General features: G+C 42.3%; 2 protein-coding genes and 2 long non-coding RNA genes across 13 annotated transcripts; 2 read left to right on the top strand and 2 right to left on the bottom strand.

Moving 5' to 3' along the window:
- Positions 1-451: 451 nt before the first annotated feature.
- LOC146715041 (uncharacterized) lies at positions 452-4,450 on the bottom strand. 2 transcript variants are annotated; one of them, XR_014918911.1, is made up of 5 exons: positions 4,286-4,450; positions 4,015-4,207; positions 3,384-3,503; positions 2,081-2,201; positions 452-1,774 (listed from the first exon to the last, which is right to left on the bottom strand). It is a non-coding gene; the product is annotated as an uncharacterized LOC146715041 (long non-coding RNA). The 2 variants fall into 2 exon arrangements; XR_014918910.1 differs by having other exon boundaries at positions 4,015-4,450.
- A 4,470-nt stretch (positions 4,451-8,920) lies between these two features.
- dhx15 (DEAH (Asp-Glu-Ala-His) box helicase 15) lies at positions 8,921-34,844 on the top strand. Of its 2 annotated transcripts, none has more exons than XM_085451458.1 (14): positions 8,921-9,145; positions 10,811-11,117; positions 12,455-12,648; positions 12,981-13,140; positions 14,375-14,593; positions 17,884-18,051; positions 25,252-25,338; positions 25,785-25,934; positions 26,433-26,541; positions 30,727-30,918; positions 31,984-32,106; positions 32,203-32,393; positions 33,232-33,401; positions 34,214-34,844. In XM_085451458.1, exons 1-14 carry the CDS (start codon positions 9,135-9,137, stop codon positions 34,329-34,331), a joined length of 2,199 nt encoding a protein of 732 aa, XP_085307584.1. In that variant the 5' UTR covers positions 8,921-9,134; the 3' UTR covers positions 34,332-34,844. The 2 variants fall into 2 exon arrangements, with proteins under 2 accessions (XP_085307584.1, XP_085307583.1); XM_085451457.1 differs by lacking the exon at positions 8,921-9,145 and adding an exon at positions 9,159-9,309.
- An 8,685-nt stretch (positions 34,845-43,529) lies between these two features.
- Positions 43,530-352,617, top strand: ppargc1a (peroxisome proliferator-activated receptor gamma, coactivator 1 alpha). 8 transcript variants are annotated; one of them, XM_085451449.1, is made up of 13 exons: positions 43,530-43,865; positions 319,446-319,625; positions 333,653-333,847; positions 334,918-335,043; positions 336,222-337,587; positions 338,556-338,601; positions 338,804-338,877; positions 342,999-344,223; positions 345,902-345,994; positions 346,897-347,017; positions 348,788-348,909; positions 349,246-349,397; positions 351,390-352,617. In XM_085451449.1, the coding sequence occupies exons 1-13, from the start codon at positions 43,785-43,787 to the stop codon at positions 351,491-351,493; spliced, it is 3,885 nt and encodes a 1,294-aa protein (XP_085307575.1). In that variant the 5' UTR covers positions 43,530-43,784; the 3' UTR covers positions 351,494-352,617. The 8 variants fall into 8 exon arrangements, with proteins under 8 accessions (XP_085307575.1, XP_085307578.1, XP_085307580.1 ...); XM_085451454.1 differs by having other exon boundaries at positions 43,542-43,865; positions 333,656-333,847; positions 336,222-336,576; XM_085451453.1 differs by having other exon boundaries at positions 43,542-43,865; positions 336,222-336,576.
- On the bottom strand, positions 80,999-83,209 carry LOC146715039 (uncharacterized). The gene is made up of 2 exons (XR_014919326.1): positions 82,829-83,209; positions 80,999-81,934 (listed from the first exon to the last, which is right to left on the bottom strand). It is a non-coding gene; the product is annotated as an uncharacterized LOC146715039 (long non-coding RNA).
- Positions 352,618-482,368: the final 129,751 nt, after the last annotated feature.

The following is a 482,368-nucleotide window of genomic DNA, read 5'->3' as shown; positions in this document are numbered from 1 at the left end:
GATTTAAAGTTGGATGTTTGTAGCAGCTCTTAAGCTAGAAACCACCCAGGCAGAAATTTTATCTGATCAAAACTTCAGCCGACGGAGGCTGACTTTGTGAACCTGGTGTAATAGCTGTTTGAGCTTCCACACACACACACATTAAGGTTTGATAGTGATGTTCTGGACCAGAAAATGAAATTTGTTCCAACGAAGTGTTCACAAGGTTGGTGTCTCATTAATTCTAAATGGAGCAGCTTCAGTCCTTTACTGAGTGACAGATTTGAAGTGCTTAACTTGATTCTCTATTTAGAGCCTCACGTGTTCAAAGACAGTGTGATGAAGAAACATTTAGCAATTATTTATAATGATAATTTCACAGTTTCTCTGGATAAAAGCGAGAAAACATATGAAAAAAAATCAATTAAACTAAAAATATTGATACTGGCATTAGCTATGGGTCAAAAGTGGATGCTTGTATGTCAGTAATTTATTTGCTGCATGCCTTTCTAAAATCAACATCGTCAACCACATGCACATTTTGCTCAGTGTGATTGTTTATCTTCAACATAAACAAAGTTATAAACACCAGAAGTTGTCCTGCAATATAAAGTGGATGCGCAAACACACCCGTTTTGTCTTACAGCCAAAGTCCAGAGCCCAGTGTCTATAGAGAATCAGTGGCGAGGCCTACTCTGCCTGCATGCAGGTGACAGCTGGCCTCTCCAGGCAAACGCAGCGTCAAAGCCAGAATCTATGAACTGCTTATTCTGCAGAAGGCCACTTGCTATTTTTAATCTCTGACACAAAATAGAGGCGAGGAGAGGGAAAGAATTCAAGCTAGGAAGCCGTGGTGCGCACCCAGCGTCGGCCCCATGCCAGGCAGCTGATTTGGCACACTGCAGCAGGTTTAAGTTTATAAACCAGATGGAAACTGAACTAATCAGTTTGCAAGATGATACCAGCTTGCGATTCCTTTCCTCATAAAGTCATTGACCAGTTTTTGATTGTGTGCAAGCGTGTGAATCGCTTAAGGAAATTAGTCAGCTTTGCATATGTTAGAGAAGTAGTAATGTGTTGGGAGAGGCGGGTGACTGTGGAAGAATGAGCCACATCGGGTGCTCTTGTGGGCTGACTCCATGTTGCGTGTTTTTTGGGGGAGGTTTTGTCATATTTCTAACCATGAACTTAAAACAAGATTCTGAAGTATTATCAGAAACCAGGCCCATACATCTGCCATACATTTGTTTACTATATGTCTATACTGGTATAAATTATGGGCCACTAATCAAAAATAAGGTCCATTAGAGAATTAAAAGAATATCCACCTCTCCAACACCACCTTTAGAGAGTCCAACTCCATTCCCATGACATTACTGGCCTTGCACATACAGTAAGTTTACTGAGTCTGTTGGCCTCATAGAAAATCACGAGTACTCACAGATGTTAAAAGATCTCAGCCGCCTCAGAAAATACAGACGACTTTGGCCCTTCCTGTAGAGTGCAGTGGTGTTTTTAACCCAGTCCACTTTATTGTCAGTGTGTACTCTGAGGTATTTATAGTCCTCCACTATGTCCACATCGACCCCTTGGATTAAAGCAGGGGTCGCTGGTTTCCTGGTCCTCCTAAAGTCCACAATCAATTCCTTGGTCTTTGTCACGCTGAGCTGCTGATGATTCTGCTCGCACCATGAGACAAAGGAGTCCACCACAGCCCGCTACTCCATCTCATCACCCTAGCTGGTGCATTCAACCATCGCAGAGTCATCAGGAAACTTCTGAAGATGGCAGGTCTCTGTGTTGAGGGTGAAGTGGAAAGGGGCGAGAATGGACAAACAACAAAGAACCAATTTTGAATTGTATGTTCAAGCATTTTGTGACCAGCACCTGCCATTTGTTCCCCTTTCTTTAGCTGAATCCAAGTCTTGTCAAAACGGATGGAATTATGAGTGCAGAAAAGGAGCATAGGTTTTTTTTGATTCACCATGCCATAAAATCAGCATGACAAACATGTTGCTAAGTCCAGTAGAAGCATAACTGGATAGTAAAAACACACAATTGAACACTTTCAGTCATGGATTGGCCTCCCAAGAGTTCCTACCTCAACATTATTGGAGCGGTGTGGGATCATCTTCACAGAGAACAGAACAAAACGTAGCCAACGTCCAAAGAAGAGCTTTGAATGTCCTCCAGGAACCCTCAGGAACTATTCCTGAATATTACTAAAAGACATGACAAGAAAGCTTATCTCAGAGAGTTCAGGCTGTGTTGAAGACTAAAGATTGTCAAAGATTGTGATTTTGAAGCTCATTAGATTCTACAAACTCTATTTATGCTTTATACGCTTCTTTTCTATGTATGTTTGCAAATGTTTCATCGCTGCACCTATTTCCCATTTCCTAGCTTTATATAAAGAAACTGTTTAATACTTGATTTTTTTGTTTTACAGTAATCTACCAAACACTGAGGTCAGTACATCCTCCAGAAATCCTGCATTAACCATGTTATGCCAGAAATACTCCAAAATGTTTTCTCAGTGAAGATGAGTTAAGTGTCGGGATCCGCTATTGAAGATAAAATACTTATCACTAAGATTAACCTTGTATGATGTTATAATATGAGTTTATACTTGCTTAGGATTCAGCAGAGACGCTGCCTCTTTAACTGTTACCCGTCAGAATTTCATTGGTGGGTGTTTGGTCTTGTCACCAAGCTGAAAGATTAAGCCCCCCCCCCCAGAGAGCAAAAGAAAATTGCTGAGAGCTGTTGTAGCCAATCATCACCACGACAGATAAAAATGAGGCTACAGAAGTAGCCCATGCCAAAAAGTAATCTTAGCCCCTTATCTTTGACAGCGACATCCCTCACTGTATTGCGAGTAAAAAATGTGCTGAAATCACGTAGGTGTGCGTTTGCATCTGTATATTTGTGTTAAAAGATATCAAGACAAGAATAATTCCTCTGTGTGCGTATGGCCATTCTGTGATTTCTGTCTCTTTGTGCTCATCTGATACCCTTACATGTTTAAGATGTTCAAATGCCTTGTGTAGTATTGTATATATTATATATAGGCTTGTCAGTATTAACTCGCTTTGTTCTGTTCCCTGGCCGCCCATTTATCGCACTCTGGAGCATGAAAAGTGGGAGACACTGGCCAGGTCACAGCAGTGCTCACTGGCTCTAATAAGTGTGAGCAGGGTGCCAGGTGGATGTAGGAGATTTTGACACCCCATCATCTGTGGGTCTTCTGCAACTTCGAGGGATGGGGGCGTTTGAAGTCAGCAGTTTCCAGGCCAACCATTCAGCAGGGTTAATTACTATACCAACCAGGTGCCCCCTACCAGTAATGATCAGCGCCCTTACGATCCATTCACCATTCACTCACCTTGCTTTTTTACGCTTACCTGAGTTTTATATCATGTAGTCCCTTTGAGACACTAGAGTTCACAGAGCCATGCAGGTTTGCTCTCGCGGTGCTGCAATTTGAGGACTTTCTGCTCTGTTGCTGACAAGGCTGTTAATATCTGAGACAATAGAAGAAGAAGAAACACAAGATACATGTGTCAGTCATCTTTTCTGTACTTGTTAGGATGGAGTTTCTAAAGTATCAACGATGCACTCTGCATAATTGCCCCTTTTATATAAGCTGTTGCTGCAATGAGTGTGTTTATTTTGTATTTGTTAAAGTGGACTGTTTATCCTTTTCTTTACCATCTGTGTTACAGCTATACTGGCTGAATTCTTATTATGATGCCCACATTAAATATTGCCAAAGTTTGATATAATGATGTCAGCATATGTGCATGTAATCCCGATGGGTCACAGCCCTGGTTTTTGCTACTGTTTAAGCTATATGATGCCAAAAAGAAGAGATGTAGTGCTTGAAAGATTAGTTGTAAAACAGCTGGTTGATCATCTGCAGAGGAAAGGTTTATTTGAAGACTTATAGTCGGGATTCAGAATTCATCGCAGTACAGAAACAACATTAGTGAAGGTCACAAATGATCTTCTTATGGCCTCTGACAGTGGACTTACTTCCTGACATCTGGTTTGTCCTGCCAGATGTTAGTGCAGTGTCCGACATGACAAGTTTGGTGGTGGGTCAGTGATGGTCTCGGGACGCATATCCATGGAGGGATGTACAGTTCACTACAGACTAGGCAGTAGAATGATGAAATTCTTGGAGCCATTGTCACTCTACGCTGGTGCAGTGGGTCCTGGGTTCCTCCTGTTGCACAACAGTGCAGGCGTGATGAGGTGAGAGTATGCAATGCTCTGCAATGACATTCCAGGAAAACAGACTAACCTCCTGCTTCATTTTGATTTTTGGGCTGTCTTTGCAGGTTGATCATTTTCCTTTCCATCAAACGATGTGGCATCCCTGCATTTCTAACACATTAACCAGTCTGCATCAGTATAGATATCCAGTGTTCCTGTAATTTATCTGAGCAGTGTACGGTACTGTGCAAAAGTTTTAGGTAGGTGTGGAAAAAATGCTGTAAACAAAGAATGCTTTCAGAAATATAAATGATTGTTTATTGGCCCCAAATGTATTCTGCAGCAGGACAACAACCCCAAACATACAGTCAAGTGACCATATATTAAAATAAAGTCTAAAGCTAAGCTAACTTGAGCAGGCTGGACCCTTGTACGTATGAAGGTCATTATCACCCAGCGCTTAAGCTGCAACATAAAAAGGAGGCTAACAGAGTTTATTGAATATGTAAGATGAAATATAAAATATATAAACCTATATAATAATGAAAAATAAAGATACATCCTCGCAAGACAACTTAGGCATTCCTTCAAGCCTTATGCTGCCATCTGAACTTCTGACCTTAGAGCCCAGGCAAAGGCCAGTACCAATTACCAAAAATGGCATCAGTCATAGTAATAGAGAAGTTTCATCACAAAGTACTGTCTGCCCAACTCCTGAAAGTTCTTTGCAACCTGCAATGTATTCAGTTTCCAAATGTCTTAGTGGAAAGACTGAAACTGACAACACTAACAACAACATGGCTCCCGGGACCCTGCTGGGAAGCAAGGAAAGCAAACTCTGAATGTTGGAGGCACGAGAACTTGTGGACAGCCGATAAGCAAAAAGGCCACACGGAGGGTCAGCACGTAGTCACACCATACAGTCAGATCTCTATTAAGATAGGAGATGGTGGGCCAGTGTGATAAGAGCTGACAGGACCTGCTGATGTGATAACAGTGATGGGGCACCAGCTGCAGATGTCACTGTCCCTAACCAACAGGGGAATTGGACTGAACTTTTTCTGGATGAGAGCGAGGTAGTCCTCAATTATGCTCAGATTTCATAGAACTTTGGTAATTACAGGATACTGCTAATGCGGAAACATTTTCATATTTAATGGTACAGTGGGTCATTTTTTTAGTACATTTAAAAGAGAGAGAAAAATAATGCTGTATTGATTATTTTTGCTTCCTTATCTCAAGCCTCTTAACACTCAAAAACAACATAAAAGTTAAGGATATATTAAACAACTCACCTCTGTATCGCTGTCATTGGTCAGAAGTGACTCATCGACTTCTGTTGGGTTCCTCTCACAAGGTTTTATAGCTTCCTCCACAGTAAATGGACATAGACACATATTAACAGCAGAGTTAAATAGTGGACTGACAGGGTACGCTCACTACAGCAGCCAAATCAGAAACAAGGCTATAGGACTGTTTTTAAAGCTTTACACTCCCTGGAGCACAATGGCCTCATTAATCGCAAAACTGGGGAGGTTTGGATCCACCAAGAATCCTGGGATATGACCATCTGGCCAAACTGAGTAACCAAGCAAGAAGGGCCCCTGCAGAGATGGCAGAATGTGCCAGAAGGAGAACCATCGCAGCAGCACTCCATCAGTCAGGTTTTTATGAAGCTAGACCGAAAGAAGGAAACTTGCATGAAGGACTTCTGATAGTCTGCTTGGAGTTTACCACAGTGTGGCCATTTTAAAAGTGAAATGAGGAGCAATGCCTAATATTTGCCAGACATAGTTGTCATTCTACTGAGGGGGGGGGTAAGGGGGTGCTTCTCAGCAGCGGGGACAAGGGGGGGCCAGTCTACGCTGAAGGGAGAGTGAATGCTGCCAAAGCTTGCAGCCAAGACAACACTGGGTTGGAGTCGTGAAGCCAAGACACTTGTCCTTGGCATCAGGACAAGCGTCTGACTGTCCTTAAAGCCCAGACTTAATCCTCCATACAAAATGGCATCCAGTGTGATGAAGCTTGACAGCATCTTCCAGGAAGAATGAGATAGCCTGCCCAAATCGAGGTGTACAAAGCCTGCATAGACCTAAGAGTCTCTTCACCGAGTCCTGCATGACAATGATATAACAGCTCCTTCTGTATTGTAAGCCCTGTGGTTTAAAAAAGACGGAACAACCAGCAGCTTCCTTCAAGTTTGTCTTAACTTTTCACTTTCGAATGAGCTGGACTTGTTTTCCCACTCCACTTCTCCGTCATGCATCCTCACTACTTCGTTACATCCTCCTCATTCCCACAACCTGCAGCGTGCTTACATAGATTCCTGCTCATTTGTAGACATCAAAACCCGAATCATTTTTTCAGTTTGTAATTGCCTAAATAAGTGACTTTTGCAGTTAAGCTAATTCTATATACAGCATTCTGAACGTTTGGGAAATGATTAGCATATTTCCCTGCAACGCCAGCTGCCTACGTGCTAAGCACACTGAATTTACTGTTGTTCAGTATTTCAAAACGCCTGATCCTTATGATATTTCATTGGTTGCCACAAGGCTTGTTAAAACTTCTTGTTAATACGGTATTGGTTTATTATGCAAAGCCACAAACTGCTTTGAAGTATGTGTAGCTAACATGGATACACGCTGATAAGATGGAAATACATGACCTAAGTAGCACAGCAAGTTCAAGTTAACTTAAATATTACAGAATTATTACTTATACTACAAATTACTCAGGCTAATTCACTGTGCCCCTCTCTCAAACTAAAAAAAGGAATCATAAAACAACTACAATGTCATTTTGCATCTCTCTGTAGTTTTGTTTTGTGTGTCTGTGATAATTTGCCATCTCTTTGTGCTGGCTTTGCATAACTTTGTAGTCTTTTGTTGTCATTTTCTGTCTCTTTTTAGCTGCACTGTCTCTTCAGGTTGGGCTTCCCACTGTGTATTTCTTTTGTAGTACAGTTGTGCATCCACCTCTTTGTAGCTGCTTTAGCTTTGAGTCTCTTTGTGGTCATTCTGTGCTTCAGGTTCTGAAATGTTACTTTAGGTGATATAAAGGAAAGTTTCAACAAAAGTCCTGGATTTGATTTGGATTGAAGCGAGATATGTTAGCATTCACTTAAAACAAAGGCTGATGAGGACCTCATGACCCCTGTGATCCCTGGCGCTGGCCATCCTTTCTCCATATGTTCTATCCTAGACAGATTTAAGATACTGCCTGGCTATGTTGATTTGCCCCCCATCCATGCTCTCACTGCCAGATATGTTTGCCAGAGCTATTTCATACACAATTGCACTGATATTTAATAGCCTGTGAAAGAGAGGCAGACAGCAAGGTAGAAAATTGCCCAGTATTTTAAATTATCCTTAACTTTTATACCAATATTACTTTATAGCTGTAGCGTTGACTTCTCTTTAACCATCACCATCAATCCATCAGCTATAAGCAATGAACCATCTGCTATTATACAGCTTGTTAGCAAAGTCCAGGCTGAGTAATTACCTGTGTCAAAAGCGATGATTGTCTTCTGCGACGGATTATTCATCACTTTATAACTGCAGAGACTGAAAGAGGGATTTTGAAGTCATTCTAACAGAGCCTGCGAGTATTTTCCACAGTTGTCTGCTTAATTCACACAGACACACACATACAGCATGAATTATTGATAAGAGCCCTCAAACTTATTGGATTAGTTTTAGACAAGTGGTACATGTGTATGAAACTGAAGATAATAATTAGGCTAATGCACCCATTAATGAAAAACTGAGTGCATGACAATACATATCCTGATGGAGGCAGCCAAAAAAGGGTTTTCAAAGAGTGTTAATTAAGAGGGCTTTAAATGGATACGAGGACCCTGCGACGGACCGGCGACCTGTGAAGGGTGGATGGATGAATGAATTGATCCACTCACCTCTTTTCAATCTAGATGTGTTTATACACCACTCTAAATTTAGTCATTAGTTATTATTAACTTCTGGAACTCTTCCACATTGAGTCGTTTGTCCTGTCTCCCTCCCCTCACCTCCAACTAGTCAGGGCAGATGGCTGCCCTTCCCTGAGCCTGGTCCTGCTGGAGGGTTCTTCCTGTTAAAAGGGAGTTTTTCCTTCCCGCTGCCGCCAAGTGCTTGTTTACTTTGTTTTTATTGTCTTTAACTTACAATAAAAAAGTGGCTTGAGGTGACTGTTGTTGTGATTTGGCGCTATATAAATAAAATTGAAATTAACCGATGGATATAAGCTCATTACTTAAATCAAACTGCAAATTGTTTTGCATGTGTTATTTGTTATTTGTGAAGTCAGTGTTTGCCTTAAGTTAACTGAAAATAACAGAATATATGAACATGCACAAACAGAGGCTTTTGAAGTTTATTAGGCACGTAGAAAAGCAACTTTGCAGTGGCATGTGAACCGGCAGCTCTGCTCTGGTTATGTGAAAAATATTAAGTAGATACAAATATGTAAATTTAAAGGTTAAAATACAGCCTTGAGTCCCCGCAGAGGCTTTAAGGGTCCCCACCAGTTTTACTCCCCAGAACAAATGTTTGCATTCTGATGTGTTCATATAGATTTTTTAAATGTATGCACATTAAAAATATTTCCAGATGATTTGATCTTTTGTTGACACAAAGCTCTGAACTGAAGGGGGCGAGCCTGAAGTAGTGCCCGTGTCTGTATGTGTGCGTATGATGTTGTTTGGCGGGCACATCATCCCGACTCTCCTCGAGAGAAGCAGCGGACCTCCTGCATCCTCCCCCACATCCCAAACCCGCTGCACTGTATCTGCGGGCACCGCGATAACCTTCATGGACCGCATTATGCGCACGAGTCAGTAAAGTCGGGACGATTTTGTTTGGGTTTTTTCTTTTTACAGCGTGCTTAGCGGGTCTCACAGTAAAATCGCGGCTTTCGAGTCATTTTTGTCAAGGATAATGATGATGAGGTAAGAGCTTCCGGTCGCCATTTTGCCGGTGTGTAACGGTTTGGGCAGAATCTGAATGGAATAATTAGCCGCTGTTTGGACTGATACCAGTGGGAGATGTCTAAGCGACATCGTTTAGATCTGGGTGACGATCATTCGTCGAGTAAAAAGAGGTCCTCCGATGGGTATGTGACGGTAGTCCTCATATTTTAGCGTTAAGCCGTTGTGCTGTTTTTAAACCTCTGCAGCCTGATTGTTGTTGCTCTGACGCTAACTAGCTATGCTAGCACGTATGCTAAACACGGTCAGCTAACAATTTAACTCCAGCAGGTAACAAAGTGTTCAGTTATTCTACTGATGGGGTCACATATGGAGGTGAAATCTAGCAATGGTTCTCCACTAAAGCACTTAGCACACAGTCGGTCAGCCATCGGCCTGGTCCTTTCTGCACGTGGCTAACGTCCCATGCTAACCGGTGCTAAGTGTTTCTTTAGTGCTAAGGTCAAAATTTTCGTCACACAAACTCAGCAGGTGATGTTGAGTTCTCGGCTGGTATGGCGTGCAGCGCTTAGTAAAAATCGCACAAGGAAAGTTTCTTATGAGTTGTACACGGGACACCATGCTGGCTGGGTCAGCGTACAAAAGAAGACCCCTGACAGTCGCTGTCATACCCCGGGCTGCTTTGGTACCTTGTCTGCAAGGGTCCGCAGTGTGGATAGGCACCTGCCGGGCCTGGAGCAAGTTGAGGAGGACTCTTGCAGATTCAGCCTCAGGGTCATTGCTGTGCATCTCCCATCGCGTTTGACCTTAGGCGACAGAGAAATAAAACAAACACACGGCAGGAGGCGTTGAGATAAAACAACCCGTTATGTGACCTATAAGAAGTTCAGTGCCATTACTAACGTAAATAAGTGTAAATGAACATGAAGGAGCTATGCGTGTATATTGCAGCACTCCCACAGTCAAGGACGTGAATGCTAAGAGATGCTTACTAGCACACACAAAAAGTCTTGCCACCCCCTCTTCTGACAGTCATGTTTGGCCTCGTTGTCAGTGAATCTCTAGAGTTGTGTAGAGCTGAGAAGTTTTTAGTAGTTAAAATTTAGTTGCATTTGTATTACATATTTGATTAAATTCGCAGCTGAGCGTTTAAGGCTGCCCTGCCATACTGGGCACCACCTTGTGTATCAGAGGTACTAATGTGTCACGTGTTATATAAGCACAGCATCTGATGCATCTGGCCTGTGTGTGTACCCAGCATCACTGTCTAATAATGTCTAGTTATGACACCTCAAAGCTTTTTGCAGCTGATGCGACAGTGTTTATGGTTCTCGTGTGATCTTAAGGCATTTAATATATCCTTTTGCAAAAGAAGCAAAAATACCGTGGACGATTAGTTTATCTGTGACCTTTGCATGCTACACTTGATTAGATTGCTTTTTGCAGTGGGTAAGCCACCGTGAATAAGAATGTGCAGTAACCTTTTCATGGGATTTTTTTTTTTTTTTAAAGAAAAGCTCTTGACGTGGCCTAACATTTGAGCAATGTTTGTCCCGAGTTGGGCCTCTTGTGTCTAATTATGTGCGTATCTTTGTTTAATGATGTGTTGTTGTGTCGCAAAAAAATCTGTTGGTTCGTGTGGCAGTGCTTCATGAAATCTTAAACTCATGCATCTCGCCCTCACAGGCGCGACAGAGACCGTGACGAGAGATCGCGGGACCGCGATCGAGACCGTGACAAGGACAGAGATGTGAAGCCGTCCGGGGTGCCTACGAACCCAGCTGCAGGCATCGCCAGCTTCCTTAAGCAACCCGGTATACAGCAGCAGATCAACCCCTTCACTAACCTGCCCCACACGCCACGCTACTATGAGATCCTCAACAAGCGGCTGCAGCTTCCCGTGTGGGAGTACAGAGAGCGCTTCACTGAGATCCTGATGCGGAACCAGTCTTTTGTGCTGGTGGGAGAGACAGGCTCTGGAAAGACTACACAGGTAGAAAAGCAAAATATGCAGCAGTTTTATTTCTATAATTTTCCATTAGCCTCCTCCAATATATATATATATATATATATATATTTTTTAATCTTTTGATGAAACTGTGTCACATTAAATGAAAGCTAGAAATTCTGCGACTAAAATTGGTATAATTATATCTTTAAAAACAGGGTGGAATGAACAGATGATGCATTTTAAACAGTTCCGTTGCTGAGCTGATTCCCAGTTTGCGGTTGTTAAGTTTATTTTAAGTTCTTGAAAGAGCTGGGTTGTCTGTTTTTTATATTAACATGAGAGAAAATTAGAGTAAATCACTGGCTGAGCTGTGGCCTCCTCCTGAGGTGAATATAAAGTATCTTCCAAACACTTGTTAAAATGAAAACGTGTAATCTTGTCAGTGCTTTCTGCTTTGGCAATGGTATAAAATATGTGTTCCTCACAGTCACTGTGAATTTTAAAACCCAGCAGAAAAGCGGTCTCATATAGATGCAACCATAGTAAAGGACCACCAAAGTAAAAGTTGTTTTTAATGTGCGCTAAATGATTGTCATCTTATCACTTTAATAGTGATAAATCATTCAATTAAATCATTGTTAGTGGGTATGTGTGGACATGATTGTCCAGCTCAAGGTTGCAGAGGAAGTGGAGGCCATCACAACTGTCATAAGGCAGAAGGCAAGATGCATCCTGAACCGGTTGCCAGTCTGTCACAAATCCAAGCTAACATGCATACCTTTGAACTGTGGGAGGAAGCTGGAGTACCCAGAGAACCCACACAGAAAGGCCTTGGCTGCCGTTTGAAGGAACCCTCTTGCTGTGAGGCTGCAGTACTAGCTGCTGTAACACTATAGCTCACTGCAGATCTTTTATTTGCAATGTACTCTGTGACTATTGAATGATTCTGCTGCGTCTTAAGTGAGTTTCTTGTCCTGCACATGAACTCCAGCATCTTATACTTGTGCGACAGCGGTCCTTGTTCTGCTTTGCAGCCTCGGCAAGCTTGATGTTGCGGATAGCAAGTCAGTTCCTGCTGAAGAAGACAGTGAACTGGGAGAGAATGGATGACTCTAAAAAATATCTTATGTAGCTCCTTTTGTTTTTAGCAGCATAGCTGCAGTAAATGTTTTGACTTTAATCAGTAAAGGCTTTGCAGGACCCAGCAGGTTGTATTAATGAACGCAGTATTGCTCTCTGTGGTTTTAATCAGACATCTGCATTTGACCTTCACATCCAGCGCCCTGCTTTTATCTGACCTGCAGTCCTGCTCTTGTTTCTCGCACATCTATAAACACTCTTTGGTTCAAACAAAAGCCGACTTGTCCGCTGTGTTCCAGATCCCCCAGTGGTGCGTAGACATGGTCCGGTCATTGCCGGGACCAAAGAGAGCCGTAGCCTGCACCCAGCCCAGGAGGGTAGCGGCCATGAGCGTTGCCCAGAGGGTTGCAGATGAGATGGATGTCATGCTGGGCCAGGAGGTGGGCTACTCCATCAGGTTTGAGGACTGCAGCTCTGCCAAGACCGTCCTCAAGTAAGAAGGATGTTTTTCAAATTAAAGCCTACAGCTGTATTGAAACTGATAATTGCAGAAAACTGGCAAGAATAACAATAGCAGTTTGCTGGTTGCAGTTTCATTCAGTAGCCCGAGTAAATAAATAAGCTGTAATAAAGTAGTCAGGTATAATGTATTAACACAGTTCTGCCCAGAGCACTTTCAAAGGGGAGGATGTCCCTTTGGGATCCCCACTTGCTTCTATTTGAAGCAGGTTTTATTCAGATAATGCGGTTTTACGTAATGATAGAGGGTGAATATATGATCAGGCTTCACAAACCGTGTTTACTGCATGGATGCTGTTCTCCCAGGTACATGACAGATGGAATGCTGCTGCGGGAGGCCATGAACGATCCCCTGCTGGAGCGCTATGGTGTCATCATTCTGGACGAGGCCCACGAACGCACATTAGCTACAGACATCCTCATGGGGGTCCTCAAGGAGGTGGTCCGCCAGAGGCCTGACCTAAAGGTAAAAAAACAGCTTTCAGAAATACACTCAGTTCACTCAATGTTTTTGTTCCTATTGCCTTAATTTCATCATTAGTTACTGCAGTGCTTTTGGGCAGCTGATACATTGATTTTAAGGAGCGAGCTTCCACATGTTCCGGTTTTATCTGTCAATCGTTGTTTTGCATTATTTGCAAAAATGTGTTCCTCTTACGGTTTCTAAAACGCTGCTGGAGACGTACATAATACTTGCCCTAAGGATACATTCGCTCGCAGCCGGTGTTTATGTCCCTCTTCTGTCACTCGTCTCTTTTGTCACATTTGTTGACAGTGTCCTCATGCCTGACAGCTGTGTATCTGCTGAGGGAACGGGGGGAGGAAACAATCCTGTTAGCTTCAGAAATGCAGAAATGTGTTCTGCACTGCAGCAACGGTGGAGATTGCCTCTCAGAGACGTAGGGCTGTTTTTAAACCAGCTAACCAGTAGCAGAACAGCAAACGTGTCGGTGTGGATGGGAGCACAGAAGCAGGCAGGAGTTTTATAGGGTAGAGCGTGCCAGGCATAATTCTCATAAAGCAGATGGATAATGACTGGTTGTTTGTCAGCGTGGAATCAAAGGTTAGATTGTTGTTCGCAGACTGTTAAATGAGGTCTAGGTTATTGGGAATGATCATCCACCCACACCCCTCTATCTCCTTCATCCCTATCGCCTACCGAATTTGAAAGTTTAATTTGCCTTGATTAAGAGCAATTATGATGTCTTGCAGAGCGTAAAGTGAAATGCAGAGACGCTGGCCCCTGAAAATGTTTGAGATTGAAAATGGGAGACGCGTTTCCCATCAGAATCCTAATGCACTCTATCTAATGGATCTGGAGAGAACATTGTGTATCCAACATCAGGAACAAGGACTGTCATAGCTCTGTGTAGGTCACTGACTTGGATTGTAATGCCAAGTACCACATTATAGACGCCATCTTGAGTTTGTGCTTCAACCTAAATTCACAGCGTTATCCATCCCGTCCTCATCTATCCTTTAATTGCTCACACGTGTGTCTACTTAATATATGTCCTCATCCTCCAATCATCATCAAGCTATTTAAAATGTTAAATGATTCCTCATTCGAGTGCTCGCTGCCATGGTGATGTACACTCTGCTGTCTTTACGTTTTCTTTAACCGCTTTCACGAGCACGTTGAGCCTCACAGACGCGTTAACACGTCGCTCTCTCGATTTCCCGTGTCCTTCTCGGTTCAGGTCATCGTCATGAGCGCCACACTCGACGCCGGTAAGTTCCAGGTGTACTTTGACAACTGCCCACTGCTAACCATCCCGGGACGCACGCACCCCGTGGAGATTTTCTACACACCGGAGCCAGAGCGGGACTATCTGGAGGCGGCCATCCGCACCGTGATCCAGATCCACATGTGTGAGGAGGATGAGGGGGACGCTTTGCTCTTCCTCACTGGACAAGAGGTAAACTGCCTTGCAGATTCTCCAGATGTTACTGGTGTCATGTTCTAAACAGTAGAACTGAGTTTATTAATTTATAATTTTATGTCATATGGCCAATCCCAGTTTATTTATTTATTCATTTAGTTTTCAGACTAACAGTCCTAAACACAAATATGGTTAATCTGCTATGAAATAAAAGGTTTAAGCAGCTGGAACTCGTGACTGTGTGCTATCTGTGCTTCATAGAAATTGAAACCATTAAATCAATTTCATCTTTAAGTTAAGCATCTGCATATTAATTAATCATATTAATCTAATTACATAGATCAGTCGCTCGCATAAACAGTTTGGAGCGCACTCACACGCACACACAGGCGCGTACTCTCTGCACAGGAAATTAATAATTCTCAGATTGATAGATGCGTTTTTGGAAACCTCCAGGATTTGTACAGCGGCTGGAGGGAGGAGGAAAAAATAAAACCAAAAAAAAGAAAAGCGAGAAGTGACCCAGATTCTGCCCTTTCCACAAATCTCAAAAATTAAGTCATTTATTATTATTTTTTTCCCCTCCCTGCAAATGTTGTCCACTGATGTGTAATGGAGGGCAGGGTCCATGCCCAAAGTGATGAATTTGGTCACAGCTGGGTGAACACACACGCAGACACACACACAGAAAAGCAGCAACAAATGTTTCAATCTCCTGATCACTAGACAGGAGAAGCCTGACAGATCCAGCAGCGGCCGTGCTGGTGTGAATATCCTCTCAGCATTTTGACAAAATGGTGCTGAGATCATGTGATTAGTGGTGGATGTAAAGGAGGATGTAAGTTTACAATGACGCGTCCCCATCTTTCCTGCAACGTACTAGTTTGGTTGTTGTGGGTTTCTCATTTCCATGGGACAGTGAGGTGTTTATTAGCAGTAATTATTTGTCAGTCGACACCTACTTGGCTGTTGTAGTATACCTACGTCGGTTTCATTTGTCAAAGCAGGATCAATATGCAGCTTGTTACAAACAGGATAAAGTCATTGGGGTGGCATGGTGTTTGAAGTGGTCTCCTTTGAGGAGCGCTAATTGATTTTTAGATTTAGTGGCATCCCAGCTGCTCCGATGAGTGAGAAGAAAGGTCTGGGATATTGAGAGGCTGTGCTTTTTTTTTTTTTTTTTTTTTTCTCCTTTGTTTTTTAAGTTTAGATGTAATTTGTTGATTTAAAGTCCAGCCCCCCACACACCCACACCCACACGCTGTGTCAAGCTAAGGTATTACTGACCGCACTCCCACGGTGAGTTCATTATCACCCTCCCCTAATTGGGTTAAAGAAGTTAATGTGTGTTAGGTCTGGCAGAGATGGTTGTTCAAAGGGTGCAGCAGCACGCCCCTCAAGCGCTTCTTAACCTCTTCAGTCTCCCAGCAACTTTGATGTAGACTAATGATTGGGAGGCAGATCCACAGCAAAGCCATAGACTCTTTTTATCTGACTGTTTAATTTATAACAGACGGAGAGGAAATGCACACAACTCCCATCCTCTCTCTTCCGCAGTTTATTTTTCTTCTCTGAGATATTTAGCTTCCATAAACAAATAGAACTGAAGCACCAACTCCAAACAAGAAAGTCGAAACTTATCACAGCTGTCGAGCAAAGATAAGTCCTAATATTTAAGCTTCCCCCTCAGCAGCTAACATCAAAACATGATTGGCGGCGGGGGTTGTTTGCTAGTCAAGAGGAGTTCCTAAATGTGTCGGTTATTAGCTTGGCTGTAGATTGTTGCTTCTGGGGTCACAGGGAGAGCTGGTGGACAGGTTCCCGACACTGGCCAAGTGCCCCTGTGTGTGTACAGACACACGCAGGGGCACACGAACACACATACTTTGTCTCCATGTCCCTAAGGGACTAGACAGCCAGCTTGCTTCCAGCATTTTGGCAAAGAGGTCCACTTTTTTTCCCCTCCATGGCAGCTGCTGCTTCCAGAGGCTTGATAGGCTATTAATACTGAGGCTAATTTTACCAATCCATTCAGATTTACCGTTTTCCACTTGTCACTGTGTTGATTAAGAAGCACATGGCCATCAGCGGGGTTTGACTTAATGCGATGAACAAGGGGACAAACAGAGCTAGTAACACATTCGCAGTCCAGAAGAAAAACAGGGAGGGAGGGGCTTCACAGTGGTCTTTTCTCATATCAAGGCGAGTGTGGCTTCACACGGCGGCTCCAAATGAAGTCAGTTTTAGTCACGCTTAAACTCAACAAAAGCACAGTATGTTTTAAAGGAGGATGAAAAATCCCCGAGAAGTTCAGAATGCATATTTTATTTACGGACTTGGGGATGAAAAGGGTGTGTAGAGACCTCTGATGTGGCCCATTTTTATCTCTGTGAGCGCCACTAGAATAAGTTTGGAATCAAAGGGCATGCTCGTCAGTGCCTCCGCTGCTGCATTGCTCCCACGGGCCTGCAGGTGGTGCAACAGCATCAGCAGTAAAGTGACACCCGTAGCACTAATAATACTGCGGCTTCATGAGATTAAACGATTGGTGTTAAAGGAAGTAAGAGAATGTTTCTCAACGGTGGGAGCTATTCAGAAATGTTCTTTGGGGCCATGCAAGAAACTTCTTAAAACTTTCAGAGATGTTAAAGACATGAAAGTATATCTGTGGGAAGAGTGGTAGTGATAATCATATTCCAGGGCTCTGGAATATTTAAGCATATTTAGTAGATTTAAAATGATGTTGTCATATTCTTTGGAGAACAGGCCCTAACCCAGTGTTCACTATGGTGCTTTCCTCATTCCTAGTGCAACTCAGGCCTGCTGTCTGTCTGCCAGCCCACCGGCTCTGGAACGTTCAGCTTCACTAAACTGATCTGCCATGATTTGCCGCTGGTTATGCATCAGCGCTGCAGTCTCATATCACATTCCCCCTCTACAATACTGCACTGTGGAATAATGAACCCTGTTTGAGTCTGTCTGGCTCTGTGCGTGTGCCTTCAGAGCATGCGCGTCCATGTTTTCCATGATTGCTGCATTTGACAACAGAGCCACAGGGAGCTCAGCAAAGCATACTGCAGTCCAGGTTTAATTTCCTCCGTGAGATGGAGCGATAGTTAGAACAAATGTACTGTAGCAGGGAATCACGCTTTCCCCCGGCCGCCGCTGCCTCCTCCTCCTCCTCCTCTTGCCTTCCCTCTGTCATCCGGATTCACCGCCATTGTTTATCCAGGTGTTGTTCGCATCCAGCTCAATTTATTTATTTCTTTTGGCGTTTGCATACACAAGCAGCACCTGGATTAATTGTCGTGCTCCCAATCTTTCAGGAAATCGACGAAGCCTGCAAGCGAATTAAGAGGGAGGTTGACGACCTGGGGCCCGAAGTCGGAGATATCAAAATCATCCCGCTGTACTCGACGCTGCCTCCACAGCAGCAGCAGAGGATCTTTGAGCCACCCCCGCCCAATAAACCAAATGGCGCCATCGGAAGAAAGGTATAGCTGCCCTGTTGCTATAAAAACACACAGAGGGGGAGGTAGAAACGGGGAGATGGGCGGGAGGGGTGGAGGCTAAGTGAAGAGAAATTGAGTGTGGTTGGTGTAGAAAGGCCAGATGGGGAATAAGGTGGGTAAAGTGAGAGAGCTGGAAGGAAGGAAGGGACTGAAACTTTTTTCCCTTTCTCAGCTTTAGCACAGAACTGACTCACACAACATATGCTGCTTTTGTCAGCATGCAATTCTCTGCTCTAAATTATAACTGGGGTATTACTCATGCCCTCCGAGCCTGAGGAAAGTACTGCATTCTCAGTCGTTTTTATCTTTCCTCTACATTTACACAGAGCCTGCTGGTACTGGGGGGGGAAAAAAACAGGCCTCAGACCTCTGCTTTATAAAACCGTGTAAAAGATGCACTTTATATGGGATGACCGAAAACAGGACTCTTCTTGCCGTACACCGTACAATCTTCCTTCAGTCACTTGATCGCAGAGGAGTGGATGATCCTTCTATTGATACAGACACGAAAGAGTTCCTCTCTTTTGTGTGACAGTTTCTATTCACAGGGGCTCATAACCACAGCAGCAGCAGCAGCAGCACCACCTGCACCGTCACACTGTTGGCTAGGGATCTGACAGAATATCCGAATCTCATAGCTGCCAGCAAATGAGTAAACACTCATCCCAACATCTGATAGGGGACGGTGTTGATGAATGACTCATTGCTACAACCCCTCTAATTGAGGCAGATCAGGCTGACATATGAGCAGCGAAAATATTTATGGGCTGTCAAAGTTAAATATGTCACATTAAGCAGGTCGGCCATCAAGTTTGTATTTCTTATAGGCTTGTGTGGTATCTTTTTTTTCCCCCTAACTTACTGACATTTTGCCAGGGTTTATGGCATATGATGGTATTTATGTTTAATAATGAATAAAACCAAGAAAAAAACTGCCATTACACTCCGGCGAAGAGCAGTTTATTACATGACATGTTTCCTTACAAAAAAGAGAAACCTAAGAAATTGCAGATACATGTTTTCGTTACAAAAAGGACAGATTTTTAACTTTCCAACAATCCTCGAACTAACCAGGTGTAATATACGTTTCCTTCAGGAAAAACGACCACATATAAGCAATTTATTCAATGTGTCTCATTTAAAAAATGATCCTAAATTAAACTGCTGTAGATGATTTATAGAGGAGTGTGTAAAACACTTATTTGTAGCAGTTCTGAAAAAGAAAAATGGAAATGCATAACTGGTGGCCCGGTTATTATTTTTTCTTCCTGTGACTATGTTGTATACACTGATTCCAGTACTTTATAAATGTTTTAAAATCAACAAGAAATTAGAAAAAAAGTCCTTTAAATTCTTCATCTATATTGTTTTGTTTCTTATGGAGGCACAGGACTTTGGGGAATATAATACGTGAATGCCATACTATGTAACAGTGGTTACTATATACAGCTGGAGCACTGCATAGACACGTCCAGTGCAGGTTAATACTGTAGACACTATGAGTTGTAGAAAGAAAGCTGCTAGTGCTAGCTCTGCAGCATTTAACAGCAGTGTTTTGTCACGTTTAGATGAGTTAGATTAGATTAGTAGCTAACTGCCTCTTTCCTTAGATACTTGTCAAACGGTCCTGTGACTCTGCTGCTGCAGGCACAGACAAAGTGGGCTGAATAGACACAATCCACCAGTGGTGTTGTCAAACTGGCATTTTAAAGAGTTACGCTCTTTAGCCACCTGTCTGTGGAGGGAAACAGTTGTAATTTCAACTGGCTCTTCACGAGCACATACTTCCTTCTTTTTGCTTTGTGTTTTTGTTCACTTCCAAACATCTGTGTTATTTTAACAGAAAGAGGAAAAGCTGTGATATTTATTTTAAACACTATCGAAAATCATACTGTTGGGATGTATAATACCCTGATGTACCAGCGCACTGCTCAAGCCTAACTTCCAGCAAGGCCCACACAGAGGTCCTCCCCTCGTGGTGTAGATCAAACATTTGGGCACGAATCCCTCCTCCAATTACTGTCCTGAGCCTTGAAATTTCTTCAGGCTTTCTGTTTAAATGAGCTGCATGTGTGCTGCAGAGGCTTAAGTGGCCCAGTATTGGATAAGATCTTTTTCATAAGTTCAGATATCATTGCCAGTATTTTCTTTTGCTGTTCAAGGGGATGTTGATGTGAAGTATGGCCAGTGTTGCTTAGGGGAAGCCTTTTAATATTACTTTGCTCTGGCAGTGGCCCCCGTTTGGTTGCGGTTGTATATGGACATTTGTCTGATGTGCTAGAGCTCACCCCACTGGGACTGCACCACTTAAATAACAGTGATGTTGTTACCTTGCTCTTCTCTTGGTGGATAAATTTCGTCGATGTCTTCACGATACCCATGTGTTCAGTTCATACATGAAATAAAGTGAATTTGCTGGTCCTCACTGTTGAGCCGGCGAGCACTTTGAGCTTCAGAGCAGCAGTTTGTCCTCCCCACCCCCCCCACCCCCCATTTGTCACGTGCCTGTTGAATTGGTGGAGGTGGCATCTAAAGTTGCCACGCTTGAAGTAAATGTGCTTCTCCTCAGTGACTGACTGAGCGACTCATCAAGTGAAAAATGCAGAGATGTCATCTAAGCCAGCCCAAGAGAAAGTAGTGAAGAAGAATTAAGGTTCGCCACATCTGCCACTATGCATGCTAACGACTGCATTAGGCACCCCTCAATTAACATAAAGCACTAGCTCGTCATTGCTCTATTTCTCCAGGAAAGCCACTGATCTTCCATTCTGAGCAGTTTTATCATTTAAAATCAAGTCAGAAATTGAATAATTGCCAATAAAGACCATAATCTCGCTTTGCTTTCCAGCATCTCACAGATTGTCTCTAATAAGTGTGCTATGATGAGTGTTAGGATTGTTTTTTAGCATTGTCACGTTTGAAATATTTCCTCCAAATGTCACTTTTCTATTCTGTTTCAATGAGCTTTGAGTGTGGGTGCAGCGACTCTGCACGTTCTGCTTCCCTCGGTCAGGGGAAGGCTTTATTTGTCAACAAGCACGCGTTCCTCAGCAGGGGATGTGAAAGATGGCCCGAGTTAGCTATAGTACTTGCTCTCTTGCAGGTAATAACCCAGACATAACATGCAGAGATGATGTTCTAATGATATTACTGATGAAGAGGCCAGGGTTATCCAGTGCAGCAGCAGACTGGAAGGAGCAAGCCTGCGTTCAGTGTAATGGGCCTGGCCTGGATAATCCTTCAGAATCAATGCAGTCAATGAGGTCTCACCCATATGATCATGAAAAGTGAGAGGGTGTCATGTGAGGCATCTGCTAGAGCAACTGACTGCATCCCAACACGCAGGAGGGTGGCAACCTTCACTAGGCTTTCTTTTTTTTTTTTTAACTGGACTTTGAAGCTTTCCATGCCTTTCATTGCTCGCTGAGATGTTGGCCGCTGACATATCTGTCCGATCGCCTGATCTCGTCCCTTTTTTTAGCCGGCTACTTTAATCCCAGACTGCTGCTGCGGGTAATTGGTCTCCCAGTCATGTGGCTGTTTTCAAACTTTAGGTCACCAACAGCCCTTCAAGCTATTACCTGTCGTTGGGATCGTTTTTAGGTACCTTGTGATTCTTTGCTTTGTAGTTCAGAGCCTGGGATTGTATTTTTTTATATATACCTAAAAGGAAAAGGTGTCCTTCTTTTACATTTACATAAAACCTGTCTCCAGTAGCTTAGAGACCTTTTAAGAAGACGTTTCCACTACATGCATTGACTCAAGTATGTTTCACTTTGTTTGTTTTCCACTGTGATAAAATGCAAGAAATGCCCAACGTAGTTAGCACAAGGAAAGGATGAGCCATTACTGACCTGGATGGGGTATTATTATTACGCTCTTTATTATGTGGTTGTATTGTCTTGTTAACTATGCAGAATTTTTTTCACTACACTTCTTGGCCGTATGCTCACTCCAGCTGTATGTAAACAGCCTTGTTACAGTTGACCTCTTACGAGCGTTTTCATCTCCATTCTGTGCCACGAGATGACCATACCCTTGTTTCTGTAGATCAGGGGTGTTCAATTAAAATTTAATGAGGTCTAGTTAGAGAACATTTCCTCACACAAAGCTCTGCAATATCATAAAGTATTAATATACAGTCAACAGTTGGCTGTCAAGTAAAAGGAAGTTAAATTCAGCATTATTTCAGTAATGTTTATTATTCATTTTCACAATAAAATAATAAATGTTCTTTTCTTATTTCAAGTAAAATAAGGTTTGTGTTCATAAATAAAAAAAAAAAGCAGTTCAGGTTTCCCCTTCTTTTTTTTCATCAACTACATTTTCCATGTAAACTAAACTTAAAATCTATTTTCTCTCTGATTCCCGGACTTACTGCTCTTACAGCTTGTGTCTCCTCACTTAGTTTTCCTTTTTCACACGCGCTCTGAATAAATCTTTTAATTGGCTGAGAAGCATCATGCGGGATAAATTACAATGCACACACATTGATTACCTTGAAGAAAAAGGAAAAGGCGGCGCAGATTCAAAGTAATCTTACGGCAAATATGAGCAAAGTTGTGCAGAGTAAAATCGAAGCGGTAATAAATTAAGGTCTAGTCGTGGCTTTGGGTTCTTGAAGAATAGCATCTTGGTCTGGAGCGAGGCTCATCCCAAGTTTAAACTGAGCATTTAGAGCAGTCTGAAGGTTTGAGTCAGGGGGATTTTTATTAATATGAGCATACTCTATTGTAATGACATGAAAAGCCTTTTTCATTCTGTCTTCTTTGTTTCAAACCTCCAAAATTACCTGAAACTTTGATATTTTTTTTGCAGACTTAGTTTCAGGAAGTTGTTTGCAAAGTGTGTGAGAAACACTGGGAATAAACATTTTAATCTTTGACAGTGGTTTTATATTACTACCACAGATTCGCAGCCTATTGCTGTGGCAGTAGGCCATGATTGTACTTTTAGCTTTTGAACCGTTTGGCCTGTTATTTATAAAGCCTCTAGTACTTTCATTTAAATCGAAATTAAAATAGCCAGGAACTCCTTGTATAAAAGCCAGCCATTTGGCAGATAGTGCCATGTGATCAGTTTCATACCAGCATTTGCCATCTCTCTATTTGCGGGCTTGAATGCTAAGGGGAATGTGGTTTCGACAGGTGAATTACTCGAGGTCAAGGGCTGAAAGAGGGGAAAAAAGAAGCCCTCTCTGGCATTAATAACTAAATAGTCAGGCATTCTGTGGCTGAAGTAAAATCCTCGCTTAAAAGGTGGGATTTAAAAGTCTCCAAGGCTCACAGCTTGAAGACAGCTGAAGAGGCACAGCTACAAAGGAAGTGTGTCAAGTGTGCAAAATTGGTTCTGTGGACCTGTATCAGCAAAGACCACAGAGACCTGTTTGGTTTTGTGCTTGGCATTTTATTATGAAGACTAACCAAGAAGCGCGGACAGCTACCACCAAATTGCTCCTCAGGTCAGCCTGCAGCTTGTTCCTGACCTGGTAAATGTTGAGCTGGCCAGAAGGCGGGGGCTAAGTGTGGAGGCATCTTTATTTTATTTTTTTCACCCCAGAAACCCTCAAATTTTAAACTGGCAGCTGCCAGCAGAGTGGGCTGTGACACTGCCCCCACCGCCTTGATGAGTTAAAAAGGTTTCTGTGTCCGGTCAGTTTCCAGCGTTATATAAGCAGAACTGAGCCTGGCAGCGGTCAAGGTTTGCGTGAGTGTAGCTGTAGATCTGCCTGCCTGCTACTTTCCCTCTGTTTGTGTTTATGCTGACAGTGAGAGACCCATAGTTTCATGTGACTCATTCAATGCACATCTTTTTTATTTGCTTCGATTCAGCTGTCATTTGTCATTGACATCTTTGCTGTTTGGGATCATTCATCATCTCATAAACCAAGCAGCTAATTTTCACTTATATTCTTATTTCCTTTCCCGTTTTTTCTCTTCCTTAAACTATTTTTAATCCATCAGCTCATAACTCCTGAATGCCTGGAATGAAAATAATTCTGCAGATTTATTCAGTTGCTTTTTTTATTAAGCGATATAAGTAACTACTATTTTCTTACAGCTCTTGCAATGATCGGGGATAACATTATGACTGCAGTGAATAACCCTGATTATCTCTTCATCGTGGCACCTGTTAGTGGGTGGGATATATCAGGGAGGAAGTGAATATTTTGTGCTCAAAGTTGATGTTTGAAGCAGGAATAATGGGCACGTGTGTGGCTTTGATGGGAGACTAACACAATGTTAGGCAGTTGGTTATAATGGTACGCCTGATTGGTGTACATATATTGTGTAGCAAAACTTTGATTGACACAGTCTTCCAGAATATTTAGAACTAAATTAAATGTGAGATATTTTCAGTGTTATTTGCCTCTGGTTGTGTTGCAAGTGTGGCTTTGAAGGAGCCGGCATTGCAGCGTTGAGGGGTAAGTTGGCATGTCTGCAGACAGCGGTGTCGCACATATCAAGAGACGCGTTTTCGGTTCACATGAGAGATTTGCAGCAGCCCTCAATTAGAGGGGAGGAAAAAGATGTTTTGATGAAAGTGCTAACCACTGTTGCACACCATGTTTTAAAAAGCAGGCCACCTAACAGAACCCATTAAATTAAGACTGCTCTGTGGGTTTGAAAAGCTTTCCAAAAGAGGGAAGCTGACATCCCAACAAACCCAGCGACATGCCGGAGATAGAGACTCCAGCCACACACACACACGTGTGCACACAAAACTCGAGTAATTTTTATTCGATGAGACACCGAGCACCAAGCCAGCACTGTGCACAAATCTGTTGATAGCACTAGATTGCAGAAACTGTTGTGGTGTCGCTTTGTTGGGCTCGCTCGGCAGCCTGCAAACATTGATCTCTGCAGACTCGTTGAGCTGGCTCACATCAGAGCAGACGCTGATATCCACGTTTGTTTTTCTCTCTAATGTTTAAGGATCACTGATTTCTCAGCACTTTGTATGAGGTTATCTGAACCTTTCTTACCAGAGGAACTTCTTTCTGATAGGTATAATGATGTTTTTGTATTTATGCTATGTTTTTTATGCATCTTAATGGTTTGCTCAAACTATTTTCATGCAGTTTTATGTATCAAATTGTAGCAGACCAGTCTCGGGTCTCATCAGTCCCTTCAAAGTCCCCGGGCGGATCATTTCTTAACTCGCGTCTTCTCGTTTTCACAGGTCGTCGTGTCAACAAACATCGCCGAGACGTCCCTGACCATCGATGGGGTGGTGTTTGTAATTGATCCCGGATTTGCCAAGCAAAAGGTTAGCTTCCCTTTTCTCCCTGCCACCATCCCCCCCCCCCCCCCCCCCACCCCCCCCCACCCACCCACCCACATCTTCTCCCACCACTCTTTATCTGCCGCGATCATCTGCTTCTGTTGCCTGAGAATCCCCAGATAAACACAGCAGTGCACACCTGACAGCAGCAAAGATGGAAAAGCCTGTTATTTATTCCTCTGACATTTCACCAGCCTAGAGCCAAGTCATACACATGGCACAAAAAGAGATTATATATGCTCCAAGGTGGATTGCGCGCGCGTGTGTATTGTACGTCTTCTTTTTGTTTGCTGCTTGTATATATAGTAGATTGTAGGTGGGTTTAAAAAAAATGAATAAAAAATACTAGCTATTTTTTTTTTTTTTTTTTTTTTACTCTACCCTAGTTTTTATTCAGATGAAATGACTCATTGACCTCGTTTCCCTCTCAGGTGTATAACCCACGAATCCGAGTGGAATCCCTTTTGGTCACAGCCATCAGCAAGGCCTCAGCCCAGCAGAGGGCAGGCCGTGCCGGACGTACACGCCCGGGAAAGTGTTTCCGGCTTTACACAGAGAAAGCTTACAAGACAGAAATGCAGGTAAGAAGCAAAGCAGTTTGAAAACCATTAAAATTGTACAAGTTGTAAACACATGATTGATTCTCATATCTCACATTCTGCAGTGCCACAAGCACTTTGTATTCCCCCAGAGCAGCCTTCTAGCTGGAAAAGCTTTCTATTATGCAATATTTGCTCTTAGAACTCCTCGATTCCCAGTTCAAGCGAATTATCATTCCAGGAGCCCGGTGCTAAAACGCACCTTTTTTCCACCCTTCCTCATAACCCCCGTTAATGACACGGCCACCTTGTGACAAATGGACCCGTGGGGGCCCAGTTCTCCACTTTAACAAGCTAATTCTTTCACATCACGCCGAGTGGCAAAGGGAATTTTTTTAAACAAGTTAAATAGCCCTTTGAATGCCCCCGGTCTCTGTTCAAGTTGACATATGAGTGATGCATGAGTAGATAATAAGCAGGCCTGACGAATTCATTTTGAATTGTTCCTCGGGCTTCTTTTGTACCTCTTTACTGGCACAGGACAACACGTATCCAGAAATCCTGAGGTCTAATCTGGGCTCTGTGGTGCTGCAGCTCAAGAAACTGGGCATTGATGACCTGGTGCATTTCGACTTCATGGACCCACCAGGTTAGTGTAACACAAATGTTACTCTAAAACCTCCGGGTATGATCGGCTTCATATTGGATCCAAAACAAATATCGGAACCATTCCTAAACGCAAACGGATACATCACTTATGCTTCTGCTTTTTAAAACAATTCCAACACCATGTTATTTTTTTCTTAAGTAGCTTTGCATGATTAAAGTTTGAAATGATCCTTGTTTATCTCACGGTGGGCTATGTCCATCCACAGTCTGAAACAAGCAGTTTCAGCTCCCCTTTAAGCCTACCTCCTTCTGTTTGCATGGTTTAGCACAATAGCTCTTCTTTATTGTTCGATTTCATGTAGATTTATATTACTTTGCAGCTGACAGCGACCACAGGTGTCAGTTAACCAAAGAATCAAAGAATATTGAGATCTTGAATTTGATTAGCGCTCTCTGAATCAGGATGAATACACTTACAAACTGTTATGAAATCGAGCAACATTTAGTCGAGCTGCAGTTGCTTTGATGTACGATATCAAATCTGGGTTGGCAGCGTCACTTGGGAAAAACAACAAAGCAAAGAAGGGATCTTGGCAGACATCAAATAAAACATAGTGAATGTTTGGAGATCTGAGGATATGTGTTGTGATAGACATGGACTACACACTAGTATCTTGCAGTTTTTATGAGGAATCCGCTCTAAATTTCTATTATTGCTGTTCAGACTGAGAAATGACTGATGTGTGCAGTTAGTATTCTGGCTGATCACTTAGTTTATGCACCGCCTGTCACTGTTGCTTGAATTATATCCGAATCCTGCTCGATCTGTGCCAAAACACAGACCTCTTCTCCCTCGAGGTGCTAAGTTATGGCATTCACCAGGAGAGAGAGAGAGAGAGAGTGTGTGTGTGTGTGTGTGTGTGTTCCCACGTCTTCTGGAGGAGACCACCCCTCCTTTCCCTATCCTTAACCACCTCCTCTTCCCTCCACCCTTTTTCTCACCATAATATAGTTTTCATCTCACCTCTGAGATTAAACCCATCTCTCCCCGTCCACTGTGGCAAACGCCATTTTGAGAATGAAATTGGTTACATCAATAGCAGTGCTATCACCTTGGCTATTGCCTTCCCTTTATATTCCTCCAGAGAAACGTGACTGACCTCCACCACCACCACTCCCACGTTTCTCGCAAAAACGCAAGGGTATACATCAACATACGAGGACCGGCCGAGTCTAACCGGGAACAGTCGGGCAAAAGAGAGGGGGGAGGATCACCTTTTTATTGATTTGAGCCACTCTCTGCAGAAGGTTTCTCCTAAATAGCTCCTGAGCAGGCTGGAAGCTGCAGCTAGTTGGGTGCAACAAATGAAGTCTGCTTTTAAGTCTGAGGAGTTCCCAGAGAGGGTTTTATAACGGCTATTTACAGCGGATCAATTGTGATATGCCGTGTCAGAGGCCTGCCTCGGAGAAAATACAGGTCAGTGTAGTGTCTCTGGGCAGTCGGGAAATACAGTGAGACAATAGTCTCGTGATAGAATGTTTTTTTTCTTTGTTTTTTTGGCCATTGAACCCCTTTAATCATGTTTTTGGCTTAAAGGTGTTCGTTTCAAATTGGCAACTTTCTGAGGCAACTGTAATTATTGTTCGGATACAAGGTCAACATACATTTTTTATTATTTCCACGCATATTGGATTTGAGTCCAGGCCTTTTCCCCAGTGATGATCAGCCTCCAAACCCAAAGTAGTTTTTTGTGTTTGCTTGTCTGTAATGTGAATTGGAACCTTAATCCTCCCCCCTTACCGTGAAATGCTCAAGTACGTAGGTTATTTCTTCCTTTGTCCACCCCGCTTCCTGCTCGCTAAAAACAGGAGCGACAGTGCGAGCCAGACAACCAAATGGAAAATCCAAAAAGAAATCAGTAGCGATTTACACAAGGACTTGGCTGGGTGGGATTCATTTTCCTCGTGACATTTCCAAAGAAGTACCTTTCAAAGCCAATGTGGTTTAATGTACCTTTAGCCTTTCGCCTCATTGATTTGGCCCTTGGTTAATATATCGGATTCTTGTGTGTTGAGACAGTCAATACTTACTTTCTGATGAGTCGCGTTGGGTATAGATTGAATTTCCACTCGGGTTCTTAACGCTAGCGGTACTTGGAAATCAGATTTTCACCTTTTGTGCAGGCCCACACAAGCTACTGTTGTTGCTAAGTAATGTGACCGGCACTCACTTTGTGTATAGAAAGGAAAAAAAGTAGCGTTGATGCCCCAAATCAATATTTGTTAATCATAAAAAAACACCTCCCTGCTTTTTGAAATTGAATTTTTTTTTGGGGGGTGGGGGAAAGCACTTGAGAGAAACGAAAGAGAGCGAGCGCCGCAGCCCGCGCTTGAGCTAATTTTCAGTTAACATGCAACTGGTCATTAGGCTTCAGCTCTCGGGAGCCAAAGGTCAATAATTGCATCTGGAGGAAAAATCTTTTAACCAAACAGTGGAAGCCTTTTGTGTTGAAGCATTAAGTAGAAAGTTCCCCTGTAATTGCATTAGTTGTTTAGGATTGCCTGAGCGGAGGATGAAAAATGAGCTCTGCCATGATTACGTCTGGTGTAATTCTGGCCGTCACATAGTGAAACTTCAGAGCGCAGCAGGTGATGGAAACGCTACCTTTTCTTCCTTTTCTTTGGGTTTTTAACTTCTTTTAATGTGCTGGTTGATCTAATTTATGACTGATTCCATGGACTGTGCTTCTCTTTTCCAGGTCTTAGTAAGTCCTTGAATAAGGAAATCGCTTTTAGTCAGTACATTTTAACTCGTGACCCAGCTGTTTCCCCACATTTAAAGAGTGAAGTTTTGAAATGCAGTAGCTTGATTGTGATTGATTTTCTTTATGTACTACTTAAATTAACAGCTGTAAATTTAATCTGACCGTGAAGACACAAACAGGAAACCCTAGCGTGTCGGACTGCTCCTCAATTGCTCTGAATATTTTCGTCCAGTTGGCATTGATTAAGTAGATTAATTTATTAGGTGTGCAAATCAAAATAGGATGTTAATTAATATTGTTTGCTATAATCGAATCTGCAGATTAGGCGCTTTCTGCCAGGCCATTGCCAAGTGGATTTTATTTTACTTGTTTTTATATTCTAGATTTGCATTAGTTAATGCATCATTTCAGACTAATGTTACCAGCAACTATTTTTACAAATAAAAAAATGTTGCTGCAGATTTTTCAGCTGTGCATTCATAATGTGAATCTCCTGTTCCACCAACATCCCAAAGGTGCTCTAGTGGATTTCGATCAGGTGTCTGTGGAGGCCAATCATGGCTGTCGTATTTAAGAAACCTGTTTGTATGATTTTAGCTTTGTGACATGGTTTGTTATCCTGCTTGAAGTATACCTACAGTGTTCATCATCTTACATTGCTCAAGCAGGATGGAGCTGTGCTTTCATTGTCGATCCCAAACTCTGAGCCTGCCATCTGAATGTTGGAGCAGAAATTAAAGCTCATGAGAGCAGACAATCTTCTGTTGCTCAGTTTTCATAAGCCTGTGTACTGTAGCGCCTGTTTCCTTTCCTAGCTGAGAGGAGTGGGGCCCAGACTTCTGCGGCTGCAGCCCATCTCCTTTGCGTTTTGCGTGTTCAGAGATGCTCTTCTGCACCTTTTTTCTCTTGTTATGTTGTTTCATTTAAAGTTCAGTGGTCCATCTTTACCAAGTGTATGTTTCTATGTGCCTAAGTGCATCAAGTTGCTGCCATGAGATTGTCTGATTAAATCAGACAATCTGTGGCCGCCACACTTTTGCAGTCAGTGAAATAGCAGCAGTACATTAATAAAATTAATGAAACCTTCACACACTCCTCCTTCCTGTTGCAGCTCCAGGATCAAATGACTTCTCTTGGCAGGAACCGTGTCTCAGATGTTTTAGCTCACTGTCATATGAAACCCACAAAGCTGCGACTAGCACATTTAGCACATTTAGCTAAATTAGCTAAACTATTAACTTGACCTCTTATCTCACTTCTAAATGTGAGCATGGAGTACGGCAGTATTAATCAATTCTGACATAATTGTGTGTGAATGAGTCCCAAACTGTCCTCCTCAAGTGTTGCTGCAATGAAAGAATGACAGTTCTGCAAATTGTCTGTTTCAGCCATCTGTGTGTGTTTTGCCCATGGGCTTGGAGCATTTTAATGGCCCATCTCTCCCGCTCTGTCTCCTCCAGCTCCAGAGACCCTGATGCGAGCCCTGGAGTTGCTGAACTACCTGGCAGCGCTCAACGACGACGGTGACCTGACCGAGCTGGGCTCCATGATGGCAGAGTTCCCCCTGGACCCCCAGCTGGCCAAGATGGTCATCGCCAGCTGTGAATTCAACTGTTCCAATGAGATCCTCTCCATCACTGCCATGTTGTCAGGTAATGCTCAGGGCTGGCCCCGCTGCTTGGGTCTGATCTGCTACTCTTTCCATTTCCTGTGCTCATTGGCCATTCCTCCCAAATGACCAGTGAGCTGTAAGGAAATTTACAGAGCAGCTTCTTTATCTTCTAAGAGCCCTTTATTCATTCTTTGACCCTTCTTGTTGGTTTAGTAGTGGTGACACAAGGATTTAAATGGGTCTATTTGATGCATACCAAAGCCCTGACTGGTTTCAGGTTTTGTGTGCGGTTATTAAAATATCAGCAGTCCAGAAGTTGAGGTCTCCTTAGTATTGGCGTAATGTGTACCTACTGAACTTCAGTACAGGAAAAGCAGTTGATAAAGTCAATGGTGTCAGCTGTTATTTGCGAGGAAGGGGAGGGGGGGAAAAAAAACTACATGTCTGTACAAAATGTATAGGTGTAGCTGGAGCAGCACCAGCATGCTACAGCAGTAATTGCACTTTGGGCTTGCCAAAGCAGAATGCTGCTCATTGAGATGAATCTTGACGCCTTTGAAGGGAGCGTGAGGGTCTTTGAGAGCGGGGAAATGGATTTAACTAGGTGCTCGGACGTGGTGTGCACTTAAAGCAGGTGTTTCAGGATGGCAGGTTTTTGCTGAGTTCATTAAAGTAAGCAGCAAAAGTACACCTGAGAGCGGTGCCGCCACAGCAACCAACCATGAGGCTCAATAAACACAGCTTTTACCCATTAAAGCTACAATCAAGCAGGTTTGGCGTTAAGCAATTCAGAGCGAGTTCGTGCAGGGGGAGAGGGCAGAACAAAGAGTCCGGGGGAAGTCTACATCACTGTCAGGTGTAGGGTGGGAGGGGCTGTTTTGACTGGCTGTAGCCAGAGTGTAGCAGATCAGGACAGAGAAACCCATCCTCCTTCCCTTCTCTTTGGACCCTCCTTTCCTTTTTCCACCGTAATCACTTGGCAATGCAGTGTGCCCTGTGAAGTGCTCTGTGCCTCTCTTGAGCTGAGGCCTTGTTCCTCTCTGTGGGATTTGCTTAACTTATCCCTATGGGCGGCTGTGTTGGGGCCTATACCAACCTTGTTTAGTCCCACAGTGCTTTGTGCGACCCACGGAGGCCAAGAAGGTGGCTGACGAGGCCAAGATGCGCTTCGCCCACATCGACGGAGACCACCTAACGTTGCTCAACGTCTACCATGCCTTTAAACAGAGTGAGCGGCCTGTTTCCCCACACGTTTCACTGATTAGATTCATTTTTTTCCTTTTTTAAATGCTCCTTAACCCTAAGTTGCTCTCTTCCCACACAGACCACGAGTCCACTCAGTGGTGCTATGACAACTTTGTCAACTACCGCTCGCTGATGTCAGCAGATAACGTACGGCAGCAGCTGTCCAGGATCATGGACCGCTTCAGCCTACCGCGAAGGAGCACTGAGTTCAGCAGCAGAGACTACTACATCAACATCCGCCGAGCACTGGTCACGGGCTTTTTCATGCAGGTCCGTGTGAATCTGGGACTTTTTTGTTTCTTAAGTTTTGTAAGGTTCGATGTGCTGTTTAGTCTCTCATCGTGTTGCCAGTGTCATCATTTTGCTTTCCTTTATTTATTTATTTGTTGTTGTTGTTTTGTGACATTTCATATTTGAGCAAACGCTGTCTGTATACAGCTCCTCTGCTAATCTGATGCTCATTGAAGTATTTTTGTGCCAAACATTTGTACAAACTGCAAATGCAGCCGAGAGCTGCCTGTTTTTCTTCTTCTTCTCCTTCTTCTTCTTCTACCCCAAGCAAACACACGCGCACTCGTGCACACGCACCAGCGAGCTGCTTGTTTTAAGCACATAACAAGAAATGAAATCAATTTGTTTCTCGCTCAGGAAAACAAATGGCAGTTTTGCAAAAAGCCATTTTCAGGGCTACCTGAAACAAGCAACCTGACAAGTTGAATTATGGCGTTAATATTTAAATATTTGTCAACATTAACCTTTATCTCGGAGACAAATTTGCAGCTCGTGTCCAGGCGTTCGCACTGTTTGAGATCATGTCTTTGTTTGGAAAGGCCTTTATTGAGACTGATTGCCTTGGTTAATCACAGCCGCCAATGCAGCTCGACCACAGCACACACAAAAAAAAACCTCACTCGCTACGAATTAGCCTCAAATGTCTTGCTACTTTTTTTTAAATCAAAGCATTAATAATTTACTTCTTAGATTGTAATGGGACTGCATGATTAACACACACGCACACACACACACCAGTAAAAGATGTGTGTGTGTGTACTTGTTTTGACTTTTTCTGGATTTCATGGGGTTTTCCGTCTTGCTGCGGTTTGAACAGATTGCTCACCTGGAGCGCACAGGCCACTACCTGACCGTGAAGGACAACCAAGTCGTACAGCTGCACCCCTCCACCGTGCTGGACCACAAACCGGAGTGGGTGCTTTACAACGAGTTTGTGCTCACCACCAAGAATTACATCCGCACATGCACAGACATCAAACCCGAGTGGTGAGTTTCAGCAGTTTCATTCTGAGTAAGGGGCACTTTAATTTATCAACCTGCACTACCTTTGTGCATTTCTGCCTCAAATGAGTGGTGCTGGTGCACGATAAACTACTGGTCACAAACATATCCCAATTGTGGCCTGCTTCTCAAAGGCAAATTGTGTCTGCCATAAACATCACAATTCCTGCCAGTAACATTGGTGCACTTTAAATGTTTACCAAGACTCTTCACCAGCACAGGCAATCACGTTGATGGTTATGAGGAACTAACGTTGTGCGTAAACATGACCCTGCTACACGTGAAAGTCTTTAAATGTTTTTAATTCTCAAGTTTTCATTTCAGCTATGAGTCACTGCAGCACACAGCCACTATCGGTTAATCTAGCAATTATTTTCACAATCAGCTAATTGTTTGCTCCATAAAAATGTTATCAAATGATAAAAAAAAGGCCTCCTATCACACATTCCCAAAGCTAATTGTGATATCTTGTTCTTTGCGACCAGCTGGAGCCACTGAAATGTTGTGATTTTTATGGTTATAAAAAGGCTGACAAAAGCAATTATGACAAGGATCTAATAAAAATAAGATTGCAGTCATACCAGAGTCGACTTATGAGCATCGTTGCGCTAGCAGCAAAACCGCAACAAACCTCGTATGCACGTTTCCCTCCTCCCCCTGTGACCTCGTCCAATTAAGGATCAAATTGTCGAACCCGCACCAGTAGTCGGAGTGTGAATATGGAAGAACGACACTCTCCCACAAGTAAACACCGAAGACAATTTTTGTGACTAATGTTTACTTGCTTTCTTTTCTAGGCTGGTGAAAATTGCCCCGCAGTACTACGAGATGAGTAACTTCCCCCAGTGTGAAGCTAAGAGACAGTTGGAGCGTATCATTGCAAAACTCTCATCCAAGGAATACACTCAGTACTAAGAAGGTTTGCATGTGCCGCTGCAGGAGCCGCGTCCTCGCCCGCCTGTACAAAATGAAGACGCTCTTTAGGTTTTCTGTATATTTTATTTGTTTTATTTTCATCGTTCTGAACTCTATTTTTGCTCCTGTGTATTGAATGCGTAATGGTTTTAAAATCAATGATGAATTGACCTTCGACGGCCACTTTGTTTTCTTTAAGCCAACATGGTTAGAGCACTACAAGAAAAAAGGACTACAGATGATGAGTGGTTATCAGGAGTTTAGTCATTAGTCATTTACACCTGAAGCATGTTGTTTCATGTGAATTTCAACATTCCTCTTAAAAAAAAAACACCCAAAATAACAAATCCCACCTTGGGATTCTTGGCTGTTGTTTTGCTTTGTTATGATGATCAAATGTAATTTATACTGCATTTTGATGCAGGTGAAATGTAATGTTCTCTTGTCATGGAGATAATTTCCTGTCACATTTCCTGTCATCTGTTCAACTTAATAAAATGGCTTTTGTAATAAGATGTTTCTTCCTCTGTCTGCGTTAAAATAACAGGATAATCTGTACATAAACTTTCTGTCTTCACCCTCACGTGCGCGCACGTCCTGACTTGCCAAATCCAGCTCGTTTCCCGGCTCTTGAGGGAAGTTAAATCTTCTTACTGGGATATTGATAGCTTCAGAAACAGTTGGGGAGAGGGGGATGTTAATTGCAAATGTTTCGGAGCAAGATCAGTGTGAAATCCCTGCTGCGCTGGAGCCTGTTCTGGCTGTACTGCTTTGTGTCACTGCCTCTCTAATGTTGAAGGTAAACCTTGCGGTTGGGAGAAGTATGCCTTGCTAGATTAAACTTAGAAACTAGAAGTGATTCCTTATAAACGAAGTTGGTTGAGCTCTGACAAACTTTCTTGAGAAGCTTTTCCCCTCTCATTCTGTGGGTCAGCAGCTTAGTCTAGACAAGCTCTGTGTGGCTGGCGATGCATGAATACCACGAGGAGTATGAACAGCAGGACTCTTGAACAAGACTAAAGGGGAAAAAGATTCTGCTGTACCACCCTTGATGCCTCATCATCACAGCTTTGCAGGTGGCAGTTTAGTGCACAACAAGTTTCTGTCCTTTTAACATAATCAAAGTGCTGTCTGAGCTGGAGAGTGAAAGCACGTAGCTCCTCGTTTTACCCTTTAATCTATAAACTGGCTTCCAGTGAAGCACTCCCAAATTATATTGGGAGTGCTTGTGTATATTTTAATCCGAAAGATATTTCAAATGTCACTTAAGTCAGCTTCACTGGCTCAGTAGTGCAGTGGTATACACATACACTTAACAGACAATTTAATCCAGGGAGGGGATACACGATCTTGGGAAGGGCATCTGGTGTAAAAACCTGCCAAATCAAATATGTGGCGCCACCTGCTGTGATGGTCCCTTGTGAATAAGGGAGTAACCAGAACTAGCTTACTTAGGTTAGCTTAATATAGCCTGCCACAGAGAGCATGTAAGAGATGGATGGATTTTAACATCGTAGCTGTCACTGTCTTTATTTACTTGATATGGTGTGTGTGGACTCTTACTTGGTCACACTATAATCTTGGTTACCGAGCTGCATCCATAGATAGATAACTTTAACCAGGGAAGAAAGAATTGCACGTGGTGGCCTGCAAACACATTATAAATGATGTAATATGAAATGTGTGTAGAAGTGTGTACATATGAATACATAAATCTAAAATCCCACAGTTACACGAGTCAAGAACAAGCAGACGTGTTAAGAAACACTGTTTGTGAATAACATCTAACAGAAACTTGAATGTTGTGCAGCAGCATACTGCAGTGATGACGACTTACACCAAACCATTCTAAATAAAGATTGTGTGCATCACACAGACACGGGTACAAGCTAATAGATTCTTAGTTAACATATGAACAATACTACAATCATTCATACTAGAATATGCCTGAAAGGCAGGAATTGAGGGATCCAGTTCAATGACTTAAAGTAGCTGAGGTGAAGCTTCCTGCTGGCTCCCACCTGGCTGTAATTAACAATGCATCATTTTAAGACACTTCAAATGGGTGTTAAGAAGAAATCTGATGTCTTTAAGACTTCACAATGGAGTAAGCAAAGCAAACGGACATTACACTGTGGGCAAAGAAGGCACCATACTTTTTACTCGATTAAAAGAATTAATCCGTTATCAGAACGAGTGAATGTGCAAACAAACGCAATGTATTTAACCGCTTCTCTGCACCTTTCTTCTCCTGCAGGTGGACTGTCGACCGTATCACCATAACCTTCCTTTTGTCTCTTCTGCATCTCAACTTTACATCAATTGTAAGGAAATATACTTAAGCCTCAACTAAAGATAGAGGCAAAAAATGAACCAGTAAGCATTTTCACAATCTCTGTAGTGTCTGGATGTAGGCAGGCAGAGATAGTAGACCTGCTACTAAGGGAGTTTTAAATTAAGCCTGCAGATTGTGTAATATGCTAAGTCAGGAAATTAGCATGCGTGCTTCAATATTTTTGGACTTTTGGGAGACGAGTTTTTAAGTGGATGGCCTTTTGCTTGGAAACATCCACAGAAACCACAAAATGGTACCAGAGAGATTAGTCTTTCTCCGAAGTGAAGCCAATAGAAAACCCATTAGTTTGAGCTGATCTGGAAATTATATGGAATTGATCCTGGGGTAAGAACAGTTTTTCATGCTCAATACTTCCCATTGATTCACCCTGCCATAATTACAAATGAAAATCATTACGTCTCCAAGTTGTATTTTGTTAGTGTCTGATGTGAGGCTACACGAGGAGAGCAAGCGGTCTTATTTTCTTGCTCTTACTCTTGCGTCTGCACGGGGATGGATGTTCATACATATGAATACGCGTCTCTGTATTATTAACAGTGAAATCTGGACCGAGGTGGGATGCGGTTCATCCTTTGTTTGGCTATTAAAAGTTGAAGCCAAGGGCTTGCGGAGCACCGCATGAGAGTCGTCTCTGCATTTAATCCCACAGCTGTTACGCATCCATCCTTACACTTTGTGCTGATGTCGTGTGTGGAGTGGGCGGAGGACATTTATGTGGCTTTTTGACAGTAACTCACCAAAAAGTAGCAACCGCAAACAAATTCCAGACAGGTATTGTTCACTGTGTTTCCAAACAGTGTGAATCACCAGCTTGCTACAGCTCAATCTCCTACCACCCACAGAGTCCTGGATGGTGCCTCATCATCATTTGAGTCCGTGGGTAGGGAAGTTTATTGCAGAACACCTCAGCGTTTCAGGAAATCCATCCGCCCACCCAGTCCTCCCATCCCACGCCGGTCCTTCCCCCCACCAGCACCGAGACAGGTGTCTTATCTCCATCGCGCAGCACAAGCACAGCCAATCTTCCAGGAAGATGGCGACCGCAATGTGACAAATCCATCTGTCCTGGTTTGAATTTGTATGCTAATTTGAAGTAATAGCCCCTCTGGTGACAGTGCAAGGGAACAATTCAATCACGCCATCTATGACAGTTGCTTTCCAAGCCTTCTCTGTGATACAGGGAGTATATGCACGTACCGCCGGGTTAGGGCTTGATAGATTGGTTATGTAGGGGAGACGTGGCATGTAGACTGCATGTTTAAAAATGGCCTGCCAGTTTCGGACCACTCACGCAACTACCGAAGGCACCTGTGCAGAAACGTGCAGCCGCCACCTGTGGGCAGAGGGGGAGTGGGGGAGGCGACAAAATTTAACCTCATTTATTCCCCCACAACGCTGGTTGCCGCCCTGAACTTTCACCCAGTTTTGCTGCCGCAGCCTCTGTGAGAGATGTGTGAATGATAGAAGTATCCCCACATAAGATCACACCAACACAATTGTTACATTGTCACACTGAATTATCGCAGACTGCTGATTTGATTCAGTGAAAAGCTTTTATGTGTCACTGGGCAAGACGAAGAAACAAGTTGAAAGAACACAGAGGATCGAGGCACAAGTATAGGAACAAACCGAGCTGCGCCTCACTCTCAGAGGGAAGCCGGATGCTATTTGTGATTTCTCTCGTGTTGCGGCACTCCACCGCACCATACGAATGTATAGGGCTCCATAATCTTTAAATTAATCTACAGCACAGGACAGATTATGGCTGATGGTGACAGATAAGGCTAAAGAACAAGCTGCCATTCGTTTTGCTTGCATCATTCTTTTTCTTTGCCTCCAGATCAGAGACTGCTTTCCTTCGAGACACCGAGTTGGTTTGCCAGAATCCCGCCCATTCCAACCCCCGACTTCAGCGCAAGTGTCACGGAAAGATCAAAATCTTGCTAAATTCTTTATTTTAAGTTTTTTTTTCCCGAACACAGAGGATTGTAATGTGTTTTATCATAATGTATGATGTTGACACCACTCGCAAGCCTCACGGCAATGAGCTAGATGAAACGCGAAGGCTGGGTTACGGCCAGTCACTGTAGCAAACATTCGCTGTCTTTCTCCCACTCTCTGCCGCAGTGAATTCTTGACAATTTCTGCATAGGAAAGAGAATATGCAACACTGTGCCAATTGACCATACTTCAAAAGGGTGCAGATCACGCATCTTGATCAAACGAAGAGGCCGGCGAAGAAGACTGACGCTCGAAAGGCCCGTCTGACTGCATGGGTCTCATATCACAATAAATGGTGTGCTAAAAGACAGTTCTTCAAATGAGCCGTTAGCAGCAAAATGAGAGATTGTCCGTGCTCAGCATGGCTGCTGGCTGATGGTTTGATGTGCAGTTAGGAATTTAGTCTAAAGCTGTAATTTCACTTTAATTGGGAGGCCTTTAATCAGTCATAATGGGCTTGATTCAGTCTGACGCCTCTATCTGTGACTTACAAAATGATAAAGCACATTGAAGAACACATGGAGAGCAGGGTTGTGAAGATTGAAATGCAGAAAAAAAGGGTTTTTAAAACAGAAATTTTAATATCTCAATCCACCTACACTAATCTTAGTCATGAAAGACAAGTGATGTGTCTAGAGTTGTTTAGCAGGTTTACATACAGGAACACTTACTTCCCCCTTGTTGCATTGTCTAGATATATTGTGTAGCCCCATGGAGGCTCTGGAGTTATGAGTCAACCCTCCAGGATTTTCAAAGGAACATAAACTATTTTGAGGTGTAGTAACACCAGCAGCAACGTCATGATTTCACTTTAAACTTTAGTAAGACAGTATAAACACTACAGTGAGTTAATAAATCTTAAGATGTTCAGTAAAAACCTACAATTTTCCTTTAAAATGTCAAATTACATTTTTTGTTTTGTAAGTATGTGTATTATGTATGTAAATGTAAGTAGTTTAGCCATATTTTTTGTATAAGTTGACAAATTATTAAATATGTGGAGTAATTGCATGTGTATTTTGATTACAAGGCAATTCAAGCACTCATTATCTCATGATCTGGGAATAAATGAATTAATCTGCGGTTATATGTTCATCTGGTGCCATGTGCTGTTACATTTTGTACATAAGTTCTGTGAGACAAATATGGTGTACAGATGCTTTCAAGAGTTGACAGAAAGCTTCAGCAAGAACTTACTTTTGTTTACAGTAAAGGCCCATTTTACCTCTGCAGTTGTTTTGGCTTATTCCGAATGATTAAACCTCTGCCAAGGCTGAAGCTAGGCCAAGCTACGCCGGAAAATGGGAACTATGTGCTGTCAGCAGTCTTTGTGAATATATAGGACAAATAGTAAAGGTGGAGGTTGCCTCACACTAACAGGCACAAGAAAACTAACAGGAGAGCGAGAGAGATGTCAATCAACTCAGTACACAGGCCCACACAGATCTGAGGAGACACACGGTACACTCAAACACCTGTGTGGGTGCACTGTGGGTTTGAAAGTTTGCATGCCTTTTACATTTTAGCATTAGTTAGAACACAGAATCGAAAAAGAAAAAGCCCCATTTTGGATACATATTTTGGACAGAATGTAAGCTGGTGTTTTGTGGGATGAAATATCTTTAGTCAAGATAAATCCCAAATAGAGATCAGGATACATGTAGGCCAAGGCTAAGTACTGAACTCGTGTATTATGTCCTACAATATTTGTGCACCTTTTGACAGAACTGAGTCTGTTTTAAAAGAAGCAAAGGCGACAGTGACTTCTACGTGTTTCTTTCATGCACTGCCTACATCACCCCCCTATATTTTATGCAAAAAAGTCTGCTATTTTTGGATACATTTAAAGCATATGAAACACTGAGAAAAATCCATTTTGCACACAGACATTCATCTTTGGGTTTGGGGGACTAGTTGTGCTAGTACAGTAGGCTATGTTACAGTCAAAAAAAAAAAAAGTTTGTGCACACCGGACAGGTCAGGTAACTGGACAAGCCAACACAGAGACAGCCAATCACTCACCCAATTTAGAATCCCCAATTACCGGTAACTTAATCCCACTAACTGTATGTTTAGACTGTGGGGGGAAGCCAGTGTATCTGAAGAGAACATGCAAACGCCACACAGAAAAGGCCCAGTCAGACAGTGGATTCAAACCCAGTATCTTCTTGCTATTAGGCAGCAGCGCTAACCACTGCACAACTGTGCTGACCTGAGTGGCACAAAGTTACCAAAGTTAATCAAATCTGATAGTCAGCACATGTGCTTTTTGTGTTTACAAGTTTCCAAATTGTCTGTATAAGACTACAAATTGTTAAACCCATTAGAGACTAAATCACAGACAGCTCAGTTAAACTGGGAGAGAAGAGAAGTTATCAATACTTTTAAATGTACAAGATATTTATAGTGTGGTGATACCAATGTTACAACAAGGAGTGACTATGTATTTTACACTTAAATGTATTTCAAGACGTGGACAAGTTTCTGCATTTATTTTCATTATTTACATTTATTTTCAGTCAAATAAAATTACAAATACAATGAATTGCACGGCTGTTCACTGGTAATGGTCAGGAATCCGGTTGTTCAGTCTGACGTCACTAGCCGTGTCTGGGCCTAAACTCCGCTGCAGGTCCATATATCAAACGATCACTATGGCATTACTGAGAGTTGAAAAACTGTCTAAAGTCTTTCATCTTTAATAAAATGATCAGCGTTCTGCTCTACCAGGTGTAACAATTGAGTTTAACATCCAGGCATCCATGAAAACCGAATTTATGACATTTAACGGAGTTAGAAGTTAGCAGGAAGTTAGCTCGCTAGCTTCTATCTAAATACAATATAGCATGTCCTGACTGCAGGGTTTTGGAAACAAATTAAAACGTACAGCTTTGTTATCACTTCCAACATAAATGAAGACAGAAAACTAAAAAGCAGTGACGTTTGTAGGGTTACTGAAGTTGGGCTAGCTGGTATATAATGATGTGCTACGTGACCACTAGCGACACAGCTATGTTAGCATAATATAAACAAGCTAACTTTTTTTTACGTGAGTGTTCTCTGTGGTCAGGAACAAATGTAATCGCATGGCAGGATGCTGTAAAAGGACCAAACTTCAGCCAGGAGAACAACTGAGATAATCCATCCACAATACGAGGTTAGTCATTCATATACTGCTGCATGGGCTGGGCTGTAGTTACATCCTAAGGTTTTAAAAACTGAGCTTAAATAAATGATTAGCGGCAATAAAAGCCGAGGGAGGTCAACAGGGATCACTGACTGTTTTAGGAGCTTTTTGAGATCAAATAGAAGAAAATACATAACATTAAACATGTTAACAACACAAAAGCCATATTAAACGCAGACTACTTTTTTTTTTTTTTTTTTTTTTGGAATACGTTTTATTGACAAAGCACAAAATACAGATATACAAATACAAAATAGCAAACACAATGTCAGGGGGTTCGTATAAAAAAGCAAAATAGACAGTCTATTATAGAATCACATGATATTGAACAGGGAACATAGGTTTATGGTTTTGACAGCTTTTTGACTTTGAGAATGTTGTATGGTTTTAACATATTGTTTGGTTTCATTTAAAAAGCACCGAAAGGATGGTTTTGTGTTAGAAAATTTCGACTTATGTATATGAAATTTAGCCAATAATATCAATAAATTAATCAAATAAAATTCGTTTGCCCTGTGCATGGGGTACTTAAAGAAACCAAACAATATTTTCTCGTAACAAAGAGAGAACTCAGAAAAGATAAAGGAAACAACAAAAACACAAAATTCTTGCCAGAAAAGAGTCGTGTATAAGCATGACCAAAATAAATGAGAAATATCTTCCTTCACACAATTACAAAATGTACAGTTAACATCAATGTCCTTTTTATAACGTACAAGAAAAGACCTAGTTGGGTAAAAACGATGAATAACTTTAAAAGATATTTCCTTTACTTTGTTATTTAATAGAAATTTCGACGGTAAGGTCCAAATCTTCTCCCATTCCAGGTCCTGGTATAAGTTATTCCAGTAGGCGACAGCTGTTGGGACACAAATTCTGTCTTTTTGAAACAGAGTTCGTATTTCACAGTTGTTTTTCCTCCTTACAGAGGGGAAACACACCTGACCGATATAAGTAACAGCAGGATCCAGTGGTAAAGGGGTCAAATTAAACGCAGACTACTTTAGGCCCGGAAGTAGGATTTGTCGCGTCATCACTGAACAACCGGATAGGGGGTTCATGAGATGTGGTTGCTGGTAGATAGCAACTATCATATAAACATAAACCTGTGGGGTCTGGAGGTGGACACATGAAAGTTTTATATGTAAAACTTTATATTTAGCAATGTATTTTAAATATAACACAGGATTCTGTGTCAGTTACTACAAAAATAGCCCTTTGAAATCAGATGACTTTGCTTATACATGCCATACACCCCACCCTTATTCTTGGTACCCCATTTGTAAAAATCCTGGAAAAACCCTTGTACAGGTGCTAGCTTTTTGGCATACATATTAAGTGTTCACGAGGACATAAAAACTATTTAAAAGTTTTCTAATTCTTCAAACTTCCCTAAAGTGTTTTTTCTACCGGCATGTTTACCGTTTTCATGTCACTGTTTTCATAATGCCCCGGGTTTCATTAGCTGGGAAAGGAATTTTTGTTTAAAAAAAAAAGACGTAAAAACAAAAAGCAGTTTTCTTATTTTGCTCACCGTGACCGAAAGAGAAACAGCTAACGACCACACTCCAGGCATCCAGTCGTTTCTCTGCCTTGTTATTTAAAGTATTTTTCATCGCTTTCGTCGGTAGCCACCGTTGACCCTGACACCTGAAGGCGGTGGGATGCACCCCGACACATCCCACTTTGGTTTTTTGGAGACGACGGCCACGTGACCGAGGTAACGGCAGCATCCGCGCGCACACCGCCGCTGTTCGTTTGATAGCATCCACGGCGCCGGACGGAGAAGAGAGCGGGACAGAGAGAGAGAGAGAGAAAGAGAGGGAGATAGGAAGAAGCAGTCGTCGAGGGAAGACTTGAACAAAATCTCCGTCTTGCTGACTCCTTCACCAGACGCGGCGGGCACACCATGGACGGCTATGGCCGGACCGAAGATGAGCTGTTCTCCTCCTGCCTCGTGAACCTCACCTGGGAGACGTGCTACGAGCAGGTAGGACAGGTCCCTCTCCGCGGGAGAGAACAGCGTCGTTGTTTCCGCTGCTGTGATTTAAAATGGCACAAATATATATATATAGAGATATGTAAGTGTTTAAAGGGGGAGTTTAAAGGGCTGGTTTTTAATGACTGACTCAGCACGTGAGGTGAGAGCAGGTACAACTTCACAAACTTGGGGGTTTTGTGTTTTGCCAGCAGGGTCACACGAATACTTTCCTCAACTTCCCTTAAGCTTTCTGTTACTCAAACATTCTGCCTTTAAAATCAATAATGGATGAACCTAGTAGACAAAATAAATCTTATGCCGGGAATGTTATCAATAAATTAGAGGTAAACACACACACACACGCCATTATTCCTTTGAAGTATCTGAGAGACACGATCTTTTTGGTGTTATGAGTGAAGCTTTTTCAAACAGAGATCATAAGACACCGGCTTCTTACTAAAGATACCTGTGTACCTGAGACCCGTGGGTTGCCATGTGGGTCTGGAAATCAGGTAAGGCAGACTGAGATTGGAGTGAGTGTTGTTGTTGTTGCTGATGCTGAGCACTTTGATCCTGGAGTGTCGGGCCTGTTTCTCACACAGCAGAGAAGCACTGGTGTCTGTTTGGAGATAATTACCTAATTCATCCTCCCTCTTCCCTCAAGCTCAATCAGTTTTGCTTTTTAAAAACACACTTATCGTGCTATATGAAATCCCTCTTAATTCTCACATTCTAATTTGAGGGAGGAATGCGTGCGGCTAAAGTCATCTGCCACAAGAATGCCAATGAAATCATTCTCTATGAATGCTAAGAGGGCTCCCAGCTATTTAGCAGTTTATGCTCAATGATTGATGCCAAAATATTTGTACAGTGATTTTTATGGTAATTTACTTGAATGCCACCGTGAGAGCTCGGGATATATACGCGGGGAATTTATTTTTCTGTTATCAGTATCCAGGTTGCAATACAGAAGAGGAGGACACTTAAACAATCAATCTCCTGTGGTTTAGTGGGCTAGCATTTTGAATTACAAGTAATCGCAAATTAAAGAGGATTAGGCTCTTAAAGCCTGAGCTCCTGATTGGCCGTGCCGAGTGTCATATTGTAACAGTTATTTAGGCACAAGAAACAAAAGCCACCCCAAAAACATGACTCAGAAGTGCAAAGTCACTGTGAATGGCATTTTAAATGTGCAACAATTAAGCCTCGGCTGCAAAGTGGATTTCGGCACATCAGTCGAGTGCAAGCGCATTTACAAATTTAAGACACTGAAATCCACAGCAGAGAACTGACTTAGCGTTGTAGACTTCTGCTGCATTTGCATCAGTCTTCAGGGTTGGAAAGTTTAGAACTTTACGTCGCTGTTGTTCAAGGCTGAAACTGCAGACTGAAGGTAGTTCAGCTGAAAATATCGAGAGAAAAAAAGGCCATTACCTAGGTTTATTTTTCTTACACCTGCTAAAACGAACAGTTGATAAACTGATCAGCAGAAAATTAGTTTTTAAGTCTTTTTTTGTAATCAGTTCATCTTTCAAACACTGTCGCTCAGTCGATCGTTTTTACTTTTACACGTCACTTCAGATTTGCTGTCTTTGGGGGTTTGGAAATCTGGTCTGAAAATATAAGAAATCTAAGTTCACTTGGATGGATTCTTGTTTTTCTAGAGTGGGTGGTTCTGCTGTGTGGCTTAGGAGGTAGAGCAGGTCATCTACCAGACACATGGTTGGTGGTTTGATCCCTGGCTGTTCCTGTCTTAGGCAAGATACTGAACCCCAAGCTCCTCCTGATACCAGAGTAGAAAAGCACTATATAAGCCTAACCCATGTATCAGTTTGCATATCCTATTGGTCAGTAGTGGCCTGTACATTGGTATATGCTTATATTTTTTTAATATAATCTTTATATTTACAGAAAATCAAGATGTAGTCAGTACTTTTGGCTGTTTTTACACCAGCCATCCTTCCTGACAGGACCCTCCCGTTTTATCCAGGGTTGGGATCCGGTCTAGGTGTACACTTGTGCCCCCAGTGCATCTGCTCCCCAGTCTTGAACTGGGGATCTTTTGCACACAAGCGAAAAGTGTTAACCTCTGTAAAGCAGAGCTGCTATAATACTGGAAAAGGTGCTGGGGTATTTCAGAAATCATTTCATAATTTTCCCAGCCTGGCAGCATGTGTAGCAGAGTAGCATCACAGCTGAGCGGACGATGGGTCGAGATCTAATTTGGCAAATATATTGTTGATGAGTTAAACAATGTCTCCATCATTTTCTGTTTTTAATTGATCTGACATCCAGCGGGTAGCGCTGAGTATTTGATTTGGCAGATTTTTACGCTGGATGCCCAGCCTCATGCAACCCCTGGGGGATTTGTGCCTCCTCCTGGGATCAAACCAGGGGTCTTGCTTGTTAGGCCAATATGAAAACCACTACACTATGGAGATCTGTAATGAGCATATTTCTCCTTTCAGACTGGCTGATATTAGATTAACAGACAACACAACTGAAGCTTTAATCCACAGCGAAAAGGTTGGACTATTAGCCCTACATTCCCGTTCCTATATGAAGAGTTAACATAAAATGGTCTTCCTCAAATGCTTTCACATATTTTCCCAAATCAGCCTGGCACAGTCTGTATGCTTCCCATGAAAAATCTTTAATAAGTATCTTCCTGGAAGCAGGTCATCTGCTCAGCCACCACGTTGTTAGCCATGCACATATATCCTCTCTCGCCCTCCCCAAGTCCTAGGGCGGGTGGGTAAATAAATAAATAAGGCAGTAAAGGGAAATGTTGACACAGCCTGTCCTTGTGGCCAGATTATCCACTCATGCTTGAGCGCTGGGTAAAGGCCCTGCATTATTCAGCCTAAGACACAGAGACAGGGGAAAACCGTGGAAAAGCTGGGTCTTGCCGCAGGAGTGTGTGCGTATGTGTGCGTGCGTGCGCTCTTTGGGGTGAGTGCTTCCACTTTTAAAAGAGCAGACATGGGGGATAGCTGAAACGCAAGCGGTGGGGAATATGCTGTCTTCGCTTAATTATCAAATGAACTTATTGCCTCTCCCTCCACTCCATCGCCTTCTTTTTCCCCACTCTCCACAACCCCCTCGCCAACACCTCCCCCTCTTAATCATCAGGCTTCTTGAGAGCTGCTGTCCGTGGTGCTGAAAGTTTCATCACACATTTTGTGCATGTCTTTTTGGAGTTCCAGGCTCCGGTCCCTTCCCAGGCTCCGTCGCTCTTCAAAAGCAATGTATTCAGTTTGTCTCGACAAAAAGCGTGCCAGCGCTTGGCAGTCCGACTCAAAAGGGTGAACTCTATCATTCAAGACGTTTCAAAAAAGCTGCAGGTAACACAGCGTGCGCTCAGAAGCAGTAAGAACTAATGCGTTTTTTTTATGTGTCTGCTTCTGCCTACAGCATGTTTCATCACAGCGAGGCTCAAGCTCCGTTACTACTCACTCAGTGGCTTGGTTAAATGAAACCTCCTTTGTGTGCGCTCTTATGTACAGTATTTGATCCACGTGAGTCCCTTTTTTTTCCGTGTAATGAGACAGTAGCTTCACTGTTTTGCTTTTTGTGGGTGGAGGCACTTTACAGCAAGGAAGGAATTAAAAACTGTTTAAACAGGGTTGTATTTGGAGAGCCTTTTGAGAGATCACAGACTCAGCAGAGAGCGAGAATGTGTTCCTTTCTTTGAGTTTACAGTATTGTACTCCACTTTTGGCAGGGGAAAGGGTAGAATTTCAAATATATTTAGTGTTCATAGCTAAGTATAAGAAAAATTGATTGTAAGCTGTCAGGATGCCTATGTGGCACTTGGGTTAATAAAAGCTCTCATTCAGAGCGGAAACAAACTCATCATCATTAGTCAGTCGATGGAATAGTAATTGGCAGCTGTTTGGTATCAATCAATTCATTATTTGCTTTTTTTTCCCAGTTCCAGCTTTTCTGTTTTTATAGCATTGAAACCAATTTTCTCAGTTTTATTATTCAAATGACTAATCGGTAAGAAAATTTGCAGGCTGGAGTCCTGCACATCTCTTGGCCTCTCTCTTTTTCAAATGATGGAATCCTTTTTAAGCCAGGATTTCCTCATTGTTAATCCAGTGTCTGCAACTGTCTGTACAAGAACTAGTCAAGCTAGTCTCCCCTACTGTCATGTACCACTTCCAGTTCTCGTACTACATCAGGATTATTCCTTGAAAGTTCTGTTCCAGTGACTTGTTGGCTTGCATTTGGGCTTTTCTGTCACTGTATTTTAAAAAAAAGATGAAAGAAGGAGGTTGCAGGGGGCCAGATATGGTGAAAAGGGCAAGCACGGAGCGCTGTTTGTATGGGCACTGTGCAGATTTTTTTCTACTTATTTGTTCTCTTCTCAGATATCTCAGGCCTTTATTCTGTGGTGATGGTGAACTCTTGTGTCCTGTGGTTAAATTAAAAAAGAGAGGCTCCTCCTTATCTGGTGCACTTCCCCTCGCTGTGGAAGGCAAAGTTATGAGGGCTTGAACAAGGAAACTACCATGAATAAATAAATACTAAATACTAAATACTAATACTGAAGGGGATAAAAGCCATATTTATTTAGGGTAGTTTGTGAAATTTTTCACCAATTGCAATGTGACGGTGGTAGCGGAAATTTATGGATTATTTCTTCAGGTAAAAGTAACAACACACTATAAAATAATGTAGTAAAAGTCACGCAATCAAAACTTTCATGGGACTGAAATGCTAGCGGCTAAATGATTAAAAGTAGAACTACACACGTGTGTAAAAGAGCTGATTTTTATACAGCTATACAATGGTCGTTTTTACTTTTTAAAAAAATCATCTGATATATTGATATTGTAGAAAGATATATCATGATAGGTATGTTTGTTATTATGGATGAGCTCATATAAAAGTTCCCATTTGAAACAACACATGGGTTTAATTCAGAAATTGTGTCAGGTGCACAGGGTACGCATCACTGCTGAGAATTTGACGGCGCTGTGCCGACTGGTAAAATAAATTGCTGAAAGATGAAACACTGTACAACTCTAACATAGTGCATGTGTGTAAATCTGAGTACGATGTCTAAAAAAAATATGGGCTGGTATGTTGATAACATCATCACCCTTAAAAATCAGTGCTCTACTTAAATATTTTATTTGTATCTACAGAAAACTAAAGCTTATGTTTTCCAGGCTGTACATATGTTTGATGTTTATATGTGAACTTGAAATGGAGCTATTCATTACGCCTGTTGAATTAAGGCCGCGCACTAGAATGCCAAAACATTGTAAAATGGATATATCAGTGTACAAGTACCTCAAAATTGTCCTCAAGTGCCTACGCTTATTTGCACTGATCAGTGGAGACCTCTTGTCCCTTTAACAGTGCAATGCGTCACTGACAACAATATGAGATGGAGCGCTTATTCCAAATAGAGCGAGAATGGCTAAAAGCAGGGGAGCTAAAGGTAAATTTTTAAATAGCCTCATTACCCGTTCCAGATTCCAGGAACTCACTTATTGTTTGTCATGCTTTCAGTCCGTGATATGCTCCGTGTACCTACCACCTCTCACAACCAACCCTGAAGGGGTATATCTAATTTTCACATTGGCACATCTTATTTCTTTTTCTTTTCTTTTTTCTTTTTTAATCAACAAGTGCGTGCCTGCTGAACACCTTGCTTTTGATAGCAACCCACAGATGCAGGGCCTGTCAGCGGTGTAATGAGAAGCACGTTGTTCCCTTGCAACATATTGCCAAGATATGGATGGATAATTATCTAATCAAGACTGTGAAAGTGCCACCCCTTACTCACTGCTGACCTGCTAACCGTCTGCCAGAGCCTTTTTGCCAAGATGTATACTGCTAAATGATCATAGGGTACGTTTCAGTATTGGTGACAGTGTTAGTATATTTTAAGGCTAAAAAGGGGCATCAATTTAGAGGACTTTAAATTACTTAAACAGCAACTCTATTGGGTGTTATCTTGTTGTCAGTAGTTGTTGATCTGTGGTCATTTTGTTAATATTTAACAGTGAAGTTGGTGCTTAAAGTCGCAAAGAAACACCAGACCAGCTTATGTCGTTATTTATGAGGCATAAATCTACGCTAGGTGACACTTCATTTCATTTCCAGAGAGAAACGTGAACTACCAGAGAGAGCAACAAGCTTTGATTCCTGGTGGAACTATAAAATCTGTCATGCAGAACATCTAATTATTTGCAGCAGGAGAAGCCTTTTAACTACACCAGTGCATAATATGTACAGTTAATTGGTTAGCTGCGAAAAAAACCCAACTTTTATGCTCTTCTAGTCTCTCTGAGGTTCACAGCTAATTTAATGTAATCAAAATATTAGTTTCCAGTGATATTAATCTTGTTTTGTAGCTTTCTCGCGCCGCACCGTCTGAATTGACGTCTAAGCGGGGTGAGTGCAGACTACATTCTTTGATTATGTGTGGGAAAAATGTCTTCCTCACCATTGACAATCTGTTGATACCTTGCAAAATCTGAGATGAAAGGAAATGCAGCTTAGACTGTGAAAAATCCTTGCCTTCTCACCGGGAGGTAAAAGTACTCTCACAAACATTGAATTGTACATCTGAAGTGTTATCAATTCCACCTGAAACGGAGGGCCCCGGTGGCAGAGCTGAACCCCTGCGCTTTTGATCGCACCAGCAGTGCCTGTAAACAAGTATTTTCCCATCTTCCTCTCCTCTGTCTGTCTCTCCGTTTCTCTGCTCTCCCTCTCCCCCACCAAGGTGTCTGGAGGGGGAGGTTCCTTTGATTATCTCTGCTGCCGATTAATTGCTTTTCTTAACCTCTGCACAGACGTGCTCCTACACCGCCCCAGAGCCTGCCGCACGCGCCCAGATGGACCCCTGCCAGGAGAAAAACAAACCGCGCCATGCTTCTTCCTCCCAATTACTGACCTTCATCCTTTCATTTTGCCTCGGATGTTATCGTCGGCATTATCAGGCGTATTTACTGTTTGTTTAGCTAGTGGCTTGGTGCACTGCAGCATTCTTAGCTACATTTTTATGGCACGCTGAGCATGTGTGATACATGCATTCATATATATATATATATATTTTTTTTTTTTTGAGGGAAGAGTTACAGGACCGGATGAGAGGAGTTTATGACATACAATACATTTACCTGACAACACAAAGTGTCTGTGTGTGACCAAGTGAAGCGGCAGGGCATGAATATTATACTGTCTTTTTTTTCTATTTCCAAACTGTCCTTATTCTATGATTAAATAGATTTTGGCCTTGAGTTGTGCTGGCCAAGCAATTTGAGTTCCTTTTTTTTCCTCCAACACTGAGTGCTCTTTTCCATCTCACTTTGCCTTTGAGACATGCATGTGCATCACATCTCTGAAAAGGTCCCAGCCCTTGCCTCCAAATGCTGTCATATAGCAATGAACTCCCTCCTTCAGACCTTGGCCTGCTTTTTTTTTCTCCCACCCTTCCTTTAGGACATCCTGAAAGCTCGTCCAGAGGCCATCTCTCAATGATTAATGCGTTTCATCTCGCATGCAGACCACCTACTATACCTTTACAGTTTGGACAACGCTGTGCTAAAATGTTCTCAGGATGACCCAGCGGTTGGTTTGCCACGGGAGAAAGAAAGCTTTAATCAATTTTTTTTTTCAGTTGTTGCTGATTTATTTCCTGACTTTTTAGCACAGACTTGATAGGTCAAAATATAGACATGAAAGTTTCTTTTTTTTAGCCTCAAGATGCTGGCAGAAAAGTGTTGGAATATAACCTTTCGAGTTCTCTAATCCATAACACTGACTTTTTAGTCTTGGTCTCCCTCCAGTTCATCATTTTCTGCATCCAGAGAAACTTCTCTTACAGCTTAAGTTTTGCGTGACTGTTTATGACATTACTGTACTTTGCTTTAGGGATTTTTTTTTGATTTTCTTTTAAGCGAATGTAGCCTAATTGGTTCAGGTGTTTGATACAGAGAGCACTGTGGGGCTCTAGTCTAAGAGGAGAGGAGACAGCCCACACATAACCACGCTCTGGATGCACAAATGCAAAAATCTGCATGTGAGGCATGAGCAGACACATAATGTGCACACTGACTCACTCATTCACTCACTAACAGGCTAGACTCTGAGGACTGTATGGCACAGTGTGGTGTTGCTGATTTTTTTTCCTTTTTCCCCCATCAGCAGAAAGCCTGGATGAGCTGAGCTAATTGAGCTGGGAGGCCCGGCGGGGGAACGTGGCCCATTCTCACACCAGCTCGTCACTTCCTTTCTTTACCCATCCACCCTTGCGTCTATAGTCCCATACCTCCAAACCACTCAGTGCTGCTTACAAGAATGATTTTACTTCATCACCCAGTGTTTGATTAGTGCTAGACTCATATTGATACGAGTTACAGGTGGATGAAATGCATCGCAAAGCCGCAGTTTGTAGAAAATGATAGCAGTTGCTCTGTCGACATAGTCGAAGCACATGTTGAAGTACCGGTTTGAATAATGTCAATGTGACGTGCATTAGTTTCGGACTGCTGTGTTGCATCGTACACTTTACACATTACAAGCTAAAACAGACAAACTGCGCTGTCTGAACCAGAGCAGACAAGGCGACAACAAAAGCAGATTACCTGTTATATTTGAGGGATATTAAGACATTATATGCCATTCAATGGGCCCTGGGAGGCCCGTCATAAAAGCCACAGCAAGCTGTCGAGACGGAGACTCAGAGTTGTTTCCACCCTTTAGCTGCGTTTGGGGACTGATTATGGTCAGGCAAACAGCCCTTACCTGGAAAGTCACTTTCACTTTCTCGTCCACCATTTGTTAGTATGGCTAATGTCTCATTAAGTCTCACAGAGGGGAAATGATGTGCTCTTTGGGTGAAGGTTAGGCTCTCGGCTTATCATGAGACAAAAAGAGAGACTGATTATCACAACACAGGCGTGCCTTAGCCTGTGTCTTTCACTACAAGTCCTATTTGTGTTACTGCTCGAGCTGCTTCATTACCCATAATCTATTAGCCCTCCCTCCACCTCCCCCAAGTAAAAGTTAAAACATTTGGACTAAATGATGAATGCTTGATCACTTTCTGCACCGGTGTTCTATGGAGAGGAGTGAACGGAAAGGGGTGGGGGGTAAATTTTACATTATCAAGGAGATAATTACAAAGCAATCATAAGCAGTTTCCAGTAAAGTAGTAAACAAGCCAAGGGCTTGTGCTCTTTTCCCAAGAATAATTAAAAGTTGCTTTGCATTCTATGCATCAGTGTCCTTTCCTCTGCTGAGTGGCCACCTCTTGGCATAATAAAGCTGGCTGAAGCATGGGGGGGGAGTCCTTCACTCAAAGGTGATCGGGCGTTTTTTAGACCTTTTCCTGTCTCGTAATCTTCCCCATGATCTGCCATGGGAAACTCATTTTGAATTTATAGTTCATTTCCTTTTTTTTTAAATCTTTTTCCCCCCCCAGTCAACAGTCAGTTCTGAACAGCTGTGGACTGCTGTGTCACAAAGTGGGAACACTTCCAGAAATGGACTTCTACTTCTCCATGGCTTTTCCTTTAATGCCTCAGTAACGAGTTCATTCATTGATTGGTCTAGACTCAAGAGCACGGTGACTTGCCGACGAAGGTGTATAGGAATATTAGATGAGAAGGCCATCCTTTCTAGCTGAATTCTCAACCTTAAAAATGCTAATTAACTTTTAGGCCAAGTGACTCTAAAAACAGGTATTTTACTTGATATGGACAGTGGATCTTAGGCACAGCTTCATACTTTCAAATATCTTATTTTATTATGAAAGTATATCAATTTTATAGCTTGTGTTACTATTTATTTTTACTACCCCCTTCGTAATTGCTTTTAATAAGTGAATTGTTAGAACATCTTGCCCCAGTTTCAACCCTTTTAACAGAATCCAAAGCTGTCAGAACAGAGCAGCAGCTCAGGACAGGCTCCTTTGCACTTGATCAACTTCCTGTCTCAGTTTCCTGGTCTTCCTTAGAGCTTAAGATGCCTGCAGGCTGTGTCCCTTCGCAGCGCTGATGCGCAGTTGTTACTCAACTTCAAACAACACTAGAATCAGTCAATTATCCGTAGAATCGATCAACATAATGCCGCTCTCGCTCATTTAAAAGAGCCAATCAATCTGCATGAGCCTTTTTTTTCCTTGACGCAGTACTGCATTCATTTGTGTGCATGTGTTAGACGCTCATGATGGATCTACTCCAGTGACGGCTTACCTTCTGATTTATGATTATTTATCCCAGGAGTAAGACTGAAAGTTGACCTCTCATCTAGGCGTCTGCCTTCCCCGATGCCTGTAAAAACTGCATGTGGAGTCGCACAATAACATCTTGCTTGCTTAAAACTCCTAATGCACAGGAGGCAAAATTCGCTGCTTCTCTAAAAGCTCTTAATTTCTACTCGCTTGCACCTGTGTTAGCACGTGCTAGCTGCACTCACCAGCTCCTCTGTGACTTCATTACTAAATGAAGCAACCCATAATTCCACATCCCACCACAAATAAATGCTGTAGCGGCAGTCTGCGATGTGCCGAGGGTGGGGCTGGGAAAGGGGGACACCTCGTCCTCTATACCTGATGACATGCAAGGTTTATCACGTTGAGCAGAGACATGGTCACCTTACCCCGGGCCTCATTGTGACAGCCAGCAAGTCACTTGAGAGCACCATTGGAAATCAATATTCCTCCACTCTTTAATTGTTAGGAAAAAAACCTCCCCTGTTTACAGCATCCCATCATCAGTCAGGACAGTCTGACTTTCATTTATTTTTGCCTTTTCCTCTCTTCTTTCTGTCTCTTCCTCCTTCTTCTCTGTGGTGCGTGCTGGCTGGCTGAGTTTTTGCTAGATTACGTAACGGGAACTGGCTGGATTTCATTTCGGGGGACCTACTTTATATGCACACAAACGCTTTTCTGGGTAACTTCAGGGTCTTAAATCTGCTTAATCCTACTGACCACACACCCAAGAGGTCATTTTTTTCTTCACATGTGTTTTTTTTTTTTTTTTTTTTTAAATCATTTGAAATTTTTATGACTTTGTCCATCAAGTTGTTTCTAATAACGCTAAATGATTGTTTTCTATTTCTGCTTTGATTGGTGTTTTTGAAAATATAAATGTTTTGGGCTCCCAGTGGATCCCAGTCTGTACAGCTTTAATATATGGAACTATTTATTCACTCTTTTGCAGCGAGTCCTAAGTTAAAGTAACACAAGATATCCAGGTAATACTGGGGCACTCTGTTATTTTAAAGGAAGAAAGACTCAAATGCAATCACTGCCTACATCATCTGGATGGGGAACTTCCCAGACTGGAAGCTATCAGAATACTGGAGATGTAGCTGGATCTATTGTACCTGAGACAGCCGGGGCATGGCCTGGTCATGCCATAAATGACAAGGAGAGCTGTTACTGCTACATTACAAACCTCAATCTTAGGAGCTATGAACCTCCTAAGGGTGAGGAAAACTCCACCTGCTGATGTGACTATCCAACACTCACCTCAACAGGAAGGCATCAACTGTTTGCTTCTGCTGTGACATGCCAGCATGGCAGGAAGCAAATTGTGTCTGTCTGTTGTGTGTTCTTAGCTTTAGCTGTTTTTAGTCCTTTCTGCTCTGGTTCCTGTTAGAGATGGCACGATACCACTTTTTTATGTCCGATACCGATATCATAAATTTGGATATCTGCCGATACCGATATGAATCCGATATAGTGTTTTTTAATCAACAAAACTGTTTTTTAAATATCTTGCTGCATTTTGTATAAGTTCATACTCAAGTTTAAAACAACAACTACACTAAAGCTATTCTGTTATACCTGTATGCAAAAAAAAAATATTTCATAGTTCAGCAATACTGATCAATCTAATAAACTTAAACCTACACCATCCTCCCTATTCTGGTATTTTAAAGAGTACTTAGCGTAAATATTAAGCAACCTAACTAATAGGGTTCCAACTCCCAGCAACAACAAAAATAAAAAAATAAAAAATAGGGAACCACCCCTCACGCTCCACCTCATGATGCTTAATCGACGTAATCAACCTTAATTTGATGCAGTGTGAAAAAAAATGCACAGAAATCAATTATTTTTCAAGAAATATTAAATAGATTCAACATCTTTCTTCAACAAAATTGCAGACTGCACAGATGGTACCTTCCCAAAGGAAAAAGTACTATAGCTTACTAGGGTATATATATTAGACTTAATAGTTACTATATACAGTAATTGACTTCTATTCATTTTACATCAAATTAAAACTTTGGGTGTCAGATAATTATTTATTAAAAGCTAGACATTTTAAATGAGAATAAGAAAGAAAAGTATGTCTTTGTGCCCCCTTTTCCCTGTTAATGCCCTATCGGCCCCCCTGGCTAAACTTTGCTAGATCCGCCCCTGCACAGTTACCAGCCGTCAGCTACGTAGAAAAAGATCCTGGAGTAGAAAGTAATATTAAATACATTCTAACAATAGCTGATCAAGCTTAAACGTGCTGCTGTTGTTCAGCCGCTGGTTTACTCTTTCTGGTGCAAAGTGGGCCAAAAACAAACTAGAGAGACGGACTCGCGACAGAAAAGCCGATCAGCTGATCGTTAAGCAGTTTCATGATTGAAGTAGCAGCAGGAGAGGCAGTCGCTCCATATATCGCTTGTTAAGCTTAACGCAGGAATGCTTTACATTCAGAGATGGACTTACACACTTGCTTTACTTCTCTCGGGATAACTTTGTCGGAGATGAAATGCTGGGTTGCTAGCGAAGCTCCAAATGCTATCCAGACCACCGACAGGTCCCGCATGCCACAGCCGCTCTATCACGTGATGCATACTGCTCTGACGTGCTAACGTTCTGAGGTGAGTTACGGCGTGTTGCAAGTTTTGTGAGGTGCTTTCGTGATATTTAATGGATCGGATTACATTTTTTATTTTTCTCCGATATCCGATCCAGTAATTTAGGTCAGTATCGGACCGATACCGATACGTAATATCGGATCGGTCCATCTCTAGTTCCTGTATAACCATGGTGAGAGTCAAGTTAAGATTGTCTTCTCAGTCTTACTTATTGCTGGCAAAGTTTTTCTTTGTTACATATTCTGTTCATAATAGTTATGGACAGAAGTTCTAGGCACAGCCAATTTGTGGATGGTGAAGGGTTTGGTGGTCTTGTCCCTGCTGGAGATGATGGCTTTATTGGGCCATGACCTCCAGGTCACACTAGGGTAGTTTGCAGATGAGTGTCAAGCACCTCCAGGTTTGAATCCATGGCTCTCAGTTGAAAAGAGTGGAGTGCCAACTCCAGGTCAGGGATGAGTACCTGATCTGGAGTGGGAGTTCAACTACACTGAACAAAAATATAAACGCAACACTTTTGTTTTTGCTCCCATTCCCCATGGGATGGACGTAGAGACCTAAAATTCATTCCAGATACACAATATAACCATCCCTCCCAAACAGTGGTCACAAATCAGTCCAAATGTGTGGTAGTGGGCACATCTGCCATATTGAGATAATCCATCCCACCTCACAGGTGTGCCACATCAGGATGCTGATCTGACATCATGAGTAGTGCACAGGTGTACCTCAGACTGCCCACAACAAAAGGCCACCCTGGAATGTGCAGTTTTTTGCGCTATTGGGGGTCTGGGGACCCAGAACCGGTCAGTATCTGGTGTGACCACCATTTGCCTCATGCAGTGCAACACATCGTCGCATGGAGTCTATCAGATTGTCAATTGTGGCCTGTGGAATGTTGGTCCACTCCACTTCAATGGCTGTGCGAGGTTGTTGGATATTCGTGGGAACTGGTACACGCTGTCGTATACGCCGGTCAAGCACATCCCGAACATGCTCAATGGGTGACATGTCCGGTGAGTATGCTGGCCATGCAAGAACTGGGACATTCTCAGCTGCCATCTGCCCTGAACAATGTGAACCATGATTCATCCGTGAAGCGCACACCTCTCCAACGTGCCAGACGCCATCGAATGTGAGCATTTGCCCACACAAGTCTGTTACGGCGACGAGCTGGAGTCAGGTCAAGACCCCGATGAGGACGACGGGCATGCAGTTGAGCGTCCCTGAGACGGTTTCTGACAGTTTGTGCAGAAATTGTTTGGTTGTGCAAACCAATTGTTCCAGCAGCTGTCTGGGTGGCTGGTCTCAGACGATCTTGGAGGTGAACCTGCTGGATGTGGAGGTCCTGGGCTGGTGTGGTTACACGAGGTCTGCGGTTGTGAGGCCGGTTGGATGTGCTGCCATATTCTCTGAAACGCCTGTGGAGACGGCTTATGGTTGAGAAATGAACATTCAATGCACGGGCGACAGATCTGGTTGACATTCCTGCTGTCAGCATGCCAATTGCACGCTCCCTCATTGCTTGTGGCATCTGTGGCATTTTGCTGTGAGACAAAACTGCACATTCCAGGGTGGCCTTTTGTTGTGGGCAGTCTGAGGTACACCTGTGCACTACTCATGATGTCAGATCAGCATCCTGATGTGGCACACCTGTGAGGTGGGATGGATTATCTCAATATAGCAGATGTGCCCACTACCACACATTTGGACTGATTTGTGACCACTGTTTGGGAGGGATGGTTATATTGTGTATCTGGAATGAATTTTAGGTCTCTACGTCCATCCCATGGGGAATGGGAGCAAAAACAAAAGTGTTGCGTTTATATTTTTGTTCAGTGTATTTTGGGGTCTTGTTCGTGAGTGAGGGCAGAGTGCAGCAGGAGATAGACAGAAAGATTGGCTTAATGTCTGCAGTAATGTTATACTGGTCTGCTGTGGTGAAGGGAGAGTGGATCCCAAAACTGCCACATTAACTATGATCACAAAAGTTGCAGGTTGTGATGAAAAGAAAGTGATTGTAGATGCAAGGATCTCTAAGCCAAGGACATTTGGGAAAGACTCAGGGTAAAGTTGCTATGCCAGATGAGGTGGTACAGCCATCTGACCAAGAGACCTCCTCGGTCAAGTGTTTCAGGCATTTAATGGAGGCCTCGGGGCAGAGCCAGGACATGCTGGAAAAGTCTCTGGGCTGGTTGTGTGTTTATTGGAATTATTTTATATTGGCGTCCAAATGATCCATCGTGGTTTCATCATGTATATACAACTCAAATAATATTTACATGAAATTACTGAAAACCGATTAATACCAGAATCTAAAAATGGTACATGAGCTTTTAATTAATAATGTGAATGTGCTTTGGTGTAGGTTTGTGTTTTACAAAATATGCTAATTCATTGTAAATTTTTTTTTTTTAGATGACATTAATTACATAGCTAATAGTACTTGAAGCAGAGATAAGTTTTACTATTATTATTATTTTTCTGTTCTGATTGATTGTCACAGTAAAGTGTACTTGGTGTCCCGGGGGTCTTTAACCTCTTAAGACCCGAACTCTTCCATGACATGCATTTTGAATTTCTCTTTGATATTTGGGCATATTGGGACCCGATGAATGTAAAAATTAATTTACCAGATTTTTTTTTACCTTATTTTTGTTTTTAGGAAAAATAAGAGCCTCATATGAGGATATTTGTTTAAAATTTTGATAGAACAGTAGCAGTATAATGTCCTCGTAAGTGGATATCAGGCCCATGTAGAGCAAAATTGAGTATTTTGGCCTAAATAACCCAAAATGTGATGTCCACATATGTGGACGCCAGGTCCTAGGAGGTTAATTCATGTATGTAAAATGTCTTTGGGATGAAGTTTGAGAGTGCACGTCCTCTATTGTCTTGAGCAGACACGACATGCTGGATTCATGGCCAAATAACTTCAGGATGCAACTGCTTCACAGTCCTTGTTGTTTACTGATTTCATCGCCTTTACCTCTACAGTCCTCCTACTTATTCACAACTGTTATATTATGACCATTAAGAGCTAAGAAGTTCCTAGAAACAGACAATAAATAAATAAATATATTTATTAATATATATATATATTTTCATGTTAAACTTTGTCAACGTTAAATGCTACCCATGACAAATGCCACAGTATTGCAAAGAAATAATAATAATTTGTTTAAAAAAATGTAATCTTTATGGTTGATTATTCTTTTGTGAAATGCATGTGTGGCACCTGTCTTTTGCTTTCAGTTAAGGAAGCTGTATAACCACCAGGATCTACTTTTATGTGTGAAACATGTCAAAATATGGAAGTTTACAAGTGCAGCTCTAGGGGACATCCCACTGGTATGTCTTGGAGGAGAAAAGTAAAGATGTGAGAAAGCTGGAGCAGATAACATTTGGCAGTAATGTGTCCCTACATCCTGTGTGTTGTGTGTTGTTTGTACCACTTGCAGTACTTTGTAACTTCTGTTTTTAATAGGAATGTCTTTATTTAGTTGTCATGCAAGTAAAAGGCATACATGAGGCGGGTGCTTGTTGATAGTTGATGCTAAGGGATGAAAACAGTCGCTGTGATGTCACCCACTGGTTTGTCCTCGACTTTAATTTTATGGCCAATGCCAGCTTGGATTGCTGGAGCATAGCAAAGTGACCATATATAGATGATATATAAGGGTGAATCATACAGATGCAGATACCTACTAATCCGGTCTTTAAGTCTGACGTCATTAGCAATTTCCGACAGTTATAAACGGTCTAAATTCTTTCATCCTTAATAAAATGATCAGTGTGGCTGCTCTACCAGGTGTAACAATTAAGTTTAACATCCACGCATCCATGAAAACAGAGTTTATTAAATTTAATTCAATTTCAATTCAATGCAATTCAATTTTATTTATATAGCGCCAAATCACAACAAAAGTCGCCTCAAGGCGCTTAATGGAGTTCAAAGTTAGCAGCAAGTTAGCTTGCTAGTTTCCACCTAAACATGATATACCATGTTCTGGGATTTCTCAAAAAATTAAAACGTACAGCTCTGCTATCACTTCAAACATAAATGAACACAGAAAACTAAACAGCAGTGACGTTTGTAGGGTTACTGAGTTTGGACTAGCAGGTATATAATGATGTGCTACATGATCACTAGCGACACAGCTATGTTAGCATAAAACAAACACAGTTAAGCTGGAGGATGAACGCTAACCTTTTCCACTCGATAAAAGTTAACGTGAGGGTTCCCGATGGTTAGGGACAAATGTATGTGCATGGCAGGATGCTGTAAACGGACCAAACTTAAGTCAGGAGAACAACTGAGATAATCCAACCACAACACGAGGTTAGTCATAAATATACTGCTGCATGGGCTGGGTTGTAGTTACATATAAGGTCTTAAAAACTTTAAAATGAATAGTGGTCATAAAAACTTGCCTTTTTTAGGGGCTTGTTCAGATTAAAAAGAACAAGATATAAAGCATTAAAACATGTTAAAAACACTACAGCCATAATAAACGCAGAGTAGTTTGGACCCGGAAGCAGGGTTTATAGGTCATCACTTAAAGACTGGATTAGAGCCATGTAGCATACAAATAAAATGCTACGATCAAAAATGACCATGAAGAGGTCCAGCTGACTGACTCTGTAAAGGACTGATGGGACAGAAAGGGGTAGGACTAGATGTTTTAGCAGCAGCTGAATTTTCAAAATATGGGCAAGGAGATTGTCTTTTGTCTGTTTTGGATGGTGCTGCAAAATGACCTGAAGCACCTGAAGGTTTTAAGGTTTTAGCATTGGTATAGTGAGCAGCACTAATTGTAACTTGGTTTACAAGAAAGTTCCACAGGCAGTTTTTAATCATCTTGTGTCCTGGCTGATTTGTCTTTCAACTCAGTGGGTATTTGAACCATCAGGTGGTGAACTACTGCCTCATGTGGAACAACTTTATTAAAAAAAAAACAAAAAACAAATTAAAGCTGACCAAATTCAAAAGTTATCTCTTTTAACACAGGTCAGCGCAGTCATGCCTTTCTTATGAGAAGCCCAAAGCCAATAGTTACCTTGTTTCCACTTCTCCACAAGCTTCTCCTATTAGTGTGTCACCTGGGGAGGACCACGGCTCCAAAACTGTGATTAGGCCCTCTCTGGCTAATTAACTGCTCGGGCCACAGTTGGTCATTTTCCGCCTTTAATGGAGGGATGATGCCGCAGCTGTCCTTCGTCTGTCATTCATCTGACTTGTGCCCTTTATGCCACAATTTGTGCCATAAAATTTCTAAATAGCCAAAGCTAGCATAGCATTTTTCACTCTCATTAAAGTGAGGGAGAGGTTGGTGCATTTAAGCAGCAGCAGCAGCAAAGGCTGTATTTTCAGTATGAGACATTGAATGTAAAAGTCTTCTCTCTTTGCAGAAGAGATTCCTGGTGATTCCCAGAGACGAGGTCTTATTATGACAATGTTGTGTTGCTTTAAAATGCTGCAAGCAGTGCTTATCGCTGTTAATTTTCCTCCATCCTCCCTCTTCTCCTTGGTTTCCTGCTATTCAGGGCAACAGGGTTCTTAATTATTTATACCTATCCATTACAGTGGGAAAATTGGGAGGACACTAACACACATTTAGTATTTAGTATTTATTTATTTATTGTCATTGTCAAGAACAATGAAATTGCGTTTGGGGCTTCCATACAACCCCAAAAAAAAAAAAAAAAAAAAAAAAAAGAAGAAAATAATAAATACCCCTTAAAACCCAAGTGTACATATTTAACCCAGTGTGACTCCAATGCAATAAGACAATCCTTAGCAATAATGTTCGTAGAAATTCAGACAAAGACCTGAGAAACATGACAAAATACAACAATGCAACCCATTCAATATTATTGTACTGTGAGATATGATATCAGATATGATAGTTATCTATTTAAGAAAGAGGGGGGGGGGGGGCAGGAGGGGGAAGAGAATAAAGATATGATGCACCAATGCAGACCAGTTCATTGCTATTAAGAAGTTGGATATGGTTATTGTCCGTGAGAGGGGGGCAGAGAGTTCAGGAGCCTCACAGCCTGTGGATACAGGCTGTTGGCCAGTCTGGATGTTCTGGCCTGTATAGACCTGTACCTTCTCCCTGAGGGCAGCAGATGGAAAAGGTGGCGCGCAGGGTGATGTTGGTCCCGCTGGATACTGTGCACCCTCCTCAGACAGCGAGTGGGGAAGATATTACTGATCTCTGGCAGACTTGTTCCAATAATTCTGCCAGCTTCTTTCACCACCCGCTGGAGTGCTTGCTGATCGGCCTTGGTGCAGCTGGGGAACCACACTAGAAATCCATACGTCAGAACGCTGCTGATGGCACAGTTGTAGAAGTTCAATATCAGAGATCTGGGAATGTGTGCGCTCCGCAGTCTCCTCAGGTAGTAGAGGCGCTGTTGGGCCTTCCGTACAACTGAGGTGATATGGTTGCCCCAGGACAGGTCCTCGGTCACAGTTACCCCCAAGAATTTAAAACTGCTCACCCTCTCCACCGCCTCACTGCCAATGAAGAGAGGCAGATGGTTGTTATGACCCCTCTTCCGGAAATCTACAATGATCTCCTTGGTCTTTTTGGTGTTTAAGACCAAGTTATTGTCGTGGCACCATGACTCTAGTTGTTGCACCTCTGTCCTATAGTTTGTCTCATCATTGTTGGATATAAGTCCGAGCACTGTAGTGTCATCTGCAAACTTAACAATGAGATTGGACGCGCAGGAGGAAATACAGTCATGGGTGAAGAGAGTGTATAGCAGAGGGCTCAGAACACACCCCTGAGGGGCACCGGTGTTGACCACAAGGGTGGAAGAGGTGTTCTTACCCACTCTGACACTCTGTCTACGGTTAGTGAGGAAGTCCACAATCCAGTTGCACAGAGAGGAGTTAAGTCCCAGTTGGTGGAGTTTGGGACGGAGTTTGTATGGCCGGATGGTATTAAAAGCCGAGCTGTAGTCTACAAAGAGGAGCCGTGCATAGGTGTTCCTGTGTTCCAAGTGCTTCAGTAATGTGTGCAGCACTGTGGCGATCGCATCCTCGGTTGACCGGTTCTCCCTGTATGCAAACTGGTGCGAGTCCAGGGATGGTGGAAAAGCAGCTCTGATGTGTTTAATGACCAGTCTCTCCAGGCATTTGGCGGGAATGGGGGTGAGTGCCACAGGTCTGAAATCGTTCAGACATGTGACATTTGACTGTTTTGGGATGGGAACGATGGTTGCTGCTTTGAAACAGGATGGTACCAGTGAACAGGACAACGAGGTGTTATATATAGAGGTGAAGACGTCCGCCAGGTCCGCAGCACAGTCTTTTAGCACCCGGCCCAGCACTCCATCCGGCCCGGCCGCCTTCCTGGTGTTAATGCTCCGGAACACACGCCTCAGCTCATGAGTGCTCAGGACCGGAGCAGGGTCGGTTGAGGGGAGAGGGGACAGGACAGGGTCGGTGTTCTCCCTGTCAAAACGGGCATAAAAGAGATTTAGATCCTCAGCCAGAGTAGAACTGTCGGCTGAGGGTGATGGTGTTCTTCTTTTGTAGTCCGTGATAGCCCTGATGCCCTCCCAGACCTGCCTTGGGTTTGTGTTGTTCTCAAACCTGGCCTCGATACGCCTCCTGTGCTGCTGCTTGGCAGTCTTGATGCCTCTTCTCAGGTTGGCCCTGGCAGCACTGTATGCCTCCTGGTCCCCGGATTTGAAAGCGTTGTTCCTTGTTCGAATAAGTTGTTGAACTCCGTGTGTCATCCAGGGTGGATTATTAGGGAACACACGGAATCGTTTCCAAGTTGTTACATTGTCCACACAGAAACAGATGTAGTCCAAGACAGTGGAGGTGTAACTGTCCAATGCGACACGATTGTCAGTGTCCTGCACCTTGAATACATCCCAGTCTGTGCAGTGGAAACAGTCCTGAAGCATCGGAATAGCGTCCTGCGGCCATGTTCTCACGGTTTTGGTTGTAATCCCAGTGCTCTTGATCTTTTGTGTGTATATTGGGTGTAGCAGAAGGGAGAGATGGTCTGACAGACCCAGGTGGGGATAAGCCTGGGCTCTGTACGCATTCGCCATGTTGGTGTACACCTGGTCCAACGTTCTATCTCCTCTGGTAGCACACTTCACATTACGGTGGAAATTGTGAAGTACAGATTTCAGGTCCGCGTGGTTAAAATCCCCAGCCGCAATAAAGACACTGTCCGGGTGTGCTACCAGGCTGTTATTGATGCTGCTGCTCAATTGTGCTAACGCTAGCTTAGCATTAGCATCTGGTGGAATGTAAACAGCGCAGATGTAAACGGCAGAAACACATGGAACATAATATTACTCATAATGTGTCTCGTTTAGAGTTTAAATCTCTACTGATCCTTCATCCTGTTTAGTGGGAATCTTAGCAGCTGAATCCAGTACCATGTAATGTGTTTTTTTTATCTGCGTGTACGGATGCACCAACATGATCATACTCAATAAAGAGAACACAGTATAAAATCACTCTGTTATCTCTGTTACCCACTTAGTCACAAATGCCACTGGTACCACTGTGTCATCCAGTTGTGTGTTCATTAGACAGCTTGTGTTTGCCCACTCTGCCCTCTTGTGTGCATATTTTTTTCTTTTAACTCGTGCTGGTGGATTCTTTTAAAATGGTTTGATTTTATTCCTGTTTAGGACCATTTTTTTAAATGCAGCAATTTAATAAAATGGGACTAATAGTGATTTTTTGAAATTGTTTTTTAAAGGAAATATTGGTAGATATTGTTCATATACTCTCACACTGCGTTTCTGCAGCTTAGTCGGCTGTACATCCACGATGCAAATTTCCAGCCCCACCACATCCCAAAGGTCCTCTGTTAGATTGAGATCTGGTGACTTTGAGTACCGTGAGTACTCACTGTCACATTCAAGATACCAGTTTTAGGTGATTTGAGCTTTGTGACATCATTATAGAGCTGGAAGCAGAAGAAGAAGAAGAAGATGAGTGCACTGTGGTCATGAAGTGCTGGACAAACAATCCCCAGTTGGAACTAAGGGGATTGTTTGAAGAAAATACTCCCCACACCACTGCACCAGTATGAATTGTTGATACAAGGGAAGATGAAGCCATGCTTTCATGTTGTTTATGCCAACTTCAGACCATACCATCTGATTGTTGTGGCAGAAATCAAGACTGGTCAGACCAGGCAGCATTTTTCGATTCTTCTATTGTCCAGTTTTGGTGAGCCAGTTAATGGTAGACTTGGTTTTCTATTCTAAGCTGATGAGGTAAATGAGATAATAAAGGTATTCAGCAGTACTCAATACATTGCAACCAGTGTTGGGCAAGTTACTTTGAAAAAGTAATTAGAGTTACAAGATTCTAAAAGTAATTAATTACTTGAAAAGTAACTATTGCGTTACTTTAAAAAAAAATTTTTTTAACCCTCTGGGGTCCAGGGTATAATTGGCCATTTTTAACTACTTGTGATTTTCCCTCCACATTTTACCTTTAAAAACTGTTTATTTGCCTTATTTGGTACCATTGTTTTCAGCACAACCTAACGTGTCTGAATTTACAGTTTTCATTTACTGTAACAACCACAAACATGTTTAATGAATCATATTTCATAAATTTAATTCAAATATAAATTGTAAATTTTAAAATCCTATGCACAAGTTTTGCAAACAACAAAGTTATTTGTAGCCATTTACCTTTTATCCTTTTTAAATAACCATTGCAAACTATTTACAGAACAATCAGCTGTTCTGCATTCGATAAGATGCCTCACAAATTATTTGTGCCACTCCAAATATTTCTGTCCATTATAAAGGAGAACATCACAGCCTGATACCTGCAGGTCTGACAGCAGCAGGTGTATCACTCCTGTTTCTACCTGGAGACAGCAGTCGCCTCATTGTCCTGACAGACAACACAAAACTATCCACAACACTACACACTAACTACACAAGACAACACATTAACTACACACTACAAACACGCTAAACGTCACAAATCTCTCACGTCTCAAAACTCGCTCGCTCTCTCTCTCTCTCTCTCTCTCTCTCTCCCTCCATCACTCCTAAAACTTCTTTTGTTTTGTTTTGGGGGTTTTTGTCATAAGCAGAGAGTGCTTGCTAGCGCTGTCCTTAGTCAGTAAACGTGGTGAAACTATTGAGGAAAAAGCGTATATATTGTTTATCATGACTCTGGTTTTACGTGGCCTATCGACACAATTTAAAAACTGGTATATATCACCTTGTTGCTTTGTCATCTTGAAGTGGTCATGTGATTGGCTTACCACGACTGCTATATTCTTCCTCAGCCAAACAGCAGCACTCACGCGATTGTTTTGCTCCCCTGAGCTCCAGGTGTTGTGCCAAAAAGTGATCGTTGGGCAGATAGTGATTGCTGTCCGTTACTTGTAACACTGTTATTCCCATCACTGATTGCAACGCAATCGTCTATAATCACAATCATCTGTCCCAATATATGTTTAACTGCAGAAAAAAGTAATAATCCTAAAATGATGGAAATTATTCATTTATTCACTTTAATGTGTGTGTGTGCATGTGCATGAATAGTAATTGGTAAATTTTCTTTTCCTGTTGTTTGCAATTTTCCGCCTGTGACTTTGTTATTCACTGTAAGTTGAGCAATGTCCACGTGCTTTAGCCTTATTTAGTTGATAAGTGCCAGCATAAGGAGTTATGAAGTAGTAAGAGTGGTTAGAGCTATTGCATGCTTTAATAAACGCACTGATTTTGGTGGCATCGCCTCGCAGGAGCAAACAACACATCGAGATGTCAATATTTTGTCGTACCCCTCTTTAGTGCCAAGTCTTTATACTAGTTAAAGTTGAAACCTCTTTTTACTCTCTGGATGTTTATTTCCGACTACTTTCTCTTGTGTCTCTGACCCGCCTGCACTGCACTTTTTTTTAACACCCCTTCCCAGGGGGAAAGCGGATAGCACATGTGAACGGATCACTTCTGATTAGAGAGGGCGCTTTAGAAAGATGCCTGCAGTGTTTTTTGCCAGAAACAAACAGTGGTGCGGCTTCCCCAGGGAAGACTGCCATTTTCTTAGCACTGAACAACCCCCCAGTGAACTTGTATTGTTTCCCAGACACTGATAACTTTGGGCTTTAAAACGTGTACAGGCCAATGCCTTGTTTTTCACATCACGAGATGATGATATTGTTTAGGATGGCAGCAGAGCTGATTTTAATAAAGAGTGCTGGATTCAGCTTCATCTAGTCTACACGTAGAATGGCTTTTTAATTTTGTAAGAGCCTCACAACGTAAACTCACTGTCATTCAATTCTGAGACTGCAAATTTACATATAAAGTGTCTGATAAGCATATTTGCATGTTGCCAACACACTTTGCACAATTTGTGTCAACACATAAAGGCTGGGAGAAATTTGACTTTGTTTTGAATAAATTTGAGTCTTGTGACATTTTGTGTGAGAAGAGGCAGCAAGAGAAAAGATATGGGAGGTAGGTAAGTAGTGCAGGAGGGCGGAGAGCAGAAGCCGGCGACTGATTTGTCTCCGTTCTGTCGGGAGGATTTACGGTGCAAGTGTGTTGAGCCATCAATCAATTGTGGCGCACTCCAAGGACAACTTTGTCTCTTTATGCAATTTGTAAGGCTGTCCAGTCAAATTGATTCCTTAAACAGGAGCCGTCCAGCTCCCTCAGAAGAGTAAACCCCCACCCCCTTCAAAAGAAAAAAGACCATCAACCTCTGTGTTTGCTGTAAACCAGACAATAAATGATATGACTGTTGACTGTCAGTGGACAAAATCCAACTGCAAAATAAAGTGGGTGACAAAAAAACAAGATTGGAGAAGTGATTGATTAAATGTGAACAAGTGAGGATTGATGCTGTTGAGTCTCTGTGAAAAATGATTGTGGTATTATGACAGCTGTACTGAGTCCTTTGTGGATTACATCTCCATGGAAAACAAGTAAATTCCATTTTCAACAAAAAATGGACATTCATTCCCGAGATTCACTACTGGACAAACTTAGCCTTTGAAGTATGGAAACATTACTTGGGCAATTTGGTCTGAGCCTTCGTCATTTAGGGAATTAGTGTCAACGTGAAGGATTGTTATTGTAAGTTGTGTCTGTCATTTTAGCCCCAATAGTGGTGCTCCAGGAATGGCAGTGCTGGTTTGTCAGTTAATCCAGACTGAAATATTTCAACCATGGGATCCTGATATTACTGTTCCCTTTATCATCACCCAAAATTAATAGTTGTGATCATTTCCCATTTTTTAAGAGGCTAAAATTTGCAATTCTGAGTGAAGTTATGGGAGAGTACCTGGACTTTTGTGTACGGCAATTAGGAATTAAACACCTTGGTGTTGGACAACATTACTGCAAAGTGAATGACTAATCATCAAATAATAAAAAGTCAGTAAGCTAAACAAGTTAAACTTAGGCCTTTATGTTAAATTATATGGTGAACATGTTCAACATTACATCAGTAAAACGTTGACATGTTTGCATTGTCACTGTCAATGTGCTGGCTCAGTTCATGTACTTCTGCTGGTAAACATTTACTCACCTAAAGTGAATTAAAACACTATTATCTCCTCTATTCTACTATTAGCTGTAAATTGGTGGGTGGTCACATGTATTGTATATTAAATATGATGGTCAGGGAATTTCCTTTTGTGAAGCCCCTAGATAAGCGTTTTTTTTTTTTAACTTTTACCATCTTAGTGTTTTGAAACTGGACAAGAGATGAACAGATCTGAGTGAGAAAGCATCCTCGGCTTAACTTAATTGGAATCAGGCTGTGTTCAGTGTGAGTTGAAACCAGACTGAGTGCATAAAGTTACCAAGAAAGTGTTTACTGAGGCCATAGATCTAAGGGCTGAGGGACAGATGGATGTTCTATCTCTTTTGTATAGTCTGTGGTGGTCCTTGTATTTCTGCTGTGTAGCCAAAAAAGCGGAAAAACATTGACAAGAGCTTTGGTGAGAAGTGTACAGTGTGCTTTTTGACCGCTGTGAGTACACCATCTTGCACTGCATGTAGCTGTACATTGTGGTGTGAAAGCACTCATGCACTCTAAACAGCAAGTGTAAATACAGAGGCATTTAGGATCCTGTCTTAGTATTAGAAGAGGAGTACAACCCTAAAACATCTTATTTTATTTGTCAGTGCTTTCTGGGTGTTACCTTAAATTTGAAAGATAATCAGAATGATTTAAAGTACATCCTGTTTGCCAGATCATATAAGCTTAAAAAATGAATAAAAATGCCTGAGGTAGATGCATGTTATCATTTCCTGCTGAGCATGCATTCGGTCTTCTTTCTTGTGGAGATTTGGGACGTTTAGCGGACAATAGGAGAGCGATTAAAAAACAGGCTGTACACTTGAATAATTGATGCCGGAAATCGTGCTAAGCTTTTCAGAATTCATAATGATCCCCCGTTATCCTTTACCCCAACATAGTCTCTCTTACACACATACCGTCTAATATTTCCAACAGAGGACATTACACCCGTTTATAATCATTTCTGGGACTCTTAGCCACTTGTTTACAGCCTAACCTTAAACCAAGTCCTCATAATAGTATTATATAAACAAATGTCCCCACAACTGCAGTAATACAGGCACATAAACATACGCAACCCAAAATATTCAATTTGTCTACAAATGCCTATGATCAACAGCTATGACGTGTGTGTGTGTGTGTGTGTGTGGGTGTGTGTGTGTGTGTGTGTGTGTGTGTGTGTGTGTGTGTGTGTGTGTGTGTGTGTGTGTGTGTGTGTGTACAGTGATCACATTAATATGGAAATTTAAAAAAAAATTGCACATGATAAATTACACTGCTGAGCAAATGTCTTGGCATTGCTTTTAATATGGTCTTTAAGATTTTTAGATTAGCATCCCATCATTTTTCTGCTGTAAAAATCCAATTCAAGGGAACATTTTCCTTCCTTTCGACTCACTGAAACGACTAGAAACATAAATTTAGAAACAAATTGAGTCAAAGATTATCTAATGGAGCGTGCATCACTGCAGTTTGTCACAAGCTTTAGAGGAGTATTGCTCAACGGCCACAGTTCTTCAACTATTGAAACCATTTTATTTTCCAAATAGCATCGGTTTTGAGCTGTTGCAGCATACTTTATCATTCATTTAAGATATGAATACATTCTGCCACCACTGAGCCTTTGACAGCTGGGACAAGGCACATATCACATCCATATGAAGAATGGGTGATTTTGTGACAACAAATAGCCTGAAAATATAGTTCATTCCAATTTGATTGGGGGGGAAAATATTCCGTCTGAGGGCTGTCTGACAAACAGCACCATGATCAAATCAAATCAAATCACTTTTTATTGTCACATCACATGTGCAGGCACACTGGCACAGCACATGCGAGTGAAATTCTTGTGTGCGAGCCCCACAAGCAACAGAGATGTGCAAACACAACAACACAAACGAGCAAAATACAAGAATGGCCAACCTGAAACTAATAAATATATGTACAATATATAATAGTGTATGCATTTCTGGATGTGTATACTAAATATTTTCCTACGTGTGTGTGTGTGTGTGTGTGTGTGTGTGTGTGTGTGTGTGTATACACATTTTTACAAATTAAATAGTAAAAAAATAAAATAATAATAATAATAATAATAATAATAATAATAATAATAATAAAATATATAAAATATACAGAGTATATGTCAGTCTTGCAGCACATTTTGTCTGCGATAAGGAAAGTCTAGAGGGAGGGAGATCCAATATTAACAACAGTGTTTTCTTTCACAAAAGAGATCTTTTTGGATGTGACATGTCAGGCAGTCATAAAAGAGGTGTGAAACATTAGTACATTATGTATGCAGTCTTTGGGACTGTGGCTGCTCCAGCAACGCACTTAAATTTAAGACTGTGGAAATATTTGAAAAATGATTTCCTACTAAAACCATGTGACAAGACTACTATTTGGTCAAATGTAGTTAATCGGTCAAGAGCTGCCACACAAGTAATCTGACCCTTACAGACCAATCAGCTACATATAGTTCACGAATTGAATCTACTGCTGATTTTCCTTCTCCTCTAACACAACTGAACTCCAAAACATGTTCAAGGAATTTTTTGTTACTTCTTGCACATAGGAGATGTTTTGCATTAGCGTTCTTGTTGAGGGAGACGCCTGAGTAGCGCATGCAGGAGGCAGGGCGCAGGATGGCCACTTGCTACCTGTGAATACACATGAGCATCACCTGTCGGATATTAACATCAGCCCAAATTCAGTCTAACATCAAACTAGGCAAGATATCACACTGATCATGCCCCCCCCAACCCCCTTTTCTGCCATGTATATGCTATTATAATGGAGGATGCTAATGTGAACTTGGCCAAAGTTTCAAAGGAGGACAGCATCAGTAGAATCAGTCCACATGATCCAAAAGCTCCGGCTTAAGACTGCTATAAACACTCAGTTTCAGGCAGTTTGGCTCTGTAGCAAATTATGTGAAGGGATTATTATAATATGGTCATATCACGCATACACCTCTGGCTGGGAGCAGAGGAGGGAGAGGGGCTTGACTCAGACAGCAGAAGAACAAAGGCCCAGTATGAGACATGTGAGTCTTGCAAATCAACTCTAGTCCAAGAATTAAATACACGGGAATGGAAATTAGCATAATGGGTCCCCTTGAAGGTTTTTAGTTTTTTAAACTTTTGTAATTATTGTCTGTTAGCATACAGGTTGAGGTATGACTGATGAATGTGAAATGAATGTGAAAATATGTGAATAGTAGCGTTTCACAAATCCAATTCTTAAATGAGGTTCGATGATTGATGCTCTCATAATCCCTGCCTCTTTGTTTTGTTTTTGTTTGGCTGCATTTCCCCAAAATCACTGAGAGATGCACCTCTGCTGTTTATTGTTGGTCTAATTGTCTTTACCGCTCAGCTGTAAAAGGCTGATAGGGGCGGGTGGCGTGGACGCCTACGTTTTTGAATCCCATAACTTGAGAATGAAGCGATGTAGAAGTTTCAAATTGGTACCATAGGTGCATCTACTAAAAGTCTTGCACGAGTTTGACTCTAAATGACCTCGCCTCAAGGTCAGAGGTCAGAGGTCAAGTTTTCTGAACATTTTGTGAATGGAGTAACTCGAGAAGGAAGTCACCGAGGATTTTGAAATTAATACCATAGGTGCATCTCCTAAAATTCTCAAATGAGGTGGAATCTCAGTTACCTTGACCTCAAGGTCAGAGGTCAAGTTTTCTGAAAATCTCGTGAATGCTATACTTGAGAAAAAGGTGATGTAGGATTTTCAAATTGATACCATAGGCGTATCTGCTAGGAGGCCGAGGGGTAGTACTAGCTGCTGTCAGTAGTTTTCCAATCAGGAAACACAAAAAATCCATGGATGCAACACTGGATAAATGAATTTATTGGACACAACTGACAGGTAGAGCTGCTTGACTGTGGCAAAATTGCTGATGCGATTATTATTATTTACCACTAAGTTAATCTAGTCCTCAAACCTGATATAAGAATAACAACTTAAATAGTAATAACACAAAAAAATGTAGACTGAACTAAAACGCTCTCAGCCTAGAGCTGTGGCAAAAATCACTGCTGTAAATGTGTTTTTTATTTGTTTGTGTACCTATTATTGGTACAAGCTGGCAAGCAGGATGCTAAATGTGAATAAGAGGTTATGAGTGAGTTAGAAGTTCTTTTTGTCTTAGGAAAAATACAAAATAAAATATTTGAATAAATATGAAGACAGAGGACAAATGTGTGCCATGGGAGACTTAACCATGATCATTGGACTGGCATTGAAAACGCTAACCAGTGACTTGGCCACAAGGCAAGTTAGATGTTTTGCATTCAGGTAACAGCAGGACAGCATGTGTGCAGGAATGGATTTTTATTTTTAAGTTTTATATTTTTATTGGATTATTTGGTCACGGTTTCTTTGTGTGGCAGAGGAAATGTTGTGGGATAATTTTGTCCTGGGTGTGAGAAATACACATGGCAGCCGTGTGGAAATAGGGCTTAGTTTAAAATAGGATGAAGTGACTGTGGTTGGAAGGAGTCATTTTTATTTTTTTTAAACTGTTGTGCTGTGCTCTTCAAAGACCCAAGACATGTTGCACATTATTTTGTCATGACTGGCCTCTATTGACAGATTTGACCAGTGACTGCTTTTGTTACCTGTAACCACACCTACTTCCAAACTCTGTCCGCGGCCGAGGGGAGTTCAGAAGAAACAGGTGCAGGGCCCAGCTCTCAGTAACCTCCTCCGTCTCTTCTTAAAGGTGGAGGAGGGAGATTTTCATTAAAGAAATGCTGAAAAATGAGAGCAGAGGTGCCATTTCACTGCAAGTAGGACTCCTCCATCTACAAGAGCTTTAGGTGGTCGCCATGTGAAGGATATCACTGTTATTTCTGCCACTTCTGACTCCATTATACTTTTTTTCAGCTCGGTCTCTCGCTGCTTATTTGACATTCCCTTCACCGGTGCATTTGCCAAGCGTGGCATTGTTCTGCTATTGACTGGCCGAGACCTGGTCAGTCGGGAAGAGTGTGTGCCCGCCAGGTTATCAGTGACATCACTCTTCAGAAAAGCAGCGTTCGCCTCTCCTTTTCCTTATCGACGGTTTGGGGAGTGCATTAAGAGTAGCTGCTTAGCCTGATTTACAGAGACACGCCAACACCTCTCTCTGCACCCTGAAGGCACCAGGTAGCAATCCAGTCTCACTCCCAGTGTTTATTTACTCGCTCTCAGGGAGGCGATGAATGTGGCTCTGACTGACAAACAATCTTATGATGCAGCCTTCATGTCAGGACTGGATTTTTGTCTCTTTCTCTCTCCTTACCAGTCTTCCTTTCTCCAGAATATCTCAGTCTGTTGTCAAGCCTTTTTTTCCCTAGCCATGGGCCCTGTTGACACAAGAATCCGTCACTTCTCACATGGGGGAGAGTGGGACAAGTTGGCGGCCATTACTATTCATGAGGCAGTGTGATCCACTCTGTCACCCGTTGTCAGCACGAGGTGTCTGTCTGCACCACCGCTCCCCTTACTCTTTATCAGCCAGGGGTGGCTAATGAGAAGCACCAGGTTAATACCACCTCTAGAACAGCAATGGCTTTAAACCTCTTAATTCATTTAGACATTGCTAATTGAAACCCATGTGAACTACACTCTGGACACCATCCATTTTCCTACAAGCCACTGCTGAAAGGGAAACTGTGTAGGGTGATTTGATCGCTTTTGTTTTCTGTTTTTTTTTTTCTGGTAGGTGATGGCAGGATGAACTCACCTTGACCCTTTTCTCTTTTGAGTTTGTGTCTCTTCTGTTTTTTCGAGCAGTCCCTAGCCCTGCAAATGATAGCCATTAAATCTTGCAGGGAAATGTCACAAGACAAGCACAACCAAATAATATACTTAGAACCAGCAGTGACATGCAATACCAAAAATAACCAGCTTTGGGTAGTCAAAAACGTCTTAGTCCAATTAAAGCGAGCAAAAACAGCAGCCATGACTAAGACAAGACAACCTCCTGGATGTGGCAGAGTGTAAATTAAAAAAAGTCTTATTCACCCCGCAGTTGTCAGACATGACTTAGTCATCCTGCACTTGAGTGTTTAATCAACATGCAGCGAACACTGTGGGCCTGTTGACTAAAACCAGGAGTTCTGACTCTCCCTCCTTCAGCCCTCTTGCATATTTATCCTTGCAGCTTTTGTCAATGCTGCTGGAAATGAATATTGACAAGAGCAAGAGGGCGTTCTCCATCCCACCACACGGTCAACTAGGTGCATCAGGCACCTTGGGGCTTTTCTGTCTCTCACTGTGCGAGAGAGCTGAGCACAGTGCATGCCAATGTCTTTTTTCTTTTTCTCTCCCGCTGTCTTTGATGCATCTTTATGCTACACTGAAGGGCTGTGGCCTAATGATAGGAGATCATTCTACCTACCTTAGATGCAGCTGTAAATATTCAAATGAGCCATCATCAGTCGATGGTGAGAGAGATAACGGGTCCATCTTTTACCTGCCCCTTCTTGTGTGCGACAGCGGGATATATTTAGTTGACGGCATCATCGTCCCCAAAAGCGCTTGATTTGCGGGCATAAATTTCAGCAGACACGCACTCCCTCGCTGCGCCTGCAGAGGCAAATGCTTATTCATTTACCCGTTTGTCATTTCAATAGTTATTTTATGGTGGTGCTGTATTAATTGAACTGCTTCTACTGCACAACAATTCAAGGCCCAGTACATCTATTACAAAGGGAGTGTGCCAGAAACATTGCTGAACAGGCTCACAAATCAGCCTAAGCTGAGAGGGGAACCTCACAATAATGTAACACAATCGCACTAATCTTTCATTTGCAATGTGCTCCTACCTCAGCCATGCAAGGAAAATGTCTTGAAAGCTGCAGTGGAAAAATCAGATCGGTTGTATGGGAGTGCCACAAGATTACTGTGTATTCGGAGCTATTGTTGTTGTTGGGCTTCAAAGAAAGAAATAGTACGTTACAGAAGAATTAGAATGAGGTTTTCTTTCCTGCTCATCATTTGAGCTGCTTCCTTAGATGATCCTGTGAAATTGCTGTTAAAGGTTTTGTTTGATATCAATTTCAAATTGGGGTGAAATGTGTGAAATATCCTGGAAGTGCCTCTTATCTCATTATCATGGGTCAGGTAGTAGGTCATTTGAAATTGTCTGCTGCAACTTGAAGGGTAAGTATTTAGTCGGCTATCGTATTTAGATGTAGTTACAGTGCTGTTGTGATTTGGAGGATTTGTTTCTCCTGTCCTGATTTGGAATTGATTCACCTTTGGAAGACTTAGTGCTCCTTTTTAATCTTACTACTATTAATGGTAAAAACTATGTATTCTTTCCGATTCGATTTCACTTTCAAACAAATAACAGTAGTTTAAACTTGAGTTAAAAAAATAGCATCATGAATATACTGGAATTCAGGCAATTACGTTGCAGGTGGCTCAAACACCAAATACAAACTCCAGGGAGAAGTGCTAATGTATGACTTTTATTGTAGAGAAGATGAATAAATAAATGAAAAAGATATACAAGCACCTTAAAGATACTGCAGCAGCAGGACGAGAGGAGAGAGAGCTAAACAAAGAGCCAGCCTTTATAGACCCCCCACCCCCATATACAGACACACACGCACACCGCCCCCATGCAAGCCAGGACAGGTGCTAACCAATAAACTGATCAGGCTAGAGATAGAAATAGAAAACACCAATAAACAGGATGTAACACTGTGTAAAGATGGCACCTAAAAGGTGACATTACTCATAAAAGCACAACAGGGCATCTGCAACAACATTTTTCTGACCTTTCTTATGACAGATTTTTACGTTTGGGCAATGTTGGCCCAGTTCTTTAAACCTGCCGTGTTTCTACATCACATGTTTACACCGGCCATACCCAAAGGGTCGGAAAAGGGAACTGGCATACGCTTTGAAGTGCCGAAGTGCCCACAGCAAAGCCAAGGCCTCCTCCTCAATAGTGCTGCAGTTTCTCCAGGCCTGTGAGAAATTTCATAAGGCAAAAAAATTACAAGATGTGAAAGATTCTGAGATTCGACTTTAAAAAAGAAGAAAAAACTTTAAAAGTTTTCCCCCCAGTAAAACTGTATCACTGTATAACTTCAGCTACTGGTGATGAAGTGCATTTAGTCTTTAGGGGATGCAACAGTATGGATGATGTAACCGGCGATATTTTTGCACCTTATTTCTAATTATGCTCTCATTACAAAAGCTTATTGCAAAGTAGACCGGAACTTGATCAGGCCATTGCATGCACAATCCATGTTAAGTCTTGCATTGTGTAATAGAGGTTGATCTAGCCTTGCAATGCCGTTCTTTGCGGGGGGAAAAAAGCAAACTTGTGTCTTCAAATTAATTATTTTTCTTTTGCACATAGATTCATAAACAAATCACTTTTAATACTGAAATTGTTTTGTTTTTTTTCTATATATGTTCTGTTTCTCCACATATTGTAGAATCTTCTGTCAAAACCCCCCCAATTTCATCATCTTTTACTTTGAACAAACTGAAGTGATCATTTTTTCCTTGACTAAAGTACCGTCAGTATCAGTCCTCCTGCCTGTTATCAGCACCACTGCTCTGCCACATTGCTTGACATCACATATTCAAGTCATTGATGTAACAAGCTTTAAGACTAAACTAAAAAATCATTTAAATAACACTAATTTATCTTAGATATAGATTATGCCTTAACAGTGTTTTGAGTTCTCATTTTCTTAATAAAGCTGCTGGGGAAAAAAGCCAGCAGCCTCTTGCTCGCTTTGTTGCTTTAATTCATCTGTTATCTTCTGAAAGACTTAATAATACTTCTGTGACTCAGCATCCCGTTCTCTAAAACAAACAACATGCTCCAGAGCTGATGGGGACATCCAATTTAACTGCCATCTTAATGGAATCTATAATAAGCGCAGGGGCTCAATAATGGCAAAGCACTGCATCTTCTGATAACACAGCAAGCATCAAAACCCCTGTGATCACCAAACAAGTCCAGTTTTTTTTCCCCCCTCAGAGAAGCGAAGAACAAAATGTCTAGATGTCATTGTCAAGTTGCTGGTAACATATTCCCTGTGGGTTCCTCACAGGGGGCTGCCTCAGCTCTCCAGTGGCCCTCACGCCATATAGAGGTAATCTGCAGTCTGCAGCACAGGGGTTTCTCTGCATTTCCTTCCACACTTCTGAAGCCCCCTGACTTTAATTTCACGGGCACCTGTTCCCTCATGTGCTCATGGTGGAGGAGTCAAATCAGACGTTCATATAGGAACTGGGAACAAACCACAGACTTGTGATTCAAGTCGAGCAAACATTGCCTGTGCTGCAGGACCACGTTACATGATGAACTTGTCTGGTTCTGACATGTAAACCAATGCTTGAGAGAGGTTTATATGTGTTGAGGTTTGTTATCACAAACGGGCGCTGCATTGTGGGAGTTTGATATACATATATGGCAATAAAATGATTAAGCTGTCCCAGATACAATATTCTTTTAGCCTTTGTTATTAATAAGCATTGAAAAATCGAGGGGTTTGCACAGCAGGGCTGGGGGGCCTACAGTGACTTGTTTGATTTTAGAAGCACGACAAAATCACCATACAAATGAGTTAAAGACAATGACTATGCTGTGATTTCTGCCACATAAAGGATAACTCTGAAAGAAAGTTAGAAGCGGCAGAAATTCTCATACTTTCTTCTTACAGCCAGTGCATGAGTGCTCACTGTCACTCTTTGAAGCCTGAAATTTTCCTCACCAAATGAACACAACAGAGGGAGAGAGCGGTGCTCCTGTGCCAGAAGAGCAAGAAGTCACTGCAAAGCAGTAGAATACTTAAAATAAATATTGTGTTGGAAACTATCCAGTAGTATGTAAAGTTGCTAAATCTAGCAACAGTAACACTAACTGATAGATGAGGAAATAAAGTCAAGGTGGAAGTGCCAAAAACTGTGCCCTTCATCTAGTGACTGGTCTTCCAGAACTGATCCTCTAACCACTTCAGGCTGGCTCCAAATGTCAGTAAATTCCTATAGACTCCCATGTTTACTGGTACAAAAAAATCTCTGGATAATTCCCTTGATTTGATTCCCTTAATTAGTACTTATAAGCAGATGTGTTGCTCCCATATACAATGCATCTGGACAGTATTTACAGCGTCTCACCTGTTCCACATTTTGTCATGTTGTATCCTTATTCCAAAATGGGTTAAATTCATTTTTCAACTCAAAATTCTACACCCATTACCACATAATGACAAAGTGAAAATGTTTGCTTGAAGTTCTTGTAACTTAAAAAAAAAAAAGAAAAGCAAAAATATAACACATATATAAGAATTCACAGCCTTTGCCATGACACTCAAAATTGAGCTCAGGTGCATCCTGTTTCCACTGATCATTTTTCAGGTGTTCCTACAAGTTGATCGGAGTCCACCTGTGGTAAATTCAGTTTTTGGGACATGATTTGGAAAGACACATACCTGTCTATTTTTGTCAGAGCACAAACCAAGCCATGAAAGCCATGGAATCGTCTGTAGTTCTCCGAGACAGGATTGCATTGAGGTACTGATGTGGGAAAGATACAGAAAAGCTTCTACACTGTTAAAGATCCAAGGGGCCTCCATCATTCATAAATGGAAGAAATGTGGAATCATCAGGACTCTTTCCGGGCACTCTGAACGATCAGGGAGGTGACCAAGAACCAGATGGTCACTCTGACAGAGCTCCAGTGTTTCTATGTGGAGAGAGGGGAACCTTTGAGAAAGACAATGGCTTCTGTAGCACTCGACTAATAAGGCCTAGATGATAGAGTGGCCAGACTCCTCAGTAAAAGTCACATGACAGCCTGCCTGGAGTTTGCTAAAAGGCACCTGAAGACTACTCGGATCAAACAAATGAAACTGAGATTGGAACTCTGTGGCCTGAAGCATCCTGACTGACCAATACCATCCTTGGAGTGAAGCATGGAAGGTGACGGCATCATGCTGTGCGGCTGTTTTTCAGATCCAGGGAAGGATGAATGCAGCATTTTGCAGAGACATTCTTGATGGCAACTTCTCCAGTGCTCTAGACTTCCAACTAGGGCAAAGATTAATTTTTCAACAAGACAACGACCCTTAGCACGCAGTTAAGATAAACAAGCAATGGCTTCAAGACAACTCTATGAATGTCCTTGAGTGGCCCAGCTAGAGCCCAGACTTGAACCTGACTGAATATCTATAAAGAGATCTGAAAGTGGCTGTGCACCAACGCTCCCCATCTAACCTGATGAAGCTTAAGTGGTTCTGCAAAGAAGAATGAGAGAAATTGCCTAAAAATTGGTGTGCCAAGCTGGCAGCATCGTGCTCAAAAAGACTTGAGGCATTCACTGCTGCCAAAGGTACTGTAACAAAGTATGTAACAAAGGCTGTGAATATGTATGTAGATGTTTCGTTTTATTTTTTTATTTTTAATAAATTTGCAAGATTTTCAATTCAAGTTTTTCATAAAAGGAGTTAAAAACCCCAGGCTAACCATCAACCTATTGGTTGATATTGGAAAGCCACACAATAGGACCTCTGCTGAACTGTGGTACATCCAATTTTTTTCTATATCCAAAATGCATTCATTGAGCCTTCTTATGAAGCAGTGAACTGAAAATTAAATATAGTTGCAAATCACCTGCATAGTCATGGAAAAAGATGTTATGTTGGTTGTGAGGTAGTATAGAGCAAGTGATAAGTAGACAGCATCAGCAGACTGGTCATACGTCTTCTAAGTGTACTTTATTTCCTGGCATCTCCATTCTACCATCTTAACACAACACTGGTTGTCAAAATCTCACTTGTTTTACACAAAAATGAACCTCATTAGTCTCTACCATTTAGAAATAGGTTAGACCAAACATTACAATCTAAACAAAGAAACAGGAATAAATTATTCATCCAATTGACAAACTTATTTACACAGCCAAATGGTTTGAAAATTAAAACACTGCATACAGTGCAATTCAAAAGGTTACTTTTAAGAAAATAAACATCACTATACAAAAGGAAAAACCCTTCGTTTGGTTGTACCCAGTGATGCAGTCACGACCCTATATAAACAGGAAGTGCTGGGCTAGCCCCTCCCACACACCTGTTTTGGGTATAGGACCTGAACAAAGGGACAAACAAAAGTAAGTATAACCAAAGCGACATAAGCAAACATAATTTACCAGACATTTACCTGTCAACAGAAGAAAATTCAAATCTCCTGATGGTTCAGCAGTATTTACTTTAAAAGCATATCCATGAATGTAAATTGTAACGTAATGCCACCATAAACAAACCCGGGATAGTATGCATAGAAAAGTTACACCAGCAATGTCTAAACTAAAGCATTATGGCCACCTGTAAAATACATGGGATAAATTATCAATATGTTAAAGGTTAAAGTGGTAAATAAGTTTAAGCCTACCAATGTGCCACTTTGTCACATTGGTGAAGAATTTGACGGAGCATGTACAAAGAAAATAAGAACAGGTTTCAAGACAGACCACCGTGGAACTCCAGATGTCATAATAGCTGACACACAAGAGTATTTTCCAATGTTTACTGGGAAGGTTCTTTGCTTAATATCATATTTAAACCAGTTAAGAGCCAAACCCTTGACTTCTGCACAGTGCTCCATGTGCTCAATGAGTTGGTCAAGTCCAGCAGATCTATGAAAGAAGAATGACCAGAATCAGTATCAAGTAGAATATCAGTTTTTATTTTGAAAAGAGCGATTGAATACTGTGGAAGACCTTGAAAAGATACTGAAAGGTCTATAAAGGATAACGGCTAAAAATAACTTTTTCTCTAGAGTTGAGAAACCAGTGGGTGCCATCATCTTTTAAATATAGTCAGTGGTAGAGCAGTGCAAAATTATAGATCAAATAGAAGTCAGCGTTGAATTGGGGAGCTCCAGGAGCTCCAGTTGCCTAGACGAGGTTATACCATATTGAAGAAATTTGCTTTCACGCTTAGGAGAAGCTTCTTCTTTGATCTCCTGGGGACCAAAGGTGAAACAGAGCACAAGGAAAACCTGAAGCTCAAAGAGCTTCAAGTTGGCCAAACATTTTAAAGCAAACAAAGATTGCCACAACTGGATGTGGGCGATCAGGCAGACTGCGCAAATACAGGCCCGAGGCAAGGACACGTGTGCAACAGCCTGATGAAACGATAGCAGCTTTGGCTCCTCAACAAATATTCAAATGAGATTACATGAAAGCTAGAGGAATGACAGACAAATGGACACAAATCGGGTTCCATTTGTTTACTCTTCTGCAATTGTGTTAGCCATCCCGCTCCTGGCTCCGGAGGTAATGATTGTGGTGGGACCAGATTAAAGGCTGTAGTCAGCTGTTTAGTGGGGCTCTGCTAACAGAGATTAGCGGCAGCTGCTTGGCGACAGACTTGTGGGGAGAAGGGGGGGAAACGACATCTCGGCAGAGGGTTTCATTGTCTCAGACCACAACCACCTTGATGAGTAAGAATCCCGACAACAGGAGGCAGTATGAGCATAGAGGATTGGCAGGCTTTGTTTTCTTCAAGCCACATCAAAACTCACTCACCAGCTTGTTGTCTTTCTCCTCTCCTTGTCGCTCTCTTTTCTTCCCTCTTTTTTTCAGCCTTCTTGGTGGTGTATGCATGGCAAGTCGTTGCAGATGTTGCCCGTAATGATGCAGACGGCACACACAATCATACAGAATGGAAGTAGAGCTGGCTGAAATTAGTAAAAATTACTTTCTCATTACCTCCCTCATTGCTCCTGTAAGTAGTCTGAGTTTCCGCACGATTAGGAGAACGAGCTGTGGAGCACCGTGGCTTACTGCACTCTCACACTTGCACATAGCTCACACACACAAACACACAGGGTGGAAAAAGTGAGTTAGGTTAGCCTTACTTCAACCACTTCTAAAATCCGCCCGAGCACTTGTCACCTCGTGTCACCTTCTCACTAGCCACTGAGCAAGCACCATGTCAGAGAGGGGACTATTAGACTCCAAGCAGCTGTGTCATGTTTCACATTTGGCCCTCACCTTCTTTTTTCCCCCCCCCTTTTCTAATTATTAACTTTAATATTTCAACCACTCAACCGTCAACCTTTCTTGGGCCTGACGGGAGCTAATTATTGCATGAGCTTCAATGAATGCATTGTGCCCATTTGTCCTTGTCTGAATACAATCAGAATCTCCATTGGCTCAGTTCTGAAAGCCTGGGGCCAAACACATTTAAATAAACCCACATGGTGAAATTACCTATTTTGCTCGCAGGTTATTATGAGTGATATACACTGGCCTCTCCTTTAGCCATCGACCGTGTTTCATAATATTTTAATTTTGAGACACAGACTTGATGGAGATGTAAACTTAATGGTTATCCACGCAGGGTATAAACAGGGCATGTTTATGCATGTGGACACTGGGAAAGAAGAAAAATCACTCATTTGTAATAGAAACATGCACCACAAGAGACACCTGGGATGAAATTTCTGATTGTGTGCCTGTTCTACAAGCTGCCAAAGCTGGAATACTTAAAAGGGTGCAGTTGGCACGGCTGAGTAATGGATCGCTCGAGATGGTCCGGAACAGTAGCGTGCCAGGATCGCTTTACATGAAACCCAGGAACAGAGAAAATGCAAGATTCGCATAAAGCATTGCAACAGGAAACCCGGAAACTGGTAGCTTGTGAACCACAGAAAAAAAGTTTTAAAGGAATGATGGCCTCTTTGTTTTTTTTCTTCTCTTGCTCTGAGTATGTGAGTGAAGTGTGCAAGGTGTGCTGTGTAAATCTAGGACATGGCACTGTGCCCAGGAAGGTGTTGATAATGTAATGAGCCTCTGTGTGCAAGAGAAGATATGAATTGGAGAAAGAAAAGAAAAAAAGTGTCCTCCTGTATTTGCTATGTGTAGTGGCTTCCTGAGCCAACAGATTCTGGTGTTTGTTCTGTTCACATTGATTCTTGTGCCCTGTTATTCATCTCTAGCTTGCAGAAAATGCAAGACAAACATTCATTTGCAAAACCACCGGTGTAATCTAATTCATCAGTGTAAATAAAGCAGATATGCATAATAGTCTTCGTATTATCACATTAGAAGTTTGTAATATAATCGTACTATCAGGGATGGCTTCTGTAGTCACTGACATGCCACAAGCTGTGAAGCTGATCTTTTATAGAAGTGGGGAACAATATCACACCCACAAAATTAGACTTGTTCTCCAGCCAAAAGCTTTGCAATGGCTATATGTAGGATATAGCTGTTTTAGCACCTATCCCTGGTGGCAGGACCTCATACAGTGTCAGATGTGTCATGCACTCATTTCTTCCAACTGTGTGGTATTTCTCTCCACTGTGCCTGATGCCTTGTAAAGCATTGCCCAAAAATAACTTCTCCACTGGAATGCTGGAATAGGAAGGAATCGTGTTCATCCAGTCCCTCTCTGGGAACCCACGCATTTCATCCCAAAATACTCCACCTTGCGTCACTGGACCTTTTGCATAGGTTTAGAAAGGAACTGATGCCAGCTGCAGCGAGAGCATGAATGTCCATTAGCCTGTGCCAAGGTCTCATGGTGTGAAACATTGCCAGCTGACTCCCCTCCATGTAAATGAAAAGGGACTTTTTGTTTTGGCCGGGTCATAAGGTGGAGTCAGCTGAACGGGATTGTTGATCTCTGCGGGGGGGTTTTTTGTTGTTGTTTTTTTTCTTTGTGCCCTAAGCTTCAGGTTGGCACTTCTGAATGATCAGCTGTATTGCTCAGTTGAGTAGAGCTTTCCATGTAGGAACCAGTTCACATGTGCTGGATGTCAATATAATGTATAGTGTGTGTGTCCGTGTGTGTGTCCATGCACCAACTGCAATCTACTTCTTGTTTTGTAATTTTATGCTTCCTTCCTAAAGTGACCCTACTGTTGCCCAGCAGTTATTGTGTACACAACTGCTAACAACATCTCCTCAGAAAGGAGGAGGGCATGTAGAGGATGCACAGGAGGAATGAACATATGATGCAAAATGTCTGAAGAATAAGAGGAGACAGAAGCCTCGTCTTTTATGTTGTGTCTGAGCATCTGTGGCTCAGAGTCAGTTGAATGGTCGTCTGATAATTGGAAGTTTGGTGGCCCATCCGTCGCTCCTGCAGTCCTCACATCAAAGTGTCTTTAAGGAAGAAACCATATTGCATCTTGAATGTTCATGTACATTCAATATGCAGTGTGCATGTTCATGTGTGTGAAGAGGCAACATGGGACTAGAAAAGAGCTGGTCTATATCACCCGTTACAATGTTGCATTTTACTTTTTAGCCCATCCTGATTTTACGTCTTTACATTAAATTTGGGTGGCGTGGTGGTTAGCACTGTTGCCTCACAGCAAGAAGGTCTTGAGTCCAATTGCTCCATCAAATTTGTGCACAACACATGCATAATCCAGATATGTGATTAAAAACGCACGTACAGTATGACAAACTCAAAAGGTACTAAATGCTGCATACACTAAAACAGTAACTATAACTCTTCTGAAGAAAGTGTTTATTTAGTGTAAATTATTCACAGCCTTTTGTCTTACTGCCCATTTTCTGATTTTAAGAGAGACTCCGCTTCTTGGAATCGCCCCAGAAACTGTGTTTTCATAAGGAAAGGCAGAGCTCTTAATCTTGGTGTGACTGCGGGGGCCTGCGAGGACATGGACTCAAACAGGCCTTGGAACAGCCATCGGGCTTCTGCTCTGGTGGCTGGCTTCAAGCGGTGACCAATAAATGATGGTCATTTTTTAATTTCCAATACTCTTTCATTGGGCTCGCTGCGGGGGTATTGTAGAACAACTGATGATTTAAGACCATCTTTGATTACCCGGTTGCTCCCCCAGCATTCACTACATTCACTCAACCCTGCCTAATTAATTTGGAGGAGATCAGATTCTTTTTCTTTAAAAAAAATTAATATAGCTCTAAAATTAGACTATGTTTCCAAATTGTTCTCAGTGGATGGATATGCTTGGATACTCGCAATGAGTTTAAGTGTGGGCGTTATCTTTACCATTTAATGGCAGATGTACAATCACTGCGAGTGAACACAATTATGCTGCGAGGATGGTCTTTCAGATTACTGAGAAGCAATGACTGCATAAACTGCCCACAAAAATATATACGTTTTGCATTGTGTATATAGTATACTAGTATACTATAGTACTGTAATAACCTACTGCTTAAAACAGGACTTCAGCACATTTTGCCAGTATTGGCAGGCTAAGAATGACATTGTTTTAATAAGGGCCATGTTTTTCAAGTAGGTGTTTAGACTTTCAAGTTTGAAATGATAATATAGGGCATATAGGATCATGTACGGCACTATAAATGAGTAGGTGCATATAAAATGCAGAATATTTTTGCAGAAAGATATTTGGAACAAGAAGCTTTCTCGTTTCTGTAGTCTGCTTACAGTCCAAGCTGTCTTAGCCAGTAAATGTTTGGGGAAGCTTTTGTTGCATGAGGAGAGCAAAAAGCATCTCAGATGCTGGCTTTCGCCTGAGCTTTATAAAAATGTATAACATTTTTTCTCATTTACAAATAGGCGAAAATCCAAAACTCTGTCTGATTTTGTCACAAAATCAGGCATTAGTAAGTATGCAGATCCACGAGAGGTGATCGGTTTATACTTGATCAGACTTGGCAGAGGTACAGATAAGATCAGACACAAATTTGTCAATAATTATTTTTGTGCTAGAAATCGTGCTCAGTGCAACTCTGTCCGTTTAGAATCAGGTGTCTTGTGTCCCATCCAATACTTAATATTTGCAAGGACATAACACTTTTTTTTTTGAGTAAACAAAGAAGCCTGAGATTACTGTACACCATGTAAAAGCGATAATAACACCATGACCTCTGATCTGATTATTTACAATAATCCATGTATTTACGTTTATGTTCATTGTGAAAACAAACCTTCATGTATGAAAAACAAAACAAGGAAACTCTCACGAGCGCACATTTAGTTAACCATAAAAATAATAAACAGCCTTGGCATTTACTGTCGCTCTAATAGTCATAATGACTATTACACTTATTAGCCTAAAGTAGTATGTACATACAATAAGTCACTGCTCTGTTTTTACGTGACACCATCCAAATATGTTAAAGATTTTCTTCTTGTTATTATCTGTTGTGGGGCGATCGTGGCTCAAGAGTTGGGCGTTGATTTGTAATCGGAAGGTTGCCGGTTCGAGCCCTGGCTCCGACAGTCTCGGTCGTTGTGTCCTTGGGCAAGACACTTCACCTACCGCCTACTGGTGGTGGTCAGAGGGCCCGGTGGCGCCAGTGTCCGGCAGCCTCGCCTCTGTCAGCTGTGGCTACACTGTAGCTTGCCATTACCAGTGTGTGAATGGGTGGATGATTGTGTATAGTGTAAAGCGCTTTGGGGTCCTTAGGACCAACTAAAGCGCTATACAAATACAGACCATTTACCATTTGTTATTCCTTGACTTTTCGTGGTGTTAGATTTTTCTAGCGTTGGTTTCAGGCTCTTTTAAGCATATCTAAATCATGACAAGACCTAAATGTATGACCTGTACACACAACATATGACATAAGCTTTTGATTCCATGATTGGGGATTGAGAATCGGCTTAATATGCCTTCAGCCTGCTGCCCTGAAACTGATCAAATCTCAGTGACAGCGCCTGTGACATTTCAATACGGCTTTGAGGCATTCCAAAATGAATTCTCCGTCCTGTAAAGCGATGGTCATCCTAATGAATCTGTGAATAGGCCTACAAGCTATTGATATTCAAATAATCTTAACCCTCCGGATTACTTGAGCCTGTCTAAATGGCAGGTTATGTCAGTGTTAATCTGCATTATGAGGTCACTCAAACAAGGTTGACATTTTGCCTGCCTGGACTGCCTCCCCGTCGCTTTGTGTTTGTGATACCAACCTATGTAAATAAGGGAGCTCTGCTCTTTTGTTCCGCATTGCTTCAGAATTTGTTTAGGATTAGAAATCTCATTTTGCCCCGAGCCCTGCTTGCTTTAGATCAGTCAGCTCATCTGCAGATCTCGGAGCAGATAAACACCGTCGTTCTCTGGGCCTCAGCGTTTTTTCTTTCTTTCTTTTTTCTTTTTTACATCCTGCAATTTGCAGAGAACCACTGTGCTCTGTTCCTGTCACATCACAGGCCGAATGGGGGTACAAGTGGGGGATGGGTTGGGGGGGAAGTGAGGAGGCGTTGGCACACCTGCAGGTCGTGACAAGTGTGCAAGGCATGGCAGAAAGAGTAAGCGCTCCAGGGGTTATCTACCTAATTTCAAATCCATTCTGGGAGGAAAGCCTGAGTGCTATTCCCATCTTTACAGAAAGATTTAGAGCGAGTCAGTTGACGGGGCAAAAAGGCAAGGACAGCCTTTGTGTGGGAGATGAGTGACAAAATGAGTCATGGCCGTCAGTTGGGTTATGGAGTGTGATGAGGAACAAAGAGACTGTACGCCTGTCAAAGAGCAAAGCTATTAGACCAAGTCTCACTCTACCTATCTTTACCACTGGACCACAATTTCAGATTTTCAGATTTTCAGGACTTTTGAGGGCACAAAAATATTACCTGTTGGAGTAAATAGTTTTCAGCACTGCAATCTGTTTAATAAAGTTTAAAGAAAAAGGCAAACTCCTTAACAAAGTGAGCAGTGAAAAGGCGAGAGCCAAATTGGGAAATGAAAAAAAGATGCTAAAGCTACGGTTGACTGATGTCTCCTGCAGCTTTTGTTTTGTCACACTTCTCAGGTGCTGTCATGCATGGCTCCCCAACACTGTGCCAGCCCCACTGTGCTATTTCTGGGTGCAAAATATGGCAGTTACATAATTTTTATTTCTGTGGAACATGTTGCACAGGTTGCACTTGGGTCCTTCACCTTGCTACCGTGCAGAAACTGAGCTGGAAGGGGCAGAGCACTGAGTGTACTCGCTTTGTACGGCACACCAATCTGTTGGGGTTGAGTCAGAATGGCCACCCACGAACTACTTCCTCTGTATCAACGCAAGCTGGCCGCTCGCTGTGAGACGTCAGCCGCTAATCTAGCATAACGGGGAGTGAAAATGAAGCAGACCACAGAGTGGCGAGGTATTAGCATTTGAGCGTAGCGTGCAGGAGGAAAAGCTTTTTACCACCCCACTGCACCCATATGGCATTAGCACATAAAATGCCACTGTTGACATTTTGGAGGCTCGGTGGCTCTGTAAGTGCAGGGCATCGATATAAGAGCCATTAGAAAGGGTACTTGATCCTGTATTGATGGTAAAACAGTTAAGCGCCACCTAGTCAAAAGATTCTGCGGTTCTGGTGTTGCTTCTACTTCGATCGCATCTAGACTTCCTTTTTTTTGTTTTCCGTAGTATTCGGAGATACTAAGCTGTGAGAAATTTAATGACAAGCCAACAAAACCAGTCCAAGACCCAACTTCCTCCCAAACGCCTAACATCTCATACCTTCACTTGAAAGAATTCTCATGTTTATGTGGATGTTAAATGTGACCACAGCAGGATTACACCACAGCAATCATTACTTTCTCTTTGCTGCCTGATGCGTCGTGTTGCAAATCCTGCTCTTGATAGAAGTAGCAAATTAAAGCTGCTTAAAGGTCAGTTAAAGGTGACGGGCTTTCATCAGCAGCTCCCAGGGTCCTTGGTATGCTTTGTATTGATTTTTAGTGTTTTCGCTGCAAAAATAACCGTTTCTTCTTATTTCCTTTTGGCCTGAGACTAGACGAGAGTTGTTTTGCACCTCGGTGTAGAGATATATATATGCGCTTGGGATTTTTTTTCTCTTTCTTTCTTTGTTTAGATATCACAATATCAGGAAAAGATTTCAACCAATTTTTCCCTCCTAAAATGTCTTTCTGCATTGGAAAACTAGAACTGGGTACTTTTTATTCACCCCAGTTTTTGTGGGCAACTAAACTGCCAACTAAAGGCCATGCCACAGCATACAGAATCGATATGTGGCCCTCTCGGTTTTGTTTCGTTTGGGGATGTAGTGAAGCATAGAATATCAAAAGCAGTGTTGCACAAATATCTTACTAGCCATCTGTTATGACCTTGTGAACTTTATTCAGACACATTATTTTGCTCTACTAGACTGTCAAGAGTTTAAATCCAGTATAACTTAAGTTTTGTGAATGGGGTTTAAATTTGCAGATAAGGAATCTAGTAATCTGTCATTGGATTTTATATTGTAGTTCGGCTACATGGTCTTGAAATCTTCTATCATCAGGATGTTTTTTATTTTTATTTTTATCCCTGCACAGACATTTTGGCTCTGCCTTTCTTGCTGGACCAAATTTTTATGTTGAAAAAAATCAGCATCATTAAATTAGTGGTGGGTGGGGAGTCTACCAAGGTACTGATACCTCTCCTTGGCTAGCCTCTTTATCGATTTATCTGAAAACAAAATGAACATAATCTTGGTTGTTAGTTTTCTTATCTTAACACAACTTGGTATTTATTGCCACACATGCAAAGAGAAGTTTTGTGACAGCAAACTTAAACCATCACTGGACAAAAAAACCTAAAACAAAATCCATAATAACCTTTTAGCCTATTGGAACTCAGATCATCTCAAAGGGAACCAAACTCCTTCATCTCACCTGCTCGTCCAGGTTCCATTTTCAGGCTTTAAAAAACCAACCTGCGAGGGGAAGCTTTGGGGAATCACAGGTCTTTTCAGATGAGATCAGTTGAGTCGTATTTAAAAAACAAAAATGGAAAAAAACCCGACAAGGTGGAACAGGATAAACTGATGGGATAAAAGCGACTTTAATCTCAGAGTACAGGGTTTGACTCCCATATGAAGCCAAAAAACAGCTTTTTTTACGCCATATGGAACCTGAACACATCTTTGTATAACTTTGTGCATGCCTAGTCTGAGGAGCAGCTCAGAACAAAGAGGACCGATCTGCAGGAGGTGGTTTGAATATTTTCAGATTCTCCCTTTTTCTATATTTCTGCCAGCAAAACAAACTTAATGAGCACACAAAGTAACTACAGATTTAAAGACAATTTATCTTTACTTTTGTCTTAGCTGTAATCTTTGCTTTTTAGAGAATATACAAAATTCTTCATGACGCCACTCAAACAGCTCTTTATTGGAAATTATGTTTATTAAATGAAGCTGAAAGACACAGCAGATTTTTATTAAATCATTTACTGTTTTGGCAATGGACAGCATGGTGACGCAGTGTTTAGCACTGTTTCATCACAGCCAGAAGGTCCTGAGTTCGACTCTGTATTTTCTTGCTTTCTCTTCAGGGTACTCCGGCCTCCTCCCACAGTCCAAAGACATGTACTTAGTGAGGTTAGGTTAACTGGTGACTCTAAATTGCCCATGAGTTCGAATGGTTGTCTGTTTTTCTGTATTAGCCATGGGTCAGATTGACCCCACCTCTTGCCCTATGGTATCTGGGCTCCAGCCCCCCCACTATGCAGAAGAAAATGGATGGATCCATTTATTGGAGTAAGATTTGTGGCTGTTTGTGTTGAAAGTTACAATTTTTCCTTGATGAACTCTCCCAAAAATGTATTTCAGCCTTATCTACAGAGTCTGCCTCGCTGTGTCTGAAATATTCATTTGATTATGTGACTGTTAAAATGCATCGCACCTAAAATGCTTCCCGTGCACACCTTTCCCTGTGTTGAACAATCTCTTTCCACCTTTTTCATCTTGCAGCCCCTCCTCCCCTAAATAATCTCCCGATAAGAAATAACACAGCTGATGATTAATTATAGCCATTGTGCTCATGGACTGATATACTCCCTCCTCACATCTATCTTTATTCCCCCTCTTCCCCCACTCGCGTTCTCCAGCACGTGACCATTTGGCTCTGAGGATAGCTTTCACAGGGACATAAAAGCGAGTCAGCTGTAAAGCTAAATGAAAGTCGTTTGCTCTCCACATAGTCTACTAATGTAACGTGCAGCTTTAGGGACTATTGGTCTTTCTGTAGTTATAAAGTAACACGCTCTTAAAGGCGGCGCTTAATAATTGAAAGTGATGAAAGGGGGCAAAATTAGAATGGTTGTAATTTTAAAGATTATGCGTTCATCTCTTTTTGTCTTTTTCTTCTCTCCTCGCACCGCCGTCTTTCTCTCCGTTCCTTTCATCCGTTCCCAATAAGGGATCTATACTCAGATAGATGGTGACAGTAATTTAGTTTTCCATTTGTGTATCACTCTTCATTCAGCGTGTTTTTGGTGGTTGTTGGCAGTGTTTGTCAGCGCGCATTGTTTGTTTCGCTCAATTGATTAAAAAAAGATGTTGTCTCATGCATTGTGACAGAGTATTTCCTCCCGAGATTGCAGAGTTATTACAGAGCGGCGGTCTGGACACCCGTTGATGTATTGTGCTGGGCTTTGGGACAAGGCGAGGTGAGGAGGAGGAGAAGCAGCGCTGGGAAAGGACGGGAGGGCGTGCTCAGTTAGGAGTTAAAGACGGAAAGAAAAACAAGTGGCTTGCAGACACACAACTTCATCACACACCCCTCAAAGTGACAGCGACTAGAGCTGCATGTCTTTTGCCATGTTCCGTCCCCTCAATCATCTTTCCATCAAACACCCCCTTAGACACACACACAGACACACACGCTCACACATTACCTTACTAACAGGTTGTCATAGCACTGCCACTTGGTTGTCAGTGTCAAGGAATCCTCCACATGTCTGGAGCGGAGAAGGAGGGGAGGATGGTTTGCGTTGTCAGTGACAACACCTTGTCTGAGTTCTCCAAGGATGTGAGACCGAACAATATTGCAGGAGCCGAAAAGCCACAGCACGGACCAGGTGGGATGATAATCAGTGTGATCTAATGCCTGAAATAAGTGCGAGATGATTCTTGGTAAGCTGAAGAAACGCAGCGCCAATGTAATATTTAAAAAATGGGTATTTTCTTTTTCCAAGTATGCGTGATACTGTCAGGGACTGACTTAAACAATCACTTGAGCTAATTTCGATGAGGGCTGTCACGAAATCAAAATTCACCACAGTTACTTTTGGCAAAAGAATTCATTCTTTGCACTGTGGTAGGAAGCCAGGCTACCTACCACAGGGAGAACATACAAACTCCACACAGAGCGCTGGATTCTAGCTGTGAGGTCACAGTTAATCGCAAAAGCAGCGTATGCATATTAGCATCATTTACAGTGCTGATGTGACTCCTACTTTAAATATGTACATAAAGTTATTTAGATAGCAAATACACAGTCGTATTAACTGAAACTGAAGATAGGCTAACAATGTCTCTCCTTAACCTGTCCTTTGTTCTAACAGTCCTTTTTGCCAGACTGCTTAAATATTATTGGCAGAAAAGCAGCTGAACATTTCGCGCCTTGCCAAGTGAGGGCGAATGCACTTATTTGCATCTTTGGTGTGCACACATACATGGCGTGGACACAGTGGTGGGAGCATACAGTCTATGGGTGAGAGGAACAGAATTCTGATATGTGGATTCTCAGAAGTCTGTCAACTCTTTCTGGTTGTTGTTTTATTTCTGTAGAAGTTGCCGATTCCAGTGGCCTAAGTTCAAAATGAACCCTCAGGCCACAAAATATCACGTTGCTCCCATCATCGATGGATACTTCCCCTGCAATAATATCATTTTAATTAGGAACTCTAATCCTCTGATGTCCAATGAGTGGCACAAAGTCACTGAACTGAGTTATCTTGACTCTGAATAAACATAACATGAGGATACAGGGCCTTTCATTCAAAGCATTGATCCATTCTGGAGGTTTTCTGTCCTCAAATATCTGATGAGCTGTGGAATTCATTTTGTGTGTTTTTATAATTTATTTTGCATTTTTAAAAGAATTGATCCCATTTATAGAGTATATTCACCTCCTCGAAGTCTTCCAAATTTAGATTTTCACAAAGAAGATTGTTCCCGAATCCACTTGCGCAGGGAGAAGAAGGAAATGCAGGTTAGTGGGCAGGCAGAGCTCGAAGTGCATTTGTTGTACTGGCGCTGCTTTATGCTTCTGTGACTGTGCTGCAACAGCAACTGTGTTTACTGCTGGCTAGGTTTTTTTTTTTTTTCATTTTACTTTTCCTACGGTACCTCTGTTCTGGCACGAGATGAAAGATTTGTGAGGGCTGTCTTGGAAAATTGGGTTGTTTGGTTTTTTTTTTTTTTTTTTTTTTTCAAAGTTGGACATAGATTCACCCTGACTGCATTCCCTACGCAAGATCCAGATTTCAAACTATCTGAACTGGGGAAAAAAAGAGAGAAATAAGTTGATGACTAAATAAAAAAGTTGTTTTTCTAGCTAAGCAAAGCAGGAAGATATAAAAGAAAACATGACGATGTTTTTTTTTAGAATTTTATAATAGAAAATGGAAATTAAAGTAACCTGAAAAAGTATGATACCTGGCAACCTGCGTACAACTATCAGAGCTCTTTAAGAGTTGAGACCAACAGCCATCAGCAACTCCTGTACTGGGATTTCTGTCAGCCATTTTTGTCTCTCCCAAAACAAAATAACCAGTTAATCATGCAGCATTAACTGGTTCAGATTCTGTCGTGTTACATGTGAAATCTCCTTATTGCTATCAAAACATCTCGGAGCACAAGAATCATCTCCATTTAGATTTGTTGTTTGTTTCTTGCATCTCATGCATTTTAAAACGGTGGCTTGAATAAATAACTCCTTCACAGTCTGATGTAATACCTTCTTCCCCCGACCATTTCGTGGCGTAACGTGAAACGGTTTCCAAGCACGGGCGATGCATTTTGCAACTTCACAGCACTTTGCCGTTCCTCGCTCAGATTAAAGGGGCCTCGTGCAGCTCTGCGGTGACATGTTGCCGCTTCTCTAGAGATGAGAGGACACATTCGGGCAATCAGGATATTTAATCTGGTACGTGCATGACAATGGGAAGCATCCAGGTGACCTCTAATTGAATGGCCATTCATTCATCTGTGCCGTTGTGTTCTTAACCCGTAACTGATGCGGGCTTCGCTCAGCTTCGCCCCAGCGCCTCTCCCCACACGTGCCTGCATCTGCAGCAGATGCTCGATTGGAGATAAGCGCTTGGGTCAATGTCGCACTCATTACGACGGGCCCGCTTTTGCCCATCGTGCCAGGTGACGGGTCCTCCCCTTTGCCGTGCTCTGACTGACAGCTCTCCGCTGACAAGGTTTATGGGGGTCAAGACCTTCTTCTGTGTCCCCTCTAATTGGAACACCGTAACCGCTGGACCGAGACCTTGGCCGCCAACAACTGGACAGTTATCCGTCTTTGTGTGAAAGACAATAGACCCCCTCTGATGAATTATCTACAGCCGCAGTCTTCCTATAGAGACGGCCCGATTGTTTTTGAGCAATCAGCATGTACTCAGTAAGCGCAGGTGTGTGTTCAATCAATTGTTGAGAGAAAACTACCTTGCACGGGCCGTTGAGAGGGCAAATATCCAAGTGTGTCAAGGCTAGCCTTGATAAAGCAGCGCCACTCAGCCCTAAACAAACAAATGAGTTAGAATAATTGACCTTCAGGCTGTGTTACTCTGTTAACCTATCCCGCTGGGAGTTAAACTCCACTCTGATTCTTTGCCCCCGCCCCTCCACCTTCCCCCGCCACCTTCCCACCGCTATGCCAGCGATTCCACACTACACGCGTCGCCTCACACACAAACACTGCAGGAGAGCTGACCAGATTTGCATAAGTCCGTGTAACTATGTAAGTGTGCGACCCCCGCCGAGCAGAGGTGAGGAGAGATTCCATAACCCATTAAGTGTAGGGAATGTACAATATGCGCGATAGTGGCTTGCAGGAGTACAAATATTTCCTGTACGGCAGACCGCGGCTTTGTGCGGGATTACAGCTCAATCTTATAATTAGCATGATAGGGGACAGAGAGAGGGAGAGGAGAATATGAATGGACAAGGGGACTGACCTCCGCTATCTCCCCCATGCATGCCCCCGTCGCTTATCTGGTTCAGCGACAGTGATGTTTATGTACAACTTAAGTTTCACGGTGACGTGCGCGCCCCATAAGCTGCAGCGTGACAGCCGAGCTTGTGAGTTGGCTTTTGATTATGGAGCTTTCAGAGAAGACTTCACTGATCCTGAGCAGCTCTTTGCTTGAATCTGGCTGATGCTGTTACAGTTTGTAGCAACGGTTTCGGAGATGTGAAGAGAGAAATAATGAAATATGAAGAAATGAAGCTAGCTTTTTTTTTTTAAATCTTTTTTTTTTTTTTGACATATTGATGAATCATTCAGATTTTATCCAGCTATCTATAGTCAGTCAGTGCAGCTAGATTTTGGACGGTCTTGTGAAAGCTGAGGTCACTGATGTAACGGCACAGCCTCAACTCTCAGGAACATTTGATTTACTCCACCGGCGAGCTCTGGTGCATCCTGCAGTGAAGTCCCCAGCACCAAGCGGTTCACTTTAACTTTCATTTAGCTGACAAAATGTATTAGTTGAATTGCTTGTGTAATCTGCGGGGTGGAGATTTTGCACTGCATTAGTCATTGTAGGCATATTTCTAACATAAGGGCATCAACTGGCATGGCAATTAGGCAGGAAATGTCCTTCCCGGGCAGAGCGAAAATCAACTTTCATCACTTTTCTGTTCATTCACAGGGCATGCATGTGTGGGATTTGATGGACTGGAGCTAATTCAAGGGAACAAAGACGATCTGATGGAGACTCATGTAGTGTCACACTTTGAGTCGTCCCCTTTTTAGATGATCAGATATTTTCTTGCTTTTTCTCTATGCCTCGGCTGTAGTTAAGTACACAAAACAGCAAAGCATAACATGAGTTACGTTGCTCTGGATGTGGAGTTTCTGATGGTGTCTGTTTCATTGATATTTTTTTTAAGAATTCCTTCCATATCCAGGATACTGCAATGAAAAATATCTGATCTGAAATTGGGACTTAGTTTGATAAATGCGCTCACGTTTGGTCATATCAAAGTTTGGCAGAGTTACGATAAACCTGAGGTGAAAATTAGCCGTGTAATCACGAATGGATTATGCAAATTAAAGATCAATAGCACATCCCTTGTTTTCCAGAAACTGTAGAGACTTTGTTTCCCCAAAAAAATAGAAAATAAAAAGGCCGTTTGGGCCTCAAGGTGAGTTTGCTGAGAGCCAGCGGGGTTCCTCATCTCCCTCCAGCAGGTAACGAGCTTATTTTCCATACGTAGCAAGGTGCATGTTTTAAGATAGAGCCTTAACAGCAGTGGCGTGGTAGTGAATTCCAATTGAGCCGAGCCCAGGTACAATAATGCTGTTATGAATGCAGCCCGTGATGTTGATGGCTTCCATATCACACTCAGAGGGACGGGGGGAGAGCCTGACATCTGTTTCAAGCACACTCCAGCCTTTACATCTCCCCACAAAGTCATGGGTTGGGAGGCGCACGTCTGGCTCTCCTAGATTAAAATGTGTCAGCTTAACTGCTGGCTTTGAAACTTGCCTCTCTGCTTTTGTAAATTCCCCTGATGGCCGGCGGATTTCCATTTTCTTAAACGTACAGTTAACGCAGTCATTCAGGTGGCTCTTTAAACAACAATAATACCTGTCTCAGAGAATAAATGAAAATGGCATCCGAATGCTAAATTTTGCTTAATTTCTAATCATTGCGTGAATTACAGCACTTTGACTTAGCACAATGGATGGGTACAGCTCGGTGGCACTTTTGAGGAAATATTAAATGATGTTTATTTCCATGAGGATTGATAATCCTGCACAGGTCCTGAGGAAAGAAGAGGGTTGTTTGTTTGCTATCAAACCAGTGCTTTGGCTATCTCATCCTGTTAGAATTGGATATGTTTTTTTTTTTTTTTTGGTTTTAGTTATGGGGATTACTCTTTTGGACGAGCTTTAAAGACTACAGTGGGACGGGGAGAGGAAGCTGGGCTTAAGGATAGGATAAATCGGGGGAGTGTAGCAGTGGATAAAAGACGGGGAAACAGAGAGACCGAGGTGTTCAGTTGCTCAGGAAACATTCCCTTTCTCCGTTGCCTTCTCTTTCTTTTCATGGCTGAAGGTCAGGTTAAACAATCAATAGCATTAAAAAGAGCCTCCTGTCCCGGGTATATTGTGCCTGACTGAGACCTGGTCCCTATTGACAGCTAAAGGCCCCTGAGTCATTAATGTTCAAGTAGCCTAGAAACCCCTTAGCCATTATTCCTTCTGAATGAGAGGAAATCCAATGCAGGTTTGAGGTTTGCCACACTCGGGTCATGACATTGACAAGGAGGAGGGGAAACGGAAGGAGGATTTGCAGCCACAGTGACGCTGTTCAGTCGTTAAAAAAAAAAAAAGAGAAGAAAAAAATCTGAAGCAGAGGACTCCACCCTCTCACGCGGACTTCCCCTTACCCCCATTGACTTTACAGTTTTTTGAAAACGGAGTGAAAACGATTACATCGGCCTCGGCAGAAGAAGCCGGCGACCGAAGGCGGGCGAAGCGGATACGGGGGTGGGGTGGTGGGCAAAATGTGAAGGCTGGTTCCTTTTCAACGTGCTGTGTCACTATCAATAGTGACACCTTGAACAATTCAGTCAGTGATATTGAAAGTGCTGTGTGTCAGCAACCCTGCCTGTGACACTCCCAGAAGGCAGCAGCTCCCCTGGTGGCAGGTCACACTATAAAAAGAACAATCAGAGAGACCTGATGGAACTAATTTCATCTGGCCTTTTTAATGTTGCCATCCTTCCCTGCTTTCACTCACTCACCACACACACACGCACACACACACATATATATACATGTACACATATTTATACCTTCCCATCTATACTCTTGACCCCCCCCCCCCCCTCCCCTCCCCCCTTCCCTGCCCTTTGTTTCGGCTCGTGATCGCCCCTCTCCTGCCTCACCTCTCCGTACCCTCCTTCCTCCGTCTCATCTCCTCGCCCCTCTGTTCTCGTCAGGCTTTCCTTACCTTTTGCTTTGCAGTCACGTTTTATCTCTGTGCATGACTCATTCTGCTCAATAAGCTCCAAAGTAAGCAGATTTGTCCATCTTCTCCTCTCTCTCTTTCGCTCCCCCTCTTCTCACCCCCCCCTCCTCCTAAGAAGGCTATTGTGATTCATGGAGGAAACCCTTCAGAGCAAATATTCACTGGGCATTTCATGTATAAACATGCCTGACTTTCTATCACTTGGGGGGGAAAGAAAAATGAAAATGTACAAAAAAAGAGAAAAAAAATCGCTTTGTGTAACGCACTGATTCGATACATAACAACCAACAAATGTTTTGATTTGCATTTGGTCTGAGCCGTTTGGTCAAGTTAATGCCAAGTGTGATAAATAGATTAGTCTCTAGATGTTGGCCTCAAATGAGCTTCCTTCCAACGCTTAAGGCGGAGTTGTCATTCTAGCTAATTTGTAGGGATTTCGCCTGCCAAGAGTCCAACCGACGATGAAAGGAGTCAGCTCCTCCCTTTTAGCATTTAGACAGAAATAAACAAATTCAAACTCGGTATTAATATATATGTATTTTAAGTGGATGTGAAATCCTCCCTCCCGAATGCCATTGTCGGGATTAAGGGTCAGAAAATGCAATCCGAGTTGAATTAAGAAAGCAACCTTGGTGTCGATCTCACAGAGAGCACACTTAAAAAAAAAGAGCATTAGCTTTCTCACATTTGCATAACATTCCTATATATAGTGTTGTGGAGGGTTTGTGGAGTGACTAACACGTACAGAAAAGCATCAGAACGAGTGGGTTGTTTTAAAAGCGAAAGGGTGGGGGGGGTGCGCAGTAGCTGTAATCATCCAGCAACATGGCAGACAGGCAAAGATTCATATTTAGTTGTTTTTTTTCTCCGAACATCTATTTCTTCCATCGTTTCATCAGCTGCCCAGCTCCCTAAATTATAAGAGCAACTCATTAGGAATGTTGACAATACAATATAACACGACTCTGGCACCACTCAGCAAAAAGTGCCTTACTAAGCAATGCAAACAACAACTTCAATTATGTTTTTTTTTCTTTCCTCTTCCTCCTCCCTCCCCACTCTTCTGTCACACAGCCATTTATTGCCTCAGATGATGTACAGTATGCTGCACTGGGACATACATATGGAATGGCTTGAGGACTTTAGATTAAAATTGATTTTCCTCCCCTTGGGAAGTGGAAAAAGTCAAAAATTGTTACATGCACATTTATGAAACAGATTTAGTCTGTTGACATTGAAGGCTATTTGATAAGTAATTAAATAGCCTCGACTCAAGACAAGGTGACAGGTAACCCTTTGTCATTCTTACACCCCCACACCCCCACCCAATCCCTGTATAGTAGCTCTGTAATGATGATATACAGCCCACAGTTTGTTGTTTTGCGTCTCAAACTATAAAGAAGATAGATCATGTTTTGTGGGCGCATTACTATTTGTCAGCTGTGGTCATTTGTGCCAATTATCGAAAAGTTTCAGGCTGAAAATGTGACAGAAAGGAACAGGAAATAAGCTGTCAGATAATACAGAATTTGTCTGTGAGCTGCGGAGGGAGACACTTGGCGGCGGTAGCACCCTCCGGCTGGCGGGGTCCTCTGATTAATGAGTTATCCCAGCCTCGTAGCCTCGGACGGGCACGTGGCCGCACATCTGTGTGTCACTCAGGTCTGACACCTCCTCCCAGCCCGGCTGTCAGCCGCTCACCAAGGGATTTTCCAGATGTTTCAAGGTTTCCGAGTGCTGTGCTGGGGCCGCTGTCCCCGATTCACCATCCTGACATTGCGTTTGTGACACCTGAGTGTCTGTGTAGTGACTTTCCTCCAAAGTTCAGTGTATGCAAAACAGTTTTCCTTCCCCCCCCCGTAGCAGGAAATGCCTTATCGCTTCTGGTCCAGATGTTGGTTCGGCTCACAGGTGTTTGAGGTGTTTGTGATAAAGGCAGGTGCTTATGGTGACACGTTCAGGTTGAGATTAATTTGCGTTGTTAAGCCTCCTCAGTTCGGCCGGTTACCACGCAGAGAAAGACGTCACTTCGGCTTTTCTCCCCCACGCAGCCTCTGTGTCTTTACATGAAGCACTTGGACCCGAGTTCAAAATGAGGCCCGTGGGGGAGCAAGTATCAATAGCCTATGATAAAAGTTCAGCAAGCAAAGCTGATATATTGCTGCTGTCCCCAAAGGGAGGATAATTTATAAAACCTTGTCCTCGGCTACCTTTTGTGCCCGTGCTATAGCTTTTACGGCGGAGCCAACGCTTCCAACCAGCGACTATATGTTGATGCCATTTTTATAATCTCAGTTTTCCCTTATTTCCTACAAATAAAAGAGGGGGGGGGGGGGGGGGGGGCTCATAATGAAATTCAGCCAAGGCATCGGATTATAAATGAGTTCTGCGCCAGGCTCATAATGTTATTTAGATTCATGTGTACAGAGACCCGTGTTCCAACTCCCATCAGCACTGCGACAGAATCAAATGTGAATATAAGCTGATATAGGGAAATTGGTTTGTAATGTGCTGATGCTTCGGAGTCCCTGTGCATAGGCGAAAAATAAAAAAAAGAGAAAAACAGCAGTTCTCTGGCACATGCAGAGTGATGTTTTAATTACTTGAATTGGAATGATAACAGCCACCCCTCCCACCCCAGAATGAAACAAATTAAAGGGGTTACACAGAAAGTTACTTCTTTTTTTTTTTTCTTCTTCTTCTTCTTCTCCTTTTTTCCAAAGGTTGTTCTGTGTTGTTGTCCAACCATCTGCCTCTGGAGTATTTCTTCGTAAATCACTTTAGTATTTGAAAACCCTCCGTGTTTCTTGTGGCATTCGCTAACATGAAGCAAGGTGGCATCTGTTCCTCCGTGCCATGACTGTGATGAATCTGTGGCACGACAAAGACTGATTAGAAAAGATGGAGGGTGAGTAATGTGTGTATTCAGCCTGTTTGCAGACAGAGGGCCTTTTAGCATGTCCTATTGCATGTCCCTCAGCGTGCCACATAATGAATGTGTGCACACCGAAATGGATAGGGGAAAGAAAAACTGTTAGTTATCGAGCTCTTTAAGATTTCTCATTTGATGTTTAAAACCGCACTTTGATCATAAGCTGACTAAAAAGTGATATCAGGTGTTTGTTCAATTTTCTGTGAGTTGTAGACACTTGTTATCAGTGGTAAACAAGTTTGTTGCAGTCACGCAAAACTAGATGGTTTTGTGTGACTGAAAATGCCTTTTGGTTTTGCTTAATCTTTTTTTGTTACATACCATTAGCCATTTGAGATATGTCATCTGGAGTTAGCTGAACACCTTAGCGGTGATTCAAGTGTCACACAGCTGCCATGATCGGTTCTGTGGCTAGCACTGTTCCCATGTGGAGTCCACAAGTTCTCCCTGCGCCTGAATCGGTTCTCTCTGGGTACCTTCAGGTTATTCTGGCTCATGCAAAGAATGCGTGTTAGGTTAAATAGCGACTTGGCCATAGGTATGAATAGTTACCTGTCTCTCTGTGTTAGTCCTGGTTATAGACATGTGACTTTTCCAGGGTATGCCCAGCCTCTTGCTCTACTGTATGTGCCATAGGGCAAGAGGCTGGATTGGGAGTAGGCTCCTACGCCCCCGTGATGCTGATTTTTGATAAGCAGAAGTTAATGGGTGGAGGATTCTTAAGAGTATTTTTTTTTTTTTTTCTTTCCAAGTTTTAATTTCTTGGCTTGGAATAGACTAGAGAAAGTTACTGGCACCAGCTAAAAGTCTCCCTCCGAACCTCCATGTACAATGGCAATGAGTTGTTTTTATGCTTTTAGATTGATTTGTTGCGGAAAGGCAGTTTAGCTACACTTGAAAAGTTCCAGAATAGCTAGGTCGCTCTTGCTGTGCCTCGAATCTCATGCTTCCACACCGGAAGCACACTACACGTACAAGGATGGTGAACTCATAATGGTCAAAAACTTGAGTTTGGAGTTCTGCTTGGTGTTCATCACTTAATAACCAGTAGGAGATATGGCATTGGTACAAATAGCAAAGATTCATTTGAGATTATCATAAAATTTTTGTTTTCATTGTAGAAAAAAGTATTCTGTTGCTGTCTGAGGCTCAGCTGATTTTAGATATTCCTGCAACTGCATGTGCCGAATCTGCCATCTTTAACCTTTATCATACAGGCTACCTGGACTTATTTTGTAATTCTGTTGGTAAATTTACAAAATATCATCTTATTGCATCATATTCATCTTTCACGAACCATTTGAATTTTTCTCCCCAGCCCAAAGTGGTTGAGGAGTTAAAATCCAAGCGAAGCTGATTTTTCTGTCTGCGTTCAGACAGCATTACCTTGTGAATGTTTTGTGCTACTGTGACACATCAAATATCTCCATATAGCTTATCCTCTCATCTCTCCCGTTCCATTTGAATTTTGTGTCTAGCACAAATGGTATGGGGAGTTACGGTCATTTGAAGAATGCTTGCAAAATGGGCCTGCTGCTGGTTAAAAAAGGGTTAATTTAAGACTACACTAACTTTTAGATGTTTATGCACTAAACAATAAAGTGTGCAATGAACACAGTGTACTAATAGATATGTTAGAATTGACGCACAGCTGTTTATTCAAAGCCAAGTCAAACACTGACCCAAGGTACAGTACTTATTACATACATGTAAATAATTTCAAGTTTGTTTATTTCCCAGAATATTGGTTCAAATAATTGCTGTAGTTTAGTGTTGGGGCATAATAGCTAGATAGAAAGCTACAGGTTTTGACAGTATTGTGAGAAAGTACCAACCTTTCATCTTCGAAAAAAAAAAAAAAGAAGCTTGCCCCTTGCCAGAATGGCTGCTTTTTTTTTGTGTATAATTCGCTTGAAGTTGCAAAGAACATCCAAGCAGAGGAAAAGCAGAGAGACATGTCATGAACTGTTGTGCAGAGATGCAAGACATGTCGGTTTTTCCACCTTACTTGCTGCAAGGTTATCTTTGGGAATTTTGACGGAAGCGAACACGGACTGTTTTGGCAGCCAGTCCTGGAACACCTCAGTGGCTGGTCCTAAGAAAACAAGCGGTGTTCCCCTGCACTTCCAACCCAATTCACATGCTCAACTGCATAACATGCAAACTGAATAGACTTGGTTTCTAATCCATCCATTAAACGTAATTGAGACTGAAACGCTGTCTTAGAGCCAGTCTGTAGGATTGAGCTCACACGGAAATTGTGGGGATTAGAAAAATCTCAAATGTATGTATATTTTTCGTGCAGCGAGAAAATGCTGCGAGTCCCTCTGCAGAGCATCTAAAATTACCTTGTCAATCGTGCACCAGCTGCAGACTAGTTTTCTGCTCGTCTCGCTGGCACATGAAGAAAAGGGAATGTAAAAGGGTCAAAACAAGCTCTGTTTGGATGGCTTTCAGGGCCAAGTGTCTAATGGAGGGTTTTTAATGAGAAGAGGCTATGACGCCTGATTTAGAACTGCAGTGACAGCCAGTCAGAGGAACAACGTGACCCCCACCACCACCACCTCCACAAGCACCAGAAAAACTGCACTGCGATCATTTGTTGTCTTGATGCAGACAACGCTCCAACTAAAATAGCAACAGAAAATCGCAAACATTCAACATTCATCCATTTCTCTTTTTCAAAAGTTGTCAGCTTTCTGTCAGTGGTGCGCTTAAGACGTATAGTTATAAGCCTGGAAAATGTAAGTGTTTTAGTCACCAGTTGCTGCTGGGCTTGGAGAAAGAACAATTTGTATCAGCCCTCCGTGTTTTCAGATTGACATTAATTATAATAACACCAAAGGGTAAGTCAATTTTAAAATTCTCAGAAATATTCTCATTGTGAAGTTACAAAGCGATGAATCATGTTGTGGATCTCGAGTGTAATACACTTACACATTGCAAATTCCTGTTTTGATGTATGTACATTCTGGGAAATGGAGGCAGTATATGGTGTCTTTGTATTGCTTCGTTTTGAGTGTTTTCCTTTTCCCTGTGCCTCCCTGTCTCTGAAAATCCTGCACTACCATAATTATACCTGGTATTTCAAGTGCATTCACAGTGATGCCAACCTGAAGTGCGCTATAAATATTCGGATTTGGAATCATAATAGCATGAACTTCAAATAACTGTCAGGAAGTAGGAGGAGGATATATTACCAGAATGGTTGCCAATCCTAGCTAGCTAAAAGAACCAGTTTTTTTTTTTTCTTGCGTGCGTGGAGTTTCCTCCATGTTGGATACAAAACAATTGCAGCAGCTTTATAGCATGCCATTATTAAACAATGGTTGGTCTGGGCTCAGTGATGAATGCTTTCGAATGCAATTCTAGTTAAAGCTAGCTGCTTTGGAACATCCCTTAATGCAGCAGAACCTTAATGAAAAAACAAAACAAACACAACTAAAAGTTCATAGGAAGTCAACGTAAAGGCTGAAGCGGAATCTGGGTGATAAGTTCGTCTTGCTGTCAGCTGATTTTGAAGGATATTCCACAAGGCCTCCTGCATTTGGTTCTCACTCTCTTGTCATAATACTTTATTAATCGCGGAGGGAATTATATGTTAAACCAACACCCTCTTATTGTCTGAGTTCACCTGTACCTTTTTACCCTTCTCCCAGACGTACATGTAACATGCATGCAATCCCTTGGTCTTCTTGTGTTATTTCCCTAATGTTTTCTGTCACGTCAGGCACCAGGTGAGTGGACTCTGAAACAGGGCTCACAAAGGCAGTTCAAAGAGTTTATTTAGAAATAGGTGCTTTCTGGAGATCACGCAGACTAGTGAGGGAATTTTCAGGAAAGGGAAGGGTCCAGGGGAGCAACCACACTAACTTCCACTCCACACGATCCAACCACCCACACTCACCTTTGGGGGGAAAACACACTCTCTCTCACATTCTAGACTTGACAATACAGGGAAGCCACACAGGGAAGACGAGACACTGAGGTGATGCCAAGGGCATCAGTTGAGAAGAAGACACTCCTGAAACTCATTCAGGAGCCATGGTTTTACTACCAACGTAGATCAACGTTCCAGCGATGACTGGAGCCCCCTGATTGCACTTTTCCCAAAGGTGGGGAACGAGCCACTTGTGAGTTGGGTAGAGCCTCAAGAGTCCTGCCCATAGACGACATAGAGAGAGAGAGAGTCCACTGGGGCGCCCGATTTTTTTTAAAGCTTAGGTTAAATTTTATATGTCCGTTTGGGTCCCGGTGCGGAAAATTCCATCATCACATTGTTAGCTTGAGGGTTGATGTGGACATCCACTGAAATTGCCAGACTTTAACTCTAGTTATTTTTTTTAACCTTTATCCTATTTACTATGTTTGCTGTCTGTTCTATTTCTCTTTAATAATTTTATATTTTGAAATACGAGACATGGCCATACGAAAAGTTCAAAAAGGGAGATATAAAAGAAGCACTCACTCGAAACATGAAATCTCTATGAAAAAAAATCACCCTAAGCCAATGACCCTAAAAAGAAAAGAAATGGTTCCAGTCCAAACACTCACATTTCTATTACTTTTTCCCTTCCTTTTCCCGCGCTTCTCCTTCCTCCTTCTCCAGTGTACATTGGGCTCAACTTTAGCTCTAATATCTACACAACTACATGCATCTGAGAACTTGAATATAAAACATGAAACATGCTAATCTTAAGGTTTTCTTCCTATCATTATATTCCACTTCTCCATAAGAACTGATTAAAGCTAAACCTGATTGTTGTATAATCTAGTATTCTCTTGTAAATTACTTGAGTGAATTTACAAAAATTCTTTTTTTTAGCTAAGGGGGACTGGTTCAATCATCAGCCCAAAATGTGATCTCATCAGACAGGGTCACAAGTGGGGAAAGGCGGAGCAACCTCACCTATTTGCCCAGAAGCGCTCCGTCTTCTTTATCTCATCATATATTTCAATCACAAGAGAGAGCTTGTAGGAATTTTGCCTCTTGGGTTGCAGCGCACACTTGACCCTCATCAGCACAGTAGAATTTTGTTTTTTTAAAAAACCCTCTACATTTTTGTACTGCTGATGTGCTGTGGTGTCTGAAAAATGTAATTCATCAACGGAAGAATTTTAGCATAGCTGTGGGAGGGATACAAACGTCTCTGCTATCACATCCTCCATGTTAGGACATGCTTGTTAACTACTGCTTTATAATAACATAGCAGACAGACTCCTTGCAGAAATGAAGGGAACATAATGGGGATCTCCCTTTCTATTTAGCACAAACATGCCACCCGTTAGACGATCAGGTCCCCCAATGATCATTATTACAAGTCCAAAGTCCCTCGGCCCGGCACATTTGTGCGCACACACTTACATACCCATTCTGGATAAATATGCCATGGGTAATTATAGCAGAGAAGCGTGTCTTAGTGGAGCTGTCAGAATTGTAATTGCTAGAGGGATGGTGGGCTATCGAGAAGCGAATCGCGCTGCAAGTGCAACACTGGCAGTGGTGAGTGACTTTGATTATAAGAAGAGGGGCGAGAGATAGAGGTTATCACCCAACCCCTTCTCATATCTTGCATGTTAGGAACAAGGCTGTCTATTAAAGGCAAGATAAGAGGAATGTTTTAGAAAAGTGGCACAGTAAATACTCACATGCATTACCCTATCTGTGAATTTACTGCCCCCACCCAGCGACCCACCTCCTCCATCACTTTCTCTGACTCTGTTTTCCAGTGGATGGTCATGCCGGCATATTTTGTCCGGAGGGATATTACAGTGCACTTGTCTGGGCTTACAAAGGTAACATCCATACCTGTATCACATCAAACATGAGAGGAAAAACACCTCATCTTGTTAGAAGAAATTGCCAGGGGTAAATGTGTGCACTAGTGTGCTCGCTCAGCTTTGCTGTCATGAATTGCCCATTTCTGTGCCAGAAGCTTTGGAGGGGGGAGGAAAAAAAAGAGAGAGAAAAGGTTTGAACTCGAGCCAAAAATGGGATTTTAATTTCTTAGAAATTCCCATCTGTTTGTGCATGTGTGCATGAGAGAGCGCGAGGACAGAGAAGAGAGGAGGGTAAAGGATGAAAGAATTGAAGGAGGGGGAAAAAAAGAATACTATACCCAGAGTGACGGAAAGAACTGGAATCATGACTTTCAAATGAACAGCAAGCTTCTTCTCATGGAGATTGCTTGTTCAAATTACAAGTCATAATGTTATCAGGAAATCAATGGGGACTATAAAGGCAATCATAACAGTACATTGTGTGCGAGCCGCAGCCAAATTGCCACTCTGTTTGCCACTTTCCCCTCAGCAGATAATTGCACTGGACAACCTGAATCAAGTCTATTCATGCCGAAACACTTTACATGCATCCCCCCTGTGCCATGAAGCTAATTGCATTTCAAAAAGTTATTGTGCCACAGCACCAAATATTGATTGAATGCTAAACATGCAATCTGCGAACGTAAGCATGTAAGCAAATTTCTAATTTGATTTCAGTCATTAAGGTGTGGATGGTTTCAGCCAAACTAACCTCTCCCGTCCGAGCTCAGTCTGAATCAAGATATGAAAGCCGCTGCATGCTTGGCTTTAAAATCGGCCAAAATATCTAAATTGTGAGCTTTTATGAAGAGAAAATGAACTTAATTGAAAGTGGCATGCAATTGGCCAGCATTAACCTAGCATGAAATTTGTCTTCAGCTATCCTGGGCAGCTTTGAGCACCAACTTTGCTACATCATCTTTAGAGTGACTGGACGATTTGTAATTGGTTTTGATCATTATGGCATGAAGTGGCTGCTCACCAACATCAGAAATATCATGGCGACGACAGACGAAACAGTTTCTACAATCGCAAAAAAAAAGGTTTAAGAATTATGCAAATCAATTGAGTGTTAATATGCAGATGTCACCTGATTAGACATGATTAATAATCAGCACCAGTCCTGCAGTATTGTGCCAGAATAGGACCTAAAACCACTAACAGTTTTCCTCTTTTGTACCAGAGACTATTAGACAATTGTGTCACGTAATTGTCAGTCTGTATAATTAAACATTTTTACTTTGGGTAAATGTGTTTGAGTGGATTAATTGCCTTTTGCAAACACGATCACCAAGTCATCCAGTGCGACAAAAAACAAGCACTACGTCTTTGCCCTACAATGGAAACTGAAACAGACTCTAGTAACTGGCACAGAAAACAATCTTATTTTCTCCTCATTCTTCAGCTTTCAAATTATGGTTTGGCAATGTTGCAAAATTGCTGTACATACACACAGTAGCAAAATTACTAAATAGTTTCATTTTGAGTTAGAGATGGAAACTATTATAAGCAAATTGTTGAAAAGTCAGTTTCTATATATAAATTCTCTGAATTCCTTTTTTTAGACTGAAGAAAACTAGTTAGGTCTGCCAGCCATGGGGCATGGAGGTAATCTGGTTGGTATCTGTTTATGTTAAACAGCCATATATCACAACAGACCTGTTTAATTGTTTGTCACAGGACCATAAACTGTATATAACCACCACTGTGCCTCACAGCAAGAAGGTTATTTGTTCGACTCTCCTGAGTGGCTCTCTTGGCTCAGGCTTTCATTCTTTGTGTTATAGAGATGTTATCCGTTACCCGTGACCTTCATCCACTCTAGCTTCTTCCCTCATTTAATTGATGACTCTAAATTGAGGGAGATGAAATGTGAATATGTGTTTAAACAAATGTGGCTTGTGGTCTAAAGCACTCCAAGTGGTCAGTAAGACTGGTATAAATTTCAGTCCATCTTCATTCCCAACCTGACATAATGAGTGATGGCTAGATCTGACTGAGAAACAGAAGACACAGCAGGCTTCTGGTAGGGTCTCAAAATAGCCCTAGGATCCTCTGCTTTATTGTCTGTTTAACTCTAAAAGACGTGATCATTTACAAAATGCATATGATGTTTTATAAAGTCAGATAATTGTTTGCTGAGGTTATAAATTAAATTCTCACAGACTTCTTTAAAAGTGGATACTTTTTCTCTTCTTTTCTTTTTTTTTTTTTGCGGGATTGAACTCTGACTCACTTCTGAACTTCTTCACTCTTCAGATCCAGAGGCTACTTCTTTCATATACAGTTTATGGTTGGGCTCATCAGTAACTTACATCTGTGTGGTTCAAAGCAACATTTTAAAAAATCTTCAAATAGTCAGAACTCTTTTAAAGCGCTGCAGACCCGACTGTGGCTTTAATGATTTTTGTGTTACTTCCAGTCCCAGACAACCCCAACATTTGAAAACGGCATGCATGTCTAAAATTCAAATTGTCCAAAAAAGTAATTTACATCAAATAGAGGATCTAGTTTGCTTGTGAGCTACTTCCTGCTGTGTGTTTTGGTATTTCATCAGAGATAACTTTGCCTGTTTACTCAAGCAGCACCGCTCTCTTTCTGCCGCATGCCAACTTATTACTGAAGACACTTGTAGCAGCTCTCAACAAACATCATATTGTCACACATGGGCGCCAATAATTGTGAACTCCACAATGCATGGGCGTGCGGTTGAGGCAGAGCCTCACGAAATCGCAGCTGCCACCGGCGCCTCGCCACCCGCCATGCAGAAGAAGGATTCTGTTTGCGCGGAGAGAGATGAAGGGGTGCCTCCCTGTCACGGAAACCTAACCATCTCTGATTGCATTCTTCAAGTGGTGTGTTTTTCATATGCTGTTGTTTTGAACAGATGTGTTGTTTGGAACAGATAAGAGCTACAGCGTGACGTGTACAAGCATTATAACTCGCCTTTTTAATGTTCTCCCTCAATCTTTTTCCTACCTACCCTCCCCCCTTTTTCTGGCTCTCTCCCACAACAGGTATCATGTGCCTCCGTCTGTTTATGCTGTTAGAGTAGCTTTTAAGTTAGATCCTTTGAAATGGAAACTTCGTGCGCTCTCTCTCTCTTTCCACCAGGCTTCCTAGAAGTAGACTCGTGCTCAATCTCGAGGCCTCGTTCTCATTTCATGATAATCAAGCGATACACAAGACAGTTCCTCTGCGTTTCCCTCCGCGGAGCCACGGCACATAATCTAATGCATAGAGTCTAATAGTACTATAAATATTACGCATCCAACAAAGGCCACTGTGTAATCTACTCATGAGGGATTTGTCTGTTGCTTGACTGATGGATCATTTTGGAAGGTAAACAGGACCAGAAATGATAGCCTGGTGTACAGTTTCTCCTCCTCTGGAAGTGCGTGTCTTCCCTTCGTGCATGCCACTCTTCATTTCCTTTCCCATTCAACTACCAGGGGGCAACAGACAGCATTCAATCATCACAGGACCTGATAGCTGTAAATTGTATTTGCGCGCCGAAAATGCATAATCAACAGCGGTACTTTCTTATTCATAATCTTCTCTGTGGCTCCTTTCGCTTAATGCATTCATATTCAGGTTTCCTAGATAGGAGTTGGGGCGGGGGAGAGGGGTGGGGGGACGGCAGCATGGTCTGATTACAGACGATGCTTTGAGCGCTTGCTGAAATGGAACCGACCCCCTTCTCTCCTCCTGGTTGTCCTTAGTTTTCTGCTGTTTGGTCAGTCTTCATTATTAATGGGATTGTCATGCCATATCTCTTTTATATATAGAACCTTCTAGTCCTCATTTCTTGTACTGCCTGCGTAGGTCTGTGTAGCTCACTCTGCTGACTTACATGTTCAGCACGTGATTAGTCCGTGTGCTTGTGAGGCACGCCATGTTTGGAGGCATCTTTTTTGTGTACTGGTTGTCACTTCACCACAGTTCACCATGCTGGATCAGAAAAAAATGTTATATTCATGAGGCTGTGTACAGTAGTTTTCTTTTCCCAACAAATGGCCCTCGTGGCAACATTGCAATTCAGTCAGTGATGGCTGCTGCATGCGGACATGCAATACGCCCTGCTGGGAGACATTAGGAGGCCGTTGTGCCTCTTCTCGGCCACAACAAACATTTTTGGAATATGCCAAAGAGCTGGATTTCTGTGTTTTTTGTGAAATTGAGTGCACTAACCGGGTCGCAGCAGGCTAATAAAAAAACAAAAAAGAGGCCTATTTGTGCATGCTGCTGTGCATCCCCAATTATACATAGCACTGCACGATTTTTCTCCTGATGCACATATACATATTGTAAGCCTTAGCATGTTTTCCATTTGAGTGGTGATTATGGGTTTTTACTTGTGTGCGTGTTTGTTTATGGTGCAGGGCAGTTCCTTTTAGTTGTTTGGGGCTCAGTCAGTCTGCTTGTGCTTACTAATAAATGAAAATGAGCCTATGTGCAGTGTGCTCACATGCCGCAAACATATTTCGCATGAAATATTCACCTTACTTTGCCAAAGTGTTGTCTGTCCACTCCATTTTTACTCACTAATGCTGCAATGGGTGCTTAACTTCAGCATGCCCATATCTCACACAGACACACCCTGCGGCCAGCTCTCTAAAAGAGACTCTTAGACACTTACACACATGACTTGCAAGCCCTCTGTCTCTCTGTCTTGTTTTGGGACTAAATGTAAGATGATCATTCCTGGCTGACCTAATTTAACAAGGTTAAGAGTCTAACTTCATGCTAGTGACTCTGAGAGGCTGTGTTTGGTACAGTGGTGCTTTGAATTAAATGCTAACCCTTGCTAATTAGCTCTAAACATGGACTACAGCTGAGGCTGATGGGAATACTATTAGATTTGCAGACAACTGATTATCAATGGGAACTATGTGTGTGTGTGTGTGTGTGTGTGTGTGTGTGTGTGTGTGTGTGTGTGTGTGTGTGTGTAAAAGACAGAAGCAGTTTACAGGTCTGAAGAATGAAACCCAAGCCTGCCTTAAACCTGCCTTCTTTCTTATGGCCAGCAGAGGGCAGTGACTCTGGTTCCACAAAATAAGTCCGATTGTATGGACGTGTATGGGGTATGATTTAGGAGCTAACTGAGCACTTTTTGATAGTTTCAACATGATGACGATTCTGTAAATTATGATCAGAGTCAAAATAGACTGGTTTGGACTGGCTGATTTTCATAACACAAAAATGGCTCCCATATGGTCCTCGAGCCTCCTCTGTAGTCAGATCCACCACTCACATGTTGTATAAGTTTGAAAATGCTGTCTTAGCGATAGCCAACAAAAGTCAGCTTGAGGCTTCAGGACAAAACTTCACTACATTCATCTTTTCTATGACAGGAACATGCTATTTATCCTCAAAGTCTTGGCAGTTCCTGCCGTATACAGGTAGATATTTCACTGAATACCAGGAATCGTTCTCCAAATAAAGGCACGGGAATCAGAAATGTCATCAGAATCCAGTCTGGAAACAATGAATGTGTGTTTTAAATTTGATGGTTTTGGGGACATTTCATTCCGGACAGATGTGGCGAACTGCTGGATTGACATTACCAGTGGGGAAATGGAAGTGCCGACTGCGGGCAAGTTGAAGTCTGTCCTGCAGCCTTTACAGCTTTTTATAAAGTCTCTAATCAGAGCCATGAGTCGGGACCGTCCTCATCACAGACCAATCCCATCATAGTGCTCTTCCTGCCCTGTGCCGAGCTGTCCTCTTGACCTCTCCTCTCCCTGATAGCTTTTACCTTATTTCTTCCTCATCCTTTGCTGGAGCATGTTCTCGTTTTTATAGTCCTTTCCTTCTTCTCCTCGATTTCCTCCTTGGAGAGGTCATCTCTTAGCTCTTTGCCAGGCATTCACTCCTGAGATTACCTCTTCATTTACACACCCATGCAGACACCCACCCACCCACCCACCCACCCATCTAGACACACACACACACACACACACACACACACACACACACACACACACACACACACACACACACACACACACATACTGAGAACTCCTGCCGTCATTTTGTCCTTCAAGCTAATATCTCGTGTTTCGGCTTTGCTCTGGTACCCGCTGCACACCTAAACACAGACCATGCTCGGAGTTTGGCAGTAACTATCTTGCTCCATTTTTCATCACCATATCCTCCAAAAAAGGCTTCAGATTTGTCTTAGTGTTTTGTAGACAGGGTTAGACTGCAGTTTGGTTCAAACTCTTTATGACACTGTATCAGTTTTCCTGTGTGTGCACCTGGCTGGAGATACACTGGCTCAGGTCAATATATCATGCCTCAAGAGATAGCTCAGAGTTTGGTTTTTATCTCTGCAGTGTTGCTAAAAGCAGATTGTGGTGCATTGTGTGTGTGTGTGTGTGTGTGTGTGTGCACGCGTGTGTGTATATATATATTTATGTGTGAGGATTCTGCAAGTGCTGTCATTCGAGGGTGTCACACCAGGCTGCGCTCACAAAAGGACTGTTTTTAATGTGCGTCTGTGATACAAACTCGCCGAGACTGGATAGGTGACCTCGGAACCAGCTGTTTTCTCCTCACTGTACAACACGAGCACAAAGCGGAATGGCAGTAATTACTATCCCAGCATCACCTCATTGAGCCATACCGCTCAGTGTTGAACACATCGCTAATGTAATCACACTATGCTGCGCAGTCTTATGAGCAGACTTAATGTCGAGCGCGTGTCATTTGAGAGCCCGCTGCCACAGTAAAAGTTCCGGCTGGTTTATAAAGGCACATGTTTATTGTATCGTGCATTAGGCCCATTAGCCTCAGTTCTAGCTGAACCCAGCTGCTTTTCCCAGGGTCATTCCTTCAATGTGAAACTGAACTGCACGACATGGCCAACACCGACTCCTCTCAAAATACTTCAGAGCTAATGGAAGTCTTGGTAATTGACATCAATACTCACTGCTCTGGCTGTGGGTTGTCAGCACCAATGACAGAGGCTATTTTTGTCTTCATATCTCATGTGATCCATGTTTACCTTCTCCTGGAGGAGCTTTGAGTGTAGAGGTTATGTAGTTGCCTGCTCTCTCTTTAAGCAGTGGGGTTTTTTTGTATCCAGAGTTATGGATAGATATTTATGCAGAAGAGGCATATTCTTTTTATAACAATCAGTGGTCATACCCTTTAATTATCTGGCTTGAAAAAAGCGAAGTTCCCAGCAGGGAATTAAAAGCTCTAGAGCATGCTGCAAGAGGCCCACAATGCTGATGCTCTACAATATTAATGCTTATGGAGCCCATCAGCTCTAATTATGTCAACCTTCCTCGATGCGATCAGGAGTACTCTTGAATATTAATGCCAAGCAACTCTTAACAGCAACGTCACCTCATCAGTGCAATAACATCATTAAGAGTGGTGCATTTGAATAGTGATTGATCCTGGGGTTTGGGTGAGCTTTAAGGCTAGCTCACTATGCACATTTTGGGATACCCATCTGGCTTTTTATTTGATAAGACCTTGGATCAGGGGGCAGGGTGGGAATTTGCCGTCTTCAAGGTGTGCAGTTCTTTCTCATGGCGGGTCAAATTTAATCAGTACTTGTATGTTTTCCTCAATTTATCCACACAGTGGAGGCAGCTTGCCATTATCATGCAGGGAAACATTTGTTGTCGCTTGATTACGCTAATGGGGAAGCACACACGAATATGAAATGTTGAACGTTATTGAAATTAGGCTTAATTGCTGATGGCATCTCAGGTTAATTTGTATTCCCTCGGTGTGAAATGTCTGTGTTTGTTTTTGTGTGCTGAGCTGCGTCTAAGTGACTGTAGATGCAGAGTACAGGAGGCCCCGAATTCACCGGGGTTAATTTTTGCTTCTCAGAAAAACAGAAAGAAATAAAAATAAGAGGACAGTTGAGCGGAGATGGTGGTGTAGATCTCTGCACATCGTTAATGATAAATAGCTTTTCGCTCGTGAATCTTCTCGTTTTTATCCCCTCAGTCCAGCCGTGATGCTCGGCCACCGGGGTGCTCCGGAGGGGAGGTGGAGTTGAAAGGAAGCACGTTTGGCTGCTTTACCGGGCGATGGCAATTTAAAAGCACTTCAGTGCACAGACTCACACACACTCCAGATGAGGTTCGCCTGCAGTGAAGACCTCTTTAACCAGGGGAGGAAGAAAACAGTTTGAAGATTTCAAGTAGCTTCTTTTATCACCTCATCTCAGTGCTAGACTTTTGTCTTTTGCTTCTTAATTATTGATGTTGATGCGATTCATTTCTTGCCAAGTTCTCCATTAAGGACCGGCTCTTAATTGTGGAGGCAAAAAACAAAGATAAAAGAAGGGCAATTAACTCCCAGCATTCCTGATGCACTCGTGATGTGCCGTGATGGAATTTTCTTCTCTCATAAATTTTTTTTGAACCTTATGGGTAACTAATAGCTTGAGATGTTACATATAATGCATGTAACTTACAACGCAGCACAAAACGGGTTGTAGGTCAGCCAGTAAAGCAGGGCATCTATGGATTGGAAGGTTGATGGTTAAATCCCTGGCTGCTGCAGTCTGCATTGCCTGAGTTGCACTTGATATGTTCATCAGAGTTTGGTTGTTAGACAGAAAGCATTTAGATGTGGAAGAAGGTACTTATATGAATGGAAGAGTGAGATGTGCTTTATAAAACACTGTATAAGAACACCCGTCTGTTTACCATCTGTCTATTCTTTTTCATTTCCACATTTTCTACATTTCGTTAATTATACTACACACATGTAAAAGGCAACACTGTGTAAATGGTTTGATATTTGGTTACCCGGCAGACTCATTTTTCAAGTAGAATGCTCCAATGTGAGCATTTTCTGTTTTTTCTCCTGTCTGAATCACAGTAAGCAGACTGTTTTGACTTTTTTGTCTGCTAATAGGTGGCAAAGTGGTGCGATGGTTAGCATTTCACCTCACAACAAGAAGGTCCTTTGTCCTGTACTGCCCCATACCTGCCTGGCTGCGTGGGCTCTCTCCAGGTACTCCGATTTCCTCCCACAGTCCAGAGACACGCATGGTGTTAGGTTAATTGGTAATTCTAAAATTGACCGTAGGTGTGAATGTGAGTGCGAATGGTTCTCTGTCTCCCTGTGTCAGCCCTGTGACAGACTGGCGGCCTGTCCAGGGTGTACCCCGCCTATCGCCCTATGACACTGGAATAAGCTAAATTAGTAGTTTCAAAAATCTGTCCTTTATTTCACACAGGAAACGAACTTCTGATTTTCTTTCACAGTAACAATATGTGCACCATGTGACACCAATTATAGTAAAATCTAAAGCAAAAAAAGCCGCATGCCAGCACAAAGCACTTGATGAATCAAGCACACTTCATTGGACAGTTGTTGGTTTTGTGTCTATCAGCAAGACGCCTACCTTCAGGAGCCCTGGTTGGGGGGAGGGGACCTGGATCAAGCAGGTCACATAACTCATCTTCTCTTAACACCTTTCATGACCTGTAATTTTTGGAGCTATTTTCAGCCGCTCACTTGTTATAAGGGCTCACCACAGCAGGTAGATCTGCATGCTTGATTTGGCTGGTTCCCATTCCTGATGGTACCTCAAAGAGGAATTGTGTCTCTGGCTGGAGCTGAACCAGGAACCGTGCACTTGCTGAACGAAGGTGCGAACTACTACACTACAGAACGATTAGTTTGTGTGTGAGTTATACTTTACTTTCTGCATATGTTCTACACATATGTGAGCTTGTGGCTGATGGACAAATGCTTTGCATGGGCCTTCCCAGTGAGCATGAATAAAGGGGAGTGGGCTTGTTAAGTAAAAGAGTATTAGCACTATAAGAAAAACAGCCATTTACTTTTATAAGTGCATATGGTACAGAAATACTGGACTCTGCTGCTATTGCTCTATTGTGTTATGGTAACCTTGTCTGTCTATACTTTGTCAAGCTTTCTTTGTTCAGCTCCACTGCTCTCATCAGTTTAATTTCCAGTGACTAAGACATTAACGTTTCAGGCCAGAAATAACAAAATGAGGTGTAGTAATTAAAATACACCAACCACAGAGGTGATTATCGCTGTCGATGTCCATCACATGTAGTCATTTACACCTTTGCAACCAGTAGGATATAGCAGCTTTAAGTAGCAGCTTATGTGTGCTTACAGACAGCAGCATCATGGCAAACCACATGTACCACATTAAGTACCAGTGATGTAGTGCAAACCTAAAGCCTTCATTTTCATGTTTTTTGGTGGCTCCCATGTAGTATGACAGTAGCAACCCATCATCAGTTCACATAATGCACAGCGTTAATGCAGGCAATGTAGGTCTAAGCAGCCATGCGGAAGAGAAGGTCAGGCTGGAATATACAGGATGGGAGAATTTGGCCTATCTGTGGAAATTATCCAATGTGGGGCAAGTCAGGAAAATGATAATGACTAAAAGATCTCATGCAGAACAGAGTCGTAAATGTGTGAATCAGTGTGGCACAAGGAGCCTCCTTGTGCGAGGCTATAAAGGTGAATATACAGTGACTGTGCAGCAATTTTCATTTCATTTAAAACTTCCAGTTGGTCAGAAAATGCAGCACAGATTGTTGCTGTTGAGGCTCAGATCTATGTGCTAGGTTTAATTGTGCTGTTTGAAATGAAAGCACAACAATTTTATAAACGTAGTATTTAGAGATATATTACTCTGGGTTTTAAGTGATGCTCATGTGTGCTGCTTTATTTTATTTAAAAAACAGTTTATGAATGATTTCTACACAGGGATGATGGGAGATAATAAAAATACAACTTATTTATCCCTCTTCCAACTCTTCTTCTTTTCTATTATTTCATTTTTTAGAGCATTTTGGGACAAAAGGAATGCACCGTATGTTCACACAGCACACTTCACTGTTAAAGTTTGCTTCACGCTGACCCATTTCACGGAGGTGAAATTCCCGGCTATTGTACTGAACCTCCTGTCCCCTCTTCTCTAGTCCCAGCTGAGTGGCTTCATCATCTCAGGGAGGGCCTCTGAATGGATGTTTACACATTGTGACTGTGTACATAGTCGACCTTGCAACCCTTTTCAAAGGATTCTGTTCCCCAGCTTGCATCAGGGTTTGGTCAGCACGGACAGGCAGATAGGCAATGTGGGCAGACCCGTCTGCTTTTCCGAGGAGTCTGTAAATTCCAGACTTCCCTCGACTGAAGCTGCAGGAAGGGTGACGGAGGGATGGACTCAGTGTGGGGAGCAGGACTCTGAGTTCAGGCTTTAATTCATACATTTTTGTGGATCTCTCTCGGAATGTTGCTGTGAACAAGAAAAGGGATCGGAGGCGAAGGGAGAGAGAAAATAACTTTCTGTGGCATGGACTGAAACATCCAGAACATCTGCTGGATTTGTCTGCTCTGTCTAGTCCAGGGGACTGAGACGACCTCAAAATAATTCATGTTACACCCTCGCATTAGTGATGTGCTGCTTTACTCTGATTCTGCTCTCCTTTCTTAAAGTTCTGCTTGTTAGATTTGCCTGAGAGCTATGTGTGTTTGAGTGTTGTGTTGTGACACTTTAAACTGTCAGCACCCTTAGCTCAGAGTGACGAAACACATAAAAGATGCATGTTGTGATATCAACTACTGGTTTAAGTCTCCAGTTTAATATTTTGGGGCCTCAAGTTGATCTAATGGCCACCTGAGGGTGTCTTCTAAAGCACGTCAGTTACCACGGACCAGGGGTGGGCAACTCCAGGCCTCAAGGGCCAGTGTCTTGAAGGTTTTAGATCTCACCCTGGGTAAACACACTTTAATCAAATAATGAGTTCATTACCAGGCCTCTGGAGAACTTCAAGACATGTTGAGAAGGCAATTTAGCCATTTAAATAAGCTGTTTTGGATTAAGGACACATCTAAAATCTGCAGGACAGCAGCCCTCGACGCCTGGAGTTGGACACCCCTGCAATAGACTCTGGTATTAAAATAGCCAGCTTCAGTTTTGCAAATGACATGTTTACAGTCTGGTACAAAAACTGTTTTGATTTTATAGCTCATTTTATTACAGTTGTGCAAATGCTGATTTTCCCCCCCCAGATTTAATTATTTTAGCTACTGTTAAGACAAAGTGATGCTACAGTGTATATAAAAGTTAGACACCGCCACCCTGATGTCACCAGCCAAATTGTGTATTATGGGATTTGAAGGTAAGGATCTGTACCTGTCTGTGTGCGTAGGCCAAGGGAATCAAACATAAAGCCCAGAGGGCAGAATCAGCGTAACAAACGCTCTAATGTGGCCCACTGCATGGCTTTGGAAAATGTGAAAAAAAGGCATGAAGTTTAGACTTTTAATTGTTTTTTTCTTTAAGTTTGACAGCTTTTCCTACATTAATGCTATGTTAGGATAATTAAGCAATAGAAAAACGACTAAAAGTTCCTGTTTTTTCATTATTTACCGTGGCAATTTCAGGGGATATTTCAGGAAGGAAAAAAACGTTTTAAGTCAACAAAATCTTTGTTTTTTAATTGTAAGATATTTGATTCAGTGAGTTCCCAGAACTTTTGAGACACATATGATATGTTAGGAATAGTTAAACTTTTTTATACAGACAGAAAGGTCACACCGTGAGGTGGTAGTTGTTGTGATTTGGTGCTATATAAATAAAATTGAACTGAATTGATCCTGCTCCCTCGAGACCACAGCGGGCTTTATGTGGCCCACAATGTAAAATGAGGTTGACATCCCTGCTGTAGGCCTTTAATGTCCATTAGAGGAACTGCAGTTTTTGGCTCTCCTGGATTGGCCTTGTTTGTCGTCAACTGAGGATTTCACTCAGTAGTGACCTGCGTGTGGGCGGCTTCTGTTGCAGAGATGAATCATTATATAAATTCAAATGTAATCCTGTTATTTAACGTTGTGCGTTTTTGTATCATTTTGATGTTTTTGACCTGAAAGTTCAAGCTGCCGTTTGCAGTGGAGGGGAGTTAAAAGTGGTGCTCTGCAATGACTGCAGTGTTTTCCACAGTGACAAAGATGCTACTGGAGACAAAAAACTGCAAGTATAGTTGGAGTTTGGAAACAGGAGGGGATGAAAGAGAAAGTCAGGACTAAAGCAACAATAACACATAATCTGCAACTCTGCCACTTTTTTTCTTCTTCTGTTTTTTTTTTGCACTTTCCTTACTGGGAGACAGCTGCTCTACCTTAGCTATTCCCTGGTGGTTTTGATGGATTCTTCCCCTCAGAAGAGGCAACGACTCCTTGGCTTTAACACAGCGTGCAGCTAGCTCAGGCCCAGCAGCATTTACACAGGAATGAGTCTGGGAGATGTACCACAGAAAAAAAAATAATTCTGTGTAACTCGGCTGAGTTTGAGTTAATAAAAAGTGTGAATGGTGAAAAATATTTGAATTCATCTGAGATGCTGAACAATAACCGGCTCGTGACCTCATTATGTGGATGTATACATCACCAAGTAAAAACCTCAATCTGACGTTCATGCTCCAAAAGAAAAATCAAACCCAAACATATGTTCTGTGATTTTATGCAAATATTCAAAGACAAAATTAGACTTTGGTAACGCTCTGAACTTTTTTTTTTCTTTTTCTTGTCTTTCAAGTACTTGCCAACTTTGCAGAAAAAAGAAAAGAAAACAAACACGCAGAAAAAAACAGCAGATTTTTTTGTCTTTTTGGTTTCCACTCAGAGAGAGGGAAAGCACATTGTAAATTATTTAGGCCACCTATGCAATATTGTAGTAGAATTTGTGTAATTCAAAGGAATACAGTGAAGCAAACTGCGGTATTCCTCTAGAAGAAGTCTCAAGTATTTGTTGAATAATGCATGCTACAGCATAAGACAGGCAGCCTCTGATACACAGGGACTGAGACTTGAGATTACAGTGGATGATATGACCTTTCCTTTCATGAAAAATTAACTGGCCTGATATTGAGCAGATGAAGCTTTATCCAGTGCAATCCTCCAATGAGAGCTAAGAAGCAGATGTGAAACACAGGAACTGCATCATTATCAAAAGCTAGAGAAATACTTTTACTATTAAACAGTTGGTTAAGTCTTTTTCTATTGTGGGTATGATTACTAATATTTTAATCATTACACCTACGTTTTTATTGCGTGACCTACAGAGATAACTGTGAACTCTTATTTTGTTGAGAACAGATACCTTATAAGGGTTTCAATGTGCCATTGTGCTTTCAGTCTCCACTGAGAACTTATCCATAGATGTATAATACAAAAAAGGGAGGTTGGCGAGTAAACAGTCTGCCAGTGCTAGCCTTTAGGTGCCAATCTGCCTGGTAGTTTGATGTCGGAAAACCTAAGATGCTTTCCAGTGTATCAGAATACCGTATCACCACTGCAAATCCCAAATTCGCTCCACGTACTGTATGCTTGTTTTTCAAAGCCCACAACAGCTTTAAAAAAAATTCCCAAACTTTCCCAACTACTGCTGCTGCTCAGGCAGGTATAAAATAAGCAGCGCTTTGATGTCATAAAAAAAACTTAGTCCCTGCTCTCGCCGTCATTTTCCTTTGCCAAATGAGTCACAGATGAAAAATACCATATTATACAGCAGGACCGTCAAGCTGTCACTTAGGTAATGAAGTTGGTCCAAACCATTTGTCTTATTTTGTCACGCTTTTTCCCCATTAGTCATACCGCGCTAACCATTAGCTCCTCAGGAACCCCCTTCACCCAAGGACACTTAGGCTCTCACTCCAAGTGCGACCGAGGCCGACTGATGCACCGTGGAAGACGACACGGCGGGCGCGGCGGAGGGGGTTGAGACTGATACCCGAAGAAGAAAAGAGCTGCAGAGCGTGGCACTGAGACTCGAGCGCCATCCAAAAGCAGCTTCAGTGGAAATGGACGGGTGGATTAATTAGTCAGAACTGACTTGTCTTAAAGAAGCGCTCATATTTCCAAATCACAGATGCATGATGCTGAAGTTGGAGATGAGAATTTGAACTTGTGCATCGGGATTTATGTGTGAGCATCAAGTGAAGACTCAGGAGGGAAAGGAGGAGCACACTGGATAAAGACAGCTTCAGGCAACAATGGCAAGGATAACAGACCATGTTACTCTGACCAAGATAATCTAAACTATAGTGTAGCGTATAAGTAATAGAAGGCGAGCTCAAAGAGAGTGAAATTGAGAGAAAGGGAAGAGTGGGAAGAGAGCGACGTATGGAGGCTTGACCAGCGCCAATTTCTTGAGTTATATCTTCGGGGTACGGCGGTGTTTGCTGAACGACATTGTTATTACTCAGCCAAGTGTGGTAAACACTAACTGCTTTGTGAAAGCCAGAGGCAGGGCTTTTGCAATAAAAGTAGAGTGCCTTTGTTGTCGTATAACATGTTTTTAAGATACAGCACATCCATATTGAAGCATTGAAGGTGCATAGCATCCTTTTCCATTTAGAGGACTTCTTAAAGCACTGCTGATAGATTGGGCTCGAGGGGAAAGCAGTTTTTCTTTGGATAAGTTCAGTATTGTGGCAGGAAGTGGCCAGTGCAAGCTCAGGCACTGATCGTTAGGGAATGCACAGCTCGGTATGAACTGCATGGCACAAGGGACTCCTACAAGAAGTTTTCTTAATAAATGGATTTGAGACTTGAAGACCATGTCTCATGTGGCTCATCTTTAAAAACGTGGTCCAACTGCAAGACAAAGAAATACACGTCCCTCACATAACTTGACCAGGTGTATGTTTAAGTGCAGGTGTGTGTGATTAAATAAAGCCTGATGCTTCTAAGTGAACTGCGTCCTTAGAGCTGGATGAGGGCCACGCGCGCTGTTATTCGCTGCTCCGACAGATGCCAGGGGGCAAGCGCGAGGGAGGGCACTAATTACCGGACAGCTGCCCAGCAGACCCTCACCCTGCCCTGGGGACAGACAGTCTATCTCATCCTAGCCCACACCCTCCTCCAAGCCTGGACCTAAGACCTGGCACCATCGTGGCCAATTTAAGTCTGTCTCCATCACAGGGAGTTGGCAGGGGAGCCTCAGGGGAGATGTGGTGGATCGGGATAGGGTGAGGAGCGGGGCTTTAAAAGCTAATATGTTATCACTCAGACATCCCGTGACGAATAAACAGCTATGATTTTAGACAAAGCTTATACCAAGTCACAAGCTCGGGGGATTGAAAGCTGAAGTCAGGGCACAACTTCAGCAATTAAATATGTTACAGCCAGGTACAAAAACAGTTTTCCTTTTAATTTTCTCCTTTACAACAACTTTATAAGCAATTTATTTAAAAAAACTAAAAAAACTAAAAAGATTTCAGCAACTTGGGTTCATTATCTTGCACAAGGATACTTTGGCATGTAGAACAGAGCAGGGATTGAACCACAAACCTTGCGATTAGTTGATAAACTGCTCTACCTCTTGAAGCACAGCCACCTCAGTTAAAGCGAGCTAAGTTCCTCTCAAGTGCTTTTTGAGTTATTTAACAACATTAGCCTCGAGCCATAATGTTTTGCTAAGCAGTCAAAAACTCACAATAATGAAATCCATCAAGGAGCGCGGGCTGCACACTCCCCAAATGGTCGTCCATTTTCTGCCTTTCCATCAGCCATCAACTTAGCATGTGACCACTGCTAATTTCCACTATGGATATAAATATTTCATAGTTTGGTGCCACAGCAGACTAATAATATCTCAATTGATGCTTTGAGTAGACTGTGTCCTTCACCCTTCACTGGGATGGGTAGGAAAGGTATTTATAAGAAAATTGAGGTCACCACTGAGAGGAGGGCTGGCTCTTGGCCCAAAGAATATAGAGTGTTGGAGAGGTTCAGGCAGACTCATTTTGTTGGAATTGAGGGGCTAGCGAGCAGAATGCTCATCTTGCTGTTGGCATAAGCGTGAGAAGAGGAGTTAAAGGTTGAAATTATGCACCCAGAAAGCATTTGGCTCGGGTGAGGAAAAAGTGCAACGCAATAATTAAGCAGCACAATAAAAATGATTAGAACTGCTTTTGACATTCTCATTGCGAATAACTTGCGTTTAATTGCAATCACAAATTTTAAATGCCAGTTTTATGTTCCATGGCTATAAGCTGTTTAAAGTTCAATAGCTATACTCTTTAAATCTCCTTCCAATTTCTGCTGTGAGGCAGAAAAAAGGAATATACGCAGACAGAAGAGGAGACAAAAACTATGTGAAATTAGCCTCCGAAATAGAGAGGAAGTGGAGACGAAGGAGGGGAATGTCTTTCACTGGTAAGTGCTGGACAGTGTGGCTTTGCTGGCCTGGAGGAGGACCCGTGTGGCTCAGCTCGAGGCTAGTTAGCTATTCAGCCACAGCATCTGTTGCAGGCTAATGGATGTTATAACCTCATAAACGTCATGAAATTGGACATTATCCCTTAATTAAAAGAACAGAGATGCATTACAATGATTAGAGTGGCACTCCAGCGAACCTGCCACACGCTCCAATAATGTTTCTAGAGGACGCAGAGCTCCTCGGCAAGGTGTTGGCGCAGGAGGGGGGTGTATAATATTTTTAATGAGCCCATTTCTGTTACGAGCTGCAAACTTTTGGTGCCCCGTCCAAACTTGGCGGGATCCTCGAAGTTCCTCCAAGCATCTTGACCTTTACCCCAATGCCTGTAGTGCTAAGAGAATAGCTCCAAGCTTGCCCTATTTTTCTCTTTTTTTTATTTGCATTTCAGGAGCTTTTGATAATGTGTCTTTGCAGTGATTATGTGCACGGCGCCAGCTCAGAGGAAACAGCTGTGCTATAAACCAGATATAAAAACAAGGCTTGATGCTTGTGTTCCACAGCACCTGGGCCATCAGTGCCCAATAAATACCAGCGGCCAATCAATCTCAAAGCCTTTCCCCGCTAAGGAGCTTCATGAAATCTTGGACAGAAAACTGCGACTAGATAATACAGCCTGGTGTGGGAAGTATTAACCCTCATTTTGGCCTTTACTCAGCGACAATTCAAAGCACTACAGTTGAAATTCCTGGACCGAGTCTGTGAATGTGCTGTAAAGGTCACAAGAGGCCTGCACTCACATATCTGTCATTGCTTATCAAGTGCTCCGTGCATGAAAATGTCACATTGTCTGAGGAAGTTGTATGTCGCACAGGTGTCTGGTGACCTCTTTGGTACACATTGGTATCACATGATGTCATATCCATTTAAAGTGACCAGTCCTCAGTGTACTATAAATGCCTTTCTGTGTTATTTGCTTTTATGAGCAATGTGCATTGTGTCAGTAACCCTGTGTTATGCAAAACTGGGAGGAATAACACAACCTGCACGATATCGCTGCATGCGTTTGGTTGAACCAATTACATGCCAACATTCACAAGATGTGTCACCGGTACTGCGCGAGCTACGCGAGAGCGATCGCGGTGCCACTCTCGGCTCTGCAGGAATCCATGTGAAAAGTAATTGTGCATTTCTCATTTATGTATTAGGCAGTCTGTCTCCTCTATGATCTATTTTCTATCGAGACAGACACAATAATATAACACCGAGCACACGGCTTGATAAAGAGTCTATTTTTGCTCAAAGCTCCTTCCTCTGAATGAAAATGAATGAAGGCGTGTTGCAGTGGTAATGTATCAACATAAAATATTGAAATAGCCCAACCAAGGGCAAACTGCATGTAATTGAAACTCTCTCTCTGTACTGAGAACAAGGAACTGGTGTCCCCCACATCTGAGATTTGGCAGAAGGGCTTTCAGAAGGCATTTGTTTCAGGTTTCGCTTCTTCTTCTCTTCCTCCCCAGAGTTAATTGCTTTTTTTTTGAGAAATTTGTATCCCAAGCATTAGGTTTCTGCTGCCTTTTTATTTTTTCCCCCTAACCTTTATTTTCGGACATTAAAGGGTACTTCCACCCCCATGCACGAGCTAAGATGATTGATTGATCTGTTCCGTTTAACCTTGATAAGGGAGAAAATGGAAAAACAAATTACAGTATCGACACTGCTGTGATGGCATGTCGTTTGCTCGGGTGACCCAGAGGTGAGTCAGCGGTGACTCTAAGGAAAAAGAGAGGCGCCGCTGTCCGGTACGGAGAGCCTCCTATCTATTTCCAGTCTCCCTCTAAATTGTGTGGTATTTGGGCCTTTAACGAATCCACTTATGCATAAAGCAAGCCGCGGACAATGCTAGGCTTCTTCTTCTACTTCCCTCACATTCAGCCTGTGTTAGAGAGCTTTAGTGAAATGAGGTGTGGGATAGAAGTCAATCTTTTTTAAATATATTTTGCATAACTGGAAAGGTGTCATCAATGCAAGGTGATTCATTATTTAAGGATTATTGTGTGTATTCAAGAGATTTAGGCACAGCTTTTAAGGTACCACTGCCAGTAAAAATAAAAAAAAATAAAAATCCACAATTATTAGAATCTTTATGCGCCTTCAGCTTGTCATCTCTTAGCTCATGTAGTCATATATTCTACATGTAGCGATGAATCAACACCTCCCATGCTTCTCTGATGGCTGCTTTGTCCTCTCCAGCATGGTGAAGAGCACCATGGGCTGGTCACCCCCTCTCCAGATTCCCTACATCTGGCAGCACCATTAATCTTCCACAGCAGCTGTGCCCCTTGTACCTGTCTCTCTTTGTGTAAGGGAGCTGGAAAGTCATTTTTAGTCATTATCTTCCCCCTGGCATATGCTCATTCTGCTTATCGCTTTTAACCTGCACTTTGACGGTGAAACTAAACCCCTCCTGCCGATTCACTTGGACGGCAGCTGACCGGCAAGATGCTCGGCACAAAGGCTTCATCGTCAAAGAGGCGACTCGTTCGTTTTGACTGAACTTGTAAAAGTTAGCGAGAGAGACAGGAAGACTCGCTCAGTCCTCAGCAGGTCTGCAAGAATTCCAAAAAGGGGGACAGCTGGCGGACCACAAAGGAGAAAGAGGGCAGTCTAAGTGGTGACAGACTGCCCTCTATGTGGTATCAAGTGTACAGGGTGTAGCCACTGGAGGATAAACACATGGAAACCAAAGTAGCCATTTTGCTGGACTGCCCCTTTTGATGTGCACTCATCTGTCTCTGGGCAGACTGTGCGTGTTAAACTGCTAATTAATGGCTGACACCGAGGAGTGAAAAATGGTGCTTGTGAAGTTTTACAAAGACTGCTAGACGTTTGATGGAGCTTGGGTTGAAAAATGATTAAACTGTGGCTGGAAGCACGCTAGCTCTTATTGGCAGCTCACCCGCACAATTTTAACTGCATATTGAATCGACTATAGAGATTTAACAACCTCCTCCTTGGAGAAATGTGGAGGCTCACATCTTAAAGCATCTTCATTCAACTGCTAACGGCCAGCGAGATTTGGCCTCTGCTACTGTTGCACTGAAGCTTTGGCACTGCTTACTCAGTCCCGCCTATAGGTTTTTACCATATGCAAGCGGGCCTCAGAAAGATGTAGACCAGAAGCACAATCTGCCACAAATTCACAGGGGAGAAGCTGTAATCAGTGTAGAAAGTTTAGGTGGCAGCTCACCTTATGGCCTCTGCCCAGCTGGCTGCTGTTGGTGGTTTGAGTGGTCAGTGGGGTTGCCCGGGTTGAGTTAGCTTAGGCGGCAGCTAATTAGATCAGGGAATGGAAAGCTTCCTGTGGCTCGCCTTCACAGCCTGAAAGGTTATTGACATGGCCACAACAGCAATATCTAACGTCAATCCAATCTTAGTATCTACAAACATGAACACAGCGGCAGCCTTGGCTGACAGTCTTGAATTGATGGAGTTGAAATGTGAAGACTTCACTATAGGGTTCCTCAGACTAGTATACTTAATGCTAATAAATGTTTTTGAGTAGCGCTTTACTGGATAATGGTATAAAATTTTGGCAACAAAAAATAAGTTACTCCAGTAGGGGTTGTAGGGGTTGTTTTTTTTTTTTTTTTGGGGGGGGGGGGTTGGATAATTGTTAGGACTTAGGCTAAAAATCTTTGCAACTAAGTGCTTTCATGAAATTTTCACATGCATATGTGACTACTGATGTGCTATAGACGATTTGATTTCCTTATTTGAGCCCTTACTTCTTCACCACAACTCAATGTGCTTTTTTTGTTAGTATAATCTCCATGTATACACTTGGTGTGAATTTAGTAAAGAAATGTGTTTTCTTCAAAAATTTGAATTCTAAAAGCTGATCTTTAATGAGCGTGGTCTTAACTCAGATCTTAGAAAAAAAGGGCAGTCATTAGAATGGACTTCACATCTGCTCCACCAGCGTTACTGCTGCATGTTCATGCTAATGAATTTTTTTTTTCTTGCAGCATGTGTCGTGCTGATTTGGTTTTTGTGATTTGCTGCAACTTCGCAGGATCAAAGCCAAGAAAAGCCGATTTCATTAACAATGAAACAAGAAAATTAGTTGAGCTGTACAGTGAACAGGAAATAACATACTGGTTGCCAGGCAGTCCAACTTGATGTCAGTCAAGCATGCTGACCTGTTCGTGGGTAATGACCACAAACCAGACACAAACTGCAAGACTATATCTTAGAATAGATAGTTCTTAGTGAAAACCCCTCACTAAACTCCTCCTCATTATATATATATATATCAACAGATTTCTGGCCCTCTCTTATTGTTTGGGCTTTTGCTTTCAATAGATAGTGTTGTAGTAGTACAGAGTAGGCAGGAAAGTGTGAGAAGACACGCAGTGAAATACCTCAGGTCAGACTTGAACCCAGGCTGCTGGATTTAAGCTCTGGGGCAAATGGTGCTCAAAAGAGCTTTAAAATCAACACATAATGTGTGGCATGCAACTGCTCTCATAGGCATAAGTCTTACTCTGAGGTATTGGCCGAGAAGAATATTTACACCTGGATGTTTTGTTCCATTGTGCACCACTTGCACTGACGGAAACCCATGCAATCCTTTTGGCACCTTTATATTCACAACATCAGCTTTTTCCACAGTGAGAGATTAAATAAAGATCTATGTCTGTGAAAAACTAAGGCTATCACTGTTTGGAAGTTGGCTAACAGTTTCAGTAGAATGATCACATGATGTTGAGTCATCTCACTAAGAGCACAGGTAACAGTAATGTACTATTTTTAATTGAAGGCAAAACAACAGTTGAGGAGTAAAGGCACCTTTGTTGCTTTTTAAAGTTTAGGACCTGATTTCTGTGGGGAACCTGTTTTGGACATCTGCAGAGCAAGCAATCAAAGATCACAGGTGTGGAGCCCAATTTAGAAACCCACATCATAAGAAGAGTTATTTATCTCTTCAAGAATCCCTTTCGCAGAACAGCTCCACCTAAAGCCCTCATGTTTTTGGAGATGATCAGCAATTTTACTTGTTGTCTGTTAGAGATAACCAGATTTGCCGTTTTGATAAAGGACAGACGACACTGTGTCACACGCATTTGACAGATTTCAACAATCAAGCAAATCATCTGGTAAACAAAACACTGGTAACCCGAGTGATGAGTTCAGAGGGTTCACTCCCGTAGTGGCCTATGGGAGTGAACCACTCAGCCACAAGGAGTCAGCAGGTTATGTAGCTGTCACCTGTCCTGTCAGGTGATACTACCTGAGAGCATCTAATGAGAAAAACAATGTATCCATTTATGTATGTATGTATGTATGTATCCATGTATCCATGTATCCACTGTATCCATTCACATTGTTCCCAAGGCGTCCACCAAGCGTGCAATCTGATCATGTTGTCTGACCAGTTGGATCCTGATGGCCCCCCTACTTGAGTCAGACAATACCATTATCAGAGAGCAGCGTAGATTGTAGTATATGCTCATGTTAGTGTGACAATCCAAGCTACTAGCCTTGTCTATGTTTTTATGTGGGTTTTTTTAATGTTTACATTAGAAAAGTTAGACTTGGCAGTTGTTTAAGTGCTATTAGTCTAAAAAATCCCATCTTATTAATATCACAGTTATCATCATCTAATTTCATATATAATTATATAACACGATAGTTTGCTTAAAGAATATTTATACTAATTATACTTTTAAGAAGCAAAGTGTATCCTTCTTGTAAGCCAGCGCGTCTGTCCTACAAAGGTACACAACAAAGGGCATCCTTTCTGTCCTCATAGAGATGGTGCTCACACGTCCACTTGATAAAGAGAGGCTCGGAAACACATAATCCCCATCAATCCCCTTACTTCCTCAAGGTTCCCATTATTATAATCGCACCTCTGAAGGAGACCCAGAACCCAGCCAAACTTGTTTTCACCCTTTCAAGTCGATAAATCAGACGGGGCTTCTTGGCGAGTGGTCACTCAAAAGTGGAGAAAAAAGGAAGCAGCGCGGTGTGGCTTCTCCTTGAAGCTGTTAAACCAGAGTGCAGTGCCTGAACCGCGCACTATGGCTGCCAAGTGACACGGTTGAGGTGGAGCTCCAGCTGGAGCTTTTGCCACACTCGATTCATAAAGGTTTCGAACGGCGCTCCTGAATGCCGATTACTCGGTCGAAAAAAGGATACTGTAACTGAATTAAATTTTTGATGGGGTACACGCAAGTTTAGAGAGGGGTTGCGCAACATTGTTTACAGAAGCCTTGAGGGTAATTCGAGCTTTTGTGTATCTGCCTGCTGTCAAAAGGGGGAGGTTTGTTTTGCTTCATCGAGAGACCTTTTAGAAGCTGCGGTTAGAGGTTAGGCTGTTACACAGCATGCATCTGCTTTGTCTGTGCTCCGTCTCCCCATAAGCACAAATACAGATGAAGTTGTTTTATGAGCTCGCCAAGTGAGAGGCACCCATTGTCTCTGTGTGAGGCTGATTCAAAATGGCCGCCCTCAGCACTCAAATTGATCATAATTGTATTCCCAAACTCCTGCTCAGCGGGGCATTACATTTTGTGTTATTGACTTTAAAAACACATTCAGCGATTCTACTTGCAATTTCATTACACCGCTGTCAATTACCACTCTGTGAACAAAACATGCCCGCAAATAAAATGTATGAGGTAATTTTCCAAATGCCACTTAGGAGGTACCGCTGTCTGAGCGATGGGCATGCTTAATTTGTGCACTTGCTTACTGCAAATCTGGTTATGCATAGGCAGCCGTGCACATTTCATTACCAAAACACTGGAGAATTGGGGTGATTGCCCTGGTGTTTTCACATCAATACATAAGAGGGCCGGCCAAGCCCAGGTAATTAGGCATTACAAATGTTTGAAAAAAAGGGAAATTTGGTGGTCGCCCCCCTTTTGTTTTTTTGTTCAAAGGAAACGCAAGGTGAGTGGAGAAATTATTGATCATAAATCCTGCTAACTAGACCAATTACCTACACATCCTTTTCCTTACTTCTGCTTAGTGTTTTCTAGGTCTTCCCTCTTGCGTGTGTCCTCTTTTCTGCCATAAACAGGAAATAAACGGAGCACCAGCAGCTAATTTGGCAACCTCTCCGTCACCAATTTTAAACCATAGCCTTCCCTGCTTCCGCTCGCTTGTTTAAATCACTTGGGACTGAATATATCTATATATGTCAGTATGTGTGTTTCTTTTTCTTTTAATCTTACAGCGAGGTTTCCTCATATCGTCTGTCTGTTGGCAACAAAAAATGAAGAGGTCGTGTGTGTTGATGACCAGGTTAGAGGGCACTGAGTTGCTGGGGGCAGTGATAAGCACTTCAGAAACATATATAAAGAATAACAGCCCCCCCACCCCACACCCTAAACCTTAAGCACTGCTACTGCCAACATTTTCCCGCCCCAACCAATTACAGAAACTTTAAAGAAACTGTTGGACATGTAAGAGGATCTGAGACAGAAGCATGTGACATTTTCTATAAATTCACTGGCAGTCGCCGAGTTTGTTTGCGTCCGTCTGCCCATTTTGATGAATTTGAAGGATACTGTGTGCCTGAGTGCACTCTTCATAAAGAAGAGTGGAGCGACAAGGGCTTTCTGTTTCTGAGCCGGGCAAAAAAAGGGAAAAAAAAGTGCTGAAATGGGCTATATTGATCATCAGCAGAGGGGAGTCAGAACAATCACCATGAATTAAACTCCTCAAGGTCTTAGGCAAAGGGGATTAACAAAATTATCTGGCCTCTATTCTGGCCATTTATTGTCGGTGCTGCTGTTGACAAAAGCTTGGAAAGGCAGCAAACGGAGTCGCGGGTGAGGCAGAGCGAGGGTGGAGGGAGGGAGGGCGGTAATGAGGGAAGCATTCTTGATGAGAAACTAACAACAATGTAAACACAGCAGATAAGTGCTTTCTTGGCCCGGCAATATTGATCATGAATAGGCTTGGTGCTCAACTTTACAGGGTGAATTGTATTTTCCTGCTGGGTTTTGATAGCCAGCTGTTAACACACTGCGCAATTACTGGCTGTGAAGACGTTTTGGTTTTTTTTCTTTCTGTTTTTTTTGGTGTTGTTTGTTGTGATGAGAGGAGGGAGGCTACGGTTAAATGTGTAGCCTCATTACAAAAATGCGTGTAAGTGGATGTGAGGCGCAATTAAAAAGTGAAACAAAGCCTTTGTTTCAAATCATCGGCAATGAAACCCGAAATTATCATTAGCACCACGGGTATGTTTGGTTGCACAATGTTCTTGAATCAAATGGCTTGCTTCTGCCTTTGGTGGTGTGGCCTCTCTCTTTTTTTTTTTTCTTTCTAATATTTCCTCTCCCCCACCCCTTCTTTCTCTCCTTTTACCGGTGGACTTGACTTGCAGCTAATTAATTTGCAAATTTTATTCTCAATAAAGTGCTTACAAAAAGATAATTGTGACTTTATTAACAGTTTCTTGGGCAGCAGATGGTGTTCTGCAGGCCTGCCATGTTGAATTAGTGATGACGCTGTCGTTTTATGCGCTCTCTACTGTGGCAACCCATAAAACTCCTAATTAAGGCTACAAATTAATACTACTTCTTCCCAACATTATACCCAGCCATTTCACCCAAAATTAGGGTAAACAAATACAAACACATACAGGTAAGTCTCCCATTAGTATGCACCCATTCTCTGTGTACAGTTGCTGCATTTATGTAAGGAATCTCTGTTATTATAATCATTTGTTCTATATTAAGAGCAATTAAATGCCTATTAAAGATGCCAGAACATTTGTTGGCTTGTTTGTGTTCGGCATTTACAAGACATCGGGTTCCTTGGAGCCAAATCTCGGTAAACTCCATCGACTTAATCCCTCCGATGTTTTATGAAAAACAAATTATGTCCGACTTCACCGCCGGTAATCCAGCGCATCAAGTATTGGTAACCGCCTGAAGGAGAAGTGCTTGCATTTTAATTAAGAGCCCAAGTAACGAGGCAGCAAAGTGCGCGGATTAGTGTGTTTACTTAGGAAGAGCAGAAGGAGAGAAAAAAAAAGATCTTCATTTCATTTTTTAATCTGGTCTTGGATCAGCTCCAAGCGTACAGTGACTTGACATATTTTGGGAATTGAGACACTGATCTTGTTTGGCAGAGAATACAAACCTGCCAGTGTTGGAACATCTTCAACATTTATTAATTTTTAGGTTCCAGGTGTTTGTCTGGTTTTTGTGTTTGTGTTTTTGGATGTGAATATATTTTCGCTAATGCTTTGTAAAAGTTACTTTTAACTTGACAAGTTAGAAACCTTTCTGTTTTCCTTACACGTATTATCTTCGGCTCTGTGGCCTTGCGACACTTGTCGCAAGGCCACATTAAAAATGAAATATCTCAAAATGGCAAAACTCACTATAAACTCGTGAAGGGGCAGCCGTACTTGCACTGTACTTACTCTGACAAAATTCCCTTAATACAAAGTCCAATATCTGTCTTTTTCTAGAGCTCTGACCCATGACTTAAAGTTTTAATGCAATCTAAACTTTAAGCTACAAATTTTAAGAATGGAAATACCTCAAAAAACTGCACTGCAGGTCCTATCATCAGTGGCGTGTCTAGAAAATTTTTGTTGGGGGGGCCAGGTAGGGGCACAGATTTGGAGAAGGGTGGCAGATGTAATTGGCAGATAATGTTTAAAAAAAAATTCTACCAACCGTTAACCATAATTCAATAATCCTATAAACCTAATAACCAAATGCACTTTTAACTCTTATTAGAATGAGATTTTAACCACTATGGTGCAAAGTTTTTAGATACTGCGTTGATAAAGTACAAGAGATACAATCAGTGCTTTGTCAGTGTTTACTCAGCAGTCAAGGACAGCAATATTTGCATAGTATTTTTACTGACATATAGTGCACATACGTATGTTTTGGGCAAAAACATTTTTGAATATTAAAATACGAACATTTGTAACAAACAATTGACAAATTAGCCAATTCCAATGTAAAACTTTACCTGCCTATTAAAAAAAGAAGATAATCTTCTCACAAACTGGTGTTTGATTTTGAAACAGGAAAAAAGTGGGGAAACAACTGAAAAGACTAACATTTGAATAAAACCTGAAAGCAAGTAAATACTTTCTATGCTGCCTTATGGTAAACTTTGGTAATATTGATCAAGAACAACACTGGCTGATGATGAAATCCAGTCAGCTGGCATGGTGACACTGCCAGTATTAACCTGCAGGGCTGGACTGGGACAGAAAATCGGGCATTTTGACTACAGACCGGCCCCCCAGGTATTAAAGCCATAAAGTCTTTGACTGAAAACAAACGCTGTTGTGACAGTGATGTACACTGTCTTGTTGGTTTATGTATGATTTCTATACATTTTACATCAGATAAAAACTTTGGTTGTAAGATTTAAATAATTATTTAATAAAAGCGAGATATTTTAAATGAGAATAAGAAAGAAAAGTATTTCTTTGTGCCCCACCTCTCCCTGTTAATGCCCTACCTGGCCCCCTGGCATAACTTTGCTAGACCCGCCCCTGCACAGTTACCAACTGTCAGCTACATAAAAAAGGATCCTGGTGTTATTTGTCTCTCAGAAACAGTTCATAACTTCCCTTCAACTCATTCATGTCACCTAAAAGGTAAACCTGTTTCTCCATCACCTGTTCAGCTCTGATGATCCAGTAAGGACATCTCCTGGTTTCATCTTCATCTTTCCCTCTCACCACATATCCAAACCCACATCATGACCAGCAGCTTTACAGCTGTGGCTCCAGCAAACATCAGCTGATACTAGAAATTAATATTAAATAAATTCTAACAACAGCTGATCAAGCTTAAACGTGCTGTTGTTGTTTAGCGCGACATCTGCTGGTTTCCTCCTTCTGGCGCAAAGTGGGCGATAAACAAACAAGAGAGAAAAGCCGATCAGCTGATCACTGATCAGTTTCATGATTGAAGTAGCAACAGAAGAGGGAGGGGGAGATGAGAGAAGAGGCAGCTGTGCAGCGTAAAGACAGAATAAATCCAGCTTTGTCTTTTTCCATTCTAGCTAAAGTACGGGACAAACTGTGTTCCTTCTCAGCTCAATACCAAACGCGTAATATTTTCTCTGAATGAGGGACCATTCCATTTTTAAGGAGCCGTTGGCAACTCTACTAACTAACCTTATGAATAAAATAAAGTTCACTATTAGTAACATCATAGCAACTGAACAGCTGTACAGAAACTCCGTCATGCTAGCTCAGGCAGTATGAGTTATTGCAACTGACAGTAAAAAGTCAGCACAACGAAAATGAACTCCACCTAAACTTGGTTCATATCTGACCCAGATAGACTGCAGGTCATAACTTCTTACCTGAAGTTCAGTTCACCTGACACTCGGACTGGTGGCTGCCTCGGGGCTCTCCTCCTGCCTCCCCTTTCCCTCATCCACCTGCTGGCCTCTGTGGAAGCCCCGCCATAGCCACCACCAAACAACTGAGTCATTTTTACACATCGACCTGCATCTGGCCAATCCACCACCTCTCATTGTTCATGCCCGTGTGCATATGCCCGATATGCCCGATGGCCAGTCCAGCTATGTTAACCTGCAACCAAATCTGCAGCTCCATACAGCAATGTTACGACTTAGATTACATCTTATAACTCATAACTCTTATGTTAGCTGCCCTCAGTAGCATACTGTCTGAAATATTCGAGGGCTGCAATAATTCTTTAAGTGTTATTTTTTCCTTGGGATTCTAATTTCACTGAAGTTTACTAAACTCAACAAACTTAATATTACTTACCGGGACATTTATTCTCTCCTCATTTTCTTTCACCGAAAAATTGTTTCCTGCAGTGCCGTCTTTCGTGCTTGGCTCTCCTACCTTTGCTAACGTGATGCGCATAGCGCGGAAGCCGATGCTGCATTCACTTACACTCGGATATCTGAGCTTCACCGTGAAAACATAATCGGATATTTGATTGAATTTTATTGTTTTGCCTTTGGGGTGGCACCTGGGGTGGCCAGTCTGGTTGGGGGGGTGGCCTGTGCCCCCCCAGGCCACCCCGCTGGACACGCCACTGCCCATCATTGAATTCCTGTAGAGTCTTTTCAAATTAAAAGCCATCTAAACTGTCTCACGTTGTTTTGAGGAAAAAATGACTGAGTTCCAGACTGAGTGGACTTCGTAGGTGGTTACCGCCAAACTTGGTCACTTGCGAAGCACTCATATAATGAATGGATAAACATACAGTTGGTAACTAGCAGCTTTTACCTCCAAAATAAGGAAGATGGTCACGACTTAATGGTAAAGTGAAGGCTTTTGAAATAGACTTCACAACCAAGTGGTAACTTTTGTTACAACTTGTGATCATTACCACTGTATGCTGTTAGTGTTAAGGTGGAATTTTTGGAATACAGACAACCGACCTATTTTTAGCTAAGATCTACGGAGCTGCAGAGATTGGCAGATCCTACCCTTGAGTAACTCTACATACATACTATAATTGACACACTCAGACATAATCCGTTGTGGGACTTCCGCACTGTTCCCAGACTTCAGTGGGAGACTGCTGCCTCTCGAAGAAGTCATGACCACTGTTTGATCAAAGGGGCTCTGCTTCTAACGCCCACTGCTTTCTGCCAGTGCTTGATCTGGATCGATGCAGGGGTTAGTGTACAAAATCCCCAGATTCCTATAGCTGTGCAAACCCACTTCTGGTGTTCGGAAAGGAAAGTCATATTAAGTTCATGTTTGCACTCAGTCACATGTATTTCTTTTGGCCATGTGGCGTTTAAGTACAGGGGGCACCCTTAGCAGCAGGGCAGATTTGTTCCAGAAAGCCTCCGGGAGCTCCCGGGACAAATGTGTTTTATAGCAAAGCAAGACTCTGTTTCAAATGTAAAATATTTACAACAACTGAGAGTTAATAAAAAATATTGGCCTAATGAATCAATCATGTTTCTTCATGAATGCAGCAGTTTATTTCGCCTCCAGCTGTGGGTTGTTTGATACCACCGTATATGAGCTTCTGCCTGAAATTACAAACCGAAAGAGTTCTAACAGACATTTTTATTGTTTGTCTTAACTTTTCTAATAACAGGCACAAAGGCAGGCTTTGAGTTCGTATAAATGCTTCCTATTACCGTTAAAAATCTGTCTTTAGCCCAAGAACGCCAAACCAGCTCAGCTTGTTCCTTTATCAGCTTACAACCAGAGTTCTCTGGGTGCTTATAAATCCACTGAATATTGTTCATTGTGAGTTTCCCGTCTTACCAAACAAGAATAACAAGAAAAGGCCCATAATTACTGAATTTACTGCAGTTTGAGAACTCACCAGAAACTTTTCTGTTCCCATTAATGGAAAATATGGTAATTAGTTTTTCATATTCCCTCATACATTGGAGGTTGATATAACTTATTCATGACAGCAAAAACAAGAATTGCTGTTGTCTGTCCATTTTCTTTTCTGCAGGGGGCTTCACTGATTTCAGCAGCAACTGAGCCTTTGCCTCACTCTCTCCCTCCCTTTCAGTGTAATACCCACTGGATAAGAATCAACAGCATCATTAAACGGGGAACTGTTTCATCAAAGTGGGAATCAAGCCAAAAAGATTCCAATGGGAATGTAATCAGTTTGAGGGACGAAGGTTTATTTATTCCAGACAAAATGAAATTACACTCCCCCTTGAGTGGCATTTACGGGTGTGCTACCTGCAGTGCTGACATGTTTACAGAGTGACTTAAAAAATGCGTCTTCTTGTTTATTCAGGTGTTGCTGCACAGCACAACTCCTGACCCTGAAGTCTGTTTTAATAGATTTGTGCTTGTAACAGCAGAGAGAAATATATTAACCGCCTAGCACTTTTTTGAATAATTAAAAAGATATCAAGTTAGGTTTTAAAATTTGTGTATTAAAGAAAAGAAATAAACGAACGACATACTCTCTGCTCAGAAATGCTGTGGGCATATCCTTCGAAGGTTTTTACACCAATCCACATGAATCATACTAATGAGGCAAAATTAGCCGAGCTTGTTTTAACTGAACTTAGTTGTGAAACATGGTCTCTTAAACTCATCTGTGGGCACATACTGTATATACCAGGATGAATGCCCTGGAAAAGGAAGCGTCAGTACATCCTGTTCACCAGTAACTGTGAATTGTAAGTGAATCCAGTGAAAATCCAGTGAACACCAATGAAAGTTTGACAATCTACCCAAATTGTCACCGAGTTGGGTGTAAATGGTAATCCTCAGCTATCCATTTTTGTAGTTCTTCATAAAATCAAGACTCCTCTTTTTTGTAATTCTCTGGAAAAATTAAATGAGATGAAGCTGTTTTCTATGTTTCATATGGGGAAATTTTGGGTTGAAGGCAAAGCTAGCCAGCAAAGTGCTTAATTGCAGCATTTACTTGGAAGAATTATATCTGCTAATGCTAATATGTTGTAAAAGGGATCATTTTAAGGAGTTCCAATGTGTCTTTCCTGAGCACAAGGAGATGGAAAAACTGAAACAAAAAAGACCAAAATGTGGTACCAAAACCACTATTTGGATAACATTTGGGCTGAAAATGTAAAAATGTATTCAGTATAGTTAGGGCTGGATCAGGTGACGCTGAATCCTGCCTTAGTTACGCTGGAGTAGGCCTGGACTGCTCAGTGTCTTCCCATGATGCAGGTGCATGATGCATGATGAGTGTTTCTTCTTCACTCTCTCCATGTGTTTACACACCACTCCGCATTTAATACTTAGTTATTATTAATCTCTGGTTCTCTTCCACAGTCTGTCTTTTGCATGTCTTCCTCCCCTCACCCCCAACCGGTCACGGCAGACAGCTCCCCCTCCCTGAGCCTGGTTCTGCCTGAGGTTTCTTCCTGTTAAAGGGGAGTTTTTCCTTCCCACTGTCGCCAAGTGCTTGCTCATTGGTGGATTCAGTAGGCTAAAAATAATGCTCAAAAAATAACTTTATAGTTTGAATTGGAGGCTATCCACATGAAAATAAAAGACTAAGGAAGTTTTATAAGGTGAACATTGCTCGGACCATCTCACAACTAATTATCTTAATTGGCAAGAAGTAAGTTGCTTCATCAGTTCAAAAATTATTTTTTGAAGTAACGGTGGTGAACGTCTAACTACTTTGTTAAAGACTTCTTGGCTAAATAGTTTAGGCATTTAAGAATATCACTATGAAATTGAAAATAATAAAGCTATTATGTTTTACATAGTGATCCGACTTTTTTGAGAGCAGTGTAGCATATCGTACATGTTGTTTTTATATTTCTTATATTATTTTTTTTTTATTTGTTTTCCATCCACACACTTTAATAGACAAAACTGATAAGGTAGAAAATTGATCCAGGAAAAAAAAACATTAAAAATATTATGCACACCATTCTTTCAGTGACTTATGGGTATTTAAAGAACACAGAATTTACTTTAGTTTAAAGCTAGAACTTACATACATTTCCTTATATTGACTTCTGCATAAATTACACATTTTCCCCTCTGCTGTTTGCTGAAAATGAAGATTGTAAACCTTGTAAGTGGAGGCTGAGAGTGCTTCATAAATTAATTCTTCATCTCGATTAAATGACTTTGAAAAACAGCAGAACATTTTTGATAATAGCATGTATTTATGACCTGTTTACACTGGAAAAGTAATAAGTGGGCTTTGGTCAGAGGCAACAAATGCATCGAATTGATTTTAGTCTTCAAATGGGATTTGTTACTCAAAAAAACCCAAAACACTTAAACTATTCTTAATCCTTTAAAGACACATACATAAATTCAGCTGCTCCACAGTGGTCCACTATTTGGATTTATATGCACTTGCATTTGGTCTCATTAATCTGCTTCTGCTCGCCTACATCCGCTTCTGTCATCTTGATGTCTCAGCTCCAAGTAAATTGTCTCATGTTGTTAACAGACAATTGCTCATTATCTACCACTCCCCGATCCAATTCTCAGGGATTATGCCTCAATTAAAGGTTATTTCGCCTCATGCTCATGGTGGCGTGGCCCTGATTTGAACCTGCTTGAGCACCAGAGGATAAGTGAATGACCCTAGAAAGAAGAATAAATCCCTCTGTTTGGCCTCAGCATGAAAAACAAAAAATGCTATGTGAAAACACCCATGCAGGAATCCTATAAATTACTGTTAAATACAGTGACTCTATTGGCATCGTGGAAGCATCTTCAGTAGCGTCTCGTCATTGTAGAACTTTATGGGCAAATGTGGGAGCTTCCCTATTAATGAAGAAGTGGTTAGGAGCCGGACACGGGCAGCGTAGCTCAGCGAACAATGCTCCATTGTTGCCGCTGAGGCTGGGCTGTCACATGGTGCTCTGATCATTACTTACCCACAGACGTCCAATGTCACGCACAATATCCCCAGGTTTGCCCTTCATAGGTTGTTGTGCATCCTCCGGTCACTCTAGCTTGCTTAATGATAACAGGCAGCAATCACACTCACATGCGTGCACACAAACAAGCCCGCGCACGGTACTGTAGTGCCAGAAAACAAACACATCTCTCACCCACCTGCTCGCCTTCTCCCTTGGCCTTTTTGTTTAGGAAGGAAGATAAATATCCCCATAATAGAAAAAGCCTGCTCCTGATGCATTTTCAACAGTCCACTGCTTCAATTACATGTATTTACTTACAAGTCTGGATTTATTTTCTGCCGACTGCAGTCTGATTTGTTTTGAATGGATAATGAAAAGGTCTTTGCTGCTATTGTGGCAATATTTTAATGCTCTGCATGCCAGCACACCTAGCAATGAACTTTATGCTTGTGAATAGTTTAATAAATCAAATAAGGGGGGAGGTTGTACGTCAGGCGGTTTGGGTGTGCTGCTCGTACGCTACGGTGAAAAGAACAGTTTATAAATTGCAGCCTCGTTGGTATGAAAGACCCCTACGATGCAATCCTGAGTGAGCGGGGGGGAAACTGGAGGAGAGGCCAGGATATTATTCACCTAGGGTTCTATGAGTTTACACAGCACTGCAGGAGCGTGCGAAGCAAGTCACACGATTGCTTTCCCAACTGGAAATGTTGGCAGTATGCAAAGCCATCTCTTCGGCTGCAGTTAGATTTCATGGGGCTGTACGCATATGATGTCACAGTATGGATATCAGGGGACACAACCGAGCTGGTTTGCTGGTAGGGTGTTACGCTTATTGAGATCATGATTATAACTGTGTCTAAACTCCAGTCCCTTTGTGACAGAGCCATTAGCAGGCTGTCACACTCTTCGGCGCGCTGTATGTATGTGACGGCTACTGCTAATACACTGACTGCAGCTCACATTCACACAATAAATTAGAGCCAACACCGTGGCATTGACCCTGGGTGCTTGGATACTTTAAGAAGAACTGGAAATAGCTTCAGTTCAATTTTTTGCCTTTAATTAGTTGCCTTTTTTTGTTGTTGTTGCTGCATAGTGATGCATCAGTTGTCACACATATCCACTTCTGTTTCCTATGTGCCTCTGCAAGGTTGCTATTACCATACATCAGTGGTTTATACAACCATGCCTGAGCATTACCAGGGCTGCAAAGTCACATTGCCAAATTGATTGCCCATTTAAAAGGATTGTGGCTTTTACAAGGTTTGGCCTCCTTCAGTTGAGTGCAAAACAAGTGCCACTATATTAAGTAGTAAGACTAGAGTGCTGATAGATTACCTTTGGCCACTCTGTTTAATTGTTGGACTTTGGTGGCAAACCTGTTAAAAAAGGGGAAAAAAGGGGGGGTGGACTAAATTGAGAATGTTAAATATTGAAGTGGTTGCTGGAGGGCTAATGAAATTAACAATGCAAGTAAACAGCCTCCTGCGAGTGCCACATCCTCCTCCTCCTTCCTCGCTTTGTCCCTTTATCTCATTGGCTTGTTGCGAGGAGAGCTTCGGGGCTGCGTGGAGGGAGGTGGTGTCACAGGTACCCATGCATGGAGGGTTTAGAGGGGCTGATCCAAGGTCAGAAACCCCAGTATTAACACCATTTCCATCCCACCAGACCCTCCTCCACAACGAACTCTATCTCCACCCTGCTGCATCAGCTCTATAATAACGTCAACCATAATCCGCTTCTCTGCCTTTACCTCTGGCCAAACAGCACAACTGAGCTTTGAGGCTTTGTAACAAAACTAGAAGGATAATCTTTTTCATTTTAATACTAGTTTTCATTGTTTTTTGGATTTTATATTATTGAAAAGCATTGAGTCTACACATTAAACAGTTTTGTTTTTTTGGGGGGGATCTTTGTTTTCCCTAAAAAGATGTATTTTTCTTACATATAGTTGTAGTAGAAGAATGAGGCACAGCCTTGCTTCCATATCTTTGTAGAGACTGAGCGACGGGGGAGCTTTGGCGATTGTGTTTCAACTTGAAATGGCCCAGTATGACATAATTATGTCAGTGCAGACTTACTGCTGCAGTTTTCTCAGATGCAGATGGTTTTAGCTATTGGACAGTTTGCTAGGAGCTTGGCTGTATTGCATTTGTTTTTAAGTTTAACTCGGGCCACACACATGCTCCTAATGTCCCTGCACGTACACAAGCACACAAACAAACACACACACCTGGAACACATCTGCAGTAAAGCTGGTCGAAGCCAGGAGAAAGAGCTTATCCCCATTACACATTCTTCCTGAGGGCAGCAGTGGACAGCTGGCACGCATACTGTACTAGTGCACGTGAACACACATGCACACGCAATAGCCACATGTACATAGTAGGTAAATAATGCGGTCAGCACATGCACGCTCACACTGTGCACACTTTTTGTTCTGGTAATCCAGATGAAAACAAAGGCCATAAATAATCACACATGCACACACATACACAGGTATACAGATGAAGTAGGTTTACCACATGGTAAAGCTGTCCAGTTGGTGGGTAGCTGGCTTCAGAAGACACCCACTGGAGCATGACTTGGAGAGTCACTTCCATCCTGAAGGGGACTTGGTCTGAGCAGATGTGCATCTCAGGGGCATATTCTCAAATCCTATTCAACTGTAGCACCCACGAAAATGAAGAAGCTTAGTCCTCCCACTTTAATCTGCTTTCAGATTCTATTGTCATTTTCATTCTTTTCTTGGCTACCACAATCACGACAAGTTACCAGTGAATAAGAGTAAATAAACTGTTAACTTCTAACAAGTAGTTTCTAAATAACGACCAAATGGTAGAGTCAATTTAGCTTTCAAAAACATGAATTTCTTTTAAACAACAAAAGAGCTTGGCTTTGTTAAAAAGATGCTTTTAAATATCTGGATTTCACATTTAACATAGAAATAATACTTGATTTATTACACAGACAGTGTTCTGTCAGGTGCTTGAAGTGATACTGAAAACTCGCCGAGAAGACACAAGACACATCCAGTGTAGCTGCAGAGTGGTCTTACTGTATGTGGAAGTGTAAGACACCTTGTTCTTGGAAACATTCCTCAGAGATTTTGGTCCATGTTGGCATGATGACATCACACAGTGTTTATAGATTTGTGAGCTCAACATTCATGACCCAAAGGTGCCTTCATGGATTGGCTGTGGAGGCCATTCCATGAAGCACCAAATCACAACAGTCACATCAAGGTGCTTTATACTGTAAGGTAAAGCCCCTACAATAATAGAATGTCACTGGCTGATTATGTATTTGCATTACCAAGTAGTTTAGTTGTCAATGAGTGTAACTGTAGAGAGTTACACACCTTGTGAAACTTAAATCAGTCCTCCATCAGACTCCAAGTAACCCTTCGAACTTGCTGAACTTACTATAGCAAATATGTTTTCAAATAACATCCCAATGTTAAAATCTTTGTAATATTAATATTAATAATATGCATAAAACCACACCGTTAACTAGACCAGTGGTCTAATTCTTTTAAAGTTTTCACCTTGCATTTGACTTCAACATGCTAACACATCGATCTAAAATAAAAGCATAAAATACACGCACGCACGCACGCACTAGTACTGTTTTCACCCATGAGTCTGTGTGTGTTCGTCATGGCGAACTGTGGTCAAGGAAGCCTACGCATCTACCCGGAACTCCTACAAAGCCAGGTTTGAGTGCTCTGACTAGTGTTTATTTGTCTTTCCGTTGACTTTCTTCCCCCAGTTAGATTAGTATCACGCTTGTAGAAACTACACTTTTACATGTGTGTAGCATAGGGCTGAACGATTATGGAAAATAATCTAATTGCGATTTTTTTGCCCCAATATTGCGATTGCGATGCGATATGCGATTATTTTTTAAGGTCTTTGTCTTCTGTATTATTAAACAAAGACAAGCAATACATCATATAGTATGGCCAATACTATATTACATTAATTTTAAACTGTTCTTTCCTGGAAGACAGACCTCTGTTATGATGACATGAGGTGATGCATGAATTGATGACTGACATTTTTATTTAACTTCTTCAATCACAACAGTATATTTGAACATACACAATAGTTTATTTTTAGCTTACAAACATCTGAGCATAAAGTGCTGACAAGGAACCCTGGTGTAAACATTAAAATGAAAGTCAGTACAATGTGCAGATTGCAGAAATATACATAAAAAAAAATCAGTGGCTTTACCACACTCAGTTTTTCGACATCTGTGAACTACTAGACAGTCATTCAATTAAAAAATAATATTAAATAAATAAAACTAATAAATAAAAAATACACACATCTTACTGATCTCTGCAGTCAGTAACATTACATATAAAGTGCAAACATAATAGCAATTGTATAAACACACACACAAACACGCCTTTAAAATTTAAAGGCGTGAAATTGGACAGTCTAGCCTTCTGATTAGCGTCACCGCTGTCTCGGTAGAGTTTAATAAACTCGGCCGTCTGCTTCTTGCTATCTAAAATATAACCAGACACTGGTGTAAATTCTCGACTGTCTCATACTTCTGTTTAATAAGTTTTCTGTTTGACGTTTAGTCAGCTGTGTGAAAACCAAGGAGGAACCCACCCGGGGGATTAATAAAGTTTTATTTTATCTAATCTAATAACTTTAATCTCAGCCAAACCGATTTACTCACGAACAAACAAAACACTGAAAAAAGCCCAACAATAACATTTTTAGGTTGTCTAAGTGACTTATATATTACGTTTAACCCGAGCAGCGAAACTCCGCGGTGATCTGAAAATGATGTGCCGGGAGTTGTGCCGTTCTCGGCCGCATCAGTAACCCTCGAGCTCCCGGCTAGCTGTCGAGCTGGTGGGTAGCAGACGCCTCTGAAAACGTCGAAGCACTTTTGCAAATATGGGATATCTTGATAAACCGAGCAGATATTTGATGTTTACACAACTACTTTCTCGCCTGAAAATATGTTAAAAGTTTATTTTGTGACCCAGAAAGATTAGTATGAGTAATTTTAAAACTTAGTAGCGGCCGCCATTGCTGGAAACTGGAGTTTGGCTGGGCCGCGCTATGAATTCTGGGATATGGTAGTAATTTGGACAGCCTTCGGCACGTCGCTGTGACGTAATCGGTCTACAAATGCGGCCTCAGGAGGATGCAGCCCATGAATTTGGACATGTCCAGAGTATAATCGCAGCCTTTGCGGTTAGAAAATTGCACTTGATCATGTCGCGATATTATCGCAAATGCGATATATCGTTCAGCCCTAGTGTAGCAGAAATTAAAATCAACCCCCAGCTTGAGGGTGGTTGTGAACTGACCCCTGAGCAGATCCCTACACCAGCTGGAATGCCGGTGGGTTCTGTAATGACACCTATCTTCTAACTTGGCTTTCTATTTTGGTCTCAGTTGCACTAATGTTTAGATTTGTTACTCCAGCTTGCACAGTTGTTTTCATGTTGACAAAATCTGTCCACAGACAAAAATATAACAACCATCCAAGGGATCAAACCTGTCTTTGCAGTAGCTCCTGCTGCAGTAGGTGTCTCCAGAATCACATTTTGCCATAGTGACACATACACACACACAGATGGGGAGACTCCCAAGGTGAGAACAATGCCAGCTGTGCCATCACGGCTGCTAATCAAGGACTGATCTCGGATTCAGAGGTATGTAGGAACTAGTTGCATTAACTACTTGTGCTGCCATCATTAATCGGAAGTTATTTCATCATCTCTTAGTGACTTGTAGACATTTTAGTATCTTATAGCCTGTAAAGTCTGACATAAACTGAGAGATTTATATCTTTAGATCTCTTTTTTTTCTGTTTCCTTCACACTTAAGGATATTAAATTCACACTAGGGACATTAAATTTATCACTTCAGTGCCTCAGTTAATGGTTGCCAGAGATGGTGCCGTTTACTGACCCATGTTGGTGCTTGAGCATGGGGCCTAGTTGATGTTTGCCAGGGAGGTAAACAACATTTCAGCCATACTGTTTCTTTGACGCCAGCCTTTTTAGCATCATTCACCACCACTGGTGGCAGCCATCTTAGCAGGCTGGAATCCAAGCCCCCTCCGGAGAGTATAGTCTTTTCCTGAACATGAGCCGGGGATTTGGTTTCACTAACAAAGCCATTTTCACAGTTTGTTGTGGTGCACATGAATATTCATGCGCTATTGCTTAGCTCAGTGTGTCCTCCATAAAAAACACTATGTTTATCCCCCCTCCTCCTATCTGTGTTGCATTGTTTCAGTTACAGCGGTTAGGCTGGTGGTTATACATGTGAAAGGGTAAAAGCATTTGGGTTTTAGTTTTCTATTATTATTATTTTGCTTATTTTTCTAAGCTAGAAGAGGAAATGTCCCAGTGGTTGATGGTGAGCATCATATACATTTTAGCTGGTTTAGTTGTATTTTAAGAGATAGAAACAATTGTCTTCCAAAATTATGAACAGAGGTCTCACATCCCATAACTTGAACAGCTTTGATCTCGATGTGTTTTCATATAGTCATTTACTTCTCATTTCAGCACTTTCACTCTACCTAGCGACCATTTCTCTTAATATAATACATGAAATCTCCGCCTGTTTGTTTGTTTGTTTGTCTGTGAACTCGTCCCACACAGTCAGGAGTTGAGCAACTAGTTTTGGCACACAGGTACATCTCAGGCCCCTGAAGGTTCCTATCTATATCAGTTATTGTGATGTCATCTTGATGCCCCCCTTAAAAAACACCTTATATAGCAAAAGCATTGTATAATTTTAATTTTACAAAAACATGTAATTTATATCCACAAAACTTGAATATTGAGATATATATGGTGCCATCACGTTGCCTGGTAACCACCTAACAGGTACTAAAATGGCATTTATATAGTAGAGCAGGGCCTGAGCATTGCAGGGGACACACAAAAATAGGCTAATCACTATACTTAATCACATTGAGAAAATGTGATTAAGTATATCAGTTTGCCAACAGCACCAACAGACCAGACAGTGCTGCAGCACGGGCATGTACTAGTCAAGAGGAAATTTGCAGGAGCATTTTACTTTTTCAATTTTGGTTGTTTTCTAAATACGTTTTGAGACCTTAACCTGGACAAAATGATTGGACTCTATTGTTACACTGTTTGCATATGTCTGCTAAATTTCTTATATGACTGGAACAATCTAAATCTTGATTGAAGGCTATTAAATATAACTGTTTGATGCTTTGAAGAACACTGACACGAAATATTATTTATTAAAATTGATTTAAAATATTTTGGGTTTTCAAAGCCGAACTAAAAACCTTGACTTCTTATCTGGTTGGGGGAAACAAAAAACTGTGTCTGGCTGATGCACCTTAAAGGCTGTGTCTCCGGTCCTCCCCTTATTTACATTATTTTGAAGGTAGTTGAGAATGCTGGTTGAAGGTGTTGAATACATTTTTCAGGCCTTTTCTTTGCAAAACATTTTTTTTTATTCACCTGACAGTGTTGAGAAAGGCAACACAGCCTGAATCAGTGACCTTGTATGTTTATCCACTCTATAAATGAATAATGAACAAAAGGCATTTGCGTGCACCACTTTATAACCCACATTCTGCAATAATGCCATCAGTGTTAGGACATCTTCAGGACGTTACGCAAACAAAATAGTGGTAATATCAGTAATATGCTTTTTTTAATCATCAACTTCCTCTTTTACACCTGCTTTTAAGAAAGGTGTTGTTCAATGAAAATGTGTTATCCTGACAGAACTCAACAGATTAACCTTTGCAGTAATAAAACTATGTGTTTAGTTAAGAGTCCTTTTTTATCAGCTGGTCGATATAATGCTTTAAGGGTTTGTTCTGTTTGAAACCGTTATTCATTTTTTTTTAGATTACTTAACACATTGTCTCATTTGAACTTCTTAAGTCAGGAGTGTCCAACTCCAGGCCTTAACGGCCGGTGTCCTGCAGGTTTTAGATATGACCCTGGGTCAACACACCTGAATCAAATGATTGATTCATTAGCAGGCCTCTGGAGAACTTGTTGAGGAGGTCATTTAGCCATTTAAATCAGCTGTGTTGGATCAAGGACACATCTAAAACCTGCAGGACACCGGCTGTTAAGGCCTGGAGTTGGACACCCCTGACTTAAGTGTTTCTTTAGCATTTATTGAGGAGGAGAAAACTCGTTAGTCAGTATTCTGTTGCTTTTTTTTGGGGTGGGGGGTTTGTGCTTATGTTTGGACTGAGAGTCCGTGTCCAGCAGTGTTGGTCAAGTTACTTAAAAATTAATTACTAATTACTGATTACTTCTCCAAGAAAGTAATCCCATTACTTTACTTTATATGATGGATTATGCAGAAAATGGAACTTCAGTACTTAATTTTCAAAAGTAATTAGTTACTTAGTTACTTTATAAAAACATGATACACAACCTGAATACGTTATAAAGCAATAGACCCTTTAGCCCAGTTCCATTTTCTGCATAATCCATCATATAAAATTGAATCAAATTAAAAAGTTTCTTTTAAAAATTTTTTTATTAGTTTTAATGTTTTAACTTTATGCACATTGCATCACGCAAAAATGAAATTATATGCAACATTCTCTGACTGGAAGAAATTTGTATAACACTTAAACCAATTTTCTTCATATTCCAGCATATAAAATAAAATAATGTTCTGTGTTTACACACACTCTTTCAAATAGATGCAAGTAAAACACAGCAAAATTAAATACAATCAAAGATTGAGCAGCACTACGTCCTGTCGTTCTTAAATCTGTTTTCACCTGTTTAGCAGGAGTGAGGCTGGTGGAGGTTTGCCCGGTGCCACAGCAGTCATGTCAGTGGGGGGATCTGGGATTTTTTCTGTGAATTTCACATTCCCGTGGCAGCGTGCTACGTGCTTGCTCAGATTTGAATTTTCACTATAGAAAGAACTTACTTGAAAAAAGTAATTGGATTACAGTAACGTGTTACTTTTAACACGTTATTGCTCATCTCTGGTGGCCAGGCCAACGACCCAGTCTCACAGCCATGCAATAATTTATCAGCTCCACGACTGTATATGTAAGGCTCTAACGTAAAAGTAAAGACAACATTGTTATGTTCAGATTATTATTATTAATTAGTACGTGCAATTTTGCTATAATGTTGCACAACTGGGCCCATGACCACAACTAAGACATAGAAACAGACAGTAAATTTAGACATAGATTTAGGCCCATCTTTTACTTGATTTATTTTGATTGTGTGAATTATACGGTAACAATTGCAAAGCAATAAACTGACCGTTTGACCAACGCTGTTTGTTTTTGCTTTGTTTTTGCTTTCTTTTTTTTCCTCATGGCTTTGTGTGGTGACACAGTTTAAAAGGCATGACGTCTTGATAGATTTATAATTATTCCAGAACATATTCCATTAACACGTTAAGACTTTCGGATGATGTTTCTTCCTCCCGTGTACTCTTTCTCACTCACCTCTCCTGTTAGCTATCTAGCTCTGCATTACCTTCAGCTGTTTTAGTCGGGGGATTAACATAGCATTAACAGCTTACACCGTTTTCCTCTGTTGGTCTCCTACTCTGTTATCCCCCCTTCTCCCCAAACCTTTTACTTTTTCTGAGTTAAAATGGAGGATTTGATTTTTTTTTTTTAATGCAACATCAGAGCAAAGCCAAAATGAAGATGCCAGTTACATTAAGAGATATTCCACAGGGGGCTGGAGGAAAAGCGCACTGCTTTGACTAAGAAACAGTGAGGCACTGCAAGGCGCCCCCAGAGGACCAGCCTAGCGTCTGATGTTGATTTAACTGCAGAATGCTGGTTATTCCCGCACGCCACCAAATCTAGTTATAACTGTGCTGAATTAATTTGGCAGGCCTCTAAAGAGAACCAAACTGACAGAGGAAGTGAAAAAACACATTTTCTTCTTTTATTTTCGGATTTACGTAGAAGAGTAAAGAAAAAAGCTCGAGTTTGTTGCAATCCAATTTGAGCTCAAGAAGTGTACACATGTTAAGCAAAGTAGTAGACTTACATGCCATCGGTCCTTTAACAAATTACTCTTTTTAAGTGATCCAAAGTGTAGCCTTGTCCGGCCCGCAGCAAGGTAGACCAACCTGGACTTTAAACTCCACGCTGCATATTAATGAGAAACAATTAGCATTTTTTGATTAAATGTGCACCGAAACTAAACCTTATTTTCCTACTGTTGTTAATAATACTTAGATGAATGCTAATGCCTTGCATAATATTAGCAAAGAAAGGGACAGTTATACTGTCCATTGATTTTACTGTTTATACCCATGACAGGCTTTGCAGTACCTGCTGTGTTCTCATATGCAGACCTGCTGTAGGTATTTATATCTAGTTTGTTTTATGATTCTTTTGTACATTTGTAGGGCCAGCAGGTAAGCAGCTGTAAGACTGTTAAAGGAGCAGCTTAAGAATAGTGCAGATTAGGTCAAAGCCTGCAGGGAGAGGCATGTGTTGCCATCAGATGCTTAATACTGTTACTGGAAATGTGCTTCACTTTTCTCCATGACAAATTGTTGGATTATTTTTGTTCTCTGGATTCAGTACAACTTTTGCCTGTGGCGCTGTACTTCTCCCCATCCGCCCTGTCCTTTAAGGCTGCTTGCGTGCTTAACGCATATTTTTTCAGCCTGTTTCCATCCGTGAACTGCAGCACGAGTTGTGTTTAATTGAATAGATGCATAGTGGGTAGAGATCCCTCGGGCCAAGCCTGCACGCATGGCCGCCCAGAGAAGACATCTGCCCCACCAACCACCTCGATGCCACCTAACGCTCATCCATCCCCTCCTCTTCAGCTGCACAGAGAGCTCTTGTGAACTGACATTACATGTGTAAGAGTTCCCCACAGAGTCCCACTTCATTGCCACTTTCACACTCGAGGCAAACACTTTATACACATGTGTGCATTACTCAATGAGGTTTTGTATTGATCAAGTGCAATTACAAGGTGTAATTAATGGCGTTCAGTTGTTAACCACTTTCATGCCATTACAATAACCCTTGTTTTATATGATGATATTGTCGTCTTGTGTGGAGGGAGCAGAAAACAATGGGTAACTTATTGGAATGGATAAGCTGCCACATCTAGTTATTTGTACCAAAATACATTTGTACCTGTAATGTGGTAATTAAAGTCACAATAGAAGTGTGTGCATGCAAACAGAGGTGCACACAAACCTTCTTATAAAAAACTATTAAATTACATGCTTATTAGGTGTTCCTCTACAAAAATCCAAGTATGTATTAATGAATAAATAATGGATCAACAGAACCACCTGTTTCTCCTCCTGCAGGTGCTGAGTGTTCTAGTTTAATAAAACTACATTTAAAAATAAACTAATTCTAACTCGAGATGAACCCAGTTTCACTTACAAAACTAAAATAAGTCTAACCCTAATAAACAAGTAATGCAGTAACTGCACACTTTGTTAGGTACACCTTATTAGTATTATTATTTATCCTTCAGAGTGGCCTTACTTCTTTGTGGCATTGATTCAACAAGGTTTTTCAAGATTTTGGTTCATATTGACATGATAGCATCACTCGGTTGTTGCTGATTTGTTGGGTTCACATCCATGATGCAAATTTCCCACTGGAATGTGCTGGAATTTTAGCATTTGCATGTTGTGTTCAAAGATGCTCTTCTGCATGTTGTACTAATTGGTTATTTGAGTTACTGTTGTCTTTCTGGCCATTCTCATCTGACCTCTGGTACCAAGAAGACATTTTTACCCAGAGAACTGCCGCTCAATGGATATTTTCTCCTTTTCAGACCATTCTCTGTAAGCCCTAGAGATAGTTATGTGGGAAAATACTAGATCAGCAGTTTCTAAAAAAGCCAGACCAGCTTGTCCGGCATCAACAAAAATGCCACGTTCACCTTTCTACCTCATTGTGATGCCCAGTTTGAACTTTAGCAGGTCATCTTTACCGTATTTACATGCCATGTGCCATGTGAGCTGCTGCCATGTGTTTGGCATTATTTGCATGGTGGTGCTGGAACTGTTGGATAGCAGAAGTACACATTCACTATAGAAGAACTAAGCGAGCCGGTAGGAAAAAACAGGACAGGAAGAGACAGGTCAATCTGGTTAGCACGAACTGACCTCACTAAATAAGAGGCAATCTTAAGTGACTCCACCCATCCTGCATCTCACATGTTCAACCTCTAGGAAACACTACAGGCCCATTCAAACCAGTACCAACAGACTCAGAAACAGTTTCTTTCCACAAACCATCATGATACTGAACACACACACACACATACCATACCAAAACTCACATACAGCAACACACACTCACGCATAAACATGCACATCACCACCACACAAGAAAAGTGCAGTGCTTCAGAGCAACTTTGCATATCTGTATAACGGTATGGTTAGTATTTTTAGATCTGTTCTTATTTTTAGCTATTTATTTGTTTGTATGGTTATTTATTCTAAATAACCATAAAAGGGAGGGCAGAGTGTCCTAAAATTAGTTCCCAAGTATTCTTGGGCAGGCTTTGCTCTATTTGGGGGACAAAGTCTATGTGTGGGTAACCCTCTTATTGAAACTTAGTCACTGCCACAGCAGGGGTCAGAGGTCAGCAGCCCTTGTAGTCCTTGACAAGCAGAAGCTGATTGGTCTTGTTTCCCTGAGGAAAGTTGAATGCCACAAACAAAGCATCCCTTGAGAAAACAAATTGGCCACCTAATGACTCCTGTCATTTTGAAGACTCCTTATAAGCCCAAATCACTGGTTGAACCTTTATGGACACCAGGTTCCCTGATCTGAAGGGCCATTCTGCACAAGAACTGAAGTGAGATTCATTTATCATTCAGGACTGAGTGGAGGGTTTTAAGATATGCAATATTTGTGTGTTGTGTGTGTGTGTGCGTTAGAGTTTGAAAACATGGCATGAAATGAAACATCTGTCTCTGTCCCTGCATTGCTCCAGGCCCTAAAGAGACGTTTATAGCAAGCAGCAAAGTAACAGTTTTGTTTGTCTTGTAAGTTACAAGAATCACACGATAAAGTCATTACTTCAAGGCAGCCCCCACCCCCATCTTGTCAAAAACTACATGGTATCCCTGTAAGCACACTTGTACTTTATGGCATATACAGGGAATAAACCGCAATCACAACACCGACAGGAATAGATTCCAGATTCATTATGACAAGATGAAGCCACATGCTCCCCCCCACACACCCCTCCTACATCTTCGTGCTCAAATAGTAAGTCAATTTGTTGGCTTTGTCAGTCCCAGGGGACCTTTTTCAATGTGTCACATAAGCATTAATTGCCATAGACATATGAAACTGCACCCCTCTCCTCGCTTCTCTAGCGCTCGACAACCCCCTCCCCAGCGGCAATGACACTAAGTGCACCCCTGTGTTCCTCTCTGCATGGCTCCTCTGAGGATGTATTCTAAACAGGCTTTGACAAGGTAACTTACATTATAGAGCATGGTGATAGGTTCCTTCCCTGCTCGACAAGAAAGACATTTTGTCAGTAAACAACTTGGGAAGTGAAAGTCTCCTTGTATAATCTTGTGGAGTTTCTTATATTACAGGGAAACTGAAAGATGGAGCGATAATACGGAAGGTCAAGAAAAGTTTCGGGCTTAGGAAAATAGCCTAAAGTGAAAGGACCTGCGTACGCTCAAGCCTGGGGCTGGAGACATGAGAGAGGGGCTTTTGGACTGGCAGTGAAAGAATCATGTACTCAAGCCATCATCACAAGACAGAAGACTTTCTTCACCTTTTAATTAAACATGGAGGAAACAGAGTGGCGCCAGAGGCCCAATGCCCTTAATCAAGCATTGTAAGGTCAATGGAGAATGTTGGACTACCGCAAAAATGGAGTCTGTCAAGACGGTAGACAAAGTGATAATGAATGAGTGAGGGTGGAATGTACGGGGCTTTTAAGAGCTCGGATTACTGCGGGTTGCTTGTAGAAACCACTGCATCTAGCTAACATCAGGGACGGTGTGGAGAAACCAAGATGCAGAGTAACAAGCTGCATATTTAAGTAAACAGGGTGGAGAAAAATAGTCTAAAGGTTTCATTTATGTAAAAGTAAAAAGAGGTTTTCCTAAGATAGGTGGCATTAATGATAATTGCAAGGAGAGTTTTGTTTCCACTGTTTCTCTAGAGCAGTCCAAGTGTCATTAACTCTGGGCTAACAGAGCAAAGCATCGTTGTAAACAAGGCAGAAGTAATTTCTCTGTATAAAATAAAAGAGAAAAAGCAAACTCTCAGATAAAACATAGCAAGTTGGTGTTCCAGAAAAGGCACGCGGCCCTGAGCGTGTGTAATTGTACGTATATGTGTGGGAGGGGTCTGCTGTGATTTATCGCCATTGCAGGGCTCAGCAACAAGTCAGCTGTTAGTATTTTGACCAGGTGGCCGGGGACAAAAAGGGCAATCCCCCCCTCCAGAATAAGCTGGGACTCAAACTGTGCGTGTATTGTGCGTTTGCATGCAAATCTGTCCAATTTAGCCGTCTCCACAAGGACACGTGGAATCAAGCTGCTCTTCCGCAGCCTTCAGCGACAATTGCACCGCAGCGCTGTGCATACGTAGAGAACGGCATGCAGTGGCCGTTTCTTCTAAATGTGTCAACAGGATGCCGCTCTCACACTGTGCCTCCCAGAAGATTGATAATGAACGATTGGCTCATTAACAGAGACTATTAGCCATGTCCACATGTGCTGTCCCATGAGTGGGTAGAACACTCGCTGAATGGACACACTACAATATGAAGACTAATTGCCTTTGAAGACTGAGTCTGTATTTTCTCCTCTAATTCTCCTAGGGCCCAGAAGTGGACCTTAAGTTGGCAATAATTGCTGCAATTTTCAGTATCATTTACTCATTTCCAGAATGACATGAGCATTTGAGGACTTCTTCACTCACACCGTGACAGGCCGCAACTTCCCTGTGAATAAGTCTAGAGAACAGTGACTATGGTTCTCTGTCTCAGCTTGAGATCTACAACACACCAAAAGAATTGTGCTGTTTTCAGAGGGCTTCTCTTGCCTTTATTAGATTTTGGGCTTTTCATAATTTATTTGAACTGTTTGTACAGCTATGACTTTAGAATTTTCTCAAATCCATACGGAGTCAAAAGTGTACTAACATTTGTTTAAATGTCGCTTAGCAAGTTGTATCTCTGCAGGAAGCTATTGGTAGTGATCAACAAGCTTCTGGTGCAAGTCCCGGTTCAGACCAGGCTTTTAAGTATAGTCTACAAACTTTTGGGGCTTTGTGAAGACCATTCCAGAAGCTTATTGTTAGCCTGCTAAGTGAATTCTCATAGTCGCTCAATGCATTGTCCAATAGCGACTGAAATAAACACAAAAAAGGCTGAACTAGGCATTGCTCACAGACCCTGTTGGAGGTTCTTATCATATGATTATTGAATGTAGGCCTATTGAGGCCTGTATCATGTTTCATATTAAGCGCTCTATGAAAACAAAGCACCAGTGTGGGAGGCTCCGAAGTCTCCAGAGTTTTACCAGCAGCCCCATGCGTTACCTTGATTACTATCATTTACTAGCATATCACTTTCACTTTCTTCCGCTATGCTGCATTACCTTGTCACCAATCTCACATCAAATTTTACCTGGAACACCGTGCGTGACCTTGATGTTTTCCAAGAAGGCCAAAACTTATTTTGTGTTTGTGTTAATTTCGGTCCATTTGACAACCTACTCACCTGACCTCTAGGAGTCAGAAAGCGAAACGCTGACACATGAGGAGCACTAAGAGATTAGAAAGAACAACAGAGAAGGAAAAAACAAAACAAAAACAGGATTGCTGTGCTACATGTTTTGTTTGTGGGTAGCCACTATTGCCATAACAACATATGGCCACCAAGCTGTAGATTCACTGAGCTCAGTTGTGCATTTGTTTGGGCAATATTCCCTCAAATGACATTGGCAGGTTTATTGTGTGAGGAATTAACCAATTTGTAAAGCTGAAAATCAGGCTGTTGCACAGTTGTTTGCAGTGATGTATCGGTGCAGAATCAGTTTGAGAGATTTGAACAGGTGCTCTGTGCTGGAATGTTTCATTCTGGACTATGCTGGGGCAAGATGGAATAGCTTTATTATGAACACACATGCACATAATTTCAAGTTAAAGGAAGATTTATACCCACTGCTCCAGTGTGACAGTAACAACAAGAAGGATAGGATATTACAAAATATTACCTCAGTGGGAATAATTTTGTGAGATTTCTTACTTAGAGTTAAAAGCAGCCATAATAATTTGACTACCTAAGCAGGAAATGCTTCGATTTTTATATGAAAAGATTATAAATTCTCAGGTTTAAGACTACATAGTCCTTTGTGTCTGCACATTCAAACGATACAACAGGCATTCAGTGTCCAACATTAACCCACTAGTTGGCTAAAATTGCTGAGTAAATGTTTGTGGCATGTGCTTGGTCTGGTTTACTGTTAGCTGAAAAGACTCCAAATGTGGGTAGGTTGTTTTTTTAAATGGGTTTTGTCCCCTTTATGACAGTGTTCACTCTCAGAAAAATGGAGAGAGAGTCTGTAACCATAATAGCACAGAAGCTGTACAAAAAGAAAAACTTATGAACTTATTTCATTAGTAATACATCAAATATTATGGCTGTCATCATTACTGTTAGGCAATATACTGACACCCCTAAGCATTGAAATTTGTCCACTGTGATCATCTGACAGGAAGGCTGTTCACATAACAAGAGATAAGCTTGTCTAAATTCTGGGTTTTCAACTTTTCTGACCGAGTCTGACACACATTCAAGTGCTTTATTGCGTTTTCCCCCAAAACCAGGTACAATGCTGTCTGGTTATAAACAAATGGCACAATATTTGCATGACTTCAGCATTACTTCCACTAAATTCCTGTGTACACTGTGATTATCATGATTGTCCCTGACATAGAAAACATTTAAAAGTGTCATTACCAGCATCTACTCAGACTTTTAGTTTTGAATTCAACATGATTCCATATTACCTCAATGATTCTTAATAAAGCTAATGTATAAGTCACATAAAACATGTATTTTCATCACTAAAGGTGTGCTCGATTGATGCATTTTGTTTTTTATTATTTCATATTTTTGGCCAGTGAGTCAAAAACCGTCACACTCCTTCAGTATGTCCCAAGGAAAACGCTTCATGAGTTCAGAATTTGGAGTGTAATTTTGAGCTATAATGGTGATTAATTCCAGGAAGGACTTCCTGGAAGAGTATAATTTTATCGCCATACACAAATCATTATTGCATTTTGTCCTTTTTTGGCTTTAGATTAGTTTCAACACAGCATATTCTTACCTTTTAATCTTGGAAACCACTCCCCTGTTCAAAGCTTAATAATAAAAATTGTACTACCGTTTATTGCAGTTAGAAACAGCTAGACAGAAGTTATATTGTATGGCCCTCCCCTTCCACCTGAAAGCATGAAGGAGAACTTTTGACCATGTAATTTATTTGTTTGTTAAATTTCAAGAGATAAAGAGAGATTTAAAGAGCCTCTCTTTTATTCCAGAGCAATCTTAAAGCTAAACTTTCTAAACCTATTAGTGCTAGAAACGTATACATACCTTTGTTGGTAGTGAATCATCTCTTCTTCATTTGTCCAGGATCCATGGGCACAGTTTGTGTTTAAATTCATAAACAGTCCTGTACTTGCGTATAAGGAAAATATGCTGCATCCTGATAATCTCTTTAGACCCTTACGTTCTGCTTCCCAGTTACTCTTGACCATCCCACGGATCATGCTGTTGCACTTATTGCACCGAGACCCTGGCCTAATTTCCCATGTGGCCTCAGAAATGCATCAACTGTTCAGTTGAAGATGTACATTTCCATCAAGCGTTTGGCAGCTGCTGATCTGCATGACTGTGGGTGGAATACAGTTTGTTGTTGTGTTACTGTATTTTATGTAAGTAGTCTGAATATGTGTAGAGAGAGTCCAGGAACCCTGTTTTTCTTTTTCTCTCATTTTTCAATTGTAAAGCACTTACATAAATTCAATTTAGTTACTTATGGTAGCTTTACAGAAGGCTCTTTTTGAATCCACAAGTTGTCACTGGAACCCAGACAACTCGATGGAGAGGAAGCTACCCAGATCAGATCATCTTTAAAACGTATGTGTGGTTATGGATGACTGTTCTCGAGCAACCCTCGCTACCCCCACCCTCCTATCTCGGTCCCAAGAAAATAAAGTGTAGAAAACCGGACTCGTGCTTGCTTCTCTCTCCCCCTCTCTTTTTCTTCTTCTCGTAAAGTGACAGGTATGATGAATAACAAGTCATGTCTTGCCAGTATGATATCAAGTCTTTAGAGAAAAAAGGGCATTTCCCTCTTTTCTTGTCGGGAAATGACTAAGAGTTAGAAAAGGCAATTCTGATTTTCTGTCCAAATTCCCAGTGACGGTTTGGACACATGAAAAGACATCTTGCTGCGTGAGTGCAGGAGTGAGACGAGACCTTGTCGTCTTGAAGCCCCCCTGTGGTAATTTATGATGTCCGTTCCGGGCCTGTCATTACCTCTCCACCAACGCTTTCTTCCCGCGTCCATGAAGAGAGACGCGAGATAATTAATGCGTTTGTGAGTCCTCGCACTTCCCTGACACACTTGACTCTGTTTAATAAATGATGTCCCATATTTTCCCATTCATTATAATGTCATTAAGACATATTAATTCCCCCCGCTGCTTTAACCTTTTAGCCCGTGTTACCGCGCTAGCCCCTCTCTATGGATAGCCCCAGTTCCTTGTTCTACAGCGCTTTCATGTTGTACCATTTAAATTACATTGTCCTCCATGGGCTGTTATACAATAAGCCCATTTAGAAATAAACGAGGACAACACTTGGTGGCAAAGGCGAGCGCGCACACGGAACGAGAGTATTTTCAGACGCTTTACGGTGTGGATAAAAGTCAAACTTCAGAGAACGTGTTAAGCACATTCAGCCTGCAGGTATAAGGAGTGACTTCTCGAGAAGGAAAAGAAGCAGCGACAGTCTGTTGACCCAATTTGGAGCCCACACTTTCATGGCGCAGATGCAAGAGATGCTCTTTTTAAACACTAAAATGTACGGTGTTACAGTGCCGGTGGCGACACTGGGTCTGGTGGTTATGAACAACATGCAGATTTGTGATTCATTGCCTTGGATGAGGATGAGGATGAGTCTCTGGTTTAAAAAAAAAAAGTAATTTTAAAGAGTAATTTATTACCACTTACAGATTCAGCCCAGTCAGTCTGGTTGTACATGCAGTAGAGCAGATCTGTTCATTTCCCCACAGTGATAAATGTCCTTTTTGAGATTCTCTTTTGGACTGCCTTGCCACACAGAAGGAAGCCGTGGACCATCCGCTGGCCCGGCGACTTGCAGTGCGTGCAGCAGCACCTTGCACGCACTCGCAGCGACGATAGTGTGGGGAAACCTAAAAAGCGGTACGGTCGCTAGACAAGAAAGAGGTGGAGAGCTGAGAGTTTGTGTGTAGCTGCCTCATGCCCTTGAATTGGCCTGGGACCACCAATGCTTGACTCATTTAACTGCTCATTTATAACAGGTGGGCAGCATTAAACACTGCAGGTCCAAAGTCTGATCTCCCATTCCCTATTCATGCCTTAATCATAGCCGACTAAAAACCTAATCTGTCTCCAGATCAGTGGCCAGGGACCCATTTTATCTAGCCCCGCTAAACATATTGTGCAAAAGCCCATTTGCTGTAAATTGCAGCTATTAATCGTCAACTCAAACGGGCACCTGCACGGAATTTGGACATAGGAATTCATGGAAAGTTGGCCAGGCATGGTTATAAAGCATTTACTGCTGAAGGAGGCTGGTGCAGTTCGTTTAAAAAAAACAAAACAAGGAAAAAACACAGTTTGCCCATGACTCTTCAGCTTCATAAGGTGGCAATAAACAATTAATCATCCATCTGAGACCGTGTATAGCCAGAGGCAAAACATTCCCTCAGCTGAGGCTTTTATCTCACGCATATCTTCAACTTTTGTGCTCACGTCTCTACCCCCACGTCCCGAAACATTCTCTGCTGCACTCAAGGACTGTAGTTACTACAGCATGCAAACTCTGACAAACCAAAGTAAAGCTGGAGCCTCCTTTACCTTGAGACTGTGACATTCACAATGCTAGCCCGGTAAAAGATATTACCCGTTTTCCATCGCTGCTGCGAGGACAGAGAGAGAGGGGGAAAAAAACCTGCTCTTGGACACCTTCAATTAGAATCTAGCTATAATAGTTCTCCAACTCATAACTCATTCTGTGTTAGATATAGTGCCAAATCTCATTTTACACTGTCTGATAGAGTGGTGCGGGATTTGAATCTCATCTGTCCCCTGTGTTCTGGCTCTACCTCAGCTTTCTCCAAAGGCACTAACATGAATTTTCATTTGCAGTCTTTGCCCTAAATAGACACACTGTACGCCTTCCTTGTTGGTTTTGTTTCAGTTCCATATATCGCAGTCTAACCACGAGTGTTTTTCTGTAAGTTTCAAAGCGTTCTCTTTGAAGTTTTTCATTCTGCTTGTTTGAGGAGTTAATGGTTGAATTGACGTAATTGTTATCTCTGCACTGAGTGAAATTGCTTAAAAGTTTTAAAGGGGATGGGAAGTTGCTCAGACTGAAAGTAAAAGATTTCAGATCCACAATGTTTAGACTGTGCAAACCAGGCTGTTATCAAAATCGCTGAAAAGGTAACTTCACATACACTGCAGATTAACATTTTAAGTGGTACTTAGAGTCCATAAGCTCACTTTGTGAAGTCTATCAACAAATCAACAAGCATGCTTGGCAGAAGTTGACCTAATAAAAATGTACACATCAAGTAAACTACATTTGTCTGCTTCTTGCGCCCCAGCAAACTTTAAACGTATCATTTATTCCATTGTTTTTCATTCTCCAGACACTTGTTGTACATTAGCGTTTTCTGAAATGTTTAAACTTCCCATTTCTGCAGCAAAAAGCCGTAAATGTAGGACGGCGTCGCCTGAGAAACATTAAAAGGTTTTTCTTCCTTGAATAGAAATGTGCTTTATGTTTCTCGCAATGCTTTTCACTCAGGCTTTTGACAAACTGGCATCCCTTGTGACCTAGTTTCAATAGACCCTCTTCGTCAGAGTATACATATCACATCAAAACACCTCAGCAGCTCCAAATCTGTCTCGCTTCCTCAGAATAACCCCAGATGTCAGTTGCATTGTGCGGACTGCCAAGGTGGCATTTGGGTTCCCCTGTTTTTGGCCGTGTTCAGTAAATTTACTCCAGCCAGATTACAAAGAGGCTGTATATTACCCACTATCAGCTTGGCAGAGGTGTCTCCCTGCATTTTTATTCCCCACCGTCCATATGGGTGGGTGACGTACTATTTGGTTTAGCCCAACTATATAATTTATCTAAAGCGAACGTGCGACATACATCACCACATGTATTATTCATGGCTAATATGTTTCCAGTAAGTGACACTAAATATACTGGAGGTTGTGAAGAATGGTTTGGCAAACTGCCTCACCCTCGCCACTGTCGCCACTCGCCTCCCCTCAATCGTTAGGTTGTGTTATTTTGTGCCTGTTGCCTTGTAGACAGCTGGGCAATCCCTGGATTTTCCGTCACTCAGCAGACGTCGCAGTGTTTTTTTGCCTAAAGCGTATTAACCCAAGCGTCACCTCCCTCCTTTCCCGCTTCCACCCACCCACCCTCCCTGTCTTCCTAACAGCGACTGCGACATCAAACTACATGTGCTGCATTCTCAAATTACATTTGACTCAGACGTGAGCGAGCCGTGGTTCCTTTTGGTATCCAGCACAAAAAGCTTTGTGCCACCCTAACCCCCCGAATGTTTCCTGTGCATGTGCCTGTATGCACACGCTGCATCCAGTTTCAGAGGATCCTTGACAGTATCACGCAGCCAATAAAAGACCACCTGTTCCAGTGTGCTAATCTAATCCGGCCTTGCACAGACTTGACGGTATTTCTTCCAGTGTCACGTTCCACAAGGGGCCCCCTCCGCCACTCTGTGGCAAAAGCCGGGCCGAGTTGTTAACAGAGCACCCCTGACACACTGTGTGACAATTTCACGCCCAGCCCGTAATCCAGCTGACACGGCTATCGACGCTCCTTTAATTGCCCTGTAGGTTTTTTGCTTTTTCGAAGATGTTGAGGAATAGAAAGCAGCGTCAAATCTGTTCCCGTGCCTCTGCTTGTCTGTCAGGCTGGCTGTCACCTTGTTATGATTAATGTATTCCCTGGCATGCACGTTTTTATTCTGGGAAAGCACACCTTTCTCCAGATGAAAGGACTGCTGTGAAGTCCTATCACGTTTTGCCTCGCTGAGAAGCCCGATATTGCACATGGCAAATACATATTTCAGAAACAACTACTTAAATTCATTTTTCAGGGTGTTGAATCAGCTTGTCTCAGTTTAATTCAGTTTTCTCTCAGGGCACTTTTGGAGCGGAGTTGAAGTGTACCAAATTGAGATATAGATTTTTCTGTCTCTTTGAGCTAGAAATAAGATCACTTGAGGAGTTTGTGAGAGGTGGGTTAGGGCTCATATGTTTTAAGTTGGAGATTGAATTTTGTCTGTCTTTTTTCACAGTCAAACATGCACATAGTAGTCGTTGAATGCACTTCATTACTAATGCGTACTTTGAAGGGAATTGAATTCTAATCCCACATAATGGCTTTCCTCAGCAAAAGAAACTTCATTTTTTGCATTAGATACCGAACTCTAATCGGAATGTTAAATTTTGTTTTGCATCACAAGGGAATCCGCTATATTACAAAGAATCACTCTATACTATTGATTGAAGAAAGAAACTATACGAATTGTAGATATTATGTGGAAAATCTGTTGCTTTTTCTTTTTTCTTCTGGCGTTACAAAATGCACATTCCTGTATTGCCACCAACAGCCACATTGTCGCAGGTAAGTATGATCGCAAGATGGAAAATATTGTGTATGTCGGACCATTACAGCAGCATTCATTTCACATCCGCTCAGAGGGAAAAAAAACAGCCATTTGAAATAAAGCCTGTACGGAGTGAAACAAGAAACAGAACCTCAGATGGCTTCACCTATCTCATTCTCACTGGGGGTCTTACAGGGACGACGAGCCGCTTCTCCTCCAGCCCAGTAGCAGATCAATACCAGGAATCAGGCCATTACGCTCCTTTGAAAGCGCTACGTGCACAATCGATATGTTATTATTTTTCATCTGTTGGCTGTATTTAATACCCTCATTATTTCCCCTCACTGAACAGAGAGGAAGCTATTCCCGTCCCAACTCGAATCTTTGTTTTTTTTGCAGTCTGGGATTGGTTCTCATTTACATTGTTGTGGAGGTATGTGTGGCAGTTCCCTCCTTGTGCTTATTTGTGTGAGCTTTGTTTGGAGTCCTTCAGGACTGTGTGTTGTTAGCGAAAGCGCGTGGTCTCCTTAGATCTAGCTGGATGTTTTGCTTCTGCTGCGAGTACGTTCAGGAGGAACATGTGCAGTTTGCTTATTTTCATGAACTACTTTTGTCACACGTGTTATCCGGTTATTCAGATTTGCTTTATCCAACGCGTCGTGATTGCCCTTGACTGGTGAGGATGACTGACGTCCCAGAGCGGAGGTTAACCGAGAAAATGAGATTCAGCATAAACAGCTCTTTAGTGGTCTTTGCTTAATTCAGTGGATAATGTCTAATGTCCTCTTTGACATATAAATCATGATATATGCGTTACGCTGCATGTTTTTATGGGGAATCGCAGCGAGATCAAATGCGCATTAGCTCTTCTGCAATAAAGCACTTGATGTATGCCGAAGTGGCCGCGAACCAGGTGCGATCCGAAGCTCATGCATGGCACACGCTGTGTCCAAAATGTATGGGGCGAATTAACTGGTAATACTCATTTTAATATAAATGAGCTCGCTCATAATGATGTGAAGGTCTCCTCAACGCAGCAGGAGCGTGGCGTGGGGAGAGAGAACGGAAGGGCCCAGTTACCAAATGACAGTTTGGTGATAAATCATCTGTAATTAAACACTTTAGAAATATACGGACCACATCAGAGGGTGTGTGTATGTGGTGGTGGTGGTGGTGGGGGGTATTAGATGGTAGGTGGCCGCATAGCCGCATACATGGTGGCGTGTTAATGAACAACAAAGGAGGCGATTGGAGGAGTTGTGCTGTTGAGTCTTTGTGATCAGATAGCCTGGAGCTAAGCCTTTGTGTTCATTAGTCAGAAGCTTGTTCTGATTCATCTCCGCCGTTGTACCTGTTAAAACATCTTTTCTACATCTTTAAAATTTGACTGTGCCCAAGCCTGGCCTTTACCGTGTTTCTTACTCCTGGATAAAGATTAATTGCTCGTGATCTAAGTCGTCAAGCAGAAGCTGCAGCGGGCGTAATAGACTCAGAGGAGAATGGCTTTCTCTATATGGGGGTGGAGGGAGCTTCAGGCTCCTATTATCTTGTCCTTCTTGTTCTTGGTGCGGGAAATTTAATTCTTTACCGTGCTTGTTATTTTCCACCGGTTTGGAGAACAAGCCTTCAATGTCAAGTTGCGGTGCGGACGAAGGCTGAACATGGAACGCTATCACAAAGTAGCAATTGAAGTGGAGGCCGTAGACTGGCTTATTGGGAAAGAGTATAAATCAGAGAGGACAAGTGACAGAGATTAATGCCAGCCAACTCCACAAAATAACCCCTCCAACCCACTCCAGCTTCACCCTACAACAACTTCCTGATAAAGCCACCAATGTGACACTACGCAAGGTACAATAATAGAAATGCATTACTCAAAAGCCCTTTGAGACATGTAGATAGGAGAACAGTGCCAAAGGAGAGACGTAGAAGACTACCTGGGCAAAAAATTATTTTCATGTCCTTCATAGGACAAATGGTTTCTTCAGACAGTACGAATGAGTTGAGAGGGTTTATGGCCCCTATCACAGTCACTCTCAGAGCAGATGTTCATTATGTGGTCATATTTATGATGTCCCACAGTAGAGGCTAATTTCTTTGATATATTTTTAAGTATCTGAGGTAGTTAAGCTTTTGCTGCATTCTTCTAAAGGGTCAGTCATTCTGTATTAGACTTTATTCCCTCGACTTTATTCAGATTTAATTAAAAGGGTTTAAATAACACTACTCTTTGATGTCCCCACTGTGATCAACAAGTATTTATTATAGGATTTGTTATGTAGTTTGATTCTGATGTTTTGCTTCTGGTCATAGGACCTTTCAGATCTCATTTAAAGCACCAACATGCCTTCATCTCTAATTTTTATGTTGATTTTTTTGTTTTTTAATGTGCGATTAACACATTTTCCACTTCTGGAGATAGATTTAGTCAAAAGTTTATTGCTTACTGCCTAATAAAAATGCAAGGTATAGTTGAAGTTCTCTATTCTACTCATTGCTTTTGTGATTCAGCTTCAAAGTCTCTGCAGCTCCATTTAAAAAAAAAAAATCATTCCCATGAGTGACTATCTGATTTTCCTGTGATTGATTTGGAGCAGAACAGGCTAATATGGTTTGGAAAATTTAAAAACAAAGTAACTGTAAATCAATTCAACTCTTTACCATTTAAAATTAAGCGTAAATACAGCATGTTGACAAATGTTACATTTTATGGTTTACTTTGAAAAATATCAACTGAGAAAACCAGTTGCTGTAGTTTTTTGAAAGCAAAGTGTCACTTCAGTTTGCCTCATGTACAATAAGCTATTAAAGGTGGAAAAGTAAGTGCCTCCTTTATTGTATTTTTAACTTTATAAAGCTCCAATATTTTCACCTCGGATTTGCACCATTCAGTTATTCTTTCTCCAGAATGTTGTTTAGCATTACATTGCTAACATAAGTGGGGCCTTCCCTGAAAAAGACACAATCTAGCTGCAAGCATTGCTCTGAAACCTGCACCGTAAATTCTAAATAATTAATGTTACTAAGAAAACACACCTAAACGTATTACCTTAGAAATAAAAAACAAGTAGGGTGCAATAGGAAATGTGTGTTTTCTAACAAAGGGTTTTTAATGTAGTTTAATTGCTTATTTAATTACTTAATATTTCAAGTAGCTGCACTTGTGACTAGGTGCAGCGATTTATAGAAACACGCACAAACATAGATAGAGATATGGCATATAAGGCAAACATATTCTAGAGAATAGTTCTCCAGGCTTCTTGAAGGACATGTAAAACTGTTCTTTGGGTGTTGGCTTCCTTTTGTTCCATTCTCTGAAAAGATGATCCCACACTGTCTTGATGCATGCTCAATCAATCAGCTAAGTAAATCCCAAAAGACTTAGAAGTCACTTGGATGAGCGATGAAACATTTCTCCCACTGAAAATGCTACGTCCAGATGAACAGAATCAGCCTTTTGGGTGGATCCCACACGGTTTCAATAATGTTGAGGCTCAGTCACCTCATGACTTATAGTGTTTTTCTATCCAGGTATGCTTTTACTGCATTGGCGGTGTGTTCGGGATCATTGTCATGCCTAAAAACAAAGTCTTTCCAGATGGTAATGCATGGTGGATCAAAATCTGACACTACTCTTCTGTATTCATAATTCCATCAATTCTGACGAGATCCCCATCACCACAGGCTGAAATGCAGCCCTAAAACACGACAGAGCCTCCACCCTGTTTGGTTGTGGCTGAAGACACTCACTGTTGCACCTCTCTCTACCCTTTCCATACATACTAATGATGATTTGAGCCAACATTTTCAAATTTGGATTCATCACTCAATAATACCTGTTGATTTTCAGTCTAGTTCTTATGTAAGTTGGCATACCTCAGCCTTTTCCCTTTTCCTTCCTTTCCTTCCTGACAGCCACCCTTTCAGTGAGAGTATTTCTGATGAGGCTTTGGTGAACAGTAGATGGATCAACTGAAGGGCCAGATGGATGTCAGGTCTTTGCTGGATTTCCCCCCCGTTTCTTAAGGACATGACTTTCAGATGCTGTTGATCTGCTGCACATTAATATTTTATGCCTGTCAAACTGTGTTATCTTTGGCATTTTGCGACAGGCTGTCAGCAACAAATTGCAAAAGCCAGACTTTAAAATTGGTTCTTTGCTAAGTTGTCTGTTATATCTAGAGACAACACTGGTTCATCCCTTGAGTTGAGTTAGATGCCTTTGTTATACTCGAATGATATAGGTCAGTTTTAAGTGGCTTAACAATGCAAAACATTAAAACACTGCTTTCTTTTTCTTTTTCTTTCTTTTCTTTTTTTAACGGTTTTACAACGTGACTGAACTTTTTTGGGAAACTGGGGGAGAGCCTCTACTTTCTCTACACCCAGTTCACACGAACGCACACAAACTCTTCCCCAGCGACATAACACAATACTGCAATTTAATCCAGCAAACCTCTGAGCATACCTTCTCTTTCAGCTCTCTTCCCATTTCCTTTCATTTACAGGGCTTCTCTCGCCCCCCAGACAATCCAGATCCATCCATTATGTTCTTCCGCTCTTTAATTCAGTGGGCAAATTTAATTTTCAAATGAATAGCGTGCTGTTTTAATGCAAGCCACTGAAGATAAATGTGCTTTTGTGCTGTGGGTGTTTGATTGCTGACTTTGAAGAAGCAGCCTCTTTGTGTTTTGAGTCTCAGAGATTGACCCAGTAGTCCAGAGCTGCCGTAAGATGCTGGGTATCATACGTGTTACTGCTCACAATCATAAATCCGAGACAACGTGTACTTCTACTTCAGCAACTTTAATGTGTTTTGTGTGTCCCGGAGTCATGGTCGTAAGCAATGAAATACCTGTCAGAATTGTCAGGGATGTTGTTGTTGTTGTTGGTTTTTTTGGGGGGGGTTTTAACCGTTCCTGTCAAGCGGTCCGATGAATCAAAATGGCACATGCAGGTCAGGAAGGCAGTCATCCAATGCATCTCCCTGGTGCTGATTGTAAATGAGTAGAAGGTGGGTGCTGAGCTGAATGTTAAGGTCACTGTATTGTATCTTCAGATAATATTTACTGTAGATTACTGTCATTTCTAGTCACTGGATACTATACAACAAACAAGACTTTAATGTTAAGTTTTAAGCATCGATCGTCATTTTCTTGAATGATTTTTCTCTTAACTGTGACCTGCCACTGCTGATTTTTGCGATATGTCGATGGTTGCATCTCTTATTTCATGCCATTATCAGTAATTGAACAGATGATGACTCGTCAACGAAAAGTAACATATACCTGTATGTGGGCACTGCTTTAGACAGGATTTCTAGTCCCCTTGAGTTACCTGGGCTCGCTGCCAGAGTGCCAGAGAGATTAATTTATCTTGTTTGATGAACTGTAATTGTTGATAGAGTGGAGAATGAAAATGAAAATTAAAAAGATCTCCAAGGTGCAACTTTCTAGGAGTGCTCTAACAAAACTGGGGGAACGGAGACACGTGGGAGGCTCAGCGTGCTCTGATCATGTCGGAGTCGGCAGGATTGTGAAAAGGCATTAATTGAGGAGCATCAGGTTATCAGGCTGAAGAAAAAAATCTTCACAGAAGTAATCAAACCTTGATGAATTAAAGGAACGTGCTAAGCCCCTGTGTCCAGCCGTGATAGAACTGACCCTCAAGCTTAGCTGATAGCTTTATCTTCAGGATAAAGCTATCAGAATTAAAACACACACACACACGTACACAAATTCAGGCTTTATTAGCATCAGCATATTATGCATTTTCGAAAGAGGGCAAAAATACAGATGGTGCCAAAAATGGAACATGAAACTTGAGTGGAATGAAAATGTAATCACTCAAACACTCAAAAGGCTTTGGAGAGGATGCTTATGTAGCCCACATGCTGATCTTCTTTGGCAAATTACATTTGTCAGACTTTAAACATCTTAGTGGTTGATTTGATAGCTTGATTGACTTGATGAAAACAGTGCAATCTTGGGTAATGGGAATCAGCAATATTTTTGGCAAATACATGCCCTACTGAAGAAAATATTCATCTAAAATAGTCTGTGTCGATGCTGCTGCTGTTGACTTTCTGCACATGCCTTGACGGACATTCTAGTCAACATTAAATTGGATTTAAGAATAATGAATGTAAAGTTCTCGTGTTTGGATTTGCCTCCTTCTCCTTTTTCTTTATCAGTTTCTTTGCTCTTCGGTACATATCATAAGTAGCTTATGGGGTGTAAGAGCACATATGTTTTTCCAGAACTGTTTGACACACATGGCATTGTGTGGTTTGAAACACAATGTGATTGGATTGGGATGCCCTTTAAACCCACCTAGTCAATAAAGTTGCGCTCTCTGAAGTGCCAACAAAATTGTTTTGATAGTGCACCATTTGCTAGCTATAGGATGCTAGCAAGGTTAGCCTGTAAACAGAAGGGTTTTTTTCTACAATTTTAAAACTTAAACATAATGTAAACATTTTAATTGAGCAACAAAGATGAAACAACAAAGTTGGTATATTACTGGAGACTAGACAATTCTGTGTTTACCTAATATTCTTGAATGCAGAGTCTAATTTGGTACTGTTTTTGATGCTAAGCTAGTACTCTTTCCGAGTTAATCAGCTATAAGTGCTTTGTTAGCCCAGTTTTATCTGCAGGAGAATGTGGAGGCTTCTGTAATGTGCTTTACTGTCAAAGAGGAAATTCATGATGAGCAGAGAGATGCATCAGCTGTCGCTGATAATGAGCTGTGTCCTTAGTGTTAACAAATAGAGTGAAATGCAGTCGTTTTTAACGGTGACGTTGCATTCCTGGCTTAAATGTGCCTTAATGGGTCTTTTTTTGGTTGACTGATTTTATACTTGGGAGTAAACAGCTAAGAGTCTATTTTCACTGTTTGTACTACACATTTACTTAAACTCTTAGACTATGACCAGTTACACATATTTCCGCTTTTTCTCTTTTCTCTCAACTCAAAAACAGAGGTTTATATGAAAGGATACATTTTATGTATGTTACATCTGTGCTTCTGATTATAAAAATGTAACTTTTGCAGTATAGCGGCAGTCTTTCACCTGAAGCAAAGTGATTATTAAAGGAAAAAGCACTCAAAGAATCCAGAGTAGTAATCTATATGAGAACTCCATTACTGTAAAAATGGTGGTTGTCCCGCTCCTGTCTTCAAAGAGCCTGTTAACAACCAAACCGGGAAACGTATTAGCCAATCATATTTTTGCACTGCTGCATGTGCCATAGTACAGGTTCATGACAGTTTCAGCTATGTCATGACAGGCATATCTATTCATTACTGTAGAAAAGATGAAATAAGTCTACTTTTCGATCCCCATGGCATTTGTTCCGCTGCTCTGGTAGGATACACTGGAAAAGGACTGAGCCAATACTGAAGCTGCTGTGTTTTGTAACTTTGCACATGCACAGTATAAATGCAACTTGCAAGGGGGAAAGGCTTTAAAGCCTTATTTTGGGCTAAAAACTTCAAACTTTTGTAGCTGATTTAAAAAAAAAAAATTGTTGATGCTCTGCATGGAGTTTTTACAGTAAATCCTGGTTTAAAGAATGTATTGATCTTTATATTTGAGGAATATGTGGAATCCAAAATATTACAGTGAGCCTGCTTTGTCCTATATAAAGTGCAGCGTAGTTTCCTCCTTCCTAATTTATTTATTTATTTGTTTGGCATATTTGTCACATTTACATGTTTCAGATTTTAAAGGATGATTTCACTTGCCTTTAATTAGTAGCAGAATATAATGATCAAGGTTCAGAGGCCACATCTCAACAGGAGAAAAAAAAAAAGAGCCGTTCCATAATCACTGCACTCATTTGTTGTGACCTTTCCCAATTGCAGAAATTCAATTATTCAGTCAATCCTTTCTTGTAGTTTTTCTCAAGTATACACTCGAGCTGCACAGCTCAAATAACTCAACCTGACAATACATCCATATCTGATTTTACATCTTAAATATATTTGAAAACCTCAGGATTTGTATTTTTATTTTTTATTCCTTTTTGTGGCAACAGTAGCACCAGCATGTGTTAAAAGGCATGTCTTTCTCTCTAGCTTTACCTTCTCATCAGACATCACTGAACATTTAAACATGAAAAAAGGAAGAGAAGAACGTCAAGCAAAAAATAAATAAATTATCTTTTGGTATTTTAAATCTAATCTTTCCATCAAATCTGCCTCCGAGGAGTGCCACGATCACTCAAGGCAGCATTTTTAAGTTTTAAAAATAAAACATTTGAATTTAATTTCAGTCTCTTGTTCAGATGATGCACTAGTGCTATTTGTGTCAAATCCTATGGCGTTTATGTGCTCAATAATTGAACTGGTATGTCCATTCCCTGTAACAATCCTGAACAGGTTGAAGGGAGGCGATGTTTCAAGAGGGATGAGGGAGGGAGGAAATAAAAGAGTTAGCAAGTGGGTGCTGGTGTGCTTGCTGCGCGGGGCTGATATCATTAAGGACTCTCCATGCGTTCTGCCTTTACTCAGCTCAAAGGGCATGTTAGCCCCAGGTTCATCAGCTAGCTATTGTGTAGCGCTGGCTGAGAAAAGGCTGTGCAAGTGGCTCTGAACGGCCGAGGAGGAGGGTGCACGGGCGCTGGCTGTGTTTCCCATTTACCAACAGGGAGGGGGGTAAACAAACAGTTCGGCTTGCTTTCCCACACATATGCATGCAAACCTTTCTCCTGCACTGCCTCATTCTCTCTTTCCTGCTCTGCCTCACACTTTCGCTGGCAGTTTATGTTTCTGTCACCCACTCAGTAACTCCCTTCTTCTCTTTCCCACTGTTCTTCCCTCGGCCTCTGCTGTCTCTGTTTACCTCTCCTAAACCACCCCCACTTTTCTTTCACTTCCATTTCTTCCTCTGCCGTCTCTGTGCCTCTTGTGCTGTGTCTTCGTCCCCTAATTAGATTTGGCCTCAGTGCTATCTCATTTGGGCCCGTCTGTGGCGGTGTGCTGCCATGCCTCGCCGAGTATCCTGAGAAGGCTCTTCGTCTGTGTCGCTGCAGCCGTAACCACGTTAGCCGTGCTTAGGATGTCACCGATGGTTTGCCTTACAGACGTGCATCCGCCTGGGACTGTTGTCCGTTCCATAAAGTCTAATGGCAACAACAATAACATGACTGAATATGAAAAGATGTTTGTGTATATCCATGAAGAATAACATTATCATTGTACTTTCTTTTTTCATTTCCATATCTAGTCTGTGTTTACGTTATTATATATGCAAGTAAAGCTAATTATAGCTGTGTGTAAGTTATAAGTAATTAGTGATTTTTAGAACTGTTAAACCTCCAAGCAGAGCTACATTTGCTCCAGTTTCAGCTTGATGCTGGCTCCAAAAGAGGCTCAGTTCTCATAGACAGTTTCAGTTTTTAAAGTTTTATTTTCATATGCAGAGTAAAGAAACATATTTCCCTGTACAATGAAGATCTTTCTTTGCTGTCTACAACAAGCACAACCACATAGAATAGATAACTTGAGTAAAACAGAACAAGAAATGCAGCTAATATGTAAAGAATCATTATGTTTTATACCTTGATCTGAGCCTCTTAGTTCCAGTGATAATCATAGGTAATCATAGCCATTTTGGGCAATGCTCTGCAACCAAATTTGTTGGAACAGTTTGGGGATGGTCCCCTTCTGTTCCAGCATGACTGTGTCGCAGTGCACAAAGCAAGTTTCGTAAAAGCATGGTCAGATGAGTTTGGTGTGGAGAACTTGACTGGCACGCATAAAGCCCTGACCTCAGCCCCATCGAAAACCTTAGGGATGAGGCAGAACAGAGATTGCAAGCATCCAACATCAATGTCTGACCTTACAAATGCTTTTCTGAATGGATGAATGAACAAAAATACCCACAGACACATTCTGAAATCTTGCGGAAAGTCTTCCCAGAAGAGTGGAAGCTGTTATACTGGAGCTGCAAAGAGGGGGATCAGTTTAGAAGGGATCATGGTCACAAAAGCTCCTGATAGTGTTTTGTGTAGGTGACTCAGTATTTTTGTCTAGACCCAAATAAAAGACTAATAAAATACTGAAATTGTACTCACAAAAAAAATAATGCGAGTTTGGGTTTGACTTTTAGAACCAGCCTCAAGGAGCTGTTGAAGAACTGCAGTTTTTGGCACTTGTGTGTAGGCTTTATTTTTCAGTCCCAGAGGTTGCCACTTGGTCAGTCCTCAGTTCTTCTGTGTAAAAATGCCCAGATATATAGGGATGGAGATGCTTTGAGTGACAGCTCGGTGTTAGCTAGGTGACTAGGCCACTAGTTGTAAGCTAGGCTAACCTCAAGTAATTTGTGTCACTGAAGTGGGCCTTTGGACATCGTTGGTGGTGCTGGGGCCCAATGGACCATTTTTAATGCAGTTGAATGAAATAATGTAGTTGAGATTAAATAACCAGAAAACTGGGTTCCATTTTTAGTGGGTGAAACTCCAGTGGAGGCACATGCAAATTAGTGTTGACTTAGCATGTAACTCTCTAATACATATTTGTTGACTTCTGTTTTCAAAAACCCAAACTAGCTGTGTCCATTTTTATGCAGTTTATAGCATATAGTGTTTGGGTTTGGTATAAAAAGCAAACAGTGCAGCAAAATCAAAAGCACAGGAGAAGTGAGCCAAAAGTGTAAAAAATACAAAGTAAAAGAACCTAATTTTACTTCTTACTTCATGTATCAATTTCACTGTCCGTTTACTGCTTCATGATCAGTCATTTAATTATAAAACATAAACATTTTCAGGTCCTGAATCTAAAGTGAACACAAAACAACACAAAATGAAGAAATACTATTAAAAGACAACCCAAATAGACGTCAGTAATCTTTTTTCTTTTCTCCTAGTTTTTTTTTCCAAATTTAATTGCATTTTCTAATTTTTTAATCTCATCAGTTGTGCTCATTTGTGTGTTTGAATGTGGTGGAATTAGCAGAAACGTGTTTTGTCTGCTACCTGGACTTAAGATTGAGTAATTAAAGCGCCACCTGAGGAGGCAGAGTGCTGATTTGATGAGGGTTGCCAAAGATGAAGAGAATGGGCTTGATACAGCAAAAAAAAGGCCATTATATCACCAGCTTATTGCACTATTGTGCATTCCTCCTATGGGAGCTTGCCTTGTGTTTTTTCTACTTTATCACACACTCTCTTTGCTATCTCTCCCTCCCTTTCTCTTGCAAGCGTGTTCCCTCCCTTACTTTGTGTTATACCCCCTTCACAACCTGTACTCCTTCAATAGAGCCTGTCAGCGCTTTTTGCACTTTCCTTAGTTGTCCCTTTGGTTTCTTTCAGTTGATACACCTTTATATTTCTTTTCTTTTTCCATAGCACAATGAAAGCGTACTGGAACCTTCCAACAGTTAGCTGGAGCTAATTTATGTGTTTTCTGTCTTGGCTGAAATGCAGTGAGGAGAACATTTTGTTTGTGTTCCTGCTCTTGTCTTATTTAATCTATCCAGGATTTTAATGTAGCAACAATGTCAGCGTGCTAGCTGTGTTCTGTTATCTGTACAGTTAAATATGAATTACTGCCTAATGAGGAATGTATCTTTGTAGATGTAATGCCTATTTCATGTAATGTACTGCTCACTTGAATTTTAACCAACCTTTGTCTTTTGGGTTTTTCTTTTCAGTTTCTGTTTCTCTATCATTGATTTATTCACTGCATATCTGTCTCTTTTCTTATGCCCGTAACTGTCCTGTTTGCTCTGTACTCTCCCTCCCCTGTCGGCTACACACCTTTGGCAAACCCATCATTTCTGTCTCTTCCTTCTCTCCTCCTTCTTTTGCGCTCCCTTTCCTGTAAGCTGTGTTTGCCTCTCTAATGCTCTCTCTCCTTTTCTGTCCTTGTTTCCATCCAGCTGTCTGTTTCCCTTCTCACTTTTTCTCCATCTCTCTCTCTCTCGCTTACTCTGCGCCTGGCTCGCCCCGTCTGTCCATGGTGGTGTGTATGTCTTGGCTCTGGCTTCTATGGATATTAAGCTGTAACAGGCAAATGCACTGCGTTGGTCTCTGATGTATGTGTGACCTGCTTTCTGCCAGACCCAATCTCCAGCAGCCAGCCTGCCTGCCTGCTTGCCTTTTCTGGGTTAGTCCCTTCCAAGAGTAGCAGTAGTCATAGTCTGCATCCTGCAGCCAGCCTCATGGTGTAATAGCAGTACAGCTTTTATTTAGGCGCTCGAACAGACTGTTTTAAAAGCAAGGGCAAACTCTGCATATATTTCTAAGCAATTACGTATGCAAAGGAAATTACACTGCCATGATATCACTTGTATTATTTGCAGTATGATAATACAAATGAGTAAAGACTTAAAGAAAATCATCTGGTTACGAAAAGAGCAAAAGTGCACAAATTGTGGTTTTTGAAGCACTCTCTTTAATCAGTGTCTAATTGATCTTTTTTACTCTACTGCCCTCTTTCACTTTCTTTGTTTTACATCCTCGGCTTGTATAGTTAAATAAAACAGAAGAAAGGGCTTTCTTTTCCAGTTCCCAGCATTTCTGCAGCTGCTTTTAGCCCTCATAACGGCCAGCCACTTGATAGTGCACAGAAAGTGATAGAGACCCGAGCATGTACATAAACATGCACCTGATCAGCGCCGTTGCATCATTGTTTTCGACTGAGTACATTTGCCTTCAGCACATCTAGAGATACAAAAGGTTCCTGTCATGCTCTCGCTGGCTCGTGGTGAGCCGTAGGAGGTACTGTGACCTATTATTACCTTATACCAGTAGGGGGCATACCATGTGGATGCCCTGCATCTACCTCAGCTGAGGGTCAACTGCTGTAGCATGAATCCCCATGGGACCCTGTATGGAGTTCTTCTTCTTCTTTTTTCTTTTTTTGCTGTCGCTGACAGGGCGACTAGAATCTGCCCATGATTTCACCTCTCTGTTGTTCTTCCTGTATCCCACCCAGCTTGCATTGTTGTGCTGCGAAAAACACGCCATCACCTAGGGTGATGATGCACAGCTTTGCTGAATAATGAGGCACAGTGGACTTTTAAAAGCAGGAATGCTGCATTCCTCGATTGCTTAGTGGGTTGGGGATTGGGGACTGTGTGTCATTGTATAGAAGCTTATAGAACACCATTTGAAAATCATACATCGTGCACCACAATGTTAATGTATTTGCATGCTTTCAGGAAGGTTTTATTTAAAAGTGAGTAAATCTGCAGGAAAGCATTTGATGTTCCACCAGCTTAATTTGGTTTCCTCCTGGAATATATAAATGCACACTGTAAATTGTGCTCTCCATTAACCCTGCACTACAGACCTACCTACAGCTGTGCATCGACTAACCTCACCCACAGTAAGGGTCAACAGGCACTTGGTTTTTTTTTTATAAGTAGGCCTTTCCATCATAAACTAACAGAGATCTCCAAAAACAATCTTTTTTTTTTTTTTTAAATATTCTTTAATCCTGGAACCAACAAACCAAAGGAAGCAAATGGAGATGAAAACCTAGAGGGGGCAGCCCTCTCATAGCGTTGTGGATCCACAGCAGATGTTTGTCACGCTGTTTTTAATTTACAATTGTTCTTCATGTTGTAAACATATTACGTCATTCTGTAGTGGAAGACAGGAGTTCCTTTCCATAAATTCTGCAGCAGTTGTCATATTATCCATTATTATTGTTGCTTCCCAGTGTTGCCTGACCAGATGTGATGTATGAATGGTGAGAAATCTGTGTAAACGACAGAAATACTATTGTTTGGGGAGGTTATTTGTTTTTTTTTCTTTAGAAGATCTTCATTTTGTCAGGAATGCTCACAATTAAGTGAGCGAAACTGACACTCTTTACATTTTCGGGTCTTTAGATGCCAGTCCCAGTTCGTGTTCAGCACCTGGCAGTGGCGTAAACGTGCATCTGAGATGCTCATCTGGCAGTCTAAACACGCCTCCGCTGTGTTTTTCATATGACAGCCGTGACTCATAGCTCCAATGACCTCTCTCCCTGGGGGGTAGCTAACATGATCTGTTCATCCCAACGCAGTCCTGATGGATTTCTTGCAAAGTTGCTCAGCGGCACAGGTGGGTGTTGGCGGGTGGGGGGGTTGTCCTAACGGATGCTCGCTTGCCTATAAGGAGGAGGGCTAAGCTGCTTTATAACAAATCCAGAGCAGTAAGGACGAGATGGAAGCAACACATCAGTTTTATTTATGGTGTACAGGAAGATCATTACGACCACTTCAATCTAAGCCTGATGGATGTCTCTAAGTGCCTCCTCTCTTGATCTTTAATGGTACCTTGTAATCAATGGAATACCTGACCACCACTGCCCCCCTTAACTTAATCCTACTGCCATCTTATTTTATAATTTTTTTTCTAAAGAGAGGTCCACGTGGATTGAGTTTTAAAAGGAGGTAATTAAACCAGTGGCAGCTGAGAACTTATTATGCCGGTGAAAGAGGAGCTGCCTATATGTTGGCCTGCTGATCGTTCAGAAGTTATCTTTAATCCCCCATAACATTAAAGGCTGGCCATTCATCAAGTCACAGGGCAGCTTTGTGCACTGAAAGGCTCCTGTTGTTGTCGCTTTTTTTTTTTCTCCCCAGCAACATAATTGAAAAATTTTCCCCCCTCTTTCAGTAATACTCCCCAAAGCACTTCACCCCAAAATCGAAAACAAACCGGTATCAATAAATTAAGGCCGTATCTCAGGATACCGTGAGTTAACTCTTGCTTCAGGGTCCTTTCCTCTCCCCTTACAAAATAAAATTGTGAATATCACAGCTCATTGTGTTTTTTTGGTAACTTGTAATCCCAGTAGACACATTTACCCAACTAACCGTAATTATAATTTTGTAATTAAAACAGCGGTCAAGTTAGGAGATCATGCAGAGGTTGTTAAGCTGCATTTCTGCTGGCACGCAATCATAGCTGAACTGCCATCGGCCACTAAAAGGATGTTTTTATGCTTTAAATTAGAATATTCATAAGGAGTGTAAATGGGTGAGATTGAGTATTGTGCTCTCTCAAATGAGGATAAAGGGCATTGTTTATTGGTTTATTTTTTGCCATGGAGCCTCCACCCCCCATAAAACTGTATATGCTAGCTATTTAAATTGTTTTCAGGGACTCGATGATGACTTAAAAGTGCCAGATTTGGCCCTTAGCCTTTCTTTTTTCTTTCTTGGCTAATAAGTTTTGAAATTTCTGTCTTCCAGCTTATGTTCGTTGAGCATACTTTTTCACGCTTGGGAGTTTTGTGACCTGGCAGACCACCATCTCCCATTAAACATGCAGTACAATATTACCGTCACCGCAGTTATTTATTCACATGAGAATGCTAATGTGGGAGACGAATCTGGTTCAGGCGAGGTCTGAGAGAGAGCATGACTACCCCGGAGCTATATATCCAGTCTGATGGGGTTTGGGACTAGGGACTGCTGCCATGTTCCCTTTGTAGTGAGGAACAAATGTTTCTGCTGCTGATGTGGTAAAAGCTTTTCCTCTTTTGTCACCTTCGCTCTTGGTTGAGCCCTGGCATCCCAGTGCTCTGTCACGATACAGTTTGGCCTGGGAACCGGTGACCCATGTTATTGGTTGGCAAGCCTACTTCTCACGGATGGTGGTGGGCTCTTTTCCAGCCTCCTCCTCTAATCCGCCAGCCTTTTTTGTGTTTATCAGAGACTTGTGATAAAAAAGACTCATAGGTATCGGCGAACACTAGGTGCTAAAGAAGAGAGAGCTTGATGTATTGTGAAAGCTGCCTCTTTCTCTCAGTCTTTCTTTTTTTTTTGTATTCTCACCACTTGCCAAAAAGTTTTAAACAACATGCTCTTTCACTCTTCATCAAAGCAAAGTTAGGCCGGAGAGGAAGAGAGAGAGAGAGAGTGAATGCGGAAAGGAGAAGTTTGGCGGCTGAACAGCCATGAAATACAGCCCTCCAACAGTTATTGCTGCAGTAAAGGCAGATACATAAAATACAAAACAGAGACTGGCGTGTCTATTTATGGACCAGATTATCGGTGCATTAATCAGACTTGCTATTTGGCACACGCTGTACCAAGTCTGGGGCTGCTTTATGGGCTGCCTCAGATCCATTCACACACCAACAACATCCAAATTACTTCTGGATAAACTTCACAGAACTCTAACTGTATTGCTTATTATTTAGTCAAGCATAAATCCACTTTAACATAATATTTCTGGGTTATTACAGCTTTGGGCTTTTCGGGTAGTTCTAGCAAATACTGTCTCTTTCTGTCTCGTACATAATGTTCAAAGCATTGGTGGGATCCAGGAACATGGAGTCTAGACTCTTCTGTACACCTTTAACAATCAAGACATTCAAGAAGCAGTGCAGACTTTCAACTCAAATTCAACGCATTTAACTAAAGTATTTCTTTAGCTGTTCAGACATTACAGCCACGTTTTCAGAGGTGCAAAGGTAACTGGACAAGCGAACAGAATTTTAGATATATGAATTGTTTTTACTACTCAAATTAAAATCTATTGTTGTCAGTGACTGTATGAGGTCTTAACATGCTCTTCTAGGCCTTTGAAGCAGCTGCCTTCAGTTGCTGCTTGTTTGTTTGTGAAGCGCTGTCTGATTGGTTTTACAGCTTTTGAGTTAATCTGAGGAGAGTACAGCCCTGTATACTTGAGAGTCATCCTGACACTTCTATAAGGAATCAAATCATCAATAGATATTAGTGACCTGAATCCACTGGCAGCCCTACATCCAATATATTGAGTTGAATCTATAAAGAATACCAAAGGTAAAATAGCTTGACAGACATCATAATACCAAATGAGCTATTAGATGAAATCTCGGTGCGGTGTGCAGAGAGTCCTTAAATTTTTTTGATGAAGCTTCAGTGAATGGTAGCTGGATGAACTGAGTGGTCAGGTGTATCTCTCAGGTGCTCTGTCAGGTCTTTGCTGTGTTTTTCCCCCCGTTTGTTAAGGACACGACTTCCAGATACAGTGCATCTGCTGTAGATAGTTTATTTAGCCCTGTCACTTCTTCTTTTGTCGTTGACTCTTTCATGGCTTAGGGATATGCCACGTTTTCTGCTAATGGTTTATGCCTGTCAAACTGTGTTATCTTTAGCATTTTTCATAGATTCAGCTAAATAAATTGAAACAGATTATGTTTCTGCAACAGGTTGCTAGTAACATAGTGCCGAATGTACACTTTAAAATGGATTTCTTACTAAGGTGACTGTTTACTGTAGACACAACATTGGTTCATCCTTTGTTTATGCTTAAATGATTTATTGCTTGCTATGAAAATGGTCAGATACAAAAGACTGGACTGAAAATGAGTGAAAAAGGAAAGTGTAAAGAAAAACTGAGAGACCTTCAGAAAGTCTCTTTCTGAACTTTAAAATATGACAAGAAAGTCAAAAATAGAAGATAAAGACTTTTGCAAACTACTTCACTCCTGGTTGTTTGTAATATGTTATAACTCAGCTGGCTGGGTGATTCAACCAAAAAAAGTCACATTTCTCAGAATTCCTACCCAAATATGATTTCTCTTTAGTGATGTCCCACGTCACTAATAATTAACAAAAATAAACTGAAACCATTTCCACAAATAACAGAGCTGTGAGTCGATGGTCCTTAAAAATTGAAAGGGTTAATGTTCCCAAACTAGCTCAGAGGCCTTCTCTATTATGTAGCATTGTTGACGCTCCGTCAGTCTTGCTCCAGTCTTCTCTGTCTCCCTCTTCCTTTTCTCAGCTCTCTGCCAGCCTCTACAATATTATCTCTCTCTGTGAGGCTTTAGGCTCTATCTCGACTAATTAGAATTTAATGGACCAAAAGTGATTGGTGTACTTCCAGAAATAAAGTGGGCTATTCATATGTAAAGCAAACAAACAGTACTTGGTATAGAAGTATTGTTTGGGTGCGTCTCGTGCCAGCGTCACAATGACACAGAGACTAGGGAAACATACGGGCTAAGAAGCATATTTAAATGCATGAGTTTTTTCTGTTCTTTTATCACACTTATTAGGGAGGAAACACATAATCTCTGCAATTGAATGTCTTGTAATTTTTCTTCAGCATATATTTTACTTCCTGCCATTTCTTGACTTTGCTCTTTTTTTTTTTTTCTCGATGTGGCCCCTGAGTGGGTGCTCATTCCACAGACCCTGAGTAATCATCATTATAAAATGATAAGAACCGTACCCTGACTGCTCCCTGTGGAATTAAACATTAGAGACATTTCTTTAGGTCTGCTTCACACAGTGGTCTCACTGTCTTACACACTCATTAACACTGTCTTTTTTTATTTTCGCTCCTCTTTTCTCTCTCTGCAGTTTGTCTAATTTTCTCCCCGTGACTCTCACACTGTTCTCTGCTTCAGTAACGTTCCCTCATTGCTTCCCTCTACTTGTTTCTCATACTAGCATAACTGATGGCTCCAATTTGTGTACTTTAAAGGGCCAATTCATAAAAGGTACTTAGGCTTGATAAGGAAATTGAAATGAATGACGACAGCCTTATCAAAACTCTCTCCCTCCTTGCACTCATCCCTGGGCAAGTGAGAGGTTGCATTGCTTTAGAAGAACACCATCGCAGTGAGAATTTAAATGCAAATCTAAATGCCTTGACGCTATTGAAGGGCCCCTCTTTTCAGAATCAGTAATCATATGCGGGCACGGGGCACAGAAAACAAGAATTACTACGGGGAATTGATATACGCAAGGTTGTTTACATGTCGCTGTTAGGAGAGTGTGTGCGAAGGGACCGAAGAAAGGGATCGCAAACACACTGAAGTACCTAAAGACGCACAAGAACATAATTTTGCAAAAGCTTTCCAGGAAATATAGATTGTCACTTGCTTTAATTTAGCTGTAAACAAGACAGAGCTATTTCGTTCTCAAGGTGTAAATGATGCTGCCCAATTTTCCTTGGGGTTTAAATGAAACAAGATACATGCACAGGAAAGTTTATGACACACGGACGTATTCTTTCTCATTATACAGCAAAAATGTTTCACACAAACTGGGGGGAAACTAGACACAGTTGTAAGATATTTTACGTGGGACAAGATTTGTTGATTAGCTAATTCCTTCCTTGTTTAGGACCCTGGTACTTTATTGGAACTTATTCTGTCACATGCTGTTCTTAAAGTTAGGTCTGCTCAGCTTGTTTGACCAGCCATCCATATGATGAAGGGCAGACTTTGAGCTCTGACTGAATCTGGATTCCTTGGGCATTACCAAGGATTGTTTTTCCTCATTTGTAATGCTTTGCAAGGCCTTTGTTGCAGCTCTCTTTAGTTGTTGTCTTTTAGTTGTTCTTTCCGCCTTTATGTTTGGTCTCGGCAGGTAAAATGCTGGAGACTGATGTTCTCTTGAAGGGTTTTTTCATTTAATGGAAAGCATCCTGTGATCATCCACCACTGCATGTCTACAGTGGATGTCAGTACCTTTTCACTTTGACAACCCGGTGTGTTGTCTTTTCTAGAATGTGCCAGAATTTTGATTTTATCAGTCCTAATATTCCTTTTGTCTCTCTAATGGAATTTTCCCCTACATAAGCACGGCCTATTTCACTTCCATAATTAACTACTTTAACCAGATGTTGTTGGTTTAAATAGCAGCTTTCAAATATGACTAACATTTGGAATCACTTCATATTTTATATCTGCTTGATTTAAACAGAGAAACAGTCTAAAATGTCTAGTGAATGAATTATCTCAGGAATATCAAACTAATTTTATGGCGCGGGCCACATACAGTCTGCTTTGATCCTGACCAGTGAAACTCCCGTTTCTATCAGTATGCTGTAAAACTTTAGTTTAAGTCTAAAATTTATGTCCACCTTTACATTGTCCATAGCTGCCCAGGTGGCCAGATTAGACTCTTTGCAGGGCTGATTTTGGCCCCTGGGCCTTATGTTTGACACTCCTGGATCATCTCCTCAGTGGTTAATGCATTATTGTCATTCTAGTCCTGCAGTTCAAGACTAGTCAGCATATAACTCGACTATGAGAAGATGTTCGACAGAAATTTGGATGTAAAGTAGGAATGTTTTTTTTTTTGTAAGTTAGTTCTGATTCTTGGAAATAAGAGGTTTCACATAATTCCCCTTCTAACCATATTAATATATTTTCTAATATATGCCCAAGTACTGTAAATTAAAAATGGATTATCTGAGAATACCTTACCAGGGCAGATCGAGATCAGTTACCTTGAAACTTAATAATTTAATGCAAAAGATGCTTGATGAGATTATCGCTGATGTGAAAAGACAAGATTTGATCTCTGTAAACAAACTTTATTGAATTGGTCCTTCTCAGTGTGTGTAACGTGTTTACATCTCTCTTCTTCAGGCGAAGAAACAAATAACGCATTATTGTTGTGCGTGTGGTTTTTCTAAATTTGCCATAACATTGCCAGAGCGTATAGGTCTCAGCTCATATCTTTATATAGCGGTGTCTAGTGAAGTGCAACGGCATGTTTTGACGCCCCAGCCCAGCTCAGCACGGCCCAGTGCCCAGTAATCACTCTGCGATTGGAGGGCTGGCATCAGCGGCTGCGCCCTCCTCACCCCCAACCACAGCCCAAACAACAGTCAGAGAGCTCTTGACAAATTGGAGCGAGTTAGCCACTCCTCAGTTCATTGCACAGCCCTGAACGCTAGCAAAACAACAACAAAATATAAAAGCACATAAAAGTAAGAGAGAGCATAGTCAGTTTCTGTCTCTACTGGCTATCTCCTCTCAACCGTCTTTTCTTTCACTCTCTTGTTCTTGATCCCCCTAACCCTCAACTCTCGTCTGTTTCTTTGTACCCCACACACACACACACACACACACACACACACACACACACACACACACACACACACACACACACACACACACACACACACACAGAGTCATCTAAAGAAGTGTTTGTGCTACAACCGAGCTCTCTCCCTGCGTCATGCTCAGAAATCAATCGGGTTAAGGTCACACCTTCTAACGAGCTCTTCTTAGAGGTACGTCTCAGCCGTTTGCTCGGGGCAGCCTCAGCCAAAGGTACAAACGCCCGGGAAACACAGAGCAGAGCCAGGGAGACGTGTGATGAAGAAAGAAAAGCAGAGTGGAGAAATGAGGGGGCAGCCGAAGTCTGATGGAAATGGAAACAAAGACTGCTTGTTCAGGCAGAACAAAAAGGAAGGTGGGATGGAGACAGATGGGAAAAGAAGGAAGCGTAGGTGAGGGCATTAGTCAAGTTGCTGGGTCTCCCGCCTTCCTACCGCAGCACACAGGTGTGTGCTTCACCTGCTCCTCATTAGCTATGCACCTGGGCCCTAATGGGGAGAGGTTGTCACAATGAACTAGGGTAAGCATCACCCCAGAAAAGATGAACATCTTCCTTGACTCGTCCTCGTGCAGACCCAAAACAAGAGCACAATCTTCTGTGAGTTACGTCGAGCAGGAGCCATTTTGCTTTGCAAACGCTCCCCGTCCCCGAGAAAGTCAGAAGAGCCGCTTCTCTTACCTGGGGTTTATTTCCTTGTAATTCGTTTTATTGTTGTTGTTCTGCACCTCAGCCCAGCTGTTCTCATCGAGTCTGGCAATTAATGTAATTTATTCTTTTGTGAGTTTAATGGCCTTGGGTGAGACCGAGACACAACAACGGCAGAATGACAAATGTTTGACAAAAGTTTTTTTCTGGGCTTGGGTTGAGGCCTGCGCAGGAGTTTTGACAAATACTGGAGCCCTTGGAGCCTTCGTCTCACAGTTGGAAAGGAATTCTTCCACTAAACAGACACAAGCCTTGTTCTTCCTTGAAAATAGGATAGGAAGGATTAAAGGTGAAACACAGGTAAAACCTGAGATATGAGAGCAGGAGTCTCCTGTTTTCTTCCGCTCGACCCTCCCTCCTTCCTCCCCTTTCTCGCGTGCTTCCTTTGTTTCTTTTATTTTATTTTTATCCGCAGACGAATGACTAAAGCTGTCAACGTGTAGACAGAGTTAAAACTTTGACAAAGAAAATCACTCACTCCGTACTCTTTTATCGCTAACAGCTTCTTCCTTGGCACCACGGTTGCCCCCTCAGTTTCACAAAGTTATTTAATCCTCTGTTGTGCGCTCTTTAAGCAGCGTGAGTATCGGTGTCAACTGAATAATAACGATAGCGAAGAACTGATATTGCATACAGCATGCGGTTTAACCGAACTGTCTAATTATTAACAGCGTATGACTGCTCACTGCCACATGATCGCCGAATCACTGTCACGCTCTCCAAAAGCTGTTGTGCTACGGTAATTGCTGGCCAGATGATAGCGGCACTGTCACCCAGAAAGAGACCCATCCTATCACCGACCAATTGCATCACGGGATGAAAGTGATTGCTCTGAATTGTAAGTGATTAGAGTTTGTCTAGACGTCTCAGGGAGTGATTGGATTGATTTGATCCCAGGGAGTAAATCGGACACTGTCACTGAATCACTTTTAAGTCTGTGTCATCAGGATTTCATACTACTGATATCATTTTTCTTATGGTAGCCTGTGTACTTAATCTATATGTAGTGATAGTTCCACTTTTTTCCTGTTTAAAGATCTTCAATTTGTACTCATCTTACTCTTTTCCTATTCTTCTCGTACACCGTGTCTTCCGCTCGTGTTCGTTTCCCTTCTCCTCATTCTTCTCCTTATTAGTCTGTCAGTTTTCTTCTTATTATTATTCTTCTGTAGTGAAGCCAAAAAACCAAAAAGCACACAAGCAAATCATAAAAACAGAAAATTGAAACAGAAAAAAATCTCTGAAATATTTAAAAAATAAGATCTGTGCACCAACTGGTCTCACAGAAAAATACTCAGTGAGGGTATTTAAAAGCACAGGCTGCTCCATATTAAGATAAGAAATACTTTATTCATCCCAAAAGGTGGGAAATTACTGTGTTACGGCAGCCAAAGCATTAAAACCAACTTTTCTCGGTGAAATAAATAAAATATCACCGAATAAAATGGGTATAAAATTACACTGAAGGAAGAGCTCAATTGAATAGAAAATAAAAAAGTGGATAGCTCAATGATTCAAAAACTAAACAGGATAGAGTAAGCAGCTTAAAGTTAAAATGAATGGGGGTGTTATGGCTGTGTGGCAGCGGAGCTCAACCAGATACTGGAGAAAGTGTTCAGCTGCATGACCACTAAGCAGCTGCAGACGAAGGTTGGGATGCATTAATTAACCACAGACCTTCATAGTAATATTCCCAGGATTACACTGCTTTTCAATCACTGCTACTGCAATCCCTTCACATTTCTTCTCACTGCTCAGATTAACCTTCCCTTCTCTCTGTAAAGTCCCCAAACCAGATAGGGTAAGAATAGGTGTCGGGGAAGTGTTTTACCCTGTGGTGGGCAGGACAGTAACCCCACCTGTACTCTACTACTACCATAGGCGGTGTTGGGGAAAGCATTTTACAATGGATTAAATGTTCAAAAGAAACTTCTGGTTCATTTTCCTGTGGACAAATGCGACAAAAGTTTAACTTTTGTTTTAGAAAAAGGAAGGAACACCTGAATCTCATCCCATCTGTGAAACATGGCGGAGGGAGTATCAGGAACTGGCTAACATTAAAAAATTAAGGGAGTTGATACATTTATGATTGCATCAGAACATTTTTATAGGTGAATATCAGGGCAGCAGTCCATGACACGAAGCTTGGAAGAGGCTGGGTCATTAAAAATCAACAACAGAATGACTGAAGTGGAAGCAAGTTCTTGTTACAGGATGGCCGAGTGAACGTCTTCACTTTAACTCTTTTGAGATGCTGCATCACGACCTCAGAGTTGCCTGGAAATATTGATGAAGTCTCAAAAACACCTGCAGGAAATATCAAGAAAAGCTCCTACAAGTTGCAGAAATTAAGAGTTCACTTAGGTTTCTCAACCTGAAAACTGCGTGAATATGTTCAATAATAAAGATAAACAGGAGAAAGGTACAACTTTTTGTTTGTGTGTCTTTAGTTTAGTCGGTTTGTGTTTGGTTTCTGTTCAAAAAACATTTTTCTATATATGCATTTTGTTGTCGTTATAGTGCATGTAGTTTGTGTTTGTATCTCTTAACATTATTGTGCCTCGCAGTGCTTCTGTATCCAGGACAGGCTTGACAAAGTGCCCTTGGTATGTCCGAATTAATGGTTTGAGTGTCTATAAGATTGTCTGGTAGTGTCTGGAAAGGAGCGGAGAGCGCTGCCAAATGGCTCACGTCCAGCAGGTTGAAGAAGTCTGCTGCCATAAAGCGTACTCTACTATAATCGGAATTACTTGAAAACAGGTCGTTTAACTATTGCAGTTAACAATAAAATCATTCTCCCCCGTTCGTGACATCATATTCAGAAATGAAGTAGAATGTAGCTGACATCCTTTTACAGGTTAAAAGGGATAATTTACCTGATGCATACACCACAGCACTCTATTAGACCACTATTAAACCCATTCCTCTATTTGAGGATGAGCCATTTCCCTTAAACCACAACTCTCTTTACATGCCGGTCAAGCGTATGTTCCATTTAACTCGCCGTGGCTTTCTTTTTACTTATATTGCATTGTAAGATTGAGACCTGAGAAGAAAACCAGTCTGATTCTTCTCAATGTTCTGATCAGATTTGTCAGAATGCTTTTTATATTATGAGGGAATGATTACAGGAAAGCCAGTGAAACAAGGCAAAATCTGCATTGGGAAAAAACCCCCAAATGTTTTCTTCCACTTAGCTCATTTGTCATGCATGGAACAAAAGCTGAGAGAGGTTTCAAGGACGTCTGCTCTATTGATTGGTTAACGAGCCTGCATTCAGACCACTTCCACATCGAGGGGCGAGCGCCGCACAGACACAATGGAGCACATTTCCCCTGTTCACAATGCGGGCATGCAGCGGTCGGCTGCCTGCTGTGGAAACAGGCCCACAATCAGGCCCTCTGCCAGGGGGACACTGCCAGGGGTGAGGATGGAGAAAGGGAGAAGTGTCGAAAGGAACAGAGACAGAAAGATGTGGAAGAAGGTTGGATTCAAGGAGAGCAAAGGGCAGAAAGGAGAAAAGTTGAAGGGAGAATGATGTGCATGGTGTAGTGAAGAGAAATTGTAAAAAAGCTTAGAAAAGTGTGATCAATGTGTGGAAATGTATTTTAAACGTGGTGGACTGTAGGGTATAAAAGAAGTGCAATGAACAAGAAATGAGTTAGACTTGGAAGTGGTGGAGAAAATTTTCTTTTAAAAAGTAAGGGTGCACAGAAGAACTGCAGTGGAGTTAAGTTAAAATAAGAAGAGGAATAAAATACTAATTATCTGATCTAGTCTAAAGAAACCACAGCTTATTTGTCTGTGTGGAGGAAAATAAAGGTGTTGGGAGGTTTAAAGTTTAAATGGATGCTACAGGCAAAATGGAGAGCTGCCTTATTTGAAATATGATGCACCTAAAACTGGCTGTACACCAATTTCTGCAGTCCCAGACAAAATGTGACTTTCATGAAATAATGACGATGGCTTTGGTTGCGGCTCCATGGTGATCCTGCAGAGCGAGAGTTCAAAATTCACCTTTTTATATGGTCTTGTGGTCAGAGACAGCTTGAAGGAATTTTAGGATGGTTACTTCCCAATGTAAACGCTGTGGACTTCATCTACTGACCAACCAATAACTGTGATTAAACAACCACAAACAAAATAGCATTTCATTCTAACAAAGAACGAAATCCAGGTGAGTGCTGGCCTTAGCTGGTTTAGGGAGTCACAAAATACACAACAGTTGCAGTACAGACTCAAAGTTTTTCTACTATTTAAGTTCACTGCCACCACCTTGGATTGTTTGGTGGGGGAGCTCCGACTTTCCAAGTTGGAAATTGTAGTATTTGCGACTTAACTTGGAACGTGCCAATAGTTAGGAGTTGGCAGTATAGAGTTAGAGCTTATTCGAGGGTTAAGATTTAAATGCAGTCAATTGAATCATTATTTTAGTGATTCACATCACTAAAAGTTAAACTAAAAGCTGGTGAATTGATCCATTTTGAGAAATTGTTAAATTCAAGTTTTAAGGCTGTCAGATATGAAGTTTTTGTTGACATATTTGTTAGGTCATGGCTTTTATTAGCTTAACTTTTCCAGTTATTTGCTTGCATTTGCAGACATTTTTTTGCAGGCTTTAAAGATGTATATTTTTAAAGCGCATACAGTTTATTTATAATTTTGACAAAGTTTTTTGCTGGAAAATCACATTTAATCACATTTAGGATACAAGAGGTCTTTCAGTTTTAATAAAGATGATTATGTTTTCTCAGATTATATTATAAATATTCAAATGAGCTGTTATCTCATTAAATAGGCACAGATTGGCGTGAACCTCAGAGACAGAACATTAAACAGCTAAATGTGTATTTTGGACATTCTCTTGCTCACAGAAGCAAACTAGCCTTAAATTTCAAAACTGTCCAGTTGATGATTATATGTTTTTTATGATCTGTCCTGTGTTGGCTCACTTCAATAATTAGTTGGATCTCTAAACATTTTCTTCATCCACGCCTCATCTTCTGACACATCAACATGTAAATACATTTTAATCTAGCCGGTTGTCGGCTGGGTAGTTTATTATAAAACTGTATTTATTAACTAATCGTATGTTTTTGTTCTGTTTCTGTTCTTTAGGAAACTATACTGACAGTAGCCATTAAAATATTTATAAGTACAGTGGAGCAGAAACAACACAAAACTCTAAAGCAGAGGTACGCCTGAAAATTCTGCTCGACTGAAAGAAAATGGTAAAAGTTTAATAGAAATATTTTGTAGGTTGCACAACCTCCTTCACTGCCTACTGTCCTCTCAAGTCTTTAAAAATACAGTCCGTCTTGTGCGCTTGACTTCATTGCATGTGACACGCTCCTGTTTCTAGCTCTCGCTGGTTAGCTGCGCTGTGTCCTCCCTGGGCTTCATCTGCCTTCCTGCCTGCTCGTCTTTCTGTCTGTCTGTCCGGGTTTCAGCTTGTCTCACCTGTCTTTATCTGTATGTATCATTGTCTTTTTCTCCAGTCTTCCCTTTATCTGCCTGTCTCTGCTTATTTTCCTCTTCCCGAATGTCTGTTTTTATTTTGTGTCACCAGCTGTCTTGTCTCATTCCTTTGACTTTCCTGATTGTTCTTTTCTTCTTCTTGTTTTATTTTTTGATTTATCGCAGGTGGAATCAAGGACCGATTCCCATCAGTACTGCTTTAGTCATTTGAGGTGAAAAGTGTTAATGTTTTATTAGAGTAAGCCAGACTAGAGGAGCGCACGCATACCTGCCAACACACATATGCAGCGGTAGCTTTGGTTGAGTGTCGAATGAATGAATGAGATGACTTGCTGAACACAAAAATTAAATTATTTGCAGATTAAGAGGAAAAAAAGCAGACAATCTGGAAAACAGCAAACACATATGTGGCAGACGCTGAGGAGAGATGGAGAAGCAGTGAGGGTGAAAAAGAGAAACCAGGGAGCACTACAGGACTTGATTTGTTGTTCCCGCTCCCTCCTACGCTTCTGGCTCGCTCCGGCGGTGGTGTACTTTAGTCCTGGGGAAGGGGTCATGAGCTCAACTCAACACTCAGTGGCTGACCTCTTTTTCTTTTTTCCTTTTTTTTGTCCAACAGCTTTTGTGCTTGTGTGTAGGGGAACACATAGAGCTCTCAAAATCCCCCTTTCCCCCCCTACCCAACCCCAACCTACTCCTATACTCAGATCTCATTTTCGTGGGCCGTAAAACATTGAGTTGTTAAATTTCTTTATGCGTCCTGCTCCCCTCGTGCCCCAAGGGCTCCTGGTGCGTTTTAAATTGAATGATTGCCTGCAGCTCTCAGATTGTTTAACCTCTGCAGTGGCACCAACTGCTCTGTAGGGCTGTATTTTTAGAAGTTTTGCTCGTGTTTCCCCCTCCCCGCCACCTGTGGTTTAAGAAAAAAAGAAAAAGAAATGAAGCGCGAGAGAGAGTGATGGCCATTCCTGGGGAGGTCCTCAGCCGAAGCGTGCTCGGCTTTGTGCGCTCGGGTGTGTTGTGTGTCTGTCTGCTTACAGTGAGGAGGAAGCAGAAGCGCCTCGAGGTGTGCACGCATGTGAGACAGCCAGCGCAGGCGTGCATGCATTACCGTGTGAGGCGCGTGTGAGGGCGACTACCGTTTTTTCCCTTATTTATGACCCTCACCTCTGTCCAGGATGCCAGTTTGTCTGAGGAGCAGCGGGAGGGGGAGACATAAGGGGGGAAAGAAGGGGAGAAAAAAAAAGCAATTGGGCGATTCCGAGGTGAGCGCTGTTCGGGGCCTGTTAGCTTTTATGGCCCACTAAAGAAGAAGAGAGAGAGAATGAACATCCTTCCTTCCTTGATTGACTTCTCTTTCGCTTCCCCGGCCCTGCTACAAGCTCCTTTTCTCTACTCTCTTAAGTAGCAATAATGGACATTCTCATATCTACTCTGGAAGCATTTCTCCAGGCTATAGGAAACCAGCAAAAATAAGTACGACAAATTACCTCCCATAATCATACCTTGGCTGTGGGGTTATTATTGTAGATTTAAACAGCTATACTTTGATGTCACACACAGGGAGTCAGCCCCTTAGGGCTTACCGGGTAAGCCAGATATGTAATAAAGAGCAAGTAAGCTGTAATTACACTCCGATAACTTTGTCAAGGGCACAAAGAAGTGTTTTTCATGTTAAGTTGTAAATCTGACACAACGGTCGTGTCCTGCAGCACTGGTGGCTGCTGCTCCTCCATCTCTTGGCTGGCTTTGTTTGGACACACTTTACCCCCCTCATTAAGTCTACCTGCGATATGACGAAGACCTCTTTAGTGGGAATGTGACTTTGATCCTGCTTCTGTGTATTTTCCTGCCTTTTTTTTCCAGTCCCACAACTCTTTTGTTATTGGGTGTGTTTTATGCGATGTATGCACAACTCACAGCCGCTGTTTATTTGTGTTTGTCTGCAGTTTTTGACAGCGTCTTGTGGGTTTGTGCCTTTATATTAGTTAACCATACCCTCCGTTCCTACACTATGCAATATATGAGAGAGCAGGGGAGAGTGAGTCCAGGCCGTACTTGTGATTCAATATGCACACCCCCATGGACCAAGGCTTAGGGGAGTGCATGTGCTGATGAAAAAGTAATGTAGTGTGTCTGCAAGGTACGGCTGGCTTTTCCCTCTCGCTTCTTCGACTACAAAACCTTGCCTTCCATACCAACCTGGGCCCTATTCAGCTAAAAACAGCTCCCCAAAATGCTTCCCTGTTAGTTTGTCTTTGTCTTTTTTACTGTATTTCTGAGGGAGAGACATGTTTAAGATATGATTATATATACAGCAGATAAGCTATAAAAAGCATTTGTATGAGTTAGTGGAATATTTAAATAGCAACCAAAGAAAATCAACAATTAAATTTGGGAATTATATTGTACTGTTTGGCTAGTATAGTAGTTTTGCAAAATAAGAGTCTCGGGTTTCTCCTTTTCTAATCTCTAAATATGAATGTTAATACCCGGACAGATTTGGGGGTCTATAAGTAATCTGTCACCTCAGAATTAAAAGGATCTTGGTTGTGAATAATAGAACTGCTTCATGCTGGAGGAGGATCAATACCACAATATGATTTCAGAGATTTCACAATATGGCAACCTGAAAGAGTTTGCAGTTTGAGAAGTACAGTAGAGCCTCTTCTTCCCCTTCTTGTATACAGTCTCTGTGTTGGGGTTGTGCTTCAGCCTTTCGTCAGTGTTGACAATCAGGTACTGATACCCCTCTACCCGCATCGGGTCAAAATGGTTCATGTCCTCATCTGTCTGAAGCAAGTCAGCATCTTTCTGGTCTATTTCACATTCAGAAGCAGATGATTACCAGACCACTTCCCAAAGTCATCTCTACTACTTGCCAATCACTTGTACATCTCAATACTGCTGAATCATTGGAATCAGAATATTTATGTACAGTTTCTGCATGACCCAGAGTAGAGCTGAAGGCTACGTTGTACTAGGTGAATAGAAATGGAGACAGCACAGTCTGTTATGGAGCTCCTGTATTGCACATATCAGACAGAGCTCTGCTCAATCTTTCATACCATGGCTTGTCCATCAGGAAGTCAGTAATCTACAAGATTGTGGGAGTGTTTATTGACATTTCCTGTAGCTTCTCAATCAGTAGCAACAAAGAAGATGAATGCCACCCTGCAGACGTCACTATCTATGCAGGAGCAGAGATGGGCAGTAACCCGTTACTTGTAACGCGTTACTGTAATCTGATTACTTTTTTCAAGTAACGAGTAAAGTAAGGGATTACTATTGCAAAATCGGTAATTAGAATACCGTTACTTTCCCGTAGGAACGCTGCGTTACTGCGTTACTAAAACCGTGATTTTTTTGCGAGAATGTCTCATGACAGTGACGTAAGCGAGTGCGCCGTTGGTGACAACAGCTGTGTGCAGATCAACAGTGGATCACATATCGAGTGCGGGAGAGAGTATGAGCGTGCAGCGTTTAAAGCGTGGAAGTACTGACCTTACTTTGAGTTTGATTCCATAAAAAGTGACAAAAACATTAGCGTCCGTTGTGCGTGGGAAGAAAACTTCTTTTTATAGCGAAAAAAAACCCCTAAACTTCCAAGCAAGCACAGAGTGCGCAACGACGTAATGGGAAATTCACAGAGAAACTCGCGGATTCTTCAACTGACCGCGGCACACCTGCACCAGGGTAAACCTCCGCCTACTCTACTCCTGCTTTACAGGTGAAAATAGAGCAACAGGACCGCTGAGTCTTTGACTTTATTTTCTGCTGTGTTTTACTTGCATCTATTTGAAAGAGTGAGTGTAAACACAAAAAATATTTTATTTTATGTGCTGGAATGTGCAGAAAATAGGTTTAAATGTTAAACTAATTTATTCAAGTCAGAATGTTGCATATAATTAAATGTTTTGCTTGATGCATAAAGTTAAAAGATTAAAACTAATAAAACAAGTTAAAAAAAGAGAATTTTCCATTTGATTACATTTTGTATGATGGATTATGTAGAAAAAGTAGAATTGGGCTGAAAGATCTATCACTTTATCACCTACTCAGGTTGTAAATCGTGTTTTTAAAAAGTAACTAAGTAACTAAGTAATTAATTACTTTTGAAAATAAGTAATCAGTAAAGTAACGGGATTACTTTTTTGGGGAAGTAATCAGTAATTAGTTACTGATTACTTTTTTCAAGTAACTTGACCAACACTGTGCAGGAGTAATATCTGTGTAGCATATAGAGGACTGTCTCATGCATTCCCATATTTGCTCAGGGTCTGTCTGCAAGCTGCAAAGAGTTGAGAGATGTGGTCTTGGTCCGACTGAGACTGCCCACTCTGAGGTGCAGGACTCTGTATGCATTTGAAACATTCGCACACAGCAAGAGTTGTCCTCTGCTGTCACTAGCGGTACAGTTACATGCTGTTGAAAGGCTGATAATGTTCTCTTCAGATAAACATCTCTATCTGCTTGCAAAGATCAGAAGCCAGATACTGTAGCAGTGTGGTCCAGGAATTTGATCTTCCATCTGGGTTTTAATTGACACTCCCAGCATTATCGTCGAAGGATTTCATATTCCCCATGGTGAAAACTGGAAGTGATGGTTTGGGATAACAGATCTTGTTCCACTAGCACTGGTGTACTTCCATTCATCCATCCATCAAGCCAGCTGCTTACTAACAGAAATGTCCTAATTAAATATCTCTTTCTTTACCAAGCTATAAAACATAAAATAATAAAGAATTAGCTATGGCTTACCACATTAATTCCAAGTGTCATTTGAAATCACAAAAAGTACCTCTCCTTTCTCTCTTAGTCTGTCTGGACCCCTCATTTATCTGGATCTACCTGGTAGAATTATATTATCAGCAGCTCTAATTTGTGTATTTTACGGGGTCAATTCACAGGAAGCACTTCAGGGTAAATTGAAAAAGTGAAATGAGTGCTGACAACCTCATCAGTACTGTTTGTCTTCCGCTTACATTCGCTTAAGCACACTTCCTCTGATGTCAAAGAGCCCTGGTGAAGAGAAACAGTAGCCACACCTTGGAGTGTGACAAGTGAGTCACTTAAAGTAACAGCATCCCTGTGATTGATGTCCTCTGTGCATTTATGTTTGGCTTGCAGGTGGGAGGCGTGGAAGTGAATGGAGGGAAAACAGAGGGCAGACAAGGGATTGATATCCCACTAGAAAGTGGTGGGCCAGGTGAAAGAGGAGAGGAGCTGTGGGAGGTAGCAAGGGACTTGTCCCGCAGCAAGTTAAATCTATCTCCCTCACTACTTCTTCAACTATGGTCTCTCTGTCCTTGGGCAGGGAGTGCTGACGAGGCAGGGTTTGTCTTTGTCCCGCTAAAAAAAAGAAAGTACCAAGACTGCAGCCTTATTACAAAACTTTGCCCAAGGTCTCTGATTTCAAGAAACTTAAGAAAAAACTTTCAAAATTTGGATTGTTGAGAAAGTACCAAATTAAAAAATGCAGATCGAACAAGTTTGTCAACCCAGGGGGATACAGTATATACAGTAAAGCGCTGGACATAATGCTGCTGCACTGTTTTCTGTTTTCTCCATTTAATATCACCATCAGCTAATCTGCATTGTTCTGTAAACACGATCCATTCCCAACATTCGTCTAACAAACCATTTCAATTCACTTCCCCAAGTCGCTTGCCAATTTCCTTAAGCATACAACAGAACGGAGCTGTCTGGAATTCATATGCTGCGCTATGTATATTCAGCGTAGCACTTTCTCCAAGGGGAGCCAAAGCCCATTTGCTGGCCAGGCTCGTTTGGCAGTCATGGCTCCGACACATACAGAACAGTACATTAGCATAAAATCGGGCACATCCGTGTGGCAAAGCTAGCCAAAAGAGACATAATTGCTATTGACAGAATTAACAAACACATTAAATCCCCACATTAATTAGAAAGTCAAATGTAAAAACTGTCAGGGGTGGCGGACAGCTGTCATCCATCATCTCTCTCATTGGAGTTTCATGGTAATTCATTTTCCGGCGGTTAATTTGCTTCATTTTTGCAGTGGACTTAAAGCACAGCATGTTTTAATTACGGTTGCCCTGAATGAAGTGGCCGCTCTCATAACCGCGCCTACTGAGGAGCGGAGATGTTGGTGCGGTCAGCTCCTGTGATGACCAACCAAATTAGGCTGTCAAGGCAGTTTAGCTTGCGGGCAGCTGATGGATTGATTATTTCTTCTTTAAATCGGACGATTGGTTTAATCATTAAGGATAAAACAGAAATCATGACCAAAACAAATAAATGTCTATTCAAATAAATGTTGATGACCACAGAGAAGCAACACACGATTTACTCATGTGTCAAGGGAATTAAGTCTTCGAGATAATAGATTAAATGTCTTTGTTTCTTTCTCATAAGTTGTCTATTTCTTATCAATTACTGATCATTTTTTCCTTCTCTCTTCTATGTGCCTCCACTGGTGGCCTGGCTTGGTTTGGATACTGAAACGCCTTCACTTCACTTCTCAGGTAGTTTGATTTAATGTCTTTATTCTTTTATTTTCAATCTGTAAGCATCTGTGCAAAACTATACAATACTGCTTAAATCAAACAAAAATGTAGAATTAGTTCTTTTTCTGAAATAAAAAATTATAAGATTATAAGAAGATCTGGAAATGTTAGCTTATAACAATTAATCCCAAACATGTCATCCTGAGTCTATATTGTGTTTCACACTTGGCTCACATTTGTCAAGCAGTAGGCTGTAGTCAACAAGTGAAGCCCTTGCAATTGTTCTACATCATTACCCTCTATTCACCTTTGACCCCTTTCCACACTCTCCTGCAATACCAATCAAACAGGCATTAATATTTCAAAGCATCCTCACAAGGTACGTGAAAGGAGTCATTACGAGAGAAAGCATTTGCACTTGCAAATCTGAGTATATCTCATCTTTTAATGTAGGCTAGCGGTTGTTGGGCGTCTGCTCACCCCGCCGACTTTCTAATGTTTCTCCTGCTCCTCTGCAGAATTCATGTATTCATCTCTGTGTAGTGACAGGAATGACAGCCTGCACGCTGACGCCTCTGCACACAGAGCGGCACGCCCGGCACGCTAGCGCACACACCCCCCTCCTGTCAAAGAGGTTAAGATCACGTGTTTGTCGGGGCCGTACCCCGGTGCCAGACTCCATAGAGGAACACGTGCACGGCGACAGGGCTGACCTCGGACAACATGGTTGTTATCCCTCGAGGAAGCCCAGCTGTCAATCATCTGATTGTACATAAGGCATTCTGTTTGATGATAAAATACACAGTGCTGTTATAAATAGTCATGACATTGTACAGAAAACAGAATGGTAAAAAAAAATATGGTTCAAATCTTGCTCTTGACTTTTTTGATCTTTCTTGGCTTTGATCGCTTCTCAGCAAAACTGTTTCCGCAGAGCGCTTAAACGGAACCGTAATATTGACGAGACGGAAGATAAAACAGAAGTGACATGCTGACGTATTTATGCTGCAAGTGACCAAATAACATAAAGATAAGATAAGAAGAACTTTATTTATCCCGAGGGAAATTCTTTCGTCATTGAGGAGGTTAAAACAAATGAGAAGGTTAAAGAAGCGTTATTAGACGGTGCAAATTTGCCTCTGTTCAAACATTTCCCACATTAAACTGGTGACTCTGATGATAAAGTGACATTTCTCAGTCAAAGATCCCACAGACACTCGCCCTTTGAAATGGTAGGAAAAACCAAAACTCACTCCCCCCAAAACCCCCAATCCCACCTTTTGAACTAACCCTCTCCTTTCATCCCTGCTCTCTCTTTACATGTCCAATCGTTTATCTGTCTACCACCACATTCATTTCAATTAGAGCCCGTGCCGACTCTCTCTCCCTCTCCTTATCGATTGATGCCCCTGGCAACATGGCGCTTTAGGACCTCCGCCGTTATCTTCAGCACGCACGCACTCGCGACCGCGTGTGCGTTTGTGCTGTTTATGGGCTTCGCCCTGGTCTCAGACGCAGCGGGCACCTTCGCCACTATGATCAACAATAAATATGAGCAGTGGCAAACAATTACCCCCTTAACGAGGGATTAATTGTGTCAAGATGGAGTGAGGTCAGCGCAGAGGTCGGTTAACGTCGTACATTCCTAATGTGTTTATTTTCATTAGTTAGGAACATTAGTCTTTCCCCTAGCAGCACCACTGTCCATTGATTTTTCTTCCTTTGGTTTTTTTGTGTTGTTGGTTTTTTTTTTTTAGAGACAGTATGCAAGTGTGTGCGCACTACTGCATGTAGTTATGTGTGCACCGCTCAAAGTAATATTATGAGTGTCTGAGCATAGAGCTGGCTATTGACTCTTGCTAGATCAATATTATAAATGCCTTTAACGGTGGCAGTTAAACTCATTTGTCATTTATTGGTGGTGTGCGTGCGGAGGGGGGAGAGTCCTCAGAGAAGCGACAAATGTATCAATCTATCGAAGCGCTAACTTCCCTTGCCGGCCTCTAAGTGTGTCATCATCCAGGATCATAACTTGAGGCGAAGCTCTGTCATGTTCACTGACGACAAGTGATTAGGTGGGACAGCGTCGTGGCGGGGCAGGGAAATGAAAGGACTGGTCATTTGTTTCTGGGTGGTAAAAATGAGGCGGTGTGCATCGAGCTGCCACCACCTGTCCCCCGTGGCTGATGGAGACGCGCCGTCTGCATGTTTACATTCGATTTGTGCGGACGTGCGTCGTTGAGGGCGTTGGAGAGAGAGGGAGGCGACAGATTTTGAAGGCTCGCTGCGAGGGAACGCGAGCAAAGCGGGTCTTAAATTGAATCAGTTTCTGGTTGCTGCAGTTGACATTGTTTAGACTTTGTCATTGACAGCCAGCTGCAAAGCTACAGTGAAGAAGGATGGATGCCGGCCTTTCAGGCCTACGCCGCAAAGAGAAACCGTTCACGGGAGGATTCTCGCTTTGCTTCGATTGTTCTTTGAACACATTTATCTACTGATTTAACTAGATAGATTTTTCAGAGCAGTAAAAAGCCTTTCCAGTCAAATATAAATTTACTTCGAGTTCCAGCAGTGATGAAAAAACATTTTTAAATCCAAGAAGAGCACATTCTTACGGATATCTACATATTTACATATTTAGGACTAAACCAAGGTTTGCTGTCATCTGTAAACATCTATAAGATGATAAAATACTATATTCAGCTGCATGTGGTTAACCGTGCTTTACAAGAATTCCAAAAAGTCGGCCCAGAGTTGGCCAAAGATGCACAATGAGACTCCCAGCTGTGCACAAACAGCCAAACAATCCAATCAAAAACAGCCACAGTTTCTAGTATTTCCAATCAGCATTAACTTGCAAATATCTGTCGCAGCAGTGTGCGAAAAATGTTTCTGATGTATGAACTGCAAATAAACATTTCAGTCACACATGCATAGGAGTCAGGCGGCCATATTTGCCCCCTTTCTGATGACGTCACATCCTCAGCCTGTGTCAATAACGGCGTGTGGACTGTGATTGATTGGCATTTTCTTGTAAACCTAGTTGATTTTTACCAGAACTTTAATCACTTATGAATGCTCTACAAGTAGGTATTTATCTATTCGCATCATTACTAAACCACAGTCATTCAAAGAATGGACACGGCAAATTTAAGACTTCAAACTTGTTTTGTGGCTACAACACAATTTGTAAAAAGTTGTACCAGAGAATCCTAAAATCCATCACAGCATAAAATAATGTAACCTGTCAATCAATATTATAATATGAACTAAAATAAGTTAAAAAATGAGTCAAATTTTCTATAGATAGCACCTTTCAAGATAAATATCAGGGCTTCACAACAAAATCCTAAGAACACACAGACAAAAAGTTACCCAAAAGCAATTTTTACAAAGATTAGTTTTTAGCTCCTTTTTAAGCTTTTAAGCTCAGCGGGAGAGCGTACTCTCTACAAAAAGGTTGCTTTGCATTCTCTCTGGCAAATTACAAGTCCTTTCACTTAATCTCTGGAAACCGATACTTGCATATGAATATGGAGAATTTCTACGAAAGCTTTCGGGTTTCTGTTTGTAGCCTAAGTAGTACTGAGCACACAGGTTTGAACAGGCTTTGGTTGCATGCAGGTAAATAGTCCCTGCAAAGGCCAAATAAAGGAGTATATTTTCTGAAATTCAGTCTAACAACCACTGGCTATCATTTGACTGAGATTTAGCTTTTTATGTATCTATTGAAATCCATATACATTATTAAACAGTGACTGGCACACAGAATAGAAGTTCTTGGTTTGGACATTATTAGGTACACAGCTCGGAAACACTTTCTGTCATAATCAATGAATGTATTATGCTTTAAAAAAGCAGGTAGTGAACTGAAGTGCTAGCATGTGTTGATGATTATGGCTGCTGTTTGTCATATTACCCTCTTTGACACCTGTACTGTTCCATCTATACGGAGCCAAACCACAGAGAGGCACTCTGACTTCTCCACATCCAGACGTCAGTGCCTTATGTGTGCTGTTTTTTCTTTCCAGAAGGTAAACAATTTCTCGTCCTTGTCAGACATGAAAGACAGATTGCTGTATATGTTGTGTGTATACATGTGTGTACCTATTAGCACACAATATCATCCCCAGGGATCTTTCTTCCCTCGTTTTCCCTTTCTCCTCCTCTTGGCATTCTCTTCTTTTCCCCGAAGCTGTAGCAAGCTATTTATAGTGAGAAGAAAGGAAAGACTATCAAAGCTGGTTCCATATATCAAAGCCGATCCGATCGTTTCCACTTCTCTAACTCCACAATGTCCTCCTTCCCAGCTCTGCTGTTCTAAAACAGGAAGGCAGGGAAAGCCCCAGAAGAAATCCTGCTTCCTCTACCCACCAGACACCTACCAGTGGGGAGAGGGAAAAAACTGATGAGGAGTGGAGAAGAGTGGAGTGAAAGTGTGGGAATGTGTGTGAGAGAGTGCGAAAAGTACGCATCTACATTTATGCATGCATGTGCTCAAATGTGTTTCTTTCGTGTTTATGTGCCGCACGCACACGTTGGTGGCTCGAGGGTTTCGGCGGCCCAGGGGTTTGATGTGTTGATGCGACATGGCCCTCATTGTCGCTGCAGCAGCTGCAGCAGCTAATGAAATTACAATGAGGTCTGAGAGGCCCACAGTGGGCAGGCCCGTAAGATGCCACTGCCTGAATCCATATTAAACAAACAGTTTCCCCTCCAGCAAGCACCGCCTTCCCTGTACTCACCCTCATGCAAACACGCAGCAGGGGGAAAAACAAGACCAACGGCGAGAATCATTCACAGATCTTATGGAGGTGAAAGCTTGTTGCTCTGAGTACTTGCTCCTTTCCAAGTGCAGCAGTCCAGATTGAATTACTCCTGGAACTTTAAATGTTTCAGTTTATGCCCGTTGAATCGCTTTTAAAGCGGAGTGCTCAATCCATTCATCTTTTATGCTTTTATTTTGGGGAAGACTCTGAGAGAGACACACACACACACAAATAAGCAGCTAATAAATTTCGAAAACCTCATGAAAATGTGTTTTTCTTTTGCCCACTGGGGAGGTGGGGATGATGGTGTATTTATTTACAGTTGCTTTATGAATATTATAATTATCTGAGTAACTAACTAACTGTATTTAGACTTTTAATTACACATCCCAGCTTTCTGTATTTTCTTACAGTGATTTTGACTTCCACAGTAAAAATCCACACGTTTGTAAGGCTTTTTGTTCACATTAGCTTTAATTACAAACCTGCATTTAGCAAAAGCTTCATAAACTATAATAAAAAACTGGAGCAGTAATGGATCAACAAAGATTTAAGAACCAAAGTGGCCAAATGTATCCTTACACCTTATTAAACACCTCTCCCTTCCTCCCAGAAAGTGTTGAGATTCCAAGCTTTGTTTTATATTAGATATACAAGTCTTGCATACTTGCATGCCTTCAGATTAAACAAGAAATGAAAAGAGCTCATTAGACTTATTAAAGCATTTGAGACAAACTTAGTGAAACCTCTAAATGTCAGTTAGCTGTGTGGCAGGCTGGTTGTGGACCCAAATGAAGATCTCGTGATGCAGAAGTGGAACCCTTATTGTGTCCTATAATTTAGGGGGTAAGCTCAAACCGGGAAAGGGGAGCACAGGGTATTAAGGGAAGACACAACAAAGGGCAAGGGGGAGACTCAGACAAAATATACACAGGGTAATGAGGCCAGGGGAAGACAGGTGGAGAAGGCAGGTGGGAAACACAACAGGAACAAATCAAAGATAATGAGACAAGGGAAGGTAAGCTCAATACAAGGCATGTGAGACAAGAGACTATCAAAGTAAAACAAGAAGTAACTAATAAACGAACACCTGAGGTTGAGAAGGGGAGGCGCAGGGAAACTCCATTAATCAAAATAAATAATCACTGTAAAACCAAGAATACAAAAGTAACTAAAACTGAACTCCAAGACATACAGTACAGAAGATGAGCTCTAGACCGAAGACTCAAAACATCTGAACATCAACTGTTTATAACCAAAACAGAGAACAATTCATATAAAGCTGGAATTTAGAGTTCAAAGACAAACTCTCATCAGAGACCAGCAGACTTGGAAGTGTTAACAAACAAGTGGATTGTAGTGCATTTCAAACAAGCTTTTTTCTTTAATTAGTACCATGTATGCCTTATTTTATCATTCAACCTGTTTAAATGGGCTTTCTGTGCTCTAAATCACCATGTGCGTACCAAGATAACTGTATAATCGCTTTTGTTTAAAAGCACTTTAGGAAACATAGTTACAAAACACTTGACAGTTGGAGTAATGCATTACATGCTATTTTGTTAGCAGCTTTGCCGCTGTGTGCTGGATTGAAGCTTGGCTAGGGCATATTGACGAATGTATGTGGAAAGCCAGTTATAATAACTAAGATCAGGAGAAATTAGACTGAATGTGGATAAAAAAACTTAAAAGAAGAAGAAAATAACTGGCAAAAAAAGTCTAGGTGAAGTCTATAATACCATATAACTTGTTCCCGTGATTCCAGCTGCTTGTAGTATTAGGTACTTTAAGGTAGGGGAGGGTTTGTTGATTGAATACGTCACTGGTTTATTTTTTTGTCAGCAAGTATTAATAATTTATTCGTGTGCATTTCACTTGCTAAACCTGTAAAGCACAGCTGGAATGTGGTCTAGGATGAGTGATACACCAACATCTTCCAACTGGTCATCATCCCGCATCCATTAGTTGATGGTATACAGCAGTCATGGACTTGTGAATGTTCATTCCTCTGGTGTGAAAATAATACAGAATCACTCATTTGGGGTATTATAATCTGTAAACAACACAATCCATGATCGGACTGCACGTCTTGTAAGGTCTAGTGATGCCACTGAAGAAAAAATGGCACCTATTATAAATGTGTTGTACACAGGAATAGAGTTTTTCACAGTATTGCTTCACTCTACAATGTTTAACATCAACCATGAAAAGCCAGATCTCCATGGGACTACATCCACTAGTCAAAGTGTGTATCAGAGTCTGTGTACAACTCGAGCTCAATACAATAACAAGGAAGGAAGTATAACCTGTTGACTCTAATTGGCAATTCATTTTTACACGTTAACTATTTAGCATACTTCCAAACCTTGAGACCTCAGAATTAGGGAGACATTCAAAAGTTTATTTATCGGATAAAATAAGTTCAATGTCACTGTTGTTATTGTCTGGCGGACCCAGCCTTTGCGATCTAAGTGGGCCACGTCCTCCAAAAGCCAGGTTGACCGGAAGTGAGCAACTGTGAAATGGGACGGTCTTGCCTTCAGAATTACGTCACGAGCTCCCTCGGTGGAGTGAAACTCGTCGTCTGTTCCTTGCTGTCTAAAATATAACCGGACGCTGGCGTAAATTCTCGACCATCTCACACTTCTGTTTAATCAGTTTTCTGTTCGACGTTTATTCAGCTGTGTGAAAACCCTCCCGAGGGATTAATAAAGTTTTATTTAATCTAATCTAATCTACTAACTTTAATCTCAGTCAAACCGATTTACTCATGAACAAATAAAACACCGTAAAAGTTATTTAAGTGACTTATATGTCATGTTTAACCTGAGTAGCGAAAGACCGGGGGGGTTTGAAAACGATGTGCCGGGAGTTTGCTGTTCTCGCCGGCTCAGATATTTGAAGTTGACACAGCTACATTCTCACCTGGAAATATGTTAAAAGTTTATTTTGTGACCCAGAAAGAGAAATAAGAGTAATATTAAAACTAAATAGCTGCAGTAGTAGTAGTCATTGCTCGAAACTGGAATTGGCTGGGCCATTCTGGGATATGGTTCTTCAATTTTGTTGTCCAGGTGGAAAATCGGGAGAAATTCGGGAGAATTGTGGCTCCGGGAGATTTTCGGGACGGGCACTGAAATTTGGGATTCTCTCAGAAAAATCGGGAGGGTTGACATGTGTGCTATTTAGTGTGGTGAACTGAAAGAGGCTGACTGCTAGGAAAATATAGGAGCAAAAACCACACAAACTGTCTTCAAATTGTCCAACCATCACCTCTGCTAGCAGGAACTGGACTTGGGTCCTATTATGCATGTTCTTGTACTGATTTCCACACAAAGCAGGGCGCTTACCGAAAGTCATATTTGTAAACTTTACCAAAAAAAAGTGTTTGTGCTCCCAGATCATTAGCATATGCTACCACCAACTTAATTTTTTCTATTCTTCTTTTTCTTCTTGTTTAAGGAGGCGTCCTCCATCTGATTGCTTTGTTTAGTTTGTTTGACTTGCTGTACAGTTGAGTTTAAAGGCAAAATAATTCCGCATGGGTATATTTTGTGTTCTTTGTTTGCTGCAAGCTCGTCCATGATTGCATTTGCTGAAAATGGTGTGTCTATGATTGGGGGACTCACCCACTCCCTTCCTCCATGCACACTGCATACAAAGCTCATTGAATGATTGCCTGTAGTTTTACAAACTCCCTGGGTAGGGAGGCAATGGATAACTGACCCCAGTTTAAACAGGACGATGGTTTGGATAGTGAAAAAAGAACAAAAGGGGGAAAATACAAACATGCAAATTTGTTTTCATTACAATAACAGCACACGTCTCTAAGTGGCGTCCAGCATACATCTAGGATCATCAGGATACTTCTAATAAAACTAAATGTTGTTCACCAAAGTACGATTTTTATACATCACTTTGAAGTCCAGCGATAAAATTCAAATGAAGAAAAAGATCAAGCTAAAGAGATGAAAGTGTTCCTGATTGAAATAGAGAGCTTCATTTTAAGGAAAGGGCAAGAATGGACCAACTAGGTTATGTCGAGGTACCGTTTTATTTTCCCATTCATGTATCTTTTCATAATTCACTGTTAAAAATACTCTCTCTTTATGTTTTAGCACCTTTTCTTTTTATTAACCTTTATTTAACCAGGCAGGGAAATCTTATGATCGACAGCCTAGTTTATGAGAGCATCCTGGGCCCAAATAGACAGAACCAACCTGGCATGCTAACTTGTTTTCTGATTGGCTGCTCCTCACAAACAGAAGGTTTGAACAGCAGGTGGGTGCCCATGATTGTTTATCCATATGGTGCACCCGGCATTTCAGCAGCTATCACAAATATGTCAAAACTATTAAATATTTTTTAAATTTTGGAGTAAAGCATTACATACATGCATTAAATATGTCACACTGATGACACTCTTAACTCTTAAAATCTTAAAAGAGCACAGATTCAACCCAAATGATGGGCTGAGGAAGGCTGCTCTAAAGTTTAGGTACTACATATAACCTAAGAAGCATTGTATATTTGGTCGATTTCTGTGTGGAAACATATTTCTTATGTGAAGTGAGTCTTGTGTGCATATATAACATTGTTAACCTCATGCAAAAAAAATAAATAAACTCCACCGCTGAAGTTATGTAGAGGACCTTGTTGTAGAGAGAGGTGAAGGTCGCTGTGATTTGATTACTTACTGGTGGGGTTGCTCGTATGTGCATGCTGTAAACAAGGCTTGATAGACAAAGCAGGGCTGGTTGCATGATAATGTGCGTGTGTGTGTGCCTGTGAGTGTGAGTGTGCAGTTTGAATCAAAAGCCTTGAAATGTCTGGTTTATGTAACAGATAACTAAAAATCATTCAAATATATTTTTTAAATTAGCTACAAATGCAATTACAGCCACACTTTGTTATTTTTCCTCACAGCTTGATGTCATCATCATATTGAAACCAATGTTGTGCAGTTCTGGTTGGGAGTTATTAAATGACTTGCTAGCTCTAGAGCAGCAGCATCTGTTGGTTTGCAGAGAGGGAAGCTAACGGTACGGGTCACTTTTAGGTTATCTGAATTTCAGAAACGAGCAGAAAAAACTGTCACTGTGTGCGGAAAGATGCCTAGAATATAATCTGCTGTTTGTGTATGTAATACAGCTGTGTGGGTATGGATGTGGGTGAATGGCTCATGCTCACTATACTGTTTCCCACAGTAATTACATTGTCTTATCTTATGCAGTTGCTATACCTGTCTGTGTTGTACCTCAGCTTCCCAAGGATGCCAGGGAAGCCCACGATAGCCCTCCCCTGTGTTCATCTCTGCCTACACTGACTTCCAAAAGAAAGATATTCCAACACAAAGCCACCATACATGCTTTATATTTTGTTGCCGGCCGTGTCATTGTTGAATATGCAAATGTGTGTGCTGAACATCTTCTTAGACCATAAACGGAGCCCTAGCCTCAGTGCGGGATATGCTTACAGTGCATGTTAGTAAATGAATAAACCTCAGCACATACAGAGCACCCATGGATATGTTAATACTAAACAAACGGAAACACGCGATGGAATAAATCTGGTAAGCTTTCTTTTGGAGATCAAATCTAGAAATCTGCTTTTTAAATGTGTCTCTGGAGACTCACAGTTTTTGATAGCATGTAGAAAAGCGGCACGTGGTGAGAAATTTTCACAAATACCAGGGCCTGATGCCGACGTTCATGATGTCTTGTGGATAAAATGTTCTGAAATAAGATTTTCTAAAAGAGCCAAAGAGCTGATAACAAGGGCACACAGCAGGGGAAAGATTTTAACTCTGGGGGAACCCGGGAACAGCAGGGTATAGCTTGTCTGTCTCACACACACACACACACATAGACACAAAGCTGCTTTTGTTTAGTTTAGCTGCTAGTTAGAGCCTGTGCCTTCAGATAGACATGCCTGTAGTATTTCTCTTCCTCCTTGTTTTCCTCCTGCTCATGTCAGTTTTAGGGCTGTGTGGGTGCTTCTGTGCTTTACATTTTTCCTCTCTCTTTTTTTTTTTTTGCTACAGCTTCCAGATTTTCCCTGCAAAGTTCACAATTTTTCTCATTTTGTTGGTGTTGTTGTTAATTAACAGGTTGCACGTATAAAAAAAAATGCTATTTAATATCCTGTGAAACATTAGCATCTGAGTGTGTGTGTGTGTTTGCACGTCTGTGCCATGTCTGCAAAAAAGTGACATCACGGAACCCCCGGACGCAATTAAGAGCCTGTCAGGCTGGTGTCAAAGGTGCACACAAGCCCACCCCCACCCCCCACTACTACCACCACCGTGAGCACCTGCACAAGCAAGCGCCTGCACATCGAGGCACCCGACTCCGGCAGACCTACGCAGAGGTGTGTCGTCGCACCCGCGTTTGTGTGCAGCTCGGCGTGCGCGCACGTTCAGCCTCACACGTGTTGAAATATGGCTCCCATATTTCACTGCGCTCGCAGCATTTGTAAATGCCAACAGCTTTCCAGCACCCCCACCCTATCCCCTCTCCTGCAATTGGACCATCCCAATGGAGGCTTCGGCTTTTAAGAAATTGAAGGAATAATCCACCAGGAATGGGGGTGGTGGTGTGTGTGTGTCTGTCGGGGGGGGGGGAGGAATGGGTGACATGGGTGAGGGAGTGCTGTGAAATGGCTGCACCCTCTGCTTCCAAATATCAGGGAAGATATTGTAAACAAAGACAGATGCTCCAGTAAGCTACACGAAACAGAGGTCATTTTTCCTTCCTTTTTGAGCCAGCTAGAAGCCCTGAATTGCCCAAATTGAGACAGCAGCCATTTGTAGGTTTTGAAGGTTTAATGTCGTGTGAGAAGGCAAGGGGGGGGGGGGGGGTGTTGGTTGTGTCTGTTGGTGGCCCCGATAAAAGCATTTTTGATCACAAAGGATGATGGGAGACAAAGATCAGAGAGCCGGCCCCTCCCACGGTTGCCCCCCTTCTACCTTCATCTTTCTTTCTGTGTATCTCAGCTTGCACGCCCCCGTGCCACACTCACTCAATTGCCTGAACCGTCACAGTAAATGGCCATCCTGGAGTAAATTTATAACTGCCACTTCAGCTGACAATCAAACGCTATCACTAGATTCTCACTGTCTATCACTTTGGCCCCTGCAAGCAGAGAGGACAGAGGGGCTGGGAGGGAGGGGTGGTGGTGGTGGTGGTGGGGGGCAAAAGGAATGGAAGGGCTCGGAGAAGGTAAGGCCGCCGTAGCTGGGCTAACTTTGCGCGATCGATGTGAGGTTGTAAAGAGTGCCCTTTCCCCGCCTCCTGTTCTCCCTCTGCCCCACCTCATTATTCCACTTCTCTTTCTTCTCCTCTGTCGTTTTCCTTACAGACTTTTTCTGCATTCACAATCTTTTCAACCCTTCTTAACTGGAGCCCTCCTGCCTTTATTATTGTTTGTTTTTACATTTTTTTTTTCTTCATTTCTGTCTATTCCCCTTCTTCCATCGCTCCCCACTTCACCACTTCTCCCTGTGTGGGCTGGCCCATGTCAAGGCCTCTGTCTCTCGCCCTCGTTTGACATGCTTCTCATAATGGTCAGATCGGGGAATACCACACTCTGCCTGTCTCTCTCCATCTCCTCCTCCTCCTCTATTCTGCTCACCCTCTTCCCTGTCAGGATGTCACCCTGTTGCCAAATGGAGAAAATCAATCGCATGTGAGCTCTCTGAAGGCTGTCTGTATAGATATAGCAAGCAGATTTTTCGTGTAGAAGTCGGAGAGGAGAGGAGAAAGAAGGAGGGAGGGGAGGTTAGTGACAGACTCAAGCTGGGGACGTTTGTCGCCGCTCGTCACTTTTCCCGTCAGCCAGCAGACATGACAGCCAAGGCGGGTGAGAGGTGAGTGGCGGGCTCTCAGGACCCGAGCAGGAATGAGCACAGTGTGACAGATGGCTCCTTCATGCTCAGGCCATCATGATGGGACTGGGAGAGGAGTGAGTAGAGCAATGGACAAAGAAGAATTGCAGAAAGGGGAAGGAAGAGATGTCTTTTGACAGTATCAAAACCCACCAGACATCCTTCCCCAGTCTGTCTGTCAGCTTTTCTTAACAGGGTTTGCCACTGGCTTAGTGGCAGCAGCTAATGCTTTACACAGGTAAAAAAGGCTCTGATAGACGTTAGTGGAAACCTACTGACAACGCTGCTGCAGTGTTAGGTCGATTAAACTATTAATGCTATTACATTACTGCTTTGTTTTGAATCAAAAAGGCTAAATATTTTAAGCAGTTAAAATTGGTTAATTAGAGAAATGAAACTAAATTATACCTGATTTCTCATCGACATTATAAGCTTGAATGATGGGTGTCATGGCCAAAACCAGAAGCTTTGTGGCCATCCTAATTAATGACTCTTTTCTGTTACTTCTTCCATGTGTACTGCTGAGAGAGATCACAAGATTTTCACCTAACAATAAAAGATAAAAGCCTATTTCTATATTTGTGGTTTTTGTCCTTTGGACTTCTTTTTGGTGCCTAAAATCTAACTGAAAGCAAAAAAAGTGAAAACAATGCTAATCAGAGAGCTGGAACAAAGTGGAGAACACAAAGCTCTTAAATGGGTCACAAACCACATTCTTCTGGCTCCAAAACACGCGAGTTAGTCCGCCGACGCCACTCCAGTCTCTAAATGTGGACTTGCATCCAAAAAAACAGGACCATTATGTGTCGGTTTCCAATATTGCTGCAGCTGGTGCATCGAGAAACAAACGCCAAAGGACCCTTGTGTGCATCTCTCCAGCTTGTGTGTTATCTGATTGAACAGCAGCATTTGATGCCTTGGGACGAGAATGCGTTAAAGTTTCACGGAAGAAAAAAAAAGGTCCCAAACTTTCATGCTACATTGTGGCAAAATCCTAAATTTCTTTAGCTTCCAGGTTTTCTGTACTGCTAGGAACGTGCTCAGCATCGTTCGCTAATTCTTCATCCAACTATCACCACTGCAAAGAGTGTGCTACTTTGTAGTGTCTGGGCTCAAATTATAATAGTCGTATTGCATGCATGTGAGAAGAATTTAGACCCGGACTAAACGTTGCAACGCCCTTGATTGAGAAATTACATGCATTTGGAAGACCCAATGAAATGGGCAGTGACAGTTGTCTCTGAAGATCGCTCAATCGCTCCATCATCCATCAATTATGAGTGGAGGAGGACAAAAGGAAAGGACATTCCTTAAACTGGGCACCAAGCCACACGTTTCAGCCCTTGGCAGGGAAGGGAGCTGTTGATGACGTTGCGAACCGACAAATATATTCATACGCCGGTGCTGCAAGGAGACTATCAGTAAGCTTTGAAGGGCTTGAAGGATTTGGGAAAATTGACATCCTAAAATCTATGACACTGAGTGGAGGTTGATGGTGGAAGAACAAATGGGATGCCGTTCTGAAACGCTTGACATGTAATGCATAGAGCTGTATATCAATTGAGAGAAATTAAGCAGCTGAAAGCTGAGATGTGCTGATTTAGCTTACGGGATTACGTGATGTGATTAAACTTGTTTGTATTTTAATTGCAGGTGGCACAAAAAGGAGGCTTTTTATCGCAAAGGCCCGCCCAACACTCTTAAACAAGAAAAAAAAAGGCAGGAACTTAAAGTAAAAGACATACCGCAAAAAGGCTCTTTTCCATTTTGATTCAGGTCACTGAAGGCAAAGCTGAAACAAAACAGACACACACAACCTTGTAAGACAAATGAGTTTTGTCATCCCCACAGAAGGCTCCCTTTTTGTCAAAGACCCAGAGGCTGCGGCCACGATGAATTGTGACATAGCCTAATTCCTTTGGAATTGCAGTACAGTCGATAAAGGAGCCAACGGTCTGGCAATGACCTCCAGGATAGTGTTATTGACCTATTTGGCATACACACTGGGCGCGGGGAACGGACAGGCGCTTTATTTGTGCTGTTATTTATTGGCCTGCAACATGACTGTAATGCCTGTCCAGGGACTCAGTTGGAGTGCAGTTATAGATTATCATGATTGCTAGTTATTAGTGTGTGTTTGCATGTGGGGTTCATGGCACACATACACACATGCAGGGGGGATGAGGGAGATTATTCCGAGCCTTTCTCTTTGAATAAAGAAGACGGGGGCAGTCTTGTACAAATTGTTATTGAAATAGTTTAATGCCAGTCCACCCTAACTTCAAGGACAAAACCCGGCACTACAGCAGATGACAGCTAATGCGTTAATATGATGTGTTATGTTTCGTAAGAGCTCGGCAGGACTGAAATCTTGTCACATGCACATCCCTTTACTTTTCTCTCTTCGTGTCCCTAAAAGAGACAAAACAGAGATGTAGAACCATTTCTTCAGCTACATGTCACAGTGCCAGACACTTAAGCCTTGCACTTGTTGTCTGTGGCACTGGGATGAACCCTTTCCACAAAAAGACAAGGGCCACCCCCTTCCATCTCATACTTTTTTTTCCTCCATCGTATTCTTTCGGCTCTGAATCAGCATCAGTGTCGCACTTAAGAACACTTCTTGGCACCATCTGAAGGTCCTTTCCGCCTCCCTCGTCCGTGGAAATTCGGCTCTATAGCAGACTGATGAATGGCAAAAATAAATAAGACTTCCAGGAGAGCCCTGCGGACCTTCACAACAATACATAACAATTAGGTCTTCGGAGAATGAAAAGGCTAAAGCGGTCCACAGGCAATTAGCTGGAACATTCAAAGAGAAAATGGCACAACGTAGCTCAGAAGCAATGACAAACAACGTGCGTGTGAACATTTGAGCACACTTTATTGGATTCCTCGCAGTTCAGAAGTGTTAATCTCATCATATTCAGTAAATCAGAATGTGTGTAACGTTAAGGAAAGTTAAAATGGTAATCAGCTTCTTTTCCCACTTTGTTCTCTTCCCTTCTTCCATCTAAGTTTTTGAGGGTACATGGTATCTCCGTGGGATTAATTGCTCATTTAGTAACTCTTTTCCATATTTCACGCTTGAGAGAATATCCAAATTAGCTTTGCCATCAGAGTTCACTTCTTCCACTGGGGCTTGAATGACCACACTTTAGGACAGCACACTGAGCCAATCAGGCACTTGTAGCTCATCAGCTGGGCGGGCCACCAGCTGAAACCGCTGTCTGCTGCTTGGCTCTGTGTTGCCGAGTTGCAACGGGATGAATTGTTGTGGGACGACGAGGCAGATTGGTCGAGATTGGAGCTCCCGGGCCCTTGTTATTACTGAGACCATTTATTTCTTAGTAAATTAGAGTTTGACTGAAAGCGTCACAGGGTACCAAATGGACCCAGTTGATGCTGGTCTGGTGGACTGAGGGAAGGGCAGCGGGGTGGTAGGGGTTGCGACTAAGCGACACTTATTATTCAGGTATGGATGGCGCAGTGGCAGGCATGCTGAAATCGACCTAATGGGGTGGGAAGGTGCAGTCGATGGCTCTCTCTGACGCTCGGCTGCACTGATATCTCTCCTGTTTTCCTCCTCTTTCAACCCCCACCCCTCCCTCGACCGGCTATCCATCCACACTGACGTATTCTGATGACTCGTGTCATTAAAGCTAACGTCCGCTGAGGAGGTAATTAGCCAAAGTATGGCATTAATCAGCGGCTAGAGCCCCTCACGCCTGCCGGGGTGTCTGCGACGTGCTTTTTGCAACCATGTTGGCCTCCCGTGGCCCCCCGCAGCTCCCTGTTTCACACATGGTGGGCATTAACCTTCGGAGGCTTGGTCGTTTGTCTATGACGGGCTTGTGCTCTCTTGTTCACAAGCTTTCTTTTTTGTATTTCTGCTACTGGATGGACCTTGTAAATGCCAGGGCTGCATTTCCGTCCGTAATGGAACTGGTGGAGCATGGAGAAAGGACATAGAAGAATATAGCAGAGGATATCTTTGTGTATTTTAGGTTCGTCTGCAGTTCCAGACAAAGTACCAAACATAGTCACTGGTTTGAGGTGAAAACACGTCTGCAGCTCTTCTCTCACGTGAGCCTGAGGCAGCCGAATGAGACTGAGTACATGTTCAATGAAGCAAGCACCTTTCTTTTACATTGGGGTTTTTAAGCCCCCTGTTAAAGCAGGTAAATGAAGTCTGTTTAGTGTTGACCAATAGGTCATTTATCTGTCCTCAAGCTCATCAGTGTCCTCCCAGACAAACAAATCACCGTGGCTTTGCCAAAACAAAATGGCCTCCATCAGTGCGCGCACAGTGACATCTCCATCTGCTGTCAGACAAACCATTAAAAGTGCAGGGCAAAATTTCAGCCCTGTCAGTGCATATAAAGTCTCTCATTTCTCTCCATCAGCACAGTCTACCAGTTCCGCACAGCAGAGATAGACTCAATCTAAAAACGGACTCCCATACTGAACATTTTGATTTCATTACCACCCGCCACTGAATATTCATATACTTCTTTTTCCCTTTTTTTTTTAAACTGCTATGTCAAGTCACACCTGGAACCAGCAGGGCGTCATACATTATTCATTAGTGGAAGGCAATGAGATGTGGTCTAATAGAGTTTACCGGGGGTGCCGAGAAGCTCGGTCTCCACTTCCTGATCCATTAAAGATGCATCTTCTCCCGCCAGTGGTACCGAGCGAACCTCCCCGCCCCGTGCGACACGGCCCCTGGAGGAGCCGCTCAGCTCTCCTCGTTTAATTGTTCGGGCTCTGACCCGAACCAGGAGATTAGCACAAAGAGTAGGAGGCGGGGAGGGACTACAGCAGGCGTGGGATTTTACTTCTATAACCTCGGTGAATCCGAGTCCACTCTGGGGCTAGTCGGTGTTAGATTCAAGGTGATGTCGATCCAGATAAAGCGAGATATCTCCATAGGCACACGAGCAGCGTCTGAACTTGGATCTGACTTGCATATGTAAAAGTGTAAAGACAAAAACAGCACACTGGTAAGGCTAGGGCTTTCAAGGACCCTGTTCTACTTTGACCGGTTAACTCAGTCCAATCATAAATATCTAATCAAAGCTGAAAGAGGGGTATTTTTTTCTTTTACTCTTGCACGAGATGCAAAATTGATTTTGGCTGCAAGAAATTACATCAGAACAGTAAATCAATGAAAGAAATGGAACTACTGTAACTGGCAGAAGGTTTTAACATTTCAGCCTACCTTAGAATAGGATAATCTAAAAGCTGTCACTTGATATAACTGAGCTTTTCCTCATTTTTGTCCTGGAGCAACAGCATGCAGGTGATGATTGAGGCAACAAGATTAGAAAAACCAGGTCGTCAGTGAGCTGCTAGAACGGTTAATAACTGCAGTTAATATTCGCAGCCGCAAAGCACGCAGACAGCATCACTCGTATCCCGAAACTTGGTCCTGATTTTCCAACTTTTTCTTTTATGTCTTGCAGGCAGTGATCTTAAACTCTGCAACTCATTATGGTTAACTATGCTATAATTCTGCTTTGGGTGCAGACATTTTAATTGGCCGAGGCATGTGAGCCATGACACATTTTTCTCAGAAAGTGCCTCGGCTTAGGTTTTGTCACCTTTCTGCCCATTGCTATGCCGTCGTCTTCCCTGTCCCGCCACTAATCAGAGAAATTCACTCAGACCTCGATGGCAGAAGAGACCAGCGTTCACTCTAAATTTGGACCACATGTGGCCTCGCTAACATTAGCGGGCATCAATGGTTTCACTGATTTCAGGGTCATAGTGACCGAAAGCGTCATATCAAGTGTTGATCAAGGATCACCTACCATTATACCTTATGTTGTGAGCTTCTGTTCCTAACATTTCACACCGTAGTGACAAAGGTTGAACTATATATTAATCACACATGTATTAAAGCTCTTTTTCTTCAAAGAAATTACATTTTTAGTTCTAACATTGTGTGCATAAAAAAGGTAGGAGTATATTTAACTTAGAATTTAAAAAGTCCTCAGAGAAGCACATCCAACATTGTTGTCCTGCCTCAAATGAACATGCTACTCATGCTTTGTGGTGATCAATGCATCGGTTTCACATTAAGACGCTTGATATAAAAGTTGGAATACTTCTAACATACAGGCAACAGATTTTTTCCCCTTTTTTCTCACCTGTCTCTAGGAATAGTGAGAAAGCAGCAACAGCTGAGCCAACAGGCAAGTGCCAAAAACTGAACTTCCTGGAAAGACCCCTTAGTCTTGGCACCAAATGTGGGTTGAGTTCCACAGGCTCATACATTGAGTGCTTTTTATAGCCTTAAGCATTGTGACTGCTGTACAGTGGGTGTTTTTTCACCCATTTACATTTTATTAAAGCTTAAAGTTTGCATTATTGTGGCTGTGGCTGCTTGATTAACTTTGTAAAGCTTACGATACAACCTAAGAGTGACCAACATTGTTGCTGGCACTTGCATTATGTGTTGATTACTGTCCCCATTGTTTTATATGCAGTGACAGGCAACAGAACCAAATAAAAGGTTTCCACTCATCATGGTCAGTCATGTTTATCCTAGAGATGGACCGATCCGATATTACATATCGGTATCGGTCCGATACTGACCTAAATTACTGGATCGGATATCGGAGAAAAATAAAAAATGTAATCCGATCCATTAAATATCACGAAAGCACCTCACAAAACTTGCAACACGCCGTAACTCGCCTCAGAACGTCGGAGCAGTATGCATCACGTGATAGAGCAGCTGTGGCATGCGGGACCTGTCGGTGGTCTGGATAGCATTTGGAGCTTCGCTAGCAACCCGGCATTTCATCTCCGACAAAGTTATCCCCGAGAGAAGTAAAGCAAGTGTGTAAGTCCATCTCTGAATGTTTGTAAAGCATTCCCACGTTAAGCTTAACGAGCGACTGCCTCTCGCTCTCCGGCTGCTACTTCAATCATGAAACTGCTTAATGATCAGCTGATCGGCTTTTCTGTCGCGAGTCCGTCTTTCTTGTTTGTTTTTGGTCCACTTTGCGCCAGAAAGAGCAAACCAGCGGCTGAACAACAGCAGCACGTTTAAGCTTGATAAGCTGTTGTTACAATTTATTTAATATTACTTTCTACACCAGGATCTTTTTCTACGTAGCTGACGCTGGTAACTGTGCAGGGGCGGATCTAGCAAAGTTTAGCCAGGGGGGCCGATAGGGCATTAACAGGGAAAAGGGGGCACAAAGACATACTTTTCTTTCTTATTCTCATTTAAAATGTCTAGCTTTTAATAAATAATTATCTGACACCCAAAGTTTTAATTTGATGTAAAATGAATAGAAGTCAATTACTGTATATAGTGACTATTAAGTCTAATATATATACCCTAGTAAGCTATAGTACATTTTCCTTTGGGAAGGTACCATCTGTGCAGTCTGCAATTTTGTTGAAGAAAGATGTTGAATCTATTTAATATTTCTTGAAAAATAATTGATTTCTGTGCATTTTTTTTCACACTGCATCAAATTAAGGTTGATTACGTCGATTAAGCATCATGAGGTGGCGCGTGAGGGGTGGTTCCCTATTTTTTATTTATTTCTTTTTGTTGTTGCTGGGAGTTGGAACCCTATTAGTTAGGTTGCTTAATATTTACGCTAAGTACTCTTTAAAATACCAGAATAGGGAGGATGGTGTAGGTCTAAGTTTATTAGATTGATCAGTATTGCTGAACTATGAAATATTTTTTTTGTATACAGGTATAACAGAATAGCTTTAGTGTAGTTGTTGTTTTAAACTTGAGTTTGAACTTGCAGACTTGCAAAATGCAGCAAGATATTTTAAAAAACAGTTTTGTTGATTAAAAAACACTATATCGGATTCATATCGGTATCGGCAGATATCCAAATTTATGATATCGGTATCGGTATCGGACATAAAAAAGTGGTATCGTGCCATCTCTAGTTTATCCCTCAAGTTTTTCCACTTCTTTGTACTTCTGTTTGTTCACATCCATTCCAATAGTTTGAGCAATTACCCTCTAGGAATTTGCTGACATGTGTGAGCCCCTATATTGGAGCTATGATTATTATTGCTTATACTGAGGCGATGATTGTTATTTCCTCATTGATAAATCCAAAAAGTGCAGCAAAAACGCAGCTTGAATGCACGGGAGGAATTGACGTTATGTTGTGTTGGCGCCTTTAGAGCATTTCCAAGTCCTTATCTGACAAATAATTCAGCTTAGTGTGTGATTAATTGCCTATAACAGCCCATCCAAGAAGAACATGGTTCACCTTTGATGAGTTAAATTGACTGTATTTTACTAATTAGGTATCTGCTTCTTGCACTTTGCTGGCTTTCTAGTGTGATAGTTTTGCAACCCAGCGTTTCATCAAAGCACAAAATAAACAAACAAACAAACAACAACCTGTCTTTTATATACAGTCTTTGGGCATTTATACCTTCTAACACTCTAACCTTTTCTTTCCCATATCTAATGTCAGGACCACCAGATGACCTTAAGCTAGTGTTTTCACTCGTTGCAGCACAAATTCACTCATTATGTGCACCGACCTGCTGTGTCTACACAGAGGAATAAGAGTCAACAAATACTAAATTGATACTGAATCATGAACTATGGAGGGACGAGGTCTGCCTTTTTAACTTTTGATGGCAAACATTTTTTTTTAAGCCCAAGCCTGAAAAAAATGAATAGATGAATAAACGGCAGGGGAGGGGGGGACCAATATTGATCATGTTTTATGAGCTCGCCAGTCTGGCTGGTGAGGCAGTGGCGAGGAGCTGCCACTTGTGTTTTGGTCCCGAGATCCTCCATCACACCGCTCATGTCCAAGGTAACAATCAATCTATCAATAAAGAGCAAAACAAACAAAAGGCAGAAAATGATGCATCACCCCAACAGTGCCACCCCCCACCCTCCGGCCTCCACAAACAGAAACAGTGATGACTGAATACATCTGAACTAGGCGCTTTCCAGGCATAGTTGGGGAGGAGGTTTTGGAGGGGGGACGCAAAACACAATTCGGCCTTATCGTGTTTCGTCGCCTCGCCTCCTTGAAATGATTGTTTCACTCAAATGAACAGATTGAATATATCATGCATGTTTGGCGAAGATGGAAATAAATCTTTCAAATCTGCTTTTTCTTCCTCTTTCCCTCTCCCCCCACTCAACAAAGCAATTTCTTAGCCGCCGTCTTTCTGACTGAGGGGGCCGTCTGTCATAAATTCACTCCCGCGAGTGCATAAATCTCACCTTACAGATAACATCAGGTGTGGATTGACGAGAGCCGGGGAGCGGCGGGGACGCGGTAAAGTCTACGCATGTTTGCACTGCGGGCGCAAGTCTTTCCGAGTGTGTACACATTTGCTGAGCACCTGCGACTATTTACCGTGCGTGCATTTTGTTGCAAGGTTTTATAGGTGCATCTGCCGTCTGCCATTTATTTTCTGCATCATACACATGTTTGCTGGCAGCCAGAGTGATTTATATGATTGATTTTAATGGGTGATTATCCACCTGCCACAATGCAAATGATCTGTCCTAATTTTGTAGTGGACAGCTCGGCCTCATCTGCGCTCGTTTCAGTTTGGTCTGGAGTCCATTCGTCCCCATTAATACGTTCTGCTGCGTTCAACTTGGTCCGTAACAGTCCTGCCCCATTTTTCTGTTAATCCCACTCATCCTTATCCTTTTGTCTTTTCCTTCCTTTACTCTCCCTCCAGCTCCCTCATCCCTTCCCAGCGCCCCCACCCAACCCCCCACCTCCATTCTCCTCTCTCCCACCATGCAGCCCTGCGGTTACTTTCTGACTTGTGTGCAGTTTAATAATCATTAGGACGGGCCCTCTAATGAATAAAGTCACTCGGACTAATTGCTCGCAGTGTTTCAAGATACGAAAGAGCATGAAAGGGAATAAGAGGGGGACAAAAAACAAAACAAAAACGTAGACGTTTTAATAGCTTGTTTGCAGAATTTTAAGGAGGTAATTAGAAACACTTACAGTAGGATGACCACACGCCGCTTGTTTGTTTTTTTGCGGGACATGATAAATCTTTTGGTTGATGGAGCGAAACGATGCTAAGCCTTGGAAAAAGAATGTGCCAGAAAACTGAGGGAAAAAGAATTTGAAGATCATTCGGGTAGAAAATTAGACCACCAGGGACAAGAAGGGGATCTATTTCACCCTGTGATGTGGATGTTTGACTGGGTTAAACATGGCAGCCACTTGTAGATCCGTGTATTTAACACATCTGTGGTCACCAAAAGATAAAAAAGTTTTAGTAAGGTGTCTGCTAAATGTATATATTATTGGTTTTGAGGGATTTAAATTCTCTGGATTTAAATCCACACAGAGGATTTGAAAGCTCTGTGTTATCATGTTCAGAAACTCCGATGCTAGTATTATGTACACTGCTCAAAAAAATTACATGAACACTTCTTAATCAGAGTGTAGCATCGAGTCTTCAACTTGTGTGATTTTGATCTGGCCACGTCATTTTTTCACTTGATTTTCAGGGTGTCTTTAAATTCAGCCCTCTGTAGGTTGTTAATTTTCATTTACATCAAACAGTATAGCATCCTTCCATTCTTAACACATTCCCAATCCTATATCATGTGTGTTTTCAAAGTGTGCCTTTAATGTTTTTTTAGCAGTGTATGTCTTAACTACATCAGTATAAGCCTTAGTCCAACACACATACACGAATACACAACTTCAGCAGCACTTTAACCTCAGTAAAACCAAGAACTGAGAGTCTTGTCCCTGCAGCAGAAAATTGTCAGCGTTGTGAGGTGTGGACCCTGTCACTCTGGATCAAACATATTAGTATCCACCTAAGTGCAAGTGGACAGGTGTAGTTTAGGCCTGGGGCGACCCAGTGTCCTGGGGAGACCGTATGCTAGCAGAACACTGTGTGTGTATGGCTGTGCTTTGCTCCAAACACTCTCCAAGGAGAACGCAGGTGTATTGATTTTCAGCACTAGCCATAGAGGGGAGCAGATATTGGCATTAAACCCTTTTGACATGTTGCTCCCAATGAACACCACATTGTACACTTGATGTGATACACAAGCAAAGGACTTGTGCACAAGCTAGAAGCAGTGTTGCTATTACAAAGCATGTGGAGTACATGTGTATTTTGTGTGTGTGTACTTTGAAAAGTACCTTCACACAAACACATCCACTGTTCATACTCAGCCAAAGACAAAAATCACCCAGACTTAAATAAAAATATACACATCTGAACAGTTTCATTTATCAAACCTGCATATTGTGCACAAGCGTACCTCTACACCCCGATAAGCCGGGCATGCAAAGTAAGCTTCCTCCTCATGTTAAAACATGGCCCAAAGCAAGCTCTCATTCTCTCTCAAACTCTCTCAACCTCTTTACCTCAGTTTCTCTCCATTCATCTTTTTCCCACCATCGAGGTGCTTCCAATTGCAGGAAACTCATGTTTCCTCTTGCCTCACATCCCGGCTAAATGTCTTTGCCCTTTTATGTTTCTTCCTCGAGTGGCAACCCTTATCCCGAGGAACAAGCGCGATGACAAATACACATAGATTTAAAGTGACTTTGTTCCCTAGCAACAGAAGTCTGTATTATGCCCCTCCCCGATCTTTGTGCACCCTGGTGAAAGTAATAGCGCCTATATGCAAAGATTGCTTCTGAGCCTGACAAGGCCATATGAGTGGGGGAGGTGGGGTTATTGCTGGGTTTCAGTGTCCATCAAGGAGATGATGGTGCTGGACGATGGAGTGGGGTTAGGGGGTTTCGGGTAACAGTTGACGGTCATTCGGATATCATTACTTAAGCAGCCAGTTATCTTAAAAAGAAGGAAAATACCCCCCCTACCACTAACTACCCCTTTTTCCTTTGATGCTCTGTTTTATTCGTCTCTCAGCTCATTGCAAAAAGACATTTTCCAAATTAGCTCTTAGATCTTTTTGAGAGATGTAGCACTGAGAATTCATTGGAAATATGTTGTACCAAAGAAATCCCAGAGAAGTTCCTATGAAAAACCTTGCTGACAGGGCGCTCTATGGATTGTGTTTCTGTTTTCTTTTTTTCCTCGTCTTCTTTTGTTTTCTCTCAAGGCTTTAAGCACCACAAATGAAATTCCATTCACTTCTGCTGTATTGGGGTAGCAGCATAATTTTCAGAAATACCAGTGCTGCATGAAATGAAGCATTAAGACCCTACATTAACACCGGGGAGTCACTGTTCTTCTTAATGCACACACACACACACAAATTCATAAAAAAGAAAAAAACACAGCCACACACTTCGGTGAGCTCTCTGTAAAAACTGCCAGATATATTTATTTGCATAACCTGTTTTTCCTTGACTCTCACTTCAGTGTATTTTCTGCTTTTGGAATATGAGCATCAGTTCAGTTTAAGTGTTGTTTTGTTTTGTTTTTTTGCTGAACTCCTGTGGTGGACTTTATTCAAGGATACTCGCCTGCGATGGACAGCTGCCCTTCTGTAGCCCTGTGGTCTGTACAGAAGGTGTATACAAACCTTTGATAACTGTTTTCCAACTCGCACGTTTCTGAGATGGGTTGCCTGTTTGCCGCTCAGCATGGGGGCCCGCTGCGATTCAGTGAAAACCAGATGTCAAGAGAGGCAGACCACCTCAAATACAGACGGGCATTTGTGCTTCAGAATGTCATTTGTTTTAGCGAGTAATTACACATTAAAGGTTTGTTTTGGGCTAGTGATCTAGTTTGTGTGTCCACCGAGGATGTCATGAAGTGGTGACATATGTGCTCTTCATTGAAGTGGTTCACATACGTGAACGGTGAAGCATGTGGTGACAGAGACGACCCCCTCAAATGGCAGAATGAGCTCACTCGTAGATCCAGAGATCTGGCGTTGGTTCATGTGCGCCACCCAGCTAAAAATGAACAAAGATCAAGGCCAAACAGAAGAGCTTGCCTCTGCAGTTATGCCAGACCATCCAGTATTGTCTTTCCAGTTCTTACTTGAGGTAAATTTGGAGCCACCTGCCATTCCAAGCTGACACTCATTTAATCCAATCTGCCACGCTGCCCAAGATTGATCTTAGAGGTTGCTGTCCCCTCCATAGAAAACCTTATTTTTCAGCAGCAAGACCAGCGAAAGGCGCTGTTTCTCATGTTCCTAATTTAACATTATTTATCTACTGAAGGATGTCATCATCAGACAAACTTCTACTGACGGCTTTAACAAGAAAGGGGAACGCGAGAATCGATGTGCCACACGGGTGTCAAAAAGGTAGATGGCCAAAGGGTGAAACAAAATGTGATTGTTTGCAACAACTGCAGGCGTTAAAACGGGATCTTGTTTGAACAGTTGTATAGCTTTAATTCCATTGCCCTGAACACTAGTTGATGAATTGGGCTTTGTTGCCTTAGAGACAAGTGGCAATAAAAAGAGCATTTCTAATGTTTTCATGGCTGCTTTTGAGGTTGCTGAAATAAAAACAACCCTTCCTTTGTTGATATCAATTACCAGGTGACTGTTAATCAATTGTAGTGACGGCATAATGATTTGTTGTCAGATGTTTGAGGAATGAGCAATGGTGGCTTGAGTTGATTTTCTACCTTTCTCATTTTTCTTCTTCTTTTTGGGTTCCATTGACATTTCCTCTCAAGACAAAGACAACGTGAGGTAAACAGCCTCCTTTTGGGTTGGTTTCATCTCCGTTTGGATCCTTCCGTTGTTGGGCGACTCTTTCTTTTTCAGTATCACAGGAGAAGCGGATTGTTCTTTTGCTCTGTAATTTTCTACTAATGGGCTCTGCCAGCTCCGTCTGCAGCCACAAAAGCTCGCTTGACAACTCAACAATTACCGCCACTCAATCGGGATGGAAATGCTGCTGCTGGTGCTTGTTGTTGTTGCATTGCTTTTCCTGCCTTTTTCCAAGTGGCACAACATTAAACGGTTCATAGTTGAAGCAGATTAAGATGCAATTCAGCTTCAGCATAGTTAAATTCTGAAACACGTTTTCTGCTGGTACGATTTGTCTGGGAAGAGTAATCATTGCAATTAAAAACAGTTCAGAAATCTAGCTTTGTAGACAACGAAAAGACATCAGAAAAAGTTAGTAAAAATCTTAGTTTGCTAATATATTCTCCTTTAAGGGGGACTATAACGCTAGTCCTTTTTTTAGGTTACAACCTGGAAGCTGATATTAAACGTGTCTGGTAAACTCAGCATATGTGCAAAAGCTCATGTTATAATTTTACTTAGGGCCAATATCTCTAATATGGTAATCATGTTTACCTCCCCTGTCCCCCAACTGGTCACAGCAGAGGGCTGCACCTCCCTGAGCCTGCTTCTACCGGAAGTTTCTTCCTGTTAAAAGGGAGTTTTTCCTTCCCACTGTCGCCAAGTTTTTGCTCACAGGGTTTCGTGTGATTGTTGGGGTTTTCCTTCTATTGTTGTATGGTCTTTAGTACCTTACAAAATAAAAGGCATTGAGTCGACTTCTGTTGTAATTTCGCACATTATAGATAAAACTGAATTAAATAGAATTGAATATGCTCATCTTAGGCACACAAGCCCCTCCCACTATTCCCTGATGCCAAGATAGTTTTTGTTTATCTTACTGTTAGTTTAGATTATGGATTAATGGGGCTTTCAAACACGGCTTTTAAAGGTTAAAGTTGCAGTATCCTGTTGATCAGGATACTGCAACTCATATCACACGTGATGATAAGAACACATGTATGTTACTTTTGAAAATGCTGTACTCGTGGTTTCCATGATAGAAGTCGAGTTAGACCGGTCCTCCTTCCTTACTGTTCCATTATGCTGCTGTCTCCAGAGCAGGAACATAGTTCTATTTGGAGCCCAGCAAAGCTCTCAGCTAATGCCCCCAGGGATGTAGCATCATATCTGGCCAGGAGCAATGCAGAGATGTCTAGTGGTGGAGTCTTTGTGGCTTGCCTTTTACCAGCACATCTGGCTGCAGAAGATTAGTGTGCTACTGGACCCCGGGAAAATACACATCACGTGTACTTAAAGGAACACAAGAAACAACAAGCCTCAGAATTGCTTTCCCGAGCAGTTTGTTGGGGGACGAAATAAAGCCCTGCCATAAACAGATTAGAGTATGTCAGAGAATGAATGCAAATATAAATGTAAATATGCCGAAATGAGATTTTTCAGGGAAGAGGGAGTTAATCATGTGGAAGTTGCTTTTAAAACATGCCATCAGTCGCCCCGGGTTCCTCTATTATCTCACTTGCCCTCTAATGTCTCTCAGCACTTTAGGCTTTTAATGCGCATCTTTGAAAAATGCCCTTTTGACCAGCACATTCATTTTTCCTTTCCTCCTTAATGACAATTGTGTATTTATCTGTCCCTGGTTTGCTGCGGTGTTAGTAAATAATACACTCTAGAATGATGAACAATCCATCGTTAGACATGTTACGGCAGCCTCGTAATGAACTGAAGTAATTTGTGTGGCAGTAATTACACACTCCTCTGATTAAAGATGGCTGCGCTGGATAGTATTTGGGTAATTATTCCCTTTTGCTCTATGTGATAAGCTCATAATGTCCATTCTGGAAGGGGGTGGGGAAGAGGAGGAAGTTAATGACATGCTAAGGCTGGTTGGAGTGAATATCCAGTCGCTTTTCTTCAATCACTCACTCCCTTGGCCTCTGTCGCCCCTGCAGTACGAGTGACTATCTTTATGTGTAGTGTCCCAGCATGTCAGCACTAGCCAGGCTAAAGTAATTGCTACCAACATGGCCTGGTTACACTGAGCCCTCGTTACATGAATGCTAATGACAACTAGCCTTAGCTCACTAACACGTGACTGCCCCTCCAACAAAGCTAATTAAAGTCTATTTTTTTTCTTCCCTTCTTCCTCTAATTCTGTACTCCATGGTTGACCTAATCCCTATCCTTATCCATGCTTGCTGTTTGTAATTAACACTTGCCTCCCTCATCTTTCTATTTAGCTACTCTGGCAGCTCAGTCCCTCTTCCAAAGGCCTTGTCTCTTCTCCAGTAACGCACACTTTGAGTTTCCTCCGGTGAGACATCCTGTCATCTCGGCAGAGACTATTTTTTTTTTCTCTTCACGCCAGCCACGCCCCCCTCCCTGACTCTATCCCTTCATCCATCACACACACACACACACAAATGTTCATTTGCTACAACAGTATGACCCCAAGCACACTGTTGGATCACAGGGGAACTGGAAGCTAGTGATGTTAGCCAACAGTCAGCTTCATTTCAAATTGTTCTGGCATTAAGGAGACTAAGGCTGAGCAGACTTGGCATGTTACCTGCCGTACATGTTTCTCCGTTCACCTCACAGATCACAGAGCACTAGCTAGCGCAGAGGTCACTGTGTTATCGTTGTGTCTTGTGTTGGGTGCATGGTTGTCATGTTTGTGTCATGAACTAGCTGTGTGAAGGCAGATGAGGACCCAAGCGCAAAACTCACGGAGACAGGAGCTGAACTGAAAATCAGTGCTTTATTGCAGGTTTTACAAAGAAACAGAACTAAACCGGCAAAACTAAACTAAGGACCGAGGGAACACAGAAAGGCAAACAGGTTCGGGGAGGAGACATTGACGACGTGACACTGAACTGAGGGAGACGTGGACATAAATACACGGAGGGTTAATGAGGGAAGTGGGAGCACACGGGGAACACAGCTGATGCAGATAATCATAACGAGACATGGCAGGAGTAAACACAACACTGATGGGAGACTGTCAAAGTAAAACAGGAAGTACACAGAGGTGCAGACAGGAGGAGAGAGAGAGAACAGACATAACGGGCTGGGGAAAACATTGAATGAAACACAAGGAGGGGAAATGAGGGCTCACAGATACACAGAGGGGCACACAGGGGGTAATCAAATAAGGAACATTTTAACAGGACAACCTGGGAACCAAGGCATAAATAAAGAAAAATACAAGACGCATGATACTGTATATAGTATATTATTTTATTCTATTCTGTACAGTTGTGTACTGTATTTATTCTTATTGTATTCTAATTTTTGCGTCATAACTTTTGCACTGTCCACTTCCTGCTGTGACAAAACAAATTTCCCACGTGTGGGACTAATAAAGGTTATCTTATCTTATCTTATCTTAAAACAGAATTCTGGGCCAACATGTCCCTATTGCCAGTCTTGGCAGCCAGGGGTCAGTCCGCCAGGGCCTCCGCTCCTGGCCGCCACCCGGCACACAATGCACCCGACCCCTATGGCGCCTCCTGCGGGTGGTGGGCCTGCGGGAGGATGGGCCCATGTCTCCTCTTCGGGCTGTGCCCGGCCGGGCCCCATGGACTAAGGCCCGGCCACCAGACGCTCGCCCTCGGGCACCCTCCCCGGGCCTGGCTCCAGGGCGGGGCCCCGGTAACCCTATCCCGGGCAGGGTAAACTGTTCCCTCGGTATCCTTTTCATAAGGGTCTTCTGAATCGCTCTTTGTCTGGTCCCTCACCCAGGGCCAATTTGCCATGGGAGACCCTACCAGGGGGCAAAAGCCCCCAGACAACATAGCCCCTGGGATCCCTGGGACACACAAACCCCTCCACCACGATAAGGTAGCGATTCAAGGAGGAGACGGATCGACAGACGGATTGGGGCTGCAGCTGCAGTAATGCAGACGCTGCACCGGTCCGTCGTGGTGAAGAGGGAGCTGAGTGTAAAAGCGAAGCTCTCAATTTACCGGTCGATCTACGTCCCTACCCTCACCTATGGCCACGAGCTGTGGGTAGTGACCGAAAGAACGAGATCGCGGATACAAGCGGCAGAAATGAGCTTCCTCCGAAGGGTGGCTGGCCTCTCCCTTAGAGACAGGGTGAGAAGTTCGGCCATCCGGGAGGGGCTCAGAGTAGAGCAGCTGCTGCTCCACATCGAAAGGAGCCAGCTGAGGTGGTTCGGGCATCTGACAAGGATGCCCCCTGGGCGCCTCCTGGGTGAGGTGTTCCAGGCATGTCCCACCGGGGGGAGGCCCCGGGGCAGACCCAGGACACGCTGGAGAGATTATATCTCTCGGCTGGCCTGGGAACGCCTTGGTATTCCCCCGGATAAGCTGGAGGAGGTGGCTGGGGAGAGGGAGGTCTGGGCCTCTTTGCTTAGGCTGCTGCCCCCGCGACCCGGCCCCGGATAAAGCAGATGAAGATGGATGGATGGATGGATGGATGGGCCAACATGGCCCAGGACCATGACAGTTTGAGGTTGGGCTAAGGGCTACCATGTTGACAGGGGAAAAATCCCAAGGCCTTTTCAATCATAAGATACATGAATTGATTGATTGATCTGTAACAGTGAAAGAATCGTTCACTTTTAACGCCCTTTTACTAGGGCGTAGCTCTTGTTTCTCTTTTCTGAGATATTTTAATGGTCATCTAGTACAACGGAACCTATTCTAATGGTCATCAAATCACTTCTTTATAGTTATTATTCTTTGTCTTTATATACCGAGATGTCAAAACTCATCAGTAAGGGTACAGGGGAGGTCCTCAAATGCCATCTTTACTGGGGAAAAGAGTTCATCTTGTTTATTCAGGCATACATGACAGAATAAGCCACGGCTGGCACGGTATTTTGTGCAAGATTTGACGCTACATGAAGTGACATCTAATTCAAGCTTCTGGTTTTATTAATATTGTGGCTATATTTTGGTAGTAAACACAGGCGCACTTTAGTAAACGTATCAGACAGTTATTTAACTCTAGCTTACAGCATGGCAGCTTATTGCAGCTTAAAAACAGTTACTCTGCATAAGCCTGCTAACCTATGTGAAGTGAAGTGCAGTTCTGTCTGTTGGGGATAATTTGCTTTAAATAATGTACACAGTTACCAATGCTGTGCTATATGCAACTCTTTGTTTGCAAAAATGCATGGAAACTCAGGAAAGAGTCCTAGAAGCAGCTGGAAGCATCACATTGTTATAATTTTGTAAAAACTATGTATTTATTTATTTAGACTTTATCCCGGAGCTGCATTTAATAAACACTTGACTCTATCATAGATATGAATGATGAAAAACTGAACAGAAAGGTGAAACTAAAGCCAAACTGAAGCAAGCTGTACACTGCCGATGTTAAGATATTATCAGAGTGGGGCAGACCACACACCTGGCAGCGATTCAAGCAGAGCTGGTCCTGTTTCTTCAGTTGCTTGAAAATCTTAACATAGTTGCTGCATTGTCCATTTGTTAACTTAAGATGACCAGGCCACCTAACACCAGTCCTGCACTGTAATGTGTTAATTGCACATTTATTTAATGGGGTTGGAGACAATAAACATAAGAAGCAATGAAATTGTTTAGTTGTGTGAGTGCTAGGCCTGAGCCAAAGTGGGCCATAACCACTGAAAAACACAAAAACCAGGTTCAAATGCAGCTTTAAGACTTGGAACAGTGTCAACAGTGCACTGTTTTAAACTCACATAGCAAACAACAAAGAAAGAAAAAAACCAAGGCTCGAGTAAAAACCAAAATAGAATCCTGCCAATAGACCAGAGTGCAGTGCCCACAGAGGGGTGCTGTGGGGCACCATGTCAGACAGAGAGCGGCACAGGGAAAATCAGAAGAAAGCAAAGCAAATGGGCAGTGAGAGGTGGCTCCAGTTTATCGGCCGCGGCAGGCTTGGCGCAGCCTCCCAACGCTCTGGGGGAGCCTGGTGCTACCGTTTTAATGAATGTAAACGAGGACGGAGGGGACTTCCGTTGATGCTTAGCAGCACTTCGGAAGATGCCAGGAACTGGGGCTCCACTAGCCACTGTGGACCCTGGCAGCGGCCATGGCACACGCCCAGGAGAGAGGCGCCAGGAGCCGTTTGTTTGACAAGGCCCACAGATGAAGCTCATGCTAAGAACAGAGGGCCTTTGTAGTCATGGCCAGATACGCTGGAGCACAGGCCGGGCACACGCACTCGCACATATGGAGACAAACACAAATACGCATTTGTTATACCCATTTGATGGACTTGGGAGCTCAAAAAACAGATAACACACACTTTTTTCCTGTCTTAGTGTAGTGAAGTGCGCAGTCTACGTTCAGTTAACGCCATCATATCATATGCTCGGACCAAGAGAAGAAAACAAAAACGTAAACAATAAAGTCAGATACTCTCGCACATGTCATTGAGCCCTCCTCTTGCATACACAAACACACAGGCACACGCACAAGTCACTCCGGGCGCTGGTCATTTTTCCCATCATGATTTAAACTGTTGTTCCAAGGCCTCTTCCAGCCGCCCACTCGCAGCTCCTCCCCTGCACCCTTCGCCCGCTCCTCTTTGCTGTCTCCCTCACATCTTGCTGAGAATTAAAGTGACATTTTTGAGCCTGCATCCCTCAACTCGCGCTCTGCCGCGCGTCGTCTTGACAGCGGCACATTCAAGGTGGTGTCAGGCTGAAATTATACTGTCTGTGAAGCTCAGTAACGAGGCAAGGGATACAGACGCGGGCGAAGAACAGGCACACCCCGGAGCTGTGAGAGTCAACCTTCGCCTTTGAAGAGTGATGAGGAGTAGTGGGGAAGAATCAAGTGGATGAAATGAAAAGGAGTGTTTGTTTTTATGCCACAGTTTATGGAGTCTGTTTCATCTGATATTTCGAGATTGCAGGTTCAATACAAAGTCTGTGCTGTCTTTTAATTTACTCCATGTGCAATTTCCCTTTTTGGTGGTAACCCTTTGAGTAAATAAAAAGACGGGGATGTGGTTTTTGATATTGTGCCGCGCAGGGTATCATTTCAAAGGCAAGCGGCATTGAAAGCAGGTGTAATAAGTGCTTAATGTGGCTTACTTACTTGTACAGCCTCCAGGAGAACAGCTCTGTTAATTATGCAAATCGGCCCGGGGGGTGACGTCACAGTCAGCAAAATCAAAATACTCCTCAGAGCCTTCAGCTTCACCTCACTGACAGCTGACGCTGTGATGACCCACTGTCAGCGGGAGCATTGTTTCGTCAGTGCGATGGCTGTGTGCCGTTGTCATGCTCCGCAGTGACACGGTCGCCTCTGGGATATGTTGTCAAACGTTGTGCTCACAAATCAAACTGCTCACTTGACCTCAATCTGATTAGGGACAGTTCAGAATATCGAAATGTTATGGATATCTAATACAGGATCAATTGAACGGCTGAGGGATTAGCCAGCGGAAAATGAAAAAAGTGGAACGGGATGACAAAATGTGGAAAATATGACCTGTTTCTCTCGTGTCAGGGTAGTGGTATCATTCTAAGTGCTGTGTGTGCGGCTCTTCCTTATCTGGCAGTGACTGTGCCTGTTGAGTCATCCCCTACTACTCTGACTCAAATCATGTGCTACATACTGCAGGCTAACTTTAATGGAAGATTCTTACCCAATCCTCTGCCCATGACGAGCGCTCTCCCAGGCCAAACTGCAACTGCTACTGACACAACTCGTGACACAGCCCAGGAGAGAGCCAAATGTAGATGCCGAGAGAGACAAGGGAGTAGAGAGAGGGGGGGGGGGGGAGGGATCTCTGGATGCCATGTGCTAAGCCTTCTAAAAACAAAAATCAGTGGCGTATTTTTGCCACCATGGAAACATACCTTGTGACTGCACTTAACCCCAGCCATGACCGACTGCATTCCAGGTCAAGCAGCAGGGGGGACAGGTTAGATTAGGTGATGTCTGTGAGAGGCAGGAATATGAGCGAGATTACGCACCCCGAGATGAGGCTAGAGTTACAGTCAGCTGGATAAGGGGCGAGGCGTTTGTGATGGTCCCTGGGAAAGTGAGCTACCCGTTGGGGATTAAGGCTAATGTGTTAAAGAAATGGGTAGGACACGTGAGTATAAAGTGTCCATGGATGAATCAGTCAGGTGGCGTAAAGGACATGTTAATGTTCAACACTAAAATCTGCAGGGTGTTAAAACTGTTATCAGGGCCGTTACTTAATGTAGAGGAAATCAATGAGATCGCTCTACACAGAAACAGCGGTGGGGTAGGCTTTCCATAGTATGCAGTTCAGCTTTTCATCAGATGGTATAGCCCATATATATATATATATATATATATATATATATATATAGATAGATAGATAGATAGATAGATAGATAGATAGATACACACATGCACAAGCATACATAAATGTACATATCAATTACATAACATGTATGTGTAGACAGATTGCATTTGCTAAGTGCCTTATTGTAAAAATAAGGCATTTTGCTTCCTTTTCCTGTTGGATGGATGCCCCTCCCACCAACAGCACCGCCACTACCGCTCAATCAGAACCATCTACTGAAACAGTCTATTCTGTCGTCCCCTTTCCACAGAGCGGATGGAGTTTCAGTCCCATGACTGAGCTGCCGGAGTGGAATTGGAAAGCCAGCTTGCACTGGTTGAATCTCTCCCAACTGCCACCCCCTTTTCTCACTCGCACATTTGCCTTTGTCAGGGGGTATCGGTTTCTGCTTTGCTCTACATGTTAGGCACCACTGGACCTCTCCTCATACTGCTCCTTCTTCTCCTCCTGACACACACACAGACACATGTCACCGACGCTACTTTCTAATGATATGTCCTGCGTTGCCCCTGCAAAGCGAGACCATGAATGGGATGGAAAAGTCAGGCCTCACACAAGTGTGCTCAGCCTGTGACGTATTCAGTAAGAAGGAAACTTGAATGGGACGGGTGAATGGGTAGACTGAGAAGAGATGTCAGTGATAGAATATCCTATACGTAATGCCGAGGCACATGATTCCTTAAATTTTATATAACGGAAAAGAAAGAACATTTTAAACCTGTTAATTATTCAGCAGAACTGCTCTAAACCTTCTGTGCATTTTCAGACAGTTACAATTGATTGCATCTTTCAGATGCCCATAAGTTAGTGTCAAAGCAATGCTCAATGGGAAAGAAAGCCAACACGCTCTATCAGTACGTCCCTGAGATCGACATTGAGATGTGTTGCACCTCATTGTTTTTGACAGAGCGCTCCCAAACTGCTGCACAAGTCAACAGCGTTGGAGCCGAAGAAGCTTCAGTGCTAGCTTTGGGAATCTGCCCTTGCCCTTGGTGGACTTGTGTTTAAGACAGGCAGGCAGCTGTTGGCGCCGGCTGGAGGAGCTGCTTTAGAAGCAGGGGTCCATCCCGTAAATGGAGCCGTGCGGTTCTGATGGATCAGCACATCAGTTCCCCTCCTGCAGGGTCAAACAAATGGAGGGTAGCGCAGAGCCTGTATCACTCATGATGAAAGGAGCAGAGGAGGGAGACGTGGAAAAGATTAGAATAAGGAGAATAATCTTTTCCCTTTTCTTTGACGTGAGGAAACTTGATTCTCAAAATAGCTTTTGGTTTTTATTATGTCAAGTAAAAGGCTGGTTGTGATGAATGAACATGTTTGAAATCAATTTTTGAAGAGACCTAATTGGGACTTTTCAGAAAGTCCCCAAATACCTTACAGTGTTGTTGTTTTTTAATTTGACATATTTTAAGCAGTGCTGCTGCACTGTTAAATTTTTTCTCATCCCTTGCTTTTGTCTTTTGTTCTAAAAGTGAATGATTTGCACTGGTGAACTTTGCCACTGGCAGCTTAGCTTTGGATTTACCGTATACTGTCAGCTGTAAAGTAGAATAAATAACATGTTGTGTGTGACCCTTAAATATTAATTCACTCTAGTTACATATTATCCTGTCCTTCAAGTCTGGAAAATATCACTCAGGTTTTCCATGTCAAAAGGGCATACATTTGTAGGTTGGTGCTTTCAGCTGCTCTGTTGTTTTCCAATGGGTGACCAAGGAGATAGATCTGCATATTTGATTTGATACGGCCTTTTACATCAGAGGCACTTTCCTGAGACAACCCTTCCGTTAATTCAGGCTTGAAGGTATGAGTACATTAACCCCTGGGGCTGGGTTTGTGTCTCCTCCCAGTCTCAAAACCAGGATCTTTCACATGTGAATGTATTAACGTCTACTCTGTACACTACAAGGACATGTTCATGTATATTACCCCCCCCCCCCCCCCAAAAGAAAAAAAAAAAATTATACACAAGCTATGTTTATGCACCAGTTAAATAATTTTTTAAATGGTTATCGCGGTAACCCTGATATTCTTAAAATCCCCAATTGTTCTGTGGAATCTGGCACCAAGATCTTAGCCACAGACACTTTAACTTGCAAGGTGAGGCCTTCATTGATTGGACTTGTTTGTCCTGCACATCCCATAGATCCTCAGTTCGACTGAGATCTGGGAAATTTGGATGCCAAGTCAACACCTCAAACTCGTTGCTGTTCTCCTCAAACCATTCCTGAACCATTTCTACTTGGTGGAGAGGAGCATTATCCTGCTGAAAGAGGCCACAAGGAATACTCTTTCCATGAAAGGGTGTACATAGTCTGCAGCAATGCTGCTTAGGTAGGTGGTACATGTCAAAGTAATATCCACATGGATGGCAGGAGGTTTCCAACAGAACATTGTCTGAAGCATCACACTGCCTCTGGCATTGTGGCCATTGTTGGTGCTTTCACCTGTGGACAGGAGTCAGCATGGGCATCCTGACTGGTCCCATACACAACAAACGGCAATACTCTGTTTATTCTGACACCTTTCTGTCAGAACCATCACTAACCTTTTCAGCACTTTGAGCTACAGCAGCTCATCTGTTTGATCCGGCCACATGGTCCAGCCTTTGCTTTCCACGGCATCATGGAGTCTCCCAGGAACCTGTCACTCGTTCATAACTGCTCCTTCCATGGAGTAGTGGTGGACTTTTGATGCATACAGACACAGAACATCACAAGAGCTGCAGTTTTGGAGATGTTCTGACCCAGTCGTTTAGCCAGAACAGTTTAATCCTCATGAAACTTTCTTAAATCCTGACACTTGTCCATTTTTCCTGCTTCTAACATCAAATGTGAGGACAGAATGCTCACTTGCTCCAATAGTATGTCCCACCATGATGCCATGATGGACAGATAATCAGTGTTATTCACTTCACCTGTCTGATCCGTGTATTATGAAAATAGAGGGTTTTGCATGATCAGTGTTTGTTTCTCACAAAGTTTTAACTGATAACAAGAGTATTTTTAAAAACACAATAGTATGGCAAACGCCCAAAACATTTCACAAAAGCAGTTTGTAGTGGAGGATTTAGTCAAACTTTACTGTACATACATTTTTAACCAGCTATGAAAACTACTCATGTCAAGCCATGTTTGTCGCTGGAAAAAATACTCAAATACTCTTACCCCACAGTAATGCAGACAATGGCTGAACAACAATCGAATCACATCAAATTCTGGCACAGTTCATCACTTTCAGAGATGCAAAGTCAAGTAAGGTTTTAATATTCGTGCTTCAGCACGAGGTGCGCTCCGTGTGATGACAGTAAAGATGCTGATGGAGCGAAGACATCCTTCCCTTTCAACCCAGCCCCCACTCCAGTGCTTCATTTACCCCTCCATTTCTCTTTCCCAGTATTATAACCAGCCTGTAATTCACATGGCATCATAGGGTCCCTGTCTGTATAAATCAAGAGCCCCTATCCATGAAGCATATATTTTTGATAAAGCTGCCTCTTCATCAAGGTCTTCCGAAGCTCCGTTACTAACCGTATTGATTCCTCCTCAGATTATTTTCAGCCACGGGGGAATTTCTATTTTTCCCCCTCCTCTTTTTTTTTTTTTTTTTTTTTTTGAAAGCATGACAGAAATGGATCTATGGTAATCATATTCCATCTGTGACACTGCGCTCACTCCGTAAATATACACTATCCTTGCTTAAGCCAGAGAATCTCTGTCTGTCTCTCCCTCCCTCTCTCTCCGATCGTACCTTAATTGTGCTGTTAGAGAAGCAGAATCTAATTCCGAAAAAAGCATCCACGCGCTTACCCTCCCCGCTATCTCTCTCTCCATTCTCCAGCCTCCCAGCTCACTCGCACACACACGCACACACACGCACACAAACTTTGGTCGACGGCAACTCCTAGAAAGCAAACAGGCCTTTGGCTGGAGGAGCCAGATAGGAGCTGGTTGGCTCCCACCAATCCTTTATCTGAGCCAGCGCTGCACATCAATAACACAAACACCACCACCACCCGCCCCCCTGTTCCTCCTCCCTTCCTCCTTCCCTCCCCTCGCTCCATCCTCTGTCACCAAACACCCTCCCCTCCTCCCCTTTCTCCTTTCCCTCCAGCTTGTACTCCTCCACTTTTAATCTTCCAAAACAAAACGCCAGAGCCCCCAATGAGAAACTGCATCAAGCTGAGAAAGTGATAAAGCAGTTATTTTATTGTTTATATATTTATATTTATTTATATATTTATTTCTTATGTGTTTGAGACCGGTGGAATGATTTGCACATTTCAATGTCGGGGCACCTTCCTGGGCTTTTTGCTAATAACCTGTTGATCTGTGCTTCTTGTTTGTGTCGCTTCTGTCAACTCCGACGCCACCGCACAAAAAAACAAAACAGACATTAACAAGCAAACCCTTTTTTAATGCCATCTTTTGGTCAGGCCAAAGCTTTTGTTGTAGCGCACGATTCACGCTTTGATTATACTTCTTTGTGTCCGGTGCTGCCTTTTTATGATGATGAAGAGAGACGTTTTTTTTCCTTTTTCATACTTCAAAATGGAAGAGTGATAACAGCGTGTATTCACCCTCAAATCATCTGGATGCTCCTCTAATTGCATTCAGTTTGTTTGAGCTCTGCACCTTGTATCGCATTAAACTGCTGTTACATGCCAGATCATAACAATACGAGGGGTTTGTGCACATATACACACACCCGCCTTCATAGATGTGTGACTCTGTTCTTTATTTTAGCTTGCCATCGTCTTTTAAAGACTTTAAACAAAAAAAACAAAAACAGGTGTGTGGCTGACCCACAGGTAGAGCAGCCAGACAGTTTTTCACCAGCCGAAATTTCCCTAGTGAGCATTTCTATTCTTTCTTTCTTTTTTGGACTCGGTTATAGTGGTATCTCTTAAAAACGGTGTGTGCCTGTGCATGTTCACACAGCTTTGGGGGTTTTGCCTTAGGGGGGATAAAGACTACAAGACCTCCCGCAGACTCTGTGCACTTATAAAAACTCCTGTCCCAGCCAAATGTGTAGACATACTCCACGAAAGACTCTCAGCAATAACTGGGAATTCCCTCCAAAATTGCACTGCATAAATTGAGCACAAAAGCCAAATCTGCGCACTTCATGCAAGACCATGGGTGCAGGCAACATGCCACTTAAGGGAGCGAGGTCTCGCTCTAACTCTGCTGAATCAATAGTGCAGGCAAAATGGCACACTAATCAACATTCCATTACTGCTATTTGCATATTTGATCCAGGATTTGTTCAATGGATTATACATATTACCTGCATGATGTTTAATTGCCTTTTTAATAGACTCTGTGATTAAACAAGGAAGTTGGGTTAGGGTGGTGGTGGTGGGGAGACAAAACGGGGGTCGGGAAGGAGGTGGAGGGTGTGGGGAGTGCAGGAAATCTTATTAGAACAAGTTGCTCGCATCCTCCGGAAGACTGTGCGAAGGTGCTGGAATGAAATAAAGCAGAGATTCGTCTTGTGATAGAGGCGGCAGTGGCTGCTCAAAATTCATTCATTGCGCTGGTATTTGTTTAAGGAGATTGAAGAGGAGGCTGCTTGTTCCCTTCACCACTGAGTTTTACATCTTATCGTGTTTTGACAGATGAGGGGCGCGAGGCACTGGGATGCACACACGTGGAGTATGCATTCTTGCATTGTGGATATGCTCGACGAATTAAAGTTTTGGCTCGCACGTGAAGTTTTCATGTGCTTTTTTTTTTTTTTTTTTTTTTTCTTTTGGCACGATGTGGGGGTGAAAGAACGTGCGGTTTTACCTGCGTATAAATGTGTCTTAAAAGTCTGCACCATGCAAATTATCACAACATTTTGTGTTGTCATGCAAATATGCTCAGGCAGCTATCAATGCTGGTTACCTGGCTTCCACCCCCCCTCCGTGTTGAACCATTAATCACAGTGAAAGAATAAGAGACAGAATGGAAGCTAACGACTACCGTTCAAGCATTAAGAGAGAAACCCAATGCAAGAAGCTAATCGCTGACAATAGACTCTCTTTAAACAGCAACAATGGGCTCGCTAATCTTCAGAAGTATTAGTGCCAAGCTGTACGTAACCCAAGTGAAGCACTTCAGGACTTCAAAGTAAGCTGAATGCCTAATGTGTTGGGGCCAGAGTGTGTTTAAAGTTGTGTGTATACAGAAACTGCTCGTATGCACGAGTACGGTACACAATATGTGGATTCAGAAAAAAAAAGTTTAAAGCGCAGCCAATAAACGTACCTTTTAATGACTTATTCTGAAGGCCAACATGCGCACAAAGACACAGATTCACATTCATACAGATGCATCAACACCACATTTTGACTACACGTACATCATGTGGCATTTCCTAACAAGGGAAAGCTGGGGAAAAAAATCTCTCAGTGAGGTCACCCTCTCCTACAGTTAGCGGCCAGTCACCTGCTCTCATTAATAAGGAAATTAATGTTGCATTCCGTTTCAATTAACCTTCCCCGGCTACAGGAGCAAGACTGGGAGGGAGGCCCAGGCACCCGCCGAGGTCAAGGTAATTGAATTGGAGGTACACTGATCACGAGGCCAAGGAGTTGTTGCTATGGCGCTGGGGGCAACTGTTAACCTGCCATTAAGGTGGAGGTTGAGACTGCTATGCGTCAGGTCGTGTTGTTGTATCTCACAGATATGACAGTCAGCATCAGCGAGATCAGCCTTCGTAACTATCAGTTGCCAGATTAGGCGACTGACAGACTTGATTACTGGTTGGGGTAAATTTGCATAATGTCTAACGCCTGATCGTGGACTGCTGAGATGAACTGTTCAACATTAGAAGTGATGAAATGATGATCAAGCTTTTGATTCGGTGTGGTGTTTGTAAATCACATGGAAACAGAGGTTTATTTACACATTTTTTTGACGATGCAGAAAAAGATGTTTTCTAAGCTAAGACGTTTTGACCAGTTACATGCTAGGAAATTTTTCAAGGACACCTTGTAACTTTCACAAACGGTCACAAAACCAGTTTTTAACGGCCCCAAGATGACGGAAGTTGGACTAAAGCAGACAGGATATATTTGATGCAAGATACAGGGAATTACTTGCATTTGGAGCAGTTCTGCAACTTGCCATTTTTACTGAGGTAGAAAGCAGTGGAGATGCAGGTCAGCAGGGTGTGCAGCAAGAACATGTGTCACACTTTATGGATTGAAAAGCAGACAGTGTAATCTAGCTAGCAATTACATATTCTCCAAAATATATTTGCCAAGCCAATCCGTCTAATATATTTTTGCCGTACCTCAGTTTGTTTTGCATTTTGTCATGACGCAGACAGTGACAAATGAGATTATAGCCTTTTAGTGCTGTTAGTAATGTTGTATTCATATCGGTGATTTATTTTTATTTTTTGCACAAAATGTTACTTTGTGCAATTGCCACAGGTCCACTTTTGTCCCTTTGTCATTGTGTCATTTTCTTCCTCTTGCCCCCCCCACACACACAAGCCACCCAACTCCATCTTCCTCTCTTTTCTCTGGTGTGTCTCTGATGATGGTTGTCTGCTCCTCGATTGCGCTGCTGAGCACTGGCCAACAGTAAAACACACCTGGGTGTGTCCAGCCATCTGATGAATGACCCTGCGGCTGGCGGTCAGATCGATAGGAGGAGTGTGTGCGTGGGTGCGCGCACACGCCGGAACATGTTGGGGGTGCGAGACGAGCAGGTGCGTTCTGCTGAGCTGGAAATCCCATTAAATCCTCGCCACCACGCAGACATACGCACATGCGCGCACGCACACACTCTCTTGCTTTCACACACTGCGTCCTCTGCTAACGCACATTAGTAAACACAACCACTAGCTATCTATGTCTTTACTGGCACACACCAGCCCACACAGAGCACGCTTCCAAACTATTTACCTCCACACGCAGCACAGGCTCTAACTTTGGTTGAAAGAGGCCAGCTATAATTCACTGCTCTACCTGTACTTGTACCATCCAGAGCGATACAAAGCTTCTGTTCTCCTCACACTAACTTAATGCAAAGGAACAGCCCTCACATCTCCTGCTTTTTGTCAGGGAAATGTCAAAATTCCTGTAACGACAGTATTCAAGCAGCACAATATGGTTGTTTGCATGTGTTGTGGCAGAGTGATATGGATACTATGACTCACATCTCTGCAGGCGCCCAGCAGGTCTTTTTGGCAACATGAAGCTCTGTGTGTGTGTGTGTGTGTGTGTGTGTGTGTGTGTGTGTGTGTGTGTGTGTGTGTGTGTGTGTGTGTGTGTGTGTGTGTGTTCTACAAACAGTCACCTCTCCGTCCTTACGCCTGCGCTAGGAGTGTGCAACATTGGCATTCGAAAAAAAATCTTTTTCTATCTGTCTCCATGTGCTTATCCCCCACCCCTCACCCCCGCCCATCACTTGATCCCTCCTTTCCATCCTTGTCTCTCTTTCTGCCTAACACCTTCAATCCACCTGTTTCCCTCCATCCCACTTTTGTGTTCCGCTCTCTTTTTGTTGATCTCGCTTCATCTGTCATCGCTCCCCTTTTTCATCCCTCTCTCCATCCAGAATCCCCTAGCGTGACATTCTATCTCTGACACATCATGCATGTCCTGCTCCAATGATGCCAGCGCACTGTCAGATCAGCCACAATGTGTGTCATCTTGCTGGAGGAGGGAGAGGAGGAGGACTGGGGTGGGGGACATATAGATAGGAAATGGCCAGCTGAACCACAGACGGCTTTGTTGTCTTAAGAGGTGTCTTCACACATGCACGGGACTTTTTTTTATTTTACTGAAGGTATCCATGCACATATACATAGCAAGAAATGTAAGCAAATGTGTGGATATCAGATAGGATTTCACAAGATTGGCAGACAAATAGTGAAACATGACATGAAGACGCTGGGTGGGACTCACATTTTCTATTCCTTATTGCAGCCTTTCATTTTCTGTGGTAATCACCCTTGTCACTGCCATTACTATTTCCATAAGGCTGCACATACAATACATCTAGCTGACACAAAAGTGATTCTCTAAAACCTACAGATCTCTAAAAATAGAGAAATGATGCATTCCATAGCTGAAAATGTCTTTGATACAATATATAAGCAAAAGGTTTGAAGAGACTGCAATGTTCTTCACTCTCCACCGTACTATGGGTGAACCAAACAGCATGCTGGCAATTGTGCCAAGTTAATGAGGGTGGCAGAAAGGGAAATAACAGGCTTGGATAAATGCACTTGGCTAATTTTATAACAAGGTTTAATGAGGGTGATGCAATAGGAAACTTCATGGCATACGCAAAATGGAAAAGGCTTTGCTTCATCTTCACTTCAGTGTGATTGTCCGTAGCAAATTTGTCATTTAGTTCAAAATCCTTTGCCTTGAATACAAAAGTCCTGAATTATCATGCTCTGTCATATTTTAAAGAACTCAGAGTACTTTATTATCTCTTTAGAGCACTTCCCCTGTGAGGTTTTTTTTTAAACTGGCACAGCCTTCAGTTATCAGTCTCTTCTCTGGAACCAGCTTGGAGTTGGGATTTACAGTTTGGACTGGATCAGCTGACCCCAAACGATTCCATAGTCTCACCTTCTTCTCCACCCTTGAGTTTATATAATGCTGCATGTCATAAACCTTTGTCTACTCCCCAAATGTGTGTTTTGTCCTGTTTTTTGTCTTTCTGTGCTTTTCTTTTCTGTCATCTCTTCCCCTTCCCCCAACGCCGGTCACAGCAGATGTCTATCGTCTGGTTTTGTTGGAGGTCTCTTCACTAACTCTCCACTTTTCTAACATTGAGACTTAAAAAACATACAAAAACAAAGCAAAGAGTCATTCAATACACATCATCATTAAAAAAAGACAAAAGAAAGAAAGAAATACATGCATGTATTAACAATATGACCCATAAAAATACAGTTACAAACTTTTCCAAGATCATGCAGGATAATCATATCTTTAAAGTTAAATAACTTTTCCATATATATATCTATATATTTGGGCTCTATCTAAATTATACAGACTGATTTTTTCTGTCTTTTTGACATAAATTAGCTGCATTCAAATTAATAATGATTCTCACCTGTATGTGCCTGTAGCGCTTATAACATATTCAGCATCATAAAATCTGCTATAATTACAGGAATACCACTTCTCCACATCTAAACCTCGCCAAATAACGCCAAAAACCCCCCATCTAAACTACAAAAGTAATTTTCCAACTGGAATTCCTGCTTAAATATTCCATAATTTACACTGCGGCTATCGTTAATAGCCTTTAATAGCCCAGTGAAGTACTATATGATCCGAACTGAATTGAACTGAAGCGGTGTCGTCCCATAAAGTTCAACAGAACAGCAAAGTGTACGCCAAGCTACACACATTTTGGCAATCTGATCGGTGCTTGTACTGATACATGGATATGTCCCTGGTAATTGGAGCAAAAATAATATCTACACACTACAGTAGGAGAGTAGTTCAATCCACTCTGTCACGTCCCTATTTTTAGAGGAAAGCTGCAAGTACAAAACGAATCATGTTAACTCGAACCCTGCCTGATTTGATTACTGAGGCAGTTTGATCTCATCTCTACCCGCAGTCATCATTTGAACTAATGTGGTGTAAAGTAACTATCTTTATTCCACCTCTGAATATTTCCTACTTATCTGGAAGACTCTGAGAAACTTCAGCAAGTAAATGAGTGAGTGCGCGTTCATCCTGGATAAACTGCACACAGGCATACATATGGATAGCACACGTATGGATGCAAGCTGTTATACATAATGCATATGTGGAACAGCTGAGCTTATTTACAGTATACTGTCATTGGACCACAATGTGACTGACGGGCTCAGTGTCATCTCTGACCTCATTAACTGCCACTGGGTCAAAGTCGCACTAGAATGCCGGTTCGTCAAAGCGGTTACGTCACGCAAGGACGAGGAGCTTATAGAGCCCCTCTCCACCCACCCACTCATAAGACACTTAGTCTTGTCTAGTCTAGTCAATCCCTGTAGTATTCCCAGGACATACTGCACACTTTCCAACAATAGCTAACCTGGATATGGCTAGAGCAGCTGTGTTACCGCTATTACACTGCACCTGTGGAGAGTGCGCTGTCCCGTTCCGTGGCCTCCCCGCTTCTTTCATTTAGCTGTCAAGTGTTGTATGCCCAAAGCTGGCATCGCTGGAGTTCCCTTTGTAGCTTTACACATTTCTGGGAAGCAGAGCAAAGTGGTTTGGCGTCGGATTTTTTTAGGACAATAGGCCTCTTGATGTGTCGTGTTAATTTTGTGTTTGTGACATGCTTTTTTTCCATTTCTAAATTGTTTTAAATTAGTGAATATACAGAGTGAATGTGTTTTAATTGTGTAATTCTAATGACTGTCATTCTGGAAAAACCGCTACTTGGACTGTCAAGAGAAATTTTACACATCTATGGTGTTAACTGGTGTGAAAAAAAGGCAGCTACTACAACTAAAGTAGCTCATTAGAGGAGTCCCTATATATTCAGTGGCTTCAGTCATTTTGCACGTCATGGTCTAATAGGCATAGTTAGAGTATTATGTATGGGACTGTTTTTGACAGGACATTAGAAACTGAACTTAATAGGTAATGTTTGTTTAATCTTTGCAATAGACGGTGAACTAAATACAAATGTGGAATGTCAGCATTACTTTAGAGATAGACAGTTTTTGCACTGTACCATATTAACATGCATTGGCTACCTTGCCAACCCTTTCAAGGCTCCACACTGCATGGCTTCAATTGTTTCAAACCTGTGCCGATGCAGATTCAAAAATCCATTGTTTTTGTTTAACACGGCGCTGTGACCGTGGCCCGAAGTGACAGCTACTTTCTCTTTCCTTCTCCCTCTCATTCTGTCTTCTCTCTCACCATCAATGTCACTCTCTTCCCCTGAAGCTTCTTCAATAGTAGCCCGGACCCCTTTGCCTTCTTTAAAGTGACTGGATTTGTGTCTCAATAATGAACTCAGTCAGTGGAAGAGAATGAGCAGGATTAATCCAGCCAACGGCAACGGAGGGATTTGATGATGTCATCTGTATGAATGAAGCAGTTAGTGGATTATTTCCTCCGAGGTGGAAGCGATCCAAATAAATGAATGCGAATGCCAGGGCGAAGGCTGGAAGAGTTTGAGAAGGAATGTTGAAAAGGCAGACGTGCGTTGTGCTCTTGAAACAGGTGGATGACGTGATGAAAGAGGCTCGCAGGGAAATGATAGGGGGGCAGGACAAAGGAGAAGGTAGCAACATAAAGTGAGTAAGTGTGGGTGAAAATGATTGATGGGGGAACCGGGGGAGACAAAAGAAAGGACAAATCAGTGGAAGAAGATATAGGATAGTTTCAAACCTGTGTCTTTCCATCTGTCAGGACAAATGGCATGGTGAGAGGTTGGTCTGGGCAGACAGTGCTTAGTGGGAGGTGTCAGCTTTGAGCTATGGAAGTGCTGCAGGAATCTCTCCCGGAGGCCCCAGCTGTGGCAATCACTGCTCAGTGGGCCGCTAGGCCAGAGCAATCAGGCCACCAACAGGCCATCAGCTGAGCTCTCTCCTTTCTGTGTGCATCACCCGGCTCTCCCTTCATTCTGATCACAGACATGTCGTGTTGCAACTGTGTAGCAATGGCAGTGATTTACCCTCCTGGCACAGTGATGCATCTTTAGCAACATCTGTAGTAAACACAGTTAAAATAGATTTCTGCTCATAAATAGAATTACCCTACAAATCATCTCCTCACACAAAAGTTTTGCTGCCGAAAGTCAAATACCCTACCACGCTCGTCATTTGATTATGCAGTCACTCAGATGTTGTATAGGATGAAAACATATTGATGCTTTGATAATTTCCCTCTTCATTACTATAAATGAAATTCAGATTTTTAGCTAAGTGGCAACTAAAGAGCGACGTATTCTGGATGAGTTATAAGACGACTATAGTTGAACTCTTTGTGGGTCAAACGCATTGAATAATCACTTTTTAGTTTAGTCAGACTGTGGCTAAATTAGACTGAGATGAAGATCCTAATGTAATTTTTGAATATCCATCCCTGAATCCATTTTCTTTCGTTTATCCAGTTCAGGGTCACAGGGGAGCTCCGAGAGGCAGGCAACCATTCGTACTCACATTCATACCCATTAGCCAGTTTAGACTCACAAATTAACCTAACCGCATTAACTGGTAACATATCAGAAAACATTTTAGTTTTATTTCAAACTGTTCAGAACGTCATTTTTTCTTGCAACTGTATCGATCCTAACAGGGACCATTTACCATAAATCTGCCATCACAGACAATTTGGGCTTAAGATCAAATGTGCATCTTCAGAACCTCCATAAAGGGTCAAATCTGTAACTGTTCATTCTGACTTAAAGCCAACATGCTTTAGGGTAGCAGTTCGGACCAATATCACATTTGGGTACATTAGAGTACCCATTAATCTGATATTTTGATCAGATTAATGCTCTTTTCAGTAGCAATTTTACACAAGTTTCAATCAAGACTACAGCAGCATGCTTTCAGTTCTTGCCCAGGTTAGACAACTGGTCATTCAAATGCAGTGTGCGATATTTGGAAAAGGGAACCCTGCAAGGATGTTTACTCCGATTGCTGCACGATTAGCTCCATCGGATTGGTTGTGACATGTGCATGGGTTATGATCTGTGCATGAAAATCGTGAGCCTCTGTATGCACAGGGCGAAGCGTCTCGTCCTCCTTAGATTAAAAGCTGCTGGAATTGGATGAAGTGCATGACTCCATACACACTCCAGAGGAGAACAAGCTTGTACATCATTTTAAAATTCAGAGAGAAAAAGCTGCACTTAAACCCACCCGTGGGTAATCCATTTTAACTTGTGCTAAAACTCTGAAGGAAAGATCTAAAAGAAAGGCAGATATACAGATTCGTATTAAGAATGCTTTCCTGCTCTCTCCCTCTCCTCGCTCTTTCTCATCTCCCCCTTTATAAAGGTCCTAATGAGTTGTCGGTGGAGCTGAGGCAAGACATCCGTAATGTGCCATGAAATATGTAAGCCAGGCCTTTTGGAAAGTGTGTCTGTTTCATGCCTCCTCCTCCTCCTTCTATACCTCTTTCTCCCACTAGGAGAAAGAAAGGAGGTTCTTTCTGTGATTTATGCGCTTGACATTGGCAGCAGGGGCAGGTAAAGGGGCGTGGCGCAGTCCAACGTATGAATCTATCCCGACACCCTCACTTTCCCCCTAATTAGATTATTGGACTGATGAGGTAGCACCAAAGATTAAGCTCTTCATCTGTTCTGAGAGGAGAGGAAGAAGAGACGAGAGGGAGGTGCACCATCCGCTCTTTGCCCCCTCCATTCATCCATGTTTTTTCAACCTCTGTAACCCTGCAAGGCAATAGCAAGTGGCCAGAGATAATCTGCATAGTAGTAATAGTTAGAGCAATCTATATTAAGGATGTCTTTTAAATGTGAGGAGAAAATATGGAAGCTTGAAGTACCTGTACTGTACCTTCAGTTCAGATCTCAAAGAATGTACCTCGTAAAAAAAAATCTTTATAGAGGTATAACAAGACACTGTGCTGTTTCATGCAATGTTCTGAATCCAGCATATGTCAGTCATTTGAACTCCTGTCCTCAGCTTTAACTTTTCCAGTTACCCAGCAGGCTTATAAATTACCACTGCATGCATGGTGGAATTTTGGCTTCACAGTTCAGAGTGGCTGGCGGCCACCATCTCGTGTCATGCATCAGCTTACATGTACAAATGTGTGCACTAGCTTAGTACAAGTAAGACTCTGACCCCTCTGTTGGATGCAAGCCCAGCTCCTGTGAGTGAGGGAGCTTGGTGGAGTGATTGGAGGGCGTGGGGGTAGCAACTGCAAGACTGTTTGGAGTGTTTCGAGAGCTGAGGTTCCTGCATGTGCATGAATGTTGAGTCTTGATGGGGAACCTATATTTAAATCTACATGTGGCAGTATAACGGTCTTTTTACATGGTGCATGTGAGCCATCTGAGAAAATTTCGATGTATTTTTATCTGTTTTTCATGAGATCGTGCGGCTGTTTTTGACAATCACTTCTTTTCCAAGGATGCCATTAGAATTATGAGTCACGATAAGACCCTTGATGTTTTGTCGCACCTCTCTCTAGATTGCGCTGCCACCATTTTGTGAGACTCTCATAGTATGTTGCAGTTGGTGTGCAGTTGCCAACAAGAGCCAAGATGACAAGTCAAGCAATGTCCTTGGCTAGCACACTTGAAACAAAAGGTCTTACGGTTCATAACGCCATATTTTACCTTGTCAGTTTACTTCCTTTAGAAAAGTGAACCCAGCTACACGGAGACTCTTTGTTATAACTTTATATTCTATATTTCTGTGGTCAGATTTGATATTTTTCAATATAGAACCGTAAACCGCTACCCATCATACATTTCTTTGGCCACAGTAAATCATACAGCATTATTGGCTTGAAACCGGACTTATTAAGTTCTTGTTTATTTTCTGTCATGTATACATACTGTTACAATAGTGATGGTGCCCATGTCCAAGGAAAGTAATCCCTACAAGCCAAAAGCCAAATGAATGGATCACCTTAAAAGTAACTTTTTGAGGTTATTTAAAAGAAAATAACAAAGTTGTACCCATTCTCTGTAATCACATTTCCAACAAATTGATGCATTCTCCTTATTTCAGGTTGCCTTCCCACCTTAAATAAATTGCCTAGATGTATGTATGTCGCTAAACCAACCACATATGTGGTTCCCGTATAAGTTAAACATCCCAAATAGTGTTTTTTAAAGTATATATGGCCGTTTAATATTTGTACATGTATATTTTCATCATCTCTTTCTCCTCCCACACCACTGCTCTTTCCTCACTCATTTCCAGAGCTTAGGTCCGTTTAGTGGCTGCTCTTTTAGCTTATTTATGATCGCTGTTAGTCATCATGACATTACCATTATGTGGCCTTTGTTTGTGTGCAGTTAGTTGCATGGCTCTGAAACAACTTCCTCGATGATTTCCAGGAAAGTTTGTAGTTCGCTTTTGTGTGTCACGTGTGTATGGACATTAATGGATAAGTCAGCTCAAGGGCAGTGTATTTACAGTAGTCTCTCTCTCTCTCTCTCTCTCTCTCTCTCTGTGTGTGTGTGTGTGTGTGTGTGTGTGTGTGTGTGTGTGTGTGTGTGTGTGTGTGTGTGTGTGTGTGTGTGTGTGTGTGTGTGTGTGTGTGTGCACGAGTTATTTTAGAGTGTTTTTTCTTAGACTGGCTTCATGCCAGAAATCTGCTGGCTTACTGTTTAAGGTCAGTAAATTTACTAATTTACTGACCTTAAAGGCTTGTTTTCAAGACATGTGCATGATTCCTCTGAAGGAAACACATTTAGGCATCTATGAAGCTAAACTCTGTCTGCCAATCTTTAGCATTCCAACAGTAAAATCGAGCATATGTCAACCGTTTTTCCGAACCTGCTTACGTGAAAGCAGGTCTTAAGAATGCAATCTAAAGAAGAGTAAAACAGCCTGGAAAATCTGTAATGTTTGTGGAAGTACACATTAGCATTGTTATCAACTCCCAGTATTTGTTCATTCACATCACTTGCTGCAGCCTCGACGAATGTAATGTGTTTGTTGGTCGGTGTGCGTGTGCGACTACGTGTGTTTTTGTAGGCTATTAGGCCAGAGGGGATGGTATCAATTGGAGCTTCCCGGGAAGATTTCCAGGAGTGTGTGTGTGTGTTCTGGGTGTGTGCATATGTGCACATGCATACACACGCTGTTTCTATTCTTGTGCTCTGCAGAGTTGATTAAAGACCTTGCTTTTTTTTCTCTTACCTTTTCCCAGTTGCTCACATTGTGACAAAGGCAAGCTTGTAACACCCAGTTCACATAAAATATCATAAGCAATTTGAACTGGAGGGTAATTTCACACTGTTTTCAAGGCCTTGTCCAGATGCTCAAGTTTGTTTGTGCGAGTGTGTTTAGTGTGTGTGTGTGTGTGTCTATGTGTGTCTGTGTGAGAGAGTGAGAGTGAGAGAAGTACCTCAGGTGTCATAAGGCTAGAAGTTATTACCTGATGACAACATTACAGCATCTCTGTCCCATATAGCAGAGCATAGCATCCAGAAATGGCCGGGGTCAAGTAAACCCATGCTTGTTGCATTTCACAGCCAACTTGAAATAGTACAGAGGCACAATTTGTCCCATGGAGAGAACAGACAGAACATGTTCTGCACTTCGGCTCAAGCAACAACAAAAAGGGCAAGAGAGTAAATAGCTACGAATGCTAAAGATGCATGGACATGCATCAACAATTTTATTTGTTAAACTCCTGAATCTCAGCCGCTTTTAAAGTTGCAAAGCTGTTAGAGCAGGTTGTTCCACGAAAGGGAATCTTCAAGGTGATTTCAGTCGGTCACTGAAGAGTAGATTCTTTAGTTTACATTTTCTATATTTTCTACATTTTAAGTTATGGATTCAGCTGGATGGTTAAATCACAACTGGCGCTGCTGCCAGATCTTCTTAGGATATATGTGCGTACATGCAAAGCCATCTTCAGCGCTCTCCAGAGATGCCGTTTTACTCAGATCCTGTCTCTGACTATGTCACTCCGTGGGCTGTTTGCATAAATTCATCAATAAGAAACCAACTCAACCAGACATACCAGTGAAAACAACAGCCATCCAGAAACGTAATTCCACCAAATGCATACCTGAGATACTAATTAGTGAAGTGGAGAAAATGCTTTGTGTTTCATTTCATCGCCTGGTTTCTGAAATCATGAACAGAAGAAAACCTACTCAGTGAAAACAGTAACAACAGCTCCAAGTGGAGAGAAAACAGCTTTGGCAGATTTTTTTTTTTTTAAATAAAGGAAGAAAGAAGTGGTTTGAAAGCAGACGGCAGAAAAGAGGCAAAAAAGCACATCGTTTCATGCAAGCGAACGATGAGGGCAACAGGAGGACGGCGAGCAACTCAATGCCTTATCTGTGACGTATGAACACACAGCCTCTATTTTGGGGAACGCGGCTTTGTGTTGAATTATCGGTGACCAGGAAGGAACACAGATGCACAGATGGCCCATGGTTGGTTTTGTTAAACAGGTTAAACTATATTCAACAGTTAATTAATTAGCCTATTAAAATGTTCCACAACGCCAGAGTAACCATCCTTAGGCACGACTGTTACATACTGCTTCAGCTATTTTTATCTCCCAATAAAAAAAAAAAAACAATAACAAAAATAACGATGCAGTTTGTAGATGCTAAAGGTAGTCTTTGTGTGTGTGTGTGTGTGTGTGTGTGTGTGTGTGTGTGTGTGTGTGTGTGTAAACAGAATGATAATGATAACAAGAAGAAATGAAAAAGTGGTTTTATTTAAAGTTAAACTCTCTCTATTGCACTTGTGTTGAAATCATTCAAACATCTGACTACGGGGCTTTCACTGAGTGTTCCTGAAGCCACTCTTATGTTTTCTTGGCACTTTACTTCAGGACACCATGTTATTGAAATATAAGCTGCCAGGCCCGAACCCTGAGATCCCAAGCACTCTGGAAAAGGATTTTACTCTGGATTGCTTTATAGTTTCCTGCATCCATCTTTCCTCCAGTCTGCATGCTGCTCCAGTCCCTGTCACGGAAGAAGCATTGTGCTACCACCACCATGTTTGCTGTAGGGATGGTATTAATAAAGAGATGCTTAGACCCAGGTTTCATCCACAGACGCCATTAGGAACTGTTCAGTCTCTCTTTCGTCTCTTTCGTTTTTTCTTCTCATGACTCATTCTCAAACTCCCAGCCAGCGATGGGAATCAAGAGTCTTTTGGCCATTTTAAAGGAGCCATGTGCCTCCAGGGTTATTGGCGCTGGCATTTTTTTCCAAACTGAAAATTGACAATCAATCAAGGAATCAATAATGGTTTGAATAATATATTATAAATATAGACACCCCCTCACTCCCAACAGACTGCCTTTTTGTAAGAAATGGCTTCCGTCTGACTCCTTTACACTAAGGGCCTTATTGGTGGAGTGCTGCACTTAGGCTTATTCCTCTGTAAGCTTCACCCATGTCCACAAAGAAACTCTGGATCTCATTCATAGTGGGAATTGGGTTCTTGTTTAGGCCTGCTTCCTTACTATTCCTGCTTCCTAATTATCCAGCCTGGCTGAGTGACCAGATTAAGAAAGAACATTTGTGGTTACTCTGCTTTTGTGTACTTCATACTGTATGATGCCAAAATGTCCTTGCATCCTTTCCCAGATCTGGTTTACAGACACTTCACTGAACCTTATGACCTGTTTTTCAACAACAGAGAGTTGAAAACCTTTCCTCTTAACTCCATTAAAGTCAATTACATGGACATGTGCACATGTGAAGATGTAGCTGCATATCAAGGATACAGATTCATTCAACACTGTCATAACAAAGGAGTTTGAACCTTTGTAAATGTAAATTACTCTTTTGTTTTGAATCAATTAAAAATAAAAGTTATTGCTTTTTCATAGTGAAGTACAGTATATAGATTGATGATAGAAAAAAATAAGTAGAATTAGTTTCAGGAGGAGTCTAAAGCATAAAAAGTGGAAAACTTGAATTGATCTTCAAACTTTCCAAACACGCTGTTCATGAAGAATGTAAGTGATACAAAGGACTGATTTTTTAAACCTGCCGAACAATAAATATTGACGCAGCTATTTCAAAAAGAAACATAGCTTACATGGAGCAGAGACTGTGCTCCACGTAAGCTGTTAACATTTCTCTTTTTGTTTAGAGTGAACAAGTTCATACAGATGAACAAATGTAACCTGCAGCTGCTCTTCCTGAACTAATTCAATGTTCCACAGCTGTGATTTATGTTATTTCATCTTGTGTAACCTTTCTTTTATTTCTACTGTCAGAAGCCAAAAGTACAGAAATGTAATACTGTTGATTACAGAATTCGAATTTTTACAAAGTGGCTTTGTGGCTTCGTCTGAAGTTGACTGATTGAATATTTTTCCCTTTTAAGGATTAAAAATACACTTCGGCCTTTATGTGTTTACTTTGTCTTTGTTTTACATTTTTTATATAGTTTGTACTAATAATCTAGAAGAGTTTCAATTCCATCCACGCCTTAGAAATGCTCAAACTAGCAGTTGTCTAACACATCAAAAGTGTTCAGCTCTTTATTTATGTATACTATACGTAATTTTCACCAGGAGCACATGGACGGTCAAAAACAGTTTCCATCTGAGGTGACATGCTCATTGAAATTGGACTTTTCTCCCCTTATTTTTGGTCATTCGAGACCTTACTCTGTGTTTTGTTGCGTAACTGCACTCATGAAATGTGTGAAAAGATAGAGACAAGGAGAGCTACCTCCTCTCCAGCTGTGTTTCCCGGGGAAACGTACTGCTTCGATCCATGGTGAAAATAAAGGGAGTGCAGGGAGTGTGTTTTTTCCCGTTTGGTGCCCCCACCCCTCCTCATCTTTCGTCTCCCACTCTCCCCAGGGTTTCAATTACTGTCTCCCTTCACCTCTCATTAGCACGAACAGGCCGCTCATTCTTAATGCTTGTGCATACACATGCACAAACACACACACATGCACACAAATATGGGGTGGAACATGCATTTGAACACAAATGGAGCATAGTGGAGTGTGCCACACACACCCTACTAATTCTCATATGTCCCATGTTAAGCTTTGTAAATACTGAAAAGAGCCGTTTTCCATGTGTCTGTAACTTGTGTGAACGGCGCTACTGGTAAACACCAGCTCCCTCACATCATTCTTATTCATCATTTTCTTTCAAATTCAGGGCACAATACCTGGAACCACCGAGCACTTTGCATGATTGATGGTGTTAATTATCGCAGGCTGATGTTTCACTTTCTTTCTCAAGGCAGAAAAAGTTCCTGCAGAATGGTGAAAGACAGGCAGTGACGACATCCTCCGTGGTACCATGATCCCTATTTTGGCATCATGTAAAACTTTTTTTTAAAATAATATTTTACTTATTTTAAATTTTCCCAGAAGGGCATTTTACCACATAAGCAACTTTCAGTGAAAAGCACATTTATTAATGTACACTTGCATTCTTAACAGCTAATCTAAAGCTTTAAAAGGTCTTGAGCCATCCCTCTTTATGTTTTGCTTTCTTGTAATTTATTAAAGTGGTCCTAGGGAATAGTTCTCCAGGCTTTCTACAGGTCTTTTAAAGGTTTCTTTGGACATTGGCTGCTTTTTCAATCATTTCATTCCAGTGCTTCAGTGCCATTTTGTGGAGGAATGTTTTCTTCTCCTTATTTTTTACCATTTAACACTGACCTATAAATCATTCAAGCATAAACAAGCATCTAACTCAAGAGATGAACCAGCCTAAAATGTGTAATTTGGTTCCATTTCTTTAGCTGAATCAACAAAAAAGCCAAAACCCACCAAAGAACTGACACAGGAGCTGAGAGATGCATCTGAACCTTCAGCTGATCCATCTACTGTTCACTGAAGTCTCATCAGAAATGGTCTCAGTGGCTCGGGCTGGCTGTCAAAAAGCAATTTTTAGGGAAGGGAACAACACTATTGAAGCAGTATGGGATCATCTTGACAGAGAACAGAAAGAAAGGCTTTAAATGGCCAAGAAGGAGAACTATTCCTGAAGACTATGCAAAAAAAATTTATAAGACAGCTTAGTCTAAGCATAAGAGAGTTCAGACTGTGTTAAAGAATAAAGTCGGACCAAATACTGACTTTCAAGCTCTTCAGAATTGTATGAAGTCTGTTATTGCCTTATATACTGCATTTCCATCTCTGTTCGCATGCATCAATAAATTGCGGCACCTATTTCCCATTTTTCGAGCAAAATATTTAGAATGAGGCTTAAAACAATAAGTGTGCAGCTTTCTATTTACTCGGACTTTACTGTAAAAGACTCATCCAGACCACACACAGCTGTCAGTGATCCTGTCTCCCCACATCACTGTGGTAGACAAGAAACAGGGCCTTCTGTTGAGACATCAGAGTTAGCCAGCAGGCTAATTCTGCTAATACAGATTAGCTCTCATGGGAACTGCCGTATTGATTGGACAACAAAGGCTTGTAGAAAAACGCTCCAACATTCAATTATCCACACCGATAGACATAATGCCATTCCGCTCCTCTCTCTTTCCCTCCAGTCCCCTCCTCCTCCTTCTCTTCTTACCCCTGTCTCTTTCTCCTTATACCTATTTCTCTACTGGAAGGATCAGTGAGGTCAGAAGAGTGGAGCAGATAAACATGCAGGTGTGTGTGTGTCTGTTATCTGAAAGTAGAGGAGTTTTTTTATATACTTTGCCTCTCTCTCCTGTTTGTGTATCGCCCAAGTTTTATTCAAATTTCCATTGTTTGCGTATTTCAACATTTACATAAGCGTTGCCTGATATTTGGGGGAAATTGTGTTAATTCCACTTCTGTGCATCAAGAAATGATAACGATATAATGTCAACATGTGACACATATACAGTCGTCAGAATGGCAGGATTTCCCTTGAGTGTGCAGTTGTAATGGACTGCTTTGTGTGCGAAATATTAAGTGAGAGAGTGAGGCATGTTCCATTTTAATGAGTTGATTGTGACAGGGTGTGACTTAAGCATTTAAGCTAAGCTAAGTTATTCAAGGCACGTTAAATTACTTGATTATTACTCGTTGTGTACACTATTCAGAGTACCGTCTTTACTTTGTACCAACTTAAATGAGTACAATTTAAGCAGCTCATCTGTTTTCAGCACATGTATGTATGCAGTGCATCAGTGTGTATCAACTCAGCATGTTTGCTTTGGCCACGGCCCTGCACCCTCTTTGCACAGCCACAACGTTAGCCCTCTCTCATTAGCTCCGAACGTTAGCGCTAACTCTGATTGCCTTCGGTCAGAGCTGCACGACATTCACCTCCTATTCCTTGGGAGGCTGAGGTGAAGGTTTCTCATTTCCCACAGCCAATGACACGTGAAGGCAGTGGAGCAGGTAACAGACGCATCATCAAAGTATGTATAAGCACGCGCACGCTAGCACACGTGCAAACGTTTCGGTCACATGGTTATGCCCAGGTCATCACCATTAGACGAGCGTGGCAGTGCTTGATTGAGTGAAGTAAACGACTCGTGATCTGAGAGAATTATTAGCTAATAGCCGGAGCATGTGGACAAAGTGTGATCTCTTAGAGAGGAAATAAAGAAGGTAGGGGGGGGAAAAAAGGTAGAGAAATAGCAAGGCAGCTCGAGAAGCACGCTCCGTGAGCACTTGCTCACTTGAATCAGCAGTGGGGTGTATTCATGTCTGTTACTTAATGTGAAAGTTGATTGGTGAGCTAAAGGTCTCTCTCTTCTGAAATGTCAAGGCTTATGAACAGGTGAGAGAATATTCTTAATGCAGGTTGCCATATTGCTTGTGCCTAATTTATTTCCCATTACAGAAAATGTTAACAAAGCATTAATGAGCTGCTGACTACATCATCCTCACTTTAAAGCACCATGTCAAGGGAACATCCGGTCCCACTTTGCATGCCATCGTGGTCTTCTGAGCGTAATGAGCTACAGAGAAAAATCAGTTTCACTGAACACCCAATGCTACAGCTCATCGTGTACTTCTATGCAGCTTAATTGCTTGGCAGAAAAAACATGAAGGAACATGCGTCGTTTTAGGGATTTCTGGCAGAAGTAGTATTGGTTGATAGGTTCCCCAGTGTTTTTATTTTCTAATACAATAATTCAAATGTGACCGGAGCCTGAAGAAGATAAACATGGTGTACTAGGTAAACTTCAGCACATTAGCTTTGTTAGCATGCTAAACTTTGCATTTAGCATGCTACTGTTCACATAGCAGCATAGCTGGAGTGGGGGAATGTGCAGACAAAAATATCAATGAAGTAAGCCCTCACGTCCAGTATCGCCAAGAAAAAACTGCAGCTAATGGCATCTTCCTAATCACTATAGCGGCCTTTTACTTACCCTCAGCCCGAGTGAAACTATTGCCACTTGGCCAGTGATAAAAAGACAGCACCATATCACACTAACGCATCACCCCTTTCACAACCTCCCAAAAGTAATTTCAGGGTTAGGGCAAAGAAGCCAACTTGTCCAAATGAAAAGGCCCTCGATGAAGAGAGGAGGCCATTTTACCGAGAAGCCGAATTGACTGTTGCAAACAAGAGGCATGACCAAGATGAAATTGGCTCACCTGAATCCGTTACTGGGAGGGAGGGGGGAATGGAAAGATGAGAGGAGGAGGGAAGCATGACAGAGACTGGCAGAGAGAGACACGAGAAGACAAATGAGACCATGAAAGAGAAAAACGGAACGAGTGTGGGTGCAGGTGTGGGTTTAGGGCAAGTGGGGAGGAATAGGAATGACTGGAGAGGAAGAGCTGATATCATGTAGACAGAGAATGGAAGACTTAACTTTTCCACGTGGTTTGGTTTGTTGCTTTAAAGGCTTCGGTAAGAGTAATATCCTTTTTATCATAATCCCAGCGCTAGCATGTCTAGTGTACCTTTCATCATCAATAATAAAGCCTAATCCCAAGAAATCAAAATGCAATATTTACCACTCATCTCCTGTGTACACTCTGTCTCTGGGTGAAATCTCTTCATACACATTTAGATAGTAATATTACTCGGATTAGATTGTGTTTGAAAACTGTTAGCTTATTGAGATTTGATTTGTACAAGTGATGCTTTAAATTAAAGCTCTGTATACCAAAACCCAGGAGTCATTATAAGGATCCAGCCATTATGTGTCTCATTCCAATCACTTCCAGTCTGGAAAGCTTGCATATTTAAACAGATATTAGCCTTGATATGACCAGAGATAAAAGCTAGCGTAAGTATGATGCAACATCTTTCGCCCCGTAATTACACATCCCATTTCTCAAATGAATTTCTAATCTGGAGTCTCTCCTCAGCAACTTGGAAACTCGCTGAAACTTTTTGCTCGGCCAGTATCACAGTTTTATAGCCCAGCATAATTGGGACCATAAACCTGGTCTGAGCCTCATTCAATAATGATTCCCTGCTCCAAATACCTGCTGGCCTTTAGCAGAATATTACTTATTAAGCACTCCAAAATCTAGCGGAAGTATTATCTGTAAGGTCAAGCGTGGAGAATCTTTCAGAGAGACTTTATGAGGTTGGCTTCTCTCACATCTGTATGCACTACAGATTGCATGCTAATGGACACGGCTGCCATTTTTAGGCTGTTTGTCCCCTTTTAAGATGCCGGTGGTAGCAGGCAAATGTGCATTTCCTGTTTTATGAAACACGTGTCTGCCCATCATGATGTCAATGAACTAAGCCAAACTTCTTAAATACCTTATTTTTTTATTTTTATTTTTTTCTTATGACATCAGAAACAGCAGTATGCGACATTACGTGATGGCAGAGCTTCAGTTCATCCTTTGTCATTTTTTTTTTTTTTTTTTTTTTTTTTTTAATAAATAGGACAGGGGGAATGAATGAGAGAGAGAGGGGGAGAGAAAGAAAGAAAACCAAAGGGGAGAAGAGACGGTGAGAAGGGGGGGGGAAGAGAGAGAGAAAAAAAAAAAACAAAACTCCTGGGTCACCTGTATGGAGAAAAAAAAACAAACAAACAAACAAACAAAAACAAACAGAGGAGACAGCAAACAACAAAGAGCAACATAATAATAGAGAAAACAAAGCACCATCACAATAAACTAGCTAGTCATAGATATCAGTATTTACTAAGTAATAAACGATATTGTGCAGCACGCAAGATAGACAGCGCACAGTGTGCTTTGAGGCAGCAGCCAAGAAAGCTTTAGTCCGCGTCTGTGAATACCCATGTGTGCATACCTGTGTGGATCAGCATGCTTGCATTCCAAAGGTTTCTCCATGTAATGATCTGCTAGGGAGTGTGGGGGGGCCACAGCCCCGTCCTCCAGGGTGTGAAGCGGGTATGGAGGAGATCAAAACTCCAGACATCCAGAGGCCCCCAGAACACAAGAGACCATGGAAGACCAACAGAGGGGCAGCCGCGCCACTGTCCCAGTAAGAGCTGAGGAGAGTCCCAGATGAGAGCTCGCCCAGCAGCCGCGGAGCAGAAGTCAGGGGGAGTTGCAGTGACGCGCCCGTGAGCCCGCAAGCGTGGAGAATCTTTCAGAGAGACTTTATGAGGTTGGCTTCTCTCACATCTGTATGCACTACAGATTGCATGCTAATGGACACGGCTGCCATTTTTAGGCTGTTTGTCCCCTTTTAAGATGCCGGTGGTAGCAGGCAAATGTGCATTTCCTGTTTTATGAAACACGTGTCTGCCCATCATGATGTCAATGAACTAAGCCAAACTTCTTAAATACCTTAAAAGTAGTGGCCAAGTGGTCTGCAGGGCTTACAGAACAGAGGCAATGTGCAAAGTTTGCTTTCCGCCATGGCTGATGCAAGTGGCAGTTTGGGCAATGTAGCTACGAGCAGTTTTGCCGAAGACAGTTCATAATAAATTTTGAGGGATTTTATCCCTCAAAAGGGATAAATCAAACAGATTCTGACAGAAAAACATCTCACGTTTCATTCAGAACAGCCATAAGCTTCAAATCTGATGCCTCAGTGCTGAGGCATCCGGCACGCTTGAGTCATGACGACAAGAAATCATTACTAAAGGTTAAGACCGCGGGTAAAGAGCCGTAAACGTTAGACAGCTATTTTACATTAACAAACTGATCTCTTTTGAGTTGGCCTAATTACACTGTTTTCTCTTAGACTTTGAAAGTAATTTGTGATTCTTGAGGGAGCAAACACGAATTTATTTAGTTTGGAATGTGTCAATTATTGGTAACGAATGAAGTGAAAGAAATGAACGCTGTAAACTTAGTTCGCGGTTCCAAATTGTGAACTATGAATGTGAGGTAGATGATTTTAATGCGAAGTCAAACTTTGCAAAGCGTGAACAATCAAGTGTGTGTGTGTGTGTTTGTGTGTGTGTGTGTTTAAATGTTGTTTTAAAGCAATTAGATGTCCTTTTTTCACTCTGGAACTCAATTGATGCAAATCTCCCACTGGGTGCTTGACTATCAATCAACGCAGACAGTTCATTATGATACTCAAGTTTCCACATCGTATCAGAAATAATATCAATAATATGATTTTTTTTAAATGCCGTCTTCCTCCTGTATGCAGATTGTGGTGCCTCCTTGAGCACTGCTTGTGTTGAGTGCTGCATGTTGTTCTGGTAAAGACAGACAGCTGTTTCTTCAGCTGACTGGGCCGCTGGTTTCCAGGTCAGTCATAGCTGAAAGGAAGTGGAAATCAGGGGATGATTCGTATATATACAGATGGTTTGCTTCACGTTTTTGCTCCCATTAATGTTTAAGCATCAAAATCTGTACAAGCTTGTAATTTGGCTTTTTTTCATGTCTCTCAACAAGTCTATAAGCAAGACACTGCCCCCCTAACAGCTTCAGGAAATGTGTTTCATACTTGCTGACAGAAACCTCAAAAGTAACTATTTCAAGTCTGCTCCTTGTTTAATCTGGTTCCTTTCAGCTTTTTTAATGTCCTTGTGTGATTTGAGGGTACACAGAGAGAGAGGGATAGGAGGATTTCTCTTTGAGATTCAATCCACTAAAGGGTTGTTTGAGATAAATCATCCCTGGTGTAAAAGGGGTTTCATGTTCGTAGCATAAGGTATGTTGGCCTACCTTGTAACTATTTCCCTGATTGCCTCATACTCCAAACATAGTCATCTGACATTGTTTTGTTGTATCCATCTCAAGCAGAGCGACGGTGGATTTGCTTGATTTCTTTAAGACAACAGTTCAATCATCCCTGCTATCCCACAGTGTCGCATCAGATTTTATCGCACAGGATATTCAAGGGTGTGCCGTGTGATTATCCCCTGACAATACAGATAAAAGCTATCTCTCTCTCTCTCAGTTTCCTAAACACATTGCTCAAAGATAGACACACACACACACACACCGATGATGCACCGACTTATTTACACACATACAGACACACACGCACACAATGAAAACCTTTAACGGTGTACAAACCACCACCCCCTGGCTCAACGGAGAATACCAGGATTCCGTAGAGGAGCAATTGTTTCAATGCGAGACCCGTAGTGTACCCATTGTGAGCCAAGGCCACCATCATCAGAGAGACAGAGAAGAGAATCATCCCTGAAAGAATGCCACAGATCGTTTCCCCTCCCTCGGCTTCGTCCCCTGGGAGACTGGCAAACAACAAGGCGAATCCATCCGATCGAATGTCACGCAAATACACAACCCCCACGTCCAGAAGTCCTGTGATTGCTGTTGGTATACCCTGGTTATTGACCCATGCTGTGTGTGATGTGTGTGTTTCTCTGACTGTGTATATTCAGGGATGTGTATGTGTGTGTGTCTGTATTGTTTGTATCAGAGACGGATTGGAAGGCCATCACGGGCTGAGCTGACCCTATCTCCAAGGCTCGGAGGCTGCATGGAGAGATCAGAGCGAAAGCCAAACCCACTGTCTCCTAGTGTGATGGAGGAAGGATCTATGTCTGTATGTGTGTGTGTGTGTCTGTGTGTGTTTAGAGACAAGATGACATAGCCCAGAGCCCCTCTGCAGGTACAAAAGATAAGGGGGAAAGAGAAATGGGCAGCTCCACAGATGGTGGAGGGCTCTGGTGAAACAGTTTGCGTGTTTGAAAGTGTGAAGGATGACACTTGGTCACATGTATATGCATATTTAAGCACATAAATCTTGACAGAAACCTAAAGTCAAATGCAAAATAGAGTATCTAGTCACTTCAGGCTGTTTAAAAAGTTTAAAGGATAAGGCTGCCATTTTTATCTAATACAGGACTGTGTGGAAGTGTTAAACCACTTATCTTATCTTTATATTTTACTAGGAAAATGGGAAATGGAAGCAGAGATTTACTGAAACGTGCAAACAGAAAGAGAAATACAGTATCTAAGTATCTAGATTTTGTATAATTCTAATGAACATCAAATCACACGATATTTGGTATGACCACATTTATTCTTCAACACAAGATTCTAAACTCTCTTAGGTAAGCTTTTTTGGGTAATTTCTTTAAGTAGTCTTCAGGAATAGTTCTCCGGGCTTTATGAAGGACATTTAAAGCTCTTCTTTGGATGTTGGCTGCCTTATGGTTCAATCTCTGTCAAGATGATCCCACACTGCTTTAATAATGTTGAGCTCTGGGCTCTTGGGAGCCCAATCCATGACTTATAGTGTCCCACTGTGTGGTTTTTCTATCCACTTATGCTTTGACTGGATTGGCAGTGTGTTTGGGATAACTGATGGAAAATGCTTTCCAGGTGATATGGTGGATCATAATCTGACCATACTTTTCTGTGTTCATCCAATTTTTATAAAATCTCCAACCCTCCAGCTGAGATGAGATTGCCTCCTCTTGACCTCCTCTGTACATATACTGAACAAAAATATAAACGCAACACTTTTGTTTTTGCTCCCATTCCCCATGGGATGGACGTAGAGACCTAAAATTCATTCCAGATACACAATATAACCATCCCTCCCAAACAGTGGTCACAAATCAGTCCAAATGTGTGGTAGTGGGCACATCTGCCATATTGAGATAATCCATCCCACCTCACAGGTGTGCCACATCAGGATGCTGATCTGACATCATGAGTAGTGCACAGGTGTACCTCAGACTGCCCACAACAAAAGGCCACCCTGGAATGTGCAGTTTTGTCTCACAGCAAAATGCCACAGATGCCACAAGCAATGAGGGAGCGTGCAATTGGCATGCTGACAGCAGGAATGTCAACCAGATCTGTCACCCGTGCATTGAATGTTCATTTCTCAACCATAAGCCGTCTCCACAGGTGTTTCAGAGAATATGGCAGCACATCCAACCGGCCTCACAACCGCAGACCTCGTGTAACCACACCAGCCCAGGACCTCCACATCCAGCAGGTTCACCTCCAAGATCGTCTGAGACCAGCCACCCAGACAGCTGCTGCAACAATTGGTTTGCACAACCAAACAATTTCTGCACAAACTGTCAGAAACCGTCTCAGGGACGCTCAACTGCATGCCCGTCGTCCTCATCGGGGTCTTGACCTGACTCCAGCTCGTCGCCGTAACAGACTTGTGTGGGCAAATGCTCACATTCGATGGCGTCTGGCACGTTGGAGAGGTGTGCGCTTCACGGATGAATCATGGTTCACATTGTTCAGGGCAGACGGCAGCTGAGAATGTCCCAGTTCTTGCATGGCCAGCATACTCACCGGACATGTCACCCATTGAGCATGTTCGGGATGTGCTTGACCGGCGTATACGACAGCGTGTACCAGTTCCCACGAATATCCAACAACCTCGCACAGCCATTGAAGTGGAGTGGACCAACATTCCACAGGCCACAATTGACAATCTGATAGACTCCATGCGACGATGTGTTGCACTGCATGAGGCAAATGGTGGTCACACCAGATACTGACCGGTTCTGGGTCCCCAGACCTCCAATAGCGCAAAAAACTGCACATTCCAGGGTGGCCTTTTGTTGTGGGCAGTCTGAGGTACACCTGTGCACTACTCATAATGTCAGATCAGCATCCTGATGTGGCACACCTGTAAGGTGGGATGGATTATCTCAATATGGCAGATGTGCCCACTACCACACATTTGGACTGATTTGTGACCACTGTTTGGGAGGGATGGTTATATTGTGTATCTGGAATGAATTTTAGGTCTCTACGTCCATCCCATGGGGAATGGGAGTAGTAACAAAGGTGTTGCGTTTATATTTTTGTTGAGTGTATTTATGACATTATAAACCAAAATTTCCAAGTTTGGATTCTTCCCTCCACGAGACCTGTTGCTGCTGATTCTCAGTTCAGTTCTTGTGTAATTTGGCATTAGCTTAGTCTTTTCTCCCAGTTTGCCTTCCTAATAATGGTTTCTTGAGACATTTTGAAGAAAATTTTTATAAACTTCTGCCAGAAAAATCTGCAGTCCTGTGTTAGGTCTAATGGATTTTATTTGATGGATTCTCTTCATCTGCCACTTCTTTTGTTGTCTTGTTTTAATAAATACTTTTACTGCACACCATGCTGAGATAAAAATGTTCAGGTTAATAGCTCTTTACCTGTTGGTACAAAAATACTGTATTATGTCTGTCAAACTGTGTTATAATAATAATGGATTGCATTTATATAGCGCTTTTCAGGACCCCTCAAAGCGCTTTACAATACCACTATTCATTCACTCACTGGTGGAGGCAAGCTACAGTTGTAGCCACAGCTGCCCTGGGGCAGACTGACAGAGGCAAGGCTGCCATATGACGCCATCGGCCCCTCTGACCAACACCAGTAGGTGAAGTGTCTTGCCCAAGGACACAATGACCAAGACTGTCCGAGCCGGGGCTCGAACCGGCAACCTTCCGATTACAAGACGAACACCCAACTCTTGAGCCACAATCGCCCCATCATCATTGCCATTTTTATATGAAACTGAAGAAATGCAAAAACATGTTTTTATGTGTTTTGTGGTAACAAAGTGTCTAAAGACAAAATAAAAAATTAGTTAATCGCTAAGTTGTCCTTTAAGTGCAGACACAAAACTGGTTCTTTAGTTAAGTGCCTTTTTTATGCTTGAAGGACTCATAGCTAAGTGTTAAGTCAAGTCTTTGAACTATTGTTCAAGACTGCTTTAAAAAAATGAAAGGAAAATCTGGCTCATTGGATGCAAAATATAAAGAAATGAAGGGTGTCTTAAGACTTTTGCATAGCACTGTGTGTGTGTGTGTGTGTGTGTGTGTGTGTGTGTGTGTGTGTGTGTGTGTGTGTGTGTGTGTTAGTTGCTCAGTGTGATCCAATTTTCTTTGTACTGAAGATGTAAATTATTAAAAACACACACAAAGTTTCATTTAAAAACCAGCAGGACGTCATAGTTTCTAGCGCGCACTACCAGAGACAGAGTATTAGTGGCATTAACGATGACTGTTTCGAGTTATGGCCTAGTGCAACTGTGTCCTATTTATCTGTTTCTAATAGTTAATTTACAAAGAAATAACTGTAGTTGGCTTATATCAGCCAGGTTCCAGCCCGCTGATCTGCTGCCCATCATTTCGTCAGCGATTTTGTGTCTCCACAGTGAGAAAAACAGCTGACAGTCAAGTCTTTATATTTAGCACTAAGAATAGAGAGGTTATCATCCTATATTGCAGGCTAAAGCAGTGTGATCTGTGAAATTGTCAAACATCCTCTGGAGCTATAACCTCAAGCCAGAGCTTCTGCTAACTGTGAATCACAGCTGCACAACTATAAGGATGAATCTTGGAGCACTCTTTTTTGCAAAGCTGCTCAGTCATGATCTTGGATATGCAAAAGATGTCTCTTCTTTCTTTGAAGTTGTGTAGTAGTTTTAAGTCTGTGGTTATTGCAAGGTTATTGTCTGACTGCATCACCAACCCAATGGAAAATTGTAGTTTTTTACATGAAGTAGTTCCGCTGAAAAAAAAGAAAAGAAAAAGTCATTCTAAGTGGCTAAACAATAATGGCACCTGGAGTGTTTGGATTGCCTTTAAGCTTTTTGCAGTTCTGTCTGCCACTCCAAACAAAAAGAAAGGCTAAAATGTGCAATCAAAATGTAGCAAGGACAGCTTTTGTGTTTTTCCTGGTAGCTACTGGTAACTCTCCCCAGGGAGCTGGAATAGTTTTTGGTGGCACTACCAAAACTAGTGGTTTAGACTTTGGTCTAGACTTTGATTTAGATTCTTGGCTTGAAACTTGAGAGGAAAAGCAACATGCAGTTGGTAGTATTTCTGCTTGATTAGTAAGTATAAAGCCTGACTACTTATTAACCTATTACAAGTGTAGGTGTGAATGAAAAGCAATGTTGTCCTTGTGATAGAGGGCACGGAGGTGAAAGGATCAACACTGGGAATTCTATTTTTCCTCCAACGGGAGACTGTCCTGACCCAGATGCACCGAATCACAATGCATTTTTTTTACACTGCACTTGTTTAATGTTCTTTATTTAAAAAACAAGTTTCATAAGTTCACAACTTAATTTCTTAGAATCACTATGAAGGTGCTCCTTAGCCAGCTATGGGTATCGTCCGAGTATAGTCATGTGAAAGATTAAAATGTGACTGCTGGCATTGCTACTTCTCAGAAGGACATTTTACAAAATTATCCTTAAATGAGTAATTGGTTGCATTTAAATTCCACTGATGTGACGCTCTGCAAGAAAAGACATTGTGACTAAGTATAGTTTTTCTCTGTAGAATTTTTCAGTCCCCCTTAGCGGCACCTCTAGTAGCTGTGTTTGCAGTATATTTCAAATTGATGAAGCCAGCCACAGCAGGAGGAGCTACACCGTGCATAATCTTATAAACTAGACAAACATTTTTGCACTCGACAAGGTTTCCTCAGCTAAGCAGATTACTTGCAATGATGAAAACTGAATGGCTTCTTGTCTAAATTTTTAAGTGCTTCTTTGTACAATGATTCCAGTGGTTTTATGGGTGTATGGTGTATATTCAACTACTTTGTCAGACAGTGGGAGGGAACGATTAGTTGGAAGCATATTTTTGCTGTCGCACTTAATAGAAACTTTCTAGAAGAGCTGAGAATTAAATGTTACCTTATTACAGACCCTTTCATTACGAGTTTGGCATTGAGGTTTGACTGTAAATGTATTTTTAACATTTTTTGCAGTCTTTATCTTACACATTTTCTCGGTGTCTACGATGTGGCTTATTTTTGGGAGGAAAAAAAATGTGCTTTTGATGTATTTACTAATTTTTAATTATGAAAAAGAAGCATTCATTCCTTCATCATCACATTAAATTACCCATACACTGAAGCCAAATCATTTAATATATGTACCAAATAGGACTGGGCCCAGTATTGAACCCTGTGGAACACCAGTTGATAGATGCAGGGTTTTTTTTTTTTATATAACTATCCATTTTGACAAATTTCTAGGTACATGAGAGGTGGGATTTCATTTCCTCAAATTTTCATTAAAATTTACATGCAGCAGTTACTGTTTAATTGATACTAAAACTAAAATTGTATTTAGTATAAGTAGAAAGCAGGAGTTTACTTCATTGAGAGTAATATAAAATGATTTGGGTAAGATGTATTCAAAAATAAATAGTAAATTAAAATGTAGTTTGTATGAATTACAAAACATTTTCAGAAGTGTAAGTAAAGATTAAATTATGATAGCTGCAAAATAAATCAAGTTAGAATAGCAGTGTATTTTCATGCCAAACATCATTATTGCATTCTGAGAGAGCCACACAAAGCCCTTCTGTCTAAAACTAGAGTAAATCCCACTTTGCTGTCTGCGCCAGTATCAATTATAAATCTATAAATGCTTTTGTTAGTGTAGCATGGCGACAGAAAAAAATGTCACGCTGTAGTCACTGTGATGGGTTCTTTTGAGATCTATATATTTTTTCTTTTTAAGTTAAAACAAATATTGCTTGCCCTCTCCTATTCAAACTATGTATTTTTAACTGCTTTTGACTAATCCCAAACACTTACACGTGACTCTTCATCAAATTGAACACACAAATAACCTGCAGTTAAAAGCGACTGGCACCATGGGCAACAGCTGCTGCAGGCCCGAGGTTCCCCTCACAGTGCTGTCTAATCCTAATGCAGGTTAATCTAACTCTGACCTCCTCTAGTCCTCACTGACCGATCATATCTCCACCTCTTCCTCTCTTCTCCGTACACTCTGCTCATACAGTCATTTTCAGCCATCCTTGTCTCCCATCACTTGCAATCTTTTTCTCACCGTCCTCCCTCTATCCGGTATACGTCCCTTATCTTTCTCTCTCCTACTTTTGACCCCACCTTGCTGTCTCTCTTCCTCTCCCCACCTCAGAGTTGCCTTAAGGAGATTTCAAAGCCCATTCGGCAGCAGTTCTAACTGCCAAACTGATGGCCAGATAAAGTCCCCATTTACCTTGTCCTCAGTTTCCCATTAAAGCCCATTTTTGGAGACCGTAACTTTAGAGGAAATGGGAAGGAGCGTGGAGAAAAAAGAAATCAGCCCCTTGGCCACCCTTAAGCCCTTTTTGCTGTTTATTTGCAGCAGCATGAAGGAGGAAGGGAAGTTTTTAGAGGAGGAAAGGAAGGAAAAGTAGAAATAGGACTGAAAAGGTGACTTGAAGTGTCAGTGGTCCTGTCCCTATAGGAAGGCAATGTAGTACGTAGCTGCACCCTCGGGCAAGGTAGCTTCATTGGCGGCAGAGATGGATGATCCGGAACACTGTACACTGTGTGCGTATAGAAGTTACAGTCATTTTGCCTGCACAAGGGCATAAGGCACTCTAAGTAGCTCAATTAAAATGTATATTTTCCTCATTTACTGCCCTCCTGGGTGAGCTGAAGAGATGACAGTGAGGGTTTTCTAAAGGTTGCACGAGCCGTTGTGCATGAGGGCATTTTGACAGGTGAGTGCATTTTAAGGGGCATATTTTAGGATAAAGGCAGGGAGTGGGTTGCTTGTTGGCACAGATGTATAACCGTGCAATGGTGCATACCACATGTGGTCCCCGGAGAGCCCGGGCAGGGTGCCAGCACAAGTTGGCACTGTCACCTTCAATGACTTGGGCATCACTGCCGCCACAGGGGGCCCTTTTTTTAAGCAGTGTATTTGTTCCCAGGGGATTGGCACATGCAGATAATTGGGTGTTAAAGGGAATTATTTTTGCTCGTTATACTTTAGCACACTCCATTACTCATTCATGTTAGCCACATTTTGGTTAACCCGTAGAAGCACTGTGTGCGACCTAAAAAAAATTTCTTGTCTGTTATGTACCCTGAAACAATGTGAATAATGTATAATTTGAATTATGACATAAAAAGCCTGAGGGAAGCAAGCCTTCAGAGTAAAACATCCCTTTTAAACGTTTCCATGAGCCACCAAAGCTCAGCTAATGCAGAACCCTAACCTGTTGCTGTCTGTCCAGTATGCTTATGACCATATGTGTGCTTTTGCACCCCACGTCCATATAAACTGACAGAAGCTTCCCATTCTAGCTGTCAAGGACACAGTTCAAGGAGCTGAGGGTAGTCATAAATACTTGAAACAAAGTTGAAAGGTCTCCACACCACTAGGCAGCATATTTACGAATTCCTCCTTCCTCGTCCACATGCTTGTTGTTCTTTTCCAGGGTGCACAGGGTGTTTCTGGCCTTCGACTGGAATCCTAACCCTAAACTGTAAATTTTGTACTCAAATACAACTCAAATATTTTTGAGTTGTGGTCTGCGTAAACAGCACTTCTGTATTAGGCTCATGTCCATCATATTATGTATTCCTAGCAATAATCTTCATAAGAAGATTGCTAAAACTTTGTGCTGCCTTTTGTAAAAATCAAGGCCTACTCACTCTGTCTGCTCAAGGTCTTTTTACCTTATTATTCAGCGAGATTGCTATTGATGGCCAGAGTTTTGGAGTGAACACAGTGCCCACAAATGATAAAATAAACCTTGCTCTCGCACATTTTTCCTCCTTTCCTTACTTCATCTCATGTATGCACATATGTAGTCACAAATATAAATCTTACCTGGGTCCCTTGGTATCAAAGAAAGACTACTTTTGGCCCCTTGGGCTGTTTTTCTGAGCTGTGCAGCAATCAAGGGCCAGAGAACTGCCTGTTAGTCCAGGATTAAAGCTAGCCCTCTCCACATCCATCAGGGGATAAGGCCACACACAGCCCCGCTACTCATGGGAAGACTGACACTAGCTCTGTCTTCAGGCCCAAATTGATCCCACCCAGCTATTTTATAGATTGCATCCAGTGGAGAACCGGCTTTTTGAAGGAGTGCTACCCCTGATACTGAGTTAGGTCAAGAACAAAGAAAAATTCTCTCCAGACGCACGGGCCATCTGCAAATCTTGGGGAGGGAATTGGCAAAGGAGTAAAAAAAAAGAAAAATCTAATACTGATATCAAGGAATTTATAAACTTTTATTGCTATTATTATTGCAGAGTTCATAACGGATGCCCGAGTTTCTTTAGAGTTCATTTAAATGATTTCCTCATTGTCAGATTGCTGTTATCTACCTAACACATATGCTTAACTTATTTTCCCCCCACTGTGAATATATACCACGCACACGGTCAGCAGATATACCCGTTGCTATCTTTCTTTTTCAGACTTTTTCCTTCTTTTTCTCTTGCCATGCTATCGCTCTGTCCCTTCTAGGCCTGGGGAAGAAGGATTACTGCTTGTTGTCACAGAGCGCCCTTCACTAACCTGAAACAAGCTTGTTTTATGATAGGCCTTCTTTTTTCCCTTCCTATTCTACATACTGCTACATTGCCCCTTTCAAATGGAGGGCAACCCAAGCAGATAGCCTGGCCTTATCTTATCCTCATTCCCTCTTTCTCCCTGACAAGATGAAGGGGAAAAAACAAGGTGTTGTAGTCAGGAAGGGAGCTGAGATTCTCATGCCTTACAGTACCACTATTGTGCTTTTTTTAGTGGTTCATAATTTAAAAAAAACAACAACACAGATCATCATCGTACTGTTTTGTTTTTGTTGCTTTTTTACATCTTTTAGTCTCCTCTCAGTTAGCTTGCTCTGACCGAGGCATTGGTTGCCCACAGGAGAAGCACGGATTTGTAACTTTGCAAACAATTTGCTACATGCACAAAAAAAACCCCTATATAATAAATACAAAAATCATAATATGGGCACTTTAACACTCTCCTTGGCACAGCTCAGTGTGTATTTATGCGTAAACACACTGGTTTAACTGTCTGATGCAAAGTGCATTGTGTGCATTGATAGCTTGCACTTTAAAATCCTGTATCATTAAATGCAAGCATGGATTCTCAGGGTGCATCAGGACCATTTTATATAACATCTCTCCCACATGCAAGAGCCTGCTCCCAACAAGGGAGCTACGCCCCAGGGTACCCAGTGCTGAGAACCCCCGCCACCACTCCCCCTTCTCCCCTTTCTGTTATCCCACTCTTTCCTTGACTTTCTTGTGATACGTGATTGATCTATGTGCTGCTGGACTCAGGTGGGCTGTTTTTATCCAAAGCATTTCTCAGAGAAGACTAGTGCTTTAAATGATTTATAGCTGCGTGCTCTTTGAGTGCGGGTATGTCTGTGAGCATTTTTGTGTCTTGGCGTGACCGCACGCATGTTAGCTGGCAAGTTTGCAGTTATTTGCGTCATGAAACGTCTGAAGTACAGCTTGAGGAAAGATTGCTTGCGCACAAGAAATACAAACAACGTGAACGGAGGTATAACAATGAAAAGCAGCCTGGATTTTAAATTTGTGGCCAACAGCATTCAAAGTTCAAAGTTCTAGTTGAGAGCTAGTAAGAAAGGAAAGGAATACATGGGAGTTCCCCAAGGTTCAATTGTAGGCCCTGTTGCAATCCACAGGAATCTCATCCCAGAATAATAGCAGGAACTTCCTTCAAGTTTACAGTTAACTATACTTACGGTTCAGAAAGCTGCTTCAGTATAGTGTGAAAGTTCCTGATCCACATAGAAAAATCTAATCCATTAAAAGCGTTGTCAGAAAGACCACTTTGCTCCCAACAGAGCATGCCAAACTAGGGCATGATTCTCACTTATACTGACCACCTGCTTTTTGACAGTCTGCCAGGGAGAGAGGGAGAGACCCTTTAATGCAGCCCCCTCCCCAAGCCCCGTGAATGAGGTCAGTCCATTTCCCAGGTGTGTATATGTGCACGTGTAGGAAGTGATGGAGGAAGGGAATGTCTGTGGGAGGGTTTCCACCTAAGTGCCAATTAGCGGCTAAAGTTATAATCATCAGTCACAGGAGAACAGGTGGAATGCTCTTTTGGAAATGCCTCGGTTAGATTTGTGATTCACGTCTCACTGAATTCTGAACTTATGAGAATCCATAACTATTTGATGAGCTTTTTTAAGATTATTTTTATGGCATTGCCGCTTTATTGGGCTGTAGTGTAAAGCAATAGCAAATAGGCAAGAGTTGGGGAATGGCTTACTGTGGAGCTTGATAGCTAGGCTTGATCTTAAGATGCCAAACTCAGACTCATAACTATACTATATTATCGCTATTATCCATTGCAGCATGACACTTTCCCACAGCGATGATGTTTTTCATAAGCCTCGAGTCCCTCTATGCTATTTCAAACTACATTATCTCTGTGACTCCCTTCTCTTTCTGTCTGTTCTCGTCTGTCTGTACATGCTATGTGGAACATGGAGTCTCGCTGAGTGTTCAATCTTTCATGGTACCGCTACACTTCACTCCTGTTTTGACACTCTATTCAGTCAGCATGAGAGAATAGCCACTCACTCTGGCTGTCAGTCTTTCTTTTGTTCCTTCTTTTCTTGCTCGGTTCCCTCCATCTCTCTCTGCCACAGCGAGTCTAATGGCTGCAAACACAGGCAGCTCAAAATGCGTCACGAATAGGTGTGTTGGTACTGTATTTGTTGGAGTATTAGAGCCAAGGAGGAGATGAAGAAAGGCACTGAACACAATGATTAAGTATAAAGACACGCACGCACACCCACACAGACACACACACAACTACATTCCTAGTAAATGTCAACCTTTTTGATATTCTGATGGTTCACCCTGATTTCTCTAAGCAGATGATGCATGGCCACTGCAAATGAGAATGTACAACGAACACGCACCGTTTCTCTCTTATATCCTGCTAATTCAGCTATGAGTGAATGAAGAGCAAGTTGGCCCACTTAGCAGGACGTGTGGGGCCTGCATGAAGTTCAGAAAAATAAACAGTCGCAGGAACGGCAGATGCTGTATGCATGACACTTGTGTGTGAAGCGCAGATGGAAGATGTGAATGTTCATTTGTGAGTCATGAAGTGTTTATGACATAAACACGATTGTCAGATATTTACAACTTGGTTTAACGGTAGAAAGCAAGGTGCACCACATGACACAGTTAATCTGGGCGTTTTTAGTCTCGGCTTGTTATTGTGGCTGCTTCTAATTTACAGAGAATGTGTTTGTTGGTGGAGATAATGTAATATTTTTACAATGCATATACACTGATCAGACATAACATTATGACTCTCTGCTTAATATTGTGTTGGTCCTGCATTTTGCTGCCAAAAAAGCCCTGACCCATCGAGGCATGGACTCCACTCGACCCCTTAAGGTGTGCTTTGGCACCAAATGGTTAGCAACAGAAACTTTAAGCTTCAAGTTTGAGCCTCCGTGGATTGGACTTGTTTGTCCTGCACATCCCACAGTTCCTCAATTGGACTGAGATCTGTGGAATTTGGAGGCCAAGTCAACAACTCAAACTTGTCGTTATGCTCCTCAAACCATTGCTGAACCATTTCTACCTTGTGGCAGAGAGCATTATCCTGCTGAAAGAGGCCACAGCCATTAGGGGATAGTGTTTCCAGAAAGGGTGTACATGGTGTGCAGCAATTCTGCTTAGGTAGGTGGTACATGTCAAAGTAACATCCACATGGATAGCAGGACCCAAGGTTTCCCAGCAGCACATTGCCCAGAGAGCATCATACTGCCTGTGCCGGCTTGCCCTCTTCCCATAGTTCATCTGGGTGTCTGGTGTTCCCCAGGTAAACGGCACACTCACACTTGATGAGTTACATCCACGTGATGTAAAAGAAAGTATGATTGTTCAGCCCATGCCACCTTCTATCATTGCTCCGTGGTCCATATTGATCCTGATGTGCACATTGTTGGTGCTTACGCTGGTGGATAGAGGTCAGCCTGACTGACACAACAAACTGCGATGCACTGTGCATTCTGACACCTTTCTCTCTATTAATGTAGCGTCTCTACTTTACAATATAAAGTACCTTAAGGTGACTGCTGTTATGATAAATAAATAAATAAAACTGAATTGAACCTTTCTATCAGAACCAGCATGAACCTTTTCTGAAATTAGAACTTTTTCTGTGAACAGCACTTGGTAACAGTAGGACTGAAGATACCTCAGGGAGGGCCAGAGAAGGGAAGAGGAAAAATGAGAGCACAGGGAGGTGGGAAAAAAAAACAATCTTCTTTCCAGTTTCAAGACTCAACTTTCCTCCTGATTTCTTCCATTGTAAAATATTTTGTGTCTCATATTTCCCCCCAAAAAACACTAACAATAATGAAGAAAATTCTGTCTGCTGTACCAAAAGCCTTTTGTTTCTCTGCTGAGACTGCTTCAAAGAGCAACAGTGGTATTCAAATAAAGCACCAGTTGACTTAAGACATACTTTTTTTTAACCCCACTTACTGTCAGAAAAACCCGACAATCACAACGTATGACTAGTTTGCAATATATAACTCAACTATAAAAATAACAGCATTCACACATTTTCAATCCTAACTACAATAAGCCCTGACAGTACCCAAGAGTGCGTGTGCTAGCTTGAGTTGTTACTAAATCTGTTCCTTTCTGTGACGAGTGCTGGTCGGATACGCTGAATGTGTGATGACTGTATTTCTTTCTGTTACACAAAGCACTGCCAGTTACCTTTTATTGTTTTGTTGCTCCAAGCACATCGATATTCTCAGCGCACATAAATAATTCAAACAGTGACATGACAGTCTTTAGTTTCGCACTTTATTTTTTTTTGATTGGGACATTGCAACACTGTTTTCCAATTTGGATGGACTCATTAATTTAAAACCCACAGTCAAGTCATTTGTGGTTATCAATTTATCAGCTTGTTCGGATTAAGAAAAGTTATCTCTTATTTTTCTGTTAGGCCATATGATTTATCGGATATGATTGAACTCCCACCAAAATAGATGTGCAGTAATAGATACATGGAAATATATGATAAAAGTACAGTAAATTTCTTTGTTCTTTGCCTGAAGTGTATACATAATCGAAAAAATGCTTTGTCTGTAATTTGTTCTTGTGAAAAGTTTCATTCAGCCCCCTTCTCACAAAATATTGCGTCACCGGGTCACGACAGTTTGCCGTTGCCCAACAATTTGGCCCACTGGATGGTTTTGCATAATGTGAAAGTTGCATAGAGAAAGGCATAATTGTTAGACTTTTCAGTGCGTCTTGCACCAGGAAGCTTTGTGTTGCAAGCCGTTAAAAATAGTTCAGATCATGAGTGGCTGTCTGTGTTTCAATTTCATCTGAGCCAGAGGCTTGAATCATTGTCAGTTTAACCTGGCAGTGGCATTACTCACGGCTTGCCATACCAAATCGAAGTAAGACAGTTATGCCAACAATCCGTGCCAGCGTGTTGCCTTGAATTGCAACACTAGCCTTTCTTTTCACTGGCAGCCGGCTGATTAAAACTCAGACATATTGTTGAAATTGCACTTTTTGTTTTGTTTTTTTGTCTCTTAAGATATCTCAGGCTGTTCATCATTCTTTTTTGAAGTGGAAGGTGAAACATTTTTGGTGTTTTTGTAGTTTATTATGCAAAGGCTTTTACAGGCTCAGCCCAGCTGAGATGAAAGTGGATCTCATGAGCTAAAATGAGTTTGACAAACCTTGTCTTTGGAAATCTTCACTTTTGCATTCAAAACTCACTTAAAAATTCGTCATTTTGAGAATCAGGCTAGACTCAACCTGTCCTTAAAGTGTATTGTTGTTTAAGTTTATGAAATCCATGTGAAATGGAAGAATTGCAGCGGGCAGCTGATAACGCCATTGCAACTTCTGTTTCCCTTTGCCCTGGTAGACTCTACCAGAGTGCACGTTGCACCCCCATATCCCCATCCCCCCGTCTCACCGTCCCCTGCCAAAGTGTCACATCACTCACTGTGTACATTGCCAAATATTTGCGTGCGTGTGTGTGAGTGCACGAGTAAAGGGAGTGTGGGTATTAATTCCACCACTGTGAGTCAGTCCTTTTGCTGCCCTTTTCTTCCTCTCCCTCTTTCTCTCGCTCGTCCCTGTCCGGCCTCTCTTTGCTGAGCTCAAATGAGGCAAAGTTCAGCTGAAGGGCAAACCGACTTTACAGTAGTAGGCAAGAGAGTCATGTGTCTCACTGGTGCTGGAGGGCTACACTCCTAATTGACCCCCCCCCCCCTCCAACAACCCTCTTCTTGCGCACACACACACACACACACACACACACGCACACACACACACACATTCGGCCTCAGCGATTTCTTTTCTTTTATCTGATTCCATTCCACCAAAGCTGGTGTTGACAGCATAAAGCAGTTTATGGGAACAGCACGTCCATTCTTTCTAACGCCTTCTAATCAGTGGCACTCCTCCTTTCTGCTAAACCTGAAAGGGAAGAAATGAGGAGAGATTGCGGAAGAGAATCAAGGACTATAAAATGAGATAAAAAGAGAAAAATGAAAAATGAGTGGGAGAAGCAGGGGATTGCAAAAAGCAGGTGAGATTTTCTTTTAAAAAAAAGAAAGGAAATTAACATGTCCTATTTTTTTGGTAAGAGGTCTTCATTTAAGTTTCTTTTTTTTTTTTCTTTTGTGGGGGGTGGGTAGTGTGGGTGATCAAGACCTTGTCTGTCTCTGTTATCTACTCACTTCTCTGCTACCCCATTTCCCATTCTGAAGCCAAGAGGTAAAGCCAAACCTCCAGTCAATCTAAACAGATACAATAGCTGCAGGCCAAAACAATGCACAGAGGAAAACAGAAAAAGAGCAGTGTAAGTAGGCAGAGATTGGGACAATGCGCGAGGGAGGCTGCTGTGAATTGCAAATATGGTTTGGATGCTGATATGCACGTGCATCGAACAACACACAGACACACAAACGGAAAAAAAGGGATGGGGTGGAACTGAAGCTGAGCTATATGTGCCTCCATGTGCTCAGTTACAAGATGCTTTCTGTTACCCAGTACACAAACAAAGGCACATTCACAGATCACATTCACATACTTTCTCTGTTACTGGACTGGGTACAAGTTAGGATAAAATCACTTTGATTATTGAGATAAACAGTAATTTTAACAGATGTTTTAATACAAAAGTAATTCCACTTATTTTATTATATGAAAAGAAAATGATGCAATTGGAATTTTATATTTTCACAATTTCTAACCATCTTTTTAAAAAACAAATACTACTACTACTAATAATAATATTTATATTAATATTTATAAAGCGCTTTCAAACAAAGTGCTGTACAACTATTTGAAACTAAAAACATAAAAAAAAAATAAAAGCGATACATAGCAATACAGGTAAAAGACACAATACAAGTTAAAAAAACTAAAAATTTAAAAACTAAAAGCCATAGAATTAAGACATGTAAGATAGGGTGAACAAATGTGTCTTCAGCTTAGTTTTAAAAACCTCCACAGAGCATGCCTGCCTAATATCTTGAGGGAGGTTGTTCCACAGAAACGGGGCACGAAAAGAAAAAGCTCTCCAATTGTCTTTTTTCTGGCTCTAGGAACCTTTAGAAGGCCAGAGTCCTGAGATCGGAGAGCACGGGATGGAACGTAAAGATGTAAAAGATCGGAGAGGTATGAAGGTGCCAGTCCGTTTAAAGCCTTGTAGGTGAGCAGCAGGACCTTAAAATCTGCTCGAACCTGACAACGTAGCCAATGGAGAGAGTTCAGTACAGGGCTAATGTGCTCAAATTTCCCAGTTCTTGTTAAAATGCGAGCAGCTGCATTTTGCAACATCTGTAGACCTCTAAAACTTTTCTTTGGTAGCCCAGAAAGAAGAGCATTGCAATAATCAATGCGTGAGGACACAAATGCATGGACAAGAACCTCTGCAGTGTCGCTTGACAAAAGGACTAAAGGTTACATTAAAAGAACGTAAAAGAACACCAAGAGGCAGCAGGTACATAGAAACAGCAATGGTCCAAGTACAGAGCCCTGAGGGACCCCATGCCTCACTGCACAGGTCTCGGAGAGATCATTTTTAAAACTAACAGTCTGAGACCTCCCAGACAGGTAAAATCTCAGCCACAATAAAACATTTCCTGTAATTCCAATAAAATGTTCAAGCCTATCTAATAAAATGCAATGATCCACAGTGTCTAACGCAGCACTTAGATCCAGCAGTAATAAAACTGAAGTGCGATCGTTGTCTGCATTTACCAGCAGATCATTTACCACTTTTACTAAAGCTGTTTCTGTGGAGTGATTTGGTCTAAAAGCAGACTGAAATGGTTCAAACAGATTGCTTGTTGACAAAATGCTCAGTGAACAAATTAATGACTTGTTAATGAGGTGGATTCCTCTTATTTCTTCATATTTTACTAACGAACAGGCAAAAAGCTGCAGAGATTTCTTGAAATGTGCAAACATATATGCAAATACAGTATTTTAGGCAAAAACAGAGTTTGTACATTTCGAATAAATGTATTTAATAGGACCACCTTTATTCTTCAAAACAGCCTGAAAGCTCTCAGGCAACTTGCTTGTATTTATTTAAGTAGTCTTCATTAAAAGTTTTCCAGGCTTATTGAAACTCTTCCTTGGATGTTGGCTCCCACAATGTCACAATGTGTTCTGTTGTGTGTTTTTCTATCCAGGTATGCTTTTACTGCACAGACAGTGTGTTTGGGATCATTGTCATGCTGAATCAGAGTATTATAGGGTGGATCAAAATCTGATAATGCCTTTTTGTGTTCATAATTTCATCAATTTTGACAAACTCGCCAACACCACTGGATGAAATGCAGATCCAAACCATGATAAAGCCTCCACCATGTTTTACAGATGACTGTAGACACTCACTGTTGTACCTCCTCTGTACATTGACAATGATTTAAACCAAAGATTAAAAAAAACCCGACTGACTGTTTCCAGTCTAAACAGTCAGTCGTTAGGACAAACAGAAGTACAATACCTCACTGCCAGTGTTATAGTTTGGAAAAATAAACACACAGCAACCTATAAAACCCTCATAATAATCCATATAAAAAGGCACAGGACCAGGAAAGCTTAAGCTCGTGATTGTATTTCCAGAACAATCCCAACTGCCTCAAACTTAGTGACAGATTCATTAGGCTGTATACATGCACACCGATCTCATGCTGATGCCATGGCACACAATACAATGGTTTGCCATCACTAATCTGGCATTAGAAGCAAGGCAGCATATTCTGCAGTCCTGCAACGCAGCTTATGTTCTCTCTACAGGGGGTTCTGGCTGTGCTTCCTCTCTGCTTCTCTCTAGCTGTCTGTCTTTTTTTGTCTCTCCTACTCCGAGCCACACCAAAATAAACCAAGGCCAAAAATGCTGCAGTCTTGCATTGTTCCTCCAGCTAATTACAAGGCAACGCATGCTCAACCTTCATTTATTAGTGACAAAAATAACACCGAGATAGAGAATCACAGCACTCATTTAGAAAACACAGTGAAACAAAAGGGAGTTAATTAGGACATGAGGGGGAAAAAAAGAAGAAGAAACGGAGAAAATGTGAATAAAACAAAAGGCACTCATCAAAACTATCACTTCTCTTGACTGTGCAGCATGAAAAGGGCATGTCAGAGAATGAAGGGTTGGAGGGAGGGTGGAACAGGGGTTTTGAGCGATTTTTAAAATTTAGACAGTTTTGACTGGATGATCAGCCTCTGCTAAAGAGAGAGATTTTTTTTTTTTAATGCCTCATGATTTTTAAAGAGTGACACCATGAAAAACATGCCATTAATGAAGCCTGTATTAACGAGCAGGCAGCAGACAAGAATCTCATCTTCTCCTCCCTTACAAGAAGCAGTTAATTTGACTGGCAATTTAACCTCCATTTTCTTTTTATCTGCACTCATTTCTATACATCTCATAATTGATTAGTTGGACTAATGGTACGCGGGGCCTGTGTTTTTAGATGTTAATCTGTATGAAACGAAATAAATAATTCATAACACGACATTGAAACCGAACGCGAAATTATTGCGTCGAGCTTTGGGGGGGGAAAAAATTAAAAATGAGGGGAACGCCTGCATGTGAACACGAACTAAAAGTGCCAGCATGTTTGCCAGTGTGACCATTCCCTGTATCAATTATTCAAACTGACAAATGGCCACAGGCCGCCTGGTGTTTTGGCCAATTACAAACGGGCATACTGCGGGGCTAAACAGGGCCAGTTTTGGCCTCGGGCATTTCTCCTGACGCCTCTCACACAGTGTGACAAGTCAGGACCCAAAACAGAGTCATCGCCACGGGTACGGTTGATGCCTGAAGTCGACCAAAACAAACAATCACCAAATGTCAAAAGGAGTGTGTGTATTTGTGTGCGTGCGAGTGTGTGTTTGTGCATCACACTGCGGTGCTAAGAAAACAATGGGCCATTTCCAGGTGATTTAGTTTGTGTGTGTGTGTGTCTACAAACCTGGTGTGTTACACTAGACAGACGTGCTGTTGCTTTCTTTTCTTCCTGAACTGATATTTTCAACATATACTGACATTGTCATGAGCGCACCTCAAAGCCCGTATTTATGTTTCGGTGCTGCTGCTTTGTATGGGTAACAAGACAAAGGCTCATTGACATTCTAACACACAACGACGAAACACACACACCTAAAAAAAAAAAGAAGCTCCAGCTTCGAGGAAGCAAGTAGAAACAGATAGTAAGGCTCCTTTAAGTCTAATCTGATGGGCTAGTCACGTTTGAATCCGCTGTAAACCGTCCAGTAAACGCACACCTTTGACCACATAATAGTTGATTTAAATATTAATGCACTAACCAGAAATCATTTCTTATGCCGGTACTATAACTATACTGCTCCGTGGGACAATAATAGTTTGCGTCCATTCAAATATTACGGATGAAAAATAAAAGATTATGTCCTTGTTTTATATTACACCCATTTTTTTTCCTTTTTTGCTTTTGTTTTATAGAAGCTGTTATCCACAAGGGCCAACATTTAAGGACTGCCTCTCGTGGCTTATTGCTTGATTTTGATGTGCATTCTTTACCCAGCAGGGGGAAAAAAGGAAGGTGTAAGGGGGAGGTCATCCATTCTCTCTCTCAGCATTTTCACTTAGTCTGCATTAAGCACCTCTTTCCAGCCCACCAGCTCTGGTCAGGTTGTTTTATCCATAACGCATGGATTTGCAAATGAGCTGGGGGATGCGGGGTGGGCGCCGGTGTGGTGGGATCGCTGATCTAATTTGCATAAAGACCCCTTCTGTGCAGTGTCGTTCTCATCACCCTGGACCCTGTGAGAGAGCACGAGAGAGAGGGGGAGAGAGAGCGCGTGCACGAGGAATAGAAGGGTGAGAAAAAGAGAGGGATTTGTCGTTCTGTGAGGCGTGGGAGTGGGAAAGCGTTTCCTGTCATGAATCACCTCACATTCGGCATCACAGTGGAGTGATGGGCCCAAAACAGCTGGCCCCATGATCAGTATTGATTTTTCTGTCCTGCTCACAGTGTGTGTGCGTGTGTGTTTGTGTGCAGGCGCGTGTGAAGGTTTGCGCAGGATGAAATTTCTGATGTTTGAGTTTGTAGAGAGAGAGAGAGATAAGTGAGAAAGTAGGCGGGAGGAGCGAGTGTGAATGATTTTCTTCCCTCTCACGTCTAGTGGTGTGCGATTGTGTAATTGGCTGGTATTCCTCCACCTCCGTGTACGAGTGCACTGTACGCGCGTGTGTTCATCACTCCACTATAATGTTTGCATAAGCCTGGTGCTGGTGACGTCTGTGGGAGGATAGTTCTCAGAGCCAAGCAGCCTGTTAGCCAATAACTTAGACAGACTAAGGCCAGTGTGGACTTTTACCACACAGACACTCAACCTTTGACCGGCCACTGGCTCGCACACATGACTATACATGAATGAGAGTAACGACTCCCTCGCCTCTTGTGTCCATTTACCTGTTTTTTAAAATTTAATTGGACACCTTTTTTAAAAGTTATAAATATGTAAGCCTTTATTTCCTGCAGCGCCTCAAAGGGCTGCAAATAAGCTTCACACGTATTTAATTCCTCTAAAACTTTCATTAATATTTCTTTTTAATTCACTTTTAACGTGGTCGCTTCCTATAGGTGAGCGAGCTGTAAATGATAAATGACTCATTTCAAATTCCCTTTGAAAGTCCACTCAATGGCTTTCATTTGAGCCTATTGACAGGACTAGTCTCAGTTTGGCAGCTGCTGGAAAGACAATTGCTTCCTGACACAGCCTCGCAGCAGAGACACAAACACACACACACACACACGTCCGCATGCACACACACACATGTGGTAATGAATAACCCCTGGTGGTCAAAGGGTCAAGAACCTTGTGTGTGGAAGATAAACTCTACACAAGGGTTAATGACTGCTGGAAAGAAAGAAAACAGGAAAGCAGAGGCAAGAGAGACAGACACACACATACCACTTTCTGACTGCACAAGTGTGTGCGAGTGTGGCGTTTTACAGCTGTCTGGGAGTGTGCGTGTGCGAGAGAACTATCTTAGATGACATGAAAATTGTTGCCTTTACAGCTGGTTGAGAAAACAACAATGTTGTGTGTGTCTTTATGATGATATTCTGCTTGCAAGGAGAGCCCAAAGAGTTTTTCCTGATGTATTTTTCTTTACTTTTTGATAATGACATAAAGAAAACCCTTTGTCCAGTCACTGTCGTACAGCAAGGCTATTAAAAAGAATGGCTGCTTTAATTATAGCCAAGGTATTATGTCAAGTGTGAGCTTTGGCCAGACGAGAGCTTCAGTGTTCAGTAGCAGAAATGGGCGGAGGACCAGGTGAAGTGACCACAAACACAAAGCCCAAAAATATGGCTGAGGCCACCTGCCCTCCCTCGGGCGACATATGAACCAACATTGGGAGGAGATGTGTCTTCTATGCTGACAACAGGTCCAGATTCTGGTGTTGCAGAATTATTAGTCCTTAAATGTTCAAGCGTGGAAACCACATGTAAGAGGGTGACACTATGTAGGTCCTTAAATCAGGTAGATATACTGTAGACTCCCTTAAACAGATCAAATGGAGAAATATGTATTCTCTGCAACTACAAAGAGAACACTTCTGCCGCTGCCGTATCTAATAATAGCTCAATTACCATATCCTCGAGGGCTGTATCTATGGGGAAATGTGCGCTGGCATGGGCAGTGAGATATAGCATGGAGTGTTGCTTAGCGTCATTCGAAAAAGCACTCATCTCCCTAACATTGTCACAAACAGACTTATGACACTTTAGCATTCCCGGCACATACACTTGTGGCACATTTACTTCCCAGCCTCCTCTCAGCGTTTGTGTGCAGTTTTCATGACAATGGATGCGCTGTTAACCGGAGCGCCTGACTCGAGCTTGAAGCCAACGCAGTGGAGGCACACACACAAAAAAAAGCCTTTGATGTGACCGACACTGTGTTAGATTGCAGACTTGGTAGAGACAGTAAAGAGTGGCAAAAAAAAGAGACAGAAAGACCACCAGTGTTTGTGAGTCTTGTCAACTTGGATTTGATGAGTTTGTCTTTGTTTTGCTCTCTTGGAGCAAACTGTGCAGCGTTTATCGGATAAAATGGGCTCAATCTGAGCTTATCTCCTGGACCGACGATCAGCTTTGTCACATTTCAAGATGTCCCGTCCTGATGGAGTACTTTTCTCATACGCTCCTCCATTTTTTTTCTCCTCCTCTTCAAACAAATCAATACCCCCATAGTTTAGCCTTTCATAGGAAAGATTACAGAGAAATGGCTATTAAGGGCTTAGCCTCTATCACTTCTCCCATCTCAAAGCCACTTAAAGACTCTGGCAGTCTCGGGTTAGGATCCTGGACCCGGTGCCCCGTCACACTGCAGGGGTAGTGAGAGAGCCCGAGGATCATACTGACTTCAGAGACTCACTTGTCATTATGTGTGACCAACAACCAACCGGACCCCAGACAAAGGACTTTGACGGGACACGCTCTTAGACGAAAAACAACAACAAGAGAAACAGACAAGGGCAAGAAAAGGACATAAATATTGGTAATTGGCTTTTTACTTTTATTGCTCTTTTTTACTGAGTCACCAGACATTTTTCATTTCACTGAGACTGGCCACTCCTTCAAAATGGCTTCCTCTTCTATCAGGCTCCAGGAGGGTGTGTGACTGGAATAAGCAGCAGGCCGTTTGGCCTGAGCAGCCGGGGAATCAAAATAGCCACAACAATTGGTGCAGATATGAAAGGCAAGCCTCTGCGGCCACGGGCCTTTCAGAGGCAGCACCCCAGGTGATTGAAACAACCAGGCGCTCTGTGCACAGACCAAGTGTTGTGCTGGAGAGCAACTGCTAATGAGCTACAGTAGCAATAATGCTAAATGTTTTCTGAGCCTCTAAATCCTCATGCTGAATTTTGTTTTATTTTCCAGCACGGAGAAATAGCCTCGGAGAGTTACTCATGCATTGGCAGCGCACGCTGTTGCTCACACAATTAGCTGTCCGCAAAACGGCTACATCAGCTCTTGTTTCCGCTGCAAAGTGATGAGAGAGAACATGAATAGCATATAATTAGGGATGTTGGCATTGCTTCCTTGTCTTCTAGCTCTGTTTGTTCTATAGTCTTCCTTTTCACAAGCCTGAAAACCACAACGCTCATTTGAACAAAAAAGAACAAGATTTGTGTTGTTTTGGAATAAATTGCTGTGGCTTATTTGTTCAGTATTTCTGGCACTTGAGATTGGAATAGTATTGTGCTCGCTCTTTCTCTCTCTCACTCTCTCACTCACTTACACACTTAATCCTCGTGATTTAAAGTGCAGCAAATAGGTTTTTCTCCCTCTTTTTCTCATTTTCTCACATAGAAAATGTGTTGTCAGAAATGAAGCATAAATGATCACCACCAGAACGCAGTGAGGGGTAAAATGAAGCTACTGAACCGCACTCATGGGCGGGATTAGCATGCAGTCAATCATTCACTGATATAGTTCAATGAACACTCCTCAATCAATAAATGGCCCTGCTCCCTTCAGGTGAAAACCTTTAGGGCTACTACTTCCAGTGATCTCCACACACATTCAGATGACTAGCCTTCTGAGAAACCGCTACTTTGAAAACGTAATATGTGACTATTTACGACTCAAAGGAAGGTTATAGCGTGCAGAGCGATCACCTTTCAAAGGCTTTGCCCTTACTCGTATTTTAAAGTCATTAGTCGTAAAACTACACACATTTCACTGAGTGACGGATCAATCTAGTTTGTCCTGTGTGTTGTTTTATTGTCTAACAATATGCGAGGCTATGAGCGCACTGGCGGCTAATATGGGGACACACTTGACGCTTCGGCAGTCAGAAATGCTTTAATAGCAACCAAATATGATTTCAGTGTCCTCGGTCAGTAGAGCTGTGCAATACTGTAAATTTTAGTATTGATCTGATACCAAGTATTGGGTCAGCTTGTTTAAATGTGCTATAGGCTATAAATAAAACAGACTTGACAGTCAATGGAAAAAGTTCAGATATTTTTCACAGTGCATGTTTGAGGTATATGTTTTCCAAAAATTGAATAATTTATTTTACAGAATTCACTAGCAGGATACTTATCGTATTGCGCTAGTATTCATCCAGTACCAATACCAGAGTTGGTATCGATGCTATCCGTATTTGGATTGATGTACCCACCTCTGTCAGTTAGCTTTGCACTTGGTTTACACCAAACTGATTTATGCTAGTGCTGTTGGTAGGTTACAACAGAGAATATCGAGTTGTCAGAGTACACGCGATAACAAAAAAGTAACGATTTAGCAGTAATGTTTTAGGAAATGTAATAATTGGGGGTTTTTTGTCGCGAGTTAGATAAGAAAAACACTCCCAAGCAGGTTAGCTTGGCTTAGCAGAGTAGCAAAATATGTTGTTTTTGCTAGGCTAACATTAAATGTTTTCCTCATTTTATGCTCAACAAGAAAACAAACGGTCCAGTTATGGTAAATGGACTTTCAGGTTTACATTCATACCATTAAATTGCCAGGTAACCTAACACTCGCTTGTCTTTGACTGTGCGAGGTAGCTGGAGTACCCAGAGAGAACCCCCACAATCTCAGGAGAGCATGTTAACTCCACATAGATAGAACCCCCTTGCTGTGAGGCAGCAGTGCTAACCACTGTACCACCGTGCTGCCTGGGTACAATTGATAATGATCATAAATCCTGCTTTTGATTCTCAGACTTGATAGTTTTTCTTTCCAATTTGACAGCAAATGCCTTAATATATTTGTACACAGGCTGTAGAAACACTGTTGAAGTTAGACTTTTAAAGATTATACTTACCCATGTAGCACTGCAGCTAAATTTAAACCCCTTATGTTATCAATCTTCTTTGGTAATTACATTTTAATCAATTCTTTGTCTCAACTTTTGTGTCACTGACATTTAAGATATGGAAAGTGTACACACAATAGGTTTCTGCAGAGGTGCACCTCTGTGACATGCATACAATAGCAGGCTGAAACCAAATTCCTGCTATGATTATTTCTACAATGATATTCTGGCTTCCAAAGTGAAACCATACCATTTTGATTCAGCTTTCTCACAAGGCAATATAGAGCAAGTCTATGGAAAATTGCACCCTACAGCAGTACACCACACTAGTGTTATGGCGCTCGCATTTACGATTGGTGTTTGGGTGCGGGTGGGGGAGAGCTTTATGGGCAGTTTCACAAAGGAAGTGAAAGGACATCTTACTTTAGACATTTTTTCTTGGTTTTTTTTGAGCAAGGGTAATGTCACAGAATGGGTGCAAGCTGGCCCCAGTTGTTCTGATCCATGATATTGCCAGATTTAACGCTATTTCCAGGATGCTTAGGTCACTCTTTTCTCTAGCGTTTTGCAAACCTGGCTCGTCTCAGGCTCTCAAGTGTGTGCGTGTGTGTGTGTGTGTGTGTGTGTGTGTGTGTGTGTGTGTGTGTGTGTGTGTGTGTGACTGAAAGAGCAAGTAAAAGAGTTTGAATTTTCATGCGTCAATGAGATGGCTTAGCCGTACGTGTTCACACGACATGCCGATCTACTATCTGTTTGAGTAGATGGTTTATATGCCTACATGCCTTTGAAGTGTTCTTGTCTCCACCAGGTAAAACCTAGTTGATTAGGTCTTTTTTTAATACCTCTTGGCTTCTTTTCTCTTTTTTCTCTCTCTCACTCTGTATCTGCCTCTCTGGCTGCCTGTGGCTCTCTCTGGCCGGGGGTAGCCAGGAACACGGGTGCTGTGATATGGACAGCTGGTCTCTCCATCTCCAAGGACCCCAGAAGGTGTGAAATCTGGGATACCTTTCATAGCACATTACCCTCATTTTGGCAAAAAGAGAGCGAGAGATAGAGAGAGTATGCAGCCAGGAGAGCAAAACCGAAAGAAGACAGTTATTTATACTGGAGTAAAAAAATCTTTTTTTTTGTTAAAGGACCCTGAATCACAGATTCTGTCATTAATAGACTCCCATTGACCAGTTTTCTTAATTGATTGAGGGAAAGGAGAGCTAATATTTGTCATTTTGACATGTCCATTATGGTCGTGGAGCCTCGTCCACTGGTGCTTTAGATGTGTCAATAGATGAGAATGAATTGCGAGGGATTTTGGCTGACACAGTGTCTGGTAATAGGGTCATTCTTGAAATGCTAAACTCATTCGCTGAAATTGCTGCTGATGTTGAAGTTACATCAGGGATGTGCAAATAAGAGCTTTGAAATCATCAGGGGGAGGGGGAAGAGGGGTGGGAGGTGTACGCAGTAAAACATAACCGTGATTACATTTTTTTTTTTTTGCCACAGCTTTATTTATTTCTGACCTTCTACTCATGCCAAAAACCACACCCCTCGTGTCCTTGTGTCAAAAACGATAGGAAGGTGAAGTTATTTATTGGCCCAACAGACTTTGAAGTCTGTTTGAGAATGGCATTTGTACTTGCTCAGGTTGTTGCTATTTCATTGGGTTGGCAGATCTGTGCACTAAAATGCAACAGCTGCTAACGCAACTTGATGATGATATCTGTTCAGTGTTTTATTCATACTTCACTTTGAAGTGTGAATGAAAGGCAGGAATGAAGAAACTTTCCTCCCTGTGTTCAGCAGACCCAGATCAAATATGTGTTTCAACACTTTTGCCTCTCTGAGGGTCTGAGAACAGGAACTATATGGTCTCAACCACCAAAGCTCATTGGAGGGGGGAAATGTAATCCTACTGTGATCAAACAGATGAAGATGACCTCAGTCCCTCCCCACCACGGGTCCTCGATGCTTCCAGAAATGATATCAGAGGCAACGTTGGTGGCGGAGTGTGCAAAAAGGGAAAAGAAAAAAAAGGACCAAAGTTTGCTGATGTGTGAAGGCAGATAAAGTCGTGAGCAGCGTTGCAACTTTTTTTTATCTGATGGCGGGCCTTTCTAAATGTATCAGTAGCCTCAGTGGCTGTCCGGTGCGAGAGAAGATGCACAAAGATTCTCCCGTCGATACAGTCGGTTCTCATTCGATTAGCGTGCCCCTCAGCCTCCTCCCGTATCTGGATTAGTGGCCGGGCCGGAGCGGGTGTCGCACATGTACCGGGGTCTCTGCGTGTTCCATCCACAGCTTGTCAGTATGCGCAGAACACAGCGGATCAGTGTTTATTGAATCATTTTCCAAATAGGGGAAACGATAATTACAAGAAGTGGCGGCTCTGCACATTATGCAAGTGCTGTGCCATGACTTTGGAGCCAAACGGGCCTTCTTATTAAAGGCGGCTGGGCCAGCGAAGCTCCTAATCTATTTCCAAGATTTCCGAAGCTTCAGCAATCCAGGGATTAGACGTTTTCTCACAGATTTAGACCCCTCCCCTCTGCTTCACCCCGACTCTCTTCTATCCTCCACCCTTTTTGTTCAGCCTCCCCCCTCCACTACCACATGCGCTTGCTTTCTCACTCTCGTAATGTTGGCGTCTGCAGTTTGTCAACTTGAACCCTTTCTGTTCCAACACATTTACACACACACTCACGCACAACTACACACACAAACTCTGACATATCCTTTAAATATGGAACACTTAGACTGTCACATGCCTGCCTCGATTTGTCTGTGGAGTCATGTGGGCAGGAGGATATGGAGTTTACGATAGCAATATCAAAGTAACTAAATGTGAAGCTGCCTCCTGGCTCCGGCATATGTTGCCACATGATGGGAGCATATAGCCGGGTGCAGTGTGTGTGCATGCTGAGGCAACATACTGCTGTGGTCAATTTAAAGTTTTCACCTGTCGCACAGGTACCCGCCACCATTTGCTTTATATCCTAAAAGCTACACCAACTCCAAAATGCACTGTATATTGTTTCCACATGCTAACGGCTAAATCCAATAATGCTGTTTACATATAAAAACAATATTAATCATAGCTGGAAATGTTCCCAATTTCAAAAACATATGTGGACTGAAATGAAAGCTTTTTTTCTTCTTGTTGTTGTTCTTTAAATGTCGTAAAATAAATGATTCAAAAGACTTTGCTCTTCAGACAATGTAAACAAATATGATTCATCACTCCAACCTTTATTTTTCTTTATTCGGTGGCATCTTATTTGTCACTGCAGGAACCATTTTGCTCACTAAAGAGAATGTAATTAAAAGTAAATAACAAAAAAAATGGGCTCCCCACAGTCTTAAAGAAAGGTCATTCCACAACAACAACAGCAGCAGAGGTAGCAGCGGTACTGTGGAATATGGTTTATGAGGGAGACAGCTGTAGCAAGGTCAAACAGAGGGGTTCGGAGAATATGACACGAGGGAGTAAACGGCCCTGTGTTGGTAGCTAAGAAAGGGTAGAGGTTTAGCACTGGTTGTAATTAGCTACACTCATGCTATGATCTGGGTGTCACCGTGAGACAAGTGAATATAAATACAAACAGCAGCATAAATGTTCATGTGTTGTAGCGCACAGGCGAAAACATGCATGCAAACATGTCTGACAAAGGTAGATACGAGCTGGTACCGGTGCACGTGTGCTACATGTTTGTTGGAGCTGACAAAAGCAAAACAATGCAAATCAGTTTGACTGCCTTCACATTTACATGCATGAGTTGTCACGCTGTACACTTATCTTTACTCTCGTTCTCTCGCTAATGGGATGCTGTTTAAACCAGTCCTCCTCCCTCTTTCCCTTTATCACGTGGGCTTCTTCCTTTACTGGTGACGAATTTACAGGCACGCAAACAAAAGTCACTGATTGAAACTCGGTAAGTCTAGATACTAACCACATCAAGCTTTTCAGAGGACCATTTTCCCTTGGGGTCTTGAGTTACCGCTATTTGTAGTGTCAATGCATTCATAGTGCCAAACGGGCTGGGGGGAGGACGTTTGCACTGGTGTTAATCAAAGAAACGGTTAATGCTTGGAGCTTGGAGGACTCCCAGAAATGATGCAAATTGAGAGGTTTAGCTTGTTGTAAATTCTGCGTGAGTTGACAAATTTGTATTGCCGGCTATAAAGAGGTTAAACGTTTCTAAATTAAAAAGGTACACAGTTTATTAAATGGAGAGTTGGAGAACTAAAAAAAAAACCCAAAAAACTGTTGAATGAAGACGAGAAAATATGGAAATTGGGGGGAATACGGGAAATTGAGCTGCTGCTGTAAGCCTTTGGGGTGATACGCTTATCTTAGTTTGAACCGTTTTCATTTAACAGTCAATGCAAACAAAGAGAACATTTGATAAAATGCTGCAGAGGTAGGCTGACCACTTACTAAAAAAGAAGGCACAGGCAGACTTCATATAACAAACTACTCCAGAGATGCAAACTGAGTGTGACCAGATGAGACAGTAATAACACTCTTCCCCTTCGCCGAGTCTAACCCCCCCTTCACGGCACTCAGGTGGGACGTGCCCTCAGACGAGACATGTCACGACTCGCCTGATGGGATCCACGGAGCGGAATAACCAGGTCCGACAAACAGTCCCCCACCTCCGCCTGCCAGCTTCCTTGTTCTTCCTCTGTTCTCCCGAGCAGGCCGAACTTGACCAGCCACGGGATGTTGGGGAAGAACCCAGGGATGGGTGGGGGTGGCGGTTTGGATTAGGCCTGATCCCTTCAGCTTTCAGCACGAGCTGGAGGAAGGCTGGAAAAAGAGGCATTCTATCAGCGAATTAAACTAAGATTCATCCAGGGCTTATGTGATTAAAAGGGGAAGAGGACAGCATCAATTAACAAAATCCCTCCCCAACATTTTCGCCAATATTTGTTTGAGGACGTGCTGTCTGCAATGTAAGCCCCTTTTGATGCCACGCGCAAATATTTGGAGTTTATTTCACTGGGGCTTCTCACAGCAAATGAGCCCGTAGCTTTTAATGAGGATGGAAATTTAAAAGAACACTTGTGCATGTCAAGAAACGAACGTGTTTACACCCACGATGTAGATTACACCGGCTAGAAATAGCAACAAAACAGACTGTGTCACCAAACTTGACAATGCTATTTGCGTAACGCTGAAAAACCGAGTTTGTAGGGTTTGTTTCGAAAGCCAATTCTGCCTTATTTTCTCAGAAGACCTTGTCTTTGTGTTTCACCTCAATATGACCCCTGCTGAAATGTCACAGCGAGCCAGCCATCACAGAGAAAGGATTTTACAGCACCTTTGTGTACAGTGTGTCGCCATCTCATTAGCCCTACAATATGGTGATCTGACATCCGAGAGGGCTCCCTGCTCGTGAGACATTTGCAATCTCGGCTGACACCGCTCCCCCGTTCATTGTTTCTGGCACCATTGTTCACCCGCCACATCATCGACTAGATAAACCGCAGACATACCACTTACAACTGGCTCCCCCTGATTAGCTGCGCTGACAAACGCGCAAATAATACCCGTCCACGCGTTCATAAAAACACAGTCAGAGGACGCGTGCAAACAAGTGGCGTCTCATAACCGTGGCCCCGTTGCTACGCGAGTGCATTCTTAAAAGTTGATTCTTCAACTATTAATCCTAATTAATGGGCCTGGTGTGGAGGGGCGATAACCACTAAACAGAGATTATCAGCCAGCGGGACACTCAATAAAGAGCCACTCTGCACACAAAAGCCTTGGGTGCACTCAGTGGCTAGTCGAAAAGGGGAAGGGGTGGTGGTGGTGGTGGGGGGGGGGGTCAAGTGTGAGAGGAGGAGCAGGAAAGGAAGGAGTTAAAAAAAAGTGTGAGTGATTGAGGCAGGCAGTTAAAACAAATGTTGTTGGGGGGGGGGGAGCGCTGGAGAGAGAGAGGGGAGAAAAACTGGGTTGAGAAGAGAAAAGGGTCCTTTATCCCCGATCCCGGGAGTGTGGACTAGAGTGTGAGCAGCCAGATCAGAGGGCTCTACCAGCCATCAGGGGGTTCATGCTAGCGTGGCTGCAAAGCACAGCTTTCTGAGGAACACAGAAGTGGCCTCTGGGTACATGCTGGAAATAAGATGTTACAAACAGGTTTTGGGTATGGCTGTGAAAGCCCTGAGTTTTAGCCGGTGATGACTCTGTCAATCTGTCTTGCTTGATGACATACCCTGGCTTCTGTTTCTTTCCACTGTGTATTAAACTACAGACAGTTTCTGTTTATTAGTTCTGTTTTTATCTCTGTTTGCCTGCATTCTCCCCTTGTAACAGAGTTACATTTTCAGAGACGAATCCCAATGCGACTGCAACAATTCCACATTTATTCTGGTTTCGATCAATCTGTCCATTTGCTGCGGGAGAGGAGGTGTCAATATTGTCTGTTTTTAGTAGCGGCTGAGTGAAGCTGTTTGACATGAGAAATAGACAGTACAAAGACAAGTAAAAAAGAGAGAGGGAGGGAGAGTGAATCGCGACCAGAATTTCATTTTCACCTGAAATCTTTTACCTTTTTTTTTCTCTACTGAAAGCATCAATCTGATTTACTTGGTGTGTCTCAGTAATATTGCTTGTTGTGGCACCTTTTATGACTGATTATATTACCTCAATTCTTCTACCGAGCAGAAAGTGAGGATTTGCACAATTATGATGAGGGTGGAAATGGCACCTGGTCTAAAACAATATCATGGCTTGTGTGTTTTACCAGTAATGGGAACATGTACGTGACGGGAGATGATATGAATTGTGTCTCATTATCAGTCTCAGTAGAGACAATTCACACATGGCTCATCATTTCAAAGCAACTGGTTTGATCATTAAAATATTTATTTATTTATTTATTGTATTTATTCATTTTAATATAAGGTATAAGCTAGCAGATATTGATAAAATCATTGAGTTGCTTCCATTGCCAGTGTTACCATGTGTGATGCGTACATCCATCCACCCAGCATGCCCTGAGTCTGTCCCTAGGCTTTCTCCAGTGATGAATGCCTGCAACACCTTAGCTAAGAGGAATCTACAAGGCAGATGCCCAGACCGCCTCTGCTGACTCCTTTCGATGTGGTAGCGGCTCTTCTCTGAGCTCCTTCCAAATGACTGAGCGAAGGCTAAGGCTGAACCCTGGAGGAAACTCATTTCCACCACTTGTTTCCACAATCTCATTCATTCAGTCACTACTGAGTACCTGACCACAGTTGAGAATAGGAATCTAGATCAACTGGTAAACTGACACTCAGCTCCCTTTTTACCACTTTGGGCAGTAAATTGTTCTTCACCCAGAGTGGAAATGCTACCCTTTTGTCCCTTAGAACCATGTCCTCAGACTCTGATGTTCTACCTGTCATGCAAGATGCTTCATAAGCTGCAAACCCGTCTGAGCTGGAGTTCATCGCTCAATCGCCAAGGGATGAGTAGAGTAGAGATGAGATCCCGAGGCCATCAGGCGATGTCTGGTTGGACATCCTCCACAGACATGCCTACACATTCTATCAATAAACATCATGAACAGAATCAGTGACAAAGGCCAGGCCTGGTAAGTCTGACTTATTACTGACAATGTGCACCAAGCTTTCAACAATGGTTGTACAGGGACCAGATAGTCTGCAACAGTGGGTCTGATATCCCATACTGAAGAACACCCCCCATTTAGGACACTTTGAAAGATGTGGTCGAATACCTTTTCCAAATCCATATAACCCATCTAGACTGGTTAGGCAACCTACCATGTGCTGTCAAATATCCTCAAGAGGATAAAGAGCTTGTCTAGCGTTCCATGACTGGGACAAAAACCGCAATGTATTTTCAGCAGCTGCAAAGAATTTGCACGAGCAGTGCAACTCCTCAGTTATAACAAATCAAAATGACGGATCCATTGCCCATCTATTAAACATACTGATACTGTACCTTCACCATGGTCATTTATATCAGAGCGTGTGTTTTCTGTCGCTACTGTCAAAACACAAGTCTCAGCAGATCATCTCCTGTTCGCTTGTTGAGTAGGTGGGAGCTGTCGTCGGTTTATTGATGTGAAAAAAAAAAAAAAAAGTCAACCCTGTTCTGTATGCTCATTACTGAAAACACGATAAAAAGCAAGGGTCGCAAATAATGTATCATTATCTCTCTCTCTCTCTCTCTCTCTCTCTCTCTATATATATATATATATATATATATATATATATATATATATATATATATATATATTAGGGGTGCAACGATACACAAAATTCACGGTTCGGTTCGGTTCGATACTTTGGTGTCACGGTTCGATATTTTTTCGATACAAAAAAATGTTCATGCATTTTTAATTTGTCATTTATTAAAATTATAAATATATATTTTAACTCAAAAGTACAGTTTTTAAATTTAACCCTAACCCTTGTGCGTGTTTTTTATTTTGACAGCGAATGCGCACCTGCGGACCACTTATGTGCAGCCCTGGTTATTTAGCTTGTCATATTGCAGCCACAGAGATTATTTTGTCCATGAAACCATAAAGCTGCACTTTCTTTTTGCCTTATAGTCTGATTTGTCATAACTTCTCCGTTTTGTGGTAAGCTTTTCTTTGGCTGTCACTTCTTCACCCTGACCTGTCTTATTTGGCTCAGCAGAACTGAAATGCTTTTACACGCTCACTCACATAAGCTCAGCGATTCTCTGCGCGATCAACCTCTCACATGTTTAAGCTGCGGGAGATTTCACTTGTCATGTTTGCATAGTAAGCTAACGATTAATAAGACGATGTCAGAGGAATTGGTGCACAAATTATCATCACTCACAGATCAGTGCTGTCGCTCTCTATACACAGTTCGCACGATTGCAAAGTGAAAGCAAAAAAACAAGCGCAAATTCAAACGCGACTTCAATATGTCACATATTGACAGTGGCTCACCGATGCCAATGACATAATTACCCAGCTACATTTCTGAAAGAATGCAAAAGCATTGACATATATTTTTCCTACAATAGCCCGACGGGCAGGGAAGAGAAAGATTTTGGTAGCCCGACTGAAAAAAATCGCTAGCCCCGGGACGTCGGGCTAGCGATTTTGCGAGCCCTGTATCTGATTGAGGAATCACTCATCTTTGGAAAAGAGAGTTTATTACAGAGAAATGGCTCTTTCCAAAATAAAAGCTATACTATCCGCTTCTTCTGGGCTATATTCTCAGCAGCATAAGGAGAATCATGTGCTAACAGCTGTCTAAATGACTCGGCTAAAGTTAGTAGCATGCTTGTTGTTTTTGTCTTTGCACTAGGATGATGTCGGCGTAAATGTGCAGTCATATTCGTTGTGTTCCCACTAGTGCTTTCAGGTTAATCTTGTTGAAATGACCTTAACGCCACAACACGGCAAATCTCCGTTAACGAGCTACCGCCGATCGCTCCGTGCATGGGGCTAGACGGCCAACACGTTAACGAGCTAACTGCGCTAACACACTAGTTCACACCAATGTAATTGAGCATTGCATGGCACATCCAACATACTGTTTTACTTTAGTCCATGACTCGCTTACCTTCAGGGTCATACGTCACATGAAAACCAAAATAATTCCAAACGCCAGATCTGAATGAGGTTCAATTTGCCTGTTGCAAGTAGAGCTTAACTTCTGTCTCGCTAGCTTGCCCTGCGCTCTTCCTTCTGACTATGCTGTCTGTGTTGAGCGCTCAGTGGATCTGCGCTCGACAGTGCAGCCTAGGCGGAGTAGTCGAACACAGATTCACTGAGCGCTCAACACAGACAGCATTGTCAGAAGGAAAATTGATAAAATAAATTACAAATGTTGTATTGTTCGATACATATGCGTACCGAACCGAAAGCACTGTATCGAACGGTTCAATATCGATACGAATATCGTTGCACCCCTAATATAAATATATATATATATATATATATATATATATATATATATATATATGTGTATATATATATATATATATATATATATATATATATGTGTATATATATATATGTGTATATATATATATATGTATGTATATATATATATATATATATATGTATATATATATATATGTATATATATGTATATATATATATATATATATATCACACAACAGGTAGATCTCAAAATACTGTTTTTGTTGATTTTTGCAGAACAATTTGTTTCAGTTTGAGGAGGTTTGCCTGTATTATTGCCTGTACTCTTATCACAGCTCATTTCTTGCTTCTCTTCATCCACTCAGCCTTGAAATTCTTTTGAATTTTTTTTCTCCCAGAAAGATAAATATAGTGGTAGTGTCAAATACTAGTGTGGGTAAACACATTAACTATTTTTCAAATGTTATAAAAATGACTGGGGCCATGGCATTAAGGTATCTAATGTGTGAAAACCGAGGGCAGGGGGTGATACTACTGAGGGCAGGGGCAGGAAATGACACTACAAATTAGCTTGATGAGAGAGACTAGTCTGACTATGGGAGGGTCATTAGGAAAAAAAGGAGCATCATTTCTTGCAGGATGTCACACTCCATCAGCAGCTTAAGGTGTCACCTGTCCTTGCTCAAAGGGTCTTTTCAACTCACATTCAGTGTGAAGGTGTTTGCCAGGGACACATGCACACAGTGGTTTTTTTTTTTTAAATTTTCCACAGCTTAGAGGTAGAATATCATGAAGTCTTATAGAGGATGGGGGAAAGCAACTGTTTTGGGTTCTGCTATTCCCTTCTGTGTTGCTTTAATTTAATAAGCCTGGCAGATAACGCACGTGTGACTGACTGCATGTTGGATCAGTGAACTGAGACATATGGATTATTATAAATGAAAAGAAAATGTGTCGGGTCAAGAAAAGCTATATGCTAGCACGTGACTCGAACCAAAGAGAGCTGCAGCTGAAAGACTCGCTCATCTATTATTTAAAAAGAAAATAGGAATGACATTTTCTGGTCATGGGTGGGTGCGTGTGCTTTGCTGTGGCAATGCCACATAGCCCCCGGAGTCATCGTTTGTGCTTACACACTCATCACAGTCCAAAGCAGCTCGGGCTTGCTCGTGACGTGATCTTTGACTCCGGGTTGCCAGTTTGGCACATACCTCCAGCGTTGCGCACCAGGAGAAGCCAGTTTCCCCAGGCTTCATATTTATTAGCACTGATGTGTGTGAGCTGGCGTGCAGCATGAGCAGCCGGGCGAGAGCGCAGCGGACGCAAACCATGCTTGACGTGGCCATCTCATGTGGAAGGCGAGAGTAAATAAGATTCCAGCAGGGAGGAAAATGCACAATCATTGCCTGGGAACTGGGGCCTCCCGTCAAGAGATTCATGCAAACCTAAGCAGGCTCCTACTTCGACTCTTCACTGAGGCTGAGTTAAAGTCTTTACTCAGTTAACCATCCTTTAGTGGTTACGAATTGACTTGAGGAATGTGCTTGGTCTCCTGCAGCAGCTAGCTTAGGCTAAAATCCCACACGTTAGCTTACCACTACCTCAGGTTGTGAGTGAGAAATCCACCGCTTTCCTCCCCCGTCCAGTTCTAAATGTCATTCCCCACAGTATCTTTCCTGTACAGATATGCTGCCCTTCAGCATGACTGGATTCTCTCAGGAAGAGATGTGAGAAGACACAAGGAAATTCTCTGATATCAACAGAAAAGTGTCCTGTGTTATTACAACACTGTGTGCACTCATGTAAAGGCTATAACTTAATCTTCGTGAGGAAATGGTGTTTGGGGCCTGGGAAAGAAAGGTAATTTGCAAGTCAGAATAGTCCCTTTAATAGAGGACTTGAAAAGAGGTTACTTGATATCGAACAAGTCTAAAAATCTGGTTTCCCAGCTATCTTGTATGAAGACCACGCATGACTTAAAATAGCCAGCAGAAGGGCCAATCATAATACTTTATTTTGAGAATGTAATTTTCTCATGCCTTGCCAGTAATTAACCTTCACACAATAAGGTATTGGAAGCACCACAGACACAATTCCAGACCCACAGTTTGTTTAAAAGACGAGGCTATATGATAGGCTGTGTGTAACAGGGGAATGGAGGAAGAAGAGAAAAAAAGGAGCCAAGATTCGACTTTATCTTCTGCAGGGAACCTTTTCTTTTGCATTCTCTGCCTGGTTTTATTCAAAACTGCTGTTTCTTCACTTCTGCTGAATTGGGTTTTGTTCCTGGCTAATTCCAGCCCGTCTCAGTCCAGGGGCTCGTGGGAACTGCCGCGATCGCTTACAATCACTTCAGTCAAACACCTGGGAGATAATTGACTGGGCTTCGGTCAAACTTGTTTTTTTTTCCCCCTCTCTCTCTTTCTTTCCCTGAGTCTTCACAATGGAGACAAAGAACATGGGCACAAAAAAAGATCAGAATCACTAAATCCATTCCCAGACAAGGCACTGTATAGATGGCCCGAGAGCCAAATTGCCTTGCCCCAGTCTGGGCCAGCTGAATGTGAAAATGGTTGAGGAACAGTTGTGGTTTGAGCTTGGCCGTCTCAAAGGAGATGTAGTGTTGGAGAACATAACACATAAGACAAATGTATTGGTTTTTTTCATACCTTAACAAATGCTTTCAGGCTTTAATTCCCAGACCCAGAATCTGTAACATGGCAGAACTATACACAATAACTTACACACTAACACTGGCAGGGTGGTTTTACAGCTGGCTAACGTGCAGCAACATTAAAAGCTTCCTTTTATATAACCCTATTCAGTTTATACTACACTGGGTGTCAGCTTATGTTGAACAGTGATACTGCTCACATGATATGAAGCCCTTCTGCTTAATGGAGGTGCATTTGTTCCAAACATAACTGTCAAGTCCTGTCGTGTTACTTAGTTTATTATTAGAAACTTAAATGTCAGTTGTGTCAGTGTTTAAAAGTCTCCTTCTTTCGGATTCAAAACACACGTATAAGTATGAAAATTACATTTTCTAATATAATAATTTGTATGCACTGCAGCCACTGGTTGCCAGGGAAGATGTATATATTCCTGGTGGTTGCTAAGGTGGCTACCTGATCGCCATAGTTTGCATGCAAGACACCAATTTGTCTGCAAAAACTACTCATTGGCCGAGAGTGAAACTTCTGCGTTGTGTTGTGTCGACCTTTTCACAGTTTCACAACTGGTCTGCAACTAGTTGGTGAGGGTTTGCAGACAAGTCTGTGTTTTCTTTGTAAACTACAGATGAGCAAAGCAATTGCAAGGAGGGTGTCAGTGCAGCGCTATATACGTTTTTGCAACTGATTTCACCTTGTGATTGTCACATTCACTCGGCAACCAGTTATGAGTATGTTTTTTTTCTAGCAACCTGGTGCTGCAGGGAGTTCCTGATATGTCTCTATGTAGACCTGTGTGACTGACATAATTATTTTAGAAAATGTCCTAAACCTAAATGTCCAAAGTAAAAACAAGTACTGACAGCTGTTATCAGACACCCACCAACATTAAGATTTTTCAGAATTTCCACACAAATGTTCCTCCACAAACACCACTGTGCACAGGACACACACACATGGGTAGAGTGTCTATAACATTGGCCACTTACTGTATTATCATGGTCCCACATTTGATGGCCCACATTTTTACTCAGGAAAGAAAGGGAACTACTAACTAATCATTTTTGAATTAGTGCATGGCAGCAGCAAGAGCAGTCATTAAAATCACACTGCTATTATTCATTAGACAGCACATAGACAGCACAGTTTTACTGTTAAACATAATCACGCCCAAGTTTCATTATCCGTGGGAAGTATTTATTATGAAACAATCCTGCAGCGTGCTCTTATCAGTGACTGCAATTTAGTGAATTCATGTTATTGACTCACTAATATTATTCAAGGTCATGATCCGCCATAAATAAAATCCATAAAAAGGAGCCTTGTAAACAACAGTGGACGAAGTTGACTTTTTGTCTTGCACTTGGCGGCACAGTAGTTCTCATACATATAGAAAATGATTTATCCTCCATACCATGTGGCAACCTCCTGATGTGAAATCACATTTTCGCACGGATGTGGTTATATTCTTGGACTGTTTACTCCTCGTGCCTCTGGGGCAGAGAGTAAATTGAGGGTAATTATTATTGGGGTATGGAAATGTGGACGGCCGTACATACCCGAGCGTGCCTCACTTACGAGATGCCTCACAAGAACACAAAGCGAGTAACTGACACTCGTCCACATGGGAGTCGCTCTCCCGCTGACGCTGACTGAAATCTGTAAAGTGTTTAAGTCGTGTCACCCCAATGCTACTTTGTGGATTGTGTCTTTTCATTAGGAATGTGGCCTCATCTATTTATATGACAGTCACTTGAGTCATGAGGCTTGAACAGCCTAACCCTAACCACAATGCTTTGCCAACACTGACCCCGACTGCTCCGATTTTTTTGTCTTTTTTCAGAGCTTTTGCCAAAATAATTATTTCCTAGTGTTATTTTAAAATTACTCACCTTATTCTTGTAAGCTTTTATCTCAACAATTTTCTGTCACACCCATGTCCAATCAACTATTTCCTCAGCCAGGTAATATTCTCCCATGCTTCTGTTTATATATCACATGCTTAGTGTTTCTTTGATCACCCTCCATCTTATGAGTAATTTTCTGTGAGTTTTCCGTAGTTGGAGTTTTGGATGATACCATTCTACACACCAAACCAAATCTCATACATTTCATATAGGATGTGCTGTTTTTTTTAAAGCTTTAGCCTGCACACAGTTGCTGCATATGTGCATGCCACTTTACAACCCACCTCCACTCCACTCTTCCTTTCATGCTGTGTCCGGCTTAATCTGTGTCATATGTGTTGTCAGTGACACCCACCCCTCCAGCTTTCCTTGTGTCCGTGGGGCAGGGAGGCCCCAGAGCAGAGCCATGCCACCGAATATAAATGGCTGCAGATGGAAATAGCAGTCTTTGGACTAAAGTGGTCCTTACTGTTTGTTCCCTACTACTGACTCAACTCTTGATTCAAATTCTTACAACACTAAAGAAAACCACCACTTAAAAGACAGAGAGAAAAAGCAGAGGACAACAGTTATTGGGAAATATGTCGCATAGGTTGGATAGTCTTAAGCGCCTGGGTTGAAGGCTAATGGACTTCTTTTTAGGTTCTTGAAGACGTTTCACCTCTCATCTAAAAGGCTTCTTCAGTTCTGCATAGTACACAAAGGTTGGAGACAGCACATGCATGTACTAGTAGGGAAACAAAGTAGTCATTTGATTCTATGTTTTTTCAAATACTGCCTAAATTTTTCTGCAGTATTTTTCTGCAGTCTTTCTGACCTCAGTACTGGACACGTGACCAACTGTGCATTGGTGTTTCGTCACTAGTTGCTGGCATGTTTTCAAATTTAAGCAAAAACTAAAAGACCTAAAATGTTTCCTATATTTCAGTCTTTTGTGGATGCGCTCTACAGATAAATGGCACGAACCTAAAACATTTATATGTTTGTGCTAGCTTCAAACGTGAGAAGAAGGGTGTAAAAAAGAAAAGTTGTTGCTATGGGATGATACAATGTGAGCTATTCTGTCCCTCCCTTTGAGCAAAGTCTTGAAGTCTGCACATGTGATCTCTCCACGTTGTAACCTACTCGGGTTGCAGTTGAATGCATGCTTTGGCAGCTTGCATCTTAGCACTTCGCCTTGAAGCTATAAGAAGTTCAAGCAGGAGTCGTAATGATGTCATGACAGATGCTATAATCGAATGTCCTCCACCTTACACAACATTTGCTATACATTGCGTACAAAATACAACACAAAAACACCCCAAATAAGCCGCATCTGTTCTTGCTGGGGCCATTTAAGTTTCATTGCCTCTACATTTGTGTTATCATAGTGGTAGGTGCTCTCTCTCTTATTAGTATTGTGTCTATCATGATACCCTTCTACCTCATTTTCTATTCTATATTAGGATGACTGATGTCTTGAAATAAGAATTGAAACCACAGAGATGATTATCTTCAACACCGTAGCTAGAACATTAACAGATTTTCTTTCCATTATCAGCCAGGAGCAAGATTAAATCATGTCATCTTCTAGTTCCATATCTGTCTTTGTGCTATGGGCAGCATCCTAGCTGTTCACACATCGAGCTTTGGCTGCTAGAGGAATTTTTCACATTTCTGGCCCATTACGCTCGGCTGGGCCTTGATGAAGCCAAAATTACCTGCTTTAATTGCTGTGTTTTATAGACTGTACATGAGGCTACCCGCGCTAAATACAGCCTGCTTAAATTAATGGGAGCGTTCAGCGTTAGTGCATTTTTAATGAGGAACGGAGGCTGCCAGGATAGTTTTCTATATGATGAGGCACCCACTTTCCCCTTCGTTTGTGACACTGGCACGATGTGTTGTGGCGCCCCAGCACACACCAGCTGGTATCCAGTGTGACGCCAGGAGGAAGCCGGTGCGCCTGGTAAGGTGCGCCCCACCCAGCAGTGACAAGGAAACAAACTAGGCTCTCTCTTTGAGGCCTTTTTTTTTTCTGCAAGCCAAGCGGCGTGACATAAAACTTTCTGTCTGCGATGTAAATACCCACATTCACAGGCAACCTTTCACACAAATATACATGCATGCACATAGACGGCTTGGTATTTTTCCATGTTCGTAAACGAGCGTGCACCTGTTGTCACTGCAAACGCACACGCACACACACGCACGCACACGCATACATACAAAGCTTATCAAAGAAAAACAAGAGTTTACGGCGTTATATGTTATAGGATACAGGGTGTAACCCTGATTTACATTTGTATGTGGAGTGCAATGGAGTACGGAGAGTAGAAACGGCAGTCAGCAGAGAAGATAACCCCAAAACATTAACTCTAAATTTATGCCAGGATCCTATTCCCTCTCACTGAATTAATGCTTTAATCTCTTCCTCTTTGTTGCATGTGTACTTGGGCGCAGTGTGTGTTTGTGTGTTGGGAGGTTGGGGGTGGAGGATTATATTTCTCAGCAGCCACTGTTTTTAGTAGTTCTGTTGGAATGAAAGAATTTACCACAGAAGTCCGGCGCCTGAGAAATTGCACCTTTTTGCCATTTCAGTCTTTCCTCTATTCAAAGTCACACCAATAGTCCCCATCAGTTCTGCTGTCTTTGCATTTCCCCTTCCACAAAGAAATAGCTAGTGTTCTTTTAATGGGAGATTACCTTCAAATGCAAGCTTAAAAGATTATGCGCTTTCATATATGTCTTTGAGGTCCATTATTCGATGTCATTTCTTGAACATTCGGTGCTCTCCCTCACTTTTCCCCATCTCTCCTTTTTTGTATTTGTTCCGTGTAGCTTTAATTCACTGCTTTATCTATTCAGATAATAGTCACCTGCTCCTAATGTGAAGCAAGACTTTCTTTTTTTCCCCCTCCTCCCACTGGAAAATCTATGTCACATCTGTGACTTAACGTACTGCATCTTTGATCCCTTGGCTCACTCTGCATGCAGTACCACCAACATGTCCACTGACAGACCTTATCCATAATTTATTCCATTCTAAAATGAAAAATCAGACGTATGCCGGGGAATATTCATTTTTCCCATCACCGTCCTGCCACCTGAGTCATCGCTTTATGAATTATTTTGACGATTGGTAATGATGTCCTGTGTTGGTAGGCCATTACAGGAGAGGAACTTAATTCGCCCATTGTTAATTAATTGCTTCATTCTTGGTGGGAGTAATAAAAATGCTATTAAGTAAAATACCTCTATCATTAACCTAACTTTGTTAATATGGGTATCAGTGGGGCTCAATAAACAAAAGCTGTAGAGCCTACTGCTGCATAGGGGTAATTAAAAATTCACTGTCATTAATTATATTGGATGGAAGATTTTCCAGTGAGTTTGATTCTAGTTAGCTATTCACAAAGATCTCCATCAGACTCTCAGCAGAAACACAGACTTTTTATCGGTCCTGGGCTTCCTGCTGTTTATCTGCACTGCGTGAGTCTATGCAGGTTTGTGCAAAAGTCTTCAGCATCCCTCATTGTTTTTATTTTACTTCCAAGAAGCCAGACTTTGTTCTGATTTTTAAAGTGGTCTTTTGAAGTTTTTCTTTGAACATTGGCTGCTTTTTTACTCATTTTCAGTCCATTGCTTTCACCCGACCGTTTTCAGAGGAATGTTTTTTTGTTAAGCCACCTAACACTGACCTATGAGTCATTCAAGCATAATAAAGACACCTAACCCAAGAGGTGAAACAGTGTTGTGTCTACACATAACAGACAACTTAGCAAAGAACCGATTTCAAACTGCATCTTTGAGTGCCTTGTTACTAGCGGTCTGTCACAGAAACACATCATTTGTTCCAATTTTTTTGTTCGATCTATGAAAACTGCCAAAGATAACATGAGAAAGAAAACATGGCATGTCGCAGAATAGTGTTTAGTAAGCACTTCGAGGAAAGTGGACAAATGGAAGACAGAAGAAGAGTCCTGCTTATAGAACTGTAGTGGATGGACAGCATCTAAAAGTCTTATCCTAAAGAAACAGGAGGCAGAGGGTGCCAAATTACACAAGAATTGTAACAGAAAATCAGTAGACTTTTCAGTCCAGTTAAACTCTCTCCTGACCTCCTCCAGTCTTGATTTTTTTTCCTTCAAATTGGAAGAGAAAAAGGTACAACAGTGAGTGTCTACAGCCATCTGTAAAACAAGTTGGAGGCTATTCATAGTTTGAGGCTCAATTTCTGTCAGATTTCTGTCAGATTTGGATCCAACATGCAATATTGTGTGCAAAGCATCTGATTAGAAACTGCCTCATTTTTCAGCATGACAAACATGCTGCCAGTGCAGTAAAAGCACACCTGGATAGAAAACAAACGGAGAAGAAACATCATGGATTGGCCTCCCCAGAGTTCAGACCTAAAAATGATTGAAGCAGTGTGAGATCATCTTGACAGAGAACAGAACTAAAGGCAGCCAACATTGCCAACATTTATCAAGAAGTCTGGAGAACTACCTCGAAATTCTAACTAAAGAAATTACAAGAAATCTTGCCTAGGGGAGTTCATATAATCTTCATATAATTTTAAGAAGCCAGTAAAAATACCACTGTTTACAAGATTATATTTTATCAGACGAGGTCCCTCATTTGGACAGGGACTGTGTACTACAACAAAAGATGTCATTTGCCAGTAGTCCTTGGACTATAATGGTCTACAAAGTGCACGTGGCAAAAATCTCGCAACCTGCCTATAAAGTCCGTAAAAACTCATGTAAAGATATCTGTTTATAGGGATTAATAATTAGATAGTGTGATAGAGCTTACATGTGCTGCTATACACGTTGGTGCTTATTGTGCCATAATGCCCCATAAGACACGGCTTGTTTGAAGGTTTTACCAGATGAAAGACTGGAATTATGCAAACTGCAATAAAATGTGTTTGGTCAAGAGACCATAAAGTAATTCTCAGGTTAAATATCTGCCATGTCGACCTGTATAAACAGACATGTTTGCACTGTAGATAAAACCTTGTGATAGCTGTAACATCTTTAGTGGAAGTTTTTGGAAACTGGGTAATTTTCCTAAGAAGCACAACACAGAGAAGGTAGCCCATAGAAGAATGCCATGAAAGAGGTAGCAGGACTTTTAGTTGTAGTGCGTCACTGGTTCACAGTTAATAGGATCTCAGTGGAAAATGTTGACTCAACATCAGTAAATTCCACGGGTAACATTAATCAGCAGCTGTGCTTCTGGGAAGTAAAAGCACAGTTTTAGTAAAGGCGTAGTAAGGAAATAAGTCTTATTGCACTCAAAGCAAATCATTTTTTCTCAGTTCTCTGCAAACGTACCAGAAAGAAACGAGTGAATTGCCGGAGGAACTCCTGCATTGCATCAGTAAAATGAGATGTGGGCATCGTTGTCAGTGAAGATATTAGCTTAAGAGATTTTTTTCCCCCTTCCATTTGTTTGTTCTCGAGACAGCTCTGACAGCATGACTTCACTTGCACCAGGAACAGGCCTCGAGATTAACATCGAGATTAACATTGCCATCTTAATGCATCTCCAAGCTCATCATTTTGTTTCTTCTCACTATCCCCCCGTCCCTTTTTCCCCTCCCTGCTTTCTTTTTCCTCCTCCTTTTTCATCCCTGTCTCCATCTTGTCACATTTCTGAAAAACTGGCAACAAAGGCGTGAAATTGATGTGATGAAAAACAACTGGGATATCTCTATGAGCCATTTGCTTTGCCGTTATGGCCACCCTCTCTCCCCTCAGCGTGGCTCTAGGCTTTCTGTTGCGATTGAGGGCATACTGCAAATTAGCCAGCAGCTATCTGAGGTTACCAGCCAAATGCATGGCTGACCTCGCTCCCTGCCAAGCATAGCCCTCCTACCAGCTTTATGCCCAAACTTTGTTTCACTGATGCTGGGCTTTCATTGCCCACTTGTATTTATTTATTTATTTATTCTTTTGCCGTGTTCAAAATTGCGTTACAGACACATATGAGCCGCAGTATTTATTTACTTTGTCACACCTTTAATAATCCTGGAACAACTGAATTTAAAGAGAGGATGCGGTGAAAGTTTAGAATACCTAATGTTACTTATGTTAATATAATTCAAAATTGCATTTGCACTGACAAATGGCTGCAGATACTCCAAGTAAGAATAGGATAATAATAAACAGGGATTAATCTTTGCTGTGTTTCATGGAGCTTAGATTGAGTATTATGCTAAAGCCTGCTGGTTATCTTCTTTCTTTCTTTCTTTATATATATATATATATATACAGTGGGGCAAAAAAGTATTTAGTCAGCCACCGATTGTGCAAGTTCCCCCACTTAAAATGATGACAGAGGTCAGTAATTTGCACCAGAGGTACACTTCAACTGTGAGAGACAGAATGTGAAAAAAAATCCATGAATCCACATGGTAGGATTTGTAAAGAATTTATTCGTAAATCAGGGTGGAAAATAAGTATTTGGTCAATAACAAAAATACAACTCAATACTTTGTAACATAACCTTTGTTGGCAATAACAGAGGTCAAACGTTTACTATAGGTCTTTACCAGGTTTGCACACACAGTAGCTGGTATTTTGGCCCATTCCTCCATGCAGATCTTCTCGAGAGCAGTGATGTTTTGGGGCTGTCGCCGAGCAACACGGACTTTCAACTCCCGCCACAGATTTTCTATGGGGTTGAGGTCTGGAGACTGGCTAGGCCACTCCAGGACTTTCAAATGCTTCTTACGGAGCCACTCCTTTGTTGCCCGGGCGGTGTGTTTTGGATCATTGTCATGTTGGAAGACCCAGCCTCGTTTCATCTTCAAAGTTCTCACTGATGGAAGGAGGTTTTGGCTCAAAATCTCACGATACATGGCCCCATTCATTCTGTCCTTAACACGGATCAGTCGTCCTGTCCCCTTGGCAGAAAAACAGCCCCATAGCATGATGTTTCCACCCCCATGCTTCACAGTAGGTATGGTGTTCTTGGGATGCAACTCAGTATTCTTCTTCCTCCAAACACGACGAGTTGAGTTTATAGCAAAATGTTCTACTTTGGTTTCATCTGACCACATGACATTCTCCCAATCCTCTGCTGTATCATCCATGTGCTCTCTGGCAAACTTCAGACGGGCCTGGACATGCACTGGCTTCAGCAGCGGAACACGTCTGGCACTGCGGGATTTGATTCCCTGCCGTTGTAGTGTGTTACTGATGGTGACCTTTGTTACTTTGGTCCCAGCTCTCTGCAGGTCATTCACCAGGTCCCCCCCGTGTGGTTCTGGGATCTTTGCTCACCGTTCTCATGATCATTTTGACCCCACGGGATGAGATCTTGCGTGGAGCCCCAGATCGAGGGAGATTATCAGTGGTCTTGTATGTCTTCCATTTTCTGATGATTGCTCCCACAATTGATTTTTTCACACCAAGCTGCTTGCCTATTGTAGATTCACTCTTCCCAGTCTGGTGCAGGTCTACAATACTTTTCCTGGTGTCCTTCGAAAGCTCTTTGGTCTTGGCCATGGCGGAGTTTGGAGTCTGACTGTTTGAGGCTGTGGACAGGTGTCTTTTATACAGATGATGAGTTCACACAGGTGCCGTTCATACAGGTAACGAGTGGGGGACAGAAAAGCTTCTTACAGAAGACGTTACAGGTCTGTGAGAGCCAGAGATTTTCCTTGTTTGAGGTGACCAAATACTTATTTTCCACCCTAATTTACGAATAAATTCTTTACAAATCCTACCATGTGAATTCATGGATTTTTTTTTCACATTCTGTCTCTCACAGTTGAAGTGTACCTCTGGTGCAAATTACTGACCTCTGTCATCATTTTAAGTGGGGGAACGTGCACAATCGGTGGCTGACTAAATACTTTTTTGCCCCACTGTATATATATATGTATGTATATGGCTTCTCTTACAACCAGTAAAACATAAGGTATATGAGAATTTAAAAAAAAAAAAACTCCCCTCGGTTATGTTCATCCCGACGCCTCCCTCGTGAGCCATGAAATCGGGCTCCGACTTTATCCCAGAGCCTCACGTTTACAAGGAGAGATAAGGGCAGTTCAGACCTATTGTTGCAGCCGGCATGACCCTAAACATAAAAGGCCATCTCGGCCATCTACCATTGTGTGCAGCTACAGTATATATTGAGCTGCATAAACCCATCCTTTTGTGTGAAGTGAAAAGAGAAGGGGCCTCTTAATTAAGCTGGCGAGAACGTAAGTGACTTCCTACGTGCATAAATGAATTCTCAAGGAAGTAACTGTGTCATCCTGGATGTGGATAAATGAATAAGTTGCTGAATGCAAGCGGCAGTAAGTGGGTTAGCATGTAAATAAATGAATAAGTTAGCAAATTAGAGTTTAAGTGTGTTAGCATGTAAATAAATGAATAAGCAAGTGAATTACAATGCGAGGGAGCTCGCAGGCTTGAATAAAGATGTTAAGGAAGCGAGTGTCAGCACTGCAAAGGAAGTTATCTCTCTCTTCAGAAAAGCCTTTGAGGACACAGTTGTTCCAAGCACGGCTTGTTGCAGGGCGGTGAGACGGCTACATCTGGCCCACGCGCGTCATATTTTCTCATGTACAGATGACATGCCAATTACTCCTTAATTACACGCGTCATCTGGACCAAAGTGCCCAATGCCAGTGCTGATTAATCCTGTTTATTGTGGCACTGATGACAGTCCCGGTGGACACAGACGACCACAAAAGCACACAACGAGGGATTATGAAAGGCATCGGGAAAGGAGGCTGCAGGGACAGGGAAGCCAGGGCAAGGGTTGGCTGACTGAGCGGCTGCCTGACACTTCCCCAACGCTGTAAATTTCAACCACTGATAATCAGATATACTGAAAATAAGTGATGAAAATCGCTTTTATTTTCCAGACAGTGGAAACGGCTCGGGGCATAACGACGTCTGAGTGGAAAAAACGAGGAACGCTTTGGTTGCCAAAAACACTGAGGTTGCTTACTCACGAGGAAAAAGCCAGCATTATTGCTCAGCCCGGGCCCTGCAATGTGCTTACACACGCTTTCGTGCTGATGGGTGGCTGCCAAGTCATTTGAATATCATGTCCAGTTAAAATCACGATTTTACACACATCAAAACCAATTACTTTCTGTCGTCTTCAAATCCGCATCTCATTATCTCTTAGTTGTTGTTGCTAACGAGAGAGAGCGGGAGAGTGGGGGGGAGTATTTTTGCAACTCAGTTTTACTTCCAAAAATGTGACAGTCGCGAGGGGGCAACGAGGCCATGCTGGTGGTAGCGGGGGCCTGCGTGCGTATATCTGTGTGTGAAAATCTAGACCTTCCCATAAACGAACATGTAGGACATGTGAGGCAGATACCCGTCGTAAGCAGAAAGATATCAGACCGTGACTGGAATATGCGCGGGATGGGAGTGTAGTAACCACTAGATTTAACCCTGAGATACTGGGTGTGGACAGACTGGCACTGGGAAATCAAGCAGGGGATCGTGAGGTGGCTTATCTTTCAGATGAGAGATGGAACAGCTTCGGAGAGCGCGGGGAGACGGTCGTCGGCCTCCCATCGCTCTGACCCTTTGTCAGGCCGATACTTCCTGTCCCCCCCAATCACGCCTTCCTGTACTTAGGCTTCCATCTTCCTTCCCTTCCTTCCATATCTGCCTCTAATTCATGCCCGTCTTTGTCCAACGCTTTCTATCACTCACAGCAGCTCCCTCTTGCTTTTGTTACTCCCTGTCACACTCTCTTTCAGCGTTAGCTCCATCTCCATCCATCTGCTCCTTTTGTCTCTTTGCTCTTTTTCACTAGGATGCCTTGGCAAAAAATGGGTATTGACTGTGTCTTCTCTTTCCTCTCATCCCTGCTCTTTTTTTATCATTATTATTATTATTTTATTTCATTTTGTTTTTTAACGTCACTGTGTACTCCAGCACTACAAGCTCCTTTTAGGAGGTGATGTGAAGACTAGTAGAAATGCACCCTGTAAGGGGAAAAAAAGGTGATGATACAATCAGTTTTATTGTGCTGTAAGGATTTTTTTCAGGCTTGTGGTTATACACCCGGTATGCAGCAGGCTGCATGAAAGAATTGCAATTCGCATGCATTTTTCCCTCTCTCTCGCCCCCCCCCCCCTCTCATATTCCCCCCTTTTCCTTCTCTTTTCATTGCTCAAAATAATTAGACTGCAGTCTGGACTCAGGGGTGTAACGTTTCTGCTCACGTTTCTGTGATACAAGAGTGAGTTGAAGCACAAAAAACCCCGGTTGTGCTGTTCCAGAAATTTCTACCTGTGCGCCACTAAACACGCCCCCCTCCCGCCTTTCCCCCTGATGCTGTTTTAATGTGGAGTTCCACAAGGTGCAGCGCACTTTAGCTGACCTAATTCTTCCTTGGCACTCTTCCAGTGTTAAGAGTTCATAAGGACTGCGCTGTCAAGGCACTGAGCCCTGCCTCTCTATTATTTTAGAAATCAAGCAACATCTGTTGTGCTGTGTCCCCACCCCCCCGACTCGTGAGTCACTGGAGATCATTTTGCAGTTTGCAGAAGAAAAAAAATGCACCTACATTTGCCCGCAGCCCAGTGATGAGACCCCGTTAACGTATTTTCACTTTGTTAAACACGATCCAACGAGCAGAAAACTGGCACTCCTGTTCTTCTGTTGCCTGTATGATTACTGTGCCGCACAGATCCGTTTTTACAGGCCACGGCTTTTTGGCTCACCAGCTTAAACTTTGCATTAAACTTCAAAAACTGCCTTAGCGGACAGCGTGACAAGCACTATTTTCACATGCCCTTTCAGTAGGAGAAAAAATAATAAAATTTATATGTATATATATATATATATATTTGACTGCGAAACAAGTGCATCTCATTTCCTCTAGTTACATCTTTGGGCATGTGGCATCTGTTTGGATTTTACAGCAATTTCAAAGTTTCGGGGTATGAAGCATTTTAAGCACAGGGAGTGTGCGAGTCTTGTTTATGTGTGCGCGCGCTCGCAACCCAAACCCTCATGGTCCATAAATTTTAATATTCCTTGTGAGTACTATACCCAAGCAAAACACAAAGTGCCTCACAAGTCCCTACACAGAGCGCTAGTTCTCCACCAAGATGCATTTCACACCAGGCCCGTGCTTGCAGTTACCCTCTCTCTCTCTCCCTCTCTCTCTCTCTCTCTGCTGCCACTTTCTACATGCATCTTGCATGACTCACAAGCCCAACAACAGCACCACAACACGCGGCTTCGGAGGGAGTCTACAACTCACTTTGCCATGTGACTGTGATATTATTTGAGCATAGTGGTGGGAGGGGGGCTGGTGATGGTGGTGGTGGAGGAACGGCCGCTACTGCTTATTCTCCACCTCCCAAAAAAAAACAGAGCTGGAGTAAGGAAAAGGGGGAGGGTGGTCCTGCGCTGCGCCCCAGGCTCCTTTTTTGTGTTTACCAGTCCCTGCGTGGGACTGATGCTATTTTCAATTCCAAGTCTCAGCCATGTCTAACTGGCCCTAGCCTCTTGATGCCATTTGCCTTAATAATATGGGCTGGATGCTCCGTGGGGAAAGTAGCTGCCATCCTGAGAGTGGCTAAATGACACAGTGGAGTTCATTGATGGAAAGGATTACATGCTTGCACGCAGGGCGGCGAGGCAACGGGTCCTCTGAAGGGCACTACAAAGAGAGGCGAATCTTCACAGGGGGAGAACGCACTAGCTTACTGTATGTCAAAGGGGGCGAGCGTCGGCATAATTTGTAGCGTCACACTGTTCATCTCACTTATAATGCATGAGTTGGCAGCCTATGGAGCCTGAGCAGATGTGTGGACATGCACTGCAGTGCTGAGAGGTAAAAGATGAAAACTGTTTTTAAAAAGTTGCCATACATTTAAAAGTCTAACCCATTTGTATTTTGTCTTTTTTTTTCTGATTTAGCAAAGCCTACTTTGAACACAACCCAGTGTATTAATTCGACACCATATCAGAAGCCCATGCATGCACTGTGTATCCATTACATTTCCTGTAGCCAGTTCTGTATGGCATTACATCCTATGTTATTGTAGAGCATTTGACTGTTGCGAAATGTGACCACTTCCTCCTCTGTCCCCTAATAAGGAGAAAACAATATGACTCATCCAGTGGAAAAACGACCCCCGTGCACCGAAGATCCGAAAGCACATCCACCGACAGCGCACCATGCCAAGCATAAGCTGTCTTATTATAGGCCTGAGTGGCACATGAATAGATGCAGCACTCTGCTTTACCTCTGCCCTCAATTAATTCATATGAATCCAGCCACCATGTATTAAAATGGCCAGATGCTAGGATGGATTCAGTTGGGAGCAATGACATGCAACAAAGTGATATGAATCACGCCCCCCCCACCAGACACACACCCACACACCCATGGTGTGCAGAAGCACACTCTCAAAGGGCCAGTGACACAATTTAGAGATAAAGCAAAACAAGACACGGCCACTTAAAGTTTAAGTCACAGCTGACGCGGATTTAAACAGGATGCGTTCGAAGTCGACTCGTGATCTTAATTTCACCCGCAGAACCCGTCCATGTAAATTCTGCTCTTAAATAGAAATGTTAATATCAGATTCAATCTAAGACCAGAAATGCAAATAGGCGGCAAAGATAATTATCTGTGGATTAGACCCATTTTGGCTTTGATGACTTCTCTTGTCAACTGACTTTTCATTGAATTCCTCTAATCCTTTGTTTAAAAAAAACCATGTAGTTTGCCTCCTTGTGAAAGCACGTATGTCTCATTTAACAGATCACATTGCTTGATTTTTTAGAGACTGGATCAGCGGTCGCTTTTCTTTCTTTCTTTATGGTCCATCTTGAAGCAGGTTAACGCTCAGCAGTTTGCAATATTCAAGCCGTTAGCAGCGGTTTTTTAGACATGCTATGCATCAAATAGGTGCTGGCAACTTTTCACACTCCATCTTGTAGATTTGGGCCTTTTGCGAGGTGATATCTATAAGAGCAGCTAAACGCAAGGGTGGTGAGAAAGCGAAGACCCCCGGGCCATTCGCAGGAGCAGAATGATTGAACACGTCGTGATGTTGGTCCCGTAGCTCGCAGTGCTTTGGCCCGACTTTCTCCTCTGACGTGGGCTACTAAACATCACCTATTTCTCATTCTGCACAAGCCTGCGTCAGTCTCCCCTCGTACTTAGCCATTCATTATCAGCTCTCTGCAACTGAAACAAAAGCTGTGGCATTTCAAAGATTACCTGTACTTCAGTAGGGCTGTAGAGCCCCGTTTTCCCCCCCACCTCTTTTGAAACGACTCCTATATCTACAAACATCTCCACCACTGCATACATAAACAGCCAGCCTACAGCAAGAAAGTGTTCGCAGAAAAAACAACAACAGAAAATGAATCAAAGGCCATTCAAGAAAGAAAATCATAGTACATCTATATTTAGCTTCTGTAGTCTTAATTGGCATGAAGAGTACAATCAGATAAGCCATTTGACTGTGACTCACATGCTGCTTCAGGAGAGGGAGAAATATCATTTACCGGCTTTGGTCTCTTACCAAGGTTTGTTTTTCTTTTTTTTTTTAGTAAACCATGAACCTTAAAGTGTCTATCCGACCGGTATCTCCTGTCATTGCACTAACAGACATTTGTTAGACACACAAACAGTGTCGACCCACTTCATCTACACGTTTTTTTTTCTTTGATCACAGAAGGACTTAAGTCCAGGTTGTTGAGCGTTTTATCCGTGCCACACTCACAAAGCCGCCTACCTTTACTCTCCATGTCACTCCCATGTTGCCCCTATATTACTAACTGTGTAGCGCTGGTCCATCTGGGCTCTGTGAGGTCACTGCACACGCCACCTGCTCCGATCAGGTTTCGCCTTGGCTCCTGGTTGGCATCTCTGGGCATGCGTGGAGAGGCAGATGTATAGATTTAGTGGTACACATGCCCTCACATGCCTATAAGCGTACCATACACACACTCATATGGTATGCACGCACACACACACGCACGCTGAGCATACACTGGTTTTCCTTGAACATAATCGGTGCAGTTTACAATTTGCATTTCCAGCTTTGTGTGCAATTTTGTGTTTAATGAGATTTATTGTAAGTGGATCGCTAATATTGGGAGGCAGCTGCTCCTTGCATGCAGGTTGGCTTAACAGACTTACAACGCGCGCACACACACACACATGCACACACAATCGGATAGGGGATGAAATATCCCGTCGAGCGAGTTTCTTATTGCAGAAATGTATTGTCAGAATTGAAGTTATTTCCCGAGAATAATATCCAAACAAGAAAATGCTTACATCTTAACAAGCGTTATTTGTTTACAGTCTAATGCAATAGTGTGGGTTTGTAATAGCATATTTCATTAAAACGCTGAGAAAATTCCCAACTGACGCTTAACTCCTGACGGCTTCAGTGCAGAACTGAGCTGTAATGGATGATGAAAGGGAGACAATAACATTTAGCACACAGTGAATTACTCCTGCTGAATTCCTGTCAGTGCTCCAACAGAAAAACCACTGTTTGAAATGTCCACAAAGCTTTTGTTTTTATTTTACTGAGGCACTGTTGCCTATACACCTCTTGTTTACACTGTATACATGGTTAATACTGCCACCTGTCCTTTTCTTTATTGCCTCTGAATGGACAAAGAATTACTTTCCAAAAGGCAGAATTACCTTCTTTGTACTATATATTATATGCCAAAAAAACAAAGCTGTTTTTTCTTTTTTTTTTCTTTTTTTTTCCAGTCATGAAAGAACAAACCTATTTTAGAATCTAAAAGGAAGGATTTCAAATGATTTAACCCCCATATTTACAGAAAATAATGCAAAGTAATGCTTGTGATTGTTGAATTGAATACTCTGTTTGGATTTGATGACATCACCACTTTCACAGCTGCCTGACCCGGTTGAAGATCTCACAGCTAATTAGGTTAATTGGTCAGTAATATGATTAGGTGTACAAAGAGCATGGCAGTGAGTCTTTAAGTAAACACTGCAGTGTTGATCTGTGAATATCAGCCGCTGTGCATTTTCACACCACATGCTGCTGAACCTCTGCACAGTATTGTTGCATTTTCTTTCTTACTATTTATGTTTATTTTTATACCTTTAGCTTAATCTTTTGAACACATGTAGAACTGCAAACCATATATGACAATAAAGTCTAGTCTATTCTACGAAGTAAAGACGGGAACAGTTTATCACTCTGCACAACCAAAGAGTGCAGCAATTTCAGAACATTTTCAGTAATTCAAACATTTAAACATTCTAATATCATTATTATTATCCCCTAATTATAATTCCATTATTGGATTTAGCTGGCAAGACCGAAAGCCAATTTTTTTTATGGCTGCGTTGCTGCATGAAGTTGAGAAAAACCTCTGAGAATCACTGTCAGTGAAGAAAGAAAAGAAACACATAAACAAGGTTGAAAGGACAACACGCGCAACAGCCTCATTTAAAAATGTACTCTGAGGGCGTCAGGAAATCATCCTGCGGTATGATGGTTCAGGATTAGAGGTTCTTTCTGAAAATCATGGACACTGCATCCTCCAACCCGAAATCCTGCAGCTTTGTTATCTTGATGTAGGTGCGCATGAGCAGGCACATCTGCGAGGGCACCATTAACGCTGAACAGTCTCTGCAGGATTCGGATCAGCATGTGCTGGCTGCCGACTAGATGACATATCTTTTAGGCAGAGACTGGCTTATTTCAGTAAGACGGTGCCAAACCACATTCTGCGCATATCACAGCAGCATGTCTGCAGGGGGGGAAAAGAGAGCCGGGGGCATGGGGAGGGGTTGTAAAACGGGAACAGATCAGGCTGAGAAAGTACTTTAAATGAACAATCGTTTCATGCAGCAGAAAATGCAATATGTTCTTTGCTTATTGTGGAGAAAAAAAAAACTATAATTACAAAGCTGAAACTTAATATGACAGATTGCACTGGTGCTTAAACTCATTAAATTGTGCTTTACAGTGCTGGTGAGACATCATTTGACTTGTGCTTTCTCCATTATATGGTCTCCAAGTTTTCCTGGAATCAGTGATACAGTTACTATTAAGTTGCTGCAGAAGAATTGTAATATCAATATGCCTTGCACATTTGCAAACAAACTGAGATCACGAGGCTGAGACACAAGTTCACATCCAGAATCTTACTGATTTCGTTCTAGTTGATCTTCCAGTAAAGCAAGTAAATTGAATTAAGGACTGCTCTTTTTAGTCTGTGCAAATCCCACGAACCACCCTTCTTAACCTATTTTCATAATGCCCCCCCGCCCGGCATATGGATAGATGGGTTTTGAGTTTGGCATTTTTTGCAGTGCACGGAAAGGATTTTACTATGTGCGCAGCCAGACCCCGCCTGCTCAGCGCGCGTCACTGGCGAGTAGTGTGTGGACGCGGAGTCACTCCCCTGACTACTTTTAATAGCTTTGTCATGTGATGGAAAGCAGTTGTAAGACAGGTGCCCTCGGTTCATTCTCGGCGAGGGGCAGCAGTTGCCTCTGTGAGAGCGAGTGGGAAGCGTGTGTGGATTTCCTTTTTTTTTTTTACTTGGTTTCTTCCCCCCCCCCCCCCTTTTTTTTTCTTTTTTTTCTTTTTTGTTTAATTTTTCGGAGCGTCATTCAGTGGCTGGATGGCGTGGGACAGGTGTAACCAGGACTCGGTGTGGAGAGAATTAGAGGTGAGCGCATCAAATAAAATCCGGCTTCTTTCATCTCTCTAGCCCTCTGGACTTTTTTTTCTCCCCTCTGGAACGATGGACAACACTGGCACGATGATCTCCACATAAGTCTGCACTCTCTCCCTCTCTCCCTCTCTCTCTCTCTCCTCCTCTTCCTCCTCCTCTGTTGCCGGTGCTGTTCGTGGCTTAGTGCGCGTCTGGACACGGTTGAGGATGCGAGGGATATACGACACGGGAATATATGACAAGTGGAGGGAATGTGCGGAATCTCCCTTTTCAGCCCAGTTAAAGATGTAGTTGTTGTAACGCGTGCACGGGCTCGGGACCATTGCTCTCCACGTAGGATCCCTGTTTAGTCGGAGCAAGTGCTTGCAAGCTGGCGGATATCTTTCCAACCGCGGACTGTACGCGCTCCGGTGCCGAGAAGGTTTTCGTGCCGAAATGACTGAAATGTCTCAAAGTCAGGTATTTCGCTGACGCATGAAATCCAAAGACGAAAATAATTCCTTTGATGTGCTGTGTCCAGATAGCCAGGTGATTTTTTTTCAAATGCAAGTGCAAAGGTTGTCCACACTGACGCACCGGGTATCTGGCATTGCGCAGGAGCATGTTAATATTAACGGTACCGGTACCACGTCTGTGTGTCAACATTCCTGCCGGAGGAATGCTGCCCTGGCTGGACGGCAACATCGCGTCCAGCTAGAGTAGATCATTCCGTGTTCTTGCGAATTTATTTACAACATTCTGCTGATTTTAAACGCTTCATCCAAGTCATTAGCTCACTATCGCTCCTGTCTTTTTTTATGCAGCTTACTTTACCTGGTTAAAGCGCATGCAGACAATAACGCACATCAAAAGGATACTTATTCGTCCCCCCTTTTTTTTACCCCTTAATCTTCCGAGTCCACCCAGCTTGTTATACAGAGGTACTTGTCTGCGTTCATTATCTCAGTGATACCTCAGAGAGGGTTTTTCACAGTAACTACATGACTGCAATCCGGCTGCACGGCTGCGATTTTGTGGTCTGCGTGATCAGATTATGAGAAAGAAAACAGCTCTTATCTAATTAAAATGCGGCTCTGTGTGTACGTGTGTTTGTGTATCTGTATATGGACGTGTGTGTGTGTGTGTTTTGCAGACCGTTTTCGGGATTGTTTGTTATTCGGACACCCTCCTTTGCACTTACTTCCAGGTACGCTCCAGGAGAGCATCGTTTTTTTCCTTATCTTTTCTTTTTTTAGACTGCGATTTTAGTTTCCACTCTCAACCCTACCAATGTGCGTGTCCTCCTTCAGCCGATCGATGCTGATAAAAAATGTATGCACGTATTAAAGCCCTGCTATTTAACTGTCAATCAGCGCCGCGCTCCTTACTTTAATAATCTCTCTAGCAGGTGCTTTTATGCGCGGTGCGTGCGTAAATCACCGGAGCGCTGTGGTGCACCCTGACTGTCTGTCTGGCGGCGCTATTTCATTTGTTCGCTAAGAAATCCATAAGATAATTGAGCACAGGGACGTCCATCCTCTGAATATCCTAACGGCTTTATTGCCATTTCTTCATTCCGTGTCTTGTCTGACTGGATCATCTGGGGGTGGGGGGAAACCTAAGACGCAGTGAATCTGTCCTCCTCTTCGCAGTCGCAACATAACGGATTTGTCTCATCACGGTCTTAAGTCATCGTGTATTCGTGTTGGTGCGTTTCCGAGGACAGATGAACTGTGACACCGGTGTCTGGGCGGTTTTTCCTTCTTGGCACAGCATCCGTCTCTCAGCTTTGCCCTGAGCCGAACCCGACTCTCACCCCTCCTCAGGCTCCGGGCCAAACACATCCGGGCTTCTTATGTCGTTCTTAAGGCCGGCGTTAATACATAAACAGACGCGTTGTCAAGGAGTGTGTAGACTACAGTATGAAGCTGTTTTCACAGGCTGGGTTCAGCATTTGCATAGTCAAAAGTGTAAACATGCAAACATCCCCCGCTCTGGGGGATTTTATTTTTTTAATTTTAATTTTTCCTTTTTAATGACCACTGACTCTCTGGTTCATAGTTTGCCCCAGAAGAAGCAGACTTTTGCTTGTTCAGCTGCTGGTTCAGGGGGGAAACAAACTCACACACCCCCACATCTGATGATTTGTGTGTGGCAGAAGCTGTAACATCTTCTGCATACAGGACACACTGGATAGATTACATAAAAGTGGCTGGTGAATAACAAAATGTCAACAGGCAGCATTTAGTAGCGGGGAGGCCGTTACCAGTGGCAGTGTAAGCAGCACACTGGGAGGCTGAAGAGAAGCTGAGTGGAAACAGGTTGCGGGGCTTGCACGTTGTTGTGCAAAAACAAGCCCGTCAGAAAAGCTGTTCCGTTACTTATCGATGGAGCGACAGTGAGAGAAGTCATGAATTCCAGCTACTTAGTGTGTCACATGAAAGTGGCAGATCAGCAGAGGCATCCAGAATGATCAAATGAGGGAATTAGAACGTGAATTGTCACTAAGACGAGAAGCTCGGGCTCATAATACAAATGTATGAGTTCCCCTTGTCATGCCCAGATTACCAGTCCCTCTATTCTTTTGCAGGATGGCTCAGATAATTCATTTTCTGATTTGCACATGAAAGATCTGTCATTTCTGTCTAACCATCCATGATTTTTGTCTTTTTTTAATCTTTTCTCCAGTGTGCTGCCTTGGTTGGTGAAGACCAGCCCCTCTGCCCAGACTTACCTGAACTTGACCTCTCAGAGCTGGATGTCAGTGACTTAGACGCAGACAGTTTCCTGGGCGGCCTCAAATGGTACAGTGACCAATCAGAGATCATTTCTGCTCAGTATGGGAACGAAGCGTCCAATCTTTTTGAGGTAAGTACATAAATATCACAAATCCAACTATTAACGGCCTTCATTAATGTCTTTCTCATTGTACGTGAATTATTCATAACACGGCTAGCAAAATGCTGTGGGACATTTTGCATCCATGGTCATTTCATTATTTGCTCTCCGAGGGGTCAGCACTGAGCTGGGATAAAAACACGGCCAGGCTATCGCATTCTTGAATGCAAGCCAAACACAATGCACAACTGTTGCCAGTTTACAAATACGCTTTTTGCAGGAGGAGTCGGTGTGAGGAACGATAAGCCCGAAAGGACTTTTGTCCCCTTTTTTGGACCCTGGCCGTGACGGGAGACAGCCTTATCAAATCCTGGAGCATTTATTTCAGTTCAGAGTTGGTAATGCGGCACACATCTGAAAGAACGCGTCCGTAGTAAATTTATAGTCGGGGCCACTGTGTTGCAAAATGCTTCTCAAAGGTTGGAGTGTAAAACTTTAATCTTTGCCCCGCTTCACTTCTCTCCCCCTCTGCTTCTCTCTCTCTGCACTTCTGTACTATTCTTTCCATTGGACTCTCTTTCTTTTCTCACCCGGCGACAGACGTCAGCGGGTGATGATCTGGCCGAGGCCATAAAGCCATTGGTCTTGGGACTGAGTTCCAGTCCCCAGTTCATTATAAGCCTTTATCAGTGCCAGAGATAGACAAGAAAGACTGAGATTGGATGCTTTAGCCTCGCCTCAGGAGGAAAAACCCCATCTGAGAAGGCAGTGCATGTGTGTACCTGTAGCGTAGTCCTGTAGTCACACTCCTCGGGTCTCTGTTGTGTGTTTTGTGCGGCTGTGCGTGTCCTCGGTGGTCTTGCAGGCAACAGTTGATAACAGACTAAATTCTTTCCACCACTACTACCACCACCACCTTTATATCACCAGACATTCTCCCACCGTGGACCACCCCAACACACACACACACACACACACACGCACACACAAAGGGGGGTGGTGGGGTCTTAAGTACTAGCTGGTGTGACTGTGGCTCCTCTGTCGTCTGAGAGTGATATGGCTTGCAGCCACCGAGTGGCTCAGGGGATGGATAAAAATACCAATGAGAGTGTATATGCGTGCGTGTGTGTGTCGTTTTTAAAACACAATGGAACTTAGCACCCACTGAGGACCCCGATGAGGGAACTAGCTCCGAGCGAGAAGCTGTGACTGACTTCCACTGTGAGCCTGAGCTTGTATTTGCGTGCCTACAAGTGCACATGCTCCCGCACACCTACGGCACGTGTCCGACAGCGCGTGAACGCCGTACGTCGCAGTAAGCGGGTGATGTTTTCATGCGCTCATCAAGCCAGCAGCTATTGTTTTATGCCAAGAATGTGGAAGGGCTTCCAATTAAGCAGTGAAAACTGGGGTTTCAAAGGAAGTAATACATTTCCCTGACCAGGGATTTTTCCATCTTTGGAAAGTTTCTAGTCACCATATGAAGCACTCAGTTCATCATACTGCAGGACCCAGTTAATCCTACTTAATCTGACAGAGGAAAGTTTGCTGCTCGGCAAGGATCAGAAGGCTGGGGGCTGCAGCTGTACTTCCTGCACCCCACCCCCTTGATTGGCTTCAACACAGAACAGAGAAGCATCCAGTGAAAAGTTAAAGATTAGAGAAATTGTTAATAACTGGCTAGATTTCAAGCCTGTAATTGTGTGTGTGTGTGTGTGTGTGTGTGTGTGTGTATATATATATATATATATATATATATATATATATATATATATATATATATTTATTTTTATTTATTTTTATTTATTTTTAATGCATGTTCCTCTCCTTCCAAATAAATAAACCTCACTCACTGAGTCTGACTATATGTGTGTTCTGAGAAAAAGCAGCTAGCAGATTATCAAGGCTGTCTCCAAAAACGTGTAACAGCTGGGTGCAGCTGTCAAGGTGATGCCCCTCTTTTTAAAGTTTACTCCCTGGAAGTTTGAACCTGCGTTCAGTTGTTAAGTGATTCAGCTGCTGAAACGGGTTGCAGCTTTGACAGAAGGAAAAACATGCCGCTGTTTCTTTTGCACCGGAGCATTTATTCTGGTTGCATTTTAATGCGACGCAGTACAGTAGCAAATGAGTAAACAGGGTCTGACTTGACAGTTGGGACAGGAAGTAATGCATCATGGAAATCATTGGGCCATTTTCACGCAGGGAGTGGGTAACGTCGCCAGCTTAAAGTAGGTTCGAGTACAGCAAGAGGTTAAAGTGATGGCAGTCCTTCTTTTACAAATACAGTGGGTCACTTTTACACAGCTTTATCTGGAGAATCTAAAGAAGCCCAAGCTATGGCGTGCAAAGAAACAAAAAACAACAAGAACAAAAAGTGGCATTTGAACAGTCGCCATTGCTGTTGTCATCACCACTAACAGGCCTCCTATGTGCATGCCTGTCTTTTAATGTGACTCTGTGCATTTCAGGCTAGTGCCATGCTAACTCTTTCCACCATAACACCACATTTGAAGACCTCCCCTGTACCATTAATGACATGCTTTGACTCATTCGTGTATATCAATCAAGACTTTGTTTGAATAGTTTCCAGGTTTTTCAAAGGGTAGCTGCATAGCCAGAGACCACCCTCTGATGCACACGCAGTCATTTTGTTCTATAAGCAGGCCTAAAACATGACAGAAACCACTCAGTTCAGAACAGACCTTCAATGGTTCCTCATAGTTGGCTTTCAAGGGGTAAAGAGTTAAAAGTGATATGTGGCTTTTACTGGGTTGGTTGCATAAAAAGAGTGCATCCCTTTGAAGGTCTTTATTTTCTTATTAAGGGGTCGATGGGAAGTGTTTGCACACTTTTTAAGCAGCATGTGTGTGTAAAAATACTTTGTCTGTGTCTGTTTCTGTGTGTATATGCGTTCTGTTCTGGAAGCAGTGCTTGGTATTAGATCACAAGCTGTCCCCTGGCTGGCCTTTTGCTCCTTTCCCTGCCACTGTCCCAACTGTCCCTGACACCAATGTAGAGAATGATAGACCCCCACCTCCCCTCTGTAACACACACACACACACACACACACATAAAAGCTATTGCTCCTGGCCCGGCTTGTGAAAGTCCACGGTCTATTTTGGGCTGCAGTTGTTGAGGGGTAGTTACTCCAATAAGTTCCCAATGTACTGCCAAAGATAACAGCATAGAAGTGTGACCCAGTGTCTTTGGAACCACAGGTCTCTACTCAGATTTCGTGTCAACCATTTGAGTGATGGAAATGTGTCACACTGGTCTGGGCTTAATTCAAATTCCACTGTGGACGTCCTAGCGGCGGTCCCTCAGGGACGTGGGACGGTCACATCACATGTATGCATGGGAAGGCATTTACAGCTGTTCTCTGCTGCGAGTCAGCCTGCGCTATTATGAAAGAAAACTGGCTCCGAGTGCAACTTTTGGCATGTCAGGGCTGCCTATACCTCGATACGTGTGAGATGCGCTTATGATAGATGGACAGGTGGAAAGACAGGACAAGGGTGAGATAAAGAGTGAAACAAAGAGGAAAGAGCAGCAAATGACAGGACAGATGCAGAGGCATGGGGACAGATGGATGGTGAAAACGTATAGACCAGGAGGGCCTTGGGCTTGTGCCAGCCCGAACGAAAGCCCCTGGATTGGAAGTAAAATGTTATGGGCTTAGTATGTAGTAAAATAAGAAGCCGAGGCTTAAAGCATTATTCAGATATCATACAGAGACGTGCTGTGAGAGCATGCATGTGGTCCGTGTCACATATGAAAACTCTTTATATTACTCCAACAGGATGCTGTGTGTTCAGAATGTGTGTGTGTGTATGTGATGGCACTCGCCTTCAAAAGGCATTATGGTGCTTTGTCTTGTTTTGTTTTTGCCTTATTGGACAGATGCTCAGGCGCTTATTCTTAAGTAAAGGCAGATTAGATTTATTGGGTCATCTTTAGAAGGCTTTGATAAAACATGCTGTGATGAAATGTTTTCCTCAAGCAGCCCTGCCTACTTGTGTAAGCACATTTTAGCTCACACACTTGTTGGCGTTATAGCTCCTGTGAGCTGAAACAGGAACAAGCACAAAAAGCCATAGACCCTCTGAGAGGAATTGTCACGCCCACACACACACATATACACACACACACACACACACACACACACACACACACACACACACACACACAGCAGAGACCCTTATTGTCCCTGTTCCTACTCCCTGCTGAATGCCGGTTGCGTTTATTTTGCAAATTTATGCTGACATTTGAGAGTACACCACCCGCATCAGTTCACTGCTCCAGCAAAGGGTGTATGAATTATCATATTCCTCTGTATAATATGATTTTCTCAAGTGAGTCTTATTAGAATACACCATACTTTCCTCATCTCGAGTTCCCTTCAGTTTTACTGTGCCGAGACATTGTTTGCACTGTCTGCTGGAAGAAATCCTCCATCACTGTCGAGCTGAAGGCAAGCCGCGGCTTTCGGGCCCGCAGCTCTGCTGTGCCGCTCCGTTTCAAGACACATAAATGAGAGGGAGCGCAGACAAATAGGCTCAGATGTATAGTAGAGAGAGATGCCGACATGGGTTGTCCAAGCCTGTGTCATCTCGGAGCATCTGTCAGATCCACTCCACAACAAGAGCTCTCAACCCGCCTGCCCCATAACACTGTAGGCTCCCTTTTCCGCCTCTCTCCCGCTCTCTGTCTTTTCACTCCCAAGGCAAGGCATTTGTCCCTGGCTCATGGCAAGTTGGAGCAGCAGTGGCTAAACAAATATATTCTGGCCCCCCAACAGTCGCTTCTGGAAGGAAAGGCTGGAAGGGAGATGGGAGCAAAGGAGGAGGGAAAAAAATAAAAGGATAGTAAGCAGAATGGTGAATATAGCCAAAATAAAGTCCCCACAGGGAATGTTTGGAAAAAGAGCAAGGGAACATCTTTGGGTCTGGTGGTGGCTGCTTGGCTTCCCTGTCTAGTCCCCCCTTCCCTCATCTCTCTCTCACACACACTCAACACATATTCCCACTGGGCCACTGCTGCTGATTGAGGCATGGTTTGGTGTTCCTGCCCCAGCTGATCCCATGCCCCAAGTGGATACCCATCTCTCTCATCAGAGCGGAGCCTTCAGTGTGTGCATGTGTGTGTTTGTGTCTTTGTGGAATTGAGACGCCCAATGCTAAGATCAGATAGTGGGGGGGGGGGGGTTTCTGGCCAGACACATCACGTTAGACACTTGCTTCCTGTCTCTGTGTCTGTGTCTGTGTGCGTGTGTGTGCACTGGGTGAAAATGACTATTTTTAGTACGTGGGGTAATCTTCACTAAGAGCCTTTCAGGGCTGTTTCACTTTAACCTGGCCAAAACACTAAGCCAATAATCCCCACCCCCCCACCCACCGACTTATACTCTCACTCACACAGCAACATGTCACGCTGATGCCGCGCGATAAGGCCAACTTTCCTTGTACTATTTAACAGTGTACACTTTAGAGTGGAAGGAAGATATATAAACAGGGATTCCTGGAATGCTTTTATACTCTTTCTCTAATGCAACCAAGGCGGGAAGTGCAGGCTCCTCCTGGGCAAAGAGATAAAATGAGCTGATCAGACTGATAGGGAGAGATGAGCAAAGGTAAGAGAGAAAGCACTAGCCAGTAATGAGAAAGCAATATAAAATAACAGAGTGGAATGGGGGGAAAATATATATAGAAATGCTGAGAAAGAGGGGAACAGCATGGAGACAAGTCTTCAATCAGTGCGCGCCTCGATTTGGGGTGAAACGCTGTCAGTTTTGGACAAAACGCTGCTGCCCGTCTTCAGCAAAGGCCTGCTTATATTTTTATGCTGGTAAACCCAGCAGTTGTAGAAGTCTTCTACCCCGTTAGTCTGCCATATTCTGTCAGGCTCTGCTGGTTGTAACACGACTTCCACACGAACTTGCACGACAGGTTAGTAATGAAATAAAAGCAAGTTTCCGTGTTTATGAGAGAAAGTGCTCTTTGATAAACGTCTGTTTTGTTGTTGCTGGTATACAGTTTAGGTAAATGCATTTGTCCGTGTCTTATTGCAGTCTTGCACTGTACATGTGAAGGTTTTCCCTTGTTTGAGACGCAGTTTGTAAAAGCTGGAGGAAAAGAGAAAAAAAAGAGTAAAAAAAAACCCTCCCCATTTGAAAGGAGCTTTATTATGTGCACTGCATGCTCATAGCTCCAGCTTATTCCTGAAGCATTTAAGTCTGCACAGGCCTCAAATAGTTCAAGAGGCTCTCGGAGGCTCTGCAGATGCATGAGTGACTCGATGCTTGGATGACTCACTTGCTGCCCAATCAGTAGCTGCAGTAGGAGCTGATGCTTTTGCAGACATTTTGTCAGCGCGGAGGGAAAAACGCCGCTTTTTGTTTGACTTTTTGAAAAGCAAAAATTGAGCGTATTAAAATGTCATTTGGATTAGACTGAGACTTAAGAAGGAGACGTCAGTCGCGGGGGGGTTAGCTGTGTCAGAGATGGATGTAGAAACAGGCTGGGTGTCTCCAAAAGAATGGGGGTTATGGGTTGCAGGTGTTCAATTCAAAATTACGATGTACGTGTAAGCATTATTATTACTTGGCACAAACACATTGAAAACAGACTCCATTTAACTGTAAAATATGTGTTTTGTGAATTTGTGAAGTGGTGTATTTGGGATATATCTGCTGGATGTGTCTGCCATGATAGTGCTGTTGACATCAGGAAGTCAACGGCTCTAAAATTGTCTGCTTGTTGATCAGCTCTTTCCAGAAACCCATTTTCAGGCTACACACTGGCTTGCCAAACCTCTTTTCATATTGCTGTGGGCTTTGTTGTATAATAACTTGATGGGCAGATAGGGAAGGGATTTCGAGTGTTGGACGCTTGTCATCAAGTGGTCAACGACCATTGATCATTCTGTGTTTGGCAGACGTTACGCACTCTACTAGTGGGTGCAGGTGTGTCGGGTCTGCTCGGCTAAATGTAAATGTAAAGCCTATCCATTCAAAAAGGCAACATGATCAGTATTCCACAGAGAATAGATCCCAGATTAAGATGAAATTCAGCTCAGAATTCGGCGCTGGCAGCTACAAAGAAAGACCGTGAGAGCTTTCATGCCCCCACACATTCCCAACCCCTCATCCTTTCTCATCGTATCCCTGCCTCACATCGATGGGTTGGGATTGTATCGACTTACGTGCACCGTTCCTTTGATGTTTTCTTCATTTCTTTGCTTGTAAAGATGGGCGCACCCCCGCATTGTTACCGCTCACTCAACATGCGAGAGCTCGTGCAGCCCTACATGCTCGACCAGACGTGCAGCCCGCACACACACGGCAGTGGAAAGTGTGCGAGGCCAAAAAAAAAAAAAGAAGAAGAAGAAGAAGAAGAAAGAAACACTCAGATAACACGCTCGCAAAGTCACGACACGGATAAGAGGCGCACACGCCGCTGTGGCAGCTTTCTACCTGAATCCAAAAGCGACGAGGCGCCGGCTTGCGCGCACAAGCAAAAATCAAAGTGAAAGATAATGCGTTTATTTAGTAATCAGCAAATAGCTTTATGCGGCGGTTAAGTGGCGAAGCCTGCGAGGCCACGATAAGATCGTTTGCTTTCAGGTGTTTCCCTGTCGTGCCACATATGGCATTGAGTGCAAATTGAATAGGGTGACCTTTTTTTGCGCTGCGGAATCAAATTGACTGCATTTTTCCCCTCCCGAAAGATTGGGCCTTTTTCAATTACCATAAATTTCCGATATAGGGTCCCCTGTCGTGTGTACAAACACGCGCACGCAAAGATGCTCAGCGGGATAGTGACACAGGAGCACACCTCGAGGCGTCTTGTGGTTTGAAAACGCTGCAGACGACTATATCTTGTCCACTCCATCCTGGTTCTCCTCGGGTTGGCGTCTTTCCGAGGAAGACATTACCATGACAAATGAAACGCCACGAACTCTCGATGGGCTCGGCAGGGCCCGAAAGGTCAGGGAGCTGCATTGTGAAGGTGCGCGTGTGTGCGTGTGTGTCTAAAGGTGGTGTCAGCGGAGGATAATAACATTGAGTCTTCTTTGGGGAAAAAAAACAACAAACTCTGGTTCGTTCTCAAATCTGTGTAAATGTCAGAACTGAAGTGGCCTGCATTCTCTTTGTATGTAATTGTTTTATGAATAGCTGCACTTGACAGCCGATGACAGATTTGCATTCCAGCCAGGAAATGTAGCGGCAAGATGGACAGTGGAAACACTGTGTCTGCTTCTTTTTTTTCTGCCCCTCTCTGCGCTCACTCTGTCCCCCCTCCCTGTGTTCCTCCAACACATTATCAGCAGTGTAACAGTAGGTTCAAAGGCCCCTTGCTTAGTAGTGCACATTCAGAGCTGCTGACTTAAGCAAATAGCTATTTGCATGCCATTAGGAAGAGAAGGGGGAAAAAAAGCAGAGAGAAGCACCATTCCTCATCACATCTCTGCATCTAGCTGAATATTCCTTATTTGAAGCTCCAAATCTCTGTTTTGCTCTCCCTCCTGCTGTGGCTGTCAGAGCAAGGCACAGTCAGAGCAATCACAGCAATCAGTGTTTCCACATGCCAAGCCGATTGGGAGGTAGCTGCCAAAACAAAAGAGTGTCCAATCATTATGATGGTGTGTGATTTGGTGGTGTTAGCAAACGGTTGCTTGGACCATCTGTTGGATGGCTGTAGAAGGAAAACAACAGCAGCTTGGGGCAGGACTGTAGATGGGGAGGCTATACCGGGACAGACCGGAGCCTCCTGCGAGCTGTTATTTGGTTAGCTGTGCGAGAATGTGTGATATGTAGACGTGCGTGCGTGCGTTTTACGACGTGTTTAGATAGAGGTTACTGGATTATTTTACGGTTGTGTCATAAATAATGTGTTTCGACGGCAGTTTGCATTGTCTCTAGAGATGCTTTTTTTTTTTTTTTTTTGCAAGATTGCAAATCTTTCCGGGTCACGTGTGCTTCTGCGAAAAGGCACAAACCCCGAGACCGCGTGACCCAAAGTTAGACAGAAAGGGCTTGACGGGTCTGAAGGCATGTGACAGCTGATCTCAGCAGATGTGTGACAGAGTTCAGGTGGTGAGTTTGAGCAGCAAGGTTACCAGTCAAAGGATTTTTTTCCCCCGTCACAGAACCAGAAAGAACAGCACTGCTAACATCCCTTGGGTAGGTGTCACAATCGGATCTGGCCTGTGTCAAAAAGTGTAACAAGAGTTCTCTTTCTCTCTTCGGCTCACTCTGTCTCACACACACACAAACGCAGAGAAAGATATCCCCTCTTTTCACTTTCCCTTTTTCCTCTCTCATTCCCCCATCAACTCATCTGATAGTGCTGTAACATTCTCAAATGGTTCCCCGGAGATGCATCAACTCCGCGCGCGCACACACATCCTGTTCCTTATTGATGGCTCGAACCGTTTCCTCGCTGATTTATAACTCACGTAGCCTTCTAAACCCGGATAGGCATCTGGCATCTAAGCAGTCGACTCCTGTGACATCACTGTCTCATTTACAGAGATGCCGTTTTTGTTTAAATGGAAAATAGTGACTTTGTGCACGATAAAAAAGGATTATCCAGACCAGTTATGGAAATACAGCTAAGTAGGACGGGGAAGGCTAAAATCAGCTGCCTGGTGCCGGGGCTGGACAAGCTTGTCTCCATTTAGAAAGCAAAAGATTTTATACTACCAGTACTATGATTTTTTTTTATTTTCTTTTTGGGTGTGTGTCCAGAACACGTAGAGCCACCATATCTACTTCATAGGATCATTTGCTTTGGAAATGGTTTCTAAATAACGAGATGCTCTGTTGACTTTGTAGTCACATGGAAAATGACATGAGTGTTCAGTTCACAGCTACATGTCGTGAAACATTCACAGCCCTGACCACAATTGAGGTTTAACATTTAGTTTTATGATTTGGAACACCATCAGACTGTGTGCCACCGCCGCCTCGCTCGCGCAGACGGCCACGCGCGCACACACACTCACAGGAACTTAACAGTGTTATGTATGGTTTCATCGCTCCGTATAGGCCATAATCACCCTCTCTCCATCTCAGTAAGCTCATGCTAAATGACCAGACGTCTCTGGTGGCTGCCATGATTTGTCTCTCCACCGCGCGCCGTGTTGTACCTCACCCTCCCTGCCTCTCCTTTCTCTCTTCTTCCCCGCTGCCATATGTTGTGCCTGTGTGACCAGCCGACGTGTCAGGCCTGACTAACGCCTTAACGGCAAGCCTGACTTTGATTTATTTCCTCTGAAATCTGGGGGCCGGGGGTAATAACACAGAATGACATTATTTGTTTATCAAATCCAAGGCTGCTTCTCTTGGCAGAGTCAAGATGTGATGACTTGATACCACAACCCCACATGCTGCACACACACACACCCTTCAGTTTCTGATTGTGCCATGATTAGGTCTGGCCCGTGTCAAGCTTAACCTCATCCAAGGGAACGCTTTTGAAATCTGACAGAGAAGGGAGCAGAGTTGGAGGTGGTGGGGAGAACAAAGATGGAGATGGAGCAAAGCAATTAAATTGTCAGGGCGTAGCTTTAACCCTACCACCCAATTTTGTGGCCAATTTATTAAGCACGTTTTCTGTCTGCGCTAACTGGTTGGCGTGCTTGTATTTACAGAAAGAAAGAGCAGGAAGAGGCAGCGAGAATAAACAGCACTTTAAATACTAGATGACCCATTTTATGGGAGATATTTTATCTTCGCGCACCCAGAGTGTCTGTCACGTGTTCTGCTTCTCAATTTAAGATTGCGGAGGGGCTGTTTAGCCCGTCTAAACCCCGTCCCGATGTTACTCAGCCACCAGGTTTGTCATTCTGGCACTTTCAAAACACTTTTAGGTTCTTCTTAAACGTGTAAATCATCCATTGCCCCCGTTAAAATTTGATCGCTGGCAAATTCGCTAAGAAGCGTGGAATCCTCGGGAAGCAATTAGCAGATTTTAATTTGGCTATTTGCCCCGGCGTGCAGGAGCGAGTGTTTGTCTAAAGCAGCACCTTCACCTTCCGTTATCAGCCCGTGTGAATAGTATCTCCTGGAACATAATGCTGTGCTGTAGAACTCAATAAAAGAGTTAAAGGCAAGGACAAGCTCAAAGACAGCCTGTCTGATAACAAAAGGGCCTCACCTAATAATGAACAACTGAAGTTGGCTTTCTTTGCTCCAGCGTGGGGGAGGCTGGGGTGAAGGAGGAGCGGGGGGTAAAGAGAAGCTCTGCCAGCACTTGCCAGCATGTTTTATGGCTAATTGAAGCATTTGGAATAAAACTGCTGCAAAACGGCACCCTTTAGAATTGGAGTGGGGTTAATATATTGTGATCCCACAATTAGCCCAGGATTGTTAAGATCTCTTTAATTCGGTGAGGTCCATTAAGCGGGATGGACGAGAAAGTGCTCCCGCCGAGACAATTTTTCTCTCCTCTCTTTGTTCTTTCTGTCCTCTTTTCCCTCTCAGCAGCTGCTGTAGTAATCAATATAAGCGGACGCGGGCCGTCAGCGAGGTGCTAGGTTGTGCTGGTGTTACCGCCTTTGGGTGCCATAGCTTCTGAGGTCCACCCACATGGAGACTTTGTTTATAAATAAACAAGTGGCCAGAGAGTCGCTGCCAGTAGATTGACTCTGGTGCACCAGGTGTGGTCTTTAAGCTGGCGTGGAAAAGCTCGTCCTCGTGGACAGAGGCATTAGATCATCCTCTCTCTCTCTCCAGAGCAGAGGTTTGCTCTTTACCCCAGTTTCTCAAATCCCCACTTGGCCTATGAGTGCCTCCACTAGAGCCGCAGCAGTGGCTGTTGCATGATCGTCACGACTCAGGGTTTTCACAAGTGTCTCTTACAGAATACGAGAGTCCCTTCTGGGTTATCTTTGGGGATACAGTGCGCCTGTGGGAGTCTGCCAATTGGTGGAGGATTTTTTGTGTGTGTATGTGTGTGTTTTTTTAAACAGGACTACATTTGAGTCTGCAGAAATGCCCCAATCCCTTTCAAACCATGACATAACAAAGCCTGCACAGCTCTCCCAACATTTAATGTAATGCACTTTCTTCCCAATATAGATTTATTGGTTTAAAGTCGCTCTTGCGAGGCAAATAAAGCCACGCCTTAAACGGAGCATTGATTGAATGGTTAATGAGTGCCTAACCAGAAGGCCAGTTCATTAAAGACTCGGTTTTGATCATCTGAAATTGCTCCTAAATTTTAATTTCTCATGCTAGGATGTGCGTTTGGGTTAAGCCAAGGCTCCGGCTTTATCTGCAGTTAATACCTATCCGCTTAGTGCTCAGGTAATAACTTGGGATGCTGGAAAACGGTGAGCATTTCAATAGAGCGGGGGTTCCAGCACAGTGGATTTTGAAGCTTCTTGAAAGTAATTAAACAGCACGCCACCTCATACAGAGCAATTTCCTGCAAAGCATGTGCTTGCCAATGCAGCACAGCCCCAGCCTACGCCGCGTTATCTCTGTGAAATATGTCCCCTTTATCATTTTTTAATAATGACTGAGTGTTCGTGTTGTTAGGAGAAAATCTACTCAATAAACATCAGATTAACGTTTTCCTCACTGTTAGCTAGCTAAGTGAACGTCCAAGATATCTGTGTCATCTGTAAATGAAAATTGGAGGAGGGGAGGGTGGGGGTTGAGGCATTAAAATGGCCGCTATCTCGGCGGCAGATCCAAAACAGCGGCGTCCATGCTGTGTGTGTAATTGTGTTAAATAAGTGAGGGTAGATAGAAGCGTGCGCATGTGGGATTTTTCTGAGGAACAGCGTGGATATCTGAGAGGCGTAATGATGGCCGTGTGCCATCGCCGAGCCACGTGAATCCTATCGTGTGCTTGAAGGGATTTGCTCTTGTTGGGCTGGCCACAGAACGTCCCAGGGTGATGAGGCTGTTTATCTCTCTGCTGTCCCGAAGCCCCGTGGGGTTTTTATGGCCTTGGAACCTTAAGTTCCTGTCGTCACTTGTCAATGCAAAAGAGAGCGAGCGAGAGAAAAGACACAGTCGTTCCTCACATGGACTCACACGCTCCCCTTTGTCAAGTGAGCTGCATTACTCTCAGTCTTAACATTGATCTATATACGTTCTCCTTTTTCTTTGTTTTTCTGTCTTTTTTTCCCCGACACGCATGCCGTTATTATCCCCGGTCAATAGCTGGCAGCTCACACCTCACCCTCCCCATCTCAAGGCCTTCTCCATACATTCATCTCTCTGTCTTTACTCCTCACACATTTATAAGCTGCGAGCGCACAACTTCTCCTGCACTTCAAAAAAGGGGTCCGAGTAGCAAAAACAAGCTTTATTTATAGCAAAGTGTTGAAGCTGAGTTCCCTCCCATTGTGAATGTCAGCCTGTCACACCAGCAATTTTAAATAAATCAGATTTATTTAGCTTTGGCGAGTCGTAATTTCTCCTTATCTGAGGGCCGCTCGCAAACATCTTGTCGGCAAGCGACGACTCTCGAAGCTGTGGGCTGAAGAGAGAGAAGAGAACTTCTGCGCATTGTTTCCTTTTATCCCCCCCCACCCACCCACCCACACACACACACACCCACACCCACACACACACACACACCATAAACCCCTCCATACCACAGCCTGCCCCAACCCATTGCTGTCTTCCCCCAGATACTTGCTACTTGTCAGCGAGCGTTGGTAATGGGTTTCTTGGGGGAGATATTATTTTGGTCCAGTAAGCTGTTCGCTTAAAATATGAGTGACAGGCTTGACTCACATGCACATGAGGCAAATTTTGTTTGGGTTTTTAGTGTTTTTGTAAAAAAGGCTGCCAGAACGCAGTGAGCTCAGCTGCTGCACAAAAATAAAAATAAAAAAAACGAGAAAAAACAAATGTTTTCTATATTAACAATGAAAGCCAACCACCACCTTTACTTCCCCGAAATAAAGAAAAAGGGATGCAACTTCTTCTTCTGACTAAAATGTCCCATTCCCCCCCCCTCTCTTTTTTGTCTCTGTCTTCCCCCCTACCCCCCCCCCCTCTACCCCCCCCCCCCCCCCCCCCCCCCCCTCCTAAGAAGATAGATGAAGAAAATGAGGCCAACTTGCTGGCAGTGCTTACAGAGACCCTGGACAGCATCCCGGTGGATGAGGACGGATTGCCTTCGTTTGAGGCCCTGGCAGATGGGGACGTGACCAATGCCAGTGACCAGAGCTGTCCCTCCTCTCCCGACGGCTCACCGCGCACCCCAGAGCCCGAGGAGCCTTCCCTGGTAACAGCTACAGCTCTTCCTTATCACGATTCTCACACCAGCACCATCCTACAGTTCAGACATGAGTTATACCCGAGACCTGACCTCCGGTCTCGCACGTACTCACACGTACGCTGTGTTTTTGGCAGTCCAAAGCACACATCAGATAAGACTTCTCAACAAGACCAGAACCCCAGTAGCGGTCATTTGTCTGTGTGACGTTTGCCTGACTTCACACTCCGTATTTGCCACAATGTGTTCATTTATGTGCAGTCGCAGCAAGCAGGGATGCAGATGCAAGTAGGAGGGAAATGAGTGGAAAGGATCAGTGTGTTTGCTGCTCAGCGCTAATTACATAACAGCGCTATCGTGGCGCCAGTTCAGTGATACGAACGCTGTGGTTGGGGACAACTGCGGCTGACACAGTGCCACGGGCCCTGAAATCAAGCCGGGACGTAATGAAAGTCGGGGGGAAAAGGAAATCTATCTCATCTCGTCTGCTCTCAGCAGGGTCTCGGCTAATCCCCCTGTGTCATCTCTTTTGGCAAACACCCCCACCACCACAAATAAGAACTCGGCCTACCTTGGTGCTGTTATTTTTACACACATCCGTGCCATCTGGGTTTTTCTCTAGCTTATAGGCTTTGACCTAAAACGTTATGTTATGTGACATTGTAGTCCATTTTATTCCATGCTGGTCCCTTCCAAATGACCTTTAGCCAAATGCCTGAGCGTGTTTATTCAATCACATTAGAGAAGCCTAGTGGTGTGTACACAAAAACACCTGCACTGGAAAAAAAAAAGAGGCTTGACTTTTCATGTCACGTAGCATGCACTTAAGTTAAAAAAAAGAAGTCTTTTTTTTAACTGCAGAGTTAAAAAATGAAAGCAACTGAAAGGCTGCCATTGTAAATCTTTTACCTTACAATGTAAAGTGCTCTGAAATGACTGCCGCCGTAAACTGGCACTGTTTAAATAAAGTCGAATTGAATTAAAAGGTGCCATTTGCATAACCCACGCTGACTCCCCGCTCCTCCTCCTCCTCCTTCTTCCTCTCCCACCTTTCTGGTTCTGTTTGGGTCCATTCGCAGCTGAAGAAACTCCTTCTGGCACCCGCAAACTCCCAGCTCAGCTATAATCAATACACAGGTGGCAAGGCACAGAACCATGCAGCCAGCAGCAACCACCGGATCAGACCACCACCTGCCGTCGTCAAGGTAGGGAGTCACACACACACACACACACGCACACGCTGTTGATTTCACTCCCGTGCACACACTTTTTTTCCTGTTTGTGTTTGTTTATCTCTCTCACTCTTTTCTTGCTCTCTCTCGCTACTTGCTCACCCTCCCTCCTTCTCACTTTTTTTTTTTTTTTTTGCCTGTTTTGGTGGCCGCCTTTAGAAGATGTTAGACTTCTGCTCTAGCAGTCTACTGTCCCAGGGGGCCATCTCGTAATGAAAACAGGCTGATTGCTGTTGGGCTTTCCAGGCGAGGCGTCGGCACCGTTGTCTCATTAGCTCCACCACTTATCCGCCTTGGTATGGTGCCTGTTGGAGGACGGGAAAAAAGAAGAAAGAAAAAAAAAAAAGCAGCGACAGGCGCTCTTGCGGCGAGATTGATGCCTTGAGACGACAAGATCAAAATATCAGACTTGATGTACTCATTAGATGGCTCTGAAGAGAGTGTTTTTCTATAGGGGTGGGTTTGATTAAGATTTAATTTTAGTCAGCGTAAGTATCACAGGTTTTGTGAATTCTGCTAAATGAAAAAATGGGATTATTTCACTCTCGCCCGTTTGGATTTCACGCCAGAATGTGGCATACTGTGCATTCAGTGTCATATCAGCATATAGCACTTAATTGTGTTCTCTTGCTCGGTAGGACTGTCTGAAATCTGCATTTGTTATGCCTTAACGCATGCACAAAATCATCACAATGTAAAGAACATCTGTATCTCACTGTGTGGTGAATGCGGCGCAGACATATGTTAGCTCTGCGTACCGTGTTTGCACATGCAGTGCGTCAACCCTTCTTCACAGAGTCTATTTTCATACTGTGTCTTTGAGTCATCCGTTTCTGGAGCAGAGCGAATGAGGACTCCCGGAGGACGTGGTGTGCGTACAGAGTGGCGCGGTGGCGCTCGGGGGGCCACGCAATTAAAATGATGGGCGGACAGCACTCCCACCATCGCCTCCTAGACAGTTGGGCAACCACTGCGCTCGAGCTGTTTGAGTCACACTCTTAGGCTCTCCATGCCTCCGTCTCTTTTCTACTTTTGTTTTTGTTCCAAATAAAATACTTAACATTTCTCGCAACTAGATCAGCTGCACTGTGCAAAACTTTTTATTGGAGCTAACTAAGTCATTCGCTCTCTCTCTGCTCGTCCCTCCGCAGACGGAGAGCCCCTGGAACGGCAAAGCAAGAGGGGGCTCCAGCCAACAGAACCGCCCGGTGAGGCGGCCCTGCACCGAGCTGCTGAAATACCTAACCGCCACCGATGACATCCTCCTCCACGCCAAAGCCAGCGAAGCCAAGAGCGCCTGGGGGGGTGCTAGTAGCAGGGACAAGAGTGGCATGGGTCTCGGTGCCTCTTCTTCCTCCTCTTCACCGTCCTCGTCATCCACTTCCTCGTTCTCCTCCCTCTCCTCCACCTCTTCCTCCTCTTCCTCTACCACCTCCAAGAAGAAGCCGGCTGTGCCGTCTCATCAACAGCAGCAGCAGCAGCCGCCACAGCAGCATCACCAGCGAGGTGAGAGCCGGGCTGGAGGCGAGTGTAGTATGGCTGGTCTTGGGGCTGGGAAGTGGCAGCGTTGCGCTCACGATGACGGGTTTGAGGAGTCGGAGGGTGCTACTATCCCTGTTGGCCACAGAAGCTCCGCCTGCGGCCATGCCCGCCCCAAACTGGAGCACGGGCCGCCCAGTGAAGAAGGAAGGCCGCCAGGCGATGCGGGCCGCCTGGCTGCCGCTAGGTTTATTAGGTATATGCACTCTTATTCCCTCCCTCCCCGAGAGGCGAGTCACAGCTGTGAGCATTGCCGAGAGGCTGCAGGCGCCACTCAGGCTAGTGAGGGCTTTGGCAGGCAAGGCCGTAGCAACAGTAACAGTGCCAGCCGTGCGCCACATAGGCACATCACAGTGACTATAAAGAAAAGAGACGAGAAGCCGGGGCACCCGTTACTTAGCCAGCTGCTCACCTCCAAAAACAGGCCCGCTCAGTATCAGGCCCGTGTCCTCCCGCATACTCCCATTACCCCTTTACGGAGCAGTAAGAGCAAATTAGCAGCGAGGTCTGAGAGTCCAGCCCGGGCTTTTTCTAAGGTTAAGGAGGAGAAGGAGCTCAGAGGGACCACTGATGATAGAAACAAGGGAGTAAATCAAGCTGAGGAGCCTGATTCAAGGCCCCTGTTGTCACCTCTCACCTTTGACCTAGAGAGCTGGGTTAACCAGCCAGATCCAGGGCTAGACATGGCCTTTGGACTAGATCTGGGGTGGCCAAGCCAGGGGGGCTACAGGGAGGATGTTAACCATGATGATGATGATGATGATGATAATGATGGTGTTGTTGTTGATGGTGATGATGATGATGATGACCATGTCATGGGCAGCCCCGCAGCGGTGCTCTCACAGGGCCCACCGAGCCCACTCCTCCCAGATACTAGCATTGCAGAGCCCACCCCTCCCTGCATCATACAAGGGCAAGGGCACCCACACATGCAGGCACTCAGCGAGCACCCCGATGACCAGGGCCACCCATTGTTAGGTAATCATGAACTGCATCCCCCCCACTGGCCTTATCTCTGCTCTCTTTTCTCCCTCTCTTGCTCTAACCACTTCCCGGTTTGATTTCACGACTAACCCCCTGTCCTAATTTGAATCTAACAAGTCATTGTTAGGGCATCAACAACAATGACAGCAAAACAGCCTGCTCGCCAATGCTTTTTGCTAGTCGCAGAGGCACTCTTTTCAATTTTCAAAAATGAGTGGGGTTTTTTTTTGTCTTTGAAAAAACAAAGGAGGGGGTGGGAAAAGGGGTGAGCCATGTCTTGCTACTGTACGTCTTGTATTCGCAAAGCCAATCCTTGAATCATCTTTGGCTGATTGAGCTGAGTGTGCTGAATATGTACATTTAGACTCAGAGCCCCGGTGCTGCTCTCTAGAATCGCGCTACTAAAGCCACACTTCTCTTAGCTGGAGCACAAGCCGGCCAGAGCCTCGGGCAACTGCACAAGCTTCCTTGACTCTCCTTTCTTGCTTCTTTTTGTTTTTCTTTTCTCCCCCCTCCTCTGCTGTTGGTGCATGCGATTATGACTTTATTGTCTAGGGAGGGGCTCACCCACAGTCATGTGTCTTGTTTGTGGCATCGTCTCTCTCTCTGTATGTCTTTTTACATTTCGATCTGTTTGTTGTCTTGAGCGTGGTGTCTGTGTCTAGACACCTGTGAAACACGTACCATCACTTCATCCTGCCTCACAGAGTGAACAGTCTATCCTAAGAGAATAAATTTTTTAAATGGGGTCAATCTAAAAAAAGATATACTCTGTACAATAGTGTCCATAGTAAGGCTTTCTAACTAGAAATGGGTGTTTTTTTTATTTCTTTTTTCGTAGTAATATTTGCATTTGTTGAGCCAATTTGGGATTAATTGTTGCAGACTTGTGGATCTGTTCTCTTCTACCATGAGTGTTATACTTAGATCAATAATTACCCATGCTCCTTTGTGTTCTGCAGCCAAACCAACCACCTTGCCACTTCCTTTGACCCCAGAGTCTCCAAAGTAAGTGTGAGAAGTTTTTCCACATTATTCTAGGCAAAAAAAAAGGCAACATGGAAACTACAGAAAAAAGACAAAATCAAAGAAAGCTATATAGACTAGAATCCAACCTGAGGCATTTTTGTGATTCATTTCCATTACATCTTTCTTTAGTCTTACTTTCACCTGTGAAGTAAGACGTTCTACGTTTTATTTTGTCTTCCAGTGACTACAAGGGATCACCGTTTGAGAACAAAACCACTGAACGCACATTAAGTGTGGAGATTGCTGGAACCCCAGGTAAGCAGACTTTTTCTGACAATGTAAATTCTTTTTAAATGACCGGCCGAGTACTTATAGCTGTGGTAGGCAGTAATGGGTTCATTCCTTTCGGGAGCCTTGATAGTTCCATCACAGTTCAGAGTTCAAGGTGAAGACATAAGGAGATCAATTTTATGCGCCTAAGTATTGATTAGGTCTTCCAATCTCCTCGGCTTCTATTAGCAAACTCCTCCCATTCCCCTACCACGCCCACTGGTTTGTTAGTGAAGAGTTAATATACCTTTCCTTCCACCAGATCCTAATGCTGTCTGACTGACAGCTCACTCAAGCCCTCTCCAGGCGCAGAATACACAACTATGCTGGCTTCATCAATCTGTTCAAGTAATGGCATCCTGTCATTTACACGTAGGTCACGGCTGCATTAAAGCTCATTCAGACATAACCGCGACAGTGACAAAGAAGTGCAAAGGAATCGTTGCGCACGTCCGCATGGACACGAGTGAAGTATAGTCAGGTGTTTGAAAACTTTGCAAAGAGCAGGGTCTTCGCGCGCTGCACGGTGCTGCTGAGAAAGCTGCCCCTGCCCCAATCACGCGGGCTCAGCGAGCGAGAGCTGTTGTTACGCACGCGTTAATTTTATTCCTGTGCTGTTCAACTGGTTCTCCTTAACAGTCATGTTTTACTGAGCTGAGCAATTCACGGGGGGCGTTTTGCAGTCGTGAAAGCGACGCGTGAATGTGTATGAGGTCCAAACTTGAAAGATCACCTTTGCAGTAATGGGACCAGGAGGCTCATTCATACATGAAACCAACATGTTCATACATGGTCAAATTAAATGGAAAGCAGTGTATGAGTAAAAGGAGCTTTAGCCTACACGTGGCAGGGAAAATTCAGATGGCTGCTGTTTTCATTGGGTTTTGCTGTGTAATTGAGTTTTGCCTGTATGATCAGCGCCTTCCTTACTCAAATTCCCTGTGGACACAGGCAGCTGCGTAGATGTTGCCAGACTGGGGATATTTCTTCATTATCAGTCACTTCATCCTTTCGTGTTATTGAGTTATGCTCAGCTAAATTAGAAAAAAAAACTATATGTAATTGGTATTTAAAAGACAAAAGGGATGAAAATGTGAGGGGAAAAGCTGCAGTATTGCAGGTCATCCATTTCTTTCACTCTTTATGTCAATGATGTTAGTAATTACCACGTTTTCTTACAATTAATTACCTAAGGTCAATAAAACAAAATAGCAGCCCTGGCCCTTTTGTCTATTTATTTACTAGCAAGGGAAATGGTCCTCATAATACCCCCTGTCTTCTACTTAGCTCCTGTGGGGGTGGAAAAGCAAACCTCCAGAGGTATCCCCCTGTCCTTCTCACTTTGGCTGAAGTGCTGTTTAACCCATTTATGTAGATAAGCTTTCAGGGTCAGAGGGGGGATGTCTGTTGAGACCTAAAGATTGGAAAGAGCAATGCCCCTTAATCTCTGTGGCAATCAAACGCAGTTAATATTTCTTCCGCTTTTACTGCACGTGGGCGAGTCTGTTGACCTGTGGCCAAATCTAAGCCATCTGTTCTTTTCCAACACATCCATTTTATAAGCACGGTCAAATAAAGCCTTTCACCTGACTTAAACCCGTTCTGTGGAAAATGTAGGATTGAATATTAGCAGGAAAGTCATTAGTCCAGAAAGCTCTGGGCTGCTGAGCGCCTTTCTCACTTAGAGATTAGCTTTTGAGTCTCAGCGCTGTACGAGCCAGATGGATATAGATCCCAGTAAGCAGAGTTGTCAGCTTTTAGGTTCGGACTTACACGTTCCTTCGTAGATTTAGAGAATCATCCCACTACAATAGAGATAAAGGGTGGTGCTACTGATAATCAAATGGCAGTCTACCAGGTGGGCGGTCCCACCTTCTACTCCCAGGGCAAGTCGACCATGCGCTGGTGGAATTTTCCTTGACTTGCTTCCAGTAGTTTATTACTTTATGCCTTTTTGATGAGTTGTAGTAGTAGTAACCACTCATTAAAAGAAAGATAAATTTAACTGTGAGGACTTGTACACTTTGTACCTACTCGAATGATGATTAGTAGTTATTAATAGCGAGGTTTGGACTGTTTGACTGCATGTTTTCTTGACCCTTCTCGGAGAGGTACGGTGAGCACCCCCCTGGGATCTGACTGTTCAGACCTAATCTCTATCAAGCTAATAGATTTACCCTGTACTGCTGTGTTGTCTTTAATTACTGTATCTCATGACACAGAGGTGGTCTGTGTGTTGTTATTTGCCTAGCTTACTGCCGGATCAACTCTTTAAGCCTGGAGTTGTTGTTCGCGCCGAGGTCCCTTCACAATTTGCAGCTGGACGAGAAAATAGAACTATAAAAAAAACCCCCAAAAATCCCAAAACCTTGCCTCTTTCTGCCTCGATCGCTGCGCCACTGCTTTCTCTCCGGGCCCCGCATGATTGGTGCTCACACCTGCAGATCATCCATCACTAGCAAGTTTGACTGAGAGGCACATTTTTATCTAATTCTGATTTATTTCCGCCTATCGCTAATGGCTCCTAGTTTATGACCCCGTGCGTACGTTGTTTTGGACAGATGGCGTTTGATTGGTGAAACAGAAGTTCTTCAGGCATTGTGTAGCATCCACTCTCCCTCTCTGCGTCTCTCCTTTCTCATTTCCAAAGCTCATTTAATTGGCATAATGCAAATATATGTCTGTCTCGCTATCATGACTGGGGAAGAGGATTGGGGGGAAGTGAGCGAGAGAACGAGACAGAGGAGAGCGAGAAGGGAGAAGGAAAGGAAGGGAGGAAGGGGAGTGGGCGCTTGCAGTCCTACTTATAGGCACATCCAGATAATAAGTAGGATGATAAGCTGGTGGATCAGGCCTTCCAAACACAGCCGAAACATGCACATTTATGTTTTGCGATCCCACACGCTCGTTGCCAGGCTGTCTTTGCACATCCTAACACGGGATTTGATACTAATAGCTGTCATTTGGTGCAATTCGCCAGCAAGGGAAGAATGATCTGCATTATAAGAATGGCAAAGAAGAGGGGAGAGCGTAGGTGTTTCAAAGTGCCTGAGTTTGACTCCAGTGAGAGTCTGTTAGCGATGAGTGTGCCTGCGTGTGTGGGCACATTTGTTCTGCGGAAGATAAAAACAGGAAAAGATGCAGGGAGACAGAGCCGGAGAAGGAGAGATTGATCTGGTGGAAGGTGGCAGACGGGAAGAGAGAACAGGGCGGAACGGCAGACTCGAACTAAAGCGAAAAGGGGGCGATCGACGAGGAAGAGGAGGAAAGGGGAGAACGAGAGTAATGGTGTCGGCTGTTTGTGTGAGTGCATTAACAATGCTATAAAGTGGGCTCATCTCAGGACTTCCCATATAACTGCCATCTGTCTGGTTGTAAATCTGTGAGGGAGAGGGAAGCAAGAGGAGGCGGGGGGCACATCCAATAGGGACATGCCATCTGAAAGGAATGTTAACCTATTCCCAGTGCTTCCAGTGATCCACCACCAGGCTTGCTAAGGCAACATTAAGAGCGGTGACATCCAGTTCTCTTCTTACAGAAAATGTGGATGGTGCTGGCTAATCTTTAAACATGCACTGCGTCACACACACAATTGTTCTTTGAGACTACACACACACACATGCAAAAGGGTCTTGGCGCGGGACGGCGGCCAATTCATCGGAATGAAACCAGACGTTTCTATGAAGCGGGCAGGGATATGATACATTCACTTTAATTTTTTTCCTGCCTGCTATCAGATGCATTACGTTTGTCCTTTCCGGGGTTATATTTTTTTCTTTTTTCTTTTTCCACGAAAAGGGATCTTTTCAAGGTCAGCGAGGTAGAGAATGGCAAGTCATCCGTATTACAGTGCAGCCATATCAAGTTACACCAAGCATTACATTAATCTGTCAAGATTGCAATAAAATAGGATTAGGCCGAGGGAAAGTGAATATTTTAATCAGCCATGTATCTGTGTCCACTGTCCATAAACTGACCCGGGAGTTTATAGAGGAGTGTGGGCGAGGAGGCAGAGGAGGGAGGGGCTAGGTGGGGAGGTTTGCGTTATGATTCCATTTTCATTTTACTGTTCCCAACCCAACCTGTGTCTCTTCCTCCCCTCGCAGGTTTGACACCACCTACCACGCCCCCACACAAAGCCAGTCAAGAGAATCCTTTCAAAGCATCTCTCAAAACCAAGTTGTCTTCATGTTCCTCCTCGGCCTTGGCATGCAAAAGAGCCAGGCTGAGTGAGTTGGGCCCCGGCGCTCTGGCCCCGGCCCCAGGTGCCTCAGGCAGGGGCCCCACCAGGAAGGGTCCTGAACAGACTGAGCTTTACGCCCAACTGAGCAAAGCAACCACCACCCTCCCTTACTCCGTCACTCAACACGCAGTGGGGGGCGGCCTTGAGGAGTATCGCAGCACCGGCAACACTAAGCGGGCAACGCCCCGCAACTACAGCGACCATGACTATTGCCAGGCAACAGCTGGTAATAAGAAGGATGGGGGCTCAGCCACTGTTACCACAACCACAGCTGTGAAAATGACATTCACCTCAGGTGCCACTGATGCTCCAGTGCCTGCTGAAGGCAAAGTGGAGAGCAGGCATGTGGAATTTAAGGATTCAGCCATGCCACCGTCATCTTCATCATTTCCTCCATCATCAGCTTCACCTGGTTTTTTGGCTAAACAGCAGAATTTTGGGTCTGTGGATGGAGAGGCGGGCCAGGTTCGGGGGTTAGGGGAGCACGCCCTCACACAAACCGCTCAGATCCCCTCACAAGAGGCCACTATTGACAGGGACCAACACAATCTTTGCGCCACCAGCCGAAAGCTCCTGTGCGACCAGGAAATCCGAGCAGAACTTAACAAGCACTTTGGCTACCCTTTGCAAGCCCTCTACAGCCCGGGTAGCCAGGAGAAAGAATCAAGCAGCAAAACGAACAATGCTACAGCTCCTCAGTCCCTCGAGGGGGGAGAGAATGACTGCTACCCCCAGAGGCTGCCTGCCTCCAGCTACCTTCACCCGGGGTTTCTGGCCTTTCACGACGAACTAGAGCTGGACGAGAGCCGTGAAAGTCGATTCCTCTTTCCATGGGAGGGCACCCCTCTGGATCTACTCTTTGACTGCGCCCCCTGCTCTCCCTCTTCTTCCCCACCATCCAGCTGCTCCCCTTCACGAGGCTCTGTCTCTCCACCTTCCTCCCTGCTCCTGTCACCCAGCAGACCTTCCTGCTGGGCCGGCAGCGGGTCCCGCTCTCGTTCCCGTTCCCAGTCTGGGTCCCGCAGCTCCTCTTCACGATACCGCAGGCGCTCTCTCTCCAGCTCACCCGACAGACGCCCGTCCTCCTGGTAAGTTATCGGTCTCTTCCCCAGACTCCCCCTTCTCCCTTTTTTGTTCTTTCACTTGGCTGCTCCACCTCAAAGTTATGCAGTTTAAACAGGACTCATAGCAAGCAGGAAACCACTTCTCAGAAATGTTTACACCACCTTGTATGCCCATTTTTAAAACAACATGGTCACGCCCTTCAACTCTCCCTTTCTGCATGTGATTTTGACTCAGAATATTTAAAAAACTGCCTCTGATAGACCGTGACCTGGCCTTTTTAGGATGTTTCTTCACCTCCTGCTATTCTGTGATGGAATAGATTCTAACCATATTGCAGTTGTTACACGACTCAGATGATGCCTTTATGCCAGGTGACACTTAGATCTGAGCTGACAATGGGGGAAAAAGATTAGTTGAATGGTCCCCCCCTAAACTAACAGACAAAGGACAAAAGAGACAAAAAACAGAACATGAAAGGTGCCAGAGGCACTGGACTTTTGAACAGTGTGAGTTTTCATCTCTAGGCAGGGAGTTTTATTTGAGTGTCTTTCTAACACTCTCACCCACCCACCCCTTCTCACTCACTCCCTTGCATGCTCCCGTTTTTTGTTTGATGCTCGGGCTATTGTTTTAAGCGGCAGCTGTTGTTTTTACTGAGTGGCAAACCCTCGTCTTTTACATCCCCAGAGATGAAAGCGAGAACCAGTCTGTGGGAATATAGTCTCCAAACCCCTCTCTAAAAAAGACTCCTATCATCATAGCTTTCTGGGAGAACTACATTTCCCATGCTTCCCTTTGATCAGAGCCGAGGGGGATTCTGGTTGGGTTCTTTTGGTGAAAGAACAGAGGCAAACTGGAGTAACCGAGAGGGATGTGAATAAATTCAGTTTGTCAGGAGCGGCTCATTGAGTGACTCCCAGTGTACGACTCCACCGCTGTGACTCAGTTTGTTTGCATGATTACTGAAAGGTCAGTTTACTCCGCGGAGCCAATAGAATCACTTTATTCTATTCGGGCCCTTGTTCTTCGCTCTCGCTCACAAATTATACAGTAATAGTCTCAAGGCGTTGCATCAAAATCTGACACTGACAAGCTTTCTGAAAACGCTGCATAGGGATTGGAGTTTGAACGTGACAGAGCAGTAAGCTTGTTATAGCTCCACGCAGGAGAAGATAAACAGAATTTCAGGGAAATAATTCTCTAAATCCCTCCTCACTGTTTTAAGATTTCGCAGCATAAGATCCTTGATCTTTCCAAACTGGCATTCCTTTGCTACACTGAGCTTCCCAAACTTCTCTCCTTCCATTATTCAGGTCTTCCTTCTTCAGCAGCACTTAAATATTTAAGCATCAGAAGCTCGAGCAGTGTAGGGGAACTAGCTCTACAGTGAGGCCACTAAGGCCATAAGTATTGACCACGTCTTCATACAACATAGATAGCACGTGCACGTATGCTAGCGCAGATGCGTATAAAAATCCTGCAGCAAATCAAGCACATTTTCCGAGGGTTGTGTTGGTCAGCACAAGGAGAGGAGACGATGCTCTTTAATGCAGACTAATGGGCCCTGTGCATATCTAAGAGGTTAATTTAGTTCTTAAAGCCAAAAGCAAATTAACCAAATGTCACACGTTTGCAACAGTATGAATGCGTTTCCTTTGTTTTTGCAAAAAAAGTGACTTTTAACTTTATTTTTCCCTTCAGGTCTCGTCACAGCACAGATTTGAATGCTTTTCGTTCCAGGAATCACAAGAGCCCCCACCCCCAGCCTCGATCTCCTCTGAGCCGCAGGCCAAGGTGATTGTTTTAAATGAATCATTTAACCTTCAATTTGTCATGTGCTTAAAACTTTTAGTTACACGCTTCGGGTCACGACAAATGTTTGGTTTTTCTGTGTGTTTTTTCTTCTTAAGATTTCTTAATGGCGTGCATGAAAGCACAGCACCACTTTTTGCTGTCACCGCTCAGAAATCCTTTGAGTTCTTTGTGAATGCCTTTCCACATCCTGTCCCAACGGGTTGGGGGATGGGGGGGGGAGGTGACAAACATGCAGGGCAAATATGTTTAATTGATCGTGTTTTATTAGACGAGTGACAAAAGAATCACACTGATGCGCGTTCGTGCCGCACCCGTGAGCTGACGCTCCCAGCTGTATAATGCCACTTATTCAACTTACTGCCTCTGTAGTTTTGCATGAGCCACTGCAGAGGGGACCATTTCATATGCAGAGATGTACTCGCGCTGTGCTGAAACAGAGACAGAGAGACAGACTGACACCATCCCAGTGCTCCGAGCTGATTTGGCACCCACGCGCCTAATGACACCCGACAAGCCCAAGAGTCGCTCATCAGTCGAAAACTTAACGGACATGTCTCGTACTGTTCCAGGCTGGGGGAGAAAGTTGCACTTTCCTTCTTGATGAAGCCCTAACTAAGCAGAAAGTAATGACATGTGAAGTTGTGCTGACAGTTGCAGCTGCTCAGCTCCCCGACTGCGCTGCTCGCCGGCACTCCCGCGGGCCTCATTCGCGGGCTTCGCAATCGTGGCGGTGGCAAAAAAGACATCTTATTAACGTGTCCGTCTCCTTCTCTTTGCAGCCCTCGCGGCAAATATTGGTGATTGTTCTTCATAAGCATCAACGGGAAGGGCGAATTTAGAGGATGAGGGAGTGATCTCGCAATATGTCCTCGTCTCCACAGGTATGACAGCTACGAGGAGTACCAGCACGAGAGGCTGAAGAGGGAGGAGTACCGCCGGGACTACGAGAAGCAGGAGTTCGAGAGGGCCGAGCAGCGAGAGAGACAAAGGCAGAAAGCTATTGTGAGTCAGCTGACACAACTACCATCACATTCCCTCTGTAGCTTTTTTTTTGAGGGGGAAAGGGGTGGGGGTGGGGTTTGATGCTTGACTTTGGGTCTTCCTGCAACAAAGCTGATAAAAGACCACATGTAATCACTGCTGTGGCACAACGCACAAAAACCTCCCACAGACATGCACAGATTACTTGGGATGACACAGCCCTCCAGCCCGGTGCCATGTGCCACAGTGTGTCTCTCTCCCTGTGTGTGTGCGTGCTGAAAGAATACATACAAAGTGAGTTCCTGAATGATTCAGGCGACAGGCCCTTCCTCTTTATCTCTGGGTTGTGTATTTTTAACGTCTCCCGTCTGGAAACACTGTCGACTCTTATTAATCACACCACAGGGGCAAAAATGTTAAAATAGATGAAAACTAAGAGAGCAAAAAAAAAAAGAAAAAAGGAGAGGATCTTTAATTTTAAATAAAAAGAAGGAAATAGCCACTAATTCCACTCCAATCTCTTCTTTTTCCTGTATCTACTTTAAAGAAAAATCATGCAGATTCAGTGAACATCACGCTTCTCCACCCTTATCTCCGCTCTCCTTGTCTCAGTGTGAAATTACTCGGGTTTCCAGCGGGATGGCGCTGCTACCACCCGTTGATAAAGCACACGTTAGGTGGCGCAGTAATTCGAACGATCTCGGCGATGGAGAGACGAAAGATTCCCAGCGGTAAAGCTCGAGCTGTCAAAGGGACGGGCACGCCAAGGCCGCCTTGTTTATCAGCCGTCAGCAACTACGCTCTACATTTTTAGCCTCCAAACAGTGTGCAACATTAAAGAGGGGACCAAGCACAGGACAGCCGCACGTGGTTAATCTTTACTTGCTTTCCTCAGCTGCAGCTCAAATGAGCAAAGGTGAACTTTGAGTTTAGCGCCAGGCATCCGATTTCCATACGTGTCACTACTGCCCCGAAGACAGCTTTCAGAATTCCAACAGGCCTCAATGGACTTGCCCAGTAATGGCAAGTAAATGAATGAATAAATAAATAATACCAGTCATACATGATAGCCTCGGGCCTCAACTGTATTATATGATTAGCAGCTGCAATTAAAATACTCAAAAGCCAGCCTGGCGCAGTTTGTTCCTGAATTATTCCACTATGACCCTCACGTCCTCTGAGGTTCAGGGAGCAGTTTTTTTTTTTTTGCCCCGAGGCGCTCTGCTGCTGCTCTTTATGCTTCCTCTCTCTTGGATATGAATAACCTTACAATATTAACAGGCCTCTCATTTAGGGAACATCGCCAAGTTTGCTGTGTATTGTGAGTTGGACTCCCGAAAGCTGGAAAGAAAAACAGAAAGAAAGAAGCAGGCTTCTGTGATATATAGCTGAGTCACTCCCACTGCTTTATTTTTAGACTTCACAAAAAGGAAGAAGCAGCCCCAAACTTAAGACATGGCATCATTTGATAAAAATCGCTCTGCCTCTGCTTGATGAGTTGCAGAGAGAAAGAGGAATTGTAGTGCCAAGGCAGATTGAGTTGCAGTTTGGAAGCGCCTTCAATCAGATAAGAGGAAGCAGGCTGAACCAATCACAGAGGGAACACAACAGACAGATGGAAAAGAGGGACAAAAACAGGGGGGGCCCCCCAAAGTCGCCGGCAGTATCCACAGGAGTGATCAAGACCAATTCATTAGGTGCTCGGTGAAGAAAGGAGAAGGGGGAAAGGAAAAACAAGACTCCCCCTTTTAATCTCTTTCCCTCTGCGCTGTCTGTCCTCTTAACGAGCAGGAGGAGAGACGAGTGGTGTACGTGGGGCGACTGAGGTCCGACTGCACCCGGACGGAGCTGAAGCGCCGCTTTGAACTCTTCGGTGAAATAGAGGAATGCGCAGTGAATTTGAGGGACGATGGGTAAGGCCTCAGGATGTTCTGTCTTTGTGTGCATCTGTGTCCTATCTTGGCTTTAGTGTTGTTTTAGCACACTGTGGGGGGTGGGGGGGGGTCTACTGTAACTGCTGAACTTACAGCAGAGGCCGGTGACAAATACAGAGCTTTTGCAATCTGAGAGCGTCTCCCGATTCATCTGCATTTAGGCCCGTGGAGCCTGAAAGACGCACCTTTATTGATTGTCTTTTGCATATAAATAGAACGATGGTCATGACCGACAAGGCCCCCACCCCCACCCTCGTTGAGTCATTGTTGCCCCACAGCAACACTCTGACGTGTTTATTTTCTATTCCTGACCAGGGACAATTTTGGCTTCATCACGTACCGCTACACTTGTGACGCCTTTGCCGCCCTTGAGAATGGACACACCTTACGCAGGACAAACGAGCCCCAGTTCGAGCTGTGCTTCGGCGGACAAAAGCAGTTCTGCAAATCACATTACACAGACTTGGGTGAGTGCAGCTTTGTTGTTCTTTCCATCAGCCCCCTGCGGTCGTGCTGTACATTTGCATGCACGCAAGACTGTCAGCGGGACGTGGGGAGGGAAGGCGAATAAGCCTTGAGTGACGCTTCCAGATCAAAACGTACCCATCTCGGCGCTGATAGCAATTCCTACAGCCCAGAATGTGTCCGGCCGGGCGTTCCCGCCTCGAGATTGCAAAGAGAGTTCAGAGGTCGGGCTGTGAACATGCCGACGAGTAGCCTCGGTATCTGAAGCAAAACGAGGCAGACTCCATTACTCATGTGGACGTGAGATGCTTGCTTTTACTTTGTTGAGCTTAAAAGCAGATCTTGTGTGTTTTCACGTATGTGTGGGAATCTCATTAATAAGACAAGTCAGGGCTAGATGAAATTAGTAGGAGCGAGATGTTGTAGAAGAATGACAAGAAAAAAAGACGAAGAAGAAGAAAGTGGGAGCAAGGTGAAATCCCACAACCTCCCCACCCCCTCCACTCCCTTTAAAGTCCATCTGCTGCCAGCTGTTGTGGTGCTGAAACGAGGTAGATCCTTGATGTGGCACTTAGGGGCCAATAATTTACATTGGGGGGAGGGGCCGCCTCAGCAGCTCTCTGCCTACCTACCAGCTACTTCTGTCTGCGCTTATCTGCTGCCTTTGCTGAGAGTGTGGAGGATGTAGCTGCAGTACAGCAGAACTCATTCAACATAAGTTATTCCTCAGAGTAAACATGCTTAGCTTCTATACTGGCCCGACACGTGAATCTCAATCAGAAACCCAAACCGCAGTGACGCATTTGATAAATAATGCAAGCTTATCTGTGAAATCGAGGCTTTTTTCTTCTTCTTCTGGTGTGATGCCCCGCTTCTGACATGTGGAAAAAGGAAAGAAATGCACTTTGATAAAAGGTGGTGACAATTGAGAAGCGAAGCAGCGTTGGGACTTAAGTAGCATGTGCCCCATTATTTTAAGTACTGCACAAACACAAAAGATCATCTGCTCCACTCGGAGACAACATGAAAGATGAGTATTGACTGCTCTGGAAGCAATATGTGAGGTCAGAAATGTAAAATGCGACGCTACGAGAGGGTCAGCGGGTCATTTTAAGAGAAAAAGAGCAATTTTCCCATTAAATGAGGCAGTTACTCTACTTCTTCAAAGCACGCTCTTGAAGCCGTTAGCCTTTTAAAAGAGTGCATGGCACACAGAGAAACAGTTGCTAATCCTGAAGCCTTGAGGTTAGACATTATACTGAGATTGACTAATCAGCCTGCTGGAATGGAAAGGCCTTCATTCGACAACCTCTTTGTCAGGAATGGGCTATTTTGGTCAGCCCCCATATTGATAGCACGAGATAAGAGATTGAGAGGAAGGGAGAATCTTTTAATAGCGAGGTATCCAAACCTCTTCCCATCTTCTCGTCTTTTTTTTTTCTTTTCAGAGACACTGTCCATTAGTTTTAAGTAGAGCAGCGGGGTATTTTTCATCCCTCAAGGTGTGCAGCGTGACACAATCCAGCCCTTGGCCATTGCATTAGATCAAACCGGCGTCTCCCAGCTGCCACGGTCATTCCCATTTCTCAAAGCACTAGGTGTGTGCTGCCGAGTCCTTTGGGGGGCCCCATTTGTGAAGCTGTCTGTTGGCACAGATAAGATGCTCTTTATGTATTATCAGGTTGATCGAGAAAAACAGGAGCTATGAGAGATGGACGGACACATCTGCTGTCTTTGTGTAAAAAATATAGAAAAGCAGAGCATTCTGTCCTTGCGCCGTGATTCCTATTGGTCTGTTGCTAAAACGCAGGAAGCATAGAAACTATCGGTTTAACTTTAGAGCCGCACGTGACCGTAAGTGCAGAATATTCCCAGAGCCCTCACCGCAAACACTTCTGAGAACACAAAGGTGAACCCTGTTGTTTTATGTGCGACTTCTAAGAAATGCAGCTCCGCCTCACGCTAAACGCACAACCTTGTTGCTCCATTTCCAGACTCCCATTCAGACGACTTCGATCCAGCCTCCACAAAAAGCAAGTACGACTCCATGGATTTTGACAGTTTGCTGAGGGAGGCCCAGCACAGCCTGAGAAGGTAACCTGTTCAGTGGCACCTGCTGTCTGTCACAAAGAGGGACTTCTGATACCTCACGGTGGTTTCTCGCTCCTTTGATGACGAGACTACCAGAAGTTTTACACTCTGTCAAAGAGTATATAAGAATAAGTCTATAGACCTATATCAATATAAATGAATATATCAAAAATAAAGTTTACATGAACATAGCTGCTGAAGAGCTGGGAAGAGACATTGCGTTCTGGGAAGCCAGTGAACCCTCAGAATCTGCACGGGTTTGGTGCACTCTACTGCTGAAAGAAGAAAAAGAACTTTATTTTTTCTTTCTTTCTTTTTTGTTTTTCTTTCTTTTTTTGTTTTTTTGTTGTTGTTGTTGTTGTTGCTCCAAGCACTACAATACCCACAATTCTTTTGGGGTGAGGAAGTGAAAACACGCAGCTTGTTTGGCCAGATTTGTTTTTTTCTTGTTGTTGTTGTTGACCTTTTTTTTTTGTTTTCTTCTTTGTTTGTTTATTCTTTCCTTTTTTTTTTCCCTTTTGCAATCTGGTGTTTGGATCCGGTGTTACATCGCAAACAAAGAGTTTGGTGAAATTCTCAAGGTAACATCATTGTCTACATTTAACGGAGAATTGTAGCTGTGTATTTACAAATACTATAAAAAAAAAGGAATATTTTTATTTTATGTAAATATCAAAGTTCTTTATTTGTTACAGCTATGCACTGTAAAACGCAGCCTTTTTTAAAAATGCGGAGAACATTTCTTAATTCAGAATGTCGATCTGTAGTGATTACAATACTGTAAAAACATTATTGTACACCTACATGATGTGTAGAAGACATGACATGATTGTAGAAAAAAACAGAAGAAGAAGAAGAAAAAAAAGATGTGTCCGAATGCTCAGTTTTGGGGGAGCACGTGAACATGTGTCTTTTTTTTTTTAAAGTTATTTTTTTGTGGGAGAAAAAAAAACAGTCAACCATGTGTAGTTTATGTCTGTTTTTAAAGTTTCTCAATCGGTGTTTTTTGCTTATACAGCCACTGTAAAATGCATTTTTAACGTCTTTTTCATGATTGCAAAGAACGTTAGCCCATTTTTTAACCCAATTGTTTCATTATATATATATATATATATATATATATATATATATATATATATATATATATATATATATATATATATATATATATATATATATATATATATATGGTCCTTGTTTGATTACCTTCAAAGAGAGAGAAAGCTGTATTCACATCTTTTCAATCAGTGTAAACACATATTTATCTATTTATTTTAATATTTGAATCAGAAAAAAAAATATTTATGGACTCCTCACTGAACGTGGTGTACCTCATGAAATTTATTTGCTATTTATGTTATGTCCTTTGATTTGTGTTATTTAACTCGCAATCACTAGACAGGGTGTACAATAAATGGTTTGGTGGGGATAATATTACCTTCTATGCCTTTCCGAAACAATCAAAACATTCAGCTAATCAGTCCAGCGGTCAGCCTCTCCCCTAACAGTCACATCTGCAGCGCATAAATCTTTTTGGGTTTATTTCTTTTTCTTCCGTTTGTTTCTTTTCCTCCCGTACAAACACAGAACATGAAGCAATAAAATGATTTTGCAGGAATTTTGTTGTGCCGTTGTGAACACACACACGCGCACACACACACACACACACACGCCGTCATCGCTCCACTCACGCTTGATTATGTGAATGCCAAACAAAAGTTTACAATTTCCTTTTCCTGAATTTTTTAAAAGATCTTGTATTTGATGTACAATATATATATATATATATATATATATATATATATATATATATATATATATATATATATATATATATATATATATATGTATATATATGTGTATATATATATATACATATACTACTAATATTATTCACAATAATGACAGGATGATTAATGATAATAATATAAATGAAAGGAAAAAAAACTATATAAAAAGCAATAAATTATTTTTCAGAGTTGTATTTTAGCTCCTATTGTTGTGTGATTTTTGGACTTGACCCATTACCCAGTCGCTGGTAGTTAGGATGACTCCATTCCCCCCAGCATCTCGGCATCTCGTCACCGTGGCGTGACCTTGCGCGGTAAAACACTTGAATATGTCGTCGCCCACCCGCTCTTCCCTTTAATACGTAACTGAGTCTGTGTATGTCGTAATGCACGCGTTGCTTTGTGACATCAGTGCACATGTGACCGGCTCTTAACCCCGTGTGTTTAAAATGTGTCGAGTTGAACGTGTTTGTTGTGTTAGTGCATGGCTATTACAGGACGACACGCCGGTGCGGTGTATACACCACTTTGGATAACTGCCTCTCAGCTCTTAACTTGGCAGATTTTAAATGACGCTCTATAAAGCCTAGTAGAAGAAGAAGAAAAAAAAATCTACTCAACAATGTATCGCATGCTGCACCCCTCCTCCCCACTCACACACACACACAGTCCAGATATCACAGCGCCGTCGACATGACATAAAAGGTAACCTTGTGGTTCAATTAATATCCCGTTTCGAGCGCAAGCCAAGTAATGAGAGAACCAGCTTCCATCACAGGAAGGGAAAAAAAAAACTTTTGTATAAAAGCTTTGCTGATCACAAGCTTCCTTTCATCGAGTTTGATTGTGGAGACAAGAAACAGCTAATTTTTGTGATGCAAAGAGGCAAAAATTGGTTTAGGGATGGATTTCCCTCCAAAAAAATAAAAGAAAGAAAGAAAAAAAATCCCTTTACCTGTGTTTTTTAAGACATTGTTTTACTTTTTTGCTGTCTGTATAGCGTTTGGGTAATGGTGTCGTGTCCCATTTGATAGATGTGGCTTTAATCATTGTAATAATAAAGAAAAAAAATGCTTTGTAAATTGCCTAGAGTAGCAATATATTATAACACCTTATGGTTCAAATTTCAACTGTGGCGGACTTTTTAATAATATGGACGACATTGCCACTGCTTAAACGTTTGTTGGGTAATCATGTTTTCTTTTTTCTTGTTTTTTTTTTGGAAGGACAATATGTTTATTGGAAAATGTATGCGTGTGTGTGTATGTCGGTGTGTGTGAGTGTGTGTGTGTGTGTGTGTGTGTTTGTGGGGGGAGGGAGGGGAGGGCCAAGGGGTCGCTGTGGGTTGTTACCTGTTTGTGTCCTATCCACGTTGCCTTCTGCCAAGTCCTTACCAATGCCTTTGTGGTTCTACCTATTGTACGACTTTCTTGTGAATTTTATTTTTTATGTGCAATTCTCATCAGCCTCACCATGCCAATAAAGGGAAATGTGTTTGAAAAAAACAAAACCCAACCAAAAGAACTTTCTCTCCTTTCGGCGCCTTGCCTATTATCTTCCTTTCCTTGTGATGAATGTCCCTTCATCAAGCGCCGTTGTACCGTTTTCACTCAGCGCTGAGGAATGATTATGATTTCCTCTCCCTCTGATTACTATCAAGGAGACATCCTTGATTTTTTTTTCTCTTTCTTTTTAACGGGAGATTTAAAAGTTATGAAAACAATTCACGCCGCAAATGTGAATTCGCAACATATTTATCATCCCCCCCCCCCACCCCCTTTCCTCCCGGCCGTGCTTCTGTATCACTGAGCTGACTGACGCGGGAGAAGTGACACAAGTCCGTCCTCAGCACATCTGTCTCCTAATAAAGAAAGTCGGCTTAATGCAGAGCAGCTTCCCCTCTTTGAAATTCACATCACCTGGGAGAGGAGGCGGCAGTCTTCTTTTTGTCTGTGTCCACAACTTGACTCCACACCACGAGCGTGCAAGTTAATTAAAAAGTTAGGGGGAATAATTTCATTAACACGATGGAGAGCTATAGTGAGTTGATGGTGTGCTTGATATTCAATGAGGCTTCATTATGACTATAACAATCCTGTCTTTTTCTTTAACACACACACTCACACACACTAACGCACACCCTCTAGCCTGGGAGATGGAATCGCACCAGGAGCTTCCACCGTCTCCTTTTCTTTTCTGCTGGCACAAAGGGAAATATGGGAAGAATGTGCATTAAACTGTAAGGTTGGGGGTCTGATTGTGTTTTTTATTAAGGCCGCTGTTGAGCCCCGGAGAAGAGAGTGGCTGGCTTTCATTTCGGCTTGGCTGCCGCGTTACAGCGGGAGGTCTCCTTCTGCTTGCCCTTTCCACAGAATGAAACTGTCCCTGGAAATCTCTGCTCCCTGTCATGATAGGATGGCTTCTTCTTCTTCTTCTTTTTTTATCTGTTATATGTCTTTTTTATTATTATTAACCAGTAGATAAGCAGCTATCTCTACTCCAGTTGGAGGTAAGTGGTAGCCTTGGAGATAATGGGGTTTGATGGGGCTGGGCTCTCTGTGGGACAAACACTGAGATGCTGCCGCTGAGTTGTGCAGCTTGTATTTTATTTGGCATCTAGCTGCGGCTGTTGCTGTTGAAAATCCTGAAAATGGCACTTGCTGTATACACCCTTTGTTTCCAGCAATGTGATGGGAATGTTTAAATGGTTCTGGTGGCAAAGCAACTGAAAACAAAAAGAAATAAACTGCGCAATTTTGGCAGCTCTTTGGTGAACGTCTTAATATCTTGTAAGCAAGGCTGCGTGTGGGAAAAAGCAGTCTTTGATAATAAGATCAGACTACCTGAGACTAGTTAATTAAAGCCTGTGGGGTGGAACATGAGCGGTACTACTGCTAATTTACTATAAAGAGCCCCTTTAAAAAAAAAAAAAAAAAGGGGGGGGGGGGGGGGAGTCTCGGCCTAGCACAAGACTACCAATTTCCCTTCTCTATGAATAGACAACAAGTGACATTGAATCATCACAGATTCTATCACAATAATTAAAGTTAGCTGAAACTGATTATCTCTGACTAAAAGGCTGGCAGAGAGAATAACAACAAGATTAAAGTGTGCCAAAGACATGGGATTAGGGAGCTGTTGGCAATGACAAAATAACATCAAAGAAGTGATGCCAGGGTGCAATGCTGTGTCGCTGGGCTCTTGCCTCTAGTGTCCCTTCAAGGTTTCTCTTTGCTCAGTCCCCCAAACTCTGTCAGTGCCCCTCTCGCTCTCATTCTCGGTCCCTCCTTCTCCCTGTGCCCTTTCATTTTTAGGAGATTTCTTAAGCTTGTAGCATTAATCTGTTGCCAGGCGGCAGTCGGTGCCTAAGCGAAACAAGATCAAGAAGATTTTTGCCAGAACTGGAAGAAGAAGAAGAAGAAGCAGGGTTTTGGAACATTATGATATCATAACCACAATAGCTGCGGGCGAGAGGCTGTTATTCCAATCAGACTGCATGTACAAGCTCGGGGATGATCGGTTAAGTCACATGGCCCGGTGGTGTTCTGTTGCAGGAGTCATGTGACCCTGCTGGCACCGATTTGATTGTTGAGAAAATAAACATTTCCCGCGGCGGTTTGCGGACCCATCGTCTCGAATAAAACTGTGCATTTGGTTCCTATCATTTCTGAAAGTGGCCTTTGATGAATCTAAACAGAATGAACCGCAAGATGTTGCCTGGCTTTCGATTATTGAAACGCTTCTTTTGTTAGCGCCATTTTTTTCCCTCTTTTCTCCTACAAGCCTTCCATCATATGGCACCTTATGGGAGAAGATAATGACAGTGCTATTAAAGTCGCAATCTCCCTATCCGGCATTCTAGTTTCAGCAGTTTTTGCTGTTAAAGAGTAATGAGGAACAGAAGGACAATATTCTTCTTCCCCCCCTCCCCAAACTATCAACTTTGGGGACTGAATGTATTCTTCGCTAGATAATTAATGGCTACAGACAAATGGTGGTTGATTGAGCGACTCATCCCTCTATTTTCAATCACCATCTGCTGTGTGTTGCTGGCAAAAAACAATGTTAATTACCTCGAGTGTGCCCAAGACGTGGCGTATTAATTAGAAAAACAAAAAAAAGGGAAACCTAAAAGATCCCAGTGTTTTAACGCCTGTAATGATGTGTGAGAATTCATACAGGAATCAGGCCCGCAAGGAGGTCACTTGGTAATTCGGCCTTTTTGATCATTTACCAACTTGCTCCTGTTGGTTGGTTGCTTGACGCGGCTAGTGTTTACCTGCTTTATGTGGCTCCGGGCCATGGGAGGCCTTTAAGAAGCCTGGAGCTTGCAACTCTCTGCCAGAAAGATGAATCTTCACGGTAGCCGCAGGGATGGCCAGCTGACAGAGAGGCGTTAGGATGCAGAAAGCCCAGCTTTTGTTTCACATTACCTGACCAAAAAAGAAAGAAAAGAGACGAGGCGCGACTGACTCAACGTGACAAGGCCGCGATTGGCGCTCTCCGGGTCAAAGCTGTGACGGCACCCTGCAGACGCTCCATCCACCTCGCCCTCAGACTCCCAAGTGTGCAGCTGGTGAGAGCGGATCCCGATCGGGCCCGGCATCACAGCGCCGCCATTAACGAGTTGATATAGAGAGCAGCATGTAAATGTGACGATGTGAGCAGCATATCATCAGTAATTATTTGGCAATCATGGAATAGCATCAATAACAATTAGTGTAATTTCCATGACTTCACTTCTTAATGACTTCATTCAAAATAGTGACAAATCAAATATGTTTGTTTCCATACAAATAGGTCATTTACAGTCTGCTAAACACTGCCAATAAAAATAGCATCAAAGACCTGAGTTACGATGTGACTCTAGCTTTCGTATACATACTGCATTCTCTAGATCCGTGAGTATGAAATGTTTTTATCCTCTAAATAAAGCAATGCCAGATTTCTGAGATTTTTAAGGACATTTTTCTTCTCGCACATCAGAGCAAATGGTGGAAAAGAATATGGAAAATTCCAGAAAAAGAAAACCCACTCATGGGATTTAAACCCCTTATGGGAACCACTGCTTCAGAAAGTGTAAGGCTAGCCATGTACTTCATATTCTTGTTATTTAAACTGTCCCATACTAGTTGGATCTGGGTTTCATAATGGCTCCATTCAAGCATTCTTGACAAGATGGCTCGAAAAGAGAGAAAAGCTGAGTGCTCTCTCCCTGCCTGTACATACTCTTTCCGCTGTCCCTCTCCTTCTCGCTTATCTGCTCCTTGTATTTTTCGCAGAGTGGTCCTTGCGGATCGGGGCAGTTGTGTCTAAATCCAGTTCCGAGCTACTTAGCCCCCACCGAGCCTGCGCACACTGTCCCAAGGGCCCATAAGAGCATCTCTCCCTCTCTCTCAGACCCCAGCTTGAACCCATATATCACACAAGCAAGACATCACAATACAGTAGAATGGGCACATGGACAGTTATTGTTTGTTTGCACTATTTACGTCAATGTACAGTCTGCAGCAAATGGCACCGTAATGCAATCATTCATTCCTGCCATTCTGCGCTTCCGTCCATTAGGCTAATGACATTCTTTAACCGTCCTGGCTTTCCTTGGCTGTTGAAATCACGAATGTGAGAAGTAGGAGAAAGTGGGGATGCCTGCTGCTTAATTGGAGAGCCATGATCAAATTCCAGCGTCTGGACACATCTGTCCCATGGTGACCTCGAACAATGATCCCCACAGCCGCTCGGATGTTGTTTTTTGGGGTTTAACCAATAGACCAAATGTAGAAAGTGGTGAGCAAAAAAAAAAAAAGCAAGACAATTCAGTGGCCTACATCCTGACCTTAGGGGATAAAAAAGTATCGACCCCATCGATAGTATTGATCCAGTACCGATACCTACATTTGTATCGATACCATCCATATTTGGATTGATCTGCCCACCTTTGGCATTAAATCATAAATGAAGTCACTCAGTAGGACTCATCGTGAATATATGAACCAAAGTCTATAACAATTTACTCAGAATTTATTGATACATTTGACCAATGAATAAATAGACAGGCAAGAAAATGTCTGCGGGACGACTAAAATTCCTCTAAATGTGCCAAATACATCAACAAAGAAATTACACTTTAAAGAAAGAAAGAAAGAAAGAAAGAAAGAAAAAAAGTCACGGGCCTTTATCCGCTAGCCCACATGGGTCCATATAAAATTTCCATGGTGGACTGACCAGCCCTAACAGTCTGAACTTTGTGGTGTATCCGGTAGCTGCTGAGAAATGGATAAGGATTTTAAATTAAATTAGCATGAAATGTTCAAGAACCGTTTTCCGTACAACCTGAAAAATAAAAAATAAAAAGTCTCTTTGATTTTGGCTTTACAGATTCTCCCCTCTGATACATAAATAGCACCAAATCAAGGTCACGTCTTGTCAAATTAATTACCCGTTATCATCACATATCCTTTTAATCCTTATTTTATGGGCACAATTACAACAGAAATGCCAGTGTTATCCCAGAGCATTACAGATACATTCGCAGGTTTTTTTTCTCTGCATTTGGACTGTCAAAAATTTCAGCTCAAATCATCCTGACTAAAGTGCATTAAAATGCACAGACATTCAAGCTATAATTACTGGGCAAAAATACCCCATGCCTTAATCCACATGGTAATAACGCAATTAAAGTGGTGTTTCTCGGACTTGGTAATCTTCTGTGACAAGGCTTACAATTCAATTAACCCCGTTTTAACACTTTGTTTCAACTTCCTGTGAGGCTAATTTGCTTTAAACTTACTTCAGTTGCTATAATTATGCTTTAAGAAACGTCCAATTTCTGAATTATCAGTTGTTTATGTCAGTGAGGCACTGATTCTCAGTGGATAGGATGTGCTCTTATCCAGTGGGATGCCTTGAAGGCAAATTATTGTGCGTCTCCAAACTAAACAGAGAGCCTTATTGAGTCCTGCTGACGTATCATATACTCATACGCAGTGAACTGAACTTTCCCCTTTGAATCAAGGATTGAAATATTTTTGGAATGATTGATATAATAACTTTTTTTTCTTCCTTCGGTTCTCTCCTTTGCAAAGTTGCACGCGTTAGCAATGAGAGAATTTCACTTTGATGCGGCTTCAGATAATCTCATAGTACAACCAGAGCTGCACTTCTCCCGACATATATTAAAGCCAGCCGTGGATCCAACCCATTTAATCACTCTTGTTCTCTTTCTAAGCTCGTGCTGCCTGTGACATATTGAGCCGGCAAACTTTCCATGTTCTCTCAGAGAAGGTCATTGGGCCAGGCCCAATCTAGCCTCTGAAACCGAGCCAAGATTTCCACTGCTGTTGTTCAGATTAGTATTAGACGTGAGCGCCTTTCCTAAGCAAATCAGACAGTGTGAAGGACAGAGCCATTCTTCCATTCAAGCACGCCTGCTTCTTGTTAAAGAGAGACAGGGCAATAAGTTGTAGGACAAAGGGAAGTTTGTGGGAAGTCTTCACAGTTCATGAATGCTTATTTTTAAATGTGACAAGCCTCTTCATCGCGTTAGATGGCAACCAATTGTATTACACTGACTAGAACTATAGGAGCTGTCTATGCATATAATATATGTGTCAGTACTCGCAATGCATAGTCAAAATTATTATGGTTAGCAATTTGTCTTGTAAGTGTGTAAGGAATGCTTTTAATGTTTGATAATCTCAAGAAGTTTGAGCCACATGCTTCTTCTGAAAAGTACTTTTTAAGAAGAATTCAGTGCACTCAGTTGAGGGTTTTGCAGCAAACCATCAGGAACATGCAACATGCAGGAATCTTTCTGGGTGACACCCCTGCAGCCAGACACAGTGTATTGAATTCTGACACATGATACAAGGACAGAAGGATCTAACACGCACCGCTGAAGGACAACACAGGACACAGGAAGTGTGCCGCACACTGCATGTGATGTCAGCCCACCGTGTCTGCAATGTGTATTTGACACCATTTCCATATAATAAAAAAAAAAAACCCGCACAGCATACTGTAATTCAAGAGTTGTTTTTTTTTTTGCAAGCATGAACAAATTTGGCGGGCGATTTGTTATCGATTCACTTGGAAGGACAAACTTGCACCTGGACTCAATCAATGTTGATTGGGAGAGTGGCAACATGCCCACATGCAAACAGCGCAGCTGATAGGACACGCAGTCTAATTCTGGGGAAGGAGGAGAAGTTAATAATCGGCTTTTAAATAAAGCTTTCCCTTCGTAATTTTATGTTTAACTTGCAAATATCCAGAGGCATGCTATGCATTATGTCACACATTAGCCCAGAGCTGAGCTGAGCGAGCGATTCTTGTTTTGTTTTTATTTCATATTTCCATTGTTCTTCATCAAACAGAGGCAGGGGTAGAAAAACACCTCGAACCAAACAAACGAGTTTTTGGCTCACAGGACCTTATGCACGCTGACCTTGTTATGTGAAACTTAGGCCGTGTGAACACCAGCATGCGCTTGCATTGTGATACTTTCCCTCTGCAAATCTGAAGCAGGAAGAAAGGTAACACGAAGCATGAGGCTCACATGACAGCCTGGCTTTAGCCCTATTTAGTAAACAGATTTTTTTAATATTGTCTTTATACCAGTACAGTGAGATAAAGCTTGGAGCCATTGGGCCAAACTACAACTATTTCCAATTAAAAGGGTATTTATCACATTGTGAAGCCACTTCCCTCAGCAAACACTGTCTTCCTCTACCAAGAACTTTTACACAACAATTAGTTCTTCTTTCTTTGCTAGTTTAGTGGTAGAAAACTCCAATTTTAGATACCTTGTCTGCAATGTTGTTGGCATGCTGTCTGGATGGCTCAGTTTTGGGATTATGTCAATGCCTTCAGCAGATCCTATTGCATTACATAAAGAAATATGCCATGCTGGAAAGCTTCCACTCACTCATAATGTGTGCATTCTGGCCACAGGCAACAACTTCACATCCACTCCTATCACTGACATGGCTACCAAGAATTCTGGGAGGCTTCCCAAAGCTGTTTTGCATCACTTGTCAAAAGGAAATTCTGACAGATTTACTTTAAGTTGTATTAAGTGATCTGTGACAAGTGGGGTAGAAAGACTCCAAAACAAACCGAAAAGAAAAATCTTTGATATCCATCACAGCTTCGTGCGCTTAGGGCTAACATGTTAATAAGCGGACGCTTTGAATACTCGTATAACATATCAAATATTAGAAGTTTCAGTGCTAAGTTAAAGCTCCCTTTATCCATTCCGCGTGTTTGTACTGCAGATCCCGGTGAGAATGTGACAGAAACCAAACTTTTGCGGCTCAGTGCGACTTTCAGGTCACTACTGTGATTGGCTTGTTGTTGTTCCGGCATTGCTTATTCCACATGCATCAGTAGGCAAAATCACAGGGACTGTTTTTAACTTTTGAGGCACACCTCAAAGTTAAGCTTGGCCACAATCCCGGGAGTTCAGCTGATGACTTAGGTGATACCCTTCTCCACACTCCTACCTTTCATTTGGCAAACCTCATATGAGTTCGTCTATTTAAGTAGCTTTATTCTGCTCACAGTTGGCACACATCTGCAAGCCACTCTGCAACCCACCTTTACCCCTGCTCCTCCTTCCTTTCCAACACTCAGCAGCACTTCACTAGGGACAGATCAATTGGAATAACTGAACAATTAAGAATTCAGTTAGGCTATTTTGGTGATTAGATGATGAATCATCACAACAGAACAAAATCCCAGTGATCATAGGCATTAGATCAGGAGATTAGTCCAGGTGTTGGTGGTGGTGAAGATGAAGATGGAGCTATGTGTGACTCGGGTGAGGCACAGATGGGGTGGAGGTAGATTGCATGAATGAGAGTCTGAAAGGGAGAATGATACAAGAGCAGTGAGATTTAAACCACGCCAAGTGGAGGATGATTGGTTCGAAGAAGGCAGGCGCGAATATGATTGGACTAGAGCAATGGTGTCAGCATTTTACAGCATGGTAAAGTAGAAGTGATGTAAAGGACAGACAAGCAGCTGATCAGCCAGGAAAGCAGGCAAATGAGTGATTCCAGCGTCATTTAATGCGATGGATTCTTCACATAAACAGAGTGAAAGTGTATAAGGAGAGTAGGGTGGAAAGGCTGAGAGTGAGAAAAGACTCTGGCCTGATTCAGTTTTTCCCCACACACTCTCACACCCAGACAACACAAACTCCATGTGGAGTTTGACACATGTGGCTGCTGAAAGATTCCTAGATGTACTGAAGAAATACTCCAGACAAAAAGACAAGAATAAGTAAAAGACAAGTACTAAGAAGTACAAGTAGGGACATCTATGAAATAAAACAAACGGGAACCTTGACAGCTTTAACAGTCTGAATTTGTCATATGAAGAGAGGATCCTTCTGAGGTAACATTTTTGGAACAAACGTCTCTCCTTTGTGTTTCCGTGAATGTTTCTTGCCGAGCTGCAGAGTAAGAACAGCAGCACAAAGGGGGGAAGTTTATACTGAAGACAGGAAGTTTGGACAGCACTCACCTAATTTGTCAGCTTGGACTGACTGGATGGCTTAAGGGGTGGCTGTGACTCAGGAGATAGAACAGGTCGTCTACCAATCGGAAGATCGGCGGCTTGATCGCCAGCTCCTCCGATCTGCATGTTGGCATATCCTTGGGCAAGATGCTGAACCCCGAGTTGGCCCCTATGATTCATGTAAGTGTGTGCGTGAATGTCAGATAAAGCCCTCAGGCAAAGAATAGAACTGTAAGCACTGTATAAATGCGCGTGTGATTGGGTGAATGGCGCTTGGAAAAAGAGCTTCGACCACTTAATTAAAGTGAAAGTGCTGTTTAAGTAGCAGTGTATTTACCCCCAACCACACTGCTAGAAACTTACCGTCTGATGTTGTCTTTCTCATGGTCCTAATGCACACTGTGGCTGTCACTGTGTTTTTATGATTTTTCCATCACCGGTGCTTTAACAAATATAACCTGATTCCTCTTCACATGATTTGCTATCCTGATTATCTCTTCAGCAAACTCGCTATCATTTTGCAAAGAGAACAATATGCTGCAGAGTAGCCCAAGGCACGTCTCTGTGTTAAAACTTACAAAAATGGGGCTGCTACTATTATTAATTTTATCTTCACTCCTAAAATCCAAAGTTCTGTAGTGCAATGAATTTTATGACATCTGTAAGCCTTTCTCCTTAAAAAATCAAATTTTCCCAGGTCTGATATCCCAGCGGAGGCACAAGCACAGGGTGTGATGGCAGAGAGAAACAGGCTAGCGCCGCTATTTTTACCTGAAGCCCAGGAGTGAGCTCAGCACAGGAGATGAGGCGGGAGGAGAGTGGAATTTGGGCAACGCTTGGGAATGTGAATTGGCTAACGTTAATCATCTGGACAGCAGAGACATTAACTGTGCATGAAGCCTGGTCTCTGGACATTGCATGTACAGTTCAAATACTGACAGAGGGCACGTGTGCGGATGTGTGAGGCTCGGAGCAGAGAGGAAGGGCACGCTGTGTTTCTTTGTGAATCTGGGACTAAGCGAGGACATGCTATAGTGTGATCGTGGGTGTTTGTGCGTGCGTGAGGACGCCGTGCCTGTGCTGAGGTGATATACAGTGCCCTGACTTACTCTTGTAGATGAAGTGCACTTTGCTCAAAGCTACACACCCCCAAAGGAATAGAGCAGGGCTGCCCAATCCCAGTCCTCGAGAGCTACTATCCTGCAGCTTTTAGATGCATCCCTACTCCAACACAGCTGAATCAAATGAATGGCTTGTTATCAGGCCTTTGCCAAACATGATGGCATGCTGAAGAGGTAACCAAACCATTTGATTCAGCTGTGTTGGAGTAGGGATGCATCTAAAAGCTGCAGGACGGTAGCTCTCGAGGACCGGGATTGGGCACCCCTGGAATAGAGTGTGTTTCCCAACTCACTTTTCGGGTTGGGAAACACACTGATGAAAAAGGATGAGGCTATAGCGGCGCACTCAGTCTTCGCAGGAGCCCTCGTCACACACTAACATCATTACAATTTCAGCCTCAGTGCCTCCTAACAAAACTCTGCATATTTACAGTGTGTGTGTGTGTATCCGCTATTGTCTTGTTAAAATTTTACAATGGCTGCAGAGCGCCTTCGCATGCTGAATGCAATATTGTGCCTTAATATGCCCCACTATAATGCCTACAGATTTGGAGAATGCTGATGTGGCACATCTCGCAGTGGGAGCGTCTAAGACGCACGAAAACGGAGCATTCACCCCTGAGAGAGCAAGGGCTCACCTTTTGTTATTATTTTCTGTGGCGCCGATTCGTGTTGACCTACTTTGGGAGCGGGGATTGTTGAAGCGCTGAGTACCAATGCAAATCGAATCTGTTGCTTCCTGCCTGTTGGATTTCAAGGATTTCCAGGCACATGATGCAACTGGGGGGGGGGTTGACTACATGGCCCACACTTAGTGCATTTCATGGATGCTGACTATTTTAAAGATGTTGTTTCAAAGCTGATCATGATACATTTTGTCTGGTGGTGGTTTTCTTGGAAAAGGTTTTGAATTGGTGATTTTTGAACGGTTTAAATTCTTGACAGTGTGCCTGGTTTGCCTAAGGACCTCTTTTAAACCTGCTCAGCATTTCAAATGACTGTGATCACACTCCGACTTAAGCACAACACTCCACCTGCTTGACAGGTATGTGTCAGAATGGGCTACCTGTCATTCTGTCAGCTCCAGAGCCCAGTCAGTATCTGCAGCTCCGTGTTTTTAACGAGGGATTTTGGTCTTGCACACAGTTGGTCTGAGAAGGAAAATGAGGATAGTGCAGTCATGTCATAAAGGAAAAAAGACCAAAACCAATGATACAGCAAGTACCAGACACATTAAAGAAATCATTGTTGTTAAAGTGGATCTGTATTTTCATTATTGTTATTTTCTGACACAGACATATACACTGCACAAAAAGATTAAAGAACATTTATTAAACACATCAGATCTCAAAAAAATCATGCTGGATATTTGTACTGATATAGAGTGGGTAATGTGATAGGAATGAAAAGACCCCACATCATTTAATGGAAATGAAAATGATCAACCTACAGAGGGCTGAAATCAAAGAGACACTTAAAATCAAAATGAAATAATGATGCGGTAGGCTAGTCCATTTTGGAGAAATTTCACTGCAGCAACTAAAAATGGTACTCAGTAGTTTATATCACCCCCACCCCCACATGCCTAGCTGATAATGTCTGAGCATGCTCCTAGTGAGCGATGGATGGTGTCCTGGGAGAACTCCTCCCAGATCTGGACCAGGGCATCACTGAGCTCCTGGACAGTCTGAGGTGCAACCATGCCGCGCCAGATGGACTGAAACATAATGTCCCAGAGGTGTTCCATTTGATTTAAGTGAGGTGAGTCAATGGTTGAGGTCAGCCAATAGTATCAATTCCTCATCCTCTGGGAACAGCCTGCATCCTCTCACCACACAAGTCCAGGCATTGTTGTGCACCAAGAGGAACCCAGGACCCACTGCACCAGTGTAGGGTCTGACAATGGCTCCAAGGATCTCAACAAGTGTGATGTCTAGCCTGTAGAGGTCTTCTGTCCAACACTGGGTTCAAAGTGTTTTTAAAGAGCAGCCAATTGGAAGAATGGTAGCTTAAATAGAGGAGGACTTGTGGGCAAAAACAGCTTGTTCCAGAGAGTAGGGGGAGTGAGGGGCCTTCACCAAGGGCCGATATAAGATAAACGCTGGTTATTTTGAACTGTAGCTAATGCAAATCTCGCCTTGTAGGCTTCAAGAATAAAAAGTATGTAGCTGGAAGTGAGCACGATAGGTCTCCTTTTAAATAAACTTTAATAAGGAATTGTTCATTTTACATACAGCTATTATACATTTGATAAATTCCACTTGTTGTAACTAAGTACGTGATGTAACTAAATACAAGATTTGAATTCCAGAGACTGTTTTAACTTTAAAACCTTTTCTTTCACTGTTACGTACATGCACATGTAGTAAGGTGGAAGTACTATTTCATGCCAGCGCTGGTACTATTTATTTTATTACATGCTGTAAAAGTAGACACATGGTTAGTAAGTGGCCATTTTCTTGGGTGGGAAGGAGAATCAGAGCCCAGAATGCTGTTGCCATTCCTGGAGGGGATGGAGTGTTCTAAATGTGGTGTGGCTTTTGTAGCCACGTGTGAAATATGATTTGGTGAAGAATGTCATTTGAAGGGGCAGGTTCTGCAGTTATGACAGCCCCCGAGCACTCCAGCCTCACTGTCTTTCCACTGCCTGTGTACCGCTATCTCTCTGCCAGCTATCTATCTTTCTATCCTTCACACATTCTCCCACACCTTTTCTCTTGCTCACTCCTCGCCTCCCAGTGGCTCTTTTATTGGTCTCCTTTAAAGCCAGATGTTCCCGTGCTGTGTGGATGAGCAGGGAGACAGCAGGAGGATGGCAGTAATGGGGAGGGGCAACCAAATGACATGTAGCTTCAGTATAGCTCATTCTTTTCACAATAGACTAACATCCTCTCTAGCGCTTCCTCCTCTTTTTCTTCTTCTTGTTTTTTCCCCCCCCTTTTACCCCACGTCTCTATTTTTCATGTCTTACATTTTTCCACTTCATTTTCTTTTCCCATTTCTTTCCCAGGATCTCACTCACATTATAAACACACCCACATACACACGCTAACTTTCTCTGCTTCCCGTCTTGCCTGTCATGTAATGCAAGCGACCTAGTTCTACAGTGAGCCGACAGTTGGGAAAGAGGCAGTAGCAGTGATTTAGATTGTCTTCAATATTGCCACACCGTACACGCAGAGGAGATAAGAGGTGTGATCTCAGTGGCCTGGCCCTGTTTTCAAACCTAGATAATACTCGCTCAGAATCAGATTCCAACAACAGCACACTGGCCCCTGTAATTGTCTGCACTTGAGCTGCAGCACATTTCTGCCACACTGAACTTTTGCACACTGTAGGGGAAATGAATAATTCTATTCTCATATCTGAAAACTATTTGAGACACGCGGCGCTTTTTTTTTATTCACTCGAATTTCCGAGTTGGAAATGTCAATTTGCCCGCTCCTTTCTCTCTCCTCGACTATAATCAACGACAGCTCCTATTTTTGCAGATTATACAGACATCGGTGTAAAGAGAGGAATAAAAATTGCCGACATGCTGAGTTTACGGCTGACAAATAACATCCACGCGGAGATCTGACACTGCAATTTGCACTTACACACAGAGGCAAATCCTAGCCTTATTCAGGTACATTTCCAGTACAGGCCTATTTTGCAAATCAATCATGCAGCACAAAACAGTGGCGCAGAGGCTTATATTTTCTGACTGACCAGAGTTGGAAGGCAGTAAGTAAATAAATAAATAAATAGGTGCGATGTGGCAGGGTGTTTATGGAGAATATGAATGAAGGTAGCATGCAGCTTTTATGCCTCCTAATAAGCCCCCAAGGCTGGGGGGGGGGGGGGGGGGACATTACGACTCTACTGTTTTACAATCACTGATGGTCTGCTCAGAGATGTACACTGTGCACCACTTGGCTATATATGCATGAGTGTGTGTGTGTGTGTGTGTCTGTCTGTGTATGTGCGTGCATGTGTGTCTATGTGTGGATTGTATGGCGAGGGAGTCAAACCCATAGCTGTCTACTAAAGTGATACCAATGAATATCTGGCCATGAATCAGGTCGCCAGACTTCCTCTGACATGATCCTTCCTAAAAGTTATACGCTTAATAAAAACACAACTGTGTGTGTGTGTGTGTGTGTGTGTACCATGTTAAGATATCTTTGTGAGGACCACAAATTAGAATGCTACTATACTTGTGAGGACCAACAGTCACTTATGGGGACAAAATGCCTGTCCTCACGAGTTTGAAGGCATTTGTGGTTTAAGTATCAGGGTTACAGTTAGGTTATGATTAGGTTTAGGCTGAGGGTTAGGGTTAGGCATTCATTTTTGATGGTTAGGGTCAAGGTAAGGAGCTAGTGAAAGAATTATGTCAATTAGATGTCCTCACTAAGACATGAAAACAAGTGTGTGTGTGTGATCCGCAAGTGTGATCGCATTAGGTTTAGATTCAACTTTATTGTTATTACACATGTATAAACACAGGGTAACGAAATACAATTTGCATCTAATCAGAAGGGCAAGAGCAGTAAGTGCAATAAGAGCAGATTATATACAGATAAGTTAAGTAGAGAGCAAATATACAGATGTACTACGGGCAAATGCACAGATATACTGATATCTACAGAAAAGGGTAGAATCATGGTCTAATAGTTATGAACAGATTATGTACAGAGAGACCAAATATACAGATGAACTACAGACAAATGTACAGCTGTATTGCTGTATATATATGCACAGATATACAGATGATCTGTATAGCATACAGATGTTCTATATTGCTATACAGACGGGCAGATATACAGATGTACTATGAACAATATAAATGGTAAATAGACTGGTTCTTATATAGCGCTTTTCTACTCTCACTGAGCACTCAAAGCGCTTTATACAACTCATGCATTCACCCAATTATATCCATTCACACAAGCACTTTACCTAAGGTCTTGATGCATGCTCAATCATCCAGGTAAGTAAATCTCCAAAAGTTGATTCTGTTCATCTGGATGTAGCATTTTGTGGGAGAAACGTTTTGTCACTCATCCAAGTGACTTCTTCAGGCCTCCCAGACCATTGTTCCTTCACTGGGCTGGTTTCAGTCATTATGCAGTGTACTGTTTATAAGATTGGGAAAACCTGCAGTCAGCTGAGACTGAAGAAGTCACTTGGATGAGTGACAAAACATTTCTCCCACAAAACGCTACGTCCAGATGAACAGAATCAACTTTTGGACACTTTACCCAAGGTTTGTAGTGCTTCTATCTAACATTCAGGTTCAAGGTTCAGTTTCGGGTAGCGTTGAGGCAGTTGCCATGCTGCAACGAGCTTAGCTTCTGTCTTGCTAGCTTGCGCTGCGCTCAGTGGACCTGCACTCGACAGAGCGCTCAACACAGACAGCATCGGCAGAAGAAAAGTTGATAAAATAAATAAAAAAAATTTGTATTGTTCGATACATATGCGTACCAAACCGAAAGCACTGTATCAAACGGTTCAATATTGATACAAGTGTTGTTGCACCCCTAATATATAGAGATGTGCCGGTGTGTGCTAAACAGATTTACATACTGCTTTGAATACATTTACAGTAGTGGAGCGTAGGGCTCTGAACAGACTATAATAGTGAATAGTGTACGCACTATAACAGAGACTATGCTATGTCAGTGTCCTAAAACTATAAGGGTAACCAATGTGAGCATATGGTGAATGTGTGGAGAATGAATGACAGTAATAATCACGGTGATTGGGAGGGCAAGGGGGAAGGAAGAGTGTAGAAAGATCAAGTGAATGTGCATGGAAAGGTTCATCGGGGGACTGAGTTCAGTAGGGTGACAGCTGTGGGGAAGAAGCTGTTCCTAAACCTGCTGGTTTTAGTCAGTGGGGTCCTGTAGAGTCTTCCGGAGGGAAGGAGCTGGAGTTTATTGGCAGGATGAGAGGAGTCCCTGAGAATGATGCGTGATTGGCGTAGACATCTCTTCTTGTGGACATCCTCAATGGCAGGAAGTGGAATCCCTGTGATGCGGTGGGCAGTTTTCACCACCCGCTGCAGTGCCTTGAGGTCAGAAACAGAGCAATTCCCATACCAGACCGTGACACAGTTTGTCAGGATGCTTTCTATCGCACAGCGGTAGAAGTTACCCAGTATGTCAGTAGACAGGTGGTTCTTCTTCAGTGTACTCAAGAAAAAGAGGCGCTGATGGACCTTCTTGACCAGACTGGAGATATTACTTGACCAGGACAGATTCTCAGAGATGTGGGTCCCCAAGAACCTGAAGCTGGAGACCGTTCAACAGCTGTGCCATTTATGTAGGTGGGGGTATGGATGTCTCTCTTCTCTCTCCTGAAATCCACAATGAGCTCTTTGGTTTTGCTGGTATTCAGGAAGAGGTTATTGCCAGCACACCACATAGCTAGGTGCTTTACCTCTTCCCTGTAGTCAGATTCATTGTTGTCACTGATGAGACCAATCACCGTGGTGTCATCCGCAAACTTGATGATGGGGTTGGATCCATACCTAGGTCTGCAGTCATGGGTGAAAAGAGAGTAGGGCAGCAGGCTCAGCACACAACTCTGTGGAGTGCCAGTGTTGAGTGTGATGGTGGTAGAGCAGTTATGGCCTGACCTAACATGCTGGGGTCTGTTGGTCAGAAAGTCCATGATCCAGTTACAGATGGTTGATTCCAAGCTCCACAAGTTTGGTGATCAGCTTGGAGGGAATAACTGTATTGAATGCTCAGCTGAAGTCAAAAAACAGCATTCTTGCATAAGTATTCTTGTTGTCCAGGTGTGAGAGTACACAGTGAAGCGCTGTGGATAAAGCATCCTCTGTACTATTGCTTCGATAGGCAAATTGGTGATGATCCAGTTTGGGGGGCAAGCATGTTTTGAGGTGTGCCAGGACCAGTCGCTCAAAGCACTTCATAACTATGGGTGTGAGTGCAACAGGGTGATAGACGTTCAGGCATGTTGGTGATGAGTGTTTTGGCACTGGCATGATGGAAGTGGTCTTGAAGCACACTTGTACTACTGTCTGGGCAAGCGACAGGTTCAAGATGTCTGTGAAGACCCCTGCAAGCTGCTCAGCACATGCTTGAAGCACACATCCAGGAATGTCATCAGGGCCAGCAGCTTTGTGAGTGTTGTTACTGTCCAATACATTATGGACATCTATGGTGATAAGAGTAAGGTTATGGCATTCATCAGGGGGTAGGGTTTTGGCAGACGTAGAAGTCATTTAGCTCATTGAGGAAGGACACATTCATGGTTGTCTGTGTGGAACTGCTGGGCTTGTAGTCAGAGATGGCATGAATGCCCATCTCTGTGTATGCATGGAAGGTTCATCACCACAAATGGATTGGGATCTGACAGACCTTCAGGTAAACTGTGATGAACTCTTTCACACTCACAAATATTTTGTTAAGAAGATGTCTTGTAAGAACATGAATGTGTGCTTAAATCATGTCATAGCTGAGTGTGGTGTGGTGGTTTTGCAGAGTCTCTGTGTAGGCGTGCACCAATATGTGTGCGGAGCATGCTGAGGGTGCAGTCCATCACCCAACCAAGGAAGAACCTCATTGCTTGGGTCTGGCCGATCCTCCAGACTTTCAACTAGCTAAATTTACTGCCTCTTTATTTCTATTAATCTATAAGTCTTTTAATATGACAACAGGTAACATTTTGTCATAAATAGCACTTTCTATATACGCAACACATATCCTTCTCATCCAGCCATACAAGCACTTTTTTCTACACCGTAGTGCTTCTATCTAACCTTCATACACATTCATACTTCGATGAACACATCAGACGCATGAGACATCCCAACCTTCCAATTAGCAGATGACCTGCTCTATTCCTTGAGCTACATACTGTATGAATACAGTCAGTGATGGCTGTTAAAAAAGAAAGGGGGGTTTCTGTACTCCTACATCGATACCTTATAAAAACATGACCTATCGAGCTTGTTTTACAGCTCCATATTTTTATTCTTCCACTCTGCTTGAGTTGCTTTGCATGATTCACAACTGAAAGAAAATCCTCATTCCTTATATATTTTATGCATTCCCTCAGTTCATCCACAGTCTGAAATAAGTCCACTCTCTCTTGAAGTTTCTCACAAACTAGATAGCTTGAATAGCAGGTGGGTGGATCTTCTGTGCTTACATCTATACTGATGACTTGCACTTTGTCACATACTAAAGTGTAAACAACGAGCATGAATCAGAAATGCTGAATTTCTAATGTCCTGAGTTAATCTTATCAAATTCATATAGACTACAAAGATACAGAATACATTAGTTTTAGGGGGTAATATTTAAGTTGATCCTTTTGGCCCTTAATAAGCATATTAATAGTATTTTGTCATATAAATGGCTTCTAGTCATTGGGGTATAATTAAACCATGAGCTGTCGCGTGCCATCATAAATAGTTTAAAGCCAGGACAAAAGATTGCAATATTTATATGATAGAGTAAGTTTATGCTGTGTGCTTGTTTTTATTATTGTTTGTTGCTTAAACATGCATAACTTTGCATGCACTTCAGTGCTCAGTGCAATGTGCAAAATAGCTTCTATTTATTCTTTGTTTTTAACACTTGGCCCAGTGGCTGTATAAGAGTTCCAGCTGCCACTGTGATAAAAAAAGAACTATCTTTTCCTTCAAAGTATACACTTTGATGTGTTAAAAGCCGCTGAATGTGAACCACTTTGATTTTAGGTACAGAACTCGCCTGCAGTACAGTTAGCCGCGGCAACACATATCTCCCAGGATATCTGCTAAATCGGCATCCAGCAATTTTCCAGAAAGATTACACACAACACACGCTATGCTATCAGATAAATCTGTGCAATTAGAAGCAGAGCATCGCCTCTTTGGTAGAATCTACTTTTGAATCCATTATTTACACAATTTAATGTTGGGCATAGTGCTAATTTGCAATAGTTTCATTAAAGAGGCAACTATGGATTAACTGCACAGAGAGATCAATTCCTTAAAGCATCCATTTGTGTTGTTTAGAAAAAAGTGAAGGGTGTTTTTTTTGTGCATTCACATTTGTATGCATGCAGTGACTGGTTCAGGGAATGTACCAGAATGATTGTTTAAACCTGCTGTTTGTGTGTATTTTTGGTGCCGACTTTGCAATGTGAAGAAATAAGGATGCGGTATGTGCTGGCTGTTTGATCTGGCTTGCTGTTGTGACATTTCCTAAAGAACCAGTGGGCCTCCATCGCTGAAACAAACAGCAGTTACGAGATAACACTGAGCACCACTGCACTGCCAGTCGCATAAACTAGCGATGATTTAACCCCCAAATTATACAGGTACGCTTGTGTTTTGTAGGATTAAATAAGTATTCATTGGGGGTCTTGATGCTGCTCTGTGTACTGAGCTCTATCACCATACTGCTGATATGCAGACATTTCGTTGTATATTTGCACTAAAGCATGGAGACTCGCACACAGTTACATTTTTCTGTTAATGCTTCCCAGAACATACCGGCCGATATAATCAGTGGCTTTCTAAAAATATTTCCACCAGCGAGGGATCAATGGACAAGATCATTCCCATTCTGCTCCGATATGTATACATAAATAGACCTTTGATGGTACTGAGTGCCCTTAGGGCTCTATGCTTATGTTGCCTTGTTGTTGACGGGATGCTACTCCCGGAGCCCGTGCAGCCACTACTACTATATCTGGCTCCTCTTCCCTTGTGCACGTACAGTTTTTTACATATCATAATGCAAGGTTGAGCTTGTCTCAGAGAATATAAAACCTCACGCTTAGAATAATGCCTGTGAAAGGCAGCGCATGTCCTGTCAGAGACGCTTTTCTTTTCAATGTGATTATGTCGGGAGATTTTCCTTTCCTGCTACTTTCAGCAGAGGACGTATTTTTCTGCACTCCCATGGCAAACTTCCTAACACAGCTGTTGTCGAGTCATTTGCATTAGGCTTTCTTCTGAAGCCAGTTGATCATTATCTGACAATTGCTGGACCCAGGGGAAGTTGAACCAGTCTGAAAGTGTCAACTTTATTGCTAGAGTAGCAGAGGACTTGATGTCCACTTATATTTTTAGCAATCATAAGCTGCCACCTTTATTTTTCTGCTTCTGTGGTGTAAGCACTCTTGTATCTTTTCATATTTTGTCTGTCTTCTGCTCTTCTGCTCTAATCTATGTCATACATACTCATAAATTAGTAGAGATACATAATCTGTCTAAAATAGTTTGTGCACGACTTTTCTGAAACTTCAAGATGAGATTTTGTGCAGTTGCAGTGTTATGGAAAACAAATGTGAGAAGGAAAGGGTTGGATCTCACTGAGAAACAGAAGGACGCTTCATGCACATGGAGTGGATCGCCTAAAGCATGCTCTGCTTTCCAAACTATTTTACCAGAAATGGCACAAAAGCGTTCAAAATGAACACAGTGCCGTATCAGCTAAGACTAGATTTGAGAGATTGAGGTGACTACCTTACGAGGAAACTGTACACTGACGTCATAAACTAGAAGTAACACATTTTCTGATCAACCAGAGTCGCCCCCTGCGGGCTATTTGAAAGAATGCAGGTTTTTAAGTACTTACAAGTTGACCTGAAGCCTAGATGCATTTCTATGACATTGGAACATATCATTCCATCAAGAGAAAAGAAAACCAGAGGAAATATGTAAATATATTGTATGTGCAAAATTAAATGAGCCACTACAACCAATTAATGTCTCCAATGAAATTTTTTGTCAATTGAGGCTATGGCATAAAGTCACAATGGGTTACTCATTTGATCAATTTTCATCAAAGTTTTAGACAGAAATGGAAAAAATTTATTTACATGAAGATGACTTTCAATGAATAGCTATGTGGTTTATGTATACAGCTATATTCTGGTGAACTTGTGACCTCAGCACACACACACACGCACACCAGAGTGAGAGAACAAAGCCAAAGCCAGATGCTTATTCACAAACATCTTTGGTCTTTGAAATCCAGGTGCAGGTGTAGCTGTCCAAAATACTGCATGGTGCTAGTCTTACTGGCAGGCATGAGGGAGGAAGGAGGACGTCAGATAGTGTCTGTCTGAAAGACTGACTGCTTAAGAAGTGACTGAAATTGTGACTTCAGGTAATAATGCAAGGGCTCCAGATTGAAAATGAAAAAAATGTTATTGGAATTTTTTTTTTAAATAAAAACATTATATTTTGCAAATGGTTAAAAACTTGACCAAAATAACTAAATACTACAATCTTTTAAGTGTCTTGTATTAACGTATATAGCCCAAGTTGCTGTTATAAATTTCTGGGGCTCTACACCTAAAGTTTTGTCAGTATCGCACATATGGCCAGTATTGCATGTATTGGTAAGTTTACAGATTATATACAAAAGATGAAGGTAGCTTGTTGTTGTGCGATATGAAGCTAATAGCAAAAAGCATTGAACGTGCACTTTTCTAACAGCCAGAAGGGGGCGACTCCTCTGGTTACCAAAGAAGTCTGATTGCATGGAAGTCTGTGGAAAAACAACCTGATGAGTTTACTGTCTCAGTCAGTAGATTAGTCTTTGTGAATACAATGTAATGTTTATTTTGTAAATAATGGCCCCACATTAGCAATAAAAAGGGCCTACAAACTGCTAGAAACTCGCAGTTTTGATGATAGCTACATCCATCTTTCATATACAGTCTGTAGTTATGGTCCGTGCTACACAGCTATAGAAGTAAATCCTCTGATCACTGATGAGGACTGCTTTCCTAGAGGTACGTTTTTGTGAGTTGTCTTGGTAATAGAGAGTGCAAGTCCCATTTGCGTAACCTGCCTAAAAAAAGGGAACAAGATTATGTGTTATAATTCTACAGTGGGTTTGAACACAGTGGGAAGCCTCTCTGTGCTCTAGCATGCTGTTCCACTTGGCAGTGAGCTACAATGACAACATCAATTTAAAAAGAAATCAGGCTCATATTCGTGTGTCCAGCCTGTGTTAGCTAACTGACTGTGCATTTTGCAAATTAAACAAAACAAAAAGCGAGGGGGGGGAGGAAATACATGCATTTGGCAGTACCACAGTGCTCTGGAACTAATTTGAGAAACAGAAATCAATAAAAAGAAATAAGAGTGGAATGAGAGCGAAGAGATGAATGAAGGAGCTGAGGACTGTGCTACTGAATATTTGTGTTAACACACTGACTGAGTACCGTTTTGTCCACATGGACAGCCTGGCTGTCAGAGATAGGTCAGGCTCATATATGATTAAGGAACATGTGTAGTAAAACTTCTGAGTCTGCCTGTACTAGAACGAGGCATCACTGAGCTGCTTTATCTTCATTATCTCAACTTCAGTCCATCACTCGCGTCTCTCTAATAGGATTTGTCCGGCAGTATATTGCAGTGTTGCAGTATATGTGCTCTCATCTGCAGGTTGGGAACTTAAAGATCATGTCTGTTGACAGGGGATATATGGAGGGCATTACAGCATGGAATTAACAAGCTCCACAACACTGCTCATAACTTAGCTTGCTATCAGAGGATGTTGCTCTGGCCGAGCCATCCTTCCTGCGGAGCTTCGTAAGCTGCCGGATAGTTTGGTTGGAAAACCTTTTTATTCCTTGATGCCCTCCTGACCCCCTTCTTCCCCATATTCTGCCTCCTAAAGGCAATGCTGCAGTTACTAGGCAACAAGAAAGGGAGGGGCAGCAGCCATTATCGAGGCCAGACAAGCTGTTCCCAGTTATTATAAAAGCTATATACATGATCTACATCTACTTAGGCTCTACATTTACATTGCTGTTACTGTGTCTGTATTACTTCCAGACAAAGAACAGAACTGTGAGTTCCCCCATTTTTATTTTCATATCATTATGAGACAGCATTAGCCGACCATTTATTTATTTAGTGAAGGGTTACCCCAAAGTGCTTGTTGTTATGAAAAAAAGCAGCATTAAATAAAAATTTTGTTTAGGCACACCCCATTGCTCCATTTGCTTCCTCCATTAAATTCACTCAAATTCACTCATGTAGGACAAGATTTCTAATTGCCATATTTAATGTGTTAATGATTTAATTATTCTTTTAATTAATTTGTTACGACTAAATGACTGACTTAATTCAAGGGCTCTTGGCTTGTCTTCAGAGAGGGTGGTGGGGTGTGGGCGCTTGGGGGGGGGGGACACCGGGCTCTGAAGATGACTTACTGATGCTTTTCCATATTAAATATCAGGAAGAAGTGGGGAAAAAAGGCAGAATAGAGAAGTCGCGCAGCAAACACATGCCGGCTTTTCTCTTTACAAAACTCAGAATTTCCTGAAAGGTTTGCAAACCATTCGTGTTTATTTCAAGACAGACAAAGTTTTTCCCTCCCAAGTGAGAAATGACTGTGGACCTAATCTGAAGCAAGCAGCTTCTCGAGGCCTCTCGGTGGGGGCGTTGTGGCTTTTCCGAGCACATCAACCACTCAGCATCAAAGGATCACCATTTTTAACTGAAATGTCCTTTTAATGTCTAATATAGCTCATTTATATAATTAAGAGTTGATGGCCATAGAAAAGGAATCAAGCTGGAAAGGTCAGACTAAATATAAGTATTCCAGAGCACTCCGGCACTCTGTTAGTTTTTCAAACAAATCTACCTCTGCAGAGTATGAAAATGTGGCGTGAACATTTTTGGGCGGCAACAAATTGCTTCAAAGTTTTATTGATGATAGAGTAAAAAAAAAAAAACCCTCAGTTGATGGATAAAGAGGCTTCTGTTCAGTATGCGGGGGACACGGCGTGGAAGTTGAAGGGAAGCTTTTATCTCTCTCCTTGTAGCTAAGGCTCCACATTTTCTTCCTACGTGCCATGCGGAGGTTATAAGCAGATGTAAATCACTGTTTCACTGCAAATCCAAAACACTTACCTCCCCATCCTTTAGAATAAGGGCGGGTGCCGTTTGCACGGTGTTTCCCGCATAGCGATTGCCATTTTGTCGCGATGACAAGGTTAAAGGTGAGATCATCAGTGTGGCGGGGTGGCTGTTCATCATCAGCAGCACTAATGGGGTGTCAGTTACTTGTGTTGTTGCGGCATCATTAAGGTGTTTCCGAAAGTGGCTCAAAGCTGCATGGTCAGCACCAGGAGAAGATCAAGTACAAGCAGAAAGGTGAGCCAAACCATTTATCTGTACGTGTTCACTGCCTCCTCAAATGAATAGTTTAGCTAATTAACAGCTGGGTGCCCAATGTCAGGTGGGACAAGACCAATTTGATGTGGGGGGTGAGGGAGGTCCTCTATTTTGTCTTCTATTTTGCATGCTGTTGAGCTTTCAGTTGATGGTGCACATCCTGAGCTTGTGCTGCATTTGCATTTATTTGTTTTCTGTCTTATATTCGTCACTAAAAAAATGGCTGCTCCCCCTACATCCCCTACATACTTGCTTCTATCACTTATACATGGCCGACAGCTGTTGATTTTATCCATCAGTAGATTATCTAACCTTACAAAGGAAAGGTCCACAACTAGCAGATGTGTTCTGCATTACTAGCCAAGAGCGATGCAAGGCAGACACCCTTAGCAAGCTAGCTGTCATAAGCATGTAACTAGCGTTCCCTCCCAAGTGAGTGTGTTCACGTTGTCATGAGTATATTTATACTCATAGACATACATAAGAACTGGGATATCATTAGTAAAGTTGACTTTCAATGAAATGTTTGTATTTTAATTAAAAACAAGAAGCGCTCTATATCCTCTGTACTTGTGATCCTTTGGAGTTTGCTACTATTCTTCGTCTGGATGAAGGGGCTCTTTACTCTAGGACAGAGGCTCTCTAACAGATCATTACTTCCAATGCAATTACTTGCAAACCTCCTTGTAACTCAGGACTACTCAAGTGTGCCCCTATTGGCTTTGCATTATTGTATTTCTCACAAACTAGTCAGCCTCTCCGCACACTGTAGCTAACTCGCCTGATGGAGAGGCACAGGATGTAATCTGGGATTAATTACTGGAATTCACCGCACCTCGCTATGCCTTTCTTCTTCTGCCGGCCGTGAGGCATCTGGCGGTGTCCGGGCTAATCTGGATGACGGTGGATTTGGATGGCAGCTGGAGGTGTCACTCAGTATATGTAACACTGTTCTGAAATCAAAAATGCGTATGCATGAGGCTTTGGGATAATTGTAGAAGGTATTGTACGGTACACTGTGTGCAGGTATGCATCATTTTACTTCTTGTATGTGGTTTTATATTCATACGAGCACATATTTGCTCATGCGAAAGAGTAGGTAAGTAGTAAGTGGAAAAGCCTGTGACAGGAGGCCCACGCAGACTGTCGAGCCACGGGTGTTTACTGTTAAAATATTTGCCTGTCTAGGGGATCTGAGGAGCAGGAGATAAGGCAGAGACAGGCCCTGTCATGAACAGAACTGTCTGTCTCCCTCCCACCCAAGTCCTCTTTATTAAAAGAACATTGATTTCTCTTAGCCTTTGATAATCCCCCCCACCAGAGTCTAATCAAAACACATCAAATGTTTGCCACCAAGGACAACCACGCCGAAAGAATTCCTCGCTCGCTGGCTGCCTTGTTTTGCAGCAATGCTTTTGAGAAAGTAGTTTTTGTTATTGCAATAGCCTAAAGTGACAGTCAAATCAGCAGCCTTGTGCTTACTCACCTATTTTTATTATTTTTTCAAAGAATTTGCATCGCTGGAAAAACTTTATCTTAAAGCTGCCATCACTCTTGCCCAAGTTGAAAACGCCTGCTTTTTAAACTTTCTCCAGTGGAGCTCCTCTCCTTGAGATGTGTGCGTGCGCATGTCATGTCTGATTCTAAGCTTGTGCGCGCGTGTCCACGAGAAGCCTTGCTACCTACCCTCGACGGGTTTTATTATTTGACCGCGTTTCCATGGTGACAGGGTGGTCCATATCAGGGATGCGGGGCGAGTGCTTAGAGCTGTAGCCTAAGCAGGCATCTGGGCTCGTCTCCCAGTTGTCGGGTTGGGCCCCTCCTGGGCCTGGCGATGAGCGAAATTATTTTTAATGGATCTTCATAAAACCATCTGTATCAGCGCACCTGCACACTGGAAGGCTATCGACAAAATGATTATGACCGCGGGACCCAGAAATTGCTCTAAAATGTGTAATCATTTTGTTTGCTGTATCTACGCCGCCACCCCCACCCCAACCCCTCCCTCCTTTTTCTTTCACATATCAGTATTCTTTGGGCCTGGTTCAACAAAGCAAGGTTATTTTCTTTCGCTTGGGTCCGCGGCCTGCACAATTTCCATTTAGATTTGAGGCTGTGTTTCTAACATATCACAGACCTCTGCTCTGCATTCAAGGATGCTTTATATTAAATGTCATGCAAATGGGCTGTCTGACCTGGCCAGAGGTGCATTGTCTGCAACAGATAAAGGTTAATTGTGGATGTTAATTTCCACAGATTGTGGATATAATGAAGCTGATTTGCCGTCCAAGTTGCATAATGTCCCGCTATCTTTCAAAACAGCGTTGACAGTGGTTGGCAGCCACTTTGGCAGCCTGTTGAATTCTCAGTCACTAAGTGTGCATGTGCTGGAAAAAAATAAATAAATAAGAAAATGTTTAAAATCCCTGTTCAGTTTGTCAGTTTGTTGTCATAACTGGTATTGCTGCGATAGAGAGAAACAGCTAGATTTACAATTATGCTTTTCCCCCCCCCATCTCCTACCAAAATCATAGATCAATCCCCTGCTGACAGATCCCGGTACAGTCTTAGTCTTAGTTGAGAGGTTCGACTGTTTCTCCCGCACATCCCCCCCCCCCCCTTATTTCTCATCAAATTTGATTTGTATGAAGATGGAGCTGATGTTTTATTTATTTCTGCCCTGCGAGACAACCTGCGGGTGCCCTCTGGGTGTCATGATTTATACGTGCTGAACAAAAACAAAAGGAAAGACAGCCACTGTCCTTGCACCTGCTGGCATATACCTTAATGAAATTCAGCGAGATGAAATTTAGCGCAACCTCTATTGGGCTTGGCCGTATCATTTTGAAGTGCTTCATTACAGCAATGGTGGTGGCCTGTGGGATATCTTCATTTGGGATGTGACATGCCTCATTCATCACAATGAGATAAAGAACCAAAGGCCACAGTTTCTGCCATAACAAGTTGCAAGTTGTTTTTTATTTATTTCTCTTTTTGTTGAATCCGGTCACACTGGTTTCACTACTCTGTCCTGCACGTGATGAAATTAGAAAACTAGAGCGATCTGACAGCACTAAATGCGCTCGTCTAAAACATTATTGCCGTCAGATCTGTAAAAACAACAGCGGGTAATCGGTGTTCAAGAAAATGCTGTTGCTCTGCAGCCGTGCCGTGCTGTGTGAACCGACTCCCACGGGTCCCCCTGGATAACTTATTGAGGCGTGTGCCCAATGTGTGTGTATGATCTATGAATGCCTGTCCAGAGGTCTTTTATTATTCTTCAGGGCCAGATGCCTCTGTGATTGGAGGATGAAGGAGGCGCGAAGAAGAGGAGGAGAGACAACGGAATAATGAGGTTTGCTGCAGCAGAGTAGCCACTTTCTGCTGCTGTTGCACTCGCTCTGCAGCGCAGTTTGCCACTCTGCTGTGAGTTTTCTTCTGTTTCTGCAACTCTAGTGCGCCTCTTATCTCCCTCCCAGATTTATCAGTTTTCCGTCTCTTCTGCTTCCCTGCTTACTCTCTCCACCCCCGTCTCCCCCCACCCCTTCATTCTTACTGATGTGAAGGCAGATGCTTCGGGCCCCCAGAAGGAGAGTATCTCTGATATAAAAAGGCCTAATGAATGGGAGCCGCCTGTTTGTGTGCCTGCCGCCAAGTAGTGCAGCTGCACAGGCGCTGGATGGCACAAACAAAACCCTCGCCCAATCCCCCCGTCCCACCCCACCCCCGCCTCCTTTTTTGGAAATCCACAGCAAAAAGCCAGGATGCTGTGCACGTGCGGGGCTTCAGATTGAGGCAGATGAGTTAATCCAGAACAAGACCCAACACAAAAGCAAACAAGTGAGCTTTACTCATTTGTAACTCTGGTCTAAAGGGCTTTGTCTCCGCTGAAGGTGAAGTTATTGATGCCACAAGGCCGCTAGATTATTTCCACAACCTCACTGTCTGCACGCTCCAAACTCATGCTGGGGTACCGTCACTATGCTGATTTCTCTCACAATTCCCCACCTGTGTTCGGGAGCTATTTGCGATTAATTACTCCTAATGATTTTTTTGTATCCATATTGTCCTCTAGAGCGCTGAAGAGTGGCCTTGTGTCAAAATCACAAAAAAAAACCAACAACCGCAAAAAAAAGACATTTTTTTCAGTCTCTAATCAATGTGTCAGTCTGTCTGGTCTGCTTTTTCGCTTTTTTGTGAGTTCGTGGCATTGTTTCCCCCACATTTGTTTATTCCATTATCTTAACCCTTTAAGACCTACCATAGAACCAAGTTCGCCAGAGCTTATATTATATTTTTACATGCTGTGGAGCCATTTTTGGGAGCATTTCAAGTTGCTATACATCAATACAACCATTATAGCCCAAACTTTAATAATATGTCTGCATTAGGTGCATAGTAATTACATAAATTGCAAAAAAGTGCAATAAACTACAAAAAAATTGAAAATCGTGTTTGTTTTTTTAACATATATTTCTAGTTAGAGAAATTTAAGAGGCTTATCCCTCAAAACTGTAAATACAAAAAAGTTACACAAACTAGTTTCCCACCACAGGAAATTTATTTTGAGTGTCTTCATAGTTTTATTTTTGAAATACACCAATTTTTATATACTGCAGGAAAAACGAAAATAAATATTATAGTGCAAATTTGCAAAATAACAGCATATGCATCAAAATAAACTATTTCCAGCAGTGCAATATGAGTCTTAAGCATCCCAGAAACGACACAGAAAGTCATAAAGTCAAACATAACTTTTTAAAACACATAACAAGTAAAACACAAGCTCATAAGGCCCCGATCGTAAAAAACTACATTTCCGCAAAATGACGTCACTTCCGGTTTCGGGCAGGTCATGCGGTCATGTGATAGTTCGCGCTGGTGGACGTAGGAAGTGTTACAAACAGCTGATGGATCGGCGAAGCGTGTTTTTGTTGCTGCAAGTGATTTTTATGCAGTTTTTGCAAAGCTATATGTGGAAGGAAACTGTGACCGAGGACAAGCTGATGGCATAAGATGTAAGTACAACTCCTCCAGTTTCATATGCAAAAAAAATATTGCGCTAGCTTACTTGGTTGCAGAGCTACCGGGATTTAAAAATAGTTACGCAAAACAGAGCGTGCCCGCTCCGATCGGCTGTAAAGGGTTAAAGCTTTGTTGGGGGTGTAATGGAAGCTTAGAGGAACAGGTGATGAAGCTAATTAGTCATTAGCGAGGAGATTAGGGTCCCAAATGACAAGTGCATGCTTTACAAGGTCATAATTTGATTAAAGTCACTGCCAGTTGATGGGAGAAGCTACCCTGAGATGATTAACTTGTCCCCCCCGTTCCTGTGTCTCTTTCTCTCCACATGCTACCGAGATGATTTCTAATTTAATGACACATATAGAAGCGAGCACGTGTTTTAGTTTTTATGTGACAGGCCAATATGCCACAGAGAAGACTCAGCCTATTTAGCTGTCTCTAGGGTTGCCAACTCCCTGAAAAATAAATAAGGGACACCTCGTGGCCAGGGCCGGGCGACCCAGTTGTCTTCACCCTTCCCAGTGTGGTGAATTTTCTAGCTCTTTTTTTGTGTGTGAAATTATTTTTTTAACCATTTGACTTGAATTTGATTTAAGTAGATGCATATTCTATTCTTTGTGATATGACCATATGGGAAACAAATGATCATTTAGCCATTTATTTTTAGCTCAAAATGACAACATTAACACGATAAAACAGGTCTCTTTCTTAAACAGAAGCCTGTCATGCTTAACTTTTGAGAATATAAGTAAATCTTTCTTTAAAAGCACTCTGTCCTGCTTAACTTAAAATAATAGAAAACAATAGAAAGAAAAATATTCTTGTAACAGTGCACATTTAGTGCATTTAGTACAATTGGCTTCAGTTGAGGTATTATTTCAGCTTTTCTAAAGCTAATCAGCTGCTCCTGTTTGTAAACCCACTTGTTCCCATGATTACGCATCATAACTCATCATCATTATTCATCTATGTATTACTTTTATGTATTAGTCATCAATTTGTTGTAATCATCTATCCTTGCAGTTGTTTATTACACAAAATAAATTATATTATCACACTTCTGGCCACATAGCGCTGATATTCACTGCACATGCCCATATTAACGTTTTCCAGCCAGGTGTTTTCCTTTTCCCATTCTTCGCTTTCTCTGAGGGGAACAAACATTGCTGCTCTAACGCTGGGCTCACACTGTGCGATTTTTGGCCCATTTTGAGCCGATTTTTGAGTGATCGGACCGATTTTGGCCTTCATCGTGTGTCGTGTAGTATACGTGGGGTAACGAGAAGTGATTAACACCTCACGACCAGCTCCCGATCATCAATCGCTCGTGAGGGTGTCACCACAGGCGCTCACACTGCTCACGCGCAAACGTAAACATCGGTGAAAAAGATGGAGCAGCACGGCTGTGCAGCGTGTGATCTGGACACAAGCGATGGAGGCACAACTTGTAGAACTTTGGAAAGCTCATCCGAGCCTTTTCGATGTGGCATCACAAAATTATCACGACCACAACAACCGTGAAAATAGTTGGATCTACATCGCTGCTCAATCACAGCTGCCTGATCATGTTTTTCATTAGCAATTTAGCAAAGTTGATGGTGGTGGTGTGTCTGTGTGAGTGAAAGACAGAGAGAGCGAGCGACAGATTTTCTGTTATAACCTTCATTTTATGGAGGCACAGTGTGAGCACTCAGGTCGCATCAGAGCATCGGGCCGTATAGTGTGAGAGTACATCGTGACCTATGAACGTCTAACCCCTGTGAGTCAATCGTGCAGTTTGAGCAAGAGCTGAATAACGTGACTGAAAAAATCGCACAGTGTTTGCCCAGCTTTAGGTGTACTGTCGTCCGAGACTTGCACCGCAGAGTCGGCGTTTGTTCCCCTGCTGGCCATGCTTCTTGTTGTGGTCATCTGTTGTCTTCCGGTATTTTCTCCGCAAGCGACCTTTCCTCGACCAATGAGATAATCTGAATTGTCATACTCGAATTGTCATAAGTGTGCTGTCAGCTCATTGGTCACAAAGCAGGAGAGGGGCTGGGAATTATGTTTTCAAACAAAGCGTTAATTCCATTAACATTTATAGACTACTTTTGATTCTCACTGTATTACGGGACAAAGTGCGTCCCTTATTAGCTCAATACGGGACGTGTACTTTTGTTTCTAAATACGGGACGATTCCGTATTTTAAGGGACGGTTGGCAACCCTAGCTGTCTCTAAATAATCCGAGGTCCCTCACCGAGATGACAGTCCGTACTGTAAGTCGATCTGTGTCTGTGTACTGGATTGTTTTCATAAACATAGTGCAGTATCCAGCAGAGTAATGGCTCACCTTGAGCCACGCTGGCGTTTGAACTTTTGTGCTGCTGTGCTTGTTGTTTGTGTATTCAGCTGGGGGATTGTTGTGTCACGTGTCAATCTCCATCTCCCACTTCCCACATTTTGTGTTATCTTCATGCCATCGATGACTAATAAAGGAATAATATTCCCCAAACGTCTACCGTCATTCTTTTTAGCTTCAAAAAAACAAGTTTAGGAAATCTTTAAAGGAAAAAAAATGCTTTAAAGGGCACAATGAATGTGGGTGTAGGCTTACATAAAATAGCAACTCAGTGCAAAGATAAGTGTAGTGGTGTATGTTGCCCTTAACAGTCTTGCATGTGTTGATGGCGCTAAAGTATCTTTTTTTAAAGTACACCCAGTTGTTTTTTTTTAGTTTATTTAACAGAAAAATAATGTTGTATCTATAAATACGCATAGATTAGGGCGTATATCCAAAAAAGGCTTCTCTGGCCGGGATGGACATTACCGTTCCTCCTAATTAGTGTGGCCAAAGACAGGCCATATACATACACAAAAAGCAGAGGAGAAGACATCTTGCAGGCGTCTAAAGCTAGGGCGTTTATAATTTTGTGTGCAAAAACAAAAAGACTCAAGATATGAAGGATCATACCTATTTTTTATCATCTGAGAAGAGCTCCGTATTACCAAAGAAGAAAAACACTACCAGCATTTGGATAAAATCCCATCCTTTTTCTCCTCGCATCAAGTCTCCTCTCCTGAACTGAAATCAGGGCTCAAAGAAAAGAACACGTGCATAAACATGCTCGTGTATGCATGGCATTGTTGCAAATACTTATTGACTGCAGACATGCAACCCTGCGCCTCTGGACAGCTAGCAATGAGCATGCTAAACAAAAAGAGCAGATTGTTATAAGCTAATATTGTGGCAGCTAATGTTACACTTGAGTGTCCTAAAAAAAACCACACTTTCCCCCTGATAAACAGTTTGATTACATTCTCACATCATGTGAGAACATATTTGCTAGGTGTTTGAGTCCAGAAATATTAGTAGCTAACAGCAGCTAACAGCGGCTAACAGCAGCAAAACAGCAGCACTAACCAACAGAAAACTTGGTTAGTTCGGGCTCCTTTCACAAAGTTTTAAAGCCTCTCAAGAATAAATGTAACATGGACACATATTGACAGCTGAGGTAAACAGTTGACTGACAGAACTACTCACTCACTACAGATGAATAGCAGCCACTCTGTTTGTCCTACAGTGGCCACCTTAGCTAGAGTTATGTACTTAAATTAGGAGGGTCCAGAAAGCAGAACTCACTTGATTACGTAACATGACAATCTCGCCGAGATTTATTTTTCAAACTGTAACCTCAACATGTTGTTATAGTAAACCTGAAGTAAATGCAAGGATATCATCTGCCTGAGCATCACTGGGTCCAATCAGCAAAAGTAAAATGAATAAACGTGTGGTGGAGCAGGCACATTAATGGGGTCATTCTGATGATTTTTGTTGGGGGGTTTTCATGGAAGAGAAGATTTTTTTCTTAGATTACCAAGTTTATGTGAACAACTTAAATGAGAATCTGAAGTTGAGCTCGGAATATGATCTACAGGCTATTAACTTTCTGAATTTACAGATCTATTTCCATCTTCAGAAAAATGACTGACCGCGACACCATATTACAGTTTTCATCCCCCACGGCTCATTAAGAATATCCCTTTTGGACAATTTCAGGGACTAGGACGCATATGAGATTCTAATCAAGACTTGCAGTTCTAATCTCTGGGCCTATTGCAGTGTTTTAGACAGAGAAGATGCAAACACCAGCTGCCCACTCAGCCTCAGTCAAGGCTCTCTCACTTGGCAGGAGGAAACTGTTAAGCTCTAAATGGAACCAGGAGCAAACTTAGAGGCTGTCCTGATCAGAAGTATTATAAAGAAAAATCAGGACATTATTGAGAGTGACACTTCTTTGCTGCAGGTTTGTACTGAAGCCCCAGGAATCCCAACAATCAAGGGTAAACTAGTCAGGAGTTACCTTCCTGCTCTTAAACCTGAAACTTCACTGGCCTAAGGTCAATTTTTGGTGCAGTAATTGCATTTATTACGAGAATATGGTGAAAACACTTTTAAAGATGTGTTTAGCAATAAAATATATCCTTTGGCCAGTTTCATAAATTGTAACAATAATCATGTCATATATATACTTGGATTCACTTGCGGTTGTTTGTATGTAAGTCTCACTTGAAGGAAGCTGGGGTCAGGAACTGAAGTATCCCATAGCCAAACACCACACAAAAGCACATGGTGGGAGTGACTCAACCTGAAAAGTCTGATATTGAGACTATTACACTTGGTGCCAGGGATGGGGATCAAATCAAACACCTCAAACAAAAAGAGTCATGCTGGATTTATGACCTAAAGTCTTAATAAGCACTTACACCTCTCCTGTTTTTTATAGTAAGTACATGGGTCACTTTCTTTGTAACAGCTACGTATACCTGTATTTCTGTGGCTTTTGTTCTTTAATCATGTTTATTTTATTACATATTTTATTATCTTATCAGTTCACCTTTTCAATGAGAAATGTAAAGATCATAATCTGTTTTATTCAAGTGACCAGCATAGACACCTGCCATTCAAAATATGTTCTAAAAATATCCCAAAATATCATGGAGCATGCCAGTACACCCTGTCATTTGAAATCAACTTATATGAGATGTAGATTTTAATACAGAATATTACATATGATCAAACTCCACGCAGACCACGAGTTGAGCACATGCTAAATCCTAGTTGAAGGTCCATCAGCTTGACAGTGTTGTGATTATCATACCAGCAAGAAGATACCCAGCATCAAATCTAGGTGAGTACTTACTAACCACTCAGGAAAACCTGAACTGAAATCTATGGGAGAATTTTCCAGCAGCAAAGATGGTATTACAGGTATAACTTCTAATGCCATTTTTAACCTAATTCGAAACTCTTTAAAACCTCATTTTCGTGCAAAGTCAGCAAGTTATTTAAAAATTCTTCTGCTTTTTTTCTTTATCAGCATTCCTGATGATTCTATAGAGATGGTGTTTATTGGAGATTATGTATTGGAATTTCAGGAGCAGGACCACGCCTCCAAACACACTCCTTCCGGTTGTCATCTACATAGGTTCCCCCAGTTCTGCAAGCTGTTCATTCTCGTTTACGTGCCCCACCCTCCCTACCTCCTTGTTCTCAATTCTTTAACTTCTTCATTTCTATTTAGTACATGGGGATCTGCCAGGCCTGGGAACCATCGCCAGTCCCCTTCGAGACCTTCCCCAAACCGCAGCTCAGTTCATGTCAAAGCATTCACTTTTACCTACTAAAATGCTGTCAAACGTAAAATGAGGACGTGGGCCCAGCTAGTGAATGTATAAGTGTCCACTAAAGTTCAAATTAATTTGGATAAATCTTGTAACTTACTGCTCAAGTAAGTGTCTGGATACTATGTGATGTGAAGTGTTTACAATGACTTTGGCCTGCAATGAATGGGAGAAATGTTTTTGTGTATTATGCATAATTTTTGAGAGAAGGCATGCATAAAATGTAGGAGCAAAGGCCAACCTAACGTCTAAGCATGAAACTGGCATGCAACAGTTTCTAGTATAAGTATTTTCCAAGCGTGCGGTTCTTTGGACTTCATGAGTCCTGCCCTTCACCTATCCCCCGAGTCACCTTCTCTCTCTATTGTTTACTAGTTGCTATTCGCAGCTATCAAATATTGATAGAGGTCAGTAGCAGACCAAAGTCACCCCATCTCAATTTTTAATGTATAATATAGCACTGCAAAAGGTGTTCCCTCCACTGTCATGCTTCTGAAGGCAAATAGTTTCCTACCAGTGCCACCGACTCAGTTCATAAATGTGTTCCCTTAGGTCCATTGAAAACCACACTGCAGCTTCATATATAGTGAACAATGCCACCAGGGGATCAGAAATACACTGAATCCCCTTTCAAAAATCAGTCAACATATTTCCTCTGTGCATCCTAAGAGGTCTTTTGGAGAGAGTAATAACCCTGAATATTCTTTGAGGAGAATGAAAAAAACTGGAACAGGGCCAGAATAGGCAAAGCAGACTCAAGACGGTAGGTTGTGGCAGTGAAGTGACTACGTTTCAAAGAAGCCATGAGCGGGATAGCGAGCCCATCTCATTTATGTTTAATGCACACATGGACGAGAAGTCAAATTAGAGATGTGGGGTCAGTTTAGGTAGGTCGCTGAGCATTGGGGACTGAAAGAAAAACATGAAAAGCGAGACGATGAGTGCATCTTTGCTATATGTGTGCATATGAGGTAAACAGGTTTGTGGCTTTGCTGGTTTTCTTCTCAGCTGTAGTTTTCTTTACATTCCCCTACCCATAAGCAGCCCTGTCTTTGAATTCTGCACATATAACCTAATTCTTTTTCCCTTTCCCTGCCCATGAAGGTTCTATATGTCTTTCTTACTGCTTGTCTCCATCTTCAAGCGGGTCCTCTTTCATTTTGTTGCCCCCTTGGTGAGGCAGCAATAGCTCCTCAAGGGCATCAGTCGCCACCACTTAAAAGATGAGCATATGTGGAAAGACCTAAGGGGCAGAGGATGCTCAGACAGAAGTGGCTCGAGCATCTGAGTAATTCGACACCCCCGCTGTACACGTTCAAAAACACATTTTCAAAGGTGAGCGATCATACTGCCAGATTAGTAAAATCATTATACTCATCTTTTATACTCAGCAGCTAAGATTGTTGCTTTCTGGAGATGTAATTATTAGATAATAATTATTCAATAACAGCTTTGTGGAGATGGCATGCAATAAAGCTTAGACTCAAACTGGCTTACATCCGCATCTTTAAGCTATGGAGGCATTCCATTTATTGATGTGTGGGATGTTTAGGCAACAAACACATCGTCCTAGTTTTAGGATAAGGTCGGGTTAGGCAACACAAACAGTTACAGTATGTCTCATCCACCTCCCCGACCGCACATTTGCGGTCAGCGCTGCTACATACATTATATGACATAGTACAAGCAGTGAACGCTGGTTGTAAATTGTAAGGTGCAGAATCATCCGATGACAATGTAATTCCAAGCATACACAGCATACACAACCAGACACCCAATCCATTACCCTTTGCCCATCTCCCTCAGTGAACTCATTCTTACCTCTGCCTCTCTGTGGTAGAACAAGTACCAATGTGAAGAGATCGCCAAGGGGAGTCATGTCTCCTGTGGCTTTCTGAAGGCAATTCTGCCATTGCTTATTTTAGACACAGCTTGTCTCCGTGGCACAAGGCGGGGTCACTTTACATGGACGACCAGGCCGTGAAACTCTATCCAGCACTCATGGAATAAGAATGCAGTTAGGTGAATTGATGGCCTCTCGCCTCTTTTGCCTGAAAGCGGCCTTTTGAAGGGTTAGCGATTCTACTCTGAGTGAAAGCCATTGACACGGTACAGTGTAGACTGGGAAAGGTTACACACAATACAGTAATTTAGAGTTCTTAGACAAGGGTCATCACACAGTTTAAATGTATGAAAGTCTCTTGAACATCTGACATCATCTTTTGACTGAGCTGGATGAGGCAATACATAGCAAGTAGTTGGTGTTTTATTAACTGGAAAAACATATTTTATGAGCAACTAATCTGAACATACAGTCCTCTGATTTCTTAGTTTTTTGCATATTTTGTCACATTTAAATGTTTCAGATCTAAGTGTGACAAAATCTTATAGCTAAAGATAACACAAGTAAATAAAAAGTGCATTCTGCAATCAATCAGAAACTGCAATCAATCAAATTAACTGAATTAACCATATTTTTGGAACGTTGGTTCCGGCCCTGATTACTGTTGAATCAAGAAATCACTTAAATAGATGTAGGCTAAAAGATCTCCATATGCAACAAATCATGTTATGACATAAAGAAACAGCAGAGAAACAAAATTATTGACATCTGTCATTTGGAAGAAGTTGCACGGCCATTTTTAAGGCTTCGGGACTCCAGTAAACCACAGTGAGAGGCATTATCAACAAATGGAGAAAAATTGGAACAGTGGTGAACCTGCCAGAAAATCCTCAGGATTTTCTATGAGTCTGTTGTGGCCAGTGCGATCCTCTATGCTGTTGCATGCTGGGGGAGCAGGCTGAGGGTCGCAGATGCCAACAGACTTAATAAACTAATCCGTAAGGCCAGCAATGTTGTGGGGATGGAGCTGGACAACACCTCCCACCCACTCCATGACATGCTGGTCAGTCACAGGAGCACGTTCAGTGAGAGACTGAGATTACCGAAAAGCACCACTGAACGACACAGGAAATCTTTCCTGCCTGTGGCCATCTCCCTGTACAACGCATCCACTTAACACACTGGTTACTGCTACAACTACACGTTTCTTTTCCAGCTATTTATTTATGAGTGACTTATGTATGTATATATATATGAATATATTGTACTATTCTTAGTTAGCGTATTGTCTGTCTTGTCTTAATGTTGGTTTATGTTGGTTTATAATGGAGCACTGTAACAAAAAATAATTTCCCCCAGGGATCAATAAAGTATTCTGATTCTGATTCTGAACCTTCCATGGAGTGACCGACCTACCAAAATTACTCCAAGAACACAATGATGGCTCATCCAGGAGGTCACAAAAGAACCCAGAGCAACATCTAAAGAACTGCTGGTCTGGGTTTTACTGCATATTACATTGCATTTAGCTTTGAGGACCTTATTGAATCAACCACGTTCACTGAGCAAGAAAAAGGCCGGCCACTCCTGGTGCACAGCCTTTTGTTACCTAAGCAGCTCACACTAATACACCCACTATTCTCAGTACTGCTGATTCTGCCAGGAACCTGGGAATTCCCATACACAACACGTGTGAGAGCTCCAAGGTGAAAACGACTGCTGACCTCAAATATCACAAAGGTTCTTCTCACATTTGCCAAAAGAGATCCTCATGATTCCCAAGATTTTTTGGAAAATATTCTGTAGTTTAAAAAGGTAAAAGTTGAACTTTTTTGAAATGGTTTGAATTCTGGTACATCTGACATAAAGCTAACACAGTATTTCATAAAAAGAGAAAAAAGAAACTCAAGCTTGGTTCATGCAGCAGGACAGTTATCTGAAACAAACCAGCAAGTCCGCCTCTGGACGGTTAGGGGCCAATTAGTTTTCACACAGGGCCAGGTAGGTTTGCTTAGCTTGTGTGAAAAATGTGCAAAAAATGAAGAAATCATGTAGGGGGGAAATACTTTTTTACAGCACTCTACCAAGAATGTTGGATCTGGTAGGGTAGAGAAAAGAAGAAGTAGATAGTCTAAATACTTTCTTTTAAAGGGTTAAGCAGTTACTTAGTCTGTAAAACTGGCACTTGATGAGCTATTTCCTAATCTGCTGCTAAATGCTTCATTAAATGGGAAAAGACGATGCGAAACAAGCTGATGAGCATTGCCAATGAAGTGAGAGAATCTGTTTTTGTTGTTTGCCACGAATCACATAATGGGATAACAAAGCAAGCACTTGGTACCAGCACAACAAACCCTTGGATTTGGAACTACAGAGGAATCATGTAATGCTATAAGATTTGGGTCCTTGCGTTGGGAAATAAACAAAGAGCTGCACCGAAAGTTGACAAGAAAATGAAGAAAGAACAAGTGAAATTGTTAGACACTCCCCATTTCAGCAATTTCTCATGAGAAAATAGAATAGAGGGGAAAAAAACAACCTCTATTTCTATCTATTGGACCAGCCAACGGCACATCAACTATTTTCTCTCCCTTTCTCCCCATCGTCACTGAAAGCAATCATTTTAGAATTGATTTTCATGGCTCAGAGAGAAATAATGGGAATTCTTTCTAATGTAGAAATGTATGTGTTCCTTTTGGTTAACCAGAATAGACCATATTTCAAGCTTGTCAGTTAGAGGAGTAAAAATACCTCTCATCTTTTGCTCAACTTTTTTCTCTCATCCTATCCCCACTGTCTAAAGTGACAACTCATCAACTCTAAAAATCAATCATATAATTCTACGTTCTCCAGACTTCTGAAATGATGGAAGAAGTTTGGTTCTTTTTCAACCATCCTCAGGTCCACATTTGTCTATGTTTTGAGGAGATAAAATGGCATGCCAAGCAGCAAATCAATCTTCATGGTGGCGACAGGGATGGGGGGAATGACAATTGCTTTAACATGCCCCAGTTAGCACTCACCTAATACATTCTCACTCCCTACTAACACGCCAGCGTCTCGTTGCTAAGGGACTCAAGTTAAATCTACATGTCCATCTCTCGGTTTTCAGTGCCCACCAGCACCCCGCTGTCTAATGTGGAAAGCTCTTTTCCACCTGCTCTGTTCCACTCTCCAGCACTTCCACTCTCCGGCACTGGCCCCTTTCACCCACTGAGGCTCGAAAAAAGAGGCAGTCCAAAAGCAGCAGCTCCTCTCCCCTGGATGAGCTCAAATCCATTTACCTAGGGTTTATCCATCAGCAGCTGTCGAGTGTGTAACACCCTGCCCAGGTGCCATTACTGTACCATTACATACCAGATTCCCTCAGTTTATTACCACTATAGGAGCGTGTCAGCTATTATTAATGATAGCTCAACCCCATGCCGATGAAAGAGACTATTGATTGACAGAGGAGGTGAGGAGTTTGGGGATAGCCCAGACATGATCAGCATTCCTTTTTTTTTTCCCTGGAATTTAAAATACTGTAGCTCTTCAACAGCGCTCTGCAAACTGGGACAAAGTGTACTCTATAACTTATACAGTTGCTGCTATTTCAAAATACTCTGCTGCTGAGATTCAGGTCAGCAATATCTAATGCAAGGCTCCTTGCATCTCTGAAAAATTAGACTGTGCAGATGCAGAAACAGATTGGTAAATGCGTTCTAGTGGAACCTTAAAAGATGAATTTGATAATAGTGCGCAGATAAATGCAGAACAAGCTGCCTATCATTTCATCTGTGGTATAGTGACAGATTATAGAGAAAATGATCCGGTGTTATTTTGATGTGCTTCTGAAATAAATGAGTACTTTCACATTAAATTACAAAGGACACAGTTTTTAAAGAGCTGAAAATATTTGGTAGGTCTCCTGTGGATACGTCTAATCAGATTATTAAACTCCAGTCTTTGTATTTAACCCTGAATTTCTGTCACTCCTGATGACTTCATGTTTAGACATCACACTGAAACTGTTCATAATACTCATATAAAACACATAAAAAATTTCTGTCAGTATCCTTTTTTTACAGGAAACAATAATAATCTTTTTCACCTTGATTAGTTCTTCTTTACAATGTTTGCAGGCACGTTTATGCACAGCTCTCCTAATGGTCGACCACAACATCAGATTGAAGTCTAGACTCTGACTGGGCCGTTGTGGCACCTTGATTTAATGATTCGATGATATCAAGTTGCCATCAGTTGTGCACAATATACAAAACAAGATGTCAAATGCATTTAGTGTTGGACATGATGTGAAGGGAGGGGTGGGACTTGCCCAAAGTCATAATCCTTTTCATCAGTGCCATGCTTTGTTAAATTATCATCAGGCAGTGTCAGGAGCAATCTGCAAGTGGCCACTTCCGAATCCCAATGAGAAAAAGGTCTGTTGGTCCTCATGTTGACCAACGGAATATCAATGAGCACTTAACTACCCGAAGTGGATGAAAGAGAACAAGAGAGTAAATGGGGTACAGAGATGAGCAAAGAAAATACCCAGGAGGCTTCTATAGAGAGCGTTTGCATTTCCTTTCCCTGACAGAGGAGCGAGATGACTGGAAAAGTAAACAGACTTTGTCTTGCAGCAAAAAGAGAAGTTTGGTGACAGCGCTGGCCTTTATCTGACAAGCAACCCCCCTACCACCTACAGCTAAAAAAAAAAACTTTCCGATAAGGAACAGAGGTAGTTATTAAATTGTAAAAGCAGGAGAGAAGCATTACTCTGAGGACTGTATAAAGGAAAAAGTACAATTTCTCGATTAAAAGGACACAAGAGATGGAGAATGTCCTGTTTCTATCCTGTTGTCTCCATTTTCCTTATTTGCTGTTGTGGTGGATCAATGATAGTGTACAGGCGTAACCTGGCAAGGTTATTTCCTCAGTATTACTGTCTTATCAAGCTGAGTGAAAACGTGTTGGTTCTGTCTGCAAGCTCAGCCAAGCACCGGGCTTACGAATGCTGACGACTGTGATTGCTCGCCTGTCGAGAGGTCATCTTGCAACACAGGGAACATTTGGTCCTTGAATAGAAGACATCTTTTGCAGGCAAAATTGTCACACAGCAATTTGGAAAATAGAAATATTACTGCCACTCATTCCACCTTTAAAAGAGTCCTTTGGAAGCAGCACACAGTTGTAAACAGACTGGTGAACACTCTTTTGTGGTGCTTTCAACTAGTGACTAAAAAGAAGTTTAAAGGAATTCATAGAGTTTCACAGCTGTACTCTTGTCAGACATTTGTTTTGTTTTTTGGTGTGAACCAAAACAACCCAGACCCAACCGAATCCTGGACCCAGCTAAGAGGTGTAACTGTGAGCTAAGCAATTTTTGTATCCAGATTAACTTTGTATTCCAGGATTCACAAAGCACAGCAGTGGTAGCCAGTGTTGGTCAAGTTACTTTAAAAAAAGTAATTAGTTACTAATTACTGATTACTTCTCCAAGAAGGTAATCACATTATTTTACTGATTATTTATTTTCCAAAACGAAATAGTTACTTTTTTACTTAGTTACTTGTAACTAAAAGCACAACCTGAATACGTAATAAAGCAATAGACCTTTCAGCCCAATTCTAGTTTTTCTGCATAATCCATCATATAAAACTGAATCAAATGAAAAAGTCTCTTTTTAAAAATTGTTTTATTCGTTTTAATCTTTTAACTTTATGCACGTTGCATTAAGGAAAAATTAAATTTTCTTTGACCTTGTAATTTGAAATTTGTTTAACATTTAAACCTGTTTTCTGCATATTCCAGCATATAAAATAAAATAAGTTTTTGTGTTTACACTCACTCTTTCAAACAGATGCAAGTAAAACACAAATCAAAGATTCAGCGCCATTAAGTCCTATCACTCTTAAGTCTATTTCCACCTGTTTAGCAGGAGTGGGGATGTCGGAGATTTGCCCGGTGCCGCAGAGGTCATGCCAGTGGGAGGATCCGGGGGTTTCTCTGTGAATTTCACATTCCCGTGGCAGCGTGCTAGGTGCTTGCTCAGATTTTAAGTTTCATTTTTCGCTGTAGAAGAGTTTACAGCAGAAGATAATGTTTTTGTCACTTTTTACAGAATCAAACTCAAACTAATGTCAGTACTTCCCCGCTTTAAATGCTGCATGGTCGTACTCTCCCCCGCGCTCCATATTATCCATTGTTGATCTACACACGTCTGTTGCTGCCACTCACGTCGTTCGTCATGAGACACTCTCACAAACAAAATCACAGTTTAGTAACACAGTAATGCAGCGTGCTACCGGGAAAGTAAATGTAATCTAATTACTTTTTTGCAATATAATAATTACTTTACTCGTTACTTGAAAAAAGTAATCGGATTACGCATTACTGCCAATGTACGGTGGTAACAGTTAGCTAGTAAAAGAAAATAGTTTTACTAGCAACTTTCCCCTTGGATGTATGCGTTAATCAAGAACTCAAGACCTTCTTCCTGTATTTCCTTTCCCGGTTTCTGATGTCTCACTTTCTCCTTCTTCCTGTATAAATTTATATCTACGCAAACATACTGAGTATGCTATAGACTTGTGAGCCACTTTGTTAGGTACACCTGTTCAACCGCTCATGAACGCAAATATAAAATCACTATTAAGCTACAACATGGCAACAGCTAAGTGCATATAAGCATGTAGACATGGCCAAGACAACTTGCTGAAGTTCAAACTGAGCATCAGAATGGAGAGGAAATCTAATTTAAAGTGACTTTGAAGGTGAAATGTTTGTTGGTGCCAGACAGGCTGGTCTTTGAGTATTTGAGAAACTGCTGATCTGCTGCAATTTCCCCACACAACCTTCTCTAGGGTTTACAGAGAATGGTTTGAAAAGGGGAAAATATCCAGTGAGCAGCAGTTCTCTTGCTGAAAACACCTTGTTGATGCCAGAGGTCAGAGAAGAACGGCCAAAATGCTTTGAGCTGACAGGAGGACAACAGTAATTCAAAAAAGCATTTGTTACAGCCGGGGTATGTAGAAGAGCATCTCTAAATGCACAAGACCTCAAACCTCAGTCAAGACAGGCTATAGTAGCAGAAGACCGCACCGAGTGCCCCTGTCAGCTCAAAACAGGAAACTGAGGCTACAATTCACACTGGTTCACCAAAATATGACAACAGAAAATCAGAACAACATTGCCTGATATGATGAGTCTCAGTTTCTGATGGGCAGACAAAAGGGATAGAATTTTACATAGACAGCATAAAAGCATGGATGAATCCTGCTTTGTATAAAGAGTCTAGGCTGCTGGTGGTGTAATGGTGTGGGGGATATTTTCTTGGATAGTTGGGCCCATTAGTACCAACTCAATATGATTTAAACACCACAGCATACCAGCATATTGTTGACCATGTCCATGGCTTTACAACCACAGGATCTCAAAGCTCAAATCATCTCAAACTGGTTTCTTGAACATTGAACTGCTTTTCATAAACAATTAAGGCAATTTTGAAGACGTTGCTAAATGTCAACAAAATCTTTGTAAACACGGTTCAGTTGTTTAACTCTACATCCTAGAGAAATGGCTAAAAAAATGAGGGAAAACACAATTTCTGCTTCAACTGCATTCCCTGGAAATGCTTTTATGGTGTTAGAAGGGCTACATTTATGTAGTGCACTTACAAGGATGCGCAGGGATGTTTTCATGGGAATTCCTTTAGATGTAGTGGTGCATAACATACACTATATGACCAAGCTTGTGTAGGCATGCAGGCACTTACAGCAACATCAATTAGATTCAAATTGTAGATAATGCAAAATAATACACCTTGTGTATATAATTATTGAGACAGCAGCTTTTCAAGATTAGGTTTTGCTGTCTTCTGGCAGTGTGGTCCTGGGATTTTTTATCTTTTTTGCCACTACAAAGTGTGTGGGAAATGAGCCATCTTTGTAGCAGCAGTTCCCTTTGGTTTACAAAGGCTAATCCTGATTGAATGAGCAAGTATGAAAATAAATGCCTGTACTATTGCTTCGTTAGACTGACACCGGAGCAAAATACGAGATCTCAGTTCTTTAAAAAGCATTTCTCTTGATTATTGAAAATGAAGGCAGACTGCCAAGAAGAACAGCGGGTTTGGCTGCTGATATGGAGTGGTACTATCACTTCCCACTGGGGTTGTGAAGTATTACTTAAACATACATCTTGGCCCTCGCAAGCTTTTTGTTGTGTCAAGGCTTTCACTCGGGAATACGCTGGCTGATCTGAATTTCAAATCAAAATCAATTATTCATTAATGACTAATGCTGACTAATTGTGACCCTTTTTTGTTGTTCATGATAAGACATTGTGAAAGCATCTGACTCAACTTTTGTTGAAGAATAAGAGTGACACTTGTGACTTTCCCAGGACACTTAATGTTTTCTGTGGACTGTGGGTCTCTGATTCACTTGGATTACTTAAATACTACTTTACCTTCAACTAAGGTTTATAAGGCTTTGTGCCTGGCAGTAGGTACATCAGTATTTTGTTGCTTTCTTTTCTTTTTTAATTGCCTGTTATTTAAAATTGAGCTTTTTTGTAATCACCCTCTTTAAAACATCAGGAGGCAAATATCCGTAAACAAATATTTTAAATACGGTAAACCACCACAGTGGATTTTTAATCAGACAATCAAGATGTAACTGAAGTCCAGACATTCAGCTTTAACTCAAGGGGTTAAACAAAAGATTTGCATTAACCCTCTCAAGGCAGGCGTAGTTAAAAACTAACAACCTGATCACCCCACATACATATTTTATGAGTTTTTTTTACTCAGAAGTACCACTGCAGGACTTGGTTGTGCATTAGCAACAAAAAGTTTAATTTGAGCCTGAGAGGGTTAACTGGACAAACTAATATAACTTTATAAGCATTGTTTTTGTTACTTGGATGAAACTCCTTTGACTTAAGTCTAAAATCTATGGGCATCACCAAATGCTGCCTTTCCTCCCTTGAGATGCTTTGCAGGCCTTTACTGTAGCCACCTTCAGTTGCTGCTTATTGTGGGTCTCTGCTTGGTTATGCTTGGTTTCCTTCACCGTACTTTTGTCTTCCTATCATGTCAGCAAAGTCTAATCTGTCGTTCTCATTCGTGAGTGCAACCAGTGGTTTGCACCTTATTGAAAATACCCTCTCTATTTCCATTCAAGGTGTCACTTGATTATAGACTTTGACAATGAAATGCCGACCTCTTTAAGAGTTTTCTTAACTTGATTAGATGCTGCAGAGTTTGTTGTAACCAATGAAAAATGTTGTGATCATACATTTTAGTTTTCTTCTTTCGTTTTTTTCAGACCATTTGGTGTGGCTAAGCTGATCAGTGTATTTCTTCTATTTAAGAATGTACTAGAGTGTTGACTTGGCCCCTCCTAAAGTTTTCTGCTATTAGTCACATCAATCGCTGGCAGTGCTTTTTTCTTCCCTCTTGGTATCCTAATGATCTGTCACTCTTTCTATCTTTGTTCTACTGCCCCAAAGTATGCATTATAACAAATATTATTTCTTACCCAAAAAAACATTTCTAATCTGAATGGCAAAGATTACTGTACTGCCTCGTGAAACATTCACTCATGCTTTGCACTAGTGTATACATCAACCATCTGACTGGTACTCATTTTCTCAAGCTTTCAACATTTGTGAGGTTGCCCCAAAGAACAACACATCACTGTCATCCTTCTTGCGCATGATGACACTTGCTGTGAATGAAGGGTGATTATAAAGAAACTATTTGCACCATAATCGACAAAGACAATACTTTTTATCACAGCGGGCACAGCTATACAGTTAACCATACAAAATGGCACTAAATAAAAGCTGCTCTTCTCTACATAAATTACACATGCAGCAAAACATACTCTGATAAGACTTTAGTGAGACTTCATGAAGGCTTCCTGACAAATGTAACATAATCAAGAAATTACCATTAAAATACACCCATTAGCATAATTGCTAATTTGCTTCCATGCTATTACTGTGGCTCTTTAGCAAAATATCATTCATTTCCACGGTTACAGCTCCTGTGCAAAATGGTGCGCTGATGGTAACATTACCTTTTTATGCTCTTTCTGTATTTTTATTGGTAAGATGTAACTTAACATTAACAAACAGCAGATTTACTCAAAGGCAGCAAATCGAATACGCTCAAAATGTATGACCTGCTTACCAACTAATGCACACTTATAGCTAATGTTCTCACAGGAATTTAGCATAACAACTACAAATCAAAATGTGATGTAAACTATGAAGTGGCATTGTAGTCGATTCTGTATGCAATGAGAATGAATAGCAATTTAAATGCATATTTGTTCATTATGCTTTATCATTTTAAAATGTGCTAATCATATTCATTTCACTGAGGTTTTGTCTGTGGCAATGAAGTCTATAAATGTCCCCCTGGTTTGAGCTTCTTAAAACTGTTGAGTAAAATCAGTCCAAAATCAGTTCAAAGTGTCATTTAAGATGCTTGAATCACATTTGAACTGCATGACAGATGTTGGAACGGCATGCTCCTGCCCAAACTGAAGGATTAAAGCCGTTGCCTTTGGAGGAGTGCCATTCAAGACCCAGTTGGGATGCATTAACCGGAGTTAATCTGTAAAGGTCTGTGAACTGCATGTGGTTAGAAACAGTAAGTTAAAATCTAAGTGCTCAATTAAACTTTTGACTGATTATAAATCTTTAGACATTTGAAAGAAATCCATAACATGGCTTACATTCATACTAAAAAAGCAAAGTGGGATTCCATTTGAGTAAGATGTTTTAGTATTTGCTGGCTAAATTTTTTATGTCAAAATAATTGGTCCATATTTGATGAGTGTATTTGCACAAGGCTGAAAGAGAAGCAGAGAGATATATGGTTGCTTGGGGGCTAGGGCAAGGGCAAGGTTTTGGACAGTGGGCACAGGTGTTGTGCAGGAGGGTGGAGGGCAAGGCTCTGTGGACTACAGCCATTACTTTATAACTAATGAGGAAAAAGATGGCCAAACTCCCTGTGGCATGTGTGCCTCATGTGGACAGAAGCATGGACTGGGTAAGGTAATGGCACAGTAGGACTGTGCCCTTAGGCACGCCAATTGTGCCCATGTGGTCACGGCCCAGGAAGCAAGTGTATTCGTGAGAAGAAAGTTCATATCTGCAACAATGAAGTACCTTTTCTCTGCCGTACTCCTGAGAAATGGCACAGCCTTTTGAGGACACAGATAGCAGACATACTGCAGTATTATCAGGGGATATAGGATGTGTGTGTGTGTTTGTGTGTGTGTGGTTGCATGCCGCCTGCGTGCGTCAAACAGCTCTATTTGAGGTGGCAGGCACAGGTGCGTAAACGGCATGGTGGGCTCAAGCAGGTTATTGGCCGACAGATGGAGCGGAAGGCGGAGTGTGCTGCGGGGACAGGGGCGGCTGTAGGGTGGAGGGGTAGGAGCTGGAGGAGGGGTGGGTATTGTCAGTTTTCAGTGGGTATCTGCCAAGAGTGGCAACTGGTATGTCAAAGCTTTACAATCTGCATGGGCTGAGATTTCTGAGCAATAATAAAAACCTGTTCTCACTGTCAGAGATGGGCAAGGAACCAAGGTAAGTACATCGATAACACACGTGGACTATTATGAATTAACTGCCATAAAATATAGAGGCCACGCAGCACTGCCTGCTTTGCTGCATGGGGATACTAATGTAAACAGAAAATACTAGCACGCATCTGGCACATTTGGAGTATATTACCAGGAGAAGCACTCATAAATATACATAGATTAGTTTGTAATTATGTCCTTCAACAAACCGACGTGTTCTTTTAAACTTGATTAATCCCTTAAAAATAGATTGGAATGGGTTTGTGATTTGTGTTCCCCTGCCATAGTTGAAAACAGTAGCCGAGAACTTTTTTTTATATCCAGCCCTGCATGGCAGCTTTTGCAATTAGAATTATGATCTAAATGAAGGTATGTAGTATACAATATAACAATGTCTAAGGCAAAACAGGCAGGAGAAAAAAGGGGTGGGGGGCAAGATGTAATAAAAGGACCGAGCACAAATAGAAATGCAACCCAGAACCAACAAGCACTCGCATCCTTGGACATTTACTTTCTGAATAATCCTGCGGAGAACAAAAGAACATTTCAATTCTTGTCTAAATCTTCAGACTCAAGATATGAAGGACCATGTCCGAGTCCACCATAGTTAAATCCACTTTAAAGAAAGTTTCGTTAATGTCGGCTGACAGCAGCTAGCCTCGGCTAATTTCAGCTAACAGCCACAAAAACAGCAGTTAGCATTTTCTCAACAACTCAGACGTCAGAGTCAGAAGTGAGCGTTTTTGACTCATTAACCCGTACAACTCCTTGCACAAACTAGAAAGGAGACGTTGACGCATCTTACCCGACATTGACAGCTGAGGTAAACAGCTGTTTTTAATCATAGAAACACGCTGGCCATTATAGTTTTTTTTTTTTTTTCATCTCTCTTTGGTGAATTAAAGACCTTTGTCCTACAAGGCCACTGTAGGATTATCACTTGAATTGGGGGGGGGTAAAAAGGGAGAACTCAGTTGATGGCGAACTGCAGTCTACTGACATCTGGTGGTGAAGGTTTTACACACTGTATCTTTAAGAATAATGAATTTAATAAACTTTGCTCTGCATGGCTACATGGTTAGCTGCTGTAGTTGACCATTAATCACACCTTTGCCAATCACAGAGGTGACAGGTGGGTGAGTCAGAAAACCCTGTAATCTAACAGCATTGTGCTTCAAATGACAAAAAAATATAATCATTAATATTAATATAGAAAGAGTAGAATTGGGTATAGGAAAACAGAGATGTCAGAGGTTGGGCAAATCAGCTCTTATCGAGTTTAATACCAGTCCCTCTGTAGGGCTCATATTTTCCATTAATCTGCACCGCATGAATACTAATAGCCCCGGTAGCTTAATGGCCCTGCCCAAATCCCTGTATTTGATTTCCACTTCTCAAAGTGACCTTTTCCCCGTGTTAATGGGCTTACCTGTGCTAGATCATGTTGGAGCATGAGAAGGGATGGGTTGACTTTGCCACTTTCAGCTCATTCCCTTTAAAGGAGACCCCTGGATTTCAGCACAACGCTTAAGTGATCAGGCAGAAAAACACATACAGAGGCACAAGCAAAGGTATGACACGACTATCATACCTTGTCATCTTATTTAATAGTATATTATGAAAAGCCAGGAAGCAGCCAAGTTATAATAACATAATAAATTTGATTCTTTGGTGAAATAGCTATTGGGTAGCATTAATTTTCTTAGCTCAAAGTTATCTTGAATGCATTTCAGTTCATCTTATTTTTGCGGTGGAGTATTAGGGCCACTTTAAGAAAACAATGGTGTTAATCATTTTGAGAATGAAGTCGAAATTTTGAGATTAAAGTTGAAATACAGTTTCGAGAAAAAAAAGTCCAAATGTGGACAGTTGTTGCTATGCCCTGTGTAGATGAGTTAGTGAAATAGTACGTCAGAATCATTTTTATTTACAAAGAGATGATTTATCCACAGTTTGCTGATCGATATAAGAAAGCTGAAAAGATGGTGCAGGTCAGAAGGAACAAAACACAAACTTGGAAGAGTTGGGCGGATTTGTACAAAATGAATTGGCGCGCAGTGGACAGATAGAAGGATATTGATGGCTACACCCTTGTGCAATAAACAGGTTGTATGTTGTATCACAAGACACAATAACACGGCCGATCAATTTGTTTTCACTAACTCATCTACACAAGGCATTCTAGAGGGCATAGCAGCCTCGGCAGTTTGCCTTGGAAAAGCCGTAATCTCTCCATTTTGCCTTTTTTTCTCTGAATTTTGACTATTCTGAAAAATCATCAATAATACTTTGTTTCTTAATGTGGCCCTAATGCTCAATGTTTAACACTGTCAATCAAAGATATAGGATGGCTTTTTTGTATTAAATTGCTCACACTACTTTCTGCTTTGGTTGTCGATGTGTTTGTGTTTGCCACTGATATACTGCTGTTCTTTGCATAATCAATTAGTGGATTTATTTGTATAGCATACAAACAGACAATGCAATGTCTCGCAAGGTTATGTGCAAACAAGCTCTGGATGCATGTTACAATACTAATTAACTCTTCTTCCATTTCTCTGCCAAAACCTGTACAGTACATTGAGTTAGTGGCTTGCACTCTTGACCTACATCATAATGATACAGTATCTACTACAGTCCTCTTGTCAATACAGGGCGCAGGAAGAATTTAGATTATGGGTGGCAAAATACTAGATGAACCTAGCAATGGACATTTTCAGAAGATTAAACTTTGTCAGCTGTTAAATGACACAAAATGATCACATTTCAAGCAGAGAAACTAGCAGTGATCATGAGTTTCATCAGCGCCAGGACCAGGAGTTCTGCTGGGTGTCATTACTTTACGCATTTGTAGAAGAAACAGTACGTATACTGTATTCTTATTGACTCTAATCCATGAAGATGCCTCTAAGCCATCACCAGTGTGGGCTAGATAGGATGAACTACTGTTAACTGTTGCAGTTAGCAAATAGTGAAGAAAGGTGGAAGATGTGAACAGTTGTAGACCTTGAAAGAAAGGCAAGGAGGCTGCTGTTGTCCAGACAAGAATAATAGGGTAGAGGCAGACTAAAGGTGGGACAAAATGTCATGAAAGTGGTTTGTTTGGACCCATTTTCTTGGATTTAGTTAGAGGTGATAAAATGGCCACATGCAGAGGCACACAAACACAAATTTGGTTGTCTTAGCTGAATTGGTCCAATTGCTTATGCTGCACAAAATCAAATATTTGATTGAACTCAACTGGGTTCGGCCTTTTAAAAGGGTTGATGAATAGTAATTTGGTATCACACTGTGTTTTACTTTTACAGGTTTTTGGTGAGAATGTATTTTTAGGATTCACATGCGTCATTCGAGAGATTTTTTTTCCCCCTGCGTCAAAGGCACCAGTTGAGATTGTCAGGCATTTGTTCTGAATCCTAAGTAATGAACCTTAAAGCAATGGGCATGCTGAACATATACATGCCAGCCCTAAGTTCAGATTTTTGTGTTTAGTGTCTTAAAAACAACCCATTTTATATCATTTGTACTCTCACAGTAGTGTAGAAAACACAGAATACAGAAACAAAGAAAAGCTTATGCAGTTTTCTTTAAAGAGTCTTTTTTAAACCAAAGCATAGGAACTTGATAAACATGAATCCTGGTCTAAATACATGAAAATAGCTACCTCCCACCAACTATTGAATGATTCCATTGGTTCCAACAGCATTTATCCTTACATTTAACTCACTTTGACCTTCTTCACCTGTCTGGCAGCTGTGGGACATAAGGAGGTCTGTCATCAGGAACCTAGTCTTGGCCTCCTCTGTCTCCTGTTGTCACATTGCTGATCTCTGCAGGTGTCAAGACCCTGGGGCTTTGTCAGTGACAGAACTATGTGAGCCCTTGCTGTCCCCATAGGCTTTAAGGTGAAAGGGGTCAAAAATCTCCCAATGCACCACTCCCCTCCTCTCTAAATGGATCTCCTTTAGGGTCTCTTGTGGAATCCTTCATTTCCTAGCCGGTAATAGAATGCAAGAAGGAAGCGGAATGGATGGGCTACGTCGCTGACAGGATGGGATGTGGCATATTTATGATGCTAGCAGAAAATCACAGGGCTTTACAATTAGGCTATCATCTGAAGATCCCTGCATTTATGTGTAGGATGCAATGGGATGTAAAGATATATGGCAGAGTAAAACAGATTTTCTCACTCAGTATTAAAGCATTCTTCTCCATTATTGTGCCTTGTACAAATCAGATGATATCCATTATGTGGGAATATCTCTAGTCCTTACAAAGACTGCAGAAGAAGTGGTAAACATGGAGACCGTGAGTCTCCTTCTCTCTATTTTGCTGTTTCCCCTTTGTGTATTTCTACTTTAAAAACCACTTGTATATATGCTTGCGCACCTGTCAGACGTGTTTTTTTCTTACCCACATGAATTTTAATATCAAAGACAGACTCTGAAATTGGCACCTAACGCGCAATGCATACCCATCACCTCATTTTGAACGGAATGCTGCAACAATAGGATTATGTTTGACTGTTCATATGTAGTCAGAGATGAGCTAGATCAAGCCATGTTTTAAGTTCCTATTTTCAAAAGTGTGTGATCAGAGAAATATAATACAGATGAAACAAAGTACCTTGGAGAGAACCATTAAGGTAGTAAAGACCTGGATGAAATATGTCTTTAACAATAGCCTTCATAGCCTGTTATACTCGAATATTCTGGCTAATATAACAAAATATATACTGGCTCACATGATCCGTGTCATCCATTTCTTGATTATTTAGTCATATGTGTCTTCAGTTACAATACTTTCTGAAATCATGTGCACAGAGGTGTCTCATGTGCATATTGTTCGAGAGTTGTCCACCGTATTGGATGGGATTGAACCAGTCTTCAGAGAAAAAATATTCCTTCCCCAACTGGTTCGAGAGTTGTTCCTGGAGACTGCTGGATGACGCTAGCTGAAATTGGTCACAAAGAGGATGCTGCTTCACGAGCCTCGTGATTGCTTTGGTTGCTAACAGTTACGATGGTATCAGTTTGTGTTGGAATCTTTAGGGTTTCACTACTACTCAGAGTAGCAAATAGGTGTTTGTAAAGAAGTCTACATGTTTCATGCAAAAAAAGAACCAAAGCAATCACAATGATGGGATATATATTTCTTTTTCCTAAGGATCAGTGGTTGGCAGGGGATTACTAACCAATCTCTAGGCTTCTATGACTGGGGCTTGCCAACAGGTTGGGAATACATGTTTTTCCCTTATGACTGGTGGTTTTGAGATTTTCATAGACTGGGCTCTAGGTCTGTGTGACTGAAGCCTTACCCACTTGACCCTAACAATGTTAGCCTTTTCTGAAGCTATAGGGGATTTATGGCATCACTCTGGGCTGGAAGCAGTGCTTAAACAATGGAAAAAACACAAACTTTGTCCAAAAACCTCTCATGTTTAGCTGTTTTCCACTTTTTCTTTGGTCATTTTAGCCTTTTTGGCCAGGGTGAAGGGAGCTCTGCCATCAAACAAGAAGACAGCCTCATGTAACTATGATGATGTTTGCTAGTTCACCTTACATGCATTAATGTAATAACGTGGTTAGCCTACTCAACGTAAATTACACACGAACAACATTAAGCTACTCACGCAGAGAAGAACGGCTGCTGCTGCCATCATCATCCGTCATCATTTCTGCTACACTGACAGGGCTAGGGGCCAGGACTCTACTCTTCGGGTTTTTGGGGGATGTTGCTAACTCCTGGTCCGATAACAGGCACCACACCCGCAGTAGATGTGCTCGGTGTGAGGTCTTGCAGCAAGCTATCAAATACGGCGCATTTCTCGGCTTTTAACAAAATGCACTACGTCGCCAGGTGTTTCATCAGATTCGAGGTGTTGCCTCCTTTGCACAGTATCAGCTTAAAGCACTTGCTGCAGGCTGCTGAGTTTGCATCTTTTGCTGTGAAGTACAGCCAGACTTTGACCGCTTCGCCTTGGGCATTTTTAATCTGTAGCTCTGCTCTAAAAGAACGTACGTACCTGGGCCCGCCTACTACGCTTGCAAAGGTAAAAAGATTGGCTAGAATCCAAAGTGTGTGACATCTCAGGAAAAAAAAGCACCGAAATAAAGCACCGAAATGTGCGCTGCTTTTCGGTCTGGTTACTACCGTTTATATCAGAACCGGTGCCATAATGGCACCGGATACCGGTACCCATCCCTCCATATGACCACAAGTGAGGGCAAATTAGAGCCGCATGATTCCTTCCTATCACTTTTCAAAACAATTTTCCTTGACTTCACTGGAAAACCGTATCAAGGAATGACAGGAAACATGTTAAGGAGAATTCACAAAGAAAACCGTGGTGATCAAAGAGTCGTCACGACACAGGTGGTCTACTGTTTTGAAAGTATGTTGTTCTGAAGATAGAGTTACAGGCAGGTTATAAACATGGGGGAAGCATTATATCCTTCGTTTAGTTAAATACATACTAAAGGAGATAAGAAAAAAAGCACGGAAATACATTTCATTAATATTTATAGCATTTGACCGCCTCTTATTATTGCTGATCCTGAGATACTTCTGGGTCATTTCATTCTGGTATTAACCTTCCTAAGCAAAAAACACTATTTGACCGCAACGCAAGCTATTGCTAGGGTTGAGCCCGAGGATAAGCACAGGGTCATCACGCCTTCTCTTACTTTCGCAACAAAACTATCGGGCCTAAACCCATCATCATTATCATCTTTCAGCTCTATTGCACTCATCTTCTGTTTTTTTCCCTCATCATATGCATTTTCTCTCCTCTACCTCTCTCTGCATCTCTCATTCTCTGTCCTTCTTTCTACATATCCTACTTTCTCTCTTGTTCATGTTGCCCGCCCACATCTTACTTTCACTTTCTTCCCTTCAAGGCCGGTCTTCATCACAGCCCTTCTCACGGCCCACTCATCCATAGGCCCCATCCATCACCATCATGCAAAAAGAAGATAGAAGAGGGCTGGGGGAGGGGGCAATGAGACATTGAGTGAAGAGACGAAGAAAAAGAGATGCACAAGATCCACAAAGACAAAAAGTTAGGTGTTGGCATCAAACGGAAAGACGGAGAGGGCGGGGTAACAAATGGAGACAGAAGAATATAGGAGGAGATGGCAAAGAGTGTAAATGGGACACCGGGTGAAAAGGGTAAAGATAATGAATGCACTTTTGGCAAGGCAGAACTTGAAGACAGAAGAGTACGATTTATCCTCAGATATGAAACCAGTCATCGCCGTGTGTTGCATCAGGTCCACAGATTGTAAAACTAAGAAATGGGTTAGAGTCTAAAAACTCTTTACCGATTTCTTGAAAACTTTGATTTGTGTCTCTGTGTCTTTTTGTTTGCGCTCAAGGCTGTGACCTTTTGACAGGGCTCTCTCTCTTTTGTCCATAACTGCCACGGGTAAGGCTAGCAAAACCAGCCCAACGCCAAAAGTGATAAAGATGTTATACACAGTGGCAGACACTTTCTGATAGATGTGAGATAATTTTACAGTACTCCTACCACGAGAGAAAAAACGACAACAAAGTTGGTTGATGGGGATAAAAAAGAAAGAATGTCTACGAAGAAAGAACAAGATGGTTGAAGGGGAATCAAAGTCAGGCAATGGGGCCCAGTACCATCCTCCAGCTATGCCTGGAGGCCTAAATGTCTAGCTGACAATGTCTATATCCGTCAGAAAATAATGGGCTTTAGAAATCGACCCTTGTGCCTTAAAACCTCAATCAGCTTAGCTGGATTTCCTGCAATTTGACAAAATTGATCAGTAATAGAGTTGTCAGCCTTGATTTCTTTTTTTTAAAATCTGAGCATAGTATGTGCTGAATGTAAATATCTCATCTGACACCATTATATTTTTTACAGGTTCTAGTATGTGAGTACAATTATGACACTTTATAATATGTCCTATGTGTGTATAGTCATATAAATATGTTTTTTATCGCTATCTGAAGATGATGAGTTACTGTACAGTATAATCAGCATATTTATTTAAAAACGTGGTTTGCCTCTTCTTCTATGGCTGCGTCTCTATCTTGTGTATTCCTTTTTCTCAATTTTTTTGCCTCCCCTTCTTGCAATCTCTTCTTTTCAGTGCCACAAATATAATTAATGGCAGAGCGCAAGGAAGCATGTTACTGGTTTATGGATTTTTGATGGTAATCTTGTGGATTAATTATGTGATATATGTGCCTTGTTAAGTTAATCGGGCTCGGGTAAATACAATGCATGAACTTTGATAGCAAACTGGCAGGCATTTCTCCCCTGCCTCCCTAAATCAATTTGCTCCGTTCCCCAAGTCATTCCTGCATCGTTTCACACAGAGATACTGCCAGGTATGAAGGTTGCACGTTCATTGAAAGACCCAAAAGAGGGTCAAATGATTACAGTGATTACAATGATAATGGCACAGTAAAGCCCGTGCAATCGCTCATCAGCTGCACTATAATAGACACCTCACACACCAGTATGTTTAGATGCATCTATACTGTAAATTCAGTTTCATCAACATGGAAATTGAATCGGGGTGGTGGTGGGGTGTATATCATGAACGCGTGGAGCAGCCAATTCGTTTGGCTGAAAATGGTCTGAAGTGTGCGTGTGTTCGTGTGTCCGTGTGTGTAAATTTGCATATGTGCTCGTAAGCCCACAGATGAGTACACAAATCTGTGCATTTCTGCCTGTGAGGCGAGCTGGTGTGTAATGGGAGGCGAGCAAGCTGGCAGGGATAGTAAAGAATACACGAGGACTGTGGACACCCACCCAGGGCCGGCGGACAGTCAATCTTCCTCGCCGCATCACTGAAAATGCCACTCCGCAACCAAGGTTGTTTAGCAAGTAAACAAGCATCTGGCCACCGTGCATCCAAAGGTGTATATTTCCCAAGGTATAATGGCCAGGCAGAGGGGGGAGAAGGTAAATTGGGCTCTGCTGGCATCCTGCTGATCTCCCACACAGCCAGCTGATAGGTTTTGCGCATCTTTTCAAACGTTTCTCATAGCCTACCTCCACACACAGGGACAAAAAAAAAAAAAAAGATATATGCACTCACACCATCTCATCTCCACACACACAGGTCATGGTGAGGAGGAAAAGCAAGGAGATATTTTCTGATTCCTCCCTTCCTCCAGGGTCCCTGTTGACAGCTTTGATTTGAGTGCTGTGGTGGCAGAGGTACTCCCAGGGCCTCATCTGTACTAGTAAATCACACGTGTTCGTGTGTTTATGTGTATGTGTGTGTACATACAGGCACAAGATGGGACATCATACTGGGTGACTGAATATGTGTGTTTATGGTGTGTCAGCGGTCTCCGGGTTTAAATTGTGTCATTTTTGTGTACAATATTTACATGTAATCATGGGGTGGGTTGAGAAAGTGATAAACGCATACAGATTTCTGCATTTTACCTTTCGCACAGATCTTGATTTACTCTCTTTCCTTTTAACCAAATTATACGAGGACAGCGGTGACCATGTGTTGATCTAATACCAACACAGCGATGTAGAGTTTAGAAAATGGATTAAACTGACAAAAATCTATTTAGGCCAAAGCAAGCACTGGCTGGTGACTGAACGGGGTCCCTCACAGGCGCATAAATAAACCCAAGCAATGGTAAAACTAACATGTACTTGCGCGCATTCAGCCGTGCCTGCTTTAAGGATGATTCTTTGAAGTTGGCTGTAATTCTGAGGACCCCCTTATGCTGTTAGCTATTTTTGAATTGGCAAGAGCGGGGTGGCAAGAGTAAAATCACTTAAGCCTTGCAGCATGAAGAAAAGACTGCTTTTGACATGTGCCTCTACTAATGTTTACTTTTCTTTAAAAAAAATTTATTTCAAATTTCAGTTTAATTTGAAAGGAAACAAAATAGCACATTTCAAACACTTTTTGGACATTCACCTATAAATGGGCAGGTTGTTTTTTCCCTCGTTGCATGCTTCTGCTGTAGTGTTCCCAGGCAGGTAGTAAAATTGTTAGCAGTGGAGCATGGTTCTCTCCCTTGTTCTGTCTCTCACACTCTCTCTTTGGTTCGGTAGTCAGTTATTGGGACTTCTGGCTTTAAAAACAGTCTAAGCACAGACACACACACACACACACACACACACACACGCACACATACAAGAAGCCTCCACTGCCCCAGTGGAGCTAAGGGCCATTCACACAGCCCCTGGGCGTGCTAGAGACTCCGATATGGCCTAGTGGTGCGAGCCACACGTGGCTAGCACTATTGTCCCATATTAATACACTATCGACCCACCCAGACATGCTTTGTCAATGGAAGGTGCCGCCATACCAGATTTTCTCTGCGTCGTATTGATGCAGGGGCACCAGAGGAAGGCAGTAATGGATACATAGCCTGCAATAAGAACCTCAGCCAAGCTTGGGGGAACAGACAAAGATGGTATTTTTTTTCCTTCATCCCATAATCTTCGAGCTGCTCAAGGGTCCTATAGAAAGCATCCTTGCAGTCCAGGCCAGAAGACACAGCCTGGGTTGTCCACAGAGGTTTAGGGCTGCTATTTCAGTTTCTGGGCATGATGGATCGTTTCTCGCATCTCTTTCTCCTCCTGTCGCCAGCCATGCATCTCAGCCGCCATACTGATTTGGCAAATAGGAATGTATATGTTTACATTTGTGGGTTCAAATATAAAAATGGGAGGGGATGAGGGGAAGTTTAACTCAGCACTTTGCCGTCCCCCGATGCCTTCTCTCTCCGTAAATATCTCCAGACAGCCATGTCAGGGATTTATGTGAAGATGACAATACCAGAACTAGCTGTCCGACTGTTTCACTCAGCTCCTATCAGAGCTGTGTAGAAATATATGAAACACATGAGACAAGTATGCAAACTGTAACAACAAAACATAGTAGTCGTTTCATACACACGAATCAGATACTGTAGACACCAAATTCACAAACATTCACACACAGCAAAGAATGATTACTGGACATATTAGTCAGGATATCAGGTGAAAATAATCATTGATCCCTTTTTAAACTTGTTTATGGTCTTTTTCAAGCTGTATTCATATGTGTCAAATGAAGCAGCATTAATAATATTAATTAAGCAATTAGGAAACAACAACTGTAGCTTTGGGTTAAAAAAAAAAAAAAGTACACAGCATGAGGCAAAGTTATGCCAGGCAAGATACTGGAATAGACAGGCAGAAACCCTCTGAGTATTCAACCATAATGACCTAAATGCAATTAAACATACGGTAGCTACTGAATATCAAATATACTTGGAAAAAGCTACTGGGTTACAGTAAGGACCTGGCCACTAATGCACTAACATACAAATAAATGCAGCCACACAGCTCAGCTTATCTCTATTTCAAGACTAAAAGCAAACTCTTGCAGTCCAGTTCATCTCTCAGCTATCCTGTTCTCTCTAGTGGTCCTTTAACAAAATTGGCAAGAGGCTGGAATCATACGGAGTATGGCCTCAGTCACACAGGCCTAGAGACTGGTTAGCAACCATCCGGGAACAACTGCTGGTTGTGAGAAAAGTGCGCATTCTCTGCAGTGACTGAGGCAGATAAAAGGAAAATACAATCACTGAACCTTTACTTCTCTTTTACATGGTGGACTGAGTGCTAACTATGCTAGACTGTCTCGCTATCCCATCTTGAGGTCTAAAGAAGCATTATACACAAAGACACACAAAGCATGCTAACTTCAGCAGATATCTTTGTGACAAGGCCTCTTTGACGTAACATGATAGCTGTCAGATTTTTTCATCTTTGAATATTTTAAGCCGGTTTCCCATCAACCCATCAATCTTGTTTTCAGCGAGAAGAAGCTCCGGTAATCCTATTGTGTGGTACAGATGAGAAAGTTTTGCATCTAAGTAATGAAGCAAACCAATCATCTAGCAAGCTAGAGACACACATCATATGTCTCATGATGTGTGTATGTATGTGCGATAATGTGCGATATGTATTCCTCTGCTCAGAGTAACCAAACAAACTACTGCAGGGCATTGTACACTTGAGTTTTACTAGTTCTGTACAATTCTGTGAAAGCCACACAGTGTGACAAACTCACCAACAACTTTCCCTGATGTCGTACAGTAGCTGTGTGTTTTCTATTTTTCCCTTTCACAGCCCTTTGTAACTTCCTCGGCGACCCATAATGTCAGTTTTATCGACCTCAAGTGAAACACGAGGCGAGAAATGAGAACAACAACTTAGCAGGTTAGAATGCAGCTCTGAGAGACGGGCACCCATGTTTCCCCGCAGTTACAAGCATCTGAAAATTGCTTGATGCATACACAAGCAGAGAGATTGGACACAGGTGTCCAGGGTATGACAGTGCCTCTGTGTTACTCTGTGTGCAGCAGGCTGATGAAGGGAGGTCAGCCGTGCTGCCAGGTTAGGACTCTGTGACCAAGTCTTCGGGGATGCATGGGTGATGTCCCATGACAGCTGACCTGAAAGCTTCAGGTGGCTTACATTTCTACCTCTGCTTTTTTTTCCTGCTGCTGGCGGATTGCTCACTAGGTGGATGGATGAGTGAAAAGATACAGGGACGCAGTGGAAAGAGCCGACAATTTCATTTCCCATCTGCCACGTTAGTGCAGCATCAGCAAGCGTTTCATTCCCTAACCTATTTTGGTCTGTATACCAACTCCCCCCCCCCAAACAGAGGTTATGTAGGGTTTGAGATCCGGCAGGTGGTGTTTAGGCCCCCCCCACCTCCCCCACGCCTCCACATATGGCGACACCCACCAGACCTTTCTCTTAATCTGAAAGGCCGCGTGATGAGTCAGCACGAGAAGTGTGAGATGTTGGAGTGAGAGGTCTGGCTTATCAGTGTGTCAGCCAGCAGCTGGAGTCTACATGCTGAGAGACCCTCGCTGGCAACGGAGGGAAGGACTGGCTTCATTAAAACATCTCAGGATTGGGTGACATCACTGGTTTGGCTGATAAACCAGCTGAGGCCAACTGTAGAGATGTGATAAATGTCCCATATAACAACTCCAGAGCAGGGGTGGACTCTGTGCTCTAAAGAGGGAAATGTAAAAATTTGTCTTCATCTTGCAAAAACAGTCAAACCGGCGATGTGTGCACGCGTGCAGCTGTTTATTTCAAAACTTCCCTATTTCCCCAATCACTTTAATGCAATAATTTCCAGCACCGCAGCATCATTACCGTAAAGGCAGATTGATACGCTGTCCAGGCAAAATGGTGGAAATACAAGGGGAATAAAGTCACACAAACAGACAGCTCATTAATTTCCCCCCCGCCTGTGCTCGAGCCTGGTGACCTGAGTTTTTCACGCGAGGCGCGAGGAAATTTACTGCTTTGGCAGACTAACCAAGCGCGCTCCTTCTAATTTGTACCAGCTCAGATTTGTTTTTGTTTTGGCATCATCTTTATTTTTTATTGCAAATTACAGAGTGCCCCGAGTAATCTGGTGGGTCCACTGAATGCTAATGAGCTCCACGCAGGACTTACTGTTCAGGGAATATGAGTCGGATGTTTATGATTATTGGAACTTTTCCTCTGAGTCAATGTTTTCTTTCTTTTTTCCCCCCTTTTCTCCCCTCTTCCTCTGATGAGCTTCCTGATCGTCATAAATCTTGAGCCAGTAGTGTCCCCTGAGTGGAGCTACTGATCTTGTAATCCACTGTACCTCCCATGCAACCAGTTTTTAGTGTAAAAGGGGGAATTGTTTCTATGGGAAGTGTCAAAAAGAGGTCAGAATATTTTCAGTGGAAACATAAATCAGCTGAGAAATAGCTGAGAAAAAAAAATTCCTGCACTATAATAGACCAAGTCTATTTGGGCTCAGTCTAAATAAACCAGTCTTTCTTGGCATTGCTGTTAGGTTCTTGAAATCTTCTGGCTGGCTGTACGGGACTGAACAAAGTTTGTCTCCAATAGGTGGACATGCCTTCCTTAACCACCTATTCTGCCTCATACTGTATACTGTAAACACGAGAGTGTTGTACTTATGGGTGGTTTTTAATAAGGAACGGTAATGTCATTAAATAAACAGACAGATTGTGAGTAGTAGAGGCAAATCAAATGATTCCAGAAACTTGTCAAGGTTACACGGGCAGATGCAATGCTAAATTAAATTCCACACTGTCACTGCTTGAAGGAAAATTGAAAAGCACTAAATAGAGTTCACCTCGTATGCAGCTGGTATAATCATCTCAGTGCGTCCCTGCAAAACACGTATCGCATTTCTCTTACACACGTTCTCTAATGTTATTCATTCACACGCAAGCTGGAAATGTTACTTTTTTTCCCTTTACACAGCACCGGGATGTCTCTTTGCTTGTCACAACAGGAGATCCGGTTCAAGGGCTGATAAAAAATGACCAAAAAAATGGGTAATAGTACAATAAAATAATATCATGCATAAAGCCGGTTTAGTGCATTTTAGCTCAGTTTCAAGGAGCTTTATTTAACTCAAATTTGATTACATTTTAATTTTTTCTTACACCTGTGACAGGCTGGTATAGTCTGCCCCACCTTTAGCCCTCTGACAGGGTTCCCGCTCCTCCCCCACCCCTGTGTTGGGTAAGCAGTTAAGAGAATGCATGGATATGATATATATTTTTAGATATATATTTTCAACCACTGAATCAGAAATGGCCCAGATATGTGTACTGCCACACCGACAAGAAAAAATGAAACATTGGGAAACTCTTTATCCAGTCCCCAAGGAGGATAAATGTTTCACTTCCTCAGATAGCCTGTTTTTCAGCTTGATTCTCGGGGCAGCGTGATCCATCTATATTTGGTACTTTCAACTAAGCTACTGTATATGGTGATGTCCTTATAAATAAAACTGCTTGAGGTGTTAGTAATTTTCTTCAAATGTGTAGTTAGGCTTCAGTGTGATTTGAAAATGCTGTTACTGGCTAGTGGTAGCTTTCCTAGTTTCAGGTTCGCTTCCCATTAATGCTGATGTAGAATCATCAAACAGAGAGGTGTGTGGTGTCAACATCATATTTTGTACATGCAGAGGGGGGCATTTGCCACAAGGCAAGGCAGGCAACAGTTTGGAGCCCCAGGACAGTGGGGGCTGTCAAACTTTAAACTACAGCAGTGGCAATGTGCAAAGCTTGTGATAGTGGCAGTTTTAGAGACCAGAACTCCTTAAGGGGACTACGCTTGACTCCACTGTCTGCCCTTCCAAGGGCCGTCCATGGTTCTGATTAACCATGAAAAGCCTGAACCATGAAAATAATTGCCAGAAAATAAATTCTGGGGGAAACTGGAGTGTTTCTTTACCTTCTGATAAATGAAAAAAAGAATATTGAAGCATTAATTTGCAAACATTAATTTATATTTGTATCATATTTGTTACATCCAACATTTTTTAAATTTAGTTCTTAAAAATCTTTTGTGCAATGGGGATGGGGGCACACTAATCATTAAGACAAACCTAATGACAACTCTCAACGAAAACAGAAATTGAAAAAAAGAAGAAAGAGGAAGACTAGGAAAAAAGTTCAGTGGAGCAGATATTAACATTTAAATAATCGAAACCACTAAATGCTGCTGACTGTGTGGCCGAGCCACTTGAATGACTTCCGGAAGCATCAGATTACAGATTACTTTTCAGTTGACATGGCTAGCATAGTTTAGCTAGCAACGTAAGCCTAGTGTATTCAGCTACTAATCTAGCAAGTCAGCACTAGCAGCTGCATAGCATAGCTAGCATCCTGAACGAACGTAGAAGCTAGCAGGGACAGGATTAATACTTCATCACCAGCCAACTCTGTCTTGGTCATTGTTACCTAAAAGGACAGGTCTCTGTTATTTTATTAATAATAGAAAATGTCATTTGCACTAGAATTACCACTGTGTAGTTGCATGAATGAAAGGTAAAAAGTCTGTTTTTAAATATCACTTTGAAACCACTGATGACTTGGATCCACACTAGGTTAGTAACTAAAATACTAACTTAACAAATGTTAACGTAATCTCTACAAATAGGTGTGCTGTAAGTACTGGGCCACCTACACTTTACACCTACAGGAGTTTTTTGGCCCTGGAAACCCAAGCCACGAAGCTCCCGGCACACAGCTTTTGTGCTGATGTTAATGCCAGAGCAGGTTTGCAGTTATTGGGCAAGAAGAGCATTGTCGATTTGTACACCTCAACAATCAGTGATACACTTTACACGGTGCAAGTTCTTAGATGCTTCCACTTCCAATCCTTGATATAGCTAGGAGTTAAGAAATATAATAGACTGGCTTGTTGCAATGGTGGCATCATATTAGTAGTCAGCCAGTAATCCATTAAGCTTTTTAGAATGACGCATTCTTTTACAGATGTTTGTGTGGCCAGATGTTTCATTTTATATAACTCTAACAATGGGAATTTAAAGACTAAGAGATGTGGCTCAATGGAGTATTTTTGTACATTATATATACACAATCTCTATGGCAGCAATTTCTTGTTTCATTTATTCATTGTGTTTTACTGGAAAATTTATGGTTTTCATCTATAGTCAGTTTGTAGTTTGGGCTCTACTGATGAATTTTTAGATTTTGGAAGATTTGTTTACATGTAAGTTGGTGACAAAGAGTTTCAAAATCCTTGATCATACCCCGATGATGACTTTGTTTAAAAAATGATCTGGATTGGCAAACAATGACTGAAAGACAGAACAAAAGCTTGCCTGTCTGCTGGCTATAAGACTTAAAACAGTTATTGTCTCCAGAGGCTGATGGGTTAATGTTAAAAATGTAGCCTGCAGGGTTTTGGAAAGGTAATTGAGTTTAATCAGAACATATAAGCAGAAATAATTTGAACATAACTTTGTCTTGCATCCTTGACTTGTCCTTTTTCCCCTTTAGTCTCTTGTCTTTATTTTAAACTGGATGGTGCTGCAGGTACGAGACTTCATTTAAATCCTCCCTCGGGCTTGTCTTCGCCAGTAACACTGTATTTGTTGTGTTCACAAGGGATGGGGGGGGGGGGGGGGGGGGAGTAATAGCTTATCACACACCAGATAACCAGGCACCAAAACGAAGCAGGTGGCACAGGTTACAGATTAGTTTTCAGGATTAAGCATTTCTCAAAGGTTAATCTGAGGAAAGACAAACAAGAGTCGCACTGCCCGCCATGTGCAGATGGAATCACGCTGCAAGTTTGTTTAAATTAAATACAAAAGTTCTGGAGCGCACACATCACGAGCACGCATTTGCGAACAAACGCGTGCACATACGTGTGAGATTGCAGGCACTGCACTTGCTCATGTCATTAGTATTCATAAGAATGTGACTGATGACTTTCATTAACAAGATTGAGCAAGGATTGGGGCCCTTCAGTGTTGCCTTCTCTCACTTTTACTTTACGCTAATGATTTTTGTCCCTACATCCTTTCCCAAGGTTGACCCTGTCAATGGCCAGCACTTTCTTTCTTTCCTTCTTTCATTTTTTTCTTTTGCACACACCCTCAAACACACCTCTGTTTTATACCTATGCACCTACACGTGCAATACACTCACATTTAACTGGGATCGGATAAGGCATGTGGTGTGTGTGTGCGTATGTGTTTTGTTAGGTAAACAAAGCCTGGCTCCTTTTACTATCAATGAAGCATAACCAAATCAATTTAGAAACGGCCTTATCTGCTCACAGGAACGCCGGTAGCCCAGGAGCGATTAACTCCAGCAGCCGTTAACTCTTTGCATACATAACTGCCATCGCTAAGCTATTTAAGCAATGGGGAAAGGTGGGAAGAAGTTGAGGGGGAGAAAAATGAACTTCATTTGTCCTCGTGCATATGCGTCTGCACGTGCTCGCGTGTTTGTGCGTGAATTTGTTTAGGTGAATTCTCTGTGATGGCATGTAGGTAAATGTGAGGAGATATATGCAAAGAGAGAGAGAGGAAAGGGGAGAGGAAGAGTGAGTAAGAGTGGAGGAGGGGTTCGGGGGAGGGTATAGGAGTGAATTTCGACATGTCATTTCTGAAATTGAGTTTTGATAACTGACAATTTGTTCAGCTAGTGAAATGTCAAGAGTCCAAAAAGATTGATGAAGTGCATAATAGATGTCTCAGATTGACTCTCCGCTGTGGGCTTGAGTCCCACGCACGCATCAGACCACCGAAACGATACAGAAATGAGATCTCACGCACACACATGCACGCAGGAACACAAAGTCAAACACACACGCAAACAGATACACACACTGCTGCAGAGCACCTCTGATATGGAAAACTGGTCCACGTCAATTTAGTTGGGCGGATGTGATTTCTGCCTGAACACGGAAGTGTCATTCAAATGATGGTGACCACTGACTGAGGGCTTGTAGATTTATTAGGAGGCTGAGTTGTTGTAATAGTCTATGTAGCTGTGTGTGGGAGCACATTAAGATGAGCTGATTTTTTTCTTATTACCACTAATGTGATTTACATAATCTCGATGCATTTAAACACCGGACTGCCACAGCTCTTACAAAGGTACACCTGTTTAAAAGTTGGAGCGCTGGGATTGTCTTTCTCTCCAACTTATTGCAAATTCTGGCGCTGAACAGCCATCAATCAAGTTTCCCAGCTGACAGTACAGACATTTGCCGAATCAGTGTGCATACAGTGTGTCTACTGTATGTGGCAGCTCAGAATAACTGATGTCCAAACTTGCAAACACTCGGGTGGTTCCTGTTATATTCTTTTGCTTTTCACTCTCTTTCTTTTCTGCACATTGAAGTGAGGCATGCAACTCAGGACATGATATCGCCCATTGTTTTAAAAAGGCTAATTCTGAGGCATCATTGTTAGTATATTAGCTGACACCGTGTTGTTGTTTTTCTGAGCCAGAAGTGATCAGCTTTCTGCCAGCTGGAACGGTACAATGCAAATATCTAATCGGGCAATCATCAATTAATCAGGTCCAAACCAGGCATCTGAATGGTGAAAAAGGGGATTTGAGTGATTTTTTACTACATGATCATCTGTGGGTTTTACAGATAATAGGCCAAAAATGAGAAGATTTCCTGTGATCAGCATTTTTTTGTTGTCTCTTTAATGCCCGAGGTCAGAGGGGAACTCAACAGGGACTCAAATAACCACTGGTTACTTTATTTCTATTTTTAGTTGGTTAGTTTCCAGAATGGATTTCCTTCTTTTAGTTTTTATTGCTTGAAAATGTTTAATTCACTTTAGTTTCTATTAGCTGCAGTGTTAGCTTTGGTTTTTTAATTGTTATTGTGTGGATGGCATGTCAGAGACAGGATTTAGGAAAAATCAGTCAGAAAACACATCCACCAAACCAACATCAGTCAAGTTCACAAACTAGTTTCGGTTAGTTTTATTGTTTTTTTCTAACTCTATTTTTTTTAATCTTTAAACCTAAAATTATTTTTCACACCTAATTCGAGTTTTTAATTTACTTTTACTTAACTATAATAAACAATATATGCAGAACAGCATCTCTGAACACAGGTCAAAGCTTAAAGAGCATGGGCTACAGCAGCAGAAGACCACAATAGCTGCCACTCCTGTTAGCTTAAACTGAGGCTATATTTCACACAGGATCGTCAATATTGTGTTATATTATATATGATATTTAGATGATAAGATCAGAATTTCGGGATTTTTGGGATGCAGTGGAATGGGAGAGTGTAAATAAATCCAGTAACTGTCAATATTGACCAAAATCTCTGACGAAAGTTTCCAGAACCTTGTTGAATCTGTAAAAATTAAAGGCAACTCTCAAGGCAAAAGGGGGTCCAACCCATAAATAGCAGTTTGAAGTAGTCAGTGATATACGGGATTATTAGGTATTCTCAAAGGATTTACTAGAAATCAAAAGCGGTTATGCATCTCAGTGTGTATGTTATGCATAATACAATAGGCATCACATTTTTAAAAACACAACAGTCTAAACAAAGTAAACACTGTTCAAGAAATTAGTGAAAGTTTGTTGCAGTGGGGTGTTTATTGTTATACTGGTATATGGTGAAGTTACATAGTGTAGATATTAGAATAGAATACAACAACATACAGTGGGAAAGTGTGACATTTATACAGCTTATGAAAAGAATAGGAAGGGATAGCATGTAAATGCTTTAGTAATGCTTAGTTGGGTTTGACGTATGTGCTAAGATCTGATAGGGTTTGCAATAACAACGGTAGATTCAGTTGAAGGCTCTGGTTGACAGTTAACCATAACAAAGGACTGATCAGCCCAAGAGGTCAAAACACTATGATGTAGAGAGTGTCTCCTTACTTAGCTGGTTAGCTCATGTAAATGGACTGATTCTTATATAGTGCTTTTCTACTCTCCCGGAGTACTCAAAGCACTCTATACAACATGCCACATTCACCCAATCACTTTATCTATACTCAGTGTTACCTAAGTACATTCACACGCCGATGAACGCATCGGAGAGCAACTTGGGGTTAGTATCTTGATACTTGAAATGCAGACTGGAGGAGCCAAGGATCGAACCACCAACCTTCCTGTTCTACCTCCTGAGCTACAGCCACCCCCTATGTCATAATGTGGGTTTGAACCCGAGACAAAAAAGAATGTGTCTTAGTAATCAAATAGAGAGGAGAATATAGCACTGAGTTATAAAGAGCAGTGTACTCTGTGAAACTGTAGTCACAAGATATTCAGCACAGTTATCGACACAAGATAAACATTTCAGTGGTATTATTTTACTTACAGCTTGCCACTGCTGACTCGTCAACATTTCTTTTCTTTTTTAAGAAATCCATACAAGTTTCAGTTGGCCTTTGGAGCCTGAAAATATGGACTTGCAGAGCACTCCTATATAGAGTGTTAGAAAAACTTTTTCCAATGTATCTAATGTAATCATCAGGCACTACAATTCTTTTTAGATTTTTCTCATAAGAATAATACGATTTTAAGATAAGAAGAAAATCAACTGACTTATTTTTTCCACTTGTTAGTCGTCTGTGGTGGAAAACATGATTTGTTGCCCTCAGCCACACATATGGTCTTCTAAACCTATTTCTGCAATAGCACGAGAGGATTTTAACATGATGCATGTTTGACAGCCAGACATCATATTAAAATCCTCTCACACTAATGCAGAGTGCATGTGGTGTGTTGGTCATGTAATGATAAACATAAATGATGTCACATAGGATAAGCACCACTAGCGGAGTAGCTCCCATGCTCTCGTGACGCATTAATCATTGTCGACACCGCCACATGTTGCAATAATCTGCTGCTGACAATTCAAGCTGGAAGTGAGTAACATTTTATTTAAATTTAGTGAAATCTGAATTATGTAGGAGTAAACTAAATTAAAAGAAGGGGAAAAAAACAGCTAAGAGGAAGCAGAGCGGAGGCTTTGCAAATGTAAAAGATGAAACGAGCTTTCAGCAAGGCTGAGCATCTCTGAGCTCACCGGAATAAGCCAAGACATCTCTCTTCTGTGTTTGTCTAGCTCGAGGGTGCGACTCACAAAGGTCACACGTGTCATTAAAATTAAGGCATCGATAGATGGGATATTTTCACAAAGGTGACAAGATCCCATCCCGGCATAATTAGCCTCATTTTTATAGCAAGCAGGTCACTTAAAAGTCAATTTCGGTGATCACGCCAATGAATCTTTACACCATGTGTTATAAACCTGTTATGCTGTGGATTCGAATCCCAGTGCACCACATGGCTAACCACCGTAATACCTCACTTTAGGAAGAGGTCCAACTTTTCCTGTTATCTTTGGGTGTCCTCTGTGGGTTGTGTGGATGCATCACTCCAATAAGCCTTAAGGATATTGGGAGCAATCCAGGAAATCTATCTGACATAACAAAGGAGTTTTGAAGAGCAAACGCAAACGGCCTTGACAGCGCTGGAGATGTAACTCTTTCAATTGCATTTTTTTCATTAGCGACTGAGTCATTCTGTATGTACACATGGTAGCTGCTTTAAGGCTTTAGAAAAATTACATGTGGATGTTTGATGATCTCTGACAGTGGCTTAAAGGAAACGATGATTATTCAGAATCAACATGGAGGGACTCTGCTGATGATGAAAAAAGTTTGCTGTCCTAACACATCATGTCATTGTTACAGTTTGTTTTAGTTTAAAGAGTACAAAAAAGCACAAAGATATACTGCAGTAATAAGCTCCCATGGTGCCAGTAGGTGGTTTTTGACATTTGAACCATTTGTTTTGTGGGCGATGATAATACGCCCTGCCACCAAGCAAAAATGGTTCAGGAATGGTCTGAAGTGTTGATTTGCCCTCCAAATTCTCCAGACCTCAATCCAGTTGAGAATCTGTGGGATGTGCTGGACAAACATGTCGAATCCAAGTCCAAGTCCTTGCACCTTACAACTTACAGGACTTAAAGGTTTAATTGCTAACTTTTTGGTATCAGATACCACAGCACACCTTCAGGGGTCTAGTAGAGTTTGTGTATTTGTCACGGCCAACCATGAGGATGTGAGGAAGGAGGACTCTTTAATGAAGGCAGTGCATTTATTTACAGTGAAGTAAATAACAAGAACACAATAAATTCCCGTTAGCTCCCTAGACTCCCGTGTCGTGTCTTCGCTCAAACGTCCGTGCTCGTGCTCTCCGCTCCTGTGTTTCCGCACTCCCCGTGCGTGCTGTCCTTTTCTGCTCCACGCTCCTCCTGCAGGGAAACAACAGAGGCAGCCGTCAAACATTGACTTCCGCGGGCCGGCACGATACTATACTTGGACACACACTAACTTGGAGTGCAACTCAACGATCCCGCCTCGAGGAGCTCTTAGCTACACTCCTATGTAGCTCCCCCGACGAGCCAGATCAGCTGCAGGTGTGTGAGGTCCTCAGGCGTGGCCAGCCACCTGGCAGGACACACAAGACAAGACTCCTGTAGACCAGTGCTCAGCACACAAACCAGGAAGACGAGGAACAGCAGCACCAAAAATACACATGTCCAGAACTGCCCAGGGCGACCCAGGACCCTAACAGTCTTGTTAGATCAGGGCTGCGCAGCAACCGACGACCAACACAATATAACACATGGTCACAGTGTTATGCCTGGTTGCTTTTACAATCTTGAATGCTCACACTGAAGTTGGCCAAACTCAAATAATAACGATGCAAGGCTCCTTGTTATGTCACTTCAGACTGCTCTAAATGCTTGCTCTGGCTGTAACTATAGAAGCCACACCCACCGGCTGTTCAGACCTTCTGCTTATGAGGAGAAAAGTCAAGAAAGTTTGCTTTAACAACTGAAAACAACTTGTTTCCGATATTGGATGTACTGTCTAGTTTAACATAAAGAAGGACTATTTTGAACTGTGAATCGTGTAAAGTTAATCTCGTACATTACGAGAACAAAAATATGGTACTGGGAGGGGGGAAAGCACGACAGGCCCACTTTAATAAACATTACATTTAAGTTTTCCTTTGATTAGAATATAGGCCAGTGAAAACTAAGCTTCTGCAGAAGGTCTCAGTGTAGCCCCCAATTCACTCTACTGTATGCAGAGTGTATCTCCAGCGTAAACACGCTATTAGAGTTTAGAGCAGAAGAGCTTGTGCAGCTCCTCTTATCTGCCAAGGATGCCTCTGATGGCTCCCGATTGAAATGCCAGCTCTGAAGTTCTGTGCTCAGCCACACGTGTAAACGCCGCAACAGAATGTAACTTATTCCCTCAAAGCGCTTGTTTTCTCTCCCCAGGCAATTGGAGATTAGTTAGTTCAAATTCTAGACGGGTGCTTTTTGAAGAAAGCCGTTTTCGGGGAGATGCGCATGAAAAATTGGCAAGCAAGCATTAATATGTATAATTAATTTTGTTGTTATCCACATATTTGAGCAATGAAGGGAAAGGCGCAGACAGAATTCGGAGCCCGTGCTCACAGGAACCCAGGGACGGCATGTGGATCATTTTTAACATTTACATTCCAATTCAATTTGCTCAACTGGAATTATCTGGCTCCCCTTCATGGTGGAGATTAATTCAGCTTCCTTGTTGTTCATTGCTAAGTTTAATAACATAACCCAAAGGTATTTCGTTTCCTTTTTTTCTTTGAACACAGAAATTTTCATGAGCTTCTCCTCTGCAGTTATTTTTGTCTCCTTGTAGATTTCGAATTTTGCATTCCCTATACATGAATACATTATCAATTCTCAGAGATTATCATTATGCTCGGATCTCGGCCAGCAGCCAGAATTTGACAAGACAATCAGCCTCTGTGGCAAGAAAATAGGATGTTAGGAGTTGGCCGTCCGACTGCGGTCTGGGGTGTGGGGCCTCCCTGCTGCTGCGGAGTCGGGGTGGTCTGCCTCTCCCCACCGCAGGGAAAAGGGTAACACCACCTGGGTCTGGGTGCAGTTCCCCCCTCCAGGGGCAAGGGTACCTAGACCCGGTTTGTAGAGTACGCTTGGGGAGTGTGATTGTGTGTACAGCGTCTCTTTATGTCTGTCTCCACGTTGGTTGAGTGTGGAGTGAGTGCATATGAGAGCATGAGGGTGGGAATGGATGTTTGTGTCTGTGTGTGCCTGTATGTCTGTGTCTATATGTCAGGTTGGGTATCAGACGCCACCTCTCTGGGGACACCTCAGGCCCTCCAAGGTTTGGAGGCCTATCTCCACCCACCACCACTTCCCCTGCCGGTGGCGGACTCCCTCAGGTGTCGGTGTGTTGGTGGTTCTTTGTGTCTGGGGGTGGGCGTCCGGGTACACACCGGCTCACTCCTTGGCGGCCGCTTGTCGGGGCCTGGGGCCTGGGGCTCGCTCGGGCCCCTTTGGAGGTGGGGTGCCCCCGGCCTCTCGGCCTAGGGCTCGGTCACTCAGGCGCAGCTGGGGGCCGGCGGAGCTCACGGGCGCGTCACTGCAACTCCCCCTGACTTCTGCTCCGCGGCTGCTGGGCGAGCCCTCATCTGGGACTCTCCTCGGCTCTTACTGGAACAGTGGCGCGGCTGCCCCTCTGTTGGTCTTCCTTGGTCTCTTGTGTTCTGGGGGCCTCTGGATGTCTGGAGTTTTGATCTCCTCCATACCCGCTTCACACCCTGGAGGACGGGGCTGTGGCCCCCCCACACTCCCTAGCAGATCATTACATGGAGAAACCTTTGGAATGCAAGCATGCTGATCCACACAGGTATGCACACATGGGTATTCACAGACACGGACTAAAGCTTTCTTGGCTGCTGCCTCAAAGCACACTGTGCGCTGTCTATCTTGCGTGCTGCACAATATCGTTTATTACTTAGTAAATACTGATATCTATGACTAGCTAGTTTATTGTGATGGTGCTTTGTTTTCTCTATTATTATGTTGCTCTTTGTTGTTTGCTGTCTCCTCTGTTTGTTTTTGTTTGTTTGTTTGTTTTTTTTTTCTCCATACAGGTGACCCAGGAGTTTTTTTTTTCTCTCTCTCTTCCCCCCCCTTCTCACCGTCTCTTCTCCCCTTTGGTTTTCTTTCTTTCTCTCCCCCTCTCTCTCTCATTCATTCCCCCTGTCCTATTTATTAAAAAAAAAAAAAAAAAAAATGACAAAGGATGAACTGAAGCTCTGCCATCACGTAATGTCGCATACTGCTGTTTCTGATGTCATTTAGAAAAAAAAAAAAAGAAAATAGGATGTTCTTGCAGTTCATCGTCGAAGTTCTTTAAGCGCATGTATGATATATTTAAACGCACCCACATGGTGCAGAAAGCTCACGCGACATACAGCCGCGGGAGAGGAGATCGCAGGGCCAATTGCAAGCGGCTCGTGCATCTGTTCCTCCTTGTCTTCTCAATCAGGATCAATTTGACACCTGTTTGTTGCCAACAGAATTCTCGGTGATGCCCACAGATCCGCTTTCCAGGTGTCTTAAGGCCTCAAAAGACGCTCGTCGTTCGTCTCATAGGTGGCTCGAAGCACATGCCGGGGTCGCTGGTGCCTTCCCTGCCACCCCCTCATCAGGATAATTAAGCTTTCTCAGCCTGCTGCACACAAATGGGGAATTTCGCCAGCCCCTCCAAGTTGTACAGATAGTCTGCAAATTGCCTCTGATTTGCCACCTGATTGTGCTATGATTATGTTGTCACTGGATGCTGTGATTATGATGGCCCATAATTGCTGGTGTGCATTAGCTGCTGCACAACGCCCCCCCCCCCCCCCCCACCTCCCGATCTCTCTCTGTCTACCTGTCTATGTATCTATTGACTTCCTTTCCCTCCATAAATCTCGCTTTCATTTCCCTCACCGTGTCACCGCTCTGTCTCAATTTATTTTTATTTCCCCCCCTTTCTTCTCTAATTCAAATGCTGATTCTACTTGTGAAGCGCTTTGATGTCATTTAATGCAGGCTTGCGCGCTCTCCTCTGACGCATTTCGAAAAAGATTCGTCTCACCTGCATTTATATCTGCATACTTTATGCCTGCGCCATAGAACTAAATTCATGTGTTTTGTTTTATTTGCTTTTTAAATTTGTGATTAAAGTAAGCAGCATTTCATTTCCTCCACATATATAGGCTTAAAAACAGATTCACTAATTAGTCATAAACCTTTCTATTCAAATCTATCTTAAAAGCAAAGACTCCCCATTATGAGGAAAATTAAACTTCCCAACATACATAAAAACACCTGGTTTATCCAGTGATTCAGCCAAGGTTTGGGTTCTGTGTGCGCTCTTGGGAAGAGATGGCATTGGGGGTATTGTCTTACAAGATGTACAAACACCCCCGTCCAACACGCATGCATTGGAAGTATCTCCTCATGGCACATGATTCTCATTTTCGCAAAAGACATTAAGTCACCTGCGGCAAGCCAGCTGAATGTGCCACGTCTTGGCACGTTGGGAAAGCCATTTGTTTGTGCGGCAAAAACAGAGAAGTGTTTATTTGGGCTTGTTGGACTGACAGTGTCCCCTGTCAAAGCGACGCTTCAGCTGTCACCGTTTGAAAAAAAAATGGGGACTAATTTGCATCTCATTAATCCCACCTCCCCTCCCAGCTCTTCTTGAAAAACTCCACTTTCTCCTCCTCCTTCTTCTCTCTAAAATCCCTCGCTGTTCCATGCCACAGTACTGTCTTTAGCCAAGCTCATTAAAATAAACACGGCACTTTTCTCCGAGTCCAGAATCACTTCTAGCTCCTCTCGCTGCTGCCGCCGAATGACTGATGTACATGTGTTTTTTGCTCTTTTTCAGGTCTGGTGTGCCTGATTAAAAAGGCATGACTTGGACCATTGATGAGCATATGGATTAAAAGTGTTCAGTGATTGCCCGGCCATTCCCCTCACTCTAATTGAAAGCCTAATGTGCACCCACCACATATTAATTAAAACCAGAGGTTATAGGCCCTTAGGGTGCACCATTTAGGTCTCTCATTAAAAATTAATAACCTCAGTTAATTATTATTATGGTGTTGTGAATCACATCAGCAAATAAATAAGACAATAAGGCTGTCTTGCTCTATAACACCCCCCAACAGGCGGAGCATTTGTTGGGAGGGGTAACACGCAACCCAGTTTTTCAATCAGAGAATAGCAAGTATATCTTTACTTTGTTCTTCTAGAGGGGTCTGAAAGCTTTTAGCTCACAGTCATTGACACAAACTACAGGGTGAACAGGGAATTCAATCTAGGATAAATGATAAAAAAAAAGACTTTAATCTATAGTGAACTGTGACTACTCCAATTACAGGAAAAATAAGGTTATATAAGGGGGCGACAATAGAAGATTACAGACTGTCAATCGAACTGCTCTGACAAACTCTTTGAATTACATATAAGTATTTGGAAAGGTGCTCTACTTCAAAGGCCTTGTATAAACTTACAAAAGGTTAGGATTACATTCTTGCACGTGCATTACATTAGCAGCGAGGCCTTCAATTTTAGAACTGCTGCATGACACGAGCCTCTCGAGCACAAATAAGCGTTTTACAGCGTGTTTACAAATGTGTGCAGAAAGGTTTTCCCCTCATTATTTTGTGCAAGTATCCATAAAGGTTGTGCATGTGCAGAAGATCCACTCAAAAAAAAAAAAGGTAACGTACAAAGTAGAAATGAGAATCTATATTAGGACTATGAATAATTCTTAATTTTCACCTCATATAGTTCTCTCGGTTGGCTGTCTTTTTGCATTTCGTATTCACATGTGTGTGGTCTGTAGCTCAGGGATTTCATTAGTCCTAAGGTCAGACTCAAAGGCTCACACTGCCAGGCTAACACTACACTTGGACTACATCTCCCAAGTAGTAAACCTCATACTTGGAAAGAACTAGTGATTTTAAACGAGACATTGCAGGATCATAGTACAGTGGTGTGAAAAAGTGTTTGCCCCCTTCCTGATTTCCTATTTTTTGGTATGTTTGTCACACTTAAATGTTTCAGATCATCAAACAAATTTAAATATTAGACAAGGTAAATGCAAAATGCAGTCTCTAAATGAAGGTGTTTCTTATTAAGGGAGAAAAATCCAAAGCTAGATGGCCCTGTGTGAAAAAAAGTGATCATCCCCTAAAACTAATAACTGGTTGAGCCAAGCTTAGCAGCAACAACTGCAATCAAGCATTTGTGATAATTGGCAATGAGTCTTTTCCAGCGCTGTGGAGGAATTCTGGCCCACTCATCTTTTCAGTTTCTGTAATTCAGCCTCACTGGATGGTTTTTGAGCACGAACCTCCTTTTTAAAGTCATATCACAGCATCTCAATCGTTAGGACTTTGACTAGGCCACTCCAAAGTCTTCACTTTGTTTTTCTTAAGCCATTCAGAAGTGGACTTGCTGGTGTGTTTTGAATCACTGTCCTGCTGTAGAAGTTCACTTCAGCTTGAGGTCACGAACACATGGCCAAACATTCTCATTCAGGATGTTTTTGTAGAATTCATGCTTCCATTTACCACAGCAAGTCTTCCAGGGGCCTGTTCTTCGTACCGCGCTAAGTGAGTTAGCTGGATGAGATTGTTGACGATTTCGCGTGATCCTGGATCGTTCGGTTCCCCGAAGCCCATCCGGGACTTGCTGTCATAGCAACAGAGCCGTAAGCGTAAACCTGCTGGGGAGCAGGTTTACTTTATGTAAACAGGATTAGATCGCGGCCACGCAGGTATGTCCGCGTCATTCATACGAAAGCAACAGCGATATTCCACCACTGTTTCACCATAAATAAATAACATCACTGTAACTAAAGATAATGCAGCACTTGATCCTTTTATTGATGTCACACAGATACATACAGGTCATTCCCTAAAAAAGGGAAATGTACTATTAACATTCTATTACATGTATGTGATTATTACAGATGTAATTCATATTTCAGAGTAGTAATTGTAAATTACTTCGTGTAATCAAGATGAGAGACCACGGCTATAAAAGCGAAGGTGGATTTGGGAAGTCTGTCGCAGTCATATCCTGTCCGTTTACGCGAGCAACCCATTGCGGAAGGTGCAAGATTGATAAGGAGAGTCCTCAGAATTCAGCGTATATTGCGGGACAGACAGGATCCTTTAGCTCAGCGCGACAGTGTGCTCATAGAGAGATATCGATTTTCCCGTGAGGGTATTATTCACTTAACCAACTTGTTGACGAGGGGGTGCAGGACCACCACCTGTCTTTTTTTTTGCTCTGCCCTTTTCTTGGTTGCTGTTATGAACAAACAAACAGAGTATTCCAGGGTCTCTTTCCAAGAGACGACAAGCAATATAAGTGATAAATATTACCATTCTGTAGAATATTCTTATATTTCACTTTTACCTGTTCCCATGTTCTAGTGGGTCCTGTTGTGGCTCTAATGTGAAAGAGGATATAATATAACAATATAATATAATGTAATATAATATTGGATAATATGGTGTGATATGATAAATCTACCCTACCGCCTACTGGTGTTGGCCAGAGGGGCCGATGGCGCGATATGGCAGCCTGGCTTCTGTCAGTCTGCCCCAGGGCAGCTGTGGCTACAACCGTAGCTGCCTCCACCAGTGTGTGAATGTGAGAGTGAATGAATAGTGGCATTGTAAAGCGCTTTGGGTGCCTTGAAAAGCGCTATATAAATCCACTCCATTATTATTGTTATTATTGAATTACTTACGAGTTTGATTTGTCAGCAACTTTCTGCCGGCCCTCTCTCCTTGCTTTTGCAGCCTTTGCAGTGTTCTCTTGCGTTTTAATTAAACTCTGAAACTCCTGAAATCCCTCACTCAAGAGTTCTTGCTCTGCTGCCGAAAAATACCGAGCGCGCTCCTTCGACATTTTCGCCGACCAATCAAAGGGTTGCCGATCAATGTTTCTACTATCGATGCGTAGCCCCTGTTGGGCCACCCAGTGATCTCACATTACTTCATCCAGCTATACTAATCGTCAACAACAGGTGTGTTCGGGGAACCGGAATAGCGAGCTCAGAGTTAGCGCGATGATTTGGTCTTGGATGTTTCATTTAATCTTGGATGTAGTAAGCGACGTACGAAGCACAGGGCCCAGGTCTTGAGGCAGCAAAATAGTCCCAAACCATGACACTACCACCACATTTTACTGTTGGTATGATGTTCCTTTTCTGAAATGCTGTGTTAAATTTATGCCAGATGTAATAAGACACACACTTCCGTAAGGTTCAAATTTTGTCTCATCAATCCAAAGAGTATTTTCCCAAAAGTCTTGGGGATCATCACAATGTTTTTGACAAATGTGAGACGAGCTTTTGTCTTCTTTTTGGTCAGCAGTGGTTTTCTCCTTGGACTCTCCTACAGAGGCCATTTTTGCACAGTCTCTTTCTTATTGTTGAAGTATGAACTCTGACATTAACAAGTTTGCAGTTCATTAATGTTGTTCTCAGTTTTTTTTGTGACCTCTTGGATGAGTCATTGATGTTCTCTTGGAATAATTTTGGTTGGCCAGCCACTTCTGGGAAGCTTCACCACTATTCCATGTTGTCACCATTTGTGAATAATGGCTCTTACTCTGGTTCAATAGCATCCCAAAGCCTTAGAAATGGCTTTGTAATCCTTTACAGACTGATAGATGTCAGTGACTTTGTTTCTCAGTGGTTCCTTAGATTGTGGTATGATGTGTTGCTTTTTTTAAGATCTTTTACCCTGCCTTACTTTGTCAGACTGGCTCTATTTAAGTGATTTCTTGATTCAACAGGGCTGCCGGTAATCAGGCCTGAGTGTGTTTAGTGAGACTGAACTCAGCTTTCCAAAAAATGTGGTTAATCAAAGTTAATTCATGATTTAACAAGAGCGGAAATTACTTTTTCACACAGGACCAGGCAGATTTGGATAACTTTTTTCCGTTAATCAGTGAAATTATCATTTAAAAACTGCATTTTGAATTTACTCCAGTTAACTTTGTCTAATATTAAAATTTGTTTGATGCGTGTGACAAATATGCAAAAACATTAGGAAATCAGGAAGGGAGCAAAGACATGCCACTGTAAGTATATTTGCACTCTTGCAGCAATAATTGCAATGGAATTTAAACTGTTTTCTGCTAAGCAAACTTTATTCATAAAACACTGTCTGGAAAGCCAGACAGATGAGAAGGGCCTTAGAGAGCAGATTTTAACAGTTTAGTTCTGTCAAAAGGTTAAAGCATTTGCAGCTTAGGCATTTTCAATTTCATTCCCAAAATGTCTCTGACACCCACCCATATATTTTTTGAGGTTTTGCAGTCATGTGACCACTAGCCATGTGACCAATAACTATGTGACCAATAACTATGTGACCAATAACTATGTGACGTTAACTTGTCCACCATTTTAGACATAATAATATTCTGTCAAGTTAATAAGACCTCTGTCACACACTGGCCAGAGACTGGTCTGCCACCACCTGGCAACCACCTGTTGCAAAGGAACAATGAATTCTCTGGTTGGCAAAAAAACCAAAACGTCCTTACAGTTGCTTTTGTTGCTAGCAGCTTGCCGCAGTGACCTGTAGTTAGGACTGACCGTTTTGACTTATCTGCAAACACTCACCAGCTACTCTCTGAGTGGTAGTAAAACTGAAAAACGTGATACAGACCAGAGACGAAATTTGCTTCCTTTGAAGTTAAAATTGTATCTTTAATGTGTTGTGTTATGTATTGGCCGCATTGTTGAGGCACAACTTTTACATTGGAGGCAAACATTATGTCATGAGTGAAAAGCAACTCATCATCTTCCATGCATACGGGCAACCATGGCGATGTGCTAGAAGCCAAAGTGCTCACATGGTGGTTTTTGGTGCAGCATCCTCATTGCGATTGACATCACCCAGCAACAGCCAGCAACCTCCAGGAACCATCCACAAAATGATCGGAGAATACACTTTTTCCCTTAGTGACTGAAGTTGGTCTTACATCTAATATGGCAGACAAATCTCAATGAAATGCAGTATGCTAACCACGCCTGCTAGCATTAGCTAAAAAGTTAGCACGCCACCCTCTCATCCAAATGTGGTCACTTCTAGCCCCCTTTGTTGATGCTTTTTGAAATTGTTTCACAAACTATGGCTATGTCAATTTTTCTAATGTATTCCCAATTTGGGGATTATTATCTTAAGTTTTCCTTTCTCACATGGAGCACACTGCTAGAACAGGGCAATCACTCACCGTGTGTAATTTCACAGGACAGTTACCGCCACTGTTTTCATGTATGTGCAGTTCTGATATCAAGTGGATTTTGACCTGTTTGTGACTGTGTCAGACATTGGCACTCTCACTTGTGTTTGAAACCAGCTCATGACTGGCCACAGCTTGCCACAACTGGCATTCTTTTTGGTCTCTCCTGGACAAAGTGCAAAAACTCCATGGTTTCTGTTAAGTGCACTTGCATGGAATAAGCCACACCAACCATGTGAACATAACCACAATGCAACTGAATATTTCAGAGGACACTCTAATAATGTGTCATGTCTACAGCTTGGAGACTGTTACATTTCCATGATGTTTTGATTCTGAGAAGCAGCTCAAATAGATCGATTTCCCAAATCACTGAGCATTGATATTTTATTAATGTGGACCATGGATTTATATTCAAGCCAGCCTTGATTTTTTTTTTAGTTTTTTGTTTGTTGTTGTTGTTTAAAGTCTGCAGGAACTGTGTTGAATCTTTGTGGGAAAGGCCTCTTTTCACTCCACTTATTTTATTCCTTGCCACCTGAGCATAACCTATGGCGGGGTGCCCAGATGATTTCCATGCTTATATATTTGATTAACGACATGCCAGCATCACTGTCAAGTTCAATGCCATTCAGTGCTGCCAGCTACAAAAAAGTGCTATTACCTTACAGCAGATAATAGAACAGAGGAAAATCAGGGCCACTGTTATTTCAGTTTCTTGTCATGATTTCTTTTTTCCCCTTGTTTTATTTGTTAATTTCCCTCTTTGAAGTGAGTAATGATCACCTTACTTCACAGCATTGTCATCATCATACCTGTCAGCCTTTTTGCAGCTTAAGATGTTCAGAGCGAGGAAACACAACGCATCTGCTTACATTGTTTTTGTCTGGAGATCAAAGACGCCTCTGACTGCAAACAACTTCAGCAGATGACACGAGGTGCCAAATGTTTCCTCGACATCAGATGGCTTCCACTGCGATCCATATTGCATTCTAGGCCAAACCTCCCGAACACCATCACAAGTATTTCCCCTGAGGATCCCCGCCTCTACCTACCTCCATTCATGGTTGCGAAACAACCCTGGGTCGAGGGTGCAACACATGAAGTTAAATGGTTTTGAGGAATAACAATCGTAACATCTGAGTTTTGCACAACACCAATCCAAGAATCAAGACAGAAGAATGGGCCAGATCTGGGGAAGAAAAAAGCCCCCAAAAAACAAGATATGATGGAAGGGAATCGAAGAGACGATACAAATTATGGCACAAAGGCGGAGCTGCTGTTGGATTCCTCATAAGAATTATTCAAGGAGAAATGGCACCTGGCCTGGGGGAAATCAGCACTGCCTTCAGCCGGATTAGTCCTGGCACAATCTGGACACAGTCTTGTTTGATGTCCCCCACCCATCCGTCTTGTATGTAGTCTTTTATCTCACTCTAAAGTAATATAGTCTTCACTGCAATTCAATAATGGCCCAGCCGAGCCTGTCAGACTGCGTTTGCCCGTTATCTCACAAAGGCCTGTCCACTCCAGCAACGAGCCACCCGATATTTGTGTGTGTTTGTATATGTGTGTGTGTGTGTGTGTGTGTGTGTGTGTGTGTGTGTGTGTGTGTGTGTGTAAGTGATTGCATCCCCAGGGGAGGGACTTCCTGCTTGTGTATGTGATTGTGTGTATGAAAGAGAGAGAGAAAAAGAAGGAGACGGGAAGAGAGATGCCAAATCAATTGATGTGTGTCTGCACCATGTGGCAGACAGAGGGGGAAGTGGGGAGACAGACGGTCTATTTATCCCTCGGTGTATTTGTATGTGTGTTTTGACCGGTTATCCTACTTGAGATCTAAATTAAGAAATAGCGCGGCCGATGGGGCAGATGCAGCGGCCATCACCTGTGCTTGCGCATGTGTGTGTGTGTGCGTATGTGTGCGCATGTCTGTCTGTGTCAGCACAAGTGAAGGGTTTTAACTCATTTCCTAATTGGATGAAAGGGGCAGATATGGCGTAGTCTGACCCAGGCATGCTGCAGGACAGTGGGAACCACAGTAATTTACCCACAGAGTGACAGCCTTACTGAAGCATTCCGGTTTCCCTGCTGGAATCCGGAGAACAGTGGGTCGGCCCTTAGTCAAATCCCAAATTAGATGGATGTTGGACTATAGGATTGACCGACTGGGGAAAAAAAATAGACTTGCTGATAGGAGGATGTGCACTTGCAGAAAAAAAGGGAGGGGTGAAGGATTGATGGATGAACCATAAATACACCAAAAATGCATGGATATCTTCATAGCTACACTTCTGCATAATGATGTGGGCCATTTTCGCTTCATGTCAGGCTGTAAATGCATCTGCATAAGCAAGCGGCTTCCATTTACCTTGCAGTCACGGGGCATCATGTCCCACAGCTCATTCAGCGCATGCTAATATATGGTGGCACAGGCCTCCCCATCATAATCACCCATAACACTAAAATGAGACGCATGACAGTAAATAGCAGTCAAGCCTCACAAAGACTATTTGGTATGGGAATGATTTTTGTTGCCAGCAAACACTTCAGATGGCAATAAATAAAACAGATTTTTTGATATATTAAGCTGCTTCTTTTATTGTCATGCCTCACTGCGGTCTGTGCATGCAAATAAAGAGATATATTCACTGTACATATGGATAAGGGGGGGAGAGGAGAGGGGAGGAAGAGTGAGATGCTGTTTCAGGAGTCACATTGCAAATGGTGAGTGATTTGCTTTTGCAATCAAAAAAAAGAATTTGATTTAAGAGCTGCAAGAGAGCAAAACACTCCCCCCCTTCCCCATGCATAAGCAAACAACTAAAGAGCTGAGGAATGAGTGCACACATTTCTCATTCGTGTTCTTTGCAATCTATTATTACTTTATCACTGTTTGCATTCCCGTGCTTACTGTACAAACCTGAAACAGCTTTATTTGTCATACGGATGTTCAATTTAGTCCAGGTCTCCTGCTGCCTTAACGTTTTCCGCTAAAACATGTCCGCGTTATTAAACATGGCGAACACGGCGCGGCCATATGCGCGTAGTGTGATACGCATGGCAAAGGTTTGCACATAGAGCACGCCGGTGCTAGCATCTGCATGGAGGAATGTGACGGAAACACCCCGCTGATGCTGGGGGCTCTGAGGGGTCAGCTAGACTTAATTGCACTCAGGGAACATGTGTGCTAGCCCAAGCTGGCGGAGCCACTCTGCGAGGGGGCCGGCCATCTGCCGCCCTGCATTTCTAAATCCCAAGGACCAGTTTGGGTTTATTAAAGGAACCGACACAACACTGTTAAAAAACTCAATTTCTGTGTGTGGCTGTGGCCTCGTGCAGGTAATGGAGAATCTTTTGGAGCTGACCCCACGATTAAGTTAGATTTAAGAGCTACAAGATTAGTGTTTTTGAAGTTAATTGTGGATTTCTGGTTTGGTTCACTTTGACTGAAGTATTTTTGGCCTTACAAAGAAACCTGTTTGCTTATTTTCTACTTTAATGGTTGTGAATGGAGTTTTAAAACGGCTGGTTTTACTGTATTTTGGGGTTTTTTGTTCTTTTGGACCAAAAAAACTTCTGAAACCTTAACATTGTTGTTTTACTCCCACTAGCAAACTCCCACTACTACCACAGGCTTTTGCTTTGGTGTCAGGTCAATAAGCAACTGTTAAGAGAATCATAATTATATTTTCTTAATTGTGATTATATAAAATGTTTCACAGATGTTTATTTTAGTAAGTATATGTATCTTTTTCCTCTATGTTTCATATGGACAGGTTTTGCTAGCCCGCAGCGCTTGTTTGATCACTGAAAATGTGATACAGATTTTTGCATGTTAACACGGCGTTGCATTCTTACAGTCAATATGAAAAATGTTTCCTACACTGTGCTTCAACAAATGCTTTATTAACACATCACAAAGGTCAAAATTACTTTCCCACACATTACTGCATGATAATAATATAACAAATTTGTTAAATGTCATATTTTTAACTATTTTACTCAATGGGTTGCTTCATAATGTGTCTCCCAACATGACGATCCTCATCCAAACTTTGTCTTCTTAACCAAACATGTAACTTGATCAATAATCAGCAGCCGCTCAGCTGCTCTGGGAAGATTAAAAATTTGTGCTGACTGTTTAAATACACAGCGTGCACAAGCTGTGCGAACGTAGCATGCACACTCGAGACGTCAGCAAATATGTACACGGCAAACGAAGTTGCATGTAGAAATGTCAAATGTGGAAATACGTATAGCTGTGGAATTTTGATAAAATATTTGCATGTGCCATGTAGAAGTAGGCACTTACAATGCAATAGGCAATGTTTATGCAAAGTTTCATCAAGACCGGTCAATGTACTAATATGTATACATACGCTATTATCAATATAATATGTTAAGATCGTTATTTAGCAGAAGTAATTTAGCAGCCCCTGAAAAATCTTCTTTTTTTTTTTGTTCTTTTTAAGCGACACTGGGTGTGGTTACAGATTACAGGTGCTGCACAAGCCACGTCCAGACAAACAAAGCCAACTTGAAGAAAACCTGAAGGATGGTTGCAAAAATTGATTTTCACAGACTCCAAAATGTTAAAATGTTCAACTTTAGACAGAAATAAACACATAAAAAAATATATAATTGGTTTCTATAGTGAATTTCCGTCTTCATGACAACTGTAAAGGAGGTATATTTGCTTAAAGTTACTGCTTTGTGTGACAGGTCAAAGGAGGATGTAGCCGCTTCAGCTTATTTTAGTCCATTTGTAGCGATTTGGAGCATTTCTAATGAAATTACCAGATACATTTTATGGCTTGCTGTGTCAACATCTGTAGAACAGGTTTCCTCAGTTAAATTCTAGCATTTATGCATGTTATTTAGCAGTGATTTTTAATACACCCATACATTTTATGGACTAGCTAGCGTTAAGTCATTACTTAGCAGTCCACTCCTTTGACCCAGCAAGGCCTCAAGTTGGGCAAATGGGTGATTTCACAATGGCTGCATCCCGCTTTGAAAACAGTCATTCGTGCTACACACCGAACCACAGCCTGTAGAGGATTTGCGTGTGGTCCGAGGTGAACAAAGCTAAAATCTTCACCCAGAAAAGACAGAGAAACACTGCTTCGCAGCGTGGCGTTAAGCTCGCCTTTAAAATCAAACCAAGCAGCTAATCCCTGCTTTTGAGAGAGTTTCTAATGATGGGCACTGGTTAAGGCTTGATCCCACGAGGGCAAAGACTGATCATATATCAACACAAGCTTTGGAAAAGCTTTGTTTCTATGTGTGCGTTCTCAAAGATGCGTCAGTGCAGTTTCATCAAATATAGCGACTTGTTAGTCGTGAGTTATTTTCTACATATATTTCAGTTTCATTTCTTGTAGAAGAAAAATAAGAATGTAAGAATGAATGAAAAGAGTTTACTATGCAAGCTTTAAACTGCCCTTAATTGAACTCAGACCTGATCTTTAATGTTTGTCCTTGTAGTCTGGTGTATCTCATTCTGCACGTGGTCCCTAAAATAACCTTCACCAAGCTAAAGATAACCGTTTTGGACATGAAAAGACACAGCTATGTGGACTGATAATAAGAGGTGCAAGTCGCCAAGTGCCAATGCCACTGTTGCATGTGAAAGCTTGTATTCTGACTGCGTGTCTTTGTATCTATTTTTACACCACACCCTATTCATTAAGGATGATGACTGATAGGCTACTTTGTTGGCAGCCTGCGTCCAAAGTGTTATGCAATGACCTTGGGTTCTAATCTATGGAGACTGGCCTCTAAATAAAGAGCAGGTTGCCACTGAGTTGATATGAGTATTCCATACGACCAAAGCAGCAGCTTTTAGGCAATGGCCACACGCAGATCAATTACATGGACACGTTACAGTTTCTCGCATGTAGCGGTGGCGTGCATGATTGATGTAAGTTAAACTGCTTTGACTTTCAAAACTGCTGTAGTAGCTCACTGCTATGTGAATACAAACAGTAAAACAACTGCATCAGTAACACTAAACCCATAAAAATGGCCTTGAATGTACTTTGAGATGACCAAACTCAAAAGAGACTGTTCAAATGCAGTAGTAAATACGACCCTTGGCTGTCGGATGAAACGTTTTCACGTTGCACGGCAGGGGTGCTAAACACGTGAGATTCTTGTCAGAGGTCTGAACCGTTGTCAGGCTTCCTGACAAAGACATTATCTGTGCCCTGAAACACCACACTGAAGTAAGACGGGGAAGTCAAGCCAAGCATTGACACATTTCTTTGATTTATTACAACGGACTGACTATATGTGGATAAAAATGAGAAACTGTTGAAATTTTACTCACTCGGCTGTTAATGGATGGTTCATTAAATGTGAATTACTTGTACTTCTCTACACTAAAAGAATCAAAAGAATTTTATTATTATTATTATCATGTTACTTTACTGTCTACTTTATGTCAGTTTGGTGCACATGAACTACAATGAATTAATCCTAATATTGGGAAATACGCAGTGGTGTCACTGTGTGATGATTGTTTGACCCTATTGTCCTTTAAAGAGTAAGTGTTTGTTTTCTTTTAACTGTCCAGGATAAGGTGATGAGTTGAGATGACTTTATTTATGCCACAATTGACTAATTCTCTTGTTACGACAGTTAAAATGTTAATGGAATAATATTAGCATTACCTGGCAGACACTTCTCTGCCACATAGATACCGTATAATATAAGAGTATGATACACTGTATTGCCAAAAGCATTCACTCACCCACCCATATCATTGAAGGCAGGTGTTCCAATCACTTCCAAGGCCACAGTCTAGCTATGCAGACTGTGGGAGTGGAGCTGAATCAGTCTGTCAGAGATTTCAGTGCAATTTTATTACATTCAGTTGAATTTATATAGCAACAAATCACAACAACAGTCACCTCAAGGCACTTTATGTTGTAAGATAAAGACCATACAATAATAGAGAGATAACCCCAAATGTCAGCCAACCCCCTATGAGCATGGTGAAAGTGGGAAGGAAAAACTCTGTTTTAACAGGAAGAAACCTCGGGGAGGGACAGCTATCTGCTGTAACCAGTAAATGGTGAAGAGAGAGTGATAAGAGAGAGGTTTAATTAACATAACAACCAATGATGTTAATCCAAAACACTAGATTTTTGCCTTAAAACTCAGGCATTGTAACCATAGAATATCTGACCTTGCTATTGGCTTGCAGTCAGACGTTTTCTGTCAGTTCATTTGTACTCCAGGTGCTTCTGGAATTCACATGCTATCCATACATGGATTACTTAAATACAAGCTTCAAAGATGGGATGTAATCCAATTTTGATGATCCTATGGCTTACAAGCAGGGTTAAAACAGGGTTCCTTTCTAAACTTGTAAAAGATACACATTATTACATAGACTTATGGTGAGTAACTATGCAACCCAAAACCAGCAGATAGTTACTCCTCCCTGATCCCAGTTCTTCCAAAGGTTTCTTCCTGTTAAAAGGAACTTTTTCCTTCCCATGCTTACCAATTGCTTGCTCAAAGGTTCTATGATTGTTGGGGCTATCTCCCTATCATTATGGCATCTTTACTTTACAATATAAAGTGCCTTGAGGCAACTGTGGTTGTAATTTTTCCGCTATATAAAATATATAAAGAAAAAACTGAACTGAATTGAATTTTGATTATTTCATCAAAATAATAGAGCTTATTACCTTTGATTAGCTACTTTGGGAGATTTATTCTAACAAATGATCTAAACTTGGGCAACAACAAAAAAAATCTACAACAGGTTGTAGATGTTTCTTTCAGTTTGACATGGAGGATGGCCATGTTTCCAGCTTTTGCACTATGGGTAAACAAGTTCAAATCTGTAATATTACAGCCCCTTTTTTAAATTTCAGGGAGGTAAAGCACTGATGAATTTACAGCACTTATTGTGGAACAACAAGTCCACCCTCTCAGGTGCTTAGACACTGATTTGGCTTCCAAACAACAGGCGGTGCAAATTCTAACAAGAGAACCAATCAAAAACAATTCTTGTTTTTAGAAAAATATTCCCTGTAAGTTAGCCTACCTGGATGACTAGTAAGACTGATGATTATCCTAGTTACATATGTAGAAAGAGATCACCGGGGCTACAGATACATTTGACTTAGTACTGAAGTATATATTGTCTGTTTTGACAAATATTACAGTGGTGGCAAGGAAGATGAGCACTGAAAAGTAATTTGTTACTTATCTCGTTAGTGAAAAGCTTGCATGAAATGTATATGTGACTCTGTGGGCTCAGTCACACTGCTGTTCTTTAATGTTAGCTCTCTTCTTTTTTGTCCTGTGGTACTTTCTTCACTTTCTTTTTTTGTGATTTTATGTCCAGTAATCAGGTACAAACCTTGCATGACTGAACACAATAGACTCAGAGAAAGGGGAGTTTTAACCAATGGGACCCTTGGTGTTAATGTCTGTTTTCAACTCGGGAGGTAAGACTCAGGAATGAAGGCCTTCACTCATATCACATCACGACTCTCCCGCTTCTCCATTTCCACTCATATTTCCCTGACGGTCCATAAAGAGACAGCCATTTGAGAGGGTGCATTGATTTCTAGGCATATCTGGTGATAAAATGCGCTTCTCCGCAGCTCCTTTAACTACCCAATTTGAGGGCCCCTGATTTGGCAGGGCCATGCAGGAACTGTAAATAGAGCTGTGAATCAGAAGGGAGTAGGCAGGAAGTGAGGACAGCGTCTTTATTATAGACACGTAAAAACAGTAGGGGCACAGATCAAGCTGAAGAGGGGTCCCCTTATGGATTTCAAGGCTTGCTGCTATTGGAGGAAGGAGAAAATGTCCACAAATACAAAAGAGGAGGCGGCAGACTGTCTTACCTACTAATCATCCACATACACTGTAAGCTAGCTTATATCTTTCCAAGCAGAAATGCTCCTCTGCAAAATACTTTGAGTATTTGAGTTTGCCATTTCTGTGAAGTGTCTGCCCTTCACCTCGTATTTGCTTCAAATTTCTGCCAAGTTGAAGTCGGCCACATTTGAAAAAGAAAAAGGGGGATGGGGAAAAAAAACCCTGTTAAAACCTTATTGAGCTGAAGATGAGGGGGGAAAAAATATTGTAACTTCAGAAACCCTCCCCAGCCTGCGTCCCTTTCTGGCCATTAATGAAGCATTGTCCCAGCAGCACCACTTTATCATGATCTATGAATCTCTGATTTTGATGCAACAGAAAACCAATCACTTGCAGCAAGTCTCCAGGCAAAGCATTCGTCATCATGTCTTTGACACCACCTACGGATTGGGTCATTCTTTTAAATTAAAAGCCCTCATTTGTAAATATACACTTGCAGACAAAAAAAAAGACAACACTCACTTCTTATTTTGATGTATGAAAGAATAAAGCGACAGTGCTCAGGTGAATTAATGCCTACCCACAATGCTGGGACATTCACAAACCGCACCTATGCAAGGAAAAGGGTGGGGAGGAGGAGTGGGGGATGCAGATGATTGAGCACTTTTGTTTGAATCTGGCATTTTGAAATTCTTACTCTTCATTAGGATTATTTATCTAAGCCACTGCGTCCTATTCACCATGTCAGAGTGTACATTAATGGCCGAGGGCTGAGAGATGCCAATAGGATGCCAATATATGCTCTGTCTTTCATTCCTCTGTATCTTATTTTTCATTAAGTCTCTCTCCTCGACATTATTCGGGTATATATGTTGGTTCTCAGCTGGAGAGGCTCAAGTCAAGAAACTTAATCTCTGTTGCTCAATAGAGAGCTCCTGTCGTCTGATGAGGTCTGGCGGTTATTGAGCACCTGGGGTGTATTCAATAAACCTAAAGTTTGTTCCTGCTTTAGTTCAATAAAGGAGCACTCTGTATCAATTTGCCCATGAGATATGTCTCGCATAACTGATATTGAATTGCCAGATGCTCAAGCAAACAGCTGTATTCTCATCACACGATGTAATAGCGGTCCATTAAGAGTCCACTTAGGTTGCGTTCTCAGATAGGAAACAATGGGCTATAACTTTCGGCAGAGAGGTCATCGTGAAATGGCGACTTTTAAAAATAAGTATGAAAGGTTACCTCTGCAAATTCAGTGGCATTTCTTTGCATTTCGTTGGCACCGGCGGTCAAAACTGCACCTGAAACTCTGACTGAGCTGTCATTTATCTTTCGATATCTGGCCCAATTCATCTTGACACCCAGTTCTGTAGCTTATCCGTACTCCCAGACCCAATGAGGGACTAATCTGGTTATTTCTTCCCAATCGATGTCTCTGTGCTGCCTTGGCACACCTATCATTAGGGCTGTCTCATTGAGTGAGAGGAAAAGCATCAAACCCCAGGAGCCTCACACACGGGGCTTTAATGCCAATGAGCTCGGCAAATGTTTTTAGACGGCCACAAGTTCGGCCGCTCCTCTGAGCTTATTGTCTTAGGGGTGAGCCAACAGTCACTGCGCAGTCAAAATAAGAAAACTTCACACTTACAGGTGGAAGAGGCACGAAAGGCCATCTCAGCCCACTGATAATTATTTCATACCGGAAAGGCGTTTTGCTCAATCAAACGGGGTGCTCCAGGATAGCTGCGAGAGAGCGTAAGAGTGATATTTGTAGCGCTCATTATTGGGAAAGGATGGCAGGACTGTCTTAAAAAAAACTTTTAAAAAAACGGAAGTAAGGAGGGAAAGCTGAGGCGGTTGTGCCGCTGTACAGTATGAGGGAGTTGGGGAGTTAGCGGTGGAATGCTAATCAGCCTCTGGGGTGCTGAGCCGCAGCAAATCAACTCCTCAGAGCGGATCATGGCCCGGGCTGACATTAAACCCCCCTCCCCTCAGCCCCCCTCAAACACACATTCTCATCTTACTACTCACAAGAGGAGATGAGGTGGTGAAGGAGAGAGGGAAGGAATGAGGGTACAGTGAGTGGAGGACAAGGTGTGATTACGACTATGACGAAGGATAAGAGAAGCAGACAGAGAGACAAAAAATGCAACAATACAAAAAAGAAAAGGCAGGCTGAAAAAAAAATTGGGGAAGACAAAGTTTCGAAAAGAAAAAAAAAAGTTTGGGGGGGGGCATCTTTTCAGTGTTGCAGCCTAATTGACTGTTCGCTAGGCCCTGCACCCATTTGTCACTGTTGCTACAGCTGCCAAGTTTTCCACTTGCACAGAGCAGAGTTTACAGTATACAGTTTGACAGATTTACCTAAATCTAAATAGTCTCAGGGCTTTTCATAACAAGGGACCCTTGATTTCATACATTGATGAACAAAAGCAGCCATCGCAGTTCTAGCTGGCTGCAGCTGATTTATGTTCGGTTGAAATGTCAGCTGACTGGCCAATTTTATCTGGGATTAGGTAGCTTTATTCTTCTTTGTGTCTAAAGTTTGGCATTTTAAATTGAGAACTTTGTAAATATGCACTTCATGAAACAAAACACTATCTCAGATAATGGATTTGGTTGGGGTTGTTGGAGGACACACTTCCCTAAGTCCAACAGGAAAAGGAGAGAACTACCATATACTCTGATACAGACCACAGTTGTGAAGAAGCTTAGGTTCCTAGATTTTAAGGTAGCCAGCATGACTTGTACAAATACAATCATGTAAAAGTGAATGTAAACCGATGATATAGTAGCTTGTAGAACCATCTTTGGCAGCAATAAACTTGAAGTAAGTGTTTTTAGTTTTACGTTATCAGCCACCTCAACATTGTGGAGGAATTTTGGACCAGTCTTCTTTACAATATTGCTTTAGTTCAGTGAGGTTTGCAGGCTTTCATCTATTCACAGCTCTCTTAAGCTCTTGCAACAGTATTTCAGACAGGTTGGCAGCAGCATGCTCAAGCACTTGACATTCCAGCAACCACAAAAATTGTCAAAAGGCTCTGAAGTGTAGCTTCAGGCAGATTATATAGGCCTTGGAGACTATCCATTGGCTGCCAGAATCAGACTTCAGCCAATGACATGAAACACAGGAACATCTTCAGCCAGTATAAGGGAGGGGTGGGACAGAGTTTGGGTGTTGTGGCAAACATCTCCAGCTTAGTCTCATCAGTCAAAGGACATTATTTAAGAATTTCAAGACTTTGCAAACCTAAACCATGCTGTCATGTGCTAGAGAGAAGACCCCTGCCAATTCTTCTAAACAAGCCATAATTGTTTGGTTTTTTTCAAATTAAACTTGAATATTTAACATGCTATCTGATGTCTACAGAGTCTGAGACTCTTAGAAGTTTTGAAATTTACCTGAGAAAGACTGTGATTATGATCCAGAGCAGGAAAGTGCCAAAACTTCTGCTTTTATAGAGGTGCTCACACTTGCTGATGATTAGTTAACCAATTGCATTGTATTAGAAGCAGCTAGCTGCTGCTAACCCTTTTATTTTCTATTTGGTCTTTAAGTCTGACGTCATTAGCCGTGTCTGGGCCCAAACTCCGCTGCAGGTCCATAAGTCAAGCGATCACTACAGCATCACTAAGAGTTAAAAACAGTCTAAATCCTTTCATCTATAATAAAATGATCAGCGTTCTGCTCTACCAGGTATATTTAACGGAGTTAGAAAGGGCAGCACGGTGGCACGGTGGTTAGCACTGTTGCCGCACAGCAAGAAGGTCCTGAGTTCAATTCCACCATCAGGCCAGGGTCTTTCTGTGTGGAGTTTGCATGCTCTCCCCGTGTTTGCGTGGGTTCTCTCCGGGTACTCCGGCTTCCTCCCACCGTCCAAAGACATGCAACTTGTGGGGATAGGTTAATTGGATAATCCAGATTGCCACTAGGTGTGAATGTGCAAGTGAAAGTGAGTGCAAATGGTTGTCTGTCTCTGTGTGTAGGCCCTGCGACAGACTGGCGACCTGTCCAGGGTGTACCCCGCCTCTCGCCCTATGACAGCTGGGATAGGCTCCAACGCCCCCCGTGACCCTGAAAAGGATAAGCGGAAGCGGATGGATGGAACGGAGTTAGAAGTTAGCATGGAGTTAGCTCGGTAGCTTCCATCTAAATACAATATAGCATGTCCTGACTGGCGGATTTTTGAAACAAATTAAGACGTACAGCTCTGCTATCACTTCCGACATAAATGAAGACAGCAAACTAAACAACAGTGACGTTTGTAGGGTTACTGAAGTTTGGCTATCTGGTATATAACAATGCACTACATGATCCCTAGCGACAAAGATATGTTAGCATAACAGAAACAGTGAAGCTGGAGGATGAACGCTAACTTTTTTCCACTCGATAAAAGTTAACTTGAGGGTTCTCGGTGGTTAGGGACAAATGCAATTGCGTGCCAGGATGCTATAAACGAACCGAACTTCAGTCAGGAGAACAACTGAAATAATCCATCCACAATACAAGGTTAGCCATTAATATACTGCTGCATGGCCTGGGCTGTAGTTACACCGTAAGGTTTTAAAAACTGAGCTTTAAAATGATTAGCGGTAATAAAAACCGAGAGAGGCCGACAGTGATCACTGACTGTTTTTAGGGGCTTTTTGAGATTAAATAGAACAAGATACAAAGCATTAAAACATGTTAAAAACACAAAAGCCTTATTAAACGCAGGGTAGTTTGGGCCCGGAAGCAGGATTCGTCACGTCATCACTTAAAGACCAAATTGTAGCGGTATGGGTGACTCTTTACAGTTGTGTGAAAATGTATTTTTTACTCTATGAATTGATGTTACTACAGCACCAATGACATCTGTTCTAACACGGGACAAAATCCAGTTTGACAGTCCTGTTGTGCCTACAGATGCTAAGCTATGACTGGACAATATCTGTGCTGGGACAAAATCTAGCCAATGGTCAATTAGCTAATGGCTGTCTCAATAATTTTGTGTACCTACTCTAAAATTGCATTTGTTCCCCAAAAAGGTTTGTGGGGCATCCACTTAAGACTTTTTTTAAAAAATTTATTTTGTATTCAGACAAAAAGCAGTCAAAGAAACAGATGTGGGGACAATGGAACAAAACTACTGGGTCGTGAATTGTAGCCAAGGTTGATGGGTACAACAATCGGGGCTCCAGAAACATAATTGTGAACTATCTGATTGTATGTGTGTGTCTTTGTTTGCAACATTAATCCTTGGTAATACTGGAACAAACCTTTTTTTATGTGGGCGATCGTGGCTCAAGAGTTGGGCGTTTGCATTGTAATTGGAAGATTGCCGGTTCGAGCCTTGGCCTTGGCCGGCTTGGACAGTCTCGGTCGTTGTGTCGTTGGGCAAGACACTTCACCCGATGCCTACTGGTGGTGATCAGAGGGCCTGGTGGTGCCAGTGTCCGGCAGCCTCGCCTCTGTCTGCGCCCCAGGGTGGCTGTGGCTACATCACCAGTGTGTGAATGTGTGTGTGAATGGGTGGATGACTGGATGTGTAAAGCGCTTTGGGGTCCTTAGGGACGAGTAAAGCGCAAATACAGGCCATTTTACCATTTTATTTTCAGAGAGAACTTTTTGAAATGTCCACCAGCACCGGTCCTTGTCTCATAGCTGATGTTTAAATGAAGCCTGTCAAAATAACTAATCATTGTAACAAAGGTAATTTGGAGAAAGTGGCAGCTTGATGAATTAGAGTGATTCCGGCACATAATGTTTTTGTCCGCCGCAACAATGTCCGCCAATAAAGGCATCTGGAAAAGTAGGAAAACCTGTGCGTTTTGAAACACATGCATAAATCTACGCACAGCTGCCAACAATCAAAGACAATGACACACAAACAAATTACTTTGCTCTGCTCTGTTCTTTGTGGAGGAGCATGCTTGCATCAGCATGCTGAGCCCACAGCATCCCTTCTCACCTGGGAACTGTGTTGGACCACCGAGGTGTGGTAAGATACTACACGCTCCAGGGCGCCCGTGACCTTTGAATTATGGCCATCAGAAACTGCGAATGTGTGCGTGGGAGAGCGAGAGAGAGGGAGAAAGAGACGACGGGGACAGGAGACGACAGAGGGAACAGAAGGCGTATGTGCTTTTGCCATTCCACTGACAGTGTAATACTGCAAATGACTTTGCCCTCTAACTAGCATGAGAATCAGTTTTTGTTTATAGCTGCATCAACAGAACAATTGCCCTTACCTGTACGGAGGCTCAGTGCCCTTTTCCGAACCATAATCATATTCGCACACACTGTACTGGTGCCACTTACATCCGAGCCTCTGGGGAATACACAACTGTGGTCGCTGAGTATCTCTTTGTAGAATTCAAGTACTTTACAAGTGGAGTTACTTTGGTACAATGACATAAGGACATTATTATACTGAGCATTTCAGAAAGTCTATCTAAAATGTTCCACGCTGTATGTTTTTATGGGTTTATGTCTGCTTTATTTTTTGTTCCTAATAATAATAATAATTATTATTATAATGTCCTTATCAAGTTAATTGCTGTGATTGTGGAACAAGGCAAGACTGCAAACATTGATCAGACTGACTAGGTTATCCAAGTTTAACTTCTATTTGCACTGATTGTAAAACTTTTATTTATTCACCTTTGACCAACCATAACATTCTGTCAAAGCTGATAAAATCGCACCACAGTGACCATTTAGTTCTTGTTCTTGGACACGAAACCTGGAGTTTTTCTCAGTATTATAAATGGGTTAGGCAATACAGGGTGTATCAGAAAGGATCATATGATTTCAAAAAGCCATATTTTTTAATGTAATGGACATGGAGGCTGCAGTAAATTTAAAAATGCATGGCGGAATATAAAGTTTTACATACAGAGCTTATAATGTTTTTAAGTGTCACCCACCGGAGCAGGGCATATGCCTATGAGATAGTATAACATGTCCTGTACTTTTGCCAGCATGTCTTGAGTCACTGCTATTAGGCTACACACCAACGATCACGTAGCACTCATGAATCTGCTCTTTGTAACAGTATGCGTTTTTCTTACTGGTGGACGGTTGCCCAGTTAAAGCACTTTGAAATCGAATGATTCTCTTTGATACATCCTGTATTGTGGTATTGATGATTACTGTTTTATTTAGATATCAAAACACAATTATATATGTTAATGAACTAAAAAAAAATCACCATGATGGATAGGTCTTCTTTTCAGTAACGCACATTCACAAAACATTCACAAAGATTGCAGTCGACATAAACAACAGTGCAGAAGGAGGTTTTAAGATCTTATTTTGTGGTGAAGATAGAAAGCCTTTTACACTGTTTGTACAGATAGATAGCTAGATAGGTAGGTAGGTAGATAGATACTTTGTTGATGCTACAAGGGAAATAATTTCACTAGTTATTACTAGAGTAAAGACAGTGAACTGCCCAACAAAGTTTCTGAAGACTTTTAGAAAGACTTTGCTTAGGCTGAGTCACTCACACGGGTGCAGATAGGCTGTTGTTATGCTGTTGACTTTAGCTCTTGAGACTGACCGAAGAGATTTATTATCTGCATGACTCTCCACTTTAACACACAGGTGTGTCTAGTTGTGGCTGCTTTATTTGAATCACAGTAGTGCGATGCTCTATTTTAGCAGTAATTCAATATTTTGTGTGAAAACTGAATGTAGTATGCATCCGTGATGCTTGTTTATACTGGCTTAACATGTCTTTTCTTAATTGTTTCTTTTTTTTTTTTGAGACTTATTAAGTATTTCTAGGCGAACTTTATACACTATGATGGTGTTATTACTTTCCGATAATGGCATTTACTCTGATTTGATATGCCAGTTACAACCACCACCACCCTGCACCCCACCCTGCTCCAGAAAACACTATAAAACTAAGGTTGGGGAGTGTAGTATAGCAAAATCTGATAGTTATAGTATCATACTCTTACGTATTTATATGTTTATTCTCTGTAAAACAAGAAGATTGTAGTGTGGCCAGTTTTACTGGAACTCTTAAAGTGGTTTGGATAGTCTATCTATATTTAAAAAAAAGCATGAGAAATGAATCTGGTGAGCAGAGGTATCATAGCCAACAGAAATATTGACCAAAACCTTGACAAGTCATCATAAATCGAAATAACCAATTTTTTGTCTTGGCAGAAAAACATATTCATCTGTCTTCACAAAAAAAAAAAAAAATTATATATATACATATATATATATATATATATATATATATATATATATATATATATATATAGTTCCTATCTGTTTGAGTAACCTGAATATATTTATCCAAATGTGTACCCAAATGTCTTCAGTATGTTGTCAGCATATGAACAAGGTAAACAAATTTCTTCTGCACGGCATAATCAGTATGCTTTTGACTACTCTGGAAATATGAATCTGTTTTATTCCTTTGGTCTTAAGAAGCGATGTGGTAAGGCTCCTTTAAAATAGTTAATGTTTTGTTACTCCCACGCACACAAGAGCAGCGACAGTCTCCCATAAGATGGAGAGCAATCTGATATCTCTAAGCCTGCTTCATTTAAAATATAGTAAAGCCTTCTGCTTTGCTTCTGAGAGATGCTCCCTGTCTTGTGTGTGTATGTTTGTGTGAGCGCCTAAGACTCAGGGATGATGCATAGACTCTGACACTTTGACAGATGAACAGATTTAGAGTGCTCGAAGGACCCAGCCTGTTCAATATAGGCAGGAGCAAGAGTGTGAGTTTGTTAGCGTGTGGGTCTGCTTGTTTATATGTGGTTGCTAAGATTTGCTAAATGTACAGTTCATGCCACCTTTATTTCTGCTCGTTGATACATAAAGTCATGTAATGGGTAGGGACGCATGGCTGTGTCAGTCTAGTCCAGTGATGTGATTAAGCAAAGGAGATGTACTGCAATCTAATGGAGTTTATGTAACGAGTAACCTACCGCCATTACAACACAGTGACCAAACCCATACATAGTCATATACTAGTATCCTTATTTAGATTTAAAACTACGTCCCAGTTATAACTTGAGCTAGCAAGTGCATGCTAATGTCCTCAACGTATGCTAGCTAGCTAAGTTTCTGACTGGGAGATGGTATAAAATAATGCTCTAATTTATGTTACATGACTGTAACACGACATGACACGACACGGTTTAACACGACTGTAAGGAAATCAAAATATAATTTCCCACTATTTTTAAAAGTATACTGCTTTTTCTTTGCTAGCAGCTTTGTACACACTTACATATTTTTTAACCAGTCACCTGGAACGCTTAACTAAGTGTTGAAGGAGTCCTCATGTGCCGAGCCTGTTGGATACTTTTCTTTCCTCTAGGTCATTTGATACAGCACTCCATCACTCTTCTTCTTCGTCAGATAGCCCTTACAAACCCTGACATGATGTCACGCTATGCTTAAACCAAATGGGCATGTTGCTACAAACCATTGTGACAGCCATGTTGGTTAAGCATAGATGTGTTAGTACAGAATGGGAACCATGCATGCTTATGCAGTTTTATATTTCTAATTATTATGGGTATAGTAGCTTGCACTAAATATCCTGTTTGATGTGCATTTCTTGTGTTACTTTTCCCAAGAAATTCCCCTGTTTGTAGTTTCTTTGCAGCAGTTTGAACAAAAAGTCTATTCAACTGTCACGTCCCAACAAATATGAGATGTATCTGAAATGTGAACCTTTGATGTAGGCTCCAATCTGGGGGTGCCATTAATTGATTTTGAGGCAGGTAACTAATGTGGGTATGTCTTCATCTTCCTTTGCTTGGATGGTAACTATGAGAGAAAGTTTTTGTTGCAGAGAATGAACCAAGTTTTTGAAATTTTCTGAACTGAATGATCTTTATAGCTTAACATAATTTGGACTTTCTTTTCTATAAGCTGACCATGCATTGCCATAATACAAAAGTACTAGTACAGCAGTTCAATAGGGCTGTTTGCTGTATACCAACACAACCTCAGCACAAAACAGATGATGTTCTCAAACATTTTAACAAGACAGTCTTACTTAGACTTAGATCCTCCCGCGCCCATCGGCGCATCGGGCGACAAGAGAACGCCATCGAACCCGGTCCATCGCAGCGGTTGTTGCTTCATCCCATGACAGTTCGACTGAGCGTAAATCTTCAAGGAAAGTCCTCCTCCATGTTATTTTGGGTCTTCCTCGCCGTCTCTTTCCATTCTTCGGGTTCCACGAAATCGCGACATGGGCAGGTCTTGGGTCGAAGGATGTGACCGGCAAATCTGAACCGACGCTTGGTGACTTGGACATGGAGCGGCTCTACTCCCGCACGGCGATAACAAGACAGTAAATTCCACCAATTACCTTTCATAAAGTTCACCTTTTACATGAACACCATTTCGGTTTCAGGACTTTCTCATGAGGGTAATCTATTGCCAATATTCCCAAAAGGTTGATTGTGTTCATCTGGATGTAACATTTTCAGTGGGAGAAACATTTCGTTACTCATCCAAGTGACTTCTTCAGTCTCAGCTGACTCCAGGTTTCCCCAACCTTATGAACAGTACATTGCACAATGACTGAAAATAGCACCACTGAATGAACAATGGGCTGGGAGGTCAGTTCCTTGATCATTAATATGGAAATTCTCATGACTATTGATCAACAAGCCCATTGTTCATTCAGTGGCTGAGTTGAGACTGAAGAAGTCACTTGGATGAGTGACGAAACGTTTCTCCCACTGAAAACGCTACGTCCAGATGAACAGAATCAACTTTTTGGGATTTACTTATCTGGATAATTGAGCATTTATCAAGATATTGCCAATATTGTAATTTTAGAAATAGCATATTATGCATTATGCATTGTTTAACCCTCTCAGGCTCAAATTAAACTTTTTGTTGCTAATGCACAACCAAGTCCTGCAGTGGTACTTCTGAGTAAAAAAAACTTGTAAAATATGTATGTGGGGTAATCAGGTTGCTAGTTTTTAACTGTTGCAAATCTGCAACGCCTGCCTTGAGAGGGTTAATGAAACAAGTCAAGAAATCTTTATCCAGCAGTCTGGCTCCTCTTCATTCTTTCAACAACTGCTTCAGACTTGATGGATGTATCGCTGGGGACTGCAGTACTTGGATGAGTGGTTTTATTTTTTGGCTAAAAGTATTTTTTTGTTGTACTTTCAATGGCTCTCGCTAGAATGAATCAGCCACATCTACTCTGTTGTTGTTGGCTGTTTTGCTGTCACTGGGCCTTCGCTGTGTGAAGGAGTGCGCACAACAGGGCTGTTTTCAGACCCCAGAAAAATGCTGCAAAAAGATTGTTTAAATAGAAACATGGGTGCATTGAGCAACCTGCTATGTTTGCCAACCACAGCACCTATAGAAGGTTATCTGCTGGGAGCTCACTGTATTTATACTGAATACGCCCCAAGTTTTCAGTGCTTGCAAAGTCAGATCATTTAGTGTATCCTCAGCTCATCTGGCTACAGTTGAGGCATCTTTTTTTATTATCACAGCAACACACATACCATAATTGTCATAATCAAAAGGTACAATCTGTATGTTGTTTTAATTTAAACTCTTGCCTTTTCGTAACTACAAAGCCCGCAAGATCAGAGCTCTCTCCTGATACTCCAATTGTGCTCCATCTCGTATTGTATTACAGATTTACCAGCTCACATAAATGTTGAAATATGTTGTTAGACTCTGCCTCACACGGAGCACAGTAAGCTGGCCTTCTTTCTTTGACTTTAGCTGTAGGAGAATCCATACAATTTACCACTGAAAAACAAGGAGTACTCACTTTACACAGGAAACTTTATTAATTATGTATATCTCCAGACAGGCTATAGAGCTCTTGTGTAGCCTTATTAACCTACATGCTTTTTCTTTTACAAGGAGAGCAGAGCCTTTTTACATATTCCTTCAATGAAATCACTGTGAACAAAGCACTTTTGGAGTGAATTTTACCCATGCAGTATTTTATATTTCATATTGTACAAGCAAACAGAAAATCTTGAAGTTATTTAATTAGATGATGAACTTCCTTCCTATATATACTTGTGTATTTTACCTGCTCAAAGTATGTCTTTTTACAGGCCCAAGTAGTTAAGGTCTTGGTTTTCTCTCTAAATTTTGCCCCTTCTTCTTGAAAGATACAGTTTAGAACATCACTGGAGGAAACCTAAGCAGAAATGATCTGTGAGTGTGACTGTCCAGCAATGCGGAAAGAGGTTATATTAGGGTTAGAATAGCTGTCAGCCTTGAATTTCCCCACATTGTTAAATTCTAATTTTGTTTGAATGTTTCTTTATCAAATGTCAGAAGTTTAACAGGATCACTGAATCACATTTCAGCCTACAAGTCAAGACTTGCTTGTTTAGTGTCCACGCAAAGACTGCAAAACTGGCACCAAAGGTACAAGACTCCAGCACAAACTCACATATACTAAAAGAATATTGTAGGGGAAAAAAGTTATTCTATTAATGAGTCATAAACCCGTCTTTACGTCCCCAGTTATCATGCTCTAGTCCCCATACCCTCATCCGGACACAATGTTCTCCTGTCGAAAACTGCCGAACACAGACAAAACGCTCGCTTTGTCCGCCTAAGCAAATAATTACTCCGATTAATTAGCCATGCTGTGGATGTGATCGCTGGAGGCAAACATTCCATTAAAAAGAGCTAAAACACAGCAGAAAATAGCTCTACCATTACCACTGGAGGGTGCTCTACAGTGACCTTCTCTGACAAAGCCTGGGAAAGCAGATGATGTATAGGATGAGCTCCATCCGGACACGGGACACTTTGACCTGTTGCCTGTTCCGCCTTTGAATAGATCTCATTCGGGTTTAAAACATGGGTTTAAAACATAGACTATGCGTACTTGATTTTGCTGGATAAATGAGAAGTAAAAGCTGCTTTGGTTAATTATTCTTAGGTGGTCAGTTTTCTTTGGTGTGTGGAGGAGAAGACTTTCTAAGAGACAGAAGTTCCTCTGTCATGCGGGAGCTTCATTTTCATCGCTGCATAGTTTGTTTTCACTCACTTTTACATTAAGTTTCAGTCACGCTTTTATTGGTTTTCTGCACCAACTTTACCTGGTTAGGTTTAGGAGAAGATCATAGTTTAGCTTTAATGATGTAAGGGCTGGATGAATCCTGTACATTAATAAATGATCCAGTGTGTTAAAATGTAGCCAAAAATTTCTGTCCAAATGTTGATTGGTGATGAGTTGGTAGTGAGACCAATCTTGTTGAGCAACACACAACAAAGTTACCCACTACCTGTTAGATGTAGTGGACCATCTTTTAAAGATAACTAGGCAGGTTGTTGCATTGCTCCCAAGATGCTAAATGATGAATTAATTTAATAATGCAATTAATGCATTACACTTGGTATTAAACATGAATGTCTACTTTTTTGGCCCCATTACTCACTGACTGACTAATGTCTCTTTGTAATGTTTATTATTTGTGTCCAAAGATGAGGGAAGGTTTCACTGATGCAGTGTACCAAATTTTTAACAATGACAAGCAACTACCAGTGTGACCTGTTCATCTTCCAGTAGAGCGAGAGGAATGAAATGCAGAAGTATGATGAGGGGGGTTTGTTTCGTTTTTTTGCGTAACACCCATAATTTGCAAGAGAAGTTTCATTCAACACTCTGCAGTCTATCCTATAGTGTGTATACTACTATACTCCAGTCATTTGTCTTATTTAGCTTGCATCTATGTGCACTAAACCTTTTTTTTACTTTTATGTTAACATATACTCACAAGTACAATGTCTTCTACTTTCTTTTCCTGCTTTCCACTCAGATATTTTTTATTGTATTTTAAATTTGAGCTTCTTTTCGGACATGTTCCACTTTGTGATGATTGAATGGACACTGGATTATAAAGGCACTGGATTTTAATCAATATATGCAATGAACTGACCTGAGGACCTTACAAAGTAAGGATTCAGTTATAGAGGAATTGAAGCAGGCTCTTTGGGACTAAAAACTTTTACACCCCCTAGTGGATCTCATAGGAATATCACTCTGTTTCACCCACATGGATTGTACATTATGTTTGTTCCTATTTGCCTATACTTATTGAATCATAATGGAGAGCTCTTTAGTCATCCACATTAAAGACTTTACTTTCTCCGTGGTTCTGTGTGTGTGCGTGTCCGCTGCAATTCCTGCACACAGATTCCTCACAAATGATACTTCCGCTCTTTGCTTGGGCAGGGCGAGAAAATGATCTCATTGGGCAAGACTGCAGTAATTTGATGTCTGTTTTCAAATGAGTTTTCTCTTGTTTCATTTTGCACTATTTCTACGTGCTTTTGTCACTGCTTCATCTTGTTCAATAAAATGAAATAGACATTTCCACGTGCAACACGTAACGCTCGGCTCCCCCAATTTCCCTTTTTGCACAATCGCTGATTATCAAGGAACGACAAGAATTTCATCTGTATGTTGCGGAAGCGCTGATATTCTTTACTTCCAATGAGCACTATTCACCAGATATGATGGACTTTATTCGTAATGGGATGTTTGTTTCAATTATTCTGATGGTGGACACACATGGCTAGATCCATCCTGGTGGTAGTGGGGTGTCCAGTAAAAGCACTTTGCCACCTTAGCGTCACACCACAGGTGGTAGGGTAATGTAACCAAATATATTCACTATATTGCAAGATGCGTGGCAACACTCGCCATGCTTGTGGCAAAGTTAATTTAGAGCTCTAACAGGTATGACAGAGCAAGGGAGGGTGTGCAGGAACAACTCCTCTCATAAGGGGATCACGGGCCAACGTCTACATATGTATATGTCATATCGGCCTCTTCGATTTGGATTGGTATCTTTAATTAGAACACAGTTGCATTGCATGACAGACAAAATCAACCTTATGACTGATTCCTCATGGTCAGACAGAGCCAGTGAGGAAAACCAAGGCTAGAATTTGTCTCACCATCTTGAAGGAACCCTGTGAAAACTTGATACCGCCAACCCAACACCCATCCCTTCACCCTTTCCTTCCCCCCCCTCCTCACGATCCAATAGATGGAACGCTTCTTACGCCCGCAGGAAGCAGCAGAGGCCGTCTCGATAGCATCCGCCATCTATTTTATTTTTTCTTATTCTTATTTTTCAATTTGGTGTCTGGGGAAAGGTCAGGATTAGTTATCGACGTGGCTCTGTCTAAGCCAGAGACAGGGAACCACTGCCGCTGCCATGGGTCCCCTAAAGCCATTTTCCTCAGTCCCAGCAGTAGCCTAATCTGTGTGTAGGTGTGCGAGTGCACGTGCCCGGGACTGTGGGCATCAGTGAGTTTATGGACCTTTCTGTGTGTGCTCTTAATATGTAGAAGCGTATTTAAGTGAACGCTCACTTACGTTCATATTCTACCCTACATTATGTTTCGTAGACAAGTCTTCACATCGTGTACAATGTATATGTATCCCCTCACGAGGGTATATTTGCATGTATTTGCACAAAAATTGAATGAAGCCGCCCAGTGCCTCACTCTGCAACTTAGCATTCCAAATACATTTCAATTCAAGTGCTTCCAAATGCTGTTGTGTACTATTTCAATCAGTCTGTCAACTCACCCGCTGGCTTTGGCCGGTAGTTCTTTAAGTGGCAGAGTCCAGTCCACAAAACTGATTACATTCCACTTTCCTGTAGCATCCTACCTTTCTTCTTTTATCATCTCCCATCCATTCCCAAACTAGCAGTGATTCCCACTGCGAGAGACTGCTGTCTCACAGTCCCAGACCTGTGAAATGATGATAGAGGAGCAGGAGCTCTTTACCCATCAGTCTTTATCTCTCCCTCTTTGCCCTCCCCCACTTCCACGGCCGCCACCACAGTCACCTCTCGTATGCTAGGCCGAGTTCTGGTTGTGGTCAGTCTGATGGTGACGGATGTTCCTGGTCGGACGGGGCTGGAGAGCCCCCCTAAGGTCATCTCAGCCCTCACCTCAGCTTTCTGGCCTGCTGGTCCCCCAGCAATGACTCTGTAGGTTAGAGGTCAGAGAGTGATGGAAAAGGTATAAGAGAGAGAGAGAGAAAAGCGCTGGAATGGGGAAAAAAAAGTTTACTAAATCCTCCTCTTTAAAGGTTTTGTCTCCTCCGTGTTCTTCTCTGGGAGAATTTAAGCTGCGGGAGTGGTGTGATTTGTTTCATGTCATCAATTTATTTTGAGTAGTGCATTGCATTATTTAGATGATGCTTATCTCACCCTCAGAATTACTATCTTGTCTCGACTGGCACAGAATAGCATCCGTATCTCTTGTGCTCATCAAGGCATCTCATTTATTAACCAAAAGGAATTCTGAGCAGAGGAAGATATGCAAGAATGATTAGACGCTCAAAAATTTGATGCTATCTGTCAGCAGTTGGTTTTTCTTCATCTCCCTGTAGCCGCTAGATCTTTAAAAGACATTAGCCACATACTGTAAGAAATAAATCAAACAAATGGATTAGCAGAGCTAAATAGTTGTCAGGAGCCTCACAAGGCCTTATGAAGACAGATCTGCCTCTTATGGAGGCAATCAGGTATGGAACTTATCATAACAGAAATTAGGAGTGAGACCAATTTTTTATTCCACAACCCCAAGGCTATATTTCCATAAAAACTAATGGCCAAGTATATTACTCAACTATGCTGACTTATGTGCTGGCTCCCCTGTACTTTAAACATACATATATGTGTATATAATTTTAAAATTGTGAAGATTAATGCGGTGCTGCATTCAGAGATAAGGTGGAGCCGGGTAATACGATAGGCGTGCTATTAATGTGTGCCGTTGCGGCTTGGCATGGGAATAGCAGTGGAAGCGGCAGTCCGTGTTTGTGCCCTCTGAAGAAGGGCCGCATTACAGTAAAAACAGATGTGCAGTTCACTTCTGGGGACACAAAACTCACTTTAAACACTGACACACTGTAGTTTCCTGTTTAAAAAAAAGAAGAAGAAGCTATTATGATTTTCTTGTTAGTGGAATAGGAGACTTAGTGAGCCGGTAGACACAGCACAGCATCATGAATCCTGGGTTGTGAATCCTGGCAAAGGGCAGAATTCACTACTTTTATTCTTCTTGTGTTTTCCTGGAGGAAATATGTGGCTCAGAAGCTACGGTGCAAAATGCTCCTCTACTTTGTCTGTATCAGCTGCCTTGCTAGTGCTACCTGGTTTGTGAAAGGCAGTAGTAATTAATTAATCATTAGTTATTATTAATCTCAGGCTCTCTTCCACAGTGTGTCTTTTGTCCTGTCTTCCTCCCCTAAACCTCAACCGGTTTCAGCAGATGGCCGCCCCTCCCTGAGCCTCGTTCTGCACGAGGTTTCTTCCTGTTAAAAGGGAGTTTTTCCTTCCCACTGTCACCAGGTGCTTTCTCACAGGGTCATGTCTGATTGATGGGGATTTTTTTTGTATAATTGTCGGGTCTTTACCTCACCCTATGGCAAATTTTGTCGTGATTTGGCGCTATATAAATAAAACAGAACGACCAATGAAAGTAGGGAATAGTTGGGAATAGTGGGCTGTAAGAGAAAAAGGCTAAAAAAGTTGTTGCTTTAAACTGAACTACAGAATCAGGCTCAAAGGAACTATTAACCAACTATATCATACACTCTGTAATATTTCACTCATTGCAAGTATGGGAAATAATGATTATTGCAGCTTTGCTAAGATGACAAAGAAATGGAGATGTTGGACATGCAGGAGACCACATTCTCTTAAGGTGCCTAGAGACCACATGAGATTTTAGCAATCTCGTATGACACGACTTTCTTCGTTGTTGGAATCCCAGTCGTTTTGCTTTGTGGATACCTATTAGTTGATGAGGTGTAAGTTGTCACATCGTGAGTCTTATTACAACTTTTACAAACCCTGTCAAGATTCTGTTCAAGGCTATACAGTGGGGCAAAAAAGTATTTAGTCAGCCACCGATTGTGTAAGTTAGGAGGAAGAAGAATACTGAGTTGCATCCCAAGAACACCATACCTACTGTGAAGCATGGGGGTGGAAACATCATGCTATGGGGCTGTTTTTCTGCCAAGGGGACAGGACGACTGATCCGTGTTAAGGACAGAATGAATGGGGCCATGTATCGTGAGATTTTGAGCCAAAACCTCCTTCCATCAGTGAGAACTTTGAAGATGAAACGAGGCTGGGTCTTCCAACATGACAATGATCCAAAACACACCGCCCGGGCAACAAAGGAGTGGCTCCGTAAGAAGCATTTGAAAGTCCTGGAGTGGCCTAGCCAGTCTCCAGACCTTAACCCCATAGAAAATCTGTGGCGGGAGTTGAAAGTCCGTGTTGCTCGGCGACAGCCCCAAAACATCACTGCTCTTGAGAAGATCTGCATGGAGGAATGGGCCAAAATACCAGCTACTGTGTGTGCAAACCTGGTAAAGACCTATAGTAAACGTTTGACCTCTGTTATTGCCAACAAAGGTTATGTTACAAAGTATTGAGTTGTATTTTTGTTATTGACCAAATACTTATTTTCCACCCTGATTTACGAATAAATTCTTTACAAATCCTACCATGTGGATTCATGGATTTTTTTTTCACATTCTGTCTCTCACAGTTGAAGTGTACCTCTGGTGCAAATTACTGACCTCTGTCATCATTTTAGGTGGGGGAACTTGCACAATTGGTGGCTGACTAAATACTTTTTTGCCCCACTGTATCTTTGAAACAGCCAACCTTGAAAAGTGAACTACAGTTTTAGAGCCATGGGCAAGGCAAATTAGCACAATTGTTAGCGATCATTTGTCTGTGAAAATCAAGCACTGCATACACGCATTTAGCAAAGTTTCTAAAGACTTTACTATATGTAACTCTTTACTATCCTTTTGATAAATTATCAGCAAGTCTTGCTACGCCAGAGGTTTTGAGGTGGTTATTTGGGCAGTTAATTTGAAGGTCTTCTAAATAAAGTAGAAGAGCACTAGTTGGATCTGGTAAAAATGCCTTAAAAGACACGTTTTTCCCAGTCGTTGTTTCTTTTTTTTTTACTACAGCCAAAACTACTGTGAACTTCTACTGTCCACATGTGTCAGTGCAATAACACGATTGGCTCATAGGTTTCCTGGTTCAGCTGTTGATAGGCTCTTTGGGAACAAGGAAGGATAACAATCACCTTTGCTTTTCTATTTCTATTCACCGCCACGTCTCTCTGTTACATCTCTTGATGCAGCCCTAATTGTAGCCGATAGGACCCGGTGTTGTAAATCATAGAAACGCCTGACTGTAGTAGCAATTGCCTGTTTGTTCCTTTGTGCAAATTCTAGCAGAGCATAATGAAGTAAATTTTAGACTCTTCTCACTCTGTATAATCACCTCCGGAATGGTTGCCGTTGCACAAGCACCCTCATTTGTATAGTTTACGTTTGTGTACTACATGCTTGGATGCAAATTTCATCGAGCCTCGCATCTGTAACTGGAAGAGGGTGATGATTGTTTTAGAGAGTTAAACTTCAAAAGCTAGACAGGTGGCATGTAAAAATGTCATCACTGTAAAACTCCCTGCACGTGAAAATGGGAAGGGGAGGGGGGGGGGGGATAATGCGGGGTGGGGCACAGCACAGCAAGCCAAAAGGCCATTAAAATCTGCGATCATTTATTTCCACTCCTTTGTCTAATCCATCTCTCTGGGGAATGGTTCTGTCCTTATCCACCCAAGGCTACCAATCTATTCTCCTGTCTGTCTCCATGCATCAGAATTAACCTGTGAAACAGTCAGACATGCTCTCTTTCTCTTTTACCCCTTTCTCTTCTTCTGTCGCTGTCTCTCGTCGGCTCAACCTCCTTTCCTGATTTGTTTCCTTTTATCTCTCCTCTTACTCATTCCCACAGTCTGTGATTGCGCCAGTGTCTTCTTGTTCTCACCTTTCCCTTCCCTTCCCTACCCAGCACCTGTTCTTCCTCTCTCCCCCCCCCCCCCCCCCCGCTCCCTTCCTCTCTCGGTGTCAGAAATGCCTGCACAAATTCAATTCAAATCATATCCAGAAAAGAGCGAGCAACAAGACTTTGTCAATGGCAATTTAATCCATGGTGAGCAAGGTGTATGCAATGCTGTGCATGTTCCAGGAAGCTGTCTGATTGCATTTGGATTTGTGCAGATCTGTCTGCTGCTCGCTTATTGAGAGAGGAAAATTATACAGAAAGAGACACCTGACTCAGTTTTTCACAATGTACTTTAATTTAGTTCTCTGTGTATTTTTGAGAGGGATGTTTGTTTAAGTTTTTGATAGATTTGTTTTTCCAAAAGAATGGATGGACTTTTGTGCACAGGGAGAGTGGGGTGGGGCACTTCCCTCGCTAACCTTGTGTTTTGGGATAATAAGAATAAGAGGTCTGAAGCATGCAGCTCATCATTCATTGCCTCACTGGTCATGAAAAGCCAGAGAATAAAAGAAGTGCCTCAAACCAAGGTCCAATTCCCCATCAGGCTACATCCCCAAGGTTAGCTACACCATTGCGCTGTCACGTCAAGAAATAAAAAACTCCCGTCTGGCTCCCTGCCCGACACAAACGTCTTTTCCTAATGGCTGCCACAAAGTCCCACTAAACATCAAGTGAATATTTATAGACTATTAATAACCTATGTGTAAACGGCTAGTGTCACCAACCGGCTGAAGCAGATGATGGGGAATCATAGTCAGGGAATTGATATTGGCTCAGACTTCCCCAAAGGTAGATAAATGGGCCTTAGTAACTCAGACTCGTGTGCACATGGGATTGGCTGCCAGGAATCCCAGACGGAGAGGTCTGTGATCTGAGCCCGTCCAAATTCCTGCAATATAATTGGTGTAATCGTGTGATGAATTGCAGCCATTTAGCTTCCCTTTTACTATCTGCAAGCTTCAGCAATTTTTCTTATAAAGGTATAACCAACTGAGTTCATGGGGCATTTTCTTATAGGAGAGTTGGGAAAGGACCGGGGCGACGTTAAATATGTACAATTGGGCAAGTAATTAGATTAATAAGTCCTAAATGAGCAGCAGGCCAGAAAGTGAAACCCAAAATCCCTCATCCTTTGAGAGTCTGGGGTGAAACACATTCTGCTCTAAGTTTAAATGAAGCCTGAAAAAAGTTTCCACGCTGCGGTTGCTTCGCTCATTTTCTCCCCTGGACCGACTTTAATTCCTCCCCCTGTTCATCTCTCTGTTCACGAAAGAGATGTTCAGCAGAAGTAATAATGAAGCAAAACTTGTGAAGCTCTGAGGGGAGAAAGAAGTGTGAGAGAAGACGAGGCACTTTAGGGTTACTTAACTCTATTCATTCGCAGGCTGCATAAGTCTCGTGTCAGATCTCTGATTCAGGTAGTTACAGCATCATATAGATTCTTTTCATACCTGAAGGTTTTATTGATTAAAATGTATGGGCCAGCCATGCTGAATGCACAATCTCAATCAGCAGTGAATGGCCTAGGAAACCCCATAGATGCTTCAGAATTTTCTTCTATGAGCAATATTATAATATAAACTCTTTATATAATTATAAAGAGTTTATGAAAAGATTACGAGACACACACACACTATCACGCAGGTGAGGCCAAAGCTGCATAGTAGCAAATAAGTCCAAAAATGTTGCTGTTCATTGACTCACAATGACAAATTTCAAATGAGCTGCTGGTGGCACTACAGGACAAATCAGAGGATCACTAAAATGATTATAGATTCACCCTTTGGGGCAATGCGAATATATTTGCCAAATTTAATACCAAACCAACAAACAGTCCATAGAGCATATCAGTATTCATGAAGCTAAAAATGTCCATCTGCTAATGTCATAGAAGGTATCATCACAATTATTAGGATGCTTTAGGGGAATGTAGTTATGAAACAAACGGCTGCATAAAACTTTCTGCCTGATTAAACCAATAACTCCCAAGAGCCACAAATAGGGCTGAAAAAGACAAAGATATTTAACTTATATGTGCCTATCACATTAGTAAATGCTTCTACTGGGGGCATCACCAGAACTGGTACTTGGAGTATCTTTCAATACCAAAATTCTAAATGTAATACAGGTATACCTAGTGGGGTTGTCAGGAAAAAAATAGATACTCAGAAACCAATCAATAGGAAAAATGATGGGAAAAATGATCGGATTAGATACTCATTTATTACTGTATGGACACCAAAAAGGCGCTTTCGCACAACTTAATGCAGGACCGCAGAAGACAGGGAGTCATTAGCAGATGAACACATGAACAGTAACACAGCAACCTTGGCGATGCACCTTAAAAACTGACACCCCAGTCTTTATAAAGAATTTTGTTAGGCCGAAGTAGTAAACAGATTTATAATCATAAATGTTAACCTAGGCGTTGCACACGTTCACGCTAGCTATTAGCATCTTTGTAACAGCAGTCTGGCGAGGAAGGAGCGGCTAGCAGGTTCAGCGAGCGTGTGGTATGGAGGTTAGGCGGATAACTCGAAACCAGTTGGTTAAATCAAACAACAGACCTTTATTCGCTGTCAGCAACATTACACCTTACGAGCCAGGTCTCCACGGCTGTACTCGTGCATGCATACATGCGCGGAGATCGGTATTGCCGGCGCCAGCCCGTTACAACAGTACGGTTTTTCCTGAGAATGTAACACGAGCAGCATGGAATGGCTACCGCTAAAAACACACACCCACTAGGAGAGTCCCACAACTATTACAGTAGTAGGGCAAACCCCCCCCCCCCCCCCCCCCAATAGTGCTATAACCCAATAAGGGTTGTTACACTAGCCGTTGCACACGTTCACGCTAGCTATTAGCGTTTACCAGCATTAGCCACTATCATTAAGGTAGCAGCCTGCAGACTGGCTAATAATAATGAAACAACAAGTTTAACGTGGGAGACAGACAATACAAAATTAACACGACAGTTAATTGTGCCTAAAAATTCCTTGTTTGAAGCTGAGAAAAGTCAACCAGCAACTGCTCAGGAACAGTGGCAGCCATTATATCAACCAAAGATAGGAAGGTAATGAACGTTTCACCTCCATTACACCTGAAAATTGGCTGTAGACACTTTTATTCTCCAAACTTAACTTTTTGTAGCAGGGCAGCAGATTCTTAACAGCTTTAAAAAAATTTATTTGGATCACACATTTTAATTTCAGTTATTTCTACACTCATGATTTGATTACCCCAGTTGAAATTAAGGTTATACTGTGGCCATATACTATATGAGCCCAGCAAGCTATAGAGTGAATACAGATATATAAATATTTTGTTCCACCCACACTAAAAGGCCGCTTCTGTTCTATATTGGAGAAAGAGCACAATGGGACAAATGGAGCTTTAGCAGGCTTTAGAAACATGAAAGTACTGTAGGAGGACCCCGGCTCCTTGGGGGTTCCAGATTTCCTTCATGAATGCAAAACAATGTACCACAGCCGTGTGTGTAGCATGAAGTGGAGCGGGATGGGAAGAGGGGTGCTATCATCAAAGGCACCTCATACTTCAGCTCGTTTCCCTTCGTTTTTCCTTCTTCTTCGTCTCTGACCTGACATGGATTAATTACAGCCCTGTGCAATTTACACCCTGCTGTAACTGTGGCGGAGAATAAAGAATGGTTGAAATGTGAGCCCAGTGACAGGGCGTTAGAATGCTGAATTGCTTTGCGCTGCACGTGCCGCGCCTCTATTGCTTTTGCAGGGAGCATGTTTACGAGGCCCGGCTCAGAGGTGAACTCCCAGGCCTTAAAGTGACAAAATGCCCTCACTTAGATCAAGACAGCCAAAGAGGTTTATGTACTACATGGGATCTGTTCCATTTTTGTCTTCTACCAGCTGTGACTTGACCAACCTTATCTAGAAATTACAGCATGTATCTTAAATCATAAATGCAGCTTGTTTCTGCAATCCTCCATAGGCTACATTATTTACATATCCAGTTGACAGTATATTTCAAATACTATCAACTAGTACATATAGAATAGGAAGTAAATGTATTCTTATTGGGAAGGCGGCATCAGCAGACACTTCAACTAGTGCCAGCCTGGCGCTGCCAAGGAGATGTCAGCAACAACTGGCAAAGTGGGCACCCTGCCAGTCCGCCTGGCTGCCCTGACTATGAATGGTGCTTTTGTCAAAGGTGGCAGTGAGGACACTTGAGAGGGCTGCAATTAACACTATCTAAAATTAGAAAGCATAACCCCGTGCATCTGGTTTGGAAGAAAAGCCGCCGTTCCTTTTTTCCCCCATCATTATTTAAGGCAATTTTTAAAAGCAATATTTTCAACAGGGCCATGCACAGAGCTGCCAGAGGGCTAGGGCCCAGGTGGTCACCAAGTGCTCAGGTGAGCAGGGTGGGAGCAAGCAAGACGAAGGAGCCCATCTTGGACTAAAGTGTCCGGTGGATCAATGCACTAAAAGGCAGAGCCAAAGGTCACGCTGTTCAGTCGTAGCTCTGGGATTCAGTGTGACAGCCACCAGGATGAGGGAGAGTCTCCACTTTCATGTGACCACACTCTTAACAGACCACTGTGAAAAAAACTGCCTTAAAAACTGAATGCACAGGCATAAACATTACTGCAATCACATAACGGTGCATGTATTTTTTTTATTAATCGGGTTTGTAGTATACGGCTGGCCAAAGGCCTCTCACTACCTGTGATTTTAAATTGCTGATTTGCTTCCAAATGGGATGCGTAAAAGCAACAGCTTCTTCTTAGAAATACTCATCTCCCTCCAAAGGTTCTTTTGGCTTGAGGACAAAGCTGTCCATATGGTGGTCTGAATACCTGCTTTGAAAACCACTTCTGTTGAGTGGCATAGTTGGCAGACCACTCCCAAAGCCAAAGTGGGCAAACGGACAAAGGAGCATCTTTTACACAAAACCTAACCCTTCAACTCTGAACAGTTGTTTGGCAGGGTAAGCCTTAATCTTTTATCTCATGTACTGTATATTGCTTAATACTATAACCCTATTCAGCTTCTTTTCATAAGTTTCAGTTCCTCTGTGTATGACTTTGATTGTCCCCTTTTCTTTCTCCCTCTCACGGTCACCCTTTTCCCCACTTTCCTCCTTTAGCAGACTATAACATCAGACTCTCTTTCTCGCTTCCATCTGAATTATGTCGGTGTGGTTGGCAATGAGATGCAGCTTTAAAGCATGAAGTAAACAAGATGCACACCAAATTGAGAGGAAGGGAGTCCCCCTGCTGTGCATTCAAATTGGTCTACGCATTTTGACAGGCAACTGTCGAGCACATCTGTGAGATTAGAAGGCCCAAGACGATGTTTGTGTCCGCTTTGTTTCCACTTTCATCCACAGCAGATCAGTCTCTCCCTCGACCACCGCAGTCACTTAATTATACTGCTGCTGGCTACAGGACTTGTATCAGGATCGAGCAGCAAGCTTCGGGACAAAAAACTGCAGTTCTTAAAATTGCCACTTGAATATAGTTTGATAGCAAATCAATTCCCATAGCCATGTTAAAATATCAAAAAATGACAGCAGAAAGATACAAAACATTGCTTTGCTCCCAATCCGGCCGTTAAGTGATGACGTGACGAATCCTACTTCCGGGCCTAAAGTAGTCTGCGTTTAATATGGCTTTTGTGTTGTTAACATGTTTAATGTTATGTATTTTCTTCTATTTAATCTCAAAAAGCTCCTAAAACAATCAGTGATCACTGTTGACCTCCCTCGGCTTTTATTACCACTAATCATTTATTTAAGCTCAGTTTTTAAAACCTTAGGATGTAACTACAGCCCAGCCCATGCAGCAGTATATGAATGACTAACCTCGTATTGTGGATGGATTATCTCAGTTGTTCTCCTGGCTGAAGTTTGGTCCTTTTACAGCATCCTGCCATGCGATTACATTTGTTCCTGACCACCGAGAACACTCACGTTAACTTTTATCGAGTGGAAAAAAAGTTAGCTTGTTTATATTATGCTAACATAGCTATAGCGGTCACGTAGCACATCATTATATAGCAGCTAGCCCAACTTCAGTAACCCTACAAACATCACTGCTGTTTAGTTTTCTGTCTTCATTTATGTTGGAAGTGATAACAGAGCTGTACGTTTTAATTTGTTTCCAGAACCCCGCAGTCAGGACATGCTATATTGTATTTAGATAGAAGCTAGCGAGCTAACTTCCTGTTAACTTCTAACTCCGTTAAATGTCATAAATTCCGTTTTCATGGATGCCTGGATGTTAAACCCAATTGTTACACCTGGTAGAGCAGAACGCTGATCATTTTATTAAAGATGAAAGACTTTAGACAGTTTTTCAACTCAGTAATGCCATAGTGATCGTTTGATATATGGACCTGCAGCGGAGTTTAGGCCCAGACACGGCTAGTGACGTCAGACTTAACGACCAGATAGCTAACTTCATGGCAACTACATTAATGGGATTTTTTATATAATTCACCTGTTTAAATTGTACTAATGCTTAAATTTATGTGTGATTAAGGGTGTGGCATTTTTAATGATACATGATTACAAACAGGCACGGTGGTTAGCACTGTTGCCGCACAGCAAGAAGGTCCTGAGTTCAATTCCAACATCAGGCCAGGGTCTTTCTGTGTGGAGTTTGCATGTTCTCCCCGTGTCTGCGTGGGTTCCCTCCGGGTACTCCGGCTTCCTCCCACCATCCAAAGACATGCAGCTTGTGGGGATAGGTTAATTGGCTAACCCAAATTGTCACTAGGTGTGAATGTGCAAATGAATGTGAGTGCGAATGGTTGTTTGTCCCTGTGTGTTAGCCTTGCGACAGACTGGCGACCTGTCCAGGGTGTACCCCGCCTCTCGCCCTATGACAGCTGGGATAGGCTCCAGCGCCCCCCGCGACCCTGAAAAGGATAAGCGGAAGTGAATGGATGGATGATTACAAACAGCTGTACTGAGTCACTACACCAGACCAACTGTGTTTATTGGATTAGTACTTTTAAGAGTGTTTTATTGAACTTTTCCTACAAATAATATGATTTCCTGTGTACTAGTCTTAACTCCACTTTTTCCAGTGAGCAAAATCTAAGCATTATTTATTAAATGGAACGGACTCATTCTTATACAGTGCTTTTCTAATCTACTGGAACACACTTCATACAACATGCTTGTGAGTGCTTTCAACATTCACACACTTATACTCCGATGGACGCATCGGAGAGCAACTTGGGGTTAGTATCTTTCCCAAGGATATTTGGCATGCACTCTGGGGTAGCCAGCGATTGAACGACCAACCTTTTAAACAGGAGATGACCTGCTCTACCTCCTGAGCTACATTATTAGCACTAATTAGAAGATATCTGTGTCTGTACAATGCTCCCATACGGTAATTAGCCAGGCTAGCTTAACTTGGCATTCTACACTCTTGTCCAAGTATTGTCCCTTCTGCCTCCAAAATGGCCAAAACAACTCAAGGCTTCAAAATACTAGTAGGCAGACCAGTGAGTCACTTTCTAGCAGCTACATCTGTATCCTATGGTGGCTTTTACAAAAACAGGCAAGTAAAGAAGAAACCCCACCTCATTTCCAGAGACAATCGCCAACTGTGGCCAGAAGAGGGCAGTAATTTAAAAGATAGGTGCAAATGGGCAAGAAACTTTACTTCTTGAAACTGAAAGAAGCTTAATTACTTTCACTCTGGTTTTAATTAATCTTTATTTTGGATTTTTATTGGGCAAGCATTGCCTTCTTACTTGCCCTCATGGAAAATACAGTAAAATCAAGAAGGAGTGAAAATCAAGTCACCTCAGTTGTGATGTGTTTCTTTTCTATCAGTTTTGCTCCAGACAAACAATGTTGTTGGAGATCTGTCATGATAATTGTAGTGTTATCTATTATTAACTATTTAATGTGGAGCTTTGGGCACTTCCTACTTATTAATGTTTAACTTTATATTTATGGATTTTTGACATTTTGGATTTTTGGAGGAAGATATAACATCCTGTAATCAAAATTGTAAGGCTGTTTTTGTTTTGTTCTTTCCCCCCCCCAAAGCTGTTAAATCACAAATAATAGTAAAAAGCATTTCTCTCATCCAGTATTTTGCTATTCCTTCAGCTGTGAATAGTGCTGCACAAACACAGAATCACCCCCCTCTACGCAGCCTCTATTTTCCCTGGGATTGCTGGACGCCAAACAGGCAAGAAAAATGACCAGCGTGCTCTCCTTACTCCCCTGAGAAGTGAGTCCTAGAGATGTGGCTATTACTTATCATCATCAAAAAGTGCTTGTTTGGTGATAATAAGGGCCTGGGATAGATATCTCAGCTAAAGGGAGGGAGGGGACTACCTGAAGTAGCAACCGAGGAATCCTTCCTGTGCTTACCCAAGCAGTTTCTGGCTCTCTGTAAAACGGAGGGCCAGCTCTAAGACCCAGCTTAGCACAGAAATAGAGGAAGATAGGAAAAACTGCTATTAGCCACGGTTAGAAGGACGAAATAAGATAAAGGATAACAGACAACAACTTTAAATGTGCTTACTGCGCAAGAGACAATCGTTGGGGAATACGTCCGAGGAGAGAGTATACTAAAGCTTTGGGTCGTAGTGTCTTGTTATCTAACATTCTTTTACTGGAATGGTAAACATGAAAGTAATATTGCTACAGACAGAGAGGCTGTCAATTTGCGAAGCCCATCTTGAACGATATAAAAGGAAGTGAGCAAAATGCTTTTGACTGGACATGCTTTACTGAGTATTCTGCCCGAGCAATATTCAACACGAAGCGTGGTAACATAGTAGCATTTATTCGAAAGGGAAAGTCACAGCCCGCAAATTTCCAGTTACCTTTTTTTTCTGCAGTGGATCAAGAGGACTGTGCTCCCAGGGGGAAAGCAGAGCAGTTCCCAGCTGAACATGAAATATAACTGCCATGCTACGCGGGGAGAAAGTTCATGGAATACATAAATTTGGGGTCATATGTTACATTTTCAGCATGGGTCATGCTCGATAAAAGCCCAATTGCAATGCAGGGCTAGCGGGCCTTATCTGTAAAAGTTTTCAACAGTGCGACACACGGCTCCCCGCCTCCCTCTGCAAGCAGTTCACGTTCCTTGTTTGTTTTATCTATTGCCATTCAGCTATTTGAGTTTGACACTAGGTTCATGACCACTTCAATTCACCTCCTGGTATCTGATGATTCCGTCGCTCACACTCCTCTAATGTATTCTGAGGAGAGAGGGGATACGTGGTGGGGGGAAAAAGGCACACGTCCCATCTGATTGCAAGGTCTCCTCTGATGAATCGTGCTGCAATGGACATCTCGGCTATATCAAAGGGTGCTTTCCATCTCGGTGTGATTAATCAAAAAGGGACTTTATTGTTAACATAAAAAGTCACTGCAGATCACAGAAAGACTCATAAAATCAAGCATTTATTCACTCTGTCTGTTGATGAGATGAGACCTCAGCATAGTGGGATGATGCACCAAGGCCAATTTTTTTTTAAGTTAATGTTTGGTGCCTTATTTCTTTTTTCTTTCTTATTTCTTTCTTCTTCTGTTTTTTTTAGCTCTGTTTATATGGAAGAGGAAAATGGAGAAAGACAAAGTAGATAGGTGTTGACAGAACTACCTTCACGCCACCAGCATTTCTCCGTTCTGGGTCGATTTCTCTACTGGTCACAAGGCAGCAAAGCTATACCTGTAGGACAGACGGGAGGGAGGGAAGAAAAATTGAGAAAATGAAATAAATATCTATTTAAAAATAGCCTCTCAGCATGGCAAGGAGAGATTTGAAGATATTATCCTCAAAAGGCTGCTGTGAGTGAGGCCGGGAGAAGGGGAGGCTGTCTGCGGTGAAATATGAAAAGCGCATACTCCCTGACAGCCTATGGCTTTACCTGATACTGCCAACACCAGCCCACTGGAGTGATCCATAGAGTCTTTGTGGAGACTTGTGATATAAATGCTGAGGGCTAGATGTTAAAGATCCTCAGCTCGCTGCCGCCCCACCCTCCCTCGCGCCATCCTTCGCCATCGCCTTGCTCGCCGCATGGGGGGAATTTGTTATGTTCCCTCCCGTACACCCACCTCGGAAACATCAGGACAGCGGACAGTGAGAAAGCCGACTGACTTGTCCTTGTCCCTTTTCAATTTGACAAGGCAAGCAGCCTTGGGGACTTTCCAGTCTATTTTCAAATTGACCATTTATAATCAGTTTTCTAAAGGAGAAAGAGAAAGGGTGGAGGAGTCGAGGCGGCCCCGCGTTGTTGTGGAGGGTATAGAGCTGCGGGTTGGTAGATGATAATACAGCAGCGTGTTGTCAGATGTGTCAGCAGGTAAGATGAATGAAGAATAGGGAGTGGGTGCATAAAAGAGAATGCACAGTGGGGAATTGACCTCTATTCAAAAAAGAAAAGGAGGAGGGAAAAAAGGGAAAGAAATCTATATCCTCAAGCGAATAAACATAAACAGCCTCTCTTTGAAATATGCACCACCTCACCATGAACCCAAAGCAGAAGGAAAAGTTGCGCTGGCCACGGCTAGAACCTTCCGCAAAGACAAGGTGCCCATTGTCCGTTTGTTGACGCCAACGTGGCTGCATATATCAGCACCTGCAAGGTCAGGCCGACTCGGGCGTAGCAAGCGTGGCCAGGGCCCCAGCCCAGGAGGCGTTACAGCGTCCTGTCACACTGCTTGCTCCATCGCCACCACACGATGACATTTCCACAAGATGGCTCTTCTGAATTATGCGGCCCAGCAGAAGGGTAAGGAGAGAAAGGGGGGAGGAAAGCTCATTTTCTGGGTGTCTGCTTCCGACCTGAAACCGCCACTTGTTTTCATCAGCGCCTTTTGCAGCTTATGCAAAATGGCGTGCGGGGCAATGGGGGAACAATCAAGCCGGCCCACTGCTCCTGTTCTCCATGCCACAGGCACCTCTGTCTCTCCCTTTTTGAAGTGTAATGACAGTGTCACCTCTACACTGGCCCCCATCTTCCCCAAATTAATCCCAATTTGGCCATCAAACGCGGGCCGTCCAGAGGGGCAGGCGGGAGGTAATTGACATTCTCAGGTGCATGGGTTTTGTTTATGTAGTAACGCTGAGCCAGGGCCTTTCACCGCGGATGACAAGCAGACCCAGTTTGCATACACCACTTGATTTGGGAGCCCTGCATGAGTGACTGCTCAGCAACCCGTGGTCCTGTGGCATTTCAGCAGAGGACATTCCAGTAAAGATCGCCTCAGGTGTCAGGTGGCTCGGAAGGTGCAGGTGGCAGCTGGAGGTCGTTTGTCCAGGGGAATTGATTCCACCATGACCCCATCGCTCTTTCTTACTATTGATCCATCCCCCAAGACCCCTGCACAATGCCCATGCCACACCGCTGAATTACAGCTCAGTCATCAATGTGGCCTAATGTTAAATGAAAGAATGGAAAATTTTCAACTGGATATCACACTTCACTTTATGAAATAGGCAGCACGTTGGCTACTTACCTCCAAGGTCATTCCAGTGGTTCACAAAGTCCATTTTGGTTATTGGGATTGTGTGAATGTAGAGAGAGAGGGAGTTCATAAACCTACAATGACTTACAGTTATTGTAGGGTTGTGCTGAAGTGGGGGTGTTGGCGCTAGTACGTGGAATACCCTTTTCCTAAATGCTTTCCTCGGCAGATCTCCCATGCCTTTTAGCATGTCACCCGGGGCTATGAATCACCATTACAGCGCCTACATTTTTACCTGCGCACCTCAAAGGCTTTTTCATTATGGTAAAAGGGAACCCAAGCCAGGTTGTTTAGGGGGGTTGGATATGTTTGCGAAAGGGAGGGTCTGAGATTTGGGTTGGGCGAGTTAATTACAATAACAATGGGGGCAGCCAAAAAAAAAAAGAAAAAAAAAGAAGGCACGCTATGGCAAGGGCTAAGCTGCTCTCATTTGTTTCAATAAGGTAAATTGATTCCTATGTCCTCTGGTGCCATTTGCATCGCATCCATTTAGCGCGCGCCACTCGCCCCACTCTCGTCGCACCCTCCTCCCCCTCCCCCCTCCATTCGCTTCACGTGTAGAGGGCAAGACAACATCGATGGGGACAAATTGATCTTCCCGGACGCCAGACGCATGAAAACACACACCCGCGCGCATATTTATAGTCCACTTGCGCATGAATCTGCATGTACAGTATACATAAATTCATAAGTGGAACACACGAGATGACACTCAGAATTCAAGACTGCGTAAATCTACTCCTGTATTTAGCTGCTTTGTTTTTACTCTGTTTTTCCACTCTGGTGAGATTGTTCTCTGTGTGTATACATGCATAGTGTATGACCTATAGCTTTTAATCATTGACTTGACAAAGTAACAGCGCTCATTTGGGTTACCATAGAACAGTCACATCACTCAAAACTAGTTTGGTACTTTTGAAGTACTACGTAATTGACCTAGAAGAAGAATGTCTTTTGTTTTAGAGCCCTGCTCTCCAACGTTTTTGTCATGTTGCCCTTTAAAAGCAGAAAAAAATGTGTGTGCCAAAGTTTAATGCCAGTGGTATCGACATGTACAAATATCGGTACAGTGTAAGTGATGTAAGCTCAGGTGTAGTGGACACACAAGAGTGAAGTGTTCCTACTCTGACAGTGAATCCCAGAGCAAAAATAGACTTTTTCATGATCTTACTTTGAATCGCTTGTTTTGCCTCATATTACTTTTACAAAAATTGGTCCATTCTGCTTAACATTTAATTTGATTTTGGGTTTTGTCAGCCTCGCTAGTGTGGAAGCGCTCCTGCTTTTTTATACTTCCAAGATAAAGCAGATTAATTCAGCTTCCAGCCTCTCGCTATCCCTCAACTCGCCCCCAGTGAAAATCCTCACCACAGCTTGACAACCTCTGTTTGAGAGTAATTCTTCCAATTCTCTGCTCGCATCTTTTTTTTATTAGCCCGCCATGACACACAGCTAAACCGCGCCGTCCACCCAATTGCGACTTTTTTCTTCCAGTGTCACACTACCCATGTGACAACTGATCCATCTCACCGACGCCGCTTTCCTCGTGCCCACTAGCTCCAGTATTACTCATGGGCAAGGTCAGTGAATGCAGCGGCGCTCGCTTGCTTCGAACACCGCCCTCAGCCAGGGTGGTATCTAGCGCGCCTCCTTCACTGCCTGCCTGCTACCCCCTTTGGTGTAACACACTGTGTAACACATACACACTCTCCCATCCCACACTCCCATCATCAGTCAGCGTCAGGGCAGATAGCGGCGGCCGTCAGGCGGATGAGTGACGACTGGACCTGTTACCTGGGCGCCTGCATGACAATGGGCCTGTGGGCTGAGATAGAGAGACAAAAAGCTGGAACTCTGCCACACACATGCATGACACATTACACCGGCAGATCTTTATTTTCTGCTGCACAATTAGGTGACAACTGATGATGTAAAGACATGCCGCACAATGCTCCCAACCTGGTAACATGTAATTGAACGCCGCGTGTACTATAAGTGGGCCTGCGTGAATTACTGTTTTTCACCCGCAATATTCTGACAATGAGTGCTATCACACGCACACACACGCACACACACACACACACACACACACACGCACACACACACACACACACACAGAGGGAACTGATTCAAACTAGCTGAAATCAGGGTAATGTAATATTCATATACAATAAGGAAAATGAATGAGTTTAATGATTATAGGCTTCCAATCTACTCATTACTGTGGTCTTCTTTCAAGATAGCAGCACTCTCCAAAGGGCTTAGTCCCCAGTTAATAGTACAACTTAGAAATAAACATAGCTGAGGCGAGTTGCTTAAAATAAAAGAGAACACATCAGAATCGCCTCCTTGAATCGGCAATAAGAAAATCCTATTAAATCCCTTTTAATTGCCCCTCATTCAGGCAAATCCTGAATGCTTTTGAACAGTACAAAAAAATATAGATTCTCATGACAAGAGGGAGGTGGAAAAGCTTTGTATATAAGTCTCATCGATATTTTTTTCTTTCCTGTCTCAACACACTTCTGCTGCTCCTGCGGGTGGCGGGTTGCGGGTGGGGCGGGTGTGGACCGATAGCGTGCTCTTCTGTTTGAAAGTTTGCAAGGTTTACGCGAGCATATACGTCTCACCCATGCTTGAGTTAAGACTCCCCGGCACACACACACACCGGCAGACTCACTCGAACGTACACGTTCCGAGCACGCCACAAGATTTATAACAATAAAAGCCTCCCCAAAAGGCATTGAAACGCACCAACCATTTCACAAGCAGCCTTGAACTCTGGCTGATCTGCTATTTGTTACCTCGAGCACTTGGCAAAACAAAAACGGCTACAGCCCAAACACTTGAAAGGGCTTATTGCTCATGTTGCCCACAAGTTCAGAGCTGTCTGGCTGAAACACACCGTCGCCGTTAAGCTCGCTAGACAACAAACTGAAAATACTTTGATCCAATTAGAAACACAGGCTTATTTGCTCAAGTATAAATGCTTAAATTGGTAATACCAGCAGGTAATTATTAAATTCCCCCAGACCCCCCACTCCCCCCCACCCCTGCGGAACATCTGTATTGCATCTGGAAACACAGTGAGCACAACAATTGAGTCACAGGTTTGGGCACCAATGAATGATGATTATGGTAATCCAACAATGCCAAGGCTCTATTGTAAGTCGCAGACTTCTGTTGCAAACTCATGACCTTATTAACCTTCTTAATCCTCAACTGGGTTCTCGTGATAAGGGGCTTACACGCACACACTTGCATGCGTGCACGTCGCCACTTTCATTCTGATGCCCGGCAAACACTTTAGAAGCCCTATCCACCTGTTTTATCCTGCACACCTGAGGTTCTCTGCATAATATCAACAGAGGCCCTCGAGTCATCCAAGACAATTAACGCTTTCCCTTAGATCAACAGTGGGGGGAGAAAAAAAAAAGTGGATGGCAGCGTTTTGGAGCAGAGGGCCCTCCCAGTGTGGGCACATGAGAAAGCAGGTCTGATTGGTATTAAGTGGTGAGATTAAAAAGCCATCTCATAGGTCAGGTCAGCTGGTGTTCATTTGAATGCATTACCAGGGTCCGAGGCTAGATAATTCTCTCATTAGTGCCACTCAAACCCTGAGTGACAACACGGGTGAGAAGGGAGCATGTCGTACAACACTTAGAGTTAATTAGTCCATGCACACTGTTGCTCAGCACCCCGTGCCTATGCTCTCTCCTCATCTTCTCGCCTTTTTTTTTTTTTGTTAAAAGAACCACTTGTTGTTTCAGGAAATAAAGGGATTTCTTTTCAAGTTCTCACGGCTGCTAGTCACCAAACTGTCAGACCGCAAACAAGCCAGCAGCTTAGCCAGGGGTAAACAAGGGATCCTCTAAACCAAAGTTTGGATATCGTTATAGCTGCATTTGCCCATCATATTCTTTAAATCCCACAAAGAAAATGTCAACTTCTTCTACGGTATGAGAGTGCAGCGTCTCTCGAGTTCTCACTTAAATTTACTCCTCACTTGTAATGTCCTGTTTTTGTCAGTCAGTTCAAAGCTTTGTGATTGGTGATGTTTTGCATGGTGTTTTGAGACCGATTTGACAGGTGTCAAAGATCAAGAACCAGAACCATTACATAGTGCAAGCTGGGGTAATCAGAAAATTAAGGCTGGGTCTGTGAGATCAGGATGGATTGTTTTGGGGTTTTTTTATATGTCAGTGTGTTTCCAGATCTAAGCAACACACTCGGTAAAGGCAATCAGTAATAAAGTGAATGATAACACAGCCAAACTATGAAAATAAGATCCAGGTTGTATAATCCCAAAATAGTTCTTCGGATCGTTGAGTAACATAGGACATGAAATGCCAAATTAAATGTTGAATGAAGCTTAATATGTTTCCCCTTGTACTCATTTCAATAGTTTCTGACAGGTAAGACCTGCTGGTTCTTATTTTATTTCATTTTTTGTCCATTAAGTTTCAAAGAGATTTCGGGCGGAGGAGTTTTTGACTCTTTCTTTGTTGATGACATCATGTTTGCATATTGGGAGCACGAGGTTACATCCACATTGTTAGTCTCCCGGCTTGGATCCATGCCTGAGAACTATATTCACTTTGGTTCTAAAGGTTCTATAAATTGTCTCTTTTTCTTTCTCGCTTATATTCTCTTCTTACTCCCACAACTGTTCCCACGAGACAAGGTACTCGGCTCATTGGCCACCACGCACATGGGGGGGTGGGGGGTCTCTCTTGCCACCACCGCTGGGTTTACCCACCACACACACACACACATACACCCATCCCCACCCCCAGCTGAGCGCACAGGGTTAGCTGAATATTCTAAGAGCTTTCAATTTTTCAGGCAGGTCTGCGAACCCCCTCCCATCATGCAGCGCCATCGCACTCAAGGGAGTCAGAATTTTGACAGACGTTAGCAGGGTCATCTCCAGTCCCTCAGGGAGGGGCTTAAAAGAAATGAGTTGAATTGCCTTTTCTCTCTCTCTCTCTTTCTATTCTCTCTTCATCTCCCTGCTTCAGTTCTCTGTATGGGTCTGTCATAATTCCACTTCCTGTCTTCCAGGCCTAGCAGCATTCATCCCCCTCAATCTCGTCTCCGCCGCCAAATTCATCAATCGCAGACGAGGCCTTCCAAAAGGCGCTTTTTCATAACTTCGATGTCACGCTACTTACGCCACTGTCAAAAGTGGTGACAGGGCTCCAAACCGCCGGTTATGCCACAGTAAGGCGTTTATCCACTTGTATAATGTGCTGCTAGTGCTCACGCAGGATCAAATACGGGACGCGAGGAAAATGGCTTCCAGCTGAAAGAGAGATGAGGGGGGGAAGTGAGAAAACATTTCTTCTTCTAACTCTTTTGCACTAACATGAATTCCCAGTGAAATGTCTGGCGAAGTAGGTCAATGGGATTTAGAAAGTTTGTGATGCTTTTTTTTCTCCCCCCCCTTTCTCATACTCACTCGTCAATGGAAAAATGAGCAATGCGATTAGGAGAGGGGAAGATGATGAGCTGGAGAGAGCAAGTGAAAGAAAGGGGTGGGTAGGTGGGTGGATGGAGGAGACATGAAGACAGGCTGAGTGGTGGTTTGGGGCTCTCGCGGGTCCCTCACCAGCTGAGTGTGAGAGACCCAGACAAAGAAAAAGAGGGAAGAGATTTGTATCTGCGCTCCAGAGAAAGGGAGTGGCTCGCGTCTCTTCATCTTGATATTGAAGCAACAATCTAATTATACCATTTCTCCAGGGGGAATATGCATATGAGGGTAATCAGTAAATAGAAAAAGGTAATTATTTGCCAGAAGTCATAGCCTTTGCACCTGTAAGCACTGCGCCGATCCAAGATTGTGCCTCTCCTATAATTCACGATGAAGATAGTTTATTAGGGGGCTAAATTATTTAGCTAATTTATAATAAGTAAATGAATTTCCCAGTTATTGAATATTTCATAGTGTCTGTCAAAACATAATGAGTTAAGTTTGGTCAAATACAAATGGGTCCCACTTGGTAATTTGCCAGAATGTTCCTCGGGGTAAATCTCGGCAAGTGAATGTGATTGAATGTTACAATTAAACGTGCTAATTCATTGTCAAAAGCAACTTATCTACACACATGATATATTTGGCGCCTAATTGGAAGGCACATTTAGAAATGGTTTATTCGGTGACTTTCTACATCACGGCCTAATCAGAATAAATTCCGCTGGCTGTAATGAATTGAAGTTGAATATTCGTAGTTGGGCTATTAAAGAGACTTGAAGTGTGAATTATTTAAATGCAAATTAATGTTTTAAGCTTTCCAAGTAGCAATAGGCACATATTATTCCTCATTCCCCTCCACCCCAACACACACACACACACACACACAAATGGCTAATTTCAACATTCACTAAGTGCAGAGTAACCTCTTGCTCATACAGTATTCCATTCAATCAATTCGGCAGCAG

The sequence above is a fragment of the Copadichromis virginalis genome, linkage group LG3 (assembly GCF_057382275.1).
Source record: "Copadichromis virginalis isolate Kocher_CV1m ecotype Utaka linkage group LG3, C_Virginalis_male_GT1.1, whole genome shotgun sequence".
Taxonomy (NCBI): domain Eukaryota; kingdom Metazoa; phylum Chordata; class Actinopteri; order Cichliformes; family Cichlidae; genus Copadichromis; species Copadichromis virginalis.
The sequence above is the reverse complement of the archived record's forward strand: the minus strand, read 5'-3'. Positions and strand labels throughout refer to the sequence as shown.

What these genes read in the sequence shown, in the direction of transcription:
- dhx15 (XM_085451457.1), top strand. Translation starts at nt 9,242, where the DNA reads ATGTCTAAGCGACATCGTTTAGATCTGGGTGACGATCATTCGTCGAGT. An exon ending in TCTGCCAAGACCGTCCTCAA is followed by an intron (nt 12,649 to 12,980) that starts GTAAGAAGGATG and finishes CTGTTCTCCCAG; the next exon opens with GTACATGACAGATGGAATGC. An exon ending in GCCAGAGGCCTGACCTAAAG is followed by an intron (nt 13,141 to 14,374) that starts GTAAAAAAACAG and finishes TTCTCGGTTCAG; the next exon opens with GTCATCGTCATGAGCGCCAC.
- ppargc1a (XM_085451449.1), top strand. Translation starts at nt 43,785, where the DNA reads ATGGACGGCTATGGCCGGACCGAAGATGAGCTGTTCTCCTCCTGCCTC. An exon ending in CACCACCTGCCGTCGTCAAG is followed by an intron (nt 335,044 to 336,221) that starts GTAGGGAGTCAC and finishes GTCCCTCCGCAG; the next exon opens with ACGGAGAGCCCCTGGAACGG. An exon ending in GACAGACGCCCGTCCTCCTG is followed by an intron (nt 344,224 to 345,901) that starts GTAAGTTATCGG and finishes TTTTCCCTTCAG; the next exon opens with GTCTCGTCACAGCACAGATT.